At 56.7% G+C, this 488,022-nt stretch overlaps 1 protein-coding gene across 1 annotated transcript; it reads right to left on the bottom strand.

Annotated features, from left to right (window-relative positions):
* Window positions 1-1,179: 1,179 nt before the first annotated feature.
* Window positions 1,180-238,741, bottom strand: SDK2 (sidekick cell adhesion molecule 2). Its single transcript, XM_036268767.1, has 45 exons — window positions 238,353-238,741; window positions 127,653-127,812; window positions 100,984-101,090; window positions 90,412-90,559; window positions 84,318-84,451; window positions 78,521-78,632; window positions 76,714-76,904; window positions 76,525-76,608; window positions 74,930-75,124; window positions 73,789-73,905; window positions 72,005-72,172; window positions 70,977-71,079; window positions 63,994-64,170; window positions 63,531-63,667; window positions 62,864-63,011; window positions 59,194-59,334; window positions 57,286-57,467; window positions 56,757-56,872; window positions 46,787-46,982; window positions 46,535-46,633; window positions 45,976-46,167; window positions 44,683-44,804; window positions 43,284-43,393; window positions 43,034-43,184; window positions 40,625-40,862; window positions 39,357-39,472; window positions 38,505-38,694; window positions 37,271-37,369; window positions 36,164-36,358; window positions 35,016-35,217; window positions 33,667-33,770; window positions 33,285-33,355; window positions 32,302-32,437; window positions 30,718-30,774; window positions 29,738-29,839; window positions 29,527-29,642; window positions 26,068-26,254; window positions 23,924-24,061; window positions 21,476-21,637; window positions 19,083-19,208; window positions 15,271-15,435; window positions 13,887-14,027; window positions 13,532-13,670; window positions 11,329-11,455; window positions 1,180-1,725 (listed from the first exon to the last, which is right to left on the bottom strand). Exons 1-45 carry the CDS (start codon window positions 238,414-238,416, stop codon window positions 1,372-1,374), a joined length of 6,519 nt encoding a protein of 2,172 aa, XP_036124660.1. The 5' UTR covers window positions 238,417-238,741; the 3' UTR covers window positions 1,180-1,371.
* Between the last annotated feature and the right edge of the window lie 249,281 nt (window positions 238,742-488,022).

Here is a 488,022-nt window from a genome sequence, read left to right as displayed (position 1 = left end):
CCTTTGGTTCCATCCGACCTGCCGATGCACCTCAGGGACTGTGTCCGGGGTGGACCGGCCCCTCCTCGCTCCAGGCCCTGGTGAGACTGAGGCGAGTAGCAGGCATCCCTGGGGGTTGGAGGCTCTTTGATTCTGTAAACCGGGTGCCGAGCAGACTGGGCAAACTCTGGCAGCTCCAGTCTCTGGACCAGGGACTCGGGCCCCCTTGGGGCTCCTGAGCCCCTGTGCTCAGGAGGCGGGTGTTTTGGACACGGGGAACTAGGGGTCGAGAGTGAAGGAACACGGGTCTGAAAGAGCGTCTTCTTTGGCTAGAAGAGCCCAATGGGATTTCTTTTGGAGAGCATCCCCAGACCCCTTCCTTCCCTTGCCACGCACGGGGTACGTGTGCACGCACGCGCGCGCGCGCGTGTGTATGTGTGTGTGAGACAGAAGAAAGGTGTCTGTCCAGGGAGAGGTGTGTGCACGCCACCCCCTCCCCCACCGAGCTCCCCAGCCCCGGGCAAGCTGCATCTCCTCGTCCAAGCATCTCCCTTTTCCCACTTCTTTCGGGGCTGGGCAGCCGGTGCCGGAACTGGGAGAGAGACCAAAGTCACAGCAGCCTTTTCCGGCCCCTGACTATCCAGTGATGCCCGGCCCGTGACCCTCCCTGTCCCCAAGTCCCCTCTGCCCCCTGCACTCAGGACAGTGAGTTCGAGTAAGGGAGGGCTGGGCTCCGCGGCGGGGCTCTCCCACACCCGAGGGCCCTCTTCCTTGGGTTCACAAGAACAAGCATGTTAGGGACAAGGAGCCAGCCAGGCCAACTCTCCCCCTTTGGTTGTTTTCTGTTTTCTCAATAAACCAAATGTTTGCTGGGGAAGCTGAGCAAGGGAGGGGGCAGTGGACGGCGAGGAGCAGGGCTGGGGGGCGGGGACCATCAGCGCCTGCCAGGGACAGGGCACCGCGGCAGCGGCTGGGTGGCGAGAGGGAGCTGTGCCCAGAACGCCCACCCTTGCATGGCCTGGCCGGCCGCAGGCCCAGAGCTCCAGCACGTGCTGGGAGGGGGCGGCTGGACTTCCAGAAGCTTCTCTCCTCAGTCAGGCCTGCCTTGCAGCCCTCTGCCTTTTCTCCCTGCCTCCCTCCAGGGGCCCAACCCCCTCTTGTGCACCCCAAGTACTGCCCCAGCTCTGCGCTGTCCCCAAGGAGCAGCCCGCCCCCCAGTCCGTCTCATGGTTTTCCTCTCCCTTCTCACTCCGGCTTTGCTGGCCCTGGAATCTCTGGAAAAATAAACTCGGGAGGTGAGCAGCTGACTTGGTTTCCTGGGGTTTAGTTTTCCGGCAGGGGGTGGAGGGTGGAGGGGAGTTCGGTGCCGTCTTTCTTGTTCCCCTTCAGACATCAAACAAATGATGAAAACCCTGCTATAGGAGCCCGGGAGCCAGGGGCGAGGCTGCTGGGGGGGCGGTAGAGGGTGCTCTGCTGACTCGGGGGGTTGGGGGGGTTCTGGGGCGTCGGGGTCCGACTGGCCTTGGGCCGAAAGAGGCTGCCCTGCTGGATGCCGCTGCTGTTGGCGATGGCGGGGTGGTCCGGCTCCCCCGAGTCGCTCTCGGTGTAGCTGTAGGCCTGGGCCCTGGAGATCCCCTTCTGCTGCCGCCGCCAGGAGTTGTAGTACGTGGGGTCGCTGATGTAGTGGTTGACGAAAGAGTGGGCCTTCTGGTGGTTCGGGTCGACCTCGTACTCGCTGTCGCTTCCCTGGGAGGACAGAGAACGGGGGTCGGTGGCCCATGGGGGCTGGGAGGCAGAGGACTCTGGCGTGAGTGTCCGCCTGGCCTCCTTCCTGGACCGTGGGCCCTCAGCCCCGCACTGCCCGGAGGGCACAATGCCCCAGGCCCGACTGTGCCTCCGCCCGCGCAGATAAAGGCGCAGCCCTGGGGGGTTTGGGGTGACCGGAAGAGGTGAGCTCTACTCTTCTTTACACGCGAGGTGAACTCCACACAGCCCAAAGGTAACCATTTAAAAGTACGCGTTTCCTGGTGGTGTGGCTCGGTGGTAGAGCGTCGACCCTGCACCAAGAGGTCCCTGGTTTGATTCTTGGTCAGGGCACATGCCCAGGTTGTGGGCCGATCCCCAGTGGGGGGCATGCAGGAGGCGGCCAGTCGATGTTCTCTCATGGATTTCTCTCTCTCTCTCATATCAATGAAGAAAAAAAAGCACGTGTTTTGGTGACATTAGGCGCATTCCTGGCACAGCGCGGCCATCACCTCCTCCTAGTTCCCAGACAGCGCATCCCTCGGCTCCCCCCACCCCAAACGCTTGCCCATGAAGCTGTCACTCCATTCCTTCCTCCCCGCCCCGCCCCGCCCTGCCCCGCCCCTGGCAACTTCCGGTTCCCGAGGCTCCCCCGTCCCTGCACATTTCACGCACGAGGAGTCATCCAGTCCGTGACTTTCGTGTCTGGCTTCTTTCCCTTAGCAGACTGTTTTCGAGGTTGACTTAATCATTGTATTTCTGATGCTGTGACCTCTGGGGCCTTGCTGACCCTGGAGGGACTGTCCCTCCCAGGGATGGTCAGTGCTCAGACCGTTAGCAGATGTCCCATCCGGAGCCTACAGCCCACCACCTCTAACGGGCTCTCCCTGCGGACCCATCTTCCTGCCCCTAATCACCCCAGGGCGGGGGACCAGACGACAGGGGACAGCCCCTACCCGCCAGGCGCCTGAATTTGTTCAGAGTGGCCTAACTCTGCTTCCCCTGCCTGGACGTTCCTGTGGGAACCACAGGCAAAGCCCCGGTCCAGGCCTCTTCCTGCTCGGCGACCCTGGCGTGTCCCTTCTTCCAGAGGCAGCTTTCTCCTGGCCTGTAGGCCACACCACACCTGAACAATAATAACAGACGCACATTTCAAAGCAGAGGTCCATGCACGACACACCGACTTCCCATCTTGGTCCAGCCTCGGACTTACTGGGTGACTGGGGACCTGGGGACGGAGCCAGCGCCAGCCGATAAGACCTGCAGAGGCTCCTGGCACCGCTCACCCATGTGTGATCCCAGACCAAGGCCACACTCAATTATACAACATGAGAAAACTATCACCGATGACCATCCTGAAGCTTTGAAAACGACATAGAACATTAAAAGCATTTTTAAAATTGTGGGTGCTTTGGTGTCCTTGGCTGGCACTCCATCTGCCTAGCGGGGAATCATCAGCACGAGACAAAAGTCAATCTGGGTTGCAAAGTAAAATAGCATTGGGATCTGAATTGTGAAGCTAAAAATATCGTGCGCCCCCTCCCCCACTCCAAGCTCCCAGCAATGTTTGGAGAAATAAGACAGCAGATGGGAGCACCCTTAGAACTCTCTGGAAGAGAGACACTCTGATTTTAGCGAACAGTAGTAACAAAATACAGCTCAGGGCCTTGGCCGGGTAGCTCAGTTGGTTAGAGCATCGTCCTGATGCTCCAAGGTTGCAGGTTCGATTCCTGATCAGGGCACATTCAAGAAGCAACCAATGAATGCATCAATGAATGGAACAACAAATCCTTCTCTCTCCAAAAAAAAAAAAAAAAAAAGAGCAAAAAATCAATAAATAAAATTAAAAATATATGTTCCTCAAACCATGCTCAGGCTGCCCCGTCTCTGCCCAGCAGACAATCCCATCAACCTGAGCAAAACCTACTTTGGAGGAACTGCCCCGGGAGACCAGGGAGCCCGCCGTGGGTCTGGGGTGGTTGGCTCTGTCCTGCTCAGCAGGTCAAGGAGCTGCGCAGCTGGCCTCGCCCGCGAGCTGAGCTGCGGGATCTGTACCATGTGCTCGTTCTTGGGAACTCAAGTCCTTCGCGGCAGCGAGACCCTCAAAAGAAAGAGCACTGACGTACTGAACTGTGATGACACTGACGACCGGCACCTTGCTGGATTTGCACACCTCTGCAGTGGCTGGTGAGTTTTGCCCCAGGACACTAAGAGCTGGGTGTGAACTCAGAGCAGCGGGGTTTTTCCAAAGCCCACACATGCGTAGAAGGCACAAGACGGGAATGAGGGCCCTCTCCCTAGTCGATCTGCTAATTTATGTCCTCTGGCCCCTCGCCTCCTCCTCCTCCTCCTCCGCACCTCTCTAACACCCCTGCCCCTAACCCTCCCCCTGCTCACCCCCCTCCCCCTGCAGAAAGCCCCAGGACCTAGGCGGTGGGAAGTCCCTTGCCTGCCTCCCCAGGATGCAGCATCACACAAGCCCCTTGCCAGCTGCGGGCCCAGGAGGGAAGGCTGCACAGACAGACAGACAGACAGACATGCCAAGAGTGGGGAGGGGTGGAGGGTGGGGCCTGATGTCTGTGGCTGTGTGAGGCTGCCCCAGAGAAGAGAAGTCTGAGCAGGCTGAGGCGATGCCATGAGGCAGGAGGCCGGGGTCCCTCCAGTCCAGGAGCAGCGAGGGTCTGTGAGTGTGGGGGGCTGAAGGGGTGCCCAGTTTCCCCTGCAGATGAAGTCCCTCTGGCAGGGCACCTACTCACTGGCAGGGATAGTTGCTAGCATCACTGCTAGAGGTTCTAGAACCTCGGCCAGCCCTGGGCCCGTCCCAGAGATAATGAGTGTCTGGGGTGGGAGGGGCCTGTGGCAGGGGGAAGGGCCACCTCTGTTCCTTACGGGCCAGGTAACGTTGGGCCCATCACTTGGCCTCTCTTGGCCTCAGCATGCGGGTCTGTAAAATGGGGAAGTCCCTGGAGGTCCCGGGGGGGGGGGGGGGGGGGGAATGAGCTACAGGAAAGAATGCCTGAAAGGTATCGTCAGGGGGAGAGGGAGGGTGGGTCTGGGTGGGCGGGGCCCTGGAAGCCCCACCAGGAGGGGTCAGAAGGGGTGGGGGCGGGGGAGCCGGACCGGACTCTGCTCAGGCAGCTCCCACTTCTCCCCCCCCCCTTCCCGAAGAGAGAGGCGCATCTGCAAGGCTGGGGACTGGTCTCTCTCGCCCTCCTGGGGGCTCAGGTCCCAAAGCTCATTCATCCAATCATCTCCCTTGTGCCAGCTACCATCTGTTGAGCACCTACTGTGTGCCAGACACTGTGGGGCAGCATTCCTGGTGGGGGAGGGGAGAGGGAGAAGGACGAGCTGGGAGCCAAATGGGCTGGGGGTGGGCTTCCCATCTGCCGCCCCAGCTCCCCTGCGGGGGGCTCTGCATCAGCGGCTGCTCTCTGGCCTCCGTCTCTGCGAACATCTGTTTCTTTTCTGGGTGGGGGTGGGGTGAGAAGAAAGAAAGCGAGGGGGGACGGGGGCTCCCATTCTGGCCCTCGGTAATTGAATGCAGCTCCCCAGTAACCGGCCCAGCACAAAGGGGCCCTTTCACCGGCAGCCGGGCCAGGCCGCCAGGCAATCAGAAACTGTTTCAGCTCCTGGGCCTCTTAACAGCTCCTCAAAGCTACTCAATCAGCAATTACCAGGGTCTGGGGAGGGGGCGGGCACAGACTCCAGGCCTGGTGATGGGAGCCAGGAGGGGGCCAAGGGGAGGGAGGACCCCAAGAGAAGACAGGAACAAAAGAGAGGGAGCAAAGGGAAGCCTTTTGCTTTTCTGCTCGGTTCTAGACACAGGAATTCTCACCAGACTCAGCCGGCGATGGGGAGGGTGCCGCACAGGCGTGGGGACCCGTGTTGAGACCCTGGCGCCAGGCAGGGTGCCCTCACCTTCCTGAACCTCAGAGGGCATGCAGGAACGGCTTGCCCCAGATGGCAGGAGGTCACCTTGTGCAGCTCCTTTAGAGCAGGGAAGCGGAGCCCCTCCCTCATCTGTGGTCCCAGGCTCTGCCTGCACCCAGTCCCGCTGAAGCCCAGCGGGAATCTGTCCCCGCGGTTGCCCTTGCCCTTGGGTGAGCCTCTCCTGCAGGGAGGGGCTGCAGGGGATTGGAAGTGGGGTGCAGCGACTCCCTCACTGGCTGTTCCCTTGGGGCACAAGTTTGTCAGGGCTCTGGGCTCCTTGTACTAAAATAGCTGGAAATCTCCCATGAATGTTCTTTGAAACATTGAACTTAGACACAATGTCACCTGGGCTACCAGTGACCTTACAAATCAAGCCAGTGTGTGCCTGCCCGCGGTTGTCAGAGACACCCGTGGTCGGGGACCTCCTGGAGGTCACTGGGGTGTGGAGTGGGTCAGCAAAGGCCTCCCTCCTTCCAACCCCCCTCTGTGCCGGGCAGCTGGGCGAGGCCAGTCTGCAGCGGATCCAGCCACAGAGCCAGCCGGACCTAGACTTAGATTCCCACTGGCTGCACGGCTGAGCTCTGGGACTAAGGGCATGCTGCTTGCCTTCAGAGCCTCAGTCTCCACAGCTGTTAAATGGGGGTCTTCCCGTCTGCATGGCAGGGCGGTTAGATGTTCAACGAGAATGTATAAAGTCGGGGCTCGGCCGGGTAGGTGCCCAGCACGGGGCTCTGTCTGTCCGTGTGTTTCTCGTTTGGGACAAGCTGGGCTTCCTGAGGCTGTGTGGTCCAGCCAAGGGGAAGCAGGAGCACTGGACCTGTAAGACTCGTGGTCCAATCTGATGGACGAGGGCAAACACTGGCCAAAGATGCGATACACTCAGCGGAAGGGTCAATGACCAAACTTAGACGGCAGTTCTGAGAACAAACTGTGGCTTCACTCGCCACCCTTGCAGCTGAACTCAAACCTGCACTCCTCCCTTCTATGCTTGGTGCAGCCCTGTCGCCTTCCCAGGCCCAGCTGAAACGCCACCTCCTCCAGGCAGCCCTCTGGGAGCTACCAGGAGGACGTGACCTTCCCCCGGGGATTTCTCACAGTGCTTTCTCCGCACCATGGAAAACAGGAAGCCTTTTCATCCCTTTCCTCCTGAAGTCAGTTACTGAGGTGATAATACTTCAGTGAGAAATGAACGTGGGATTATGTACACACGCGTGGCCTTCCCTTATAGATCAGAATATAGCGTTCGCAAGAGCCTGCCCTGCTCAGGGCTGTAGCCGCCGCCTGGAAACAGTACCTGGCACTGTTTAGCGGTCACAGAACAAATAGTTGTTGAATAAACATATCCAGGAAGGAAGGCATGGGCTCCACGGAGGGCAAATCCAGTGCCTACCCCTCCCAAGCGCCACACACGGCCAGCCACCTGCGTGGGGTGCACAGTAGGTGCGCAGCAGATTAGAGGTGGAACTTGGCTTCCTGTTGGGGGCTCTCCGATTCACCCTCCTCCTGGAGGGTTAAGTGGTGACATTCTGGAATAATCCTTAGAATCATTCCTGGCTCCTTGTAAGTGTTCCTTCAATATTCACTATTATGATGGATGCTCAATAAATACTGTAGAAAATCTAATTTGTCCTGTATTTTCTTGGACTTCGCAGATAGGCTTAATTCCATCACAGTGAACTTAGCGGGGCTGTCGGGATGGCACCAAAACTCGAACTGCTGTCAGGAGCTGGTACCACGGCTTGGAGTTTTTCCCCATTGAGATTTTCTTGTATGTTAACTGAAATTTTTATACCAAACTTGGGCTCTTCCTTGGAAAATGGAGTTGGAATGAAGCCACACTTTTTTTTAGAAGTTCAGTCGAACAAGCCACAGGCTCTTGAAGCCTCAGCTTTTGTGTGCCCGCCACCCCCCCCCCCACACACACACAGAGGCCTGGACCCCTCCTTCCGTGGCCCCCACCCCCACCCGTGCCCTCTGGGGATGGCCAGCCCCCAGCCCTCACCACAGCCCCCTCAGGGCCTTTCTCACATCATATCATGTGTGTCTGTTTATAAGAAACATCGACTTTTTGTTTATTACTGTATCACAGGGAATGGCTGGCAAATGTCCACTCACTTTGGAGAGCGAGTTTCGGGTGGTCCGACTTAGAATATAAACCAGGCGGCACATGCAGAACACGCTCAGCGGGCGTGGGGGAGGGCTCCAGGAGACAGGCAGCGACTCTCCAGGGCCGGGACACGGGGGAGGGCCTGTGTGGCCCTGACCCTCAGCGACCCGTCCTTGAGAGACCGTCACAGTGGGACACGGAGTGGGACACCGTAAGCCCCAGTTGGAAAGTCCAACAGTGGACGCCCCACAATCCACACACTTATTTGTAGTCGAGGGGCAAGAGAGTAGTCACAGGGTTTCCATACGTTGGTAACAAGGGCCTCGGAGGGTGGCCAGGGTGTCCCAGGCTGTCCCCCCAGCCCCCAGGGAGCTCCCGGGAGGCAGGGCCCGTCGCCATCACCTCCGTGTCTCAGAGAACAGGCTCAAGAGGTGACCGCTGAGAAGTCAGTGTCTGCTCACCCACCCCAGACAGACACTGACATCCAGGCCTCTCTGCGGTCAAGGCACAAACTCTGATCTGACACGAGGCACAGGGGACATGCCGGCTGAAGGGCCACTCCAGAGCAAGCGGGCCCAAATGGTGCTGATTGGCGCTGCTCAGGCCCGATTCTGTCCCTTAATGCACGCCCTGTGACAGCCCTTTGGACAGATGGTGCTGCTGCCTCGTGTGGGTGAGGCTGCCAAGGACCCTCCTCCTCTAGATCAGTCAGGGGCGGAGCTGGGACTCCAGCCCCGGGCAGGCGACCAGCCCCCACTACCTGGTGCTTCAAGCAGCTGGGCCACCGCGCGGTGAGCCGGTCCACGCTAGGATGTCTTTCGTAACAGCTCTGGTGCCTGGAGCACTTTCCCCTGGTGTCTGGCTTAGAGTCTGTTGGTTTTGTTTGTTTTCGGCAACCACAGGCAGCTGTTCTCAAGACCGCCTCACCAGCCAGTTCTGCCGTGAGGGTGACGTCACTGGCGCAGGGTGGGGCCCAGGGGACTCTGCTGCGGGTGGAGAGCTGCCTGTGGGGTCTGGCTCCGCAACTCAGGACCCGGGACCCTGGGTTCACCCTCCAGCTGTGGGTCCAGAGCCAACGCGCTTAAGCTCGCTGAGCCTTGGTTTCCCCATCTGTGCAAATGAGACCACAGCAATGCCTGCCTCCGGGGTCACTGTGGTGCTATGGAGTGGTGAGGCCCTGAGCAGAGCTCCTGGGGTGGGGCCCGTGTCATCGGTGTTGCTCAGAGGGCTGCACTGCTCTGTGTGAGCTGTGGTCAGAAGGGACAACTGTCTCTCTCCGCTAACCTGTCTCTATCCGCTAACCTGTCTCTATCCACTAAGCTGCTTGGTCTCTATCCACTAACCTGTCTCTGTCCGCTAACCTGCTTGGTCTCTATCCGCTAACCTGTCTCTATCCGCTAACCTGTCTCTGTCTGCTAACCTGCTTGGTCTCTATCCGCTAACCTGTCTCTATCCGCTAACCTGTCTCTATCCGCTAACCTGTCTCTATCCGCTAACCTGCTTGGTCTCTATCCGCTAACCTGCTTGGTCTCTATCCGCTAACCTGTTTCTATCCGCTAACCTGTCTCTATCTGCTAAGCTGCTCAGCACGACCAGCTTCCCCAATGCCCCTCTCTCGTCTTCAACAAAAATGTGCCCAGTGCGTGCCCGGTGCCACGCAGGACACCGAGGCTACAGCAGGAGTCAGAACTGTCACACACCCTCATGCATCCCTCCCTCATGAAACTTAGCTTCCAACGTGAACAGACCCAACGCAGCCCAGCAGGGCCCCCAGATCAAGCCCGAGCCATCCCAGGCTCTCCAGGTCCACCTTCCCGGAAGTCAGTGACACCTTCCTGGAAGTCAGCGACAACTTCCCGGAAGTCAGTGACAACTTCCCGGAAGTCAGCGACAGCTGACTTCTGGAGCCCGGAAGCCCCCTTTCACGAGGGCAGGTGCTCTTGGGGGTGTGGGGCTGCTTCCAGGTTGCTGCGGACACAGTGTTCAAGCGATGGGCTTGCTTTGAGCAGAGACCAGTGGCTAAGTGGAGGGTCTCAGGCACCCTGCCACGCTGGGGGAACTTAGGAAGGGTGGTCCTGGGAGAGCCGGGGGCCTGGCATGGCCTCAGGGACCAGCTCTGTGTCCTGTGGGGGGTCCCTCAGTCTCACAAAAGGATGGCTAAGAAAGCGCTGGTGACCTGGGGCAGTCCCTCCTGCTCCCTGACAGGGCGGCTCAGCCACCGAGGGTGGATCCCTAGCGCCCTCTGGCTCTCCATGGCCGGAACACGGCTTAAGGGGCACAGCGAGTGTCTTTCTTTCCGAATTTTACCTTGAGTCCCTAGAACCTAAATGTTCATCACCATCTTCGGGGAGAAGGAAGAAAAATCAGGCTTCGGAGACGCGCGGCCTGTAACTCCCCGTATGCATGTGGCCACAAGGAGTTAAATACTCATCACAGGACGCCACGGCCTGAATCACGGGAGTCCCTGTGTGAGCCGGGCTGGGCTGGGGGCTGTCCCTGCCAGCAGAGCTGGGTGCCAGCTCCACCTTCCTGGCTCTGCCAGGCCCATCAGCGACCCTGGCGCTGGACAAACGGCAGTGGGCGGGGCCCTCGGCGCACCAGCCCACCACCAGGTCCCGGGCTGGCTGGCACCCTCTACGCGGCCCACAGCCTGCTCCCTGCTGGCAGCTCTTCCTGTGGGTCCTCTCCCAGGACCGGGCGGAGAGGCCCAGGGCGTGGGACACAGTGGCCTTTCTGGGCCCTTCCTCGGCAACCACCAGGCTTGGCCCAGGCCGGAGGGTTGGGGTGGAGGCCTAACATCCCTTCCCTGAAATGCACTCACCCCCTCCCCCCAGCCTGGGACAGAGTCCCATGGGCCCACCCAGCGGCAGCCTGTTACGCTGTCTCCCAGGGACGCCACCCCCCTTAGTATGCGAGCTGACGTTTATGGGACGCTTGCCGGCGCCAGGCCCTGTGCTGTTTCTCACGGTGCACCTCAGCGGATCCTCCCCACCGCCCCAGGGCCTGCTGTCATCCCTGCCCATTCTACAGATGGAGAGACTGAGGCTCAGAGAGGCTAGCTACCACACCTAGGACGCCCAGCTCACCGGCAGCAGAGGCAGGATTCAAACTGAGCTTTGAACCTCCAAAGCGTTACTGCCTTACTCGTCTCTATGCTTCCCACCTTGGGGTGCCAGGGCACCCAGCCTCCCATTTCTGGGGCTCATTCGGACCCTGAGTAGCTCAGCGTATTGGTTCTCCGGGCTCTGGCAAGACAGCCTGCTATGCCAACCCCCCTCTCCTGGTCTCCCCGGGTCTTTGCAGGGCGGAGCCACTGAGCAACCGAGCATGTGGGGTGACTCCTAAGAGGTGAGGACCATGGTCTTGGGGTGTCTTACATGATCAAGGTTCTAGGGACCCCGTGAGCCCTGGAGAGCGGCCAGGCAAATTCTGAGCAGAGCAGGCAGGTGGCAGCTGGCCCAGACGTGACTTGAGTCTGCCGGGGACTCCGTCTCTGGCCCACAGAGGGGAGGAGGGAAGGAAAGGGGCCATGCGGATGGGCCCCGGGTACCGGGCCCTCCCGCCCTCACCTGGGAGTCGGAGATCTCCGAGGGCTTCTCCGTCAGGCTGCTGCTCTCGGCCTGGATGAGGTCGTTGTACTTGGTGACGTCCTCATCGGAGTAGTGCAGGCTGCCCGGGCTGGGCCGGGGCGGGGACCTAGAGAGAGTGGGGCGAGGCTGAGAGGGGGCCTCGCTCAGCAGCCTCCTCCGGTTCGGGGAGTCCACAGTGAGCCCGGAGCACAAAGGACCTCGGGTCCCTCACCCTACCGTATCTGCTCATCTCAGGCCTGTGCCTGGAAGGTGCATGGGGGGTGCTGGGGTGGGAGGCTCAGGGTGCCGGCCTCTCAAATCAGCTCAGGCATGGGGGTGGGGTAGGGGGTAGACACCTTGACTCTCCACTTGCGATTCTAGGGACACGTGACCTTTGGAGTCAGAATCACCTGGCCACGAATGTCACAAAGCATCCGGGCCCCACGAGACCTCCGGATGGGACTCTCGGGTGAGGCCCGGAGACCGCATTGCAGACAGACTCCCCGTGCAATCCGTACACCCACCAGGTGAGCTTTAGAGAGCGGACACGGGTCAGGAGAAACGAAGCACCGTGCCGCCCTCCGGACCGCAGGGATGGCAGTGGTTCCCAGGGCTCAGTCACGTGCCACCCCGGAAACTCAGCCCTGGAGGAAGTTGTGCATTTCCAGGTGAGTTAGAGCCCTTGCGTGACCAGAAGCAAGAGCCCTGAGGGCTGAGAGTGAGGAGAGCGGCCAGGCTGGGGTCCTCCACGACTCTGCTCAGGACGGCGTGCAAGGGGGTGCTGCCCAGGGCCTGACACCCCAACTCTGCCCAGCCTGCCCCAGGAAGGCTTCCTGGAGCTGTGGCTCTGAACCCCAGCCGTCTGCACAGGGGCAGGAGACCGTCGGCTGCAGAAACGCCGCTCTGAGAACAGTCCCGCAACCTGGGAGCGTGTCCCAAGCACCCCCTGCTCGTACTGTATGTGCACTGGCTTTATTCCAATCAGCAGAGTGCACCTTTATACTAAAAATAAAAGAATCACAGTACTCGCTGCAGCTTCCTGTAGACAAGACGGGCAAGTACCTGACACAGAGGAGGGAGAAAAGGGGGTGCAGACTAACGCTGTGCTGGTGCCATGCAGGTGAGTGGGGGCTGGGTCAGGCCTGCGGCCTGGGGCCTGTTTGCTGCACATGGAACTTCTGTGTATCCCCAGTGGCGCCTGGACAGCCAGGGCCGCAGTGTGTGTCCAATGTGGGCGTGAGAGGCAGGCGAGGCCAGGCGGTCAGTGAAATGCCCCCTTGTTCCATGTGGCAGGGCCCTGGAGCCAGCCTGGCGAGACTGCGGTGGCCATGCTGGGCCCGCCACGGTGGCCTCAAATGTCCCTTTCTTTGGAAAGCTGGCTTTGATGGAGGGTGAGAGTGGGGCCTCACTAGCCGGCACCCCCACCCCCATCCTGAAGGACACACACATCGCCCCTTCCCTCTGGGACCAGACAGAGATGTTTTGTGAGCTGCCCCTGCCCTTGAAAATGAGCAGGCGGCCAGCCACAGGGGGTGGGGCTAGGAGGCCAGGGGGTGGGGCTAGGAGGCCAGGGGGGTGGAGAGACGTCAGAGAGAGCTGGGTGCACTGGTCTCGTCCTTCCGTCCTTCCGGGTGCTGCTCTTAGGTGCTGCCCTTGAGGATGTGCGGAGAGTGTGGCGGGGGCGGGGTAGGAGAAAACTCCTGCAACCACTGAGGTGCGCTGGGGGGGGCGGGGAGCCTGTGCACACTCGGAGTGCCCTTTCTTTCCAGAACTGGGAGGACAGGTAGGGCATGAGCCATCATGGGGAGCTCCTGGCACCTCTCACTCAGGTGTGTCTGCCCCGCCTACCTTTGCTGGGTCGGCTCCCCTTTGGGGCAAGTGAATAGCATAGCTTCAGGCTGTCCTGGAAACAGCTTCCAACGGCAGTTGGTTGGTTTGCAAAACGGTGCAACTTATTTGTCTTCTGCTGTCATCGGCAGAAACCCTTCGTACGGCCTCCTTGTGCTTCCTCCCAGCCTGCCCGCGCCTGGGCCGCCGCCCTGAGCCCCTGGCTGTGCTGCCCGGCCCTGCTGGGTCTGCCGACCGTTCCCACTCAGGGTGGAAAGCTATTCCCAGGCGGGGTGAGGACTGACTACCTGTGGCCCTCCCGAACCTGGGCACTGCTGGCGCCCCCCCATCCTCACCCCCCCAGAAAGCCTGCTACCTGGTGTACAGGCCGTTCTTTCGGCAGAAGGAGTTCTTGACGGAGAGGCGCCGGTTGTTGAGTTCCAGGGCCGGGAAGCTGCTTTCATCCAGACTCATCATCTCCCCGTGGCCCAGGGCACCCGCCTTGGCACTGCTCCCTGGGGGACAGAGCGACACGTCACTCACTCTGTGCCCCAGACTGGACGGCCTCCCTCCACACTCCCCTTCTCCCCACCTGGCCGGCTGCCCCCTTCCCCCCGTTAGAGCTGAAACCGAAGTAGGAGCTGGAGATGGTGTAGGAAGCCCGGGCAGGCGCATTTCCGGGGGAGGGAGACAGACCACGCAAGCCCAGCGGGCGGCTGGGGCCCGCTCACCCGAGTCTGCCTTCTTGGCGTACTTCTTGCTCTGGCCCCGGATGATGAGCACGAAGACCAGGAGCAGGATGAAGATGAGGCCGACCAGGGCGATGACCACCAGGAACCACCACTCCTCGTAGAACGGGCTGGCTCTCTGGGCTGGACCACGGACGGGGCGTCAGGGCCAGGGTGCTCTGCCCCTCTTGCCTCCAAACCGTCCACCCCAGCGGGGACCCGACCTCCTGCTCTCAGTCTATGGGTAGCGGGGTCTGGGCCCTCGGAATGAGGTCGAGCCTAAGACCAGGTTGGGAGGGACACTCATCTCGAGCATCAGCTCTGATCCACTGCGCCCCCTGGAGGGCTGATGTGAGGAGTTCGGAGGCTGCTTCTGGACTCGCCAGGAAAGAGTGCGGGGATGGACTAGTGATGTCTGCTGGAGACGCGGGCTGGGGGGAGGGGAGGCATGCTTGCTACTTTCCCATCACCACCCTCGGCCTCCCCGCCAGGCAGAGCCAACTCTGCGCTGGGAGGTGCTCAGGTGGCCTGTGGCGGGGCTGGCAGTCAGTCCCCAGGTTCAGCTGGGACGGAATCTCTTTCCAGTGGCAGAAAGTTGGGGTTGTTGGGAGGGTGGACACGGGTGGGTCTTTCGAATGCCTCTCTGGGTAGGGCTCCCCTTCTTCCGAAGCCCCCCTTGGTATGCTTTCTGCACCCAGCTGGGCTAACCCACACCGCTGCCTGCTGGGGGCTGGCTTCTATTTCAGCCAAGTGTTTACTTCCCACGTTCTGCCCATCCGGGCAAGGGTGGAAGTGGGGGGGGGGCAGCACGTGTTTGAAACTCCCCCAGGGAGCAGAGACTGAGATTCATTTCTGCCTGGAGGGGAGAGGCCTGGGTATTGAAAGCGGCCAGTGGTTAGACTTGGGGTGGTGGGTTTCAGTGTTAGAGTCCTTTGCGAGGTCTGAGAGGCTGGACCGAGAGGAGGAAGGCAGGCGCCCCCCCCACTGGGTACTGCTGTCGGGCATCCAGGCCTGGGCTCCACAGGCTGCTGACTCGGTCTGTTTGGGGGGCGGTCTCTATGGAGACACACAGCTACGGCCTGGCGCCCTTGAATCTCCTGGGTGATCAGTTCCTGGAAGCGCTCATGTTGGGCCCACTGATTCGTTCACAAGCCCACTGGGCCTCTTGCCCAGGGCTTTTGGAGTCGTTTAGAAGGAACCCGGAGGGCCATGGCCCCCAGCTTCCTCCAGAGCAGAAAGCTGACTCAGGCCCTGGCCCAGGGCTCAGGGCTCCGGGGCACTGAGGGGACAGTGCGTTTCGGTCCCCACCTCCACGTTTCCAGGGCTCTGCTGCCTGTCCTCCTCCCCCACCGCCCAGCCTCATCACCCCTCCCCCCGAGGCCGGTACCTGGCACAGACTGGGAGGGGCTGCTGGGGGTGCCGAAGCCGTAGTCGTTGACGGCGATGACCCGGAAGTCGTAGCTCACGCCCGGCTTCAGGATGTCCATGCTGAACGTGTAGGAGGTCACCTCCTTGGGGATGTCTTTGATGAGGATGTCCCAGAGCCCCTCGTCTGCAAGAGCGAGGAGGGGAGGCACCCCGTGAGGTGCGTCCTGTTGCTCCCCGAGAGCTGACCTGGCTGGTCTGCCCTGCCAACGCCGACCTCCAGGCTTGGCACCCGGAAGGTCCTCAGGAGACTTTTATAAAGATGTCTTTTGCAGTATCTGGCCCTTTTAGTCTTCTTGTTAAAATGTCTATAGAACATTTAAAATGTATAACCTGCAGGAAATACTGTAGCAAGCCACCCAATACCAGCATCCAGACAGACCCGCCTCTGCAGCCCCGAAGGGCAGACCTGCAGACTAGGCTGCTTCCCTGGCGTTACAATGTGCTGCCCCCCCGTCCCTAACGGGGTCCCTGTGTTCCTGATCCCCGATCCTATTCAAAGCACACAGCGTAGTGGCATCCAACACAAAGAAGAGGACTTTTGTTTTTTTAAAACAGCTGCAAAAGGGATTGGGGTTGCCCGGGAGCGTGTGGTCAAGTTGCCTGGATTTGATGGGGCCCTGCCTCAGGTCCTTCGGTGCTTAGGAGCAGGGATCTGAGGAGAAGCGGGGACCTGAGAGGGCCGGAGAGATGCCCCTCTGTACTCCACCATATTGTCCCCAACCAGGCCGATTTTGAGCTCCTGACTTCCTTTCAAGCCCCCTGCCTTGTCTGAACTGTCAGCCTGAGATGAAAGCAACGCTCCCTGCTGGTCTAAGAGAAGACGGAGCATCTTCAGGCCCCTGCAGAGCCTGGGAGGGGCCCAGGCCAGGCGCTCTGCGTGGGGCCAATGGGGTTGGCTTGGCCCTGGGAAATGGGGTGAGTCTTCCTGCTTGTGCCAGTGCAGGGCTGACTTGGGGACCAGTGTCGAGCCACCCTGGGCCCTGCTCAGGTTCCCTTCTCATGTGGACCAGGGGTCCGGAGGTCTGAGAAGGACCTTGGTGGGCTGAGCTCCTAGGTCCTTCATCCTGTGACCTGCTCCAGGGAGGTCACCCAGGGACCAGTGGGTCCTCCAGGATGTGACTGTCCCGGACCCACCCCCACAGCGTGCCCCTCCGGGCCCTCCCGCCTCCCCCTCCCCCAAGTGCCTTTCTTCGTTATCTGCTTGTGAACTCCTGGGAACAGCTGCCTTTGAGGCCCACAGGCTCCCCCGCGCCCGCTCGGCCCTTCCCCGGGGCTGATGGACGGGCTGTTTCCACGCCACACTTTACGGATCCACTGCCGTCAAGAATTCTAGTGGAGGTGCCACACCCCCATTGGCGTTTGGGACCAAGAGTGTGGTGCGACCTGCTGAAGCTTCCTTCCCCATCCCTCTTAGATTCGAAGGCGGCCGTGGGGACCAGTCTGCTCTCTGCTGTCATCACCAAAGGCTCCGGGCCCTCAGACTCGGCCGCACCCCCTTATTTGTTTAGTTTTGGGAACCCCCTCCACATTGCGTCTGTTGTGCAACGTCTCTCTCCCCTGCTAGGCTGGGAGATTCCTCCGGGGCCGGATCTGTCCCCCAGCACAGACGTCCTCTACTGTGGAATGAGCTCACGCTAGCCTTTCTTCCTCAGCCCCTTCTGAGCACTCTGTGCCCCAATTTCAGTGCCGTGTGCCTCGACACCTAAGTGTTGGGGTGCAAATCCACTTTCCTCCTGACTCTGATTTCTCTCATTGTGACAGTCACAGGGATGCTGGTGGTGACCATACGACAGTGACACTCATTCCTTGTCGTGCGCCATGGCTCAGAGGCTGTACTTCTCATGCCCACGGCAACGGCAGGGAGGGGGGCTGTTGTACCCATGCCACAGACGAGGAAACCGAGGCTCGGAGTGCTGGGCCCGTCCTCCCGAGGCCGCACCGCCCTAAGTGGCAGAGCTGGGGTGGCAGCCCAGAGCCGTGCGACCCTCGGGATGCCCAGGGTGGTGCCCGGCGCCGTCGGCGGCTGGATCAGGGTTTGCCGGATGGGCCTGCTCAGGACCCTGCCGCCTCAGAGGCGGGAGCTGTCCTGCCTGCTGTCTGACTGGCCTCATTTCCCCACACAGAAATGAAGGGTAGGGCCGGGGCTCGGGCCGGGGCTCGGGCCAGGCTAGAAGCTGCTGGAATGTCAAGCTGCGGCTCTGGCTTCCGGCCCTTGGAGTCGGCTGACCTGCGGGCGGGTTCCACGGGGCGGACACCTCCCGCGAATCCCTCGGCTGCCCCTGCTTTGCAGAAAGCGGGTGTGTTTAGTTGACTCTGCCCAGCACAAAGCATGCCCTGAAGATGAGGAGGGTGAGGCCGCAGACCACCAGGGGCACGGAGTGGGGAGGAGGACAACCCTGCATGGGAGCCGGCCGCACAGTCTGCAGAGGTGTCCCCTGGGCTCCGCCCTGTCCTCCCAGCCTGCCAGCCCCGCCACCAGCCCTCTGCCACCGCTCCGGGTCCCCATCCCTCAGGGCATCCTGGCTCAGTCCCTCCTCTTACATTCAGTCCTCGATCCCACCTGTGGGGACCAACTCAGGGCCCCCCAAACCCAGAACACCAGGTCCCACGCCAGGCCTCCCAGGGAACCGTGGAAAATCAACAGGGCCGAATGCCCGTCTGGAGCCAACATTCCACAGCCTGGCACCCTGGCCGGCCAACTCGGGTGGAGAAAACAGACTCGGGCCTTGGTTGGGAGAAGCTCACAGCAGTCTCCCGGCCAACTCAGCAGCGGGCCCTGGAGGGCTGGGGAGGGACCATCTGGAGCAGGGAGAGCGCCAACCGCCCGCACACCTTCCGGCTACATGCTGGATCCGAGCCTCTCGCTACCAGCTATTGGCGGCTGTAACCGTTAGCCTAAGATCAAGGCAACGCCCGGGTGGTCTCTGCTTCCTGGCACCACTGGCATGAACTTCCCGCTATCGAGAGGACTGGGGCTCGGCGACCCCAAGGAATTAACGAGGTGTCACTGGGATGTTCCGCGCCCCCATTAGCAGTGTTAGCCACTGCCACGCCCGACTACTTTCCGTGTCGGCTGTTCGCTGCTCGTGCGGGAGCAAAGAAGTCTGCTTAATGTCCCCACTTGAGCTGCCACGGGCCGTGGCCGACACGCACAGGCCTCCAGCACCTCGGACTGGCCCGGGAGCCTAGCAACGCGGAGCTGGCAGGGGCCGAGGGCTCCCGCGGGTAAGGGGAGCTGGGGAAGCAGGTGTCGCGGCGACTGAAACAGGAGCGTGCCCGGCAGCCCCCTGGAGCGACCTATCGCGCTCATCTCCTGATGGCTTTGGAAGTTCTCCTGATTGGATTTCAGGCTTGACGGGAGAGGCTGGTACGGTGACAGGAACTGCCAGGACCGCCATGGTGGCGGAGACAGGCCTTGCAGAGGCCGTTGAGGCCGCCGGGGGACAGTGGCCCCCTTCCGGGGCACTGGTCAGTGGGCTGCCTGGAGGGCATGGGCGTTTGCTCTACGTGACCTCAACTCTTCGCTCCTGTGGCTTCGTGAACAACCCTCCCCCTGAGCTGGTCCTCCCCGGCGCCAGGTGCTGTTCTCCGGGGCCTCTGGCTGTTCCTTCGCTAAGGGTGCCCCTCCCCGCTTCCCACCACACAGGCCGCTTCTGGCTTCACCCGCAGCAGCACGAGCACCATCGCGGGTGACAAGAGGCAGGAGGAGGGAGACAGTGAGGCGTGGACTCCCGCTGCTCAGGGGCAGCGGCTGGGCCAGGGCGGGTGTACCTGAAGGCCGGGCCTCTATGACGTAGCGGGTGACGGGCCCTTTGCCGGGGTCTCCGCTGGACCAGTGGATGGCGATGGCGGAGCTGTACCGCATGATGATGGGCACTCCAGGCGGTCCCGGGGCACCTGCAAATGCTCGCAGTGGGCAAGGGATGTGCGGAACGTCTCCCCGCGCTCCAGCAGGAGGCGCCGGCCGCACACCAGCCCGCCAGCCTCCCAAACCCTGTGCGTGGGAGGCGGAGTCGTGCACCTAAGACCAGGCCTGTTGAGCCTGCTGCCTTCTCCTCTGAGTCACCTACACCCCCCCCCCCAAATCCAAGTCCCAGGGCAGGCAGGGTCTCTGAGTGATGTCAGAAAGGCCCGCGGAGCAGACTCAGGAGACCCAGGTTTCTAGTCCAACCAGAACCGTTAGATGGGCAACCAATCAATTCTCGTAGCTCTCCGGTGCCTCAGTTTCCCCACCTGAAAAGACCTTTTGGAATGCAAGTCTTGAGGGGATGTCCTGGGGGCAGCAGAGGTGGGCATGACAATGGTGGAGCAGACCCCTGAGAGGAGGAGGTTGTTTTGGGGGCCGAGGGACCCCCTGAATCTCCCCCGGCCTGAAATCTGCGGCCGAAGCTGCGTTTGCTACGAGGCAAGGAGAGGCCGGGCTGCAGGAGGCCCCGGGCCTCTGCTGCTCTGCTCTGGTCGGAGCGGGGAGCGGCCAGCCCGGAGCCAGAGCGGCAGGGACTTCACTCCCACAGTGAGCGGAGTGAGCCGGCTTCGCCTGCCGCGGGTCTCGGACCCCTTCCGCCTGGGCTCCCCGCAGTGCGGGCCGGTGCCGGTCCTCTGGGGTCCCGCTGCCCCCGGGCCCCGACCCTGCGCGCTGTCTCCTGTTCCAAGTGCAGCCCTGCGGTCTCCGAGCCCGGCACACAGTAGGCGCTTCCTATGTGCTTGTGGGGCGACGGCAGGTGGCCCCTGTGGCCCCCACTGGAAACGGGCCGAGAGTCCAGCGTCAGGGGGACGCTCTCTGGGCTCAGGAGCTGGCAGGCTGGACCGGAGCCAGGCTCAGTAGTGAGCTTGGCAGCCACTGCCCATGCCCAGTCCTGACCCGGGACCTGGGAGGGCCCTGTTTCCTTCCTTCCCTGCCTGACGTGCGTGCTGCCTACCGCGCAGGGCGAGGCAGCTGAGGGTCAGCGTGAGGGACTCAGTCCCAGGGAGGTGTGAAGGGTGGGAGGAGCTTTCAGGACCCGTGTCCTCATTCTGCACAGGACAACGGGGGCGGGGCCCGGGGGATGAAATGCTTGTCTCCCTCTTCAGACTCCTCCCCTGCAGGGTGCAGCGTGGCCCTTCCCCAGAGGCCCCCTGTGCTTCCTCCCCCCACCCTGCCTGCAGGCCTGTTAGAACAGTCTGTCCTCCAGATGGTGGCTCCTGTCCCCTCGCCACCTGACCCCTCTTCCTGCGTTTGTTTCCCAGGAAAGCGCTCAGGTGAGCGGGCAGGGGGAGGGGCTGGGCACAGGTGCAGGCAGAGAGGGGCCCAGCAGCCAGCCAGCGTCTCTGCAGAGCCAAGTGGACACAGAGGGCCGGGAGGAGAAAGCAGAGCGGCCACCAGCCCAGCAGGGAGGACGAGTCCATGAGGCAGGTGAGCGGCCAGGACAGGCAGCCTCGCCGGCCAGCTCACCTGCCAGAGGCCAGCCTGGCCCGGTGCAGGGGTTATGGGAGGCCTCGTGCACACCTGGTGGGGGGCAGGGAGGACAGAGGGGTGCGGAGGACAGAAAAGTTTGGGATGGGCTGTGTTCTTTCTCAGGCAGGGAGGGACCGGAGGGGTGTGGGAGGGAGGTGGCTTTGTGTTCAGGACGGGAAGTCCTGTCCTGTCTGGTCGACGGGGACTTGGGAGAGCCAAGTCTTAACCACAGTGGGTGCCCTGAAAACTCCCCCAGCCCCGGAGTGGCCTCAAGAGGTGTCACAAACCCACCAAGTCATTCTTTCCTCTCTGGTCCCCAGTGCCCCCTGCCCCAGGCGGGTCACCTCTGCCTGGCTTCTGCCTTCCCCTCCCCCCAACCTTGCCAGCCTCCGTCAAGTCACCTCTGCCCAGGAAGGGGGCAGTTGGCAGGTGCCCCTCCTGCCTTATCTCAGGCAGAGTTCCCTCCTGCCCCTCCCCCCGCAGTGGCTCTCACAGGGGGTGCCAAGAGTCCCCCTCAGCTCTTGTTCACACGCACACTCCTGGGGTGGATGCCCAGAGACGCTGACTCCCTGGGGCCCAGGAACCTGCCCTTATCAAGAACCCCGCCGTTCTGCGGTAAGTGGCACCCTGAGACACACTGATGTCATGGGAGACCTGCCACAGCCCGCCACCTTCTCCACCTTCCTCAGCACCCCCCGGATCCCCCCATGTCTGCCCAGTGCTTCCCTACCTTCCCCCGGGCCCGTGGTGACGTTGGCTTCGATCTCGGGCCCATAGGTGAAGGTCTTGGCTCTAATGCGGAACCTGTAGGTCATGCCCTCTGCCAGGTCCTTCACCTTCAGCCACAGAGGGCTGTTCCCCTTCACGTCCACCGTCACGATCTTACTGACTCCTGGGGGGAGAGCAGAGGATGTGGGGGCTGCAGGGCAGGTGGGGGCTGGGGGAGGGGCAGCAGACACCTCCAGGGCCAAAGCCCTCGGGGCGGGCAGGGCTGGCACCCTCGGCCATGCGGTGTGTCTCAGCCGGTTTCTCAGGCCACAGTCCTACAGGCTGTTCTCATGGCTCAGTGAGCTTGAGGAAAGCTACTTCCGGCTGTCTACTAAATAGCCACAGGGTCCTGTGCATCTGAGGGGAAAACAACTCACCATCCTGTTTAACTTAACTATTGTACCTCAAACACATTTTATAGGCCGTTTCCGCTCCCCCACATCACATCCCACCAAACTGGAATTCCAAGGGTCATCTTTCAGGAGGTGCTTCTGTAATGACGGCACAGCTCAGAGGTGCAGGGGACACACCTGCAGCCACCGAGGACGACCCGAGCCCCAACACCTGAACCCCCACAGCCAGGATAGCCTGAGCTTGGCCTGGGCTTCTTTCTCCCTCTTATGCCGGCGAGATCCAGGAAGTCACACGGGGCCCCCTGTCAATGACACCCCAAACTGTGGCAACCAGAGGGGGGGCCTGGATGGTTTGCAAGAGGTGGAGGGTTGCGCTTTGAGTTTCACAGGCCCAAATCCCCGGCACGTCAGCCCCCCGAGGGCCAGGACGGGCGTTCAGCTCCCGTGTCCACCGAGCACGCTGCTCACCGCTGGGAGACGGGCCATATGGCCCGTGGGCTGTGCTCAGACCCCAGCTCTGGCCCCTACCCTGGCTTCACTGTGTTCTCCTGGGTGAGGTATCAATAGCATCTAAGGCCGACATGAGGTTAAGTGAAACAGCAGAGCCCCTGACCCGTGGTGGGTGTCCCCGTCTCCCCACTGAATAAACAGAGGGCTGAGTGACAGACAGGGGGTGCACAGGAGGTGCCTCCTGCAGGAATGAAGAGGCCTGTGGGGTGACCTGGGGACATGTCCCAGGACCCGGACCAGCAGCTCTGGGTGCCTGTTCCCTGACATTTCTGAGCAAACCCCTCATCTGCCTGGGCCTTGGATTTCACCACAGGAAAGGGGTCCTGGATCCTCACAAGGTCTTCTGACCTGAACCCAGGGCTGAGGCACCAACCAGGCGGTCCCCGCTAGCTGGGCCTTCTCAGAGCGGATGGAGCGTGCAGGGTGTGGGCTCAGCCACGGGGCCCGGACCACGCCGGACAGAGGAACCAAGTGTGCGACCGGCCCTGGGCAGGCCAGGCGGAGGCCACTGTGACGAGTGGGCAGCTCTCCTGCCCCCTGCGCTTCCTCCCTGTGACCTTGGAAGACATGGCCCTGTTCCGGGGCCCTGTACCTGACCACACCTCCCGGGGCTGCTCCCCGTTGGGTCCGAGCACCCAGCGCCTCTGCAGAACAGGAAGCTGTTGGCGCACAGGTAGCGGCAGAGAGAAGAGGGCCATTGTTCCCTGCGCTGACCCAGAACTGCCGGCGCCCAGCGTGCTCATGGCTCCGCCCCCTGATCTGGCCAGGCTGGGGTCAGGGAGGGGTCAGGGAGGGGTCAGGGAGGGGTCAGGAGGGGGAGCGGAGGCAGGCCCCTCCGGCCATGTCCCCGAGGCCCTGCTGAGCGGTGGAACTGGATGCAGCCCCTGGGAGCCCGGCTCCTTCCCGCCTGTCTGGCCTCACTGTCCTGGGGGAGCCCGGGAGCGAGCCAGGATCCCACCAGGGCCTGGAGGGGGGCTCTGAGGACAGCTCAGATTTATGGGGCTCGGGGTCTGAGCCAGACAACCTCCAGAGCAGGGTTTGTGACTTGAGGCTCACAGGAAACTGGGTACAATGCCCCCCAACCTTGGGTATCCTTCTGGGGAGACGATCTCGTCTTTCAGCAGGTTCTCGGGGGGTTCCTGACTCCATGAGAGACCAAGAAAGCCGAACTGAGAGTAAGGCTGAGGCCTAAGTTTGGGGGGGCATGCATGGGCCAGGAGCAGCAGGGGATCCCCACCTTCACAGGCTGACAGAGAGACCTGTCCAGTGAGGGTGCTCGCCCCCAGGGGTCCCTTCCTTTCCCCACCTGCCGTCCACTGACGGGGAAGAAGACATTTGAAAATTCAGTCCTGGGAGTCAGGACACTTGGACTGCTCTTCAGCTGTGCCCTCAACTTGTGTCACCTTGAAGCCCCCCTTCCCTTGTCGGGGCCTCAGTTTCCAAGCCGGGACACGCTCACCGCATGGACTGCAGTGACGGTGAGGGACCCCGGCTGGGAGACAGCCCCGCGCGGTGGGCTCAAGGAGCTGCCTGGGGTCCCCACTCACCATCCACGGGGGTGCAGGGCTCGTAGACCAGCCGGTAGCCTTCCAGGACACCGTTGGGGAACTGCGGGGCCCCCCAGGACACGTTCACTGAGGTCGTGGTCAGCTCGCTGAACTTGACCGAGCGGGGAGCACTAGGAGCTGAGGGGAGACAGCAGAGTTCTGTTCCCTCCTTGCCCGGACTTTCGACACCCCGTCGAGCTCCACGGAACCAGCAGGGGTGGTGGGGTCTGGGCTCTGGAAGGACGAGAAAGCAGGGCTCCGAGCGGGAAAGGGCGGAGGGTCGCCAGAGGTCATCGGATCCTCTCTGCTCCCCCACCGAACCACCGACCCTCGCTCTCCGGCCCGAGTCCACGGATTCTTTTCCCCGAAGCTGGAGAACTCGGGTTCCTCCTGCAAGGGGCCCACGCCCTAGGGTCCCACCCCAGGGTCTCGGCCAGGTCCCGGAGGGGAAGGCTGGGCGTCTGGGCCTCAGAGCATCAGGTGGGCACTGCCCAGAAGATGCCAGAACCTCACGCCAGGGCTCGCTGCCCAGGGACCACGCTGTCACGGCGCAGCCAGAGCCAGTCACACCCTTTGCAAGAGACGCTTTCCTGGCCTGAGGACCCGGGAGCAACCCAAAAACATGGGGGTGGGGGCTCTTGGGGGAGGACAGAGAGGACAGGAAGGAAGCATCAGCTGGGTAGCATCCCGAGCTGGCTCCGGCCGGAGGGTCCCGCTATTATTGTCGGGGCCCCCCCCGCCGAGCCGGAGCTAATCCCGACCCTGCTTCCGTCCAGCTCCGGGAGGGGCAGCGGCAGTGAGCAGTCTGCGGGAGGAAGGCGAGCTCAGGGGGCCTTTCCTGCCTCCGCCCGGCTAGGGGGACGTGGGACAGAACCCTGCCCTGCTGCGAGAGCGACAGACACGTCCGGGCTCCCAGGGGCTCACGTCGGCTGAGGACTCCGACAGAGAATGGTCAGGACAGGCGGGCGGACAGACCCTTGGGAGCTGGCGGAGGGCAAGGGTCTTCCTGGAGCCAGGGCTCGTCCCCGCAGAGAAACGGAGGCTGACTGCACGGAGGGTGGGGAGAGGCTCCCGGCACCAGGGCGAAGGCCTGTCTTCAGGGGACAGAGCTCCGATGGCTCAGGACAAGCTCAGAACCGGGAAACACCACTTCCCAGGCCCCACTGCTCATGATGTAGGGACGCCACCTGCCCTGCCCTCCCCAGAGCTCCCAGAAGGACCTGTGGTACCGCCTGGAAGTGACTCTGGACACACCACGGAGGCTGGCTCCGCACGCGTGGGCAGGGCCCGACCACCCCGCCTGCGCCGGCCCTGCCCGGCAGCCAGCTCCGGACAGCCTCCCTGCCTCCACCCCTCCATCAGCCTGTGTTTTGTGCAGCGGCCACAGAGATCTTTGGAAAACAAGCCGGATCCTGCTGCCCAGCTGCTGACCCGGCCGATGGCTTTCATCACACTTAGATAATCCCAGCTTCCTTCCAAGGCTGCCAGGCCCTCCCGAACACGACTCCCACGTCCGTGCCACCCCCCTGGCTTTCTCTCGGTCCCTCTAATCCCCTCCAGCTCCAGCCCTTGCACCTGCTCTTCCCCCTGGCCGGAACACCCCTCCCCCAGAACCTGCCACTCAAATGTCAGCTCAGAGGTCACCCCTCAGTGACGCCTCTGCAGGCAAACCTGCCCACAGCCACCTGCCCAGCCCTGGCTCTGCCCGGAGAGTCCTGGCACAGCCACCAGAGGTCACTTCATCTCTGTGCTGTTTGGGATCTGTCTCCTCCCTGGGGGGCTGGGGGCTGCAGTCCCCTTCACTGTCGTGGCCCCAGCCTCTAGCACCTGCGGGTGGGAACAGGCAGGGAGCACAGGTGGGCTGGCCACCGGCAAGGCAGGCTAAGGGGCAAGATGCAGGAGGACGGGAGGTCCGGGCTCTCCCCAAGGCTGCACGGAGACAGCGTGTCTTCTGAGCACCACGTCGGCCCCTCTTTGGGGGCCGTGCTCTCCCGCTCTGGAGGGTACCCACAGGGCCTGGGGACCCAGCCCGCTGTCTCAGCAGGCAGCTGTCTCCACTCCCCACAAGAGCCCCGAGGCCGGGCCAGGTGGCCCCTCATCCCTGCCCCAGGCTGACGCCCCTTCCCCTCCAGCGCCCTCCCCACCTGCTTGCTGGGTCTGGCCCGGGGTGGGCGTGCTCCGAGGCCCTTCCCCTGCGGCGTTGAAGGCGGCCACGCTGACCATGTAGGTGGTGTAGCCGGTCAGGTTCTTGAGCTTCACACCAGTCTCCGCCAGGAAAAGCGTCTTCACCCGCTCGGTGAGGTTCTGCCGGTGAGCCTCCCAGAAGTAGATCTGCAGACAGACGGCAGGGAGGGAAGGGGATGGACTACAGCCTCCTCCTGCCCCTGCCTGCCCCCGGGGCTCAGAGACACCGGCGTCCGAACCACCCAGACCCCTGACGCAGGTGTGTGACCCGGAAACTAGTGTAAGAGTGTGTTAGTAATCCTTCCAGAACCTTCCTTTCCACGAGGGCACGGCCCTGCTGTGTCGGCGGTGCTGGCGGCATGGAGCACAGCGTCAGCTTGCCAGCCCTCAGAACGGACTCACAGGAGGAATAAGCAGCTCCTGCCCGGGAGCTCAGTGCAGAGGGACCAGGGGTTCCCATCACCTGGGCACTCGTGAGGGGTGCAGGGTGTCAGGCGCACCAGGGACCTGCTCTATCAGCATCTCCACGGTGACAAGTCCCTTGGTGATTCACTGGCAACCACGTCTGCAAAGCCAGCTGCAGAGGCTGGCGGGCCTGCCGCTGAGCCTCAATGCACCACTGCCTGAGGCTGGGCCCCGCCAGTGACTCCCCAGAGTCCTACCAACAGCACGCCGCACGGAGCATTAGTGGGCATTTGTCGCCACCTGCTGGCAGAAGAGGTTTCTGCACACTCCTGGCTCAGTTTCTCGGTTTGCCTGGAGAAAGCTCACAGTCAGCAGGAGCCCCCACGTGTGAAGGGTGGTTAGGTCTTGTTCCTATGAAATCCTTGCTTTTCTCTTCCTTTCTTGTTTCTTACAGACTCTTCTGATGTGCGTAGGCGAGTAAGAGCTGAGGTAGTAATGGGGATACAACAGTAGGCAAAGTTCCTGCTGAATTTGGGGTACGGGGAAGGTCAAAGAAAATGCTAACATCTGGGTGGCATCAGCACAGAGATGGACGTGGGGAGTACGTCTGTGGGCCGAGGACTCCACACCGCTCGTCTCCAGCTCAGACCCTGTCTCTCGAACCCCACACACCCACCCACTCGGAGTCTCCACTGGGATGGGACTGGCTCCAGCCTCCCCCCACCGCCTTTGTCCCGTCCTCGTGTCCTTGTCGCTGCTCCGTCTCTCGCACTCCATGTTCGCGTTGTCGGCACAGTTTACCAGCTGTGCCTCCAAATGGAGCCAGAGAGCAAACCTGGTCACCATGCTTGTGCCCGGTCTCAGCCACTGCCACGTGTCACATGTGGCTTCCTCTTCGTGGATCTGTGCTCTCTCCGTGTCAGACTACTCTCTGCACAGCCGCCGGCACAGCCCTTCAAAGACCCAAGCCATCTGCGTCTCTCCGTCAGCTCCGAACTCTCCTTCAGAGAAGGGCTCTGGGCCATGCGGCCCCGGTCACTGCGCAGACCTCCCTCCCATCACGCTGCCCCTCGCTCACTCTGGGACACACAGGGCTCTTTGCTGGTCTTGGTCCACGCCGAGCACCCACTGGCCCCAGGACCTTTGCTCCTCTTCCCCCTCTATCCGAATGCTCTTCTTCCAGGTCCAAGTGATCCACCCTGTTCTTCGTTTTTGCTCAAGTGTCAGCTTCTCGTGAGGTCCTTCCCTAACAACCCTGTTCACACCGTCAAACCTCCCCCCGGATCTCTGTGCCTGTAACCCGCTTCATCTACCACCATCTGGGGCTGCTGTTTGCTCTGTACATCCCCGGTCTCCCTCCCCTACAATTTACACCCAGGTCGACCGAGAGCACCTCTGGGCAGAAAATAACTGCTCGACACCACGCGTCCTGGAAGGTGGTAGCCGCAGGATGTGCCTGCCCGTGTGCCCGGTTCAGCCTGACCCCGGGCAGGTCAGCTCCGCTGTGCTCCCTGGCTCACTCACGCGTCCTGGAAGGTGGTAGCCGCAGGACGTGCCTGCCCGTGTGCCCGGCTCAGCCTGACCCCGGGCAGGTCAGCTCCGCTGTGCTCACTGGCTCACTCACGTGTCCTGGAAGGTGGTAGCCGCAGGACGTGCCTGCCCGTGTGCCCGGCTCAGCCTGACCCCGGGCAGGTCAGCTCCGCTGTGCTCACTGGCGCGTGGCCCCGGTACCCGGTTAAATGCTGCTCGAAGTGGGTGTTAATCCGGGTCCGGGAGGTGGAAATTCCATTTCCCCAGGGAACGGCCACGGCGGCCGGGTTCCCCAGGGCTGGCAGACATCTGCGGGGGGCTCTCCGGAGACCGTGCACCCACACATTTCCTGGGCCTGTGCATTCACAGGAGCCGTCCACGCCTCGACCGTCCGGTGGCTGCCGCACTGCAGGCTCCTTCCTCCTCCCAAGGGAGGCGTATGCTCCGGTCACAGGATTTGGTTTTCCCAGCTGGTGCTCCTGGGCAAGGACTCCAGGGGTCACCCGTCCTTAGAGCTCCCTTGGCAAGACGTCTTTTCTCCTCTCCCGCCTCCTTCGGCCCAGATGGAGAGACGTCTATTCCGGATTCTGTCTCAACCAGCCGTGAGATGGAGTGAGCCCTGTCCCTTTGCGGAGACTCAGCTTCTGCCTGTGCAGTGGTGGCTGAGCTCGGCGACCGTGAGGCCCCTTGTGGCCCTCACACTGGCCACTGCCCTGGGCCACTCTGGAACAGCCGCCCACCAGCAGACACCAGCAGGAGACGGCTCCAAACACGGCCGAGGGCTGTGTCCGCCAGCCCCAGCCGAGGCCACGCGGCGTCGCCACCACTGTCTTCAGTTCCTCCAGTGCCTGTGTGCCCAGTGCTTCCCTCTGCCGCTGTGGAGTGACGGCCGGCACCCCCAGGGTCTGGCTCTCTGCCACCTGCTATTTCTGTGACCTGGCCACCTAACCTGGGCCTCGGTGTCCTCATCTACACAACGGGCACACACATTTATAATCTACCAGCTTTACAGGGCTTTCAAGGGCTCGGGGACCGTTAGAGACGAATGGAATCCCGTCACCACACGTGACACCGTCGCACACTTAGAAATCACTTTCAAATGGAAATTTCCAAGTCTAGACAGCGGTCCGTGGCTACGGGCCATCCCATCAGCATCTAGGTGACTGGAGATGGCCCACAGCCACGTGGCAGGTCTGATGTTGGCTCGGGAGCTGGGGGCTGGGCGGGGGTGGGCCCTGGGACGTGGGAGAAGCCGAGGTTCTGCTGGAGTTCCCGAGTCTGAGCTCAGCCTGCCCACAGGCCGTGGCAGAGGCGGGGGTACTCTTGTTCCGGCTGCACGCTCCTTCTGCAGACTGTGTACGAACAGCCGAGGGGCAGCTGTACACCTGGGGCCTCGCTCAACACCTCCGGTGGGTCACTCCCAACCCCAGCCTGGTCCTTTAGGCCTCTGGACCCTCTTCTTGGCCAGAGCGCCCTGTACCTACCTTGTAGCCCTGGATGTCTCCATTCTGGCTCTCCAGCGGCGGGGGCTCCCATGTCACGTCCAGCTGTGTGGCCGTGGGGCCGTGGACAGCCACGCTGCGGGGCGCCATCGTGGGCACTGGAGGTCATGAGGGGTGGTGAGTGTGTGGTGCCAGCGGGCTGCAGGGAGGAGGGGCTGGGCTGGGCTCTGCGAGGTGGGAAAGGGGTGCTCACCTGCCTCCCCCACGAAGACCTCCTGCGGGGGACTCAAGGGCCCCTCGCCCGCCGCGTTGTACACGGTCATCCGGATCTCGTAGCGCCGGTGCTTGTTCAGGTCTGGTGGGCGAGAGTGGGGGAGGGGAGAGACACACAGAGGTCACAGTCCTGCACGGACAGGGCCAGCGTGGAGGAGAGGCAGAGGGGAGCCTGGGATGAGGCACCCCTGGGATGCTAGTCCCCGTGGGAGGTTCAGGAAAGAATAGGTAAGAGGAGGGGTGGCCGGCGGGGCCTCCACCTGCAACCTGGGGACCTGGACACAGATGGTGCTGGTTGGCCTCCCGGCCCAGGGTGGCCCTATGGCACGCTTTTCAGACTGGAAGGGGCACTATTAATATTTACGTTGGGACACTGGTGTGAACCAAGACTGTCCCGAGCATACTGGGGCACAGGTCACTCTTCCTTGCCTGTCCCGGGCACACAAGGGCACAGGTGTGCGGGCCACCGGTTGAGGAAGGAAGGAGAGGGACAGTTTAGTCTCCCAAAGTGTGGGGCCCCTGGCCCAAGGCCCTGGCCTTCGGGAGAACCACAGCCGGGACTGGAGAAACAGAGCAAGGGCCGGCGGTGCATCCGGCAGGAATGTTCCCCGGTCCCTGGGCCTGAAGACAGAGCGGCGCTGAAAGTTCCTTTGATGGGCCAGACGGGGCGTGGCGATGTGGCCGCTGCCCAGCCAACGGCCGGACCAACAGCTCCTATCATGAGCTCGCCATCCCCTGCCCGGCGCACAAGACCAGAGCCGCTTGCTCTCCCATTGCGCGCCCGACGGACGGTGGCCCGGAGGGCAGCTTCCCTGGTGACCCCACATTTCTGTGTGTTTTGGGAAATTCACTGTTGAGGGTGGCCCCGTTCCTGAAGTAGCCTGAAGTGGGCGTCCTCGGAGGCCCCGCTCCCCACCCCTGCGGAGGGCGTGGGCCCCGACAGCCACCATGCAGACTTACTGTCCAGCTCGTACTGGGTGAGGCTGGGCCGGCTCAGGTTCCGCATGGAGAACAAGGCTACCGGGTGGGGAGGCGCAGGGGCCAGAGGGAGACAGCAGACAGGAGGTTAGTACACGCCCCCCACAAAGACCCCAACGAGGAGGTGGGGCGGAGAGAGGGAGGGGGTTCTGGGTTCCCGGTGCCAAGTTAGGGGTCAGGGCAGGAGTGGGGGAGGAGGCAGCCCCCAGGGCAGTGCTGTCCCTACCCCGACATGTGCTGGTCTGAGGTCACAGGGTGACCCCTTGGAGCTCAGCACCCCTGGGGACAGCGCTGGAGACCCTCACCCCAACTTGCTCCTTTGCCTAAGCGTCTGCGGAACCACCATGAGGCAGTGATTGTGAATTTCCTTGTGTGAACCGGAAACTATTTTCCTACCAGGAAACAGGACTGTATACACACAAGCAATATACAATCACAACAAGGGGTGGGGGTGCGGAGAGAGAAACTGAAGACCTTATACGCATAGAGCATAACCAATGGACACGGCAACAGTGGGGTGAACCGGGGGAGGGGGAGGAAGAGTCATGGGGAAAAAGGAGGGTCAGCCGTAATACTTTCCGCGATAAAGATAAATTAAAAAAATCACAAGCACTGGCACGTGTCCGCAAACTAAATGAAATAACGCAAGCTGCTGGATGCTACTTCCGAGTTTTGCTATTAATGTGCCTTTGCTACACGTTTACAGACAAGGACACAGGTTTAAGGGACTTGCGGAGGAGAGATCAAAGTGGAGAGGCTCTTAAACAGCTCCAACCCTCCTGCTAGTCTCTGTTTGGTGAGCGGTCCCACGCCCACCCAGGCCCCCAGACCCTCGGGACGCCTCCTTCTCCCCCTGGCCTCTGGCCCCCACGAGTCAGTCATGGAGCCCAGAGCACATCAGCTCCGCGACCGGCCCGCAGTCCTGTCTCAAGCCGGCCACCTGGCTCCCGCTCACGCCCCTCCTGCATTAGCTTCTCACTGGCTTTCCTGCCTCTGACCCATCACCAGCCACCATGCTGCCAAAAAACCCTGCTAACCCCCAAATGCAACAGGTCACTCCCTGCAACTCTCCCTCCTCTACCACAGGGAGGCTGGATTTGAGGACCCCAGAGAAGAACAGGGAACTCCCCAGGAACCAGAGGGGCCAGACTGCTACCCTTGGGAAGTGACCAGGCTTGGCCTTTGGTCCTCCTTCCCACCTCAGGCCCTTTGCACATGCTGGGCTCGCTCTTTCCCTTTGGACTGGTTGACGTGGAATCATCCATTGGTCTTCAACCCCCGGGAAGCCTTCCCGACATGGGCTTAGGTCTCCTGGACACCCCCACCCACCCATCCTTCGGGCTCCAAGAAGGCAGGGAGGGACCCTGTTCGTTTCGATCGCTGTGTCTGGGGCACGTGGAAGTTACTCAGTACTGGCTCAGGGACGGAAGGGGGCAGGGGTGAGAGGCACACACAGGGTGGATGGCAGGGTTTCGGGTCAGGAGTGATTCCAGGAAGCTGAGAGTTTCAGGCAGGCAGGTCAGTGTGCCCATGCCCCTCCTCTGAGTCCCGCAGAGTGTCACTCACGGGTCAGCTCTGTCCACTTGGCGCCCGGGTTGTTGATGCCACGAAGCGTGAAGCCCCTCAGCCCCTCATACAGCAGCTCCCGGTACCGGATCCGGAAGCCCAGGAGGATGCCATTGATCTTGCTCTCTGCTGGTGGCTGCGGGGGAAGGGAGAGGGGAATGAGAGGGGCGGGGCCTCTGCAGTTCCCGCCACGCCCCCCCCTCTGCTCCTGGCTCCCCATCCTGCCTCCTGGGGCCACAGAGCAGAGCCTGAGTCTCAACCAGGAAAAGGAATCAAAATGACGTAGAGTCTTTTTAATTCACAAAGCATTTCCAACAAGGTTATTTCATCCTTGCAGCATTCCCTGGAGACAAGGAAGCACAGGCATCACCATGCTATCCTATTGAACAGAGCAGAACAGCTCAGAGATGCCAAGGAACTCGGCCAAGGTCACACAGCATCCTTGGGGCCTGACCCTGGCTCTGCCTAGGAACCCCCTGAAGGATCGCCAGCTGCCCTGAGCCTCTGAGCCCTCTGCCTGCGACCAGACCCACATCTCCCGGGGGTTCCTGGGAGCCAAGTCCTCTCCCTGCTCTTAGGTCAGAAGGAGGACAGGTGTGCCCGTCTGTGCTGTTCCCTCCTGCCTTGGCTGTTTCTCCTTTGCTTTCTGCTCCCGTCCACAGCTGAGCAGCACAGGCTTCTGGAGAAGGCGAAAGCTACCACTTAGGATCCTCTCTTAAAAATCTGCTGGAACCATTCAGCCTTTCATTGGATCCTTGACTGCGTCCCCAGTGGCTCCTGGCACCTCCTGCCCCCTTGCCACCATTGCCCTGATCTGCTCCGGGTTCTCCTGGCTCCCAGCTGTACCAGGTCACCCTCCTCCACGGGGCCTTAGGCTGGGTAAGGGCTCTGGTATCCCTCCCTGTTCTCTCCTCAAGGACTTCCCCTTCGGGGGGCTGCAGGCAGACAAAGGTTGGTGCCTGGCCCCGCCTGCTGGGCCATACCTGCCATCGGATAAGCACGGAGGTGGTGGTGTGGGGTGTCACCGAGATGATGGTGGGCGCGTCATCGGGGGCTGGGGAGAGAGGCAGACAGGTGAGCCTTGTGGGCATTGACTTAGGCCCCCTGGGAGGCCACAGGGACCAGAGTCTGAGGACACTGAACTGTGGGTAGCTCCATCTTAAGACACCCTCCACGCCCACCCCAACTTCTGCAGAACAAAGAACCAGGGTGAAGGGAAAGAGGGGCTGGGACCTTGACGACAGCCCAAACCCAAGAGCTCAGAGCCCTCCCTCTGCTCCTGGGGCACAGGCCTCTTCCGCTGCCCCCGAGGCTCCCCCACTCCTATTCACTGGTTTTCTGGGGTCGACCACCGTGGGCACTGACCGGCCTGCAGGGTGGTCAGTGGTTCCGACTCCTCGCTGAACTCACTGTCCCCAATGTCATTGGTTGCCTTCACTCGGAACTTGTAGGACGTGAAGGGCTTGAGCCTGTAGGGGAAACCGGGTCCAATGAGCAGAGGTATTCCCTGCCCGGGGCAGGGGCAGGCGTGCGGATCCAATCCATTGCGTGGACAGGACCGCTGAGGCCGCGAAAGTCCATTCCACAGGAAAATAGGGGCCAGACCCTGGGGTCCTGAGCGCCCAGGCCAACCCTAGACCATGCCAGCTTAGATGTGGCATGCATCATAAGCCATAGGTTCCCAGGAGGACAGGCCCCAGGAGGACAGGTCCCAGGAGGACAGGCCCCAGGAGGACAGGTCCCAGGAGGACAGGCCCCAGGAGGACAGGCCCCAGGAGGACAGGCCCCCAGGAGGACAGGCCCCCAGGAGGACAGGCCCCAGGAGGACAGGCCCCCAGGAGGACAGGCCCCAGGAGGACAGGTCCCAGGAGGACAGGCCCCAGGAGGACAGGTCCCAGGAGGACAGGCCCCAGGAGGACAGGTCCCAGGAGGACAGGCCCCAGGAGGACAGGTCCCAGGAGGACAGGTCCCAGGAGGACAGGCCCCAGGAGGACAGGCCCCAGGAGGACAGGTCCCAGGAGGACAGGCCCCAGGAGGACAGGTCCCAGGAGGACAGGTCCCAGGAGGACAGGCCCCAGGAGGACAGGTCCCAGGAGGACAGGCCCCCTAGGAGGACAGGTCTCAGGAGGAAAGGTCTGCACACTTCCTGCCCCAGGGAACATGCCACTGTAAAAGCCCCCACAACTCCTGCAGGAACTGCCACTCTCTTCTGAACTCAGTACATTTGGGAAGGGTTGAGATTCTCAAGGGTGAACCCCACTTCATCTCTCTCAGCCTCATTTCCTCTCCAGGCCCACGGCTTCCGTTTTGATTTATCGGGGGTGGAGGGCGAGGAGGAGAGAACTGCTCAGAACTCTTGGTCGCATCAACTGGAACAGAAAAATACGACCCACGAGGAATTCAATTGAGGCCAGAATTTAGAGCGAAGCCCCACTCCGCTGTCGGAGAGGAGGCTGGAGATGCCGGCTGCGGGGAGGAGCTAATGAAGGATGGTGAGCAGTCACTTGGGGGCTGCTGGGCTCCAGAGACAGATCATTAAGAGGCAGCTGGACCGGGGCTCCAGAGAGGAGGGCGGTTGGAACAGCTGCAGGCTGCGCAAGCTCGGGCTGCGGTCCGGGGGTGGAATGCAGGAGAGAGGGGTGGGCGCCCCGGTGTCCGAGGCCCTGCCCAGCGCTGTCCAGGGTGGGGGGCGGGGCGGACATGCCGGCACTCACCCGTCCAGCACGAAGGCCGAGGCGTTGTGGCTCACCGCGGTGGACTGCAGCGCCCACCTGCCGCTGGGCAGCTCGCGGGCCTGGACGGTGTAGTAGCGCACGGGGGACAGCCCGTCGCTGCCCGGCTCCCAGGACAGCAGCACGCTGCGCGCCTTCACGTCCTCCTGCCGCACCGCCGGCTTGCTGGGGGGCTGCGGGCGGTCTGCAGGTGGAGGAACAGGGGAGCCCACAAGGGGGCGCTTTCTCAGGGGGGCGGAGGTGCTCTGGGCTCAGGCCTGATGGCCCTGTCCCATCCCAACAGTCCGCACCCGGGCGGCTCCTAGTCAGCCACCAGCCTTCAGGCTGCCAGAGGCCCAGGTGCCCGGAATGTACCCTCCCCAGGACGGCCCAGCTCGAGGCGGAGAGAGAAGGTACAGATACCAGCCCCTGTTCCCTGCCTGCCACGGTGCTGAGTGGGACAGGCTGTTCCCTCTGTGGGCCACTGCTCCACGCTCTGCCAGAGCACGGCCCCTCCTCACAGCCCCCGCCCTACCCCGGGCTTCTGGGCCTCAGCACCGTGGCAGGCGGGGTGCGGGATTCTCTGCTCAGGGGTTTGTCCTGGGCACCGTGGGGTGCGTGGGAGCATCTGGTCCTGGCCTCTGTCCACTGGCTGCCAGCAGCACCCCTCCCACTGTGACAACCCGAGTGCCTGTGGACACTGCCCCATGTCCCCCGGGGGCACAGCGGCCCCAGCCGAGAACCCTCGCTGTTCTGGGTTTCCCTGGGAACGTTATGTGATAGATCATATTCACAGGAATGAATGCGGGTCTCCGGTCTGCTTCTGCACGGCCCAGCCCTGGGTGGGCGCTGGGGCTGTCATCTGTCCACCCTACTGCATGGTCTCAGGAGAGGTCTCAGCAGCCTGCCCTGCAGCCCTGGGAGCTGGGGCAGAGCGGGGTCCTCGGGGGAGCTCCCAGCTCAGCTCTGGGATTCCACTAGAGCCCTCGCCGACCTCGACAGCCGGGCACGTGAACCCACTTTCCAATCCAGACCAGGGCAAGGCGACGAGCTGATCCCAGCCGCCCCCTGGGAGAGGATCTGAACACCTGGGTTGGGCAGGGGCCCCCTCGGCTGCCCTTTAGGCCTCCCCAGCCCCAGTGGGTGGTCACCTCTCTTCTCGGTGGTCACCACCAAGGCCTCGGCGGCCTCTCCCCAGCCCTTGCGAGTCTGGGCGGTGATGCGGAACAGGTAGACGGACTCGGGCTTGAGGCCGGTGGCGGTGTACTGGCGGGCGCTGGGCGCAAGCACTTCTACAGTGGCCGTGTTGGCCATGGTGGCGTTGAGCCGGTGTGTGATCTGGTAAGCTGGGGGGAAGGAAGGTCGTGAGCGTGCTGAGAAGAAGGGCCAGCTGTGCCCAGGGCCCCGAGAAAGGGCCTCCTTCCTCGGCCACCACGATGTCTGCAGGGAGGCCACCTTGGCTGTGGTCCATCTGCGTGAAGCCCTCTTGGTCACTCTGTGCCCTCAGCTGCCACCTGGGGAGTGTGACTGTGGGGGGCACAGGCAGGTGCTCTATACACAGTGTCTGTGACCCCTTAACAGCCCCAGGAGAGGAAAGAGAAACTCAGAGAGGCCAGGCCAGTGGCTCAGAAGTCACAGCTGGGATCCCGCCCAGGTCTCTCTAGGGTCCATGCACTGCCCGTCCGTCTCCAGCTGCCTCCCGGGCTTTCACCTGGGCAGGTGCTGCAGGATGTCAGGGCTGAGAGCTTGGGCCAGGCACAGGGCGTCCGACCCTTTGTTCTACAGGTGAGGGGCTGAGGCCGTGGCGGGAAGTGATGTGCTCATTTCCACCCCACGAGTCTTCTCCCGGGGGCCTGTGCGTGTGTGTGTGTGTTGGGGGAGGAACCGGAACCTGAAATGACGCATCTGACCTGCACCATCCTCCCTCCAGGTGTCAGCTCCTGTTTCCCACCTGTGAGTGAGGCTTTGCGGAGGCAGCCAGGGCTCCCTCACCTGGTCACAATTGGGAACAGCAGCTGAGGTTTACCAGATGGCCACTGCGCTGGGGCTCTGGAATTCTTGGGGTCTAAAGCTAACCAGCGAGCCCTGACGGTGCCCTCGGGCGGATCATCTCCCGTGGGAGAGTCACGACTCAGCTCTGTTCCCGAGGACACAGGAGCACCTCCTGGCCTAGTTTTCCTCCTGCCAATACCGAATTTGCATCCTTCACACCTTCTACCTCCCTCCCGTAGCCAGGGCACGGAAGGGTACAGGCTTACCGAGAATGATGCCATTGGGGGCCGCGGGGGGCAGCCAGATCAGCCGCACCGACGTGGTCCTCACCTCTGGGAACAGGATGCCCATGGGTGGTCCCGGGACTGGAGGGACAGAGGAGTGGGTGACTGAGTGCAGCCCTGAGCCCAGGTCAGCCCGCAGAGCCGCCTGGTGGGTGGCACTCAGCTCAACATTTGTGGGGCGCCACTCTGTGCCTGGCACCGCGTCCTCACACAGGGTCCTCACACGACATGCTATCATTCTACCCTCGAACGAGGGAGGAGTTGGCGGGACCAGAAGAAGCTAAGGCTCCGGGCCTTCAGCTCGGAGTCTGTGGACAGGTGACAGATTTCACGCCCTCAGAGCTGGGCTGGGGTGGGGGTGGGGCTGTGCTGTAGAAGGTACCACTCTGACGCCCTGCCCCCCTGGGGCGAAGCAGCCGAGCGGTAAGAGGACAGGCCCACCCTGCTCTCTAGACCTCACTCTGGAATCCTGGGATCCTGAAATCCCCTGCCCAGACGGTCCCAAGCAGGCGTCCAGGGTCTGCGCGGGCCTGTTCCCTAGGTTCACACCTCTAGACGTAAACCTCCGGACTGAGAGACGGCCAAGGGTGTGCTCTGGGTGTGTGGATGGAGACTGAACGACATGGGCTGGAGGGGAGGACAGGAGAAACCCTGGGGGGGGGGGGGCGGAACCCTTCCTGCGGCGCCTCATTCCAACACGGTCAGGCTTCTGAACTTGACCTTCCAGGTCATAGGAGGGTATGTTTGTCAAGGTAGGAGGACAGAGCATATTTAATTTAACAGCTCGTTAGCTTGCTTTATCCCTTCAGACCACACCGTCACACGGTGTTTGGGCTCCCTTCTGCGTCTTGCCTGGACCCCACAGATGTCTGCAAGGGCAGTCTGAGTGCAGGCGGGGAAGAGGGAGGGGCAGAGGAACTTCTGCAAACAGGCTCGTGCCCAGGAAAAGTCAGACCTTTCCCTGGCACAGACCTCGACTCGGAGGAGAACCTCCCAGAGCAAACTGGAAATCCAAACGGGCACGGAGTCTCCATTCTGGACGCTGGTCCCAGAGAGAGAGCATCAGAGGTCAGACTGCCGTGTGGCCCTTTCTTCCTCAGGGACGCACGGTCTGTGAGCAGCATCTCCTCGCAGTGGGGTTGGTGGCCCTCAGTGGCTGGCCTCTCACAGGAACAGAGCGTGACCCCAGGGTGCGGGCGGCGGGGCTGGGACTCACCGTCATCCAGCGTCCGCTCCAGGATGGGAGGGTGGCTGGGGCTGCCGTCCCCGACGCGCGTGAAGGCCAGCACCTGGACCTCGTAGAGCACGTACTTGCCCAGGCCCGTGAGCTGGGCGCTGAGGGACGAGTTCCCTTCTGCCAGCCAGACCCGGGGCTGGGAGTCCGAGTCCTTTTCCTTATATATCACCTGTCGGAGCCCAGCGCAGGGTGAGGGCCTCGGCCGGGGTCTGCCCGGCCAGCCCTTCTCCTAAGTCCCTTCCCCAGGAGCTGAGGGGCGGACGGGACAGGGAGACCCGGGTTCCTTGGAGTGGCTTGGCCCCAGGGAGGCACGGGGAACACGAAAGCCAGTGTTCCGGGAGGGCGGGGACACAAACACCCACTCAGCCATGTCGCTGGGAGGTTCCTTAGAGAGCATCCAGGTAGGAAAACCGGCCCAGAGAGGGCATGTGCCTTGCTCAAGGTCACACAGCCAGTAGTGGCAGAGCTGGGACCTCAAGTCACACTTGCTGACGTCCAGGCCAGGGCTGGACTCTGTGGGTAGGCTCGGCTTTGGGGAGGAATTCCAGAAGATAATGGAAACTGAAGCTGGGCCCATCGGTGCGGGAGCGAGGCTTGGGACACCCGTGGCCTCCAGGGGGAGCTAGAGCAGCCCAAGGACCCGTGCCTTCACTGGACGCCTCCCCACCCCTGAGAGAGGACTCTGGTGGCTGCGATGACCAGAGGATGGCAAGCCAGACAGATCCCCGGTGCCCACTCTAGAGGCAGAGACCCAGGGAGTCACCAGGACAGGGCCTTGGATGGGGAAGCCGGACCAGAGCCGCAGCTCCTCCCGCCCTCAGACCCACGCACCTTGTAGCCCAGCACGCGCCCGTTGCGGTCGGCCTCGGGGACAGCGTCCCAGCGCACCAGCATGCTGCTGGAGGTGGTGGCCAGCGCGGACACGTTGGTGGGGCCAGAGGATGGCACTGGGGGAGAAAGGGAGTGAAGAGAAGGACGTCAGGACCCAATGTGGACTCCACAGTGGACAGGAGTGGGATCTGGGGGAGAAAACGGGCACGGTCCCCAAACAGAGAAGCTGCCTGCTGTGACCCCCTTTGGCTCTGGCGCGGCACAGATGTGGTTTCTTTTCAGATTCGCCCTCCTCATCCTCTGCTCAGGATGAGCCTGCATCTCCCACCGGCACCGCAGTGAGGGGCGTGGCAGGAGCCAGGCTGGGGAGGGACCCATCATTTAGTGTTTTTTTTATCCTCACCCAAGGACATTTTTACATTCATCTTCAGATAGAGCGGGAGGGAGAGAGGGAGGAAGAGAGAAACATCGATGTGAGAGAGACACATGGACTGGTTGCCACCCACACAACCTCAACCAGGACCAGGGACAAACGGCAACCGAGGTACATGCCCTTAGCGGGAACTGAACCCAGGACTCTCCGGTCCGCGGGCTGATGCTCTAACTGCTGAGCCAAACCGGCCAGGGCGGGACCTGTCATTTAAAAGGTGCCAGGGACTTGGCTGGTTTGGCTCAGCGGTTAGAGTGTCCGCCTGCGGGCCAGAGAGACCCGGGTTCGGTTCCCGCTAAGGGCATGTACCTCGGTTGCAGTTTGTCCCCGGTCCTGGTCGGTTGTGCGGGTGGCAGCCACTCGATGTGTTCCTATCACATCGATGTTTCTCTCTCTCTCTCTGTTCCTCTCTCTCCCTCCCACTCTACCTGAACAAAAAATGGAAAAATGTCCTCGGGTGAGGATAAAAAAATAAAAAATAAAAAAATAAAAAAATAAAAGGTGCCAGGGAAGAGCCACAGTGAGGGTTGCCTGTAGGCTGGGACTCATATTCTCTGGGTGAGCCCTTGCCAGGCCCCTATGAAGCCCAACCCCACACCCAAGGCTCCTTCAGGCACCCCCGGTATCAGAGTTCAGGTGCGGGTGTAGAGGTGGGGACCGTGGGCACCGTGTGAGCCGTGGACAGGCAACACTCAGGGCTCTGCTGGGACCTGAGCACAAACAACCTTTGTGCCTGTGGAAGCCCCTGAGGGCGGAGAGACAGAGGCGGGAGTCCCGGCCACAGGAGTCCCGGCCACAGGCACGGGAGTCGCGGGGCGGCTGGCTCGGGGGGCAGTACCTGACTCCCGCGTCCTGCCCATCACCATCTGGCTCCAGGGCCCGCTCCCGATGGCGTTGAAGGCCTGGACCTGGACGCGGTACTCCGTCCACTCCTCCAGGTCCTCGATGGTGTACTCGCGCTCCACGCGGTCCTGGACCACGTGGCTCAGCACCTTGCCGCGGCCGTCTGCCCGGCTGTACTTAATCTTGTAGCCCACCGACTCGGGGTTCCCGTTGTATTCCATCTCCGGGAGAGGCTGCGGGAGAGCGGGAGTGAGGCAGAAACGCGGTGAGGCCAGGCCCACCCTGTGTGCAAAGAACTGCCTGGCTTGTGCCCCCTCTTCCAGGGAGCCTTCCGGATTACTCCACCCGCTGTCCAGCCTGGGTGTGGCTTAGATTCTGGAACTGTGTTTCTGATGCCCCCGTCTCCCTCTCTCCATGCCAGGCCCCAAGGAGAGGCAGTATACATTCTTGATTGTGCATGTGATGAATTTACCACCCTGCCAAGGCAGCCAGACCCAGGAGGCACACCCACCGAGGCTGTCTGTCCAAGGCGCTTGGGCACTGGCTGTCTACCACTCAGGCTGCCAACTCGTACTCATTTACTGCCTACAGCACGCCTGGTCTCAGCTCACGCCTGCCTCGGGGAAGGCAGCGTGGGGGGACGGCGCCCGTGCATGGATGGGGCGCCAGTCACTGTTGGGAAGTCCTTCCGCCCAGCAAGCCTCAGTCTCTCCTGCTGCATTTTCAGTCTCTTTCTTCTTGTCTGAGTCTCAGTGAGGAGGAAAGAGGTATTCCTTTCCTGGGTCTTTTGATTAGGCTGGTGGGACCGTGGTCTCCAGCTCAGGGTCGCTCGGGTAAACTTGGGCAATCCTGACAGGGGTGAAGGCGTGTGCACACTGGGGAGCCTGTGATCCGAAGCAGGCTGACCTGGAGATTCTCCTTTGAAGGTGGCAGAGTTGGAGCTGGGGAGCCCTCACCCCTCTTTCTGCTCTCCCACAGGCTCCAGAGAAAAGCTGCCCAGGCCCCCCACAATCTAATCCACTTCCCCCGTTCCTCAGCCTCACTCCCTTCCTACGTCCCCCTCCTGCGCCTGGCCCCTGGACACTCAGGGAGGCAGACCCGAGACCATTACACAGCGATCAGTGGGCGGCTGCGCGCACCCCACCTCCTGCCAGGGGAAGGTGAGAGGCTGTGCACCACTAAGCAGAGTCGGGGAGCCGCCTTTTATTCCCTCCACCTGCCGAGTATCAGCGTCTTTAGCCTTTTAGTATCTGGGAACTTTGAAGTGAGCGGCGGGAGGTGGGGGGGCAGCCTGGAGCGGAGCCTGGGCGAGAAGGCCGGAAAGGCCGGCGTGATAGAAGGCTGGCTGAGCCCGGGCTGGGCCAAGGACAGCTCTGCTCCCCGCTGCCACCCTGGGAGAGGACTCATAATTAGCAGCGACCATTTGTCCGGGGCTGGCGGTGCACTAGCTCCTTTGATCAGCCTGCCCACACACGTGCATGGCTTTCCGTAAACCCACCCGCAGGGCAGCACTGGGCGAGCTCCCACGTGGACAGCGAGGGGTGGGCCGGATGGGCCCGGGAGGCTGCTCTTCCCAAAGGCTGGTGCTCCGGGGCCCCCGAGGAGCCGGGCTATAGGGTCTCTACATTTGTCTGTCTAAGGGTCCCCTTTTGCTCTGCGCCCCTGGACTGCTGCCCGTGGGGTCCATGCCCGGAGATGGTGCCCTGGGGGAACGCCTGTTCCCCAGGAGATGGGCGGCAGTGGGCCAATGGTTAGGGCTGCGAGTTTTGGGGCCCAGACTCCCCTAGAAGGCCTGTGGACAGGGTTCAAAGTCTGACTTTGAATAAAGCACCCAGACCAGTACCTGATGGGAGAAGACGCCCTCAGCGTGTTAGTATCATTTCCTCCCGCAGGGTCACTTGGGGTAGTGACAGCCTGATCGGTGGGGATGTCTGAGAGCTGAAGACGTGTCCCCCCAACCTCAGGAGAACCCTTTGTTCCCGACGTGGCGTGGTAGAGCCACTTACATCTGCATCTCAGACCCTCCCCTGGGAGCTGTGTGACTGAGGGTGAATTCCTAACCTTTCTGGGCTTCCGTTTTTTTAACTGTGAATTGGGGTAACAATGTGTCCTTTGTGGGATTTCTGGGAGGATTAAATGGAATTAAAAATGCAAAATGCTTGGCACAGGGCAATGCTCAATAGACCCTGTTTCCAGCTCCTTCTCCTCCTGCGGGTTTGTTCATTTGTCTGATTGATGATCAGGCAGCTTTCCAGGCTGGAGGTGTAACCGAGAGAGAAGGGAGCTGGAGGGATTCCGGTGCACGCCCCTTCCACGTGGCCCCTCGGAGGCAACAACACTTTGCAGGTGCCGAGGATCAAGGAGACCTCTCCCCCCTCCGCCCCCTCCTCCCCAGGAGCCTCACCATCCAGCGGAGCCACAGGCTGGTCTCACTGGCCGTGCGCAGGGTCACGTTCGCCGGGGCCATGTCAGGGGGCGCCTGGAGGGTCTGGATCTTTCTAGAAGGCTGGCTAGGTGGGCTGGTGCCCACGATGTTCACCTGGCGCATGCGGAAGCTGAGGTGGAGGGAAGGGGAGAAGCAAGATGATGAGGGAAGGACCCCAGGGCTGAAGCCCGTCGGGGCTGGGCAGCCCGCCTCCTTCCTGCCCCATTACCTGTAGTAGGTGAAGGGATTGAGGTCCGGCACCTCCATGGAGCGGGCGTCTGGCTCGTTGGTGAGCTGGTGAATCAGCAGCCACTCCTCTCCCTCCCCGACCACGCCCACCTGGGGAAGGGAGACACCCTTAGGGCTCCCCATCTGCAGGCCCAAGGCAGGCACCCCAGCCCCAGCTTCTAAGAGGTACAATCTCTGCCCGGGGAAGGTCCTGATTCAGGCCCCAGGGCTCACCTGGGGGTCCCTGGATGGGGCCACCGCCTGTGCAGGCTCTTACACAGGACCTCACGTGTGACCCCGCCCTCCTGCATCCAATCTCATCTTACAACCCCACTTCTGTGCCCCGCCCTAGGCCCCGCCCATCATCTGAGGCCGGTGCCCAGGAATCTGTGTGTTAAGTAGGCTCCCCAGGTGATCCCCTGAGCTCCCTGGCGGGCTTCTCAACCCCCAGCCGAATCTGAATCAGAATTTCTGGGGTGTGAGCCAGGGCTGGGACTCCCGCATGGTGCCCCCTGCTGGCTGAAAGGGCTGTAGGCCTCTCCTCAGTAAATCAGCCAACAGATGCTGCTGAGGCCCGGAGAAAAGGGAGCCCTCGTGCACTGTTGGAGGGAACGTAAGCTGGTGCAGTCACTGTGGGGAACAGTAGGGCAAGTCCTCAGAAAGTTAAAAATGGAACTACCCCATGACCCAGCAATTCCAGGTCTGGGTATTTATCCGAAGAAATCCAAAACATGAATTCAGAAAGAAATGTGCACCCCTATGTTCAATGCAGGGCTAGTAGTAACAGCCAAGGAAGGCAGGGAAGCAGCCTAAGTGTCCATCCACCGATGAGGATAACAACATGGTACAGGCATACAATGGAATAGTATACAGCCAGGAAAAGAACGAGATCTTGCCCTTTGCGAGAACATGGGTAGACCCGAGGGTGTTATGCTAAATGAAATACGTCAGACAGAGAAAGACAAATACCACGTGATCTCACGTATATGTGGAATCTAAAAAAACTAAACAGGGTAAATAAACAAAAGCAGAAAACAGACCCACAGAGAGCGAAGAAGCTGATGGCTGCCAAAGGGGAGTGGGTGGGGGAATGGGAATGTAATAATGATGATAATAATAATAATAATAAAATTTAAAAATAGCTGCAGGTGGTAGCTGGCTATCTTTCTCGGCCAGCCAGTCACCACCCGGCCTGAGGGGACTGGTGTCCACCTGTGAGCACAGGTGGACAGGTAGAGAGGGGACGTGGAGGAGAAACAGTATCGGGAACGTGGGCATTTGGTGTGTTTGGCCATCTGACGCTGCGTGTGAAAATTCACACGGACGTAAATACGTGCGATTTGGTACCCAGGCTGGGGTGGGGCTGCCCGGGCGCCAGGTGCCCCTCCGGCAGGCCTCACCTGGGCCTCCACGAGCCAGCGGGAGATGGAGGTCTTCCCATCATAGCCTGGCTTGAACTGCAAGGTCACAGAGCGGGGCCCGATGTTGGAAATGCCCAGGTTGGTGGGGGCCCCTGGGAGTTCTGTAAAAGGAAGACAGGACAGGAAACCACTTGGGGTGAGAAGGACGGCGCTCCATGTGGACACGACGCTGGGCACAGAGGGCGCTGGGCCACACTCTCCCTAGGAACCTGAGGAGCATGGCGTGGCCTCACCCCCGACAGCCCTGTGCCTTCACCCACGGCCCAGCACTTTCACGCCGGGGCTCTGAGACAGGTTAGGGGCCGACAGATCCCCCCCGGGGGGCTCCCCGGAAACCGGCTCTGCCCGCCAGGGCTTCCTCTCCTGGGTCTGGATGTGTGTGGGATGCTCACGAGGGGCTGGAGGATGATAAAGCCAGCTGGGCTCAGACAGAAACCAAACTGAGCCCCCTTCCCAAACCCGAGGAGAGGAGGGGGAACGGGAGGCAGCCCCCGTTTTCAGACCCAGGACCCTGGGGCTCAGGCGGATCAGAGAGAGTTCAGATTCTGGAGTCAGACAGTCAAGGAGTTGGAACCCAGCCTCATTGCTTCCATGCTGTGTGTCCTTGGGCAAGTTACCTAACCTTTCTGTGCCGCAATCTTCCCCGGTAAATGGAGATGATAATAGTATCACCTGCTTCAGGGACAGTTGATACATGAAAGCACTTGGCTCTGAGCCTGGTGGGCACTGCAAATCGTCACTGTTACCCTTATTTTCACTTGGGGCCGCCCAAAGCTGGGGAACCTCAGCCATGTTGGGGGGCAGGTAGAGGGATTCTGGCCAGGTCACACAAGTATAGCCAGACCGATCCAGGCAGGACCGCATGGTTATCTAGTCCACATCGTCATCAATATACATGGGGAAACAGGTACAGAGGGGACGCGTGACTTGCCCAAGGTCGCAGAGCTTGGCAGAAGCTAGAGTGGAGGGTAGATCTCAGCTTGCTCTTCATGCCAGGTCTGACTCTTCCCACCTGCTCTACCCCGTCCTCAGCCGACACTGCCACTGGGTGGAATCCCATCTGGACTTTCTGGGAGGACGCAGCACCGAGCCCGTAGAAGCCCCGTCCTGAGGCATGGAGCCCTGAGAAGTCACCTGCTCTATGGACCTAGACCAAGGACCTAAGGGGGAGTTCTGCAGGAGGAAAGCCAGCACTCCTGAGAGAGAAGGGCGCTCCCGAGCGGGGTGCTGCTCAGGAGCAGGAGGCCAGGAGTCTCCCGGGAGGGCACCTACCTGGAGGCACCCCGGAGGAGATGGTGGAGGCAGACACCTGGCCCTGGCCCTTGGCGGTCATGGCGCCCACCTCGATGGTGTAGGTGGTGAGCGCGGTGAGGCCTGTGACGCGGTACTCCAGGGTCACGTTGGGCAGGTAGTGAGTCACTCGGGTGTTGGTTCGGTTATACTCCTCCCAGGAGATCCGGTACCCTGCGGACCCCGGGGTGGCACGGGCTGTGGCCATGAGCTGACCTTGGCCTGTGCCCCGCTTCTCACATCTTCACCAGTGGGCGGTGGCGGGAAGCCGTGGGGCCGAGGCAGGTGGCACCTTGCCCGGGGCCCCAGGTGTCCCCTCGCTGAGATGCCCCCATTTGCAGGGGGGAGGTTTCAGGGGGACAGCGAGTCACCATGGCGGCCACTTGAGGCCTGTGTCTCAGGGTGGAGGGGCCGAGAGTCTGCTCTGAGGACTTTCTGAGGAGAGTGGCTGTGGGGAGCCCTGGACGGACACCCGTGGAGGCAGAGGGACGGACTGAATGCCCGTTCCCTCACCCTGGCTCAGGGCCACCTCGGCGCCTACCTGTGAGGATGCCGTTCTTCTCCCCTGGCTCCTGCCAGCTCACTTTCAGGGACGTGTCCAGGATTTCACTGAAGCTCAGGTGTCCCACGGGCCCAGGCACTGCACCCCAAAAGAGCCCCCACCCCACCCAACGCTAGTTAGGCCAGAAAGAGACGATCATCTGAGACAGCCCGAGGTGTTCCAGGGGTGCCCCGGGAGGGAGGCCAGGCCCCTGGGGGGTGGGCAGAGACTGCGGGGGCTGGGGGTGCCTACCATCCTCAAGGGTGCGCACCAGCTGGGGGGTGCTGCGAGGCCCATCTCCGGGGGTGGTGAAGCACAGCACGGACGTGAAATACTCGGTGAACTTCTTCAGGCCAGACACGAAGCCCACGTGGATGCTGTCTTGAAAGTTGGGTCGGGCAGTCACCATGGTAACCTCCTCTTCCTGCTCCGGCTCCCAGGCGATCAGCTGGGGAGAGGCCAGCAATGAAGGCAGGGCAGACAGTAAGAATGTTCCAGAAGAGGCCAAGTGTTCTCCCACAGGCTGGGCTAACGGACAGAGAGTGTCCAGGAGCCCAGGTCCCTGCGGTCCATCCTCCCCGGGAAGGGACGGCCGAGCAGACACCCACAGACCACTGGGGTTCACTCAGCTGTGCTGCTCCGCTCGCCGGTGATGTCCAGGCACCGTGAGCCAGGATGGCTTTGGAGATTCGTCCCCACCGTGACCCCACCACACAGAGGTCTGATGTCTTATCAGGAAGGGCTACATAATTCGCAAAATAAGGATGGAGGGCCTCCTAGTGCAAAAATGACTAGGAATTTCAAGATGAGGGCAGCGGTGCATTGAGCCGAGCACGGGGTCCTTCTGAGTGGAGCCCTGAGCTGCTGCATGGGCTGAGCACCCACCAAGCCAGCCCTGGTTTTCACAGATGAGGAAACAGGCTAAGAGAGGCCAAGTGACTTACTCAGTATCACACAGCAAGTAGAAAGCTGAGGGTCTCTGATTCCAACACCTGACCTCCTACACCTTTCTCTGTCTGGGCTGGGGCGACAGCTCCCTTGGGGTTCTCCTACAGAGCTGGGACTTTGGTTTGTGGATAACTCTTATTCTTTTATTTATTTATTTAAATCCTCACCCAAGGATATTTTTCTACTTCTCTTCAGATAGAGTGGGAGGGAGGGAGAGAGAGGAAGGGGGAGAGAGAGAGAGAGAGAAACATCCATGTGAGAGAGACACATCGACTGGTTGCTTCCTGCACGACCCTGACCAGGGCCGGGGACTGAACCGCAACTGAGGTACATGCCCATGACCGGAAATAAACCCGAGATGCTTTGGTCCGTGGGCTGACGCACTAACCACTGAGCAAACTGGCCAGGGCTAACTCTTATTCTCTTAAACTTGTTCCAAGTTGGTATTTCAATCTGAACCGCCCCCTAGAGGTGGGCGCCGGCAGGAAAACCTCGTGGAAATTCCACATCTGTCTGGTCTCCTCTCGCCGTGCAGGCAGCACCCACGGCTGCGCATCCTCCTCCCCTTCCTCCTCCTGCCTCCGGGCCCCTCACCTCACTCTCCCGTCTTCTGGGTCCTCCCCGTCTCTCACAGTGACAGCTGGTCGTGGAGATTTCCTCATTTATTTGAAGTTGATTAAAGAGCACTTAATGGTGAAAAGCAACACTTGATGAGTTTTAATAAGTACGGGTATTTATAGATATAAAACAATACCGGGCTGATGTCTCCTGATTAACTCACGCCTGTAACAATGCTTAATCTTCTCCTTTCAGAAACACGTGTTTACACAGGATGTTTGGAAATTTAATTGGTATTGTGAAAAGATAGCCTATAGCAAGTTAATTAGACACTAATTAGACCCTAAAAATACTAATCAGAAATCCTAAGTGGCATTTAATAAGTATGTTAAATATCCTCTTTATTTCGGTTATCTTGTTTCATAGCAATTAAGTTGCCGAATTTCTTTGGAGTAGATTAAGAAACAAGTTTAATGTTTTAATTTAATTAATGTAAATTTGGATTAATTATACCATTAGAATGAATTGTGCAGTGTGCCCCCCAGCAAGTGAAAATCTGGGTAAATATCATTTTACTGGGTTTAGGCCAGTTACACTTACTACCATTAAAAAAAAACCAAGGACAAGCTAAAACGGGGTCACGAGAGACTGTCGCAAAAAGGGCCCAGAAGGAGTGCACCAGGTCCCCAGGGTGTGGTTTGAGGTCACAGTGACTTCAGGCCTGAAGCCCACGTCGGTGACAAGACTGTGGCTGCGTCAAAATATTTACTCTGGGCCCAGCCGGTTTGGCTCAGTGGATTGAGCATCGTCCCATGGACGGAGAGGTCCCGGTTCGATTCCCAGTCAGGGCACATACAAGGCTGCAGGCTGGGTCCCCAGTAGGGGGCGTGCAGGAGGCGGCTGATCGATGTTTCTCACACGGATGTTTCTATCTCTCTCCCTTCCTGTCTCTCTAAAAAAATCAATAAAAACATATTAAAACAATATTTACTCTGGGATTCCAGCCACTTGTCCTCTGGCTGCATCTGAACAGCAGGAGGCCTCTCCTCGAGGGCCAGGAACGACACTGCCTGGAAGGAGCTGGGCTGGGGCAGCGACGGGGTGAAGTCTCGGGGTGGCACACACAACAGGCAGTGTGAGCTCTCACTAGGTGCCGGGCCCTGGCGAAGCCCATCACGGACCAGCCCCATTTCATCAGCACCATGAGGTCTAGATGGGAACCACTGTCCTGTGCTGGTACAGAAAAGGAAACTGAGGCTCAGGATGGTGGAGGAACTTGCATGAGAACCCACCAGGATGTGGCTTCAGATGTGTGGACTCGGGACCTCTGGAGAAGCCCACTGAGGCACACACAGCGGCCAGCGGGGTGGTAGGGTTCCCGAGGCTGTCTGTGCTTGCTCTCACGACTCGGGCTCACTGCTGATTCCTCTACTGGCCTTGGTCTTGGATTCTAAACAGACGTGGCTGCCCCGAGCATGGCTGGGGTGAGTGTGTGCTGGGGGAGAGATATCACACCTAGATTCTGGGACAGGCAAGTCCCCCTTAGAGAGCAGAGGCCCAGGGAGGTGACCCTCTAAACAAAGGGGGGTGCTGCAAGTGGTGTGTGTGTGTGTATGTGTGTGTGTGTGTGTGTGTGTGTGTGTAGGGAGGGCAGAATGTGCAGCCAAAGTGGAGAAAAAGCAGGAGAGAGTCCAGTTCTGTTACTTACTGTGTGACCCTGGTAAAGTCACTCAACCTCTCTGGGCCTCAGGCTACCATAGGGGACAGTAATAGCTACCTGGTGGAAACAGTACATTCCTTTGTCTTTCCCTCTCTCTGTCTATCTCTTTGCATTTGCATGGATTCACATAAAACATCTGGGAAGTAAGGAATTAGCAACAGGGGTTCCCTGGAGTGGGGAGAGTTTCGGGGTGGGTGGCCCAGAACCAGGCAGACAGGGATGGGATGGGGTGGGATGCGGGGCCGCTGCTATAGAATTATCTCTTTACATCTGTTGGTGTTTGAATCACGTAAACTTATTTCTTGTTAAAAGTTCAAATTAAAAAATATGATGGGAGAATTTGGCAATCGCAGCAAAATCATATACGTGTTTATTCTTTGACCAAGCCACCTTATTTCTAAGAATCCCCTCCAAGGTTAGATGTAAAAGCATGAAGTGATGTTTGCACGAAACTACTCGCTGCGAGAAGGTTTATTATAGTAAAAGACTGGAAACCCCACCAATGTCTTCACTGGGGAGCAGGTGGACTAACGGTGGAGATTTGCACAGTGCGATACAGTTGTAAAGAAAGGAACAAGGCCTATTTCTGTATGTACCTATGGAGTGGTTTCAGGATGCAATGCAAACCGAAAAGCAAGAAGGAGAAGGTGTGCAGAGGTCGCTGTCATTATCCAGAAAGTAGAGGATATACCTTTATATGTGTAAGTACAGTGATACCTCGGTTCTCGAACATAATTCGTTCCAGGAGGACGGTCGAGAACCAAATTGTTCGAGAACCGAAGCAATGAAACCCAATAGGAAATAATGGAAACTGGATTAATTCGTTCCAAGCCCCAGAAAATGCCTATTTACTGGCCTAATTTGTATATAATATGTAGAAAAACATAAGTCTCAACAAGAAATAAAAGTGTACAGTATGTCTAAGGGTTAAATTCAGTGTAAAGCGTGACTCTCTCCACAAAGCGTGACTCTCTCTGCACTCACACTGATGACGCAAGCAAGGCGTGCTGGGCCGAATGAACGCCATTCGGCTCAACTCGGCTCATCTCGGAAGTTCGAGTTCCAAATATTTGTTCGGATTCCAAGACAAAAGTTTCTCGAATCTCCTGGTCGAATACCGATTTGGTTGAAATTCGAGGCGTTCGAGAACCGAGGTATCACTGTACTTGCTTATGTTTAAAAAATGTAAGTAAAGATGCCCTGGCTGGTTTGGCTCAGTGGTTAGAGTGTCGGTCCACAGACCAAAGAGTCGCAGGTTCGATTCCGGTCAAGGGCACAAATCTCAGTTGCGGTTCGTCCCTGGCTCTGCTTGGGGTCGTGCGGGAGGCAGCCAGTCGATGTGTCTCTCATGCATCGATGTTTCTCTCTCTCTCTCTCCCACTCTATGTTCTCTGGTGAGGATAGAAAAAAGAAAAATGTAAGGAAGAACCAAAACAAATAAAAAAAAAATCATATGTGCCCTGGCCAGTTTGGCTCAGCGGTTAGAGTGTAGGCCTGTGGACCAGGGAGATTCAGGTTCAGTTCCCACTGGGGCATGTACTTTGGTTACAGTTTGTCCCCAGCCCTGGTTGGGTCGTGTGAGTGGCAACCGGTCGATGTGTCTCTCTCACGATGATGTTTCTCTCTCTCTGCCTCCCTCTCTCCCTCCTGCTCTATCTGAAGATAAATGCAAAAATGTCAGGTGAGGATAAAAATAAATAAATAAATCACACCTATGGGGGAGGGAGAGGACCGGAACTCAGGCTGATTTCCCCTGAATTTACTTTGCAGATTTAACTTTAGAGCCATGTAAATAGGCTACATAATTATGAAATGAAATGAAACGAAAACAAAAAATCAATCCCCAAAAGTTGAAACCAAAATGAAATGCATGAGCCTAACCGCGTATGGAGCTGCGGCCAAGTTACACAGTGAGACAGGATTTCGCAGGACCTAGCGACTCTGTGATGTGAGAAGTGCAGGACCCCCCACCTGGGACACGCTCTGAAAATGAACAGAATGGCCAGTGACCTGAAACTATTTTCAATAATCAGAGTGTGGGTGCTCTTCTTCTGAAACTGTGGTTGGCGTCTGTGGGATGGAGCAGGTGGGTGATTCTCTCTTCTGGAGGGAAGAGATCCGGACACAAGACCAAGGGGATTAGTGAGAAGTCCTGAAATTGAATCGGAAGTAACAGTGTGTGCTTCATCTGAAAAGGAGCAACAGTCTTTCTCCTGAAATTGAATCGGAAGTAACAGTGTGTGTTTCATCTGAAAAAGAGCAACAGTCTTTCTCCTGAAATTGAATCGGAAGTAACAGTGTGTGTTTCATCTGAAAAAGAGCAACAGTCTTTCCTAGCTATCGATGAATAGGGCCTAGAAACAGCTCCCAGGGCCGGAGCAAGCAGCACCCTGGTGCTCAGACTGTGGTATCTAACTCCCACTCCTACGACAGGAACGAGACTCCCCGAAGACACGGGAGCCCGGGCGCGGTGCAGGACAGTGGATCTCAAGGAAGCTGTCAAAGCCTGTGGGGGCCACATCAACAGGATTCATGAGTCAAGTTGGAGAGGCCAATGACAGGCATTCTGGCATCAATAAGAATTACAATGGCTGTGGATTGAGACCTATCAAAGGTGTTTAAACATTTCCTTACGTATATAATGATACTACCCAAAACAAAACAAAATAAAAAGATGCCTCCCCACCCCAATCCAGAGTCACCGGTCACTTCAGAAGTTGCTAAGGAACCAATTCATTATTCTGGGAATTGGTAAGTCATGGAAAAGAACTGAGCGTTTACTGTACTTTTCCTAGATGAACCGTGCCTTTGGATAACCAAAAAGTTGGTAAGGAGAACATTCTTTTATATTTTTGAAAGTATTTCAGCTGATACATCAAGGCAGAATTATGACATTTGACTGTCCCAATTCTGTAATTCCCATGGAGATAACAGATCACACAAGGACAGTCAAGGTCGCCACATCACGGTAAGAGACAGCCACACTTACGCCTTCTGATGAAAACATGCAGCACCATCCAGAGAGGAATATCGTGGGAAAAAACCTCCTCAAACCTGAATCTGATCAAGCCTCTCATTCTAAGTTCCAGTTTGTCGCAAAGATAGTTTTCAGAGTCCTGTGACCACGGACCCCACAAGGATACATCAACAAAATCCAGACTGTGGAAGATTCTACGGTGCAAAGGACTAAGATTCTTTACTCAACAAATGACCAGAAAAAGAAAGACTGCAAGAGAAGAGAGAATCTCTAGGTCAACTGAGGCCTAAAAAAACCCCAACCAGTAACAGCTGTGTGGATCTCATTGGGATCGATCCTAAAGCGGACAGACCGACTAGTAAGAGAAAGGATGTAGCAATGAGGGAAATTTAAACACTGACCGGGTATCGGTGTTCAGGACACTGTTGATATTTTTAGGCATGAGAATGATCATGTCTTAAATACTTTTTTTTTTTTTTTAATCCTCATCCGAGGACATTTTTCCATTTTTTTGTACAGACAGTGTGGGAGGGAGAGAGAAGAAGAGAGAGAGAGAGAAACATCGATGTGAAAGGGACACATCGAGTGGCTGCCACCCGCACGACCAACCAGGGCCGGGGACAAACTGCAACCGAGGTACATGCCCTTAGCAGGAACCGAACCCGGGTCTCTCAGGACCGCAGGCCGACGCTCTAACCGCTGAGCCAAACCGGCCAGGGCTTAAATACTTTTTGATATTTCTTTACAGATATTATGGATGAAACAATACTCCAGGGGTGTGGCCGATGGTCAGAGGGTAGACGGAACACATTTGACTGAATTGGTAACGTCTGAAACGGGGGTTGTGTACATGGTTCATTACAAGCCGCTCTCTCCTTTTGTAGATGTTTGAAACATTTCACAATTAAAAGGGATGGGGGAGGCCCATTCTCACTGGAGGTCTGCAAGGGACAAATACTGTTTTTCCCTCCCTGTGATACTCAAGGCCAAAGAAGCAAGAAACAGAATCCCTGCTTGTATCTATTTGTCCTTAGAAAAAAATCAAGGTATCCTTAGTGCTGTATAATGAACTCAGAGCATCCACTTTTTTTGTGTGTGTGTGGTACGTGCTTCTAGCAGGAACCAAACCCGGGACTCTCTGGTCCGCAGGGCAACGCTCCAACCGCTGAGCCAAACCGGCCAGGGCGCCACTTTCTTTTTAACGTAGGAAAAGCTGTAGGCTCTGGAGCTTGAATGTGAGCTTTGCAGTTCCTCTGACTTTGAACAACTTACCTTCCTCTCGTGCCTCAGTTTCTTCTTCTGTAAAATGGGGTGATGACGAGAATATTTCTCAGGGCTCTCGTGCAGCTGGCACGAGAGACTGCGAGTGTAGCCCTAGCACCCTGCTTGGCACAAGGAAAGTGCCCCGTGTGAGCTCTTCTTACTTCTCTGCTGGCTTGTGCTCAAAGCATCTGGGCGATGCATCGCCGCCACCTCGTCCTGAGCAGCTACTGGGTGCCGGGCACCGACTAGGCATGGGTGGGCTTCTGCACCTGCACCCCCTTTCGTTCTGAGTCATAATGGGTCCTTGCCCGAATTGTCCTGGCCACTAGGCTGGCCTTCTGGGCACCCCAGGAGCCGTTTGCCTTAGAGGTCTGCAGCCCGGCCCTCCCACATGTGGAAGAAAACAGAATTGGCAGCTGTTCCCTGCTCAGCTCCTCGGCATGAGTCCGCCCCCACCCCCCTGCCTCCCCCGAGTCCAAGTCAGCAGGCTTCCCAGCCACAGACACAGCACCTGGCCCCGGGACAGCGCTCGGCCGCGGTGCCCTACTAGCCGGGAGTCCCAGGGCGGTGGCCAGGGTGTGCCCGGCTCAGGCCCATCCCCCTTTGTCTGCTTCGAATCCGAGACCGAGGCCCTCATCAAGGGGACAGCGGTGACCCGGGGGGACAGAGCAGGAAGCGACGCCGAGAGAAGTCCTAATGCTCACCACAGACCTTTTCCTGGGACTTCATCTCAGTCCCTCCTGCCAGCCCAACCTGCAGTGACAATGGCCAAGGCTGCTAGTCCTAGAAACAATCTTGTCTGTTGACACGTGCAGACACGGCAAAGAGGGGGTGTGGGAGCCCTCTGGAAGTGTCTGTGATCATCGGATCCCTGCGCTTCGAGTCAGAGCCCGAAGTGCTCTCCCGGTCACGGTCATGGTCGCAGCTGCTCCCCGACACGTGCCCTCAGAGGCTCTGCCTCCCACACCTGGAGGGAGCGACAGCCTCCTCCCTGCTGCCCCGAGCGGCGGGGGCCCGGGGGTAAAGGTGGCAGAGACCACGCTCCGAGCTCCTCGGGGCGGGGAGCAGCCATGTGTGGGGGCCGAGATCTGGGCTCTGGAACGGGAAGTGGAGAAGTCCTGACTTTTAGTGCAGTTACAATTATAGCAAATTTACACCCACCACCATCACAGTTACTACTGTTACTATCACCACCCTCACCGCCACTCTCATTGTCACCACCACCACTGTCACCGTCACCACCGTCACCGTCACCACTGTCACCGTCACCACCTCCCATCGTCACCACCTCCCACTGTCACCACCCTCACCGTCACCACTGTCACCGTCACCACCTCCCACCGTCACCACCCTCACCGTCACCACCTCCCACCGTCACCACCTCCCACCGTCACCACCCTCACCGTCACCACCGTCACCGTCACCACCCTCACCGTCACCACCTCCCACCGTCACCACCGTCACCGTCACCACCGTCACCGTCACCACCTCCCACCGTCACCACCTCCCACCGTCACCACCTCCCACCGTCACCACCTCCCACCGTCACCACCTCTCACCGTCACCACCACTCTCACTGTCACCACCATCACTACTACTCTTACTATCTCTACCACTACTACCACTCGTATTTTTACCACCACTGGTACTCTTACTACCATTACTACTACTCATACTCTTCCCACCACTACTATTTGTTATGGGCTGAGTTGTTTCTCTCAAAATCTATACACTGACATCCTGCTCCACAGGACCTCAGAAGGGGACTGTACCTGGAGACAGTCTTTAAAGAGGCAATTAGGTTCAAATGAGGTCGTCAGTGTGGGCCCTACTCCAACCCGACCGTCATCCTTGTAAGAAGAGGAGACTTGGACACAGCCACACCCGGAGGGAAGACCACGTGAGGCCACGGGGCGAAGCCGGCCTCTACATGCCAAGGAGAGGCCGCAGAGCTGACCCCGCCGACCTTGACCTTGCACGCCCCGGAGCTGTGAGAAAGCTCTCTTCTGTCCTGCCGTCTGTGCTCCTTTGCCCCGACAGCCCGAGCAAACGCACGGGTTTCTGTCTCCGCTACCACTACAATCATTTTTGAAGCACTTGTTATGTGTTTGTCATTGTGCTCAGCAAATTACAAATATCACCTCGTTTAGTCCTCACACACCCCTAAGGAATAGGCGCCATGATCGTCTTTGCTGGAAAGAGAGGGAACGGTTCCTCTTGGTTCCTCTGCAGCCAGAGCGGTGCGCGGCACTGGGCTCGGGCAAGGCTCCCTGAAGGCAGCTCAGCGAGATCACAGAATGTGTCCAGGGGGCCAGCGCGAGGCAGAGCCGGGCCCTCAACCCACGTTTGGGAGTCCTGCTCCCGTGCCCTTCCCACAGTGTGGGGCCCAGCACAGCCAAGGACACGCGACCCAGCTGGAAGCCCGCTAGAGCCACAGCTTGGCGTGAGAAGAGGGTTCTGGATTTTCATGCCCAGTATTCCTTAGCCTGCAACAGACCCGGTTTTGTTCATAAGCCACTGTCCCCGAGAAGGGCCCCGGCCTGGGTCACAGCCCGGGTGGGGTCCAAAGTCCCCATGGCCTGTGCCTGGCCTTGGCCACAGTCCTCGTGCTCTTTGCCTTGACCGCGTGTCCTCTGCTTGGCTTGAACCAATGGTTTCAGAAACAGACAGGGGTTCCCTCCGGCCCCTCCCCCGCCTATGGCCTCCCCCCCTGCATTTCCCGGCTTCCTCTTGGGGTGAGGACAGGCCTCGCGTACCTTGTAGCCCTGGTTGATGCCATTGATGAACTGGGGGCTGGGGGCGTTCCAGGTGAAGCGGATGGTCGTGGAATTGGTGGCTTCCACGTGCACATTGCCGGGAGGGACCGTGGGGACTGGAGGAGAGCAGAGAAGAGGGTGGGGTGGGGGAGGGGCACAGTCCGTCCGTCTTGCCCAGTGAAGGAGAGAAAACACCAGACGAGGTCTGCAGACACTGCCTGGTCCCAGCCCCTGTCTACTCTTCCCTTGCTGTGTAGACTAAGAGGCTCTGTTGCTCTTGATTCGTTTGCATTAATAAAACTTGTCTGACCCACTTTTCAGGGGACCGAGAAAGGAACGGAATGGATACAAAGATGCCCGGGGTGGTCTCTAGGCCCAACGCTACCATGTGCGCTGCTTCATGATCCTGTTACCGTGAACCTTCGCAGACGGCGCCTGCACCCCTGAAGCCTCTGCCTGCATCATGCTCCCCCTCAACCTCTTCCTCTTCCCCGAGGCCTCCACCCCCAGGGTAGCTGGCCACACCCACCTCCCTGCAGCGTCCACTCGGTGACTTTGCTGCTGTAGACGCCCAGCCCGGCGCTGTTGTAGGCCGCCACCTCGATCTCGTAGTTGGTCCAGATGATGAGGTCCTCTAGCAGCAGGTTGTTGACGTCAGCATCTGTGATGTTCTTAAACTGGTACCCGACGGGCAGCCCGGCCAGGCAGTACCTGAGGGGAGGAGTCAGTGCAGTGGCTCAGCCTCAGCACGAGTCACTGTCTGTGGGGTGGGAACGTCCTTCACGGTAGCCACTGGGCACTTGAAATGTGATTAGTGCAACCGAGGAACTTTATTTATTTTTAATTAACTTAAATAGCCACAGGTGGCCATTGGCTACCTGACGACATAAGATAGGTCTTGGGGAGCTGGCTGGACTATTTTATTTAAAAAAAAATTTTTTTTTCTTTATTGGTTTTTTTAGAGAGAGGAAGGGAGAGGGAGAGAGAGAGTGAAACATTGATGAGAGAGAACATATACTGGCTGTCTCCTGCACGCTCCCCACTGGGGATCGGGCCCACTGGTGGCTGTGCCCTGACTGGGAATCGAACTGGTGACCTCTTGGTGCAGGGGTCGAAGCTGAACCACTGAGCCACACCGGCTGGGCAGGACTATTCTCTTTTAATGGGAGGGGAGGGCATTGGTGGATGGCTAACTAGGGACACTTGGAGTTCCTGGGGAGATCCCATCGGTCTCAGCTTTGAGGGGTCACTGACGGGTGGGCTGTCTCCAGAAGCTGGGCTCATCTTCTTTCTCACTCTTTGACAGTGGTTCTCTCTTTTGACGGTCGCTCACTCAGGCAGGGAGAACAACACCCGAGGCTGCTCCAGCCATTTCTACCTGCCACCGGGAGAAAGAGCCCCTGGCAACGAAGACTGACTCTATACAGGCAAATTCTGGAGGTGAGGTGGCTCACAGGAGAACCACAATGCGTGCTGGAAAATGAGAGGCCCCCCCATTATTTTGCTGTGTTACATACCCCATAACAGGGGTTCTCAAAACCTTACTGGGCATCAAACACACTGAAGGGCTGGTTAAAACACAGACTGCTGGGACCGCCCCAAAGCCTCCCTTGCACAGCAGGGGTGGGACCTGAGAATTTGCATTTCTATCAGGTTCTCAAAGTGCTGCTGCTGCCGGACCTGGGAAACTTCCTTGGAGAACCACTGGCCTTCAGGACGCACCAAAAACCCACAACAAAATGAACTGAGCAAACAAATCAGCCCAAACTGCTTCCACATGTTGGGAATTCTGACCCCGTGCGAGGTCCCTGTGCAGGAGCGGCGCCTGTGAGCTGGACTAGTATTGCACAGGCAGCCAGAATTCAGACTCCTGATGAGTATTCTCGGTAACTTCCCATGACACACTCATTTTACTTTCAGTAACACTGACTAACTCACTTTAAGGTACCAGTAAAGTACCCTCAGGCAAATGGAACAATAAAAGTCTGTATAATTGGGCTTCATTCAGCAGTAAGGACACAAAAAAGGACTCTTTAACCCGTCCTTGGCTCAGTGGTTTGTCCACTCAAGGTCTGTCCCGAGGGAAGTCTGACCTGAGGTGGACTCTTCTTGGTTCCCAGGTAGGTGGCCTCCGGACAGTTAACTGTCCCCGCTGTGGCCCTATTTCTGTGGAGCCCTGACATCAGACGTGCCCATCCTCACAGCCTTTACGAGATTATACTGTATCTGGTCTCATTCACCTCGATTCCCAAGGCTCTCACTGCTGGAAGTTCTTCTAGATGTCTAACTTCCATCCTTCCTAACATACAGTAGGCGTTTCTTGTTGCCTGATCCCTGTCAGATGGGGAAGGACCCATGCAAATCTGCCCTACTTCCCAATCTGCTCCTGATGCTCCCCCATCCACGGGCTGTTCTCCGGCCTCAGGTGGACACCTACCTGATGATGTAGCCCTTGAGGAGGCCGTTCTGGTGGTTCTCAGGGGGCGGCTGCCACTGGATCATAATGGACTGGTTAGTCCGGCCGCTGGCAATGACATTCTGCGGAGGGGCAGTGGGGGGCTCCTCGGGGAGGGAGACCCTGGAGAGGACAACAGCAACAGTGGGTGCGTTTTCCCCGCTCTTAGTTCCGAGGGCAAATGCAAGAGTTTAATGGGACACGGAAGAGGTGGAACCCTGCCCTGCTCTGTTCCCGGGTGGCGGCACAATTGCTGTGTGCTTTTGGGCAAGTCACGTAACCTCTCTGAGCTTGTTTCTTTATCTGTAAAAGAAATACAATAAAGCTCCCCTTGTCACGTAACCTCTCTGAGCTTGTTTCTTTATCTGTAAAAGAAATACAATAAAGCTCCCCTTGTCACGTAACCTCTCTGAGCTTGTTTCTTTATCTGTAAAAGAAATACAATAAAGCTCCCCTTGCCTATTTATGACCAGTTGGGGCTCAGCAAAGCCCCTGATGTGTGTGCTCTCTGTGCAGCTGAGGGATGTGGGCCCCTGTTTCCCACTGGTCAGAGCAGCAGCTGTCGGGGCGGATGGCATCCGTCATGAGATTCCAGTGTTTTAAGAAGCAAGAGTGTTACAGCCTCACTTCCCAGTTGCCAGCTGGTGGTGCGCTTTAACTGGGCTTCCTTGCCCACCAGCTGAGCCAGGCTGGGGGGGGGGCAGGTGGGGGGGGGCACTGGTGGGCGGGTGACAGCCAGCACGCCCACCCGCATCCTGAAGCCGAGTGCTGACGTTTCTCTCTCCGACATTGCCAGGGGACACAGCGTTCCACCTCGGTCTATTTTTCACATGACTGACATGCATCCATTAAAAACAAAAGTTAATTATTTTTGATGGATGTCTTTCTTTTTAAAAATATTTTTATGATTTTGCTTTCTGATGGATAGCTTTCAGTACACATTGCATACTCCCATGTCTTTGCAGGGCCTGCAGGAAGGGTGATCCAACCTTTTTCTTGGTGACTCAGGGCCATTAGTAGGAAGGTTCATTAGGAAGACGAATCGGTGGAGCCCGAAGAACTGGGGAAGCTGTGGGGTGGTTCCCCCTGCACTTCGAGGCCTTGTCTTTTTCCTTTTGAATCTCATAGGTAGTGTTTCATTCTGTTTGTCAAGGCTAATTGTTTACATGGCTGCCTCCTCTAGATTGAAAGGGAAGGTGGACACTTATTCCATTAACTTTTACCCCTATTTAATGCTTTGCATATGGTTGTTATTACTATTTGTTAATCCTCACCCGGGGATATCTTTCCATTGATTTTTAGAGAGAGTGGAAGAGAGAGAGAGAGAGAGAGAGAGAGAGAGAGAGAAACATCGATATGAGAGAGACACATCAATTGGTTTTCCTCCCGCACAACCCCAGTTGGGGCCGGGGGATCTAACCTGCAACCCAGATATGTGCCCTCGACCAGAATCGAACCTGCGACCCTTCTGTCCGTGGGCCGACACTCCAACCACTGAGCTGAACTGGCCAGGGCTAGTGTTGTTTTTTTATTTATTGAATTTATTGGGGTGACATTGGTTAATAAAACTACATAGGTTTTGGCGGGGAGGGGGGTGGATGGAGGTAAAAGAGGGCATAGAGGGGATAAATGGTGAAGGAAAACAATTACATAGGTTTCAGGTGTACGATTCCATGACACACCATCCGTATGTAGACTGTATTCTGCTCACCAGCCCAGGTAAGTCTCCTTCTGCCACCATTTATTCCTCCTCTGTCCTCTTCCCCTCCCCCTTCCCTCTGGCAATCCCTCTGGCAATCACCATACTGCTGTTTATGATTTTTTCTTAATCCTTTTACCTTTTCACCCAGCCCCCTTTCCTTATTGGGGTTTTGTAGCCCCAAAGGACCAGGGCCACGCCCATTTTGCTCCCAGCACCACCTCTGGTGGTCCACACATGGCCTGGAACATAGTAGGTGCTCAATAAACAGAGAGTGAGGAATTTCTCCTGTAACTGCTCCCTGTGAGGCTGTTATCAGTCACTTTTCTCTCTTGTTACAATGTCACGCCCCTGTGGCTCCCCTCAGTGAAATCCAGACACACCTGCTGGGACTGTGGCAAAACCACAATGATCAATCTAAACCAGAGGTCTGCATACATACTTAAGAGTGTCTTTTAAAAATCAGACCATATTCTTGGCTCCCTTGTCAAGTATTCGTTGACTGCATATGCAAAGGTTTACTTCTGGGCTCTCAAATCTGGCCCATTGGTCTATGTCTATTTTTATGCCAGTACCATGCTGCTTTGATTACTATAGCTTTGTAGTACAGTTTGAAATCAGGAGGCACGGTGCTTCTGGCTTTGTTCTTTCTCAGGAGTGCTTTGACTATTTGGGATCTTTGGTAGAACCACACACATTTTAGGATTGTTTTTTCTACTTCTGTGACTAATGCTATGGGAATTTTGATAGGTGCATTGAATTAATAGATGGCTTTGGTCGCCCTGCCAGTGTGGCTCAATGGATTGAGCACTGTCCCATGGACTGAGAGGTCCCGGTTCGATTCCTGGTCAGGGCACATACCCGGGTTACGGGCTTGATCCCCAGTGGGGGGCGTGCAGGAGGCAGCTGATCAATGTATCTCTCACACATTGATATTTCTCTCTCTCTCTCCCCCAAATCAATAAAATATATTTAAAAAAATAAAAGAGCTGAAGTCAGAATAACAGAGAGTAGATTGGTGGCTAGCAAGGGCCGGGGAATGGGGTACATGGGGAGGTACCAGTTAAAGGGCCAAACTCCCAGTTGTGAGATTAACAAGCTCTGGGGATCTCTTTAGCTTGGTGATTATAGCTACTAATACTGATTTGTATGCTTGAGAGTTGCTCAGAGAGGATGCTCAGTGTTTTCCCCACAAAAGGGAAGGGTGATAAGGGCCTGGGACAGAGGTGTTAGCTAACTACGGTGGTATCGCAATATATGAGGGTATCCAATCAACCGGTTGTACACCTTGAACTTGCAGCGTCGTAAGTCAATTATATCTCAACAGAGCTGGAAAAACTAAACATACAAAGAGCAGAGCACACGGCTTCGGCGCACAGGACCGGTGTGGCTGTCACCGACCTCGCGAGGTCCCCTTCCTCACTGGAGGTGGCCACTCCATGGGCGGAGGTGGCTGGTGTTCACCCCCACGCCAGCGGGTTTGACTGCGTGACGTTTTAAAAAGAATGGCCTGCGGTTTTTATGCAATTTCCGTCGTTTTACGAAAGCTCTGTGGAAAGCCTCACGGGGCTGCATCACGCGAGGCGGGGGCACGGGCTCCGGGCAGAGCTACGTTCCCTGGAAGTGCGAGCCGCTGAGCGGGGATGGCGGCCGCGGGCACGCAGGGCAGAAGGAGCAGTCTCTGCACTCGCGGAGCTCGAAGTCGGAGGGGCCGCTCGATTCGGCTGGCGCTGCCCCGCGCCAGGCGCTGTAACAGCGCTGTACCCGTGGTCTCCTGTCGTCGATACCATATCCCTGTGACTCGCCCCAAACCCACAGGAGGGCGCAGGGGGAACCAGCCAGGACCTGCCTGGCAGCCGGGCCCCACTCTGACACGTGGGTCTTGGCGACAGGCAGCCCTCTGGGCCCCTTCCGGGCCCCTTCCGCAGCCGGGCTAGAGACCTGCTCTCTCACCTCTCCGTGTCCTTGCTGAACTGGCCTTTGCCCACGTCGTTGACGGCACAGAGACGGAACTGATAGGAACGGGCCGGAACCAAGCCTTTGACTGTCACCGAGGTAGCCTCGGGGTCCACGCTGGCCAGGAGCACGGTCCACGGGGCGTCTGCAGGGACAGGGTGGAGGCAGTGGGTACCTCGGGGGGCCATGCTTCCCACCCCCATTCCCAGCAGGGTCCAGCCTCATTGGGCTAGCAGAGGCGTGCCACCCCCTTGGTCCAGCAGAGACCAGTCACTCATTGTTTAGGTCCCCCTAGCCCACACATCCTAGGGGGGTGGGGGGGTGCTGGGAGGAGGCAGCACTCATGGGAACGGAGAGGTATCGTCTTTTCCATCCCCTCCGCCCCGCCCCAAATCGATGAGCTCTAGGCAAACTGCATTTAACACACCATTCAAATTATGGCTAATTTTGGGGTTCACAGCTAGGAGGATAGAAAGGAAAAGAACCCCCGCCACAGCTCTGGAGGCTTCTGGGGTGACAGGCCCTGAGCCCTGCACCCTGTGGGGGTCTCATTCAGCCGTCACAGTGACCCGGGGCAGGTATCATCCTGGGGCAGCTGAGGGTGCCAGAGGGGAGGGTCTGCCCCCAGGCGGGGGTGCAGGGAGGGGCGCAGCACAGGCCTTACTGTTCTCAGACATCTCCAGGACGTAGCGGATCAGGGGGCTGTTGCCGTCGAAGGGCTTGGCCCAGGTCAGGTTGATGGCCCGCCTCTCCGAGGTGCTCAGGGTCGCCGCTGGGTGCTCGGGCGCGTGAGGCAGTTGCCTGGAGGCGAGAGGTGGGGGGGGGGCCCAGTGAGGTCCAGAGGCAGGTGACAGGTGGGCAGCTGGGATCGAACTTCCATGATGCCTCGTGCTCAGCCATAAAACTTGGCCTTTGGGCCGTCTCCCTGCAGCTTCTTCTCTCTGGCATGGAGCCCACCTGTCCAAAACCACACCCAGACTCCCCTGCTCTTGCAGGGCCCCAACCTGGAAGGATGCTTGGGCGTGTCCTGAGAGGTGTGTGGTCCCAGGTCACCTGGTGGCCTGCCCCAATGACCTTCTCATTGCTGCCCACACCTCTTCGTTCGGGGCCAGGCAGGTGGCCCTTACCTGACGCGCAGGTGGGCACTGCGGGAGTCGTTGCCTCCGGCTGACAGCACCCGGCAGGTGTACGTGCCGATGTCCCCCGACCACGTCTGTGAGATGTGCAGGGACCCGTTTTTGTCCAGGCGGATGCGGGGGTTGTTCTCCACGCCCAGGGTGGCCCCATCCTTCTCCCAGACGTACCTACGGGTAAGAACCAACAGGTAGAGAGAGATAGGGAAGTGGGGGTGCTCTCGGGGGTACACTCAGCCCAGGCTGGTCTGCAGGACAGAGCTGCAGGGTGGGTAGGGGCAGCCCTGGGCCACAGCCGGTTCTCCGGGCTGGACTCCTGCCTGCCGTCCATCATCCCCGCAGGGAGGGAGCGTGCGCAGGCGACTCAGCGCATTAAGTCATTATCGGTCATCTGCACCTTCGGTTCGGGTCTGGGTCTGAGCTGCTGCTTTTAGCCAGAAGCCAAGGCCCGGCAGCCGGCACAAAGAGCCAGCAGGAAGTATTCTTCCCAGAGGCTGAAAGACCACGGCTGGACAAAGAGTGAAAATTTCCGCATACGACCACATTCCGCAATTAGTTTTATGAGAGTCGTTAGATCAATGTATCACGGTGACAAAATGACTTTAGTGTCCAAAAAACCACTTTAGCTTCTGGGCAGTCAGTACAAAAGGGGGACTTGAGAAATTGCACGCGCGCCCATGTCTGACAACAAGAAATATCTTCTCTGGCATCGTGCGGGAGGAAATACGACCGTCGCTGCCATGAGCACATGTGGGTGTCAGCTCCGGGAAGGCACACCCTGCTGCCAGCCCCCCGAGGTCAGTCAGGGTGCCCGGCGCACGCAGGGAATGGGGAGGACAGGCTGTACGAACAACCCATCCCCCGCTCCACGGGAGACAGGCTGGTGGGCCTGAGCCACAGGCTTCTAGAACCGCCTGGGTTAAGAGGCTGTAACACTGCTAGGGAGAATGAGACCGTCATATTTTTAACCTAAGTTAAAATAAAAAATCAGAAAGGTAGCAAGTAGAGAGAAGATGAAAATAGAGGAAAAAGAAAAATGGAAACGTTTTCCAGTAATGGGAGACAGTGATGCACATCCGTGCACGTACCTTCCAGACCCTTCTGCCCTCCCCCAGGCAGCTACTCTGGACTCAGACTCGCTGGCCAAATGCTGCCTGGGCCCCTGACCAGCGCTGTGATTCTGGCTATGTTTACTTAACCAGGCCGGGCCTCGGGGTGCTCACCTGTCGTGTGAGGGAACGGATGCCCCACCTCCCAAGGCTGCTGTCGGAGCTGGGAGTTCATGCCGGGTATTCGGAACAGTGCCGAGACCCGGTCAGTGGTGACCTGAGGTTAGCCATCACTGTCCAGTTTTACTGGTCCGGCATCGGTTTTCGTCAGTGATACCTAGTGATCTATCTGTGGAGGAAAGGGGGCCTCGTACGACACGGCCGCGCTCAGGGGAGGCCTGAATGGGGGGCCGTCAGACTCAGAGATGGAGAGCGACCACACAGGATGGCCTGGACATCTGATTCCTAACTACGAGGGGGTCAGGGCAGGTAGCCCCGGCCGAGGCCTGTACTTCCTTGACCTTAAGTGAGCCTGTCTGTTGTCCTTGTGCATCTCACCTTGGAAATGGCCCAGAGGGATCTCCTTTTCCAGACCCCCCAGGGCACAGCCTCCTCCCCAGAGCAGGAGGTCACCGACGCCCTCAATGTGACCTTGTTGCCCCGAACACCGTCTCCATGTGCTATAGAAGTTACTCAGTAACTATCCCGTCCCCACCAATGTAAGAGAGTACGTGTCTCTCTTCGTTTCAGAGACTTGCCCTTTCATCTACCACCAGTGGCTTTCACGCAACCCTCCTTACATCTCCGCCTTTGCTTCTACTACGTAAGATAAACGGCGACACTGCCGTACTCGGGAGCATTTTCTCAGTCCACTGAGATGCTGCTTCCTGGCAATTGTCAGTCTGGCTCAAATAAACTCATAAACATTCTCTACAGGCTTGGATAGTTCTTGCTTCCACTATCCATTCTTGGCTTTCTCCACCCGAGGAAACATCACACACTCTTGTTAATGAGGCATTTCCACTGCTTCAAATACGAATGCGCTGTGATTGGTCCCCTTAAGCTGGGGTCCAGACAGCTCCGGGTGTTCTGATAGTATAGTTAGTGCAGCGACGGACATCCTCGTAGCAAAATTTACACACGGTCTAAATCACTTCCTCAAGGGGACGTTCTCGGCTGTGCGATCTCCGAGTTGACTTTTCTCAGCCCTGCCAGTGTGGGTGGGAGGGCTAGAATTTTGCTTAAAAGCGCATCTAGGTGCAGAGAGTAAATTCTGTTTAGCAGCCCTATGGCAAGTGGACATTCTTTACCCCGGGATGTGGTGCAGAAGGAAGCCTGTATGTCACCTGGGATACGTGCTTGAGGCAAAACAACTCCACTTGAACCTAATGAACAGTGACTTGTAACTAGGAATACAAGCGATGGAAGAATAAGTGAACCCCACCAGGAAAAAGTAGCTAGCCCAATCCAGAGGTGGAGAGTCTACAGCAGGGTCGGCAATCTACGGCCCGCTGTCTGCTTGTGTAAATAAAGTTTTATTGGCACACGGACATGCCCATTTGTTTCCATATTGTTAATGAACATTTCTGCATTGAACTCAGGGAAAAGCCTTTCCAAAATAACCTGTAATTATATAGAATTGAGGTGTTGCAACAATGACTCTGTGGGCCTCACACCCTAAAATATTTACTCTCTGGTCCTTTCCAAAAAAGAAGTTTGCAGACCTCCGTTCTGTAAAACTTGGTTTCTCCAACATGAAAACCAAATAAAGACAAAGTATAAAGAAGAGGGAGGGGACTATACAGAATAAAGGAGACACACCAACCAAACACAATGCATAGATCTTGTCTGGTCACTGCTGGTTAACTCTAAAGACACCTTTGAGACAATCAGGCACCTGGAACAGGGACAGGTATGAGCAGACCTCAAGGAATTGCTTCTTATTGTGTTAGTGTGATGGGGGCATGGTTGTTATGTTCAATGAAAAGTCCTTTTCAGTAAGAAATGCACCTTGACCTACTTAAGGGTAAAATTACATGTTTGAGATTTGCTTTTACAATCTTGTAGTTTTTAAAAAAAGCTTGTGGAGAGACATGAAACCAAATGGGCAAAATAGGTCGATACTTGCTGAGGCCAAGCGATGGGTAAATGAGGGTTGATGATTCAGTTCTCTGTACTTTGGGGTATATTTGAAAATTCCCATAATAGAATGTTAAAAACCTATCAGTCTGTTTCACTTTGAGTTAAAAATTGCCAAAATAATGCCATTATATAGCTGACTATTAAACAATTTTGATGAGTGGTTTTTGGGTATCTCCTCAGCTTGAAATGTTATTAGATAGTTCTCAGGAAATTAAAGATGTGCAAAAACACTTAGCTATAAGGACATTTATAACAATATTTTATTTCTCAAAATAAAATAAATTTATTTTATTTTATTGATTTTTTAGAGAGAGCGAGGAAGAGAGAAAGAGAGAGAGGGAGGGAGAGAGAGAGAGAAACATCGATGGGCTGCCTCCTGCACGCCCCCTACTGGGGATCGAGCCTGCAACCCGGGCATGTGCCCTGACCAGGAATCAAACCAGGACCTCTCAGTCCATGGGACGACGCTCCATCCACTGAGCCACACCGGCCGGGCAATATTAGCAAAAATTTAGAAACAACCCAAATACTCAGCATTAGGAAAATGGTAACATAAATTTTATGGCATCCACAAAATGGACAACAAAATAATCACATAATTGAGTTTATACAGAAATACTTATTGATGAGGAAGGGATTTATAATAGGTTCTTAAGGGAAAAAGCAGATTCATAAACAGTGTGTTTCTAGTTTTTTTTAAAGTGGCATCTAAATCTGACTCTCGAATTGAGAAAAACATGTAAATGTGCTTTCCTTCTTCTCTCGCTCTCTCTCCATTTGTTTGCTTGTCTGCATTTCCTGTTTTCCTCCTAAAATGGGTATCTATTTGCTGTAGAAAAAGAAAAAATGCCAATAAAATATTGACTAATATTAATAATAGCTCAGATGGGGTCTAAAGCCGAGAGCAGAGAGAAGCGTTTTCTTCTGGAGTGTTCTGGAAGCTTTTCACGCTGCTACCCTCCACCGGCCCAGGCTGCCACCCCTGGACCCCAGCTCTGTCCTGAGAACACGCAACGCAGGATGAAGCGGCCAGTACGTGCATCTGGCTTGGCTGCCTGGTGCCTTTTAGCCTGTCTATCCAGGGGAACCCCAGCGTGTCTGTCCAGGGGGACCCCAGCGTGTCTGTCCAGGGGAACCCCAGCGTGTCTGTCCAGGGGGACCCCAGCGTGTCTGTCCAGGGGAACCCCAGCGTGTCTGTCCAGGGGAACCCCAGCGTGTCTGTCCAGGGGGACCCCAGCATGTCTAGGACAGGGCTTTCAGTCCTGGCTACATATTGGAACCACCTTCAGGACTTCTTTTTAAAAAAAAATTTTTTTTTTATCCTCACCCGAGGACATTTTTGCATTCATCTTCAGACAGAGCAGGAGGGAGAGAGGGAGGAAGAGAGAGAAACATCGATGTGAGAGAAACACACAGACCGGCTGCCACCCACACGACCCCAAATGGGGCCGGAGACAAACTGCAACCGAGGTACGTGCCCCCAGTGGGAAGTGAACCCAGGACTCTCTGGACCGTGGGCCGACACTCTAAACGCTGAGCCAAACCAGCCAGGGTACCTTAAGGGCTTTTAAAGATACTAAAGTCCGGGGCCTAGCCTGCCCCCCAGACTCACCTCAGGAGGTGGAGGGCAGCCCCAAAGCCCCCGACCCAAGTCCAAGGAAGACAGGTGTGCGAGGGGGAGGGGGGTGGCCCTGGCCACACCCAATTTTAGAAGGTATGAGGGACCAGTTCTGTTCTCTCCTCCCACCTAGAAGAGATCGTCCTAGATGGGTAATTCCATTCTAAGGTGAGGACCCCTCCAGTAACTGGAACAGTGATTTCCCATCTGTAGGTCCCTGGGGCCCTGGAGCGTGGGCCTCTGGGTATAGTCTAACGGGTCCCTGAATCCCTGCGTTCATAAAGACTTGTGCAGAGAACAAATAAAATGTGCAAATCGTTTACAGATTTTAGTAGGTAACATTTTTATAAATAAAAAACCTATTTATTTTAGTGTTGCTGAATTAATATAGCTTATTGTCATAAAAATTTCCAATTAATGGATGCTAAAATTATAGCTACTATGTATTACGGGTCTGAGATCCACAGCAGTATTCTATGATGGGGGGGTGTGTGTGGGTTCTCTTGGAGGATCTTTTTACAGCTGGTTTATTAGTTTTTATTTATTTAAAAAAATTTTCTTTATTAATTTTTTTAGAGAGAGAAATCGATTGGCCACCTCCTGCATGCCCCCCACTGGGGATCTGGCTCACAGCCTGGGCACGTGCCCTGACTGGGAATCAAACCGGTGACCTCTTGGTGCAGGCGTTGATGTTCAACCAGTGAGCCACACTGGCGGGGTGGTTTATTAGTTTTTAAGAAAAATCGAAGAAAGCTAGGAATAAGCACATTCTGGACTATCTGTTGATAATGTTCTAACCACATCTTCGGTTTCAAGGCTTTTTTGCATTAGTGTGGGTACCACATGACGACGGTGCTAAAAGGTCAGTACTGACCCTCACTAGGCATTTCTCAAACTGGGGCCTGAGATGTATTCTCTGAGAATAGGTGTTGGTCTAAAAGTCTAGTACTCCTTGGGCCAACCTTGGCTTCCAGGGTCCCTATGGTGTGGCCACCAGATGGCGCCCCAGGATGCAGCTGCCTCTGGAGTGGAGGGGCTGGTACTCCTGGCGGCCTCAGTGCTGGGCCCCTCCCAGCCTGGACACCAGTTGCCTCGGAGTGGTATTGGCCATACATTACAGAGCAACATGGAGGGACTTTTTATTTCTTTTTTCTTTTTTTTTTGGTTAATCCTTACCCGAGGATACTTTTCCATTGATTTTACAGATAAAGTGGAAGGGAGGGAGGGAGGGGGAGAGAGAGAGAGAGAGAGAAATATCGATATGAGAGAGACACATCGACTGGTTGCCTCCCACATGACCTTGACTGAGGCCAAGGATGAACCTGTAACCTAGGTACATGCCCATGACCGAGAATCGAGCCTGCAACCCTTCCGTCCACGGACTGATGCTCTAACCGCTGAGCCAAACTGACCAGCGCCAGGGAATATTCATTTCTAAGGGAGCAGTTAAGACCTTGACCTAGCCTACGTACCAGAGCCCAAGGGAGAGCCCAAAGGAACAATTTTCTCCTGGTTTTAGTTCCCAAAGCCTTCCTGGGGATGGCCCCAGGCGTCCTCATCCCAACTCGGGAGGGGTCCAGATCTTCAGCCTCTCTTGGCTGCTTCTGTCCGGAGCTGTCCCCACCCCCCACCACCCGCCTCTTGGTGGCTTCACAGTGGGCTCCGGCTGCCTCTAGGCCAAGTAGCTTGTCACCCAGGTCCCGGCTCCCATGGCGGAGGGAGGGGGTGGCCTCAGCTTGGGCACTTTCCCTCATGTGTGTCTCTCTGAGGGCCACCCCAGGGCCCTCTCCTGCCCCAACCCTAGCATTTCTCTCACCTGTTCACCAAGACCTCCTGCTGTTACTTAGCGGCTGAGGGCCTGGGAGAACCAGCAGCCCCGAATGCCTCTTCTTCCTCCCTTCCTCCCTCCTGCAACCCTCCCCTCCGGGCTCCCACACCCCTCCCCCTCCCCTCTCCCCTCGGGCACTACCCAATTCAATGCGAGCTTGCTCGCTCCCCTGGCATTCACTCAGCACCCCCTACCCCTCAGCCTGGCACCAGCTCTGTACATGGCTCCCCAAGGATGTTACTTGGCCCCGCGGGCAATACTTACCTCCTTGGTGTACACACTTGCTCAGCTACCAGCTACCCCTCCCCTTTGCCTCCCTGGGGCCACAGAAGAGGAGTACCTGATGGTCACTCGGGGGTCATGGGCCACGCCACACACCATGGAGGCCTGGGTACCCTTGATGACACTCTGGTCCTGGGGAGGCTTGGTGATGCGGGTCCGAGCTGGAAGACAGCGAGCAGGGGGTGAGCACAGTGAGAAGGGGCGTGGGTCCCCGAGTTATCACGTGAGAGGCAGGAAGTGGGGTGTCCGCCGGTGAACCGGCCAGTGGGCCTGAATTCCGTGGGGGATGCAGGCAGACCAGTAGGCGAACAGGCAGACCACAGAGAGCGTCCCAGAATGGTAGAAAGAAAACTGCGCTTCCGTGACACCGGAATCTTGGGAGCCATGTTCACAGGGGAGGCTCATTTAATTGTGCTCCCACAAACCCGCGGGAGGGATAGAAATGGACACCTGAGGATGATCAGGGCCATATTCCCAGCACATCAGTGTCCAGCCAAGGGGAGAACAGGTCGTCTGATCCCGGGCTAGGCCACTCAGTCGGCCTCGGGCGGGCGCGGGGCCCCAGGGTGCAGTCGGAGACTGGAAAGGACTAGAGACGGTTCCTCAAAGCAGGTCGGCAAACCACAGGCTGGGGGTCGAGCCCGCTGGTGGCCGTCTGGGTGAGGACCCTGGGCTGGAGCACAGCCATGCCCACGGGGTTAGTCTCCTCTTGGCTGCTTCAGCGATGGCACTGAAGAGCTGGTTGAGTTGTAACTGTCTGGCCCACAAGCCTGAAATGTTTACTAGCTGGCCCGTCACAGAAAGAGTCTGCTGGTTCTGCCCCGAGGTATGTGAAGCTGCCCGTCACCTCTCTGTTCCCTCAACTCGGCCACACATGGCACGAGCCCTCGGTCCCGTGGCATCGTCCCTAGAACCTTCCTGGTCCCAGTGCTCGGAATTCACTTGTCCACATCCCTCTTGTGAGAAGCGCCCTGGCAGGACAGACGGGGTGGGACGGTGCTGGCCGTGTGAGCGTGTGCTCCGCGGGGCTCACGTGTGCTCAGCACACACGCGCGCGCAGAGGTGTGACGCGCTCTGCACACTCACCCCACACCACCAGGTCGGCAGAGGCCTCGTCGACCCCCCGGGAGTTGGTTGCCAAGCAGGTGTAGGTGCCGGCGTCCGAGACGTGTGCGGGGCTGACGAGCAGGCTGCCGGACTCCAGGAGCGTGAAGCGGGGCAGCTGGACGGAGCCGCTGGCCAGGATGCGCTCCCCTGTGGGCGGCACGGGGCGGGGGCTCAGGCTGCAGCCCCACTCCCCCCTCCCCCCTCCGGCTGCTCTGGGTGGGTGGTGTCAGGCAGGCTCCCAGCTTTAGAAATGCTGGGAGTGCCAGGGCCGGGGTGGTGACAGGGCTGCGGTGGGGGCTGAGGTTTCTGATCGGTGACAAGGGCACAGAGTGGCAGCCTGGAGCCCAGGTCTCCTGATGCAGCTGGGCGGGGAAGGGACAGGCTGCTCTGACAGGTGGCGAGGGGCACCCTGCGGAGGGGCTTCTGGAGTCACCTTCAGGGGGCGGAGGGATGGAGCAGCTGGGTGGGGGTGGGACACAGGGACAGGACAGCCCTGGCCAGGGCGACCTCCCTGTGCAGTGGGACCTAGGCAGGCCTGGGGCCGCAGGCAGAGGGAGAGAGCGTGAGAGCAGGTTTTCGAGAATGTGTCTATTTTGAAGAAAATGCCACCATCTGTATAGAGGGGACTCTCCGTGTGTGAGCCTGCGGGTAAGCGTCTGTTTGCACACGGGTGCAGACACACTGGACCAGAGAGCGTGTTAGGTGTGTGTGCATTTCCGTGTCCAGGCACACGCCTGGGTGTGCGGACATTCGTCCCACAAGTGTTTATGGAGCCCCTGCTGTGTGTCGGACTCTGCTCTGGCCCTGGGAGGCGGCAGTGGGCAAAACTGAAAGCCCGGCCTTGGAGGGGGGCAGGTAAGCGGAAGAACCGATCGAGTGTATTAGAAGGCGGAATAAAGCGAACGGGTGGTGGGGAGGGCCTGGGACACGGGCCGGTGAGCCCTGTGGAGGGTCTCTGAGCAGAGGCAGGGTGGGAGGGAGCCACTGTGCGTGTGTGCGCGTGCGTGAGTGCGCACACGTGTGTGCATGCGTGTGCATGTGTACATGTGCATGCATGTGCGCGTGCATGTGTACATGTGCGTGTGCGGGAACGTTGTGAAGGTGAGTGTGTGACACAGGGAGGTGGACAGGAGGCGGCTGGAGCCCTGGCACCTGTGCCACCAGCCACCAGAATGCTAACCAAGGCCCGCGGCCACTGGCCAGGCCTCACCACTTCCTCGCACGGTGCAGGCCCTTCCTGTGCACTGCGTCCGTCTCATGCCGCCTGCATATACTGAGCCCGTTTACAAAGGGGGGCCCCGAGGCCCAGAGTGATAAATAACTCACCCAAGTCAAAGTTCTCAGAAGGTGCAGAGCTGTGCCCTGAGCCTGGCGGGGTGGCAGGTACCCCTCCCTGTGGTGTGACAGGTGCCCCTCCTGGGTGTGACAGGTGCCCCTCCTGTGGTGTGACAGGTGCCTCTCCCTGTGGTGTGACAGGTGCCCCTCCTGGGTGTGACAGGTGCCCCTCCTGTGGTGTGACAGGTGCCCCTCCTGGGTGTGACAGGTGCCCCTCCTGGGTGTGACAGGTGCCCCTCCTTGTGGTGTGACAGGTGCCCCTCCTGGGTGTGACAGGTGCCCCTCCTGGGTGTGACAGGTGCCCCCTCTGAGTTCTGTGTGTATAACCTTCACAACGTCCATGGACACCCACCCTGGCCAGCTCCGGCACTGGCCCTGGGGACTGCCTGTGACTGTCACGTGACCCCAGAGCAGACCAGCTCATGTACCTTTCTGCCAGGTGATGGCCGGCCGTGGCGCCCCCGAAGTCTCACAAGCCAGCACCACTGACATGCCGTCGATCACCGTGCTGTCCAGGGGGCCCCTCGTGATGTTGGGGGCGATGCCTACAAATGGAGACAGAGGGGCCTCTCAGCTACACTCTGGTCCCCGGGACCAGAGGGCCAGGTCCTCCTTCCCCTGCCGCTCTGGCTGGTGTGGGCCCCACTCTGGGAAGGACGAAGGTGCCTTGATGGGGTGCCAGCCAGAGGACCCACGAGCGCTCCCCATGTCACCCACCCTGTGGAAGGACCCGGGCGACACCTGCCTCGATTCCCAAGCCCCATATGGGGGAACCTGAGGACTCGCCCATATCCCCGTGACAGGGCAATGGGTCCCTCCTTCGATGAGATGACATTGAGGCTCTGGGTTCTTAAAACAGGAAAGTTCTGGCCAAGAGGAATCACCCACTCTCTGAAAGGCCCGGCCCCACAGAGCCCGTCAGCCTGGTGAGCTGCGTCCCTGTGGAGTCAGGGAGGACCGTGTCCCTCCCCATCTGCCCCAGGGAAGCAGGGCCGTGGTGCAGGGCGCAGACAGACCAGCTCCGGGGGCTCACGGGGAGCTGGGAGCCTCCTGCCCCATCGCACCGTCGGCAGCCCCAGCTCCCCTCTGCCTGTGGTCTCTGTGGGTCAGGGAGCCAAGCCCTGCTGCTGAGATGGGGGCCCAACAGGATGTGGGGAGCACTGAGCTCCCGTGTGGCGGAGTCGGCTCCATTAATTGAGCAGGGCTGCTACTGTCACCCCAAAAGAGACTCTCAGGGGGGATGGGATTTGCAAGTCGGGAGCTGAGGTTCAAGGGCTGGTTCGGGTCGCGCCAGCCTGCGTGGAGTGAACAGGGACAGCTGAAGTGCCTGAGCTTCTCTCAAAGCGCCAGGGACCCTGTCCTCGGCCCCAGGACACTGGGGGGATGTGCAGGGGCTGGAGGCCTCCCCATGCACTGGACGCAGGGCTGCAGGACCAGTGGGCATAAGAGGCTCATGTCACCCTGGCTACTGCTGAGGGACAGTGCTCTCTGTTCTCCAGAGGCCCCTGGCTCGGACCAGAGCTGCGTCCCGGAGGGAGGGGCTCCCGGGAAGGACAGGGCAGGACCTACTGGTGACAGCGAGGTAGGTGGACGTCTGCACCTCTCCGGCAGCGTTGCGGGCAAAGCACTGGAACATGCCCGTGTCGTCGGGCACCAGCCCGCTGACCTGCAGGCCCCCGTCCCCACGCTGCCGGAAGCGGCTCAGCCTGGCCACCTCCACCACGGCCGCGTCCTTGTACCAGGTGATGGAGGGCTGCGGCACACCTGGGGGAGAGAGGGACCCACAGTCAGCCGCCTCCTGCCTCCTTCCCTCCCGCCTTGGGAGAGTGGAGGATGTTCTCAGAGGGGCAGTTCTCGAAGTCTTATGTAGTAAGCCAGGCACTGGTCCATATCCGGGGATTCCTTTAGCTTGGGAGCGGGGATTGGATACATTGTGTATTTTTCTGCAACACATGGCAGAGCCTTCTGCTGGAGTCAGGCCCCAAACTGTCAACCGCAGGGGGGCTAGTGTTCCGCGGGGCCCTCAGAAGCCCCCTGGCACCTGGTCGGACAGGGCTCAGCCCTGCCCAAGCTGTGCCCGGGCCTGGCTCACCCTTCCCACACTCCCAACCCTCCCACTGTCCCCCTGGGTCTCTGCTCAAATGTGACTTCCCCAGAGAGCTGCCCACACCCCTTGAAAAGAGCACCCTCCGCTCCGGGCCCCTGAGCCCTCGTGCTTTTCACTCGACATTCTATGACCCCGTATCTCATCCCCTCAGCAAGGCGCGTTCTCCCACGCCGTAACGGCTCTGGGATCAGGACGCGTCTCACCATCGACAGTGTGTCATAATTTAATTGGCAGTCTTCTTTCTTTCTTAGTGATTCATAAAATAACGGGGCATCTTACAACCCGCGGCACTTGAGATGAAATGAAATGAGGGCCCTGTATTTGTTCATGGGTTTGTCTGCCCCCCTCACAGGAACGTCAGTTCGGTGCGAGCAGGGATCGGGCGGTTTGGTTCCTTCCGTATCTGTCCCAGCCCCGGGAAAAGGATCCAGCACAGGGTGCGCCATCAATGAATGAAGGAGTGAATGACTGAGTGAATGAGTGAACCCTAAGTCTCCCTCCTGCCTGAGCTACGTTCTGCCTCCCCGCTCAGTATTAGATCATGTCCCACCGTGTCCCCCGAGTTCACCCCGGTTAAGGGCTGCCTTTTGGCTCAGCTGCATCAGGAGGAGAGACGGTGGGGATGGGAAAAGCAGAAATTCTCCAGGAGCTCTGACAAGGGGGTTAAATAGAGGGAAAAAAATAACCCAGGAACTGGGCGTAGCTTCTGAACACATCTAGGGCGAGGTGTGCCCAAATTCTCGTCGTTGTGATGGCAGTGTCTACAACTCTCAAATTAGGGGCAATTTGAGTCTGTCACCTATTTTGAAATAACAGTAATTTGGGTTCATTTGTAACCCTCAAGTTATGGTAACATAGGTTTTTTTCCCCCCTAGTCCCGAGATTACGGTAATTTGGCCTGTTTCCTGGGGTATTTGCTCACAGCCAGACTGACTTTCTGCTCAGTGATGGTGCCTGGAGAAGGAGGTAGAATTTAGAAAAGTCCATGACAGAGACAGGAGAGGCTGAACTTTTGGGGGTCCTTCTCCCCTTTCATCCACGCCGCCCACCGGGTTACCTTTGGCCCGGCAGGGAATGTCCACCACCTTCTCCATCTCTGCTGTGATGTGTCTCTCTGGCTCCTTGACAAACTGAGGGGGTTCTGCAGGAAGAAAGACAGGGGAGGGGATCAGAGCCATGCTCCTTATGATATGGCCACTATTCAGAACCCCTTTAAGTAGGCCCCAGCCATACTGCCCCGGCTCACCCAGCACAGACAGGTAGGCCCCGCGGACCACAGAGGGAACACTACTACTCCGTAGCACGGCCTCGCACTCGTAGAAGCCAGCGTCGCTCCCCGTGGGGTTGGGGATGGTGAGCCGGCGGTTGTAGTCGCTGATACCGCCTGACAGCAGCACCCCGTCCTTCTTCCAAATGATGTGCAGCTTGATCAGGGGCCTGGGGGGGGCGTGGGCAGGCACTCAGGCACAGGGACTTCCGGAGGCCCAGGGCTGGGCAGGGGTGGTGAGGAGTTGGGCCAGGCAGCCTGAGTTGTCCCTGCCCCTGTCACTTTCTGGGTGCAAGCCCTTGGACAAGTCCCTTCAGTGCCCTGGTCCTCAGTTCCCCAGCTGTAAAATGGGGCCACCGTGCTCCGGGGCGGGGTGAGGGTGAAGGCGTGAATGCAGGTGAGGGCCTGGGAACAGGCCGGCCAGGGGGTTCTTGGGGCACGGGCCCCGGAGAGCAGGGACGCTGCCTACCGTGAACTTTAACGTTCTCTTCTGCTCCCCCGTGTGCCGGGCCCCATCCAAACAGAGATCAGGGGACGGAGATGTTACGGGTGAGGGGCGGTGACAAGGAGGAACATGAGAGGAGCACCCAAAGTTTGGAGATGGGGAGACAAAGGCAGGCAGATGGGAGCCCGCACCCCCTGATGCCAGAGCGGGGAGGGTGGGAGCTGAGCCCTTTCCCACCATCACCAACCCCAGCACCCCAAAGGGCCCCTGAGGATCTGGTTTGTCTGGCTCTCCTGTTTAGCACCTGGTGGATCCCCAATCTGCCAAAGGGGGGGTCTGTGTTAGTTCCACAGGGTGTTCAGAGGGGCCCCATGAAAAAGGGGCTCCGTGGTTGAATAGGTTTGGGCAACAGTGGCTGAGTGTCGTTAGGCAGGCCCTTCAGTAGGGTCTCTGCACCCTTACTGCGCCCTGGGGTCTGAGGAGCGGACTTTTAGCAACGCCCCTGCAGGGACCTGATCTCAGGAATCGCCTCAGCGGGAGGCGACCTCAGGGTCACCGGTCTGCTCCCCACCCTCATCTCCATCGCCCTTCCTGAGCGCGCTTGGGGTCCCAGGGCAGGCGGGGCTCAGCACTCCACCTACAGGCCTCCCCGGTGAGGAGGTGTCCGGATCATTCCCATCTCCCGGCCCAGGAGGCTGAGGCCCAGTGTGTGCATGAGTACGGGCCTCAGGGGGGCCCGTTCCCTGGCAATTCTGCTGTCGGCCAGCTGGGTGTCCTCGGGCAGCTTCCTGCTCTCTGGCTTCGGGGTAGTGATAGCTACGCGATGGAATTACTCGTTTCCCGGGTGACGAAGGTGAGGGGGGCATACGGGGAGGAAGGGGCCCGGACCGCACCTGACTGCAGCCTGCCCCCTGCGGAGTCCACCCGTGAGCTGGCTCCCAGCACACTTCCCTCCCGCCCCTGCCGCAAGGGGGCGCTGGGCAGAGGCCCTGCCTCTCTCTAGGCGGCTCTGAGGGGGGAAGAAAGAGGGCTCCCCCCACCCGCCCTATCCCCAATATCCTGCGCTGAGACTTGCAGCTCCAGAATTTTCACTGGGCTCCTGGTCTCTCCTCTCGGATCACAGAGAACGGGCCGGCCCTGCTCATCATATCCAATGACCCCGCGACAGTAGCTGGCATGTCCACCCGCTGTCCTCCCTTTGGACTAAATGCCCTTCCTCCTTTCATGGGTCCTCATAGGACACTCCCGGGCCTTTCTGAATTCCGACTGGTCTCCTCAGAGCCCACAGGTCAGGGGCTCCCCGGGTTGGGAGAGAAGGGAATGGGGAGAAGCACGGCCCACCTGGCATTGGCCACGCACTCCATGGTCACCTCCGAGGTCCCGGCCACCACGCTGGTGTTCTTGGGAGGAATGATGATGGTTGGAGCGATGGGGTCCGCAGGCCCCCCTACATCTGGGAGAGGTCAGGTGTTAGCCGGGACAGAGCTCGGAAATCCCATCTCTGCCCAGCCCCCGGCAGAGGCTGATGCGGTGGAGACATCTGTCCTCGTGGAGTGGGGCAGGTAGCCACAGAGCGGCCACCCGAGCAGCCTGCGCTGAACCTCCAGACACTGACCCCAGGGGCCCCGTCCCCTCTCCTCCTCCCCTGCTGATGGGTCTTCCCTGCTCCTCCGGCAATCACGCCCTCCCCCATCCCCAGTCCTGACTGTGGTTTCCAGAATCCTCCCCCCACCTGCATCTATCTTGTTGGCTTTGCTTCTTCTGTGTCCACTCTGCCACCAGAATGCGCACCCCTGGACTGGTCTGAATGACCCCCCTGCCCCCAACTCATGCCCACAGCAGCTATAAATGGAGAAAGAGTCTGCAGGTGTCATCCAGTTCCTGCGAGGTCCTCCGGCGGCAGGGTGGGCCCTACGTCCAGTATGACATGTCCTTACAAGAAGAGGGGTTTAGACAGACACTCGGGCGCGCGGGGGAGAAGGCAGTGAGGACCGAGCGAGGTGGGAGAGGTCTCTGCAGGCCGAGGGAGCCAAGGACTGCCGGAGCCGCAGAAGCGGGGGAGGCAGGGACGGACTTGCAGACACCTTGCCTGCAGCCTTCAGGACGGCGAGAAGAGACGACTCCGGAACCAGCCACACGGCTGTGGCACCTGGTTCGAGCTGCCCCAGGAAACTCATACATTCCTTGGGGCAGGGACCTCACGGATCTCTGCTTGTCACTGAATAGTGTCTCCCCTCGAATTCCTATGTCGAAGCCCTCACCCTCCCGAGACTGTACTTGACGATGGAGCATTTAGGAGGAAGTTGGGTGAAATGGGGTGCTAAGGGTGGGGCCCTACGAGGAAGAGACCTCAGCTTTCTCTCTCTGTCCACGTGGGCGCACAGTGGAAAGGTGGCCGTCTGCCAGCCAGGGAGAGAGTCTCAGCAGGAACGACCGTGCCGGCGCCCCGAGCCGGCCTTGCAGGGCGGAGCCGTGCGTGCCCGTGGCTTTGCTCCAGGACGCTGGGCTGGCCGGACACCCACCTCTCCAGCGTGGGGAGTGCTCAAGTCCATCAGTCAGGTGAACAAGGATGGACACTATCCGTGTACAAGCCCGGGGTTGATGGTGAGAATGATCACAAGTGGGTTTATTAAAACAAAACAACACCCCAACGCCTCCCAGGAGAGGCAGCGACCTGCCCTTTAGGAAGCGGTCATGCTCTGATCTCGGGGGGTCAGCGGGGCCCATTATCGGCAGAAACCCCCAGATTCCCCGTACACCGTCCGTGGCTCCTGGAAATACGGCCAAGGGCTGTCCCCTCACTGAACCATCCAGCTAGCTGGCCCCTTTCCAGGAGGCGTCCAGGCGGCTGGCCGCATGACATGCACGGCCCTGCGCGACAGCGCTAGGTCGTCCTGTACGGGGCGGGGAGCCTTTGTCCTGCCGAGGGCCATGGGATATACTTCTAACATCATTCTCGGGCCATACCCAATTATCAGCTTGGACATTAACCTGCGCTATTTGGGCAGGCTGTTTGGGCAGGTGTGTGACGTCAGCTGGTATGATTTCTCAGGCCTTATATGGCCTGTGGGCCGGACGCTCCCCACCCCGATTGGGGAGGGCACTCGGAGGCTCCAAGGCCACCCCAGGCCACCCCGGTCAGCCCTGGGCAGGGGTTCCTGCTTGGACTCAAGGCCTGGCTGCTAAAGGCCCAGGTCGAATGGGAATAAAATGTCAAAATAAGGTAAAATGAAGAGGGAAGAAAGGAAGCATATAAAACAGAATAATTGCGACAATATAAAAGCCTCGTGCAGGTGCCATAAAGAGCGAGCGGACGGGAAGCTGCCGATATAGCTGGATCCATAAAAGTGTGCTCTGCTTGTTTATTACACGCGGGGTGCACGGGTACCAGGGCCCAGACTAACGGGGCCCGAGGCGGAGACAGACAGGGCCCAGGCGGTAGGTACCCCGCGGTGCAGCGGGTAAGCAGAGCCCTCGGAGTTTAAAACACGCGGCTGCCCCAGGCCTCGGGCCAGCGTGTTGGCTTTGGGAGAGTAGAGGGGAGACTGACTCCCCCACCCCAGGAACCCAGAAGCGCATGCCCCGGCTCAGGTGGCAGCATATGGGGCTCAAAGAGAGGGACGGGCAGTGGCCGGACACCCTGGACCCAGTGAAGGAGGGGCTGGGTTCAGGAAGAAGGGGTGCAAGACCGTGGTCTGCCCCAGGTGTCCCGGAGCTAAGCTGGTCTGGGGTGAGTGCAGACTGCTGACACATAGCAGGTGCTCAATAAACAACCGGCGGTCCTTCCTCCTGGGGACTTGACTGCCTGTGCTCAGGGACACCTGGGACAAACCAGAGCAAGGAAGAGGGGCGTCTCTCACACACGCTGCTGATGTGGACAGCCCCGGGGTGGGGGTGTGGAGAAAGCAGAGGGGCTCCTCACTATCGGCAAAGCTGGACCCTGCCGCCCACGAGGGCTTTGGTCACAGTCACAACAAGGGATTCCCACTGAGTTCCATTCTCCCACAGTCACCTCATTTAACCCTCCCAACTGCACTCGTCATGGGCATGACATCACAGATGAGGAAACAGGCTCAGGGACCACTTGACTCACCTGGGACCCAGGGCAAGGGGTGGGGGGGGGCAGGGGTTAGCTGCTCCCCTCCTGGGCAGGTGCCTGCTGCCTGTGAGCCGGGGGCTGACGGCCCCAACCAGACGAGGCCACAGGACACAGGGCGGTGAGCTCTTGACATGTGGCCCGTGCCCCTTTGATGAATGGGGTTGAATTTTACACAATGTGCAGTTCATTAAAAAGGGGCCCCCAGCCCTGGCCGGTTTGGCTCAGCGGTTGGAGCGTCGGCCTGCGGTGCAGAGAGACCCGGGTTCGGTTCCCGCTAAGGGCACGTACCTCGGTTGCAGTTTGTCCCTGGTCCTGGTTGGTTGTGCGGGTGGCAGCCACTCGATGTGTCTCTTCACGTCGATGTTTCTCTCTCTCTCTCTTCCTCTCTCTCCCTCCCGCTCTATCTGAACAAAAAATGGAAAAATGTCCTCGGGTGAGGATAAAAAGAAAAAAAAAAAAGGGGCCCCCAGGTCAGTTATTGGACCACTTTTTTTTATTCCTCACCCAAGGATATTTTTCTACTTATCATCAGATAGAGTGGGAGGAACAGAGAGAGAGAGAGAAACATTGATGTGATAGAGCCACATCGACTGGTTGCCTCCCACATGACCTGACCGGGGCCAGAGATGAACCGCAACCAAGGTACGTTCCCTTGACCAAAATCAAACCCGAGACTCACTGGTCCACGGGCCGACGCTCTAACCACTGAGCAAACCGGCCAGGGCTATTAGCCTGCTTTAAGTAGGTGTGAACAAGCCGGCCCAGGGCTCCACCTTTTCAGTCGTGAATTTTCGGAAATCTACACACAGATCACGTGTTTCGGATGACAATTTTGCACCCAAATTGAGGTGCCCAGCAAAATACATATGGATTTCGAAGACATGGTATGAAAAAAATGTAAAATATTTCATTAATATTTTCCTACATTGATTGTGTGTTGAAAGGCACTGTTCTGGATATTGTGGGTCCTGTACAAGATGTTAATGAAATGAATTTCACTGAGTTCTTATCCCTTTTTCAACAAAAGTAGGCTACCGGCAAATTTTAAATAACGTACATATGTGGCTCACATTCTACTTCTATCGGGCAGTGCAGGTCTGGTCCCTAGGTGTGGGGCCACCACCCCAGTGTGGGCTTTTCAAGAGCTGGGACAGTCTGTGTGAGGTCACCAGGGTTACACCTAGGCAGGGACAACGCGGGGTCACTGCCCCGACTCGCTCCTCCGTTTCCCAAGAGCAGGAGCCTCCCTGAGGGCTACTGAGGAGCCAAGCTGCCCGGGCAGAGGAGGGAAGAAGGGTGAGGGGGTGGCAGAGGGAGGGGCGAGGCTCTGGGGGTACAGGAGAGGAGGTGGGGCTGGTGGCGGGCGGAGCGGCATGTGCTCCTAGGAATGGGCTGCAGGCATGCTGGGGTTTGCGCCAGTGCCGGGCACAGCACTGAACTGAAGAAATGAACTGAAAACCAGCGGACTCGCCTCTCCACCCAGTCATCACCGTGTGAAAGCAGGAGGCCAGGGCGAGGGGGTGGGAGAAACGCAACTAGGGGAGGCTTTGGGGTCCGAGGGGCTCCACCTGCTTCCCTTGGGCCAGCTGGAGGGCTGGGGGCGTTCACATGGAGCAAAGAGTGAACAATGCCCGCAGGTGGCCAGGAAAGGCGGGTGCTGGCGGAGGAACACAGATAGGAGGCTCCGAACTCTGGGCTCAGGGTAAAGGGGGTCACCTGGGAGGACGGCTGGCCTCGACCTGGACCAGGAACACTGCTTCCTACCAATGACCGGATTCCACTAGACTCCAGGCAGTCTGGTCACTGACAGTTATCTGGCGATGACATTCCTTTCCCCATAGAAACAGCAGCCCCAGGCCCTGGGCTAGCCTGCCACCCCGGCCCAGGTCAATGTCGGAGGTTACACTGTGACCCTGATAGGTCAGCCCCAGAGTGAAACTCTGCTCCCTGCATCCAGGTCTCTTTCTAGGCAGCTGGGGTGGAGGAAAGGTCACTGCAGAGATGGGAGGGCTCTGTGGGTGCTCGGAAGGCTCAGGAATGGGGATGGAAGAGGGTGGGGATGTCGGGGTCCCCAGGGTCTGTCTGGCAGACAGACGGGCTGGGACCAGAGGACGTGGGAAGGTCCCCGGCTGGCTCTCCCCCACTTCCTGCTGCTGATGGGTGTGTCCCAGAGGGACCCTGGATGATGAATGAGACTTGGGTTTGGAGCAGGGGTGGTACAGATGTGGACCGGCGTGCACATCTGGCTCCCCCAGCCTGCGTGGTCGCTCAGCTGCTTCGGGAAGCTCTGGCCTCATCCCACACTCTCTGATTCCTGGGCCTGCTGCCGGGGTGGCATCCCCTTCTTCACCCCGGGGACGGATCAGGGAGGGGGGCCGGCCTGGCCAGGGAAGACGACCCAGCATTTCCATCGTGGCTCAGGGTCGGCTGGATAAATGCCTCTTTGTCAAAGGAGATTCAAGGAGCCACCCTTTGAATTTGCTACCCTCTGCACCCGCCCCTGGGGAGGGCTGTGCCTCTCTCAGCCGGGCGCTGAGTGGTCTCGGGCGTGGACACAGAGGCACTTCCAGACAGGGGTGTGGCGGTCAGCCTGTGTCCCCGTCACAGGGCGGTCTGGCTCCCAGTGGAGGCGGCACTTCTATGTGCCAACTGAGTACAGTCAGTATATTTGTTTGGAAACGAGCCCCCCCCCCAGCTCTGGCACGCTCTCCCTGTGCGTACCTGAGCCCAGGGCTGGTTGCAGTGACGGATGTGCACCCCCTCCTCCCTTCCACGCCCTCCCGCCCTCCAGTGGCCCTGCCGCCCACCAAGCAGGATGTGAGACTTGCCAGGGGATGGGGCCTCGGACGCAGCCCCCTCCCCTTGCCTCGCTCTGACAGCCCTGCCCCCGCTGGCTCTCCCGCCTCAGGAGGGCTCCTTCCCATGCTCCCCCAGCCCTCCCCTTCCGGCACCACTCCATCTTCCCCAGCACCCCCCGGAGCCCCATTCCCAAGATTGAATGACGAGCTTCGCCGTCGGTCCCGGCCCTGCGGTACTTACTGTCCACGGCGAGAGTGATGGGCTGGCTGGTCTTGTTGTCCCCGTTCTTGTCATTAACGGCCTGCACGTAGTAGCGGCCTGCGTCAGGAGCCACGGTCGACAGGATGACGAGGGTGTTCTCCAGGGTGATGGCTCTGGGGGGACAGGAGTCATCGGACAGGGGCCCGAGGGCTCTCAGCCATGGGAGTGAGGACAGGACGCTGGTGGCCCCAGAGCCCCTCCCCCACCTCACCTCCCGGAACCACCTACTGCCTGGACTCCATCCGCACTTAGGCTGTTGAGAACACACGTCAGTGCTGGGACAGGCCCGCACAGGACACATCCACACAGGACACATGGGCAGAGGCCACAGACCACTGTCCACAGGGAGCTTCCCTGCCCCCACCCGAGCCTGGGCTAGGGGCCGTGCCCGCAGGCCCTCGGAATTCTGCCCTGTCCCACACAGCATCGGTGGCTAAGTGGGTGTGTGGTTATCACTGTGGGCATACCAGGAGCATCCAGACCCTTGAAGAAATGTCCTGGAATGAGTGAGTGAATGAATGAGTGATTGAGTTAATGTATGAGTGAGTAAATGAGTGAATGAGTGAGTGAGTAAATGAGTGAGTGAATGAGTGAGTGGGTGAGTGAGTGAATGAGCGAATGAGTGAGTGAATGAATGAGTGAGTGAGTGAGTGAATGAGTGAGTGAGTGGGTGGGTGAGTGAGTGAGTGAATGAGTGGGTGAATGAGTGGGTGAGTGAATGAGTAAATGAATGAGTGAATGAGTGAGTGAATGAGTGAGTGAGTGAGTGAATGAGTGGGTGAATGAGTGGGTGAGTGAGTGAGTGAATGAGTGAGTGAATGAGTGAGTGAATGAGTGAGTGAGTGAATGACTGAGTGAGTGAATGAATGAATGAATGAGTGAGTGAGTGAGTGAGTGAGTGATGAGCAATGGTAATACATTTAGAAATGAGCAGGACCATTCTAGAATCAGTGCCTTATTCTAATCCTAAATTTGTTTAGGTTGATTCAAAGGCCACAGGTTGGCAGGAGCATGGACTTCTGGGGCTCATATCCCCCACCAGCCACCTCCCCAAAGCTGGTCACAGAGTGGATCGCGGGGCTGGTTGGGAGAGGAAAGGAGGTTGGCCGGGCAGTGGTGATGACGTGGGCTGCGTGCTCCAGCCGGTTCCCTCTGCTGGGTCGTCACACAGCCCTCAGCGCCCAGGTCCAGGCGGGGAGCCGGGGACCCCACTGGCTGCGGGGGGACAGCGCCAGGGGCACTGTCCACGCCGTTCTGCCTGTCATCTCTCACCCGTTCTCCCCATGACAAACAAAACCATTAGTTTGTCAAGTTTATCTCCGGATTTTAATGTGATGTGCCCGAGACAGCTGTTAAATACCCTTAATGTTAGTTTAACAAGGACAAATCCAGTTGAATTCTTTTCAAATTTTCCCATTAGGTGACTGTTACAGACTTTTAAACAAGCTCTCAAATAAACAGCCCGCGAATGCCTCTCCAGCCTGCTCTCCCGGCGCCGGGCTGGGGTCCCCTCTCTCCTGTTTCGTTTTGGGGAGAGTGCATGTGCAGTTTTGGGGGGAATTCTCAGCTGAGTGCTGGGAATAGGAAAACAGTGTCCTCCTGCCTCAATTCACAGTCACCTTAATAATGTCGATGTCTTTTTTCTGGGGAGCCCTTGTAACCTCTGGCTAATGAGGTGGTGACAGGTGGGAAAGAATGAGGCTAAAACATCTAAAAAGCAAAAAAAATGGGCCGGGGAGGGTGACCACTTCCCCAGCTGGAGTCTCCTGCAGGGGCCTGGGTTCTTTAGTGGAGCTTGGGGGTGGGCGAGGGCTGGGGGAGGGGGGCTTGGGGACAGAGCTCTGGCCCCAGCCTCTAAGGAGCACGCAGCCCCCCTTGCTGGGCCTCAGTCTCCTCATCTGTGCGGGGGCTGGAAGCACATGCTGGTGAGGGCTCCTTCCAGCCCCGAGGGTGGGGGCTGGTGCCTGTCGCTGCTTCTGTTCTATTTGGCCTGCGCTGGCCCCGTCCCACTCACACTGACCTCACCTGGCACACAGGCCAAGGTCGGGACTAATCCGATGAGCAGCTACGCACTTGGACCACGTGGGCTCCTGTCTCCCCGGCCACCCCACTGCCATGGCGGGGGGGGGGGGCAGGTTGAAGGAAGCCTTTGGTGGGCGGGCGCACGGAGCACGGCCTGATCCCACTGTCCAGTTCACCTGCCTGTCCTGAGCCCCTTCTGGCCTCCAGAGAAGAAGGCTTCCGCCCCCATTCTCTCCTTGTAGCTGTATTTTGTCTGTATTATGACCAGTCCTTCTAGGTCAGTGGTTCTCAACGAGTGGCTGTGCCCTCCAGGGGACCTTGGGCAATGCCCGAACAACTTCTGGTTGTCACAGCTGTGAGGCTGCTCCTAGCAACGAGCGGTAGAGGTCAGGGATGCTGCTAAGTGTCCTATAACACACCATACAGTGAGAATTCACTGGGCCCAAAATGTCAACTGTGTCATGGCTGGGAAGTCAGTGGCCACCCTTCCCAGCCCCCCTGCATCCAGGTGGTGCAATGTGGCTGAGCTAGTGGGGGGCGGCGGAAGGATGTGCACGGATTCTCGGCTTGGACCACATGAACCCCCTGCATGATCCCCCTGTTCGTGCCCCAAAGGACTGTGGGGGGCACCCCCCATCCCTCGCCGGCAGTGGGACTTTAAATGAGCAAGAAATAAACATCCGTGATGCCAAACCCCTGGGTTTGAGGGTCTGTCTGCTACTGTCGCTATCGTGGTCTTAAAGAGCCCAGAGGGGCATTCTGGAGCAGGACCTGGGGGGCCTGGGTTCAGTTCCACCTGCGGAGTGGACTAGGCGGCAGAGAACCTGGCAAGTGATAAAGCTTCCACCTGCCTGCCCTTTGCCCTCAGCAGGTGGCGACAAAGGTCCCCGGGCTTCCAGCCCTCTGCGGGATGGCCAGCCCCTCCACAGATGGTTCTGGAATGGCCCTGTACCTCACTTCCCCAGTGGCACACGGGAGGGCTTCCAGCCCGCTGCCTCCAGGCGCAGCCCTGCGGAAAGGAGCCGGTGGAATTGTGGGGCGTGGACCACACGGCTCAGCTCCCAGGCGGGGGCTGGGTTCTATTTTCAGCCCTACTCCTCTGGTTTCAATTTACTAGGTCTTTCCCTCCCCACCTCGCAATGATGGCTTCTGATAAGCCAGCCTATTTTCTTGACTCCATGGGGGCCCGATGGATAATTTAATTAAGAGTAAAATCAATCCTCACAGCACCTGCCCAAAGCCCCCAGCACGAGTCTGTTTGGAATCTTGTCTCTAGTCATCGGTGGGCAGCAGGGGAGGGGCGAGGAGCTGCAGACACCGCTCGTGCGGGCCGAGAGCAGCCCTCTGCAGACCGCGTGCCCCAGTGCCCCGGACAGCCCTCTGGCTGGTCGCAGTCATCAGACAGGCATCTCCGGCAAACAGCCTCCAGAGAATTTGCCACCAGGAACCTTTCCTCCGGGTTATGAGTATTAATCCGTTGTAATTGCCGAGATAAAATCACACAGTGTGCTATCGTGTTGGTGGGAGTACTGGAGAGAGGGGGGGCGGTGCCCGCGGAGACCGTGCTGAGACCGTCTGTCCCCGTGCTGCTGGGGACGAGAAGCGGCTGAGGACAGAGGCCAGGAGTGAGAAGGTGGAAGAGTGTCAGGGAGGGATGACGGGTGCGAGGGTGGGGACAGGCTTTACCTATCACGGCAAATGCAGCACAGGAGGGCCCACGTGCGCCCCGTAGCCAGGGCACACACTGTTCACCTCCTGTGGTGCCCTCCCCCCGAGTCTGAAGGAGGCCCCAGCAGCCTTCTCCACACGCCAGGAAGCCACCACCGAGGGACGGGCTTGCACGATGCCATCACTGAGACACCCTGGACATGTGAGGTAACCTCAGGGAAGGGGGAGGGACGGGTGAGGACTCGCCGACCTGTCGCAGCACCCCGTGGGGTGGCAGTCACCCTCACTGTCTCTGTTAGCGGCTGACCCTCCTCTGCTGGCTTACTGACCCTTAACTAGGTTAGGGGCGTATGCCGACCCGGCATGGGGCCACCTGTTCACCTGGGGCCTGGCCCCTCACCCCCTCTTCATCCACAGCCTCTGCCACCTGACTGCGTGGGCCCTCCCACCCAAGGGGTGGAGTCAGTTTCCCTGCTTCTTGAGTCTGAGTTCTACCCTGTGACTGTTTCGTCAATGGGAGGTTAGCAGGGGCTTGAAAAATCTGTTTCTGGTTTCTCTCCTGCTCCTTCACGGTCACCAGGAGAGGATGCCAGGGCTGGCTGGCTGGAGGGTGAGGGGTGCGGAGCACAGGTGAGTCACCCAGCCCTTCTAATCGGCCAGTAGCCAGCCAAGCCCGGACAAGTGAGAGAGCCCGGCCAGGATCACCAATCTGCAGATTCACTGCGACAAATAAATGCTTCTTGTTTCAGGTCCCTGGGGCCACTTGTTCCACAGCATTATTGTGTCTGTAGGTAACGGATACATTGTAGGGCAGCAGCTCTTCACTGTGGCTGCATAGTGGAGGCATGGGGAGCTCTTACAAATCTCGATGCTAGGATACACCCCATTTAATAAGGTTAGAATGCATGGGGGCAGGATCTAAAGATCAGGATATTTTATTCTTATTCATTTATTTTTGTTAATCAGTCTATTTTAGCGGGAACCGAACCCGGGTCTCTCTGTACCGCAGGCCGACGCTCCAATCGCTGAGCCAAACCGGCCAGGGCAATCAGTCTATTTTAAAGGGTCCCAAATGACTTCAGTACGTCACCAGGCTGAGACTCACTACAGGACCAATTCATTCGGAGCGTAATCCATATACCTTTAAACCTCTTCTTGCATAATTTCTGTGTAAGACAGAATTAAGGACCCTGACCCTAAGCCGGTGAGCCTGGCACCGGCTGTGGTGAGATTTGGCAAAGTAGTTAAACACTGAGGGTTTCACTTTTCTGCCTGTAAAATGGGGATAAAACCAACTGCCTCGTAGGATCGTCGGGAGGGTCATTCATCCCACACATATTTTTGGTGCGTGAGCTCTGGGACTGAGAAGGGTCAGGAGACAGAGCATGTCTTCCTTGGAGGTGCACACCTGTCCCAGAGGGCAGGGTGATGTGCAGAGGGTGCTCAACCCAGGCCCAAGGACACAGCAGCCGCCCAAGGACACAGCAGCCGCCCCCTAAAAGACAGCCACTGCCAGGCTTACCAGGCTTCTCTCACTAGATGTCATGGTCCCCAAAGGCAAGAACTAACTGTCCAGCTCCGCTCCTGCCTCCTACAGAGGCCAGGATGGGCTCGACGTCCAGCCGGCCTGCTGCTCTCGGAGACCAGGACAAGGGTGGTCTTTCTCCTTTTCTGGGCATAGCGGGGAAGGTGGAGTCTGCAAGGGGAAGCCTGGCCGGCTCCAGACCCCGAGGGGGGACCGGCAGGGCTGGGTGTATCCCAGGAGGAAATGCTTTGCCCTCGCCCTCCGTGGAGGTGCTGGCTGCCACAACCGAAGCCTTGGGCCACACAGAGGGGTTTTGTTAGGGCTGAAAGAGCCGTGTGTTCTCTGCCTGCCGGGCCCCTGGCCTCACCTCCTCCCAGCGGCCAAAACACACAGAGCCCAGGCACGCCACGGACACCGGGCACACCCGCACACCGGAAACACCCCGGGGCTACCACCCTGCCAGGGACATGCCAGCGCCCACGGCCCCCTGGCCGTGCTGGCCGGAGTCCCGGGCCGGTAACCGCAGCGATGGCGCCTCTGTCTGTGCCTGTTCGGGTGTTTTAAGTGCTCTGGGAGGCAGAATGATTCTCCAGCTGAGGACGGAGCCAGCGCCCGGGATTCCCCAGGCAGGCGGCTGAGCTGTTCCGGCTCCAAGTCTCCGCACATACATTCCCGGCAAGGCCCTCGTAAACCAAACTTTGTCATCCGGGAGGTCCCCAACCTGGCTCTGTCCCAGAAGAGCGGTAGGCGCTGCTTCTGCAGGAAGGGTCCTCTCCGCGTCCGGGGGCTTTGTCTGGCCCCCCGCCTCCGCTCCCAGGGCAGGCCCCTCCTCCCACCCCTCCAGAGCAGGGTGCTCACATGCGGCTGCTGGGAGGGATCTTGCGACCGTCTCGGAACCAGGTCACCTGCGGCCGGGGGAAGCTGGCGATGCGTGGGGCGCGGATGACAGCAGCTTCCCCATGGGAGACACGCTGGTGCTTCTCGCCCTCCTCGAAGCTCCCCATGTCTGCAGCGGGAAGAGCACACGCAGGGTCAGGGGCTGAGGCCAGCGGCAGGACTGCCCAGCCCCGGGAGTGGGCAGATGCAGACAGGATGGCCAGGGGGCGGGGGACACCAGGCCCAGACCACCCTCATGACCCCAGCGCCCCATCTATCATATGCCCTGCCTTGTCCTTTTGGGGTTTACATCCATTTATACCCACGTGTATCCATGAAGCAACTGATTCGATCCACAGTCATGAGAGGCTGGTTGCTATTTCATAACTTTACAATGGAAATACGGTCCACGTGGCTCAGAGAGGTCCACTGACTTGTCCAGGGACACGTGGCCGGAAGGGGGTAGAGTCAGGATTTGAACTCGGATTTCAGCCTGGAGTCAGGCATAGCTGTCCCTCTAGCCCTGCCCTCCAGTGCGGCAGGGGTTTAGGCATGAGCTGAAGGGTGTGTCTCAGGGCCACGCTCCCCTGCCCTTGGAGGGGGGAGAGGGTGGGCATGTGCAGAGGGTGGGGTCTTGGATGCTCATACACCAGCGTAGAGAGCATTTCCCTCCCAGGCCTTGGGTGGGAAGGCTGTGAGGCTGCACGGATGTGTGAACACAAACACCATATTCTTTTATAAATATGCCGACCCCTGTGACAGACGAGCAGGGGACACGTCCCAGATCCGATAGCTGCTCTGTCAGCCAGGAGGGAGCAGAAGCAGCAGAGACGCAGGTAGAAACACTTCTCCTTGCCCGCCTGCTGGGATCAGGGTGGGGTCTGACCACACCAGCAACGCACTCAGAACCTTGGGGATCACCTCGTTGCTCCAGGCAAAGCCTAAATTCCCTTGCCTGGATTCAAGGTCCCTCCCTAATCTGACCCCAACCAACCTTTCCCATCTTCAAGCCCAGACCGTGTCATGTGCTCTTACAACCCACGCCTCACCTCGGGCCTCTCTTCGGGCCCCTGCTGGAATGCTACTAAAACAAGCCACTGCTCACCACGCCACCACGGTGCAACAGCATCCTAGAGGGATTCGGCCAATTAAGTGTCTCAAAGAAATAAAATCCACTGTCGGCACCCGTGTTCTAAGTTTGGCGCGGGATGAATGCAATGGTGGTGGCTTTGGAGTCACTGAGACTTGAGTTCAAATTCCACTTCTGCTACTTATGAGGCATGGCCTTGGGCAAAAGTCTGACCTTGCTGAGCTTCTACTTCTTCTTCTGTAAAAGGCAATTAAGAAGAGCAACTTCCTCCTAGGTCATGGTCGGCGTTACACGATAATAAATGTGTCAGGTGGTATCTTTCCGAAGATGGCGGCACCAATATTTATCTCCCATCCCACATGCTCTTCCGGTGACTAAATCTGCTGGAAGTGGAGCCATGTGACTTTCTAGGCTAGGTCATCAAAAGGATACAGCTTCCACCTGGATCTCTCTCCCCAGATGCTCCTGCTCGGAATCCCGCCACCATGCCGGAAGGAAGCTCAATCTACCCACACAGACATGGGAACAACGCATGTGGGAAGGAACTGAGGTCCCCAGATGAGAGCCAGCATCCACATAAACATGTGAATGAACGTGCGAGCCCTCAGACGACTCCGGCCCCTGGCCTTTGAGTCTTCCCACTGAGACCTCAGCCATCATAGAGCAGAGAGACAAGCTATCCCTACGCTGCTCTGTCCAGATTCAAGCGTCACAGACTCTGTGAGCGTAAAGACATGGTTGTTATGTGCCATTACGTTTTGGGCTAAGTTGTTATGCAGCCATAGAAACTGGAAGAGTAGATTCCAGTGCTGAAAATTACATCTACTATTTGCTGTATTAAAATATTAGAATCCTGTATATTTCTCAAAGTTTAATTGAAACATCAGCCTCTTCAACCAAGATTACCTGACACGGCTCAAATAGAAATGAAGAACCAAGATGGGTTGAACGCTGACCCTCTGTCAGGGTTCTCTCTGGGAGGGCTTCCCAGACAGTGTCTCATTCACTCATCATAACAACACGACGAGCTCAGCCTTAACAACACACATTTTTAGTTGCTTATTAATTGCTATTACTTGGCTCTGCCTATAAAAAATTGCATCAATGAATCACATTGATTCCAGTTCTTAAAATAATTTTATCTATTTAAGAAAACTTTTCACAGAACTCTGAAGATATATGTGACCAATTTAAAGCAATTTCATGGTACTCGTGTCTCTCTTTGCTCTCGCCAGCGTCATGAGCTCCAGTTCGTCAGCGAGGGAACTAAAGCTCAGGGAGACGGTGGCTTATCCACTGCTAAGCAGTAGGGCTGGGCAGGGCCTGCACTCCGACCCGGCCCCTCCGCACTTCCTCTCCGCCCTTTCGTGACTCTTGCCCGGCACTGAACTTCTTCGTGCACATTCTTTACCTCTTTCTACTCCATTGTGAGCTTTAAGAGGAAATTCTACGCAGGAGCAAACCCCTACCAGACACCTGGCCCTCTGCTTTGCACACAGTGACTTCTCTCTCAACTCACCCAGCGCCATCATGCAGTGACCCTTGCTGAGCCCCTACTGTGGGCCAAGCAGGCTCTGTGGCAGAACTGAAGAGAGACCTGGTCCCTGCCCTCATGGAGCTTCTAGTCTGGCCAGGGAGACCGGCCTCAGCAAACCAACCCCCAGACAAACGTTCAGTGACACGAAGTGACAGCTGTCAGGAAGAAGAAACAGGGTCCTTATATGAGAGGCAGCAGCAGGGAAGCTACTTTCGATGGGGAGGTGGGGGGGGCTCCAGGGGAGACACCAGTCCAGAGCAGGAGTCAGCTAAGTGTGCGTGTGTTTACTGGGCTGATGGTGCAGAGGGGGCAGAGGATGTGAAGTCTAGGCGGTCGGAGAGAGGGCTAGTTAGAGGAATCAAAGAATGCCAGTAGGGCAGGGTCATGGCTTCGTTCCTTGGATGGATGGATAAAGGACGGATGGATGGATGGATAGACGGAGGGGTGGGTGGATGGAAGGGAAGAGGAATGAAGGGATGCGGGCATGGAAAAGTATTTGTACGTACGTATGTGTGCATGTGTATGTATGAAAGGTGGGACAGACAGATGAAGGGAAGAAGGAATGAAGGGATGAAGGCGTGGATAACTGTATGCATGATGCGTACATGCATGTGTGGTGGGATACACGTATGCACACATGTGTGCATGTATGGTGGGAAGCATGCATGGATGGTGGGGTGTATACAATTGTGCATATGCATGTGTATATATGTGGTGGGCTGTATGTGTGTATGCACGTATGCTGGGATGTATGTATGGTGGGGTGTATGTGTGTGTGTGTGTGGTGCATGTGTGTATGCGTGTATGCATGTATGCTGGGATGTATGTATATATGGTGGGGTGTATGTGTGTGTATGTGATGTATGCATGTGTGTATGTGTGTATGCATGTGTGCTGGGATGTTTGTATATATGGTGGGGTGTATGTGTGTGTGTGTGATGTATGCATGCATGTATATATAGTGGGCTGCATGTATGTATGCATGCATGTTGGGATGGATGGGTGAAGGAAGGGCACAGCTGGCCTAGGCCCAAGTTCTCCAGTTCATGCCGCCCGCTGCCTTTCCGTCCCACAGTCTCCCTGCCTCACGGTGCCATTCTCTCCACTTCACTGTGTCTGCTCAGGGAGCCCTGTCCCTGCTCACAGGCCCCAGGTACAGCCGCTCACGCACTGAGCAGCGGCCGCAGCAGGGCCACTAGGACGGAGCACTCGGCCAGCTGTGCAGGAGGAAGGCTGGGGACAGCGGGGCTGCCAGGGGCGCTGGGTGCAGGAGGAAGGCTGGGGACAGAGGGGCTGCCAGGGGCGCTGGGTGCAGGAGGAAGGCTGGGGACAGCGGGGCTGTAGGGGCGCTGGGTGCAGGAGGAAGGCTGGGGACAGCGGGGCTGTAGGGGTGCTGGGTGCAGGAGGAAGGCTGGGGACAGAGGGGCTGTAGGGGTGCTGGGTGCAGGAGGAAGGCTGGGGACAGCGGGGCTGTAGGGGTGCTGGGTGCAGGAGGAAGGCTGGGGACAGCGGGGCTGTAGGGGTGCTGGGTGCAGGAGGAAGGCTGGGGGACAGCGGGGCTGTAGGGGTGCTGGGTGCAGGAGAAAGGCTGGGGACAGCGGGGCTGTAGGGGCGCTGGGTGCAGGAGGAAGGCTGGGGACAGCGGGGCTGTAGGGGTGCTGGGTGCAGGAGGAAGGCTGGGGACAGAGGGGCTGTAGGGGTGCTGGGTGCAGGAGGAAGGCTGGGGACAGCGGGGCTGTCAGGGGCGCTGGGTGCAGGAGGAAGGCTGGGGGACAGCGGGGCTGTCAGGGGCGCTGGGTGCAGGAGGAAGGCTGGGACAGATGAGGTCTGTGGCACCTCCTCTGCCCGGCACACGCTCGTACCGTACCCCGTGATGCCCTGCAGTGCTGCCAGTCTCCCGACCAGTCCCCCAGAGCAAAGAATCGTGGGCCTGGGGCACAGCTGGGTGCGGCCTGATGTGAGCCCTGATGTCTTGTCACATCTTAAAAGGTCTCCTAAGCATGCATTCCACTTCAGAACGTGCTCATTGCTTTTATTTATTTTTAAAGCAGTTTTTACCATGAAATACGCCGTTACACACCAAAGAACGAATATGATTATATGCATAGTTTAGAGCATAGGACAAACACTCGTGTCCCCAGCACCCCGCTTCAGGATTAGAACTCGAACCAACCTCGTCTCCTCCCCCACGGCGCCCTCCCAGCCACATTCCCTCCTCTCCAGAGGTAGCTCCAGGCTGCACGCCCTGTCAATCCCGCCAAAGCCCCGCCCACCCCAGCTGCGCCGCATACAGACAGCTGCAAACAGTGAATGGTTAATTTAGTCTGTTTCTAAGCCCTTTACACCTGGGATTATTCTGTATGTCGTCTACTGAGATTTGCTTTTCTGTGCACACATCTTTGGAGCTCCATCTACGTCCCGGCTCTTAGGTTAGTCATTTTCACGGCTGCGTGGACGCCCGTGGATCGAGACAGCACGGCGCTGCCGCTGTGGGTTGCGGCCCAGCGTCTGGCTGGCCTGCTGAGGACCGGCGCGTGCAGCTGAGAACATCTCCGGAGGACGGGTTGCAGGCTGTGCACACTGTAATTTTATTGATAATGCCAAACTGCTTTCCAAAGCTGCCAATTTACCTACTCTCGCTCCCGGCAGCAGAGCTGGGTGCTTCTGCCAATGCTGGGTCTCGCCAAACTCTTTGGGTCTTGCCAATCTGGTGGGCATAAGGTGGTGTTTCATTGTGGTTCTATTTGTTTATTAAAAAGCAATGCTTCGCCCTCCGATCAGATGGTATCACCACTGCCCCAACCACCCATGACTTCCAGTGCGTTCTGAGTAATGTCCGAAGTACCCACCACATCTTCGAATGATGCCACCATCTGTCCACAGCACCCCACCTCCTCAGCCACATCTTTTACTCTCTGCTTCCCTCGCTCTGCTCCAGCTCCCCTGGCCGCAGACACCCACATCCACCCCAGGGCCTTTGCACTTGCTGTTCCCGGGCCTGGAAAGACCTCTCTGTCTGTGTGGCTCACCCCCTCGTTTCCTTTGAGACTGTGCTCAGTGTCACCACCTCAGGGGCCTCCCTCAGAGGCCATTTCAAATGGGACTAGGATTCCTGCCCCGGCCTCCGTGGGTCTCCCCTGGCTTCGTCTTCCTAATAACGTTTTCTTTCTCTTCCTGGGCCGTCTACAGTCCGTACTCTGTTCCATATTCTCCTCTGACCCTGTGCTGCCCCCGCTCCTGAGGGCAGGGCCGAGTGCCTTGGTTCTGCCCTGTGTCCTCACTGCCCAGGACAGAGCTGGCACACAGGAGGCAAAGCGCAGGAGTTTCCCGAGTGGGTGAAACATCCCGGTGGACGGGTGTTTCAGAAGGACACAGGGGTGTCATCCGGGACCAGGCACGGCCCGAGTGTTCTGTGTTCACTGCACTCAGGCTGAGAATTAGGGAGAACGAGTCCGCTGGCGACATTCTGGGCACCGGCCCCAGCCCACGGGACAACAGGCTGGACGCCCCCAGTCCTGTTGGGTGGAGATGACTGAGCCCCCAGCATAACGGGGAGCAGGCTGGCTCCCGGAGCAGGGCCCCTCGCCCTGCAGAGCGCGGGCAGGGTGGGTGCCGGGGCTGGGAAGTTGCCCAGGTGAGGAGGACACAGAGGTGCCCACAGGATCTGAATGTGGACCATGGTGGCCAGAGGGGAGCTGTGGACTCAGGAAGACTCTCCCAACCCTCTCAGCCATTGGACCCAGACATCTATGGTGAGTTTAAAAAGAAACAAAGAAGAGACTCTGGATGGGGACCGGAAGGGAGCTGGGGAGGGGGCTGATGTTTTATTGACTTCCCCTTAATTGCTGTAATTAAAAACATGTAAAGAATCTTTTTGTAATGACTTCGCTATTATCATTAGTTGTTAGCACAGCTGCTGTATTAATTTCTCATTAGAACCCAATTCACAGCCTCTCTTTGGGAAGGGGGTGGAGCTGGGGTGGGGCCTGCCTGGTCACCCCTGGAAAGAGCCCCAGGGGCTGAGCATCCCAGGACAAAACCCTCCCACCCGGGGAGGTGGGAACTGCCCAGGAGAGACACAGGGGCTTGGAGAAACACTCATCCTCAGAACCACGTGCATCTGTGCGAGCTTTGAAGACAGACAGATGGACGGACAGACGGATGCAGCAGGACTGAAGGGCACCCAATGGGGAGAGGCCCAGGACTGGGACAGAGCAGGTGACGGGGACGGGTTAGGGAGGCGCCCACTCTCTGGGGTCCTGCGAGGGCACGGTGAGTTCCTTAAGCTTTGCACCCTCCACGCCTCCCTCCCAGCCCTGGAGAGCAGAGGGGTGTTTAGGAACGTACCCAGGAAGGCAGGCAGGACGAGAGAGGGTGCGGAGGCTTACTCCAGGACGCCTTGCAGATCGGAGAAAGCCTTCTCAGCCCTGGGTGGCCTCCAGGCCGGGCACTGTCCACATGGTTGATGTGCACTGATCGACTGACTGGCCAGGTAGGCACTGATATTAGCATTCTTTTCAGGAAGTGCAGGCACAGAGAAGTTAAGTAACGTGCCCAAGGTCACACAGCTAGGGAGAGGTGAGCTGGGTTTGCACCCGGAGTTCATGGCCGAGTCCACGGCTACACCCTACAGCCGATGGTATTGAGGCAGGAAAAGGTGGAAGGTAGACACACTGGCTGTGGGACCTCTAACCCTGCTGAGCCTCAGTTTCCCCATCTTGAACATTCTTGGAAAGTGTGCTGGGGGTTAGGGGGTTGGAGAGCGGATTCTTCAACGTTCACAACTAGAAAGAGAGCCCCCAGGGATGAGACAAGTGTGTCGAGCAAGGGAAGGGACCAGGGACGTGAGTGTCCCACTGTGGCCACCGGGCTGGGCGACACCCTCATTAACTTGCTGGAGTAAGTGTTTTCCTCAACTGCCCGGCAGCGGTTCCCAGGCCTCCCTAGGTCTCTGGCTTCTGTAACAGTGGTTTCCGCTTTGGGTGCTGTGGAGGAGGGGACTTCCAGACCCGCAAGGTGGGCAGGGGCTGGGCTGGCCGGATGGCAGGGGCAGTGCTGGCTCACGGCTCTGCATTTGGCCAGGATGCTTCTGCCAACCCTTCCTTAAATGACAACACAGAACGTTAATGATAGCAACAACTCCCACTGATGGGAGGCGCATCATCTGTGGGCGCTGGCTCACGTGAGCGCGAGGAATTCTCCAGGCAAACCTAGGAGGCGGGTCTCCATAGACACGGTTTATGAATGAGAAACCTGAGCTGGGTGAGGCTCAGACAGGGTCGGTCATTTCCCTGGGGTCACACAGCGATCAAGGGCAGAGCCAGGATTTAAATGTGGTCTGCCTAACCCTAAAGCCTGCACTCTTCCTTATGCCACGCTGCCTTTCCTGGTGATGGGCACCCCATAGCCTGCCAACGCTGTAAGGTACCCCCGCTACCCAAGCCCTCTCCCCTCACACTGGATCTTGGCAACTGCAGAGTTCCAAAGCTCTCTCGTGGGTTTGGGCCAGGCCCCGGCATGTCATCCTGGGGTCATCCCTGCCTGCATCACTCGGGGGGGCCCAGGACCCACAGAACCTGCAGTGTGTGGAGGTGGAGCTCAGGGATACCCCACCCCTGGGGGTCTGTGCCCGGGCAGAAGGTTAGTGTCAGGCAGTCTGAGTCCCTGGCATCTGCTTCTTGCCCCCCTCTTAGGCTAGGAGCTCAGGTGGGTCTCTGTTCTCCTTACAGCACAGGAGATGCCAGGTGCACCTGGGTCCTTACCATTAGTGCGCCTTGCTTGCTTGCTCTGCAGCTGGGCAGGTCATAATCCCTCCCTCAGGGGCAGGAAGACACCTGTGGGCCCATGCAGGTGTCTGGCCTGGTTTCAAGGGAGCATCCTCATGCTGGGTTTATGAGTGTGTGAGGAGTATGCCTATTGGTGGGGGGGCTGAGTCCTGGGTTTCTGGGTCCCTATCACAGCTGAGGAAGAAGATTTCAGTCACAGGGATGCTGGGTTCCCTTCCTTTCTCTCTCTCTCTCTCTCTCTCTCTCTCTCATCCTCACCTGAAGATATTTTTACATTTATCTTCAGACAGAGAGGGAGGAAGAGAGAGAGAGAGAAACATTGATGCGAGAGAGAAACACTAATCGGTTTCCACTCGTACATGCCCCATCCGGGAATCGAGCCTGCAACCTTTTGGTGTGTGGACGACATGCCAACCAACTGAGCCACCTGGCCAGGGCCCTTGCTTCCTCTTTCTGACCAGTGGAGCCAGCCCAGGGGAGACTGTCATCTGAGCTCCAGAAAGTTCCTACTGTCTCTTATGAGCCAAAGGCTTGAGACAGACACTCCCCACGACAGCCCAGGCCAATTGGTGTCCTGGATGGCACTTACAGCTCCACACACATGCGTACACACACACACACACGCACACACATGCATGTTCTCACCAACACATAGTGAGCGAAGAGGCAGACCAACCCAGCCATGCACATCTGCACACACACAGGCACACACATGCACACGCACGCACGCGCAGTCTCTCTGGAGGCTGCCCCGCCCCCTGGACTTGGCGCCGGCTGAATGAAGCCCCAGGGATTTCTCCAGCCACCCGACAGCGGCCCTGAGCCATCATTTGAATTCAGGGCTTTTCCACTCCTCGGAGTCGAGCTGCCTTAGTGCTGATTTGCGGGACAAGTCGTCCTCGACTCCTGATTACGGCTGTTTTCCATAATTATAAACACTCTCTGCCTCGCTTGTGGTTTCCCATTAGGTTTCTCTCTCCTACTTCTCTCCAAGTAGAAGCCCTCTCCGGTGGGCTCTGCATGAGTGGCTATCCTTTTAAAATTATTTCAGGGCTCGCTAAGGCTTCCACACGCCCTGTCCCACCGTGCAACCCTGGACCTCTGCCCCTAAACACCCGGCATGACACAGCCCTCGGGGGCTCATTCCTCGCACACAGTAGCCATTTCAGGAGGAGGGGCAGGACAGACAGGGGAACTGAGTCGCAGGGGATGGTGGTGACCGGGGCTCTGAAGCACCAGGACCTGAGATGGCCTTGGGTTGTCCTGAAGCTGCGTTCCCCTTTCTATCGATCCTTCTGGGGGTGCTGGTGGCACGTGGGAGGTTGTTACCCCGAAGCCTCGGGGAGGCCCTCCCAGGAAGCCCAACGTGTCATCTCCCCTCATAGGATGAGGGTACCTACCATGGGGTGCCTCCCAATGCCCCCCGGAGATCATGGGGACCCCGTACTATTATTGCTTCAGGGCTGAGCGAGTGGGAGGATGGAAAAGTTAAGGTTATGGGGGGGACCAGGAAGTCAGCCAAAAGAGGTTCAGGTTGACCATTAGGAAGACACCCCCCTACCATGTGTGAGGCCCACCCTAGAGGAGACCCTCGAAGCAGGTGACGGGGCCTCCTTTTATTTATTTATTTTTATTTTTATCCTCACCCAAGGACATTTTTGCATTTATCTTCAGATAGAGCAAGAGGGAGAGAGGGAGGAAGAGAGAGAGAGAGAAACATCGATGTGAGAGAGACACATCGACTGGCCGCCACCCACACGACCCCAACCGGGGCCCCAAACTGCAACTGAGGTACGTGCCCTTAGCGGGAACCGAACCCGGGACTTTCTGGTCCGCAGGCCGACACCCTAACCGCTGAGCCAAACCGGCCAGGGCTGTTTTCAACACAAAGCAGCCGCCCCATCTGAAGCGTGCTGAACTCAGTCAGCAGAGCGTGTCCTTTACCAGCCGTGGGCCTTGAGAGCTCAGCCGCCTGCCCGGCCTTGGTGCCCCCAACTGCAGCACGAGAGGACGGGCCCGGCCACGTGGGACGGGCCACCGTTAGCACCCAATGAGCAGGAGGGGTGGGGCTGGGGGGTGAGGACCCTGCGGACCTTCTCCCGCCTCACGCCCACCCTGCCCCGAGTCACGCGTGTACTCACAGGCCACCTGGACCTCGGTCTGCCTCTGCAGCAGGGCGCCCATCCGGTTACGCACGACGCAGCGGTAGAAGCCAGCATGGGTGCGGTCCAGGCTGGTGATCATGTACCTGCGGGCAGACGAGACAGCCAGTGAGCACGCGGGCAGTTGCAGGGATGCCCAAGTCAGACTGGGGTCAGAAGGCAGAGGTCACAGCACCCTCTTCCAGTATGAAGAGCACTTGGGAGCTCTTGACCCTCTGGCCATGTCGTGGGGTCACAGAAAGGTCTTTATCGATAGGACAGTCCCACCCAAAGGCAGGAGGTGCTGTGCCTGGCCCTCGACCTGGCCGTGAGCAGGCCTCCCAGCGCTGTGGGGCCTGTTGGGGGCTCCGTCCTCCCCTCCTGTGGCTCCCAGGACTGAGAAAGGCGGGCTCTGCATTTTGGCCGGGCACGGGACGGTGCTGTAATATGAACTGCAATGGATGGAGGTGACCGATGCAGGGAAATTCACGTTTCCCCACATGCTCTGCATCGTTCCATCCTTAAAGCTACAGACAGCTCCACTGCAGCTTTGTGGAGGGCAAGGAAGAGCCTCGGAGCGGGACAGGTCGGCTTTCTGCACACGGGGACCTGGGGCCAGGATGCACGAATCCGAGAGGCCCCTTGGGAGCCCACTCCAGGAGCACGTGACCGTCGCGAACTGCAGCAGAGTCTGGCGCTGGGGAAAGGCCGCGGAGAGCAGGACCGTGGGAGCTCAGTGGGCTGGGAAGCAGGGAGCAGGCCAGGCCAGGCCAGTGTGAGGGGCGTCCGGCACCGAGACATGGGGGGTGATGCTCTCCAGTATGGAGGGGCTAGTTCCCCTGGCACCCCTCTGGGACCACCTGTCCTATCCCCGGGGAATGAATGGCCCAGCACAGACCTCATGAATCAAGGGGTTTGTGTCTAGGGTATCTCCCCCTGCTAGGGTGTCCTAGGGTTTGTCCAGCTGACTTGGTGGATAAGCTCATTGCCCTCTGCCCGTAGGCTATGCCAGCCCTGACACAGAGTGACCTTACTCCCAGGGGTGGCTGAGTTTATTTTCACATGAATTTCAGTTAGGGCCCTTCATCTTCATCATCATCATCATCATCATCCCCATCTCACAATGATGATGCTGTATTAAGTACTCTGCATACATTTCTTCATTTTACACAGCAGTTCCCGGATGATTGGGTATCATGGACCAGTAACCCTTTAAAAAATGGGGGTCGACGTAAGACTGTCAATTTTTTATTTTGCCAAGTCAGATCACTAAAACCAGCCAACCAAAAAGCAAACAGACAAAAATATCGAGCAACACAACACTAAAAAAAAAAAAAAAAAAAAAGAGAGAGAGAGATAATATTTAAAAGTGCCAGGCAGAGAGAGAAAAATAAATAGAAATGGTCAGCATTTTATTTATAAAGGGCATTTTTGAGATCACACAAAAGAAATGTGATCTCAGCATAAAAGCCATCTGAGCAAATTTTAAACAAATTTTTGCAAAGCCTACTGCTTCACTTTTCTCATTTTACGTGGACAGGTGCAGACAGTCACGAGCCTGTGTCTGAGAGCCTTCCATGTAATCTCCATGCTAATCCTATGGCGGGGTTGACCCCAACTTCAGAGCTGAGGACATTGAGGTTGACAAGCGGCTCGTCACTGACCTGTGGTCTGATAGGCAGGAGGGTCCCACAGAGCCCTCCTAGTCCGAGCCCAGCCGCTGACCAGCTCAACACTGACGTGGTACCCCACAGGCCCCACCTTCTGTCCTGGGACTGCATGAGCCCCAACTCGCTCTGCCTCTGCAGTGCTACCCAGAACATTCTGGGCATCCAAGCCTCTTATCTCGGCCACCAGCTGCCTCTTATCTGTCTGTCCTCACTGTGTACAGCGTGATGATGGGCAGATAGGAAGCCCCAGCTCTGGCAAACCCCCCGTTCTCCTCAAACCCGTCCTCAAGCCCATCACAGGCTCTGTCATCTCCGCCCCATCTCTCCCCCAGGGAGGGGGGACAGCTTTTGGGAAATTGTTTGGGTCTTGAAAGCGATGGGGTGACCTGAAAGGGAAGGTGGAGGGAGAGATTGGCTAGGAAAGCTCTCTATCTTTGGAAACGGGACTGGATCTTATTAAATCGCACCAGGGAGAGGAAAATGAACAGAAATGGCCAACAAACTCACAAAAAAGCTGCTCAACCTCTGTCGCAATGAAACACAGCCCCATCAAAACCACGATGACATATCAGACTGCCAAAGATCTTCACGTATGATCGCACCCCGTGCTGGCAAGAGCGAGCGGAGGGAGGCGTACGATCCTGTTGGCTGGCGGAAGTGCTAATTGATCCAGCCTTTGGGACCAAATCTGTCAAAATAAGAATATGCAAGTCTTCTGACCCAGAGGTTGCACTCCAGGGAGCTGGCCTTTTAGACATACTTCCCAAAATGTGGCAAAAAAATAGGTACAAGGATGCTCACTGAAGCAGGGCTTGTAATGGCAGAGATAAACAAACACATATCTTGAAGCAGCATAAATGACCATCAAAAACGGGTCAAAGCAATGAATGAGGCTGCAGCCACCGACTGCATGGGGACACCTGTACGGAATGAGATGAGACGTCTCCAGGATGCACAGAGCGTGGGAAGGAAGCTGGAGAAGGCGGATGCTTATGGAAACAATATCACGAGGAAGCAATAAGCTAAATAGTATCGTAGCTGAGTGTTAGGGGCAAGAGACACAATGTATTCTCAACACCCTTGCTAAGTAGTTGTTTATTCACACAGGCTACCAAACCCTAGTTTAATGTTGCAGATCATGCACATTGACCCAATAAAAGTAATTTGAGTCTGTGGACAAAAGTAAAAGAATAATGTAAATGGTATGACACCACGTGGGTAAGGGGAAATAGCATGTGTCTGTACACACATAATCACACACACCCTCGGGCAAGTACATACGCTGTTTTTGAGATGGATCCTCCGGTATTTGTTATCTCCCTTTTGGGAGAGGTAGTGGGGGTGGGAGGGAGCGGAACTTCTACTTTTTGATTTTATGTCTTTCTATGCCATCAGAAATTTCTTTATCGTATGCATATATCGGGTTTATTTTAAAAAATAAAGTTAAAAAATGCACTTCGAGCATGTAATTTAAGTATGCATTATAAAAAAAAGACACCAGGGACTCATTGGGTCTGGGTTTGTTTGCTCATGTCAGTGATGTGTGGTGAATTTTAAACTTTAATAAATGTAGATTTCTGCGGGGGGCTCTCTGGCCATTTGCTTCAGCCAGAGCCCCCCAGGCCACACCTGGGGCTCGGAGGAAGTGCAGCTGGCTGCAGGCCTGGCCCTCCACTGAGGCTGGGCTGGGCTTCCCTTCGGCCCCCCTGCCCTGTAGTTGAGGACAGGTTCTCCTTAGCTGGCAGAGCGGGGTGCTGCCCCTCTGTCGCTCACCCTGCCTCCCTCTCCCTGGGCGCCTCTGGTGCTCCTTGCTTGGAAGACCTATTTCTGGCTCGTAGGCAACATTATTTAAAGTAACAGTTCCGCCACTGCCTTTCCTGGCAGGGAAACCCACTGCACTCCACCCAAATTGCAGCTCTCATCCCCCTGCCTCCCAGGCGAGCGTCAGGGGCAGCTGGCCGGCCTCTCGGTTTGCTGTAAGCATCCCTGATAATAACAGTAACAGGGCTCATTATCCCAGCTGAGCTCCCTCCCAGGCTCGGGACACACTCAGTGGGCAGCTCTGTCTGCCCCACCTGCTGTGGCTGCCCTGGCAGGGACCCGGATGCAAAGCCCTGCAGCAGGGCTCACCCCTGATCCGGCCACAAGGGAGCTTTGGACAAAGGGCCGGGACTTCTGACTCAGAGAAATTTAGACTTGACTTTGCGTCTGTCTGCTCTTTCGTAGGAGTGTGGCCTGGGCATGTTATGGAACCTTGCAAGCCTCAGTTTTCCCACCTGTAAAATGGGGACAAGGACAGTTGCCTTCGATGTGAGCATCACCAGAGGACCTAAGTGCCTGGCACATGGCAGGTGTGCAAATACCTGTCAAATGAGGGCAAGTGTGTGAGTCTCTGGTGGGGATGGAAGGTAGCGGGGTCAGGTGGAGAGGTTCAGAAAGGAAGACAAGGAAGGTGTGGCAGGACCCCCCCCCCCCCCCAAGAGCAGGAGTCCATTAAGGGCTCTCTGCCAAGCATCACAGGAGCACAATTTCCTTGTCTGGCAAATTCTTTGGCTTCCCATGGATGTGGAGCCCAAATGTCCCCAGCCGTCCACAAAGGATCTTCTGCCCCCTTGGTTACCTAATGCAACTTACTGATAGAGGGCCTTGCCTCAGCCCCCAGCTGCCAGAGGAGACTGCCCTGCCTCCCCAGGGGCACTGGGACAGCAAGGAAATGACAGGTCCTTTCCAAAGGCTGCCCCCTCAGCCTCCTGACCCCAGTGAACCTCTTCACCAGCCTGACCTCCTAAGCTCCCGGCCACCTCTATTTGTGTCCTCGAAGTGAAGGCGCCTGAGCCTGGCTCCTCTGGGATGAGGTCCTGTGAAGGTGGGCAAGAGGCACCTCTTCCTGGTGGACCTGCAGCCCGGTTCTCCGTCCAATGAGGGACAGTGTGAGGGGCGTGGCCCTGGGAGCTGGGGAACACCTGGACAGCCCCACCTCTAGGATGGCTTATTTGTTACTTCAGTGTAGAAAATGTCGTCACAGGATTCAAAGTTTAAAGCGTAAGAGAAAAGGTGCACAGTAAACATCTCTCCCATTCCTGTCTCCCTGCGGCCTGGTCTACCCCAGCTCCCAACACCCACCAAGTAAACCACTGTTACGAGCTTCTTGAGTCTCTTCTCAGAATCCCTTTGTGCAAATCAGCCATCCCCCCACTTTTAAGCAGGAGACAGGGCCTCCGCTAGTGCTGTTCTGCTCCCTGCTCTGTGCATGTGACGAGGTGTTTTGGGGTGCTTTGCGCAACCGCACGAGAGCTTCCCCGGGTTTTCAGCCGGCGGAGCAGCGAGACGGCTCCTGGATGTGGGAAGCTCTGCTTCCTCCCAGGGAGATGGCCAAGGGAGCCAGCAGGGCAGAGAGCCGGGTGGGCTGGGAAGACAGGGAAGAACAGAGAACCTGTTCCCTCTGCCCCATCACGGGGTGTCTTGATTTAACCCTCACAACACCGCCTGCTCGGTCTACGGTTCTGCGATGGAGAGGTGGGCTCGCGGTGCAGGCGCATGGTGGCAACACGGGGCAGAGCCAGGACGGATAATTGGATTTTTAGAGACACGAGACAGGCAGGGGAGAAAATCACTGCCTAACAAATCACTGCATTTTCCCCAGCACGGGAACACATGATGCCCTTTTGGGTCCGAGTCCTTGAGCGTCAGAGTTGATATTTAAAATGATTCTTAGTCGCATTAAATAAGATATTTCAATTCCACGAAGCTGTCAGGAGCTGATGCGAACACCAGAAATAATAGGCACACTCTCCTTGTATTGTCCTCGTTAATAAATCGGGTGCCCAGAGATGCACGCAGATGCTCACAGGGAGGAAGGGTATGTGTACGCACATGCACACACACACACACACACGTGCACATGTATGCATACATACCCATGAACACTCTTATACTCCCACTTATGTGCACTCTCACACCCACCTACATGCATGTACATGCATGCACACATGTAAAAAGTTGTGTTCAAACATGTACACTCTGCCCTGGTTGGTTTGGCTCAGCGGTTGGAGCGTCGGCCTGCAGACCAAAGAGTCCTGGGTTCGGTTCCCGCTAGGGGCATGTACCAAAAAAAAAAAAGTACACTCATACAATCTGCCCCCCACTCACATGCAGTCATGCATACAGGTGTGCACACCACAACACTCATGCACACACCCTAACATGTGTGCACAAACATGTGCCACGCTTGTGCATACTCACCTACATGCATGTACACACATATACATGACCATTCACATATGTGCATGCAATCCAAACATGCACACACACTCATTTACATGGGCAACACTCCCAGGGTGAACCTGTGTCCACAGCCACTCCCACACCGAGGTCACCCGGGCTCACTGAGGCCCCCCTGCCCAACCCAGGTACTCCCTCTCCCACGCCGAGGTCACCCGGGCACGCCGAGGCCCTCCTGCCCAGCCCCAGGTACTTCCTCTCCCACGCCGAGGTCACCCGGGCTCACTGAGGCCCCCTGCCCAGCCCCAGGTACTCCCTCTCCCACGCCGAGGTCACCCGGGCACACCGAGGCCCCCCTGCCCAGGCCCAGGTACTCCCTCTCCCACGCCGAGGTCACCCGGGCACACTGAGGCCCCCTGCCCAGCCCCAGGTACTCCCTCTCCCACGCCGAGGTCACCCGGGCACGCCGAGGCCCCCCTGCCCAGGCCCAGGTACTCCCTCTCCCACGCCGAGGTCACCCGGGCTCACTGAGGCCCCCCTGCCCAGCCCCAGGTACTCCTTCTCCCACGCCGAGGTCACCCGGGCACACCGAGGCCCCCCTGCCCAGCCCCAGGTACTCCCTCTCCCACGCCGAGGTCACCCGGGCACACCGAGGCCCCCTGCCCAGCCCCAGGTACTCCCTCTCCCACGCCGAGGTCACCCGGGCTCACTGAGGCCCCCCTGCCCAGCCCCAGGTACTCCTTCTCCCACGCCGAGGTCACCCGGGCACACCGAGGCCCCCTGCCCAGCCCCAGGTACTCCCTCTCCCACGCCGAGGTCACCCGGGCACACCGAGGCCCCCTGCCCAGCCCCAGGTACTCCCTCTCCCACGCCGAGGTCACCCGGGCACACCGAGGCCCCCTGCCCAGCCCCAGGTACTCCCTCTCCCACGCCGAGGTCACCCGGGCACACCGAGGCCCCCCTGCCCAGCCCCAGGTACTCCCTCTCCCACGCCGAGGTCACCCGGGCACGCCGAGCCCCCCTGCCCAGCCCCAGGTACTCCCTCTCCCACGCCGAGGTCACCCGGGCACGCCGAGCCCCCCTGCCCAGCCCCAGGTACTCCCTCTCCCACGCCGAGGTCACCCGGGCACACCGAGGCCCCCTGCCCAGCCCCAGGTACTCCCTCTCCCACGCCGAGGTCACCCGGACACACCGAGGCCCCTGCCCAGCCCCAGGTACTCCCTCTCCCACGCCGAGGTCACCCGGGCACACCGAGGCCCCCTGCCCAGCCCCAGGTACTCCCTCTCCCACGCCGAGGTCACCCGGGCACACCGAGGCCCCCCTGCCCAGCCCCAGGTACTCCCTCTCCCACGCCGAGGTCACCCGGGCACGCCGAGGCCCCCTGCCCAGCCCCAGGTACTCCCTCTCCCACGCCGAGGTCACCCGGGCACGCCGAGCCCCCCTGCCCAGCCCCAGGTACTCCCTCTCCCACGCCGAGGTCACCCGGGCACGCCGAGGCCCCCTGCCCAGCCCCAGGTACTCCCTCTCCCACGCCGAGGTCACCCGGACACACCGAGGCCCCCTGCCCAGCCCCAGGTACTCCCTCTCCCACGCCGAGGTCACCCGGACACACCGAGGCCCCCTGCCCAGCCCCAGGTACTCCCTCTCCCACGCCGAGGTCACCCGGGCACACCGAGGCCCCCCTGCCCAGGCCCAGGTACTCCCTCTCCCACGCCGAGGTCACCCGGGCACACCGAGGCCCCCCTGCCCAGCCCCAGGTACTCCCTCTCCCACGCCGAGGTCACCCGGGCACACCGAGGCCCCCCTGCCCAGCCCCAGGTACTCCCTCTCCCACGCCGAGGTCACCCGGGCTCACCGAGGCCCCCCTGCCCAGCCCCAGGTACTCCCTCTCCCACGCCGAGGTCACCCGGGCTCACCGAGGCCCCCCTGCCCAGCCCCAGGTACTCCCTCTCCCACGCCGAGGTCACCCGGGCTCACCGAGGCCCCCCTGCCCAGCCCCAGGTACTCCCTCTCCCACGCCGAGGTCACCCGGGCACGCCGAGGCCCTCCTGCCCAGGCCCAGGTACTCCCTCTCCCACGCCGAGGTCACCCGGGCACACCGAGGCCCCCCTGTCCAGCCCCAGGTACTCCCTCTCCCACGCCGAGGTCACCCGGGCACACCGAGGCCCCCTGCCCAGCCCCAGGTACTCCCTCTCCCACGCCGAGGTCACCCGGGCACACCGAGGCCCCCCTGTCCAGCCCCAGGTACTCCCTCTCCCACGCCGAGGTCACCCGGGCACGCCGAGCCCCCCTGCCCAGCCCCAGGTACTCCCTCTCCCACGCCGAGGTCACCCGGGCACACCGAGGCCCTCCTGCCCAGCCCCAGGTACTCCCTCTCCCACGCCGAGGTCACCCGGGCACACTGAGGCCCCCTGGGGAACACCGAGGCCCCCCTGCCCAGCCCCAGGTACTCCCTCTCCCACGCCGAGGTCACCCGGGCACACTGAGGCCCCCTGGGGAACACCGAGGCCCCCTGCCCAGCCCCAGGTACTCCCTCTCCCACGCCGAGGTCACCCGGGCACACTGAGGCCCCCTGGGGAACACCGAGGCCCCCCTGCCCAGCCCCAGGTACTCCCTCTCCCACGCCGAGGCCACGCCCACAGGCAGTGCGGGGCTCCTGGGTCAGATGCACTGGAGAGAGACAGACGGCTAGTCACACACACACTCTCACACCCAAACCACACTTCCTAGGTTCTAGGGGTCCTCAGGGGCAGAGATTTCTAATCACTGAACCCCTGGTCCTCGGACTTTCCTTTCCAAAGGCCCTGTGTGGGGGAGGGGCTGGTGGGGAGGGAAAAAATAGCACCGAGGTTTGGGGGAACAGGCTCCCTCACCACTTCAAATAGAGGAACAGAAATCACTGCTCCCGAGTGGCCTGGCTGTCCTCACCATGGGGTGTACCCTCCTGACACCCTCCGAGGGCCACCATCCCTGGGCTCCGGCTACTTCCTGCGGGAAACCACGCGCGCTCCCTCCCTGTCTCCTCTCTCCGCCTCTGTGTTTGTGTCTGTTTCTCCTTCCCCTTCCCTCTGTCTGTCTGTCTCTGCCTCTCTGTCTGCCCCCTGCCCCCACATCTCATTCCCTCCTTTTCTCCCGTGGGTTCAGGACTTCTGGGGCTGCCGCCGGCGGGCAAGCTCAACAGTACCTGCTCGACGAGCACGCCCTGGCCCAGTGAGGGAGGCGGCCAGTGTGGAAAGCCAAACGATGACCCCTCTCAAGCTGTCACTCTACTTTCCAAATATGTTGCAGGGTGTGATGGCTGAACTGTGTCTCCCGGAAAGACAGGTTAGCCTCCTAATCCCCAGTGCTGTGAACGTGACTCTACCCGGGAGCAGGGTCTTAGCAGGTGTGATCGAGTTAAGATGCGGTCATGAGGGTGGGCCTTACGAGAAGAGCAACAGACGGGGAGACGGCCGGGTGACGGAGACTGGGGTGAAGCTGCCAGAAGCCAAACCCGCCAAGGGTCGCCACAGCAGCAGAAGCAAGAAAAGGCGCAGAACGCACTCCCCGTAGGGCCTTCAGAGAGCGGCTGGCAGCGCCCCGATTTCAGACTTCCGGCCTCCAAAGCCGTGGCGGAATAAACACCTGTTGTTGGAAGCCACTCGCTTATGGCAGAGACTCCGTGGCTGCGGTGGCTTGACCCTCGAGTGGGAGTCTAGCCTGGGCTTCCTGCTGGGCCCACTCTGATCCCAGGGGGCCTTGAAGAGGGGCAGCAGAGTCAGAGTGAGGGGAGACGTGACGAGAGAAGCAGAGGCCGGAGGGGTGCGGGGCCACGAGCCGAGGCGTGCGGGAGGCTGGAGGGGTGCGGGGCCACGAGCCGAGGCGTGCGGGAGGCTGGAGGGGTGCGGGGCCACGAGCCGAGGCGTGCAGGAGGCCTCCGGAAGCCGGGAAAGGCAAGGGCATGTTCCCATCCCCCCCCCCCGAGGGGATGCCACCCAGCATCCCTTCGATGTGCAGACTGCTGACCTCTGGCACTGTCAGAGAAACCCGTGCCTTCTTGAAGGTCACTAAGTTGGTGATTATTTGTTACAGCAGCCGTGAGACACTCACACCGCCAGGTTTCCTCCAGGTTGGAGACAGAGGCGGGGCCAGGAATGGCCTCTTGGTGGGAGCGGGTAGACTGGCCCGGGGACGGGTGCTGCCCATTGTCTGCAGAGCCTTCAGAAGCAGGCACCGCAGGGCTGAGCCGGCTGGACGCCCAGGCCTGAAGGCAGCTGCTCAGCTGAGACGCAGCCTCCAAGCCTGGACCACCACCAACAGATGGTTTCAGAAGTGGAGGAGATGCTGCAGGGCCTCCCCACCCTGCCCAGGCCTCCCTGCTGCCCCTGAACCTGGTGGGTGGCCCTGAGCCTCCCTGCTCCCCTGAGAGAACCCAGGAGGCTCTGACTGACCCTGGGGCCTGTGGTCAATGAGAGGGACATCAGTGTTAATGAGCTGGGGGCTGATAACACCGTGACAACCCTAGGGAGGGCACCTGTGTGCCCTGCGACCTTCTGGACCAATTAACTGCTCTCAGGGAGCGAGGGAAAGAACTTCATTAAGGATTTGCATCAGCAGGGCAGTTCCCCCAGACCCCAGGGGAGAAGACAGATGGGGAGGAAGCCGAGGGGCCGAGATGGCCACTCAGCGTGGGCCCCTGCTGGGACTCTCCTCTATAACAAGAATACCAGCCCAGGGTTCAGAGCAAACACGAGGCATACATCATCCGGCCCATCCCTCATTGACTGTGGGGGGAAGTGACTCCTGTCCATTTGACAGCCGGGCACCTGGGCTCAGAAGTGTTAAGCACGTTGTCCGAGGTCACCCAACTCGAGGGCAGTAAAGTGAGATTCGATTTCAAGCCCATCTGACCCCAAGCAAGTCCCCACCCCACACGTGCCCCATGATCGAGGACACCTGTCCCGGGGTCCTCGACCTACCTCTGGGGAGCTGCCTGGCCCTGCCCTGACTCCGGAGCCCTGCTCCGAGACAACAGTAACGAGCTCCGGGGATCACTTTGCCAGGGGAAGAGCTGTCACGAGACCCACTGTTTTATTACTAGGAGCACAAAGGAGTGAAGAGACTGGGAAGGCAAAATGCATCCAGGGTGTTTGCAGTTTGTCCCCGGCCCTGGCTGGGTCGTGTGGGTGCCGGCCACTTGATGTGTCTCTCTCACGTCGATGTTCCTCTCTCTCTCTCTCTCTCCTTCCCTCTCTCTCTCTCTTCCTCCCTCTCTCCCTCCGGCTCTATCTGAAGATGAATGCAAAAATGTCTTGGGGTGAGGATAAAAAAAAATGTGTCCGGGGTGCAAGGAGTTAAAACTTGAAGATGGTTCGGTTTGGATTTTTAAAAAAGGATTGAGAAAGAAGGAATCCTGAGGGTTAAGGGGAGCCAGTATGGTTATTTAAAAAAAAAGAAAAAAAAAAAGGACAAAAAGGCAAGAACACATGTTGCCTCTTACTTTGCTTACAAGCACGGAATTCCCCCGTGGCTCCCAGCTCCCGCTTCCCCCATTTCTGGGGGCGCAGGGGAGGCTCCTTGGTCCTGCTCCTGACACCTTCCTGAAACGCCTCGGGACCCTTTTCATGCCGAGGTGGATCAGAAGCAAGCAAATTAGAACAAGCCCCTAAACAGGCTGCCTGGGAATCCGGCCTCAAGGAGCTCAGCTGCTGTGCTTTGTGGTCTAATCCTGCTGGTGATGGGGGGGGGGGCGGCGGGGCCGAGGGCAGCCTAATCAAGTCCTTTCTCCAGGCCCCGCCCCCAGGTCCGCCAGGTGTTCAGGGAGCAGCTGCCTGTCAAAGTCTCTCGGCCCAGGTGGCCAGCGAGCAGTCTCCTCATTGGACCTCGGGGGAGGACCCTTTCCCTGTAGCCTGGGATCCTGTGAAGCCAGAGGCCCTGCTGATGTGCGGGGAGCCGGGAACTGGGGCATCTGGGGATTCCGTCCACGCCTCAAGATGACACACCCGAGCTGGCGAGACTGGGGAGGGTATGCGTGGAGGGGGAGGGGGAGGGTCTTGGGGGAGGGCTGATGGGGGGTGGGGGGCAGAGGACAGACTTTTAGGACCAGGCACTGTCCAAGGTGGGATACGAGGGTGAAGGAGCGTGCCAGGCATGGCGAGTAGATATCAGAGCGAGAACCACTTCTGAGACTGGGAGACACTAAATGTGCCACTGGCCAAGGACAGAGGCTGGCCTCATGGAGGGCACCAGTCCCCACGGGGCCTAGGGGCAGGGCTGAAAAGTTTGGGCTCTTTCTTCAGTACGATAGGAACATGCTGAGGGTGTTAAGCAGGGCTGTAAAACAGACGTTGGCCGACTGCAGCCCCAGCTACATGCAAGTCTGCATCCTACCCTGTCGTGCGGCGAGATACACGACAATCTTTATATTTTTAAATCGTTGAACAAAATCGAAAGAAGAGTCTTGTCTCCCGACGGGTGGAAATCGCATGCAAGTCAATCTTCCGCACCCGTCACTGAAGTGTCCTTGGAACCCAGGCAGCTCGCGCAGACACGCGGACCCTGGCTGCTCCCGCTCGAGCTCCGGAACCATGGGGCTGAATGTGGCAGCCGACAGCAGGGCTCCCGGCTGGACATCCCCTCCGGCCCTCTCCAGAAAATGCTCGCCAGCCCTCGGTGCAGTAAGCAGATGTCCGTTTCCACCAAGCCGGCTCTGATCACAGGGTGGAGAGCGAAGTGGTCGGTCAGGGCCAGGGGCGGCAGCCAGTGTGGTCTTTGCCAGGCACCGGGGGAGCGGCCATGGGCTGCCAGGTCTGAGGCTGAGTCTGCCGGTGGTCCCTCAGAACCACCATCCTGGCTGCCCCTTTCTCAGCATGTGGCCTCGGCACTCCCTCTGTGTAACAGGCACAAGAAGGGCGGGGCCTCATAGGAAATAAAAGTTTAGGCAGTTCTGTGCTCATGTTTTTGTCCCAGTACAATTGCTGTATTAGGGGGCAATCTGAGCCCAACTTCAGTCCTGCGTCTGCTTGTGTGTGATTTTGTCCTCAAGACACACTAGGTAGACGGAGCCGCGGTCACACACAAACAGCCCCTGCCAGTGTCCTCAGCTGCCTGCGTGTGTCACGAGCTCACCTGTCCACACCTGGTCCGACATCCTTCCTTCCGATCTCAGACGTCTCCTTCCACCCCTCACAGCACCTCACCCACAGCGACCCTCCCGTGTCCACGTCCACAAGCGAATTCCAGGCCTTCCCCGGGCACAGCGCCCTCTGTGCGACAGTGTCTGAGCATTTCTGAAGCGCCGGTCGGGTGCGGAACCGCGTGATCATCTTTACTGAGTGTCTCCGACGGAGGTTTTGACTGTTGCTCCCTCACCCCATTTCCCCCATTAGCCTCGTGGTTTTTATGGCGTGATTTTGCACAGGGTGGTGACTTTTACACAGGCCGGTATCCTATGATAGCAGAACTGGCTGCAGAGTGCTCAGCGCCGTGTCTGACACTCGCCGTGCCCTCGGGAAATGGGACCTTTCGGGATTACTGTTATTATGGATCATTCAACCCTGACTGGAGCGCCGACAGCCTGTCAGGCGGTGTGTCGGGCTCTGCGTGTCCGCGGTACTGACAGCAACAACTCACAGCAAACCATCGTCTCCACGGCGCTGTGGCGTCGTCAGCTCCTGACGCCCTTAGGTTCAGATGGACCCGCTACTGCCGCTGCCACACTCTGCCTGGAAACCCGCCCCCCAGCTCCGGGCCACTCACTTCCTGCTCTCCCCTGCGGCATCTCCGCATCGCAGGGAACAGAAGGGACCGAAGACTGGCTCATCGGTGAGCAGGAACGACTTCGTCATGGTCCCTTTAATTACTGCAAAGGATCATGGCCGATGAATGCTAAGGAGGGTGGGTGGAGGTGCCCAGGCAGCATCCCCTGTGGGCGGTGCACCAGGTGGCAGTGTGGGTGTGAACCCTGCCCAGCTCTGTCCAGCCGGCCTGAGCGTCCTGCCCGGCTGAGGCCTGCTCCCAGTCTTCACGGGCCAGATGTCCGTGGGGTTACTGAATGTTGCTAAGGACAGAGGGCACAGCGGTCTCCCCGGGGCTTCCTCCGGCGTGCCAGGCAGGCCAGGGCAAGGGAAGTGGGGAAGAGGCCTCCCGGGCCATCTTGCAGCACCTGATTTTGGCAGCCCTGGCAGGGTGGGGTATGTGGTGAGACGCCCATGCCCTTCCGGGCAGACTGGCTCAAGGCCAGAGCCGATGCCCTTTCTGGCCTCCTGAGGCACAGCTTCAGGGGCCGCAGCATCCCTCCTGTGGAGCCAAGGCCCGGCGGCCCGCAGGGAAGGCATGTCCTCCCGAGCCCTCCCCTAGCCCCTGGGCTGCATCTCCCTCTGGGAGAGTCCTGGCCCCCTTCACCACGGTCAGAAACCCGCATGACAACTACTGAGGTCCAGCGCTGTGCTGGGGGCTTTGGGGACAAATGGGACATGACCCCCACTCGCCCCTTGAGAAACATGCAAACGGTATAGCCAACTCCAGCAATTTCACAGAGCAGCAAGACTGCCCGCTCAGCCTGAAACCTCTCCATATCTCTGCACATCCAGGGGTGGGGGGTGGCTAACCGACCGCAAAGGATGCGGAGGCAACAAGAACAACAAGAAACACCCGTCATGCAGATTTCACTGACTTTTTAAAAAGGACACTTTTACTACCAAAACAGTAGAAGGGATGGAGAGCTGGGCAGTGAATGAATTCAGCTCCATGGAAACCCCGCACGCCGCCCTAGCTTTTGTCTTCACGGCGGACCTGGCAGAACTTCACCGGAATGTCCCCCTCTACCAGGTCCCAGGGCAGGGGGGCCCTGAATGGGCGCAGAACCTCCCTGTTTGGTTGCTTCCTACTTCTCCCGATTCCTCTCTTTCTTCACTATTTTTTAGCATCACACTCAGGACTGGCACCTTGCCTCACACAGCGGCGCTCAGCAAGCCCGGGCAGGCGGACCGCTGGCACAGTTCATAAGCACCCCACAAAAGCACAGTGCCAAGGGGCCCCCAAGTCCCATCACCCTGCTTCGCTCTGCCTCAGTAGCTCTGTGCTAAGGGCGGGTCGGTGCAGGTGGAGAAGGGGGCTTAATAACTGTCTGTACATTTTACTTGCTGTGTGACCTTGAGCAAGTCGCCTAATCTCTCTGTGCATCCATTGCCTCATCTATAAAACAGGGGTGATCATAATAGTAATAATTATAATACATCAGCCCTGGCCGGTTTGGCTCAACAGTTGGAGCATCGGCCTGGGGACCAGAGAGTCCCGGGTTCAGTTCCTGTTAAGGGCACGTACCAAAAATAATAATAATAATAATAATAATAATAATAATAATAATACATCAGCCTGGCACTGTTCTAAGCACTTTACATACGACAATGCAGTTACTCTTCTTTAACTATTCTGTGAGGTCAGAAGTAATTTTCTCCAAGTTTGGCAGATGAAAAATAGGAGAGAACTAAGGCACAGAGAGGTTCAGTAACTGGCCCAAGATCACACAGCCAGTAGGTGGCAGAGCTGCAAGGGGCTGCCTCCGGATTCTGTGCTGACCACCACACTACACCCCTACCTGAAGGGGCACTGGACAGTGCAATGAGGTAGCTCCTGTGAAGTGCTGAGGCCTGGCCCCAGTGCTCAGCCAGAGTTAGCTGTCACTGCGATTACTGATGTTGTTATTACTCACTTAGTCATCTGCCCTGGAGAAGGGACCATTGCCCTCAGCCCCCTCCAACAGCCCCTCATGCCAGGCCCAGCACCCACCATGCAGGACTAGCCTTGCCCCGCAGGCCAGCCCCAGGAGCAGGGCCTGAGCTGCAGCTGCCATGACAGTGTCAGGGGCTGTGACAGGGGCCGCCCCGCGCTCCAGGGCCCGGAGCCAACTCCCCGCTCTGCCTTCCCACATCTGCTCAGCCCCTGGGTGGCCGGCCCTGCAAATGACTCCCCCTGCCCTCCCTCTCTGGCCTTTGTCCAGCATAATTCACCTCCAACCTCTGCCCATTCTTTTTGGGTTTCAAAGTCACCCTCGGAGTTGACTTGGGAGAGACTTGGTGGGGGACCCGGAACAGAGCTGCGTTAACGAGGCCCTGGGGACCCACCGGTGAGCTGCCATCTGGAAAAGGTGATCCGTGCAGCTGCCAGGCTGGGGCACGAGGAACACGGCCCTAATAATTTATACCAACTCCAATCAGGATGTGGAGTCTACCCCCCCTAAATCTGTGACTGTGACTTGCTTTCACTGATAGAAGATGGTGGAACATTCCGGAGTCTAGGCCCTAAGAGCCTTGTAGCTTCTACAATTGCCCTCTCAGATCCCTGCCCCCAGACCACCATCCAAGAGGATAAACCACAGGAGGAGAGGTCTGTCACCCCAGCTGCCCCTGCGCCGTGCAACCTCATGAGAGGCCGCCCCCGACCCCGGCCAGTGTGGGTCAGTGGATTGAGCATTGTCCCATGGACTGAGAGGTCCCGGTTCGATTCCTGGTCAGGGCACATGCCCGGGTTGCAGGCTCGATCCGCAGAGGGGAGTGTGCAGGAGGCAGCTGAGCTATGTTTCCCTTTCACATCGATGTTTCTCTCTCTCTCTCCCTTCCTCTCTCTTTAAAAAAATCAATAAAAACATATTTTAAAAAAATTATAAGACATCATGGTTTGGGGTGGTTTTCTGGGCATCAGTAGCTAACTGACCAGAGGCTGTGGCAGGAGCCAGGCTGGGCCTGCTCCTTTGGGCCGACTCTCTATGTCTCCTAGGGGTTCACGGTCAAGGAGCCACTGCATGGCGGGAGCTTCTGGACGTGCTGCGGGATGACTCCCCGGGTCTGCGCCCCATCCCTTTTGGGGAGATTGTCTTTCTCAGTTGCTATTCCTCACCCTGCAGCATGAATGGCCTCTCCCTTCCCCAAGCCCTGGATGAGTCCCCACCTGCTCCACTCTGAGCTGAGAACTGGCCAGCATCTCCAAGCCCCCAGGGGCTGCCGGTGGAGCTGAACCTCTGCTCCCCGCCCCAAGCCCACTCCCAGGAGGCTCTGTGCCCAGACTTCAGGCAGCGGGCTGGGAGCAAGCCTCTCCCTCGGCCGAGGGGAAATTCGGAGGCAGACACCCTGGTGCGCCATTAGTCAGAGAGCAGAGAACGGGGCTTCGGCAGAGACTCTTCTGGGGGGACAAAGACACAGGGCGAGGCCACCTGAACCCTCCCACACAGAAATCCCATCAATGGGCCAGAGAGCGGCTCTGAGGGGCAGAGGGAGCGGAGCGGTCGGGCACCTCGCAGCCTCCAGAGCAGGAGTCATTACCAACTCCCCAGGCATCTTTTCTAGACCATTTGCCTGCCTGGGCACATGACTAAGTCAAGGTCTAATTAGCTTCTGGGTCCTGGCTGAGGGCCAAGACGGGGCGGGGTGCAGGAAGATCTTCGGAGGGGGGAGAAGAGAGAGATTCCCAGGATAAGCTGGGCTCTCCAGTCCAGCTGTGTGGGGAGAAAGAAGGAAGGCCTCATTTCCATAGATTAGAATATCCCAGATTAAAAACATATGTGTCTCTAATGGGGCCCACCTCTCCCTGCCTCCCCACGGACCTGGGCCCCGCCTGCGAGACCGCCCTACGCCCACCCTGTGCGCGGTTACCAGGGATCCAGGCCAAATTCAAACCTGTGCATTTCAGGTGATGGATGATCACACCGTTGCTAATTTGCATGTTAAGTTTCTTGTGGTTGAAACAGTCTCATCAGTGAAGGGCTTTCCCTGAGAGCCGTTCATTAAAGGTGGCGGGCGGGGCTTCATCTGCATGTCCTATTCTGCACTCTGAGGAGTCTGGGCACCTCTGCCACCTGTCCCCGGGCTGCCAGGATCGGCTGCAGAAAATCTGTCAGTCTCTGGAAAGGGGGAAGAGGTGAGGGGCCAGAGGAGAGGGTGTGGCTTCAGGGAGCACACCTGTGTATTCCAGACAGTTCCGTTCAGTGAAGTCGGCCATGGGTCTGAGTTCCTTGTTCCATCCCCCCTAATATGCAGTGACTCTGTTGTGTCCCTTTACCCTGTGGGCCTCAGTTTCTGCATCTGTAGAATGGGAAGCCTAATAACTTCTTTGTGGCCTCCCCAGGCCGCCCCGTGAGAATTAACTGCAGTCACACTAACACGCTGTGTGCCCGTGTCATGAGTCACGCTGGCGGCCACACCTAGGCCGTGAATGGACGGGCAGAGCTGTGCCTACTGAGCACGGAAGCTGAATCGAGGGCATATGGGGGGGCCTTTGAGAGAGCAGCCCCTCCCGGCCTGCCCCAGCTTCAGGGGGACACATGGCTTCATGAAAATGCCCTCCCTGCTTCACCCCCAAGGACTGTCAGGGCCCTGATGCTCTGGAGTGATGCTCTGAGCCACGGGGACACCGAGAGAACTCAGCGGCCATCCAAGGGGAGAGAGAGGGAGGGCAGGACCGGTGGCCCCTGTCCTGTGATGCTCAGCCGGGTGAGGGAAATGTCAGCCATCAAGCTGGGTCTTGTGGCCTTTACCTTCTACCACGCTAGATGCCACACGAGGTGGCCCAGTGAGACCCGGGCAGCGCTGGGTGGATTCCGACTCTGACACTAACTCCCGCCCCATCTCGGAGGAGAGTCATTTCCTCTCAGGGCTCAGTGTCCCGACAGGAAGACGGAGGGCGTGGCCTTGGGGCCAGAGGGGCCGCTCTGTGCTGCACGACTCTCCAAGGCCCCGGTGCGTGCTCCCCAGACCTCGCTGCCCCTCGCTCGGGTCCCGACGGGTCACACCCACCATCCATCTCCAGCTTCCTCGGGAGTCGGGGCCTCTCCCTTCCCAAGCCAGGACCCATTGGTCTGAGTGTGAGGAAACAGGTTGCTATGGAAACGAGGAGAGCCAGTGTTTTAGCGATTTTCGCTTCCTTTTTTCCCTTCTTTCCCCATACATTTTGAACTTATTTGTCTTAATTGACATAATTATTGCAACGTCAACCTGAGGCTCCGGGAACCAGCTGTGCCCTGGCTGCTTGACACCTGCCCTGACCCTGGCGACCCTCCAGGGCTCTCCCTCCCCTTCTCCCTCCTGTCCAGGAAGGACGAGCCCTAAGTCAGGGGAGGTGTCCACGAGGTGGGTAAGGCCAGGCCGCAGGGCCGCAGGGCCGCAGGGCCGCAGGGACACTTTAGGACGTGTTCTTGGGCACCTGTGGGGACCTCAGGAGAACGTTACTCCATTTCGGGAGCCGGACCTTCTGCTGGCCGCGTGCATGGGCTCGGGCCGGGCTCATCTCCCCGGCCCGCCTCCCTCGTGTCGTGACCTTGTCACACCTGCTGTGCCCATTCGACACCTAGGGCCCCAAGAGGCAGCAGCACAGCCGCTCTGCAGCTCCATGAAGTACCGTCTGCTGGGATTGTCACAAAAATCAAAGGGGGCAGGAGAGACGCCCCCGAGAGGGGCCAGACCCAGCCAGGCCCCTGCCCCCTGCACAGCAGGGCACCTGCACCCAGACGGCCAGCTCTGGCTCCCGCTGGGATGTCCGGCATGGGGGGCACCAGGTCCTCGCCCTAGGAAACTGGCTCTCAATGGGGTGATATGGGCCCCCCCAGGGCACATCTGCCAATGTCGACAGACATTTTGGTTGTCACACCTGGAGGAGGGGGCTACTGGCATGTCGAGGGTAGAGGCCAGGGGTGCTGCGAGAGGCCCTGCAACCAAGAATGGCCCCGCCCCAAATATTACGAGCGCCCAGGTTGCAAAGCCCTGCTCTAGTCACTGTGTTCCCCGCGGCAGCACAGGCCACCGCCCTCCCGTCGCCGAGGCCCCCTGTGTGTGCAGACATAGCGGGGCGGGCAGGTCAGCCCTCCGCCCTTCCCGGCCCTCCGCCTGGCCGGGGGCCTCTCCCTCCTGCAGGCCCACCTCCCCCGTCCCTCCCCGAGGATTCGCACATTTCTAGACTCGTTAACTTTTAATTACTACCTTCCCTGTGCCTGAGTACGCTGGCTCCATGCCATGTACATCTCTATTAAAATTCAATTTATGCCCATCATAACTAATTCCTGCACTTCAGCTCTCTCACCAGCAGCCTGCAATTTTCGGACAAGATGTCCAGACTCACGGCTGGACTGGAGCAAACCTCCGAAGAGGCAGGAACCAGACAGATGGGCTCTGGCTGCGCGGAGAAAGGGGAGCCCGGACTTCCCAGGCCGGTGGGAACGAGACCGCGGCCAGGGAGACCCGCTCACTGGGAGGAGACAGGTGGGCGGTGCTTACTTGGTAGCTTCCGGGCCACCCTCCGACTTACAGAAACGCCCACGACCAGACACCTTTCTGCATGCTGGACCTCACGTGACACTCCACCTCCTGGGAGGTAGCCACTCATTTTACTGTCCCCATTTAATAGACTTGGCAACTGAGGCAGGGCCGATAATTTGCCTAACGGCATATGGTGAGTCAGGTCCGGGCTGGGATTCACACTGGGGGGCTCCTGGTGCCGAATCGTGGAGGATCAGGTAGCAAAGGGGTGGCAGGTAGTCCGGGCAGAGGACAGAGGTGGGCAAAGGCAGTTTTCAGCAGCAGAGACATCGGTAAATCCCTCGCTCAGCCCACCAGGAAGGGGGTTGGTGAGAGAGGAGGCTGGGAAGAGGGGTCGGTCCCGGTTATACAAGGTCTTGAGCTTCCTTGAGCAAGATGCTCTAAAGACTGCCCACCGTCTGCAGGCTGCTACCCAGAACGTGCCCCCTGGCATTCACCGCCCTCACTGTCATCTCATGCGCCGGCCCCCCAGGGTGTCCCTGTGCGTCAGCTGCCCATCGTGTCTGCTCGTCCCCGCCTCTACGCCACTCCGTTGGGTCTGCGAGGGTCCCGTAAGCTCACTGCCTATGAGCCAATGTTGGCATCTCCTTCATCAGGCTCGGAGGTGGAGGACCTGACCCTCGTCTGAGTTCTGGGCTTCAGGCATTGGGCAGCGCACTGACCCACGAAGTCTTCCACTCCCTGCAGGGGTTGTTGGTGTGGAGGGATGGAGACTACGGGCCGGAGTAGAAGGGACCGGCAGGGGCCCAGCACCACGTGGAGGACTGGAGTTAGTGGACATGAAGCACTTAGCACAGGGCCACGCCTGTGGCACGTTCCATGTGTTAGCTGTGAACCATCCCCTCCCGCAGCTCCTCAGGAGGCCGGCTGGCCATTCCCGGAAAGGCTGGGCCACTGCCCCGGGAAAGGACACACACGGCAAACGTACAGAGCAGGACGAGGGTCCCAGGCTTGGGGTCTGGAAGATCCCGGGTGACACCTGACTCTCCAGGAATGGCTGTGTGACCTGGGCGGGTTGCTGAACCTCTCTGAGCTGTGATTCCTAGCGATGAGGCGGAGATGAGCACAGCGCCGGTCTCCCAGGACAGCTGCCAGGAAGGGCTCGGCTCGGCTCCTGGCAGTCACGCGGCATGGCCCAGTGCCCTCTGGGAAGCTCGTCCGCCCCCGTCCCCCCAGCCTCTGCCGCTCTCGCTTTTACTCACATGCAAGGGGAGGCCAGAGGACATGCGAGAGACAAAGCAGCTGCCCGGGAGCTTCTCTGCATCCTTGCCTCTGAAGAATTTCAAAGGCCGCACTGTCTTTGTACGTGTCCCCGCCTTGTGCCCCTCACCAGGGCCGTCACGTGTGTGGGGCTTGCTTGTCCCCGCCTCCGAGCCTGTGCAGTTCCCCGAGAGACACCTGTGGACCCAGCCCGGGGCCAGCCACACGCCCGGCCCGGCTCCCCTGGTCCTCCCCTCCACACACCTGCTCTTTTCCAGGGGCCCCGGGAGCAGCCGCAGCCTCAGCGGGTCTCATGCCCTCACACCTGCCCCTCAGAAGGGCCCGAGGAATGACACAAGGTGAGGGGGTGGGGCAGACGGGCCGGCTGGGAGCCTGCGTGTAGCTGTCAAAGGACAGAGCACACTCAGGTCAGGCAGACCTTTTGTGGGCCTGCCGCGGGATCTGCTGGTGACCTCAGGCAAGTCCCGAAACTTCGAATAATGACGGGAGGAGGCATTACCAGGGCGGGACAGACGATCCGGTTGATGACTCTGCCATGATGTGGCTACAAGGGCAGGTGGTCGCCATCCATCGTCCCTCCCTCCTCCGCGGCCATGGCCTGGCTGCCAACGCTCCCAGCTGGGGAGACGGATGCAAACGGAGGTCCAAGTGATTCGACCCGGGGTGACGGCCCCAGGAGGGGTGGGGGAGCTGAGGGGAGGGCGTGTGGGGTTCAGTCTGACAGGAGAGGCCCTGGCGGAGACACAGAGGGCCTGGCCTTTGTGTGAGTTCCCGTCCACAAAGTCAGGAGTCGCACAAACACACCTACGTGCGTTGCACAGACACAACCATCAACACGCCTACAAGACCGTGCAGGAATTGGGTGTGCACAGGCTAACACACGAGACCATAGAAGTCTAACTGCTATTGCGTTCTCCCTCCCCCACCACCCCCAACACACACCCACAGCCACTGAGAAGCTGCGAGCCTGCCCCACTGGTGGGGGGGCTGTGGGGCCGATGCCCAAAGCTTTGGGAGGGTTTTCCCAGGCAACATCCCACCTACAAGGGAAAAGAAATCGCATTTCTTTTAGAATTAAAGTTTGCTTTGTACCCAAGTGGTACCCCCAACGCTTATAGCCCCAAAATGCAAATTCAAGGCTAAAAGCATATCACCAACAAAGAGCAAGCGGAGTTCTAACAGGGTCGTGGGCCATATTGGTGTCACTGGAACAGGTGGACAGAGCCCCCATGACCACATGGGAGGAGATACGCTCCCGTGCACATGAGGTCTGGTGGGTGTGTGACCAGATTTGTCCCCATTATCCCATCGAGCCAGCATTTTATACTCCTATTCATGGATGTTGTATCTGCTGCCCGGAGGGCTGGGCTTGTCTCACAGAACTTCATTTAATCCCCACTCTGACCTCCCAAGTAGCGTTACTGTGCCTGACTCCAAGACGAGAAAGCAAAGGCAGGTGGTAAGTAATCCCGCCCAAAGTCATAGAGCTCGTGGGGGGTGGCAGCATGACCGTCTTCAGGGGGTCCCTGCTCCAGGGTCCATCTGTCCCACTCTGGCCCCCATGAATGGATGTGGACCCACAAACTCGCCACAGTCACTTGTCCTCAGAAGGATGCCTAGGATTTCCTTCATGCAGCTGTGTCACACACACACGTGCACACGCACGCGTGCACACACATGGCCCCTTCTGCTACAGATCCCACTGAGAACAAAGCCCTTCAGAGGCTGGTCGCGAATGCAAACCTCTTCCTTTGGCGGCGGGGTGGGAAACACGGTTAGATTTATGGCAGCACTTCCAATCCTATTTTCTCTCCACCTGCTGAGTAAACTCAGCCATCTTTCTGCCTGCAAACTGCATACTGTCACCTGCCCTACAGCCAGGAGTTTGCAGGAGACAGGAAGTCCTCAGCAGCAAGTGGTACCTGGGAAACCAGGGGACGAGAAGCTGGCCAACCTCCTACATAATGACTTTTCAGGATGCGTTTGTTTAAAAGCTGAATTTGCAACACATTGTTGGGCCAAACAGCAAGATAGTGCGAGAAACCCAATGGGGACACGTCCAAAGTTCCCAGGATCCAGCTTGAAGAAGCTCCGCCGCAGAGTCTGGGTTACAACGCGAGCCCAAATGAATGTCAGGGATGGGTCAAAACTCACCGAGGCGGGGAAATCATCCATGAGCTCATACTGATGCTAAATTATGTTAAAAGAGGTGGGGACAGCTCTTTTCATACACAAAGAATGCCACCTAATCTAAGTAAAAGAATTGTAGACATAGAAAATCTGCTTATCACAACCATGGCAGTAACTGATCACGGAAGATTCATCAATGGATACTGAACCCAGGAGGGACCTGGAGAAGAGGCTGTTCACAGACTTAAGCTATCCCAAAGGGGAGAAAAGAGTACTTGGACAACGGAGAAATCTGGAGAACATCACCTAGATCAGTTGACCAAACCCATTGTCACTAATAACGGGGCAAAATGACATCGGATGCCTTCAAGTAGGAACGGCCGAGAAGGACGCACATCCGTGTAATAGTCTGGCCCCCACGGTGTAACGTGCGACACGTCCACACTGGAGGACAAAAGTGCCTGAACTCTCAAGGTCCGTGCCATGAAAGGCTGAAAAATGAGGAGCAGTTCTAGATTCAAGGAGTCTAACGTCCAAGAGTCATGACAACTAAATTGAAACAGCAAACGCTAAAATATAACCCCAGAGGACGTAATTGGGACAAATGGAGAAATGCGGACCATGCATCAGATAGTAGCATTGCATCGGCGTGACATTTCTCGGCGGTGAACACTGTCCTGTGGTCTGAAGAAGAACGGCTTATATCTAGTCTATTCTACTTCGGGGAAAGGGACATAATATCTGCAACTAATTCTTTTTTTTTTTTTTTTTATCCTCACCCGAGGATATTTTTCCATATTTTGTACAGATAGAGTGGGAGGGAGAGAGAGGAAGGGAGAGAGAGAGAAACATCGACGTGAAGGGACACATCGAGTGGCTGCCACCCGCACGACCAACCAGGGCCGGGGACAAACTGCAACCGAAGTACGTGCCCTTAGCGGGAACCGAACCCGGACCGCAGGCCGACGCTCTAACCGCTGAGCCAAACTGGCCAGGGCTGCAACTAATTCTTAAGTAACTCAGCAAAAGAGTGTGTGCACACGTGTGTGTGTGTGTGTGTGCGTGCGTGTGCATGGAGAGAGCGAGACAGCACAAGTTCAGAGGCTTAACAACTGGTGAGTGGTCAAGTGTATACAGGTATTTCTGGTACTGGACGTACAATTTTTCTAAGATTAGAACACTTTCTAAGTTAAAGGAAGAGGAAGAAAAAGCACCTGCCGTGAGCCAGGCTCGCACTGGGGGCAGGGGTGGGGAAGTGGACAGGGATGACTGCTCTCCCTCCCTTCCCTCTGCTCACAGCTCTCGCCCTGCCTTCCCACCATGTGGCTCTAGTGTGGGGCCACACACCTTGTCCTGCAGCCTGGGGGAGACGCCCGATGGAGGCCTGGCCAATCACTGTAGTCCTCAGCCAGCCTTCTTGGGGTGAGGAGGCTGGGGACGAGTTCCCCTGGTGGAAGCTCCTTTGTGTCCCCTGAAAAACTTCCACCCAAGCAAGCTCCGAGACGGCACACTTGCCTTCTCCCCGCGCTGCGGAGAGCCCAGCCAGCGGAGAGACTGCTCAGGATACAAACTGAGGAAGCGCTCCTTCTTCAGTGAGGGCCAGTGGCGGGTGGTAAAGAACCCCAGCCCTGGGGTCCGACCACTTCTAGCGGAAGCCCAGCTCAACAGCCTGCCCCGGGGTAAACGGTGTCATCTCCTGAAGCCTCAGTCTGCACGTGTGTCACCTCCTGAAGCCTCAGTCTGCACGTCTGTAGGAGGGGGAAAGAGGACTGCTCGCAGCCATCAGTGAGATCATCACAGAGCGCACGTCATGACGTCGGCCGTGGACGTTCTTCATTGCCACTGACTATCATCACCATCATCATCACCACCATCATCAACAGCCGGACTCTGGCTGTGACCTTCCAGTTCCTAGGCACCAGAAGAGTGGCTATGGACCAGAAAAAGAACCACCGCTCCTCCTCTTAGAGCCTGCGTCCAGCTCCCCGCTGGTAAAAGTTACGGGCAGGCTAGGAGGTCCGGCACCACTAACACCTGCAGTGCCGTCTGGATGCAATTCATCCGAGGGGATGCGAGGGGCTCCTCTCAGAGGCTGTGAAGCTGCTCAGTGCGGCCAGATTGTGGCCAGGAACGCCTCTGGGTCCCCAACTAAAAACGGTCGCAGGGGCTGCTCGGGGACGCCCCTGATCTCCAGAGTGGCCAGCGGTGGAGCAACGCCTGCTTCCGGGTCTGCCTCTCACCATCCAGAGGGGAAGGCGGTCCCCTTGCCCTGGAGCCCCTGCTTCCTCCTTCGCCAAAGCGGCCACACCCACCAGCCAATGCAGGATGGGAGGCAGAAGGAACCTGGAGACGCCCCAGACCCTGGTCTCCCTCTTTGTAAAGAAGAGGACCTGCTCTCTGGAAAGGACAGATCCTCAAGCAATTAAGTCCCCCTCTGTCTGCATGCCTGTCTTCAGTGGCAGATTCGGATCAACATCCCCAGGGCAAGACAGTCTTGTCTCCCCAACAAAACCAATTAGGCACATCAGGCCAGGGGAGCAATCACCAGCCACAGGGGTGGGAGCCAATAAGAGGGGAGGAGAGGAGCGGGAGGCGGGCCCAGGCCGAGGGCCAGCTGGGCTGGACGGCTGCCTCCCAGGACCTCCTCTGGCAGCGAGCCCTCCACCTGAGACCTGTTCTCTCTCCGTCCTCTCCTCGGTCCCCACTTGGCACTGTCCTGGGGAAGTAGGTCAGCCCAGCCCAGAGCTCAGTGTGAGGGCACACACAGTGAGTGCAGATAACCCAAAGACCCTGGGTGCGCCGCCTCCATGTCCCCCCTCAAGGGTTCCCCCAAATAGCTAAGCTCCCCTCTTACTGACCCCAGGCTGCCTCATGCCGCACCCGTCTGCCCGCTTCTCCTCAGTGGGGAGGAGAAGAAGGGCTGGGTCACACCCAGGGCAACGACCCAGCTGCCCGTAGTGGGCACCCCGACCCCCGTCACCGCCTCTGCCCATCCGCTGTGGCACGGCCACCCTGTCCACGCAGCACCCTGGCCCACCTCCCAGCCATCGCTGCTGGGCTCAGCAGGGCGGGGTCTCCTCTGCCACAGCAGCCCCCAGGGCACAGCAGGGACCCTGGCAGCGGGGGAGGGGAGGGCGCAGCTTGCCTGTACTCCAGGGAGAACTTGGTCAGCTCCCTGTTGTTGTGGAGCCACTTGAACTCCAGCGGCCAGCTGCCCTCGGCCATGCACGTGAGCACCAGGCGGTTCCCCTCCAGGTGCACCTGCGTCCGCGCCGGCTCTGTCTTGAAATAGGGGGCCACGTCATCTGGGGAAACAGAGACACAAAGTCACGTCATCGCTGCTCGCCTGGTTCAGCCGCTCATTCCGAACCCCCTGCCCCTAGACCGAAGGAGCAGGCGCAGCCAGAACCTCGCCCAACGTCTCCTGGCGGGGAGGGACTTGAACTTGGGTCAGTCTGACTCAGGGGAATCCAGGGCAGAGTCAACCCAGAGGACCCCCTTCACTGCCAGGCTGCTTGATCCTCCCATCCCTGACCCCGCACCTGCCTGCCTCGACCTCATCGACACGTACACCAGGTCAGCTCCCTGGACAGAGGAAGTGCCCCTGCCCCGGCTGTGGATGTGGGGTCCAGTCATGGCTACACCTGTCTGCAGAGTCACCCTAACTTCTGACCTGACTCAGTCGGCCCAGCACGGTTTCCCCAGCTCCCCTCAATGAGCACAGTACACTCCAGGACCCAGATGCCAGGGGACCACTTAGATCTTCCTGCCCTTCTGCCTGGGGGGGGGGGGGCAGTGAAATGGACAGGGGCTGACAGAAGGATAGAGAAAGACGAAGAAGGGGACAGGGCCATCCCATCAGTGAACCTGCCTGCCCACGGGGGGCGGGGCGGGGCTGGGGGAGAAGCCAGCATCTGGAATCAAGAAGGACTCAAGCACCTGCTAGGTTCCAGACTGTCTGAGGTGCTTGAACGATGCTCACTCCACAGGCAACGCCATGACGAGACAGGACCATAACCTGTCCGGGTCCAGACTCAACGACCAAGTCCTGCCCCTTCCGCCATCACAGGAAGCGGCTGGCCGGGCAGGCCTTGGGTGTCCTGACCTCCAGGCCAATAGTGGGCGGTCCCAGCACCCACATCCTATCGTCCTCTGGGTGGGGAAGGACAAGTATTCATTTCCCGGAGTCTCAATTTCTCCATGAAGACGCAGGGAGAGAAGGAGGCACCTTGACATCATAGGAATTCAATGAAATAATAATTCTGAAAACGCCAGGGTAGATGTTCCACAAATGTTCATTTCTTCCCCCCAAACAAAAGTGTGAGTGACCCTGCCAGGGAGGGGGCTACCACCCAGCGCTGGCTGGTGCCACAGGCATGCCTTAGCCCAGAGCTAACTTTCCCCAATAAGCCCTGAGGGTAGGAACCCTAAGACGCAATTTTTAGGCCTCAGAAACGGACTCCAGCAAAGGAAGAAGAGAAGGGGCAGGGGGTGGGGGCGGGGGCGGGGGCGGGGAGTGGGTGACTTAGCAGCTGGAGGGGAGTAAGCCCACATGCCGCCCAGACAGGCTGGCCCGCCCACCGCAAGTGGGAGAAGCTGCCCCCCCCCCCCCCGCATGGCTGGCTGTCCCCTGGGAGCATCAGGGGCCGGAGCCCTGGACCCCAAATCTATCTTTCCACCCTCAGATCCAACCAGAACTGTGTGTCCACGGTCAGTGAAGTCCAGCGTCTGTGTCAAGGCTACACACGGGGCTCAAGCAGACTGGTAACGCAAGAGAAACCACAATGTGTGTCTGGGGCTCAGGCTGCTTAGCACCCCCACCCCAAGCCCAAGGTCTCAATCTTAGGAGTGTATAAGCTGCGACTGTTTGGGGGAGCCCTCCTGGAACCCCATCCCGCTATGGACCCTCACCTTAGGGGCCACCGAGAAGCAGAGGCAGGAGGACAGAGGAGGCTGGAAGAGGAGGTGAAGCCCTGTGCGCAAGGCCACCCTGGGCCAGTCTGCGTGGCCGCTGGGGTCTCCGCCCCGGATTTGACAGAGCTTATGGGCACCTCTCTCCATCCCTGCTAACAGCCCGCACGGCAGCTGCCTTACAAACGGCTGGAAAGGTGCCTCCTTTACAGTCTGTACTCAGGGGAGTGGCCAGCACCCCCTGGCCCCTGGCCCCTGGGGTCCAGCCCACCTCTGGCCAGTGGCAGAGGGCAGAGAAGCCGGCAGGCACTCATCTGCCTAGGAGAAACCCCACAAAAAAACCATTTCTTTGCTGGCCTGCCCGCCTGCCCGCCTTCAGCTCTGCTCTGGGTTTAACAAATGGGCACATTCGCACTTCAAAGGCTCATTCATATTCTCCAGCAGCTTTCAAGAGCCCTTTGAATCGCGTTTTTAAAAACCCTCTGTTAGTTCCTGTCATCACTCGTTTGTCTTAAAACAATAATATTCCCAGCCCCCGAGTCAATCCCTTGGATGTGGGCTGACTCAGAGCCAGCACCGTGTGTGTGGGGGAGGGGTGCACACACGCACACACGCACATGCACACGCGCGCGCTCTGCACCCAGACCCCCTCGCCTCTGTGAACCGCTCCCGGAGCAATTTGCTCCCAGCTCTGCATTTGCAAGTTCGCTCCTCGGCTCTCCCGGGGGTGCCAGCCTGAAGCCAATGACTTTTGCTTGGATGGGCTGATTGTGGCGGCCACCGGCTGCTGCAGATAATGACTTGGAGGAAGAGGTACCGAGTACGGGAGTGTGGATGGCCCTTCCTGAGAACCTGCTGGGCACCTGGCTCTGAGCTGGGCGCTGTGTCCCTCATCCCGCATCATCCTCACAAGGTGTCCTGGGAGAGGCTACGGCTCCTCTCCCCAAGCCCCTGCAGTGAATCACACCCCCCCCCCACTTCCCCGCCTCCCTGAAAGGCCTCTTGCCATCAGGATCCAGGGATTGGATCCCACACAGGAATGAGCGCAATGGCAGGGCGTCCAGCCAGCCGGTTTCCTTGATGGGCTCCAAAGCAGGAGAGAGCAGAGGAGCGGGAGTGTGTGTGCTGGACTCTGATGGGAAGAGCAGATGGGCAGGTGCAGCAGTGTGTGCATGCATGTGTGTGTGTGCATGCATGTGTGTGCATGCATGTGTGTGTATGCATGTGTGTGCGTGCATGTGTGTGTGTGCCTGTGTGCATCTGTGTATGTATGGGATGTGTTTTCATGTGTGTGTACCTGTGTGTGTGTCTGTCTGTATACGTCCGTCCGTGTGCAGGCGTCTGTGTGTGTGTCTTGATCTCTGCGCATGTGCGTGGGGTGTGTTGATGGGCAGGAACAGATTTCTGCATAACACAAAACAGATCTGTGGGTAACACAAATTCTTGACCTTGGACAGGTTACTTAACCTTTTTGCACCTCAGTTTCTTTAGCTGTAAATTGTTGTGAGGATGACTAAATTTAACAACATAGCCCTGGCTAGTGTGGCTCAGTTGGCTGGGCATTGTCCCCACACCGCGGGGTCGCTGGTTTGATTCCCAGTCAGGGCACATGCCTGGGTTGTTGGCCTGATCCCCGGTAGGGGGCGTGCAGGAGGAGACCAATCGATGTTCTCTCTCATCGATGTTTCTCTCTCTCTCTCCCTCTCCCTTCCTCTCTCTCTAAAAATCAATGAAAATATTTTAACTAATTAATTAAACAACATCAATTGCTTCAGTAAGCGCCTGGCTGGTAGTCATGTATGCAGATGGACAGACCCCCCCGAGAGGGGAGCTGAGACCCTGTTGGCAGGGCCAGCAGCCCTTGCAGCCTAGTCCCAGCACTGCCCAAGCTGGGAAGTGGACACGCAGCCCTGCTGGCCACCTTCTCAGCGCAGGGGTCATGGAGGACGGAGAGAACCAACGCTACACAGACGTCTGTTGCACTTTTCCTCACTTTGAAAATACACACACGGGATGGACTTTTTTTTTTTTTTTTTACTAGACAAAGCGATTCTAAAATTCACGTTGAGAAAAATAAAACCCCAAAGAAAAGCCAAGAACACTCTGAAAAAGAATGGTAAGTACGGGAGACCAGCAAAGACATCGAACCACGTTCTAAAGGTGCAGTAATTAAAACAGTGCATTCTTGTACAAATAGACTGATGAAGCAGGAGACTAAACCATCTAGAAATAGACTCCTATACATATGGGATGATTTCATACATGACGAAAGCAGACTTTCAAGTTAGTGGGGGAAAGTTCGATTATTCAACAAACGGCTCCGGGACAACCAGAGAGCCATTTGGGAGGAAAAAAATAGCCCAATCTCTTCCTCACACTTTACCTCAAAATAAATGCTAGATGGATCAATGTTTTAAACATGAAAAATAAACTCTAGAAGAACTAGAAAAAAAGTCACAGGGGTTTAAAAATATGTAATCTTGGCAAAGCGAAACATTCGCCAAGTACTTTCTAAGTACTACACAAACTCCAGAAAGTCGTAAAACAGATTGATGCCTTCCACCGTATAAAAATCGTGCAGGGGGGGCAGGGACCCATAAACAAAAAGAAGTGACACAATGACAAACCGGGGGAAATATTTGCAACTTTTATCATGGACAAAAGAGCTCATTTTCCTGGTATCAAAAAAGTATTCCCATAAATCAGTAAGAAAAATATAAGCACACCGACAGAAAAATGGGCAAGGGACATGAACAGTTCCCAGAAAGGAATTACAAATAACTCGGAAACACACAGAGATGCTGAACCTCCTGATAAGAGACAGGCTAACGGAACCTCACTGAAGTATCTTCCCTTCCTGGCATGTTGGCCAAGATCGGAACATGTGGTAACACCTACCCTGTGCTGACCAGCCTCTGGAGACCCCGCTGTGCTCACACGCAGCTCTGGGGGGACTGGGACGTGGTATGGCATCGACGGGGGGGGGGGGGCAACCTGGCAATTCTATCAGAACGAAAACGGCACTCCTCCCCCACTCCACCAGCTCTGCAAGTGATTGATCCCCACAGACGCCCCGTGCGAGGTGCAAAGGCAGCATCTCCTACCAGCCCTCCGTTCTGCACCACGGACGCTGAGAAACGGCCGGAATGTCTGTCCGGAGGGCACTGGTTGAAGAAACGGCTGCACCTCCCAATAACTGAATTCTCCTGCAGCCGACTCGGGAGCCATTTTGGGGAACTACTGTTAAGTGGGGACAAAGCACAGGTGTGAACGGGGCGTGTCATCTGCTACTCCCGGTGTGCGAGGGACTTTTTTCTGCAAGTATCAAAATACGTTTGCCGGTGTGTCTTCCACTTTTTCTGGGCAGAGGGTTTCCCCGAGGCACTGGGCCCAGTGATACTTTCGGGAGAACTGGGGGCTGGGGCGGTGGGGACTGCCTTTCACTCTGCTCCTTCTGCAACTTCAGGCCGCCCCACGGGTGTGAGTGGATCACTGACGTATGATCAGGTGGACGCATACGTGGATGTGAGGGTGTCGGGGGAGCGGCCCTGCTGGTGACAATGGGCAGGCCTGGGACGCAGGGGTGTGGCATGGCTGGGGGTCTCTGACCACCGGAGCCTGAGACCCTCTGAAGGAAGAGTGGCCTCCGGAGGCAGACAAGAGGCCTCAGTCCTGGGCTCCTCCTCCTTTCCCAGAACAGCTGGGGGAGGGGGCTGCCTGCCTTTCCCTGGATATCCCCAATAAATACCCCCATTGTCATCCTCCCCTCTGGGCTCCAGACTAACCGGCTTCGCACAGAAGCTTATCTCCACTTGAACCCCTCCCCTCCCTTCGGGCCCCAGCACAATAATGCCATCTTTCTCTGGCGTGCCCCCCATCGCTCCTGGAATTTGACTCCCCAGCCAGCCCAGGCCTGGGAACCCCACCTCCCCTGAAGTGTCGGCCAGGGCCAAGACCTCCGCCCTCCACCTAGTTGCCCAAGAGATGTCTCTCTGCCTTCCAGGGCCAGCTTCCAAGGGCACTAGGCCTGGACAAACGCCACCCCCAGCTCGGAGACACCCCAAAGCCTCTCTCTGAACCGCTTCCTCCTGGGCACGCGGTGACTGGCTCGGTCCCTGGGACGCGTCTGGAATGCGTGGGAACAGGGTGGAGGCTGGGGTTCCTACAAACTTCTTCCCTCACCGCCGCCGGGTGTCTGCACCGGCACCTCGTCCTCGAAGGACCTCCGCGACCCCCTGTCTGTCACCTGCTGGAAGGTCTGTGCTCCCTGGAGCTGGCCTCCTCACCTGGTCCCCTCCCCGGCGCTGGCTGGCCACGGACCTCAGCAGGCAGGGCTCCAGGCCAGCGGAACCGGGCCCAGGCAGGCCCCTCTCACCAAACTTCACTGCTCCCACACAGTCTGTTCTGGAACTTTCCATCCGTGAAGCACCGTCTGCCCATCATCTCAGTGCAGTCACGGGACCTTCTCAAGGGGGCTACTTCCATCACCCCCAGTCTACAGGCGAGAAAAGGCACCCTCAGGAAGGCTGGGTCATCGGACCTGCCACCGGGGCTGGTGGCCTCAGACCTGACGCACTCCCGATTCTTCGTGACCGGCTCCGGCTCCCCTCAGCTGTCCGCTCTTCACCCCGCCAGTGGCTCAGGGGTGAGAGAGGGATGGCGGCCTCTCTGGGGAGCTGGCTTCGAAGCCACCGCAGGGGTTATGCCAGCCGTGTGGCAGGGACATTCCTACCCCAGCTTCCGGCGTCAGGGCCCCAGAACTAGATCGGGGGGAGAAGGTGAGACAGGCCGGCCGGCTGGGAGCCAAGAATCATCTGGAAGGATAACAGAGCAGAACATCCCAGGAGACACTGGTCCCCCTGGGGGGGGGGGGGCGTTTCAGAGGGGTGGGCTGGGGGCGCAGGAGGGCGCTCTGGGCGTGAAGGAGGGCGGGGAGCAGCAGATGAGCAGACGCAGGCCTGAGGGGCCCAGAAGGGAGAGGCTGCGCGGCCCCTCCCACAGCTCTGCTCACCATCTAAGCCTCCAGGGGTCTGGCTTGAAGGTCCCAGGAGAAGAGAAACTGGGTTTAAATCCCAGTTTCTGTCTTAATTCAGGTTTGACCTTGAGCACAGTAGCCAACAGCATCCAACCCCTGCCCCAGAGGCTGCTGGGAGGACCAACTGAGCGAAAGTATGTCAAGTTCAGAGCACCGTGCTTGGCACCTACCGGGACCTCTTCCTGCCCCGTAGACCTCTGGAGGTAATCAAACGGGGAGGAGGTGGGGAAACGGGGTGTGTTAGGACTGTTCCCCCCATTTCATGCATCTCTGAACCATCCCCTTAAGGAACGCACAGTGTCCGGAATGTCCCAACTCTCAGCCTTCAAATTCAGCTCCCTCATGGAAACTCCAAGCGGGTGCAAGAACCAAGTCCGGCCTAGTGATGGCCTATCAGGTCTTAGGCGAAGGCTCAAGACCCGGGTGGAGAAGCTGGAGTTGCAGGAGGTTTTGTACAATGTCAGCAGCCCTGCAGGAGGAGGCGTTAAGCATGACAGGGACTGGGGTAGAGTGCCGTGGGTCCTGTCCCACCACGGCCCTCCGGAGCACGCACCGGGCAGATACCGGCCAGCGGGCACTCTCTAGAGCCTGACAGGACCCCAGCGCCCTAGCCCTTGGGTCCCTCAGCTCCCCTTCCCATCTCTCTGCTCCCACAAATGAGATGCTAATTTATGCTCCTCCCCTGTCTCCTGGCAGATGCCTGGCCTAGCTCAGCCCCCATGCTGCCTGCATGCCAAGTGCTTCATTAGCCAAGAAAGAAGGCTCTCGCCCTCCCTAATCTGATCGTCGCCGGTGACCTTCAGGAGCCAGGCACCTTCTGACGTCGGGGGCCTGGGAGGGTGTGACAATCAATTATGCCTCGGCCTCCGCAGCTGCTGCCGAATGGATTTCTCACTCAGAAAAGCGTGTTCAAAAAGCATCTAATGGAACGGATCGTCAATTTGTTTGAATACACATCTAATCTGATTAGGGGGGCCTAGCCATCAGGCAGCCAGCACAACTGAGCCCCGACATGGCCCCGGGGAACCATGAGTGGGGTGGAGGAGCCCAGTCTCCAGAAGGAAGGTGGGGTGGGTGACCCAAGCCCACCACCCACACTGCTCAGCCCACTGTATGTCCAGCCAAAAAGTCACAGAAAAAACAAACAAACCCCAAAATGAAGCATGCAGAGCCCACAGGTCTGGGATGATGCATCCTGGGTTTCTGTCGCCCAGCACGAGGCACAGAGTCTGAGGCACAGAAGACGCTCGGGAACGAAAGGAAGGATGGCGATGAGGTCCAGCGTGAGAGCTAGGGGTGCCGGTGAGGTCAGCTCCCGGGCAAGACCAGGTGGTGCCTGTACTGGGGTGAACGGTGCCCCTGCCCCCCACTCACGCCCTTCCTGGAATTCAGAGGGAGACCCCGTTTGGAAACAGGATCATTGTAGATGCAATCAGTTACAATGAGGCTATCTGGGAGCAGGGTGGGCCCACATGACTGGTGTCTACAAAAGGAGAGCGGACTCAGGACTGAAACAGAGAAGACGGCCAGGGGCCACCGGGGCAGAGACTGGAGGGGCATCTGCAAGCCCAGGAACAGTCAGTAGTGACACAGCGGACACACGAACTTGCTGTTGAACTTGGCCAGGTCACCTCCCTCTTAGGGGCTGACATTCCCTTCCAGCTCTGACGCTGTGGATCTGAGCAGCAGTGGAGGTTGGGCCCTGGAAGGAGGTTACCTGGGTCCACATCCTGGCTTGCCTGCTCATAGCTAGGTGACCCCAGGCATCCCCGTAACCTGTCCCCGCCTCAGTGCCCTCAATGGAGAAATGGGGTAATGGTACTGCTAACCTCACAGGCCTACTGAGGGGTCAGCGCGGACACCGGCGCCTGGCACAAGGAGCCCACGTGAGGGGAGCTCACCCTTACTCACCCTGTCATGATCCCTCACCCTTACTTGGCATGACCTCTGCAAGCCCACAGCACAGACAGGGCCCCGGGCCTGACCTCACAGGTAAATAACACAGCGCACCCCCAGCCTTGCGTGGAAAAAGAAGGGTTATTTCCGATGGGTCTGTTTTGCTGTTAGCAGAGTGGAAGGGAGCCCTCGCTCACATTTTGGCTGGAGCGTCCAGAGACGAAATTGATAACATTGATCAGCGTGTTTTTGCCTAACGGTGCTATTATCATTTTAGCGTGTTCAGAGTCATGCGAGTTGTAAAAACGGCGATAATAAAATTCTCACTCACTCCGGGAATTCCTCCCAAGCAGCTCAGTTATTCTGCGTGAACGGCACTCGCCCTACCCCCGAGGCCCTGAGGTGGGACATGCGCTTGGATTCTCCTGTTGACAGCTGGGACCGCAGGCCCCTGAACACGAAGGGCCTTCAGCCTTGGGGCTCAGCTGCCCAGCCAGTCCCGGGTGTTCCAAGGAGACTCGTCCCAGCCGGTGGCTGCCGTTCTCCCAGACGGTGCTGTAGAGGTCCCTCCGCAGGTGGGTCCCCTCCCGCACACGGGACCACTGGCAGCGTTGGTCACAGAGGAATGTCCACGTCCCACAGGCCTTGAGACGCTGAGGGAAGGACTGGCAGGCCACGCTGCTTCCAGGAACGCACACTGGGCACCCATCTCTAATGTCCACCTTGGCCAGGGATGGTACCATCGGACCCAGGGCACAGAAAGGCTCTGCTGAGAGAAAGGGCAAGCGGTCCCAAGGTCTGGGCAGCACACTTCCCAAGGGTGACGCCTTTTTCCTCCTCTTTTTCACCCCTGAGAAAGGTCAGCACCCAAGGGAGCCGGCTCGCTGGGCCCAGAAGAGGGAGCGGGAAGCGAGGAACTGGTGGGTCCGACCTGGCCTCAGCCTCGACTTCTCTTACGCATCCGGGGGAGCTGAGCCGAACAGCAGGCCTGTGAGGGGCCCCCGCTCGGTCTCATCCCCCCCAGGCACAGGCTGCTCACCGATTTCAGTGGCTCCTCCCGCGTTCTCCCCTCCCCAGGCACCACGGCGGGGCCGCTCAGCCCGGGAGAAGGGAGAGAAAGCGGTTTGGGAAGACAATCCACTCCAAACTCCCTGCGTTTCCTCATTTAATCCTCCCGACCATGCTGGGGGAAGAGTTATTATTATTACTGCCCTTTATTTCTCTCCTCTAGAGCTCAGAGGGGAGGGGTGGGGGGGTCACCCTGGAGTCAGCCTGGTTTCGAACCCACGGCCGCCTGCCTCCCCGGGAGGCCTCTGGTCTCGGCTCAGGTCAGCGCTGTTCGGATCCGGGCAGGAGAACGGGGTGGGCCTGGGTGGGGAGGGAGCTCCTGGCTGGCGACGGCCCTCAGCCGAGGCTGAGAGATGGAGCCCGGCGCAGGAGCACGTCCATTCATCAGGCCGCTGACCCGGGCGTACCGGCGCTCTGTGGCATGTAACGAAGACCGTGGAGCAGAAAATTGGAGTTCAATTTGCCGTCCATCCCGCACAGTGCTCAGCCCATTCCAGTCCCCGGCAGGCACCTCCGCGTTTCGTCATAAATAATACCACCACGCGGCTCTAAGGCCCTTTCAGCCGCTGCAGGCCCCGGGCAATTTACAAGCTGGATTACACACAGAGGCCTGCACACGCCTGCTTGCGGCACACGCGGCCCCCTCCCCTGCCACTCACACGGGTACACGTGCCACCCTCTTCCTGCGTCACCCGCCTGGGGGCCGTGCCCCGGACACTGGGCTCGGCCTCGGCCCTCACTGCCGTCCCTGCCTTGCCGGCCTCTGTCCTCAGCAGGAGGCCCACCAGGGACCAGTCCTACGGCCCCTTTCTGGAGACGTGCAGGAGCCACGGGCTCTGGCCTCTCCTGGCTCAGAAAGGGCGTCTAGGTCTCCGATCAGCAGTGTGCCTTTGTCTCCACAAGATGCCCGTTTCTCTCCTCCAAACGTCAGTGGGAGGACGAGGGGCCCAGTAGTCACTGAGACCCCTTCCTTTAACCTCCCCAGATAAGATGCCCGGGGCCCCGAGAGGGGCAGCCACTCGCCTAGGGGCGCCACGTCAGCTGTTGTGCTGACACGGAGCCCAGGGCTGCCGGGGCCCAGTCTGGGACAAGGACAGCCACGCGGAGGAAGAGCTGCCCATACGGTCCTAGGAGGGAGACTGGAGATCTGAGGACTCACCTGGCCCCTGCCTTCACCTCCTGCCATAAGGAGGTGCAGGGCCCACTCTTCGGGGTACAAAGGCTGGGGCTGGGTTCCAAGCAGTCTTGTGAGCACAGGGCTAACAGCCGGTACTAGCTCCAAGCAGGGCCCCTTGCTAGCCACTGCCCAAGCTGACGGGCTATTTGGAACGAGGGCCTGGGATTTGCAGGTGCACAATGGGGTCTGAACCCCGTCGCCCATTTCCAACCTGCTGGATGCGGAACGGCCCCTAGGTTTTCGGAGTTGTCAGTCCTCAGTCCTCACCTGCACAAGGAGAGCCCCGCGTGCTCCCCTTGTAGCTTCATTAGAATTCACTGCGACAGAACTTAAACCACCAGGAAGACGGGGAGGAACACTCTGGACGGGGGGCGGGGGTGGGGGGGTCTCCCTGCCAGGCCTCTCGCTCACCTCTCATTCTAACCACACAGCAAAGCCGTGGGCAGGAACTACGAACGAGCCCCTTGTGCAGAGGGGCGGAGGCTGGCAGAGCTCAGTCACCGCCAAGGTCCTGTCCCCGGGGAGCGGCCGGCGGGCCTGAGGGTAGCGCTGAGAGCTGGTTTTCCTGCCCTTCCCACGCAGTCCAGTGTCAGCAAAGGCGGACCCAGAGTGTGAGCGCCGAGGACGAGAGGGGCGGACCCAGCACAGCTGCCCCCAGTGGGGGGGGGGGTGAGGTTGAGCTCCAGGCTGCAGCTGCCCACTGCCCTTCTTGCCCTGGCCTAGCTGCCCCTGCTCATGTGGCCTGGTGGCCGGTGGCTTCTCCGACAGCAGCCTGGTGGCCTGTTGGGGAAGCAGGGGGAGCCCCTGGAAGGGGCTGCATTCATTGTCCCTGCACAGGATCCAGCAGGGTCTCCCGCCCTGCCTCTGCCTTCTGTCGCTTTGCAGACTCGGAGTCCATCCGCTGGGCGTGTAAGGGGCTGCAGGAGGCGGCGAGGGGTCTGCCCTCCGCTGCTGACCCTCTATTCACCAGGGAGGTCAGGTGGCCTCCTCTCCAGTCAGCAGCAGCCCCCCGCCTTGTTTCCCTCTCTTGATGCCATGTCCCCAGATGTGATCAGAGTTCCCAGACTCTCCTGAGGAGCCTGGGCCTGGCAGCTGATGCTGGGGGGAGGGGAGGGGACAAGAGAGACCGGGACACAGGGAAATTCATATTAATGAGAGACAGGCCAGGTTTCCTACGAGCATCTGTGGTGGGTTCCTGCTGCCAGCGGTGCTGGTCCCCCAGCCCTCCCGGGTGCGGGGCGAGAACGGAAACAGCTGCTGGGCTGGACGGCACACAAAGCCCTGGGTTGCAGGCCAGCCCTGCCCAGTCCCGCCCAGCTCCGCCCACAATAAATGGGTGCCTTGGCCTCCCACAGGCTCCATGCATCTTTTTTTTTTTTTTCATCCTCACCTGAGGACATTTTTGCATTTATCTTCAGAGTGGGAGGGAGAAAGAGAGAGACAGAGAAACATCCACGTGAGAGAGACAAATGGAGTGGTTGCCACCCACACGACCCCAACCGGGACGGGGACAAACTGCAACTGAGGAACGTGCCCTTAGCAGGAACCGAACCCGGGACTCTCTGGTCTGCGGGCCGATGCTCTAACCGCTGAGCCAAACTGGCCAGGGCGGCTCCATACATCTTGAGGCAAGCCCTTATAGCACTCAGCTAGTCCAACCCCTTTGACAGATGAGGAAACTGAGGCAGAGGGGTTTAAGGAAGGATTTGAGCCCAGCTTTTCTGACACCAGGTCACCCTGTCTCACTTGATAGCTCTTGGCCTCAGCTGTCCCGACTGTATACAAACACAAGGCTTCGCAGGTGTCCACTGCCTTCTTCCAAGCCTGGCTCCCACTTGAGGCTCTCCTGGGGTGTCTGGCTAATGCTACAAAAGCCTTTCTCTCAAGGGAGCCCCAGCTGCCCTTGCTGACGGGGTGAGTTGTGGGTGCTTTAGAATGCTCTTCATGGGCTCCTGCTACCCCTTTATGGGTTGAACTGGGTCTCCCCCAAAAGATATATCAAAGTCCTAGCGCCCACGAATACATGAATATGCCCTTACTGGGAACTAGGTCCTTGTGGATGTGACCAAGTTAAGAGATCATTCGAGTTGGCTCTGATCTAAGATGACGGACACAGGGGGAAGATGGCCATGTGACAAAAGCGGAGACTGGAGTGACAGAGGCCAGGGAACACCAAGGCTTGCTGACGGCGCCAGGAACTGGGGGGTGGGGGTACGCATTGTCCCTCAAGCCCTCAGACAGAGCATGGTTCTGCTGGCCTCCGGCACCAGGAGACAAGACATTTCTGCCACGTTAAGTCACCCAGTTGGTGGCACTTGGCTGTGGCCATCCTGGGAACCGAATCCAGCCCCTCAGCCCCCTCACCAAAGCCCCACAGTCTGCTGTCACATCAGTCACCCCACATGTCCCCACAGACTTCAGAAGGCCCCACGGGGCTCTCAGCTGCTAGAGGACACGTCTGCCATCCGTGGTCATTGCTGAGCCACGGCCCCTCAGCTGGTTCCTTGCACAGAGTAGGCGCTTGATACTGAATGAAGGGCCGAATGACAGGAACGCTCCTGTTCCTAGGGGCTCTGTGACGATCCCTAGCCCCTCCCTGACCTGTCACTTCCCGTTTCTACCCGTCACTTCCCCAGACGCAGGCCTCACCTTGCCCCCTCTGGCCCCAGAGCGACCCGGGCCAGCCGCCCTGCAGGGGGTCCGAGCTCAGCTAACGGGGACTGACGACATCTTGCGAGTCAGGGAGCACCGGGCCACAGGGCTGGCAGGCTGGCGGGGGGCACCGTGTGACGCGTGGCCCCGCGAAGCCATTTCCACTTCAGGAAAGCTGAGCGTCTCTGGAAGGGACAGCAGGGCGGCCCCTCCACCCCCCTCATGCACGTGAGCACACTCCCCTTCTTCCTGCACCGTCTCCCCTCCTCCCAGAACCAAAGTCCCTGCCCTGCCCCGGTGCCGGGCGCGGCGGGGGATGGGATGTTTAACTTTCACAGGCTGGAGAAATGGATATGTTCTGGGTGCTCCCCCTCTTCCTGCAGGACACCCCCATCCAGAGGCAGTGATCTGGGAGTCACACACTTACTGCCCTTCCTCCTCTGGCCCACTCCCCTTGACCCCGGCCAGGGCTCATCCTCTGTCCCTGGTGCTGAGGGCCAGGAATCTCTTGTTCCCTGTGTGAATCCCTGAGCCCAGGTACCCCACTGTGCAGAGAGAAAAACTGGTCTCCAAGTCGTGAAGTGACAGTCCAGGCTACAGAGATGGCCAGAGCAGACGGCGAGATTTGAACACAGCGCTGTCTGTCTCCAAACCCCACAGGTAACGTGAAGTGACTTGGGAAGGCAAGGAGCCACCCCTGGGCACCCCGTCCTCACCCAGGCAGGAGTCTCAGGGCAGCAGGGAAGAGTTCCATCTCCTACAGTGGGTGCACGTGCCATGGGCAAGGGCTGGCCCGGGGCCACTGGGGACAAGCCGGGGCCAGGTCCTCAGCAGAGGCCAAAGCATCACACACAACACGTGGCTGAGCTGTCAAGAGACCCACTTCCCCCAGGACCTGTGTGACCTTGGGCCAGCCAGGCTAGTTCTGCCCATCCTTCCCCAGTGTGCCCAGGACTAAGGGAGAGATGGCATTTGAGACAAGAAGCCAGGAGGTTAAGGGTCTTGTCACCAGTAGTGTGAGACCCACAAGAGGCTCCCAGGAGGAACTCATACAAGGAGAGAGTGGGCCCCAGAAACGCCCTCAAAGGGCCAAGGCCAGGAGGGTCCTGGGAGACCTTTGCTCCCTGTCTGGCCGTGCCCAGGCGTGGGCATCAGTGGTCAGGGAGCTGTCGTCTGGCAATGGGTAAACCCAGCGTGGAAAAGCAGTTTACAGGAAGGCTACCAGTTACTGGAAAGGACAATAAATTAATATAATAGGGCTGTTTGGCTGGTGACAAGGGATAAAACATGTGTTCCAAAAAAGCCCCGTGTGAAATTGTCCAAAGGATGCATGAGAAGGCAAGATGAAGTGAAGAAAGGGGCAGAAAAGAGGCTCATGGGCAGTGATGGGTGGAGGAGGGGCAGCTGGACCTCCTGCCCTTCTGTCATCTCTGCTCCTCCTCAACTCTCTGGGGCCCCCTTTACCTCAAACGGACACACTCAGCATCCAGATGCCTCTCTCCAGCCGGCCCCTGCACAGACCCCTCCTGTCCAACCTGCTCTGCCTCTGCTTTCGCTGGCTCCTCCATGCCCCCTGCCACGAGCCCCCACCTCGCTCCCCAGATTCTTGGTGCCCTGGACTCCCATCGCACACGAATGCCCTCGGCCCTCAGTCGTAATGCAGAGCATGCATTCCATCCCTTCCCCCACTCACTCGAAGCTCAATGCCCCGGTTCAGCAAATGCTTCTTGAGTACCTACTGTGTGCCCCCCACCTGCTCACAGGCACACAGGGAGACAGATGAGCCTGACTGACAGGGGGATGAACACACTACGGCGCTTCCCATGCTACATCGGGCCTAGAGCGCCCACGGGGACCATCAGGGAAGGCGGCCCAGCGAGTTCTGAAGGGAGGGGGGACCCGTGCCAGGCAGAAGGCTGTCAGGAAAACTCAGGCAGTGGGTATCGTTTGTGCAAAAGCCAGGAATCAGGACCATGGGGGCTTCTGGGAACTTGGGGTATTTCAGCCTGGAGGGCGGTGGGGCTGTGAGGCAGAGACGAGGGTGGTGTGGGGGCCACAAGCGCGCCGCACAGGATGGACTTGGACTCGAGCCCTGGCTTCTCCAATGAGGAGCTGCACGGCCTTGGGCAAATCACTTAACCCCTCTGAGCTGGTTTCCTCAGTGAGATGAGGATAATAGCACCTGCCTCGCAGAACTGTGGCAAAGAATAAATGAGAAAATGCAGAATTATCTCTTAGCGCAGTTCCTGGCCTTTGAATGAATGCATGGTGAGCGGCAGGGTCCCGGGGAATAAAGGGCTTGTCAGTTGCGTGAAAGCGTTTGGATGTCATTCTGAGGGTGGTGGAGAGGCACTGGAGAGTCTGTGTGTGTGTGTGGCTGTGTGTGTGCTGGGGGTGTGAGTGCTAGGATCAGCCCAAGCTCCCTCTCCAGCCTCTCGCTGTTCGAGTCTATTTTGTTCCCCTGGAAGAGAATCAAGCCCAGTTCAAGGAGAAAAAAAATGCAGAGATGGTTTTGAAAGACCCCCGATGAGGATGGAATGAAGGACCCCCAACTTCTCAGCACAGTCTCAAGGTCATGACTCATCTGGTCAACCTCTCTGGGTCAGTGAACGCCAACTGTGGGCCAGGGCCCGGAACACCAAGAGGTGAAGCCACGGCCTACCCCGAGGCCCTGGCAGCGGGCAGGAGAGAGAATTCACCTGGGAAGGGCTGGCCGATGGTGGGAGGCGTCACAGGGCACAGCGAGCTGCAGACACGGGAACCAGGTGCGCGGGCACGGGGCACAGGGTGGGGCGGGCAGTCAGGGAGCTCGCTGGGGGAAGGAAGCACTGTGTGTGAGTCACCCGACTGACTGCGGAGGAGTCCAATGGCACCAAGCGTCAGCTCCGCGCCGGCCACCGTGCAATGCGCTGGGACACCGTGGGGAGCTCAGTGCCACCTTCGGGAGCTTAGGGTGTACTGCAGGTGTGCGGGGGCTGTGGGAACACACGCACAAAGGGGAGAGCTCCCTGAAAGGTGACCTGGGAGCCCAAACTGAAGCCAGTCGAGGGCAAGAGCAGGTGGGCCAGGCAGAGAGGGACGAGCAGGTTAGAGAGGTGGAGGGGACGGGCAGCAGCGCCCATTCACATGGGACTCAGAACCGAGGGGTCCTGTGACTGGAGCCCCGATGGCGAGGAGACCTGGGAAGGGAGGTGGCGTGAGAGGGTGACACATGGCAGGGCACTGGTCGCATGTGAGCATGGCCAGGATCCGGGGCTGTCTTTCAAGGGTAGCAGGAAGCCATTGACGTGACATGGCCAGGTGTGCGGTCTCTGCCCCTCCCAGCAGTGCGGGGACATGGATGGGAGGAGGACATCCCTGGTGGAGAGTCCAGGGAGAGGTGGTCTCCAGGGGGACATGCCTCCTGGGGACTCCACTTTCTTTTCCGTCCCCTGGGGGGAAATACGTCCCTGTCCGGAGAGAGACAACGCTGAGGAGCCGGGGAAGGTTTACTGTGGATCCTGGGGGTGGTGGGGGTCGGGGTGGGGGGTGGAAAGAAGGATGGGTTGTGGAGCTAGTTTGGAGGTGGAATGGAGAAGTTCCTGGTCGGATTGGAGGCAGGGCCCGTCCGAGGACCAGGGTCCCCGGTGATGGTACTGGTTCCTGGGGCCCGAACGCTGGAGCAATAGCCAGTTTGGGGGGGGCGGCTGAGGCCTGGTGGACACCCAGGTGGTGTCCTGGGGGATTCCCAGGTCTGGAACCCAGGGCGGGGGACGGCTGTACGGCCAGCAGTCGGCCTGCCCTGCGTCAGAAGTCCGGGCAGTTCGGTGGTTTGGTGGCCACTGCAGGGCGTGTCTCCCAAGTCTCATGGCGGGTCTGTACCCAGTGGGGTCCGCCGGCCCCCTTCCCACTCCCGTGCACGCAGTGAATTGAGCGTCTGTGTCGTGCCCGACCACCCCAGGTGTGCTGGAGATGCATACCCCACCTCACCTGCAGGACAGCCCTTGTGGTCCAGCGTCCCCTCCAACAGCTGGGAAAGCAGCGGAGGCTGGGACCTGCCCCAGATCGTGCGGAGTGAGCAGCGGAGGGATTCACGCCCACACCCGGACACACCCGGCCAAGGCTCTTGTCCCAAGACCAGCAGGCCCCTGGTGAGGGGCAGCTGTGTTCTCCAAGGCCAGTTAGAGGACCAGGAGGGTACACCGGGGCACCAGCCCTCACAAAAGGGCAGGGCTTAGGGGACCACATCCCCAGGAGCCACACACCACCCCACTGACCTGGGGAAGAGTCCACAGGGGCAGAGCAAGGGCCTCTCGGTCCCCTCCCCCACAGGTCTCTTTCTTCCCCTTGGCTGTGTCCTCCCATCCTCCCATCCTCCCTCCATCCCTCCCCCACCCACCTGACTCTTGGACACCGCAGACCCAGCATCCACCCGGCAGACTCAGGCCAGTCTCCGTGGCGCGTCCACTCACGGGACAGCTACCCCCTCAAGGTCACGGCTTGCATTCCAGGGAGCGGGTGGGAGGAGAGTCCCTGCGGCCACGACAGCCCCAGACCACGTGGACACGTTGGGTCTCGGTTCACCTCCGCACTGGCGCAATGCGGGGAGGGAGCTGGAGGAGCCTCCCCGCACCTCTGTCTTCCCTGGAGTCCCTGAACTCGCCCCCTTGGGTGGCTCTCGTGGGCCTTGCTTGTCATTTCTCTCTGTTGTCGCTTTCCTGAGTCCTCTCAGACAATTTTGGCCACTTGAGCTTCTTGTATGTCTCCTTAGCTTTCCTTCCCGTCATAGGGAGGAAATATTGCTCTGCCCCAGAGAGATGCTTCTGGAGGGAGAGGAGGTGGTTCAGCTTACAGCAGCACCTCTGACCAGCCGCCAGTGCTCTGCAGTGAGGGGCCTGGATGGAGGACCCGAGGTGTCGCAGAGGGCAGGCGGGCTGCGACTCGGAGAGAGTCCACTTGGGCCCGTCTCACGGCTGTGAACGGGGAAACTCGGCATAATGCTCTCCAGCCCTGTACCTCGATTTCCTCATCTGAAAACGGAGGTGGTGCTGGCCAGATGCAGAGAGGTGTGACAATTCGACAAAATGGCCTGGTGCGCTGGCCTAGGGGAGTGACCGCCACTTCTGGTTGGTACACTGGGTTGAACAATGTCCCCTCCCCCAAAGTCATGTCCACCTGGAACCTCAGAATGTGACCTTAGCTTGGAGATAGGGTCTTTGTAAGTGTACTTAGTTAAGATGAGGCCATCCTGGACCTTAAACCCAGTGACAGGGGTCCTTATAAGACTGTGTGAAGGCAGTGACGGGTCCTTATAAGACCGTGTGAAGGCAGTGACGGGTCCTTATAAGACCGTGTGAAGGCACAGAGCGGCACGGGGAAGACGGAGGCAGAGGTTGGAGGGATGTGTCTACACATCACGGAGCCGTAAGGCCTGCTGGGAGCCACCAGTCACGAGAGGGGCCAGGAACAGGTTCTCCCCCAGAGATTCCAGAAGGAACCAACCCTGCAGACACCTTGGTTCTGGGCTCTGGCTGCAGAACTGTGAGGGAGTACACATCTGTTGTTGTCAGCCAGCAGATGGGAAGTAATCTGTCCCACCAGCCACAGAAACCCCTTCCCTGTGTCTCTCTGTCTTCGAAGGACACCTGACCTTGGTAAGAGGGGGTAGGAGAGGTGCTTCCTTAAGACTGGACCCATTCCTGTCTGCCCTGTGGGGGTGGATGACGTTTTGGGGGGAGCAGCACTGTCCCCCAGTGTCTCACAGTCTAGGCTGGACCAACAGTTGGAGAGAGGGGAGCAGCAAGTTTCTCTACACTTTGCTCCAGCTTCTGGTTTCATTGCTGGCGTCCCTTGGCTCGGGGGTCTGTGGAACACCAACAGCCCTGTGCACGGGCAGGGCTGTAAGGGGGCTGGGCGGGTGGGCTTGCACTGTTGGTGGGATGGGAGCAAGAATGTGAAGATGGCATCACCATTGGCCCAGCCTTCACTATCTCACGTGTTACTTTCACCTGCCTCCCTCTGACCTCTCCCCTACATCTCACACATGTACGCGAAGGGAACCGTTTGGGGCACACGCTAGCGGGAACACCACGCCCCTTGGGTCAAACCCCATCTGCGGTCTCCGAGGAGGGGCGCAGGCTCCTAACCACCAACCCCGCACAGGCTGGTCGGCCCTCTCTGGAGGGTCCAGCCACGCCAGTCGCTCCTTCCCTGAAACTGCATGGCCGGCACCTTCTCCTGGCCCTCTCTGACCTCCCCGCCCCCCTGGCCGGCTCTTCCTTCCTCGGCCTCTGCAATGTTGGCGTTTCCAGGTTTCTGTTCTGATCCTTCCTATTGCCGCCATTTCTCCCGGGCGAGATGATCCATTTGTCGTTCTGGTGTCCGCTGGTGCTTGGATGCGGACGCCTCCCAGATCTCTGACCCTGACCTCTTCTTGCCCGAAAGAAATCAACTGTATTTTGCTGACCTCCAGGTTCTGGTTTAAAACAGCCACAGCCGAACTCAGGTCCCTGCAAGCTTGCGGGATTCCCCTAATTCTCGAGGTCAATTAGCCGTGTCGTTCACCCGGGCACCCGCGAGGAGGCCATGGGGACATCTTGGCTTTCTCCTCCCTGTTCCCCACATCCCATCACCCACCTAAGGTTTCCTCCAGCCGGCCAGCCACCCCGGCCCCCTCCCGATGTAGGCTTCGCCTGCCAAGCCCTCGCTGACCCCCGGTCGCCAGCCATTGGTTTGATCTCCTGAATTACAGGCGTTGCTAACCAGGTGCTTCCCGTACCAGCTCCTTCAATGGCACCTCACTGCACACAGGATAAAATGCTCCTCAACGGGGCACTCGAAGCCCTTTTTGTCGCTGAACCAGACGCAGGGTGAGTGTTTCGGAAATATTGGTTTAAGTGGAAGAACTCGACACCCTGTGATTTCCTCCCAAACCACACAGCCTGACGCCGGGTCTTTCCTCCGATCCGACTCCCACCGCCCAGCCTGCCCGGGCATCGCTGCCCTGCCCCCCATGGGGGAGGGGCATAGCTCATCTCGGCTGTACGACCTCCTGTTGTATGATGATGACTGCGCTGACGCATCCTCCTCCCTCTCCAGGCCCCTCACGCCCACTCCAGGCAATGTCCAGAGATGTTTCAGGCTGTCACAACCATGGGGCAGGGGAGCTGCTGGCCTCTAGTGGGTGGAGGTCAGGGATGCTGCGATACATCCTACAGGGCACAGGACAGCCCTCCATGACGAAGAACCATCCAGCTGGACAGGCCAGTGGTGCGGAGGTTGAGAAACCCCCGTCCAGACTTGAGCAGGGACCACAGCTATCTGTCCCCCTGCTCCAGGGCCCCCCATGTGCCTGCTGCATCGCAGGCCCTCGCACCCTAGCTGAGGGAGGACCTCCACAATCCCCGGGCACCCTAGCTGAGGGAGGACCTCCACAATCCCCGGGGCACCCTAGCTGAGGGAGGACCTCCACAATCCCCGGGGCACCCTAGCTGAGGGAGGACCTCCACAATCCCCGGGCACCCTAGCTGAGGGAGGACCTCCACAATCCCCGGGCACCCTAGCTGAGGGAGGGCCTCCACGCCCCCGGGCACCCTAGCTGAGGGAGGACCTCACACCCCCGGGCACCCTAGCTGAGGGAGGGCCTCACACCCCCGGGCACCCTAGCTGAGGGAGGGCCTCACACCCCCGGGCACCCTAGCTGAGGGAGGGCCTCCACGCCCCCGGGCACCCTAGCTGAGGGAGGACCTCCACGCCCCCGGGCACCCTAGCTGAGGGAGGACCTCCACGCCCCCGGGCACCCTAGCTGAGGGAGGACCTCCACGCCCCCGGGCACCCTAGCTGAGGGAGGACCTCCACAATCCCCGGGGCACCCTAGCTGAGGGAGGGCCTCACACCCCCGGGCACCCTAGCTGAGGGAGGGCCTCTACGCCCCCGGGCACCCTAGCTGAGGGAGGACCTCCACGCCCCCGGGCACCCTAGCTGAGGGAGGACCTCCACAATCCCCGGGGCACCCTAGCTGAGGGAGGGCCTCACACCCCCAGGCACCCTAGCTGAGGGAGGGCCTCCATGCCCCACGCAGCCCCACGCAGCCCTGCAGTGAAATGCAGCATGTTCCACGAGGGTGGCCGGGCCGCTCGCTCAGCAAGCTGCTGGCTGTCGCCCAGCCCCGGGAGCAGGTGATGGGGAAGGAGGCCGCCGGAGCTGTCCTTCAGAGAGAAGCTGCTTCCTCCAGGAGCTGGGGCGGATGAGACCAATTTAGCGAACACGTTGCCAGGTCTGTGATAGCGCTGCCAGACAATGAAATTGCCCTTCTTACCGACGCTGCCAGGCTGGGAGACAGCACGCCTGTTAATTAGGCCTGTAACGGCAGCCGCAGAGGGGACCATGTCTCCACGGAAAGAGGGCTGGGGGGCTCTCGTCCCATCGGAGATGGAGCCACAGGCTGGACTCTGTCACTTTCCCGAGAGGGAGGAAGTCTGCCTCCCGCGTGGCTGCAGCTCCTGGGGGTTCGATGGTCTGTCTTTGGTCCCTGGCTCCGGAGGGCAGGGGCAGACCAGTCAGCTCTGATGGTCTCGGCACAGCAGTTTGCCCAGACACGCACTCGAGAGAGGCATTTAATGAAACTCCAAAGGGCCTCGCTCCCCTTTCTGGTCCGGCTCTGTTCCTTCCTGTCCTCTCCCTGGGTGCCCAGCCTCACTGTCACCTCCCGGAGCTACGCCCCCCCCCCCCACCAGGCCACCCTCCTGCCGGAGCCAGACTGGCCAAGGCACAGAGCAGTCCTCTCTGTGTCCCCTTCCGCAGGCAGTGCTGCTGAGGTGCGCCAACCACCGCACCCCAACCCCGTCCTGCGGCCCGGGACACCCAGGTGGAGCCAGGCCCTGCTTGGGCTCCCCGGGCCGCCTCGTGCCCACTGGCGTGTGGCTTGGCCTGGCTTCAGAAGCCAGCTCCCGAGCCTGGAAGGACGGCAGCCCCAGAGCAGGCGAGTGCTCCTGGCAGTGACGGTGTGTCCCCAGCGAGTGTCAATAGCCTGGAAACCCCAAGTCCCCGGACACAGGCCCCACGGCCCTCGAAGGGACATTCCCGAGGTCTGGATCAACAGTAGTGCCCATCGCCACATCCACGGGTCTTCCCCTCTGTTTGCAAAACTCACTTTCCAGGGGGGCTCCGCGCTACTCCCTGGGCTCACCAGGCCCGATGCGTCCGTGCGCAGACCCCCCTCCCACCCCGGCACCGAGAGGCGTCCTCTCTGCAGACGCGCAGAGCCCCTGGGCAGGCCACCTCCAGCCTGTCCTCCAGCTCCTCCTAGAAAGTGCCTCTCTGAGGCTGTGCCCCTGAAGAGGGGTCATTATTGCTAATGCCTCTCTCCCCCATCTGTTGTGATTGTTTACACTCCACTCGCTAATTAGAGACTAATTAACTGGTGCTGAAATTCATCACTTTCCAAACACAACAGGCAGCAGGAAGAGCACGGTGACGTCTCTGTGGACACCTGCCCCCCCTCCTGGAGGCAAGGTGTCACCGCCCCTTCCCGTGCCTGCCCCCTCCACCCCCTTCTCCCGCACCTCCTCTTCCCCTCCTCCAGGGAGCCCCCCGAGGGCCTGGGTGCCTGCTCTTTTGTTCAGCACCCCAGTACAGGGTGCACACAGTTCATGGTGAAGATGATACGTTCTCAGGGAACCAATGCGTGCATGCGTGCATGAATGAATGAATGAGGACCCACGAGTATACGTGGACAGTGTGTTGTTGGGGGGAAGGAAGTGGAACTAACTCATGGGCAAGAGACCAGAAGCTGTCGTGATTCAAGGGAGGGTGACACTCTACAGGGTGGGGAGCTGGAAGGTGATCTGGGCTGAGACCGGACCTCCGGAAGGCCTTTGGGGTACTGGCTGAGGGGTGCAGGGCAGAGTGGGGTAGATGGGAAGGAGAAAGATGGAAGATGAAGTGACAAAGGCGGGGCAGCGGACAGAGAGGCAGGAGAGAGGGAGCGAGCAGGAGGGGCCGTGGGGCAGCCGGAGGAAGAGTCACGGTGCTGGTGGGGTGAGGAGGTGTGACTGCATCCGAGAGAAATCTGTGGCCCACGGGGCGGCCTCGATGGGAACCATCCATCTGTATGACAGCCGGGAGTGGAGAGGGCCGGGGCCTGACCTTCCTCCTCTCCTCTCAGACAGGGAGGCAGCCATTCCCCAAAGTTCCCTTCTTCTAATTAGCCTGTGGGCAGCAGGGCCAAGGGCCCAGCCCCTGGACTCTTCTGCAGCTTCTGGGCCTCCCGGGGGATCCTCTATGTGATCAGCTGCCTGCTGGCCAGGGTCTCAGATGAGGGCAGCGCCCGAACCCCTGAGAGGCAGGGTGTCCCGCCCAGGTCTTGGTCTGAGAATGAGCTGGGCGGCTCCAAGGAAGAAGCAAGCCCCCAGGACAGCCTGGCATCTGCAGGGGGCACAGCGCGACCTCATCTCTACCGCTCTCTTGGTGACAGCCCCAAAGGTACTGTTCACCCTATAGCCTGACCAGGGAACCACGGGTCACCTCCACTCAAGGGCCTCAGGAGTGTGGGATGAAGACGGGCCCGCCGCCTCTGGGGCAGGCGGTGTGCGTGCCTCACTGTGCCTTCTCTGAGAGCAGGTTCTGGAAGACACAGCAGCCTTGGTGGACCCCACCCCGCCCCTTTCTTGCTGTATAACTTAGGGTACGACCCGTAACTTCTTGGAACTTATTTACCCATCTGCAAAATGAGGATGCCAACATCAAGGGGTTGCTGTTAGGACAAAGGAGATGATTGTTTCCTTTTTGTTTATATTTACTTCTTTACTTATTCATTTATTTTCTTTATTGATCTCTAGAGAGAGGAAAGGAGAGGGAGAGAGAGACAGAAACATCGATGAGAGAGAACGTCGATTCGCCGCCTCCTGCACACCCCCACTGGGCCCACAACCTGGGCATGTGCCCTGACTGGGAATCAAACAGGCGACCTCTTGGTGCTGGGTTGATGCTCAGCCACTGAGCCACACCGGCTGGGCTGTTTCTTCTTTTTAGCACCGTGCCCGGTACCCCAGAGGTACTTGAACAAACGGGGGGCTTGCTGCCTCCAGAGAACACACACCATCGCCGGGAAAGCACATGCCCTGATCTGCAGCGCCGGCCAGTTTCCGTGGTGTAATCCTCCAGCGTGGCCAAGCTAGCAGGGCGTCACGGAACGGGGGCTGGGAGGAGAGGCTCTGTGCATGGCACCAACATAGAATTGCGGAGCAGAAGCGTATCGGTGGGTGTGACTGGCAAGGGCTGTTTGGGGACCTGGGTCAGAACGACGGAGCCCTGGGACACACAGCTGCTCTGAGCACACACAGGTGGGCACTGCCCAGGAGTGGATGTGCCCCTGTGTGGACATGGGGGTGGAGAGGAGGGCGAGGGCAGCGGGGGTGACGTGTGCCTTCTGCAGGGACCACAGCTCCCCACCAGACACCCCTCTCCTCCTGACTTCTCCCCTTCCTTCGCACCTATCCTGACACCTCTCCTCTGGTCACCGGAACATCTTTTAAACTCGGAATGTCCCAGTGCTCTGCCTGCCTGGCAAAGAGGCCCCATCCCTGCCCCTGCCCACAGAGCTGTGGACCAGAGCAGCGGGTCTCACACTCCAGGAGCCCCGAGGGCTCCTCCTCCTCCTGCTGCACCGCCCCCCCCCCCAAGCTTTGGATTCAGCAGGTAGAACAAACTCCCAGGTGATGCTGCCACCACTGGTCCAGGGAGCACACTAGAACCCCTGGCCGAGAGGGGCAGCCAGGGAGCAGGCGGGCAACTGTCACCCTGGGAAGGTGAGCAGTGCTGGGTCAGTGAGGGCTCGGGTTAGGGGGTTCAGCCAACCCAAGAAAGGCTATGACTTGATTCCTTGCCTGCCTCCACCCCAAGCCCTCTCCGGGCTAGTTGCGACACTCACCAGCTTTGGAGGGGTACGAGGTTCCACCTCCCTCCGCTCTCCCCTCCGTACCCCGCAAGCCGCCAGGCTGTGCCACCTGCCACCTCTCTTTGGAACGAGGTTAGATGTGACAAAGCCTTTCCAGGTAATGGGACAGTGGACTAGGCAGGACACAGAGGGGCAGGGCGGCTGCTGGTTGCTGCCCCAGAGGCAGCAGGACTCCCTGCCCCCCACTAACGAGGGGTCACGGAACCATCCATCGTTTCCCTGCCTCCCCCCCTCCAGGCCCACAGGGAGCCCCTTCCACGGGCAAACAAGTGGAGAACTCAGCAGCACGGATTCGGTTTCCATCTCCCGCCCCTGCCCACGTGGGGGGCAGGTGACAAGCGGCTACTGGAGCCCCTGAAGTTGGGAGGTTACGAACGGGTGCAGAGACCAGCTGCCTTCTCTGTGGCCCCCCCTCCCCCTTCCTGCTGACATTCTCCTCTCCCAGCCTCCTGGGTAACTAATCCCCCCAAAAGGGATCAAGCCTCTGTCCCTGCACATTATTTACATAATGGGACAGGGACCCGGGGTGCCTGCCTCTCACCAGCCCGGAGGGCAGCTTGGGGGGAGTCTGAAATCGGGGTGCAGAAACACTGGCCCACCCTAAGGCTTTGAGGATGCATCTGAGAACAGTGACGACTCCAGTCAGCAGCTTGGGTCCGCGACGCGTGTGCACGCATGTGTGCATGCGTGTGTGCACGCACGTATGTTTCCCGGCGCTCAGTTAATACTCAGCCAGCGTTAATCCCTTTTTATGCAAAGAGACGATGGCTGGTAAGCCCCGAGAAATCAAACTGAAATGCGGCCAGCCCCCGCCCTGCTCCCCTCACCCCTGCCAAATGGCCGTGTCTGCTAACGAGGGATGAGGCCATCAAAGCAGATTTTCAATCTGCCGATTTGGCTGTGTGGCCATCGGAACTCCATATCCCCCCCCACTCCCTCCCGCCTGGTGCCCCTTCCACTCCCGCTCGTTCCCGCCCCCACGCTTTTATCTCCCAAAGTTGGATCTATTGACCCGAATGATAAGGGCTTCTTTTATCAGCTCCAGACCTCATAATGGAGGGTGGGGGAGGGGAGGAAGGGGCAGACAGGTTGGCCACGAGGCCTGGAGGGTGGGGGCTGGGAGGAAAAAAGGTTTATATTGGGGGCGGTCTTTCCCACCGCAGCCTGAGGCCCAGGCAGGTGGACAGGGGCCCGGCTGGGGATGACGGAAGGTGTGGACATGTAACCAGGTGTGGACATGTAACCGATGGAGGAAGAATGGCCCGGGAGCAGGGGCGGGGGAACCCCTCTCAGTGTGCCAATTCTGTGGCACCTCTCTCTGGTGCATTGACTCAGTTTCCCCACTTTGAATTCCCTTTGCTCTTCTCTGTTGTCTTGCCGGGAGGCACCCGGGACCTATTCTTACAAGTGAACATGGTCCTGGAGGGGAAAGGACCCACCCAGCTGCTCCGTTCACAAATGCCCCGTGGCTGGAAGGAACGGGATGAAGAAGGGGGAGGAGGGGACCTGGCCCGTCTGCATGGCCCACCCTGCCTGGCCCCGGCACCTGCTGCTGGATGACCGTGGCCGTTTCCCTCTGCAGGACGGGCGGTGCTATTCCCACAGGACACAGTGTGGGCAGGGAAGCTGCCCTGGGGGCACTGCTGGTGTCTGGCAGGCAAAGATGCGTGACCCCAAGGAATGATGGTTTTCACCTCACTGGGCCTGGCAGGAAGCCAGGCAGCCTGGTCTCAAGTAGGCGGCATGACTGTCCCCGTTTTATAGATGGAGACACTGAGGCCAGGAAGCTTCAGCAACTTCCCAGAGTCACACAGCTAATCGGCAGGCCAGGCTGTCTGGCTCCTGAGCTGTGACCCTGACCCCAGGCTCCCGGCACCTCCGCTCGGTTCGCACTCCCCATGCGTCCACCCTTCGCCTCTCTGCCCCTTTTTAAAGGGGTCACCGAGGGCCTTCTGCCAGAGACTCATTAAGCGACACTGGGGCCTTGGGGCCTTCCACCAGGATTCGGTTTTAAAATGTGCAAGAATAGCTTTTCCAATAAATACATGAATAAGTAAAAGTGCACCGGTGACGTCTGAAGAGACGGCTAACTGAGCACACCTCCTTTTGGCTCCTCGTGGACGGTGTCCAACAAGGTCACACTCAGGAACACCCAGCCCGGGCCCGGCCCACACGGGTGCTCAGTGCGAGCCGCTCCTGAGACTCCCGACGGGTCCCGTGCAGGCCCCAATCCTGCTCGGGGTGGGCGGCGAGGGCAGGACGTGACATTCACTGGGCACTGCAGGCCACAGCTGCCTCCTCTCAGCTGCAGACCGCTGGGTGGACTGTGGCAGTAGGTGTCCTCTTTCTCTGGGTGGGGGACCGGCCAGGCAGGAGCAGAGGGGGTCTAGGCACCAGGTCACCCAGAGGTTGGTGGTCACCCCATCGCTGTGCTAACCTTCGAGGACTTAGTTTCTCATCCATCCGTTGCTGTTTTGGTCACCTCTGTCCATCCCAGGAGTACTGTCTGGAGCAAAGCGACCCCCTCTCCAGGAGGAAGGAGGCAGGTGACCTCCGAAGGCCAGGAGGGGGGGCCCCACTGTCCTGAGCCACAGCCCTGCTCCCCTGCAGCCTCCAGCCCCAAAGAGGAGAGAAGCCATTTCTATCCCCTCCCCACCAGCTCGCCCAAAGGCCCGAGGAGGAGCTTGGGGACATTTCCTTGTCTTCCGACATCTGTTTGGCCATCACTCACTGGACAGGCTGAGCAGGCCCCTTAAAGAGGGAAAACAACCATAAGTGGGAGAGTAAGAAATCATCCGTTTGTCATCAAAGGGAAGTGAAGTCTGAGGAGGCGGCCCAGGAGGGCGGCAGGGTCGGTGGGGAGGGAGCCGGAGTAAACAGCCTGTCGGCCGCTCTGCTGAGCCCGGCCAGGCCTGGGAGAGGCCGCGGCCCTGGGGCGCCCAGGGGTGTGCAGAGGACGAGAAAGCAGAAGCTGGGGTCTAGGAGTTGGGGGGGGATACAAAAAGCACAGCTAAGGCTCAGGCCCAGGGCCCCTTGGGTGAAACAAAGTGACACGGCACCAAGGTTACAAAGCCGGTTGCTTGGGAGAGCAGGACTCCTGTTAAGGGTTGAATCCTGTGCCCCCCAAAAGGTATGCTGAAGGCCTCCCCTTTGTGAATGCGACCTGATTGGGAAATAGGGTCTCTGCAGATGTAACATTACAATGAGGTCATTAAGGTGGACCCTAATCCAGAACCACTGCTGCCCTCATAAGAAAAGGGCAATTCGGGTGCAGACGCACAGAGAGGACCACGTGGGGACAGAAGCAGAGACACGGCACAGAGCAGGGAGGCGCCCAGGGCTACTGGAAGCCAGGACGGGGCGAGGAGGTGCCCATCCCGCTCTGAGGGAGCACAGCCCTGCTGACAGCATGCGTCCCGTGTCTGAACTTCAGGGGAGACAACACATCCCTGTCACTTGAGGCCACCCAGCCTGTGCTACTTGGTACGGCAACCCCGGGAAACGCTTACAAGTCGGAAGAGTGGACTGGGCTCCGGACCTGACTTCTCCATGAGACTCCAAACCTCCCCCGTCTGCGGTCTCCCTTCCGGGAAGTGCCACCACCCCCGGTGCTCGGGCCCGACCCAGGGTCACCTTGGTCCTGTCTCCTTCAGCCCACGTCCAATTGCCTGACACGTTCTGCAATCACTTCTGTATTCCGGGCTCCACCCCTTCTCTGGTCCTGCTGTCCCCTGTCCCCAGGGCCATTTTCAGGGCGTGCACAAGCCCCATCCGCTCTCGTGTTGGACACTGACCCCACCTGATCCCACAATTCCACTGCTGGGTGTGGACCCCAAGGGACCAGAAGCAGGGTCTCCAGGAGACATGTGCGCAGCCACAACCAGAGCAGCACTACTCACAGTGGCCAAGAGGGGCACGCGGCCCAAGTGTCACCGCTGCGCGAGGAGGAAACGAAACGTGGTCTCGCTGCTGTGGAACATTATTCAGCCTTCACAGGAAGGACTTCCCGACACAGGCTACAGCGTGGACGAGCCTGGCACGGACATTACTCTGAGTGAAATAAGCCAGACACACAAAGACACACACTGTGGGATCCCACTGAGAGGAAAGCCCTAGAGGAGTCCACCCGTGGAGACAGAATGTGGACGGAGGTGGCTGGGGCTGGGGGAGGGGTAACAGGGACAGTGTTTCATGGGGACAGAGTTTCAGTTTGGGATGGAGAGAAGTCCCCGCGTGGACGTGGTGGGAGTTACACAGCAACGTGAATGTACTTGGTGCCACTGAACTGCATACTTAAAAATGGTTGAAATGGTCAATTTTATGTTACGTATATTTTCTGCCACGTTTCCGTGGCTCGGCACTGGCCTTTGTCCTGTGGTCTGTGAGCCCTACGTGGTCCGGGCCCAGCCGCCTCTGAGACTCCTGAGCTCTGGGTGGCATCTCTCAGCCCTTCCAAGCTACACTCCCCTCCCCCGGGTCACGGGGCCAGCTGGGCTCCAATGCCTGCTCCTCCGGGCACCTCCCTAGGCTGCCAGCCGTAAGCAGGCTTCCCTCTGTGCCCGCACACGCTCTTCCACGCTGGTGTAGGCGCCCCTGGCAGTTATCACCACCTGAACTACTGTGCTGAGTTCCCTGGGTGGTCTCCACTGCCCTCACATGAGGGCCGGACTCATCTGCATGTTCATGGCTGCGTCCCGGGCCCACAGGAGAGCCTGGCACGGAGAAGGTGCCCAGCTAAGGAAGGGGTGCCCAGTGGACGATGGATCGATGACTCACTCCACTGGGGGAAGGAAGGCGGGAGGCCCTGGGAGCAGAAACACCGCAGGTGGTTAGGATGCAGTGAGGAAGGAGCCGAAGCGTCTAGGCTATTTCTCTGGCACTGGGGCTGAATTGTCCACCGCCATCAGGGCCCTCACCTGGTCTCAGCAGGGCAGTGCCGCACCATCCCACAGGCCAGGAGACCGCGGCCTGCAGGAAGGCCAGCTCACTTGTCCACAGGCAGCTTCACAGCCCAGGGCAAGACCAGAGCTCGGCCCCTCCTCCCTGCCTCGGCCGCCCGTGCAGTTCTGGCGTAGCCACCTTCCTGGTTTGGTCTGCCTTTGTTCGGTTTGATGTGAAAACGAGTTTGCCCGGAACGAACAGCAGCAGAAGGAAGGGAGTGCAGGGCAGAACCCTGGTGAGTGGCAGGAGGATCAGAAGTTGAATTCAAAGCAGCCTGTCACTAAAGGAACCCACCCAGGGAAAACCCAGATCAATTTAGAGGACAGTGTCAGATCCTAGTCAACGGGGCTCTTGGCCTGGCAGAAACACCAGGGCTTGGAGTCTGAGGTCTGGGGTGCTCTATAATTAGGAGGTCGCATGTTTGGAGTCTCAGCTCCCAGGAACCTCTGAAGTAAGTGCCCAGGACCCACTGACCCCATGGTGGAGGGGACCCTAGATCATCACCAGAGTCTACAACAGGGCCTGGCATGTCGCAGATGCTTCATCTATTGGATGGATGGAGGGAGGGATGGACAGGTGTGTGGGTGGATGGACGGATGAGAGAATGGATGGACAGACAGATACACAGTGGGAGGGAGGTATGTATGAACAGACAGATGAGTGGATAAATGGAGAGGAGGATGGATGATGCATGTGTGCATGGATGGACAGATGGAAGAACGGATGGCTGGATGGACGGTTGGGATACCTAGCTGTCCCCAAATCATGCCAAGAATCACCCGGATATCATCTACTCCAATCCCTTAATTTCCCAGGTAGAGGGGAGCAGGCTCAACGAGACCTTAGGAGAGAGCAGAACAGCCGGAGTCCGAGCCCAGGCCTCCAGCCTCCACCCAGGGCCCGTCAACCACCCAGGACACTGGGCAGCCACCTTCAGTGAATCACAGGTCAGTCACTGGGACCTCGACATTCTCCCTGCCTGCCCCCCCGCAGACAGTCTCTGGGTCCCACATCTTCTCAAGGCTGGATGTCCTGCCCTCCATGCTTGGGGGGCTTCCCTGCCTCTGGAGCCTGAGATGCTGGGAGCTCCCCCTACTGGCCTGGCTCGAACCTCCTGCCCATTTCCCCAGCTGCCCACCCCACCCCACAGTATGTGGGTGGGTCCCAGCAGCAGGAGGGCCTCAGCCCTCTCCCTTGGCCTGTCTCCTTAACTAATTCAGGTGTGTAAATGAAAGTTACTGGAGTGACGGCGGGGGGGCAAGTGGGATGAGGGGAGGGTGAACAAGGACCAGGGGAGGGAGAGAGAGAGGGCATTGGTACCTCTGAGCTAAACACCCCCGCTTCAAGTGGGCAAAAGGACGAGACACAGGAGAATCCCCCCTCCCACCCCCCACCCCCAGCCTCAGGCCCCAGAGGCTGGTGAATGTCACACTGGGAGGTGGCCAGGGACAGCCCTGCCACTTCCCGCTGCTCTCTACCTGATTAGTGCCAATTCATGGCAGGCCCACCGGACAGCTGGTGCCCACTCCGGGCAGAGTCCCTCGGCTCCCCGAGGCCACCCAGGGCCATCAGCCTGGCCTGCGGGACTGGTTCTGGTGTTGTTATTCCGGGACCTCACCTCTTTCTGGAAGCCCCTGCAGCACCCCCGGCTGCCCCCACCGCCCCGCAGAGCAGGTGCTTTCTCAAAGGCACCCCAGAAAGAGGCCTGGAAGGAACTCTCCCCTGGGGAGTGGGAGAGGGCTGCCGGCAGGCCTGGTGGCTGGGACAGGGTCTCTGAGGGCGCTGGGGTCCTGCTCCTCTACCTCCCCGACTGGGGTGGGTCAGACCAGCTGGGAGGGGGTGGTTCTGGGAGAGGCAGTGCATGGGCAGGGCCTGTGTATCCCAGATTAGGTGAGGCCCAACCCCACCACAGGCTCGGACCGGCCTCAGAAGACGGTGACTTTCCAGGGAGCGAACAGACAAGCCATCGACTGAGAGAAAGTGTTTGCAAAAGACACATCTGATAAAGGGATGCTATCCAAATGACACCAACGACTCTCAAAGCTCAACAGCGAGAAAACAAACAGCCCAATTCTAAAAAAATGGGCCAAACACCTTAACAGACACCTCTCCAAAGAAGATAGATGAGAAATAAGTACATGAAAAGATGCTCCACGGCCCATAATGTCCCTGGAGAACGCTCCCCAGGTTTCTTTAACACCACAGCGAGACACCCCCGCAGCCTATCAGAAGGGCCACAATCTGCAAAACAGACCTATGCAGGGGGAAGGAGGCGGGGCCAAGGAACCCGTAGGGGGCGGGGCCACAGGAACCCGTAGGAGGCGGAGCCATAGGAACCCGTAGGAGGCGGGGCCAAGGAACCCGTAGGGGGCGGGGCCACAGGAACCCATAGGAGGCAGGGCCAAGGAACCCATAGGAGGCGGGGCCACAGGAACCCCGCCCCCTCCTGGTGCGGAGGAAGAGCGCTGCAGGCCTTGGAAGACAGTTTTGTGCTTTCCTACGAAACGAAGCACCCTCCCCTACAGTCCAACAGTCACGCTCCTTGGGTTTTAACCAAAGGCAGTGAAAACTTACACACAAAACCCCGCTCGTGATCATTTATGGCCGCTTTCTCCATAACTGCAAAGACTTGTAAAGACGGAGCCCTCCTTCAGTGGATGCATGCGGCCCACCCGGACAGTGGAATATTACTCAGCGCTGAAAAGAAACGAGCCAGCAAGCCCCGAACCGCCACGGAGGAACGGAAGTGCGTCTCAGGACGGGAATGAAGCCGATCTGGAAAGGCCACAGGCCGATTCCTACCATGTGACATTGTGGGAAAGGCGAGACTCCGGAGGCAGTCAAGGATCGAGGTTGCAGGGGCCAGGGTGGGGGCGGGGGCGAGGGCAGCAGGGAGGGATGACCAAGCAGAACCCAGAGGATTCTGAGGCCAGTGCAGCTACTCTGAATGGCACCAGGATGATGGCTACATGTCACTATATATTTGTCCACACCCGCAGAGTGTACACTGCCCAAAGTGAACCCTGGTATAAACTGGACGGTGGGTGATGACCCCATGTCGTGGAGGCTGTGCAGGATGGGGCCAGAGGCTATACGGGAACTGTGTTCTGCTTGGCTTTGATGTGGACCTAAAACTGCTCTAAAAAACAAAGTCTTAATTTTTAAAAAGAGGCCAACAGTGAGAGGCTGGGGAAAAGTGGCAAGGGGGGGCGAGGAAGGCAATGGAGGGAGCCTGGATGGGCCCCAGCCCCCTCCCCTCCCAGACTATCCCTCTGGGGGGTGGGGGCAGAGGAGGGAAGCATCAATTCATTCGTTAGGCTGACGTGTCTGTGAACACTGCTTCCCGGACGCGACAGGCCTGGCAGCCAATGGTGGCTTAATGGGCACTTTGCTCCGAAATGACAACGGGGCCAGCTGCTTCTTCCGCGGCGTGAGTTGTGCTGAAAGACGGCGGGAGTTGCTGGCGAGGCCAGCTCCCCGCGACAAGGGGGCAGAGGCAGAGCGGAAAGGGAAAGCATCTTCGGGCTGGGGTAGGGGTCCCCCCCAGTCACTATGCAAGCCACACTTCCTCCACCCCCAGGTGACCAGAGGGGAGCAGGACAGTGTTGGTGGGGAGACTCGACTTCCAGTCTCTGAGCCCGAGGGCCCTTGTGGGTCCGTAAATCCCTTTCATTTCTGACGTCCTAGGCTCTCTGCTCAGGAGGGGAATTTCCATTTCAGAAGTCATGGGTTACCTTCAAATGCTCAACCACCCCGAGTGTCAGAGAACAGGGCTGCTCAGAGAGGGGCCGGCACTGTCTGTGGTCACACAGCTTCTCGCTGGGAGAGCTGGGTTGCAGACCCAGGTGCCTGGGGTCTCACCGCCTACCCTCAGCCACCTCCCCGGGCTATCTCCCCGGGACAGTGAAGCCAGGCCCAGGCTCCAGGGGCTCACCCCCACACCCCTGCTTGAATTTCCCAGAGCGTCTGGCTGGCTGTGCTGGCCTGCTGCCCACCTTCGGGGCCTGGGTGGGTTCCGTGAGTCTCTTCCGGACTCAGCTGCTGAGGGAGGCGGTCAGCCCCTCCCAGTGTCCACTCCTTCGGGGCTTGACATGGGCAGACTTTGGGCTGCAGTGGGTAAAAGGCTCTGAAACTACACCAGCCATCGTACCCGAGAGAAGACAAGCCATCTGTGCAGCTTGTGTGACACAGGCTCATCGATGGCAAGTCTGCAGCCAGGGGATCCCCAAAAGTGTGCAGCTGTGGGGATGGTGCAGTGGGCGCCCAGCCAGGCCCTGCACCCCATTCTTCTCTGGGCAGGGCCCGCCTGCGCCACCCCAGAAGGGCAGACGCCATGAAGACATCCCCGAGGTCCTCGTGGGTCTCCTCAGGCTCTGGGTCGGAAGGGCGGGGCGGATGTCCAGGGTGTTCAGGGTGTTGTGACGATGCTCAGGATGATCAGGTACCGTGCTGTTTGCTGTTACACTTTTTATCGCAGTCAGGTTGGCCCATTTCACAGACCGAGGAAACTGAGGTTGAGAGTGGTTAAGTCACATGCCCAATGTCACAGAGCTCAGAAGTGGCAGGGGTGGAATTCAAGCCTGGGGCCTGTGTCCTTTCTGTCACCCCAAAGTTGGAGGACTCGTGCCGTTGCTGCTGAGGGTGGGGGGGGCTCTGCTATAGTGTGCCCACCCCAGTTCCCTCTTCCCTGTCCCCCTCTCCTCCTGCCAGTGCAGCAAACCTGGCTCCCTGCTCCTCTCCAAGCCCCTCCCCCAGCTTTGGAACACAGGCCATTCCTCCTCCTCAGCGGGCGGACAAGTGATCCTGGTCCCGTGAGGGGGATGTTGACACTGATGCCCAAGGTCCGTCTGGCACAGAAGCCGGGAGCACTGGGCTCTCTCTGTCGGCGGGCCGTCCTTCAACCCTCCACAGCCCAAGCTTGCGGGGCTCCGAACAGCTGGCTCTTAGTGCCCAGAGGGCAGTGTGCCTGCTCCCCGCGTAGCCCAGAGATGCAGGCTTCTGCTGGGACCTACGCCTCTGACCTGTACTCTTAGTCTGCCGCTGTCCCAAGGGGAGATGCGTGCCCAGCCCGGCCGCCCTGGCCCCAGACACTGCTCAGACACCCCTAGCCATGTCATCCACACCGCGGCGGCTCTGTCACTTGCTCCTTCTCAGCACTCTGAGTTTCAGTGACAACCCCAGCGGCCTCCTAAAGAGACACGGCAAGGACTCCTGTCACCGCGACGCCATCGGTCTTCTCACTGTCTGCGAAGACACTGGGTGCCCGCAGCCCTGCCCGGGCCCTGCTGCTGGCTGCAAAGCAGTGGTTTTCCTGCCAGAGGAAACAGGAAGGCAGCAGTTCCCTCGTTCACGGGGAAGCTCTGGGCTGACGAGAGACGTGAGAGACGTCCGAGTGAGGAGGAGGAGGCGGAGGAGTGCCGTGGGGCACGGGCTGCTCACTGCTGGGGGAAGCTCCCACAGCTCCACCCGGAGGAGTCTGCAGGGCTCTTTGCCCTTTAGCATGCATCTGATCAATTCATTCTTAGTGAAGTAATTTGATCCCTCGTTCATTCACACAAAAACCACTGCCCGAGAGAGAGCCCGGCACGGATGACGCACTGTGACCAAAGATGCGGGCCCTGTCCTTGACTTGCGCACAGACCAGGGGAAGAGGGTGACCATAAACGGGATAAGGTCCTAGGAAGTGCGGTGGGAGGATCCAGGAGGGTCCTCCAGCCTGGAGGCTTCAGGGAAGGCTTCCTGGAGGAGGGCCGCCTAAGTCAAGCCTAAAGGACAGATGGGAGTCAGCCAATCAGGATAGGAGGCATGCTCTAGGGGGAGGGGATACACATGCCAAAACCCCCCCAGAGGCCAGAGGGAATGTGGCCAGGGGGTGCTGTGGGGGCAGGCAGGGGTTACAGGAGTGTGGTGACAGAGGCCCAGGACATAAGCAAGAAAACAGGGAGGCAAAAAGGGTCTGAGCAGGTAACAGATCAGATTTCTGCACCGGAAAGATCACTCTGCTGCAATGTGGAGGCAGCTGGGGGCCGGGGGGGAGAGGGAGCGGGGCAGGTGAGCAGAATGAGCAGCCAGGGAGGATGGAGAGAGGCGCGTGCATTCAGGACACCTGGACGGTAAAGACAGAGGCCAGAGGGGGAGTGGAGGAGGACTCTGGGCTTCCGGCTTGGACAACAGGCTCCCGGTGCCGTGGAGACCAGGGATGCTGGGACAGGTGCAAGTCGAGGAGGAAGGTGGCGAGTTCACGTGGTCTTGCCGGGCGTGCGGGAGCCACTGCAAGCTCACAATGCCTCGCTCTTCCTGACTCTGTTCAGCAACGTCAGGTTGGTGGCCTGAAATGGCCATGGTGGAAATATTTACACCACAGGAATGGGCAGATGCTCCAGGGAGCCCAGAGCTGGTTGTCAGACATTCACCAGCACGCTGCTGTTCCCCTTCACTCTCAGGTACATTCAGGCAGAGGGAGGCAGGGAAGTTGCTCTGTGCTCAGAAGAGCAAAGGGGCTGGACTTGGGCCTAGAGATGCCGGTGAGGTGATGGCAAGTGATGGGCCACCCAGGGAGGGTGGGGAGAGGGGAGGAGGAACAGCCTGAGGGTGGGGCTCTGAAGGATCCCAACCTTTATGAGGGGCCAACCAGCAGACTGCGCAGAGGGTTCACTGTCAGCGCCGCTCCGTGGCCCCACCTCGCTGTACTGTCATTACTCACTGGGCACGTGTCTTCCTAACGCCAGTGTTCCTTGTTCAACTGCAAGTTCTCTGAGGGTGGAAACAAAAATCTGACTAATTCACAATTCTAGGTCCAGTGTGCTGGGCAGACTGGCTACTCAGCCAAAATTTGGGAATGAATGAATGAGTGAATGAATGACAGGCCCATGTGTGTGCCTATGCTGCCCTATAGGTGGGCTGTTTATTTTAGACTGGATGCTCCCAGAATCTTAGGACTTGACGGAAACCAGGGTCCTCACAGGCTACTTCGTAAGACTCATGGGCGTTGACACGGAACGGTTTGTGAAGAAAGGCAAGACAAGGGTGTGCAAAACGTGGCCCTGGCAGTGTGAGCTTGGGCAAGCTATTTAATGTCATGGGGCCTCAGTTTCCTCAGTCTATAAAATGGGGATAACAGTTCCCACACACAGGATGTAATGAGAATTAAGATAATAAAAGCGAAAGTACCTAGCACATAGTAGGTGTTCATCTAGTGTCCATCTCGCTGCTTGGCACTGTTTATCGCTGGGTGACTGAGATCTGTGTTGCCCTGGGCTCCCAGGTCAGCTGGCAGCCAGTGGCCCCATCCAGCCCCTCTCCCGACCTGCTCCCTTACCATGACCCGCCCTGCACTCTTTTCTGGTCTAGTGCCGTAGTTCGCTCTAGATCAAGGTGAGCTGGCCTGGCTTGGACATATGCCTGGCGGAGTTCTGGCTAAGAGGACTCAAGCTGAACCTGGTGCAGTAGGGGCGGGACAGAGGGACTCCCCCTGGCCTCCAGCCGCTCTGCTCCAGGGTTAATGGCTCTGTGACTTATTGTGCTGGATACAGCGTCCCCAGGAAAGGACCCCTAACCTGCTAACTCTTGCTGCACTGTCCCCTGTGGGTGGACCAGCATAAAATGATCAGTAGAGGGCATTGGACATGAGTGACCAAGAGGCGGTATTTGAAGAGGCGGAGAGGCACTGGGCAGAGACAGGCTGGACACAGCATCCCCCCTCCCCCGGGGCAGTGGGAGAGCGGAAGGGGCTGGAGGGGACCTCTCCCAGCCCCGCCCCTGCCGGGCAGCCCCTCTGTCACTCATCCTGGGGTGTTCAGAGGACAGGGGTACAGCCAGAGTCCAACCAGGAAAGAGAAGCGACTTGGTGTATTAACACAGAAGGAATTTGCTGCAGGGACTGGTTAGGGGTGATCAGCGAACTGAGATGGCAAATGGGGGACAGTGAGCAACCCAGACATTAGCCACATAGGAAACCTCTACCACCCTGAGGCTGGAGGGGTCTGGGAGGAAGTGGGGTGATTCCAGACCAAGGGGCCACTAGAACAGGGCACCCTGTCCCCAGGAGCTGGGGGATGAGTGAAGCACAGCTGCTTGGAAGAATGCCAGAGGAGACACACACAGAGAGGGGACGCCCCGGCTCCTCTCGGCTCCCACCTTCCACCTCCCATCCCTTGTCAGTGCCTCCCAATGGCCAAGCCCAGTCAGCTGACCTGGAAAACTGGGGAGCCAGGAAGACAGCCGCCTGAGATACAGGGCAGAGCCGAGGAGGGACCAGGAAAGGGTCTGACAGGTGACACCCAGGAATGGCACCGTGCGTCGGGACAGTAGCCTTCGAACCATACAGCATGCAAACAAGGGCCTCGGAGATGCCCACCCTGCTTTCCTCCCTTCCCAGCACCGAGGGCTCATCTGACGATGCTGGACCATGGCATTGGGCTCCTGCCCAGCCCAGGGCCCTTGGTGATAAATGCCCAGAAGCTCCCAGACCCAGCCCGATTCATCAAGCTCCCAGTGGCAGGTTGCAGGGCCAGAGACCTTGTCCACCAGGAGCTTAATCTCCCAGACAAAGGACAGAAACGTAGCCGGAGCCAGGGAGACGTAACACATCAAGGGCAGTTTACCAATGGTCTGAGTCAGCCAAGGAGCTTTGCCGCTCCTGCCAGGAACCGAGGGAGCTGTCTTCGGTTTTCTCTCCTCTTAGCACGGAGGGATGGGGGGTGGGAGATGGGGGATGGGGGGTCCTAAAAGGACACCAGAGCTTTTCTAGGCTGTTCTCATTCTCCTGTCTTGTTACTCCCCACTTAACCCGTCCCTGACCAAACAGGCTCAATCGCAGTTTCTCTTCCCCTTCCTGCCCTCCCTTGACAAGAATGAAAAGCGGTCAATGCACCGCTTATTATTCTGGGAGCTACGGATGCAACAATGAGCAAGACAGCATGGTCCCTGCCCTCAAGGTGCTTGCCCACCAAGAGCTTCCACCACCTTCTTCAAATGACCCCACAAGTCAAGGAAGAACTGCAGAAGGTCCATCCCACCCACCGCACTCTGCTGTTTTGCAAACATGCTCTTCAAAAAGGAGCTGAGACCCAGACACACACAGATCCAACTCCAGGCTTCCCTTCTCCCCTCAACCTCTGCCAAGATGTCAGAGAGGTGGTAGGGAGGGCCCTGGGTTCAGAGGGTTGTGATTGGCTGCCAGGCTGATAGAGGACTGACGAGACCAACCGAGACTGCTGGGCAGCCAGAGTGACAGCCAACCTAGAGTCAGAGGCAGATGCCTCCGCAGCTCCCCGCTGCCTGCCCCCCACCCCGGCCAGCTTCTCTCCCCTCTGGAGCACAGCTCTAAATCTCTCTGACATAAAATATCATCGAAGAGCTGCAGCACTCAGAGATTAAAAAACAATAAAGAGAAAGCGAAACTCTCGACTATAATTACCAGCCTCTAGCCAGCAGCAGCAAAAACGCACTAAAATTTTAATAGGAACCACTGCATTTAATTTAACGACACATTTTTTCAATTACCAGAATAATTGTTTTATTCATAAAATGAGTTTCAATAAGGAGGGCAATTTTCCTTTGTTTTTATTATTCATTTGTGCAACGTATCTGAGGTAGAATTCCCTTGTGTTAAAGCAGTTTGGAGAGGGCTCTTGACTTCTGTGTCATGAGCGAAAATCGCAGGGAGCAGGGGACCGAAAAGGTGGACTCCACCCGCCCAAGAGACGGGAAACAGTAGGCGCACAGGCCTGAGAGAGCTCATCCAGGGCATCAACCCCTGCCTCCCGAGAATGTTCCAGAATGCACTTATGTTCACGTGCCACACTCAACGGCCTCCCTGTTGCATGCTCCCCGTAGCACTGTGCTGAGCTCCCCGTGGCCTCTGGGAAGGAGAACCTGGAAATGCAGCTGGTTCTGCACCGATGGCAGGAAGCAGAGGAGCTGATGCTGCTACACTGTAACAGCCGAGCCCATGGCCTTGCCGGCGAGGAGAGGTGGGCAAAGACCACCTGCCGAGAAGCCAGCCTGTTGCTGGAGAATTGACAGCAGGCTGCACTAAGGACCCTGGGGTCTCTGTCCCTGCGTCCCACCATCCAATCAGAGCATTGCAATTACGGGGCACCTATCTCTGCCACCTGGAGACACTTCCCAGCACATATTCTGTCACGTGCCACTTAACCACGGGGACCTGTTCTGAGAAATGAGTCGTCGGGCGATTTCGTTGTTGTACAAACATCTTGGAGTGCACTTCCACAAACCTACATGGTGTAGCCTTCCACACACCGAGGTGACACGGGACAGCCTACTGCTCCCAGACTACAAGCCGGTACAGCATGTCTCTGTCCAAAACCACCCGAGATTAAGTCAAGCACAAGAGAAAATGATGCCATCTAGAGATGCGCTAAATGTGAAATACTGTTTTACAGCAAACTTTAGTAAGTAGACAGTCCACTGTAAAACAGCGATTTTCACCCTGGCTGGTTTGGCTCAGCGGTTGGAGTGTTGGCTTGCGACCAAAGAGTTGGGGGTTTGATTCCGGTCAAGGGCACGTGCCTCGGTTGCAGTTTGGTCCCCGGCCCTGGTCGGGGTTGTGTGGGAGACAGCCAATCCATGTGTCTCTCTCACATCGATGTTTCTCTCTCTCTCTCTCTCTAAAGATAAAAATGGAAAAAAAGTATCCTGGGGTGAGGATTTAAACAAAACAAAACAACAAAAAAAACAGTGATTTTCAATCTTTTTCATCTCAAGTCTCCCATAAACTAATTACTAAATTCTGTGGCGGCACACCAAAAATTATATTCTATGTTTTGCCGACCTGACAAAAAAGTATAGGTATAATTTTGACCCATTCACACCAGACAGCTATTGTTGTGTTGGCTGCTGTCATGTTTTTATTTGACCATAAAGGGAAAGAGGTCAGTGCCCCTGAGTCAATAGTCAGGTATTGCATGCTTCAACAGTTCCTGTGGCACACCGGTTGAAAACTGCTGCTCAAAAATAATGATAAAAAGTATATACAGTAAATACGTAAACCAGCAACGCAACCGTCTGTTACCGTTGTCAGGTGTTGCGTGTACTATATTCATAGTTAACTGCATGTGCTACACTTTCACACAGCTGCCAAAGCAGGTTTGTTTACACCGGCATCACTACAAACACGTAAGAAATGTGCTCTGACTTTACGACAGCAGTGACATCACTAGACAATAGAAAATTTTCAGCTCCATTATAATCTCACGGGGCCACGTCACAAATGCGGTCCTTCGCTGACCAACGCGTCATGTGGCACGCATCACTGTATTTAGATACGAGGAATTGTGGCGCAAATAGATGGAGCAACTTGTCCCAGAGATATCTCAATGACAGGATGTGGGGACAGGATCTGAACTTGGCCAGGCCGACCGCAGAGTCCACAGAGGATGCTGTGACCAGCAGCATCCGGTGCCGGTTGGCCTCTGGGTGGGATGCTTCTCAGAGTAACCACAGTGACTTCAGTCTTTAAATCAGCTCATTTGCGCTCTCGCTCTGGCTTCGTTTACAATGCACTCTAAGCCGTCTCCCTGACAGGCTCTCAAATCAAAAGCCCTCATCCCGAGTCCTGGCTGGCACTCAGAGATACCCGAACTGTCTGGAGAGCAGCTCTGGAGGAGTTTGGGTCCCTGTGTCTTAGGGAGTGTCCTAACCGCAGCCTTTAGGAGTTGATGCCAGCAACCAGGCCAGGGTTGATGGCCCCAGAGGCGTGATGCTCTGTGGATGGACAGAGGCAGACCAGGGTGGGGCAGGGAAGGGCCAGAGCGAGCTCTGTGGCACCCATTCTAGGTCTGCAGGTGATGCTGAGCTTGCAAACACCCCCTGGGGCGTCTGTTCCTTCTGGATCCCATTCAAGCCAAGAGAGTGGAGACTGAGCATAGAGGCCAGCGGTGGGGACCTGAGGCTGCCTGCAACAGGGAAATTGGTACCAATGGACCATTTTTGGTATCAAGGGCTTCGTGTACACACATTCCTATTCAATTCCCACAGCTACCTTGGGGAGTGGCTGTTACCATTCCCTTGGTAAAGATGAGAAAACTGAGGCTCCAGGGGGTCAAACAGGCCTTGCCCCAAGTCACTGTGATGGTGGGCAGACTAGCAAGGGTCACCCCCACGCCTTTCTGGGTGTACCCTTCCATACAATGGCATTCTTCCCAGGGAGCTGCCCCCTGGAAAGACAGGATGGTACGAGAGTGGGCGGGGAGGGACAGAGAGGAGGGAGTCTGAGGACCCCTTGCCACTGCACTGGCCATATGCCCACCCCACCTTTAACCTCCCTCCGGGGCCTGTGCCCACTGCTTGCTGCCCTTGTGTGGGTGAATGGCCCAGCTCTGCCTCCTTACAGCACAGGCCAAGGCCCAGGGACACAAGTCAGCTCCTTCCTGAGGAGGGACAGGAGGAGGGACATATCCTTGAGCCCCTTTGGAAGTCCCCAGTGCTGGGAAGGGGACACAGCGGTGAGGGCTTCTCAGTGTGACTCCCACACCAGGTACAAGTCTGGCTTTCAGAAACTCTCTTTGAGGGGAGACATTTGGTGGCCCCAACATGTCCTCCTGGAACCCTGGCTCTTCCCACTGGGGTGGTGGAGAGGCTGGGAGGACGGAGGGAGGGCTACAGGAGTGCTGGGGCCCTACAGCTCACATGGGGAGAGGCCCACCGCCTCCTGAGAGCCTCTGACTCCAGGCCCCTGCTCTAGGGATGTCACCTGGCCTTGAACCTAGGTGCTCTGAACTCAGCCAGGGGCTCTGTCCCCCAACACACTGGGGAACCAGGCTGGGAGGAAGGAGGAATGGGGAGCTTTCCCGGGTTTGTCCCCCTGACAGCTCCAGTCCCCATCCCCACACAAGAGAATCTCTCGTGTAGCTGTGGGCCAGCCCCAAGCTCGGGGCTGCAGGCACACGGTCTGGCCCCCAAGGACGGTCACATCGAGCGGGTGGGATGGTGCGGACCAGAGAGAGCGGAAGGAACGGCAGAGGCCCAGTGGGCACGGGTGAGCCAGGGAGGGCCACGTGGGGACACGGGTCTTGACCTGGCCTGGACGGGTGGGAGCACTGGGGCAGCTGAGGGCAGCAGGGAGCACATCCCAGGTGGGGGTGGCAGCTGCTGCAAAGGTGTGGCACCTGAGTGGGGCCTGGCCAGACCTGGGGGAGGTGTACATCGGCCTGTGCCTTTGACCTTGGATTATTCCTCCTCCTCCTCCTCTGTCTAGGAGGGCCCCGAAGCCCATGACAGGAAGGGGCTGGCCCAAGATCACTTGTCTTGGCTGGACCACTGCTCTGGGTCTGAGAGGAGACCTGGAGGTCGCTATTCCAGCCCCTGCCATCAGGCCAGCGTGGCTGGGCCAGCCCAAACTCCCCCGGACCTCCATGAGCTGCCTCTGTACCTCAGAGCCAGGGGGGCTGAACGGAAGGGGGAGGGGAAGAGCCCAGGTAGGGGGAGAGGGGAGCAGGGCTGCCAGGCACCAAGATCACATAGGCAGCAGATGTTAGCAGATTAGCAGCTCTGCTTCCCAAAGCCGCCCAATCCACTTAATATTCTGCAGACAGGATCGGTTCCCTCTCATAAAAGGCAAACACGCAATGGAAATGCTGCCGACTCCAAGCACCCGGGCAGGGTCGGAGTTCTGCAGCCTCGCCCCTCGGGGAGAGGGTCCTGGGCACGAGACAAAGAGACGAGAGGGACAGGCGATCACCCTCCTTGCTGGCCGGAAGCAGTGAACGGCAAGGGAGGGGGGCTGTGGGGTGCAGAGGGCCTGGGCTCCGAGGCGCCAGGAAAACGCCCAGGCTTTGGGAGACACAGGGGCTTGCACTTGGAGCGGACAGCCGGCAAAGCAATGTCACTCAGTGGAAGTCACCATTCCTGCCCCCCTAATGACCACACACAGCGAGCATGGAGGCACGGCCACTGAGGTGCATCAAGATGGGAGGAGGCGGGTTCTTTCCAAACAAACAGATCAACAGAGCGAAACAGTAAACAGCTTTCGTTAAATATGAGTCATTCCAGGAGCTCAACCAGCTTGCACCTTATGTGCCTTTCTTTTCTTTCTTTCTTTCTCTTTCTCTTTCTCTTTTCTTTCTCTTTCTCTTTCTCTTTTCTTTCTTTCTTTCTTTCTTTCTTTCTTTCTTTTCTTTCTCTCTCTCTCTCTCTCTCTTTCTTTTTTTTTTAAATTTTTTTTTTTATCCTCACCTGAGGACATTTTTCGATATTTTGTTCAGATAGAGTGAGAGGGAGAGAGAGAGAGAGAGAGAAACATCGATGTGAGAGCGACACATCAAGTGGTTGCCACCCACACGACCCAACCAGGGCTGGGGACAAACTGCAACCAAGGTACGTGCCCTTAGCGGGAAGTGAACCTGGGTCTCTCCACACCGCAGGCCGACGTTCTAACCGCTGAGCCAAACCGGCCAGGGCTCTTTCTTTCTTTTTTAAATAAAAGGAGACACCTTTCTCGGATAAGACCCAGCTCACCTTATCCAGCCAGGAAAGAAGCAGAGAGCCCCCCTCTGACCCCGGCTTCATCTGAACAGCCCGGTGAGGCTGCACACAGCCCGTCCCAGGCGACCTCCCGGGGAGCTGGTGAATGAGGCTGCGCATGGCCAGGTATTTACAGACCACGAGTCATTTTGGTCGGGGTGTTCTGCTGGACCCACCGGGACTTTTCTTTAAGCACACATTTTGTACAAGTATTTGCTAATTCTTGGGCAGTGTTTTTGCTGTTAACACCTGTCATTCCATCTCTGTCCCCTTTGGAGGCCTGTTCCCAGTTGCGAGGGAACTCGGTGGCGGGTAAGAACCCAGCTTGCCCAGGCAGAGGTATGGCACGGAGGCCGTCGGTACCAACTCAGGCCAGGCTGCTGGGTTCAAATCCGAGCTCTGCCATCTGGCCCTTTGAGACTTTGGGGGGATTTTCTGAGCCTCAGTTTCCTCATAGGGATGGAGTTTATAACGAACTCCCCTCCAAGGGCCTTTGTGAAGACCATATGAGTTAAAACACTCAAGGAATTCAGCACAGGACTCAGCAGAGCTTGGCCAAGGCCACTGTCAAGACCAGAACAAGCCCTCGGTGCAGTCGGCCCTCGTTGATGGCGGTTACTCAGTTCCAGACTCTACCACGAGAGATGCATTTCCGAGAACTAGGATTCTTTACCCATGCACAGTCATCCCTCGCCACTTCGCGCTCCGACTTTCGCCGCTTCACTCTAGCGCGATTTTTTCAAATACCAGACTATACTCTATTTGAAAAAACCGCGACAGAGTGAAGCCACAAAAGTCGGAGCGCGAAGTGGCGAGGGACGACTGTAAATGCCCTTCTTACTAGCAAGGACAAGGCTGTGTAGGGATCAGAAAGCGCAGACATCAGGGTCAGCCTGCATGTTGTTTGAATTCTCCAGAATATTCTAGCTGTGTGACGCTGAGCAAGTCACTTAACTTCTCTGAGCCTCAGCGTCCTTATCTGTACAAGGGAACTACAGTAATACACTGCTCCGAAGAGGTCAGTCTTCAGTGACTCCTGGAGTTGGGGAGGGGGCTGAGGCACCAGTCTCATGAGATGAGAGGTGTTCCCCCCACCACAGCCCCAGACCAGCCTGTTTCCTGCCTCTTCCAGCCGGAGGCCTGGCTCCTGGGGCCGGACAGGGTCTCCTTGCAAAGAATGGAAAGTCACCAGGAAACAAAGCGAGGCGGCAACCACGGTGGCAAGGAAGGTGCGAGCCACCCCTCTGCGGGGAGAGAGCAAACCCAGGCTGCTTCAGTGTGCTCCTACCTAGAATCCCTGCCCGCACCAGGCCCAGCGAGCAAGGGCCAGGCCTGAAAGCAGAGCGGCCCAGTCCGACGGGGACTTGGCGGAGCACCTCACCCACGAGCAGGGGTGGGGAACGTCCGGCCCGAGGGCCGCAGGAGGCCCATGACATCAATACCAGCTAACAGCATACGCCACACCAAATTAGCCTGACCAAATAGAGCAGGCTAATGTTTAAGTTGATAGTTCGTATGGCCCGCGAATGATGTTATAAATACCCGAATGGCCCTTGGCAGACAAAAGGTTCCCCACCCCCGCTCTAGAGAGACGTCAGAGGTGCAGCAGAGGGGCAGAGGACCGGAGAGGGGACCAAGGCCCGCTGGGACAGAAGGACCCCCAATAGGAGCACAGCACGCACCAGAGCCACACGCCGGCTGTGTGCCTCCGGGAAAATCACTTCACTGCTCTGAGCCCTGGGTTTTCTCACTGGTGAGTCAGAGATGATAGTAACACATGTATCACAGAGCGGCTCCAAGGGTTGATGGGATAATGTGTGTCAAACAGTGGGCACGGTGTCTTGACAAATGGAATATAATACAATGTAACATGATACATTATAATGTGTATTGTAGTTCCTGCTGTGGGCTCCTGAGCTTGAGAACGTTCTGCTGACATGGGAGAGGAGAACGGGGTGGGGGGGAGGCTGAGAGGACACGCGGTAAGAGCACTAAGCTCTGAGCAAGAATGCGGGAGGGGGATGGAGTGGGGGCAGGTCCCCTGCTCTGTGCCGGCACCTTCGTCCCCTCCGGTCCCTTTCTCTACTGTCAACTGCATTGGGTGTGGCTGCTTCCAGCTTGCAAAGGGCCTCCTCACAGCCGGGTGGACAGGCCTCCTCACAGCCGGGTGGACAGGATGGGCAGGTAAGGTCAGCCCCTCCCCCTTTCTTTCTGTTCACGCCTTCCTGTCCTGACAGGGACAGGTCCCTAAATATCTGTGCACCAGGGTCATGATGCCACAAAGGCCTTGCCAAGACAGGACACGAGAGAGGGCAGGACAACGCAAAGCCTGATGTCCCCAAAGGCAGCACCGCTGAGTGCCACGCCCCTTCGCGGGCATGTCCTCTGTCTTTAGTCAGCATGCAGGGGTGGGGGTCCTCTGGGTTGTCCCTCGGGGAGGCGGGGCTATGTCCCAGAGTCGTGCCTCCACCCCTCCTGGAAAGGCGGTGTGATATGGAGAACAGTACACAGCTCTGGACCCCCACAGAGCCGGGTTCGAATCCAGCCTTGAGCAAACTGCTTAGGCCAGCGGTTCTCAACCTGTGGGTCGTGACCTGTTTGGGGGTCGAACAACCCTTTCACAGGGGTCGCCTACGACATAACAGTAGCAAAATTACAATTATGAAGTAGCAACGAAAATAATTTTATGGTTGGGGGTCGCCACAACACGAGGAGCTGTTTTAAAGGGTCGCGGCATCAGGAAGGTTGAGAACCTAAGCCTTCGGCCCTCAGAGCCTGTTTCCTCATCTGCAGGATGCCGTCACGACCAGTACCATCGCCCCAAATCATCAGCATAAATTACAGACAGGGGTCACTAAAATAACCAGAAACCCCCGGCGGGCGCTGCTAGAATGGAATGACACCCAGGCCTCACCCCGTAGTCGATGGAGCACGGAGTGGTCCGGACACGTCGGGGCCACGGTTATTCACTGGCTGCGCGAACACAGAAGAGCTTCAGTATCCAAACACCCAGCCTGCTGAAGGAGGGGATGCTGGGGGCCATGCGCCCCACGTGCAGGGTTACCGGGAAGGCTGGCCGGGGCCATGCGCCCCACGTGCAGGGTTACCGGGAAGGCTGGCTGGGGCCATGCGCCCCACGTGCAGGGTTACCGGGAAGGCTGGCTGGGGCCATGCGCCCCACGTGCAGGGTTACCGGGAAGGCTGGCTAAGATTCGGGAAAGGCCGGCTCCCACCCCTTAACCTGCTCCCCCAGGGGACAGCATCTGAACCAAAGCTTCCACTTGCCAGCAAGAACTGTGGCAGGAGCTGGGACAGCCTGGGGGTCAGGGAGCTTGGTGTGGGGCTGGTGACAACAGGCCGGGCTGGTGCCCTGCTGCCCCACCCTGGCTGGTGCCCCGTCCTCCCCACCTGCCCACAGGTACAGGAGTGAATAAGGACTCAGCTGGCTCCTGCCCACGCTGCCCAGGCTCTGGGGGATCTGCTGAGCACTTGCCTGACCTCACCGTTCGGGCATTTCTAGCCAGGGTCCAGAGAGATGGGGTCAAGGGCGGGGCTGGGGGAGCTATTTTGGGTCTGGAAAGAGCTGTGGTGGGTGTGAGAGGGAGGCAATGACAGGGTTGGCAGGGCTGGGCCCCCTCCATCTGGCCCCCTTCCACCCGCCACACCCGCCCCTGCACTGGGTCAGCCCTCAGTCTGACCTCAGCATGGATGATGGAGAGGCCGAGGGGGACGTGGGTGGTGGAGGAGAGACCGAGACAGGGGCTGGGGTGGGGAGAGGAGACATCAGCACAGGGCCTGGGAGGTTCCCCAAGTGGTGAGGTGGCTGAGAGAAGTGGCCCAGAAGACATCATTCTTTGGGCTGCGACGGAGGAGGGGCAGTTGGCTTCCTTCTTCAGGACGTACTGTGTGGCTGTCATCGTGGACCTCTGAGGTGCATGTCACGAGGGTCATTTGGGGGCACTCGGATTGCTGTGCCCTGGGGACCTTCGTCCTGTATGTGGCTCTGCCCCCAGCTGCAGTGGCCACAAGGCTAAACCCGGACAGGTGCCTGAACGGTGGAAGCCAGGGGCCACCGGGGATTGTCACCTCTCGGCCAGCCTCCCCTGGATGAGTCTCTGCTCTCAAGGACCCCGTCCCAGCGCTGGGATCAGGGTGGGGGGAGCGAGGCATCGGGCGCATACTTCAAGGGAGGGGTGCCCAGAATCTCAGTCATCAAAGCAAATACAGTAATACAACATTTCAAAAGGCACACATGAGTATAAGAAATGCCATGATGAACAAAATAGCAAAATGTTAAATAAAGTCAGGCTCAGGCTTGGGGCCAGGGCAGGTGAGTGAGGCGAACTGTGTAAAGTGCAGGCCGGGCCCTGTTTTCATGGACCGTTTCTACATTTTGTTCATGGTGGAATTTTTATATTACTTCCGGTTTTAAAAAATATTGCACAAAAACGTTATTGACCTTAACGACTGAGTTTCTCCGGCACCCCTTCAATTTTGCACGGGAGGCGACTCACCCTACTTCCCCAGGCCTTGCTCTGTTCTCGTTCCATATCCAGTTCCTCCCACCTCCCCTCCTAGAATCAGGCAGGTGAAACCAGGAGCAAACAACAGCTACACGTTGTCTGAAGGGGACATGAGGCCAGATGCTTCTCAAAGGACAAAGAGGAAGCAGAGCCGGTGAGGAGCAGGCAGGTGTGGGGGGAGGGGCAGTTCCCAGCATCACCCGGGGTGCTAGACAAAGGCTGGAAGACAGGGTGAGCCTTATAACTGCTCCCTGATACAGCTGCCCATCTGAAGTACCACGAGCCACTTTTCAGGGACACGGGGCCCTCAGAGGGCCTGTTCCAGGAAAACATCTATTTGGGCAGAGGAGGGGGACAAATAAAATCCTATGTCAAATGCCCAGGTGAACTTCCTCTTTTCTTCTTTCCTCCGGTAAATCTTTTTGTCAACTTTTTTGCAGACTACAGGAATGGTACCAGGTGGGCTCCCCCTATTTATGGGGCTGGTTTGTAGGCGGGCCCCCGCCTCTGCCCTCTGCCACGTGGGCCAGCTAAAATCCAGATCGAAAACTCACAATCGCAATGGCTTCAAGAGACCAAGGACAGATTTGGGGGCAACCAGAGCAGTTGGAAAGTGAGGGTGGGAATCCCAGAAAGAAGTATTGGAAGAAATGAGGGTTGGAAATCCCTCAGATTTGGAGAAAGACAAGTTTCAGATTCAAGGTGCCCGATGAACTCCGAGTAGGATGAATACAAAGAGTAAGAGCCGTGAGCCCAAGGACCCATCACTCCTGCTTTACCTTAAAAACCACCAGCAGCAGGGCCACCTCTCTGCAGGCCACATGCACATTTCATGATAAATGTGACATATTCTGTCCTCTCTCTAAGGAGCGGGGGCGGAGGCTACAGAAGCACCTAACAGGTGCTAAGAGCCTTTGCATACTTTTTTTTTAACCGACACTCACAGTTACCTCCTTAAGAACCAGGAACTCGTGTCTCCACTTTGGTTTGATTATCAATTTATGAATCAATTCATCACCAGTGGAAATCAGCACCAAGACGCTGAACAGCTCACCTAAGATCACATGGTAAGTAGTAGGGCCAGGGTGGGAAGCCCGACTCCAAAGCCCATTTTCCTTCCTTGACCTTCAAGCCTCTTCACCCTGCTCGCACACTGGAATCACATAAGAAGGGGGTTTTTAAAAATCATTTTCCCCTCAGACAAATTAAATCAGAGTCCGTGGGAGTGGGGTCCAGGCACTGGGCATTTTTTAAAGCCCCTCCAGGTGATTTTAAGGTGTGATGTGGGTTGAGAACCACTGTGTACACTGTGCCGCAGCCTCAAAAATACCAGACGAAGGAAGAAATGTGATCAACTCCACTCACAATGCTGGGTGGCCATTGGAACCCTTGGTTAAGATCCTTGGAACTAAGTACCAAGCCCAGACCTGCAAGTTAGTAACTCTCCACCCCTAGTCTTCTCCCCAGATTTCTAGGAGGCGCACAGCTATCCCTGCTCTCAGCTCCAGAAGATACGGGGGTGATAAAAGCATCCCCAGAGCCTCTCTGCAGCAGGTCCTGAGTTACAGGAGGCAGTCGCAGCCACGCAGGACACACTCTCTGTGGGGAACAAGCAGTAAGACCTCGGAGCCCTAACTCTTCCAAGCTCTGGCTGGGGGAAGGCAGACAGCCCCATTACTCTCCCAGAGGCCCTCGAGACTGCCCCAGTCCTGGGGAGAAAGTGAGTTTGCACTGGGCAAGGCAGACATGGGGGACTGCCCCACGGGCCAGCCTCGCAACGTCTCCGTCCCCTCCCGGCCACTGCTCACCTTTGCCTCCTAAACCCAGCCTGGCCTCAGGACACTGCTCCCTCCGCGCCCTGCACCCAGTCTGCTCTGTCTCCCCAAAGCCCAGCACAGAGCAAGCTGCTCAGTAAAGGGTTTGTGAAAGCATGCAAGGGTTCCTACTGCTGTCTGCACGGCTGGGTGAGTAGGTGGTTCAGCTTTGCCATCTGACACTAGATTAGCCAATAAGAGAACAACCCAAGAGAGTGAGACCCACTGAGCACCTTTGTGATGATGATGGTGGTGATGATAATCATGGTGGTGGCGGTGATAATTATGATGATGACAATGATGATGACTGTGATGATGGTGGTGACAGTGACGATGGTGGTGATGGTGATTATGGTGATGATGGCAGTGATGGTGGTGGTGGTGGTGGTGATGATGACAATGGTAGTGATGATGATGGTGGTGGTGGTGAATATGATGGTGATGATGGTGATGATGACGATGTTGGTGATGATGATGATAGTAATGGTTGTGATAATGATAATGAGGAGGATAATAATTGTGATGACAGTGATGATGATGGTGGTGTTGATTATGATAATGACGATGGTGATGATATAGTGATTATGATGGTGATGATGATGATGATGGTGATGAGAATAACTGATTAAGATGATGGTGACAATGGTTGTGATAATGGTGGTGATGGTGATGGCGATGGTAATGGTTGTGATGATGCTGCTGATGGTAATGGCTATCATGATGATGAGGAGGATAAGGATTGTGATGATGGTAATGGTGGTGGTGATTATGATGATGACAATGGTGATGATAATTGTAATTATGATGGGGGTGATGATGATAATGGTTGTGATGATGACAATAATGGTAGTGATGATGATAATGAGTAGGATGATTGTGATGACAATTATGGTGATGGTGGTGGTGCTTATGATGGTGATGGTGGTGGTGATGATGACGTAGCTGCCACCCTCCACTGAGCACTCACTACATGCTGGGCACGTCACATACATTACCTCACTGCATCCTCACAGCCAGCCCACCCAGTGTGCTATTTTACCTCCATTTTATAGATGAGGAGACTGAGGCTGGAAGAGTTAACACCGCTCACCTGTGGTTCAGCTGGGCTCAAAGCCAGGTCTGTCTTTAAGGCTGGAGCCCTTCGGAGTGGCCTTATTTCCCCGTTCCTCCCAATCCTTGCTGGACTGAGTCAACTTTAGTCCTGAACTGCTCCCCTGGTCAGGCCCAGGCCTCAGTGACACAGCCAACCCCACGTGCCCTTCTGTGCTCCTTTGGGGCTCTCCTTCCCAGGAGCTCCCTCACTCTGCCCCTGGGGTCAAGGGTGGCCCCTTATGAGCCCCCATGTGGTCCCAGCAGCCACCTGTGCTCAGGGAGCTGGTGGCCCACCCCGGCCCAGCCCTAGCTCATCGATCTGGGCCCCGGAGAGCACGTGGAAGCCCAGCCCAAGGGGCCCTGCAGGCGCTCCCAGCAGCCTGTGTGGTGACCGCAGAAAGCCATTACAGCTCACTTAGCTGTAAACAGCTCTCCACAGCACTCATTAGGCTGCGAGGCGCGCGGAGCCCTCTCCTCTCGGAGGGAGGGGTGTAGGAGCAGCTGGGGGGGGGGGCTGTGCCTTATTACTGGAACAGCGGCTTCCCCGCCTGGCCCGTCTTCCAGGAAAGGTGAGCCCGGCTGGGGTCTGGCCAGCAGCCCTGCCCTCTCCTGCCCTCTCCAACCAGGGTCCTCCACTGCAGTGCCTCTCTCCTCCGTGGGAACAACAGGAAGTGGGTGCAGGGGGTGGCCAGGCACCCTCTGTATGACAAGACAGTGATGTGACTGAGTCAGGTGACAGAGGAGTCATCTTTGAATCCAATCTTTCTCCCACACCCAAGGCATCAGCTCAGCATCCTGCTGGCTCTACCTTCAACATGCACCCAGGATCCCACCACCGGACCACCCAGGCCTGGACCACCACCATCTCTGTGCTGGACCTCACTTACGTCTGGTCCCACGTGGCACCCACAGGGATCAAGTGAGTGCATACATCAAATCACACCGCTGCCCCACTTAAAGCCTCCAGCGGTTCCCACTCAGAGTGAAGTCCAAAGTCCACACCGTGACCCTCGAGGCCCCATGTGGGCTGGACAGCGAGCGTCTCATCTCCCTTCACACGGGCCACACTGCCCTGTGCAGCTCCCAGCACACGCCCAGTCCAGCCTGTCATCAGAGCCTGACTCCCAGGATGCCCGCAGCGCCTCCCCATCTCCCTTCATCTGGGTCACCGTCCTAGCACCACCTGTTCAGAGAGGCCCTCCCTGACCACCTCCGGACAGTGGTAACCCCGTGCTGCACCCACCGCACCGGCCGAGGTCTCCTCATGGGTCTTGTCCCTCCCTCGCCAGCTCTCAGTCTCTGGGTTCTGTTTCTCCCCTCCTGGGAGAGCGTAAGCTCCATGAACCCAAGGCTTTCGTCTGGTCTGGTTCATGCCGATACTCTCGGTGCCGAGAACGGTGCCAGGGACACAGGAGGTGCTCAATAAATATTTCTTACATGCATGACTGTATTTTTTTAAATCCTCACCTGAGGATATTTTTCCATTGATTTTTTTCAGATAGAGTGGGAGGAAGGGAGGGAGGGAGGGAGAGAAATATCAATGTGAGAGACACACATCAGTTGATTGCCTCCTGCATGACCTCAACCAGGGCTGGGGATCGAACTGCAACTGAGGTACGTGCCCTTGACCAGAATCAAACCCGCAACTCTTTCCATGGGCTGGTGCTCGAACTGCTGAGCCCAACCAGCCAGGGCATGAATTCGTATTTTAAAAATCAACTGATTTAGTAAACAATCAGTCCCTCTTGGTCAAATTTGTCTGGAGAGGCACAACAGATCCTGGCCCAGATCACATCTGACATCACACCTACGGGCACACATGCACACACGTGCACATAAACATGTGCACACGCAAGCAGAGGCACACACACACAGGCCGAAATGCCAATCACCCTCCCCTTCCTTCCTTCTTTTCTCCCATCTGTACCCTCAGCCCCTTGGGGCCACCCATTTATAAATCTTATTGTTTTTTTTCCCTCTCCCTTCTCCCAGCAGCAACAACTTTGGGTCATCGTGTGTGTGTGTGTGTGTGTGTGTGTGTGTGTTGGGGGAGGGTGTGCAGAGTTGTCCTTTAGGCCAGTCCTTCCCACATCACCTGGCCCTGCTGCTGACCAGGCGACACGAGTCCCCGTGAATACAGCAGCCCCCCTCCTGGACCAATAGATGTCTTGCCCTGGCTTCTCTAACAGACATTTGGGAGCCAGGCTTTCCTGCCTCTCTGCAGGTCTTTAGACACTTTGTATCACTGCAGCTGGTGCCAGGAGACCAGATGCTCAGATTAATAATGACCCAAGGAAAACAACCAGCAAGACAAGTCCTGAGTTCTGAGAAGTACAGCTCAGCGGTGGGGCCGGATGGCACAGCCCGAGAGGCACGGACATGGAGGAGGCAGCAACAGAAAAGGAGTTCAAGTCCAGCGCCCAGCCCAGCGGTGGGGAGTCAGTGACCTCTGCTCAGGTTCCAGCGGTGGTGCGCTAAGAGACTGCTCCTGCAGGCCACTGAGGCTCTGGGAGCTGCAGGCTCCTCCATGTACAACGGGGTTCATGCCACTTCCCTCTTCGGTGCTGCAAGGGTCGAAGCAACTGCTGAGTTCTGACTTGACCTGGGCCACACTGGGATGATTCCTGTACTGGGTGGGTCACCCTAGTGCTCTCAGAAGAAGTCACTCCAAACCAGGCACTTCATTCATTCACTCACTCATTCACTCATTGACTCCTCATTCCTCAAATAGTCCCTGAACTCCGGCTGAGTGCCTGGCTCTGGGCTGGGGTGTGAAAGGCGTGCAGTGACGTGATGAGAGCATGGATTCGGGAACACACAGGTTTGGGGTTGAGTGCTGACCTGGGGCAAAGAGTGTACTCTGCCTGCACGTGCTGTGACACACCGTATCTGCACGCGCTCTGCCCGCACGTGCTGTGACGCACCGTATCTGCACACACTCTGCCCGCACGTGCTGTGACGCACCGTATCTGCACACACTCTGTCCGCGCGTACTTGACCTATCGTATCTGCACGCACTCTGCCTGCACGTGCTGTGACGCACCGTATCTGCACGCGTTCTGCCCGCACGTGCTGTGACGCACCGTATCTGCATGCACTCTGCCCGCACGTGCTGTGACGCACCGTATCTGCACGCACTCTGCCTGCACGTGCTGTGACGCACCGTATCTGCACACACTCTGCCCGCATGTGCTGTGACGCACCGTATCTGCATGCACTCTGCCCGCACGTGCTATGACGCACCGTATCTGCACACACTGCCCGCACGTGCTGTGACGCACCGTATCTGCACGCGTTCTGCCCGCACGTGCTGTGACGCACCGTATCTGCATGCACTCTGCCCGCACGTGCTATGACGCACCGTATCTGCGCACTCTGCCCGCACGTGCTGTGACGCACCGTATCTGCACACACTGCCCGCACGTGCTGTGACGCACCGTATCTGCACACACTCTGCCCGCACGTGCTGTGATGCACCGTATCTGCACGCACTCTGCCCGCGCGTGCTATGACGCACCGTATCTGCACACACTGCCCGCACGTGCTGTGACGCACCGTATCTGCACACACTCTGCCCGCATGTGCTGTGACGCACCATATCTGCACGCGTTCTGCCCACACGTGCTGTGACGCACCGTATCTGCACACACTCTGCCCGCACGTGCTGTGACGCACCGTATCTGCACCCGTTCTGCCCGCACGTGCTGTGACGCACCGTATCTGCACACACTCTGCCCGCATGTGCTATGACGCACCGTATCTGCACACACTCTGCCCGCACGTGCTATGACGCACCGTATCTGCACACACTCTGCCCGCATGTGCTGTGACGCACCGTATCTGCACACACTCTGCCCGCACGTGCTATGACGCACCGTATCTGCATGCACTCTGCCCGCACGTGCTATGACGCACCGTATCTGCACACACTGCCCGCATGTGCTATGACGCACCGTATCTGCACACACTGCCCGCATGTGCTATGACGCACCGTATCTGCACACACTCTGCCCGCACGTGCTGTGACGCACCATATCTGCACACACTCTGCCCGCATGTGCTGTGACGCACCGTATCTGCACCCGTTCTGCCTGCACGTGCTGTGACGCACCGTATCTGTACACACTCTGCCCGCATGTGCTGTGACGCACCGTATCTGCACACACTCTGTCCGCGCGTACTTGACCTATCGTATCTGCACACACTCTGCCCGCACGTGCTGTGACGCACCGTATCTGCACGCACTCTGTCCGCGCGTACTTGACCTATCGTATCTGCACACACTCTGCCCGCACGTGCTGTGACGCACCGTATCTGCAGCGCTCTGCCTGCATGTGCTGTGATGCACCGTATCTGCAGCGCGGGGTGTCAGCACATCTGTATCTCACAAGGTCCTGGTGAGGCTTAATCGAGTCGATATGTGCGAGGCCTTTAGGACTGTGTCTGGCACCTGGTCAGTGCTGCATGACTGTTGTCTTTGTAACTGTGGAATCAAAGATGAAAAGATAATCTCCGTGCCGGAGGCCCTCTGCCCGGTGTGGGAGACAGCGCACACCCAGACACCTGCGGCGTTCACAGGACTGTGCGCCAGAGCGTGGGTTTTCACGAGGGGGGAGGCTTTGCTCCGAGGGGCCCCAGGCTCACGGAGAGGGGACAGACAGTGCACAACACGTCACCCTGAAGCCCACAGTGTGTGTCACCACCCCGTGTGTCACCAGACACCGGCTAAAGGGCTGGGGAGGATTCCCGCAGGACACGTGCCCTCAGTGGGATGAGAAAGTTTGCACCAGGACCACGGCAAGGCCACCGGGTTCCCGTGAGCAGAACCAAACAGCAGCCAGACTTCTAAGGCCGAGGGGAGCCTGGGATGCCCGGGCGCAGGTGACTGGAAGATGTGGGGGGACAAGATCGCGAGGATGGGCATTCCAAGGACGAGCAGGACGTTCCGAGCAGAAAGAGGCAGGAGCAAGGGTGTGGTGGGAAGACAGGAAAGGGGTTTTCAGGGAGAGGGAGCCAGGCAGGGCTGGGTGCAGGTGGGGTCCCGAGTTCGGTGACAAAGCCGGGGGCAGGCGGCTGCAGCCCACTGGTCACTCTTGACCATCTCAGCCCAGGAAAACGCAATTCAATGTATTGCAGATAAAAAGTCGGTGCTTCTTAAAGGGTCCTTGTGATCAGAAGCATAGCTTACTCCCCAGGCCCCCAGAGAGGCCCAGGGCTGCCCTCCTCCCGGAGCCGCTGGCCTGTCCCACTCAATCAAGACGGGAGGCGAGCCGACATCTGTCGTATGGCTCAGGGTCCTTTCCTGCTGGCTTCCCGCCCTGGACCAGGCCGGAGAGCACTGCTCCTGAGGGCAGAGGCTGGTGAGGTCCGCCCCGCAGCCGGGACCACACCTTTGACCTCTGTCCAGGCGCTGACCTTGTTGGGATGGGCGTGAATAAGCCAGGAGGGGTCCTGGTGCTGATGGGGGGCCAGAACCCTTGCGTCTGTCATCCGGAAACAGTGCGGTCCGTTCACGAGGGGTCACTGTGCTGGGAGTCATGAGTCCCAGGTTCCAGTCTAGGCTCTGGGTCACCTCGCGTGCGACAGTGAGCCACTGCCCACCCTTCCGGCGGCAGTTCCTCTGGGTAAGAGGACGAGGGTGGACACGACCTCCAAGGTCCCTTCTGGCACTGACACTCGATGGCTCTGTCACGCCCTGGAGGGTCCCTCCAGCTCAGGGCTGCAGGCTCCCTGGGACTGGGTCCCTCTCCTTTCCAGGGACCACCAGCACCTGTAGGGACACCCCCTGGAGGGACTTTGCCCAGCTGTCATTGATGGTTAATTTCCATCAACACCATCCACCCTTCAGCCTTAGCCACCTCAGTCTGCTGTGGCCTCTGGGTACCGCCACCGTCACCCCATTAGCACCCCAGGCTTCTGCGCAGTTCGGGGCTTCTGAGTGAAGTGGTGGCCTTGTCCTACTGCCCTGGCCCCACCTGAGCCCCACCTGGGGTCCTGGCTCCTTTCCAGGCACAGCCCCCTGGTGACAACACAGGAGGAAGACGGCACCATGCCCTCCATGCTCTCCCTTCTGGGGGCGGGTCCCTTTGACAGGGTCCAACTTAGGGGACAGGACAGACTGGATCGGGAGGTGTGGACCCCAAAGGCCCTGGGAATGACTTCCCCGAGAGTGGCTCCTCGGGGCTGGAATCCAGCCCAGAGATGGTCCGAGGGGAGGGAGGGAATCACACCCATGAGTGTCGCTAGCTGTGGTTTAGGGCTTTTCAGACATATAAAGTCTTCAGTTGAGTTTACCCGAAAGACTCTTAAATATGATCTGTCAGCACCAAAGTCCCAGGACTAGACTCATGCATTCGTATTTTCATTTACCCAATAAACATGTACCAAGAACCTCCCACACCCCTGGCTCAGGGCTGGCTGCTGGGACCTGAGGCCGCAAGCCGACAGCCCTGCCCTCACGGAGCTGAGTCAGTGGGGAAGAGAGGGCCCCCAGCTGGGGTGAGACCGGAGGGTGATGGTCCCCATCCTACAGGACCATTTCCCAAGGGCTCAGTTCCCCCCGGGAAGCCAGGCCTGGGCATGAACCCCAGCCTCTCTCCTCCCAGCCGGGCAACACCGGGCAACGCCTGTCTTCTCAAGCCTCAGCTTCCTCGTTTGTAAAACCGGAATCACATGTGGTCAGCGGATGACTGCCGCCAACGATGTCCACATCCGAACCCCCCGAACCTGTGACTGTGTTACCTTATAGCCAAAAGATGGAATTAACATTGCTAATGAGCTGACTTTAAAATAGGGCGATGATCCTGGATTATCTGGGTGGCCAATGCACGCACAACTGGAGGAGACGGAAGGAGAGGGAGCTGAAGCCGGAGAGGTGCCCGCCGGACTGGCCAGTGGCGGCCTCTAGGAACAGACAAGCAAGGTCAGGACGCTCTCCCTCCCTCGAGCCCCGTCGACCCCTTTGGGAGGGGCAGTCCCCCCTCTCCTTCACCAAGCACCCATGTCAGGCTCAGCCTGGGACGCATGGAGCTGTGGGAGGACAGGGAGACCAGGAGAGCGGAGCCTGCAGATGGGAGCACCTGCCTCTTTCTCAGGAGCCTGCAGATGGGACACCTGCCTCTTTCCCAGGAGCCTGCAGATGGGAGCACCTGCCTCTTTCCCAGGAGCCTGCAGATGGGAGCACCTGCCTCTTTCCCAGGAGCCTGCAGATGGGAGCACTTGCCTCTTTCCCAGGCTGGCAGCAGCTGCTGCCATATCTCAGCGCCTGTGACTGTGTCAATGATCAGAATGTCTACTTTGTGTCACCATTAATGATGCAGAAGCCCCTCCAGCCTTCTATTTGGAAAAAGAGAGTGTCACAACCGAGGGGCTGGGCTCCGAGGAAGTGTCTGCACTGCCCCTGCGGCACCTAGGCCCTGCTCTCTCCCCCTTCACCCCTGACCCTGCCTGGGTGGCCTCAGCATAGGGACAGGCTGTGCCCACCCCACCCCCCCGACTGCATGTTCACCCTCTCCTCTTACTCAGCTGGCCCTCGAGAACAGAACAGAGTTTCCTCCCCTCCTGGGAGTCTCCCTCATGCTTCAGATACAGGAGCCTTTCAGATGGCATCCCCCCAGCACTAACCTCTCACCTCTGAGTGCACAAGTGTGTGTGTGTGTGTGTGTGTGTGTGTGTGTGTTGGGGGAGGGGCTCCACGTCACATCAGTCGGTCTCCTACCTTGCCCCATTCTGTAAGCTTCCATATATCAGCTTCCTTTCAGCCCCTCAAACATGGCAACATCACTCTACCTGCCCCAGGACCTTTACACATGCTGTCTCCTCACTCAGGACATCCATCCTCTACCTCTTTGCCTACTAACTCCTACACATCCTTTAGGGATCACCTGAGAAGCCCTCCCAGACCCCTGTTCTAGGTCGTAGTTCCCCTTTTGAATATGTTTATCGAATCTCTAACTTGCCTCATGGAACCAATCACTACAGCAATGAAATAATTTAAATCTAACATCGGTTTCTCTAGAAACAATACGCTCCCCAAGAGCAAACAGTGCTTTCTTGCCCATTGCGATATCCTCCGCACACAGTGGTCACCTAGTGCATGTTCCTGGGAGAAACGAGCACACACCTTAGGACCAGCCCCGATTCAAGCGACTTCGTAACGTAAGCAGGGGCCTGCTGTGTCCTCTGCTGCTCACGTGGGCACTCTGGGCTGCTGGTAAGTGCTGGGGGCCTGGCATGGGGAGGGGTTACCCCTTCTTCTGGAACAGACCCTGCCTCTCTGTTACTCATCCCTCCCTGGTGCAGGACATGGCCAGCCGCTCAAAGCAACAAGGGGGTGGGGGGTCTGAACAGCCTGCAGGCCTGCCCACCCCCAGGCCTCACTGGCTGGGACGAATACCAGCAGCGCCACCCTGTGCAGTGCGTCCTGGCTGCGGTGACTCCGGCCCCTCCTGCCCACAGAGTGAGCTCCCGGGCTCGTGTGGACACCGCCCGGCGGGAGAGCGCGGAGGGCAGGGACGGCCCGTTCGCGTCCCTCTGGGACTTGCCCCCTCAGGCTCAGGAACCCTGGCAGACGAGTGAGCACGTGGTGGGCAGAGCGAGCGCCAGGCATGCCCGCAGCCGCGGGGCCAATCTGCCTGCCGCCAGGGATCTGTCCCCAGCTAAATGCAGATTTGACTTCAGTGAAGATGCAGGCCAGAGGGTCCACCCGCAGAAGCCTGACTGGTGAGGAGGCTTGGGGGGGGGCAGAGGGCCCCTGAGGGGAAGACAGGGCCGCAGTCCCCTCAAAGCTGGGCCGGCTTTCATTAACAGGGCTGGTGGGGTGACCAGCTGTACCCAAGCACGCGAGCCCCTCGCTCCCCGCTGCGTCCTGCACACTGGCCAGCCTGGAGAGCCAGGCATGGGCATGGCCTCCGGGGACCAGCTTCACTCCCGGGCTTCTCCCAGCGGGGACAGGGTGTGGGGTGGCAGCGGCAGGTCCCAGATGAGGGCGTCGGGCCTGGGTCCTGGGAAGCCCCTTCTGCAGCCCCACTCAGTGCCATCTTTCCGAAGGGGATGGAGTCTACGGGCGAAGAGGGCAGCACCTGGCTGCATGTCCAGCTGTGGGACCTGCTGTCCCTTCTCCCGATGCTGGGCAACAGCAACATTCAGAAGGCGACATGCCCCCTCTGCACTGACCTGCTCCCCAACAGCCTGAGGCTGTGGGGGGAGTGAGCCCCCAAAGAGACACGCGGAACACCATGTGCCCAGCGCTGGGTCGTGGCCCCTGAGCTCAGACCAAGGCTCCGGGGGCCGAGGCTCTTCCTCCCTTGTGGAGTGAGCTTGGGCAGAACGCGTGCCCCTGGGCCTCAGGCTCCTCACCTGTCAAAAATGCGAGTCGGCCCTGGCCGGTTTGGCTCAGCGGTTAGAGCGTCGGCCTGCGGTCCTGAGAGACCCGGGTTCGGTTCCCGCTAAGGGCATGTACCTCGGCTGCAGTTTGTCCCCGGCCCTGGTTGGTCGTGCGGGTGGCAGCCACTCGATGTGTCCTTTCCACATTGATGTTTCTCTCTCTCTCTGTTCCTCTGTCTCCCTTCCATTCTACCTGAACAAAAAATGGGAAAATGTCCTTGGGTGAGGATAAAGAAAAAAAAAAGCGAGTCAGACTCCCTATGCCAACGGAGTCTTCTCGAGGGGCTTCTCCCTCTCTGATTCCCTCCGCCTGAGGGGCTTCCCTGCCCCTCCCACCACCCAACCCGGCCCTCAGGTCTCCCCAGCAGAGGAGGGAAGGTGACCAGAGGAGGACAGGCCCAAGGTCACAGAGCCCGTTGACTGGTTACAGGTGACGGCGCTGGCGGCTACTCATCTGTGCTTGCTGCTGATTCGGAAGAGCAGAAGACTCAAGGGGGAGGCCTGGGATCCGGTGTGGCCAATAAGTCCACTCTCTGCTCAGGGGCCTGGCCGGTCCTGCTCTCCGTCAGGAGAAGTCGGGGAGCAGTGACTCGACACCGCTCCCCGCTGTCGCGATGGCTGGCGCCAACTCACTGAGTCTGCTCAGCTGCCCAGCAAGGAAGACGGTGCTGTTCTTGTTGGAGACATGAAGGACTAAAGCTCAGCAAGGTTCAGTAACTGCCCAAGGCCACACACCCCTAGGCAGGGCCAGGATGGACACCTAGAACTGTCTGATTTAGAATGCCATCTCTCCCCCCGTGCCGAGCACTGCCCACCGTGGGTGCCGCGTGCTTCTCTACCCGCTGACGGGGCTCTGCAGGTGACCTGCACAAAAGGTCTCGCCCAGTGCCTGGCTCGTAGGAAGGTTGGGGCTTCTTCTCGTCCTTCCGAGGTGTCTCCCGCTGGCCGGCTCCCCAGCCCGCCTGCCGGTCTCCCGAACGGGAAACCCTCTCTTCTTCCCGCTGCCCTTTACTTATTTATCTTCTCTTCAAAAGGAAGGTGTGTGTGTGGTTGAATCAATTCATCCACATCACTCAGTTTGCTCTGCTACCCCCTCCCTGCACCCCGCTCCCCCTCGCTGAGACGGAGCGCGTAAATTCCTTCTGGCTATTAATTAAAGGCAGCCTTCTCTTAGCGAGAGTGTACTTGCCATAAATTAATAGCAGTCTTCTTAATCAAATCTTATCTCCTCCTCCAGCCATAAACACACGGAGCTGGAGTTGGTATCGCGGTGCGCCCGGCCGTGAAATTTAATTTCTGATGCTTCAGCGGGCCGCGTGGGGTGAGTGGGCACCATTTGGGGGGACCGCCCGCATCTTGAGTCCCGGCACCAGACTCCTGGTCGGCCAACGGGATGTACGCAACTGCCTTCCCTGATGTTTGGAGGTGGAGCAGGCCCGGCCGTTTGTGGGCTGATAATGCCTCTCCCCTTGTATCCCACACGGTTCTCGTAACAGCTCTATGAGGGCAGGCTGGGAGCAGAACCTCTCTGCGGAGGTGGAAAAACGGAGTCTGACGTGTTCATTAGCATCAGGTGGAATTCTCGCTCCGTCACTTTCGAGCTGCCAGTCGGACCCCGTTTCTTCATCTGTCCGAGGGGAAGATCGTACCTCCTGCAGCCTTGACGTGAGGAGGGGGTGAAATAGTGCCTAGTGGAGACTACACCGGGCAGAGGTCTCCCACTAGGTGGAGCCCCCAGCCCAAGGTCCCCCATGGAGGAGCCTGAACACAGGCCCGGGTTCAAGTTCCACAGCCTTGGAACTTCACCTCCAGGCTCTGCAGTGTGGGGCCACTGGGGTCACCTGAGCAAGCTCCACTCGGCCTGCTCCCTACTCCTGGCCTGCCAAATGCCCACCCCAGCGTGCGTGTCCACAAGCCACAGACAGGGGTGCAGCCAGGAGCCCCAGGTACCCACAGACAGGCCGAGGCTGAGCCTGGGCGCAAACACTTCTGCCAGCCCGTCTGTAGCTGCCACGTCACTCTGAGCTGCCACCACCCTGGGGCACCCCCTGGGCAGCCCTCGCTCCTTGGGTTGCCCTGGCATCCCCACCCTGCTTAGTAGCCGAGAGGTCCCAGCAACTTCCCTGTGGCAGTGGGACGCCTGGGGACATGTTCCTAGATGAGTCAGGACCTCGCTTTTCCCATTCAGAGCCGAGTGTCCCCGTCTCTCCAGGCTCTTCTGCCCTTCAGAAAGAGTGGGTACCCACCCAGTCTACTTTAGTGAGCAGAGGCCAGGGATGCTGCCGAACAGCCCACAATGCACAGGCCGGCTGCCCCCCAACACAGGAAGGTCTGGCCAAGACGCCGAGGGGCCGAGGCTGAGAAATCCTGTGCCTGACCCAGCCCGGTGATGTTTACTTTGCAGTGAACACCTGAGAAGGGTGAGGGACTGTCACAGTGCCCCTGAGAGTTCCCAAGGGCCAGGGCAGCACCCTTCCAGGGCAGACCCCCACGCTCAGGAGTTTGGGTGATAAGAGGGAGCACCTTTCTGTGCGCTGTAGGTGCTGTTCGCACGTACACACACTTCACTCCCGCGACCGTCCCCGGCGAGGGGCCCTCCTCGGGGGCCGGGTTTACAGGCGGGGAACCCGCAGCCCAGAGCAGTCCGAGGTCGCGCAGCCAGTGAGCGGCAGGGCAGGGAGGGGGCCCCAGCGTAACCAACGGCAGAGCCGTGTCCTCACCATGATGCCACGCAGGACCTCCGTAAGCAGAGGTGCTCCAGAGTCCTCCAGTGATCTCTTTCAGCAGGAAGAGAAACCGCCTCAGTTTCCTAATCCGCAAAGTGGGCACGCTGCCACCTGCCACACGGCACAGGGTAGGGATGAAGCAGGAAGTCGTGGAAAAGCACGAGGCGCTCGCACCCCCTGAGCGCTGGCTGCCCTGGAGCAGGGAGGAGTCCCGTCTGGTCTTGGAGACGGGAGCCCCACTGGGGGGTGGGGTGGACTAAGAAGCCCGTGCCCGCCAGCAGACAGGGCAGCTCTGGGCAGAGACCCTGCTATCAGGCGGCATGGTGCGGTGCTATGTGCCATTAGCACCTAATGACGCCTTTGTCCTTGCCCTAATCAGGTGACCTAAAAAAGCTGCAGAAGGGGAGAGCGTGCTAGAGAAAGCAGGCAGCTGGGGGCTGCGAGTGTGCCAGTGTGTCCATGCCTCTCCAAAGGTGGCCTCTGTCAAATGGCCAGGGGGCCTGGAGGAAGCCCAGTGCACAGAAAGGATGCTGCTGATTTTACAAATGCTCAGGAGCAAGGGCCATGGGAGGCTTGGCTCCACTGGGGTCCTGGGAGAAGGGGGGCACCTGATGCAAGAAGACGTTTAGTGAGACGGATGGGACAGCTGTCTGCCGGGTGGACGGGAGGAGAGCCTTGATCAGGGGTGGGTGAGGCGGATCCAGGTGTGAGCCAATGCGCTGGGTACCGGGAGCACGAAGAGTAGGCGGGGCCTGGCAGGCGATAGCTCCTTCCAGGCGTTCAGGTCCCCTGTTGGGGATGGTGCTCTAAGGCCTGAGGGTCCCACAAGAAACACACCAAGGGCTCAGAGCCAGCCTTGCTCATCCCCAGCACCATCCACGGAAGAGGATGGGTCACTTTGCCCCTTCGGATCCTGGCCTGTTCCACTCGGAATTTTCACCAGCCCAAACTCAGAGGAAGTACGGACCAAAGACTCTACATCCCAGGGCCCGGCCAACTCGACCTTCCCTTGGCGCGCCCACCTTGCTCAGCGAGTCCGTGCCGGGTGGCGACTGGTTCTTGTTGCCTTGCTCTGGGGATCACAGCCAGAGGGCACGGAGGGTTCCGATGAGGTCGAGAGAGTCCACAGGGGATGAGGGATCCAGCCCCCAGAGCTGTCTCTGCTCCCCAGCTCCCCTGCACACCCCTCCACGCTGGGCTTGTCAGATTTAGCAAAACCCAAGACGCCCAGTTCAATGTGATATCCTTCCAGCCCCGGGCCCCGGAGAGTCGGGGTTCCCAACACCGCAACCCCGAGGAAACGCAGGCGATGCCTCAGAAGACGTGTACTAAAAGGGGAGCCCTTGCTGACCGGACATGTAAGTTGACCCAGGCTCCCTGTATCTCGCCTGGCACCCTGCCCCCCTGGAGACACCAGACGCACGTGAACTAGAGCACGGCCTGAAGACAGGTGCCCTGGACGTCAGGACACTGGGTCCTCCTGCCGCTGTCCCGACGGCTGAGGCCGGTCCCGTGACGCGGGCGACACCTGAGGGCAGCGGTCACAGCAAGTGTCACAGACGCAAAGGGTCAAGCACTGACAAGGTTAAGAGGGGCTGAGGGCCACGCAGTTGACCTTCAATCAATTAGGCATCAAAGGCGGCCAGCAGCACACTGGGCCTCTCTAGGGACACGGGGTGGGGGGGGGGGAGGCTCCCAATGCACCTGGCCCTTGTTCTCACCTGTGAGAGGAGGGAGCGGATCTCTGTGGCCCCTTTCTCCTTAAAAACCTGGTGATGATGCCAGGCGCCTGCCCTGGTCTATCGGTAAGGACGCATTTAGGCCACTGTCCTAGCGGGAGGGTCCCAGCAGAGAGAAGGTCAGTGCCCAGCCAGGAGAGAGCGGGACGTCCTGCGGGCCCGGCCAGCCTCGGAGCACCTGCCCCCCGGACGGATCCGGCCGCTCTGCCCGTCGCGGGGAAGTAAGAGGCCGGCTGCGCTTCGCTGCCCTACACTTGCCGGCAGGACTGCACCCGTGTGATTCGAATGTGTCAGAGCAGATTTTATTGGGATAATAAAAATTCAAATGACCAAGAGAGGTCAGAACTCATCCAGAGAGGGAGCATGGGAGGGAAAGAGTCTGAGCGACTTTTGTTTTCGTTTTTAAAAAAATGTAAGCAGGCCAGCAGCACGGACGACGTGTGACCTCCTTGCCAGGCCCCGCCAGCGCCCTGCCTGATTAGCTCAGTTCCAGAAATGTGGCTGTCTGGAGTCTCCCCGGGGCAGGGAGGGGCCCTCACGTGGAGCGAGTCCGGAGCGAGTCTGGTGGGAAGAGGGGGGAGGGGAGGGAGGGACGGAGGGAGGCTGGTGGAGGAGGCGCAGGTCAGAGGGGAGACTGGACGGCAGGCGTGCCCTGGTGGCGTCCAGCCCTTCTCTGCAACGACAGTGATGAGTATCCACAGAGGGTCTACCATGTGCCCCGCAGGAGACTGTGAGCTTTGGGGAATTACAGAGCCAAGGGTCATGGGTTCATGACTGTCCATGTGCTCTTGTCCCAAGCAGATGTCGGGGTGTTCGAAACCTTGGCTCACCAGGAGCAAGCACTGTGTTTATAGCACAAGTTGGTGGGGGTGGGGGTGTCCGTAGAACCATGGATTCCCAGGATCACAGGGGCGATGCCCGAGAGCACTCGGAGCTCAGCTGGTCCAGCCTCCTCATTCTACTCGTGGCGAGTGGCAGGCCCCGTGCGGATGAGCTTTCCCGAGCTCACGGCATCCGGCTGATCCCCCCACCGCCCGAGGGACATTAGGGGCCCCTGCTGGAGGCTTCCCTCAACAGGCTGACACTCCGTCCTGGCCTCTGCCTTGGTCTCCTGCACTAGAACCTGGACCGATGTTCCACACGGCGCCCTCTGCCTGCCGTGGGTTCGGGGCTGCTCCCGAGGGCCCATGTGGGGCAGTGGACCAAACACCTCTGCCCCTCAAGTTGCTGAGTGACTGAAGCCCCGAACGCACCCCCAGGCACACCCTGCTGAGCAGGCAGGCCAAGGGAACAGCATGATGGGCCCAGGCTGGGGCTGGCTTCCGGCCCCTCCCCCATGAGTCCCCGGGCTAGAGGTAAGCTGCACAGCACTGGCTTTCTGGGGGAGTGGGCGAGGACAGTGGTGTCACAGGACTCTGCCGGGTACCTGCCCGGCCTGCCAGAGGCCTTGGAGGAGCAGATGGCATCCAAAGCTGAACCCCTTCTCTGCAGACCCCCCCCAGCCCGTGCCACGCACACGACGCCTTCTGATCAGATTTGGGGTTCCTTACACGGAGTAATCGGATTACAGGGGTGGTAACTGGATTAGGCAGAAGGCTTCCAAGAGACACCGGCTGGAAGTGACTATTACATAGCTCGGGAGCCTGGGCCTGTGACAAGTCCAGGTTTCCCACAGCGCTGTCTCCACCTCCCCATCCCCGGCGAGGCGGGGGAGGGGCGCACAGGCTAACGGGCAGGCCCTGGTTCCTCCGCCCTCTTCTTCCTCTGCCCGCCCCTCACTCAGCCAGCCCGGCCCTACCTCAGCGTGCCTTCCTCTTGGGGCTCGGACCACACGTGGCCAGTTCTGTGGCTCACGGAAGGAGAAGCAGGCTCGGAGTTCTAATAACGGCTCCATAACGCACTGTTACACATGTAGGTTTGGGATCCCCATCTAGGCCTGCCCGATAGTATTTCCATCTCAGAAAACATCTCTCCAAACCTAGTCATGGCCAACTTCCCCAACTTCTGGGGCGCACCGCGATCGGTCCACCCTGAGGTCGAGTGCCGGGCGGGCGGAGGCTGCACTGTGCAGGTTTGTGGGCCCCAGGAAGAGGTCACACCCTGGACAGACAACTCGCCGGACTCCGCACCATCTCAGGATGGAGGCTGTCCTCCTCGTGGGGCCTGAGCCGCACGTGTCCAGGCTGTCCTGCATCAGACACCTTGAGGCACGCGTGCGCGCGCGCACACACACACACACACACACACACACAGGCCTGCTTTTCCCTCCTGCTTTATTCTCCACCCTCCTCCCCTCCCAGCGCTTATCACTTATCAGCATCTAAAGACACAAATTTAACTTATCTATTCCGAGGGTTATCTCCCACCCAGAATGTAAGTGCTGCCAGAACAGAAACAGTTGCGTTTCTTCTCTACAACTGTATCCTGGGCTCCTGGGACGGTGCCTGACTCCTCACAGTGGTGTTCGTGAGCATTTGCTGGACGAATGGCGGGTGAGGGAGGGCCCGGGAGGGGAGGCTGCGGGGGGGGGGGGGGGTGAGGTTGCTCCTGCCTGTGTGTGAAGGGAGGAGGGTGTTGGAGATAAACACCCCAGCAGAGGCTCGGGGCTGGACAGGGCTGTGGGGCCGGGGCTGCCTGCGGGGTTAGTGTGGGAACAGGAGCGGCGTGAGCGGTGGGTGTGGCACTGGGCACACTCAGCTCCTGATCGAAGGTGGGCCCAGAGGGCACCGGGAATGACACTGGAGTCCCCGCAAAGCTCCCAGGATCATGGGACAGGCTCAGGAGGGGGCTCCCCTATGCGTGTGGCCCCGAGCTGGGCCTGGGCCTGGGCCGGGTGCTGCCTCCCACGAGGACAGCTCCGGGGCAGCCTCTGGACGTCCACAGCATGGCCAGTCCACAGCTGCCTCCTGATGAGGTGTGGGGTCACGGGGGGGCAGGCCAGCCCCAGATGTCCTCAGCTGCTCACCACAGGCCCAGGGGCAGGCGGGAAGCTGGGGCGCAGGGAGCTGGGAGGATGGGAGCTCAGAGGCAGTTTGAAGAAGGGCCTGGTGGGGGCAGCATCAGAGCAGCCTGGGAAGGCCATCCTCCTGGGGATGAGTGGAGGCAGCCAAGGAGGCGGCCATCCTGTCTGTCTCCCTGCTGCCTAGGACCAGACACCCAGCAGCCCGAGGGCGTGGCGGGCACGGCCCAGGTGGTCCTACCAGCAAGCCCTTGAGCCACGGGACTGCGCCAGCTGGAGGTCTGGACCGTGGAGGCCCAGCTGGCATCATGTACCCCGTGGGCCTCCTCACCCGCCCTGCCTGTCCCCATGCTCGACCTCCTCTGGGCACGAAGCACAGGCCGGGCGGCCTGGGTGGAGGCAGTGGGTGGCCTGTGAGAGGGGGGATGCCGGGGGGGCTGGAGCAGGGGCCCACGCGTGGGTGTGCAGGCAAGGGGGGCCCCATGCCAGCAGGCAGCCTGGCGCAGTGATCACACACCCGGCCCCGCACCCGCTCTGACCCGAGCTGGGTGGCCTGGAGAGGGTGGGAGTCCAGCGGAGTTCCATACCTAGCCGGGGGCCTGGCAGGCTGGGTCCCTCAGCCCCCGTGAGCCTCGGGACCCCTCTGGAGAGCGGGTGGGCAGGGAGAGGAAGTGAGGTCACCGGATGTATGGGAGCACCTATCCTGATGCGCTGTTTGTTTACACCTGTGTGTGTGTGTGTGTGCGTGTGTTCATGCCTCTCCCTGGCCTTGAGGGAGGGTGCCGACGGGTGGCGGTGTAGTGTTCAGACCCCATGACAACCCCCTTTCCCAGCAGTCCCCACACAGGCCACAGCTGACTGGATGCCCCCCCGCCCCACAGGGAGACGGAGAGGGACAGGGGACACGGACAGGGTGGCTGCCGCCAGCGCCACAGGCCTCCCTTCCACAGCTGTGGTGCCCCTTCAGCTCTCGTCCTCCCCCCACGGTCTGGGTGACAGCGCCTCGTCACAGCCCAGCAGCGTCTGAGCGAAGGAGCGGACGAGCTGGCTGGATCGAGAGGGTGACCTTGTCGGGTGACCTTGTCATCAGAGGCTGGCGCTTGCCTCCCTCCATGCCCAGCCCAGGACGTCCTTCCTGGGAATCCCGGTGGGCAGCTGTGGCCCCGGGGCCGTCTCCTGCCCGGGGGCTCGGCCCCGTGCACCTGGACTCAGCGCACCTGCACACACCTGTGCTCATTCCTGCCCACAGCCGGGATGCTCCTCAGCCCACCCGTGCCTCCTCCTCGAACACTCCAGCTCCTGACTGTGAGTCCCTTCTGCTCCCTGCGTCTCTGGAGCTTGCAGGGTGACGACTGTCCCCTCGTTCCGACTACCTGGCACCCCCTGGCCTGGGCCTCTGGCCCCTCCCACTGCTGACAGGGGAGAGAAAGCTGACCCACCTTGAAGATGAGGCATGAAGCAGGAACATTTCTGGACTCAGGACACAGGAGACCCATGATCACCTCTCAGCCCAGCCATTTACGACTGTGACTGCAGGCAAAATGTTTAGCCTCTCCGATCTCGGTGGTATAAAACAGGAGACCATAATATTTTGCTTACAGAACTTCCGGGGATGACGTATGTACCTGGCTGATACAGCCCCCGGCCCACGGCGGCACAGGGTTCGTGGAGCCACGGATGTCACCGGCCGTGCCTTTCCTCTGGGCTCCGAGTCTCCTGCGGCGACAGCCTTCTCCACACCTGCTCCTCAGACACCTGTTCCCAGGAGGGTCCGCCTGCCGCTTTGTGCTTCTTATCGTAGCTGTTTTTATGACATCCGTGCAAGACCAAATACTCTTCCAGTTTTACACAGGACGACGCTGAGGCTCAGAGGGCTTGAGCCATTGTTCTGAGGATACACAGCAGCTGGTGACCCAGTGAGCAGCTGCCGTCAGGTGCCCTCAGTCTAGGGATTTTCTCATCGCGTCTTCCCAGGGGAGGGTTTCGGGGACCCGCCTGCCCCGAGCTGGTGCACGCGGGCTGGTTGTTTGGAAGCTATCTAAGCGGCGCAGAGCCGAAGGGTCCACTGGAGCTCAGAGATGCCCGCTGGGGTGGGGGGACCGGCTGGGAGGAGCGTCCTGACCCCTGACCCCTGCCCTCCTGGGCCAGGCTGCTCAGCCTGTGACGGAGCTCCACGGCAGCTGTGCCCGGCCCTTCGGGGCAGCCGGCATGGCACAGGCCTCCCTGACCGCCAGCTGCCGAGCCGCCCCGGGCACCAGGCAGTTCCAATTGTTTGTGCTCCAGCCTTGTTATGACTCGATACAATCCACGACACGGATAGTGCCTGTCCCCGCCGCTGCCCCGCCCGGATCGCGCCCTCTGGGGACGCTGTTCTGCTCTTCATAGAAACCACTCGCTAGACTGGACCCACTAACCCCGCGACTGTCTGAGTGCCCGCACCGGCGGGCACGGCAGGCAGTGTGGCGCTTTGGGCCATGCAGGGATCACTGGCCCTGGCCATGCTCGGGCCGCAGACGGCCCACGGGAGCAGCAGCCGCTCCCAGCAGCCCCCCAGCCGGCACACGTGCACCCCCGGGAAGTGGAAGGGCCCGGGTGGGGTGGTGAGCATGGAGCCCAGAGACCCTGGCGGGGTCACAGGCCCTCCGACCTCCCATCTGCACTGACACACTAAGACAGGTGAACTCAGTGCCAGCGGCTTCCGCTTCTTCTGTGGTTTTTTGTTTTTTGTTTTATCCTTACCGAGGACACTTTTGCATTTATCTTCAGATAGAGTGGGAGGAAGAGAGGGAGGAGCAGAGAGAGAGAAACATCGATGTGAGAGAGACACATCAACTGGTTGCCACCCGCACGACCCCAACCAGGGCCGGGGACAAATGCAACCGAGATACGTGCCCTTAGCGGGAACCGAACCCGGGTCTCTCCTGTCTGCAGGCCGACGCTCTAACCGCTGAGCCAAACCAGCCAGGGCTGGAACCCTTTCTCCAAGGGAGATTTTGGACAGCTTCCCGACAGGGAGGACGGCTGAAGACAGTTTTGGGTAAGGAACAAGCAGGGCATGCGGCAGCCATCCTGGAGGTCACCCTTTTCTGGTTTTTTCCTAAGGAGAATTAGAAGTTTCTGGAAGGCTAAGACTGGGGTTTTTCATTGCTGAGCCCTGCCCATTGGGCCCGTCCCAGGGAGGGGTCCCTAGCAGTACCTAACACCTGTGTGCAGAAGTGGGGGCGGGAGGAGGAGACACTGATCCCCTCTTCGGTCTGTCACTTCAAGCACAGCTCAAACTGTGCTCCTCCATCCAGAGCCACCCCCCTTCCTGGGACGCGGGATACAATCAGAGGCCCCTCCTCACTCCCGGGCACCCCGCCTGTTCGCAGGATCCAGAGAATGAAGCCGGTGTTCCCCAACATGGGGCCGAGCCCCCGAGCTGTGACAGGGGCGTGCCAAACCCTGTCTGCGGACAGAATCAATACGTCTCACACACCTACGGCCATTTGTCAAAAGTGCGAGGCTGCTGTGGTGATAAATAAGATAAAAATCCATTTAAAAGCGATTCTGAATTTAGAGTAGCCTTGGTCGCGAGTTTCCTCCAAGCGTGGTTGCTGAATGAACTGCCCAGCACGTGGAGATCCTTGGGTTTCTTTGGAAGAGGGGTCCTCATGCTGGACAAGGAGGGACGCTGGCCCCACCGGGCCTGACCTTGGGCAGCCGGACCCCCTCATGCCATCCTAACCCTGTCCAGGAGCTCCGGCTGGCCTTCAGGAGGCCAAGGTTGGCAGCTGTCTGTGGGGCCAGAGGCCACATCTGGGACTCATCCTCTTCACTACGTTAGTGGCTGCCTCCCAAACTCTGGCTCCCTTGACCCCCAGAGCCCTGTTCGTGCTGTTAACAAGGACAGTGATTTGTTCATTAAAAATGGGCCACCTTCCCAACAGGCCTCTGGGCTGCGCCTGCCCTGGGGATGGAGGGGGAGGAGGCACAAGGCCAGGGACCCCGGGCCTCTCCACCCCCTTTGGTCACTCCCTCCCTCTCTGGGTGACTCCGAGGATGCCTGGGGACAAGCCATCAGGCAGCCCCTCCCCTGCTCTGTGACAGCCTTTGTGGCCATCCGATCAATGCGACAACCCGATCCGGCATCGAGTCCCTGTGCAAACCGCAGCCCATCAGTAGGCGCTTACCGTCCTGAAAACAAACAGGTCCCGCCTGCACCCCCCGTCTGCGTACCCTTCACCTGTCCTTGGAGAGCTCAGACCCACCCACGCAGGGCTGCTTACTGCCGTCCATGCCAACCTCGGCCCCAGCAGGGGTGGGGACAGTGGGGGACAGGAGCCCGATGAGGGGGGCCGGCGCCCCACGAATGGCCATCCACCGAAGAGGCCTGCAGGTCTTCAGACCCTGCGCCTGTATGAACGAGCTGAGTGTAACCACAACCACCCCTTGAGGTGGTGTACTGGGATCACCACGAACCCCGAATTCTTGTGCACCTGGAACCTCAGAATGTGACCTTCTTTGGAAATACGGCCGTCGCATTGTAATTGAGTTTTGATGAGCTCACACTGGATCGGCTGGGCCCTCATCCAATGATGGTGTCCAAAGAGGGACATCTGGACCAGGGGGGCACACGGAGAGGTGACGAGGGACAGGGAAGGCACAGGCCGCAGTGGTGAGCCTCTGGCCAAGCTCACCCTGGACCGCCAGCAGCCCGGCGCCTGGGACAGGCCGAGAACGGGCCTCTCGGAGGAGCCGACCCGCCCGCCCTGCCCGGGCCTTGAGGCGCTGCCGTCCCCAGCCATCCGGTGGTAGACAACTGTGGCAGCCACGGGACACGCATACAGGTGGGTGACACTCACAGGGGGGCAGCCACCGTCAGGGGTCCCTGGAGGGAAAGTCACCTGCGTTGAGACCACCATGGGCTCACCCCAGTGTGGGGGGGCGGGTGAGGGAACTGGGGATCTGTATCCTGGAGGAGGGGAGACCACGGCTGCCCAGTGACCCAGGGACCTGTCTTGCAAAGGAGAAGCTTCCTGTCTGAGGCAGGGTCCAGGTGCAGGGCCACCCCGTCTCCAGGGAATTCCTGCTCTGGAGCGGGGAGGGTTCCCCTTCCCTGAGCAGATTCTAAAACTCTCCGAGGTCCTGCCACACTGCCGAGACAGCAGAATGACCCCTTTGTCCTCTGAGGCGTGGTCCAAGAGGACCAGCATGCTGGGGTGCCCGTGATACCGCACCGGCAGGATGGCCTGCCAGAGCCCCGAGAGCTTGGCCCTGCCCCCCGCATCGGTAAACAGGCAGCGCCCTTGTGTTCCGTGGTACTGTGCCGGGTACTTACTTCCCGAACATTATCCTATTCCCCCTGCTCCTTGAAGCGACCCTGTTATAGTGTTACTGTTAACCCCACTCTAAAGAAGAGGAAACCAAGGTTCAGAGAGGTGAAGAAAGTTGCCAGAGGTCCCACAGCTTGTGAGCGGCAGAGCCGGGGTCCCAGCGGGTCGTCTGGCTCCTCCAACCCAGGCCCTGGCAGACCGAGGGGCCTCTGACGAGGTCCTCCACCTGGGCCACTTCTGGGGGACAGAGCCAATGGTCACAGTGCGTCTCCTTGCAACACGGGCCCCGGGAAAGAGGTGTCAAAGAGAAGGGGATGGGGCGCGAGGAGGGAGGGCCAGAACCTACCGACAACGTCACCTGGCAGGCAGACAATGGCCGTCTCAGAACCCAGGCCCGAAAGGACAGCAGGTCCTTTGGAGGCTGCCACACGCAGGGAGCGCCCGTCCAGCCAGGCCCCGGCCACCAGTGCCCCCGTCAGCCTCCCTGGCCAGGGCGTGTTGATTTCCAGGGCGAGGCCGGGAGCGGTTTCCAGGTGGGGCCGTGGAAATAGCGTGCTCACACACACGCCGGCCGCTGCCCTCCGCGGTGCCCAGGAACAGAGCCTCATTCAGCGGGGCCCGGAGCCTGCCTGCGTGGCTGGAGGCCCACATTCCGGGAAGGGTGGAAAAGTCAACTCAGACGAACGCCCTGTCGGAGCCCGCCCCTCTCCTCCTTCGCCACATCCTTTCCATCGTCCCCCGGGAGGCAAGGCACACGCGGGCACGGGCAGGGACTGGCGCTGTGACACCCCAGCTTGCCCAGGGGGAGCCGCCGCCCCCACACAGCATCACCACCACACACACAGCACCCCGCGAGCCGAGTGGGCAGTGACCCTGAAGGAACAGGCATGTGTTTGGCGATTCCCACTGACACCCCTTTTCCTGGCCCTTCAGAGCCCCGGGGCCGAAGGCTAGGGACCGCCAAGATGCTATCACAAAGGCCCAAAATGGGCAGGACTCGATGAGCGACCGAAAGGCGGGCGAGGGGAGGGGAGCAAGAAGGGGTAGCCCCCAAGCCACTGGGTGACAGGCGGATCTTTTTCTGGGGCAACAGGCACATGGTGGAGAAATCGTGGGGGTGCAGAAATCCAAGTTTGGGGGTAGTGCTAAGGGAGATGGAGAAATGGAGACGCCCAGGTGGTCTGAGGCTCATCACAGATGTTTTGGCAGAAGCCGGGGTGAGGATGCCATGGGCACAGTGATGGCACCGAACTCATGGGGGTGGGTGGGGGTAGAACACTGACAAGCACCCACATTTAGTGGACTGCTGCAGGAAGAGAAGGCCCCCAAATGGGCCTGGGAAGGAGAATTACAGAGGCAGGGGGACTGTGATGTTCTGGAAGCCAAGGTCAACACTGGGCAAGAGGGCAGGGGGGCACATGGAGTCGGCCCCTTCAAGAAGGCTGGGCATGAAGGAAAGACAGAGGGAAGAGAAATTGCTAAGAGGCGAGAGACTCAGCAGGTGCCTGCTGGTGGGACGGACTCAGCAGAGACAGACAGAGGACCGGGTACCGGAGGGAGGGGCATCTGAGCAGGGGAGCAGGGCGGATCCAGGCTTGGCCCTGACCACAGGACATGGGAGATGGAGAGAAAATGCGGGGAGTAGAAGGAGGTTTGCTGGGAGTCTGGAATGGAGGGGGTTCTCTGCTCTTGGGGAAGGCAGGTGGGGCCATCAGCTAAGGGTGGAGGGAGTGGCAACGGTCGGACGAGTGACGGGTAACTCCTGTCCCAGAGACCCTACTCCCCTTCCCCGAATCAGCCCAGTGTCACCTTCCCCAGGGGGGCTTCCATGCTATCCGGTCCTGGATGGGTCTCCTGTCACTCCGTAAGCTCTGGCCAGACCCCGTGCAACTCTGCACACTGAACACACACACCAGCACCCAGTTCTGTTTGGGGACGTGGGCTCCTCCTTAACTGAGCACGTGGTAACAGGTCCCAGCCCGTGGGTATCACTAGCCCTTCCGGCGAGCTTGGCACACGACAGGGTCTCAAAATGCTGGTTGAGCGACTCCGAGTCTCTTCCCTCCACCTACGGACTCAGCCTCCAGGGGTTCAGCAAGTCTGTGAAAGCTGACACCCCACTTCCCAGCCCACCCAGAGAAGCCACAGAAAACTGTGGAGTTGGCTTTTTCTCCTCCTATGTTTTAACGCAAGAAAGAAAGAAAAAAATCCACTCACACCACACAAACGAAATGAGGCGGCCTCGCTGCAGCGCTGATGAGATCTAATTAGCGGAGATGGGGCTGTGTTGGTTTTCCTTTGCAAACATCCTATTTATTTGTGGGGCGCTCGGGGGGCACACCATGCTCGTTTCTTATTATTACTTTGCTTCACGCCTGGACTGCCACGGGAGAACCTGTGATGAAGGGCTGGGGCTCTGGGAGGCGGCAGCCGGGAGTCCAGGACGGAGGTGGAGGCGGCCCCTGGGGAGATGGGACGTGGTGGGGGAGGGGTGGCCCGCTGAGCCCCTTTTCGGAGAGGTGGTACTGGGGAGCAGCTGGCTAGGAGGGGCTCTCCGGGGGCTGATAAATGTAAGAGCTTGTACCTAGCAGGTGCCTGCCATGTTCCCGCTTTTACACACCCATCGTATGTAACCTACGCCTGTGGGGGCAGGCTGGCTAGTTCCCTGTGCGGAGGGGGCTCCACGCGGTACGTGAGCGGGCCCACGTGACGTGGTTCATCAGTGGCATTTTCCGTCCCTGCCCTGGTGGTTCCCTCCAGAGCCATCTCCTTTTGGAAAGCCACTATCTGCTTCCTCCAAGGGGACCCAGATTTTCAGTCTGGAGAAGAAGGGAAAAACTGAAGAAACTGGAAACAGATTATATTTGTCATGGAAACGGCTCCTCTCTATGCTTTTCTTTTTTAAATATGTTTTTATTGATTTTTTAGAGAGAGAGGAAGGGAGAGAGAAACATTGATGTGAGAGAGAAACACTGATCTGCTGCCTCCTGCACACCCTCTGCTGGGGATCGAGCCCGAAACCCAGGCGTGTGCCCTGACCAGGATCGAACTGGGACCTCTCAGTCCATGGGACTGAGCGCAATCCGCTGAGCCCCACCGGCCGGGTGGTACTCTGTATCCTGAAAGGGTCCCGGCCACGAGTCCGACAGGGAGCTGGTGAAGACCATGCTCAGGGCAAGGTTCCCAAGGCCGAGTCTAACAGGGGTAACTGGTCAAAGATTGCAGTGAGGACAACTGTCCTGGCTGCCGTGATGAAAAGCCCCGGGGTGGCCCACACGCCGGCGCTTTTGAGAGGCTCCAGTAGTCAAGGCTCTGAGCCAGAGCGTGGGGCTAGAGGGCAGAACCGTCCCTTCCTCCCTGACTCCTTCAGCAACCTCTCCGTGAGCACCTCCCTTACTGTCTCCAGAAGATAAGATGTGTCCCTGAGAGGCAATTACGGACTCGAGTGCCAGGTAAGAGGTGTGGGAGAGCGGTCAAGGGTGCTTCGTGGAATCCTCCCCATCTCCGAAGGAAGAGCAGCTGTCTTCCCACCAGGACGATGCTATCGAGAACAAGTCCAAGACGGGAGGCGGGGCTGTGCGTGAGCACGGCCGAGGCGCTAACCCTTCTGCCACCCAGCCCCATTGTGTGGGCTTCTCCCCGACCCCCAGTGATTCTCAGACACCAGCTGGCGTCCTACATTTCAATTCAATGCTGCCTGCTCTCCGCCTGCAGACAGCCTCGGATCCCAAGGTTAAGGCTCAGTCCTGCAAGACTTCCTCCCCCACTTCGGCACCACTGCAAGCCCAGGTTGTCTCCTGTGCTGCCGACCTGCCAGCTACAGATGGGAGGTTCCAACAACCCCCTCCTTGGGTTTGATTACTTGGCGGGAGCGGCTCATAGGACTCATAAAAATTTTTACTCACTCGATTACCGGTTTATTATAAAAGGACGTAGGGAAGACCAGATGGAAGGCATGCGTAGGGCAGACACGGGGGAGGGCTCAGGGCATGCTCCCCCTCTCCCAGAGCCCCACGCTCCCCAAATCTCCATGCGTTCACCAACCCCGAAGCTCTCAACCTGGTCCTTTTGGGTTTTATGGAAGCTTCGTGATAGACGTGACTGATGGAATCACTGGCCACCGGTGAGGGACTCCCCCTCCAGCCCTTCTCCCCTCCCTGGAGGTCGGCAGAGGGACTGACAGGTTGTCCCCTGGCCCTCAGTCCCCATCCTTAGTTGCAGGGTCCAAGAGTCACCTCATCAACATAAGACACCTTGACCATCCATCTCACTTGGAAAATTCTGTCTGAGGAGCTCTGTGCAGGAACTCGGACTAAGACCAAATAAAGACATTTTTCTTTTTATAAATTACAATACCACAGGGGCCCACGCGATGGGCTGGTCCAACTGTTCACCACCTTAACTATGCATACAACAGATATGCGTTTGTCCAGTGCCTGCCATGTCCCAGGCACTGTTCTGGGCATTTGGATGAACTGTGAACCCTGAGAAAAGATCCCTGCCCGTGGGGAGCTGATAGTCTGGTGGGGGGAGGACAGCACACATTAAACATAATAAATAGGTAAGTGATCAAATATGTTGCAAGATGACACATGATGTGAAAAAAGGAAGATACCAGGCAGCATGAGGGGCCTGGGTGTGGCTAGCAGGTGCTGGGGTCCGTTACAATCAGGCTAGACCCCGGGGGAGGAGCGCTCGGTGCAGCAGGACCAGCTGGCCCCAAGGGGAATGCGTGGTGGGTGGGGGGCAGCACAGACGCCCCTGGAGGAAGCTGAGGGAGAGAAGCAAAGGGGATCCGAGGAGAAACAGAGGCTCCGAGTCTGGCCTTTTCACACTGCTGGCTTTTGTGTACAAGACAGAGGCTCTGACTTCTGTGTGCATGTGCGTGCGTGCACGTGTGTATGTGTGTGTGCAGGTGTGTGTGCTGGTGTGTGTGCATGTGCACAAGTGTGTGCATGTGTGTACACACGTGTGCGTGCATGTGCACGTGTGTGCAAGTGTGCGTGCTAGTGTGTGCGTGTGCGAGTGTGTGCACATGCATGAGTGTGTGCACGTGTGCACGTGTGCATGTGTGTGTAATAATGTTTTCCTTTAGAACAGTTTGGGTCACAGAAAATGCAGAGAACAAAGAGTTCCCATCCAGCCCTCACCCAGCCCCTCCCATGTCAATGTCTTACACGGTAAGGGTCCCTTTGTCACAGCCGAGGAACCAACCTGGTACATTGCTATTAACTACGACCCACGGTGTAGGCGGACCTCACGGGCTTTCCCTACTGTCCCTGTTCTGCCCCGGGATCCCGTCCAGGATCCAGTTGTCCCGTGTCCTCAGGCTCCTCTGGGGTGACGGCCGCAGCCCGTCCTTGTGCCCCACGCCCTCGGCAGCTCTCAGGAGTGCCGGTCAGGGTGCTGTGGACTACCCCTCGACGTCTGAGCCTGTCTGATGTCTTCCTCGTGGTTAGGCTGTGGTTACGGGTTTTCAGAAAGAGGAGTACAGGGGTGAAGTGCCCTTCTCATCACATCGTCACATCCCATCACATCCCATCAGGGGTCCATGCTCTCGACAGGAGGGTGTTGACCTTGATCACCGGGCTGAGATCGAGTTGGCCGGGTTTCTGCACTGTAGTTACTTTTTAAATCCCACTGACTATACTCTTCAGAAGCGAGTGTGCGCAGCCCACACTTGAAAGGGTCCCCGAGGCTGTTGTCTAGTGTTGGGAGGGGACTCCAGCAGCCCAGGGCAAAGATGCTGGTGGCTGGATTCCACACGTACGAACAAGAGAATCCGTGGACTCGATTACCCTATGGGTTCGACGTGGGTGCAGGCAAAGGGCAGGTCCAGGACGGCCAGGAGGTGTCTGCGGACGATGCACCTCGGTCCTGCCCTCCCTGAGGCCTGGGACCGGTCAGCACTGTGGCCTTGGGTGCGAGATGAGGGGAGTGCCGGTCATGCAAGTGGATAGAGAGCTGGATGGCAGAGCCTGGGGTTTGAGAGACAGGTCTGGGCTGCAGGGGTTCCCATGGGCACTGCAGGCTCAGAGGCTGGATGATCCCCAAGGGGGAGAGAACACAGGGAACAGGACAGAGCTGAGGCCTGAGCCCAGGGGAAGTGGACTCAAGAGATTTGTCTCTCAAGATGGGAGAAATCACATTTGTCCACTGACGAAAATGACCTAAGGGGCAGGAACCAGGACCTCTCATCTACATGCATGTTATAGCCGGTCGCCAGGGGCTGTCCGAATCTCAAAGGGGCCACAGGCCTGGGAGGGAGTGAACGAGGGGGGCAGAGCTCCGGCTGGTGGGCGTGTGCCTTTCCAGCAGTCCACGGCAGCTGTCAGAAGATAAAAACAGCCCGAGGGCCTGGGGCAGGGCCTGGGCTGCTGAGCCAGGCAGCTGCACTGGAAACAACTGTTACGGCATGAGAAGGGGTGCCCACACATCCCTGTGCACCCCATCAGCCCTCAGAAGACGGGGTGGGTGGAGAAGACACCGTGTCTTCCTCTTCCAAGTCCCCAGGGACCACAGTGGTCTCTGGGGGCACTGCCCCCCAGAGGTACCTAGTCAGGGGGTTGATCCCCCCTGAAATTATACCCTAAATGCTGGGTGTTCAGGCGCATGCATGTATTTTCTGGGGAGAGCTCAGGGCACCCCAAATGCACACTGTCCCCCACTCCAAGCCCAGAAGTTTCTCATCCCGCCGTAGAAACGGCAGAAAGAGAAACAGAATCAATTAGCCCTCGGCCCGAATTTCGCCCCAACACACACGTGGGAAACAGCTGCACATCTCAGGGACGGCGACGGTCAGTATCTGGGTCACTCTCTGGCTCTGTGACTCACAGAGCTGCTTCGGCGCAATTAGGACGTTGACAGCCAGGAGAGCCGAGGGCGTCGCGGATCCCCCAGCAGCTGAGAGGGAGGCGGAGTGTGTACGAATGTGTGTGTTTATGCACAAACGTGTGTATGTGTGCAACAGCCGTGTGTGTGATGTGTTTGGGTGTGTGATGGCATGTGTGCACATAGCGGGTGTGCGGGTGTGTGATGTGTGCCCAGGAAGGGCTGGGAGGGCGTGTGAGCACCTGTGTCAGAGGTGCAGGGAGGCGGGGTGTGGAGATCAATGCAGCACGGAGGGGAGCGTGCCCCCACCTTCTCAGGATGAACATGAAGACCTGTCAGAAATGTGGTAAAACCCTCCGCAGGGTGCGGAACCGGCTGCAGCTGTGGGTCTCGGTCTCTCTCCTGCACAGAGGGAAGTTACATTTTACTACAAATCCAAGGGCTCGTGCCCGGTGGAGAAGCCACGGTCCTGCTGTGATGACGAATGAGCCCCCGGGGCTCCGAGTGTCCTGAGGTCACTACTCTAGGTTCTCCCTCCCCCCTGCCCTGGAATTCAGGGCCCCAGGCGGGGTTCAGGCGCTCTCTCTGCCCCCTGCTATCACTGCGAGGCAAAAGACCCTTCGCCTGGTTGGGCCTCTGGGCTCTGTCCCTGCCTGTACTGCTGTTAGGGCTCGCGCGAAGGCCAGGCCATGACCCCGCATCTCTGGCTGGCATGTCCGGGCCGCTCTGACCAGCCCCAGGCGGCCAGCCTGCAGCACAGCGGGCAGAGCCTGGCCCCTGTGCCCTCCCTGCTGGACATCAGGCCCGGGACGGGCTCCTTCCAGAGGCCGGTGCCGGTCCGTCCACTGTGCCTGGAGTCACTGAGGCTGAGAGCAGGCTCGCCACGTGCTAGCCAGCAACGAGCGTGTGTGAACTACCGAAGCGCTCAGAGCCTCGGTTTCCCCACCCATAAACCAGCTGTCCAGACACCTGCTCTCTTTGGGCTTCATGCTGCTTCCCCTGGGGGTGCAGTATGAAGACCCCAGCAAGGGCCTGCACACTGTCCTGCTCAGAAAAGGGGTTCTCCGTCCCCACGTGCGCTCTGTGCGATCCACCAACTCTAGTCCCCTCCCCCACGTCAGGATCCACACCCCTGCCTGCTCTAAAGGGGGGCAGTTCCATCCAGCCTCCCCTTCTCCAGCCCCCTGAAGTCCATGCAGAGGGAGCTCCCCCAGAGTCGCAGGTGTTGGTCAAGGTGTCCCCTGGGCAGGACTGGGGCCTGAGCGGGGAAGGAGAGGACCCGGGCATGGGCTGCAGGTCATCGAAGGTTTAAATACCGAAGACACTGTCTCCTTCTCAGGAGAGAGCCAGTGTTACCCATCAGCCAGCAGGGAAGTCTCCCACAGTACAGTTGTGAATTAAATATGCAGCCTAATGAGTTGATTTTATTAGTTTGCAAACGCATTGAGAACTCGTTATCAAAATAAACATCAATTCCTTTCACCCCGCTGCAGCCTCTTCAGGCAGGAAAAGATAAACAGCACGGTACAGTGGCTGCAAGCGCCCCGGCAGGTGCCCTCCACCCCCGGTGGCCCTGCTGGGGAGGGGCTGCTGCTGCGGACGAGACCAGGGTGCCAGTCTGAAGGGTCTGCTTCTCTGAGTCACTCCTCGTGGGTTCAGCTGTGCTGTAGGGGTGTGGACAAGAGGAGGGACCCAGAGGACCAGACAGCCACATGATGACGACGACAATAACAGCAGCAGCCTACCAGATGCTTGCTAAACGTCTGTGCTACGTGTTCTCTGACCATCTGCTCACCCTACAGGGTAGGAAACATGATCCCATCTTACAGATGAAAACACGGAGGCGCTCAAGGCCATGCCGGGAGCCGGGATGCAAGCCTGGGCCGACTGCACCGCTCTGGCCCCAGGCTCTGCTCCTGTGCACCGTCCAGCCCGTTCACGCCTGCCTGTGACTCCCTGGCGGCCAGACACTGTAATCACTCAGGAGCCTTTCTCCTGCAGAGTTAAGTGAGGCTGAGTTCAAGACAGCAAGACTAGTTTTCCCTGGAAAAGATCTCCATAATCCTGTGGCTGGGCAGGGGGCAGGGGGCAGGGGGCAGGGGGCAGCGGGTGGACAAGCTGACCTTTGCAGGAGCCCACCCTCCCAGCCATGGCCCTCTCTGGCTCCAAGCCTCGTCTCCCGGGAGACACCAATGAGTGGCCTGCTCGCCCCAGCCCCGCCCCCTGGCCCCAGGTCTCGGGGAGAGAGGGTTTCAGGTTGGTAGAATTAGCCACTAGCCGCGAAGCCAGCAGGACAGGGACGGTATTGTCACGCTCCGCAGTCCCTGTTCTCTTGGGCGAGGATGTTCTAATCCCATTTCATCCGCTCTCCATGGCTGTCAGCTGTTTGCAGGCATTTGGGAGGCAGGTTTTTGAAATCGGAGCCGGGGTGCAGCCTCACCCCCACCAGCCGGCCCCTCCCCCGCTGGCATGTGCTCATCCATCCATCATGCTGTCCTGGACCCCTTTGTTAGCCGGCCAGCCCCGTCCAACGGCATCCTGGGCCTCAGCCCCCTGCCAGCTGCCCTACCTTCACTTCTATTTTGGGCCCACACAGGACAGGGCTGGGATCCATCAGCCAAGCCCCTGGCACTAAGGGGGGGGGCCTGGATTCCACAGGGAAGGAATGGACTCTCTGCACGCGAGGGCCGGGGAGGGGGGGCTCCGAGAAGTGAGGGGAACTTCTTCACGCACCGTGTTCTCCCTGGCGCAGGAGAGCCGAGCTTTTCAACCGGGGCGCCGCGAGGATTTGTGAAACTCGCCACACCTGACCCTGCAGCCGGGGCCACTGACCTCTTTTCCCTTAGATTGTCAAATAAAAAAATAACAGCCAACACAACCGCCGTCGGGTGTGCATGAATCAAAATTATACCTATTTTTTTTTTTTTTTTTGTCAGACTGGCAACAATATGATACAGTTTTTGGTGCGCCACAGAATTCTAGTAATTACGCGTGCCGCGCGATGAAAAGGGTTGAAAATCGCTGCCGGGGGATCGAGCTGTTCAAAACAACAGAAGAAAGCCCCGCTCTCGCCCCTTCAGCACACAACACAGAAAGTCCCGGGCTCCCAGAATGGCCTCCACTTAGGCCTCTGGCCCTCCTCGCTCTCCAGCCCCGCCCTTCCGCCCCCGCACTTTAAACTCAATTGCTTTTCATTTCCCAAGCACACCCGGGCAGTGCCAGCCCCTGGGATGCCCTCCCTCCTTCCTCTGCCAGCCTGGTTCCTTCCGACTCACACAGGTACTCCTCCTCCAGGAAGGCTTCCCTGACTCCACAGGTACTCCTCCTCCAGGAAGGCTTCCCTGACTCCAGGAAGGACTGGCCCTGCCTCTGCTCTCCTGCGGCGCTCTGCCTCCCTGCCTCTGCTCTCCTGCCTTAGCGCCTGACTTCGACATCCTGTTGGATTTTTCTGGGTGTATCTTGTCTCCCCCTAGACTAGACTGGGGGTCTAGACTAGACGGAGGTCGGGAGCACATTACAAGTTGTAGGCGCCTTGGAAGGGCAGCGCTAGGGGCTGCTGCCCCCTCGCCCGCCGCCTCGATGGCCGCTGTCCCTCTCGCCCTCGTCTTTCTCCAGCTCCCGGAGCCGCGCTTGGTACAGTGAGCACGTACGAGATGAACTTTAAAACTGTCCACTCAACAGTACAGTGTCTGTTTGGAGTCTTAGAAACGCTAAGAAGATAACCTTGAAATCCACGGGTTTTAACACTCTCTGTGGGGGTGAGAATGTGAGGTCCCAGAAGTGAAGTGACTTGACCGAAGCCCCGAAGCTGGTCTCCGGCGGAGCTGAGTCTAAAACCAGAACCCCTGGCATCCCGCCCATGCGCCGCCCTCTGCCCGGACGCCCTCCTCACGGTGAGCTGGAGTCCCTGCCAGACTGTCGGCTCCCGGAGAGCAGAGTACGTCCTGCCTCCTCTGTGGACCCCAGTGCTTTCGTTAACACTCAGGGGATGAGGCAGATCCACCATGCCTGCCACTCACCCAAAGCGGGGACACACTCTCCCCAGGCTCTGCTCCTTTCTCACCCCAGCCTTTTCGGACCACCCCATGTGACCCCAGGGTCTGAGCCGTCACTGTGGGGACTGGTCTGGCATGAAGCTCCCAGCACAGTGATGTCCAGGATGGGGATGTGGGGACACGGGGTTGTGGGGCAAGGTGGTCGGGCAGGTCTTCAGAGAACATGTTTCTGAGGCTGCAGTCACATGAAATGAGCAACACCTATATACACAGACATGCAGACATATGTACACAGACACACACTTATACATATGTACACATATTTACAAACACAGACATACACACACACATGCAGACAGATGTACACATGCACACACATATACAAACACAGGCATGCATGCAAACACACACATGCACACAGATGTACAATACACACCTATACATGTGTACACCCCTATACACAGACATGCACACAAATACATGCATGCACACCCATACAACGCACACATGCCTTTTCACTCCACACACACACACACACACACACACACACACACAGCGTCTTCCCCTGCACCCCAGCTTGTCAGTCTGCACAGAGCAGGACAGAGTCCGATCTGTGGAACCGATGCTGCCCTTTCCCAGAATGCTATGAAGAGACCAGGGGACCAGAAACACAAGCCACTTGGGTATTCCTTTGCAAACTGGCCTGGAACACGGCAGGACCCTCATGTGGCTGTCACAGGCTTCCCGGGGCTCCTGCCCTTCCCACCCTCTCCTCTCGGAGCTGGGCGAGCCCTCCTGTCCCCCGCCCAGCCCTCCCCAGCCCAGCTCAGGTCACAGGCACGCCGAGCCCTCCTGTCCCCCGCCCAGCCCTCCCCAGCCCAGCTCAGGTCACAGGCACGCCGAGCCCTCCTGTCTCCCGCCCAGCCCTCCCCAGCCCAGCTCAGGTCACAGGCACGCCGAGCCCTCCTGTCCCCTGCCCCAGCCCTCCCCAGCCCAGCTCAGGGCACAGGCACGCCGAGCCCTCCTGTCCCCTGCCCCAGCCCTCCCCAGCCCAGCTCAGGTCACAGGCACGCCGAGCCCTCCTGTCCCCCGCCCCAGCCCTCCCCAGCCCAGCTCAGGGCACAGGCACGCCGAGCCCTCCTGTCCCCTGCCCCAGCCCTCCCCAGCCCAGCTCAGGGCACAGGCACGCCGAGCCCTCCTGTCCCCCGCCCCAGCCCTCCCCAGCCCAGCTCAGGTCACAGGCACGCCGAGCCCTCCTGTCCCGGCCCCAGCCCTCCCCAGCCCAGCTCAGGTCACAGGCACGCCGAGCCCTCCTGTCCCGGCCCCAGCCCTCCCCAGCCCAGCTCAGGGCACAGGCACGCCTGCCAGCTCAGGAAGGCGAAGCGGGAAGCAAGGGGCCCGCTGACCAATTGCCTTCAGGGCCAGTGCCTGTCATCTCAGCCCCCAGCATGTATTGGGAGCATGTATTTATCTGCCTCTGGTTGGTTTGTTCTGTTCTCCAGGCTGAATTAGGGCCTCTTCCTGGGGTAATGGAGTGTTTGCTAGTCCTGGGTGTTGGGGGCTGGGAAAAAGTAAAGTTCCATCAAGTTCCCAAATGGTCCAACAGAAGGAAGAGAAGAGACGAACGAACTCTCCTTGGAGTACAGCTACTTTCTGCAGAAATACGAGCGTCCCAAGGACATGATGCCACTCTCTTCCCCAGCTCAGGCCTTACGAAGGGGCCTGGGGGTGGGGGTGGGGTGCCAGGTGGAGTTGCAGGCGTATCATTTTCTTCCAGGTCTCTGATGGGACACCCGAGGAAGGGCCAGATTCCAAGTACGGGGGCCCCTTCTCAAGTGGGGACAGCTGAGAATGGAGGGGGCGGGTGACATGGGCAGGGATACACTCTCCTAGGAAGAGTGGACAGAAAGGGGAAATGCTGGGATGAGGGGGCTTCACAGGCCCACCGGGCACAGGGGAGGCCAACGGTTCCTAAATGGGGGAAGGAGGGGCTCTGAGCACACTGGGCAGGTGACTAAGACAGCGGGCACCTAGTGGAGGAGGTGGAGGGCTGCAGACAGGGGGGCGGGGGGGAGGGGAGAGGGGGGCGCGTGCGTGCATTTCAGCTGCAGTAGGAAGGACCTAGGCTGCCTTTCTGATCCCAGACCTGCAGGAGGCTGGATGGCGTTTTCAGAGGGAAAGTCAACCCTTCTCCTTCCACGATGGTTTGAATGTAGTCTTGTTCTAAAGCAACTAGGTGAACCCAAGATCCCAGGAGTCCCTTCTGGCTCCTGGCTCTGATGTGAACTCCAGGCACGTGGTAGAAAGGTCCCCGGAGCAGAGACCTTGTCCACCTAGCTGCAGAGAGCACCCCCATCCGGCTTACTCAGCAGTCTCCAGGGGACACGGAGCTGATGGGGGGAGGCCCTACTATTTACGTGGTTCCTCTGCATGATTTACCGTCTCTGCCAATACTCCCTCTCCTGGTGAATTAACTCGCTCCTCTGAAATCATAAATAATTAGTGAGCCCGTCCCCACGCCACTTAACAGTTTGTGTTTTTCAAAGCACTTTGTGCCCATTAACTAAAGAATTCTTGATGCGCCTCCAGGAGGGAAGGACGATCGGAGAGGAAACCTGCAAAGATCTCTGGGAGTCGTCCCATCCACCCCCTTTCTCTTGGCAGGACGGTGTCAAAGAATATGGGGAATCAGAAAACAAACCAACAAACCCTGTTTTCAGAAAACACCCAGACTGCAACAGCGAAGACAAAAGAGAACAAAGGAAAACAAGTCGCAACCCGGACGCGCGGCTCCGAGGAGTTAACCGCTAGACCGAGCCCAGCACGCCGAGGAGCCGGGCGGCCGTGGAATGTGGCGGGTCAGCAAGGGAAGCCCGTTCAAGGACAGAGCGGAGCTTCATTTCATCCAAGCAGACCGGAGAGACCTTGAGCCAATAAGCAGGTTTCCTCACCTGCAAGGACGCAAAATGGTAATTTGGGAAGCAGAACCCATTCATTAGCCTGCCAATGATGCAGTCCTGCGACGTAGGAATGTCCCTCTTCATTAGCAGCCCCTCCCTCACCTCTGTGCAGCCACATTGGAAGTCTTGCTTCGGGCTTGGGGCAGCAATGGCCCTTCATGCCAACTTGTCCCTCCCGGTGGGAAGGGAGACCTCAGCATGTCTGTTGATTCGTTGGTAACTCGCCCAAACAGGATCCTCCCAGGAACATGCTGGCCAGCCCCGGGGGGGCTTCCGGAGCCAGAAGGAATCACGAAAGCATCGCTTGTTTTCTTTGCTGGAGTCACAACCACTTCGTTTTCCAACGAGGAGCTGGTGGGAGCCCACTGTATGCCCAGCACAGAGCGAGAAGTCAAAGGGAGAGGGGGCGGTGCCACGTCCGCCTGGCACACGCAGAGGGCATTTCTCTCCGGAATGAATCCCGAGGCCACCCAGCGCCGGGGATGGCACAGGAGCAGTCGGGTCGGAAAGCCGCTCCCCGCACCCCACACTCATGGGCTGGAACCTGGGCCCAGCGAGAAGTCTTCTACAGGGAAGTCCCTGGGCAGGTGACCTGCCATCCCCCCCACTTCTGCCCCTCCAACTAAAAGCGGAGAAAAGCAGGTGTAGGGGGACCGGAGGAGGTGAGCGGAGACGGCTCTGGCCCAGCTGACTTAACCACGCCACAGTCAGCAGCTCCAGACTCCGGGCAGGATACAAAAAGGCAGCTACTCGAAGGCCCCGTGTGTGAGGCAGAGCAGGCGGATCCTGGAGGGGACAATGACGCTGTAAGCACAGGGCAGTGTTTCCACGTTTATGGCTTCGGCCTTGAGGGCAGGCTGAATTCCGCAGAGTTAAACCTCCGACAGAGCAGTTACAGGACGGACGCAGAGACCAATGCACGAGAACTGGGAGTCGAAAACTAAACCCACACGTCTGTGGCCAGCTGGTGCGGCCAGGGTGGCCCAGAACACTCAGCAGGGGAAGGCTCTCTTCCACCAACGGTGCTGGGACAGACAGACATCCACGCGGAAGGAAGACGCTGAACCCCCACGCCACACCAGGCACAGAGACCGACACAGCACGGACCTGTGACCTAAATCTAAGAGCAAAAACCATAAAATTCTTAGGGGGAAAAAAAAAAAGCACAGGGTTAAATCTTCACGACCTTGGATTTAGCAACAGATTCTTGGATAAGACAACAAAAGGAAAATAGTTAAGTTGGACCTAACCTGACTTCAGTGTCTGCCTGTCTCGGGAGTGGAATTTTAAACCAATCAGTCTGGAATTTCCCGGTCAGCCCCAGAGAGGTGATCTGCCTGATAAGACCCCTGCCTTCCCCTCAGGAAAAGATGACCTTGCCTGAAATAACCCACTGTTTGCACGTCCCTGTCCTCTGTCCGCCTGTGAAAGCCTTCGCTCCATTTTGTTCAGCTCCTCAAAGAGCCGTTCTGTTTACTACATGGGATACCGCCTGATTTATGAATCACTCAATAAAGCCAATTAGAGCTTTACATTTACTTGGTTGAAGTTTTGTTAACACTGGTGAGAATATAAAATGGTTCAGTAACTGTGGAAAACAGTCAGTTCCTTAAAAAGTTAGGCGCAGATGTACCACAGGACCTAGCGACTGCATTCCCGGGTATCAACCTGGGAGAACCGGGTAGCTACCCAAACAGACCCACATCCACGCTTGTTGCGTAGTAGTACTATTCACAATAGCCAAGAAGCGGAAACAGCACAGATGTCCATCAACAAATGAACGGGTACACAAACTACGGTGTATACACACAGTGGACTCTTTTTCAGACGTAACAAGGAATGAAGTTCTAATACATGCCACAACATGGATAAACCTCAAAGACATGCCCAGGGAAAGAAGCCAGCCACGAAAGGTCACAGATTGTATGATACACGTATATAAACTACCCCGAATAACGAAATGCTCGCTGTTGGGTGCCAGGGGATGGAAGGAGGGAAGATGAGAGCAGGCTGATCACAGGCGCAGGGTTTTGTTTTGGAGTGATGGAAATGTTTTTAAACGAGATAGCGGTGATGGCTGCACAACAATGTCAATGTACTGAATGCCACTAAATTGTTCACTTGACATGACTAATTTTATGTCATATGAACGTCACCTTAAAACACACAAATCCAATAGAAAACTCACAGTCTTTCTGGCCCGAAGAACTACAGAATATAGGGCAACCAGAACCCCTGGAAAGTGAGGGGTGAATCTTGCAAAGGAGAGAGCCAAAGGGAGGCGTCCCAAGTTCTGTATATAGACTCTGCCCAAATCTCCAGCTGATCCTCTGACCACACATGCTCAGGGCAGACCACAAGTAACCCAACTGAGGATAAAAGAACTGAACTGAGATTTCAGCTTCTGCCCCAAGAGAGTTTGCAGTTTAAGTCAACTAATTTCCACAAAAACAAAAATAAAAATCAACACTCTGAAGAAATATGACAATCCAGGTTTCTCTGTAACACAATAATCACAATGCTCAGGATACAGTCCAAAATTACTCGGCATACAAAGAACCAGAAAAATATGACTCATTTTCAAGATAAAAGACTGACCCAGAAAAGACTAGATGTTGCAATTAGCTGGCATTGTTTTTAAAGTAGCTATTAAAACCATACTCAATGAGATAAATGACAATATGCTTATAATGAATGAAAAGATAGTAAATCCTTAGAGAGCTATATTAATATATAAAACCACAAGTAAATTTTAGCACTGAAAAATAGACTATATAAGATTTAAAAATTCATTGGATGGGTTTAACAATAGAACAAAGACAATAGAAGACACAGTAAATTTGAAGATAAGCCCATAGAAATTATTCAATCTGAAGAACAGAGAGAAAAAAGATTGACCTAAAAGTGAACAGAGCCCTGGCCAGTTTGGCTCAGCGGTTAGAGCGTCGGCCTGCGGTCCGGAGAGACCCGGGTTCGGTTCCCGCTAAGGGCACGTACTTCGGTTGCAGTTTGTCCCCGACCCTGGTTGGTCGTGCGGGTGGCAGCCACTCGATGTGTCCCTTCACATCGATGTTTCTCTCTCTCTCTCCCTTCCTCTCTCTCCCTCCCACTCTATCTGTACAAAAAATGGAAAAATATCCTCGGGTGAGGATAAAAAAAAAAAAAAGTGAACAGAGCCTCAGGGACCTGTGTTAACACATCTCACGTCGGTGTTGGTGAAGTTCCAGAAGGAGAGGAAAGAGAAAATAGGGCCGAAAAAATATTTGAAGAAATAATGGCTGACATTTCCCCCAATTTGGGGAAAGACATTCATGTACCGATTGAAAAGGGTCCGTGAATCCCAAGCAGGATAAATACAATAAAAGAAAACCATGCCTGGACACATTAGAGTCCAACTTACGAAAACCAAAGATAAAGAAAAAGGGGACGAAGGATTTTGTGTCCTGTTCTCAGCAATGGAATCATGAGGAGGGCCCGGCACAGCCCTGGTCATCGATCCACATTCCAACGCCTAACCACCTTTCCCTCCCCAGTTCAAATGTCCCATCTCCACAAAGTCCTTCCTGGGCCCCCCAGGGGGATGGCATCTCTTCCCCTTCTGATGACTGCTTCCGATTTCACTTCTTGAACAAACCGATGATTTATTTGTTAACACACCGTAAGAAATGATGCTCTATTTAACAAATACCTATGTAGCGTTAACTATACGCCGGATGCTCTTCTAAGAGCTTCACAAACAATAACGTGTTTAATCCTCACGGCGACCTCACGAAGCAAGTACTCCCTTCCCCAACTTACAGGTAGGGAAACTGAGGCTCAGGGAGGTTAGGTTGCTTGCCCACAGTCACAGAGGCAGTCTGGCCCGGGATCCTAGCTCCTATCCATGACCTTAGTTCTCCACCGGTCTGTCAAGGGCCGGGGCCCCATCAGTTGGTTGAGTAGAGGTATAGGAATCCCAGAACCCTGCCCAGGGCCCTGAGCAGCATGGGGTGATGGGCAGTAAGGAGGGAAGGGGACTTCCCAGCCTCACCCCATTCAGCTCCCTCTCACAGATGGAGCCGAATACCATGGGACTCTGACCCCACTACACCCCAGACCCTGACTCAGCGGGACCCTGACTCACCCTACTGCCCGCCCCACCTGCGGGCCCACTGGGCTGCTCTGTCTTCCCCGAGGTTAGTGGGTCCAGGCTGTGCACAGAATTGCCCTTAAATAAGTGATCAGTTCCCATAAGAGCTCTCCTGATCGTGTCCCTGGAGAATTTTCAGTTTTGTTTATTTAACAGGCAATTCCTTTTCATGTTCTCCTTCCCATATCAAAGGCAGCACCGCAGACAGACCATTAACAAAGCAGGGCCTCCTCTGGGTTGTTTTTCTAGGAGGACTAGGAGGGCGGCTCAGCCCCTTGCTCCCTCCCAGTCCTCTCTGCTGGGGCGGGGCAGGGGCGGGGCTGCCCTCTGAGCAGAGAACTGGGACCCCAAAGAGACCAGGTTTGGGCAACCGGCAGCTTCCCCTCCCTGGAAGCTGGAGGGACTCGGCACAGTTTGAGGAGGGCTTCTGCGCTCTTAACATTTATCTTAACGTAGCAACGGCGGCAAATGAGCTCCCACAACTTAATATCCCTATACATCACCTGGGGATCTTAAAATACAGATGCTGATTCAGCAGCTCTGAGGTAGGACCTGAGATTCTGCATTTGGAGTTGACTCACGATGATGCTGACACTGGGGGTGTGGTGGGGGGACAGAGCACTTATGCAGCCAAAAGCTTGAATGACCCTGGCTTAACCTGGGGAAGACACACCCTAATAATGGAGGTAGTGGTAATGCTGCTAATACTATCCAGTATTTACTGAGCACCTACTATATGCTGGATGCGCTCATGCCACTTCAGACTGTAGGAGGAGAATCTATCCAGTGTGATCTCCCTCAAAGAGTCAGCCACCACAGAGAGGAGGGAACTGGACACGAGGATTAACATTTTCTGAGCAATATGTATTGCTGCCCCATTTTACAGATGGGGTCACAGAGGCCGGGAGAGCTTGAGTATCTGGCCGAGGTCCTACGGCTAGCAAGCAGCAGGGCCAGGATTCTGGCTGCAGTGTGCTCAGGCTTTGTTTGTTTTTTTTATCATCACCTGAGGACATTTTTTTTCCATTTTTTGTTCAGATAGAGTGGGAGGGAGAGAGAGAGAGAGAGAGAGAGAAACATCAATGTGAAAGGGACACATTGAGTGGCTGCCACCTGCACGACCAACCAGGGCCGGGGACACACTGCAACTGAGGTACATGCCCTTAGCGGGAACCGAACCCGGGTCTGCCGACGCTCTAACCGCTGAGCCAAATCAGCCAGGGTGGTGCTCAGGCTTTGAAGGCTGGCTTTTGTACACAGCTGCTCATGGGATAAGGAGACAGAGGCAGTGCATACCAGACAGGACCAGACAAGCAGGCACCCGAGACAGGGGCTGCATTCCAGATCCCTCAGCCCCACCGTCCTGCCCGGGATGACTGAGATGATCTCCTGGAGAAGTGTGCGTGCTGCTCACCATCCGGCCTCACCTTGCCTTACCCCGGGGGCTGAGACAACACAGTCCCTGGGCCTTCAGCCTCAGGGGAGGCCGTGGGGACCCAGGGCAGACAGAAGCAGGAAAAGGGATCCCAGATGCTGGGTGCTCTGATTTGACAGATCAAGAGATCGAGGCCAGGACAGGGGAGGGGAATCCCGGGAGGGTCTCACCCATGGGCAGGACCGGCCTCCGGGGGTGGCCTGGGCAGTCACAGGGCCCTGTGCTCAGAAGAACCCTCCGTCTGGTTGATGCTCTGCCGCTACATCTCGTAATTTCTAATGTTCTCTTAACAAGAGGTGGCATTTTCATTGTGCACTGGGCCCTGTACATTGTCACCTGGCCTGTCCGTGGCTCAGAGATGGTGCCGGGGCTGGACCATGTTTAGGAGCCACCCCTAGTAGTGAGTGAGCCGTGCTGAGCTAGACAGAGCTGTCTGACGGGCAGGCCCGTGCAGGCCCGCACCTCCGTGCAGCCCGGAGCTGCAGGACTGGACGCGCACGGAAACATCCGAGCCGAGGCCGAGGAGGGGCCTGCTGAGGGCCGGAAACTGACATTCATGCGGTGCCCCCAGGACACCCAGACAGCTTCCGCGTCCTCCTGTTTGCGGTGACAGACCGATGGGCTTGCTGGGGCTGGGGAGAGGACCAGAGGGGCCAGCTGTCTTCAGGGCCTTGCCCTCACCAAGGAAACCACCACCTAACACCATCCACACCCCGAGGGCTGGGCAGATGCGGGGTGCTCAGCTGTGCCAGCCCGTCCCGGGGTCTTCACGTGACTGGAGCCAAGCCCTCCGCTCCGCTCTGGGGTCGGCCGAAGGAGGGAAGGGCCGAGTGCGGCTGGTTCCGAAGCTCTGGCCTGGCTTGGGAGTCCCAGCTGGGAGGGGAGGAACGGAAGCCAGGCATTCATCCCCCGAGGCCAACGTCCCTGGGAGAGGGACACCGTGCTGGCCCCAGGCAGAGCTGAGGAAGGACTGTGTAGCCTGGGACAGGACAGGCGGGGAGGCTTCCTCAGGCCCCGCACATTCTGGGAGGACAGGAAGGAGGGTAGAGTGTTCTGGAGCCTTGGGGGCAACCCAGGGGTCTCAGCCCCAGGGGCCTGGTCCAGTGGTGGTCCCAGAGGGCTCTTGGATTCACGCATGAGTTTGGAACGGCTGTGCTGGGGGCGGCGTCCGGTCTATTGGGGTGGCCTCTGAAGCCTGCAGCCCCTCCTCCATCTTCCAGGGACCCCCATGAGCATCTTACATTTTCTGAATCAACTCCAGCGGCCTGCTCGGTGGTCAAGGCAATGGTCACATTCGAACGCAAGGGGGCTGCCGTGAGGGTTAAACGCGCCAGTCCACGCAGGGCCCTCAGCACAAAGTCAGCGAGGGTCAGCATTACGGAAATAGTGGCTATTACCCAGCCTCGTGGATTCCAAATGCATTTTACATCTCCAGAGCCGGAATGCATCTCCGTGCAGATGAAATAGAGGCATTTCTTTCTTTCTTAGGGGCCCATAAAATAATGACATGTCTTACAATGGATCTTAAGTTCAATCAAATAGGGGATGATGAACGGCAATGGTGATTGGACCCATCAGACGGCATCTCTTTCAGCGACACCTCCTTCCCTGTGAGTTGAGTTCTGGGTGCTCGTGAGCGCCCTGGTCCGTGGGGAAACAGGCATGGAGACCCCAGGGTGCTGGAACGGGTCCCTAGGGGAGGATGCTCTTGAGGGGTGAGTACGAAGTCACGGGCAGAGGCTGCGAGAGGCTGGCAGAGCCCTTGGCAGGGGGGTCGGGAGCAGGGTGGGCAGTGGGTGGGACAGGGCTCTGACTCCCACCTGTCAGGCCCTGTGTAAGGTCTGTTCTCCAATAGCCTATCAGATAATCCTCCCAACAGCCCCATGAATGTGAGGGAGTTTGTCTATTTTAAATCCGCACTTAACAAATGACAAAACGGAGAGGCAGAAAGCTAAGAGAATTAATTGGCCGAGGTCATTTAGCCCGTAAGTGGTGGAGCGAGGCCAAGTTCTAGGCGGCCGTGGAAATAGGGCCGCGCTATGTAGCTCACCCACAGTTTAGAGGGAAGCAGGGGGCAGAGCAGGCGGGGGGATGGGCCCCGGGCCTCCCAGCACGGTCTGGCGGTTGAAAGCGCAGGCTCCGCCGCTGGCTGCCTGGGTCCGTTCCTGAGTTCACCATTTACAAGCTGAGACTCCGGGTAAGATGCCCCCTCCCTCTGGGCCTCAGCTTCCCAATCCGTGTAATGGGAAGCACGGTTCCTCGCCGGGTTGTCGAGAGGACCAGACAACCCACGCAAAGCATCTAGAACCATGTCTGGCTTGCGGCAGAGGCCCTGCCAACGGGAGCCCTGGTGATTACGCCCCGAGTTCTGATTGCTCCCAAACCAGCTGCCTGGGGCTGAGCTGCGGGCTCCCCGGCCCCCCTCGCAGGGCAAAGAGCAGGAATAGCAGAGGGGAGCCTATGCTGACATCTTGGAGGGTAACCCGGCAACCAGCTGCTGGGAGAGAAGAGAAGGGTGAGGGGTGATGGCAGGGGCCCTCTGTGCCGCTGTGGGCCAGCCCGAGGCCTGTCTCTCCTGCCTCCCTGCCTCCCAACCCTGCAAGGGGATCTCGAACCCAGAGACACCCTGCGGCGTACAGGCAGAGAGGTGAGAGGGTGCCCCCATCCAAACCCATAGCCCAGTGGCTGGCTCTTGACCCCCCTCCCTCCTTCCTGGGCAAGGACCTCAGCTGCTCTAAGGCCGGGCTGTCTGCACCCAGAACCCCGGGGCCCCAGCCGGCTCCCTGGCTCACAGCCCCAGCTGTCCCACTGGTCTCCACCTCCCAGTTCAGGTGGGGCTGAGACAGAGGGTCTGAGGAGCCACAGTCCTGCCCGGGGCCAGCTTTTCAGCAAAGGTGAGAACCAACCACCATCTGCGTGGGGCGGGGCCTACGAAGGGGCCTGAAGTCCCAAGCTCCCGAGCTCTGCCGCGCGACACCAGCCTTGGCCCCGTGTCCTCCTTTATGAAACAAGGAGCCCTTCGTAATCTGACCTCAGGGGCTGAGTACCCCTCTAGTTTTAGGTCATCCACTGCCCCTTAGGGAGGCTCTAGGACCGAGGGCTGGAGGAGGGGTCCAGGGAAGAAGACCACAAGCCCCACTCGCGTGTGCTCGTCACACGTGTGGACAGACGGAGGCACTGTGCTTCTGCGTGCTGCTCCCCACGGAGGCTGGTCGATGCCCAGGAGAGCGTGGGTCCCTGCGTGTAAGCACCCTGGGGGCGCGGCCACCTCTCAGCAAGCCGCTCAAGAAAGTGGAAGCACCGTCCAGCCTTAGCAGGGAGGCAGGAGTGACAGGCCTCGGCCGCTCGGGTGCAAATGTGCTGCTCCTAACCGCCGCTCGGCAACGGAGAGGATGGGAGAAAAGCCCTTCCGAGTTCTCGTCTGGGTAACGGGCGGAGAAATGGATGGCATCCAGGCTGGAAAAGAAGTTACAGCGCCTGCATTTGGAGATAACCTGATCATCGCCGTAGAAAATCCGATGAAGGCTACAGAAAAGTTACCAGAGCTAATCATCGAGTCTAGCAGAGTCACGGGGTGCAGGAGCAACATCAACTGGGTTTCTGTATCCCGGAGACAAACAACTGGGAGTTGAAATGAAAAATAACACTTACAATTGCATCAGAAACATGAAATATTTAGGGCTACATCTGACGAGCGCTGGGCAGAACCTGTCCTTTGAAACCCGCAACACGACGCTCGGCCAAACCAAAGAGGTAAAGAATACGCCTGAAGACTCCCCGTGATCAAGGTGCTCGTTGTTATCGACATTATCCCCACAGTCCCAATCGGAGCGCCCCGCGGGCATTTTCAAAAAACTACGCTTCTAAAACTCATACCAAAATGTAAACTGACTGTCAGGACAGACAGGCTGACCCCTAAGCCTGCACAGAGGGGGACCAGACATCGCGGAGCCCAAACAGCTCTGAGAACGAACCAAGTCAGAGCTACCGCTGCTTGGTCTCCAGACTTCTCAGGGGGCCACAGGCACCAGGACCACGTGCACTGGGGTGAAGACACAGAAGGAGAAGGCGTACTGGTGAGGGTGTTTGGAAATAGACCTACACAGAGAGGGACACATGGTTTCCCAGACAGGGGCAGAGGCAATTCAGTGGTGAAGGGACGATTTTCTTAAAAACAAAGCTGGAACAACTGGATGTCCATTTTAAAAAAGAAAAGGGAAGAAAGAAAAGCAAAGCACCTCTAACAGGCAGGGACAGAAAGCTTCTGGGGGGACGGGTCTGTTATCCTGATTTTGGTGATGATTTTAGGTATGAAATATGTGTCCAAATGACCAAGTTGTACTCTTTAATTAATTAATTGATTGATTGATATTAGAGAGAGAAAGGAAGGAAGAGGGAGAGAGAGAGAGAAACATCAATGAGAGAGAACACCGACTGGCCGCCTCCTGCATGCCCCCACTGGGGATCGGGCCCACAACCTGGGCATGTGCCCTGACCAGGAATCGAACCGGCGACCTCTTGGTGCCTGGGTCGACGCTCAACCACTGAACGACACCGGCCAGGCCCAAGTTGTACTCTTTAAACATGTCCGGTCTATCATGCCAACACGCAAGCAAAGCCCCTAGTGCTCCCCAAGAAAGATAGGGCTCTACCGTCTTACAAGACCTCAGCTTCAAGGTCACCTTCCCCGTGAAGCCTCCTCTGGGTCACCCCTCTGGATACCCGATCACCTGGTTCCCACCTTCTCTTAGCGTCTTTCACACTGTCCTGTGTCATCGACCCCAGGTTTGATGTCCTTACTTGAGGGCAAACAGTCTGAGAACGGGGATCTGCCTGAGCCCGTGCCGGATCCCAGGCACCGCGCTTGGTGCCCAGTAGGTGCTTAAAAAAACGCCTAGTGAGCGAACAGAGGTGCGTGGCTTGTCATTCACCCACACGTGAGGGTACTTTGGAGCCTCTAGCCCAAGCTGCTGCAGCCCGTGACAACTGCATTCCTGCCCTTCGTCCCCCAGAAAGGAAGCCTCTGGGCTGGAGTTCTGTTTGCTTTCAAGAAAGGACGCTGGGAGGTGCTGGTGGGGAGGAAAGAAGAAACAGGCAGTGGGCACGCGCTCCACCAGCGAGGCCGTGTGGGAATGTCACGTGTTGTCTTCATCCTCTGTGGCAGAAGCAGACAGTCCGCTGGAGCCCAGGTGGCTGAGCACGCCACCACAGCGGCACCCCAACTTGTCCTCAAACCTCTAGGCTAGTCCTTCTCAACGTGCGGTCCTCCAAAATGTGAGCGGCAGCAGCATCGCCTGGGAACTTAGAAATGCAAATTCCCAGGCCCCACCCCACCTGACCACATCCAAAGCTCGGGGGTGGGGCCGGGAAACTGCATTCCAGCAAGCCCCCCAGGGGATCCGATGCAGGCTCCGGTGTGAGCCCCACTGCTCTGGCCACCCTCTCACCTCCATCATGAGGAGGTGGCACCTGGGCTCCATGGACGAGCCCGAGGCCCGGGAGGCCCCAAGCCCCGGCTCCATGATGGGGCCACTATCCGCATCTCCGAGGCACATCTGTGCTTCTGCCTGAACTCTCAGCGGGGCTCCGAGGCTCCAGGGCACCCTGGGCTCCACGGCGGACGCGCAAGACAAGCTGGAGTTCAAGGCCTGCTCCCCGCACCCTGGGCTGGACATTCCAAGTTCCTGGACAGACAATAAGTCCTAACATTGCTGGCGAGGTGGCTGGAGATGGCAGGCAGGGGCGGCAGACAATGGGCCTGTGTTTCTCCCCACGCCTTGCTCAGGCAGCTCTCCGCCAGGGAGCTGACCCATCAAAAGCACAGCGGCCCACCCGACCGGTCCACTTGCCTCTGCCCAAGGCCCAGGCTGCCCGGGGTCACTTGTCACACTCTCCCTTGCATCCTGGGCAGAACAATGTTCCTTTTTCCTGGAGAGTTCCAGCAGCTCCGGGGCCTCAGCAGGACAGGGTTAGGCGCTAACACCTCTCTCCTCCCACCGGACGTGCAGACCTCTGTCTCCTGGCGGCAGGGGAACGGGCAGTGGACAGAGCTAGCTCTCCAGCGCCCCGGAGCCCTAGCCAGAAGCCTGCTCTCACCCCGGCTGATCTCTCTTCATTAGTTCAATCACATCAACACTGACAGCAGCGGGTTTACTACCATCCCGACAACAACCCAACAACCGCTTTCCCCCCATTGATAAGGAGTTGGGGCGGAGTGAATAGGGAACTCCCCGGGGGACCTCCTGGGCGGCTCTCGGCCCAGTGGCCTGCCCCCCTGCAGCCCCTGCTCACACTCACTCCGCCCGGGCTGCGAGAAGGGGCTTCAAATGGGGAGGTCAAGGGTCCTCGGCTGAGCCAGCCAGAGCTGGGCAGAGCCAACATGCATGCTGCCCATGGGGAGGCGTCTTCAAGGTTGGCTGGGCAAGCAGGCTGCTGGGCACAGTCAGCAGCACTGCCTTCGACCAAGTGCTGAGTCCTTGAGTCAGGGCAGCGAGAGACGTCACCAGTGCGGGGGAAGGCGGCTGCCCGGTGGAGTCTGGGAGTGCATGGATGCTTTGGCGTCTGCTTCTGGAAGCCCAAGAGCCTCAAGAGGAATTGGGGGGGGGGGCTGATGGCCTAGAACATTCAGTTAGTGCTGCATGGACAGGGTGCAGAGCTTGGAGCGGCTGGAGCTGCTGCAGGGAAGCAAAGGCCCTGCTTGGCCAGAGGGTGACCTTCCGGTAACCTCAGCTCTCCTGGAGGGCACCCACACGTCCGTGGAAAAGCCCCCTTGCGGGGCCAAACGCCTCCTACCAGGAGCGTCTTCAGGCCTGCCCCCAAGTCTTCAACCACACGATGCAATGGTGTGGTTGATGTCCTGGATCCCTTGGCCAGTCAGGCACCTCTCCTGGTCCAGGGACAAGTTCCCTAATGGTATGGAACAGATGGACTGCGCCAAGAGAGGACCAAGAAAGTGCCAACCACCCCAGCCTCAGGATCCCCTAGGGAGGGGCCGACAGCCTCAACCTCACACCCATCACCCCTGAAGGCCCTGCCACAGACCACTCATGGCTATGGTGGCCCAGGGTCAATTATGTAGGGGACACAATTGCTTTAGGAGGTAGGTAGGTATACAAGAGATCATATAAACACGTAAATACAAATGGTTGAGGTTACATATGTATGTACAGTATCTTAGAGTCTTACATGTGATATGACCTAAGAGATCATCATTTTTTTTTTTTTTATCCTCACCCGAGGACATTTTTCCATTTTTGTGGGAAAATGTGGGAGGGAGAGAGAGAGAGAGAAACATCGACGTGAAAGGTACACATTGAGTGGCTGCCTCCCGCACAACCCAACCAGGGTCAGGGACAAACTGCAACTGAGGTACGTGCCCTTAGCGGGAACCGAACCCGGGTCTCTCCGGACCACAGGCCGACACTCTAACCGCTGAGCCAAACCGGCCAGGGCCTTAGAGATCATCTTATTCAAGTCCTCCTAAACCAAGCTCTGACATAGGGGGTCTAGGAAGCCATCGGGCAGAAGTACCACATCTTCCAGCAGCGTCCATTAGCTTTAAAATATCCTTTGTGTGGCCCTGGCCAGTGTGGCTCAGTGGGTTAGGCACCCTCCCACGCACCAAAAGGTTGCCGGTCAGGCACATGCCTGGGTTGTAGGCTCAGTCCCCAGGAGGGAGGGGAGTGTGCGTGTGCGTGTGTGTGTATATGCAGGAGGCAGCCAATGAATGTTTCCCTCACATCAATGTTTCTCTCTCTCCCTCCCCATCCCTCTTAAAAATCAATACAACTATTTTTAAAAATGAAGTATCCTGTGTGTATTAAAATCGGATTCAAATAGACTATAGGATGAAATGAAAAATTTCATGTATTTAAAATTAGAATATTAAAAAGGAAAAGGTCGTGTGGACAGCGGGCAGCTTCAGGTCGTGTGGCCAGATCCCCCAGGCCACGTGTCCGCACCCATCGTCACTGCGGTCCATCATAGAAGAGTGTGGAAATGCTATATTTATGCCCCACATTTCCCAGTGAAGACGCGGGGGCTTGAAGGGACCCACTGCGAATCGGTCTTGGTCCCTGAGGCCCACACAGCATCCCTAGCCTGTTACCTTCTCTCCGACGTACCTAATACCCCTAGAGGGCCCTTTATAAAGGGTGAAGTTCATTAATTGGGAACAATAATTTACGTCTAATACCTCCATCCTTGTTGATGAAGGGTTATTATCTAAAGTCAAGGAGTTTATAATTAAAGAAATCAGTCACACAGACATTAAAAGATAAGACAGAATCAACAAGGCCAAAGTGCCAAGTGAGACGTCCAGACCGCTGGCATCCTGGGAGCTCGAGGCACTGGGGAAGCTGTGCTGCAGCCGCTGAGCCCTGGCGGGGCGATGGGAGAGGGGGAGGGTGTGGGCAGCTGAGCAGGGTAGACGGCTAGGCAGGGGCAGGGGGAGGGGAGACTGCAGCCCTGCACAGGGCCAGGTTGTGCGGGGCTCGGTGTGGGTGACATCGCAGTAGGGAAGCAACCAGAGAGAAACCCATCAATGGGTGTGTGACATGAGAGGTTTGTGTTCAGTTCCCATCCCTAAGACCCTGTGGGCGAGCAGATGGGGCCCCAGGAGACGGCTCTGGGTTCCCTTAGTCAGAGGAAAGGCCATGGGCTGCACCCCGAACCCTACCCCTGTGCTCGGGGAGAAGCCTATGATCAAACAAGACCGCTCCCAGGTCCCAAAGCCGCGGGGTGAGCCACTGCTGAAGGTGGGCGTCTTGATCAAATGCAACGGCCCGCGAAACAGCTGGCCTGCCTCCACTGTCTTACATGTAAAGCGACCTTGGCAAGATACTTAATCTTTCTGAACTTCAATGCTGATAAGGTTAATAATGTTAATACTTGCTAGCCAAGCTGCTTCGTGGGCTGGGGCGAAGAGAAAATGAGATGTCTGTGAAAGATACCCACAGAAACTTGAAGTTGTATGAAAGGATCCAGTAAAAGCGTTCACCTTAAGGCCCGAAGAGCTGATGATAGCTTAATAGGTGGGCTCTCTGTGGCATATTTGCATTTTAAGCGAGAGGCAGATAATATCTTAACCAAATAAGTAAATCCCTAACAGTGGAAGTGTAGGAGCGATGGCAGGTCTACGAGAGATAAAGGGAGCAGAGGCATTTGCAGACGGGGCACGTGTCAAACTGCAAAGCTGGTCTTGCCTCCGAGACCCCAGGAGGGCAATAGTGACAACGATAAACACTCATTCAGTGTTTACTACACATGAAATGCTGTCCTAAGTGCTTAGCATATCGTATTAAACCCTGTCACGACCCCATTAGGTAGGACAACTGTTATCCCCATTTTACAGATGAAGAAACCGAGACGCAAATGGGCTCAGGGTCACCCAAGCAGTAAGTGGCAAGCGGGGTTTGAAGCCGGGGAGTCACCCCTGTTTCAGGCTCGGGAGAGGCCTGTGCCATCGCACCAGGGCCCTCGGAGGGCACAGTCTGGATCGGCTCTCCTCGTCCAAGCAGGAGCCGGGTATCTGTTCCAGATCCACAGCTGACTCACACTCTGCAGTGACAACCAGAGGGCCCAGGCGGCCGGCCGTGTTTCTGACCATCACTCAGCTGCCTCCCTCGCTTGGCACACGGGCCCTCGGGGGAGGGTCCAGGGTTCTGGCTCCAGCAGGCCCGTGAGAGTCACCTGTGTCCACCAGAAGCCAAATTCCCTCAACAGGCCCGGTTATGGCAAATAACATTTCCTCCCCTTAGGATTATCACATCATCGATTTTTCATCACCCGTCCGGGTCACCGACGCCTTCCTAGATGGTATCAGACTTTTATCGCTTTTCTGCCCTGCCCCACTCAGCGTGCAGACGTGTGTGGCTCAGACACTGGCAAGCCAGTCACAGACGTCCCGGTGACTTTGAGGATACTTCCGAACATCTCTAGGTCGCCCCAACCCAGGGACGGTGCTGGGAAAGAAGAGGGGCAGAGGGGAGAGGGGTTCCAGTCCCGACCTCTTGCATCGTGCCAGCCTAAGGCCCAGGGAGGACCAATCAGGGTGAAGGCAAGAGCCAGGACGATCCGGAATTCCGGGGTTATTTCCGAATTCTGCGACCTTGCCTGGACCAGCCAAGGTCTCCTAACAACACAGCTGCCTCAGCATCGCTCACTCGGAAGACACCAGTGAAGGACGCTGTGGAGACAGAGGGCACACGGCAGAAAGATGGCAGGTGTTACGGCTGCAGAGCCCTGGGTGGCCACCCTGACCTTTCAACGTCCTGGCTGTGAGGCCTGGGGCAGGTCATCACTCTGGACCTCAGTTTACCCACATGCTGGGCTCGAGGGGGGAAGGAAGCAGGTAACAGAGGTGCTGCACCTAACACTGCCTGACGCAGAGAAGCTACACAGCAAACGGGAGCTCATGTTCCCTCTGCCGATCCCTAGGGTGGGAGAAAAGACTGAATCATTCTAAGCTGGGGATAAAGCGAAAAAATCAAACAGAAAAAGTGGGGCACAAAGAAGATGTGGGTGAATGCAGAGTAACCAGAGGGGGGACTCTGAAAGCTCAGTGCAACCTGACATCCTAGCGTAAGACCGCTTGGAGGGGCAAACCAGGAGCACAGACAGAATGAGCTTAGCCTTCAGGTGCCGAGGATGCGCCAGGCTCTGTGCCGAGCGCGCTGTTCCTGCCACCTCATGGACGTCTGGGACTCGGACCGGAAACTGGGCCGACAGTGAGTGAATGAACCCCAGGGGCACAGAGTGACACAATCCCAAGGCGCCGACCACTGTACCTGCCACTTCTCAGCAGCGTAAGAAGACAAACCCCAAAATCAGGGAAGTGAGAGCTCAGACTGGAGGTAACTCCGGATGCTTTAGGGACGGCCCCGTACGCTAGACGTCACCAGGGCCCGGAGATGCTGGTTTCTCTTCCGACCCACAGAAGCCTGAGCTTCCCAGCAGCCTTGGCGCTGGGCGGGACCACATGATCAGCTCTGGCCAATGGGCTGCAAGGGGAAGCGATACAGGCTACAGCCTTTAGTGGTTGATGCGTCGTCTTCTCTCTCTTATGGGCGTCAAATGGTGCCTCCTGCACGAATGGGCATTAACCCCCAAGCCCCTACCGGTCTTCCCAATTTCGCCACCACACAGGTGGAGCTCAGCTGGCAGAGAGAGATTCAGAAAGAACTGGGGTCACCTCACACGGAGGCCAGACCGTGAGAGGCAGTTTCATAGGTCGGGCCAGAGAGGGGGAAGAACTGGGAATGGCGGTGAGACAGGTTGAACAGGGGCCTCTGGGCTCAATGGCAACATGACTCTGTCCTGTGTGAGCCCTGGCCGCACTCTCTGGAGGGCCGGGCTCTCACCCCTGGGGTGCACGGCTGGGCAGTGCAGTCAGGGCCCATGGCAGGGGGTGTATGTGGTAAGCACACAAACCCATGAGAGTGGCCAGAGAGGAAGCTAGAGAAGTAGCTTCCTCTACTTCTCTAGGGCTGCATGACAAAGGGCTGCATGCCTATTGAAGGGTGCGCTCCTTCATTCATTCGTTCGTTCATTCATTCATTCATTCTTCATTGACTCACTCATATTTGCTGAGCTCCGTCTCTTCACTCATTCATTCATTCTTCATTGACTCACTCATATTTGCGGAGCTCCGTCTCTGCACCAGGCACTGCCCTAGTGACTGGGGATACGGCAAAGAACAAAGTCAAGTCCCTGCCCTCCTGCGAGAAACTAACAACAAGCAAACAGCCGGGTCAATGCATGTCCTCGGAGCTCAGAGCTACCGGGAGAGGGAGGCAGGCAGGTGACGTGTGCTTGGAGATCCCACGGTACGGGGTGCTAGGGATGGATAAGGGACATTGGAGGAAAGTGGGTGTGGATTATGACACCCTCATACCTCGTGGCCAACACATTATAAGCACTTAACATTCATTAACAGTATTTAAAGAGGCACTGAGATCATCTCATTTACCAGGTGTGGGGGGGCGCCTTATGTGGTAGATACAGTTATTTTTAACTATTTCCTCATTTTACAGATGAGAAGACAGCCTTACCTCAGGGTCCCTCGGTGGCGGAGGCAGGACTCCAAGGGGCCAGAATCCAGACTGGGAGGCATCGGGTCGCGCAGGCTCCCAGAGGGGCTTTGGTCCAGGCCCCTGGCTTGGAGAGTCTGGGGAGCCGAGCTGTGAGCCCGCCCCCGCCCCCTCCCTTGCCCAGCGGACTCAGAGGCCCTGCCTTCTCTCAGCAGGGGTGGATGACAAGGGGCAACCAGGATGTCTCCAGCCGACTTGTTTTCCTTTCCACTGCAGGCCGCGGGCGATGCCGGCAGTCGCTGCTGGCCCATGTGTTGCTATTGGCATCCCAAGGCCCCAAATTATGATGACTAATCCCCGCCGCTTTAGGCCAGCAGCAGCGATGCGCTCCAGGGGAGCCGGGGTGGAAATCCCGCGGGCAGCACCCTAACACCCAACATCAATTCCACCCCCCGTCTCCTGACTCCCCGGGGGCCCAGGCATCAGAGAAACTGGGAGTGAGGTTCCAGGAATCAGCGGGATGGGGAGGGAGTTTCCAACCAATCAGAGGTCTCCTTCAACGCAGCCAAATCCTAGGATCATCAGCCACAGGGAGGCCAATTTCCTCATCAACACAGAGCACAACTGTCTAACCACCAGCTTGTTTCCACGGGAGTGAGGCCTCCATCACCAGGGGTATCCAAGCAGACATCAGATGGCTGCTTGTCCCATGTCTGTGGACGGAGGCCAGCACCAGATGACTTCATTTTCTTTCAAGTCAAACGCAGTGACTCGCCTTAGTCCCGAGGACGGAGAAGGAGTTCCGTCTCCCTTCCCGCTCCGCGGACGGCCCGACTGTGTCCTGTGGCGCAAAGTCAAACGCATACCAACAGTTTAACACAGCATTTTAAAGCCGGCCGTTCAGGCACTGTTTAAACAGAGAAGTGCTGTAAAGGACTTGGCCTCTCTCCCAGCCTCCCTTGCCTGATAGAACAAGGTTCCTGGCCCCACTCTGGCCCTTCCAAGAGAGGACGCCGGGAGAGGACGTTGATAAATATTTGCCGAGCAAATGCAGGAAAGAGGGTTTCTGAGGCAGGTATCAGGCGGCCAGTGTGATTCGGACTCGGGGCGGGGGTCCCGAGTCTCTTCAGCCCAGGCAGGGAAGGTCTGCAGTGAACAGAAGCACCCGACTTTGTTGCTCCTCTAACCACAGCCAGAATGTTCCAGACTTGTCCAGCTAAAGCCAAGGGACGCACAGAGAGGGGTGCAGGGTGGAGAAGGGGCCGCAGGGAGCAGGGACACCCCTGGCCCACTCTTGTGTGGGGCTTTTGACACGTACCAGCTGAGCCCCAGGCAGGCATGACACTCGGCCTTGTGGTAATTAGCAAGAGGCCCTGATCAATAAGTTATTTTTTGCTGTCAGTAATTAATAATTACAGCTTAGCCACACCATGTAATTAAACTTTCATCCTGCTCCCTCGCGTGCTGTTTGGCTTTTATTGTGATTAGCTCCCAGCACTAAACTTTCTCCCTCTGGAACCTTTGGGAGCTTCCAGAGCCGGGCTTCCCGTCCCTCGCTCGGGGCTCAGGGTTTCGCCGCCTGGCCCGCTCGGCTCACACCCCCCCGCCCCCGCCCCCGGGCACTCTTCTCCGGAGAGAACCTTCCGGACCAGCTGCTGGGCTGCCACTGCCCTCAGGATGTCCACCAGCAGGAACCCAGCTCAAAGCACATGGACTCTGGTGGGTGCTTGTTAGAATGCAGACGTCCAGGCTCCCCCGCCGCCTGCAAGCAGGGTACCCGGGAGTGGAGCCCGAGACCGCGGGATGGCCACTTGAGACACAGTGATGGAGCCACGGAAGGAAGTTAAGGAAAGGTCACGAGTGAGAAAAAGGCATTCAAGGCCCATTTGGTGAGTGGCCGGGAACCACTCCCCAAGAACCTTGGGTTATAGTATAAAAACAAAAACAACAACAATAACAATTATAACAACAATAACAAAAAAAAATTTTTTTTTCTCTATTGATTTTAGAGAGAGAGGAAGGGAGACAGAGGGAGAGAGAAACATCAATGAGAGAGAACATCGACTGGTCGCCTCCCGCATGCCCCCCACTGGGGATCAGGCCTACAACCTGGGCATGTGCCCTGACTGGGAATCAAACCAGTGACCTCTTGGTGCAGGGTCGACGCTCAACCACTGAGCTACACGGGCTGGGCACCATCTATGTGCCAGAAACTTGCTGCTCCCCCTGCCCCCAAACCTCAAATCCTCATATCGTCTCTGCTCTTTCTACCACATCACGCACTGGGAAAATGGTCAAACTGGCTTAGGTATAAGCAAATGACGTCGCCTGGGTCCAGTGTGGGAAAACAACTAAGCCAAGTCTAGATAAAATGTGGCAGGACCAATGTGAGGTCTGTCCCCAGGGAGGACCACTGTTTGGTCCCTCACTCTGTCATGATTGGAGAATGGGGCGCACGGGCTCAGAAGGGACAAATAGGGCAGGTGGCCTCAACCACCCCAAAGGTTAATGACAGAACCTCAAACTTCCGGAGAAACTCCACTCTCTAACCCCAAAGCAGATAAGAAAGCATACCCCACCCCAGCCCTTGGCCTGCCCCTGCCCCCACCCGCACCCCCCACAAATGCAACCTAGGCCCCAAACCTGGCCCAAGACCAAGTTCCCACAATCCCCTGATGATTTGCTGCCCGGGAGACAAATGGATAGAGAGTCCCCGATGGAGGCAGATGGAGGCAGGAAAACACTCTCCGACCAGAGAACACAAATGAAGCAGCAGGGGACCTGGGAAACCACTCTCAAAAAGGCAGCAACAACAGAAGCCAGAGAGGGAGTGAATCAATCAAAGAGAACTCCCCGCTTCTGACAGGGCGAGCCCCTCTGGAAGCCGGCACCGGGATTAGGAGGCGGCCTGGCCTTAACTTCAGCAGGATGGTGGCAGTTTGGCCTCACGTAGAGGGGAGAGGTGTGGTGGTGGGACACGAAAGAGACTGGGTGACTCAAAAGGAAGGAACTTCAGGTGTCCTGGGGACTCCTTATGGGCCTAGGCCTGGATGGGACAAGAACAAGTGAGCCGCCTGGCCAGGGAAACCAAGCCATTGCTGGATCTGGGCAGTGATTAAGTGAGAGGCATCCACACAGCGGCTGACAACTTCCTGTCTCCGGGCGTTTAGCAGGTAACCCCACAGGCATCTCAGCAAATCGGAGGAACCTCAGGGCAGACTACAACCTGTTCCTACTCTCGGGCAGTCTCACAGCCCTCCTGGGACTGACAACCCCACCCCAGCTAGGATGGTCCTGTTTCTTGGGATTAGAACCCAGTCCTGACTCTGCCCCCATATCTCCCTGCAGACTGGGTCAAGTCACTTAATGCCTCCAACCTCAGTTTTCCCATCTGTCAAATGGCTACTAGAATAAGATGACCTTTGAGGTCCGCCTGCTGGAGGATTTTATGAAGATCATAAAAATAATAATAACTTTTTATTACCTTACATTTACAGGGCCCGTTAACAAAATTTCTAAGAGCTTTAACGTAAATTACCTTGTAAAATCATCCCCTCAATCCTGTGAGAGTTGATTATTTTCATGTCTTTGATCTTGCTCTCTGGCCTGCTTGACTCTGGGTGCACTGGGGTCCCCCACCACCTTCGGCAACCCAGAGGTAGGTGGGGCCCCTTTGAAAGTTGCAGCCTTTGCAGGCAGCCCAGGCAGCCCCGGGGGGTGGGCAGGCCCCCTCACAGCCCGGGAGAGGGAAAGCCCAGCCCTGCCGTCCTGGAGCTCAGTCCAGGCTTGTCTCTCTCCGCCCCCAGCAGGCGCCGCTCGGACACCACGGGCACCACAGTCTGGGTCTGTGAACCCCAAAAGCAAAGAAGCACCAGAGCAGCTGCCCTTACCTTCTGGGACCTGCCAGGGGCTTGGGGGGCATTTGGGCATCCGCCCGCTGGAGGGGGGCAGTGAGGATCACACCTTCTCATCCTTCCTAACATTCCCACCCCCAAACCCACCGGCCCTTCTCCACCACCAGGCTGCTCCAGGCAGCCACAGGTCAGAGCAGCGGCTGCCGAGACAACTGAGCGGCCAGTGCAGCTGACTGAAGGCAAAGGCAGGAGCTGTGTGATGTGGTGGGAGGGGAGAGGGCCTCAGACACCCCCTGTGCACCACCCCCTGATGGGCCGGGGGCTGCACCAGGACCTGGGCTCCGCGCACCGCGAACCGCCCCCAGCCCCAGCGGCCGGCCAGGCAGTCAGGCGCCGGCTCAGTACGTAGCCAGGCCCAGCAGTCGCCCTCCCCAGGCTACCAACCAGCACCCAGGGGCGACTCAGGCTCCTTCCCACCACCCTCCCGCCCCACTCACTCGCCCAGGGCGACCAGCTCCCGCCCGGCAGGGCCTTGCCCTTCTCGTGGACACTGAACGGGGAAACCTGGGGCCCGGCCTGAGGATCTCGGTAGAGCCGGGGCTGAGCCGGCACTGAATGGCGCGCCCCTCCCTCGCGGGCCCAGTGGGGTATCCACAGGGGGTGGGGGAGTAGCGACCCCCCCAACCACCTCATCTTGGGCTCTGCTTAGCCTTCCCAGCACAGACCTGCACCTTCCCACATTCGGAAGCCACAAGTCTCAGAAAGGCTGCCCCACCCCCCAAAGAGCCCCCAGAAGTCGAGGAGGGGGTCCTGAAACTCCCTCGAGAGAGCTCTGCCCAGACTAAGCCAGGTGTCCAGGAGGCCACCGCGAGGCCAGCAGGCTCCCGCCCCGCTCCCGGCCCCTTCGTTTAGACCCCTCCCCGACCCCTTCCCTGTCCCCACGTGGGGGTGGCCCTCCTACCTTGGGTTCTGGCCTGGGGGATCCAGTGCAGGGCCAGCAGAGTCCAGATCAGCAGCCCCCACATGGTGTGGGTGTGGGGGTCCTCCGCACTGTTATAATCCGGGTGGGGTTCGGTACCCTGCGCCTTGGTCCCGGGAGACTGTCTACGCGGCTCTGCGCCGGGCTGTATATGCCCTGGAGGGGCGGCTGTGGCCACCCCAAGGCTTCCTAGTCCTCTTCTGTCCAAGTTCGATCCCGGCGGCGCGCCCGGAAGGCGACGGGCGAGCAAAGAGAAAGAGAAAAGCCGCGCTCTCGGACTCAGGGCGCCTCCCTCCCTCAGCACCCCAACTCCGACTTCGTCTCCCAAGCAGGGAGGCCTCCGCGATTCGGCCAGGTCGCTGGCCGGGCTCCGGAATAAAAGGACAACTTCAGGAAACTTCCTCCAGTGGCCACGTTGCCCGCCCCCCGCCCCTCCCCGCCCCCTGGTTGGGTCGTCCGGGCGGACGCAGTCACAGCCGTTCCAGGCGCTGGGCCCCAGGGGCCAGTCTGGAGCCAGGCGCGGCGGCAGACGCGGGTGCGGGCGATCCTTCAGGGACGCGGGTTTCGGGGGGCGCGGTTTGCATCGCGGTCCGAATCTCCCTGGAGCTGAAGTTTTCTTCTCTCTAACTTTGCAGGCGGCATCTGACGGGGCCGAGCCACCCCTGTCGGCTCCACCGCCCTGGCGCCAATCCGGGGACTCTCGGTCCCTCCCGGGGGCGCTGGGCCCCGGCGCGCCCTCGGCTCTGCGCCCAGCCGCCTAGCAAACTTTGCGGGTCCCGCGGCCCGGCGCGCAGCCCCACGCGCCCATGTCCGCGCCGGCAGCGGGGCGGCGGGGACGGCTGCTGGGCTCGGTGACCCGGGCTGTCGCCGGCGGCCGAGCACGGAGCCTCCTGCCGCCCGGAGGATGGGGACGCGCGGTTCTGCCCTCCGCCGCGCTCTGGCCGGAGCTCTCGGCGAGACGCACGGGGAGCCCGGCGGGCAGCCCTGGCTCCGGGGGCGCGGCGCCTCCAACGCCCGGCGCTCGCCCCGGTTTGAGGAGCAGCGGCCGCCGCGCCCGCCCCAGCGCCTCGGCCGCCCCGCCGCCGCCCTCCTCGGCAGCCGCTGCCGCTCGCCGAGCCCGCCGCCCTCCGTTTCCCGGGCTTGGCGTCCGGGGAACCGCTCCTGCCTGCGCCGAGCTGGAGCTGCGGGGGCAGCGTGAGCCGGGGACGAGCGCGGCGGAGGCGGAGGCGGCGACGCGGAGAGGGGGGCCGAGCGCTACCCAGTGGCCGCGACTGGAGAGCAGCCCGCGCGCGGGGAGGGGGGCGGCGGCGGCGGCCCCGAGCCAGGCCCGGGAGCGAGCCCCGCAAAACACATTTCGTCTGCGCGGCCGCAGGCGCCCAGCGTCTCCGGGACCCGCCGGAGGGCAGCAGTGCCAACCTCTTACAGTACTGGAGATGCGCAATGAGCCCCTCGGCTCTCTGAGCCCCCAACGCCTCTCTCCAAGGCCTCATCTGACTCCCACTCTCTTCTATAGCCGGGAACCCCAACACCCCTCCCCGACACTGAGCGACGGAGGTGAAGAGTATGTTGGGAAGAGAGGGTCGGTCAACTGGTTGATTCTAGTTTCTTCTACCCGGGCTAGGCTTTCAGAAGTCTGGGAACGCTCAGGGCAGAGAGCAAGACAAAAGGGAGGCCAGGGACTTACAGATGGCTGAGAAGGGGAGTTGGTGCCAAGATCTATGCATTCTTTGTTTCTTCTGAGCGCTGTTTGCAAAGGGTAGAAGGGAAACTGGCGAGGGAGCCACCAGAGGGGGCTGGGCGCTTTCCCCCTTGTGGCCCAGAGGAGTGAGCAGGACCCGCACCCCCAAGGCCGAAAGCCCAGCCCCGGATTGCAGGACCCACACTCCTCTCCGTCCCTCACTCCTTTCGTCAGTGTAAGAGTGTATATATACACATATATAATATTTTATGACTGTGTTGGCATAAAGACAAATATATTAATATTACATGTTAAAATATTTTATTGAACCAAAAGTTCATTTATTTCTTCGGATTTAAAAAAAAAAAAAGAGATATTTTCATGGGCCCCTGGCTCTTCGCCTGCCGAGTCACCGGAGTGGACCCTGCCGCCTTCTGCCACAGCGCTTTTGCTTTCTCCCCTCTCTGGTGGCCTTCTCCACCCCATGGGTACCCCATCTGATTGCTGCAGAATGGTCACAGCCGCCGAAAACATTTTATTACTTTTATATTCTCATTTCACCTGCCTGGGAAGAAGAACTGTGGGCATTTTCTGAAAATGATTGCGAAGTTAGCCTGTCTTCCCTCCAGTTCTTCAATTACCTAATTCAAACAGTGTTTTGCGATTTCCCCCTGACAACCTGTGCTCCATCCCAGGCCGAAGCCCTTCTGGTTGGCTAATGGGTAAGTAAGAGGGTGGAGAGCTTTAGGGGCAGGTGGCCTAGGTGTGGCCAGCCCTCCTTCCCCTTGATGGCACACAGCGTTGTCAGATGCTTAAGGATGCCCAGCTGTGCCCCCCACCCCCCACCCCTCCAACCACCTCAGCAGAGAGCTCAGGTCCTCCCCAGACCATGGAGAACAGCTGTGGTCTGCAGGGTGCTGTTTCACTCTTTGCTCACAGAGGGGGCCTGAGAGCCAGATTTGCCCAGAACCTCTCCTCAGCCAGCAGAGGAGAAGCAGAAAGGCTGCATGTATCTCTGTTCTCAGAGGGTGGGAGTCACATTAACACAACTGTCTGAAAGCTCCGTGGGTTCCATGCTCTGTGTGCCCAGCTCCAGAAATCCTGAAGCCAGGAGTCCGAACAGAATGCTCTTGGGGCTCCAAACAGCATTTTTCTCTTTGTAAAGAAGAGATGTGGTTGTAAAACCAGGTGTCGACCCAGCACCTTCTTCTGGGAGTTTAGTCCCCAAAGGCCAGGGCAGGGTACCAACCAGGGGCTTCGGGAAAGGAGGAGGTTTCTTTTCCTTTTGTGATAGAAGTTGCCAGGTGTGTCAACATGTTAGAGCGGACAGCACCCCGCCAGCAACTAAGGCAAATCTGTCTCCACCCCTGTTGGATTAAAGGACACAAGGGCTCTTTCTGGGGTCAGCCTGGATGCACACACACAGGAAAGGACCTGTCTGATTTCGCTTCTTGTCCGAGTTTCGCTGGCCCAGGAGGCGGCTGAGCAGGGAGCCTGCCCCTTTGAGAGGGGCTCGTTACTGGGAAAGTTACTTGCAGACACCATGACCTCATGCTTGCCACCAGCGGCGTAATTAGAGGCTGCAAATGGTGCAGTTACCGTGGATGCTGTGTCAGGAGCGGCTGCGTGGCTTTCTCAGGCTCCACTCTGCCTCCCTGTTGCAATCCTGCCCCTTCTGATTTGAGTCTGTGCCTACAGCTCTCCTGGAAGCTCAGGACAGGGTCTGGGTCTTCTCCCTCATTTCTAGCCCATCTCCCTCTATCCCCAGAGCCAGCGCTGTGCCGAAGGCTCTTCATCTCAGAGATGCTCTGTCCATACCTTTCGCTGTAAATTCGAGGTTGGTACGTATGTGTCTGTGTGTGTGTGTGGGGGGGGGGGGTGCAATGGTGGAGAGGAACACAATTCATTTCAAAAAAGAAGGAAAGGCCTGAATCAGTCTGCCTTACCTTTCCCCTTCCCCTTTTCCAAGTGGATGATGTACATTTAAAATCCCTCTTCTTAGAAAAGCCTTCGCTGGGCCCCAGTAGGACCACGTCCTTTCATCCCGCACAGGGGCTTTCGGAGTGGGAGGTGTGTCTGCCACACCCCGTGCCAGGCAAGAACGAGAAGATAAAACCCAGGACCGCCCCCTGGCAGCAAACCCGTCCTCTGCCCCATTTCACACACACAGACCAAAGGGCAGGCCCGGCAGAGTTGGCTTTTCAATGTGATTATTGTGTATCTTTTTCTGTTTCTCATCTCAAATGTAACGGCGGCTGGAACAGAGTGTTCCCTTGCAGGGTCAGGTGCAAGAGTCACCAGTGGGGACCAGGCAGCAGCAGGGACTCCAGAGAGGCAAAGACACATGCGTCCACTCCCTATGTCCACCCTGTCCCCACGCCCTCGTCCCCTGTTCCCTGCTTCCCAAGTTGTTCCAGCTGCTGCCGTCAGCCCCGAAGTCCATCCTGTGCTCCTTTGCTAAGGATAAGTAGGCGGAAAGAGTGACCATCAAGAAGAAGGACAAAGGAGTCCACGTGACTCAGTCTAGAAGGAAAATGAAAGACAGGCTCGAGAGAGGTTCAGGATTGAAGTGGCCTTTACACTATGGTGTTTCTGGGCAGAATGCTTCCCACACCTGTCCCTCCTTCCCAACACCGCCCTCCCCAGCATCTTATTCTCGCAGGCTTCCCTCGGGGTTGCCAAGGGTGGGGCTGGGCAAGGAACCCCAGAGCAGGGACTTTCAGCAGAGCCATCCCTGCTCCACCTAAGGGGACGCAGACAACTAATTGCCTTGAAACGCGGCTTCCCGCCGATGATTAATGGCATTCTCTTTTCATTTTGTTCTGTTTTAAAGATGGGGAAACGGGAGTCGTGAAATAGATAGGAGTGGTTTATTAATCTCCATTGGAATGGAGAGGTTCTGGGTCCCTGTCCAGTCCGCTCAGCCTGCCGTAACGGAATGCCACGGGCGTTCATTTCTCACGGTGCTGGAGGCTGGGACGTCCCAGACCAAGGTGCGGCCCCTGCAGTTCGTGGGGAAGACGCTCCCCCTGCCTTGTAGACGATGACCACTTTCTTGCGGTTTTTTCGTAAGGCAGGGAAGGCGGGGGAGCTCTGGTCTCTCCTCTTTTTCTTATAAGGACACTAATCTCATCACGGGGGCCCCACCCTTGTGACCTCATCTGAACCCAGTCACCTCTCAAAGACCCCGTCTCCAAATATTGTCACACTGGGCGTGGGGAGGGGGTTAGGGCTCTAATATGCAGGTTGGGGATGATAGGTTTAGCTCACAGCAGTCCCTGAATCCAGATTCCACCCAATCTCAATTACTGTTATAATTCACTCTCAGTCCCTTAGGGGGAAGGACCTGAGAGCACGGTGTATGTCCATGTCTGGGCTGGGGGGCCGTCTACCTTTTCAGCTCCTCCTTGTTAAAGTCAGAACTACGTGTGCAGCTCCTGGCCTCCAAGCCCTGGGATCTGATTGGCTGAGGATACACCTTCATGGATCGAGGTCCTGTCTTCTGTGGTCCTCTCTGCTTTTGTCCACCAATTCTCCAGGAAAAAAAAAGGAAAAGAGTCACGGAGCATGGAGCAGAAACCTACCCACACTCACGCAGAAATGTGCAGTGGCTGCTGGCTGGGAACCAGAGGCAAGCTGTGGAGAAGTGAGGCTAAAGGACCCCGGGAGACGGCATTTGAAAACCAGAAAGCTGCTAAAGTGTAGGCTGGGCTGGGGAAGGAAGTGAATGCACGGGGGGATATAAACATCTTCTGTATCAGGACCAGTTTCAGCCCCTCAGCCCTGGGCTCAGCATGTCAGGGGTGCAACCAACTCCAGTGGAGAGATGTAGTGCTAAAGCCGGGCAGGAGAGGGCGCTATTAACACACACTGCTGGAAGGTCCAGGAAGGAGGAAGTTGGCTGCGACAGAATGTGTCCTTTGTGGTAGTTTCAGAAACAAAATCAGCACACATTGCGCCCGCAAATGTCCTTGTGCCTACAATGAAGTGCATTAGCACCACAGGGAAGCCCGCCTCTAGGTGGCCAAGATGTTGATCTCTAAATTGGACAAGGATTTAGAATCATTTAGGGACATTCAAAATCACAGAGCCGTGAACTCTAGCTTGAGCAGGGTTTATTTAATCTGCTTAGTATGAGAGGAAACTGTGGACCTGTCTTTCAGAGCCGCCAAATCAGCCTCTCCCAACTAAAAGCTCAAATACCCCTGGGCACAGACGACTTCAGCCACACTCATCTGGCTGGTGTGTAGCCATGCCACACACAGGCCTGCCTCCGGGCTTGGGTTCTGCTGACCCCTGGCCCTGACATGCCCTTCCTCCAAGTGTCCACATGGCTCACTTCTTCACCTTCACTGTGTCTCGGTTGAAATGGTACTTGACCAGGGAGGCCTCCCTGTCAATCACTTTGTTTTTTTTTTTTATTTTTTATTTTTTATCCTCACCCGAGGACATTTTCTCATTTTTTTGTTCAGGTAGAGTGGGAGGGAGAGAGAGGAACAGAGAGAGAGAGAGAAACATCGATGTGAAGGGACACATCGAGTGGCTGCCACCGCACGACCGACCAGGTCTGGGGACAAACTGCAACCGAGGTATGCGCCCTTAGCGGGAACCGAACCCGGGTCTCTCAGGACCGCAGGCCGACGCTCTAACCGCTGAGCCAAACCGGCCAGGGCCCTGTCAATCACTTTGAAAAAGCAATGCCACTTGGAGGAGGGAGGGTGATCAGAATAGTGGCTGCCTGGGCCACTCCACCAGCTCATACTGCTGTGGGTGAGCCCTGTTGACTCACCCACCCACACGCACACACACACACACACACACACACACAATTCGCCCCCTCTTCCCTTCCGACTTTCTTTCCCTTAGCACAGTCCCGACCAGCTAACATACTACAAGTCTTACTTGTTAAGTTGTGGCCCCTCTTCTACCACTAAAATGTAAGCAATTTGAAGGCAGGGATCTTTGCCTGTGTTGCTCTGTGCCTCTAAAATAATCCAAATCAGACCAAGCAGTGGCATCTGTTCAATAAAATCAAAACAACAGGAAAGTATAAATGAAGTGTGAACAGCCTTTCAATTCCATGACTGTGTCTTTCCTGCCCCGGACCTTGCAAGATGAAGCTATTTACACTTCAAATGTGCGTCTTCCATAGTTTTATTTACGAGAAACATTCACTGCTCCCTGGAAATTAACCCAATCTTTGACTGATATCTGAAACATATGCAATCGCACACATTCGTTGAATTTCTAAGAAGTCAGGTTCTTGTGGAACTAAAGCAGCTGGAAGGTGGCCTGAGCGTCAGGCGGGACACTTCTCTCCAATTAGGCAATTAACATTCTAAGTTGTGCGATGGCGGAGTTGGGCAGGCTAGCCTGGCTTCTGAAAAGGAGAGAGAGACAGAAATATCAATGAGAGAGAACATCAATTGGCCGCCTCCTCCATGGCCCCCACTGGGGGTTTGGCCCACAACCTGGGCATGTGCCCTGACCGGGAATCGAACCGGCAACCTCTTGGTGCATGGGATGATGCTCAACCACTGAGCCACACCGGCCAGGCCAGAATTCTTAAAAGCCACTGCATAGCCAACGTGATTCAATTTACATCCAAAGACCAAAGTCTAGCCAATGTTTAGGATGAGATGGAGACATTTTTTAAGAAGGCAAAATGCAAGGGTGTACAAGAGCTGGGATGTGGCATCGGAGAGATTTTAAATATTAATTATGCACTCTTCACAGAAAAAACCTGCCAACTCTTGCTCTAGAAGAAAATGAAGGCAAGCAGTCCCATACCTGTCTGAGGATTCCGAGGGTATACGGCCTGACCATTATCCCGCGGGTACAATTATCAGCCCGCCCTTCTATACCTGCCTGAGGCCCTGTGAGGGCAGCCAGCAGTGTAGTGGTGTGAGATGACCCTAGCTTCCCTGCAGCTGACTTTTACCTGCTGGACAGTCACACTCAGCAGGGATCTGTGCATTATAAAGAGTAGTCCAGGGAACAAATGCTCTGTCTTGGATGCAGAAGCAGCACCCTGGTTTGCTGGTACCACTGTCTTTGCCCAGGGCCCTGTGGATATCAAATCCACTCTCTCTGCGTGAACAGACCTCTGTGGACTGGCTCCTTCCTCTGCCGTGATCCACACTGCCTCCTCCCCACCCTTGCCCGTTGCTGGCTTGGGCTCATCAAGTCCCCCCCGCCCCCCGCCAGACCCCTACGTATAGAATATTTAGGCTGAGGTCAGCCCTGCCGGCTAGTGCTCTGATCAATACAATCAGGAAATTTATAGTTTGGGATTATTGAGTTTGGGCCTCTTTAAAAAACTGTGATCATGTACTCCATTTAGGACTCACTCACCATGATTCTTACAAACTTCAAAAGCTTAAGTGTTCCAGGAAGCAAGCCCCTGATTCCCTCACCCTGATTGACAGCTGTTCTCTCCTTGTATCCTGTTCTACATCCGGGTAAACACCCAGCTCGTCCTCATGCTGACCAATCTCTCCACTCGCTGTTTTTGTCCCTGCCTTCTGCGGAATCCCATTTTGTTGTGGGGATACGTTTCCTGGAATCTAAGGCAATTTCCTTGTGTCCTGCTTGGCCTCCCTATCTCAACCGAACTCTGAATTCCCCCTAAAGATGACTCTAAAAATGGGACCCTCTCTCCTTCTCGGTGCAGGATGGGGCAGGCCTTTTCATACTGAGAATCCATGTCTCATGGATGACTTCACCTACCCCTCAATTCTAAATGACTGTACCTCATTTTTCCTATTTCCTTCAACTCTTGACTTCTTCTAGGTCAAGTCAGAAAGTCAGGTCATTAGACCTGGACTTCATTAACTTTACTGCTTTGCTTTGACTGAATGTCAGGTGGCCATTAAGCCAGCAGACCCATGGAAAGATGATATCAGAAACAGCCCCAAGGTTCTTATTAAACAAACTGTGCTTCCCACCAGAGTCTCCTCTCGTTGGAGGGACAGTTTAGCTGGGTATATAAAATTCCAGGCTCAAAATTGTCTTCCCTCAGAACATTGCAGGTATTTGAACCCTTGTGTTTCTGAGAAAATCTATGTACCCATTTTATCCTTAGAGCTTTGCAGACAACCTGCTTCTTATCTCTGCAGAGAACTTCTTGTCCTTGTTCTGAAATTTTACCGAGATGCCTCTGTGTTGATCTTTTTTTTTTTTTTTTCCAGTCATCCTATTTAAGGATCCCTTTCATTTTGGAGATTTTGATCTTCATCCTCCTCAAGGACGCTTCCTTGATTAAATTTTTGATAATTTCCTCTTCTTCATGTTCTCTGTTACCACTTCTTAAGACTCACAGTAGTTGTATATTGTACATGAAGGCCAGCAGCATGGCATCACCTGGGAACTTGTTGGAAATGCAGATTCTCAGGCCTCACCCCAGAACTACGTAATCAGGATCTGTACTTAACAAGACCCCGAGGGCTGTGTCCACACCAGGCATTCTCAGACATGCCGCTTGAATTCACGCTCACCCATATTTGCTTTAAACGTTTAAGGCTCCACACCTGGAGTTGTCATTTATCACTACATCTGTCCCAGAACCATCCCCTCCTCTTTCCAGGCTTAGACGTCAGGTGTCTCTCTTCTTGGCGGTAAGAAACATTCTAAGTCCCAAGGGGTCCTCTTCCTTGTGTACAGCTCCTCTCTGGGGTGTTGGGTCTTTTACTTCCCACTAACTCTTTTCATAACACCTTGAAATAGAAGCAGGTGTTCCCAACATGGAACGCTTCCCTCGACCCTTCTGCCTCTTCCAGCTACCGTCCCATTTCTCAACTGGCTTTTCCTGCCAAATTTCTTAAAGTCATGCAAAATAGGCTGTACCTCTGTTTCTTTATATACCTCCTTTTCTTAAGCCCTTGAAATCTCATTGCTCTTAAAAAAAAAAATCTTTCTAGCCTGGCTGGTGTGCTCAGTGGTTAGTGTCGACCCATGCACCAAGAGGTTGCAGGTTCGATTCCCGGTCAGGGCATGTGCCCAGGTTGTGGGCCCGATCCCCAGTGGGGGGCATGCAGGAGGCGGCCAGTCGATGTTCTCTCTCGTCGATGTTTCCATCTCTCTCCCTCTCCCTTCCTCTCTCTCTAAAATCAATAAAGAGAAAAACAAAATGTTTCTAAAAGGCCTTCTGTCAGCCTTTATTCTCTGGTCCCTTGGCAGCCCTGGCTGTGGCTGACCACTGTGCCTTTCTGTGCTCTGCTCTGCACCCTGTTGCCCTGGCAGCTGCTCCTTTCGTTTTCCCAGGGAAGTCATGCTCTGCCCTGCCCGGGGGTTTCTCCTACATTGATCCCAAGGCTCAGAATCCAGTCCATCCCGCCCCCCGCCCCCAGACTGGCTACTTCCTGCTAACCCTCAGGCCTCAATTAAAAACCAGTCTTTGAGAAATGCCCTTCCCAGTGCCCCGATTTAAACGTAGCCTCCCTCCTGTGCTTGGTCACTGCACCCTGTAATTTCCCATCTTTGCACTTACCACAGTTTGGGTCTCTGCGTCCCGCGAGGCCATGCATCCCCCAGGGGCCAAGTTCGTGGCTGTCCCGTTTTGTGTGTACACCAACACCCAGCACGGAGCTGCAAAATGCAAGGAAGGGCTGCCACACCCTCAGCCCTCTTCTGAAGAAACGTGCCCTCGGCAATTAAAACAGTGATTAAAATGAAAAAAAAAAAAGTACTGAGGATGCGAGAGCCCATGTATCGGCGGTGCCGCATCAACACATGTTAAGCATTTTCCTCATATTTTTTAAATGTTTGTTTTGTTAAGGACCACAACTTTCGAAAGAGTCAAGTCGCCCGTGTTTCCCTCCCCAGGCCCACGCCGTTCCCCCCCATCCGTAACTGTGGCTGGGAGTTTGGTCTGTGTTCAGGGCATGTTTTTATTACAAATGTGTGTATCCACAAACGACACATACTATTGTTACATGTGTTTTTAAAATGTATTGATGGCACAATATGCTACAGAATGTCACACAATTTACGTTTTCCACTCGACATGGTTACATACACGTGTGGGTGCACGTATGTTATATATCAGCTCACCCGTCATGATGTTGCATAGTGATCCCCTGTGCGGATCCATCACGATCGATTTGTGCATCTTCTTAATGAGCTGTGTCGGGCTTATCTCCAATTCTGTCTCTGACAGAAATACTGGAAAGGATGTGCTTGAACTTGTGTCTGCCTGTGCACCTGCCCTTCATCCCCACCGGACTGGCTGAAACAGGAGAGAGCAGGCCAGGGTGGGAGGACCGGGATTCTCCGGTGCTGTGGGGGTGGAAACTGACATGGTCATTTTCTAGAGCAAGTTGATAACATCTAGTTAGGAGGAAAGTGCTCAGCCTCCTGGCCCAACAAATCTCCCTTGTAAGAAACACTTATCAGCGAAAGTAAATCATTTTTTGTGTGCCCAGTAGGAAGCATAAAACACGCAGTGTTCCCCCTCCGTGCCGTAAGGTGTCCAGTGCTTTTCCCATGTCATCTAAGTTCCTTCGCAACCACAGGACAGTGGTGCTGGTCCCATGTGATAAAGGAGGGCATCGAGGTCCCGTGCCAGGACACGCAGCAGGAGTGTGGGGCTCGGGCTCGGGTCCCCTCGTCTCACCTCCCCCCGGCACATTTCTGTTGCCCCAGCTGCTCACTGGGGTTTTCCATGAAGCAAAGTATCAAGCTCTGAGCACGTTGTAGTCCATGCTGTTGATGCCCCAACCAGACGCCCTTTGCCAGGCCTTGCACTCACGCCCGGGGACGGGAAGTGCTGGCTGCCAATAGCTCATCGGTCTCGTCTTCAGATGTTATCACACCTTCGGGACCAGTCTTACTTGGAGAAGCCTGGAAACGTTTCTCAGCTGCCTTGGGTGGGGGTTCCTCAGCCAGTGGCTTGGCTAAGGGCACAGTAGTCGGCCTTAAGGGGGGACAACTCTGTGGTACCATTTATGCTCCTAAACCTTGTGGGATCAGGCTGAAGCCGCACTTCGGCTTAACCCCCCTCTTGGCCTCGCTCCTTCCTCTGCCTCCCCCTGCTCCCCTCTCTCCTCACACCTCCCCTGGGAGCATTCCTCTGAGCGGTCACTTGCACAAGAGTCCGGTCTCGGGCTCTGCTTGTTGGGCAACAGCTCCTGACCTTCAGCATCATCAGAATCCTCTCCAGGACTTGCTAAAGCAGACTGCTGGGCCTCCCCCAGGCTGCAGCTGATGGGGGAAAGGCAGGATGTGCATTTCTGACAAGTTCCCAGGTGATGCTGATGCTGCTGGTCCGAGGACCACACTTAGAGGACCACTGTTCTAGGGCACCTGACCTAAGACAGTTGGTGTCCAGAGAAGCAGGTTCCAAGGATGGGATTCTGGAGTTCGATGCCCTGCTGGCAGGGAGGACCCCAATATTGGTGGTAAGGGGAAGACTGATGGTCCCTGGCATGAAGGTCAATACTGAGTCTGTGACAGCGCACAGCTGGAAGGGGACGTACTGGCTTTGCAACGCTGTGGCATGGGAGCAGGATAGCAGAGGGAGTAGTGATAAGGACTATGGAATTGAGAGGCTGCTTCTAGGAGCCATCGCGCATCAGAGGAAGAAAAGGGTGAGCCCAGAGTGAACTGTGAAAGTCACAGACCGTCTTTGGCTGGGGGGCCTCCTTGCCTGTGGCTGGGAGTCTGCTCATGCTGAAATCCAGGCTCGGTAGCTGATACTAAGAGATGCAGGACATCAGAGAAGTTTGCATCCCCAGCCTCCGCAGGTCTCCGATGCCAAAGTCAGGGCCCTAGTGGGAAGGGCCGTCACCGTCACCGGTAGGAGGTGTCATGCCCATGCAGATGCAGTTAGGAGCCTGGAGGGTCCCTGGGAACCCCCAGGCCTTCCTTCAGAAGAGGCCCAACACCCCCTTGTTAGAAGATAATTCATGAACTCAGGCAACTGTCCACCAGGCAAAGGGACCACACAGGTCTTTCAAGGGTGAGAAAGGAGGTCCAAGTTGGCCGTGACCTTCAGGGACCCTGAATACTACCATGGCTCCCCTCCTGGAAGCATGTGGAGGGGAGAGAGGCAGCGCACGGAGTTCTGGCCCAGGGTCATCTCGCAGCGACTCCACCAGGTGCAGGGACCCAACTGGCGGTCATCTTCCTGCACTGTGAACGTAATTAAAATCAACAGGCCTGGGAGCTGGCCCAGCCCTCACCTCACCCCTTGGCTGTGGAATAAGTGCTATTGTAGCAGGAAAGAGCAATTGTGGTGGAAAAGGCCAAGTGGAAGTCCTTGACCCTGACCGTGTCACCCCACCTGACCGAGGCAGTAAATCAAAAACTAACTGCAGCCCTGGCCGGTTTGGCTCAGCGGTTGGAGCGTCGGCCTGCGGTCCGGAGAGACCCGGGTTCAGTTCCCGCTAAGGGCACGTACCTTGGTTGCAGTTTGTCCCCGGCCCTGGTTGGGTCGTGTGGGTGGCAACCACTCGATGTGTCGCCTTCACGTCGATATTTCTCTCTCCCTCTCTCCCTCCCACTCTATCTGAACAAAATATCGAAAAATGTCCTTGGGTGAGGATAGAAAAAAAAAACTAACTGCACACAGGAAGCAGGCAGAGGTCAGTGCCGGAGACTTCCGGGGTGTGGGGTGCTGGTCCTCGAACCCCGGTGGATCAGGCCGGTGGCAGGGGACTTGCACAAACAAGCGCGTCGCGGCTCCGACGGAGGCTGCTGTGCCTGATGTAGAAGCGTCTTTGGTGAAGAAGTGAGCAGAGCTTCTGGAAGATGACATGCAGCCACCGATCGGGCAAGTGCTGTCTCTCCAACACCCCCCCGAAAGGGGGTCTGAGGCCGTTTGCATTCCTATGGGGCAGACATCAGCAAACACCCACAGTTCGGCCCGGGGTTGTGTTAATTCCCTCGTTCTCTCTCCAAGGGACCCCGATGTCTGGATGCTCCGCACATGACACCGGTCCCTGTATGGATGGCATCGTGTCAGCCAGACCGAACAAGCAAAGCGCTTGTCAGTGCTCCGGACACCTTGGTAGGACATCTGTTCTCCAGAGGGTAGGAAATAGCCCAACAAAAGTTCCAGAGTCTGCAACATCAGTGGGAAATTTTAGGGCCTGGGGATCTGGGACACGCTCGGAAATCCCCTCCAAAACAAAGGACAGAGTGTGGCAGCTGGGCCTCCAACCACACACGGCACCGTCCAGAAGCTGGCAGAGCGGGGGGAGGGCCTCCGCAGCGGGGCGCCGTGGAGAGGACCGCCGGGGATCATCTTACTGCGCTGCGTCCCCAGGACACGGAACACAGGGCGCCGGAATCGGGGGAGGGAAGTGGGAGTCGCTGCCTCAGGCCCAGTGACTCACGCGGGTCATTTTCGAGTCCCATCCTTCACATCCCCTGGTCTGTGAGTCCAGAGATACAGCTCTCACAGCCACTGGGGACACAGAAAGGTCTCCCTAAATTCAAGGCTGTGGCCGCTGCTCCTGCTCACTGCGGGACCTTCATTCCCGTGGAGCAGCAAGGAGAGGGAGGAGTGTCCTTCCTGACCGTTGAGGGAAGGGCGGGGAGGGCGCATCGACACTCAGGTGAGCGGCTGGGCAACTCTTAGAGCGCTCATGCATGTTTCTGGTTGCAAATGGACAAGTGCAGCGACCATGGTGTCCAGGGGCTCGGAGCCTGTGGACAAGCCACCTAGACCAGCAGGGTGGGTGATCTAGAGCGGATGCCAAACAGGGAGAAGGTGGACATTAGTTATGGCCTCAGGACTAACTGCAACAGCGAGGGGCGTATTTGTCCCACTCACCCTCCTCTTTTAAGTTTCCCCAGAAATTATGACCAAACAGAATTCTGGAGAAGCTGCCTAGAGTAAACTTAATGTCAGAGCAAGAGGCTGGCTGTTATCAATGCTGTTGGTGTCCTGTGCTGGTAAAGCCAGGAATATGCACCAGCTCCCCGGGGAGTATGGACGCCTGCACCTCACAGCTGTATCCTTGTCCAGAACATTGACCTTGAGGATGACTTTGAGACTTTGGCCATCAGAATTGCCTGGCCCGGGGAAACTGAGCAGTTACATACCCTCCCCACTCTGAGGACTCCTGCACTCAGTGAACTGAGAATGGGGTACAGAAGCCCCTTCACCCCCTTGCCTCAAGAGGGGCCAGCTCTGCGGTGCTAGTTACGTTCCGGAGAACTGCAGGGGCTCGGACCGAGGTTGGACTTCAGCGAAACTACATCTTTGCTTAAACTTCTTCCCCTTTGCATTCCCTGTCCCCATCTCCCGACAGACACGCACAAGAATCCTTGTCTTGGGCTCTACTTCTAGGAAACACCACAGAAGAAGTTCTTCTCTGTCATTTAAATATCTGTTTCTCAAGGCTCAAGAAGCAGGAACATCTACAGGAAAAAAGCAAACCTCTCCCTTTACTCGCTGTCACCCCGACTACCCTTTCTAGGGGGACCGCCGACAGAGGTTTGAGGATGAATCAACCTTGGCACCTTTCTGTGCATTTTAATGTGTGTGTGTGTGTTTAAAGTAAATTGAAGCCCAGCCGGTGTAGCTCAGTGGTTGAGCATCGACCCATGCACCAAGAGGTCACCGGTTCGATTCCCAGTCAGGGCACATGCCCAGGTTGTGGGCCCGATCCCCAGTGGGGGGCATGCAGGAGGCAGCCAATCCATGTTCTCTCTCATCAATATCTCTGTCTCTTTCTCCTCTCTCCCTTCCTCTCTCTCTAAAATAAATAAATCAATTAATAAAGGAAATTGAATAATTCTATACACATTTTTCTGTGGCTTGTTTCATTTAACAACATGCCACAGAAATCTTTTCATGACAATACCTGTAGGCCTATCTTTTTTTTTTAATGGCTGTATGGTATTGCATGATGCAGGTATTGTATTAAGTTACTTCCCCTGTGGGAAAACTGAGCAACATTAAAGGCTTCCAGTTGAAAGGATCGAGTAGAGGGATTGGTTACAGAGGTGTGGAGAACTCAGAGGAACAGCAGGGTCCCTGAGATAGGTCAGGTAGGTCTGCAGGCCTCCAGCGGAGATCACCGGGTTCTAGGGATCAGCAGCCACTCCTGGGACTGGGGAAGCCAAAGGGAAGACGTGGGGTCACCCTAACCTCAGATCTGCAGAAGGTGAGTGGGGTCCACAGCAATGTACCGTGCTCATGTAATGAAACCGATGAGTAAAGAAATGTTACCTTCTTATCCTTATTTGCATTTTTTTCTGGTTACCAGTTAAGAGCAAGTAGTCTGAAAAATACATATTAGCCATTTAAAAAAAATCATTTAGGACTGTGAATTTCTTGTGTCTTTTTTCCATTTTTACACCAAGTATTTTGGCTTTGCTTATTGACTTGTAGATGCTTTCTGTCCGTGCCACGAGTTATTCTCGGACTGGGTCACCGTGTTGTAAATATTCTCTCCCAGGCTGTCATTCTGGTTCCGGCTATTTCTTACGAAAACAGAAACACAAACAAAAACACACAGACCAAAAACACTTGATGAATTCTACCTTTAGGACTACTAGGTTCTGTGTTTTTTCTTAGAAAATTTTCCCTACTATGTGTGGTGTTGTTTTTTAACTAGTGGTCTTAACCTAATATTTTTATAAAAGGCTAGGTTTTGTTTATGTTTAGCTCTTTAACTTTTTTAGAGTTTATTTCTGTGACTCAGGGCCTCATTCCCTCGCCCTAAGAATGAGAACATAATTTACTGAACACGCTCTCCTCCTTCTGAATCGCAAGCCAGACACCTGTCTGCTCACTTGGTCTGCTTTTCCTTCCTTGCCTCGTCACTGAGTTATCTCAACACACGCCAGCATAGTATGTTTTGCTACCTAATATGGCAAGACCCTCTTCAATGTGCTTCTTTTCCAAAAATGTCTCAGCTGGTGTCGGGCATTGCTTTTTCCATATAAATTTTCAAATCAGCTCATCAAGTGAAAAAAATCTCTTGTCTGGTTTTTAATTGCGATAATATGCCGTGCATCTATTAATATAAGAAAAATGAATGGATGCTCAAGGTTGAGTCTTTCCACGGAGGAATGCTGTCTAAGCCTTCTTTTTGGGTCTTTCTATGGAGTTTTATCATTTTCTTTAAAAAAATTTTTTCTTTATTGATTTTAGAGAAGGGGGGAGAGAGAGAGAGAGAGAGAGAGAGAGAGAGAGAGAGAGAGAGAAAGACATTGATTGGCCACCTCCAGCATGCCCCCACAGGGGATCGGGCCCACAACCTGGGCATGTGCCCTGACCGGGAATCCAACCAGCCACCTCCTGGTGCAGGGGTCGATGCTCAGCCAGCGACCCACACCTGCCGGGCTGTCATTTTCTTTATGTATACTTGATTAGGTTGCTCTGAGTATCTTATAGTTCCTGTTGTCATTATGAATGACATCCATTTTTATTAGATTTTCTAATTGTTTATTGCTAGGGAATCGGAAAGCTATTGGATTTTGTCTGTTCAATTTAAATTCAACTTAATTTTATTTGTTCTAATGACTCTTCAGTTGATTCACCTGTATTATTTAGGTTGATAATCATTTTGCAAATAGCAACAGCTTGGTCTCTTCTGTAGCAATATTTATGCCTGATTTTATTTAATTTCCTTCTTGTGTTGGCTTGTAATCTACCACACTGTTAAATGGTAGGAATGATACCATTTAAACTTTTATCGAAACTGTTTATAGTGAAAATAATTGTAATCTGTAACTGTTAAGTATGATATTTGCGGTTTGCTATCGTGTGAAGGAAAGTTGACCAGGTTGAAAACCATTTCATCAAGTCCTCCAGTCTTTCTTATTGAGATGGCTCCGCGTCAGTCAGAGACTCCGGGGAAACAGGACAGGTTTGCCCAGTAAACCAGTGGGTAAACGCAGCCCTCCAGTGGCCCCTGAGCACGCGATGAGGCTTAAGACAAAGTGGATTCAGTTTCCTCTTGAGAATGAGGAGCAGAAATCATCCCCGATCGCAAGCTGGAATTTTTCAAAAACAAAACCTTGTCATAACTGCCAACACTTTGTGTTTTTAATGAGGAAAGGTGTTGGATTTGATCAAATCTCTCTTTGGTATCCACCAAAATGACCGGAACATTTTTTCCTTTCATGTGTTCGCATAAAAAAATTACATTTCTGTATTTCCTAATATCAAAACATCCTTTCATCCCTAAAACAAATTAAACTCGAAGAGAATATATTATTTTTAATGTAGTGATAAAGTTGATTTACTCATAAATTGTCTCTAATTATTCATAGTGAAAGTGGTGTTAGGTGTTTGCTCACTTTTTGTGTTACTTTGGGCTTGGTGTCTGGGTAAAACTATTTCATAGAATTAATTTGAAACATGTTCATTCCTTTCCATGTTCCTGAATAGTTTCTATATCTTAGGAATCAGCAGTTTCTTAAAGTTTGTTCGTTTGTTTGTTTGTTTATCATTTATTTATTTTTTATCCTCACCCGAGGACATTTTTGCATTTATCTTCAGATAGAGCAGGAGGGAGAGAGAGAGAGAAACATCGATGTGAGAGAGACACATGGAGTGGTTGCCTCCCACACAACCCCAACTGCAAATGAGGTACATGCCCTTACGGGAACCAAACCTGGGTCTCTCTGCTCCTCCGGCCGACACTCTCACCGCTGAGCCAAACCGGCCAGGGCAGTTTCTTGAAGATTTAGTAGAACTTGTCCATCAACTGCTTGGGACTGTGACCTTGAACCAGTCCTGCCCTATTTGCCATTAGCTCCATTTCTGACTCCGCCCCTGCTTTGCTCTGTAGCTCAGAGAACTACATTTCCCGGCTCACTGCCTCCTACCTTCCAGGTATGTTGGCCAAACGGTAGGCACTATTTGAGAAACGGAAGAAGGGAAATGGGGAGCCTGCTACCGTTCTTGGGGAGCAGCTCCGCTAGCAGCTGCATCCCCTTGGTCGCTTACGTCACTGTTTTCACTCCGTCAGTAGGTCCAACTTCCAGCAGACTGGCCTCCGCGGGCGGTACCCCCTCTCCTTACCTTTCCATCTTCCTACTGTTGCTAGGCAACCTATGAGGCTTCTCAGCTCTTTCATCACCTGTGCAGCCAATTCCCTGCATTAAATCCTCTTGGTTTGACAGATCCAACATGATTTATACATTCTGACTCCTAGTTCATACAGATGTTGATTCGAGACCTCTCCTTTAATCAACTCTGATCATTTCATTTTTTTGTAGGGAGTCACTATCTTGTTAATTTTCAAGTTTGTTAGAAGAAAGTTGTATGCAGCCTTCGCTTATAATTTTAAAACCATCTTCGCTTAAGTAGTTGCGTTCCCATTTCTGTTTCTAAAGTCGTTTATTTGCATGTGTGGGCGTATTTGGTGATCAAACTTGTCATACACTTGTCTATTTTATATTGGTATTTTACACAAATCTTGATTTAATCGTCATATCAACTTCACAGAAGAGGTTTCTATATCAGGAAGTTGCGGCAGAATACCCTTCCTTTCCTTGCCCGAGACCACACACCACACCTACCAAAGTTGCAAAACTGAGACTCCAGCTCACACCTAGTCTCTCTGAATTCAAAACCCTCATACTTTGCTCACTGCATCAGAGAGCCTGAATGCTCTGGGTAGGATTAAAAGGATCATCACAAATAGGTTTGACATTTTCTACAAAGAACATGCATTTCTTTTGTAATTGGGGAAAAAAGTTAATTAAGCTTAAACAAATAATTATCATGAAAACAGTCTTAAAAGGAGAGGCCATGTCGCAGCAACATCCAGCGTGGGGATATGTATGACAGGGAGGCACACCCTCACCAGACAGCCAGCTCCATCCTGCTTTAGGCTGGGTCTAGGACCGGTGACCTTGGTCTCCCCTTCCCCACCAGGCTAGGAGCTGAAGATGTCCCAAAAGGTGGAGGTCACACTAGTCTCCCCTTGGCAATGTTCAATGAAATATGCCCCGGGGAGATGACCACCACGCCACGCTCATCGTAGCTCATGTGGTTTGGAGACTCCACTCTGTTCTTTCTCCAAAGGATGTGGCCAGACTGGTTGGGGTCACAGAAGCTGAGCTTCTGTGTGGTGCCGGGGCTGATCCCCCCCGGCGGTGTAGGGTGCCCGGTCTCCTTGGTCAGAGCAACCAGAGAAGGATCATTTTCTCTTCCTGCTTCCTCTCCCGTCCTGAGCTGAGCTTCTGATGCCAGACAAGCTCCTGAACCCTCCTAAAATAGCCTGTGCGGGAAGAAGAGGTGCCATGCACACCCCAGCATGCATATTGATTTCGGCTTTGGGTTTTCATCAAGATTTATTTCTCCTCCCTTCAGGTAAAGAGTGACCTTGGACTCTCTCTGCCTTCCATATTTGCAGCCGGGGTCAATGAATCTTGGTATTGACCTCGGGGGCCATCTACAGCTGCTTATTGTTGAGATGCTTCAGTGCCGACTGTGGCCCCGTGGAAGTGGGAAGGGGCTACCAGCAAACCCAGCAGCTGAGGAAGCCCGATCCCTGCTCTCCCAGTTGTCATCCTGATGCAGAAGGGGCTTCTAAAACGGATGAACTTCCCTGCAGGACGTGGGAAGACAAACTCCGCGATGTAGCCTGCAAAGGGAACGTTCTCTCTTTCTTTTTTGTTTTTATCCTCACCCGAGGACATTTCTCCATTTTTTGTTCCGATAGAGTGGGAGGGAGAGAGAGAGAGAAACATCGACGTGAAAGGGACACATCGAGTGGCTGCCACCCGCACGACCAACCAGGGCTGGGGACAAACCGTAACCAAGGTATGTGCCCTTAGCGGGAACCGAACCCGGGTCTCTCTGGACCGCAGGCCGCCGCTCTAACCGCTGAGCCACACCAGCCAGGGCAGAGGGAACGTTCTCAGAATTATATCCATGGTTATGAAAGGAGAAAAACTCCCATGTGTGTTTCATTCTCTCTGTCACACACATTGTCACACTCAGCCCTATAGGAAGACCCAAAACACGTTGGTTAGAGATAACTGCTTACTGTAAGAGCTATTATGAGTCCATCACATCCTGTCCTTACTGAGCCAGTTTGCCCCCCCCCCCCAGGCTTACTCCTTTGACCAGTGGGCCGGCAGGTAGGGGACAAAGAGCTTCTGCTTTGGTGTTGGCACTCTGCAAGTAAATCCCAGTTTTATCATGGACAAGGCACAGATTCCTCATCTGTACAGTGGGGGTCTGACCTGCCTTTTCGTGAAGATCAGAGATGCTGACACCTAAGGGATGTTCTGTAAGTCCCAGTTCTTGTTTGGTTATGATTCCAGCACTAAGCTGGGCCAGTGGAGAATCAGGACTCTGCCTGGAGTCCCAGCTCTCATTCCCTGATATTCTTCACTCTGTTCACTTATCTGTGTTTTGCATTTATAAGCAGATTTAAAAGGTAATATGGAGCTGGAGTTTAAATACTCTCTTATCATCAACTCATGAGTTTATCTCTCTTTATTGACCATGCTTTCAGCTACTGGCTCATGTATTTGTGCACCTTGGCGTGCTTGGCCAAGTTTAGAGACTCCATGGGGGGCAGGGCTGAGCCTGGGCAGAATTCTCTGGATCCAGGGCAGGGGCGGGGGCGGGGGCTGTCTGTATCCTCCCCCGGGCAGCACTGGTTCTACCCCCTAGAGCATGGTGGGACTCACCATCCCTGCTTACTTTCTCTGCCTTCCTTTCTCCCTGGTCACCTCAAGCTCTCAGCATCCAGGGGATGGAATTCTCCCAGCTCCTTTCTCTCCGAGTCATGCCCTGCCCTGTGCGGCCTTGAATTATGAGCACAACCCTGGTAATGACAAAGAAGGGAGAGAATGAAGGTGACCGCTCTGCTGTGCCTTCCAGACAGCGTGGCGACGTACCTTGGCAGGACTGCTCCTGGCGCTGAGAGATGCTGAGGATGAAGAGGCAGAAGGTGCTGGGAAAGAGAAGAAACCCAGTGTTGGTGGGCACTTTACAAACAGGATCTCACCGGGTGCTCAGAACATCCCTGAGCAGTGGGCATCGAGATCCCCACCTCACAGATGGGAAACAGAGGCTCGGCGAGTTGAGAGCCTGGATTGAAACTCAGGTCTCTGACTCCAAGTCCTATGCATCACTGAGAAGTTGTGTTGGAAGGAAGAATTCTAGGGGTAGAGGAGGGAAAGAGAAAATGCACTGAAGCATCTGATTTGGTTCAAGGGCTGGAGCAAGACGCCCTTGGTGCCCTTATCCTGCCCTGGATCTGAGATTCTAAGAATAGAAATAGGAAGTGCCAGCCCTTGCTGAAGACCATTCCTGGCAAAGCACCTCTGTCTCAAAGCCCAGTTTCCCTTTCAGAGTAGATTTTCCTAACCACAAGCCTGTTTGGGGCCAATTAAAAAACGCTTTGCCTATTGCCATCTCTGGACACTGGCTCACGCTGCCAAAAATCTAATGATTAAAGGAAATGTCCCAAACTTAGAATACTCAGGCTGAATCACAAATTTGCATATGGAAATCAATACTTGCCTACACACACTGCCCTCCCAAACCAGCAGAAAGTAAAAGATCACATGTTAGCAAGTAGTAACTATATTTTATGTTGATGTAGCTTCAGAAAAGAGAGCAGGGATTTGTTCACCCATTTGTTCATTATCTCCACAAATATGTATTGTGTTCTACCATCTGTCAGACAGGGGCACTAGGACCTGAACTGGACACAAAAAGTGATAATTGATGCATTAGTTGTAACAGTACCACATATTGATTTAGTAATTAGTCTCTCTCCCTCTCCCTCTCCCTCTCCCTCTCCCTCTCCCTCTCTCTCTCTCTCTCCCTCCCTCCTTCCCTCCCTCTGTAATTTATTACTAACCACAGGATTTTTGCCTGCAAGGAACTCAAGTGCAGCAGAGAAGACAGATCTGCAAACAATTATGATATAATGAGAAAAATGGGATTAATATAGGAAGATCAAAGAACAGAGGAGACTAGAATAAGAAGTTCCCAAGACCACTGGAGAGGTTGGGGAAGATGTCAAGGAGGAAGAGGGGAAGGCTAAGTGAGCATCTTTGAGTCGATGAGCACAGGAGCTGCCCAGGCAGGAGAAACATTCATTCATTTAATAATTATGTATTAGGACATTTGCTTCTGGTTAGAATGGAGGTTTGCTATCAGTTAGGATGTTGAAAGTTACAAGAGCCCCACCCCTTCACCCCCACTCTATCTTTCTATTTGACAAATGAGAACAAGCTGGATAAAGTCTACAAGTCCATTTTTTCAAAACCCATCAGAGAGCTGAGGACACAAATTTCAGAAATGTACATGTCCTTTCTAGGACAGAAGCGACCCAAGGCTGCGGGCATGGCAGGGGGAAGGGCAGACTCACCACAGGTGGAAGTAAACATAAACAAGCCAAACTTTAATAATGTTGAATAGGCACACGGAGGATGACACAACACATTTACATTCTACAGAGCTCAGTCCTACCTTCTGACTCTTTCCTCAGAACCGAGAGGTGGCTGAAGGCCAGTCAGGAGAGCCGAGAGATGCCCTCCATGTGCACCAGGCCTTTCCCTGGTCCAGGCAGCGTCCAGGCCAGGGAAGCAGAGTGGGGCAGGTTGCCAGAGGAAGAGAGGCAGGAGTGGGCTGCAGAGCAAAAGAACTCACCGGTGGATCCCAAACTCAGACACCTGGACCCTGAACCAGAGAGATCCTCGTGATTCAGAGATTCGCAGGTGTTCAGATCCCAAGCACAGGGAACGTTCTGATCCAACCCCCAAAGCACTGGAAGTCAGTGGTAGACGGGCTGTAACTAAAGGTGCAATGAGCCCTGGCCCGTGTAGCTCAGTTGGTTGGAGCATCGTCCTGTGCACCCAAAGGTGGTGGTTAGATTCCCAGTCAGGGCACATACCCAGGTTTCAGGTCCAGTTCTCAGTCACGGGAGGGAAGCAACCAATCAATGTTTCTCTCTCACATTGATGTTCGTCTCTCTCTCCTTCTTCTCTCTAAAAATAATCAATAAAAATAAATAAATAAAGGTGTAATCAATCTCCAACTATGAACTCATTTCAACCACAGGTTAACTTTACTCAGCCTCCCAGTTTAGTAATTATGATGTACTTTAGTCTCTACTGTTCTTTTATATATAATATCTGAAATAGAATTAAAAATACAAAACACTTGATGAAGCAGTAGAATATGACCTATAATCAAGAGGGGAAAATATTTATTAAAGCAGAACCACAGATATTCCTGCTATTGCTATGAGCAAGCAAAGACTTTAAAATAACAATGTTAAATAGTTTAATAGATTCAGTGTGAAAAATGAATAATATGTGTTAATATATGGCAAATTTCAGCATCAAATTATAACAAATAACCAAATTTTTCTAAAACTGAAAACTACTGAATCAGAAACAAAGGACTTAATATCAAAGTAGACATAAGAGAAGAAAGAATCAGTGAGCTTGAAGACAGATCAATAGGAATCATCTGATTAAGCAGAATGAGAAAACAACAACAAACTAAACAGATCATCTGATCCCTGTGGGACAATATCAATATGATCATATATATATATTCCCAGGAGAAGAGGAGCTAAAATGCAGCAAAAAAAAAAAAAAAAAAAAAATTGGACAGATATAGTCAAGACTATTCCAAAGGTGATCAAAGACCTCTACGTATCCTGGAAGTTTAACAATTTCCAATCAGAATAAATATTTTAAAAAAACACACACATACCAAGCCATCTCATAAACTGTCAAAAACCAAAGATAAAGAGAAAATGCCACCAACTAAAAAAAACACATAAAGGAGCCCTGGCTGGTTTGTCTCAGCGGTTACAGCATCGACTCATGGACCAGAGAAAAAATACACAAAGGAGAATAACAATTAGAATGAGTGACCTCTCATGAAAAAATGGAGGACAGTAGACAATGGAACGATAACTTTAAAGTGTTAAAAATAAAAACATCAAACTGTCAATGTAGAATTTTATGCCCAGTGAAAATACTCTTCACAAATCAAAACGCAGCAGAAATATTTTAGATGAAAACGGTGAGCCGTGTTTTCCAGGGGCTCTGCACCACAAGAAATGCCAAGTGTCAGACTGTTGGAAAATAATACCAGGTGGGAGACTATATATGTGGAAAGAAATGGGCAGCACCAAAAAGTGCAAACCTGAGACAATTACAAATTATCTTTATATTTTATAAAAATATTTTTAAATTTCTATAGAAGACTATTGACTATAGTAAGAATTATAACCATGTAGTGTGGTTTATACCTCATGTAGACATGAAATACATGACAGCCAGAGCACATCATGCAGTAGCAAGATGTTTACATGGTTTGTAAAGCAATATAAAATTATTTGAAGGTGAACTAGGTTGCTATATTGTAGCCTAGAGTAACCACTAACAAGTAACACAAAGAGGTATTACTTTAAAAATCAACAGAAGAGATAAAATGGAACATTGAAAACTGATTAATCTCAAAAGAAAACAAGGAATGGAGACCAGGGAAACAAGTAACAGGACAAACACAAAGGAAATATTGAAAGCAGACTTAAATCCAACCATATCAATAATCTGTACAACTATAAATGGACCTAACACACTCAAATTTAATGACAGAGATCGTCAGAATGGATAAAAGCAAGATCTCACGACATGCTGTTTACGAAAAGCACAATGTAATATAAAGTCATGGACAAGTTTAGAATAGTGAAAGGTATCCCAGTGTAAACATGAGAAAGCTGATGTGTCTGGAGATTATCAGACAAAGTAGACTTGAAAATGAGGTGTACAAGCAGCATTTTATCATATTCACATTTCACATTGCTAAAAGGAAGAATTTGTTAAGACCTATTGGCCTCACAGAACTTTAAAATACACGAGGTTAAAATGGACAGAAATAAAGAAGGAATACACAAATACACAATCATAGTTGAAGATGTTAATGCCCTTTGCTCATTAATTGACATAACGAACAGGCAAACCATCAATGATGGACATATAGGGTTTTAATGATACTACCAAACAACTTATAGTTGAACAATAGTTATAATCAATGTGTAGTTGGTATTTATAATTCACAGCAACACTCATTATCACCAGGATTGACCATGTACTAAATCAAAAAATAAGTGTCAAAGATTTAAAAAATGGAATCTCAATGAGTATGTTCTCTAAACATTACATAATTCAATTAGAAATCAATAGCAATAAGAGTCTAGATCATTGTAAATATTTGGAAATTAAGCAATATACTTCAAAATAACCCACTGGTCAAAGAAACGAAAATTGCAAAATCAATTACAAAACATTTAAAATTGAATGTAAAATATATTGTACCAAAAGTTGTGGAATGAAGTTGATGCAGGAAAATTTATAGTTTTAAATGATCATAATAGAAAATAAAAAGATTCAAAATTTGCTTTAAAAGGCTGGGAGTAGGGGGGAAGCGAATTAAACCCCCAACTAAAAGGATTGACATATTAAAGATAACAGCAGAAATCCACAATACAGAAAATGGGAAAACGATAGATTAGGTCAATAAGATTAGCCGATAAGCAAAATGCTTGTGGCAGGTGCAGGGGAGAGGATGCCCTCTGAGAACATGAAAACTGAGACCCACACATCACTCATAAAAAGACAAACACTACAATTAAAAACGGGTAAAACACCCAAACAGCCACTTCACAGCAGGAGGTGTTTGAAACAGACACTTCGTACCATGGTCTCTACCAGCAAAGGAAAAGGTGCTTAATATCATTGCTCGACAGGGTAATGCGCATGCAAACCACAGTGCAATGCCACCGCATGCCCATCACAGGGAGGCATTAAAAAGACAGACAATACCAAGTGCTGACAGGATATGGGGGGCACAGGAACTCCCACGCAGTGGGAAAATAAATGCTATGATTACTTTGGAAAATTGTTGGTTTCTCACAGTTAAGTGTGGACCTACTCTTCGACTGACCGAGTCCACTCGTAGATATTTACATAAGGGAAATGAAAATACGTGTCCATAAGAGAGCTTCGAATGTGGACGTTCATAGCGGCGCATTAGTCACCAAAGAGTGGAGACAACCAGAGAGGGGCATGAGGGGACTGTCCCAGGTGAGGAAAGTGTTCTGTGTATCCTGATTTAGGTGATGGTTGTTGGAAATGTTCTGTGTATTTTGATTTGGGTGATGGTTACGTGGTGCATGTATTTTTCAGGATTTATCCAACTATACGTGAAGAGCTATGCCTTTTGCTCTATGTAAAATATACCTACCCCTTCCTCACCCCAAAATCTGAATCCCAGAGACGGAGCAGAAAGCTTTGGAAGGAGAGGAGGGGAGCATTCCGCGGAGGAAGCCACGTCCGGAGGCCCCGGAGGTGGGAGAGAGGAGCCAGTGTGTCGGGGCAGCAGGCGGGCTGGGCAGGCTGGGTGGGACTTCACTGTGCTGGACCTCAGTCAGGTAAGAAGAGACAGAGGGTGACATAGTCAGGTGTGCACGGAGAATGGATTAGTAAAGGAAAAGGGGGCACTGGTGAGACCTCCTGGGGGGTCACCATTATCATCTAGGCAGGAAATGATGGGGCCGGGCCAGGGTGGGCGTGGGGGAAGGGAAGAGTATCTGATTCACCGATTCATGATATATTTTTTTTTTTTTTTTTTTAATCCTCATCCGAGGACATTTTTCCATTTTTTATACAGACAGAGTGGGAGGGAGAGAGAGGAAGAGAGAGAGAGAAACATCGATGTGAAAGGGACACATCGAGTGGCTGCCACCCGCACGACCAACCAGGGCCGGGGACAAACTGCAACCGAGGTACCTGCCCTTAGCGGGAACCAAACCCGGGTCTCTCCGGACCGCAGGCGGACACTCTAACCGCTGAGCCAAACCGGCCAGGGCTCATGATACTTTTGAGGGTAAATTCAGGGTTAGTGAAATGTGTATGGCAACAAGATAGAGAAATGAGAGATGGTTTGTGGGCCGGGGGGGTTTACACACCTCCAGGAGGAGGAGGGAGGGACGTAGCTGGTGGGCAGATCACTCAAAGGAACTAGTTGGGTTCGTCATCTATGCTGTGTGACAAACAGAATTTGGTAACTTAAAGGAATGACCATTTTGCTAGCTCATGATTTTACAATCTGGACTGGGCTCAGCGGCCTTGGTGGGGGTCTCCAGGGGCGGGTTGGCTGGGACACTGGCTGGACAGGGCCATTCTCTTCTCTCCATGAACTCTCAGAATCTCTCCTTATCCACGTGGTCTCATGTGGCCACGTGGTCCCGTGTGGTCTCCAGGAGGATAGCTGGGCTTTCCACAGGGGGCAAGTAGGAGTGTTCAGGCTTTCTTTCCTTTTCTTTTTTTATCCTCACCTGAGGACATTTTTCCATTTTTTTGTTCAGATAGAGTGGGAGGAAGAGAGAGAGAGAGAAACATCGACATGAAAGGGACACATTGAGTGACTGCCTTCCACACGACCCAACCAGGGCCGGGGACAAACTGCAACCGATGTACGTGCTCTTAGCGGGAACCGAACCCAGGTCTCTCTGGTCCACAGGCCGACGCTCTAACCAGTGAGCCAAACCGGCCAGGGCGATCTTTCAGGCTTTCTTAAGCTCAGGCTGGATGCTGCCACACTGTATCTGTTCAAGTGTGTCCCAAGGCCAGCCTGGATTCCAGGGGAGGGTACCATGCAAAGGTGACTAATGTACAGACTGCTGCAGCCACTTACCAGCCACTGACTTTGAGCAAATCATTTAACCTCTCCAAGCCTCAATTTTCTCATCTTTAAAAGGGGGTAATGCTACGATTTATCTCAGTGTCCTTGTCTGAACTGGATAAAGTGATACATGGCACAGGATAATGTTAACCATCCTCATTGCCGTTGCCATGGTTGCCGCTCTTGTTACTGCAGAGATGTGTTTACTGACCCCTGCACCACGGGGACACTGCCCAGGGCCTCGCCTGGCCTGTTTGTCCGAGGGAAGCTCTGCTCCCACCGGAGGGAGGGGCTCACGGACAAGAACTCTCACATGTCAAGTGTCCTGCTTTGCACCAGCATCCACTGTCCACGCAGAGGCCCCGCTGTCCTTGCTACACTAGGCAAGGAGCCCGCGTGGCTGCCCCTCTGCCTCTCCTCTCCACTCCCTTGTTTTCTTTTTGTTAATTCAATATGGGTCAGCTATTTACATAAATGATAACTGTTGCCATGCCAACCCAGAGAGCATCTTGAAGTGACAGCGTCCGATGCCCTGCTCCAGGGGAAGCTGCCCCTCCACCCCTCTCTTCATGCCCTGTCCGCCCCCTTCCCTGACCCTCAGGGGATGCTTCTTTGTAACACCTATTTCCTGCTACCCAGACTGACGAGCAGGGCACAGGCCTCGGAATCTCCCAGAGAGGTCTTAAAACCATTTTTCGAAAAAGATGTTAGAAGATCCCTTAGAGCGCCTCCCCTCCATCCCCCACACGTCCAGCATCTATCAGTTGGGAAAATGCATAACAATGAAAAGTTACTGTGAATTCAGTAATGCTTTTAAATGAATGTACTTCATTCCCCCTCGCCAGCACGAGGAATACTGATTCGTACATCGGAGACATGTAATTGATTCTGATTTCAGGCACCGTTTGGCACCCTCTCCCACGCCTCGCTGCCGTTCCGGGGATACCTAGTGCCCCCCGTTTATGGATCAGACCCCTGCTCTAGCCCTTGCTCCTCCAAGTGGGGCCCGTGAACCTGCATGGCAAGCACCCCCTGGGAGCTTGTTAGGAATGCACAGTCGCAGGCCCATTCTGAGCTGCTGCTCAGAATCTTATTTAACAAGACCTCCAGGTGATTCTTGTGCGTGTGACCGGCGCTGAAGGCTGGCTTCCTGTGGGCCGCTCGGGTCACCTGCAGTCAGCCAGCCGGTGGGTGCTGAGCGCACGCACGGGCTTTGGAACCGAAAGGGAGACAAACGATAAACAATGAAATGCATAGTCTATTGCGTGAAGATTAGAGCTAGGGAGAGAAAGTCAGGAAAGAGCTCTATTTTTTTATTAAGGAAGGGGGATCGAGAGAGCCGGAACAGGGCATGCATGGCAGGGGCGGGGGGCACTCATACAGGGTGGTCAGGGCAGGCCTCTGTGTAGGGTCACTTTGGAGCAGGGACCTGAAGAAGGTGAAGGGGTGAACCCTGAGGACATTTGGCAGAACAGTCCGGACGGAGAGAACTTGGCAAAGGGCTTAGTATCCAGCTGGGATGATGAGACTTACCCCTAGGTCTGAGCAAAGATCAAACCCCTAGCCTGGCTGGTTTTGCTCAGCGGTTAGAACATCGGCCAAAGGACCGAAGAGTCATGGGTTCGATTCCAGTCAAGGGCACGTACCTCGGTTGTAGTTAGGTCCCCAGCCCCAGCTGGGGTCATCGGGAGGCAACCAATCACTGGGTCTCTCTTACATCAATGTTTCTCTCTCTCTCTCCCTCCCACTCTATCTGAAGATAAATGGAAAAACATTCTCAGGTGAGCATTTAAAAAAAAAATCAACCCCCTAAGCAGGCAGCCTGTAAGTGTAGCAGGTGGCTTGTGGTTGAGGTGTTCAGCGGGGGAGGGGAGGGTGGGCAGGGAGAGAGAATAGTGAGGGAACAAGGACAGAGAGATGGGTACGGACATGTGACTTGGATGACAGCCCATCCTCAAGACAGTGCAAACATCACCTCCTCTGAGAAGCCTTCCCTGACTCCCCTCCCTCCACCAAGACCTGCAAGTCCCCTTCTTCTGGGCGGCTCGGCTCCTCCCATCTACCACCCTGAGCACTCAGTGTGCCCCACTGTGCTCTCAACATGGTCCCTCCTCCTTCATACGTGTGTTCACGCCAGGAGACGGGGCACCCCGCAGGGCAGGGCCCATCCGTGTATTTACCGCGTCCAGTGCCCAGCGCGGAGCTGACGCCTACATGGAGAGTTCGGCTGGAAAGGGCATTTGGTTGGAGGCGAGTGGGGAGTGGAGGTCGGGCGGAGAGAGACCGAAGACCAGACGTGGTCAGTGAATCTGGCTGTGCCCTGTGGGGAGGTTTTCAGAAGAACTGGGGGCAGAACGATGAAATGCCAAGGATGCCAACCCCCAGCGTTGATGAGGGGGGCTTGCCCTGAGCATGAGCAAAGAGAATGAGGAAGAGAGGAGGCAGGAGAGAAGGCTCATGGAGAAGTCAGTGTATCGCAGATGCCCGCCATGTCATTGTCCTCACTTACCCCTGGAGAGAGACTTCCGGAGCACGTTCCAAACACCAGGACTTGAATAACATTAGTAACAGGGTAGTCCAGTGGCTATTCACAAACATTAGTGTCAATCCTCAGTGTCCTTCATGGAACCCAGAAATCTGTACACAAGCGTTCAGTGATGGTCATTGACCAGGTGGACAGAGGTCCCGCCGTTCTCCTGTACGGCTCAATTCATCAGAGCGATCAGATAATGTTAATAATGACGATGAGCCCACGGTGTTAGATCACAGCAAAATCCGATCAGATTTTAAATTAGTTCTTAAAAATCACAACACCCATTAAGATCATTAGGAACACCTCAGTGCGATTTGGAATCCCGGATATAAACTTCTGGTTTTTCTCAGGACCAGGAAGGCTGAATTTAACAGCCTGATTTGTAAAGCTGAATTTGAAAGGTCTTGGTTTAATAAACATTTATGGAGCACCTACCAGATGCCACACCTCCAGCTGGACCTGGGGATGGGAAGAGGAACAAGGCAGGGCCCTGTCCCTGAGGAGTTTGCTTTTTTCCGGATTGACTGCCCTAGGAGAAGTTAGTGATGGCTCAGGTGGGAGCCGAGGGCTGGCCACTCAGAGCAGGAAAGGGCCAGGGAGCCCGAAGCCCAGCGCGGATGAAAGAAACCACAGAGAACATGCATTGGTATTGCCTGGAAGGATGATTGTGGAAACACGGCTAAGATGACCTTGAACTCTAAGCCTGTCAACTAGAGGATCTGTCACTAGGCAGAGAAATCTCAGGTACACATGTTGGCTGGGGATGGGGAGCCGTCGCTCCGGACTTCTCTGTCTCATTCCATTCTCTGTGCCCTAAACGCCAAACGTTAGTTCAGAGCCTGAACCTTCCCCTTGTTAAATAAAGGCCAAGATGACCCCCAAGTGGCCCCATCTCTAGAGGAAGTGGTGGGTGGGTACATGAGGCTCCTCCCCACCTGCCAGAGTCTGGTTAAATATACTCGCTCCTGGGCCTGTTATCTAGCTTTGTGCCCACCTCTCCATGCGAGGCCTGAGAAGTAAGTGAAGAGGGTTCTAGGTTCAGGGAATGGTCAGTGCAAAGGCCCTGGGGTTGGAAATGGTTTGCATATTCTGAACCTGTTGGGGGTCAGTGTTGCTGAACTCTGACAAGGCAGATTGGCCCAGTGTGAGGCCAGAGAGGAGAACAGTTTGGACTCTGTTCTAAGGACAGGGTAACACCGAAGGAAGACAGGACATAACAACATTTACATCTTCAAAAATCTCCTTCAGGGTTGCTGAGCGGGGACCAGGACCGGAGGTAGACCTCCAGACCAGGGCTGCCCAATGAAACCTTCCGGGATGATGGAAATGTCCACACGTGCATGGTCTAATAGGCAGCCCTCCTCACTGGTGGCCACTGGGCAGCGGACACGTGGCTAGAACGCCCGAGCGGCTGGTGCAGCTAACTCCTCTGAACACGTTGGCACATCGGTCAGGGCTAGCGTACTGGGGAGCACAGCTCCAGCCCCTCCTCTGTGGGTGTGGAGGACAGGGAGACTTTTGTCCCCAAGTCCCTGGGGACACATCTACCTTTGCCCGGGTCTCTAAATTTCTTTGGGATGCATTCTGAGAAGCCGAATTGCTGGGTCCAAGGGAAGGCACACCTGTGAGATTGTTGATTCCCTTTTGCAAAGCGCGTTCCAGTGAAGGTCCACCTGTCTGCCCCCGCCGTGAGCGATGGACCACTGCCCATACGCCACCCACACTGCATATCTTCATTGTTACTTTGTTTAGCCTTTTCCAGTCTTGGGGTAGAGGTGGCTGATCAGGGATCTGACTTCAAAGTTAAGCCCTGCCTCCTTCTGACCTCCCTCAGCTTTGCCCCCCTCCCCCAGTCCTTTGCAGCCCATTAATACCATCAAACCTGTCCTGGCCCGTTTGGCTCAGAGGCTGGAGTATCGGCCCTTGGACCAAAGACTCGTGGATTTGATTCCGGTCAAGGGCACATACTTCGGTTGCGGTTTGGTCCCAGCCCTGGTCGGGGTTGTGCGGGAGGCAGCCAATTGATGTGCCTCTCTCACATCGATGTTTCCCTCCCTCCCTCCCTCCTTATCAGAAGATAAATGGAAAAATATCCTCAGGTGAGGATTAAAAAGAAAATACTGTCAAACCCATTCTGCATTTTCCAGAATGAAGAAACAACAGGACGCAGGATGCTCTCTTGGCTCCGAGGGCGGGGGTGATGGCTCAGCCGCTCTGCGGGCCAGGAGGGCCTTGGTGCGCCCCCACCCCGTGGGAGGGGGTGAGCCTACACCCCTTGTCCTTTTGCAGCTCTATCCACACGTTGTGTCTTTTCTCGGTGTTATTTTTCAATTAACTACCCAAATCCTCTGGATTACAGTTTCTCATTTGCCAGGATTATTAGTGAAAATAATAACAATAATGGTAAATATTTGCTGCAGCGCTCGGCTCTGCCCAGGGCCCCTGTTCTCTGCTTGGGGTAATTAAAAAGCAGCCACACGGGCTAATAAAAAACCTGGATGCCCCTCTGGCTTCAGAGAGGACACGGGGAACGGGGGATCACGGACCCCAGAGAGGCCATTCATGCCGTGCCCGAACCACCAGCGATATGGAGCAGAGCAGGCGAAGCTCCCCGCAAAGGGACAAGCCCGGTAAATCTTGCCCAAAGGGGCTTCACGTGGGCCCTGAGCTGTACTTAGGGTGTGGGGCAGCACGGAGCCGGATCTGGAAGAGGGCTCGCTCTGCCTTTGCTCGGAGTGCTGGCTCCTGAGTCCCCCAGGAGGGCAGCACCTCGGGGCCTCTCCCCTACCTCTGCCTCCACCTGCCCTGCCCTTGGGGACTCCCAGGACAGCCTCCATGCTTCGCCTGTTCGGGGCTCACAACCCATGCTCCTGGCTCCAGCCCAGACCTTCCTCCACCTTCAGCGGACCCGCTGCCTTCCTTCCCCCCTGGCTCGGCCATCGCCTGTGCACCTCCTCTTCCCACCTGTCTCTTTCTCGCACCTTCTACCTGCTTCCTTTTTGCAAAGCAGGTCTCCAAAGTCACCAGCTCCCAGCAGCCTTTCTCCTCAGCCCACCCTTCGAAGGCTGCATGTTCCTTCCTACGGACGAGCTGGCCTCACACTTGAGTTCGGCCCTCGGGGGACTCGTGTGACCCTGGGCAAATCATCCCCTCTCCGGTCCTCAGTGTCCTCATTCACAGAATGGCGCTTCCGCCTCCCGCGCTGCAAGGATCCGAGAGATACCACATGCAGGTGGGGCTCACGCAGTCGGCAGGTAGCAGGTGTTCAACTCCACTTCATCAAACCCCCTTCTCATCCTGCACCTTCCAACGTAGACACGCGGCCTGCATGGACCGCCCCCGTTCTCATTGGCAGGGGTACGTTCTTTGTCCCTGAAGTGCGTTGTCCTCTCCGACGGGGGTGATTTCTGCGTCCCTTTGTCCTTTACACGAGCTGGTGCGGGGCTCTGCCTGCTGGGCTGCCAAATCCTGATGTGAGAGGAGGGGTGAATCATTAGATGCAGCTCCTTCCTCCTGGTCCCCGGGAAGCTGCCTCGCCACACCTCCAGCTGGCTGAACTCCTGGACAGTGACGCTGGGGTGGCAGAAAGGGCCCTGGGCTACTTGCTTCTAGTATTCAGGCTCAATTTGGGGGCAGCGCTTCCCCCCCTGAACCCCCAAGAGAATAACAATAATTCTACTTCCACAGCCCTATGGTCCCGGCTTCTCCTGTGATCCCCAGCCCCAGCCACACACGCCATTTCTGAATGGCAGGGTTCCCCTAAATTTTGCCATACTCAGCCAGCCTCCTGCCATGGAGTCATGCGGGTCTTCAACCTTGGCTGGGAGGCCGAATACAAGCTGCAAGTCCAGCAATAGGGAGTTTGCTAAGTACTTTCCAGGGCACGTGTATGGTATATTTTCAATGCAAAAAGGCAGGCTGCAAAACAGTGTGTAAAGTAAGAAACTATTTTGGTTAGGGGAAAAATCCTCAACTATATGTACACGAATGGGCGGAAAGTCGTCTGGAAGAATATATACCCGGTCGTTGGCAATGTTTTGTTTTTTTTCTGGGTGGTGGGCTAACCAGGGATTTGGATTCCCTTCCTTGGGCATCGCTGTCTTTTCTGAGTTGTTTACAGTGAACGTATAGTTCTTCTGTCTCAACTAAATAAACAAAGAAAAGCACCACAAGGTCCTCCGAGGCAGAGGCCTCATTTGCATATATTTGCATGCCATCCCATCAACACCATCCATCAAAGCCGTCAGCCATCAGCCTTCAAGAGCCAAGAGATCCACTGCCACCACCCTCGTGGCCAGGAGCCCACCCCCGTAGGAGGATCCTGGCACCCCGATCTGAGCTCCTGAACCCTCTAGCCAGCACCCCAGTCTTCGGGGAGACAGCAGTGACACCGGTGCAGAGGCAACCACAGTCCCTCGTCACATCTCCAGCCTCCGAGGTGTCTTGCTTCCGCTGCTGGTGGTGTTCTCCGGCCATTCTCATGCTTTGACCTTGAGGGGCGGGTTCCCCCTCCCCCTCCTCCTCCTCCTCCTCCCCCTCTTCGTGCTCAGCCTCCTCCTCCTCCTCCCCCACCTCGTGCTCAGCCTCCTCCTCTTGCTCAGCCTCCTCCTCCTCCTCCCTCCCTTTCTCCCATTCTTCGTCTTGGCTGGATCGCTGGAGCCAGGCCTCGGAGCCATCTCAAGCTTGCCTCCTGTTTTTGTGCTTTGCCAAACTGGGGGACGCAAGGGGCTGTGAGTGCGGGGTGGCTTCCAGTCATGTGACAATGTCCCGTGTCCTTGCCTCGGGTGGGGCCAGATAGCACTGCAAACGCAACTGGGGTGCATGAGCTGGGGGAAGATCACACACTCTCTGGTTGGTTCACATTTGATCTGACTCCTAATTGTGGAAAAAACTAGTTCCAAAACTAGACACACACACACACACACACACACACACACACACACACACCACACACACGCAGCTGTAAGTCGGCCCAGAGACATAGCTGTCCTGTCAGAAGCGCCTGCTCCTAGATCAGCTACAAGATGCATCTCTCGTACCTGGTAACGTCAGGTGGGACAGAGACCCGAGTGCCAGGAGGGTCCCTTGATCACAGTCCCAAGCCCCTCTGTCCTGAGGTTCCATGAAAACCAGCAGATCACCAGGTGTGGGGTGCTGGATCTGTCCTTTGTGGAGGTGGCCCATTTGGTCCCATCACAGTGGCCAATGGGGGAGGCCCGGAACCTCACTGCCTGCGCCCCAGTGCACACCCACTTACGAGTCCTGTCCCCTCGAAGGAGTTACCAGCATGGCTATCTTTCCGTTTCCTCATCTGTCCCGTAGGACACAGACCTCTGCTCCTGGGCTTCTTCCGGGAACTAATTGAGCCAACTAACTTCAAGGGCTCCGAGCAGCGTCTCACACGCAGGGATACTCAGCACGGCTATTTTCTGATTCAATCTTTCCGACCAGCCTGGGCAGTGGGCAGTACGGGGTGGTCACGGACCCTGGAAACATTGTTATTGAATCAGTCGTTGACATATCAATAACCCACTTATTGTAGATTCACCTCTGCTTCCAGGCCTAACACCGCTCTGCATTTTACTCCCACTGCACCCCGAGAAGACGACCGAGGCGCACCCCACTCTGCTGCGAGCAGGGGGCGGTAAGACTCGCAAGCTTTTCTGCGTGGGTCTGAGGCGTTGGAGGCCGTCCTGAGACCGGCCGGAGCACCCCTCCCATAGCTTACGCTCTGGCCCTGGCCCTGTGGAGGCTGAACCTGCACAGCGCTGTCCTGTGTGGGGGTGTTGTGTATTTCACCTCCTGGGGCCCCTTCCCCACCCCTGGGGGTGGAGCGAGTGAGCGAGTGAGTGTGTGTGTGTGCGTGTGTGTGTGTGGTTGCCCCCTCAATATTGCTCAGGGTCTGGGGACGCCCCCTGAGCTGGTGAGGAGAGAAGGCTGGGTACGTGGAAGGCGAGGCCGAGGACCACGCGAGGGGTGGCTGTTCTGGGTCCTGGGCCAGAGGACCAGGGTTCTCTCTGTCCCTGCGTGAAATTTGGGGAGAGTTCACCCACCTCTCAGGGACATGTCTGTCGGTCTGGCCTCAGGGGGCGGGGCTGGCATTCTCGGGTCTGGGTGGTGCCAGTCACGCCGCTGGCATGGCCCCACACGGCCACTCCTGGCTCTGTGCCTGGAGGTGGACACGCAGGAGGGCACCGCTCCCCCAGCCCTGGACTTCAGGTCCACACTCTGCACCAGGCTCTGCCTGGCCGGGCCTGGTCCCGGCACCCAGCGTGGGGCAGGCCCCCGGGTCTGAGAGGCTGGCAGACACTAAGCCCCACCCGCAGCTGCTCTGTCCCTGAGGGAGAAGCAGGGCTTCCGGAGCAGCCTGTCCCTCTGGCTCCTCACCATCTGGGACACTTACCCGCCGGCGTCCGCACACAGCCTCAGGGGGTCGGGCTGCGTGGAGTGACGGATGCTGTGGTCCTAAGTGTGAGTCTGGGCAGCGGGAGAGCCCTTCTAGAAGGAGGGGTTTGCCTCCATCCACTCCCGCAGCCGTTTTTCAGATGCTTCCTGCTGACCTCAGCTCATGCTGGCCCTGCAGGTCCCCACAGGGACACAATGGAGGACACAGGAGACCACCCTCCTGCAGCCCTAGACGGTCTCTTCCAAACTCCACGGAGGACCCACCCGGATCCCCTCAGGCAGCCGATGCTCCCAGTGTCCGCAGGTGTGTGACATGAAGGGTCTGCACCTGGCCCTCCTGGAGGGCATTTCCCCCGGACCCCTTTTGGGAAGGCCATGGCTGGTGGTCCACTGATGTCAGGTGCAATGGCCCAGGCCCCTTGTCCCTGCGGGTAGACAACATCTGTTGTGCAATCACTTTGCAGAGCTCGCCGGGGGTCCGGCTGGGGCTAGACCCCCTGCGCTGCCTTTGACCAACGTCCCCTTTCTTCTCTCCTGCCCCTGCCTCACCTGCTTCTCCTGAGCTCACCGCCTTCATGCCTCACGTGCACGAGAACCTCCTCGCAGGCTCTGCTTCAGAGACCTGCCCTGAGGCCGCGGCCACCCGCCCCGGGGCGCACACCAGAGGGCACTTTGGTTAGTTAGTGCAAACGGGCCTGGAGCCCTCCCTCCACTCTCTGGGGGGCTGCAGGTCTCAGGATTGACCCCATGCACCCCCACCCCCACTCACACATACATGGACACACAACCACACGTATGCACACCCCCCCATCCTGGGTTTGGGGGTCTTTGTCCCCCTCCGGTGGCTCTCAGCATCTGAAGCGGAGAGAAGGTGATGGCCAGTCTGCCGGCCTGTCCGCAAGGCCATGGTCTGGCGGAGGGCCCAGCGTCCTTACTCTCCCTTTGATTTCCACTTTCTGGGGAGAAGGATGATCTCCTAGTAAGTCTCCAAGGTTGGAAATCAGCTTCTCGATTTCCACTTGCATTTTGCTTCTAGTTCTAAGCATGGAAAATGGCAACACTTCACCCGTCCTCTTGACAGGCAGTGCGGTGGCTGGACTCGAAGGGGCAGGGGCCGTCGGGGACCCCGCGTCCTGGGGGCCCAGAGAGAAAGCCCCCTCAGAGCAAACGATCGCCTTGTTAGTGTTTAAGGTATGTCGTGGGTTCTGTTTGTTTCTTGTTTGGTTTTCCCCCTTGCAGCCTCACTGTGTGTTTGCCAGAGGGCTTGCCACTAAGTGCCAGGGCTGGTGGGGGAAGACCAGCCGACAGGGTAGGACCAGCCGGCGGGGGAGAGCAGCCGCGGTGAGCCCAGCCCTTGGCCCGCGAGGCCCCAGGCTGTCCTCTGTTCAGCGGCCCCCCAGGTCCCTCAGCGCCCATCTTGGCTCTTTCCTCCGAACCTCGTCCCTGTTTTCCCAGCGGGTGATCTTTGCTTCACTGTTGCAGCCAACTTGTCCCGGCGCCACCCCAGTCTGGGGCCCGAGCCCTGACCTTCTTTCCTCAATGACCGGTGTTCCCCGTCCTCCTCTGAGTAGGAAAGAGAACCCACCCCGGCTTCTGGGAAGACGAAGAGCCATCCCACGCTTTTTGAAAGTTTTCCTCTTGTTTCTGTCCCTAGCCCAGCCACTCCCCAGACCCTAGGAGTCCTGTCCCTAGCCCGGCCACTCCCCAGACCCTAGGAGTCCTGTCCCTAGCCCAGCCACTCCCCAGACCCTAGGAGTCCTGTCCCTAGCCTGGCCACTCCCCAGACCCTAGGAGTCCTGTCCCTAGCCTGGCCACTCCCCAGACCCTAGGAGTCCTGTCCCTAGCCCGGCCACGCCCCAGACCCTAGGAGTCCTGTCCCTAGCCCGGCCACTCCCCAGACCCTAGGAGTCCTGTCCCTAGCCCGGCCACTCCCCAGACCCTAGCTGCTCTGTCCCTAGCCCAGCCACTCCCCAGGCCCTGGGTGTTACAGCTGAGTTCTACCCCCACACATTCATCTGCTGAAGCCCCAGCCCGCTGCCTCTGATGTGACCGTGTTGGACTCAGGGCCTTTACAAAGGTGACTGAGTTCAAATGAGCCCATTAGGATGGGCCCTGGTCCCATCTAACTGTGTCCTTATAAGAAGAGGAGGTTTGGACCCAGGGTGACACCTGGAAAGACTGTGTGAAGACACACAGGAGAAGACTGCACCTCAAGCCAAGGAGAGAGGCCTCGAGAGCAATCACACCTGCTGATGCTTTGGTCTTGGACTCGCAGCCTTCAGAACGGTGAGAAGAGAAATTTCTGCTGTTTAAGCAGCCCCCCCCCCCCCCCGCCCCGGTCTGCGGTACTTTGCGATGCCAGCCGGAGCACATACATATACCAGATGCGGCCTTTATTTTGCCAACCCTGAGTTTGTAGGGGTGACTGCGGGTGCTGGTGAGGAGGGTCAAGTCCCAGCTGTCCCACTCATCGCTGTGGCCTGGACGAGCTCTTTGCCTTCCTTGTGTCTCAGTCGGCTCACCTGTAAAACACGACCATGATGATGCAACCTCGAAGGTGGCTATGAGGCGGATGCAGGTGCGGATGCTCAGAAAGCACCTAGGACAGTGCCCGGCACCAGGCAGCCCCACCCCCACCTGTGAGCGGATGCAGGTGAGTTCTGAGAGCTCAGGCCGGGTCCCATCCTCTTCCAGATCACTCTTCTGAATGAGCTTCCGTGAAGGTCAAGGACCACTTCCGCTCAGGGTCAGAAACAGTAGGCGGAGGCTCCCAGCCCCCAGGCATTATGGGCTGTTTGCGCATGGACCCTACGCCTGGCCCTCTCACCAGGGCACACTTGGCAGGCCTCTGCCCTGCAGGGCGGCTGTGCCTGTCCCCAGGAAGAGGGGCAAGCCCTCTGGGCAGGAGGCCACCAGGCAAACGGGGAGAAGATCCAGCTTCTGAACCACAGACCTGGGCTTCATGTCATTCTGCCATTCACCAGCTGTGGTACCTGCACCCCGCCATTTAACCTCTCTGAGCCTCAGTGTCTTCATCTGTACGTGAGAGATGATACTAGGCACCTCTTAAGATTATAGCACAAAATAAATACCAGTGTAAGCACCTAAGAATATCATAAGCAGGTCAGACAGACCCCAGACAGGACAATGTGCTGTTTGGGTCCTCCCTTTTGCAGACGGGGGGCCTTTTTAAAGATGAACACCTGCCCTGGCTGGTTTGGCTCAGCGGTTAGAGCATCGACCTGCGGTCCTGAGAGACCCGGGTTCGGTTCCCGCTAAGGGCACGTACCTCGGTTGCAGTTTGTCCCCGGCCCTGGTTGGTTGTGCGGGTGGCAGCCACTCGATGTGTTCCTTTCACATTGATGTTTCTCTCTCTCTCTCTCTGTTCTTCTCTCTAAAAAAAAAAAAAGATGAACACCTGACTGTGGACGGGGCACGATCCTGGGCATTGGTGCCCCGTGGAATCGCAACAGAGTTCCCCTCGGGTTCAGGACGGTTCCTGGCGGGTAGTTCTAGGCAATGAGGGTCTGTCAGTATAGTTTCTGTCAGTGGCCACTTTGTACAATGGGAGGGATGACGGATGCGGGAACCGTGGGGTCTGCAGATGGTGAAGCTGCGCGGCTGTGTGCGGGCCTGTGCCGGGGACTCCTGACCGACCGTGTGACAAGCCGGCTCAGCGGGCTCCGGTCCTGCCCGCCAGAGAAGCCTGCCCAGGGCCGGGAGGCTGTGCCTGTGGGCGAGCAGTGGACTGGGCAGAACGCATCCGCAGCGGAGGCCTGGGGACCACGGGTCAGGCCCAGGAGAGGTCCCCTCGCCCCCAGGGGGAGGCTCTGTTCGCAGGAGACGGCAATCAGGGTTTCTGCGTGAGCTCCGCCCTGTCAGGACAGCCAGGACGGGCGATTTAGCAAGCTGACTGGAGTTTTATTAACCTGCCACCCACCAAGGGGAGTAAATCAAAGAAGTCCACGTTATTGAACTGCTGGCCTTAGGAACATATCGTCGCCTCAGCTCCCAGTCCCCTGCGGTGTGACGCAGCATAAAACACAGTCACCTCTCAACTGTGACAGGTGCAGAACTAGGACACCTAGATCATTGAATTCTATTTCTTCGGAGCCTCGAAAGGCACCGGGAACCTGTTTCTCCTTCCACCGTTGTCGTTGCTGTGTGTTTACAGCAGGTTTGTTTCTCTCACTCTTTCTCCGAATGATGTGGGGATGCGGCCACCTTTCTGACTTTATGCCCACACGCTGACAAGGCATTGCCCCGGATGTGCCAGGTGGGGCTGCCGAAGAGCCACCTGTTGGATGAGAACATGGGAAGTGATTGAAAGAGGGTTAGTGTCCCTGCAGGTCCACAGGTGTCTGTTGCTCTGTGCTTAATCTCCCTTCCTTCCTCCCTCCCTCCCTCCCTCCTTCCTCCCTCCCTCCCTCCCTCCTTCCTCCCTCCCTCCCTCCCTCCCTCCCTCCTTCCTCCCTCCCTCCCTCCCTTCCCTCCTTCCTTCCTCCCTCCCTCCCTCCCTCCCTCCCTCCCTCCCTCCCTCCCTCCCTCCTCCCTCCCTTCCTTCCTTCCTTCCTTCCTTCCTTCCTTCCTTCCTTCCTTCCTTCCTTCTTCCTTCCTTCCGGATTTCATGTATCCACGTGTCTTAGCCCATTGTGGCTGCTGTAACGAGATACCATCGAATGAGTGACTTCTGAACAACAGACATTTATTTCTCCCAGTTCCGGAGGCTGGGAGTCTGAGCTCAGGATACCAGAGGATTCGGTCGGGGCCTTCTTTTTTTTGTAAACTATTTTTTTATTGATTTTTAAAGAGAGAGAAAGGGAGAGGAAGAGGGAGACAAACATCAATGTGAGAGGGAAACATCGATCAGTTGCCTCCTACACACCCCAACTGGGGATCAAGCCCGAAACCCGGGCATGTGTCCTGTCTGGGAATCGAACCGGCAACCGTTTGGTGCAGTACACATCGGCCAGGGCAGGTCAGGGCCCTCTTGCCGGTTGCAGACTTCTTGTTATATCTCCACATGATGGAAGAGGCTGGGAATCTCTGGAGCCTCTTTTATAAGGGGCACCGAGCCCACTCATGAGGGTTCTGCCCTATGACCTCATTATCTGCCAAAGGCCCACTTCTAATACCACCTTCATGAGCATTCGGATTTTAATATGTGAATGTTGGGGGAACACAAACATTCAGACCATGGCACTATCTATACAGGGTGTCCCCCAAAATGCGTAAAGGTGTCTGCAGATTCTATTACATTTAGAAAAGGAAATGTATTTTGACAAACACTGGCTTTATAATTATTCACAGTCGTGTATACATTTTTTTGGGACACTTATGTTTATTCATTCATTTGTCTGTCTACTTATTTGTCAAATAATTTTCGAATCCTGTGCTGTGTACTAGGGGTTCAACGAAAGGAGGAAAAATGGCGTTGTTCTTGCTTGTGGCAGATGCATTTATCAAAAGCAGCTGTAAAAATGTCTCCCATCCCAGACGCCCGTCTTCAGTGTGGCTGGCTGCTCCCCCTTGCACAGGTGGAGTCCACGCCCCTCTCCTTGGAGCTGAGTTGGCTCGTGCTTGGAATTTTCCTAACGCAGCCGCAGTCGGTGCCACTGAGTGACTTCTGCGGCGGGATCAGAGAAAGCCACGCGGCTCACTTGGGGAGCTGTAAGAGGTTCAAGTGCCCCGAGACCACCCAGCTGAGGAGGCCGCCCGTCCATATCGCGGCGACAGTCTCGCTGGGCTGCCAGCCAGCAGTGACCCACGGCCGGACGTGTGAGTGCGCCACCTTGGACGCCCAACCCAGCTGAGCCTTCAGCTGACCACAGCCCCGCCGACCCCTGACGGCAGCTGCCTAAGAGATGCAAGTGAGAGCTGGCTGAGCCTCCTCCACGTTCCTGACCCGCAAAACCATGAACAAAATGCAGTGCTTGTTTACAACCACTAACTCTGGCCCTGGCCAGTTTGGCTCAGCGGTTAGAGCATCAGCCCGAGGACCAAAGAGTCACTGGTTCAATTCCCGTCAAGGGCACGAAACTTGGTTGCGGTTCGTCCCTGGCCCCCCTGGTCGGGGTTGTGTGGGTGGCAACCAGTCGACGTGTCTCTCTCACATCGATGTTTCTCTCTCTCTCTCTCTCCCTCTCCCTCCCACTCTATGTGAAAAATCCATGGAAAAATATCCTCAGGTGAGGATTAAAATAAATAAATAAACACACAAAACCACGTAGGCGACTGGCGTTTGCAGCGTAGTAGGAGAGACAGGTATCAAAGTCTCTTACAAAGCGACGCGAAATGATGTTCGAGGTCAGCGCTTCCTTGGAAAGCGATGGAAGCGCATTGGCCAGGAGGGGTCGGGAGGTGCCCTGAGGAAGGTGACGGACTGAGGTCTGAGGGAAGGGGGACTTCACGGGGCAGGAGCAAAGGTCCTGTGGCAGGGAGGAGAGACTGGAAGGAAGCCTGTGAGGCTGCAGGGTGGGGGACAAGAGGAGGCCAGAGGAACACGGGCCAGACCTGCAGGGCCACCTCGGGGGCTGTGCTGAGGGTCTGGACGTGCGGGAGGAGTGGCAGGGAGCAGGCCCTGACGGGGAGCAGCAGCGTGGGTGGCGGGCGGGGTGATGAGCGCAGAGGCCTCTCCCGGAAGTTGTGCCCCTCGCTGAGCGACGCGTGTGAAAACCAATCACCCACTAGGACCGAGGTCCCTGTGGGGGTTGCATTCCTGCTGAGGGTCCGATGCCCACCTTTCTAGGAAAAGGCCGTAACTTCCAATTTAATTGCACGACCTTGGGCAGGTCACCTCACCTCTCTGTGGACGGGGCTTGTGTGGATGATTTATAGGTCCCTTCAAATTCTGTGAATCTGAGAATCAATTCTCAGTGACTTTCCCATCACAAAGAAAACTGCTCCCTAAAACGTACGCAAATAGATTAAATAGGCCAGCGCCATGGACTTGTATGTAATATGATTCGTTACCCTAATGTGCTCTGTACAGAGCTATCCCTGTTCTCCCCGATGCCTGCCTTATTTTTATGGCAACACGAGGGTTAGGCAAGGCAGCCGTGGAGCTCCCGGGGCAAGTCTGGCGTGTCCAGAGGACAGAGGTTACCTGTGTGGCCACGGCCTGGCCACTCACTGCTGGCCCCAGGTGCAGACACCGCCTGGTCAGCTAGGGTCACTCACTAGGAGAGGGACACACTCTGGACACCAGTTTACAGCACTTGGTTAAGACTTGAACCCAGTGCCACGGAAAATGCAGGGTGCAGCTGAGCACCGGGTTTGGAGGTGACCCGGGCCCTTCACCTCACCTCTGCGAGCAGCAATGTCCTCTCTCAAACGGAGAAAAAAAAATACCTACCTGCCTACCTGGAAGGGCTGATGTGAAGTCTGAAGCAGATGACCCTATAAACTGCAACGGGCTACGTGTCGGGCCAGAGCACGGGCTGAACAAATGATGACAATTGCCACTGCAGGCCACTCCCCAGCGCTGGTCTGGGATAACTGAAGCTACGACACACGGCTGAAATTGCAAACGTCAGACCCGCACATACCACGGGCCCGCTGCATGTATTCAGGCTTACACGGGCCATTCAGAAAAACACAGACGGTTCCGCTCGTCTCCACGACCCCTTCCGCTATTTTGAAACAGTCGCCAGTTAAAAATAATAATAATAATAAAAAATAACGCAAATGGTGTGTGATGCTCAAGAGAGGTGCCTGAGTTGGAGTTGCTCTGTGAATAACCAGCAGGGCCCCAGCTCCATTTGAGATGCACGCTTTGGGGTTGAGCTTGAGTGGACGCGCGGCGCACGCGCGCACACACACACACACGCACACCACGCACATAAATAACTCATGGCTGAGAGTGTGCCTGGAAAATTAACTCCCGCTTCCTTGACACAGTCTTGCTCTGCTTTCCAGGATGAAAAACATCGCCTCCCACAGCAGCGGCCTCCCTCCCGTCTGATGAGGCCGGGAGGTGAGCCCGGGCGACAGCGGAGCAGGGAGGGTGTGCCGAGGAGGAGGTTATATATTCTCGGCCAGCCCTGGGCCGCAGGGCCCCTCCCCGGCCGGAGCTGCGGGCAATGTATCTGCAGAGCCGGCAAGATGAAACGGTTGTGACTTGATCTATCTAGACAGTAAATTTTTTGAGTCCCTATAAGCTAAAATCAATATTGGCACAACTGTGTGTCATTAAAAACTAAATGAACATGACAAAGCCAAACTGCTGCCTATTAAACAAATGAGTTTTTTCTCAGCACAGGCACAGCGGGTTATTAAATTCTTTATTACAGGAACATCACCACTTGAAGGGGGTGAAAATACGTCGTTATGAGTCATCTGTATGTGTGCAGCGGCCTGGCCTCCCCGCACTCCCCTGAAGACGCCCTGGCGGTCCTCGACCTCCCCCTCCCCCGGGAAGACGCCCTGGCTCGGAGCTTTCCGGAGAGGCAGAGAGAAAGGGCGGAGATGACACCTGGTAGTCACACATGTTCCTCCATTACTTTACGGAGTCATTCAGCAAATGTTTATTGAACATCTACCACGCGTGAGGCCTTCTGTTGGGGCCTGGGATACAGCGGTGGACAATTAAAAGCATAGTCTGCTTGCCCAAGCCAGTCGGTCACTTCAATGTATCAGCCGAGAAATGACAATTGTATCTCAGGAGACAAGATGCCAGTGACCTAAACACCAAGGATATTTCTTTTCTCAGCGAACAGAAAGCCTGCAGGCAGAGTGGTTCCAGAGTCATGTAATGATTCAGTGAGAATAGGCCCAGGTTCTTTCCATCTCTACGCTCTGTCCTTCTCAGTGTGACACTTGTCCCCTCATGGTTACAAACTGGCTGCCAGCGCTCCAGACATCTTGACCACACACGGCCAAATCCAACAGCAGGTTCTATTCCCACATCCCTTGGTATCAGGGAGTGAAACCTTTTCCAGGAGCCCCAAAAGGTTCTGTTCAGGTCCCACTGGCCACAGGGAGCCCTGTGCTCAAGCCAGGGCTGTAAGCGTAGCTGGAGCATGAGCTGTGTCACACAAGTGGGAACAGAGGTCCACAGCCCCCCCTACTCTGAAAGAGGTTTCCCTTTCCCTTTTCCAGGCCTTTGTGAGTCTCTGGGCTCCTCGCCTCCTAGCTACCCCTGAGCCTGCATGCTCCAGTCTCTGGCTGTGCTGGGTATTTTCTGTCCACCCTCTAGATCTCTCGCCTTCTTGACCTTGCTCTGTGCTCCAAGGAGCTGACTGTCCTGGAGACCATGGCCTCCACCGCAATCCTGGACCCCACTTGCCCAGATGAGGGTGTAGACACACTGACGTCACACTGCCTGGAGCTTCTGCTGCCCTTAGACGAGGGAGGAGGGAGCCAAAGGGGGGGAGGAAGGAGGAGAGAGAGAAGAGTTGTAAGGATGGAAAAGTTACGAAGATGGATGAGACCCTTTCTGAAGAGACCTGACTATCCCTGGGGGAGTGTCCTGGGCTTTGCTCCCCCAGCTTCCACCGAGAAGGTGTGGACAAGAGCAGATGCTCCTCCGGCCGTGGTACATGCCGCTGGGCTTGCTCACTGCATAGGGAGGTGGCCCGCCTTCCCTGCTTCAGCTCAGGTCCCAGAAGCAGCCCTTCAGGACTCAGACATCACTTACAAAGACGTTGTTGCTCTTAATGTGCTCAGCAACCAAGCAAAGACGCCATTACGGTCTCCATTTTCCAGACGAGGAGACTGAGGCACAGAGACACTGAGCATTTTGCCCAAGGTCACACGTTACTCCTAGCAGAGCTTGGACCAGAATCCTATCCCCTGACTTCAAGTTCCAGGCTCTCTCCTCAGTGCTCTGGCTCCTAGTCTCTGGTCTGAATGACGCCGGGTTCTCCACGCTGAGCTGTGGTGCTTTTTCCACTGGTGAATGAGGGGTAAGGACGATCTTTCTCAATTTGCAGATAGAATATGTTAGTTCATATAATTTCTTCAATTGTTCGGCTTTCCCCCAAATTTTCTCAGTCTCTTGACACTTATTCTATCATCAATACCAGAATCTCATATAAAATGCTGTGTGATTTAGTAGAACATTACATAGTTAAATCCAATATCTCCACAGTTCGCTGTTCTGCACAGATTATGATGTACTTCCCTGTGCTTTATGCCCAGATTAGTGGTTTGAAAATCATTTTTCCACAATTGTTTTCAGACTCTGAAAGGTTACTCTAGACCCGAGAGAGCAAATTAGTTTCATTTCAAATTCTAGCGTGGATAAACTGGTGATGACTTGGTGTGCCATGTTGGAAGGATGCGAGACTGCACCTGGACTCAGAGGGAAAGAGATCGGGGCTCCATTAGTTATGCCTGCCACAGGCACAGGAGTGGGAGTCATGGACATGCTTGCCATTTATTTACACACCCTCCCCCAGACTGTCCCTCTGGCAGAAGTGAAGAAGCTGGCTTTGACCCGTCTTGGTTTGGGTACCCCTTAGAATGACAAAGGTGTGGGGAAGAGGTCAAGCTGGCTTCTTTTCTCCCACCTGCGTTAAGTGGTGATGCTGATGGTATTAAAGATGATCACTTAATAGTATTTAAACATGGTTTCTTAAATAGCCATGACAATGGCCAAGCTTCATCTGCAGACCTTGACCACTACCTAGCAAAGGACAACTGTTTGGCTAAGATGAGACCACTGTGGGCACGGAGCCCCTGCAGCCACTTTTGCTCAAGGAGGCAAGGCTCTGTAAGATGACACAGCAGTTGGTGGGTGTGGAGGACTGGGTTCTCTGCTGCTCCGCTGGGAGGTGAAAGATGGAGGTGAGCTGGAGGGAAGCCCTGTCATCCAGGAGCTTTAGGGGCACATGGAAGGAGTGACCCCTTCTGGCCAGCAAAGGAATGACATGAGCTTGCTAATGAGGATGACTTAGCAGGACATGGGGGGAGAAGGGACTGATGAGACAATATCATGACTTGTCTCATCCGTCATTCCCTAAGTCTCTGCATCAACACGCTCCAGCCTGTAGAGCAAGGAGGGTGCAGATGGAACGAACCATGGCTACTCTCATCTCAAAAGGGCTAGAAGGGAGCAGGGTGGGGAGGGCCAACATCGGGAGCCTGGGGGATGATGGGAAATGCATTTGAGAATCTTGGGGAGTCACCAATGCTCCTTCTGCTTTTGAAAATGAGTGCTGGGGTTCAGCAGTGATATTTCTTGGTGCTCTATCTGCCCGTGACTCTTGAAGACATCCCCTGCCATCTCTGGAAAGAGTGGGATGCTGGGGCAGGACAGAGCCCGAGGTAACCTCTATCCAGCCAGCCCTGCTGGCCCCATGCGCTGGGCGCTTCAGTCATTCTGCCAGCCCCTCCACCCCTCCCTGGGAAGGCTTCTCCTTTCCTGGTCTACCTGCCCTGCCTGCCACCTCTGCTGTCCTGCTGGCCACGTCGAGTCAACCACCTCCCCGCCTACTTCCCTGTAACACCGTCCCAAGGCTGAGCACCCTGTGTTAGTGCCGCTTCTGTGTAGAGTAATATCCTTACATTTCAAAAAGAACAGCTATGAATTGTTGGGCATTTACTGTGGATTATCTCATTTCATCCTCACGGCAGTGGGTGAGGTGGAGGCAATTACAATCCTGTTTAAGGACGCACGGACGGGGGCTCAGAAGGATAGATAGCGTGCGCATCAGCACACCGCTGTAGTGATTCTCCAAAAAAAGGCCTAATTTGTGGCATTTGCCCGTTTGCTTGGTGTAAATAGTCCGAAAATGGCAATTTCATGCTACCAGTGCTTTCATAATGCGCTCGAATTATTCCTGAAAATTTAGCAATTGGTTCTTGCAAGGTGGTACGAGCCAGTACGGGCCCGTATAAGCTGGTGGGAGCAGGTTCCAATGTGTCATGGTGACAGCTGTCTCCGTCTCCAGGAACTGGACTGTGGGCTGCTCAAGGTCAGGGACTAGGTTCCAGTCACCTGCTACCCCCAGTGCCCTACACGGTAGCCAAGTGTCCTGCATTGGAACGAAGTAGATGCTCACTTAATGTGTGTTGAAATAGATGGATTTCTGAGCACAGAGGGCAGGGCCAGAGGACCACCTGGACAGAGCTCCCTCTGGGGACCCTGCCTGTCTCCTCCCCGCTCAGACACTGTTTGAAAGGCTCAGATCCCCGTCCTGAGGTCTGCTAACAGGAAGGAAGGGAAGGGACAGAGAGGGAGAGGAAGGAGCCTGGGCTCAGCCCTGAGCCCTGAGGCTGTGCACTGCCAGGGGCAGCAGAGGAACAAATGTCACGTCTGGGCAGCTGACAGGAGGAAGCTCCTGGAGAACGGGGAGTCACAGCCTCAGTGCCCGTTCCCATCAACCTGCCAGGATCCAGCTCTCCCAGGACAGGCAGAGCGGCCGGACGCACCGGGCAGCTGACAGCTTGGCTGTCACCCTGGCCAGGCTGGATGCACCTCCAACGTGTGTGTGTGTGTGTGTGAGAGAGAGAGAGAGAGGGAGAGACAGACCTTTACCCCGGTAGATAAGTGGATCTGAGATTTTCTCTAACCCGGCTCAGGCCTGAACAAGATCCCGTAGTTAGCAGTAGAAACGCACACTGGAGTGTTGACATTGTCTGACAGGGCCCGGAGGGGAACCTGGAGAAGACCTTCCAGAGCAGTGGGGTCCCCGTGATGGGGGCCCTGGGGGAGGCACGCTGACCCCTTCCGGAGCCTGGTGAGGAGGGCGTGGAGCGGCGGCACGGGGAAGCTGGGGCAGAGCCTCAGTGTCTGCCGGGGGCGAGCGGCTTCCTGCCTGTGACCCTGGCAGCCGCAAGGACCGGCACTCAGAGAGGCCGCCGTCAGGAGGGTTTAAAGCTCTGGCATTGCCACCTTGATGTTCCTCATGATTTCCACTTTTTTATTTTCTAATTTTGGTTAATCCTCACCTGGGGATATTTTTTCGACTGATTTTCTAGAGAGTGGAAGTGGTGGGGGAGGGGGACAGAGAGAGAGAGGGAGAGAGAAACATCAGTGTGAGAGACACATCGATTGGTTGCCCCCCGCACGACCCTGACTGTGCCTGAGGGTCGAACCCGCATCCCTTCGGCTTGCAGGCCTAGGCTCCAGCCACTGGGCCACACCGGCCAGGGCTCTTCATCATTTTGAACAAGGTGCCCTGTGTTTGCATTGTGCACGGACCCTGCAAATGACATCTCAGGTCCTGACCGAGGGGCTTGTCAACGCCTGCCTGCTGGGCCCTCCCCAGAATTCTGATGAGAGGGTCTGCGCAGGACCCGAGAATCTGCATTCTTGACCAGTTCCCAGGTGTGACAAGTTCTCGACAAGTTCTCTGAGCTGGAGGGCCGGAGCAGGGCGGAGGGGACAGGAGGACAGGCAGCTCAGAGGGCCCTGCGGCCAGGCCAGAGCAGCGCTGAGTCAGAGCCCAAGGGGCGCACCGAGGGCGGCTGAGCTCAACCCTTCGCTTCTCGGGAACCAGGCAGACAACACCAGTTCCGGCCTTTGGGGGTGGGCAGTCCAGCCCGAGTATGTGAGAAAGAACTCCTGTGGCCCTGAAGAGCGGGTTTCTGGAGAAGAGGGCAGATTTAGGGAAAAGAGAGTCCGAAACGGGCTGAGCCCATACGTAGAATGGAGGGAAACTGAGGCACGTGGCGCACTGTGCCTGTGCCCGCCCTCGGGGCAGGAGGGAACTGTGGGACAAGGGCTCCGTGCCCTGTCGGCAGAGAAGGCTCATCGGCCATGGACACTGCTGTGCCCTGTTGGACGCTCTGAGCCGGGAGAGTGGCCAGTGAAATGTTTGGGGTTCCCAGGACATGAGGTGGTGGTGTCCTGGGTTGTCCCACAGCCCCGGGGACCCGCCCAGAGGGCTCCTGCCCGAGGAGACCCCGGGACTGGTCCTCAGCACACTGTCTGCCTCAAAGCCTCCTCTCGCTGACCTGCGCCGGAGCCTGGCGTCCTGCCCCATGAGCTCTATCTCTTCCCTCTGGAGTCAGGGTTTTAACCGGAGATTGCAGGCTCCTCGGAAATCAATGGATGGGCTTTGCAAGGTCCCTGGGCTGCGGAAATTGTTTGGGAAATTCCGTGTGGATTATACATACATTTTCTTTTCCTGGAGAGAGGGTCTGTAGCTTTCATCAGAGGGTTCCATGACACCCCTCGTGAGAGGATCGGACCGACAGGTGGATTATCCAATGAGTGGTATCGGGATAACCGGCTAACCTTCTGGGGAGGGGGTAAGACTGGACCCTCACCTCACTCCTTACACCACAGTACCTTCCCGACGGAGCACGGATTTCCATGTTAAGAAAAAAAAATATGAAGCAATAAAAGAGAAACGTTTTTTTTATAGACAGAATTTGGGCGAATAGGTTTATAACCTTGGAGTTGGACACCAGTTTTCAAAGCGGGACACAAAATTCAGAAGCTGTATAGGAAAAGACTGATTAATACGAGAGATGGAAACTCGTGTGGAGAAAACAAAGGCAAAGGACAGATAGAGGTCAAATAGACGAAAAAACTCGCTAATATTTACAGCACCCAACAAAACACGATGCCAATTTATGAAGGTACAGAATGCTCGGGTAACCCACATGAAAGAACATTAAAATAACCCGACATAAAGATGTTCATGCAACGTGGGTAAACAGGGCGCACGGAAATAAACACAAAGAATCGATAAGCAGATAGAAAGATGCTCCCCAATTCATTAAACAATGAAAGAAACGTAAATGGATACCAGGAATAGGATTACCATTTTGTGCTCCGGAGACGGAATGAGATTTACATCGAACAGTGTTTTCCAGTATGGATGGCTTACATGGCATTAGGTCCGCGGTATCTTGGTATTTGGATTGCAGCTGGCTCCCAGGTATTATAAACAATGTTGTCAAGAACAATCTTGTAGCAAATACATGATTATTTACTGAAGATGAATTTCTGGAAGGATCATCAACATTTAATAGCATGTAGCTGATCTAATCGTTCCCAAAGTGATTAGAGCAAGCAGGCTGGAGCCAGGGCCGCAGCAGCGGGTTCCGAGCCCTCCTGGGATGGCACCCCTGGATCTGGGGATAGAAAGAAATGGTAACTAATGTTCCGTGAGCATCTCTCATGTGCCCCGCGGTGCGCTGGACACTTCGCATTTAGCAGGTACTCCGTTTGACCCTGCGGCTGCAGCAAGGAGGGAGACAAGAGAATGAAGATCAGAAAGGGTTAGGAACTTCCCCAAGGGGGCACAGTAAAGCGAGTCTCCGCTGGGATTCGGGGCACAGATCTCTCTGGCCTGAAGCAGCTGCCTGGCGTGGCGGCAGCAGGTGGTGTGGCTGCAGGTTCTCCAACAAGGAGGGAAGAAAGGCCCTCAGGGAGGTTGGAGGACCTCCAATTCGCTCCCTATTTACAATCGTGTCAGAAGGTTGGCCATGCTATGCAGCCCTCCAGGACAGTTCTGCATGGGAAGAACATGCAAGGCGCGCGTGCGTGGCCATCACATAGCAAAGGGCCAGGGGCAGTTACCAACCCTGCTGTGCTTTCCCCGACGCTGACTCTTTAGGGGCATTTCAACTAGCCACCCAGGCAGACTGCAAGCCGTCAATCACCAGCACGTGCACATAGCTTGCACACGGCCCAGCTACAGAGAAGAGGCTTCTGTGTTCTCCACGGTCCCAGAAAGTCAAGACCCTCCTCATCGAATTGCTCTCCGGAACCCTTCTGTGGGTCTTCCCCGGGGAGGCCGATTCATCTCCCTACCTCCACACTTCATCCGACCACCTAGTTCACTCAATTAGGCAACCACGTTCGGGTCTGTCTTACAGAGCAAAGAGCAGGTGCGATGTTACCATCTGAATAAGCTCCAAAGATCCCAGCGAGTTGGAAGGCGTTTGCAGGCCCAGAGTTAGTTTTCTAAGCAGACTCGCTCCTCCCCACCATAACTGTGTCTTCAGATCCGCCGCAGCCACGGGCAATGAACTGTGACCCTGGAAACAGCCAGTGTGAGCAGAGACGGACCCTTCTGCCACCTCTGTGACGGACCGCGAGTCACTCTTTTTGCTTGGTTATTCCTCTAGAGTGGTTACTGGTTAAAAGTTTGCAAATATCTGGCTATTCCCAAAGACATGGAATTCAATGAGAGGTGATATAGAAAGTAGCAACAGACTTAAAAAAAAAAGTATGTATTCTTTGACCCAGCCTAATTTCACTCCCACGAATTTATCGTAAGGAAATCATCTGATTTGCACAGAGATCTATGTACAACATGTTCTTCATGGCTTCTTTTATACTATTGGAGAAGCGGAAACAAATGGATGTTCAATAAAAGGGCCTGACCAAGAAAATTAATGTGGCCGTTAAAAATTACACCGCCAGCCCTTGGCCGGTTTGGCTCAGCGGTTAGAGCGTCGGCCTGCGGTCCAGAGAGACCCGGGTTCGGTTCCTGCTAAGGGCAGGTACCTCGGTTGCAGTTTGGCCCCGCCCCTGGTTGGGTCGTGCGGGTGGCAGCCACTCGATGTGTCCCTTTCACGTCGATGTTCCTCTCTCTCTCTCTCTCCCCCTCCCACTCTATCTGAACAAAATATCAAAAACTGTCCTTGGGTGAGGATTAAACAAAATCACACCGCCAGAGAGACAGAGTGAAATAGTCCCAGGATCACGGCGAGTGGGAAGCCAGTTAGACAACAGTGTGTACAACATTAGATATTGTTAATAAAAGAAATATACTGGGGGGAGAGAGACAGAAGTCTGGAAATGTATGCTCCCAAAATGGTACAGAGTTTTTCTCCAAGTGACGGACTTACGGGCAATTCTGCCTTTCCCTGTGCTTCTCAGGTTCTCAAGTTTGCTGCATGGAGCTCCCTTTGTAATAAGGAAACCTTTTCTTTGTTTTTTAATGGAGGTGTCTGTCTCAGAGCAAGGCCTGCCTGGAGGGGTCCAGGAGGCAGGCTGCTGTGTGAGTCCATCTGCCGAAGCAAAGGCAAGCCTGGCTCCCGGGTTCATCGCCTGTGATCGCTCTCACCTCCTGAATCCACTGGGGACAATCAGTGTCTCAAAGACCCAGCCTGTTAGACACAGTGTTTGATGGAAGATCCAGTTCCTCGGATTAGTGCCGGGTTGAAAAATGACCCACGCATCTCTGGAGACACGGCGGAGCGGCAGCGGAGCTCAGTATTTATAACCCCGTCTCCCAGCCCAGGGCCTGGACACCGCACAATTCTGACAGATGATTCTCGTGAGAAACTTCCCGTTTCCATTTGATTATGGGCCCATAAACACAGATTGCAATCGAGTGGAGTTAGGGATCTGCCTACCTGGGACCTGCCAGGGCTCAGGAAGTCTTTCCGGTGTCTCTGGCGTGCCTGTCGCCCCGGAGTCCCAGGCTGCTCGGGGAACTCTGAGCAGCTGCTGCAGTTATGCCCGTGTCCTCATATGATTGTTGGGAGTGTCCACATGTGCCTTTACGTAGGTGACTGCCTCTCCTGTTACTTGAGCGGGACGTATCTTCCCTTGGGTCATCCAGCCCTACCCAGCTTTGGGTGGAAGGGTGCGCACAGCTGGTGTGAGGAGGCTTCGGCCAAACTTGATCTGGGGTCCACCATCCTGCTTTTTCTCTTCTTCACTCACTCACTCATTCATTCACGCACTCATTCATTCACTCACTCATTCACTCATTCATTCATTCATTCACTCACTCACTCACTCACTCATTCATTCACGCACTCATTCATTCACTCACTCATTCATTCACTCACTCATTCACTCATTCATTCATTCACTCACTCACTCACTCATTCATTCACTCACTCATTCATTCACTCACTCATTCATTCACGCACTCATTCATTCACTCACTCATTCATTCACTCACTCATTCACTCACTCACTCATTCATTCACTCACTCATTCATTCACGCACTCATTCATTCACTCACTCATTCATTCACTCATTCATTCATTCACTCATTCATTCATTCACTCACTCATTCACTCACTCACTCATTCACTCACTCACTCACTCATTCACTCACTCACTCACTCACTCATTTATTCACTCACTCATTCATTCACTCATTCATGCTTTATGCATGCATTCATCATTTGATAATATTGGACAGCTGCATGAGTCAAACACATGGACCTAGACATCCAGGTAGACTTGGGGATGCAGAAACTGAAGTCCCCTGCTGCCATAGCAGTCCCTCTCCACGCTGCCACATGCATTAGCTTAGAAGCTCTGGGAGCAGGAAGGGGAGCCAGCCTGGGCTATGAGGAAGGAATGGCGGTCACTCAGTTCAACAGTGTCCCGAGCCCCTTCCCTATACCTGACCCCTTGGGGACTGGACAGAAGGACAAGGAAACCAGTGTCCGCTCCTTGTCCCTGGGCATGTCTTCTGGTAAGACGGCTTTTCTCCCTCCACCTGTGGGGAAAAGATTAGGAAGTGCTTCAGGACCCTTGAGTATGGGGACAAGGTGGCCCCCGAGCAGGGTGACCTGTGGGGTCTTGAATCTTCAGCTGCAATGAACTCAGCTGATATTTATCGGCTCTGCTCCCAGCGCCGTTCGGGACACTGGGCAGCACGAGAGGCCAGTGAGACAAAGTCTGAGGACTCAGGAGCTTCCGTTCCACGGGGGGGAGAGACAGAGGCACCGCCAAAGACACAGGTGCAGATGCGCGTGCCCGGTGCAGAGGAGGGGCGGGGGGGCGTGGGGTCCAGGCTCATACTTCTCGTGCAGGTGGAGCTGATGGCAGCTTAGACCATGGTCACAACAGAGGGAGTGTCTGGACTCCAGGTCCACTGTGAAAGTGGAGTGTTCGGGGGGGTGGGGGCAGGAAAGAGGCGTGGAGGATGTTTCTTGGGTCTTCTGCTTGAGAATCAGGACAGAAATGTCGTTGACTGGGTGGGGAAAGCCAGGGGCACACTCACATCCCCAGATGCCACCCGAACCTCTGGCCCCTTACCCAGGGCTGTGATGTGTCACACTGCCGGTTCGGTCCCCCGTGCACCTGCCTGCTCTGGTTGCTGCCCTGTTACTGTGCTCTGCTACCCATGCAGTGGACAGGGAGATGCCCGGCCGATCTGGTGCAAACCAGCGCCGTGTGCACCAGCTCCGAGCCCGAGCCGGCCCCTGTCCTGGGCCCAGACGCCAGGCAGTCCAGCACCACTGTGGGGCCCAGGCGCCTGGTGCTGTTGCCTCCGGGCCGAGCTCTCCGTCTGGCCCCTTCTCCATGGTAACGCCCGGCCATCCAGGCCCTGTTTGCACCAGCCCCCTTCGGACCAGCTGCAGGCTCTCTGCTCTTTCATCCCTGTTCCTGGGAGGCCCTGGGGCCGTCTTCTGTGCAAACACATCTGGGCTTCTTCAGACCACATGACAGCAACATCTGCTGCCTGGAAGGGGAGGACACTGGGGCCTTTTTGTAATCACTCTTAATTGTCTCTCGACCCAGGGGCACTTGCATTTGAGTCACGGATCTAGGGACTTCCAAGATGTTTCTAGAAGCTATATTGCCTTCTGTGGCCGAGGTGGCAGCGGAAAAGGGGCATAGACAAGGGTGCAGGGGCTCCGCGAACCTGTCCCCAACGTCTCTTGGTATGGGACGGGGCACACAGGAGGGAAAGCGAGGAGAAGCAGCAGGTGGCCACCGTACCCTGTGGCCTCACCCCTTCGAGGGGCTCCTGTTGACATCTTCATGCCAGTGAGCTCCATCTCCTTGCCCGAGGGGTTTTCTCTGAGACCCTAAAATTTGCTTTGCCAGAAGCGGAGGGAGCTAACCCCCCCTCCAGACAGAGACAAGTAGGTGCACGAATGCCCCTGGCTGGGGCGACTCAGGTGCTGTCCTGCAGATCTTACGAAGGTCCCCAGGGGACAAAGGCCCGGGTGGCCACTTGGGGGCTGGCTGGATAGCAGGCTCCATTGCCTGCTCTCCCTCCCCACGTCGCCTCGCTTCTCCCCACTGAAGTCCTGTCGTGATGCCCCTCTCAGGAGCTGCTTGGGGGAGAGCCCAGACTGAGACCAGAGATGGCAAAGGCAGCCTCTCTGGGTTATGGTTGCTTCTCGGACAGTTCAGCCAGGCACCAAGAAGCCGGATGCCCGGGTGCCTCGGCACAGGGAGAGGACCCCGGGGCAGAGACGAGCACATTGAAAGCAGAGCTTCCTGTTCAGTCGCTTCGCTCTGGGTCAGCTCGGAAGGTGACCGGAGGCCAGGAAGACCCATACGCCAGCCAGTTCAGGTGTTGCGTCAGGAAGGTCACTCTTTTCTTTTACAAATAGGGGAACCGAGCCCTGCGATTCCAGGGCCCCTTGTGCCACGCCCTGTGCGCGGGTCCCCTGTGGACAAGCTTTGCGAATGTTCATACGCCATTCCCGCCATGGTGGCCCATCTCCTGCGTCCTTGGCGGCGCTGACCGGGACCGGCCCATGTGGAAGGGCAGCGAGAGGGCAGCGCGTTCGCAAAGGGCTGACGGTGGGACAAACACGCGTGAGCTGGTTGAAAGGACACAGAATAAACCACCCCCGAGCTCTGGATACCGTAGGCTTTGAGATCTCGCAGACCAGGGGCAGAGCCTGGTTCTCGTGTGGACAGATGGGCCCATTTGCAAATACTTCCTTAGACACCCCCCCCCCCACACACAACATCCTGTCCCGGGTGGGTGGCTGTGACCCTAGAGACTGAACAGACCTCAAAGAGACACCTGCCACGGAAATGGCAGCGTCTGTCTGTAGAACCAAGAAAGCATCGTGTTGAGGGTGTGAGTTTCCAATAGGCGGAGGGTGCGAGTCCGAGAGCGGGAGGGAGAGGCCATGCGCGTTCCCTGCGGGCCGGCCCGCCCTGGGGCGGAGGAGGAGGATGGCCGGAGGGAAAGCATCGGCCCTGATGTGTCACAGCCGTGCTTGGCCCGGGGCTCGGGCAGCAGGTTTCCCCAAGAATAGGTGCTAATCGGTGCTGACATCTTGCCCAACCAGGCTATCTCTCGGTCCCAGACTTGTCTGGTTTTCGTTCCCAGGAGAGGCGGCCGACCCTGCGCCCTCTTTGAAGTGAGTCTGAGCTGCAGTCGGGGAGACAGCAGGGCGGAGAGGCCCCCGGAGGCACTGCAGAGGGCCCCCGAGTATTCCTGAGCAGTCACACAAGCATAGCTCTGGGCCAAGCCGTGTACTGAAAGAGGCCTGAGATCCCAACGCCTCTGGGACCGGGGAACACATGGGTGTCACCCTCCTTCTCCCACGCAGACGCCGCTTCCGGCATTCTGATGTTCAACCGGGGTAAAGCCTCAGAAGCTTTCTTTTTTTTTTAAAAAAAAAATGTTTTTATTAATTTTCTTGTTAGAGAGAGAAAGGAAGGGAGCGAGAGATAGAAACGTCGATCAGCTGTCCCCTGCACGCCCCCACTGGGGATCGAGCCCACAACCCAGGCATGTGCCCTGACCGGGAATCGAACCAGGACCCCTCAGTTCATGGGTTGATGCTCCATCCACTGAGCCACCCCGGCCAGGCTCAGAATCCTTCTTAACGCAATTCCCCAGACAGCGACCAACGCTGAGACCCAGAGCTGGCATTCAAGATGACACTTATTTTTCCCGTCTGTCCCGGGAACTTACAGTTTAAAACTGATTCACTGACAGACTTGTAAGAGCCATGCAGGTATCTGATTAAATAATGCTTAGTGATTATTCCGGCAGAGATGACCATTCCCCTAAAAGCTAAGGTTCTGCCACACTGTGAGACCATACCTCAGAGTATCACGTGATCCACGCCCCCTGCACCGGACACGAGGACCATCCTCACTTGAGTTGGGAGGATATAGCTACCTTCTCTAGCCTCTCCCTGAAGACCCCCAGGATCCCTGTCCAGGTGACAAGTTCTGACATTCTCTGTAGCATCCCCTGCATCTTCCCTCCAATCTGCTCCTCCTACCTCCATCTCTCTCCTGATCCCCTCCCAGGTGAGCGACCACACGAGTTTCCCTCTACACTGGGAGGAGCACGACTAATAACCACACAGAATGGCAGGTGTAACTGGGAGGTGTCCAGGCAAACAGGCAGGTGATTCCCACGCCCCTGGACCCTATCCCTTGTATGGGCATGTATGCGCTGTGTGCATGTGCATGTGTGCGTGTGCATGCCGTGTGCATGTGTGTGCGTGTGCATGTGTGTGTGCGTGTGCATGTGTGTGTGCGTGTGTGCGTGTAGATGGGTGGCTGTGCCCTGGGGCAAGAAGAGAAAGGGCATCCTCCCCCAGCCTGGGGTCAGTCCTATGTCCCTCCGGCCTCTCCGACCGGCTCCTTCTCAGGTGAGAGAGCATGGATCGATGGAGCTCCCGGCTGCGCCAACGAGGCTCCCAGGGGCAGGAGCAATTAATTAAGCCTGCCTGCCTCTTGGCACAAGGCTAGTGCCTGCAAGGGCCTTCTAATTGCCACTTGAGTGGTAGCTCCCTTCCTTCTCTCAAAGTCAACACTGCCCAGCAGTGATAGGGAGGGAAGCTGAGAGTCGGCGGAGCTGGTGTGTCCAGCAGCCCAAGGCCCTAGTCTGCTTCCCCGCTGAGCGAGCTCCCGCAGCTACACAGGTGTGGACAAAGTCCAGGTGGTCGCCCGTGGAAGGGGCTTCTGAGATCTCTGAGCCCACCTGAAATGCCCAGAGGGGCCGGGGCTTCCTGGGGCCTCAGCTTCCTGGAGGGGCCTCCTCCTGGGAGGGGGCAGGCTGTTCCAACGATGGTCCACCCATGCTGCTGTTGGCGACGTGGGGTACAGGACAAAGGGATGGACGTTGTCAGGACCAGCGGAGCCTGCAGCCCTGTTCTGAGCACCCCTGTTGAAAGAACCAGGCAGCAGAGTCTCAAAACCAAGCGGGTGTGCCCCTTGGCACCAGGAAACCAATCGCACGAAAAGCCTTTCAGAGTTGGGCGCTCAGAGAACCAGGCTGAGCCCGAGCAGCCCCTGCAGGAGCCCCAGTAACGCGGTGACCTTAAAGCTGCCTCTCGCCTGAGATGCTCCACTGTTTCCATGACAGACTCAAGGGCAGCGTCAAACCCTGAATAACAACTGTGCCCCGTGCGCCCTCACCCGCGCCGCGGAGAATGCAGCCGCGCCGCTCTGCCTGAACAGCCAACGACACAAAACTCACTCCTGTTTGGAACACGTTAGGATTCCAATTTTCAACAGATTTCCCTTCCTAAACCCGCCACCGTGCGACAGAGCGAGGGGCAGAGCCCCGTGCATGCTGGGCCAGGAAGAAAACCCAGCAAAGAGTTCCAAATTTTGGGGAGAAATCTGCGCTGGGCATGGATGATGAGGGGCACCTGGGGCGTGTGTGTGTGTGTGTGTGTGTGTGTGAGGGCCCCAAGGCCTGTGCGTGTTGGGGGACCAGGCGGCAAGGGCAGTGATAACAAGCATCACCTTCCTCATGCCTGCGATGACTCAACACGCCCATCCATCACCTGGGTCTGTCTTAAACTCAGTCCTATTAGGGAGGGGCTGCTGTGGCCCCATCCTGCAGATGGGAACACCGAGGACCAGCGAGGCTAGGTAATAAGGTCTGCTAGCTGGTAGGTGGCAAACTAGGGCTGGAAGGCTGCTCTCAGCACGCGGGGGCCGGTGGCCCTGTCACTGGGAGGCCAAGTAAGGCGGCCGGACATTGGGTTTCAGCCCTGAGGATGGCGAGAAAGCGGCTGTGGCGGTGGTGTCGTGTGCCCTTCATCGCCCAGGGCTGCCATTCAGGCCCCGGGGTGGTGGGGGGCCTCAGCATGTGAGGGCATTGCCCATTCACCCCTGGGCAGAGAAGGCGGCAGGCAGTTGCCTTGCAGTCGGCGGGTTTTGGTGGCTGCCCAGCCCTTGATCCATAGGGTGGCCCTGTCTTCATCAAAGTGCCAGCCAGGGGCGAGAACCAACCTGCGGGGTGCCCCTGGGTCACTGCTTTCTGCCAAGCACCCCCAGGCCAGGACACCGAGCGCAGAGGGAGCTGGGCACTGGGCACCACGCAGCAGTGCGGAGGGCACAGGCCTTGCTTTCCCTCCACAGGGAAGGGCAAAACCAGCTTTCTGATGGCAGGCGGCCAGGCCTGGCTGCCGCCGAGGGAGCGTGGAGGACGGTGGGCAGCGCTGGCCCCGCCTCTCCCGCGCCCACGGAACTGCGGCAACCCGGTGGGTCACTGGGGCGCAGCAGCGCGGGCCTGGCCTCCCGCCACGGAGCCCAGGTCGGCAGATGGGGCAGGGACCCCGGCTGGGGCTGGGAGGGGAGCTGGCTGAAGAGCAGGGAGAGAGAGAAGTGGACGGGTCCAGCCTCTTGGCCGGAGGTGGCAGAAAACCCGCCCCAAGGTGGCTTAGGGAAAACCGGAAGGGCGGGGATGTCTCTCCCCGATCCCTTTCGCTGAGATCCCACCCCTGGCGGAATCCAGGGGCCGGTGAGGTGCTCAGCTTCCGGTCGCTGTCGGTTTCTCAGCTCTGCATCCGTCCCTGTTGGCTTCGCGCTCAGACAGTTGAGGCAAGAGGGTGGTCCCCGCTCCTGGCCTCGGGAAGAGAGCGGGGTTCCCTTCCTCCACCGATACAAGCCACTCCTTTGACCCGAACTGGGTCACTGGTGGTCCACGGGCCCATCCTGTGCCTACCGATCAGCTTCAGGACTGAGGGCGGGGTCGGCTCCCTGAGGAAGGGGATGGAGAAGGGTGATGCTGCCCGAGGCCCAAGAACAGGGATGGGTGCTGGGTGGCCCGAGGAGCTGCTATTGCCCGTTACCAGGGGCAGAATTAACTGGGTGGGTCAGAGAGCTGGCGGAGGTGTCCAAGAGGAGACTGTGCCTTCGGGGAGCTTGAGGGGGAAGGACTCTCGTGTGGACGACTGAACCCAAGGGATGTGCTCAGAGACAGCACTGGGAGCCACCGTAAGGAAGACTGGTGGGCCCTGCCTCAGGAGGGAGTCAGATGTGGGGCAAGGGGTGTGCATGGAGAAGGAGCTACTTGCTCCCTGGGATCAGCTCACCCCCACACCCCCTCAAGTCCCTCCCAGAACAGCCCGTATTTCCCTAGCGCTTGGATTCCACCAGGTTTCTGCCCCAGGTGTCCTTGGATCGTCTCCATCTCCTGGGCAGGAGGTAAAACTGCCACTCTTGGGACCTCATTCAACAGGCGGGGCAGCACGTGGCAGGTAAGCGGGCCAGGTTGTCTGGGTTGGATTCTGGGCTCTGCTGTGTGACTTCAGACCAGATGCTCAACTCCTCTGTGCCTCGGCTTCTGCATTTGTAAGAGGAGCGGGTAGGGTACCCAGCATGCAGGGCGTAGTGAGACAGATAAGTTGGCGAGACGCCCAGAGTGATGCTAGGTGGGTAGCAGGAGGGGCGTTCCGGGCCTCCGATCGCGGACCCGGACTCCATCCCGCGGCCTGGCCAGTGATTTCCAGAGCCCACAGCCATGTGCTGTGCGGCTCCACATAAACCTTCCCGCGGACGTCCCAGGGTTCTGTCTAAACCACGTCCTGCACCCAGGGCCGTAAGCGAGTCAGAGAGCCTGTGACCATGGGCCGATGCTGAGCTGGTGAGACGATTATTAAACAGCCGGATGACGGAGCGAGGCTGAGCCAAGCCGGCCTGGGGGAGGGCTCCGGGGAGGGGGGCTGAGGGAGGGGGCCTCCCTTAATCAGAAGGGAGATGGACAAATGCTGAAGGTAGTGTTATGGAAAACGGGGTGAATCAAGGCAGGTAGGAAACAGGGGGCCGATTGGCCTGGCAAAGACAGACAGAGACGGCCATGCACTACTGTTTGACATGGGGTCCATCGTCCCCCCTGTTAGCAAGGCAGACCCTCCGGCCTGCCCCGGACTCATGCGTCCAAATCTGCTCTTTACTGAGATGGGCAGCTTGCTCACGGATGTCTGAGAGGTGTTGCTTTGGTTCCCCTCAGCCCCGGGGCCCTGTGAGCATCCAGGGGGGTTCCAGAAATGACGAGGAAGACCCTCCGGTGTGTGGGTGACCGACGAGCTCAGGGAGGCCTGCGTAGCGGCCTTGCAAACTCGGAGACCGAAAATAACCACAAAGGATGGTCTGTAATGAAAACGTTTTGACTCAAAGCAGTTCATGGCTGGCGGTCAGTCCTGCGCCAGCATCTTCCCTGACAAAGGTCAACCTTTACCTTCCTGAGCCTGTCTCCTGTCTTTTTGCATCCACGGTTATGTATCTGTGGAATGTCAGAGTAGTTTTCCTTTTTCCGGACCCCTCAAAGCCCAGGCACCCTCTGCAGAGACCACAGTCCCCTCATTGTTACTGAGTTTGTTGTGGACTGCTGACTGTCCTGTACTCCCCTATGTAAACGATGGTTGTGTCTATTATTTTACTTTTCATCCAGTCCCAGAGGTTCCCCTGCTTTGTTTCCTCCCGCCTCCCTAATCTCTCAGCAGGGGAGTTCGTGTCACTCACTTGCGGCTCCTTTGTTGATTGTAATGTATCGAACAAGGTGCAGAACTGCCCTTCTCTGGGGCATTATCTCAGTCTGCTGAGGTTTTGCTGCCCAGCAGTTGTCAACGGTTTTGGCTCAAACTCACAGAAGAGTGTTCACAGGTTGGAATGTTGTGACGTGGACAGGTGCACGTCGGAGGGCTTGCCCCGCCCTCTGGTACTGCCCGGTGCCGCAGCCACCAGCCAGGTGCGGCCGTCCAGTCACACGCCAGCCGACGGAAACAAAAGGCAACGGACCCATTTAGTTCCTCAGTCGCGCGAGGCACATCGGTGACGCGTGGCTACAGCCTGGGCAGCACAGATGGCAGAGGCAGTCCACCACCATGGGAAGTTCTCCTGGGCGGCGTGGGCTGATGTGTAATCGCGTGGCCAAGTGTGACAGAGGACCCAAGCAGCCTAGCTCTCACCGAACGGCCGCTTCCCTCTTTGGGTGGCAGGGGAGGGCGGGGGTCTTTGGCAAACATGCAAGTGACAGATGAGTGGGACTCTGCAGTGTGGGAGCCGCAGGGGAGGGGCACGGGGACTCAGGGTGCAGTTGCTGAAGAACATCTGGCGAAAATCGAAGCTTGAGTTAGTTAAGGGGAGAAGCACTGGAAAGGGATTTAGAGATCGTTTAGCTCAAATCGCTCCCCCTTGGCCCCCTACCCACCCCGTCGAACAGAACAAACTCTGGAAGCGGAGAGAGAGGTGCAGTGACCGGCCTGGAAGCCAGATTTTGGACTCGAAGCCCCGTGGAAGCCCGGTGTTTCGTTTACCTTGCCAGTGAGCCACAAGATGGCCCATCTGCCTGTCCGGTGACTCAGTGTGGGGGGAGGGGCAGCTTTGAAGAGGGCCGGTTCCGAGACCCCGGGGACCGATGTCTACCATTGTCTGCAGTCTCGGTGGGAAGAGGTCAGGGGGGTGAGGCCAAGGGCGGAGCTGGGGAGAGGCCAGGAGACGGTGGGCAGCAGGGAGGAGGAAGACCTGAAGTTGGGAAGGTTCTAGCTCTGTCCCCAACCAAGTCAGTATCCTTCAGAAACTAGGCCCAATAGGCTGCACATCGATGCATATATCTATCTATCTATCTATCTATCTATCTATCTATCTATCTATCATCTATATCTATCTATCATCTATCTACACAGTAACCTGCAGCATATATATGTGTGCGTATATGTCCTTATTCATAGCATTATATGTAGTGAGACTTATCATAAGGAATTGGCTCCTATGACCACGGGACGTCCCAGGACCATTGTCTGTTAGCTGATGGAGACCCAGGAAGACCTGAGAGCCGGGAGCTGATGGTGGAGACTCTCGTCCAGTCTGTGGTCCTGGGAACCAGGCCCGAGGGGCCGAGGAAGAGTCTCCGCTCGGTCAGATTCACCCGTCCTCTGCCTTTTGTTCCTTCCGGCCCTCAGAGGGTGGGTGGGGGCCAACTCACCCTGGGGAGGGCCACAGGCTTGCCTGGGTTCACCCATTCAGATGCTAACCTCTCCCCCAACACTCTCAGGGACACGCTCCAGTGGTGGTGAGCCGGCATCTGGGCACCGAGGTGCAGTCAAGTTGACATGTAAAACTAACCGTCCCGCTCTGTTCTGTGGTCCTCTGAGGGGGGCAGAGGCTGGAGAGCTGTCCCCAGCGTCCTGGTCCTCTTCCTCCTGGGCTCGGATCTGTGATCCCCTCGAAGCCGTCCCGCCGGATAAGAGGGTCAGGCGACTGCGTTCTGGCCCTTGGAATCCGGGCAGAAAGGACACCACCACCTCCAGGCCTGCACCCTGGAGGCTGTCCCTCCTCCTCCGCAGGCCACCTGCGCGTAGAGGACACGGTGAAGGGCTCCGCGGCCCTAGAACGCAACCGGGACCCTGGATGAGGAAGGCCTCAGCCCAGCAACCACGAGGGACCAAACCCTGCTAACGAGCGTGGCGGGAGCTTCGCGGGAACCCTGCACCAGCCGAGCCTCCAGAGGGGACCCAGCCCCGTGACACCTTGACTGCGGCCTGTGAGACCCCAAGACAGAGGATCGCGTGAAGCCACGCCCAGATTCCTGCCCCAGAGAAACTGCGACAAGAAATGTGTTATTGAAAGCCATTAGGTTTTATGGTGATTTTTTCATGCAGCCGTAGATAACTAATACTTCCATGGGAAAAAACTGCTGAAGAAAGGGAAATTGGTCCTGGCCGTCACGCGGGGGCGGGGGGCGGGGGGCGCTGGGTGGGTGGGGACACAGAAGTGGAGAGAATCGTAGCACAAGGTGAACCTGGGACGGAAATGGGGGAGGCGCCCAGGTGGGCCGCTGCTGGGAACGGCCCTGGGGCCCCTGAGAACTCATGGGTCCTCGGGTGGGTGACAGCTCTCTCAAGTCTTCTCCCGGGGCTGACACGCTCTGACCCTCCACATTCTGTCCACGCAGCCATGGTTCTGAACCGGCTCCAGAGGAGCGAGTGGGAAACGGGCCGTGGGCAGCTCTGAGCTGGGAGGAGGATTCTCTCCTCTTCCCGATGAGGCTCCAGCACTTGCATTGCAGGTGAGGTGGGTGATAAGGGGCGAAGCCATGCCCTGTGGGCTGTGGGGGGAGATGCCGGTTCGGCTGCCGTCACCAGGAGAGGGCATGGGTCCTGGCCCCCTTCACGGCCCCCTGAGCAGTGGAGCGCCCCCCTGAGCAGTGGAGGGCCCCCCTGAGCAGTGGAGGGCCCCCTTCATGGGCCCCCTGAGCAGTGGAGGGCCCCCCTGAGCAGTGGAGTGCCCCCTGAGCAGTGGAGGGGCCCCCTGAGCAGTGGAGGGCCCCCCTGAGCAGTGGAGGGCCCCCCTGAGCAGTGGAGGGGCCCCCTGAGCAGTGGAGCGCCCCCCTGAGCAGTGGAGGGCCCCCCTGAGCAGTGGAGGGCCCCCCTGAGCAGTGGAGCGCCCCCCTGAGCAGTGGAGGGCCCCCCTGAGCAGTGGAGCGCCCCCCTGAGCAGTGGAGTGCCCCCTGAGCAGTGGAGGGGCCCCCTGAGCAGTGTAGGGCCCCCCTGAGCAGTGTAGGGCCCCCCTGAGCAGTGGAGCGCCCCCCTGAGCAGTGGAGGGCCCCCCTGAGCAGTGGAGCGCCCCCCGGGCCATCCTGGTGCCGGCTACGGCGCCGCTCTGGGCTTCCCGCCCTGCTGGTTCCCTACGGGGGCAGAAATACAAAATAAGGGAAAACAAAACTGCCCTGTGCGGGTAGGTGGGGGTGGTCTGGGGACTCTCCATTCCAGGGGCCTAGCTCTAGAGCACTTAGAAGCCCAGCTCCCCCTCCTCCATCCTCCATCTCTCGTCTTCCAGAAAATTCTTTCCGACCACGCCCTTCTCTGCATTCCAGCTGTTTATGTCTCACGATTCTCATGGCTTTCTGATGGGTCCTGCCTCCCCCCTCCCCTCCGTCCCCCTCGAGTCCACCCTGCAGTAGGTTGACCACGGGAACACAGCTTTGGGTATGTCCCTTCCCTGTTTGAGAATCTGCTGTTTGACCCAAGCCACTGGCAGGACCAAGTCCAGCGGCGCGGGCCTGACACCCAGGCCAGATGTTCCCCCTCGACCACGGCCTCCAGGGCCTGCCCCCGGCGCCCAAGTGGCCCGGTCCGGGCACTGGCCCCACGTCCCCTCAAGCGCACCTTGAGCTCTGGTCTTTGTCCACACCCCTCCTCCCATTTGTTCCTGTGCGAATTCTACCTCCGTCTTCAAAGCCGATGTCAAACTCTCCTTGTCAGGAAATCCATCCCTGACAATGGGAGCCCTAAGCGCTTTCTCTGTCCTCTGAACTTTATGCAATTTTAGCCCGTGCAATGTTTTTGTTAATTAATCATGCACTGTGCTGCCTCTCGTGGCCTCGGCGGATAGTTAACTCTTTGGGGGTAGTTTTCATTTGGCTTCTTTCTATCTTGGCTTCCCGCCCCCCGTGACCTCCTTGGGGTGGGTGCCAGCACTCCGCCCCCACCCGCCCAGCGGAGGGAGCCCAGCGCGGGGCCGGCCCAGGCTCGGGGTGAGTGAATGAATGAATGGACGCTGTTTCTCTTGCCCAACCGCCCCACTGGGCTCTGTCTCTGCTACCTGCCGCCAGCACCTCCCAAGGTGCTCAGTTCCTACCTGCCTGCTCCTCCTCTGATCCCCCTTCTCCTCCAGGTGGGTGTCACAGGCGGGCTCCTTACTCCTGCTTGGCCTCTTGCTCTGTTTAAATTCTCTTCTAGGGGCCCCTGGCTCTCCCCTTCTTCCTCCCTCCCCCCATGTTCCAGCCGAGCCCCTGGAAACCTCCCCATGATGCCCTCCTGTCCCTGCCTTGTTCACTGTTCCCTTGCCCCTCCCCAGGCCACCTTGCAAACTTGCTTGAGCCAAACGGCGCGGCAACCTCCCTGCGGCTCCCCCTCCAGACACCACCCAGCCGGGGTCACACGGCCCACAAGAAGTAAGTGCCTCTTAACTTTGGAGCGTGTGAGCGGAAGTGTCCACACCCTGGTGGCCAGTCCTGCATCAAAGTAGCTAATGCGCCAGCCACACTGTCCTTCCCACGAAGGGGACATGGCTGTGGCTGTGGGGTGGACAGTTGTCCCCCAGGTCGGGCTTGCAGAAGCACAGTCAGGGCCTCTCTGGTGCAGGACGAGGTCCCCTAAGACACAGACGCGACGTAGACTGTGGCGATTCACCGGGGAGAGAGCAAACGTCGCGAGGTTTTCGTGTGGGTGTCAGGGAAACCGCAGGGCAAAGTCGTGCCCTTTGGGAGGCTGGTGGGGAGAGGGGCATGGAGAAGAGTGAGCCCAGGAGAGAAGACCGCGTTCGATTTGGGTAGAAACGGACAACCTGTCCGTCAGCTAACTGCCACCTCCCCTTCCGGACACACGGAGGCCTTGCTGTTCGTGGGGGCCCTGCGGCCGTAAGGCCGGGCCTGGCTCTCTCTGGACGGACCTGCCGGCATCCGTGGTTGCCATCGGTGCGGTTCTGGTCTCTGGTATCAGTTTCCTGTCGCTGCTGTAACCATGATGCTGATGCCGGTGCCTTCAAAGAATAGAAAGGTATTCTCCCACAAATCTGGAGGCCGGGAGTGCAAATCCGTTCCAACGAGCCCAAGTCAAAGTGTCGACAGGACTACACTCCCTCTGGAGGCTCCAGGGAAGAATCTGCCCCCTGCCCTCTGGTGGCTGCCCGCTGCCCACAGCCCTTGCCCGGCGGCTGCCCGGGTCTCATCTCTGCCTGTGCTCAGGTCCCCCACTGCCTCCTGCATACAGATGCTTACGACTGCATTTGGGACCCTCCCAGGTAATCCAGGAGAGCCCTCGTCTGGAGAATCCAATTTAGCCACACCTGTAAAGTCTCCCCTCCCCCCCCCCCTTTGTTTTTACCACATAAGGTGACGTTCACAAGTTCCAGGGATTAGGACGTGAGCATCCTCCGGGAGCCAGCATCCTGCCCTCACCTGCCCTCAGCTCCCGCCCATTACAAATGCTGCGCAATCAGCGGTGCGCGGAGGAGGTGTGCGGCTGCTACCCTCTCTCCTACACCCTGCGCTCCTCTTTCCCCCTTCCGTCCCCCTCTCCTCACTGTGGTGTCCATGGTGTCATTTTGGTGTGGAAACCATGCCCCGTGGCGCGGGAGCACGCCAGTGTGGAACGGTGATCCACCCCGTCGGAAGGGTTCCCGCGGGTCATTTGCAGGTGGGTGAGTTGTGGTTTCCCCCAGGGCAGATTCTCCTGGGTGGAGGGGATGGCTGCACCATGCTGGGGAGGGGGAGGGGGAGGGGGCCAGGTCCACCCTTCGTCCCCCTGCACACTCAGCTCACATCAGAGGGAACTGGGCCAGCCCGGGCTCCTGGGTCCAGCGATCACAGGTAGGAACCGCCTCACTGCCGCACGCCGGGCACAGCGCCCCTCACTCACCCCAGCTAGACGTGGCTCAGAGGAGGGGGCAGGCTGGCTGGAGATCAGTGGCGTCCTGCAGGCCACCAGGGGCAGTGCTCCTTACTTGGGGACCGGGTCTGGCAGGGTACACAGCAGCCGAAGGGCATGACAGAGGGTTGGAGAGAGGAAGAGTCCAGGGAGGACAGAAGAGCCAGGACGTGGAGAACGGAAAGAGGGCATGCTTTGAGATCAAAAGACCTTCAAGCCCCAACTTCCCCTGACTCTGTGCGTGACCTTGGATGGGTCTCTGAGCCTCCTCCGGCTCGTCTCTCGGGGAGATTGGCAATACCTCCCCAGAAGGGCGGCCACAAAGATCGGCGGGATTAGGCACAGGGAGGGACTTGATAAATGCTCTTACCTAGGTCTGTATATCCCACCTGCTAAGCTCTCAACCCGCGGTGATGCTGAGAAGCTTCTAGAACCAGATGAGGGTTGGTGACTCTTGCCTGTCCCGGATGTAAGAAAACGACAGGGGGAATAGGGGGCAATGTGGGGAAACCCTAAATTCATTTACCTGTAATGAAGGGAGGGGAGCAGAGACTCCCTGATCCTTTTTGCTGCTCTTTGTCATTCTTGGGGGGCTGTCCGAGTGATGACGAACAAGGTGATGGACGGGGACCAGGCACAGTTTCTGACACCAAAGCCCACGCTGGCTGGAGCCGCAGGCAGCGGAAGGTCCCAGACAAGCTCTACAGTTTCAGGATCCCTGAGAAAATTCCACCCTGAGACCCGGGCACAATCACGCAAGATTCAACAGGCCAGCAGCGTGTTGGGAGCGGAGCATGGCCCTGGGGAAATTTTCCCCGAGCCTGGAGGCTGCGGCAGCAGGATTCCATAAAAGTCATCGGCCTGAGAGGAGACACAAACCATCTCTGACATCCAATTGTCTTTGCCATTTGCAATTCAGGGGAAATTACATGGGCCGCGAGGCCGGGACCTCAGCCCAGGAGTCTATTTGGTTTCATTGAGATGTTAGGCTTCAGCCTTGGGGACAGGTTGATGGGAAGCCAGCTCCACAGGCTCACTTTTTTTTTGCCTCCAGCTGATTCATCAGGACCGGTTGGTGCCCAGTGGTGAATATGTCATCCCCCGCCCCTTGGAGATTCAGGAAAATGGGGCTCCACCTGTACCTGTACCTCAAGAGCCTCACTCTCCAGCTGGGGGACCTCACTGTGAGCTCGGAAAGGGGGACAGGGAGCCGGCAAGTCGGACAACCTGGGTTCAAATTCCTGGGCTTCCACTTGTAAACCGTGATGCTCAAAAGTCACTCCATTGATGTTCTGCCTGTTTGCTCATCTGTAAATGGGGCTGACGGTGAGACCTTCCTCGTAGGGTGGCTGAGGGGTTGAATCATGCGTGTGAAGCACCCCACAGCCTGGCACATGGCAGAACATCAAGTCCGTTCCCTCCTCTCGAGCAACAAGCGACACCAGTGCCCCCGACTACTGTCCGTCTCTTTCCTCTTCATCAGCAGGGGCCCAGCTTCAGTCTCCGTGATGGACATTTTCACTAAAGCTGACCAAGACCACTGCCCGCCAGCCTCCTCCAAGCCCTGAGGATGGGAGAGGGTAAAACAGGGGTGTTGATGACAATAGTCTGTTCCCTCTTCTGGGGCCTCTGTCCCACTTGCTGGCTCAGACTTAGGGTGACAGACACCGCAGGCCCTGCCCACACAGACGCTGACCTAGAAGTGGCATGAGAGGGAAGCTGGGGCTCGCTCAGATGAGGGGGTGCCCGCGTTCTGCCCCGGCGACAGGCCATCCCACCCCCGGGGCATTGAAGGAAGGGCCGCTAGACTCACTTCAGTGTGGGCAGGTGGGCCCTCTCCTCTAAATCCTGGTCCCGTGCCCCTCCGTTGGGGGTTGTTACGGCTGAGTACACCCCAACATTCATATTGAAGGGGGCGTTAAGTCCTAACTCCTAGGACCTCAGAATGTGACCATCATTTGCAGATAAGCGGGGCCTGCTCTGTCCACCGCATGGGACACCTCGACCTCTGCCCCCAAGTCCTCCAGAAGAAGGAGGAAGCAGCCTTTCTTCTCGGTCCTCATTGTCCCCACTTGGGCTCTTTCCTAGACACGCCCCGGCCACCGGGCCTTCTCTTGGGCCCTTGGCCTCACTGACCCCATTTTGGTTCCTCTCCAAGCCCTGGGCCCCTCCCCTTGCCCCGCCCACAGGGTCGCAGCCCTGTCTCTCCACTGACTTGGAGCCAGCTCCCTGCCACCGCGCGTCTGTTTCCCGTCAGCTCCTCCGGCGCACGCGGACTCCAGTGTACGAATTCCGTTTCCATATGTGGGAATGTCCTCGTGTCGTCCCCGGACATGGGTGCATTCCGCGGGCTGCACCGTCTCTGGGGCCCGAGGCTCCCCCCACCCGGCGCACCTCCCGCCTCCTCCCCCACCGCCCCCCAGGACCCACCGACGCGGCGGTGAGCGTCGAAATGTTCGCTGCGTGTGCACCGGAGAGGAGTTTACATTCTCTGTTTTCCATTAAAAAGCAACAGCACACGTTCAGGGACATCCACACTGTTCTGTTCTGTGTAGGGCTCTGAAGGAATCAAACGTTTTCTTATTTTCTCTCCCAAATAGAAATTTTGGTGTAAATTGGTTTTACTGCCTCCTCCTCCTCCTTTTCTCTTCCCCTCTTCCCTCCTCTCTCTTTCTTTCTCTTTCTCTTTTTTTTGAATATGTACCTTGAGTCCAATAATTTGCAGAGGGTCCCCGGCCTTACGCGGGAGAAGATTCTCCATCTCAGCAAAGCACACGATATGTCTCCACCAGGGGCAGGGACACGGGGCCCCGGTTCTCCGGCAGCAGTCATTCTGCCGTTTCTGACCTGGGCGGAGGCGGGCAGAGGGAGCACGTGGTCGGACAGCCTGGGACGGAGGCCCCTGGGGTGTGACCCCCCTATCCTTCCCGGGGCTGGCGGCCTCCCCAGAATCAGAAGCTCCTCTCCTGCCCATTTCTCATGGCCCCTGCACAATTCACCTTGGGTTGGTTCTGAGGGCTCTCCTCCTTCACCCCAATTGTGCCCCCTGGACAAGCAAAGCGCCTGTCCTGGCTTTCTCGCACCCTGTTCAGCCCCGTCATTTTCTCCTCACTAGAGGTGACAGACACTGGGACCTTCCTTGGTGGAAAGTGTCTCTGGGGATTTCAGGGTTTATCCCGGGAGCCCCGGGGAGAAGAGGGCGCGGAGGAAGGCAGCCCAGGGTGCCAGGGTGCTGGGCTTGGGCCCCAGGCTGTGGGCACGCCTCCGTGAGGACAGATGGGGGGGGGAGGGGGGCCTGCAGGAAGGTATTCGGATCAGCCCCGAAGGCCTGCTGCGGGACCCTGCCCAACCCTCCTCCGATTCTCAGCGTCCTGCGCAGCCCGTCCCGGCCTGGCATCCCCACGCACATCATGCGCGCCGAGCGGGGTTTGCGCAGACCCTCGGCTATGAGTCCTGGTAGCAACCGAAGCGGTCGGTTGGGGCCATCTGTTAGGCCCCGGGAGCTGTGGGGAGACGGCCCCCCGAACACCTCCTCCGCCGGCTGACCTGTCTGGCATTGTATCTGGAGCCCACAGCCCAGGCTCAAGCACGAACCAGTTTACAGTATTATTACTACTTACACTTACGACACACTTCATCCCGGAGGGGCCGGGCGGCCGCGGAGGCACACGCGACCCCGCTCGGGCTGTGCGGTGTTTGACCCTGGTCTCTGGTCCCTGGTGATCTGGTTATTACCTATGTCTCTTCAAGAGAAAAACCCTCTGCCTTTCTCCTGAGACTTGAGAGTTGGATAGGAGGCCAGGCCAGGGCGCAGGAGGAGGAAGGACATGCAGGATGTTTTCGGGTGCATTACCCTGAAAACTGACCTGTGGTGGGGTGTGATGCAAGCGGCGTACTTGGGAGGATCCTAGGAAGCGCCAGTCATGGGCGGGGAAGCGAGACCGGTGGGGAGGAGGCCACTAAGGGATGCAGGTCAATGCCAGGGCCATGCTGGGGAACGTGGGGAGATGATGAGGAGCACCCCAAAGTTATTCCACCCAAGCCATGGAGGCCAGGGTTTTTGTCTGCTGATTCCAATCTCCTATTGGCAGGGCAGCTCCAAGGCATGTTAGCTCCCCAGTCCTTTGAGCTTGGCCCCCTGTTGGAGAGCCACCAATGCTGGTCCCATGAGTGCCCAGGGGGTGTCGGGGTGCTGGCAGTGGCTGATGGGTGGGCTGTTGGGTCTGGAAGGGTGTGTTTTGATCAGAGGACACGCCCCGGGGAGGAGCCCTTCTCCCTCCCTTCACCCTCTGCCAGCCCCGGCTGTCCCCGCATCTCCTGGGATCGATCAGGGCCCAATCCCATGCCAGCCAGTGTTCAGAGCAGCAGGGACTGTTCAGAGGGTCCCCCTTCCCTGATCCTGCCCCAAGTGTGCTATTCACGGAAGGGCACATAGTGTGTTTGGGTTCGAGTGCCGGCTCTGGTCATGTAACCTTGGGCAAGTGACTCAACCTCTCCGACCTCAGTCTCCTCACCTGTGAAATGGGAGCAACGCTACCTTGCAGGATTGTTTTGGGCATTGAGTGAAGTACTGCGCATAAATTTCCCCATCCTGTGCCCGCCACAGAGCAAGAGTCCGGGGCTGCTCATTTCCCTTCCCTTTCGTCCTCTGCCCCCAGCCCACCCAGGACCCATCTCCTGTCTGGAATATTTTGACTTACAAGGATTTCCTCTGAGGCTCACATTCGCGGGGTTGAGGGACTCGCTGCTGCTGGGACAGTCTGCCCCCTTTCCATGCAGAGGGCATCTCCTGACGCCCCTTAACAGGCCGCCCAGCAGCCCCCTGCCTGATGTCTGGGTTGAAAGGATCCCTGTACTCACCAGGCCAAAGCAGAACAGCGAGGCTTCCCCTGAGGGGCCAATTTATGCAGCAGCTTAAATATCTTTTAAAACTCCTTCCTCCTCCCGGAGATGTGGGAGTCAGCTGCTGCTGCTCAGTGCTCCAGGCTTTTCTTCAAAGGGCATCCCCCTGGGCAGATGGAAAACTTGCCAGGAAAATTTCTTTTCTTTTTTTCACACATATTTTTTCTCCTTCACAAAATTCTGCTCCTGCCTCAGCCCCTAACTTCCACGGAGCCATCAGGGAGCCGGTGGGGATCAGAGATCTCAAAGCCCCTGGGGGCACCTCCTGCAGGAAGACCTCCCTAATTGCCCCCAAGGCCTCCACGTCCCCCCTCTGCCTTCTCTGCTGCTCTGCAGGGTTTCAGGCTTCCTGGTGCCCATATGCTCGACTCGAGCTCCCCTTTAAGGCCTGGTGAGTGTGCGTGGCGTGGGGCACTTGACGTCTATCTCTCCGGAGGGATGACAGCATCTCGGAGGACAGGAATCGTGCTCATCTTTTCTCTGAGCCTCCTGCAAGGTTAGGTTCAAGGTCCTGGCCCAGGGCCAGCTGCTGCTGCCCACAGAGGGTCAGAGCCCAGTCTGAGTGGCTGCCCGGCCCAGGCAGGCTCCAGGCGGGAGCTGGTGTCTCCCGCAGAGGGATCCACCAGGGCTGAGGGGTCCGGGAGCCCTCTGTCATATTAGAGATCAATTCAGCGCAGATTAAGAGGACACAGCGTCTCTTCTCTTGGGCTTTTGGAAACCATCCATCCTCCTGGCCGCTCGGGGGTAGGCTGGGAGCCCTGGGCTGGGAAGGGAAAGGACCCAGGGAGCACCGCGGCGAGGAGTCCTGTCCCTGCACCGTGAGATGAGGCCCCAGCTGCGCCACTCCAGCTCTCTCCCAGGTGCCCAGACTCTGCTTCCTGCACGAACGCCAGTGCTCAGGGGCCTGCGTTCCTTCTTAAGGTGGACTTCTCTGATGTCTTCCCAGGCCAGGAGCCTTCCGCTGTCAGGGGCACTGCCAACCGGCCCCCTGCTCAGCCTGTACCTGCCTGCATCATGGCCCAGGCCAACCCAGGACCGGCCATTCCTTGGGGAAGGACCTCCTCTCCCTAGCAGGCTGCCCGGAGAGCAAACACAAGGGGAATGGGCAGGGGCAGGCATCGCCCTATTTAGACAGTGGACGGGTGGGCACGAGGGCAGCCTGAAGCTATGGATGCGGTGCCACAGCCTGAGGGGGATGGGGGAGGGGCATGCTCCCTAAAGGAAGGACAAAGAGAAGGGAACGGGCATTTATTGGTTTCCCTCCCTGCTCCCGGCGCCGTGGCAGGCCCGCTCCACGTGCCATCTCACACCGTAAATACGGCAGGGTGGTCAAGAGCGTGGGTTCCGGAGCAACAGAGCTGGAGAGTTTCAGCTGCCCTGGGTTCTGGCTGGGTGGCCGCGGACGAATGATTGAACCCCCTAAGCCTCAGTGTGCGCGTCTGTAGTGTGCGTACTCCAAGTCCCTGCCTCACAGAGCTGTTACGGGATGAAATATCCTTTATGGAAAGCATCTGCCAGCGCGCTGGCCCCGTCGGGACGCACCCCGTCAATGCCAGCTCCCTCTGTTATTCATGACCGTGGGATGCAGAAGTCACCGCCTTTATTTCTGCCAGACACAGCAGCCGAGGTTCCGAGCTATTCGACACTCGCCCAAGGCCACGGAGTTAGAGCAGCGGGCCGTGATCCGGGCCCAGGGCTTCCTCGGGGGGGAAAGAGACAAATGAGCCCAGGCCTTGAGAGGTGCCCACCTGCTCGGCCGCACTGGCAAGGGTAGAGAAGCATGGCTGCCAAGCTCCTGGCAGCTAACACAGCTGGGTGGGGACCTTCCCTTAGAGTCGATGGAGAAGCTGCTCCGGGGGGGTCCCCGGACTCCCTCACCTTGTGCCAGGCTCTGTCCTTCAGCAGCGGGGGGACCGAGGCAGCTGGGGTGATGCTGGGAGGGCTGAGTACTGCAGCCCCGCCCGCCCTCCCCCCACCCCGCACGGCAGAATTGACATTGGATAAACAATTACAGTCTATTTACCTCCGACCATATGGTGTCGGGGAACAGGTGTGTGGTAATGAAGAGCCCAGCTCCAATTAAGTGTCTGGGAACCCGGCCGGATTCCTGCTGAATCTTTTGCTTGGGCTGTGGCCCACTTACAAATGAGAGCTAAAAGGACGGAGGCTCAGTAGAGGCAGAAGTCGGGGCGGCAAGGCACCGGAGATGAGGGGCCACGTGGGCGCCTGAGACGGGTGTGGGGCAGGGCTGGTTGTTGGCTCCCACCCACCAGCTGGGTCCTGCTGGCCAGGAGGGCGGAGCCCAGGGCCTTCCTCTGGGGCCTTCTCCATCGGGAGACTGGTGGCCTGGTGGTCATAAAGGACACAATCAGGGCCATTGATCTCCTGGCCGGGCCACCTGGCCCCTGTCCAGGTGGAAAGTCCGGAAGAGATTCCTGTAAGACCATGAGCAAAGCAGGTACTTGTCCCTCTTGGCCGAAACATGTCACCCTGACCGCCCCGCCCCCACCCCATGCCTGGATTCCCTCTGCCTTAGTTCCCAACCATTTGACACACATTTTTTTGAGGACCTATTGTGCCTGGCACTACTCTAGGTACTGGGGACCCACAGACACACAAAATAGACAAAGGCCACCGTTTCTTTGAGTGTATTGTACAAGGGTGGAGTTTTCAGACACGTTAGGAGGGTGGACAGACAAACTGCGAATCACAATCCACGAGGAAGGTCATTCAGGGCGCCCTGGGTACCACGAGGAAGCGCCTCATTTCTCCTGCTTGGTGAGCTCCCCGCGTCCTTGCAGGGCAGGGCGGGAGCCCTCGCGGACACTTCCCCGGTGCCCCCTGCGGCCAGCCCACCTCCCCCGGCTCCTCAAGTCTGTAGAAGCATCTGTTCTGTGTCCAGGGCATGACCTTCTCTGCGGGCAGGGAGGGGCTCTGACTCGTGGCTATTTCCAGGGCCAGGTGGGTGGAAACAAAGGTTTGGCGAGGGATGGAGGAGGCCGGCGGAACCGGGCAGTCCCAGCTTCCCGGGACATTTGTCTGGCCTGCTGAGCAGCCACCGGCCGCTCTGGCCGTTTCCAAGCCGGCGGACAGACCGGCTTCAGAGGACGCCAGCCTGTGGGAGGGGCGCCGTGTCTCATCTGATCGCCGAGCCGGGCAAGGTGCCCTCGCCCGTGTGCGGAGGCCGCAAGCTGAGCCGGAGGGAAGATGAACAGCTCCTGCCCCCGCGGTGGGCTGATGAGAGTCGAACGAGGGCACATGTGCCGATGAATCTCCCGCGGTGCCACTTCTCACGGCACAGTGATGAGGCCGCACGGAGTGGGGGGGGGTGGGGGTGGGGACGTGGTGTCTTCTCGGAAGCCCAGCTCAGACACTGCGGAGGAGCCTCGGCCGTGGGCAGGCGCGCCCTCTGCCTAACTTTGTATTGTGTTTTCTTCTCATCTCAGATGTGTACATCATTTCAGGTTTGTCAAATCAAAACGAGCACTTCCCCAAATGCCCCTGTTGGGGAACCCTTCGAATAGCTCCCCGTGGTGCCCCTCACGTCTCTCCGGGGAGTGCCCACCCTTCCCTGGGGATGTGACCCACCTGCCCGACGATAACGAGCCGCCTTGGCATAGAGAGGCAGGCAGTGCGACGGGAAATGGGTACCAGATCATTCCAGGGGAAGTCCAGGTTTCAGATGAGGGGCTTGCATTCCTTCTGGGGGTACGACCTCTTCAGGGCCAGGATTCTGGAAGGTTCCAGCCTCCAGCCCCCCTTCTTACCATGGAGGGTGGGAAGCAAAGTAAATGGGTTTCGAGGCGGGAAACAAATTGGATTTTTAAAAAAATGCTCCACTTCTAATGATCGGAGGGGTTATTCATAATCCCGCAGCAGAAAGTGTATCTTGAAATCTATGTCTTGCGTTGACAGCCTCTCCCTAATGGGTAAGATCTCACACATGATAGGCCCATAAAACACAAGACTCTGGCTGCCCTGCTCCTATCTGATGGGGGAGATGGACAGGCTCTCCAGCAGCAGACAGGCCGGGGGTTCAGCCCCCACTGGGCCAGCCCCCCCCCCCCCGCAGCGGGGAGGGAGGGAGGGAGGAGGGGGCCAAAGGCAGAGACCTGGATGCAGAATGGTTCTTGGAGTTGGAGGTTTCCGGAACCTCTGAAGGTGTGCTCTTCAGAACACAAGCCTCCCGGCTGCTTTGCAGAGACAGCGCTCCGTGTCCAGGACGTCAGGGACAGGCCTCAGAGTCTGTCCCTCCCGGAGACTCAGAGCCCCGGCCAGCGTGCTCATGGTGGCGGGTCTGCATTAAAGCAGCAAATCCACGTCGCTTTGCTCAACCCAGTGTTTCCCCAGCGTGTGTGACGACAGGACCCTGTTTTCGCACGATCCCAGCCGAGATCCTACAGAACCGACGTTGCCCAGAGCCCACGGCGGGAGCAGCTGCGTTGGCTCGCGGGGCTGCCGTAACCAAGCCCCCCAGGCTGGGAGGCTTCCACGCCAGACTTTTATCCTCCCAGGCTGGAGGCCAGATGAGTGAGACCGAGGTGAGGGGGGTGATTTCCTCTGAGACCTCGCTCCTTGGCTTGTCGATGGCCACCTTCTTCCTGTTCCTCTGTGCGTGCCCGTGACCCCATTTCCTCTCCTCCAAGGACACCGGTCATCCTAGATCAGGGTCCATTCCTTGTTTTAACTTAATCACCCCCTTAAAGACCTTATCTCCAGACACAGACCCGTCCTGAGTTCCTGCAGGTTAGGACTCCAACCTACGAATTTGGGGCAGGGCTGGGAGGGGGTGGGGGACACCATTCAGCCCGTAACAATAGCAGTGGACCTCGGCATTGTAGCTGGAAACTCCGTCACTGCTGGGATCCTGAAGGGGGCAGAACGTTGAACGCCCTGGCAGAGGGGTCTCCCGCTGCCCAGCTCATGCCCCTCCCACCCAGCAGTAACGACATTCACAGTAACCACAGCTGGGAAGCACCTGACAGCACAGTCCCTTTCCGTCCGTCAGTGAGTTCGTGTGATCCCCGTGACAGCCGTGAGGTAGGTCGGCGGTCCTGCTATTCCGTCTTCACACAGGAGAGCGCCTAGGCTCGGAGAGGTTGAGCCACTGGTTTCAGTCACTGGTAAATCGTGGCGTTGAGGAGTAAACCCGGGTGGGCTGCAAGAGCCCGGCGGGGGACCGGTGGCGGATGGGCCCAGGCACCCTGGCATGGACTCTGCTGTGGCTGGCCGCGGAAGCATGCGCCATCTCGGATCGGTTCCGAGGGCCCTGCTGCCCTGAGCCTGAGCACCCACGGGTGGCATTTATCCTGATGAATGCGGACAGGTGCTGGGGCCCATGCTCACTTTAGCAGCTTGGAAGGAGAGCCACCCCCCAAGTGGTTCAGGTGGCCAGTCCTGCCCAGTACCCGAGACGCCTACCCCGTCGAGCTGCGAGTCAACCAGGGGCAGGGAGTTTCAGGAGTCTTGGCTGCCCATGGACCAGGCCAGGGGAGAAAGGGTAGAATACGGAGCCCAGAGCAATGCCAGGCCCACGCCGGTGGGGGCTGAGAAACCGAGGGGCCCGATGGGAAGCATTCTCCGGGAATGAACGGTCAGGTGGGGGCTGATGGCGGGCAAAGCCGGAGAACCTGCTGTTCCAGTGCAGGAGAGGCTGAGGGCTGGAAACCAGCTTCCTCCAGGCCCACCCTGCTCTGGGCACCTGCTGGCTTCTCCTGGGGGCCCCTTGGCGACTTTCCACAGCCGGACAGATCCCCGTCCTGCCAGGCTGACAGGCCTGTTTATCATCCATTCTTCTCGGTCAGAAGAGGGCACTAGAGGTACCTGGGCAAAGTGCCCATGTTCCTGCTGCCCCTACCTGGACTCACGGGGCACGAGATGCTGGGCGCACGAGGAGCAGAAGTCATTGGGGGAACGGACCGAATGCCAGGCCTGACCCCCAGTTTTGAGCTGTGGGCCCCAGGCAGCTTACTTGTTCCCTGAGCCCGAGGTGCTTCATTGGCAAACGGGGCTAATGTGAAGGTCACCAGGAGGGTGAGCAAGAAGGAGGGAGGCTGGGAAACCTGCAAGTGACCCGCCCCCAGGTGTGGCAGCAGGGCCTGCATGAAGCCCGGAGGCACCACACTGGACAAGACTCACCCTCAGCCTGTGAGGGGCACAGGACTAGAAGGGGGGTGGCGGCTCGTGGGCTCTGCGGGAATGCCTCCCACGCCCTCTGCCCTGTCCACCACCGCTCCAGGGGCACTGTCCACGAGAGCCGGGTGCATCGCGTGGCTCAGACCCTCAGGGAACGGGCTTCTCCTGCCTGACAGCGCAGCAAGGGACAGGGGCTGTGCATCAGCGTGGGAACACTTCTCACGAGAGGGAGCCCAGCGGTCACCCCGGCGCTTCTCTGGGTCAGGGCCAGGACTGGGGTAGAGGGAGGGAGGTACCCCGCAGGCAGATTCAAGGTCGTGCTTGCTCACTGTAAGGTGCCCGTCCTGCCATTGCGTGAGCCTGGGAGTGAGGCCGCCTTAATTTTTTCCTTCTGGCTGCCTCACCTGCCTCACCCTAGTCCTGACCCTGCTTTTGGGAACCTCCTTTTGCAAGTGCTCTGCCCAAGTGCTACCCACCATACGTCGCGCCACCACGAGAGGTTCAAGCCGATCAACTTCTCTGCCCAGAAGAGAAGACTGGCCTCTGCCCACGGCCAGGGGAGCGCAGCCAGGGTCTGGCAGGTCAAGTGGAAGACCTGTTGAAGGGTGCTGGCCGGGACTTGGTTAGACCTGGGGAAGAAGAAGACGCATCGAGAACCCACCTTTCTATATTCGAGTGGATGTTTTAGTGGGTTGAATGCTGGTCCTCAAAAGATGGGTCCATGTCCTAACTATCAGCATCTAATAATGTGACCTTATTTGGAAAAGGGTCTTTGAAGATGAAACTAAGGGTTTTAACAAGAGATTCCCCTGGACTCCGGATGGGCCCTAAATCCAATGACATGTGTCATAAGAGAAACTTAGAGGGAATTTGGGACTCGGATGCAGAGAAGGAGGTCACAGGAAGACGGAGGCAGATTGGAGTGATGCAGCCATAGGCCCAGGGATGCCAGGAGCCCCCAGGAGCTGCAAGAGATAAGAAGGGTGTTATGCACAGAAAGTGAGCATCCCCCCCAAATCCATATGTTGAAGCCCTAACCCCAGTGTGATGGTATCGGGAGGTGGGGCCGTTGTAAGGGGGTTAGGTCACGAGGGTGGAGTCCTCAGGAATAGGATTGTCGTTCTGACAAAAGGGACAGGGAAGCTTGCTTCCTCGACCTCTGCTCTTGCCATGGGGGCACAGACAAGACAGCCATCTGCAGTCCAGGATCTGGGCCCTCACCAGGATCCGATCTGCCAGGGTCTTGATCTCGGACTTCCCAGCCTCCAGAGCTGGGAGAAATAAATGTACGTCAGCCTCCGGTCCAGGGTATTCTGCACCAGTGGCCCGAACTGACCGAAGATTCTCCCCCTAGACACGCCAGAGGGAGGACAGTCCTGCCAACACCTTGATTTGGGATTTCTGACCGTCGCAGTGGTATGAGAATACACTTCTGTTGCTGTAAGCACCCCCAGGAAACAAATCCAGACATCAGATGAACAAGAGGCTGAGCTCATGCGGTGTGATGCCAAAGACCGGATGAGGGTCCGTGGGTGGGAGTTCAGGGGGTCACACTTCAGAGGAAGAATGTCTGAGAACGGGAGCTGTCCACCCATGACACGGCTGCCTTGGGCTCACCGCCTGACAGCGCCTGCTGGGACCTGTGGGGCGAACCCTGCCTTAGGGAAGGAGGCAGGTTGGGTCGGTGGTTTATCCCTCTCCTCTCCCCAAAGGACACCTGATGAACGGGTCCAACGGTGGGGCACGTTTCCGCGGGCATCTCAGGGTGGTGTGGGTCACACCACAATTCTCTCACTCCGTGAGAAGGCGCATCTGTGAGGGTGACACCATGATAAATAAGAATAACCATGAGTCAGCTCTAATTCTCTTTTGTTTAAAATGACATTATTTGCAGATGTTGATACCGTAACTGTTATTCACGATAACTCACTTGCCGTCGCTCACACGTCCTCCTGAGATGTCGGCGGCCTGACACACTGTGGTGAGAACCACACGCGCTCCCAAATGGCAGAGGCGATTTTCAGCCCGGGAGCTGCAAGGAGTCATAAAACATGCGATGCCTCCTGTTTCGCTGGGGCACTGACCTCTTTCCCCTTAGATCGTCCGATTAGAAAAGAACAACAGCCCACACAATAGCTATCCAGTGTGAATGATTTTGATCATACCTATTTTTTTTTTTGTTAAATCATCAAAAAATGCAATGTTTCTCGGTGTGCCGCAGAATTTTAGTCGTGAGTTTGCGTGTGCATGAGATGAAAAGGTGAACATCGCTGGTGTAGACCAGTGCTTCCCAAAGTTGACGTGCGGTCACCGGGGCCCAGTCCAAATGCAGGCTCTGACCTTGTTGGGGTCCCAGATTCTGCATCTCTAACAAGCTCCCAGGTGACGGCGACATTGCAGGCCCCACCCCTGGAGGAGCAGGATCCAGAGAGGCTCGTGGTCAGTGCCCAGAACGTCCAGGGCTGCCACCTGGAGGCGGGGAGGAGGGGAGTCTTAGGCCAAAGTGAAAGCCGACCTTCCTTTCTGGGAAGTGATGAGCGATGGAAAGAGACCTGGGGTGGCCAAGACGGACGTCCTGGGGGTTGGGCCAGAAGACCTGGAAGGCACCTGTCAACGGAACAACGTAGGATCTTGAACCTGCCTGGGCTCTTGTCCTGCCTGGGGTCCAGGGACTCGGGAAGGTGCGGGAGGAACCCCATGGTTTACAGGGTGAAGCTCACCCTGTGGGCTGAGCTGTTGTGTTCGCTCCCTTCTTCAGCCCTTGCAGAGGCCCCTCTCTGTTTCGGGTGTGCCGTGTTCCACGGTTGTCCCACTGTGCCGATGAGCAGAGAGGCACAGGGAAGTCAGAGGCCCAGGGTCACACAGCGGGGAGCTGAACTGGCCCGTGGCCTGCGGAGCCTGTGCCAACCATCGAGGCGCTGGGCAGCCTCCCAGCATCTCGCAGACACTGGTACAGTGTCCGGTCCTCCCGGCCCTGCCCTGCCTCCAGGCCCAGTGACGAGGAAACCCAGGTAAGGGGCAGGGGTCCCTAGAGGTGGCCTCCCCCAGACCACCCTTCTCCCTGCTCTGGTTGGCTCCACACTTTTATGCAGAGCCCTGTGCTCCCGGCAGGACACTTAGACCCGCCTCCCTGCAGCTTTTGCTGCGGAGCCAACGCAGGTGAAGGGGAGATTCCTGAACACAGGGCAGGTTGGGTTCCAGGGAGAAGAAGGGGAAGCCGGTTCTGAATACCTACCCCAACGATCACCGATTTCTACATCATTTAAGGTCAAAATGGACCTTAAATGACCATTCCCTCTACCCCTTATCTCTGCAAACATTCACCTCTAAGTCCTCCCTCAAGTCTCTTCTCCCTCCCCAAATCCTGCGACCCTCCCTGCAGCGTTCCTGGGGCCAGCCCAGGGTGGAAAGAGGGGATCCCCACAGAGAAGGAAGACGTCACCCTGGTGCCGGGGTGGTTCGGTGGGGATGTCTCCAGAGTTGGCTCATATATACATACATGCATATTTTTAATCCTCACCTGAGGATATTTTTCCATTGCTTTTTAGACAGAGTGGGAGGGAGGAAGAGAGAGAAAGAAACATTGATGTGAGAGGACACATCATTGATCAGTTGCCTCCCACACGACCCCCCACAGGGGCCAGGGATCAAACCTGCAAGTGAGGTACATGCCCTTGACTGGGAATCAAAACCCTCAACGCCTTGGTTCCCAGGCTGATGCTCTAACTACTGAGCCAAATTGGCCAGGGACATATACGTTTTTATTATTATATAAGTAGATATCTCTAGAGTTGGCTCACATGCATATAACATATATTTTTAATATTTATGTGTATTTTATTCATTTATATATAAATACATTTTATTTATTTATTTTGTTCCTTACCTGAGGATATTTTCCCATTGATTTTTACATAGAGTGGGAAGAAGGAAGGGAAGGGGAGAGAGAGAGAAACATTGATGTGAGAGAGACACATCGACTGGTTGACTCCTGCACGACCCTGACTGGGGCCAGGGATGGAACCTGCAACTGAGGTACGTGCCCTTGACCAGGAACTGACCGAGGGCCGACGCTCGAACTCCTGAGCCAAACTGGCCAGGGCTATAAATATATTTTACCTACATATAAATAGCGAGCGACGGGGACCTGGGATGGGGGTCCAGGCCTGCAAGCGGCCAAGTCCGTGAGGTCAGGGATGGTCCAGTCTAAGGAGCAGGTGGGAACTCTCAGGCCACTGGCTTGTGGACAGCTCTCCAGCTGGGGCTCAGACGGTGATGGTTTTGCCGGCACCTTTCCCCCCAGAACATCGTCATGGCAGGACTCCTGGCCCCGTGGAGGCCTCTGAGCGAGGCAGCCCTCACCCCTGGAAAAACAGGACAGACTCCAAGAGAATCCAATGAGGTGCCCAGCCCGCTCTGGACGCCCCGCCAGCACGGCTCTCGTCTGTCTTTCCAGGCACGAGCAGCCCGGGCGGCTGGGGAGGTGCAGAGCGTCCTAATTACACGCTCCTCCGTGGCAGGCGGTGTCAAGAGAGGAAAGGAATCAAACCAAGTGGCTCCCCAGCAGCCCCTCCCCTACAGCCAGGGGCTGGGCATGAGCAATTACGGGACCAGGGCTTAGTCAGCCCGGGCTGCTGTAACGACGTACTTAAATGATGGGCATTGATGTCCCATAGCCTGGAGGCTGAAGTCCAAGTTCAAGGTGCTGCAGGGTGGGTCTCATACTGAGGCCTCTTCTCTTCGTTTGTAGGCAGCCACCACCTGGCTGTGTGCTCACCTGAACTCCTCTTTGTGTAGTGCTGGGGCGGAGGGGGCAACCCCCATAAGGGCACAGATGCCACCGTGGGAGCGCCACCCTCATGAACTCTAATGACCTTCCAAAGGCCCCACCTCCAAACGCCATCTCACTGGGGGTTAGGACTTGAGCATGAACTTGGGCCTCACCCTCGATCACGGAATGCCACGTCTTTCGGGCAGACTGGCACAGGGCAAAGGTCAGAACCTCCTGACTCGGACTTCCATTGCCCAGAGGAGCTGGGGCTCGGAGAAGTCATGTGACTTGCCCGAGGGCACCTACCCTCCAGCCTGGGGGTCTGCGACACTCCCCTGCACCCTCAGTGTCCTCAGGGCCTTTGCCCAAACCCAAAGCCCCGGAAGGCGTCCTGTGAGACGGTCTCTGTGAGGACAGCTTGTCCGTCCCTGCGCAGGAGGGCAGGCGCTGAGGGGTGCGGTGGGAGGAGGGGGCGCCGCGCCCGCCGTGCCCGCCCTTCCCCCATCTGTCTTGCTGTGCTTGCAGCTGGGCTCAGCAGGGCTCAGGGGTTCAAAGCGTGGCCATTAGGGGAGGTGAGAGCAGCCCGCTGCAGCTAATGTGGAGAGTCTCTATGACCATAGTAACTAACCACTTAATAACCGCCTTGCCCGCTAATCCTAATTGAAACACGTAATGATATTTCCGGGCGGACAGTGGCAGGCGCACGTCCGGGCGGGCCTCTCCGGGGGCCCCAGGCTTCACCCGGCGAAGCGCGTCGGGCGTCCTGGGACATTCCGCCGGGATGGACCGAGGCAGCAGACAGCCGTTCTTGTACGGCTGCCAGGAACCACAGCTGATGATAAAAGCCACTAAAGGTCAGCTGGGAATAGAAAACTATTTATGTTAAATGTCACAGATGAAGCCGCAGAATGGGCCTCAGGTGGGGAGCAGAGGGAGAGGTGAGAAACTGATCACTGTGCCTGCCTCCTTAGGGACCTCCAAGGGGAGGGTGGCTTGAGAGGTGGTGGGTGCAGGGGGAGGCCCTTGGTTTCCAGGCTCCCTTCAGCCTCAGGAAGGAGGTGGATGTCGGCAGCCACAGGTGATTGGCCGGGCTGGCTGCCCGTCAAGGTCGCTAAGCGACCTGAGCACCAGGTGTGGGGAGAGAGCCCAAGCCCGGGGCCATCACTTTGCAGAAGGGAGCCTGGGGTGTCCGCCCAAGCAGCAGAGATGGAAGCAGAGGCTGGTTCCTGCTCTCACCCCCAGAGGGGACCCAGGCTTGCTCCGTTTTCCTGGGTATCGTCCCGGTTTGGTGTGGGTGTGCTTAATCACCGCTGAGATCTCAAGTGCCACAGCTGAGCTGTGGGCGGTGGGGAGAAAGGACAGCAGCGCCCTTCGGGGAGGGTCTCCAGCACGGGAGCTGGAGACACGCAGGGGCCTGGGTGGGGCTTCGGGGCTGGGGTGGGGGGCGGTCTGGGCCAGTCCTAAAGGGCAGACATTGGCCGCTGCCCCTCACCCTGCCCGAGCAGCTGCCCCACTGGGTGGCATCTTGGCTTCATCCATTTGCCAAACACACCTGAAGACCCACTTCATTGACGGGTGGAAAACATCCCCTAGAAGGTCGTGAGACCCCCAGCGCCCACTGAAGGAATTGCTACCACTCTTGATTACTTACCTGGGAGCTTCGTACTTGGGGGGTTGAGGCAGCGGCTTCATTTCCATGATCTCCAGCCGCCCACCAGCCTCCGGACCACACTGCCTCCGACCTCCTCGTCATTATTTTGTCAGCGGCTGTGTGTACAGGGGATACAAACACATTTTAATACTGGTGTAAGCGGGCATAATTAGGAAGGTAAATCTAGTGGAAAAAGAAAACCACACAGGCAAAATAAATACACCCCCCACCCCATCCTGACTTCCTGAGTCAAGTGACAGGAGGGTGGTCGCTGGTTTGAATCATCCGCACCTCAGCCTTCCTCCATACGTTGAGGTGGACATGATCGTTTGAAGGGATCTCAGGGACACAGCCCCCAGACCTCCCCTGCGATGGAAAATAGAGTCATACTAGCCCAACAGTGCCCAGGGAGGCCCCCCTCCCTCCTCCTTCCTACATCTCATTTGGCTGCGGAATGACCAGCTTGGAAGTGACTTGGCCTAGGTGAACCCAAGGGAGTACAGGAGGGCTCCAGAGAGGTCTCAGGAGGCCCAGGCAGGTGGGCACTGAGTCCAGGAGGTGGGGTGGGTAGGACTGGAGGTTGGCTGGGGGTGAGGGTGGGGCTCTGATAGTTCAGGAGTTAAACTGATTCCTGTCATCAGTAAATATTCTGCCCCAGCCCTGGGCTCGGCGCTGGGGATACAATGCTGAAGAAGACCCGCTGTGCACGGCAAAGCCGGTGCGTCCCCAGGCATCCATTGCGTGTTAGGACCGTCACTAGGAGAGAGGCTCCGAGCACGGGGGGGCGTGGTTACATCCCCCAGAAGGACGGGGAGGGTGGGCAGTGCTTCACGGAGGCAACATTTAAACCTGACCTCCTGCATCAGAGGGAATAGCTGGAGGTTTCCGGGGCTGTGCCGGGAGGGAGCAGGAGGACAGAGAGCCGGAAAGGGACGTTTGAGCCAGATGGTGAAGGGCCTCGAACACTGTGCTTAAGAAGTTAATTAAAAATTAATTCTGAAGGCACGAGAGAGTTACCCAGTGCTGCTGAGCAGGAGAATGAGAGGGCTTGGCTTGGGTTTGAGAAAGAACACTCTGGAAGCTGGGGGGAGGTTGTGCTAGACACAGCAATGCCCCACCTTGCAGGCATCGGCGTCACCTGTGGGCTGTAGACACTGGGGTGGGCCCCCCCTGTTCCTCATTCAGCGGGACTGCAGTTTGCCTCTCCGACAGGCTCCCAGAAGCTGCTGCTGCTGGACCCAGGACCACCCTTTGAAAACCACTGTGTCAGAGAGGGGGCGGTTGGGGGCTGAAAGCAAGGAGACCAGTTGGGGAAAAAAACGGTTTTAAAATGAAAGCTAATAAAGGGATAGGCTAAGGAAGGCTCAGGTGGGGGGAGGGGAGCAGAATCATGATCTGGTCTTGGATCTGCTGCAGTAGCAGGTGAGGAGCAGAGGTGAGGAGCACAGAGCAGGGAGCTGGAGCCGGAGCCGGGACACAGCAGGGCTTCAGTTCCGGGAACAAGGCCAGAAGCCAGGCATGGGGCGGAGGTCTGAGTTCCTGTCCAGCTGGAGAGTCGGGGGCTCTTTAAACAACCCGGCCTCCAGTCGGGCCCCGGGGCTGGGAGGCAGCTGCAGACGGGGCTGGAGGGGAAGGTCGGCCTCAGCCACGGCAGCCAGTCGGGCAGGTCAGGCCCAGACACAGCGCAGGTGGGAGAAAATTAGATTCATGTGTGCAACCCCTGGCCAGCGCCGTGACAGCGCCCTGGGGCCGGCCCTGATTTGCAGTGGAGGCCCCGGAGCATCCAAACGGACAGCCTCGATCCAGGACCTCTCCCCAGTGATAGGCACCCTGCTCAGACCCAGCCCCAAAGCCCCAAAGCCCGGGCACCGGCCTGAGCTCCTCCCGACTCCTGGGACAGGTGGAGAGTTGGAGGGCAGAGGAGTGGGCGGTGCTTTCATTTGCTTTGGCCAAAGCCCAGGAGCAGGGCGGTGGACTGGGAGCCAAGTGGGGAGCAAACACACCCCAGGAAGACGTGGCCAGCAGTTGTCAGCCAAGGGAGCCCAAACAGCTATCTCCCCAACTCCCTGGTGCTTGCTCCCTGTGTCTCCAAGGCCACCGTGTCCCTGGATCTGAGTCCTGCTCCCTCCCCCCACTTCTTCTCCCCCTCCTCCTCCTCCTCCTCTTCCTCTCCCTCCCCCCCCTCCATTGTGTTCTTGCCGGTTGGACCCGCTCAGCAGTTTACTGAACGTGCACAAAATACCTGTGATTCCGGGGAGGCTGGCATCTGGACCCTCCACGGAGTTACAGTTTAAGCACACGGGGCTCAGCTCATGGGGCGTGGACGCACCAGCAGACTGGCATCTGTAGATGTTGGCCAGACAATCATACGCACGAATACTAGTCTGTGCCAGGGTCCTGCCCTCCTCAATCCCAGCGCTGCGATTCCCGGGAAGACTGGTCTCCCAGAGCCTCCTGGTGCAGCGGCCTCTTTGGGGTCTGTTGCAAGATCTCTGCGACCGGACCCCACTTTCCTGAGCTGCTGCCCATCCGCAGGCCCTCAGGCCCGAATCGCTCTTGCTTGCATACTTTCTGGCCCCAACTTGTCCCCCTCTGTCCTGCTACACTCATTGCGACATTGTCAATGCTCATTCTCACAGCTGGGGCTTCTGTTCCCTCCCCCACCCCCGGTTGTCCCACATTTAGGAGCCAACCCTTACACAGGCCTGCAGGGTCTCTCCAGTACCAACATTAGCAAGGACATCTGGGCTCCAAAGCCCAGTGACATTCATTGACTGCTCCTTTCAGACCGAGGCCTCTCCCCAGCCCACGACGACGGCAGAGGAGGCTGCTTGTGTTCCCAGGGGCAGAGGAGGGGGTTCTGGCTGGGGGCCCTGTCTAGAGCGGACTTGGAAGGCAGGAAGCAGTCTGGAAAGGGGACAGAATCCACAGAGCGCAAGGAAAGTGGGCACTGTGTGGCCCAGGTGCGTGCTCTCCAGCGCCCCCTGTGGGCCGCCTGGCAAGCCCGCTTTCCCTGCCGGGACAACGCCCCTGCAGGACAGCTCACCCAGGCCAGCGTCTGCCCCTGTGGGGGCCGAGGGGAGGCCGGAGATGCTGCCAACCAGCAGAGCCCACCCTGTAGCTCCCCACTTGCTTTGGAATAGCTCAGTGGTCCCCCGGAAGCACAATCAGAAGAAAAGATAGGATTATGACACGTTTAGGGGAAGAGCAGACAGAAATCCTAAGTCCTTCCTGCCAGGACTCTCCGGAGAGACAAAGACCCAAGCACACTCTCAGCTCGGAGAAGCTGACACCGCCAAGTGCGTCCTACAGGCCGACAGCTTCCCACGCCCCATCCCACGGGTGGTCACCGAGACCCTGGCAGGGAGGAGGGCTTAGTATCCTGTCCCTGGGACGAGAAATGGACCCTCGGAGAGTTTAGTGCCTGGCCCAAGATCACATACTGGGACTGGAGACCAGGGCTGTCCCCTCTCAAGGCCAGCAAAGCAGCTGAGGGGTCTCGGGGAGTGGGGGCTGGTCGCAGAGGTCCTCGCCCCATGGCACCAAGAACCACCTAAGCCCAACGATCAGCCTCTGATGGGGGCCAGCACACTGGCCCACGGGCCCATCTGCCCTGCTGCCTGCTCTGGCCAAGCTGGTCGTTTACGTACGTCTGTGTCCGAGGCCGACCTGCCTAGTTGCAGCAGGGATCAGATCGGGTGGCCCGTGACCCCTGTACTATGTACATCTGGCCCTTTACCAGGAAGCGTGGCCCCGGGCCCTGATGAGACCACAGGCCCCCCGCTGAGACGGTGCCCAAGGGGAAGTGCACGCAGGTGTGCATGCGTGTACAAGTGTGGGCGCTGCAGGGCGGGCCTTGGCACTGCTGCCCACCCAGGTTCCCCCACTTCTCCCTGGAGAAGAGGGTGTGGGTGGTGAGTGGGCAGTGATCTCCTTTCTCCGGGAGCTGGGTTTCAGAGTCTTTCATAGTCAGAACGGCCCAGTGGCTGCCGCCGCCGCTGCTGAAATGTAAGTAATTTTCCTCTAATTAAGCAATTATCTCGGATATAGCTGCTTCCATCTCCAGGAACACTGTCACGGCAGGCGGAGGGAGCGGGACGGGGGTGTCGTGTTTGGGGAGGCCCAGATATAGCCCTGACAGGGGCTGCGCTGCCCACCGCGCTGAGGGCAGCAGCTGCTGCAGAGCAGCCCAGTGGACTTCAAAGGCTGCCGAGCGGCCAACTGGCCCGAGAGCCGCTGTCCCTGGAGCCACACACACATGGCAACTGGCTCATAACAGGAGATGCACGCCCACACAGGCCCCTGAGGGTGGAGAGTAGAGTCAGGTTGGGGGAGATCCTTTCATGGAGGCGAGAGTGAGACAGCAAAGGCGGGGCGTTCTGCAGGACAGAAAGAGAGGGGCTTTGTCCCTCCGTTGGGGGGGCAGAGCTGGACCCCCCGGAACATCTCATCCTGGAGCATGAGGCTCACGGTGAAGACGTCACACAGTCACAGTGGGAGTAGTCATGGGCTCAACCCTGCCTCGTAGGCACACACAACACAACACACACACACACACACCCCACTGAGGGCTGGGATAGCCTGACCACCAACGGGATGCCTCGATACGCTGGGATTTCAGATAAACAATGGAAACATTTTTACTGTCACAATTACTGCACAGGACATACTTATACCCCAAACCTAGTCACTGTTTCATTTAGTGTTATTGTTCACTTTAAGTGGGTAGCCCGTAGTTTTACTTGCTGGCACACCTACCCAGGGCCCACCCTCCACATCCCTTCTCCCCACAGTTCCCAAGCAGGGAAATGATCCTTTGTCCCCAGGAGTCGCCGGGTCCCGCCGAGGCAGCACCTGGGCTCTGGGCTGGAGGCAGGAAGAATTCCTAGTTCTGAGTGTTGACAGAAAACCAGAGGCTTCTCTGTGGATCCAGGCAGAGGTGGGTGTGTGCACCAGGCCACTGATCAAGGTAGCTTTGCCTCGGGCTTCAGACATAAGACAGCTAGAACGGAAGGGGGAAGATGCCTTCACTTTTGCTCTTAGTCATCATTCGCTACCTAGGGAAAATTAAGAACAAAAACTAACGGGTGTTTCTTTGTGACGTGGGGTTGATCAGCAGAGTATCTGTCAGACCCTCAGGGAGATCGTAACAGAAGAAGCAGGAAAACAGAGACCACCCCGCGCTCCCGACGGAAAACCGCCAGGCACTCCACGCCTTTGATTCCAAGGCAACAGGCAGAAGCATCGAGTCCAGGGCCCACCTGGGGCCAGGTGGGCGGGCAGGAGCGAGATGGAGAAGGTGCAGAGCCCGGGGAGGGGAACCTCACGGTCGCAGAGAGGCCACAGACCCTGTGTCCCCGGCCCGGCCTCGGCTGCACTGGGCTTGACCTGCTCAGAGATGAGACATCTCTGCCAGGAGCTGCCGGCTGCCTCCAGTCGAGGGGCTGGTTGGAAATATTTGAGGAAGGGGTGCAGTCGAGGGCCCACAGCTACTTCTCAAGGGAGTCTGTGTCGGGGGTGCTGCTGAGGGCACAGAGAGCCGTGCCTGCTGGGGGAAGACCCAGGGAGCCTGCATCAGTTTGAGGTGCAGGTGCGCAGAGTGGTCCGGATCCCCCACCCCCCAGCCCCCGACTGAGGCTGAGGTTCCAGGTACCTCCAGGCAGAGCCCTGAGGCCTACAGCTGATCAAGGCTGATCGAACTTACTCTGTCTTTATTTATTCCCTAGAAGTGCAGAGGGCCCGCGTCAAAGGAAAGGGTAAGCGTGGAGAGACCATTAGAAGTGTTTCGTTTTTATGCAGTGGTAATGGGGGGAATTCATTCCCGGCGGGCAGAGGTCGCAGGATAGTGAGTGAGTTTGAACAGGCCCGAGAGGACCCTGGGGAGGCAGGCAGGGGCGGAGTGGAGGGGCTGGAGTGGGCAGCCGCCCGAAGGGGTGAGCACCAGAGTCCGATTTCAAAGCACAGTCAGGAGAGAGCTTGGAAGACTCAATAGCTCCGTGCTGATGTCATTCGGGTCACATTTACTGGGCACCTATGTGTATCCGGACCTGGCGTGATGGCCGGGAGATTATGGCAACGGATCCACCGGGGTCCGGCTCTCAGACGTTCTTGTGCTGTGGAGACACGAGGAACTGCATTGTGGGGACAGGTCATCAGGCCTGGCCGAGAGCGCGGCCAGGGGACCGGACCCCACGGACGGGAGTTCTACTTCCGCTACTACAAACTCTGCCCTCCCGGGCAAGACGCCTGCTCTCTGTGCCTCAGTTTCCTCACATCCAAATAGGCATGATCAGAGTAGCTGCCTTCTAAGATCGCCCTGGGGGTTTATATGAACAGAAATGGCGGATCCATAGTGCTTTCTGTTGGGCAAATCCTGATCCATTGTTGGAATTTGAGGCAAAGTTCTCTGATGGCACAGAGTGGTCTGTTCATTGAAGGGGTCTGGGAAAGCTGCCTGGAGGAAGTGACCTCTGACCTACAGTAAAGGATGAATAAGAACCATCTCAGTGAAGAAGAGGGGCAACGTTTCTAGGCAGGAGGTGTAACAAGAACCCTAGAGGGGCCACCTGACCCTGGAGGAGGTGTCCTGGGAGTGCCCTGGCCAACTTTGAGGAGCCTCCTCTCAAATATGTCAGGCTGAGCTCAGGGTGCGGGGCGGGGCAGAGACCACGGATGGGGAGAGAGCCCGCGAGACTGTCTGCTCAGCTCCCTGTCCACTGGGAACCGAGTGTGGGGGTGGGTGTTGTAGTGAAGGTGGCGGCTCTCAGCTCTGCACGGTGCAACGCTAACCAAGTCAGAACCCCCTGGAAGGGGAGGACAATGGGTATTTTTCAGAACAAAGCAAGACACTAGACCAGCGCTGTCCAGCAGAAATACAATGCAAGCCACATGCATAGTTTTAAATGTTCTAGTAGCCACATTGAAAAAGTAAAAAAAAAAAAAGATAAATAAAAATAACCCAGCCTGGCCGGTGTGGCTCGGTGGCTGAGCGTCGACCCCTGCACCAAGAGGTCACCGGTTCGATTCCCGGTCAGGGCACATGCCCAGGTTGTGGGCTTAATCCCCAATGGGGGGCATGCAGGAGGCGGCCAATCAATGTTCTCTCTCATCGACGCTTCTCTCTCTCTCTTCCTTCCTCTCTCTCTAAAATCAATAAAATAAAATAACCCAAAAATATAAAAACAAAACAAAAAACAGGTGAGATTTTTATAGTATATTTTATTTAACTCAGCATATGCAAAATACTATCATTTCAAAAAGTAATAACTAAAGGACTTGTTCTTGAGCTATTTTACATTCTTTCTTTTATACTAAGTGACTGAAATCTGGTGCATAAGCTACACTTTGAGCACATCATTAGCCCAAGGTCGCTGCTCAACAACCACACTGACATATGGCGACCCTTAGCACGGGGTTGGAACAGGACCCACATAGTAAAAGTTCTCCGCTCTGGGGTCCACAGTGGCCTGTCTCCCCACAGTCCCCTCAGTGTGCTCCTCCAATCACGCACGTCTGGGGACAAATGGCCAAGGGCTTCTTGGCTGGCCAAGGGCTTCGTCGGTGGTGCAGCCAGGATGTGGACCTGGCTGAGAGCCACTGAGGTGCCAGCTCCTGGGGCACATGAGTCTGCTGTCACCTGTGTCTTAGGACGTTGGTTCGTGTTGATGACGTTAGAGCCAGCCAGGCTCCTGCTGGACGTGACTGCAGGGCGGGCGGGGTGGGGGCTCCGCGCAAAGTGTGTCTCCCAGTTCCCACCTCCAGCACCAAGGTGACGGCTCTGGGAGTGAGCTGGGGGAGCCACTGGCATGGAGTGAGGGGCTGGAAAGGGGCAGCGTCGTGGCAGTGTGGACCCAAGAGCCACGGAGAGGGCACCACCCACGCTTCCGCCCACCACATATGTGAAAACAGGAAAAGCTGGAGCCCCCACCTCGCCCCAGCACACACAGGCTCACCCTGTTGTCTATGCACATGGGACTGTGATCGCAGAATCAACATGCTCACCGCTCACGGATGTGCTGTGTTTTATAGCCACGAGTCCATGTCACCCTCACAATGACCCTGGAGAGAGGTAGGCCCTATTATTACCTCTGACCTGAAGAACAGACAGCGGAGGCTCAGAGAGGTTAAGCCGCTTGTCAGAAGTCACACAGCACGTTGGTGGTGCGGCCAGGATTTGGACCTGGTTGAGATCCACTGAGGTGCCAGCTCCCGGAGCACATGAGTCTGCTGTCACCTGGAAACGACATCAAGACGAGGGGCGACGCCAGCGGGGAGATGGAAAGTTGGGAGGCTGTTCGGTAACTGTGACAAGGAGGGGAAGGCTGCTGTCTGGCACCACCCCGCAGCCGGGCCCAGATGGTGCAGCACCTACATCCACTGCCGGGCTGGGCTGGAACAGGATGGGGTGCAGACAGGCTCTGCGAGAGCATCTCGCGCTCCGCTCGGGAGGGAATGCAGAGGAAAGGGAAGCCTGTGACCTCACTGGTTGGGCCAGTGGCCAATGACATCACCAGGAGGGCAAGGAGCCAGGCCCAGCCAGTTATTTATGGAAAAGGCTGGCGGCCAGGCTCAGCAGCTCCTGAGCTCTTTCAGATGTGGCTGGGATGCAGCCTCCAGCTGGCCCAGCGGAGCCGCCAGGGCTGGGCTGGCGGATGAGGGAGGAGGAAGCTGGGGGAGGCAGCCAGTGACGGGGCGGGAGGGCTCCTCAGAGCCTCCCTGGGCACTGAGGCAGGGATCACTGGGCACCATCAGCTCCACCCTTGCTCTGCGTGAGCCTGGTCTCTGCAACTGGCCCTTGGGGTCATTCATTCAGGACTCAGAGACCAGCTGGGCGCAGAGAGGACCGGCTGAAGGTCTCTGTGCACCTGCATGTGTGCACGTGAGGGTGCGTGCCGCGTGCGTGTGCACGTCCTTGTCAGTGGGGACATCCGCTCTCTGGTCCTTGTCCACCAGTGTGTGCAAGTAAGTGGGAGCGCATGGATGTGTGGATCTTTGCACACCGTGTGTGCACGCAGAGAGGGCGGAGGAGAGAGTGCACAGAGCTAGCAAATGGGAGAGCGGAGTCACCGGGGAGAGAAATCACCGTAGGAAGTCGGGCAATATAATTTCAGTGGAAGATACAGAGGCACTTACAGAAGCTTCAGCAGAACTAGACAAACCTTTCAATCCATTTATCAAAAACGCCTGCAGCCTGCTGCCTGAGCAGGTGCAACAGGAATAAAATATTGAGCAGAACCAGCCACAGTGGGGCTGGAGGAGCCCAATAAATAAGGGGTTACTGCAGTGCTCATCCTGACTGCACTGGGTTCGCTCCCGCCTGTCCCTCCACCCATCACGCCGATGGCTCTAGAGGCGCTGCCGGGGGCCCGATGATGGGGTGTCCCAGGCCGATGAGCTGTGGTCCAGGCGGCACGGGGACCCTGCCTCTTGTGTCTGTCGAGCTTGCTACCTGCCCTCCTTCCATAACATCTCCCACTTGACTAGAGACAACCAGGCCCACGTGGCTTCGGTGGCATTTTCGTGGCCATTCTATGGCCCCAGTGGCGTGACGGGGGGTGAAAACGAGGCCCGGGTAGCGACTAAAGGGCTGTGCCGTCTACTGAGAACTCCCCCCAGTTCCATGTCTTGACAACTGGGCCTTTTGAGTGAGTGGTGGGTGGAGAGAGACACCCTGTCACATCAACTGCATGGGAGCCTCACTGTTCCAGTTCTTCTGTGTCCCCTTGGTCACGCCACCCCCTCCTCAAAGCCAAAAACAGCATCCCCATGCAGTCATTTCCCCTAAACCCGAGTCCACAAAAGGGGATGTCTGCTGTTTAACTACACACACACACACACACACACACACACACACACACACACGCTCTCTCTCTCTCACTCTCGCGCTCGCTCAGGAGACGGCCCCTGTCCCCCTCGGCCCCCTCCTTTGCTTCCCTCGCCACTGGCACTACCACCCCACAGGTAGGTAACCCGAATCTTTGCATCTTGATGCCAAGAACCCAAAGGGCAGGAGGCAGCGCTCCGCCCAGGGCACGGCAGCGGGCGGCCACCCTCCGTGCTCTGGGCCGAGACGGCACGGAAAGGTACAATGGCGCGGCTCTCCGGGTCGCCAGGCTCAGTGCCGGGAAGGCAGGAAACGGGATGAAGCCTCAGCTGGAGACAGAGGGAGGCAGGTTAATGAGGGACGTGGAGAGCCCAGGCTGGCTGTTCCCAGGGACAAAGGGCAGCGTCTCAGCTCTGTGGGCACAGATGGGGGTCACGTGGTCTAGCCTGCGGCTTTTGGAAACCCAGCAGATGGGGGCCCACTTCTTCTGGAATGTCCTCGGGAAGCCAGTGCCCTGTGTCCTATCCACATGTTGCTCTTCAGCTGCCTGGGCCGCCTGCTCGCTGTAGCCTCTATTCCGGCTCTCCGTTCTCCAGGGAGCTGGGATTGTCACGGCTCTTGTGGGACCAGCGAGGAGGTTCTCAATTCCTCTGACCCTAACCCCATCACCCCCTCCATCCGCTCCTTAGAAATCCCGGGACCACAGGAGGTCCACCTTAGGACTCAAGCAAGGTGCCCCTGCTGCTGTGACCTGGGAAGGGCGTCGGCGCTGCAGGGCCAGCAGCTGGAGTGACACTTGCTCACCCGGCTCCCAGTGCCCCTCTGCTTCGGAAGGACGGCAGTAAAGCTGCAGGGGGTTCCCCAGCAGCCCCCACTCTGGAACGTTTGAACCATTGCTTCAGGGACAGCGAGAGCAGTGAGCAGGACCTGGGGGAGCAGTTTTCCGGTTCTCGGGAGTGTCGCTGTCTCGTCAGACTTCTTGTAAACCTGCAAACACCCCTGCGGAGCGCTGGCCCCCAGGGGCGGCCCCTTTGCCTGTTTCTCTCCAGCCCTGAGCAGGGCCTAAGTGGAGGGAAGGGGCGGGGAGAAAAGTTGCCAAGGCGACCATCCCGACTCCTCTTTCTCTGCCTTTGGAAATCTTTAAGCAGAGGAAGCAGTCGTTTTCCTGGGGTGCTGGGGTGCAGCCCCACGGGATCAAAACTCTGCAAGGCACAGCGCCCAGCAGGAAGCCCTGCTCCCCAGCTGCTCCCCAGCTGCCTGGTTGGCCACTCCTTTCAAGGCTCACAGCTGGGCTCCAGCCAGTGCCCGAGTCGCAGGGGTGAGGGGCTGCATGGGCTGCGGGTTGGTGAGGGAGGGATGTCACCTCTCTTTCTTCCAGGAGGGCCTTTGTCACCGCCGTCCCCGAGGGGCGGGTTCCGAGGATGACCATGACGAGGATAGCCATGTTGCTTCCCTTGCGCTAGCTCTCGCATCCGCACAACGACCCCGTGATCGGGAAAGCCGAGGCTGAGCAAGGCTATGTGACTTGCCGACGCACACAGGGAGCGGGCGACAGATCCTGGACCCCAACCCTGGCGAGAAGGCTAAGAGCCGGCCTGAGCGGAGGGTCTCACCGTGCAGACGGGGCCGAGGAGCGTGCAGGGTCTGCTCTGGGAACCCGCTCGGTCCCTGGCAAACAGACTTGTGGACGGAGCGCACACAGGAGGGTGTGGGATGCGTACACACCATGGGCCTTGGAGAACCACCTGCTGTGGGGTTTACGATACGTTAAGGCTCAAGTTCACTGGCAGGATGAGATCTGCTGGCAAAGGCTCTTCCAGCCCGCCCGTGGGTCTGAGGTCACCAGCTCGATCCCCGCCTCTCCCCGCCGGAAATGACGTATAACCCCCCCCCCCCCAGTCCTTCACCTGGTTGACACTAGGCTGCAAGGTGCCCCGACCCCTGACACCTGCTGGCCCTGACCCCGCCTGAACCTGATTTCCCATAGACGGTGGACAGAAAAGGGCTCTGGTTTTCTCATCCACTCGCACCTCCACGTCAGAACGGGGCCGTGGGCGCCGCCGAGGGCACCCACCCTGCCCGACGCGGGGAGAAAGGGGAAACTCCTGAAGAAAATAAAAAAAGTTCAATCAGATTTGTAAAGGGCACAATTTACAAATCCGTCACATATTTTACTAGGCTGGGATTTACGGATTAGCCTGTAATACTTAGGCGGCTTTTTTGTAATGAAGCCCTGAGCCCGGCAGCCTTGGGGAAGTGAGGAGGGGGAAGGGGCCTTCTCTCTCTCTCTCGCTCGCTTTCATTTTCCCAGCATTTTTGATCTAGGCAGCCCCATTAATCTGTGCTTTATCTGCCTATGGAGAAGGATTGAGCTCTTTATTGGATTTTTGTCAAGAATAAATGATTTAGTTTGGGATATTGTGGAAACGATTTTTGTGGTATTACACCATCTAATAAATGAAACAGCAGGGATCAATTCCTTTCTTGCAATGTGTTCAACAGGCAGGGTGAAATATGCCCCGCAATGATTTGGTATTGCACTCTATAGATATTTATAACTGAGGGTGATCGCACGTAGACAGGTCTGCCCTGGCTGGGTACCTGGCCGGAACTGCGATCCATCAAGTCCCGGGCAGGAGATCCGGGGCCCACGCCACAGGCCGGTCAGAAATGCAGATCGAGGTCACTTTTGCGGACAAGCCCGAGTGTCGGAGAGAAGGAGTCGGGCCTGGTTGGAAGCTGAGGCAGGGACGCTGCATCCGGCTAGACCCCTGGCCGGAGCACTTTTCCTGGAGGGATGGCGGGGGCACCGTGGCCGCGGCAGGTCTGGCGGGCGCCAGGTGTGCGTGGACACCTCGCAGAGTGCCCCACCCCTCCGCGCCCTGGGTGCCCAGCCCCTGCCCACTGCGCTCTCCCCCTGGACATCACTTCAAGAGAAGATGTCTGGAAACCCTTGGATTTGAGAGCTGGCGTTTTGCCCAGGTATGCTCCCAAGGTCTATGTCCCCGGAGGCCCACAAATAGTTAGTGAGAGCCTATTAGAGGACAGCGCTTAGCACAGGTCTGGCACAAAGCAAACCTTATACAGATATATGTGCACAGAGCTGCTGATTAACGGAGAACTTCCGCGACACCCTGACCCCCCAACAGTGTCCTCCCGGGCAGACACGGGGACGAGGAGAGGAAGAGATTGCCCGCAGGACCCAGCGACAGGTGGGAAAGGTGTCCCTCCGCCCTTCGCCCAAGCTTTGCTCTGGAGGACAGGCTAGAACTGCTCCAGAAGGGGGAAGCTGGGAGTGGGGGTTCCTGGACACCCTGCGTGGGGGAGGTGGTTGCCTGCCCAGGATTTGCTCTCTGGACACCAGCACTTAGACGCAAATTGTCAGAGTGGCCCCTTCTGTCCACGGGACTGAAAGGCCACCAGAGAAAGCAGCACACCTGACATCCCACCACCGAACCCGATGAAGGGCGTGGTTAGTAACCATTTTCCAATGACAGTCTGAAGGGACAGGTATCCATACGAATTGGGGTTCTCTGATCCTGGGCGTCATGGGGTTGGCAGAGCAATGGTCGCGGACACGGTCTCAGTCCGTCCGGGCCACTATAACAAAGCACCATGGGCTGGAGGCGTATCACTAACAGATATTTATCAATAACAGATATTTATATCCTAGTTCTAGAGGCTGGGGATCCCAGCTCAGGTCCCCACATCGTCAGGTGAGAGCGCTCCTCCGGGACCCAGAATTCTCATTGTATCCTCACATGACAGAAGGGTCTTCCTTTATCTGGGGACTAACCCCTTTCATGACCTAATCACCTCCCAGAGGCCCCGTCTCCTATTGCCATCCCCTTGGGAGTTAGGGTTTCAACGTACGGATTTTGGGGAACGCGTTCGGACTAAAGCAATCAGAGACTCGACGCTCTGCACGGAGGGCTTACTCTCCGGCCTCCCTGGGTTTAAGGAACCAGAGGGGCTGCCGTAGGGTCTGCGACCAGGACCCCACCTGCCTCACTCAGAGGGAGGACCACAGCCAAGGGGCTGTGTCGGGCAGGCCCGCCGAGGTCCCCTCTGAGTCCCCTGTTATCCGATTGCCCCTGGGCCTCTGCTGCTGCCCCGAGGCCTCTGTTCCTCGGGCTTCGTCCCCGTCCGTGCATTCGGGCATCTGCTCGGTGGTGACTGGGCCCTTGGGGATCCGTGTCCTTGACAGGCGCCGCGTCCCTGCCATATGTCTGGCAGCGACAGGCAGACCCTCTCCGCCCGTTTTATTTCTGTTCTCCTTTGGACTGGCTTCCCTGGCTGTGTTTTCCCTGCCACAGTCAGATTCGTGGAGATGGTGGTGCCGGGAGGGGAGTTTTGAGCGTCGTTGGCATGAAGAGTACCTCCGCTTGGCGTTCAGTTTGGAGAAGGCTCCTCACTCCTGCCCCCCTCGCAAAGGAAACGGGTGCTCCGGGTGTCCCTGCGTCACCAGTGAAATCGTTGACGGTCCCTACCCCGTCCCTGAAACACAGCTCAGGGGTGGACTGCCGGAGCCATTCCCAAGCAGTCACATGGACGTGTCACAGGCAGGAGCAAGTGGGTACTGGGGTTGGGGTCCTGTGGGACCGTTTGCCCCAGCTCCCAACCGGGGGCAGTTAGGAGACATTCGAATGCCTGAGGCTGACTTTAGGGTGTCCCCTTGGTCTTGGCCCTGACCCTTTGGTTCTCTGCTGCTCCTCCGGACCGGCTCCGTGGTGCTGAGCAGTTGCGAGTAGAACACATCAAGCAAGCATCCGATCTCCGCCCAGACTCCTGTGACAGCCCCTCCACCTGACACGTCCGCGGCGGGACAGCCTCTGTCATTCCGACAGGTTGTGCTGAGACTTCACCCTCAGAGGGTGACACCTGCCACGTGTCGGCAGACAAGCCAGCGTCCCCGTGTCTGGGCAAAGCGAAGGCCCTCCTGGTGTGGGTCTCCGCCAGGGCTCAGAGGCATTGCAGACGCTTCTCTCTCCCCCTCGTGCGAATCTGCGTCAGGAAATCCTGTTAGCTCTACGTCGACTTTTCCAGAATCCCATCACCAGCTCTTTCCATTGCCCCGCCGCCGCCCTGGCTGAGCCACCGCTGTCTGGGGCTGGTCTCCCGGCTTCATCCTGCCCCTGCCAGCCCGTTCTCAACACAGGAGCCGGAGCAAGCCACCCACCATTCAAGCGCCGAGCCCCCTCTTTTCCCAGAGCGACAACCGAGTCCTCACCGTGGCCTCAAGGCCCCCTGCATGGGGTCCGAGTGACAAACCTCCACACTCGCCCCTGCCAGCCACACTGCCTGCCCTGCCAGGGTGGCCAAATACCTTAACCCTGGCGAGCTCCTGCCGCAGGGACGCTGTACTGGCTGTTCCTTTAGCCTGGAATGCGTCTCCCACAGGGACCTGCCTGCTTGGCCCCGTGGATTGCCTTGAAGTGTTTCCTCAACACAGAACACAACCGGAGCCACAACGCCTGGGCTCAAGTCCCCTTTCTGCCACTTGCTAGCCACCGGACCCTGCAACCGTTATTATGCCTCCCTGTGCCTCCATTTTCTCGTCGGCAAAATGGGGATAATCATGACATTTATTCATAGGGTTAAAATGAGGATCAAGCGACCTCATATTTGTAAAGTACTTAGAATCTGACATTGAGTCAGTGTGAAATACATGGTCCCAAAGCAAGAAATCAAATGAGCCCAAGGCTGGCTGCACTATTTAAATATCGAGTGACTTTTACTTTTATTCCACGGCATGTACTCACTGCACAGCCCACCGATTTCTTATGTTTATTATTTACTCCCTGTCTTCTCCAACCAGAATTGCTAGGACATAAGCTGTACGAGGGCAGGAATGTTTGTTTTGCTTGCTGATGGGCCCCAAAGCCTTAAACAGCACCTGGCACACGGTAGGCATTCGGGAACTCACTCATTCCCTCACCACCCTCCCCCCGCGTCACCCTTTTGCTTACTTTTTATTTAATTAATTTATTTTTGTTACAGAGGTTTCTCCTTTTCCCCCATTGACACCCTCCCTCTGTTCCCGCCACCCCCCGCCCCCAGCATTGCTGTCTGTGTCCATTGGTTATGCTTATATGCATAAGTCCTCTGGTTTATCTCTTCCCTCCCCCGCCCCCCTCTTCTGAGGTTTGTCAGTCCGAACCCTACTTCTGTGTCTCTGGGTCTATTTTATTCATTACCTTATTCTGTTCATTATATTCCACAAATAAGTGAGATCATGTGATACTTGTCTTTCTCTGGCTGGCTTATTCTGCTTTCTGCCTACTTTTTAAAGACAAAGAATGTTTTCCTGATTCCATACGTAAACTATAAAGAACAGCTCCCCCTGTGGGAAGGCGGGCATGACAAAGACACTACAGTGAACCAGAGACAATTAACCAAAATCCTGGGTCAGGAGGGGGTTCCGCCAAAAGCGGGCCATGAGAGAGGGTGTCGGGATTTCCTATGGCTGAAGTAAATGATCACAAACTCGGTGGCTTAAAACACAGATCTTTTATAGTCTGGAAGGTCAGAAGTCCAAATGAGTCTTAGGGGGCTAAAATCAAGGTGTCAGCAGAGCCGGGTGCCTTCCTGGAGGCGCCAGGGAAGACCCTGCTCCTTGCCTGGCCCAGCCCCTGGGAGCTGCCTGCATCCCTTGGCTTGTGGTCCCTCCAGCCGTGCCATCGCGTCACCCAGCCCTCTGGCCTTCATTGCAACTCCTTCTCTGACCCTCCTGCCCCCTCTCAGAAGGACCCTGTGCTTACATTGGACCCACACCCAGGGGGATCTCCCCATCTCAAGATCCTAACTTTGCAAAGTCCCTGTTCCCAAGAAGTTAAATATTCACAGGTTTCTGGGAGGAGCAGGTGGTCGTCTTGGGGGAGCCGTTATCCTGCCGACCACACGAGGATTCAAGAAGTCGTTTATTGGGTAGGTGAGTCTGGAAGATACGGTTTCATTAGCCCTTAATTACCTCCCTGAAGGCCTTATCTGCGAGTGCAGGCGCAACGGGGAGCAGGACTGAATTCGGGGGGACGCAATTCAGTCCGTAGCAGGGACTCACCTGGGGGGCTTGGCAAAAAGCAAGAGGCCTCGGGCTGTCACTTTCTTCCAGGTCATTTGGCCACATGCTGAGGTCGGATACCTGCAGTTGTCCCCAGCAGAGGTGACGGTGGAGGGTTTCCAAGTCATTTACTTTCTGACACTTGCGGCCTGCATCTGCCTTGCCCTGGAGAGGACGGTCACAGGCGTTTACATGAGCAGGCGCAGGTGCATGGAAATTGTACACATGCATTATACTGAGCGCTCCGGAAACTATATCCCAAATGATTTGCAATGGTTATGGCAGGGAACAACTTCCATTTCTATATAATTTGAATTTATTAAATTTTTTTTGATAATTAGAATTTATTTCTACATGGAGAATATCCTACTTTGTACTTGAAGAGGTTTTTAAAATAATAAAAAACGGAAAACTAGGTGGGATAAAGGCCCATTGCAGGGATGGGGAGAATCCAACCATGTTTAAGAAAGAAAACGTTGCTGTATTTCTTTCAACATACAGTCATGTGGCTTCTACGGAACATGCAGTTCTAAGTCCTGTTTGTTTTTTTAACTTAATGTTCTAGTGTGACCAGTTTCGATGTCATTAAATATTCCTTACTCATATATATATTTTTAATGGTCGCATAATATTTCTTCATGGATGTGTCATTTATTCATCCAGCCCTGCATCTACCCCCCTCCTCACCCCCATTAATACCTTAAGCACTTGGATGAGAAACGGTGGTTCTCAGAGTCCCCTGTCGATGAGTGTATATCGGGAATAGTTCAGAGTATATCCAAGTGGCTACTTCATTAATATAAAGAAGGCACAGACCAAAGCAAATTGATATCTCCGAGAGGCTTGCTTGGAGGACCAGAAGCCCTTAGCACTGTGACCTGCCCCCTGGCCCCCTGGCCCCCTGCCCCCCATTTCCTGGCAGGTGCCAACTGGCCTGTTAGCTCATGAAAAAAGTTTGGGATAAAAATAAGGTTGGTGTATGAGCTTAATTTCCAAAAATAGACCTGCCCAGGCCCGGCCTCAGTCCCTGTGTAACGGAACCGCAGCGTTTGCCTACCAAAGGTGGTTCGCGGTCCGACAGGAACTGCCGGGAGACCACGGAAGAGAAGAGAGAAGAGGGATCTGGTCACATTAATGGAATCTCTAAGCCTGATGCCTGTCTGCAGCTGCTGGGTGGACGGGGGAGGGAGGGGGAGGGAGGCGGGGGGGGGGCATGCCCAGGGACAGTCCCCCTCACAGCATGGTGACTGTGACAGCGCATTTCTGGTGGCACAGGAAGAGTGCCCACCTCTTCTGGTTTGGTATTGATACAAATGATACCAGTAACAGAGGTGATTGGGAAACAGCTTTCCTGCTCGGAACAAAACCTGCTGCATCGAGCAGAACCTGGGAGAAGAGGTTAATTGAGGGTCGACTCACAGTCTTAGGTTTGCTAAAAAAGAGGGTTAAGTGGAACCTTTTTGTAGCAATTATTTACCTGGGAGCTTCAGCCTGTCTAGTGGCGGGTGAAGCTGCCAGTTGCCCGGCTCAGTCCCGGTACCCAGGAGATGAGAGGCTGGGCCCCCCTCAGGGAGCTGTGTCTGCGGACACATCATGAAGAAGGCCACTTGTGGAAACCCGGTCCTGTGTTTTGGAGACTTGAGCCGACAGTCCCTCTGCCCCACGCAGATGTGGTGGCCCACTGGGCTTCGGACTCTGCCTGGGCTCAGCTTCAGCAGCACCACCACAGGCCAGCCGCTGTCCTGGGATCTACCTGCAGAGCCGAGACGGCCGCTGTGGCCATGGGGATCTCCGGCTAGAAGGAAAACACACGTGAAGATACATCACTACTGTAGGCACTGTCACGGTGTTCACTCACTCATTCAGCAACTATTGTCTGCTGTGCACCCAGAGCCACACTTGGCCAGAGGCCACAGACCTGGCCCGGCCCTCGCAGAGCTTAGCCTACTGGGAAGTGTAGACACGGCACCAGTAACAGCACAATACATCTTCGATTTTCATTAGTGAGCGACGCATTGAAAGACACACGGAGCTCTGAGTATAACACAGGAGGACATGTGAGTGGTTGTGTGCACACACCCTCCTCCACCAGGTCCTGACCTTTGACCCCTCGGATGCCCCGGGTCCTGGCTGCTGGGGTGCACCTCTGCCTACGTGTGGCTGAGACATCTGGGCTCGCCAGAGTGAGAAGAGAGGAGACGCAAGGGAAAAGCTCCAGCTTAGGATGGGTGTCTTTGGAGTCCCAGGGCCAGCTGTCACACAGCAGCTGCATGGTCTGGATCCCTCCAACCCAGCCTGCTCCTGCTCCCCATTCTCGGCTTCCCCCACACCCTCCAGTGCATCGTATGGAGGCCCCACCACAGCCTCTGGAGCCAGAACACGGGTTCAGATCCCACCCGATATGTACAGCTGCTCTTTTCACAAGTTATTTTGGTGATGGTTAATTTTATGTGTCAACTTGACTGTGCCACAGGATGCCCAGCAATCCGGCGCACCACGATTTCTGGGTCTGTCCCCGAGAGACTTCCAGGAAGAGATCACCCTTTGCATGTGTGAACCGGGCAAAGCAGAGGGCCCTCCCCGGTGTTGCATGGCTCCTCCAATCCACGGACGGCCCCCATAGAACAAAAAGGCAGAGGAGGTTGGATTCAGTCTGCCTGAGCTGGGACAGTGGTCACCTGCCCTGAGCCCGTCTAGTTCTCAGTGATTCAGACTTGGCCTGGACTCTCCACCATCAACTCCCAGATCTCAGGTCTTCAAAATACACCCTCAGCCTTTCTGGGTCTCCATCCAACTTACAGACAGCAGATCCTGGGACGTCCCATCGTCAGCCTCCATAATCATAGGAGCCAATTCCTTATTATCTATCTATCTATCTATCTATCTATCTATCTATCTATCTATCTATCTCTACCTGCCTGCCTGCCTACCTGCCTATCCATCTGTATCTGCTATTTTTCATTTTCTCCCGAGAACTCTCATTCATGTTAACGCCCCTTCAAATCAATGTGACTGTGAAGGTAGCTCCCAGTGGTTCCTGGCTTATTAGATGTAGCATTTAGGGTCCCAGCAGAGGCTCTCACACTTGAGTGTGCAGCAGAATCAGCTGGAAGACCCCAGCCAGCCTTTCTGGTTCTGTAGGTTAGGTCAGGGCCTGAGAGTGTGCATTTCTACCTAGTTCCCTGGTGGAGCTGCTGCTCTGGGGACTGTCGGGTGACCTCAGCCACTCAGATTTAATTGCACGAATCTATAACGGGGTACGTATTTAAACACCTCCCATGTGCCTCCCTGTGTTAGGGGCTTTTACATATTTTTTCCCTACCACCACAACTCAGCAATGCTGGATTCTCCCCATTTTTGGAAGATGGAGTTGTTGATGCTCAGATAAGGTCCATGACTTGCCCAAGGACATGTGACTGGTGAGTGACAGAGCCTGGCCTTGAACTCTGACCTCTGATGTCAGTTGCAGTGTTCCCCTTTCTCCATGGCTTTTAAACCCCGGTTTGGGGATAGAAACAGTACCAGGGGGAACCCGAGGAGGAAGAGAAAGTGGCCCGGGGAAGGCAGTCCCTGGTGGCTGAGATATTCACGTGTGGTGGGTACTGCAGACGGGACAGAAACGCACCCAGCGGGCGGGCCAGCTGAGTCAGGGCAGCACCTGCCACTTGTCTGCCCTGGCGGCTCTCTGGGGCTATGCGGAGGGACACTGATCTCAGGCCTGGGCAGCAACCTGTGGCTCAGGAGTGCCCCCCCCCCCCCCCCGTGGCCTGAGACCCCCAGCTGAGCTGAGTTGGGCTGTTTCTCAGCCTCTCCTCCACCCCTGTCTTTCCGCCCAGAGCAGAGCACAGGTGTTGCCCATTAGCAGGAGAGCAGCACTAACCTGAAGAAAACGCTCAGCCATTAAGGCCTTGACACTGAGCTATGATTTTGACAAATAAGGCACAAATGCACCAGGTGCCAAGAGCCCCGCCCCCATCCGGTCACAGCTGCTGGCCCTGGTAAGGAACAGCAGGGAATGGGGGCTTTGGCAGAGGAGGGGCCCCACCCTACACCACTTTCATCTGCAAGGAGCCTGGGGTGCTGCCTGAGCCAGGCGGCCCGGGGCTGTCAGCCTGGAGGAGGGATCTGGAGCCCTGTCGGACCCCAACCTTCCCGCCAGTTGTTAATCTCACCTGCAGGGTAGCAAGACTTCCAGCCCTGGTTCAAAAAGCCTCCAGGGTGCCCATGGTGTGTGGTCTGGAGGTCCCCTCGGCTCCTCCCTGCCCCTTTTTTTCCAGCCCTTCTCTGATTGGTTGAGTTGGAGCAAGTCGATGACAATCAGGAGACAGGTGTCACTGTCCCTACCATCTTGGGGACCTGCGACCCCACGTACAGCACAGTGGAGAGGACAGAGCAGGGGGAGGTGCGGCTCTCTCCCCTGGGATCCTGTGAAAATGCAGATTCTGATTCAGCAGCATGGTGGGGCGCCCAGAGCCAGCATTTTAACCAGCTCCCAGGTGAAGCTCAGGTCCCAGAACGCACTGGGGCAGCACGGCTGCAGGGCAGGGAAGCTCAGTCTGGGCCCTGGGAAGGCCCTGGGCACGCTCACAGCCTGACATCCAGAGCTTCTGACGTAACCGGTCTGGCCCTGGGCAGCCGACTCCATCAGGCGGCAGCTTTGCTACAGAAAATGGGGTCTGGCTGTGCAGACAGACAGACAGCCAGACAGACGACTTGAGCCCATCCTCCGGACCCAGCCAGCCTCCACAGAGCCATCTGGAGAATCCAGACATCATAGCGGGCAAAGGAGACAGGGGACTCGGGAAACGCATTACTGAGTGAGCACCCAGCCAGTCGGCCAGGTTGGGAACTAGAGGACCACAGGAGACCCCCCTCATTTCAGGAGGGGACTCTGCCTAGTGACGGGAGCATCCGTGCTCACTCCCAGCCCGATGTGTTGGGTGCCAGGCCAGGGTCTTCTCTGGGATGTGAGGAGAGGAGGGGGTTGGGAAAAGGCCATTTCCTGGTGAGGAAACCGCATCCCCTTCCTCGGTGATCCAGCCTTTCTCTCGGCAGAGAGGGTGGTGAGGACGTGGCAGCTTTCACTGCACGGATGGGCATCTGCCAGTCTCCAGCTTGGAAACGAGGCGGAGGCAGCTTTTCAGATGCCCCAGTTAAGCCGACGCATGTGGCCCCGCCGCCCCGCCACCCCGCCACGGGTCTCCGTTCCCTCCTGCAGCTGCTATCTCCACTCCAACAGAACGGCCGTCTCTCCACCAGGGTCAGGCTCGGCCCCCGAGAGCCCTGGTGCGGACAGTGCGGACAGCACAGACAGACAGACAGGCCGGGGCGCCGGGGAGAGGAGGGCAGGGCCACCGGGCCGGCTGGGACATGCCCTCCAGTCGGTCACACTGCACCCAGGGGCCCGGTGCCATCCGCGGCACACGGGGACGCAGGGGCTTGGGGAGCCAGGGCTCAGAGTGATGTGAAGAGGACCCAGGGGGAAAAGCATCACTGAAATGTGTGGAAGGGAAATGCCACGTCGGCCGGTGCTGCCCTGGGCTGGGAATGAGATGAGTTATTACCCAAGGAAATGAAACTGCTAATACATTCAAAAGCAAAGCGAAGGGAGATGAAACTCTATTTTTAAAAGGGAGCTGGTGATTTATAAAGTGCCCCCTCTGCTTGCCTCCTGGGCCCCATCAGCCCTCCCTGTCCTCCGTCCTCACCCTCAGGCCAGCCCCTGCCCCTCTGGACATACAGCCCCCCCACTTCTGGCTGTTCTTCCCCTCCCCCTGTAAGTCACTGCCCCCCTTCCCCCGAGGGGAACATAAAGCTCAAGCTGGGCTGAACTTTGGGACAATTGGTGTTAAGATCCCCAAGGAATGGCCAGAAGGAAATTTGTTTTCCTAGTAAGTCTGTTCCGACCTTTGAGCCAAAACATTACAAGTAGAACCAGCTGCGAATAAGCAATCAGGCTCCAGAGTGTGGCACTGGGCAGGGAGGCTACTCCCGCGGTGAGTGACAGCCAACCCAGCCAGTGAGCTGCGGCCAGGCCTCCCAAAGCCGCCCCCCTTTGGGAAGCCCTCTGGCTGCGATCTCATTCTCCCTCCTCCAGTCTAATGCCTCTGGAGCTCCATTCCCCAAACCCTGGCCCCACTCCCCTCCTTCCCTGCCTGAAGCCATCAACCCCCCGCTGCCTGACCTCATTGCCCGTTTCTGGGGCGACTGGCCTGTGATGTCCCTCTGGAGGCCCGTGAACCTTCAGGGGGGTGATGGGAGCAGCAGGTGCCCAGGAAGAGGAGAACAAAGCTCTGGTTTCTGTGCAATCTTCCCAGATGATGGGCGCCAGGGAGGGGGAGGGGAAGCAGGCTTGGGGGGCAGAGCTCAGCTAGAGAAGGTGGCGGACATCCCCCAACCTCCTTCCCCAAACTACTCCTCAGGCCCTGCACTCCAGCCTGAATACTTACGGTTTTAAAAGCCTCGTGAGTCACAAAGTTTCCCCAGTGGCCATTTTCCGCAGCCGGTGCGGGACCTTCTGCACCTTCCAGGGCGAGAGAGGAAGGAAGGAGCACCCTGGTCAGCCCGTGTGCACACCTGCAGCAGAGTCAGGCTCCAGGGCTCCCTCCTCGCAGGCTGGGGTCTGTGGGAGGCCCCAGGGCCTTCGGAGCCAGCCTTGGGACCATGCCTGCTAGCTCAGGCCCAGGCAAAGCTGCCGGTCCGGCTCCTTGCGGCCCAGCCAGGTACCAACGGCAAGATGTTGAATTTGTTTGGAAACCAAGGCTCCATCCAGCAGGCCGCCCCATCTGTAAAGCCCACTTTTACCCGAGCTCCAGGTAATTCGCCACGAACCTGAATTCTGTAGACAAGTTAGGCTTACCTGGACTTCAGGTGTCTCGGTCACCCGAGCAATTCACATGTTTAAGAGCCAGGGGGATTGAACACGAGCTCCAAGCAAATGGAAAATTCTGGCTTGGGCGGCCCTGCAGCCCACCTGTGCAGCTCTGCCTTCCTCCGACAGAATGGGGGGAACAGGGTGAGAAGCATCACGCGTGGCCACAGAACAGGGGCCAGAGGAGGCCCGCCCCGCCCTGGCGATGGGTCTTGCCTTAGTTTCTCTTTTAGGATCTGCCAGCAAAACCAAAGTAACTCCCTAAGAACAACTCCAAAGAAAGATGGGAGAAGAAAGAGAGAAAAATCTTTATTATTGATCGTTCATACCCAAGGAAAGAGAGGAGAGAGGATTCCCCGTAGCCCCGCCAGGAGGTGAAAATGTAATCCTATAATCTAGTCTGCCAGGGAGCAAGGCAAGGACTGGAGCTATTTTCAAAGTCAAGCGTGCGTGCAGAATTCTTGATGCGAGCACTCACCGCGCACCCAGGGTGTGCACGGCCCTGTTCGCAAGGCCTGGTGGAATGCCCGAGTTCCCAGGGGGTGCCCCTGTGTCTTCTATTAGAGAACGGGCCACCTCCCCCTTTGCATTTCTTCCCTGCGCCCAGACCACAGCTTCCCATTGCATGGGGTGATATGCCTGCAGATGTCGAGTGACCTTTTCAGAGTTAGACCAATTAAGCTCGGGTGAGAGTGCTTCAGCCTTGCAAAGCAGCGTGTGCAAACTCTCCGAGGTGTCTGAGACGGAGCAGCTGAGAGCAACTGTCTGTCCCAGGCTGCCCACTGGGATCACCTAGAGAGTCTGAAGCCACTGCTGCCTTCGTCCCACGCCCCGAGAGAATGCTTTCTCTGCCACCGGAGGCAGGGGCATTTTTAAAGCTCCCCAGGTGACTTCAACATACACCAAAGTCCAAGACCCGCTGAGCTGGAGGAGTTAGGATTTTTTAATTGTTTAATGGTGAGTCTGCCGGCTGAAATTGATCAAGTTTGATGCTCTGCTAATGGGATCAAGGCATACTTTAGATTCCATCTGCCAGGAAGGCTGCCATCTTAAAGCAAAATAATGATGGCAGGGTTTTCACGTGGATATTATTTTAATAGATTCTAACGAGAGTTGGTACAAGGGGGTGGAATTTGCACAGAATAGAGTCTTCACTGCACTGTCATTTAGCTGAAAAGGGAGGCAGAGGAGGAAGCGATGAATATTTCTTGTGTCTATTGTGTTCCAGAACCTGTACTTGGAAGATGTTATGCAAAGTACTGAGGTCCCAGAAAAACCTCAGCGTATTGTTCGTGGATTCCAAAGAAATAACCCCAAGAACTGACTGTGAAAGACACAGTATATTAGGACCGACGCGTGCGCAGCTGTGGCCGAGCGGTGAGGTTGGACCTCTAAGGCCCATCCGGCTGCGGCTGGACCACACATGGGTGGCTAGTCGGGGCGATTGTTTTGCCACCACCCAGACTTTCCCAGCACATGGTTTCATGGAATATAGAAAACAGAGAAAAACAGGGCATGCAGAGGGAGAAGGATGGGCCTCTGCATGAGATCAAAACACTAGCTGTTTTCAATCCAGGCTCACATCTAGAAGCAGTTTCTCTTTGGCCTTAGACGAAGTTGCTAGCCAGGTTCCCAAGGACTCACAGTCCACTTACAGATGGCCTTTACTATCATTCCCACAGGCGGGGAGGGGAGTTGGAGCAAGGGAAGGGGTCCACGTTCTCATTCACCATGCAGAAGACTATATATTCCCCCGAACTTTGTAGCCAGAGGGGTAGTATCCTATTTTACAGATGAAGAAACTGAGGCATAAGCTTACACAGCTATTCAGTGCTGGGAGACAATTTTCCTTGGGTTTCTCTCCTTTCTGTACACTCTGCAAGCAGGGACGCTGGCTGCCTTTGTTTTGGTCTTTATACGGATGTTTGCATGGTGAACAGCTTTGGAAGACAGAATGCCACCCTCTGGAGCAAAGGGTAGGCATGTTGACTGTCCTTTAGAAAAGATTCATGTTCCCTAAGCTCAGGGTTCCTCTCTTGTAACACACTCTACTGAGTGCACAGGCACCACCTGGCCCTCCACACTGCCTTATAGAAACTCTACCCTGGGGAACTGTTGCAAAACCATGATACTCTGCCTACGACTGTTGCTGTCATACACCAGCCTGTGTCTCTGACCCGTGAGTTTCGTTTCTTCTGCTGGCATCAAGCAGCTTCGGCAGGCCCAGCTGACTTGTTAAGGTGTGGATTTGGTACCTTCATCTAAATCTGTTTCCCTTGAAAACCCGGGCCCTTCGGAGCTGGGTGAGCAAGAGGGTTACTAAAACCAAACAAAATGCATTCAACGCTGATTGCTTTTTTCCTAGATATAAAATAGTAGCACAAATTAGCCCTTTCCCCCTTTCAATGAGATGAATAAACAAATTCAATCTTTATCAAGAATTAAAAGAAATACAAAACTTAGGCTTGACATGGTACCCTGGTGGTTCCAAATTTCACTGGACTTTAAGATCCACTAAAGCTGTATTTTCCTTTCCTTTGATAGCACCCAAACAGCCTCCAGATAAATGAATCTGGGTCCTATCCTTGCCTCAGCACCCCAAACCCCTATATCCTATTGTTATCAGAAGCCGCTTACCCCCTTTAACCAACTTATTTTCCAAATTGGAGAGAAATTATTTTTCTTCTGGTGTTAACACCAATGGCATGCATGCCCCTTTGTTTGTAACCATTTCTCTCTCTCTCTTTTTGAAAGAATATGTTTCTGTTTTATTTTAGAGAGAGAGGAAGGGAGAGAGAGAGAGAGAACATCAATCAGCCGCCTCCTGCATGCCCCCACTGGGGATTGGCCCACAACCCAGGCATGCGCCCTGACTGGGAATCAAACTGGTGACCTTTTGATGCACGAGCCGACATTCAACCACTGAGCCACACAACCCGGGCTTGACCGTTTCTGAGGTCAGAATTTTTAAGACAGATTATAGTCATATTGAGTCTCTTTCTCAGCCCTTTTCTTACCCAATTCTTTACATTAACCAACTGAATGACTAGGTAAACATATTTTGAAAGAATTGCTTCTTTTTAGCACTAATTACCTTCTCTTCTAATAAATGAGAATTTAATATGCAACGGTGATTTATAGTAGCAGGTTCTGTATAATTTTCATGTGTTAATTATAATTATTAAAATTATTAAAACGAAGTACCATTATGTGCCAAGAACTTATAAAGTGCTTTATAATGCATCTTCAACCTACTCAATAACACCTAAAAGTATTTTAACTTGAAGAAGCTGAGGATTCAAGGAGGTTCAATGTCTTGCGCATGGACCTAGGATGTAGCAGAGCTGAAACCCAGAACCACGTCTGTCCGACCTCAAAGCTAAACCTTTCTTTTCTTCTATACCCAACTTCCCCTTTTAGAAACAGCTTTTTTGAGATATAGTTTGCACACGTTACACCCATTTAAAGTGTACAACTTAGTGGTTTTAGTATATTCTCAGATATGGGCAGCTGTCACCATGATCAATTTTAAGACATTGTCGTCATCTCCAAAAGTAGCTCTGCACCCTTTCGTTATCACCCTTCAACCCCCAGGTCCCCCACCCCCAGTCCTGGCCAACTGCATGTGAGCAGAGCCTCTTCCCGAGTCAGCCAAGCCTTTTCTTTCCTCTGTATTAAATATCATAGTGTATTTATGTGTGTTGGTAAATCCGTTTCCTCTTTGGTTACTGAGAGGTTGAGTGGCCAAGAGCAAACAAACCAGCCCTGTGCCTGGTTTCTGAGATCTTCTAGGTTGGTTCTCTTCCCCCCTTTTGCCCAGAAACCACTACGAAGGACCTCAGAAGAGCTGCCCGGAGCCCCAGGTGGCTTTGTTCCCCCACTTAGCAGCTGGTCCCAGAAGACAAGTGTTGGGTTGGGGTTGGCGGTGAAAGGGGTGGAGACCCAGGACATGTCTTCCGGCCTGGACTCAAGCCTCGTATCTGATGAGAAAAGAAGGTCCTCCTCCCTCCTTCCAGACACACCCTTGAGAAGCCCCTCGCTAGTCCTTCCCATGAGGACTGGCTCCTTGGGGTCGTTAACTCGCCTACGGTCAGGCAGGTTTTGTAAGGGGTTAGGGGTGCATGTGCGTTCACCTGGGTCCCCCTGAAGGGCTCAGCCCATGGAGTTGAGTTGGGAGGTAGGGGGAGGGTTGGTGGGTCAGTGGGTGGGGAGGGTGTGGGGCACCATGTTCCATAGTCATCTGCCCTGTGGGAGACTGGTTCCGACTCTCACAGGTAAACTCTAGGGGACACCAAAGAACAGACACCCCAGAGTCATCTCACTGTGGGGATGAGGTCGCAGGGTGTTTAAACACCACGTCCCAAGCGTCCTTAGCCAGGGCTGCTCCCAGGAGGTCCTACCCCCTGGCTCCCTGGAGTGCTGTGTTCCGTGGGCGGAGCGGCTGCTGCAGCTTTGCAAGAAGCCTCGGGCAGAGAAATGCAGACCCTGGCCGTGGAGGTGGCCAGAGGGCAGGAAATGGTCGGGCCTCAGGGGTAGGAGTGGGTGCCCATAGCATCTGCTACAGCCTGGCCCCATCCTGCGTGCTCAGGTACACGCACAGGTACAGACATACCCATGCACACACTGAGTAGGGTACACGCACAGGTACAGACATACCCATGCACACGCTGAGTAGGGTACACGCACAGGTACAGACATACCCATGCACACGCTGAGTAGGGTACACGCACAGGTACAGACATACCCATGCACACGCTGAGTAGGGTACACGCACAGGTACAGACATACCCATGCACACACTGAGTAGGGTACATGCACAGGTACAGACATACCCATGCACACACCGAGTAGGGTAGGAATACGGCCTCCATCCCTGGGCTCCACTCTTGCTGACGATCTTTGGAGTTCACCTCTCTGTATCAATGAAGGGCACCAAGGAGTTCATTAACTCACGTGTACCCGGAACCATGGGTGTTTTTTTTTTGGGTTTTTGTTTTTACCTCCAAATCTGGAGAACTCCCCACCAGGCTTTGAAAAGAGTTTGGAGCCCCCGACATCGCCTAGGGGTGTTTCTTGCTCCAGGACAGGAGGAGAAATAAGCTCCACCCCTTGGGGGACAGAAGGACCATCTCGGGTGTGCAAAGCTCATCAGAGAGTCTGAGTGAGGTTCAGGGCTGACAGACAGCTGGCTGAGCCGAAAGGCCGACCACCTCACTTGGATCCTTCCAAAGCTGAATATCTGTAGGAGGCTCCTCCTCCAGGAGGCGAATAGAACTTTGAAGTTTTGGGGCCCAAGGCCATGTCCACCGTGTTGCTGGTTGGCAGGCTATCAGTTCATTCGTTCACTCACTCATCCTTCTTCTGTGGGTCGGGGTTAGAGGGTACCATGGTAATGAGACACCGCGACAAGTATGTAAACCCTCACCTTCTCCCAGAGGCCTGTGAGCGCAGGTGAGCCCAACAGGGTGCGGAATCCCGACGGGCCCCCCTAGCAGCCCAGCCCCTGCTTGGGCCCGTGCATGGGTGGGATTCGGAGAGACCGGTGGTCATTCACCTCGTGGCCCAGCTCTGTCCCTGGCATGCAGGGGCCACTCAATAAACGTCAGTGACTGAATGAGCGGGCGGGTGTCTTTGAGCAAAAGGCAGACAGCTGTACCTATTTCCATGTATTTCTATGTCTGTATGTTTGGATATCAAGGTACGTGTTTCTCTGTCTCTGTTTTCTACACTTAGACAACGGAGTGTGCGTCTGGGTGTGTGAGGTTTCTTGATCGACCTGGTCTTACAATATTTCCCGAGAATGAACGGTTCGCTTCCTGGTATCTGACTTCGTAAGCCCACTCTGCGTTTTCCACACCTGGCCAACTTTCCAGATTTTCAAATATTTATGCTCCTATTATTTAAAAATTGGTGAGATTTTCTCTCCCTCTGCCCCTCCTCCCTTCCCGGCCATAAGCCTGTCTCTCCCCCTCATTTTCTCTTTATCCCCGATGCGTGTATCTGTTGTGAAGAAACTCCCAGACCCCCCCCCATTTGTCACCTCCACGGTGGGGTCGCCGGGGGCCCATGTGAGCCACCGCCAGGACCCCAGGACAATCCCGAGTGGTGAGCCCAGCCAGCGAGGGGCACGCGGCTCCAGCTCCCCTTCTGCAAACCTTGGTAACTGCCCAGCAGGGTCTGCGTCTGGGGGCGGGGGTGCCTCCGGCTGCGGCAGAGCTTCTAGGAGGAGGAATTAGTTGGTGTTTGCCCAGCGCTTTGGAGACAGGCTCTGGATCAACACCAGCATCCCCGGGCTTCTGCAGGCTTAGGTCTTCCCTCTGGAGGTTGTGATGTCTTATGATACTGACCTGGCGGCGGAGGAGTCCCCCGGGGTGCATCCCGGCTGAGATCATCCGCGGCCCCTCTCCACCTGCACCCTATCGCCCAGCGGACCCGGAAAGAGCTGAGAGAGTGCCCCTCACTAGACCTGACCCATCAGGACCCCCAAGCCCTGAGGGGAGGGAGGGCCCTTTGACTTCCCCTGTGAAACGCTGGACCATTGAAAGCACCGTGCTGAGTGCCTCAAGTCTGTGGCCTCGGCTGTCACTTCCTATCAGTGGATCAGTGACCAAGAAAGACGATGTTATCAACTCCACGTGCGGGCACCCGTGGGTCCCGCCATTCCGGTCAGATTCGGCAAAACAAGGCCGCCCAGGTGTACGCCGTGCGGGGCGCTGGCCCACGGCACCCGGAGCAGCGGGGACCCGAAGGGCTGAGGGGGCGCTTAGGAGTGTCCTGAGGCTGCTGCTTCGCTGCCCTGCTGCACCCTGCTCTGGGCCCTGGGAGCTCAACCCGAGTGGCCAGCCAGCTGGGGTCAGCCAGGGGCGCTGTGGCCACAGATCAAGGGGGAGGGGGGAGGCCAGGTTTCATTCCTCTGGCAGCCACCCTGCAGGGGGTCACCTCAGGGTGGCTGGGCTCCCACACCAAAGGCTGTTGCTCCTCTGGCCAACTCTTGCACAGGACGACCCCGGAGGAGTGGGCTGGTCCCGCCCCCGTGACCTCCGCTGTTGGTGGAAATAGCCCCATGCTTTTCGCCCTGAGTTACCGGCTCCCACTCACTCTGCCCTCACCTTGGAAAATAGTCCCTTTGTAAGTAAGCTGCTCGCTGCACTGAACTGGGAAGGGACTTCGTGCCAACCTGTTCACGTTCATGACTGCTGGTGTATGAGTGAACACGGAAACTCTGCTTCACCATTGCTTTTTAATCCTCACCCGAGGATATTTTTCCATGTACCTTCAGACAGAGTGGGAGGGAGCGAGGGAGGGAGGGAGGGAGAAACATCTGTGAGAGAGACACATCGACTGGCTGCCTCCCGCATGACCCCAACCAGGACTGGGGATGATTCGAGACTGAGGTACGTGCCCTTGACCGGAATCGAACCCACGACTCATGCGTTCATGGGCCGACGCTCTCACTGCTGAGCCGAACCGGCCAGGACTGTCTTTACCATCTTTAAAGAGTCTACTCCCCCCTCCCCCTGCAACTGCACGTTTAAAAGGGCGCTAGCGACACTCTACATTCGGGTTTATCACACCAGCGCCGGTGGCAGAGGGCAGCGGGGGGTGCCCAGGTTATTTCGATCTTCGTTTCTTCAACACCCTGTTCATCTTAGGGAGAAATCTGACAAGAAGAACCTCAGGCTGTTTGCAGCCTCTACTGAGCTGCCCTGACTCCTGGCTACTGGCCAACTTAACGTGGGCGGCCTGGAACATTTCTAAGTGTCAGATACCACGCGGATGTTACCCAGCAGATCCGGCAGCAATTCTGAGCGGTGCAGCACAAGTCTGTGCTCCGGCTCTCTGGTGAACATGTATCTGGGTGCCGTGGACCTCTCTCGGACGATCCGGGTGCATGCCCTCTTGTTGGAGAAACCCGGGAAACGATGAGCAGCGCCCCTTTCGCTCTGTCATCACCGCGAGGTCACAGGGCCGGCGCGGATCCGCCCGACGGCAGCTGGTCCCGGGACCACGGTCAGAATGGCTCCGCAGTCCAGAGTCGAACACAGAGCAGCTTGTTGGGGTGGAAGCACCTGCCACCTGTCCGACACAACGGGTTTATTCTGCTCACCGCGTCTACCCGACACGTTTGTCTCTGTCATTGCGGCAGGATGTGCGTTACCACTGCCCTGTGGGATTTACCAGGAGCCCGCCCCTTACAGTCAAAGGCACCACGATCTTCATTGGAGATTTCTTTGTGCCCACGGTTAGCACCTGGTGACTCCCGCGTTGCAAACCCGCCACACCCAAAGCATCCTGTACAGCCTGGGAACCTCAACCATTCACCAGCCAGAGTGCGGCCAGATCATTTCGCCAGGATAGGACAGGTTATGCTGCTGTAACAAACAACCCCAAACCTCAGTTGGTCAGAAACACATGGCTTTATGCCTCCCTCGGTTCACATGCCCATGTAGCCACGCCGGGGCTCAGCCTTAGATGGTCCCCACCCCAATCCAGAGGGAAAGAAAACCCCGCAAAGCACAGGCTAGCTCTTAAAGCTTCTGTCGCCAGACGAGAGCGGTCATGTGACGAGACCTACCGGTGGGACATTCATCCCACTGAGTCCCTGGAAGGAAAAACTTCGACCCTGCCTGTGGAGTAGGTTCTTCTGGAGATTATTCTGCTGCTGTGGGATCCCGTCTGTTCAGGTGATGTTATAACCAGGGGCCTTGCTTGTCACACAAAGTGTTCGTGTCCGGTGCTGTCAGAGCAAAGTGCCACAAGCTAGGAGGCTTAACACAACAGAAACTCGCTGTTTCGCGGTTTTGGAGGCTAGAAATGCACGATCGAGGTGGCAGGAGGCATGTTGCCTCTGAAGCTTCCAAAAGGAGGCCCTTCCCTGCGTCTTCCAGCCTCTGGTGGCCCCAGGGGCCCCTGGGCTCGGGCACGCGTCACTCCTATCTCTGCCTCCTTCTCCACACGGCCTGTCCTGTGGGTGTGTCTCTGTCCGAAGGCCCTTCTCCTAAGGACACTGGTAACTGGATTAGGGTCCACCCTCATCCAGCACGACCCAGTTTGAGTTACATCTGCAAAGACCCTGTTTGCAAATGAGGCCACAGTCACAGGATACTGGGGTTAGGATCTCCGCATATCTTGGAGTCGGGGGAGGCCCATTTGAACCCATCATGAATACCAAGCCCAACATCTAGTTGATTGATTTTTCTCCAAAAAAACGACAGTGCGTGGTTTTTTGTTTGGTTTTGTTCCCCCGTGGGCTTTTCAAAGCAACCGGATCACTTTTCCTCAGCAGCAGAACATCCACACCCCAGAAGAAGAGACACCTGACGGGTGTGCTCCCCACTCCTCCACAGCTGGGCTGGGAAAGACCAGACCCCCAGAGACTCACTAGCCAGCGTGCAGTTCGTGGTCTCGACCACCCGCTTCAGCCTCTTGGAGGTTCGGTTTTTATTTTGTCTTTCCGTTGTTGTTCCGGCTGAGAAAACGCCTTTTCAAAGGAGATCTTAAGGAACTGTCCAGCGGGGGTGAGAACCCGTCAAAGCAGAGCGGCCCCTTCGGACACGGCCCTCGTGACTGTGATGAGACATTCAAGGCTCGTTGCTCTGCCTCTCCGGGCGGTGCTGGAGGGTGTGCCCGCAGGCGTGGCCGCCCCTGGAGGGCAGCGTGGGCGGCCACGTGGCATGGCCTCCTGCCTCCCTCCTTCGAGGAGCCCCTGGCGCGGGGTGCCAGGCTCTCCCTCTTCCTCCTGCGCCTCTGCTCCTCCCCTGACGCTGCAGGTGTGTGCAGAGCCCGCCTCTCCTCCCCCCACGGGGAGAAGCCTGACACTCCTGCCCCGGGGAGGGAACGAGCCAGCTGGCCAGGTGGGCTGTCTTACTTGGCTTCAGAAGGAGACTCCGCCTGCCAGGCTCCGCCGGTTTGCTGCCTGGACGGGGCCCACATCATCCCTGCTTCCTGCCCCCAGCCGTGGCCTCCGGGCCTCTCCTCCCCTGGGGCCTCCTGATTGGGCGACGGGTGAAAGGGAGGATCCAGCATTCCTGGTTTGTCCTGGCCCAGATGCCCTCCACTCGCACCCATGGCATCCCGCCTCTGCTAATAGCCAAGGCGGGGCGCCCCGAGGTCACCCAACAGCCCCTAGGGCTTCTTGAAGGATGTTAGGGCTTCGTGGAACAGCTTGAGAATCCCTGGTAGAGATCAGTGCTTCTCAACATCGGCTGTGAAGCAAAAGCTGCTGGGAGCTGCTGAAATGTACTGTCCACACCTGCGCCAGCATCCCCGGGGGCGGAGCCTCAGCGTGGGCGGTTCAGGTGATTCTGAGGTCAGCGGATCGAGCACCGCTGGCCCCAGCATTCGGGGCTTCAGCCCTAGATCAGAGCAGATTGTTGCCGGGTCTTGGAGTTGTCTTACCCCCAAGTTGCCCCTTGGAGCATAGTCAAAGCCCCTTTAAGAATCATCCATAGCCCTGGCGGGGTTAGAGGTCAACCCTCGGACCAAAGAGTCGTGGGTTCGATTCCAGTCAAGGAACTGCAACCTTGATTGCAGTTTGGTCCCCGGCCCTGGTTGGGGTCATGCAGGAGGTGGCCAGTCAATGTGTTTCTCTCACATCGATGTTTCTCTCTCTCTCTCTCTCCCCCCCCCCCCCACTCTATCTGAAAACCAATGGGAAAATATCCTTGGGTGGATTTAAGGAAGGAATCACCCATACAACTTGTTACTGAGTTTATTCTGGAAATGATGGAGTTGCCGATGTCTCTCACAGTCTTACCCAGCATCCACCATATTCACAACCATCCATTAAAGCTTTATTTTCTTCAGACATGAAGTATGAAGGACAATGAGAATTTTGTCACTGATCATGTTTGTCTTTTTACATCAGCTGCTCAGAATTAACCTGTTCGGTTGAGGGACATGGGGGTCCCTCTGGCTCCAGCTGCCTTTGGCTCCCACCCTCGTCTTCTCTATTTTCCCTGGTCTTCATTTTTTATTATGCTTTTCTGCTTCGAAAGATTAGTGTAGAGGACCAGGGATTTGGGGGGATAAAGAGATGGTGGGTGTTAAACAAGCAAGCAGAGGCGGTGAGTCTGACGAGGACGCAACTTGTTCCTGCGGCTGAAGGGCCGCGTCCCTGGCTCAGTCGGGCTTTCTCTCCCCTCCTGCGCTGCGGCCTCGGAGAAGCCTTTCCTGATTGGCTGGGCCAGACTGACAGCCTCAGCGAAGTGCTTTACTAAAATGACTTGTTGAGCATCAGGCTTCCTCACCGGACTGCAGTGTGTCCAGGGGCAGCAAGCCTGTTTCTCCCGGGTATCACCCCAGTGCCTGGCACGGGGGCTGCTGCAGGGGAGCCTTTTGTTGGCTAAGCCAAGGGAGAGGGCTGTAAAACGCTAGTGCTCAGTGACCCGCACGAGAAAGACACAGGTGACATGATTAAAGGGGCACCCAGAGCCAGAAGAAGAGAAAGGCAGGCAGGAGGGAGGACGAGAACACTGCGGGGAACAGAAGACACAGTGTCCCTTCCGCCTCAGAAGAAGGCTCTTGAAAGCCTGAAACACCCACCAGAAAGAACATAGGCACCCCTATGTTCGTAGCAGCACTATTTACAATCGCTAAGATCTGGAAACAGCCCAAGTGTCCATCAGGAGATGAGTGGATAAAAAAGCTGTGGTACATCTACACAATGGAGTACTATGCAGCTGTAAGAAAGAGAGATCTCTTACCCTCTGAGGTGACACGGAGGGACCTGCAGAGTACTGTATTATGCTAAGTGAAACAAGCCAAGCAGAGAAAGACAAATACCGCATGATCTCACTTATTTGTGGAATATAATGAACAAGGTGGGCTGATGAACGAAATAGACCCAGAGACATAGAAAGGAGTATGGTTCAGACTGACAAACCTCGGAGGAGGGGGGCGAGGGGGATGGATGAGATGAACCAAAGAACTTATATGCACGTATTTGTAACCAATGGACATAGTTAACAAGGCTGGGGAGAGGAGGGATGGAGAGGAGGGTATTTAGGAGGAAAAAAAAGAAACATCTGTAACAAAAATAAATTAATAAAAATTGGGGGGAAAAGGAGGTTCTTGAAAGGAGCTGAGACTCTGAGCAGCTGTTAGCCGAGATCTCAACTAGACTATGAACAGGATTCGCTCATCTTCACGGGGTTCTCACGAGGCCGGAGGGCCACGCCCGCGTGACAGGTGGTAACGCTCAGCTGGAGGATCGAAATTGTGTAAAATCCACAAAGCCTGTAAGTAGTTGAGTCAGTCTGGAGTCCCAGGACCTGCAGCTTCGCAGCTGAGGGGCCGCCCCCTGCTGCTCACCTCATGTGGCCACGTCCACTTCGGCCCACCCCCTCAGTCCACTTGGGTGCCTGAACACCTGCCCCCGGAATGGGGTCCTGCTCAGATTGGGTCCCCTGCTGCCCTGCTGTGTGGGCGGCTGGGTAAGGAGCCGTACGGTGGGGGGAAGAGGACAAAAAGGCAGATGACTCTTCAACCTTAGCACCCAAGCATAGTGAGAGTGGAGCCCCCAGATTATAATAGGGGACAACTGGGGTGCAGGGCAGGACAGAACGCCTCCCCCTCGCCTTATCAGTGAGCAGGGTGGTGATGGAGGCTCTGGGGAGGGCCAAAGCTGCTCCCACCCCTGCTCCCCCAAACTCCATCCACCCCTCCCCCCAGAACTGGCTGCAGAGGAGCCAGCCAGGCTGAGCTGGAGGGTGGCAGGCTGGGATCTCTCAGGTTCTGCTGCAAAGAAACATGTTTTAGCTGATTTCTCTACATTTGCAGAATCTGACGCACCCATTGGGTGGGATTCCCGAACTTAGTCTTCCCAGCACCTTGTCCACTCAGCCACTGTTTCTGCTCCAAAGGGCTCAGAGGAACAAATGGCAGCTTTCGGCTTTTGCAGGATGGGAACCGGGGAGCATCAGGGCCCATTGGGAAGGCCTGACAGCCAGGTGTCCAGAGACGGTTAAGCTCTGAAGGATTTGTCATCATCTTGGGACAAGAAGGGAACCAGGTCAGTATCCGCGGTTCTTCTTGGTCCTTGGGTTCTCCAGAGCCCACATCTTGGGCTAAAAGCAACATGTGGAGGGATGGGTGCTGCTTCTGGGCCAGTTCTGCCCTTGCTTCCTGGGATCACGAGGCAGCGATCTGCTGGGACAGAAATATCGCCCCTTCCGGGGAGATTGGCACCGGGCAGTCGTCAGGGAGAGGGCCGAGGGGGTGGAGGAGCAGGGACGTGCGACCACAGAGCCAGAGAAGCTCAGTGACCGCCACCAACCCAGCTGGTCCCTGTGAATTAACTCCGTCACAGTGCTTCCTCTCTGGAGACTCAACATTGCTTATCCCCGCTGCCCGATCAAGGTCAGAAGGACACTTGGAGGTCGTCCTGAGCTGTGACCACTCTCTTGACCCTACGTTTCCGTTTCTGGATGAACTTGATGAACTTGTGTCCAGACACCTGGCTTATCTTCAGAACCCCAGACCTCAAAGGCCATCCGATCAGGGTGGCGTCCCCTCCCAAACACACCTGCTGCAGCAACCCGGTGTGTGCCTACACATCTCCAAGGAGAGCCAGGAAGGTTACACGAAGATGACATGGTCCCTTCTCTGAGGAGGTCCACCTCCTGGGCAGGGAGCGGACTCCACACACCGCCAACTCTAGAGCTAAGACTCAAATCAACAAGGCCAGGGGATCTACAGAGACTGCAGGCTGGGTGACTCCTGCCGTGTGACAGTCCGAGAAAGGCAAAACTGTGGAGACGGTAGAAGACCGTGGTTCCAGGGGTCAGTGTGAGCGTGTGTGGTGTGTGGGGACGGGGCAGGTGGACAGGTGGGGTATGGGGTGGTCTTCTGGGCAGTGAAACCCTTCTGTATATACAAAGGCCGAGGAATGTACACACCAGGCGGGAATCCCCGTGCAAACTACGGACTTCACCTGAGCCCTGGTCAACACGGACACATCAATGGAAACAGACGTGTTACACGAACGCAGGCGTTAATAGGGCAAGTCGGGGTGGAGGTGGGGAGCAGGGGACGTCTCCGTAGTTTTCACTCAATTTTCTGGGAACTTAAAACTGATCGAAATAACAAAGTCTATTAACTTTTTTTAGAAAGTTCAAGGTAAAAACAAAAAAAGGATTGAGAAGGGTGAGATCATTCTGGGACGTTCCCTTGGTGGGTGGGGGTGGGGGTGTTGTGTGGAGAGGGAGGGGGCGGTGGAGAGGGAGGGGGACGGTGGAGAGGAGGAGGGAGGTGGAGACCACAGCCAGCAAAGAGCAGACACAACTCCCTGGGGTTTCTTAAAGCCACTCCTCACCCGTCCAGTGTGGCTCAGTGGCTGAGCGTCGACCCTGCAGCAAGAGGCCACTGGTTCGATTCCCAGTCAGGGCACACGCCCAGGTTGTGGGCCTGATCCCCAGTGGAGGACATGCAGGAGGCGGCCAGTCGATGTGCTCTCTCTTCCATGTTTCTTATCTCCCTCTCCCTTCCTCTCTCTAAAATCAATAAAGAAAAAAAAATGTAAAAAGCCGCTCCTCCCCACATAGAGCCCAAACCTGCCTCTTTTTTTTTTTTTTTTGAACCCAACAAGCATCTTGAGAGCCAGAGACCCCAGAAGACGCCCAGGGAGAAGAGAGGACCCAGAGCCTGGGGACACAGCTACGGGAGACACCCCCCCAAGTACAATTAGTCAGGAGAGACGTTGAAACGAACAAATGATCCCGCGCAGAGGAGGGGAGCACATCAGTCACTGCAGCCCCAAGACGTTCATGAATAATACAGACGCCGCGAGGCGGTGGAGCCCGAGCCCAGTTAATTAATATGTACAGGAGCAGAGATGCACTCGAAAAACAATGGTGCTGTTTTCCCCTCACGAGAAGTAAAAATATTTCCAGAAAGACTGACACGTTTATTATTTTCTAACATAATTACCTTATTGTGGAGCATTTGTAACGGAACACATTAGACGCCGAGCACCTGGCTCCTCTCCATGCGGTCGGTGCAGAGGTGCTGGGCAGGCGGCAGGTAAGAGGCGGTGGGAGTGGTTGGGGTGGGGGCTGGGGGCGTCCTGGGGGAGCAGCGCAGCTTTTCCAGGCCTGGTCCCCTTGTCCGCTTGCCCCCTGCTTTCCCGGAAACCGAGCCGACCTCCTCGGTTCTCCTCCTTCCCTCACCGTCCCTGCCTTCCAGAGCCACGGCCTCCCACTCCTGGGAGCCTCCGTGAGCTGGTGACCAGGTGACGAGCCAGGGCGGTGGACCTGGAGGCCCCGTGGCCTACGGAGGCTGAGAGGCCACCTGTGCTGGAGGAAGAGGGACGGAAGGGTGGAGAGAGGGACGGGACTGAAAGCGACCAGCCCCAGGCCAGGAACAGCCTGTGGGGGGAGCTGCAGCCTGGAGGGTGCTCCTGCCCCTTCAGTGGGTCCGGGACGCTGGGCCCTGGGTTCTGGTCCCAGCTCTTTTGGAGCAAAGACCAAAGTCCCTTGGCCTCTCTGCTGCTCAGCCCTCCACCCACCAGGCACTTGGGACAAGGGGTGAGTCTTGGACTCACATCCGCCGTTTCCTCCAGGTAGGAACACCTGTGCCGCGGATGGAGGTCCGAGCTATTCTTTCCCAGGGAGGAAGGCCGGCCCCTCCCCCCCCTCTGGCCCTCCCCCGCTCACACACGAGGGAAACCAGAAGGCCGTCATGCTGCCCTATGCATGGCCCACTGCCCCTGACCCCTTCCCTACACGCCCTCTGTCCTGGGCTCCCGGCTGCACTCCCTGTTCCCATCTGCCCCCTTCTCCTGTCTCTTCCTCTCACCCTCGGTCACCAGCTCCCCAGGAGTGCTCCTGACTCTCCTCTCTGCCCATTTTACAGAACTGCCCCCCTGGCTTCCTGCTCCATCTCATGTCTGTACTCAAAGCCCAGCTCCTCTCCAGAGGCCGGGACTCTGTAAACCCGGGGTCTGTGTGCCCCCTTCCCTTCCTCCCCAGCCTTCCTCTCCCTCCTGTCTGCCGTGTCCGGCTGCCCGCTCACAAGTCAGACACTAAACTTGCCAGAATCCCTCTTCTCCTTCATCTCTCATGCTTATTTGGCCATAAAATTGATCTTATGCCTTAAATATCCCAGGAGTCTCTTTTCTATGTCCACTGGCGCTGCCTTCCTGTCTGGAGCAGATGCGTGGGGTGGAGGCTGGCCCTCGGGTGGACGGCAGTGGAGACTGAAGGAAGGAGCCTACCTCCCTCCCTCCCATCGTCCGCGTTGCTACTGGTGCTCCTGGAACCCACAGATGACTGACTTTCTCTCCTGGGAAACCTCAGCAACCCCATGATGTACAGGGGAGAGTCCGTCCCTGTGGGTCCGAAGTCGACTGCCTTTGCCTCCCGCCAGCCCCGCCCACCAGGCACTCAAGGTGATACCGGCCCCTGTGGGTCTCTCATTGTAAGGATCTAGCTCATGCTTCAAGCCTGGGGTGGGTGGTCCCTTTTGCCTGGAGGACCATCGACCCACATGTGGTCAGCCTCTGCTGTGCCCCCAGAATCAGTAATCTGGTTACCTATTACATATCTATGCTATGTAATGAGTCACCTCAAACTTAGTGACCACAACAATCATTTGATGACTCCATCTGACAGTTCTTGTTGAGTCTCTCAAATGGTGGCAGTCAGATGGCGGCTGGGGCAGGGGTCACCTCGAGCACGCTCTCACGCACTGGTCTGAGGGATGATGCTGGTGGCAGCTGGGCCCTTCGCTGGGGCAGTCGGGCTCTCTGTGTGGCCTGAGCTTCCCCCCAACATGGCAGCCACGCCTGTACGCATCCCCAAAGATGCTGGTGTTTCCTAAGCAACCTCGGGAGCCAGTCAGCATCATGTCTCTACGTTCTCTTTGTTGAGGTTGTCACAAGATCCTGCCCGGTTTCAAGGGAAGGGGACAGACAAAAATGTGACCTCGATTTTTTATTTTTTTCCCTCACTCAAGGACATTTTTCTATTTTTTGTTCAGATAAAGTGGGAGGGAGAAAGAGAGAGAGGGGGGAAAAACATCGACGTGAAAGAGACACATCGAGTGGCTGCCTCCTGCACAACCCAACCAGGGCCGGGGACAAACTGCAACCGAGGTACATGCCCTTAGCGGGAACCGAACCCAGCTCTCTCTGGACCACAGGCCGACGCTCTAACCGCTGAGCAAAACCATCCAGGGCTAGATGCCACCTCTTAATGAGGGAGTGGCAAAGAGCATGTTGAACAAAAACCTGGTTGTGGCCGGTTTGGGAAAACAGTCCACCACATACAACAACAACTCCAGGGAGCCCTCAGATGTCCCTCCCCTTCCTCTAGGCCACGCCTGCGCCTGCCTCTGGTCTCCCCACCATACATATTGCGATTTGTTTTCATTTTTTGTCCAGCTTCTTGAGGGCACAGCCTGAATCTCACTTACCCTTGTGCTTGGCACCTAGCGCTCATGAGATGCTTCCAAATTAATGACTGAGTGAGAGACCGATCGTGACCCTATCTGTAGGGAAGATGTTCTTTCTAGCGCAGGCCAGGTGCCTCCCGGGATGCCCCTCCCCGCTCAGTGCACGTGGTCAGAGACGACAGCTGAAGCTGATTCCCACCTCACTGCCGTCATCCGGGGTGACCTCCCCCACCCAAGGTCAGCAACCTGCCCGGCGGGTGCACACTGGGGCAGACATTCCATCCCAAATCTCCCATTTAGCCCCGATACGACCTCCACCTTCTTGCTCCTCTTATAAAATGTCCCACCATGGACTAAAGGGGGCTCTGGGTCAAGTTCATCATTGGGAGGCTTGGAGGACTGCCCCCACCTTCTACCTCCTGCCCCTCCCCCCCCCCACCGCTGGTCCTCTGGAGCCTGGAGGCAGAAATACCCCTTCTCGTTCCCCAGCACCTTCCCCAGCTGCCTGGCCCCGACTGCTGGGCCTCTGGCGCAACTGTGTGCCCCGCCGTTCAGTGGGGCAGCTCCCTCGTGGGCACCCCGCCTGCTGCTGACAGGCGGCGTGCGAGGGGCCAGGCCTGAATGACTGTAATATGAACCATGAAAGTGGATATTAAAGGCTTTATTACAGGGTGAGGACTGCTAATTGCAACGTTCCTTTCAGGAAGTGGGAGCTGATGAGTTTAAGCAGCGGCACCCAATTATTACGACTCTGTCAGCGCGGAGCAGGGAGGGCGGGGGCAGGGGCGAGCTGCCGGCACAATTACCTGAACTTTATCCCAGGCGCACACGGTGGAATTTTAAAGGCAGATCGGTTCTGCGCTGACCCAGCCGGCACAGCCATACTGCTGTTGATTGCTCATTGATTACGGAAGCCCAGCCCTTCCCTCCCTCTCCCCAGACTTTTTGTGGAAGAGGTGGTGTTTGCGACCATCTGACATCCCAGCTCTCCCTGGTCCCCGCCGGTGACACAGCCTGGTGTTGAGATGGGAGGTGGTCCAGTGCACCTCGGGGAGAAGCTGCCCAGCCTCTCATGTTGCAACTGAGAAAGCAGACTCAGAGAGGACCAGGACCTGCCCAGGTTCCCCAGCTGGTAAGTGGCAGAGCCGGCAGGACCCGCCTGGTCTCCCAATTCTGGCTTAGAGCTCTGGCTGCATGTCCCAAGAGATCCTCCGGGGACATGTGAAGGCCACCAGAGTCTCCTTAAGATTCATTGGCAGGTACAGGCATTGCCCACCAGATACACAGACAGCTGGCTGCGTCTTGTGGAAGTCCTTGCTGATTTGTAAACAGCGCCATCAGAACTCCATCATTACCCTACTCCAAGAGTATTTAGCGCTTGACAGTTTACAAAATGCTTCTAGGGATTGGTGCATTCAAATGTTGTTGAGCACCTACTGGGTGGGTGCTGGGCACTGGAGATACAGGGATGACAGATGACATCTCTCTGCAAGGAGCTCACGGCTCTTTGTGGGAAACGCACGAGCCAGCCGACCATTAGGTTGTTGTATGGAAAGTGCTAGATAAAGGTGTGCACACATACATCACTTTCTCCATTTAGTCGCATAAATGTAAATGATTGCACAGAAGAAGCTCATGCTGCAAGGTGCAATCTACCCAATGCCAGTTGAGTGATGCAGATGGCAAAGGCTAGAACTGTTCCGAGGAGGGCAAGCTCACCCTTGCACACGGCGGCCGACGGCGGGCTCACTAACGAGTCAGGCTCCGCTGGATGGGTGGGAGTTGGGAGAGGAGAAGCGGGTCTCTTTCCCACATCCAACCAGAGAGTCTTGGCCTGGAACCCTGACTCTGCCCACCTCAGAGCAGCCAGGTGGGCTGTGCCATGGAGGAGGCAGACCAGCATATCAGGGTACTGCCTTACGGACCTGAGTGTGAACGAAAAAGTTATGAAACGTAGAAAAACATGTGGAACCTTAGGACAGGTCACAGCTTCTTAGGACACACACACACACACACACACACACACAAATTGCTAAGTTGTACTTCACAAAAATTGTAAAATTCTTTTCATAAACATCATCAAGAAAATGAAAAGGTAAGCCACAGACTGGGAGAAAATAGTCACCACATATGTATCGACCAAAGAGCTGTATCCAGAATCTATAAAGAATTCTTACAACTCAATAAGAAATCTATTCAATGGGGGGAAAGATTTAAATAGGCCCTTCACTAAAATAAAGAGGCACATGAAAACATGCTCAATATTATTAGGCATCGGGGAAATACAAACAAAACCACATGCGACACCACCGTACACACCTATTAGAACGGCTCAAATGAAAAAGACACCATTCCAAGTGCTGACGAGGATGTAAGCAACTGGAACTCATGCATTGCTGGTGGGAGTGTACAATGGACCAGCCACTTTGGGAAACAACCCGGCAGTTTCTCATAAAGCCAAACATACACTTACCATATGACCCAACAAGGCCACTTTTACATATTTATATACCTAAGAGAAGTGGAATCATATGTCCATACCAAGACTGCCTGCTAAGGTTCATAGTACCTTCATTTATAAAATTCCCAAATTATAAATGACTCCAGCGCCCACCAACAGAATGGATCCATAAATTGTGGCCTATTCATTCAATGGAACCCTGCTCAACAACACTGAGGATGAATTGCTGATATGTGCAACATTTATATGAGAAACATTGTGAGTGACAGGCGCCAGAGAGTAACTGCTGTAGGATTCTACTTACGTGAAATTCTAGAGAAGCAGAACCCTCCAAGGTGTCAGAAAGCAGATCAGAGGTTGCCTGGGGCTGGTGGGTGGTGGGGGAGGGGTTGGCTGTAAGTAGTCAAGAGGACACTTTGTATTGTTCTTTGGTGTTCGGAGTCGTGGGTGCATGGATGTATATATTTGTCAGGACTGATCAAACTGAGTACACCTTGTTTTATGTAAGTCATACCTCAATAAAGTTAATTTTTAAAAAGTGAATGGGCAATCCCGGAGTGTGCTATCATATGCTTTACATATATGTGCAAATATACCGCTTTCCACATAGGTATATAAGGGCATAGACATGCCCAGAGGGAGGCCGTGCTGCTGACCTCCGGCTAGAGGTCGGGGAGAGGACTGTGCTTAGGTAGTGGTCTCCGGGACATTAGCCTCAACCACAGTGCCTTAATTTCCCGAAGGGAGAGGGTGTCCATGTCCTACCTTGTCCTATGATTCTCAGAAACTGTGGGCAGTAAAGGGGAGCAGAGGTGGTTCCACCATCAAAAATCAATTGCATCCCTTAGCCTCTTTGGGCCAGCCGTTCCTTCAATTATTTATTGAGCATCTATATTTCTAGCATTATATGATCAGACAAGTGGCTTTGTCTCTCGGCTCTGACCTTTTCTCAAGCTCACCCCAAAGACGCCCGAGAGCCCAAGATTCAACGCCATCGTTTGCTGGCTGGAGGACCAATTTACTCAAATTCGTAAGCCTCACTTTTGCTGAATCCTAATAGCACCTGTCACAGAGAGCTCCTGAGAGACTCAGAGAAAACAGAGGCAACGCGTCTGGCCTTGAGCTTCATAAATAAGAGCTGAGGTTCGTATTTTATTATTATTACCGTGTATTGATTCCAAGACAGAGTTTTTTTCATATTTTAATATTTCCAGAATTAGACGCATTTTACAATCAATGTCATAATTTATTTGGCAGGGTTTTTTTTTCCCTTTCTCGGCACATAAAATGATGCACCTTATAATCAGCGGTGGCTTAGATTCTATGAAATATGGTGAAAGCTCAGAGCTCTCCTCGGAGGCCCTGTCGATATTTAACCACCATTAGAAACAAGGAGAAAAGTGCATCCTCCTCCCAGCCCAGGGAGAAAGAGGAAAAAGCAAAAGTGATTGAATTAGACCATCCCATGCCGCCCTGACTACTCTGGGGAAGGCCCAGCTGCTGGGAGCATCTTAGGTACCACTCCCCGTCCATGGGGAGGCCAATGACACCATCATGGTGCTCACCTACCAGCAACCTTTCTGGTGCATCAGATGGGTGGGTTCTCGGTAGCAAGCCCCGGAAGCCAACCCTAGCTAACTTCTGCAGAAAGAGATTGCTTTAGGGGAAAAGCCAGGGCTCACAGAGTTAATGAGCAGGATGAGAACCAGGCTGGGGAATGAGGAACTAAATGAGGGCAGGCAGACAAAAAGGCCAGGGCGCTGCTACATGGCCACCACTCACCACCCCAGCCCGGGACACTCAGCCATCGCTGCTGCAGTGACCACCCTCCTTCCCCCACGAGCCTGCGTCACCCCCTCAACACTCGAGTTCCCTCTGGGATGACCGAGGTGCCGAGCTCCAGCCCTGGGTGCCCACCCTACTTCTGGGGCGGAGACTTGGATGACAGTTGGCCACCTGCCACCCCCCAGGACCCACAGTGGGGAATTCTGGCTCCTTAGGAAAGAAGTGCAGATGCACCAAAAAGCAAAAAAATGGCCATTGTTCAATTTGTTTGTAGGGATGCTTGTGTCTTTGACCTGGGGATTGAAGGGTTCCACCAGCCCTACTGCATCCAGAGGGGACCACCAGGACGGGAAAAGACTCGACCATGTCGTTTAAAGACTCGTTGGAACCCAGGGTGTGCAACCCAGAGCAGAGAAGACTCGAGGACCGCTGGCTCCTGTGAATGTTCAGAATTCTCAGGGAGGAGACTGCAAACTTACTCCACGTGGCTTCACGAGCAAAATTCCTCCCTCAGTGGCCACGATGAGGTCCAAACTCCTCAGCATGAAGTCTCCGACTGTATCCACCTCCAGAGCCTTGTGAGCACGCCTCTGTGCTCTAAAGGGGCCAGGGTCAGAGGAACTCAGCGGGGGACTCTCACGAATGGCAGGAAGATTTTATTCAGGTGGCTGCAGGAGGGGAGTCTCCACGACACGTGGAGCTCAACCCCAACGCACGCAGTGATGGCCGAGGGTCTCCCAGTAAGGGTTTCAACCAAGACAAAGACGACCCTTTAGGGCGAGCAGGGCGGGGACACAGACAGGGCTGCCGAGAGACGGGAAGGGACAAAGGTGGGCAGAATTGTCTTGAGCAGAAACTCAGCCAGGGAGCTGGGGTCAGCTTAGGGACATAGACCAGTGCGGGTAGAAGCCAGGCTGGACTTCGGTCGAGTACCTTTGCTCGGCGTTTGGGCAGGTCCTTGGCGCCAGGCGGGACTTCACTGTCCATACCGGGCACGGGCATCCGGCCTCAGGAGCAGGGGAGGGCCTGGACTTGCCACCTTTGCGGCGATGCCCCCCTGCCCAGCAGGGAGCTTGGCAGCAGTATTTGTTGAATGGACGAGTGTGTGAGGGCCGCGTGGTCTCATTGTCACCCTGGGCACTCCTGCTGGGTCCACATTTAACCAGGCGGGCCCAACGGGCCAAAGCGTCGATGGCGCGTCCCTACAGCGATCTTCCCGAGGCGGAGAGCCATCGCGGAAAGCGCATGCGCCGGTGGGTTTCGGTTCCTGCTGCGCACACGCGGGCCGTCCGAGCCCGGGGATGAAGCTTGCGTTTCCTCGGCTCTGAAACGGGAATGATGCCGACGTTCAGCCCCGTGGGCTGGCAGAGGCCTCGGTGAGGCCAGGCATCTGGTCTGCCCACAGTGTGAGGCTGCGGAAAACTCACTTCTTTTCCCTCGGGGTCGTCATCCTTTGGTTCTGTTATGACCCCACATGCGAGCTGATGTCCAAGTGCTTTGGAGGACAGAGAGGTCTCAGCTGCACAGTGTCATTTGTCATTAAAAAGTCAATACAGGCCCTGTTTTCTGACGGGCTGGGCTTTTAGTGTCCCGCTGGTCCCCAGGGCTGCAGTCCCTCCCACGGCGGCTCCTCGGACACATGGGGCAGGCTCCTCCAGGGAGGTCCGTGTGCCACCTGCTTGAGGGTCGCCTGGGGGTCAGACTCCAGCTGATCTGCTTGCTCTCCAGCCCTCCAGGCTCACGCCAGACTGGGGATGTGAGCGTAAACCAGCTCCCTGAAGTGATTCTTATGGGTCATAAATTTGGGGTTCAGGGTGAGGCCCAGAGTTCTCCACAGGGGCAAGAGTGTGCCTCCCCACCCCCAGCCTTAAAGCCTGCACAGACGCCGTAGCGATGTATCTTCCCAGGGACCCGGGGATCAGAGCTCACCCTTAATGCTCCTTTTCCAGACACAGAGAGAATAACACAGAGGCTAGTCCCCGCTCCCCCCTCCCAAGGTTGCAGCGAGGGGATGGGATGACGGGCCCAGACCCTTGCGTCTGAAGTCGGGCGGTTGACCAAGGAGCCCCAGACCTGCTGATTCAGGAGCTGCAAGGACAACCTGCCTGGCCCTCCCCTAACAGAGTTCACAGCCCAGCCAGGTCCCCTGAGGAGCCCTCCGAAAGCAATGTCAGCACCCCCGGCCTGGGCCGAGGCTTTCACTCGCCTGTTTCCAGGAAGGACTTGGAGGGTGAGGTTAGGGCCAAGGGAAATTCTAAAATTCCCAGGGTAGCCTGGCCCGTGTGGCTCAGTGGTAAAGTGCCGTCCCATGGACTGAGAGGTCCCGGTTCGATTCCCAGTCAGGGCACACGCCTGGGTTGCAGGCTCGATCCCCAGTAGGGGGCGTGCAGGAGGCAGCCGATCAATGTTTCTCTCACTCATGGATGTTTCTATCTCTCCCTTCCTCTCTCTCTCTCTCTCTCTCTCTCTCTCTCTCTCTCTCTCAAAATCAATTAAAAAAATAAAATTCCCAACGTCCACAACATAAGCAGAGGTAGGGTACCTCGGACAGCCCCACTCAACAGACTCCCAACATAGTCAACACTTTCAGACCCAGGGTGACAAAGCTCACTGGAGTTGTCCTCACTCATTCGTTAGGGGTCGGCGAGTCATCGCATCAGCCCCAACCAATGACAACAGTCCTGCATGAGGTCCTGGCAATATGGGGGCTAATCCAGTGAAAGCCCACGAGGGGTGACGACCCGCTGCGGGACACAGGCTGTTCCCACAATGCCCCTCAAGGTCAGTGGGGCAGCCTCATTAGCATACAGCCACTTCCTGTGCCCAGCCTGCAGGTGGTGGCCATTCCGTTTTCATTTTCTTAGGAGGTTGGCGTGGAGCGGGGGCTTTGCTGAAAGGAAGGGTTTCAGAGAGATGCCACTCAGATTGACATGCGAGATTGGATTCCGGAGGCCATTTGCAGTGTCCAGAGCCATTTGCGAAGGCTGGCGGCTATGGGCACTCCTACTTCTGGGCTAGAGGGGCCGGGCAGCCCTTTGATCATTAACGGCTGAGAAAAATCTCAGTGTGCATATGAAGGTCAGCAAATTATCCTTTCTCTTTCCTCACTAAATGGCCAACTATTCGTCTCCCGGAGAAAGCAATTTCGAAACTCCAGGAAGGTGCAGGGACCTCCAGAAGCCGGGGGCCAGGTCTCCAGCTTGAAGTGGCTCTAAAAGCCAGATTCAATGGCCAGAGAAACACGAAAGAAGCAAACGACAAAGGTCTTCAAGGAACTCGGACAGGGAGACAGACAGAAGCAGCACCAAACAAGTAAATTCAGTACAGAGGGGGAGACAGCTCCTGCCTTGGGGGTATTCCTGGAAGGCCTCCCAGAGGAGGTGGCCCTTCCGAGGGGTTTTGAAGAATAAAGAGGAGCTATTCTTGCAAATAAAGGTGTGGGTGGGTGTGGGGAAGGACATTTCAGGTAAGACTGCTGGCTCTAAAGTTTGTAGGAAGGGTTTCTTCTGCCTAACTCCCCTTTCCCTGAAAGACCCTCTTCTGTGCTGTCCTGTTTGAGCAGGAGGACGGTAGGCATTCATTCCCTAAAATCTTTGGACGGTAAGCGCCTCGAGGGCAGAATTATGCTTCTTTCCGATCGTTAGCAGCATCTGAAAGGAGCTGCCAGCCTTGAGAGATCTTCAAAGCCGAGCGAGAGCCCTTCACGCGTGATTTCCCGGCCCCTCCCTTGCCTGAGTCACGCACGCTCCAAATCAAAGCCCAGCTGCTGTACCTGTTTTCAGAAGTATATTTCCCCATCACTTTAATCCTCATAGAATTAAGACAGCGAGGCAGAAAGAGTGGATTTACGGCCTCAGATGAATTTCAAGATGAATAAGAACAATCACAATTAAAATCAAATTTCCGAGGGAGGATTTGATCTTTTTCAAGGAGAGACGGGCCCTGCCTTGCCGGCAGCCACAGTGGCTCCTTACTGGGGACGTAAGTGCTGGGGAGCAGACGCAGAGCGAACGTCTGGGGAATGCACCACCTTTGAAGCTGGTGTGACAGCCCTTTCACCCAGGTTTTGGGGAGACCACGCCCCATTTTCAATTACTCGCTAAAGCATGAGAAGGTCCTCTTCTGGGAGACGCCTCTCCCGCTCTCTGTCCCCCGGGTGGGGCAGCTGTTTCCCTGGGGCCCTGGCGAGGGTTCCGATGGTTCCAGGGGTGAGCCAGTTGCTCACAGTGGGTTAGAATGAAACATAGTAACTGGCAGAGACTGAGTCCTGAGCCGGGCTTCACACGCCTTCCTGGATCTGGGAACTGTCTTTCCTGGGGGAGAAAGTAGGCTCAGAGAGGTGATGGGGCAGGTTCACTCCTGTGTCTTCTGGCCCAGCACGCCGCCTCGGCCTCCTGCCTGCACCTGGGGGAGGGGGGAGGGTACCCAGAACTGAGAAGGGGGAGGAGAGGAGCTGGGCTCCACTCTACCAGCGAGTCCAGGTCTCCGGGGACTGCCTGTCCACCTCCTCCCCGCCCTTCTGGAATATTCCTTCTTGCTCTTTGGCCTTCCAGTGCCTCCCAGGCTGGATTCTCTTGGTCTGGATGAGCAGGTGTGTTCCCGTCCTCATTCCACAGAACCCACAGAGGGCCCCCGACGTCAGACCCCCAGAAGTGTGCAGGTCGGGGACACAGGCAATGAAAGTGAAGGGCAGAGAGACAGTGCCCAAGGCCATGCCCTGGATATCACACCCCTGTGCTTCCCACAGGGCCACCACCGGGGATCTCAGGATCTCTTTGTGGGCTGTTTGCAGATCCCTGCCCCCCCCCCCCGACTTCTTTCCGGAAACAGAACCTGGGGTGCAGGAACCTGACTCTAAAAAGGCCCCCAGGGGACTCTGACCCACCTGGTTCTCACCCTGGCAGCGCATTGGCACCGAGTGGGGCTGCAAACACCCCCATCTGGGACCCCCCCAGACCAATCAGCACCGGGCTCGGCGTCAGGCACTCACATGTTCTAAATGATTGAAACGTGCACCCGGGCAGGTTGAGCCTGCTGCTCAGAGCGAGGGAACACCTGGCTCTTACCCACACCCAGGAAGCGAGAACTGGTATCAGCTGGGACCCTTCGGGGCGCAGATGCCCAGGATCCGGTCGGCCACCCACTGCCCATCAGCTGTGCGTTGTCGGGAGGAGGAGTGGGGCGCTCGGCGCTTGGCACAAAGCAGCCAGCCTGCTGCAGTCAGACCCTGTCCAGGGAGGCATTACGAGGCCCAGGAGAGCAGGTGCATGCAAACGAAGCAATTACAGAGCCGTTTCAAGGAGTGAGGAAACGGAAATGAATGTTACCAGAGCTGAAGGAAGGGAGTGAGCTCATCAGCTGGAAAGAAGTTGGAGGCCAAGGCCTGCTGGGCACTGGTCCCTGGAGCCCAGGGGCAACGGTCTGGAGACATGCTTGGCTGTCACGACAGGGGAGGGATGCAGGCAACAGGTGGCTAGTGTCTAGGGGTGCTACTAAGCATCCTGCAATGCACAGGACAGTCCCCACGACAGGGAGTGACCCTGGTGGGTGTCGGCAGGGGGTGTGCAGGGTAGGTGGGTGGCCCCAGCTCAGCGGGGTCCTGAAGGAGAAGGCTGGCCCTGGTACTATGAAAGGAGAGGTTTCTGGAAGTCTCACCACTGTGTCCAAAGGATTAAAGCACAGGAGGGGTGTGCAGGGGCAGGGAGCGGAGGGAGAGAGGCAGAGGCTGTGGCCAGCGGCAGAAGGGAACGTGGAAACAAGTGGAGTCCTGGACCTAATGATCCGTAGACCAGAGCCGGACCCAGCCCTGCCCCCTGCGACATCGGGAAGACAGGGACACCACATCCTCGCCTCTGCAGGGTCCGGTTTGGAAGAGAAATCAACCAGTGGCCCTAGGGTGATAGTAGAGCCCAAGAGCAAATGCCGGTTGGTTACAGCTGGTGGAAGAAGGGTGCAAGGTGGGAACTGGGTGGGGGGCTGCTGGGCACCCAGGCACACCAGTGAAGGGGCCACCTCTCTCCCAGGGGCTGCTTTCCCCTTGCAGGACCCTGAGAGTAAGTGCCCCCATCTACTCTGAATTGTGGGGTGGGGGGGTCCCTTTGTGTTTCCAGATGTGAAAATAGCCTCCTCTTTGAGACGCATAAGCCTGTTCTCATCTCAACAGCCTTGACTACAGTACAGGAACAATGAAGGAGACTGGGCAGGAATGACCGCCCTCCAAGGGATCTGACCACCTCGGGGCATTGTCATCCTTCTCCCCTAACCTGCCACCCTGTCCCCACCTTCATCTTCGAGGATGACTTCCTTTCTGCACTGGGTACCTAGGACGTACCACTCCCTCGTTCCCTCCCCCAGCTCCACAAGGACCATATTCACATCTCCGTCCCATCAGAGGCCCCCATTCCCACCTGGTCCGCACCCCTGTATGTGGACTTCCAGGGGACCTTGCTCTGCCCTTCTTTGCACTCTGATGACTCATTTCCGTCTGTGCACAGGTGTCTGATCCTTCCCGACCGCCACCTCCTTGAAGCTACTGCTCTCCTTTGCTTCCTTCCATGGCATAACTTCTCCAAAGGGGGCCTGCCTTCACTGTGTCATGTTCTCACTCACTTTTAGAACTGTATTTTTATTGTGGTTGAATACATAAAATATCAAACAATCATTTTAGGTGCCCCATTCAGTGCCATTAAGTACATTTACAAATGTGTGCAATGATCACCACCATCTATTTTCAGAGCTGTTTCATCCGGCCAGACAAATTCTGTAACTACGAGGTAATAATCCTCCATTCTTCCCTCCCCCCTGGCTCCTGTTAACCTCTATTCTACTTCCTGTCTCAGTGCATTTGCCTGTTCGAGAAACTTCACATAGAGAGGTCATACAGGATGTAGTCGTTTGTGCCTGGCCTCTCACTGAGCATGGTTTTGAAGTTCATCCATGTTGCAGCACACGTTAGAACTTTCCTCTTCGTGGCTGAATAATATTCCACGGCATGGATATATCACAATTTTTTACCCGTTTTCCCTCTGATGGACACTGTTCTTTAACTTTTTTTCTTGTTCTTAATCCTCGCCTGAGGATATTTTTTCCATTGATTTTTTTAGATAGAGTAGAAGAGAGGGAGGGAGAGAAAGAGAGAGAGGGTGTGAGAGAGAGAAACATCAATGTGAGAAAGACTGGTTGCCTCCTGAGTGACACAGACCAGGGCCAGGGATTGAACCTGTGACTCTTTGATCTGTGGGCCGACATTCTAACCACCAGCAAACAGCTAGCGCTGTTCTTTCACCTTTGGCTAATTTTAATCTGTTTTCTTTCACCACCGTTGAAATCACCCTAATCAAGGTCATCAACCACCTCCAAACATGGAGGACACAGCTGTGAAGCCCTATATATCAGCATCAGCCACTATCGATTCCTTCCTTCCCCTTGAAGGGTTATTCTCTCAGCTTCTCTGAATACATCCTCGAACTCTCCTTTGCCTCCTGCGCCCAACTTGATAACGTCAGAATTTCAAGTCCCCTGAATTCTCTTACCTTCCTACAGAATATTTTCTCTCTGGGTGATTTCACCCCAACTCAGTGCTTCTACACAGAATTTCCTTTCTCCAGCCTCTGTACAGCCAGGCTGTAAGTCCCTCTGTATTCTATTGTCTATTTGACATTTCCACTTGGGTCATTTAAAATTTAATATGTCCAAATTCACACGTTGAGCTTCCCGCCCCCGCCATATCTGTCTGTCTCAGTAAATGACACCGGCACCAGCCAGTTGTTCAGCTCACAACGTAAGAGTCATTCATCCTCCTGTGTCTCACTGTCCTGCTCAGTCCGCTCGCAAGTCTTGTCTGTTCTGCCCCCAAAATGCGCTGTTTTCATCCCTTCTTGCTGTCTCCGCGTCCGTGACCCCGCCGAAGCCCCCATTTCTCCCGCCTGGGTGTCAATGGCCTCCTCACTGCACTCCCGGCCTTCACTCCTTTTTGTGAAAAAAACGAAACAAAAACATCAACACAGTTTGATTGAGATGGAACTCACCCTAACATTCACCTGTTCGAAGCGTGCAAGGAAGTAGTGTTCAGTATATTCACCTGTACGTGTAAACCATCGACACGGTTGATTCTAGAACACGTTCATGGCCTCAGGCAGAAACTCCTAGCTTCACCCCCCAGCCCCAAAGAGCCAGTGATCTACTTTTCGCCTCTGTCGATTCGCCTGTTCTGCACATTTCCTGTAAGTGGAATCACGCGATAGGCGTCTTTGTGACTGGCTTCTTTCACTTAGCGTGGTGTTGCCAAGGCCAGTCCATGCGAGGGGTTCTCAGTACTTCGCTCCTTTCTACAGCTAAAGGCTGTTCCGCCGTGCGGGGCTGCCCCGTCCTGTCCCCCCATTTGTTAGCTGACAGACTGATAACAACACTGAGCTGTTCTGCCTTTCGGGCTCCGTGAATAATGCTTCTATAAACACCCGCGCCCAGGTGTTCGTGTAGACACATGCTTTCAATTCTCTCGGGTGTGTGCCTGGGAGCAGAACTGCTGGGCCACGCGGTAATGTGACTCTTCGTGCTTTGGGGAAGTGCAGACTGTTTCTCCCAATCTACTCTTCGCAGAGCACCTAATGTGACTTTAAACACGAACTTCCAGTTGTACTTCTTTCTTTCTTTTAAAATTCTTTGGTGACTTTCCATTGCTCTTAGGAAGAAATACAGATCATGACTGTGGCCCACAGACCCTGCCACGAGGCACCCACCTCGGCCCTGGACCATCTCGGGGGCTCACTACGCCCCCTCCCAGCTTCCTTGAGCTGCTCCAACAGGCCAGATGGCATGGTCCCCAGGCATCTCTGCACGGTCTCCACTCTCTGCCTGGAAGGCCCCTCCCCCTGGGATGAGTGTCCTGCAGCTGCTGCAACTAAATGCCACCAACAGGGTGTCTTCATGCAATGGAAATGTATTCTTTCACAGTCTGGGGGCTGCAAGTCTGGAATTGGGGTATCAGCAGGACCACATACTCTCAAGGCTCAAGGTGGGGATCCTTCCTTGCTTTTCCAGCTCCTGGTAGTAGCTGGAGTCCATGGCATTCCTGGGCCACCACGCCCTGACCTCTGCCTCCGGTGTCGCATGGCCGTCTTCCCTCTATGCACGGCTGTCTCTTTTCCTCTTCTTATTAGGACACCGGTCATATTGGATCAAGGGTCCACCGTACTCCACTGTGACCTCATCTTAACTAGTGACATCTGCAATGATCCTACCAAAGAAGTCGTAGTCTGAGGATCCCAGAAGGACGTGAATTTTGGAGGACATGGTTTAACCCAGTAGACACCTGCTCCTCAAGTCTCAGCACAAATGCCTCTCCCCCCGCCCCGCCCTCCTCCCCCACCCAGGTGACCTCTCCCACAGCACCTTCTCATTTCTCTTTGGCCCCTTTACCGGCGGTAATTAGGTTGAGTGGTGTTTACTTATGTTTCCCGTGCTGGTAACTCCCGGAGCAGCCTTCTTGTCGACCTTGTTCATCACCCAAACACTGAAACCCACCCCTGACTCAGAGCAACTTTCCAGGACCTTGCAAGGGAGGAGGGAAGACATAGGTCCTGCAGGTGGCAGCCTGGACATGGGGCCAGGCAAGGTCCCCGAGTGATCTGTCAGGCCTGGTGTGCCTGATGGTGCCCCAGCCTGTCCCAATGGCCTCGGTGACAGAGCTAGCTGTCCAAGGCAGTCTTCGGTCATCCAGCCCCCTGTGCCCACTGAGCGTGGCTGCCAGAGAGGTGTTGAGAGATAAACCTGTGGAATGGCACCACGGGAGCTGCCGTCGGAGCCCCGGGGAGCGCAGGCTTCTTTCTGGGGTGTCTGGAATGAGAACATCTCCGAGGAGTCTGGAGCGAGAACACAGGCCTCTGCCAAAACTCCCTTCCAGCATGTCAGTCACTCCACGGGCCTGCTCCTTCCTGTGCACAGGGCTGGACCTGGGCCTGGGATGGAGGGGGGCCGTCTGCTCTGCTCTGCTCATCTCAGGCCACCTGTGCCCGAGACTTGAAGGTGCCCCGGAGGCTCGGGGCCGGACCACACAGGGCCGGCCTCGGTCTCCTGGCTGACTGCCCTCCTTGGCGCCCCTGAGCTGGAGGGACGTGGGGCTGAGCACCGCGGAGCGTGGGCACCGGAGACGCACTGCCTCTGGAGCCTGGGGCAGAGCAGCACCCTCTGGTGTGACAGTCTGGCGTCTGGCGTCCTGCGGCTGCGCTTCGGAGTGGAGGCACCGCCAAGAACAGAGCGGAGTGGTAAGGCGAGGTGCGAGATTGAAGCGGGGCCCCGTGTCTCTCCTTCCTGCATCCTCATGCTCCGCGACGTGACTTCACAGCTTCTCCCATTGGCACGGCCACCTCCCACCTGCACCTGTTTCCAGGGCTGCTGTGATAAATGACCATAACCCGGGGGCTGGAGCAACAAAATGAATTCCCTCACCGTTTTGCCGGCTAGAAGTCCAAAGGCGAGGCGTCAGCAGGGCCGTGCTCCCTCCGAAGGCTCGGGGGAGAGCCCATTCCAGGCCCCTCCCGGCTCCTGGGGGCTCCTGGGACTGCGGGGGGTCTCTGGTAGCTGCATCGCGCCAATCCCTGCCTCCAGCTTCACCTGTCCCTCCCACTGTCTCTCTGTCCCTGCGACCTCTCCTCTTTCTAAGGACACTAGTCATTGGATGAAGGCTCGTCCTAAATCCAGAATGATCTTATTCAGAGAACCTTAGCTTAGTTATAGCTGCAGAGACCCTGTTTCCAAGGCCACACTCTCAAGTTCGAGGTGGACATGAATTTTGGAGGGATACTAATCAACCCACCCCATCACCCTCTGAGTCTGAACTGGCATTTGCCCTGCTTTGGCCAATAGAATGTGGTAGAAGTGATGAGGTTCAGTTTGGTTCTAAGGCCACGAAGCTTCGGCTCTTGCTGTCTGAACCCCAAGACCCTCTATGGACAAGTATGAACTAGCCTTGGAGGATGAGACACAGCACAGAGAGGGGCTCACCGTTCAGCGGACCCAGCTGAGCCAGCCAGCACCCGCCTCACCAGCTGAGCTGCTGAGCTCAGAGAAGCTGGGTCCACATCAGGGGATGTTTCAGATCAGCTGAGCCCAGCCTAAGCCGACAACCTGCGCAATCAAGGCTGAACACATAGCCTCCAAGTTTGGGGTTGTTACACAGCAGTAGACGACTGAGTCACAAGATCTGACTGGTTTGGAGCAAATAGGGGAAGGTGGTGCCGTTTCTGGGTGCTGCTGGGTATAACAAATTGGGTGGCCTAAGACCTGGGCCATCTATGAGTGACCTGGCCATCTGGTCACCTTCTGAGCCAACTTCAAACGGATGCTGCTGGGCTGACCAGTGCGTGCCCACCCATACACCTGTCAGCATCCTTCTGTGGTCCCCTTAATGTGAAGCTATGAACATAATGGTGCCAAATAAAGGCATGGAGGTGGTGGGGATAGTGATCCTGACAGAAGCCCGGTCAAAGCCACCAAGATTCAGAAAAAAAAAAAAATGAGTAATTGCTCACACCGCTCCCGCCGACTGCCTCTGCATCTTCTGGAGCGTGAGAAGCAGTATATCCCTCTGTGCCTGAGAGTCACGTGCCAGCCGAGAAGTTGCCAGTTTGAAATCCCAGAAATGGGACCCCCCACCTGGCCAGGGCCACCGATTAAGAGCGCGGACGCCCGCCCCAGCAGGAACCTAGGACATGCTGGCTGAAATTAATCACTTGCCTTGCAAGGGTATTTATTTTCTCCTTTACACCTGGAGAGAAATGGGCCGTGAGCTGGAAATTTCCAGAGCGGTAGGCTGAACTTTGGGCCTGAACGGGGACAACTTTCTTTTAAAGTGCCACCATTCGCTCTGCTCAGTTCCACCATTAAAGGACAATGGCCAATTTTCTGTGGACCTGGGATGCCATTTTTGTCTAAAGAGTGAGCGTGCAGGGGGTTTACTAACCCGGCTGTGACTGCCCATGGAAACGGGTTATTTAACAGGATGTAAATACTGTGCTGTGGCTCTCGGCGGCCGTGAGGAGGCCGGTGGACCGCTGGCATAGCCTGTTTCCCTTCTAGCGCCGGATGAGGGAAGGCAGGAAAAGCAAGAGCGAATGATCAGGAACAGGGAGAAACAGACAAGGACGGAACCAGAGCCAAAGACGTGGGCGGGATCACCCCAGTCCAGAGAGCGTGCCTGCTCGTTTTAGGGTGATAATAAAATAGGTGTGTACTCGCTCAGTCACGTTTTCATCCAACAAGTGTTTGTGGAGGGATCTATCTGCTAAGCTCAAGGTTCTCAGATGGTATTGAACCGGGGCAGACACCAATCTTTGCGGGCTCCCTGGAGGAGGCATTTTGGAGCCAATTCTTAACCTAATTTCTTGATGCACCTGCCAATTGTGCCCTACCATCCCCTAACTTCCCCGACCTTACTGGCTTGCTCAAGGAAGGAAGGAATAGAATATGTGGATAAGTGTCAGGAGACTGTCGTCTTCCATACCTGACTATAATCTTAGGTTATTGTATATCCTCAGTTTTCTCATCTGTAAAATGGGAATCATACCTAACTCAGGCGATTGTCTTGAGCAGTAGGTGAAGCTCCTGGTATGTGTGAGATGTGAACAGGTCCTGTTCTCTCGCCTCTCAGCCTTTGCCATACAACATACATGATGCTCTAAAAGTCTGCTCCAAAACCGGTCCCTTCCGAAAGCATTCCCTCGCCAGATGTTACTGAATTTGGGGATGGCCCTCCCCTTAACAGCACAGTGTGGTGTCTAAGAGTGAAGGCTGGGCCCTGGACGGTTTGGCTCAGCAGTCAGAGCGTCTGCCCGCACACCAGAGTCCCGGGTTCGGTTCCCGCTAGGGGCATGTACCTCGGTTGCAGTTTGTCCCTGGCCCCAGTTGGGGTCGTGTGGGTGGCGGCCAGTCAGTGTGTCTCTCTCCCATCGATGTTTCTCTCTCTCTTCCTCCCTCTCTCCCTCCCTCTCTATCTGAAGATAAATGCAAAACTGTCCTCGGGTCAGGATAACAAAAAAAGACCGAGGGCTGGTGTCAGGCTTCGAGATTCAGATCTTAGCTCCATGACTCACCTGCTGTGTGATATCGGATGAGATATCGACTCCCTGTGATGCTCATTAAAGACACAGTCCACCCTTCCCAGGGCTGGCGGGGCTGAATGAGGTAACCCGGATGAAAATGCGTTCCCAGGGGCCAGGCACATAGTATGTGTTCAATAAATGGCAGCAGCTGCTGCTCGTGCTGTGATTCACCAGGCCGGGAAGAGGGTGGTTTCCAGAGGGCTGGAAGACTCTTCCACAACTGCCTTTGGTAAAGACATCTTTTTCTTCTTTGAAAAACAAAAGCAAAGGCACCCTTGCCCAAGCCCACCCCTGCGAAGGTGCTGGCTGCCTCCTCAGTGAGCCCGGCACTCGAGTAGAGTTTTCCATTCAGACTTAATTTTCCCAATTACTCCATCTGCTCACCAGATCTGCCGCTCTCTCCAGCGCAAAGAGTCTTTGAAGACAGGCTGTCCTGGGTGACGGAACAGAAAATGCTCAATTATCTATACAAATGGCAGGGGAGAAACACTCTTTTCCCATTTGGCTCAAGAATGTATTATATGACCTCTTTATACTGCGCCGTACCTCCTCATTCTGTTCTGTTTACTCTAATTTCAAAGTGACTGTCCGTTTCCTGCCGTAGCACGGGGCGGGCAGAGATGGGCGGGAGGGCTGAGCAGGGACGAGGGTGGGAGGTAGGAAGGAGGACCCAGGGGAGGACCATCAGTTGAATACCCCAATGAGACATTTCCCAGACCCCAAATCAGGACCCACAGCCAGAGAGAATTTGCGTCTGAATGTATCTGGGAGATGGCCATCTGGGACAGTGTTTGGTTGCTGAAATATTGACATTTCAATGGTTTATGGGCACAAAGGAATAGAATTCTTGAAATCAAAGCCGTTTCCCAAAATCCGGGGTATATGGTAACCATTGTAGGTCCAGGGGATCTAATCTGGAAATTTTCTGCAAAACAGAGCATCAGAAGCAACGAACACGTCACGGTGGCCGTCTGCAGGCGCCCGCTGGGACCTGGGCTTGCCATAGATGTGGAATTCTCTATTAGAGTCGCTCACTGCCCCGAACATCAATTATCTGTCACTATTACTTATTAATTAACTGTCATTAATTAGGGGCATACTGTTTGCCTCGTGGGCGTCTCCCCAGCTCTATCCTGAACCCTTGAGAGCAAGGGCCATACCCAATGTCACACCCTTCGTAGATCCCCATATCTTTGTCAAATGAATGAAGAGAAGCATTCAAAACAAAACTGAATGAAATTATTCCTGGAACGTGCGCTTTATCCTGGAAGGAAGTGGGCAGGAGCGTCAGCGCGGCGAAATGTTCCTGTCCAGGGCACCCGGGGGTGCTCTCTGCCGTCCTGGCTGCCACGCTGGCGGAATCCCACCGGGTGAGAGTGGGGGAGGGGCCCCACATGGCCGCCCCACCCCCACAGCCAGGCATGCGCAGAAACCCATCTGTTTTCTTCTTCTGGTTCCAGCGATGTAATCCAACGTGCACAGAATCCCAAATGTGGGGGGAACCAGGAGTGTGGGTTCAGTTTAGCATGCTGTGCACCACGGCCCCCCTCACACCCCCAGGCTCCCAGGCAGCCACCTCCTCGGCCAGCAGTGAACCAGCAGGGACAGTGCTCTGAAGCCAGACTTCTCCATCCTGTCTCCTCCTTCCCGGTCCTCGGGGCCCCTCCTGAAGCTCGGACCCCTCGGTGTCAGGCCTCTGACGGGAGCCCCCGGTCTCTGTCACGGCAACCGTCCCACATCGGGAACAGACGGGTGAAGGAAGTGGGGATTTTGAATGTGGAGTGGGAAAGGGAGGGGAAGGACAAAATACGTAGAATTATTTTTAAAAAAGCAGTTCTACTGAAACACGGCTATCAAAATATTTTTTATAAATTGTAGCAATTTGTAGTATAAAAACCTGGTATATGGTAATTCATGTACTCTCTTATTAATGTGTTAAAAACACAAGATCTAGCTGCAGGTCTAATAACTCCCATCATTTTAAAGCAGTGATGAGCGTAAACAAGATTTTGAGATTTCTGCCACAACTGTAACCCGATGTGAAAATGTGTCTCCATTGATGCAAAAGTCACATGCTCTGCTCGTGTGTCTGTGGTTTGTTGCCTACATCCATACTTCAAGGAACTGATCCATCTCATTTAAGGCCAATACAAATGAACGCTTTTTCCCCACTCAAGTTCACAGACCCCCTGAATCCATTATGGGCCCCAGGCTACCTTTTGCGATCTGTACACAGACCTGTTTTCTTGCTCATTCCCTTGGGACGCTCCAGGAGTTATGGGTGGGGGCAGGGTGAGAGCCATAACCACCACAGTGAAAATGAATGAACTCTCCAGGTTGCTGCTTACCTACTCTATTCAAAATAGGTGCCATACACGTGCAGATAAAGATGTGGGAGGCTCAGAGATCTGGTCTACCCCTCAGCAGTACAACTATCTGTCTGTCCAAGTCCAGGGCCACAAGCAAACAGGAACAGAGGGGCCTCCATCAGCTCTCTCATTGGCTCCCTGGGACCCTCCTCCTTTCCTGCGAGCCCTCACCTCCCACGGGCTGCTGGGGGCGCTATGCTGGTGGCCTGTTGCATTCACAGAAGCCTTCAACCCCAGAGCAGCGGTTTTCAACCTGTGCGGCGCAAGTGATTTTTAAAACATGTAATACCTGACTATTTAGTCAGGGGCACTGACCACTTTCCCCTGAGACTGTCAAATACAAAAATGCCAGCAGCCATCTGGCGTGAGTGAATCCAAACGATACCTAACTTTTTGTCAGATCAGCAGAACATCGACGTTTTGGTGCAACGCAGAACCTTAGCGATTAAGCTGTGAGCTGGAAAAGGCTGAAAATCGCTGCCCTCGAGGACCAGTGTGGAGGAGACCTTGGTCCTTAGCACAGCTCTGTCACTTGACACCCAGGCAGACCTGGCCCCCAGGCATCGCTCCGCCGGTCGTGGTGGACCTGGGCTCCAAAGCAGTGGCGGTCGTGGTGGGCCCGGGCTCCAAACCGGTGGCGGTCGTGGTGCACCTGGGCTCCAAACCGGTGGCGGTCGTGGTGCACCTGGGCTCCAAACCGGTGGCGGTCGTGGTGGACCCGGGCTCCAAACCGGTGGCGGTCGTGGTGCACCTGGGCTCCAAAGCAGTGCGGGGCGTCCGTTCGGGGCTCTGCACTCTGCCTCTGACAAGCTAGGGAGACTCTCCTCCAGGCTGGTTTCTCTCTGCGCGCTCACCTGGAGTGGGACAATCACGGCGTTTTCAGGATCCCTCCCTGCCTGCTGCAAGAGAAACCACCGTGGGGAGGACAGAAGCTGCCACCCTCTCTCAAGGTGGAGGGCGGGGGTGGGAGAGGCCTGGAGGCAGGTGTCTTCTCAACCCTCTCTGCCTGGCTTCCGGCCCAGCTCAGCCCTCCACCCTGCGGGGACCAGCCCTCAGCCCACCCTGCTCCTGAGGAGGGCTATATGGACTCAGGTCACAAGGACAGCCCAGGAGACAGGCGATGGAGAGCTGTCGCCTGGCCGGCGGTGCTGGGCCCTTGGGGTCCAGAGGAGGAGGTGACGGGAAGTGGGGACAGTGCCAGGGAAGCTTGGCATCTCGCTGGAGCAGAAGGATGGAAGGGGAAGAGGAGTTCCAGGCAGTTGGGCATGTCACATAATTACAGGAGAAAAATTAGGCCCGAGCCTGGCTCTCTCTGCCTCTGTCTGAGTGATCATCGCCCTTATTATAAAGCAACTAATTATTAGCCTGGCTCATTAGCAATTATAAATCTCCAACTCCAGAACTTCATTAAAAAAAGTGACAAGTTAGCACTTAATTATTTTCTCAACCGCCTGGATCATGCGCAGTGTTAACGCACCCTGTTCCCATGGCTCCGAGGAGCATCTGGCCTTTGGGTCCAGGGGAGGGCGTCCTGCTCTGCTCCCCATCCAGACACCTGGGTGTCCCCGCATGGCTGGCATCAAACACCCTGCGACGTGAGAAGTAGAGGAATTGTGGCGAACGGTCCTCTCCTTCTGCCGTCCAGTAAAAGTAGAAACAACACATTGATTGGGCCTTTCTGAGTGCCAGGTGCTTGGTGTGCCTCATCACAGTTCAATTTCTCCATGACCGCGGAGATCGGGTATTGCTCATCTCCAGATTACTGATGTAGAACCCAAGGTTACCACACCTGTCGTGGAGGTCACGAGCAGCCAGCTTGGGATGTCCCCAGGTTGCCCTGACCCAAAGCCCATCCCTGTAACCACCACACCATGCTCGGCCACAGCTCTCCATGGTGGAGAGGCTGGCTCTGAGGAAGGAGAGCCCAGGACCTTCTACATCCAGATGGTCCCTAAGACATCGCTGCCAAGGAAAAGAGAGCCTACTGGGTCCTGGCGGGTCTTATAAGTACGTGATGCATGGGTCGGGGGTGGATGGAAGAATCTTCCCAATTTCTAGTGCCCCGTGGTTCTTATCCTACACCTAGCTCACCAGCAACCTTCCCAGCATCCTCATCTCTCCCCAGTTGAGAATGAAGAGAATGCGTTAGACAGTTTCTCAGCTCTGATGCTGCACTGGATGTTCCAGTAAAGACCCTCTGGCCTTCACAGACAGCAGCCCAAACCGTGCCCACGGTCCGAGGTTCACAGCCCTAGGAAGCTAGCACTATGGACTGCCCAGACCACAACATTCAAAGAAATGAATAATTTGCATGACTTTGTGTATTTGAACCCGTGCAATTATGGGGGTGAGGTGGATGGGGAGAGGAAGATAGTTATAGGATGAAAGAATAGGTGTCCCTTACTCATGCAGTTGGTTGTGGGTTCAAATCCCAGGTCTAAGATGTGCAAGGACTCAAAAAAGAGAACACAGACATGAGCAAGTCCCCTCGGGAGGTGACGTGGAGCGCAGATGTGTTGTGATGAAGCTCGTTTCTCTCCTTCTCACACCTAGCAAGGCTTCCCGAAGAAGGTGGTCCTTCCAAGTCAGGGCCAGCTGAGCAACAGGTCACCCCAACAGGGTGTGTCCAAACGCCAGCACACAGAGCTCAGTAAAAGGAAAGTCACCAAGGGGGAGATCGAAGGGAAGGCAGGAGGAACCTTTGACAAGCTTGGGGAGGGTGGACACAGCTGAGTGGCCATAATCATGACTCTTCTCCTGTGGAGGGCGGTGGGGTACCTGCAGGACTTGCCTCCCCGAGGGGCATGTAACCCTGGGGTCAGAGACATTGCCAACAACGGTCATGATATGGGCTGGCACTCATGGGGAACTTCCTAGATGCTCTGAAAGTCAACACCTTGAACTTTCACCACAACCCAAATATCGCTGCCATCGTGGGAATGGGGAAACCGAGGCACACAGCCTGAGGGCAGGGGAGTCAGGATTTAAACTGGATGGTCTGGCTCCAGGGTTCCCTGATCTCAACCACGAGGATACACTGCCTCTTCATGAAGAAGCTGAGCAACAAAGAAAGTTCTGGTGGCAAAATATTGGTTTTATACTAATATGAACTGATATTTGAAAGGGTACTCCACACCTCCATCGAGCCTACTCCCCGCCTAGGAGATACTCCTGGGAAAAAAAAAAAGGCTCCCAGGAAGAGAAGGAAGCTCCTGGTGTGTCCGGACCATCCCTGAATCCCCAGCTCCCAGCAGTAGGTGGGCACCTCCTGGGGTCTCTGCTGGCCAGAATGGGAACACACCCCGGGGAAAGCACCAGCCAGAGGAAGCCCAAACTAATTGGACCTCTGGAACAACAGTCTTGAAAAGACACGCTCCAAGAAACCGTGGGGCTTGGAGAAGGAAAAATGGGGAAAGAGAGAAGGAGGAAATGAGCCCACTGATCCTTAGCGACACATCCTAGGTTCAGGACTGACGCCCGGGGAGAGTATCCCAGAGTTGGGTCACCCTGGCCAGGGGTCGGCCGACATGCTTGGCAGAGCAGAAACTTGAAAAGAGAGGTCAGTTGTGGCTCCCCTGAGTGGGGTGTGGAGGTTGCTGCTGGTGTTGACAGCCGAGCCCTAGAGCTTGGCAGGGGCCCCAGGAATGACCTTGGAGGGTGAAAATGGCACCAATGGATCAACGCTACAGAGCAGGCACAGACTCAGGCAGGGTCTGCTGCGTGGACCAAAGTGGACAGGGACCACCTCTCCACCTAGTGATTTCTGCCTGCCGAGGTATCCAGGGGGCGACTCCCCGGTAGGGACCAAGCACCAGGTAGGGATAGGACCACATCATAATGACTGACGACCTGATGAGGAGGGTCCCATCCTGAGCCCATGTTCCCCTAAGGCCCAGAGAGATGAAGTAACTGCCCAAAGTCACACAGGCCAGGGCTCCCTTTGGGCTGACCCACTGCAGAGCCCCTGTGTCTAAGGCCATTCCCTCTGGATGGTAACCTCATACTGGGCTCAAGGACCCCCTACTGCCCAGAGACCCCGAGTTCCATCAGAAGACTCCCTACTCCCCAGAGACCACCGCCCCGGGACCTCCCGCCCCCAGCCCTCGCCCCAGGCCCCTGGCCGGCTGGGCCTCGCTGGGAAAAGACCAGAGGGCATTCCGGGGCTCAGGGCTGGCCTGTGCCCTGTTCCCTGGGGCTCCTCCCTGGAGCCCAGGACACCCCCAGACCCCCCAGACACCCCTGCTGTCGGGGCTCAGGGAAGCCGCAGCAGGTGGTGTCTTCTCACCCCTCACAGCAAAATGACAGGTAATTGGCCCCTAAATCCCCCGGGAGACACGGGACGATGAGGAAAAATTACGGCTTTGGAACCGAGTCTTAAAAATTATATCACCTTTGCTGACAGCGTAATTACTCCTTTTCCTGGAGATTTAGTGCGGATCTACACTCCTTAAACAGTTGAGGGATATTTTAAGGCCTCTTCCTTTTTCATTCTCTCCTTCCCCTTGGCCTCCGGAGGCTGGATCCTCGGCATTTGCCAGCTTCCCCACGTCTCTGCTGGAAACAAACTGTGCCTGGTGGCCCCGGGAAAGGTCTGTCACCACGCCGGGGATGGTGCCGAGAAACGGGACGAAGGGGCCTTGACCCAGGACCTACTGCCCGGGACAGGAAGCCATGTCCTCAACGACCCCTGGCCACCTATTTGTTTGTTTTGTTTTGTTTTGAATCCTCACCTGAGGATATTTTTATATTTATCTTCAGACAGAGTGGGAGGGAGGGGGGAGAGAGAGAGAGAGAGAGAGAGAGAGAGAGAGAGAGAGAGAGAGAAACATCGATGTGAGAGATACACATCGATTGGTTGCCACCTGAACGACCCCAACCGGGGCAGGGGTGAACCGAAACCAAGGTACGTGCCCCTGGCTGGAATTGAACCCAGGACTCTTTGGTCCGCAGGCCAACACTCTAACCACCGAGCCAAACCGGCCAGGGCCTGGCCACCTATCGAATGTCCCTGGGCTTCTGGGGCCTCCCCTGGGCCCTTGGGCGGCTGCAGAGCCTCTGCAGGCAGATCCATCCCGGCCCTGGCTCCGTGCGCCTCAGCCCAACGGGAATCCCTGGCACGAAGCAGACTGCGAGTCCCGGGGTCACTCCTCCCCTGCAGAAGCAACTCTCAGCCCAGGAGTGGGGGATCCGTGGGGAAGCACCTCGATCCTGGGCCCCCGTGGGATGAGCCACTCACGAAGGCACCCCTTATTCGCTTTCCTTCCCCCATGTCGCTCTCCCGCCCCCCACATACCTCCTGGGACCAAAGAAACTACCTGCCCTCAAATGTTTGTCTCAGGGTCCGCTTAGGGGAAAACCCAAGCCCGAGGCTCTCTCCCCTGTGGCTCGGCCCGAGTGCTGCGTGGGCACCCAGTTCTGTGGGGAAGAAGCTGTCCCCTGAGTGCAGAGGGCCGGCGTGGAGGGGCCCGAGGCTCCCGGCCCATCTGCGGCACCAGCCCTTGTCCCCAAAGTAAGACAAGGGGTTGAGGGAATTCTAGAAGCCACACATGTCTGTCCCCCCAAGAGTCAGTTATCCGTCCTCCTGCCTCCAGGTCTACGTATGACGGTCCCCCTGCCATATAGACCCAGGATGGGAGATGCCGGTGACCCCCTTATTGTCCGCTGAGCTCTCGGTGGCTTGGCTAGGACTCAAGGTCCCGCCTCGCAGTCCGGGGGGGCAGGAAAGAGAACCGGTGTTTCATCTGCGTGGCTGAGGACGGCAGAGTGGAGGAGGTGCAGGGCGGGGCCGAGCATCCTGGCTAAGAGCCCGATCTCTGCTACTGCGGACAGGACAGACCTCAGGAGGGTCACCCAGTCCACGGCCGAGGGCCAGTTCCAGGAGACAGGAAGGAGCATCTGGGCCACCAGACTCCAGCCAGCTCCAGAAAGAATGTTTGACAACTCCCGAGTGCCAAGGCTCATACCAGACTCTGTGCCAACCTCCAGTGTTCGTGGAGACACCCTGGGGGAGACGGGCATAGACCTGTGGGGAGGACAACAGGGATTCCTTTACATCAAGGGCCTGGGAGAACACCTGGGCATAGAGTGAGAGCCCTGTGAGCAAGAGGTGTCGTGACTCATGCCCGTGACCTCTTCCCGACGGCCACTGCCACCAACGAGACCAGGCTGCTGCCCGGGGCTTGGGAGGAAATGTTTTGTAATTTTATTGTTACCTCTGACTTGCTGTGGGGCACAGGCTGGGCCTGAGCAATTCATTCTTTTCTTAAAGTTATTAATTAAGTACTTATTTTTTCAGCCTCCAGGGAGAAGTCACTGCGGCAGAAAATGCAGGAGGGAGCTCAGCATAGCATTTCAGCCTCCGGGTAGGCAAAGGACACTTCACTTCATCCTCCATGTAAACATATGTTTTCTGTCTTCCACAGACTTTGAAGAACTTCCTTCTGAATCCGTCAGGGGTCTGGGTGCAAGCAACACAAACCTAGGCTAAGGGAATGTTCTGGAAGGATATTGGGGCTCACATTGTCAACGGGAGGATGAAGAGATAGCTTGGGAAGTAGCCAGCAAGGGGGACCTAGAAGCTGGGCAGCAGAATCTGTCCAATTGTGACACCCCTGCTACCATAGTCCCTGGACATGGTCATGGCCCCAAAGACCACAGCAAACAACGTCCAATGCCCTGGTGTCTTTTTACTACACCCTCCAAAGTCAAAGCCGAACGTAGGACTGGCTAGCCTGATCACCTGGCTGGACCCTCACTGTTGGGATTGGCCAAGCTGGGTCACCTGACTGGACCCTCGATGTTGGGATTGGCCAAGCTGGGTCACCTGACGGGATCCTGGCTGTCAGGACTGGCTAAGCCTAGTCACCTGGCTGGGCTAGGTTGGGACGGGCCTCACGGAGTCACCCGATTGGCCCTGGCTACTGGGGGGAAGGAAGGGAGGGCCTCTCCTTTGGACTGAGGAGTGAATGGAGCAAAGCTGTATCTTGCAACTCTCTCCACAGGGGGGGCTACCCCAGATATCCAAAGTCCACTGCCTATCCTTAAAGCTCCCCCCTTACCTCCTCCGGGTTCACCTGCTGGTCTGGTCGAGGTCAGCGCCGAATTAGCAACTTCCCCGCGTCCTTCACGTTAGAGCAGACGAATTCGCAACCTCCCTCGGGTGGGAGGAGGACGAGGACGGACTCCATCGTAGAGCAATATTCTGGAGGAGACGAGAGCCATTTGGACGTGGAGAGGGAGCCAGTGAATTTGGCTTGTCTCCTTGCATCGGGGGCAAGATGGATTTTATTCATAAATACTCTCAGTGATCTTGAACTCCAAAGCAGGTTGCTAATGAGTTTCTTTGACCTCCCCTCTACACATCATCACCGGCTGCCCAGACCCTGCCCCTTTCTTTCCTACTTGATCACCTCGATGTATTTAACGGAGGAAATCCTAGGGAAAGTGACCTTGACAACAAGGCCTTGAACTTGGCAGGAGCCTCAGCCTACCCAGCCCTTGCAAATGACTTTCTATTTCCCTTCTGACCCCGCTCTCGGGCCCCTTCCCTGCAGCTCGGGGCAGCGTCCCTGGGCACTGAGCATCGAGCCTTCCTGTGAGGCCTCGGCCCTCTAACGCCTTCTCCGCACGGAGACCCGCGTCTCCCCGCCAGGGCCCTGACCCCTGACGGCCCGTCCTGTCCCCACTGGCGGATGAGCATCACTGGTCCCGTCCTCTGCGCCCTCACCGTGTGCACCTGTAGACAATGGATTTCACGTTGATTTAAAGCGTCACGCTGCTTAGAGAAAAATCCCCCCAGAAGCGAACCACTTTAACATTTGGGGGTGCTCAGCAGCACACGTGCTTGGAATTACAGCGGCTGCGCCTTTTCCCCAGGAGGAGAGGGGCAGAGGGGTGGAGGACGTTCGGAAGCCCTGCCCAGAGGAGCCAGAGCCCTCGCCGCCCGTGTAAATTGCGCAGGGACAGCCGGCCACCACGGGCACTGGCCACCAGCCCGCCTCTGGAGACAGTGGGACTGGCCTAACGGATGACACACTCCTTTGCTCACTCACATCGTCATCCATCAAGCCAGACGTGCACCTGGCATGGGCTTCAGCCTAGGCCCTCGTCATCTGTCGCCTGAAGTGTCCGACCAGCTGCCTGAATGATCTCCCTGTGTCCAGCCTCTTCCTCATTCAGTCCCCACCCCCACTCTGCCACGGAGTCATTTCCCCAGCGCAAAGCTCCACAGGTCTCCCTCCCCCAGAAAGCCCTGGCATGTCCCACGTCACCTGTGGGATCACACCCTCACTTCCACGCAGAGAGAGGCTCTCCTCACGCTGGCCCGAGGTCCCCGGCCACCTCTCGCACGCCCCGGCTCTTCCTCGTGGTGACGTAGGGACGCGGATGTTGCATACGCCCTCACGTGCTGCCCTCTCTGCCTGGGGTGCCCAGTCACTGCAGAGCACCTGCTGACTTCATGTCCCCCCAACCCTGGCAACACCACCACCTCCCCGGGGCCTCCTCAGAAGGGGGTCGGCCTTCCCTGCTCCATCCTGTACGTTTGGTCACTGTTCTAACTCATGTGCAAGTGCTACGTGCTACCCCCCCCCCCCCCCCCCGCGGCAGAGGGGCAGTGCTGAGCCACGACGCTGAGCGGTGGGTGGGGACCCACAGTCCTGCCCATGGGGACTCTCTTCTACAGGAAGCCCGGCCCTCTGGCTGCACTTCTTCCAATCTACCCAGCAGCCACGGTGGGTGCCGTTTTTGTGGGTTGTGAGCCAACATGTGTCTGTTCAGTGCTTATTTGGGGTGAGGACTTTCTGGCCACCTCGGATGCATGACCTGATTCAATCCAGTGGTTCTCAGCATTACCTTGGAACTTGCTAGACATGCAGATTCTCAAGGTCGTCCCCAGACCCACTGAATGGGAGACTCCTGGGGGGTAGGCAGTGAGGGGGGCCACGGTGCTGAACAAGACCTCCGGATGATGCCAGTGCACGCTGGGGCACACAGCCGCCCTGGGGGACCCCCGCCCCCATTCGCAGGGGAGGAAACTGAGGCTCAGCCTTAGTGGGTAACTCACTCAGGATCCCACAACGGCCATATCTTGATCGAAGCATGTGACAGACTGAGAAGTAGTCCCCCAAAGATAGCCACGTCGGATTCAGACCTGCGCAGGTGGCCCTGTTTGGAAAGAGAATCTTTGCAGAGGTCGTTAAGTGAAGGATTTTGAGAGAAGATTGTCCCAGATCATCCGGGTGGGCCCTAAATGCCATCGCCTGTGTCCGATGGGGGAGGCGGAGAGGGGGCGGCAGACCACAGCGGGGAAGGCACCTGTCCCCGAGGGAGCCTGGCCCTCCCCCACCAGGATGAAGACTGCGGGAGAATCCATTTCCGTTGTTTTCTGCCCCCAAGTTTCTGGACATCGATTACAGCAGCTCCGGGGAGTGAACACGGAGTCAGAGCGACCAGAGTTGCCCCTGGGATCTGGTCAGACCCCAGGAGGACAGAGCAAGATACCGGCGACAATCACACTGGCGGAGTCCCCCTCTCCGCATCTTCCGGAGCCGGAGGAGGGCCCTGCCTGGTCCTGCTGGGGGGCGGTTCCCGGAGGCAGCACTGGCCCTGCCTGCTTGTCCCCAGGCTTTTATTAAGGTTGATTGAGTGGATATTGCCATCTTGGGGCTCCATCCACAGGAAGTGGCTGGGATTTCAGAGCTGGTTTATTTTCAAGGTTAAGGTTCTCGAGCAGGGGGGAAAAATCTCTGTAAAACTTTTCGGAGGCCCGAGAACGTAGCGACTCCTTCCCTTTGAGGGATTTCTGACACAAGTGCAGCTCCGAAGTAGCCGAATGAGCAGGCACCGGAGGCCCTGGAGGTCTTGTTAAAGGCAGGCTCCGATTCAGCAGCTCGGGCGGGGCCTGAGAGCCTGCATTCCTAACAAGCTCCCCGGGGCTACCTGGCTGCTGCTCGCGGCACCGGGCTTAGCGTGGCAGGGCGGCGGACCACGGACTCCGGGAGACTCTAAAATCATCGGCTTCCACACCCCCGTGACAGAGAGGAGGAGAACGAGGCTGAGAAGGGGCTGTGGTTCGCCCAAGTTCACGGAGCTGGAATCAGTACTGAGGCCAACCTAAGCAATGGGCCCCGGCTTGTCACGTGCAAACAAGGATGGTGGACCTTCCCTTTGGGGTAAAAGCCCCCTGCAGGCCCAGCTCTGCTCCTGCTCCCCACCCTGGTCCAGATGATAAAGCAAACGTCAGCTGCCAGGCTGATGGATAGACCTGCTCATCTGTGAGGTTCGAGGCTCTCTCCACAGATGTAATCAGGGCTCCGGAGACGTCCGGCAGCAGGCATGTGGGGGGGCAGCCCGGTAATACATTTAATCAAGGAACAGATGGGGAGCTGATAGAGTGTGTAGAGAAATCAGGTTTCTGTGATAACATTCTCTTCCCCACTCAGCCCCCGCATCCTGCGGCTTCTCCAGCACGAACTCCCAGCTCCAGCCCTGCCCAGTCCAGAGATGTTTTTCCGGGAACCTCGGGCCCCAGAGATGCAGGTGGTGGGCGTGGGTGGGGCTGCTGCCTGCTGGGCCCACCCCCAGGCTCGCTGGCTCCCTGGCTGCCCTCTCTCACCAGAGCCGGAGAGGGCTGGGCACCAAGACCACCCAGAAGGCCTCTGAGATGCTGTCAGCCGCTCGCTCTTGGTCGCGTGCAGACAGGAAATGGAGCTCATCTGTCCGTTTATCGTCCCCTTGCCCACTGCCAAGTTCCCTGACCCTCGGCCCCAGCTTCCTCCAGAAGCATCCGGGGCCAAGGAGAGGCTGCGTCAGGACCACAGCTGTGGTTTCTCCGCAGAGGACGTGGCAGTGACTGGAGACATGTCTGATGGTCGCGACCCGGGGAGGGTGCTCCTGGCCAGGTGCAGGTCTCACCCTGTACAGGACGGCCTCCCCGCAGGACAATCCCATCCGCGGTGTCAGCAGAGCCTGGCTCGAGAAACCGCCGGGTGCCGACCGGCTGACCTGCCTGCAGGTGGATGCCGCTGGCTTTTCTCGGTCCTCAGATTAGCACCTGGACTGTCCACCCAGGTCCTCCCACAGGATGTGCGCGCGCACACACGCGCGCTCCAAACGCTGATGGCGTGGGGTTGACGGGGCGGGCGCCTGACTCTGGAGTCTCACGCACTCTCCGTGCTAACCCCACACCCCCGTCGGGCTGCCCAGCGGCTGTGTCGTTTAAATAGCCGGTCGGTTGTGAATAAATGAACGCACGGGATCATCTTCCCTCCTCCGTGCAGGTCCACTCTCTTACTCGGTCCTGGGAAGCCCACCTTACAAGCAAGGGCGTGGTGGGGCAGTGTCTCAGTCTCTTCCCTGCTCAGTAACTTCCCTCCTTCCACGACTTGCTGGCTTCCCCCTGACTGGGCATCTTCCTGACAGGCCCGAGGCCAGCAGCCCGGGAGATGTGAGGTGGGCCTGCACCAAGCCCTGTCCCTTCCTGACACCACAGGGAGAGGAGAGCAAGCTCCCTGTGTTTGGGGTCACCACCCAGAGCTTGGGGTGACCTTCTGCAGCAGAAGTCACGAGCCCATGCTTTGCCCCTCTTACCCCGATCTTTCTAACAAGGCTCTGACATCCATGTGATGTGTTATTAGTAAAAACTCAAACCCTCTTGCCCAGCTGGTGTGGCTCAGTGGTTGAGTATCGACCCATGCACCAAGAGGTCGCCGGTTCAATTTCCGGTCAGGGCACATGCCCAGGTTCTAGGCCTGATCCCCAGTAGGGGGCATGCAGGAGACAGCCAATCGATGTTCTCTCTCATCCATGTTTCTCTCTCTCTCTCCCTCTCCCTCTTTCTCTTAACATCAATAAAAAGAAACAAAAAAGTGTTTTAAAAAAACCTCAAACCCTTTTATTGACTGAGTGTTAATATATCCCAGATGCTGAGCTCACTCTGCTTAACCTTCGCCATGGAATCTTCTCGGCCATCCTATGACGCTCCGTTACCCTCAGCTGACAGGTGAAGAGATGGTGTCTCAGAGAGGCTGAGTAACTGGCTCAAGGTCACACAGCCCGTGAGCAAGCAGCACGCTGAGGACTGGAACTCTTGACTGCCGCCAAAGCCCAGACTCCCAGTGACCCAGCTCCTCATGTCGGAAGTGTCCTCACACCCACAGCACCCAGTTACCTGGACACCTATTAGAGGGACAGAATCCCAGCCCCGCCTCCAGTGCTCACCAGGGACCTGCACACTCACGCTCGACCCCGGGGGCCAGGGCTGATCCTGCAGAACAGTGACCGGCCACTCTGCACTCCCTGCTGTTTGTCCGGACACACGCCCTGCTTTCCAGGAGGCCGTGTCAGAGCCCGGAGCGCCCAGGGGGTCGGTGTCACCTGTGTCCCGGCCTTCTCTCTGGATGTTCAAGAATAGTGCTGACTTCCCACTGGAGTCCCTCCCTGCTCCCAGCTCCCGGGGCCCCTCCCTTCCCCCTGACCCCACCGAGGCAGCTGCTTTTGTCTGCTCTCCAAGCCCGGGAGGCCCGGTCTGTTGTCTTCAAGAACAAATTTTCCCCTGGCCTCCACTTTCGGAGAAGTCTCCCAGCTGCCTCCTGCATATTTGGCTTCCTGTAACCATCTTTGCCTCTCATCGCAAACCCTTTCATCTCCCGTTTGAGCGGGAACTTGGGGCTGCTTCTGGGCCCCTGAGGTGTTGTTTCCGTTACCAATTAGAGTATAAAAGTACAGCTATTTATCAAAGATGCACATAAAGCGATACACGGCCGCACAGGCTGCGGAGAGGGTGGGTCACCCCGCGCGGCGCCTGCCACGTGCGCCGTCTCCCCGCGGCCGGGAGGCCGAGCCTGCGCCGCCGCCGCCTGCACCCCCCCCCCCCCCCCGGGGCCCTGAGTCCCGCGGGGCGTGCGGAGTTCCGGCTCCCCTAAATTCCACCAGTTAGCGATGGCCCTGTTTGATCTGCTTCTCGCCCGATACTGTGAGGACCCGCGGAGCCCTGCAGTCTACCGGGTGCCCTCGTTTCAATGTTTCCAGAACGTTCTGTGAACAGGTGCTTCTAAGGAAAGGCTGTGGTCCATGGACTGCCACGTAGACTGTGATTTCTTTCTGCATTTCAGCAGCACCCCTTCTGCGCCTGGAAGCTGCGGGACAGACCGCTGAGCAGGGGGTGACCCCACGTGATGGAAAGTGCTGGAAATCGGGTGGGCTGAGCCGCCGCTCTGCCTCTTGGGGGCTCGGGGCAAAGATCTTCGACTATTTTTGAAGTCGTCCTGTTGAGAAAGGAGTAGGTTTGCTCTAGATTGTGAGAGGTCACGGAGACATTGGGGCTCACAGCTCTCGGAGCCCCGCTAGCGGTAGGGCCAGCGTGCTGTGGCCCTTCTGTGTGCTAGGCCCCGGGCCCCGCTCCTCCACCCCCCGGTTCAGTTTCCACCTGGGTTGACAGGTGAGACCCTTCCCGGCCTCCTGACGGCAGGACCTCCTGATGGGAGCGTGTTGGGGCAAAGTCTTCACCCTGCACCCCAGAGGAGAAGCAAGGTTGACGGAAAGGAACCTGACATCAGCTGGGCTGTGTCCCCAATCAGGGCCCATGTTCCCCCTCGCTGGCCCTGCCTGATGAGCCCCTGGTGAGAAAGGCAGACCTGGCTTGACTTCCTTTCCCGCCGGTCAACCAGCTCGGGGCCAGGCCAGCCTGGATGCCACGAGGTAGGTGGCCTTGGTCCTGGGCAGGGAGCCTCTACCTCCTGGGGCTGGAGGCAGTGAGGGAAGCTTTGCTTTGTAGGAAGAGGGACATGCAAATCAATGTCTGACTCCAGTCGTCCCAGCAGGAGATCCGGGCACAACCTGCAGAAATGGTGACAGGTGCTATGGTGACGGAGTGACAGCGCCGCGTATACAGGCAGGAGTGGGGACCTGGGCGCCACAGGCTACCCGTTTTGCTGGATGGGCACAAGCTCCTGAACCGCCGGGCGCGGGAGATGGCTGCAGGTCACAGATGTGGACACAGGCTCGGCAGGCGCCAACAGCTTGGCGTCTGCATGGGACCGGACCCTCAGCGTGGTTCCAAATTCATGGCTGGGGCTAGAATTCCTCGAGGGGGCAGGGTCCCGTCGGGCTCATCCATGGCTCCATCCAGAGGGCACCGGCCAGTGTCTGGCGCGAATTAGGCAGCAGGGAAACTTGCACTGAATGGATAGGGGCAGGAGGTCCTGCCTGGGGTCTGGGAGGGAGATCACCCGGCACTCTGCCCCCACCAGCCGGGGCCAGCGTCACAGCCGCCCAGCAGGCAGACACTGGAGGTGCTCTGGGGAGATGGACCTGTGATCCGTAAGTCAGCGATCCCCCTCCTACAAGACAACGTGGAGGACTAATCCGCGACAAGGCCACCTAAGCCTCCAGCGAGGGGCACGCCTGTCCACAAGCCTGTGTTCGTCCACAATTTCCTCAGGGGAGCATGAGCCACCCCAGTGGTAACTGCCAAGGGTCCAGCCCCACGCTGGGTGGCCACCTGCCAGGCAGTGATGGGCCCTGAAGCAGGTCCCCCTGTGCGGGGCCATTTAGCAAAGCAGAGTAACGAAGGAAGCTCGCGAGGGGCCCGGCTCCAAAGACCAGCCTGTCCGGTGGCCTCGGCCTCCAGGCCCCCAGCCCAGGGCCAGCTGAGCCTGGCCTTTCATCTGCAGATGGGGGCCGGCATCACCTGGAGACCTGTGGCCTCTGGAAACAGGTCTGGGGGCCAAAGCTACACGGACTGACCTGAGCACTTAACACTGATTCCATCTTGGCTCACACAGACCAGGGACATGGACTCCACATGGGGCCCGAGCAAGGCCTGGCTTGGCGACCCTCACCCACGGTCCCTGGGCAGGCTGCTCAGCCTCTGTGTTGCCGAGTCCTCGTCCACAGAAGAGACGGACCCTGTAAAGCCCCCAGACTAGGGCCGGGCAAAACGCAGTCAGGCGAGAACGCGGCCTGCGGCACTGGCACCTGTTAACTCTCCCATCCCGGTACCCCTGACAAGGGGACAAGCCGAGAGGGAGATCCGGACACCTCTCTTGGGCTTGTTAGCAGGGCCAGGGGCCTGTCCTTTCTTCCCGTTGGCTCTCCTGGACCTCTGACCCCGCCGACGTGGGTAGGCTCGGGAGGGATAGCAAATCTGCTAAGAGAAATGTCCACACACGTTTTCCTTCTTTCCAAGGACCTTGTCCCAGGCTGGATTCGAGGGCACATGCCCTGGCTGTGGCTGTGGGGACATGAAAGTGGACCCCACACCTCCCAGGGAGGCCTGGAGCAGGAAGTACGGCAGCAGTCACAGAGGCAGGGGGCCCCCTGGCCTGAGGCCACAGCCGTAGGGGGCAGCCTGCATCCAGTGGCCTAGCCGGGTGGAGTCGGAAGGCTATTTGGCCCGACTTCTACCTCCGCCCCGTCCTATTTCCTGCCCCTCCCCACACGGGGCTGATGTCTAAGAAACATCGCGAACCCCACTCTGCAGGGCTTATTTCTGGAGGGTCCAGCACACCAGCTACCCTCCTCCTGCACCCAGGCCTGAGTGCTGCCCTCGCAGGAGCCCCCCGCAGCCCCAACTGCCTCCCCTCTGCCACCCCAGCCCCCCAGCTCAGCTCGCATCCAACCCGAAGGCACCTCTCTCCTGTTCCCTTCTCCCCTCCAAAGCTCCAATTTTCTGCTGCTGGCTGTCTGAGGAATTGTTTACCACCATAAACCACACTACAATTCCATAAATATGTTATTAATCCTTCCTCTTATTATTCCCCATTATTTATTTCCGAAACTCTATTATTAAATCTGTAAAGTGTTCGGTGATACACTGGCAATGAAACACACTATATAAAGGCAAGTTTATTATTATTATTACTCTGTGATTAAAACAAAGAAGAAAAATGAACCGTATTTAATCCCAGCGGATTCCCGTTGCCGGCAGGACAAGCCCCGGGGCCTGGGCTGGGGGGGGCGCTCTCCTGGCCACCGGCCGCTCTCCGGGCATCGCAGCAGCTGGCTGCCGAGGACACCGGGGAGACCACAGATTTGCAGGAGGCGCCTCGGCCGGGCGGCGTTTGTTCTGGGTGAAGCAGAAGCGGTTCGGTTTGCAATCTTCCTTTTCGCCATCACTCACTGCTGGTGACATGAAGAGGTAATGGAAGTGCCCAGGAATCTTGCATTTTATTTCCACTCGGCAGCATTTCTCTTGCGGGGGAAACATAAATTTGGCCGATTTTTGTGCAGATTTTGCAAAATCAGTCTCTCTCCTTCCAGCTCCGTGTATGTGCTCAGCGCAGGGACGGAGGGATGGTTCTGCCCTGCAGGAGGACGTGTCTCGCCCAGGGAGAGAGATGGGGTGCCGGAAAGGTGCCGGGTCAGGCACAGGTGTAACACTTTGGGAACTGGGACTGGGAGGCTGTTCGCATTCCCGGGCTGCGTCCATCCTTCAGCGCAGCGGTTCTCTAAGTTGGGTCTCTGGACCAGCAGCATCAGTCATCACCTGGAAACTTGCTGGGCATGCAAACTCTGGCTGGTGTAGCTCGGTTGGTTCGGGCGTCATCCTGTACATCGAAAGGTGGCAGGTTCGATCCTCGGTCAGGTGTGTGAAGAAGGCAATCGGTTGATCTCTCTCTCTCTCTCCACAATCTGGCCAAAATTCTCTTTTTATCCTCACTCGAGGACATTTTTGCATTTATCTTCAGATAGAGTGGGAGGGAGAGAGGAAGGAAGAGAGAGAGAGAGAAACATCGACATAAGAGAGACACATAAACTGGTTGCCACCCACACGACCCCAGCTGGGGCCAGGGACAAACTGCAACCGTGGTACGTGCCCTTAGCGGGAACTGAACCCGGGACTCTCTGGTCTGCAGGCCGACGCTCTAACCACTGAGAATACCGTCTAAGGTTGGCCAAAGTTCTTTTTAAAAATGCACTCAGGCCCACGCCAGACGAACTGGATGGGAGATTCTGGGGGTCGGGCGCAGGGATCTGTTTGAACAAGTTGTCCGGGTGATTCTGGAGCTCAGCAAGTGGGAGGACCCCTGCTCAGCATCCCCTGGGAGCATCGGAAGCATCTTGAGACCCACAGACTCTGACTCAGCATCTCCACCAGCTTCCCAGGTGGTCCATCCGGCCAGTCAAACTTAAGGAGCACCACGGTGGTGTGTCTGCCACTCCGTTGAGATCTGGTGGATGGGGGCGGGGGGCGGGGAGAGAGTTGTGGAGGGTGAACGTGATGGGCTGGAGCTTAGCAGGGACGGAACCATAAGGGGGACATTTAGGGATAAAGGATCTGGGGCAACTGAAGGTGGGCATCTGGGGGTTAATTGGAAAAGCACCAACAATAGAATCGGACTCAAACTTTTCCCTTGTCAGAGTTAAAGGCAAAAATCATCTCAACAGGCTGAACCTGGGATGTCTGACGCCTCAGGAACCGAACTGACATCTTGTCATCGTTGTCAAATCTTTGTGACATCCCCACCAAGAGAAAGCACAGTGGAGCCTACGATTTGATTATTTTGTGATGGCCTTCAGATAATTATATATACTCTGGGATGTCACAAAATCAAGCGTTCCTCATCACCGGGTTGGAATCTGTTGCTATGGAAACCACTGGAATGGGAGATGAGACCGGGATTTCGGACCTCACCCCTGACTCCGACCCACCGTGTGACTTAAAGCAAGTCCCCCCCACCCCCGCTTTTCTGTCTCTGACTCCTGCTTCTTGCCACGAGGATTGTCTGTGAATGGTTGTTGGACTGGTGTTTGTGGTGGGGAGAAGTGTCCAGGCCGCTATCTGGCTGATGTCACCGGGCTCCACTGCAAAATGTTGGTCTGTGCAGCCACAAGGGTCCTCATTTGACCTTCTCACATCCAGCGAGGTAGATATCATCAGCCCTAGTGTATAGAGGGACACAGAGACTGGGAAATTGGCATAAGGTCACACAGCTCCTAAGTGACAGAGCCAGAGTTCAAACCCAGCCTGAGAGTTTTCAAAATCCATCGTCCTCATAACAATGGGTTGGATGACCATGTTCTCTCCTGCCTCAGTTTGCCAAGGTCTGAAATGGGGAGAAGGGTGTCCACTGTAGTTCTTCTTCCCAGCTTTGCGATAAAAAAGTGAATTCGTAGTTGGTAAAGACCTCCAGCTGGCCCTGGCTGGTTTGGCTCGGCGGTTAGAGCGTTGGCCCTCGGACCGATGCGTCTCAGGTTCGATTCCGGTCAAGGGCACGTACCTCAGTTGCGGTTCGTCCCCTGGCCCTGATTGGGGTCACGCGGGAGGCAGCCACTCGATGTGTCCCTTTCACATCGATGTTTCTCTCTCTCTTCCTCTCCCTTCTGCTCTCTCTGAAAAAAGAAAGACCTCCAGCTGTGGGGGAGGAGGGGCCCCGGCACCCTCCCCACTGTCCAGGGCAGCGTTTGGCCTCGGAAACCGGTGCGGCAGCTACAAGGGCCTTTCCGATGGGCCAGTCCCAGGCCTCCCTGGCTGTCAACCCCTCGGGCCGTCACCCCTGCCTCTCCTCCGAGATGCTAGAGCTGGTTGCATGGACCTGAGGTTGTGACTCCAAGTTCGCTCAGCAACTTGCTGCCTCTGCGTGAGGACAATTAGCAGCCGAGACACAGGGAAGATGACAGAGCGGTGATGAATGCAGCCCCTAAATCTCCTCAGGGAGGACACTGCCTGATTAAGCGAAGTACCCCTGGTGGCACGCACGCTGGCAAATGAGCATTTATTTACCTTAGAAGAAGACCTGGTTTCAGCACCTAGACGTCTTTGTAAATGCCAGACGCCTCCCGGCTCAGCCCGGCCTGGGCGTGGCCAGCCGAGGGCACCGCTCACGCCCCTCTGCCGGGGGCCACGGGCAGCTCCCCCGCCAGGCCTGTGCCGTGGTCGCCCGCCCGCGTCCACAGAACCGCGCCCCGCTCCCAGTGTGAGCGACCAGGAGTCGCAGGGCTGGGCTCGGGGGTTATCGCCGAGGTAGCTCAGAGGACCGGGCTCCCCCACCTTTAGGACCCCGGACCCCTTGAGGGGTTTCCTGGGGAAATGGGGCTGGGAAACAGCAGGTCTGAGCCAGCTGCTCCGGAAGCCTCATCAGAATCCAGACTGGCGTTCCTGGAGAGTCCCACGGTCACCCCATTAGTGGCCGTCATTTTCTCACCCAGGTCCTGAGTGACGGAAACAGCAGTCCCCGCCACCGAGGACTGACCTCGCCAGACACTGCAGACCCGCCAGCTGCACCCCTGCCTAACCCTGAAGGGGCAAACTCCTCCCGAGTTTGGCTCAGCCTCTCAACTCCACTGGGGTCACAGGATCCGCTTCCTAGAAAGGCTGCTGAAGGCCACGTGGCCTCCCTTCCCACACCTGGGACGTGGCCGCTGGCACTCAGGTTGTGGGACACAGCGTGGAGAGATGGGTCCCAGCCAACCCCAGTGAGAGGCAGGAGCTCCCTGCTCCAGAGGGAGGCCCTGCTGAGGCACCCCCACAGGGACCAGCACCTGAAGAAAAGATGCATGCATGCATTCATGCATCCATCCATCCATCCATCATCCATTCATTCATCCATCCATCCATCCATCCATCCATCCATTTATCCATCCATCCATCCATCCATCCATCCATCCATCATCCATTCATTCATTCATCCATCCATCCATTCATCCATCCATCCATCCATTCATTTATCCATCCATCCATCCATCCATCCATCCATCCATCCATCCATCATCCACTCATTCATTCATCCATCCATCCATTCATCCATGCATCCATCCATTCATTTATCCATCCATCCATCCATCCATCCATCCATCCATCCATTTATTCATCCATTCATCCATTCATTCATCCATCCATCCATTCATCCATGCATCCATCCATCCATTTATTCATCCATCCATCCATCCATCCATCCATCCATCCATCCATCCATCCATCATCCATTCATTCATTCATCCATCCATCCATTCATCCATGCATCCATCCATTCATTTATCCATCCATCCATCCATCCATCCATCCATCCATCCATCCATTTATTCATTCATTCATCCATCCATCCATCCATCCATCCATCCATCCATCCATCCATCCATCCATCCATTTATCCATCCATCCATCCATCCATCCATCCATCCATCCATCCATCCATTCATTCATTTATTCATCCATCTATTCATCCATTTATTTGTTTGTTCACTCATTCATCCACCGAATGGTTTATTCACTTGTTCAACAACTTGTCCTACTGTGTGCCAGACACCAATAGACATGGGGCATATCGTTTGTGCCCAAAAAGTGTTCACAAGCTAAATGACCTACCCTGTGTCATAAAAGGGAGACCCGAAGGGGGTCAGGATCACCTGGCCCCCTGTTTTTTGTTGAATGAATGAATGATGAAGAACAGATGAAGGACAAGGAGACACATGGACTGGAAAAGTCTGAGAGGGGACTTTCCTGGTCACCAGGTCCCTCGATGGGCAGTAGAGTTGTCATTCTCTCTGCGTCGTTTCCATCCTTCTGAAGCTGGACTTTCACCCGGGTGCTTGGTTTTCTGACCACCTGAGGGCCGGCCCCTTCCCACCAGCCACCCACTGGGGAGCCCGGCATGATCCGTCACCCGCCTCTCATGCGCAACTCCGGGTCCACCCAGGGGGTCGTTTACTTCCTGCCTACAAGCATGGGGTTGTCGGGCTTAGTGGTGACTTGTGAGGCAGGGGGACCCTCAGTTTCTCTTGGGTCAGATTTCAAGCTGGGCAACTCCATGGCAGGTTGCCACTCAGCCCTGCCTCAGCAGGCCACCTCTGCCAGGGGGTACAGGGAGCGGGGGTGAAATCCCGAGGAAGGGGGGCTCTCTGCAGTCCAGTCCAAGGGGCCGATCTGTCCTAAGTGCCCAGGAAGCATGGCCTTCTGAGCAGCAGGGAGGTCAGCCTCAGGATGGACGTTTCGGCCTCGACAAACCCTCTCCCCTGGGAACTGAGGCCTTGCTGATGACCAGGCTCTGAGTGGGGACGGTTCTCCCACCTGGGCCTCTTGGGGGAAGAAGCTCCAAGTTCGCAGCCTGTGATCCAGCGCAGGGCCGCGACTGCATCCTTTGTCCTCACTTCCTCTCCACCTTCCCAGAACCCCTCGCTTATTAACACCGACCTGCAAAAACAGCCACAGAGTTTCCAATCCCTGCAAGAGGCAGATACATAATGACAGAGCAACTTGGTGCAATGGTAACAAATTGTCCACATTATAGCACTTTATATCTTGATATCCATTCTCTTCAGCCGGCTTATCTGTAAACCGACTGAATTCACACTGGGATGCTAAGAAAATAGCTGTCATATAATAGATGGGGTCTCTCCGAAAAATGAACATTTACAAATGGTTGTAGCATTTACTTAAAATGTCATGCCAATTGCTTGCTGTTGTCTTTATGCAATGAGATTGATTTTACTGCTCCTTTGAGTCCTCAGCCTTGATGGGTAGTTTTTAATGCAGCAGGGAGATGCTTTTTGTGTTTAATCTATAAATACTGCGTGCAAAGGCACAGGCTCTCTCAGGTGTCGTCTCGGGAGCCGGCCAAGCCTCTTCTACCAGGATCTCCCTCCTTCTGGGAGAAGCTGGACCTGGGCTGGTTCTGAGCTGCTCTTGCTCATATATTCAAATATATGCAGATATATGCATTTTGTTTAACAAGTTACTTCATTTGCCAGGCCAGGCAGTTAGGGGTTTTCACAGTGCAATACCCACACTCGATTCTCCCTTCCACACCCGATTATGCCCTGGGGTTTCACTTGGAGAGAGTTCATAGAGTTGGAGCCCAGTATGGGGTGGGGGAAGGGTAGCTCGCCTCTTACAGAAAACGACTTGAGGGCTCCTCGAGATGACACCAAGGGTTCTGCCCTGCCTCCCTGGTGTCCTAGAAGCCATGGGAAGCCAGCTCACGGTGGACACTGGTTAGGAAATGTTCCCCCACCTCCACCCCCTGCCTAACATGGCCATCTTTTCCTCCCATATCTCCTGAAAGTCTGCTTACAACCATCCCTTGGTTGGCAGCTCTAAATGGGGGAACATAACCCTCCTCCTTCCCCAACACCCCATGTCTTGTGTCCCCTGTTGCTTTCTACACCCCTCCTTGAGGAGAGGGAAAGTAGAGGAGGGGGAGGGAGAGGGGAAAGAGGAGCTTCCAAGCACAGATGGAATAACCCCGTTGATTCTCCCTCCTGTCCCCCCCGGGGAAGATCTCCCACAGCATTTAGGAGCCTTGGGCTCACCCTTTCCACCCCCAGAACCCTGGCTGCGCCTGTGGGGAGGTGGCCCCTTCATCCAAGCTCTTCAGAGTTTGCAGATCTGGGTGAGACCCGGATTGCTTTGGCGCTGGCTTCTCCTCGCGCCCGGGAGTCGGAGGCATCTGGCTGCTCACCATCATTAATGGTGATAATAGGTCTTCTTCGCCTGGCGTCCCGTTCTGCGGGGGAGCGTGCTCGTACATCATGCTGCTGGATCCCGAGAAGCAGATAGTGGTGTTGGCACTATCGCTATTCATTGGTTCGGCGAATATTTGTTGAGCACCTATTTGGGGCCAGGGGCTGTGCTGGGGGCTGGGAACAGACCAACCAGCACAACAGACTTGGTCTGTGCCCCTGAGGGCACCTATTTTCTGGTGGGGATGAAGACACATGTGTTGCAGCTCTGACAGGCCTGTACCTGCCACACAAGAGCCCGTAGGTGGGCTGCTTTACCAGCCCCGGAAGCAGCAGGTGGGGAGGGATTCCAGGCAGACTTCCTGGAGGAAGTGCTGTGGAGCTGAGGCCTCAGGGTGAGTGGATGCTGGCCCAGCTGGGACTGAAGGAAGTAGAAATACAAAGGCAGACTGTTCACCCACAGAGGGGACCGTCTTTTCTAAGAAACTGAAGCTCGGAGAGAAAGAGAGACTTTCTCAAGTCACATAATTAGGAAGCAGGTGTGAAATCAGTTTCTTTAACCCACCCACCTTTGGGGTCCCCTGGTGGGAGATTTTACAGGTAGGGAAACTGAGGCCATAGGCAACCTGACTCTGGGGTCACCTTCCTTTCAGGAGGGTGAGCGTCAGGGAGCCAGCTCCTTCCACGGGAAATGATCACCTCTCAAACAAATTGGACAGCTGTGGTTTCCGACACGGATCTGAAGACATGATTAGACAGAATCTAAACAATGATGTAGACTGATCATCTGAAAATGACTCTCAGAAGAGACAAGACCCAGGACCCCGCGCGTCAGGGCTCACCAGTGGCTGAAGAAGGGGGACTCCCCCCCTCCGGGGACTCGCCGGCCTCTCCCCGGGTTCTTGGACTAAGTACTGAAACCCTCAGGGTCAGAGTCAGAGGCTACATGCAAAGTGGCATCAACAACCCACTCATAGAAGCCTAGAGCCAGAGGAACTGAGACTCTCCCTGTCCAACCTGTTCCTTATGCAGAGTGGGGAACAAGCACTAGACACGGGGAAGGATGCTGTCTTCGTTGGGCCGGCTGCTGTAGCAAAATACCACCGACGGGGGTGCTTCTCCACGGACAGCTATTTCTCACGCTTTGGGAGGCTGCACGTCCAAGGTCAAGGTGCCGGCACACCCTGCTCGGTGTCTGGCGAGAGCCCGCTTCCTGGTTCACAGACAGCATCTGCTTACTGGTCCTCACACAGTGGGGGGCGCTCTGGGGTCTCTTTTAATCAGGGCACTAACCCTATTCATGAGGGCTCCACCCCATGACCTAATCACCTCCCAGTGGCCTCACCTCTCAATGCCGTCAACATTGCTGCTCAGCGTTCCCGTCTAGGAGCCCGGACACGAGCACTCAGCCCACGGCAGGCGCGGTGCTGGGCTACGAGCTCGAAGAGGTCTGGTTGCCCCGCACGGAGCAAGCTCCAGAACGCCGGTTCCCCTTGACGCAGAGCAGCCGTGGGGCTCCCTGCCAGGTCCACTCCCACGCCTGGTGCTGGGGACCTGATCCCCGGGGCGACCACTGGCTGGCCGGGGAGACTGCACCCGAGCCAGCGGCACCTGAGGGTAAGCCCGACAGAAGGGGGCCAGCAAGGTGCCCCATGGTGGATGCTGATTGTATCGGTGGCCTACTATTGGGTAACAAGTCAACCTCACAACTCGGGATTAAAACAATAATCACTTTATTGTCTCTCAGGGTTTCTGGGGGTCAGGAATGTAGACAGGTCACAGTGGGACCGGCTCGGCTGCCTTATGTCGGGGCCTCTGCTGGGCAGACTAGAGGGCTGGGGCACTGCACTGGAGGCTGGCATCATCGGGGGGCCTCTCCACCCACAAGCCTGCCGGTTGGTCCTGGGAGTCGCCGGGGCCCTCAGCTGGGCGGTCAGCCCGCGCACCTTTGTGGGGTCCTCTGAGCAGACGCGTTTGGACTTTTGAAAAGCGCAGCAGCGTCCCGAGATCAGGTGTCTACCAGAGAGCAAGGTCCACTCGTGCCTGCATTCATTCTTTTGTTTGTTCTGCAGTCACTTGCTGCATTTCTACTCCGAAGCGCCGAATTGCTCTGCTTACCCCCAGCCCGGGGGACTGAGAAGGAGCTGGGCCACAGGCCTGCCTTCGTGGTGAACTGAGGAACTGACAACAGCCAAAGGTCATTCTCAGCGGAGTGGGAGCCCCGAGAATGTCACAGAGAGAAGTTCTCGTTTTGGGGTGTCTGAGACCAAGAAGGAAAGGAGGCTCCTCTATGCAGCAGAACCTTTTTTTAAAAAATCTTTATTGTTGGATGTAAAATGTATTACAGATGTTCCACATTTTTCCCCCATTGACCCCCTCCTCCCCACTCCCGCCCCCCTCCCGCCTTTTCCCACACTATTATCTGTGTCCATTGGTTATGCATATAAGTTCTTTGGTTTATTTCTTCCCACCCACCCCCAACCCCTTTCCCTTTGAGGTTTGTCATTCTAGCAATGAATTTGTACTTCTTAATCCCTTCACCTTTTTCACCCATTCCCCCAAACCCCCTCCCAACTGGCAACCAACAAAATGTTCTCTGTATCTATGAGAATGTTTCTGTTCTTCCTGTTCATTTTGTTTGTAGATTCCATTGTTGATAGATATGTATTCATTGCCATTTTGTTTGTTCATATATTTTATCTTTTTCTTCAAAAAGACCCTTCATCATTTCATATAATAACTGTTTGGTGGTGATGAACTCCTTTAACTTTTTCTTGTCTGGGAAAGTTTTTATATGGCCATCAATTCTAAATGACAGCTTTGCAGGATAGAGTAATCTTGGTTGTAGGTTCTTGCTTTTCATCACTCTGAATATTTCTTGCCACTCCCTTCTGGCCTGCAAAGTTTCTTTTGAGAAATCAGCTGACAGCCTTATGGGAACTCCCTTGTAGGTAAGTAGCTGCCTTTCTCTTGCTGCTTTTAAGATTCTCTCTTTGTCTTGAACCTTTTGCATTTTGATGATGATGTGTCTTGGTGTGGGCTTCTTGGGGTTCATCTTGTTTGGGACTCTCTGTGCTTCCTGGACTTGTAGGTCTGTTTCCTTCACCAAGTTAGGAAAGTTTTCTGCTATTATTGTTTCAAACAGGTTTTTGATTTCTTGTTCTCTCTCTTCTTCTTCTTGCACCCCCAAGATGCGAATGTTGGCACGCTTGAGGTTGTCCCAGAGGCTCCTTACACTAGCCTCATTTTTTGGATTCTTTTTTCTTTTTGCTGTTCTGATTGAGCATTTTTTGCTTCCTTATATTCCAAATCGATGGTTTGCTCCTTGGATTTACATACTCTATTATTAAAGCTGTGTAAATTATTCTTTATTTCAGTTAATGCCTCCTTCAATTCTAACTGTGCATCCATGATTTCTGACTGGTCCTTTTTTATGCTCTTGAGGCCCTCCCTAAGTTCATTGAGGTTCTCACTAAGTTCACTGAGCATCCTTATAAGCAGTATTTTGAACTCAGCATCTGTTAGGTTGCTTATCTCCATTTTGCTTAGTTCTTTTATTGGAGTTTTGTTCTGTTCTTTCATTTGGGACCTGATTCTTTGTCTCCTCATTTTGGCTGCCTCCCTGTGTTTGTTTCTGTGTATTACTTAACGAGAAGTATGGGGCTAGCTGAGACCAGATGCTGCTCGTTTGAAAGAATTTAGGAAAAACCTGAAGCAGGATCCAAGACAGGCCAATCCTATGGTTAAGCAACTGGCAACAGCTTGGGTGGACCTGAAAGTTGGGCGGGGCAGGGCCTCAAGGAGTCACCAGGGCGGGGCTACCAGTGTGAGCCAGGTTGCTGGAGTCCCAGATATGGCTTCTGTCTGCTGCCCCAGGGAAGGGCTCACCAAAGGAACAAAGGCCTCTGACAGCACGTCTGTTCCGGAGAAAGCCCCCTCTCCAGCCCTCGCTCCAGTGCCAAACAGCTCAGTTCTTCCCTGTATGTCTCTGGCGCCCCTCGAGCTGCCTCCCCTCCGAGCTTAGAGGGAGAGAGTCTGATAAGTCCGTGCGCGGGCCCTTTAAGGAGCTGCCTGGGGCTCCAGCCGCCTCAGCCTCCCTGAGCCTCAGTTCCCGCTGGTTTTTCCAGCCAGAAGTGATGGGGATTCTCTTCCTGGCACTGGAACCCTGAGCGGGGCACCTGGTGTGGGACGGGGACCCCTCAGTCCTCAGGGAGGACCTTCCCAGCCGAGGTGTCCTCCTGATTTTTATCCGCCACACGTGGGTGTGGGACCAGCCCCCCCCCCCCCACCAATCTCGATGCAGCTGCTTTAATTCCGTAGTTGTAGGACTTCCATTCAGCTTGATTTCAGGCGGTTTTGAATGATGGTTGTTCTGTAGTTTAGTTGTAACTTTGATGTGGTTGTGGGAGGACATGTTACCGCATTTACCTACCCGCCGTCTTGACTGGAAGTAGCAGAGCCTTTTTTGTCTCACCTGCAGCTTAAATAAGCCGCCCCTTCCCTTCAGCCCCTCCAGCTCTCTCTGCGCCGGTGCAGACACCTGGCTCTCAAAGTCCTCCACGCGTCTCGCTCCCCATCTGATGGTCATCTCTTTAGTCTTCTCCCTCCCCTCGTTATTGGAGCCTCTCCAGATCCCCAACCCCCAGGGCCCCGCCTGCCTCTCTCTGGGTCCATTACAGGAAGTTACCCTGAGGCAGGTGGTGGGGGCGGAGCTTCCCGACCTGTGTGCCTCCTCAAACTGATGGGGGTGGGGAGGGTAGCCACCATCCCCCTTGTCTGTGTCTCCATGATTCAGCAGCTTGTCCAGAGGGCCTTTGGCAGCGGCGATGACCCTGGGTGCTGCTGGCATTTAGGACATGATGTGCCCATCACCATACAGGGCCTGGAACAGACCCGCATGGTGAAGAACCCCCCCTCACCAGTGCACCTTCGAGAACATTGAAGGGGAGCCCTCCCCACCTCCTCCACCCCTCCCTCTGCTCCTGGCCTTGCTCTCTTTCTGATCCACGGGAAGGTTGCCATCCAATCTGCCCCCGGGCGGGATGCCCTCCTCCAAGGCTGTGAGGGCTGCTGCTTTGGGGTATATTCAACTCAGCAAGGAGCACGAGGAGCCCGCTGTGGCCCCCGCCCCTGCCAATACCGCTCTGCTGGGAACAGAGCTGGGATTTTGAACCCCCTCTCTCTACGCCTGCGTCCACCTCCCAACTGGTTTCAGACTCAGAAAGAGGACTGAGGCCGAGACCCGCACCCCTCCTCACAGCCCAGCAGAGCTCCTGGTGGTGCATCTGGGCCCGGGGCCTGCGACCCCCTCCCAGCCCCCACCATTCCCGGAGCGGCTGTTCCCTGCCCCCACCACACACCGCCCTGCCCTGGGCCCTGGAGGTCAGGTTTCTGTAGAGATCCAGGGCAGGCGGCTCCTTGCCCCGGTGTCTAAGGGCGGAGTGGAGAGGGGCTAAACATGCCTTTGTTATCTCTAATCAATGTGAGAAAATTGTTCTTTCATTTTTCAATTGCCCTTGGCCATGAGGACACCTGCACCCCATGTACCCCCACAGCTGTTCTGCACTCGACTCTCACCAGGGATAGACTGATGTATGTGCAGGCCACAGCTGCCACCTCTGACCTCGGTCAGGGACAAGGGTGGAGCCAGCCTGCCCTCCCCTCGCAGCAGCCAGGACCGTGTCTGTCCAGAAGCCGCCCGAGGAGGGGGGCCCGCCTGGCTGCAGAGCCTGGAGCAGAGCCTGGCTGCCCCAGGAGGAGTGAGTTGCTGGCCCATCTCAGCTGCTCATGAACTGGCGGGTGACTGGGGTGAGCCCTCCCGGCCTGCGCCGTGACTGCAGTCACCACTTGAAAGTGGCCCTTGCTTCATCAATAAGGCAAGTGACCGTCCACAGGGAGCCCCGGCTCGTGCCTCCAGCTCGGGGAGGCTCATTCGGCCCCGCTCCGAAAGCAGGGTCTGGAATGCGAGCGTCCGCCCTGCGCGCTGAGCAGGACCCCAGGACAGCGCTCCAGCCCCACCTGCTCTCCACGGGGCTCGCCGTGGACACCATCCCCGGGCGGGCAGGAAGGGAGGCTCCGAAGTGATAGATGATTTCAGATTCAGAACCGGGCCCGGCTGCTCGGGCGCTGGGCACTGGCTGGCAGCCGATGCGCCCCAGGCAAGTCCTCGGGCCAGCGGGTGGCTTGCTTCTGCTCTCGTCCCAAGGCTGGTGCATGGCAGGGCCTGCCTGCCCCTCTGCCCTGATGGGGGAGAGACTGTCTGGAAGTGAAGGGCAGACAGAGTCCGCCTTCCAGAGCTGCTCCTGACCCGCATACATAAATCCAGCCGTCCCCGGGCTGCAGCTGCAGGACTCAGCCCTGGCTCAGCACACGGGGCTTCAGCCAGGACACCGAGAGCCGGGGTCTTCACGTGGCCTCTAAGGCAGCAGGCCACTCAGCTGGCCAGCCCCTGGCCACCCCCCTGGCCGCGGCTGGAAGGGCCACCAGGGCTGCGTGGTGTTCGCTGCTGCTTTCCTGTGAGGTGGTTCCTGGCAGGGCCCTCCCCACTCCAGCTGGTGTCGTGTTCCGGCTGTGTCCTCCGGCTGAGGGAGGGCTGGGGGTGCTGGTGATGCCTGCAGAACTCCAGTGACACGGCTCCAGGGGGCCTGGGCCAGAGGCAGGGGGTGAAGGAGGAAAGCGTTTCAGGGGGCAGGGAAGCTTCTGAATACAAGCTGCAGACTTGGGAAGGGTTGAAAAGTGGGGAGCCCAGGCTCTGCGTGCCTCCAAACTGTTTCCCAGTTGGGGACGTGGCACTGGGCAGAAGTCAGATCAGACTGGACATTCCCCAGACCAAGGAGAGTGGAAGGAGGTGGGCGTCGCATTTGCAGAATAGACTTCATCTCCAGGCTGCGAGGAGAGAGATGCCCAGCCGGGGCTGGGAGGCTGCGGCCACAGAATGCCCTTCCCTGAACAGTCTGTGCAGGCTGCAGGGTCTCACCCCAGCCTCTGCCCTTCCCTTTGTACTCGAGGGAGGGCAGCTGTAAGACTCAGTCTCCGGGGACCCAGTGGGACCCACCTGGCTCGGCCTCCCCCTGGGGCTCGGGAATCCGGGCCAGCAGCCAAGCCCCTGAGCCGCAGCCTGCCAGCCCCGGGTGAGCGGAGAGTCAGCATCGCTCCGGGCATCCGGACGCGGATGATCCACGAGCTGGCACAGTGGATGGGAACAGATCTGGTGTGAGAGTCTCCGAAGATGATATTGCTCAGCAGCCTCATGCTTTTCATCTGGAACTTATTGGAAAAGCCTTGCCAAGGGGTGGGCTGCCTCCTGGCTCCGACGCCCAGCTCCCCGCCAGTTGGCGTGCAGACTCTTTAAAGTATTACTTCTCGCCACCATGAGCAGTGTCTGTTCCTGACAGGATAAGCCCGCCACAAATTAGTACCTGGGGCAGATCCTGAAACACAGTTCTGCCCGGCTGCAATCATTCCACCAGCCTCCTCTCTGCACTGACAGGTTCGGTAAACCGTTCATCATTTCGATTCACACATTGTTTTTTCCTCCGGTACCCGGACCAGCCCGGACAATTAACTTTATCTCGTTTTATGATCATCAGTGTGCCCCTGGGGGTGCCCGGCGTCACCAGCAAGAAGCCAGGCCCCTTAGCCGCCAGAGGGGAGCCCTCCCGCAGGTCCTAGGCAGCTCTTTGTCCCCAAGTTGGGGCTGGAGTCAGTGAGCTGGTGTGTGGGAGACAGAGAAGAGTAAGCGCCCCTATCTCGGGGCAGCTGAGGGTGGCTTTGAGGGAGGAGGCAGGGAGCTCAGCCCCTGGCATGCGGGAGAGACCAGGGTACTACCAGGGGGGCAATGAAAACAAGGGGGAGCCCCAGGACATAAATGCCTGTCCTGGCGAGGGCCAGGGTGGCCAGGTAGAGGGAGGAACCTGCCGGGGTGCTGGGCCCAAGGGACTCTGGGAACCCCCAGGCAGCCTGCCTGTTGCTCATTCTGCTTGTTGCCGAGCACAGCCCAGAAAGCCTGGTGCTTTGTTCCTCCAGCTGCGGAATGGAATGGGTGACACTGTCCTGCCTGCCCCGCAGAGCTACGGAGGCAGGGACACACACTGTGGATAGAAAAGGCCCCACGGGTGCCCGGGCGGGGCCAGTGCCCGCAGCACCCCCAGGCCAGTTGGGACAGAAATCTGCAGCCTCCGGGACTTGGGCGCAGAGGCCGTGGCCTCCTCCTAAGGCTGCAGCCAGTCGCCACGGCCGGGGCTCGGGCTGCAGGTCTGTCGGCTCCCAGTCCTGGGGGCCGAGGTCTGAAGGCCAGGTGGCAGGGGCGTCGGTTCTTTCTGGGGGTTCTGAGGGAGACTCTGTCTCACGTCTCTGCGACCTCGGGCGGCCGCCGGCAATCCTGGGCGCGGCTCGGCTTCGAGACGCATCCCCCCACCTTCGCCGCTTTCTTCACGTGGTTTCTTCCTCTACGTGTCTTTTTCTCCTAATGGGGACACGCGTCAGTGGATCCAGGGCCTGTGCTAATCCAGCATAGCTTCTGCAGAGACCCTACTTCCAAACTGAGGCCTCGTTTTGAGGTTCCGGGTAGGCATGGCTTTCGGGGGGACACTATTCAACACACCACGGGGGCAGTGGGGGGCTGACTCTGCCTAAAGTTCCTTCAGGGGAGCCCACCTCCTGGTCACCGGCAGTGTGCTCCCAGCCAGCACTTCCTCTAGGGGACACATGATGTCCTGTCCCTCGACTCAGAGCCCGGCAGCCCTGGGGGTTCTCAGGACTTTGAGAAGACACCGGCCCCCGTCGGGCTGACTTGCAGCTGAGCCCCTCCACTCGGAGGTCACCTGCTCATAGAGAACCGGCCCCCAGTCGCCCCGGGGCCCGCCGACCCACACAGAGAGGCTCAGCTGCAACCCCGTGGAAGCCCACCCTAAACGGTACCCTTTAAATTATACATGAGCCTTTTAAGCAGCACTTGAAGCTGGCAGGCAGACAGAATTTCATCAGTGGTAAAGGCCCACCTCGGGCTGCTAAATTCCATCTTGGGTTCATGTGACGGGTGATAACTCTTAGCTCCCTCCTTTATGAAGAGACATGGTGCCTGTCTGTGTGGAGGGCGCGCACCAACCCAGCCCCCAGCTCTCAGAGCCCCGGGGGCTCCCCCCTCCTCTGACCTCCAGCCCACCCACTGAGACTTCCCTGCCATGGCAACCGCAGGAGGGACCAGAAGCACCCCAGGAAGACCCTGGTGTGCGGTGCCAGGTCACTGTGCCCAGGGACACAGGGACATTCGCTCCACACTGCGTGCCCTGCTGTTTAATTCCTGGAGAGAAGCGCTCATCACCTGCCCCGTGAATAAATAGTCTTGACATTTCTACAACAGGCTCTTCTCAAAGGGGCAGCAATTCTCCCAGGGCCGGTTTTCTGGAGACGGGAGACCAGGCTGCCTGGCAGAATTGTCTGGTCCAACATACCTCCTGGGCCTTTGTCCTTGCCGGTGCCCTCCCCGCGCTGCCCCGGGAGGGTCTTTGTTTTCCTGACCCTGCTCCAAACCTCCACATCCCGCCTGTCCTGGATGACTTTCCTTCCCTCCGCAGCCGGGCGGTCCGGGGCCCTCTGGGGAAAATCACTTTGTCAAAAGCAAAGCAGATCTCCAGTCCCACCGTGGCTGAGGCTTGAGGCTTTGTTTCTGACCTTGGCACTTGGGGGTGGAGAGAGGTCTGGCAGTTAAGCTCTCAGAAACACGGGCACCGCAGGCTGCCTACCACGGGCAAAGGCTTCCGAGAGCCTTCTCTGTCCTACATAAGTTGTTAAAAGCCCAGATCAATTTGCTTCTGAAAATAAGGTGATCGATATGAATAGCGCTGTCCGCCGGAGGGACGCGTGTTCCTGCTCGTCCACGTTCAGGGATGCGTGCCCCGATTCCTCGCTTTCCCTCCCACCCACACCCCATGCTTCCCCATTTCATCTGCACCTGCTCTCCGTTCCCTGACTCTCCCCATTTTGTCATCTCGGGAGGGACAAGACAGAAGACCTAAATCCGAGGGGATGGGTATGTGGTCACTACGGCTGTAGGGGACATTGGGAGGAGGGTCTCCTGCCCTGTAACTCAGCTTGGGGCGTGGCAGGGGAAAGTGTGCTGGCGCAGCTGCCAGGAGCCCACGGCCTGTCTGCGGTCAGGGCGCTGCCGTCACCATGGCGACTGACCCCACCCGCCTCAGTGTCCTCACCTGATCATCAGGGTTGAGGAGACGACAACTTATGCTTGACTTCGAGTGAGCTCCCAGTTAATAATACTATCCAACAAGTAAACCAACAGGATCTTACTGTGCGCCAGACGCTGGTCTTAACGCTTCATCTGTAACTCACGTCACCCCTGCAGCCGTGTCATGGCCACGTGCCACTAGAGTTTTCCCCACTTTAGAAACCAGGAAACAGAGCCTCAGAGAGGTGGAGTGACTTGCCCAAGGTTGCACAGCGACTATAACTGCACAGCCAGGATTTGAACCCAGGCAGCCTAGAACCTAGAAGCTTTATCTATGCCTCTGTGTGTGTGTGTGTGTGTGTGTGTGTGTGTGCATGTGCATGCATGCTGGGTCAAGTCAAGGTCAGGGATGCAATGCCCAAAGAACCCCGATCCAGCCCTCCAGCCCTTGCTCTTAAGAATCTTTCCCTCCCTCCAGGTGTCTTCAAGGTGAAGAGGGAAGACTTCCCCCTTCGGGTGTTGTGTTGGCAGAAGCTCTGGCCACCGAGGAGCCTGAACCTCGTGGAGCCTGCTGTGTTTGCTGTGCTCAGCAGCTGGGCTTGGAAAAGGACGGCCGAGTAAGATTTAACAGCGTGGAGAGTGGACTCTCGTTCTTACCTGTGCTGATAAAGGTGAGAGCGTCTCGTTTCCCGGTGCGAGTGGGGTTCAGACGGCCTGACTCCGCCCCCTGAGCTCCGCTCTCCCCGCCTCCTCCGCGGTCCCCCAGGGCCCCTGATCCTGGGGCCTCACCCCCCACACACTCCAGCTCTCCCTGCTCGTTCCTACAGGGCCAGTGGGCAGAGGAGGGACAGAGGCGAGGGACACGGGTTCCTGTTGCGATTCACTCAACCAACACCAGCTCCGCAGGCTCTGGCCTGGGCGCCAGGGGCTCCGCAGGGAACGAATCCGAATTCCTGCCTCAGGTGGCCCGGGCGTTGGTGGGAAACAGACGACTGAAAGAGACCAACTGACATACAAGGCAACGCAAGGCGGCGACCTGTGCTTCGAACGAAGTCAAGCAGGGTGGGGAGGACAGGGCGCCAGGAGGGAGGGAGGGAGGGAGGGAGCAGACGGGTTCTCACCTGACGGGACAGGGGAGCTTTATAAACGGACAAAGCTGTGGGCAAGGTCGAAGGAGGCCATCAGGGAGGGCCCGTCACCCTGGCCAGCCAGAGTGGGAAGGCAGCTGGCCCTCCTCGGCCAGGAGAGAGCGGTTAGCAGAACCCGAGCGAGCTGCAGCCAGGACGGCGGACCTCAGAGGACCTCGGTCAGCCAGGGAGAGGCCCTCTCCTCCCGCCTTCCAGCGTCCTGCCGGTGACTGCCGCTGGCCGAGCCCACTGCAGGGTGGCGGACGACGGGCCTGGCTGCTGTGGTCTCCTCTGTCAGCCCCTGTGACACAGGGCGGGTGGAAGGGTGGAGAAGAAGCACCTTGGGGCAGCTGCTTTTTTGTACAGGGTGGTTGGCGAAGCCCCTCTGATAAGGTGACATTTCAACTGAAGCCTGAAATACCCCGTTCCCACCTCCCACTGATGCTGTTCTTTGTTCTTCTCTCACATCAGCACAGCCACAGGTCTGTCCTCATGCCCTGAGGGTAGGAGGAACCACCCTTGTCTAAAACAGGTGAACCAAGAGACCACGACATTTCACATGATCTCAGAGATGGCTTCAAAACCCTGAGATCCCGCTCGCCAGCCGCCACACACACGCGCACAGCGGGTTTCGGCCCTTGGGGCGGAGCAGAATCAACTTTCTTGGAATTCCTGAGGACAAGGGCGGGCCCCTGAAATGTCACCCATAGTCTGCTCCTCCTGCCACAGCGGGCCACACCGCAGCCACCAGCAGGACCTGCCCCTGGGTGACACCCACTGTGTTCTCCTGTTGTGCAAAGAGAAGAGGGTCAAAGGGGCAAGGCCCTCTGCTCCCCATCTGTCCTCGGCTGTCTCCCCAGAGGGCCCTCTGAGCTGGAGACTTCTCAGAGACTTCCCCCGGGTGCGTCCCTGCGGGACAGCTGGTGTTATTTGGGTTTGTTGTCAGATGCTCTGCGTGCGTCAGCCTTTTCCTTGGAGTGGGGAATCCAACGCAGTCGCCGGCTGGAGTCCTGGGTTTCATTTCCGTCGCTCTTGGCGTCAACACCCAGCTCCTCAGTGACCCGCGCGGCGGGTGTGATGAGCCTGTCCTGCGCCAGCGCGCGCCCTCCCTCGGCTCCGCGCTCCAGCCCCACGGTTTCCTCTCTGCCCGTCTGCGTGCTGGTCTCTGCTGTTCTGTCTGTTGCAGAAGCATCGCTCTCACTCTGGCTCTGCACGCAGGGTCCATCTGGTTCTTCAGGTCTTAACGCAGAGTCTCCCTCTCCGTCCGAGCAGGGAAGTCGCCCTCTGCTCTCCGTCTCGGCACGCTGGCTGTCCTTCCCGCACACGGGACCGTCGCGATGAGTGTTGGTGAGTTACTGGCGGTGCTGGTGGCAGTCGAGTGTGTGTGTGTCAGTCCGTCTTCCCCACTAGAAACCTCGTCTGTATCTGTGCAGTCAAGGGTTAACCTCGACCGAAGAGAGGTGTGGCCTTAGCTCTCCGTTCCTGGGAGGTCACCTCTAAGCCCTTGGAATGTCCTGTCTGATAAGAGTATCTTTATTTACCTGGGGCCCTGGGCCAGCCAGCCAGTCTCAGCTTCAGTGTGAATTATGGGGGGGGGAAGGTGAGCTTGAGCCACATGGGATCAGTCTGACTTCTAAGGGCTGGAGACTGAGGTCGATCATGCAGGACTTCTTTGTAGGACAAGGACCTGAAGACTACTCTGGCCAACGCGCATCTGGGAACCGAAACTCTCAGTCCAGCAATCACCCAGGAGCCGAACCACAGCCAGAGAGGAGGACGTGGACGTGAACTCCCCCCGCCCAGCTTCACACTGACCCTCGGCCCTGGCCGACTCCTTGAGTGTCAGGGACCCCAAAGCAAGGACCCCGCCGAGCCACCCAGATTCCTGATCCCAGAAACTGGGAGGTAAGATTTGGGTGTTGTCTTCAGCGGCTATGTTTTGGGGTGATCTGTTACACCCCCCCAATCTCTGATCAACAGCTCGTCATAGCCAGCTCTAGGGTTAGCAGTACAGCAGGGAAGCCATGACCCCGGAGGCAAATGGCCTAGATGTCAGTCCCAGGCCTTCTACTTTGTGTGACCTCGAGCAAGTGACTCGGCTTTGACTTTCTCACCTGGGGACTGACAGTGTGACCTATGTCATAGGGTTACTGGAGGAGTAGCTCATACCTGTAAATGCACAGCCATGGTCATCTTCGTAGTATTTATTACTACCCATTATATCACAGAAATATTGATGCTATTTATTATTCGAAACCATCATGGCTGAAGTTCCCACCTACAGGAGCACATACCATTGATCACATGCCACCCACATACTCCAGCCCGACCGCAGCCCAGGGAGGGAAGGCTCTGGGAGAGAGAAGCTTCTGCACCCACCACAGCCCCACAGGGCAGGTCTGATCCTACACCTCAAAGCCACCCCCCAGCTTCCTGACCGCCCCCACTGTGGGCACACCCCGAGCGGGGTTGCACGCACAGTTCTGATCATCTCACTATCTGCAAACACATTTACAGACAGTCAGAATCCATTCCCCCTGATTGTTAAGGGGAATTCAATACCAAATCATTACAATTAAATCCCATTACGGACTGTCAGAACACAAAACAGTCCTCAGCAGGAAGAGCCCGACACAGTGAAAGCATCGCTCTGGCTGCCGTCAGAGCTCACAGCTGAGGGGTCCCTTCCCCTGGAGGGGTCCTCGAGACCTCTGGGCAGCAGAGCCACCCGTGGGCAGGCAGAGAATCTTTTCGGGGGTCGTCTCTGTGCTGCTTTAGGATAGACTCAGCCACAAGAGTTTGCTCTGCAGTCTTTTCAAAGCGGTCCCTCCGACTGCTGTCACCATTGTCCTGGGGCAGCTGGTAATCTCACAGGTGTGTGGCCCTCGGGGCACAGACGCCTGTGTGGGTGGTGAACTGTGGGGGGAGGGGCATTGGGGGAAAGACCAGACAATCTTCCGTCCTCTGCAAGAACCTGAGCATCTCTACCTTGGGGACTTTCCCAATTTGCACTGGGAAGTTCGTTCCACCCTGGAGCCCAGTGAATGCAACTGGCGAGATTATCCGCAGGCCACGCCCGGGTGCCGGGGTTTGGATCAGAGAGAAGGCGGAAATCCCGCATGACAGGTGAAGAGGAAGAAAGCATTTTTAGAAGCGAGGGTCTGAGCACAAGTTAAGTCCTGGGCCTTGGAGCTCCTGTCACTGGTTTTCCCTGATAGAGTCGGAGTCCATTTACTTTGGTAAATTGCTTGCAGGGGTGCAGATGCCTGTGGGGACCTCCCCTGGGATCTGAGCCTGTGTGTCTTTGATCTTTTATTCCCTCCGGGTGATGGTGCAGATGCTGGGGAATGGGTGAGGCTGTGAATGCCTGTTGCCACATGAGCCTGCGTGTGCATACGCACGTGTGTGCGCGCATGCGTGCCCATGAGTGTGCGCCTCATGGCTAACGCGCCTCAGTGATAACCTCAGGAAGACGGAACCAAATGACCGCTGTCAGAACTTGGCTTCTGATTAGCTTTCTATTCCCAGAGCCAATTGTCATAGTTCATAGACATCTGCTATTTTTCATAAGTGTTTGAACTTCACAAGCCAAGTGATTTATTTTAGCAGATGGTCAAAGCCCCAGAAAAGAATACATTTTATATCCTATCTGATCCAACATCCCCTCTCAAACCAGCAACAAAGTTACGGGAAGGACGACTCGGCAGAAGTGTGATGTACACACTGAACCGAGCCGGGGATTGATCTCCTCGTGATGAACCTGCAAGTCCGGAGTGGGTGAGAACAGCATGCGCCCAGGTACGGAATCGCTCCCCCGGCAGTGCGGGGCGTGCACAGCGGAGGACACCTCACACCTGCGTGGGGCCCGAGGCAGGTGTGCGGGCGGGCGCAGCCTCCAGGAGGCTGTGTTCTGTGTGGCGAGGATCTTGGTTGTTTTCGTACCACGTTCAGCGGGAAATGGGGTTGCAGGGGTTGCAGCCGTTTTCTCTGGCTCCCCGCAGCCTTCATGCTGCGCACCTGCGGGGCCCGGCACTGCCGATGGAGTGGCTTCTGGGGTCTTGCAAGCAAACTTCCCCAATTCCCCAGGGTGAACGCAACTTCCCTTCCCTCAATGTCTGGGGCGGCAAAACTGAAGGGTGCTACTGAGCAGAGGGCGTGTGAGTTAGGAGAGGTTCGCCGAGGCTCCGATGACAAACACTCAGAGTCTCTTTCTGATTTCTGCCATAATTCCTCAGGGGCCCACCTTGCTCGGAACCCAGGTGCAGCCACTACCAGGAACTTTGCTGACGACCTCTACAGACGGCAAAGACAGCCGTGGTGGGTCTCACGTCAGCCATCAGATGCTCAGCCTGGAAGTGACTCCGGGTCAGAAGTGGTCACATGGGACCATCCAACCACAGGGGGCCAGTTGTTGCAACTTGACCATGTGTGTGGAGTAAGGCAGAAGCAGGACACTGGACAAGTGGCACTTAGGACCATCACAAGGGCAGTTAAAGTGGCCAAAAAAGACTCACTGGTGAAAGCAACTGGAAGACAGATTTGATTCTATTAAGGAAGACGTTTTCAAACTTCCCGAGACTTTGGGCGGAATGATCTGCCAGGGAAGGTGTGTAGAGGTGCTCCAACCAAAGATGGGAGTAGAATGAAGCCTCTAAAATGCCTGCCAAATGAATACAATCCACCTTCATCACTCAGCGGGCTTTCGATCATCCTTGTCACAGGGTTGGGACATTCAGATTCTTGCAGCACTAAGCAATCTGAAGGTAACTCTGAAGGAAGAGCTGAAGTCAGGAGACAGCTCAGAGGTTGAGGTGAGACAGGGTGCAATACGCAAACTCCTGTTCGGACTCAGGTATCTCTCGGGGAGCTCTGTATTTCTGCCCCGGCGCTCCTGAGGCTGAGGTTCAAGTCTTAGTTCCCAGGCGGTGGTCGTGTGAGCGTGGCCAGCAGAGCCTCCAGATGAGACCTCGGCCCTGGCCCACACCTGGGTTTCGGTCTGTGAGGGACCTGGAAGCACAGGACCCAGGTCAGCCCTGCCCAGACTCCGGCCCACAGCTACTGCAGGATGCTCCGTGGTAACTCGTGACGCAGCAACCGGTGACTGGTGCACGGAGTCAGCTGGAAGAGAGGGGGCAGGCACGCTCGGTTTGAGATCGGGGCTGGATCTAAGTCAGAGGAGAAGCAGGAGCATCTGACTCAAAGAAGCTTCATCAAAGATGGGAGAATCAGAGCCGGTGCCAGGGGCTGCTCAGACCTGCTGCTGAGCCAGGTACCTTCTCAGGATCCGCCAGGGCAGAGCGCTGCAGCTGGATGGAGCAGTACCCAACTCCCAAAGGCCGCTCTGCCCTCCTCACCGTGGTCGGCTACGTCATCTTCGAACTTAAATCCAGAACGTTGTGGGAAGGGCTAAGGACAGCCGCCGTTTCTCGGGCAGCTGCTAGGGCCCAGGCTCAGTTCCTTCGCCGACATGATCTCAGGGTATGTGCAAGATGATTCCGCTAGGTGGGTTTGAGGATTCGGGAACTGAAATTCAGAGGACCAAGTCACCCCCTGCAGATCGTTCAACATACAAGGGACCGAGCTGGGACCAAACACATCGGCCCAGAGCCAATCTGCTTTCTACTGCCGTCCTCCTCCGCCCTCCAGGCAGGCAGAGGGTCCTTGAGAAAGCTCCACTCTTTGCTGCTCCCCGTTCATTCGTCCCCAACATGCAAAACAACCCCACGCCAACCATCTCCCCAGTCAGAGCTGGCTGACCCCTTCCGCCGCCTTGTCACAGCCAACATGGATCATCCCTGAGACATCATCTCACTCATAAAACCCCACCCCTGTGAAAAAAAAAGGGGGGGTACCCTCACCCATCGGCACCCTGATTTCAAAATAGAACAAAAATGCCGTCTTTTGCTTAATTTACAGATACGTATGTTGTGCTTTGAAATGTCAAACGTTTTCATTACAATCCTCTCGCACCCTGGGCTGACAAAGGGATCCGGGATCTCTGGAAGACACTTTAATCTCCGTCAATTAGGGATAAAGTAGTCCTCGCAGTACAGCAATAGAAGAGCGCTTTAATTTCAGAGCTAATTAAATATCAGCCATTGGAATGCGGCAACAGACACTTAACCTGCAGTAACCCATTATTTATTAGGAATATAATGCATTGACTCTGGGTATGATGTGAGTTGTAGTCATTTTAATATCAGCTTTCACAGTCTGGCGGTTCCCTTTTGTCTCGCTCCAGCACCGTCATCTCCAGGCCCCGCCGGGGTCGCTCTGGCTCTGGCTCAGCCCGAGATGAATGGAGCTGGAGCCCCACAAGGGCTGGCTGGCTCCAGGGTGCCCTGGCCCCTTTGCCAGACTGTACGTTTCAGGAGGGCAGGTGTTCTCCACCTGGGAGGTGAGTCAGCCTGCAGGTCTCCAGATGGACTCACGGCCGTTTCCTGGTTTCGAGCCCCTCCGATGTGATTACCGTCAGCGGGGCAGCGCATAGACGGAGACCCGTGCCCACCCCTCAAGGCGGGAGCCGGGCCTTCTGCTGGGCCACGCACGGCCCCCTCCAGCTCCGGCGGAGCATTAATTACACTGCCAAGCTGGCCTGGGCGGGAAAGCCAGAGACGAAGTCCAGTCAGGAGGACACTGATGGGCCTGAACGAGGGGGAGAGAGACAAGGGCAGAAGGAAGCCTGCAGGCCTGGATCAGTGTGGTCTTGGTCAGGCTGGTCCAAGGCTCACTGACCCGCTCCAGGCTCCAGGGCTCAGTGTGGCAGAAGCTGAGGTCTCGGTTGGTCCTTCGGCAGCCAGGGAGGTCTGAGTCCTGGCAGGTGGCTGAACAGGTTATGAAGACCCGTCATTCCCTGCAGACGCCCTATTGCCTGGGTCCTGCGCCCCGACCCCCTCACCATCCAGCGTCCAACTGGGACAGACTGGCTGGTCTTCCTCCCCCATCACACTGGCAACCCCTCCTCCCCTCCTGCTCAGGGCTTTGAAGGCTGGACCGAAGTGCCAGTTCTGTCTCTGGTTCTGTCCCAAAAGGCCATTCAACCCCGCGGTCAGCACACACTTTCCGTGAAGGGCTGGAGAGTGAATATTTTAGCCTCTGTGGGCCACAGGATCTCTGGTGCTGCTGCTTCGGGGCTGCTTGAAAAGCAGCCTTAGGTGATATGTAAACGAGTGGGTGTGGCCCTGTTCCAATAAAACTTTATTTACACAAACAGGAAGTGGCCAGATGTATCCAGAAAACCATAGTTTAGTTACCCCTGAATAAACCTTTCAGAGGCTCAGTTTGCTCATCTATAAAATAGGGATCATAAGACCTTCATAGGATCGCTGTGATCTGAGACAGACAGAAATGCTTAAAACTGCACAGTGAATATTGTTTTTGTTTGTTTTTTTATAGCGACCCCCACCCTCGCCCCCTGCACCCCGGCCCCAGCAGCTGCCCCTGGGCTCCCGGCAGGCCCAGCCGTGCCGCAGTGGGCACCGCAGCCCAGGGCATCCCCTTGACCTCGGTCTGGGAGCCGGCAAAGCCCGGCTTGCCCGTGTTATTATTTATTTCCACGTGGCGTTGCGGCTTCCCCGGCCTCGCAGAGGCCTGAATGGCGGGGGCCTTTCAAACCAGGCGGATTGAATGAGCTCCTGATGAAGTCTGCGGGGAACACAATAGAGGCGCCGGGCAGAACGCAGCCCTGCCCGCGCCTCATCGGGGCTGCTTTGTGTTTGATTTCGTTCCCTGTGGCCCCATTTTGCTTTTTCTCTTTTCTTTATTTTTCTCATTCTCCTCCCTCCTAATCTGCTTAACAACTTGCCTGGCTCCCGCCCGCTCCCCTCACCGCCATCCCCACGGTTCCCAGGCTTCTCTCCGGGCCCCTAATAGCAAGGCTGCTCCTGCAGTTAATAAAAGCTGCTGACAGGGAAATCCGGACTCACTGAATTACTTCCTCATTAAAGAAGCCGGCAGATTCCCGGGACCCTGCTCGCCCTCCCGCCCTGCCAATTAGGGGCAGATGCTCTGGGCCCCGTGCTGGCCTGGGTCCCTGGGTGGGGGTGGGGGGGCTGGGAGAGGCTGTGGCTTCTCTCCGGGGTGTTTCCAAGATCTGCTTCCTTTCCCACCTTCCTGGAGGTTCAGTTCCGCAGCCCTGGGGTGCAGGCCAGCTGGGAGGACAGGAGCAGGAAGGTGACTGGCTCCACCCGGGTCCTCCTCCTCCTATTCCAACGAAGCCACACGCTCTGGCCTTGTTGTGGCAATTCGGTCGGCGGAAAGAGACAGACTGCGCGCACTCGGAGGGTTAGAGGACTGTTCAATGTGCACCGTGCTGTCTCAGCAGAGTCACCTCCAAAGGCTGAGCCCCGCGCCCAGGTTCCAGCGCCTTTTATACATGATAGCTTCCTAGTATTGGGGGGCTTTCTAGTTCCACTGTAGTTTAGGCGGTTGGCAGATGTAAGGGGGTTGCTAAAGCCAGGGGTGGGGCCTCTGCACTGCCCAAGGGGCTGCACCTGGCTTGCCTTCGCGGCCTGATCAGGTGAGCTTGATCCCCGAGACCTGCCTTGGTCTCCAGAGAAGCGTTTCCCGGCAAGGCTGTGAGGACGTCCTCCCGAGGCAGCTGGGCTCCCCCAGGAAACGAAGAGGAGCCTGGCGGGCCCCTGGGTCTTCCCGGGCCGTGGCGGGGCCTCCTCACCTGCAGCACCAGCCGCCATGGCCGCAGAACCAGCACCTCCTGTGCGGCAGCCACCTGCTACCGAGCTGAAAGCCCCCGCGCCGGGCAGGAAGTGCTTTGCAGGTGGGGCCAGGAGACCCGAAGCAGCGTTTAGACGCTGGCTGCACGAGGAGCCTTCTCCTCGCGGGCTTGAAGATTTACTCGTCCTTTTTGTTTGGGAAAACACCTCCACGAGCCTGCTGGCCCCTGGGTACGGCTAGATGGGAGAAGATTGAGACAAAGAAATACTGACTTGTTCTGCATCATAAAGCAAAAGAAAGTGTCTATTTCCAAGCAGCCCAGGAATGGGGGTGGTAGGCGGACTGGAAGGGAGTCTTGGGGGGTGGGGTGGATGAGGGGGAAGAAAGCAGACTGGTTACAGCCTAGGGGGTCTGGAGGGAATACCTTAGCCCACAAGACTGGCACCATCCTGCGGAGTCACGGGAGACGCAGGTGGGGGCTGTGTGTCCCACATAATTGTAACCCGTGGCAGGTGTCTTAGAACAAAGGTCCTGAAGAAACACCTGCTGGGGCTGGGGCAGGGGCTGGGGCAGGGGCTGGGGCAGGGGCTGGGGCAGGGGCTGGGGCAGGGGCTGGGGCAGGGGCTGGGGCTGCCCAAGCAAATGCCACTTGGGAACACGCCATTCTCGTTTCCCGGGCCATCCGGTGAAGTGGCGCAGGCCTTGCGGACCTGGCAACCTGGCTCCAAATGCTGTGAACAGTGACGCAGCGACGGAGCTCGGGACTGAGGCGCTCCTTGTTGTACTGCGTGCACGGCTTCAGTGCGGGATGGACTGGAGGCTGGCGGGGGTTTGCCGAGGAGCCGCAGGTCCGGGTGCCGCAGCTGTGCCAGCCGCCCTGTGCTGGCCCTTCACTGAGGGTCAGGCTCGTGCAGGAGGGGCTGTCCTCTGGGGCACCTGCTGGGGCCCATTGACCTTAGTGCTGTCCCTTCTTTGGCCAGCCAAGAAGTGATCTAGCTTTCTGAGGGTCTCAGTTGTCAGCACAAGGCCTGTGAAGGGGTTCAGCTTGACCACGGGGTGCCCAGGCGTGTCTGGGGCGGGGTTTTGGATGACATTCACTTCTGAGTCTGGAGACAGAATGAAGCAGATGACCCTCCCTATGTGGGGGGGCCTCGCCCAACCCCTGAAGACTGAATGGAACAAAAAGGCTAAGAGGGAAAGAGATCAGTGTGGGCCCCGCAGGGGGAGGGGTAGAGGGAGGTGGTTCAGAAAGTGGAGTTTTTAGCTTTATTTATGCTTATTTTGTTTGATGTCATTCTAATGAGTATGTATTATTTATGCAATGTGATGAAAACTAATACAATCTAAAACGCTGGCATAAGTAGAATTTAAGAGGATCCCAGCAACTTTCAGTGCTTAAATTTTGATATTTTTGGATCATCAAGAAACAGATCACAGGTAGGAACTTGAGCATCGGAAATTCAGCCTGAGCTTCCCAGGGTTTCGCGTCTTCTAGGGCCCAGCCTGGCTTCTTCAGGCTGATTCAGTATAATGTATAAAGGAGATGCATCAGTTAGCTGTGGCTGCGTACCAAGCATTCCAAAACCTCGTGGCTTAAAACAACCACCGTTATGGTTTCCCATGAGTCTAGAGGTTGACTGGACTGGGCTGGGCATGTCCATGATCTGTGACCTGGGTGGGCCAGTGGCTAACTGGGCCAGAATGACCTGGGCTGTGACAACTTGGCTGTCCTTCATGCACCTCTCACATGCTACCAGCAACTCAGCCCTGGTGTGTTCTCGCGATAGGAGCACGGGTACCTGGTGGAAATGCACAAGCACTTTTTCAAGCTCTGCTTGAGTCAAAGTTGCTTCTGTCCCATTGGCCAAAGCAAGTCTCATGTCTGAGTTGAGACCCTTGAGGACTGTGGGATGTCCCTGTCAAAGGGCCTGCAGACAGGGAGGCCATTCAGAGAGCCGTTCACACAATCCAGCCCTGAGACCAGCTCAGGACCTTCAGCAGTCAGAGATACTGGAGGCCTCTGGCCCGCAGGACCTGGGGAGCCTGGCTGTGGGGAGTCCCCGTTCTGAGTAGGCTACTGGGGTCCACAGCCTCCTGGGCAGCAGGCTCAGCCTGGGGATAGAGAGGTCCCGTCTTCCCACCGCAGGAACGGAGGCCTCAGGGTCAAGTAGCCCCAGATGGGATGAGTTGGAGATTAGCCACTGGTGATCAGCCAGCCTTCCAACCTCACGTGGGGTCCCAGCGTGAGCCTGAGGGAGAAAGACTTGGCGGGGGAGGGGAGGGTTACACGACCTGGAACAACACAGACATGTTTGCACGTTCCGCAGTGAATTTGTCCCGTACTCATGGGGCAGCGCTGTCTGGTCTCCCTGCCTCCCCGCCGCTGCCTGGTAAGTGTGTTGAGCTGGGAATTCATTGTGTAGAAGCTGCCATTTTTTATTTTCACTCTGGGTGAACGTAGCAGGGCTACTTCCTGCTCAGGGAGCGGGAACTGAGCTTGTCCCCCTGGAGTCCTGGTCCCCTTGGGCCGCCTCTCTGGCCCCTGGCCGCCAGTCCCGACCGGGGAGCCTGCTCAACACGGCCTCACTCGGACAGCTCCTTCCTTCGCGTCTGCGGGGACTCCGGGGCCGGGTGATGGATTCTGCTGGTTCCCGCGTTCAGGAAATATCGCCGCTCACTTCGCATTTGTCCTGCCCCTCATCACCGCGGAGACGGGGACTGGGCGGGCTCCTGGCCATCCATTGCCTGGCTCTGCCGGGGAGGACAGGCCGCACCTGGGCTGCCAGGGCTGGGCTGGGGCTGGGGAGAGGAGCTCTCATTTAATAAGCCGCAGATATTTACGGGGAGTCGGCTGTGTGCAGAGTGCGGGAGGAGGAGCCGGGCAGTGGTGCCGCAGCGGGACGGCACCCCACCAGGCTGGGAGCGGAGGCGAGGGGGCCGTAAGCGTTTGAGAGCTGGAGGGGCAGCAGAAGGTGCTGGAGGGCCATCTAACTCCGGTCCAGACACTGCATGCCCTTTGACCCGGAGTTCCACCTGTAGAAACTGCTGAGGGAGTCAGTGCGGGACAGGTTTCCCAGAACGTGACTTAGAGCAGAGACATAACCGAGGCCACCGCAGAAGGGGCTGGTTTGGTGTTGAATGGTACAACCATACACGGGGACACCATGCCAACCTTCAAATGGAGAGGCAGGAAAGTATTTACTGACATACTAAAAACGCATGAATTCTCAAGAGACCATTTCCAATATGCTGGTGTATGTGGCTCTGGCCATTTTTACACGCACGCTTTTTTCCGGAGTGAAATGACAACATTCTGTCTTGTTGCCGCGCCTCGTCCCCCTTCCCCAGAGCTCCGGGGAGGTTCAGGCTACAGAGAAGCAAGTGGGGTCATTGAGAGCTGTGGAGGCCAGTGGTCCCCCGGGGGTCCACCGTGTCCCCACGGAGCTCTAATAAAGGCCGTTTGTCATGAGGACCCTTAGAGCTCCGTGTCATTTAACAAAGCAGCCGAATAAAATAATTTTTTGAAGTTTCGATAGAGAATCGGGACGCTTGTCATTGAAAACGCGAGTACGTGGAAAAGCTCGCCTGTTGCTGTCGGGTGAATACCTGTAACACCTGTAACACCTGAGAGTAATCCACGCGCCTCACCTTCCAGAAGACGCGTCCGGTGTTCTGTCCCCATCCCTGGCTGCAGGCACTAATGGGAACATCCCCAGATGTGGTCACCTGCTGGGAATTCCCAGCGCTTTGAAGGGAAGGCAACTGGAACCCAGAGGTCTTCCAGGGAGGGTCTGTTTTGGCAGCTGTGGGTTTCGTGCTAATGGCCAAGTCCAGGATGAATGAGTGAGGATCCGAGCTCTGAGGTCAGGGGGTGGGGGGTGGGTGTGGGCTGCAGGAATGCCCATGAGCTTCCTGGACCTGAAGTGTGCAGGAGGTTGCAACAGGCAGGTGGGGACGTTCAACAGGATCAAGGTCAGTAGGGCAAGCATCTGAGGTTCAGAGAGGTGTTGTGACTCCCACCACGTCACACAGCTTAGTAAGGAGCCTGGAGCTCGATGACGCTCTGGCTTCTGAGGGACCATGTGTGCTACCTGGGGCTCTGGAGCATCTGGAAGGACAGGACCTGGGCAGGGGTTGGGAGAGGGTCTCTCAAGTCCACTTTGACGGAATGTCTGGAACGTAGTCGCCCCGCGTGGGAGGCTGTGGAGGGAAGGCTCACGCTCCTTCTCATTTCCATGTGCAAATGCATGTGTATATATATTGCTTATTAGTGTCTGGAATTTGCATGTTAAGTGGATTGGTTTGTTGGGCAGGTTTTTCAGAGGCCCGGACCTGAGAGGAATTTCCAACTTCAATGTTGTTGCTCTTTGTGCGATAAACAGTGGGGTCTTTCAGAAAGTCTGATGAGAGGTGGATGGGTGTGGTGTGAAGGAAGGAAAGGGACACTGAGCTGTGTGTCAGGACATCAGGGTCCACTCGCAGCTCAGCCAACAGGGACCTTGGCCAGGCCGCCGCTTCCCGTGCCTTGGTCTCCTTCCCTGCACCGTCCTCCAGGCTCGGCTCACAGGACCGACTGAGGATCGCGAAGGGAACCTTCACGGCGCGTCGGACTGCGTGAGGCTCTGAGTGCGGGGCGTCATCATCCCTGCTGCCCAGCACCTGCCATTCGCTCATTCTCCGCCACCAGCGTCCACACCTGCTGCTGTCTCTGCACGTCCGTCCAGACACTGAGCCTGGGGCGTCTTCAAGTGCTCCTGCTCCCCAACAACTTTAATGAGTGATCCAGCCTTCTGTGGAGAGGGGAGGGGGGCGGTTACTTTGAAGACCCCACAGCAATTGAAAAATTCACATCGAGACGTTTCTCTTCTCCAAATTCCACCTCTCAGGTCCTTCTCTGTGCTCAGTGCCCGTCGACGCTGTCTCTGCTCCCAAAGTGCCCAGGGTTCCGGTGGAGTTTCCCTTTCTCACCTCTCACACCTGAGGGGTCCCTCCCTGCTCCAGCTCCCATGCCCACGTCTGTCTGCCCCCCGTCCGTCAGGGCACGCAGCCAAACAGAACGTCCTCGGGCTACCAGACTCCCCATCCTGGGAAGGGATTCAGGACCTCTTCTGAAACACCTTGGTGGGACAAGAGGGAAGAACCTACAGACCCCCCCCCCCCCCCCAGTGAAGAGGAAGCAGAAGCAAAGTGAAAACAGAGAGCGCCAAAGCCAACCTTCAGCCTGAGGGTTTTGGAGAACTGGTCTGTGTTGATGATTGTCTAGGAGGATACTTCTCAGTCTAACAGAAGCCCACGTCAATCCGAGACCTCGGAGTGTTCATCACATGGGGGTAAGCGAGCAATACACCCACCCTACAGGAGGGGCAAGGAGAGAAGGTGCTTGTCTTGCTTAACCTTGGCTTTGGCTACGGGGAGAAACACATCAACTCCTCTGAGACTTTGTAGCCATGAGTCAGTCCTCTCATGGGCTTGTGCTCAGAATTCAAGCGACCTGCGGTCCAAGCGACCTCAAGAGGGAAACGGAGGGTCCAGTTGTCCCAGGTTGGTAGAGCACGGCAGAGACAGGTACACGACCCCTCTGGGGAATGCCACGTCACACACTTTCTGGGAGTCTCCCTAAGTCCCACTGTTGGTGGCCCAGCTGAGAAGGGTGCACGAAACTATCCTGTTAGGACTCCAGGAGACAAAGAAAACAAGAAAAAAAAAAATAGAGGTCAAGAAAATGAGAAGGTCTAGCGTTTATCTAATCAAAGTTACAGAAGGAGATCATAGAAAACATTAGGGAAACAAGAGTGATCAAAAAGACAATAGCTGAGCCCTGGACGGTTTGGCTCAGCGGTTAGAGCATCGGCCCGCGGACCAAAGAGTCGCAGGTTTGATTCCCGGTCAAGGGCACGTACTTCGGTTGTAGGTTTGATCTCCGGTCCTGATTGGAGTCGTGCAGGAGGCAACCAATCAATGTATGTCTCTCTCTCCCTCCCTCCCTCCCACTCTATCTAAAAAAAAAAAAAAAAAAAAAAAATCAATGGAAAAATATCCTCGGGTGAGAATTTAAAAAAATAATAATAGGTGAGAACTTTCCAAATGTTTTGCAGGGCACACATTTTTATGCCCAGGACGCTCTGCTTAGCACTCGCTGCTATTCCCAGGTAGAAGGATTGTTGCCTTGAAACGATGCTTGGCATCTCCACTTCTTCGTTTACAGGAAGTTGAAAAAGAATTATATACATATTACCCTTACCTAACAAGAAGAAAAGGCTGGGCACATGACGGGATCACAACGTCTCTCGAACCCGCCACGCACCAGAGAGCTGAGGCAACCAAGTCACCTGAAATCAGGAAGAAGCAGCACCCCGAGGGGAGAAGAGACACGGGCGTGGCCTCTCGTGTGGCGGACAGCACGTGGCCGAGGCGCTGCCCAGGTCGTAGGAAACATCAGTGAACATTTTTGGAACTGCTAGCCGAGTGTGGGCCAGCATGGCAGTCTGAAAAGCTGGGAGAAAGTTTACATTCACTCACAGGCTGTTTCCCACAAGCTTCTAACAAGTGCTCCCAAGAAAGATTTGGGGCCGAGCCGGACAACTGAGAAAGCCCCCATCTGTGGTACAGAGCTGCGGGAGGTGGTCCGCTGCAGTATGCGGGCGGCATGCAACCCCCACTTTTCCAGGCTCCCTCGTACACGGCAAGAGCCTGACCTACTACAGAAGGGGCTGGAAACCCTTTCATACACAGAGTCAAAAGCAGCCTTGGGAGGAAGGGGTAGATACAGAGCCCTGTCCACTTTCCCTGGACCCTTTCCTCTTAGAAATCACCTGGGGAGAGAGAGCAAGTCCTCTTGTCCGCACAACGTGTTTGGGGAAAACTTCAGTGCCGGGAGAGGTGTGGGAACTGTCTTGGCCTCAAGAGCCCATGTTGAGACCACAGGGAAGGGGCAGGAAATTCTTCTTTTTTTTTTTTTTGGTGCGTGCCCCTAGCTGGAACTGAACCCGGGACTCTCTGGTCCGCAGGCCAACGCTCCAACTGCTGAGCCAAACCAGACAGGGCAAAGGGCGGGAAATGCTTGATCAAAAGCAACCTCATATGCAAAGTAGTTTGGATGCCAAGGAAAGATGATAAGGGGACAGTAATGCTGGAAAAGTGTCATCCCCAAAGTGCAAGTACACAGAGACCCCTAAACCTGAAGTTGGACGAGACAATAGAAAGCCCTCCTGCTCCCCATCACAAGCCTAGTGAAGAGTACCAAAAAATAGCAGTCTAACACTGAGGGAGGGTCAGGAGCATGGAGTGAGATCCACTCTGGGGCACAGGCGTACAAGGACTGCTCAAAGCTGAGGGTGGAGCACCACACTGAGAAAACCCCCCAGTACCCATCCTGAGTATAGACAACAAACAGCCTACCACTAGACCATGCAGCCTGTGGTCCGTGGAAGGTTACCAGAGCAACAGCAAAGTGGAAACCCAGCTCGACTTGGAACTTGCACTGACTCAACCTTCCACCTTATGACCTAAAACAAGAAGCACATTCATTTCTATATATGAATACTATTTACGTCCTACTATTCTAAACATAATGCCTGATGTCCAATAAAAAAATCGAGACACACACAAAAAAGCAAGAAAACACAAATTATTGAAAAGGGATAAAACAGCCGAGAGAATAAGACTCAGATATGACCCAGATGTTAGAACTCTCAGACACTTTATGATAACTGATTAAAATGTGAGAGGATGTAGTGAGAAGGTGGACAATCTGCACGAATGGATGGAAAAATTTTAGCTGAGAGAGAAACTATGAGAAAGGGTCCATTGGGAATGCTAGAAATAAAAAAAGACAGTAGCAGAGATCAAGATTTTCTTTGTCAGACTCAGCAGCAGACTCAACAAAGCAAAATATAGGTCAACAGAAATTACCCAAACTAAAACCCCAAAAGAAATTACCCAAACTAAAACCCCAAAAGAAAAAAAGGGGGGGGGATGGAACCAGATTAAAATATACAACATCGCAAAGACTTTATCAAATGGTCTAAGGAACATATAATTGGAGCCCCAATGAAAAGAATTTTCAAAAATCAAAGAGAAGCCCTGGCCAGTTTGGCTCAGCGGTTAGAGCGTTGGCCTGCGGTCCGGAGAGACCCGGGTTCGGTTCCCGCTAAGGGCACGTACTTCGGTTGCAGTTTGTCCCCGGCCCTGGTTGGTCGTGCGGGTGGCAGCCACTCGATGTGTCCCTTCATGTCGATGTTTCTCTCTCTCTCTCCCTCCCACTCTATCTGTACAAAAAATGGAAAAAATCCTCGGGTGAGGATAAAAAAAAAAAAAAAAATCTAAGAGAAATATTTTTGTAGACAGAAGCTAAAAGAATTCATTGCTAATAGACCTGCACTACAAGACTGTTCAAGGATGTTTCTGAGGTCAGTAAAAGATAAACATAAGCTCCCCAAATGGAGCCGATAACAGGAAAATGACAACTTCATCAGTTTGGCAAGTTCTCCAGGGATGCCCACCTTCCCTTTCTGAAAAAATCTCATCAAACCCTCCTTCTCATGCTTCATTGGAGTAATTTGGGTGTAAGCCTTTTGGAAAACAGTCGGCCAGCTCATTTTGAATACGTGCTTACGTTAGCACGTACCAATCCCACAGCTAGGTGTACACTTATGCATCTAGAGCAGGGAGGGCTTCTCAGACTTTCAGGTGCAGGTGCGTTGTTAACAATCAGATTCTGGTCCAGTGGCTCTGGAACAGGGGACCAAAATTCTGCACCTTTAACAAGTTCCGGATGATGCCAATGCTACCATCCTAAGAACCACACCTAGAGCAGCAAAGAGGAGTCATGGAAATCGATATTTACAGCAACGCACATAACAGCCCAAGTCCGAAATTTCCACCAGCAGTAGGCAGACAAATTGCAGTGTATTCATAGGTGGAAATTCTATTTGGAAGTGAAAATGAATAAACCACAACTACTCACATTAAAAATGGATGAGTCCAACAAATATATCGTTGAGCCAAAAAAGCAACTGGAGGAAAAATCCAGTACGACTCCATTATTTAAAGTTCAATGCTCAGGCAGAGCTAAATAATCTATTGTTCAGGAGTACACCTGGTGAAACTTTCCCCAAAAAGCCAGTCAAGAAATGAGCACAGAACTCGGGCTAGCCGTTATCTCCAGTGGAGAGGGAGTGGAATGGGATGGGGATGAGCCCTCGGGGGACCGGCGGGGCTCTAGTTCTTGAGCCTGAATGGTGAATATATGGGTGTTTTATTGTAGTATTCTTCTTTAAGCTGTATATATACATTTTATGTATCCTTTTGAATAAAAAAGCAGCAGGAAGTCTTTCTGTATTTCATTCCCAAGTGACAAGTAAAATAAACCTAGTAACTTTCAAAGTCTGAATTTTGAGAATCGAGGTTACTTGTACCTGTGAAATGGCGCGCACACACTCACATACACACACACGCGCACGCGCGCGCGCGCCCCGATTTGCAAGTCGTGCAGTAGTGGCCACCAGCAGCAGAGCCTGAGGGACATGCTCCCTCATTCTATCTAGACTCTCAGCGACAGACAAATGGGTAATGGGAGCCAACCTGGCAGAATGTGCAGAGAGGTGACTGCCCAGCACAGTAGCCCCATCAAGGCGTTGACATGGGTCAGTGTAGTTGACCATGGAGGGTGGGACTGGTGACCCCTGGAGCAGCCAGTGAACAGAGAAGGAGCAGGGGAGGATGAGGCCCTGGGGGAGGGGCTCAGGATGCATCATCTCCCACCTCATCAGCTTGGAAAGTTCTCTGGGGACGCCCACCTTCTCTTGCTGAAAAATCTCATCAACCCTTCCTTCTCCCAATTTCAAAGGAGCACCCCACCAGCCGGCTGGGGGAGCCACAGCAAGACTGTGTTCATTCTTGATCCTCTGGTTGTCTGGTCTGGGGCCCCGAGCCACTGGCCCCGAGCCCTCTGTCTCCTGGACAGGAGTGGTACGTGGGCCGGACTTCCCCACCTCCGTGCCAGGAGCCCCTCCATGTCGCAGCCTGCTCGCCTCTGACCACTCGTGCCAGAATCATGATGAGATTGAATTTCAGCTTAGAGAGAAGCCAGCTATAAATACATCCTGGCGTGCTATTAATATCAATAACATTAGTGCAATTATTTCCAGACTAGTCAGATTCAATAAAAGCGACAGTAAACGAGCCTGGAGCAGCCACCAGGTGAGCGCCGTGGGGGCCGCACAGCTGATCTGCGCCTCTGCTGCAGGCAGTTGAGCAGGAGGAGGCGGTGTGCTGCAGCCCTGCCAGGTGCCTGCCCGTCTCCCCAGGCCCTGCTGCCCTCGGGTAACTGAGCTGGGCAGCCATCTCCATTCACAGCGATGGCGGTGCCGTCGGTGGAACAGAGAGGGAGGGCGTTCGTGCTATTTACACGTGAGACACCTGCAAACTCAGGGCCGAGAGTGTCTCTCCAGCACAGCTCACCGCTTTGTAATGATCCCTCTCCCGTCTGTCGTCCCACTGGACGGAATGCTCTGAGGACACGGACCAGGGACGCCCAGGGCCTGGGACAGTGTGCTGAGCGGAGCAGGGCTGGGGGTCCGCCGGCCTGCAGGGTTGGCTGTGCGGAAAGTCAGATCCTTTAGTGGCTAAGACCCTCCCTCCCACCCTCTTAGCTTCTGTGGCTGGCCTAAGACGTAACACGACATAAACTAGATTAGCGGGAGAAAAGCATACGGATTTATTTCATATTTTTACATGGACACGGAGTCTTCCGAGGAAAATAAAGACCTGAAGAAGCTGTTAGACCAAGAGCTTTTTATCTTTTTAAACAAAGACAGAGAGGCTCGGGCTAGGGGCAGTAAATTATGAGACCATGACTAGGAAGTCGATGGGAGAGGCTAATGGGAAATAAGGGTGATTTGAGCAGGTTTGTTCGCACAGGTCCATTTTAGGGCTCCTCGTCTCTGGTGATAAGAATGTTTTTCTCTTCCTGATTCAGCAGGGTACCTTTCTCATGGGAAATGTGATGACCTGCTTTTAGGTAGAAGGAAGAAGGCCAGGGAGCCTTTTCTGCACCTGCGTTTCTCAAGCATCTTCTCCAAATAATTGATATGACAAAGTGGCATATTTGGGGGTGGCATGTCCTGAACCCTTTCAAATGCAAATCTGGAGTCAGGTAGACAGCTCACCTGACTCCAGGCCTTTTCTGCTACTTGTTGGCTGTGTGACTTTGGGGAAGTTCCTCAACCATTCTGTGGCTCACTTTATTCATCTGTAAAATGGAGATGATAGTACTACTTGCCCTATTGGGCGGTTGTGAGGACCACCAGAGAGGGTTTTGCCAGGCACATATAGAAGCTTCATAATCATATTGTTATCTTACTATTAGAATAAGCACATTGCCCGGCCAGTGTGGCTCAGTGGTTGAGCGTTGACCCATGCACCAAGAGGTCACCGGTTTGATTCCTGGTCAGGGCACATGCCCAGGCTGTGGGCCCAATCCTCAGTGGGGGGCATGCAGGAGGTGGCCAGTCGATGTTCTCTCTCATTAATGTTTCTATCTCTCTCTCTCTCCCTTCCTCTCTAAAAATCAATAAAGAAAAGAAAAAGAATAAGCACATTATTCTCTGTGGCATTAGGGAGGCGGTATGGTGGAAGGGATAAGAGCCAGACTCTGGGTTTGCGTCTTTTCTAGCTGGGTGACCTTGGGTCCCTTTGGGTGACAGTGCTGGGACCAGAGGCAAGTGAGGCACCTCGGGTGTAATATGTAAGGAGGCCCCTCCCTGGCCGCCCCCAACCCTGCGTCTATCCAGCAAGCCCCGTGCTCCTGTGTGCCAGGTGGTGGCACACAAACACAACCCCCTTCTCTGTGCAGACATCCCTGGAACCGTGGTCTAGGCAGCAGACGCTCCGATGCAGAAAGAATGAACCTGAGCCGCTTGGGAGGAAGCAGCGAGCAGCTTCTGCTGCTGAAGACACAGAGGTGAGGAGAAAGGCATCTTGGAGCATCTCTGCATCTTACCGGTCTCGACATTTTCCTGGCTTGCCCTTGAGTGGGGCGCTCAAATCGGAGAGGCCTTGAAGGCCGCGTTAAATTTGCTCTTGATTCTCTCTGGCCCCTTCATTTCTGACACAGACCGTGGTTCCCACTTAGGAAGTCACGCCTTGTCCATACCCCACCGCCAAGCAGTCTCATCCCCGTTCTCCTCCCCGCCCCCAGGGGGCAGTAAAAGGAAGAGTCACCCAGGGTGTTCCTACGCCGAGAACGTAAACCATCCGGCGCCTGGCTTCTCTAGAATCAGAAAGCGATCGAGTCCACTTGATTCTTAAAAAGGTTAAAGCATTTTTCTTCCCAGCAGCTACCGACCTGGGACTTTAAACAAATTTGCATGAAACGCTCCCTCCGGCAGCGCCCGGGCTCCTGTCTCCAGCTCCCCTGCTCTCTGCAAACGCCTGTATATCTTCTCCCTGGACCTTTCCAGCTGAATTTTAAAGAGGGTTTTAGAGAGCGTGTCATAACAAGGGTCCTTCAGAGTCGTCTAAATCACAGTGCACGGAACCGAGAGGCCGTTTCTTTCCTCGACAACTCTCTGCCCACTCTGGTTCTCGGCGCCCCAGCTACAAGCTAACAAACGAGCAGCTTCCCAGCCTCAATTTTTCCTCCCCAAGAAATTGCTCTCAGTCTCCTTCTCTCCCCATTGAGCTCCCCTCCCTTTTCCCGCTCCCCTCCTCTCCATCATAAAATAATAAGGCAGACCCGAGGGCCTCGAAAGCCTTCCCCGTAGTGGAGAGGGGGCCAGCCAGACATATTTACAGTTAAGTGGATGCAAATTCACTTACCGCTGATTTTCAAAGAAATGAGACGTCCCTGCCGCAATATTGCTTTTCTCATCACCAAAAGGGGCGTTCGCTTGGTAATCTGGCAAAGCTGTCAGCAAATTAGATCTGGGAGGCTAGCTGTGTCTGCATTCCGCCATCATCGGGACAGGTGGATCTCCACGGCAGCCTTAGGCACCTCCACTTGGAAATGTGAGAAGTGGCGTCCAGCAGAGGCATGGCCAGGACCGGAGGCCCTCCGGGTTCCCCAACAAAGACAGCCCCAGGGACACAGGGTTCTGGACCACCCCAGGAGCTAACCAGATGGACATCTACAGGCATCCTCACGGGATCCTAGGCCTTTTCTGGGCTTTGACAGGCCCTCGGGCCCCTCGGCAACCTGTCTATGGATTCTAGTTCTAGAACCGGTGAAGGGTAGAAAACTCACCCACTGCCCCAGACAAGTGGTTCCATCTGTCTGGGCCCCACGAGGACTCTTCGTTTGCAGGAGAACACTGGGAGGCATGCATTCACTCCCCCTCCAATTCTCTAGTTTTAGGTCTTTGGAGGTAATGGACATGAAAGCAGGTTGTGAGAGTTTCGGAATGGATTACATTGAAAAGGAATGCTAGTCTTCCTGGGGCTGGGGTCCTACTCGGGGTTCTTTGGTTACAAAGGATGGAAAATAACTCTAACACAAGCTCATCTGGGCCAAGCAACCAGGAAGCGGGGCGGATTTGGTTCCCACTGCTGCTGTAACAAATTACCACACATGTAGTGGCTTCAAACAGCACACAGTTGTTGTCCTACCGTTCTGGAAGTAGGTCAGAGGTCTAAAAATGAGTTTACATGACAAAGATGTCAGCAAGGCTGCATGCCTTTGGGAAGCTCTGGGAAAGAATTCACTCCTTGTCTGTTTTAGCTTCTGGAGAATGTCTGTGTTCCTTGGCTCGTGGCCCCCTTCCTGCAAAGGCACAACTTCGGCCTGTGCTTCAGTCATGAGACCTCCTTTGACTCTGGCACTCCTGCCCACCTCTTGGGGTAAAGACCCCTGGGATTACGTTGAGCCCACCTGGATAAACCAGGATAATCTGGAGATTCTCAACTTAATCGTATCTGTAATTTCTCTTCTACCTTTCAGGTCACATATTCACAGGTTCTAGGGATGACGACATGGCAATTTTAAGAAGGCTTATTCTGTCGGCTCTATTGTGGAGTGGACTTCAGGCATGGATAGATCTAGGGGCTCAAGCAGCATCATCAGCATCTCTGCCTCATCTCTCTCACTCCACTTCCTTTTATTTTGGTCATTATTCTCAGTGCCATTTCAAATAGCCTCCCTCCTGTTACCAAGGAAAATGCTGCTAATTTTTCTTGCAGCAAATGGTAGCCCTAAATTATGGCATTTTGGATTAGTAGACAGTTTGGAAAAATATTTCTCCCTTCTCTCTCCTTTCTCGCTCCCTGTCCAATCATCAGTTTCTGTGTAGATGCACTGAATTAAATAAGACTCCCTGGGGTGCTTGGGAAGAAGGACCCTGGGAAGGAAATAAAACATCCTTGAGATAGCCAGGAAGGGGTCAGTCACTTAACTTGTATATTAGGCGTATACCATTTTGTTATCTAAGTTGGTGATGCCAAACACACTAGCTACAAAGTGCCCTAGCAGCATAATTTGGTCATTATTTCAGTCTTTTAAAGGCCGGGCTGACCACACAGAGGCCCTGGGCAGATATCCCAGACCTAGGGCATTGGCATCTGTGGTTAAGCAGGGCCTGTGGGAGCCATAAATCCCCCTTGGCCTCCCCAAGTGTCTCTAGTCTAGACCTTGAGGCAAAGCGCCCCTGTCCTGGGGTCATTTCAGCCTCACTGGTCTCCAGTATGAGTTCTAGCTATATTGGTACTCAAATTTGCATGGACAAGATAATGGCGACCTCTTGGTGCATGGGTCAACGCTCAACCACTGAGCCACACCGGCCGGGCCCTTGTGTGAGATTTAAAGCCAGTTCTCCTTCTTTACCCAGATCTGTGGGGTGACGACTCCATTGCTTTGAGAGAGAGAAAAGAAAACACCTAAAACGTTTTCCTCAAATGTACTTCGATGAATGCCCACCCCTCTATGTAAATCATGGACATGACCACATACATGGTATGGGAGTATGTGAGGGCGTGTGATTGTTTGTTCCTTGTTAGTGCGAGTTTCTGTCTCCCCTTTAGCCACAGAACCCCTGGAGAGCCCTGCTGGCGTCCCAACAGGGTCTTTCCATGTTCTCTTCATCAACATATACAGTAACCTGTACATGCATACATATGTTTGGTGGCTTTTCATACTCCCACTTACATACTCCTGTGCACACACAGATTTATTATACAAGTGCAATCGCCTTTGGTAATTGTTTCATTGAATTATATGATATTCGGTTTCTCAAGTCTTGCTTTTCTTACTCAACAATACCTCGGGGAAATCTCTCTACTTCCTCCAGCCTGGCTCTAATGAATCGTTTTCAGTAGCGTGTAACATGGCATGGAGTCAACGGAGTCTAATCTATTCACGGGACCTCTAGCGCTGGGTACTATGTTTCTATGGGGAAATTTCCCATAGTAACCGACATGGGAACGTGTCACCCTTTGACCCTCGTGCCACCGACTCATCTATCATTCAACATTTTTATAAGTGTGTCAATCTGCAGAATATAATCAGCGGCCATTTTTTTCCATGACGCCGCAGTCAACCCTTAGACATAGCCCGATGGCCTTAGCTCCATACGAGTGTGGTGACAGTCGGCCTTCCTGTGTTCTCCGGCCTTCCGTTCGCCTGCAGGTCCGGTGGGTGAGCGGTCAAACTGGGTCCCACCCAGGAGCCACTTCGACGTGTTAGAAAGGGGTCAAGCTTTTGAACATGTGGATCTGGCCTCCAAGTATTTGGATAAATACCTTCTCCCAGCCCTGGTTTGCTCATCTTTGGAACAGGAATCATAATACCAACCACACAGAGAGTCAAATGCAGCACAGACCCTGGCACCAGAAGGCCCACAACCCAGGTGGCCCTTCCCCACGCACGAAGCATGGATCCTGTTGCAGCTCGAAGGGGGACAGTTCCATCCCTCAACAGTGGCTGTCTGACGAGCAAACAGGCTCGGGTTGTTTCCAGAATAACTGGATGTCTCGTCTTTGTTTACAAAACTTTTTGCTGGCCGAGTCCAGAGCGCCGGAGGTGCCTCACCCCCACAAGGGAGAAAGGCTGGGGTGCCACGAGCCGTATGTGCACCTCTTAGGAAGGCCAGAAAGGAGGGGAGCGGATGGAAATGTGAGAACTTGAGGAAGGGTTCCGGGGATAGGGGTGCAGGGGTAGCAATGACCTAGATTCCCTTGCTCTCTGGCCCCAGGTTTGGTGTGGCAGGAGCAGGGTGTGGGTATTCCCCACCTAGCAGCGGAGGTCACTGCCTGCCCTGTCCCTCCACCACACCCCACACTTCCCAGATATTCACCCAACGGACCTGCCCGAGAAGAAAGCGGAAATTAGGACTTGACTCCACAGCTTCTGTCTGAACCGAGTGTGTGTGTCCTCCCCCCTCCCCCCCACCAGATCCATGTTGAAGCCCTAAATCACATGTGACGTTATTTGGGTGTGGGCCTTCTGGGAGGTAACTACGCTTAGATGAGGTCACGTGGGTGGGGCCTCGGATGGAATTCGTGTCCTGAAGAAGAAGAAGGGAAATCACACACCGGGAGAAGGCGGCTGTCTGCAGCCAGGGAAAGAGCAAACTCCTGCCGGAAACTGAATCTGCCAGCCTTCCATCTCGGCCTCCCCGTCCCCAGACCATGAGGAGCTGGCCACTGCTTGAACCCCCAGTGCTTCACGAGGGCGGCCTAGCTGAGGGGGCAGCCCTGCCTCTCCTTTTCAAAACTGAGCCCCCTCGCCGACCCAGGACACTTGCCACTCCCGCCGCCGTGCTCCGAGGGGACTGTGGCCGGGTGGTGGAAAGACATCAGGGTGTTGATGGGAGAGGGAGCTCGTGAGAATGTCTTACTGTCCCTGGAAAATTTGGGAACAGGTAATGCCGAAAGCTGGGAAACCAGAGGGTGCCCTCCTCGCCCTCCCTCCAAATTTCTAGCCCTAAGGGTCAGATTTTGGCTTCAAAACTGGCCCATTAGAAACGACCCAAAGCTCCTGAGAATGTATAAGGATTCGAATTCCCTTCCTCCAGGCAGCCTCCCCGGAGTGTCCTCTCCAAAGGCCCCTCCCCAGCATCTCCTTCCCCACCCTCAGCATCTCCCCAGACCCTGATGCGAGAGCCTTTCTTAAAAACAGCTCGCTCCAGACCCTGAGACTTTCCTTGGCTCCCTCGTTGGTGCTGAGCAGGTGCACACAGTGAGCGCTTTATATGCGTGCGGGGGGTCACTGGTTAGGACATACGTGGTCATAGCGGCAGAGGGAGAGCGGGGCTGGGAATCAGCAGCTCCTGGACTGGAGGAAAATGTGAAGGCCCATCTCCAGCCGAGACCTGAGTCTGGGACCCAGAGCCCCAGCAGTGAGGTGGGGGTCCTCACTATCAACGACTCGGACCCGAGCTCGACTCATTAAAATCTCCCCAACGAGAGTCATGTTAATGGCCGGGCCCGCTGTTCTTTCCCTTCAACGTAAGAAGATTTATTGGCCAAACTTACATTTTATCGCGCACAACCGAATAAAAATGATCGATTTCCCTGCCCGCCTTATAGCATCCTTCCACAGTTATTAAAGTCTCTAAAAATGTTTTCTTTTTAAAAAAAAAAAAAAAAAAGTTAAAAGAAAGAGAGGTGGAGAGAGAGGAGCCTGGGACATGCTGGATTACTGAGGGTTATCCATCTTGTCAGCTCGGGACCGCGTAACCTTGATGTCACCGTATTTTCTGCTCATATTCAAATTTACAATTTGCCAGGCAAGGAGCTGGAAATGCCCAACCTCCTCCTTGGAAGTGAATGTGGGGGGTTCTTAAAGGGCCAGAGAGAGGGGAAGACCCCGGCTCTGAAAACTGCTAATGACCTTGAGCCTGTCTCCGAGCTCTCAGCAATGTCCCCAAGTTGGGACAACTTGGCGTCCAAGGGCAAGGAGACGGTTTTAATGCCAGGACCCCAAACTCATCCGGCCAGGAGCCCCTTTGCGCTCCGTTCATTGGCGAACGAGCGGGTTTCCGCCGAGAGGAGCAGCGTGGTGGGCTGGGGGTTCACCTGCACGGGGTGGGAGGTGGGACGGCGGTAAAGCAACAAGGAGATGGAAGCTGGGGGGCTGGAGAGGTGCTGAACCCACAGGAAAGAGCCCAGGCCGCCAAGCCCAGCCCAGGTGCCCATTCGCATGCGGCTCTGTGATCGGGCCATCACACATCATCCACCTCTTCCTTCTGGCGGGTCCCCAACAGGCTGTGAATTCCTTCGGGACAGGGCTAAGGCCCCTGCACCCCCCCCACGCACACGCACACGCACACACACGCACACGCACACACACGTACACACACTGGGTGCTTTCTATAGGGGCTCTATGGAAAGCAGCCTACCTACTTGAGAATGGTAAAACTGTCTTGAAATTCCATCATTTGAAATTTGTTACTTGATCGGTCTGGCCCCTTTTCAAGTTAGTGCTAATTAGTCAGTCTTCCCGGACTTGTTTCTAGGTGAACCCAGACGCCCGTCCTCTGCTTGACTCCGGGTTGGACTCAGGCCGTTGCACTCTGGCTGCGGCGGGGTCCCCACACCGCAGATGAGGCGTCGGGGTGCCGCCGCGCCCGGAGGCTCCCTCCCTCGGCCCAGGTGTTCCGAGCCTGGAGTGTTCTGTCGGGAGCGTTTCCCTGCGTTGGCCTGGAAGACAGCCATAAATTGGTCTCAGGCCATTTGACTCGGGCAAGCTTAACAGACACTTCCATCGGTCTGATGCGCCAACGATCTATAAGCCATTAACCAGGCGGCATTAGGCCTCCCGACTGGACCTCCTCTGTGGGAACTCACTCGGAGGAGAAGCGGGAAGGAGGGAAGGAGGGAAGTGTCTGGGAGGGTGCTGGCCTGCAGTCAACTGTTACATCTTCCCTCGGCCCATCCGCAGCCCGAAATCACGCAGCACCTACCAGCCAGGTCCTGTCCCGGGCCTGCTGCAGGGCGGATGCCGGCCGGGAGGGGGCGGGCCAAAGCTCAGACCAAGGGCGGTGCAGCAGTTCAGGACCCAGAGAGCCACAGGTCTGTTCTACTCTCACAGATATGCCTTCTAGAAGGTTCCCTGTCGGAGGAGGCTGGGCCTGTCGCCCAGCAGTTAGCCTGTGGCCCTTCACACCAAGTCTGAGTCCCCCCAGGGCACACGGCCTAGGAGTCCAACCTGACGACCAGCTCCCCCATTTCCTACAAGAAGGGAGGAGGACGGGAATGACAGCGGCCGTGTGTCAAGGACTGTCCCAGCGCCTCTCCTGGAATAGCTCACCTCCCGTCACAACAGCCCTGGGAGCAGGCGGCCGCTAGTCCGACCCTCTCCGGACAGACGGCGCGGAGGCCGGAGCTCTGGGACGCTTCCCCGGCACGTGGCCAGGCCGCTTGGTGCAGCACCCACCTGTGTTCTAGTTCCTACGCGCGCCGGTTCTTCAAAGTGGCCAGGAGGCCAGAGCCAAGATAGACCGGGGTCAGCTCAGCTCAAAGCAGACATAAGGGTCCTGGGTCCCCAGCAGGACTGACCCCAGACCCTCAGGCAAAGGAAAGCAGTTTGACCAGAGAGTCCTTGCTCGGACCACAGTGGCCTAAAATGACATGTTCTGTTTTTTTTCTAATCCTCACGTGACGATATTTTTCCATTTATCTTAGAGTGGGAGGGGAGGAGGGAGGGAGAGAGCAACATCGATGTGAGAGAGACACATCGACTGGCTGCCTGGGGACTGAACCGCAACCGAGGTACGTGCCCTTGACCAGAATCGAACCCAAGACTCTTGGGTCCATGGGCCGACGCTCTAACCACTGAGCCAAACCACGCCGGGCGACATCTATTTTTAATAGGAATAGAAGCTTCTAGAAACAAGAGTGTCTGACCTGCGGCCTTAGTCGAAGCCCCTAGACGATTAGCGATTTGGGTGGAATGCCCTTCACCTTGGAGGTCCTCAGGGGCCAGAGTCTCCGCCGACTAGCCACGCGGGAGGGGCTGGTCTCCCAAACCCCTCACGTGCCGGGTCCTCCTCTGCCCGGGAGGTGGGGATGAGATAGAACAGGAGGACTGCGAAGTGGGTGAGCAGTGTCTTTTCCGTTAAGCTCGCGATATGCATCCATCTCCACTTCGTTCTAGAAGATTATAGGCATTACGAAGAAGCGCCCATGCAGTCCTACCGCCTGCCACGCGGCGATGCGCGGGGCCGCGGGGCGTCCATTGCTCCCCACCCGGGACTGACAAGACCCCGTGACAGGGCTCTCAGGCCGCTCGGGCTGCTGCAGCAAAACACCATAGACCAGGGGCTTATCAGTAGACGTTTACTTCTCACGGTCCTGGAGGCTGGAAGGCCAAGTTCAAGGTAGACCCTGGTGGGATCTCTCTTTCTGGGCTTGCCGCTGGCTACCTCCTCGCTGTCCTCACGGTGGGAAGAGGAAGCGCTCTTGTCTCTCAGAAGGACACCAGTCCCATCGCAAGGACCTCATCCTCATGACCTCATCTAACCCTTCCTCCAAAGGCTCCACCTCCAAATACCATCACCTGGGGGCTTAGGGCTTCAACATATACATTTGGGAGACACAAACATTCCTTCCATAACAATGGCTGCACCAGGGCCTGCACCCCCAGACTGTGGTTGCAGAGGCCCCTTCTCACGCTCTGCTCCCCTGCTGCGGGCCCCACCCACCGGGATTCACCCATCCTTCCGGGCCCAGCTCACACCCCTCTGCCATCTGTGACCACATCTTTTCCTCCTCTGGTTCCCAGCTCCGTTTACGATTTCACCCCATTTCACACTTGCCTGTGTGCAGTCCTGCATCGATCTGGAACGCGGCCATCCACTTCGTTAAACAGCATCTAGCCTCTGGTTTTGCCCTGTGGCAACCCGGACTTAATTTAATTTTTCAGCGATTAAGAAACAGACTCACATAGAATCGGAGAGCATTAACCCTCGTTTTATAGATTTGAAACAGCGGCCCCGAGAAATGACGGGACGTGTGTAGAGCCACGTGGACTGGCCTGATGCCGAGTTCCCTCCGCGACAAGGCGGGGAGCTGGGGTCTGAGCTTTTCTCCCAGAAGCAGACCTGTGGGCAAGGATTCGAGTGCAAGTAGTTTATTTGGGAGGGGGTTCCAGAAAGCCCAGGAGGGAGGAGAGAGGAGAGGAAAGCTAATTAAGGGGCATGAATGAACAGGTCACCACCGTGGGCACCAGGGGCTCAACCCTCTGGGGGTCCTCTGAGGGACTGCAGACATGCAGGGAGCCAGGCACTTGTCTCTGCTCCTGTTCCTCGGGGTCGAGAGTCACCTTGTTCCCTCCCAGCGCACCTGCCTGCCCTGTGGGGCTGAGCTCCCCAGGCCAAAGAGCAGCCTCGCAGAAAGGCAGCTGTTGGGCCGGGGAGCCTGCTGCTCACACGGGAACCACCGCCGTGGGCATGGTGACCTTCGGGTGCGTGGACAACAGAGGGGCAGGCCACTGTTAGTGTCTGCCACAGTAACACTTCCAATCGGGGGAATCCAATTGGTACCCCGACTCCCCTTCATATCTGTGCCCTGTTCCCTGTTTGCAGCATCAGATGAAAAGGTGTGACCTCCACCCCCACCCCACCCCTGAGGATATATATTGTCTTGGGAGACTTAGAAGATGCACAGTGGCTTCTGGGAGACGCCTTGCCTCTCAGCAGCTCCTCCCGTGCGGGGAAAGGCCCCCAGCTTCCTCTGCAGGAGCCTCCTTTGGGGGTTCGTCTGTGGAGGGAGCTCACGATCGGCCTCGTGTGGGTGTTGGGAGGGACACGAGGGTGCAGCAGACCCCACCCCAGCATCCTGCCCCCCGGGGGAGCGGACAGGGGCTGTAGGGAGCTGCCCTGCCCATCAGGGCTCCCACTGGAGCCCGTGCGGGCCCAGCACGGCCGGCCATAAAGAGGAAGTACGTCCCACAGCTTCATCGGTGCTGCAGGGACTCCCCACACGCCGCTCCCGCAGGTCGCGCTCGGAGTTTACGAGGCAAACACACTTGTCAATTTCGCCTCCTGTCTTAGGAACCAAGCTCTCACCCGGGCCTGGAAATACGGCCCCTTCATTTGACTTGCTTCCTTGAAAGTTGTCATGTGCCTGCCACCCCACCCCCGCCACACACACATGCACACGCACACGCGTACGCACACACACGCACGCGCACGCACACACACACACGGAGAACCCGAGAACAGGAGTCGGCAATCACAGAGCCCAACCTCCTCTCTGCCTCTTACCAGCTGGGAGCCGCATGGTGTGTCCTCCGCTGGCCTTACTTGTAGCGTCTGTGAAACGGGAATGCTGGGTGAGGCCGTCACCGAGGCCCCTTTCCGTCCTGGCTTTCTGCGCGTTGATGATTGTGAAGGCCCCAGGGACACTCAGCCTCCCGTCCAGCAGGCATGTGGGTGTCCTCTCCCCTCTGCATCCTGCCCCTTCACAGGAGCAGTCCCCATTCAGGACACGCGCCGTGCTGACACACCAGGCCTGTCGGGCATGTACAGGTGGTCGGTGGCACCTGCGCGGCCCTTTCTGCAACAGGGCTCAAAGTCTCTGAGCCGAGCCACCTCGATGGCCTGGCGTGGGGAGAACAGCCACTCCTCGCGGAGGTGACACGGGGCACCCTCTCGTCCCACCTTTCGACTCCGACTATTTCAGCATAGAGGGTCGTGTTCCCCATACGTGTTCCTGGTGGCTTTGGGATGGAGAAGGGGAAGCTGAGAGGGGTGGTTCTCTGGCTCCCCCTCTGCCTTTGACCCTGTGGGGACAGTGTCCCAGGACTCCGAGGCCAGCTCTTTGCAGAAGGGCTTTTCGACGGCCCTTCTCCCCAAATCCCACACACTGTAGGCTTAAAGTAAAGGCTTTCTAAGACCCCGACCTCAGACAGCCTGGCCACCTGGACCCTACATCAGAGCTCAGACCGCCACTGCGTGGAGGGCCCTTCCAGGGCATCAGCGGTGAGCCAGGCCCCCAAGAGCCCACCCAAGCCAGCCCACCGTGGGACGTACCGCTCCAGTGTGGGGACATTCCTGTTTGTCTGTATATTTTATTGTTATTTGTTCGGATTGTGAAGCCTTTTACTCTCCTTTTGCAAAGCCCAGCTCAGACTTCTCACCTGTTAGCATCCCCAGCATCACAGCCAAGTGAGTGATTGTCGCTGTGCCCCAGGTGGGGGAACTGAGGCTCGGGGACTGGGAGAGGCTGAGTCAGGGGCAGGCAGCGAGCCAGCAGCTGCGGCGTGCCTCTGACCCGCCTCGAGCCGGGGACAGAACGGCGCCGTGCAGGGCGGTGGAGCCGCACCTCCTCGGGGCCTGGGGCACACCGTCCTTTCGGTCAAGGTGGAGTGTGACCAGCAGGTCACTGGGAAGAGAAGACGAGATTTTCACAAACTATATTAAAAAAGAAAAGGAAAAAATAAAGGGTAGGGAAACCCATGTGATTCAAGCTACCCTCTCCCCACACCTTCCCCTTTTACATCAACATTCAATCAGCTTTTCCCATTCGCTCTGTGTCTTCCATTTTTATCTTGCGCTGCCTGTGGAAATCGGTGTGAAATAAAGAGGCAACTCTGCCTACAGATGTAATCCACTGATTTGGCAGGTAGCCCACGGACCCCTGGGGAGGGGAGCGTCCATTCCTAGGGTGGACATCTCCTCCAGCTGCGTTTTCTGTCTCTCCCTCCGCCCTCCATCCTCGAAGCCCCTCCCTTTATTTTTCTGCCTCCCTTTCCACCTTGCTTTGGTCTTCTTGTGATTTTCTGTTTTTCCCTTAATGGGAATAAACCAGCCTGTGGTCCCCCCAGCCCCCGTGACTGTTGCTTTGTTACATGGGAGGAAGTGGAGGAGGAGCCTCTGTCGCCCCGCTGCCCCCGCAGGGTTCAGGGTGGTGCTCAGCGCTCCCCGGTGTCTCCTCAGTCTTTCTGGAGAAGTGAGACCAGCCCCCCTAACCCCCAAGGACACCCCCAGGCAGGAGAACGGGCCTCTGTCGCCCCATCATCCAGGAACGGCAGGGTCATGTGATGCAGAAGATTCTGGGAGAAGCCCACAAGGTGACGCGCTCAGGGTACCAGGCGCGGGGTCCGACGGAGGAGAGGCGCCGTGTTCACGTAACCGGCGGCGTGGCTGGGGCGCTCACAGCAGCCACGGCCTGTTGGACGTCGAAGAGGGGTCACTGAGAGGCAGATGGATATAGGAGTCCGGAGTCCGGCCTGAGGTCCAGGCTGGAGAAGGGTGTGGTCATTCATGTGGTGGCGCAGAGAAGTCCCAGCTCCACTGTTTGCTAACTGTGGCCTTGGCCGAGTCCCAGACCCTCCCAGGACCTCAGTGTCACCATCCCTGAAATGGGAAGCTGGAGCGAGATGAGGTCTGACAATGCTCTGTTACCCCCACAAACAGCGGTCCCCGACTTTGCGGTGTCACAGGCCAGGGAAGTTTTCACAGATCGGGGGCTGATTCCAACTTTCTATTTTCCACATAAGGACATGAGACCCCGAACAACCAAGCAAGTCACTCTCCGTGGTCACTACTATGTTATCAGAGAAGGAACAGACTTTATTGCAGACGTGAAGGGGTCCAAAAACCCCAAGTAAAAGACAGTTCTTAAAGAAAAAAAAAAAAAAAAACTTATGGGGAAAAAATTAACTCAGAGGAAAAATTCAGTGGCTTGTTCTCGTTTTTCCCACTTTGCCAGAGACGAGGGACATCTTCCTGTGAGGACACTGGGGTGGTGTGATGTTGAACTAAGGACGCTGCAGGAGGGGCAGGCCCAGAGCTTTGGGGTCCCCAGGGGCTGCAGGTCAAAGTCTCCGCCCACCTGCTGCCCGCCCCCTCCAGGCCCCCAGAGGGGCGGTCCCCGTGCAGCGCCCTGGGGGAGGCTGAGCACAGGAGCCGCTCTCCACAGGGGGTGACCCAGCAGAGGCACGGCCGGGACCTCGTTAGCGGGCACAGTGACCACGGCACACGTGTGCGTGACGCTGCTGTCCCGGGGTGCCCTGAGCCTTCAGCTCTCCGTGGCTCACCACCGTCCTGTGAGGAAGGAACTAGGACCACGCTCGGTTTACAGCTGGGGAAACTGAGGCACCGTGATGTTCGGTCACTTCCTTGACTCTCCTGGCCGGTAAGTGGCCAAGCCAGGGTGCTAGCTCAGTGGCCTGGTTACAGAGGCTGTGCTCTTAACTACCCTGTCACAGGCAGAGAGAGAGAAAGCGGGGGGCGGGGGGACAGGCCTTTTCCAGCAGAACCTCCGCCCACGGAGGTTCAGCGGCTGGCGTGTCAGGGCTGAGGCGGCAAAGCTGCATTTCTGCGGAGTCCTCCCTGTCGTGGGTTGGATCGTGACCTCCGTATCTAAGTCCCAAACCCTGAAATGCACCCAGGTGAGCATATTTGGAAAAGAGCCTTTGCAGGTGTGACGATGTGGGGATGAGCTCACCCTGAATGGAGGGTGAGCCGGGGACCCAGGGAACACTGTCCCTACGAGGACAGAAAGGGAGCGCAGACAGGGACACATGGGGTCCTGGGGCAGAGACTGGAGTGATGCGTCCCCAAGGGATGCCAAGAATCCCTGGCAACCCCAGAAGCCAGGAGAGAGGCCTGGCTTCCCGCTCGGGGCCTCCGGAAGGAACCAACCCTGCCAACCCCTGGACGTTGGACATCTGGCCCCCAGGACTGTGACAGAATGGATCTGTGGGGGTTTAAGCCAACCAGTTTGTGGTCCTTTGTTACAGTGACCCTCGGGAATGAAGACAGCCCCTTCTCCACTTCCTCCTCACCACCTGCCATCCCTGTCCCCAAGACAGAACCAGAGAATGCCACCTCCCCTCCCCTCCTCCCTCTCCTTACATTCATCCCACTGAACCCATCACCAAAATGCTGAATCCGTGAGGTCCCCATAGCAACGGCTCTGATGCCAGAACCCAGGATTACGACACTGGGTCAGCCAGCAAGACAGCTCGGGGGGAGGGGGGGCGGGAGGCACCTGCTGGGCAAACAAACAGAGAGGGAAGGAACCGAGAGACAGACCCACTGGGGTTTGTATCAGCTGCTCTTTATGAGAACAGAGCTGGGAAAATCTCTCTTAACCGTATAATGACCTGTAGGCATAAAAGCAAAATGGCTGGAAGGAAGGTGCACGCCCAGTGCGCCCACGTTCTGGGCCCTGCAGTCCTGCCCAGGGTGGGGACACAGACAAAGCCACCTCGCTGCCTCCTCCTGAGATGCACCCTCAACAAGGGGCCCTGTCCTGCCTGCTTGGGGACCCCACAAGTGCCTGGGCTCTGAGGTGAGCAGCCTCACCACCTCCTGACCATGCCTGCAGCGTGCTCTTCCCCATCCTCGGGCCCATGCTCTGCTCTGGGTGGACACAAGCCCTTCCCTTCCATGATGATCACGTCCATATGGCTGACCCCAGGGCTGGGTCCCATCTCTGCTCATCTCTCCCAAGGGCTCCTGGACCAGCCAGCAGGGCCTGGGGCTTCCCACTCAGAGACCCACCTTCCCGGCGTCGCTGGGGACAGCACCCCCCTGCTGGCCTCCTGTCCCCTCCTCACCCAGACTGGGGACATGCCAGGCAGCTCAGCACCTCTCTCCTCCAGCCCCCCATTCAGTCCGGTGGCACTTTCTGGACACTTTTCTCCCCAGTGTCCCTCCGCATTCCTGATCTGTCGGTTCCCACGGACACTTCTCCAGTCCAGCCTCGGTCACTCATGATGGAGACCTCAAGCCATCCGGTCCCATCAGCCCAGACACCTGCTGCGTCCAGATGACCTTTCTGAACTCGTTGCCAGGCAAAGCCCAACCCAGTGCTTCCTTCCCAGGGAGTCCCTTCCCACACATGCACTCGGTCACACAGACACCCAGACACACTCACACCCCCTCTCGCGCTCACGCACCCCATCTTGCACACCCCCTCTCACACGCACACACTCCCCCAGCACCGAGGCTCGGCGGGCCTCCCAGACACACGGGCGCTGAGGCAGAGTGGCCGTTAACTGAGAAGGTCTGCTAGGTCAGGCAGGTAGGTCGTCAATAAGCTCGTCCGCCCGGGGTGCAGGGACTGACATGTCTCCCTGTCTCTCTCTTCCTCCCTCGCTCCCCTCACCTAGCACAGTGGAGACACACAGTGGGTTCTTCATGAATATTTCTGAAACCGGCAGCCGTGTGCCGCCCGAGCTGAAACTACCCGGGGACGCAGGGCGGCTGCCATTTGGCAAACCAGGACTTCGAATCCACCTTGTCAAAGCCGCCGAGTCATTCTCCAAAGAGAGAGAGTGGAGGAAGACTGCCCTTGACCGTCTGCCCGTGTCCCAAGGACTCCTGGCTCCCACCTTGACGGACGAAGGCCCCTGTTCTGGAGAACGTCCCTGCTCACTGTGCGCACCCACGGTTGTTGGCGGTGGTGTGAAAAATAGATGAATGAATGAATGAGCATCACTTTTCCCGGGGCCTCACTTAGCACACGTCGGGGTAGGGGAAAGCATCAGCCAAGATGAATGAGTGGGCGGTGGATGAATGAATGGGACTGACCTTTAAAATCTGGCTCACAACTCACTTCTAAAACACTTTCTGGAACATTTCCACTCCATTCGGCTCTCCCTCCTTACTGGGCGTTTTCTCGGTACGGAATGAACTCAGCGTGAGTAATATTCCTGTGTGGTTTTAGCCATTTCACTCTCGCGAAGGCATGAAGACGGTGAACCTATGACCCTACCCCCTTCCATAGCCCGCGGTTCCCCCTGCGCTGTGCATCATGCCTGCCTGGAAGCTTCTGCAGGCCTAGGTCACCCCCTGCTGGGGGTGGGGTTCTAGCAAGGGCAGCTCCGGTGCGGATGTCCCTTGAAACGTGTGCTCTGGCTGGGGTCCTTTGGGGCTGGGGGCAGGTAATGGGACTTCTCTATAACCAGGAGAACACAGCCTCTAGCCACAAATTCGTCCCCTTAATGAGAGTGGCCAAGTGCTGCTTCTTTTTGGGCCCTGGGAAATGTCTGATTGCCTTCCTGGGGCCCTGCTTACGGGAAGACGACAGGGCTGCTGGAGGAGTCCCCAGCCCAGGTGTCACAGGGGGGCGCAGGCCCAGGAGGGCCCTCGGCGGGGGCAGAGCCGGCACCCCCTGGAGACCAGGACTTTCCTTGCCCTGCAGCCTTGGCTGTCCTGCCCTCCCTCCTCTTACCCCTGCGTCCAGACTCCAAGGGAAGAAGGAAAACACAGACGTTTCAGAAAGAGCTAAAAGCTCCCAGAAGTTGCCAGAAATCTTCAGCCTTGTGCGTCAATACCATGGTGCAGCACGCTGTCGCTCGTTACCCCGATGTGTCCTTGAGGGGGGCCCAGACACCGCCGTTTGCTCACACGCTGGCTGAACTAGCCGGGTCAGCAGAGCAGCAGACGGCGCCCGTGTGGGAGCCGGGAGGCCCTGCAGGGTGAGCTGTCCCGCGTGACGCTTCCTGGTCTGGAAAACGGGGTGCTGTTAGCACTCACGTCACAGGTCGCCGTGAGAGCGGAATGACAGGAACCACGCAAAACGCTTGGCACTGTGCCTTCCGTGTAGCACGTGCTTAGTAGTGGTTGATGTGACGACGATGATGAAGGCCAAGGAGACACGCCTTGCCCAAGGTCACTGAGAGTAGTAGCGGCAGAGCTATAGTTAGAATCCAGGTCACTCCGACACGGCCCCTCTGATGGCCTCGCTGCCATTGTCTAATGCGTCTGTGGCTCCGGGACTCAAACCGGGCCCTGTTTGCACCACCAAGGCATCGACAGAACCAACAGTGCCCCCTACAGGCGTGGCCTCCAGGGACCGTCCAACAGTGGCCGGTTGCCTCTGGGAGCAGAAGGCTCACATGCCTGGGGAGCCTTCCCCTACAGGGAGAAGGGTCTCGGCTCCCAAGATGGCACCCCTAGAATGTACAGCTGCCTCTCCTCTCCTCCTTCTCCTACCACCCAGCACTCTGGGTGTAGCTCAGACAGGAGTTCAAGCACAGCTCGACCCTGGCGGGCTCTGTAACCTCAGACGAGCCCTTTGGCCTTCCCAGACTTCTTTCTTGGAGAACTTCCGAAATCCCAGATACCTGCCCAACTCGGCTTCCCTGAGCTCTGCCTCCAGCCAGAAGCCACAGTGCTCCAGAGAGGTGGGTGCCAAGTGTATCTCCTCCAGGCCGCCATCCCACCAGCCCAGCCAGGCCCCTGCTCTCTGCCCTTGGCCCCTCGGCCATCCCTCCCGGGCCGTGTGTGCCGCCATCTGTCTGGGCTCCTCTGGCGCGTGTGCTGAGGCTGTGAGCAGGGGGGCCCATCGTTCCATCTGGCACTTTGCGGGGTCACCTGCCCTGTGGCGTGTATGATGGAGCCTCCCCGCCATGCACCCTGACGGGGGCAAATTCGACTCCTGTAATGGCCCGAGAAAAGGTCACAGCCCGGCGTCTGTATCACTCTGTCCCAGAAATTAAAGGAGCATTTTGCCACCGTCGAGGACTGCCGGCTTGGTGGCCTGCGCGCCCTCACCAGCTTCCCCTGCTGTCTTGTCTGATGGTGTTGATGAGCTCCCGTTAGCAGGCGGGACGAATCCACCCTGCAGCACGCAGCTCCCCGCCCCTCCCTGCGGAAACACCCGCGATTACCATAGCGGCTGGGGGCAGAGAGAAGGGCGTCCACCGTGTGTCCCCCAACCTGCTGCCCGGGCTTTAGCTCTCTGTTTGCCCACGACGACCCCACAGTGTAAAAGTAGAAAAAAATCCTAGGGAGTAAACATACTAACTTGTTCTCAGGGGTTGTCTCTGGGGGCGGGGATAAGGTGGGATGAGAGATGTGAGTTTTCCATCCTTACTTTGTACATATATTTTTAAATGGTTGTTTTCTTCTCTTTTCAACCTGATGATAAACAAGCACCTTCGGGGGTGGGGTGCAGATGTGAAATGCCTTCACTTCATCGGATGAGGCGAGGAGGCCTGGCTGGGCCGGGGCTGGGGGTGGAGAGGGAGGACAGACCAGGAAGGCACGCCATCGTCCCTCCGGCAGGCTCCCGGCATCACTGAAGGCTTGGGGGGATCGCGAGAAGAGCCTTCATCACGGACACCCTCCTTTGTCTCCTTGTTTGTGATCTTGTTTTCTTCCTCCTGGTGGGGTTCGCAGCACCCTCACCCCCTCGCTCTGCAGAGATCCGATCTCGCAAGTGGGCCCTGTGGCCCAGGAAGGCACCGCTGACCTTGCCCAGCCGGGCTGCCTCCCCCCCGGGGCAGGACGTGTGGGGGCCTGTGGTGGCTTCCAGGGGGGTCACTCTGTCAGGGGGGACGAGAGAACCAACACTGACATCTATAATGAACGATGCAAAGTGAAGACCCCATCTGAGAAAACAGTGTGCGCCCACGTGGCGGAAGGGGGAGGAGCTGCTTCTAGCAGAATGGGCTCCTCTCCGCCCAGCGGCCTGGAGAGCAGAGAGCGTGCGGGGTCGCAGCAGCACCGCAGCCCAGCCCGGACCCGCTCCCGCCTGGCTGCTTCAGCGTTGAGGATGTTGAGGATGGAGGATGGGCTCGGCTGCAGTCGGGTCACCTTGAGCAAGTATCAGTTCAAAACTGGCAGGAAGAACTTAAAAACTGTCAGAAGCTCTCATATCCCCAGTACTGGTGAATCCTGACTCCTCGCATGACAGCAACGCTCAGGGTGGGCCGCCTGCAGACAGTTCTTGGCAAGATGCCTCTGGATATGGCAGCCCTGCGGGAGTCTACGGACGGCCCAGAGGGCAGGAGCCAGCCCAGGCTGGTGGCACTGGGTCCTCACTCTCGGAAGACGCTTCTCTGATCCTTCCCAGAGAGGCCCGAGCTCAAGTGTGCGAGCCCCACGTATTTTTCTTTCGCTATTTTTTTTTTTATTATAAAAAGTGACAAATACATACATATAAACAGGATGGCGGAATGAGGCCCTCTGTACCCATCATGCAACTTCAGCAGTTATTAGCAGCCTGCCTGTCTTATGTCATTTTCTCCTCCTTCCACTCGACAGCCCTCCTCATCATTACTTTTTTTTTACTGTTCTTGAGATACAATTTATGTGCATTGAAATGCACAAATCATCACTCTTCGATGTTGACAAATGGATATGTTAATATAACCTGTAGGAGAGGGAAAACTTTTCCTCGACCTTAGGGTCCCTGGCTGGGTCTGAAAATTAATCTGACAAAGACAGATTAACAGGAGAACACCACCCAGACTGGACTGGTTTCGGACATGTGCATGGGGGCCTTCCCAGGGGAAGGAAGACCAGAGGGCGTGGCCCGAGCAGGAGGCTTTTATGCCTTTGAGACGGAAGAACACCAAATTCGTGAAGAATAAGAAGACAAAGGGATTTGGGCTTGGGGGTGATACATGGGAGGAGGTCTGTAGGAAGATAAAGGTGAGTTTAAAGCTGTGTTTGTATGATTGCTGGGCCCCAGAGTGCCGTGTCTGGTGATAAGAATGTCTTCTTTCACCCTGGACGGTTTTGCTCAGCGGTTAGAGCATCGGCCTGCGGACCGGAGAGTCTCGGGTTCGGTTCCTGCTAAGGGCATGTACCTCGGTTGCAGTTTGTCTCTGGCCCTGGTTGGGGTCATGTGGGTGGCAACCACTCGGTGTGTCTCTCTCACATGGATGTTTCTCTCTCTCTCCCCCACCCCTCCTGCTCTATCTGAAGATAAATGCAAAAATGTCCTCGAGTGAGGATAAAAAAAAAAGAGAGAGAATGTCTTCTCTCCTCTTGGTCCAGAAAGGGGACCTTCCACGTGGGAGTTTTAAGACCTGTTTCAGAGAAAAGGGGCAAGGTCAGGGAGGTCAGAGTGACCTACCTGCTTCTGCCATTTTTGTTTTGTTTGTTTGTTTTATTCCTTAAGCTTAAATATCTGCTATGCCAAGGTGCCATGTCTCGGGGTAGTGTGTCCTGAGCCAAATCAAACCCTACCCCTTATACAGTGTAGGACATTTCCACACCCCTAGAATGACCCGTCCTCTCCCAAGCACGTTCCCACCCCCACCAGGCAGCCCCAGCCCCGGTTTTCACCACAGCCTTGTTTCACCTGTTCTAGACAGTTATGTACATAAAAGCATACGGTGTGTACTCTTGCATGTCTGGGTTCCGTCCGTCTGCGTGGCTTTGGGGAGAGGCTTCCACGTGGTTGCCCGTGGCTCTGGCTCATTCCTCGCTCCTGCGCCGCAGCGCTCAGACCTGTGGCTCTCGGCGCCCCTTTCCCGTCGAGGGGCGGTCCCGTCCTTCCCAGCATGGTCGTTAACAGAACTGCAGCGAGTTGGGGGCCAGACTTCGTGAGCATGTTCGTCATCTGGGATAAGATTCTAGGAGTAGACTTACGGGTCAAAGGGTAGGTACACGATTTAACTTTATAAGAAACTGTCAAACCTTTCTCCAAAGTGGCCGTCACATTTTATAGCCCCACGAGCCAGTCAGGAGACTTCTGGTTGCTCCATGTCCCTGCCAACATTTGGAGTTGACAGTCTCTCTGTTAGCCTGTGTACTGGGTATGGCTGTGTCCTCTGTCTCACTGTGGTTTAAAATTTTTTTTCTTTATTGATATTTTTAGAGAGAGAGGAAGGGGTAGGAGAGAGAGATAGAAACATCGATGAGAGAGAACATCAACTGGCTGCCTCCTGCACGCCCCCCACTGGGAATCGGGCCCACAGCCTGGGCATGTGCCCTGACTGGGAATCGAACTGGCGACCTCCTGGTGCCTGGGTCGACGCTCAACCACTGAGCCACACCGGCCGGGCTCACTGTGGTTTTAATTTGCATGTAGCTGACGACTAATAATATTGAACACTTGTATATGTGTTTATCGGATATTCATAAATCTTCCTTTGTAAAGTGTCTGTTAAAATCTTTTGACCATTTTGTATCAAGTTGTCTTTTCACTATTAAGTTGTAGACGTGCATGGTATGCCCTCAACACAAATCCTTAGTCAGACACGTGTTTTGTGAGCATCTTCTCCCAGTTTGTGGCTTGCTTTTTACTTTTGTTAATGGTATCTTTTGACGAGGAGGATTTTTAATTCCGAAAAATTTTTGTTTTTCATTTCGTAATGAATATTGTATTTTTTTTTTCTTTTATGGTTATTTTCTATGTCCTGTCTATAAACTCTTTACCTACCCTCGCTTGCAAAGATACTCTCATTCTGTCCCCTAAACAGTGTTTAATGTTAGTTTTTATGTTTCATTCTATGATTCATCTCATGATAATTTTTTAATGAATTATGTATGCATGGTGTTGAAGTGCTTTTGTTTTTTGACCCGTGTGGATATCAAGTTGTTCGAGAGATTTCCCTTTCCCCACAGAAATATTTCAGTGCCCTTGTCAAAAATCAATTGTTCATGGAAGTGGGAGTCTATTTCTGGCTTCACTATTCTGTTTCACTCACCAATTAGTCTATTATTATGGCAATGCTACACTGTTTTGCTTACCGTGTAGAGTCTTGAACTTAGGAAGTACAAGTTTCCAGCTTTGTTCTTCTTAAAGATTGGTTGGTTATTTTCAGTCTTTTGTTTTCCATCTGAATTTTAGAAGCATGTTATCAATGTCTGTTCATAAAAACTGTCAGGGGTAATTTTTATTGGTATCGGATTTAAACTATACTTTAACTTGGGGAGAATTTATACCTTAGTAATATTGACTGATCTGACCCTTGAATGTGATGCTTCTCTCCTTTTAGTCATTACCCAAGTTATTATTATTATCACAGAAATTACAAACCTCGTTGCAGAAGTTGCGATGATTACACATTACTCAGCAACATGTTGTTGTTTTCCGTGTAGCGGACTCGCAGATCTTTCTGTAAATTTAGTCCTTGGAGAGACTGAATTGTGCACCCCCACCCCCACCGGGCTTTCTATGTTGAAGCGCTGACCCCGAAGGTGACTGTAGTTGGGGATGTGGCTTTTAGGAGGTAATTCAGGTGAAAAGAAGTCAAAAGGTTGGGGTTCTAATCTGATAGGCTTTGCGGCTTGTCAGACAAGGAAGAGCTCGCTGCCTCCACGTGGACGCACCACGGAAAGACCGTGAGAGTGTGAGGACCAGGAGGGCAGCCGTCCGCATGCCGGGGAGACAGCTCTCACTAGAACCCAGCCTTGCTGGGACCCTGATCTCAGCCTCCAGCCTCCGGGATGACGGGAAAGTGAAGGTTGTTTCACCGCCCGGTGCATAGAATTTTCTTACGGCAGCCCGAGCCGACTAATACAATGTCTACGTGTTTTATATTTTTAAAGATACTGTAAATGGAATTGTTAACTTTCACTTTGTAACTGTTTGTACTATTATTTGAGAACACAGTTGACTTTTGCGTATTGACCTTGGAGCCCGCAATCTTGCTAAACTCACTTATTAGTGCCTTAGGATTTTCTACAAACGGGGAGAGTTTTATTTCCATGTAAACTAGAAACGGCCAGCACAATGTAAAATAGAAGCGATCAGAGCAGATCCTCTTACCTTGGTTCCCATATTAAGAGGGGGGTGTTCAGCCCTGGACGGTTTGGCTCAGCAGTTAGAGTATCGGCCTGCGGTCCAGAGAGACCCGGGTTTGGTTCCCGCTAAGGGCATGTACTTCGGTTGCAGTTTGTCCCCGGCCCTGGTTGGTCGTGTGGGTGGCAGCCACTCGATGTGTCCCTTCACGTCGATGTTTCTCTCTCTGTGTCTCTTCCTCTCTCTCCCTCCCACTCTATCTGTACAAAAAATGGAAAAATGTCCTCCGGTGAGGATAAAAAAAATAAAAAAAAAGAGGGGGGTGTTCAGTCTTCCGTCACTAATTATGATATTAGCTGTAGTTCTGTTTTGTATTTTTTATCCTCACCGGAGGACATTTTTCCATTTTTGTTCAGATAGAGTGGGAGAGGGAGAGAGAGAGAGAGAGAGAGAGAGAGAGAGAGAGAGAGAGAAACATCGACGTGAAAGGGACACATCGAGTGGCTGCCACCTGCACGACCCATCAGGGCCGGGGACAAACTGCAACCAAGGTACGCACCCTTAGCAGAAACCGAACCCAGGTCTCTCTGGACCTCAGGCCGACGCTCTAACCACTGAGCCAAACCGGCCAGGGCTCAGCTATAGTTTTTAATCAATGCCCTTTACTGTCCTGAGGAAGTCCCCCTCTAGTCTTGTTTGCTGAGAGCTTAAAATATTCCTCAGTTTTATTAAAATATAATTAACATATAACATTGTATTAGCTTAACCTGTACAACATAGGGATTTGATATATATGTGTACATTGTATGTACATACAATGCTGACCACAATAGTTTAGTTAACAGCCATCATGTCACATAGCTGCACATTTTTTTTTTTCTCGTAATGAGAACTTTTAAGATCTACTCTCTTAGCTGCTTTCAAATGTACTACACAGGATAAATTTAACTTTTTGAATGACATTAAACTTTTTCAAGAGCTTTTGCTTATCAAATGCTTTTCTGTATGCCCTTATTTTATGATTGTAGTGAATTGTTCATTTGAGTTTTAAACCAGCCTTGCATTCCTGCGATAAACTTCACTTGGTTATACGTAACGTATTAATCTTTTTATTTATTGCTAGGTTCCATTGGCTAACATTTTGCGACGGATTTTCGCATCTATTTTTATGGGGAGTATGGGTCTATATTTTTCTTTTCTTTATTATCTTTGACAAGTTTTGTCAGGGTGAGTCTGACGAGTTGGAACATTTTTCCAGCTTCCTCTCTCACAGGCAATACATTTACCAGCTTCCTTTCTTCATCAAGAAAAGTGGTATCAGTATTTGATACCACTCCCTGGGCCTGGAATTCCCTTTGTCCAAGTTGTTGATGAAAAACTCAATTTCTTGGAAATTCATGTGTCCTATTTCACCTTGTATCAGTTTCATTCAGTTGTGCTTTTCAAGGAGTTAGTCCATTTCATCTTATTTGTCTAATATTTTAGAATAAAGTTGCTTACAATAGCCCACACTAACCCTCCATGTCTGTAGACTCTATTTTGGTAGCCCCTTTTCATTCTTAATGTTGGTGATCCTCCCCCCCTCTTTTTTCTTGATCAGTCTTGCTAGAGGTTTATCAATTTTATTTATCTTTTCAAAGAACCAACTTTTGTCTTTGTTTGTTTACTTACTTATTTTGTCTACTTTCCACTGCTTGTGGTTTCTGCTCTTTATTATTGTCTCCGTCATTGTTTTTTGTTTTTGTTTTTTCCTTATTGATTTGAGAGAGAGAGAGGAAGGAAGAGGGAGAGAGAGATAGAAACATTAATGAGAGAGAACATCGACTGGCCGCCTCCTGCATGCCCCCTATATGCCCCCTACTGGGGATTTGTCCCACAACCTGGGCATGTGCCCTGAGCAAGAATCGAACTGGTAACCTCCTGGTGCATGGGTCAGTGCTCAACCACGGAGCCACACTGGCTTGGCGTCTCCTTCATTCTTATTTTGGGGTTAGTTTACTTGTCTTCTTGTAGCTTCCTAATGTGGAAACTTAGGACATTTATTTCAAGCTTTTCTTCCTTGATAATATAACCACTTAGAGCTGTAAGTCTTTTGTAAGCATTGATTTAGCTGCATTTCACAAATTTTGTTACGTTACACTTTCATTATCTTTCAGTTTGAAATGTTTTTTGATTTCCTTTGTGTTGATCTTTTTTTTGTTGTTTTAACCAATGGGTTATTTAGACGTGTTGTTTAATTTCCAGATCCTCTGGCTCTTTCTTATTGTTCTTGTGTCTAATTTAATTTCATTGTGCCAGAGCATATATTCTGTAAGAGTTCAATCTTTTAAAATTATTGAGAGTCATCTTACGGCCTACCATATGTCTTTCAACTGTTTTATGTACCTTTGGGGGGAAATGTATGCTCTGCAGTTGTTGGGCACCAAGTTCTATAAATATCATTAGGTCGAGGTAATTGATATTTTTCCCAATGTTTTATTTTCTTACTGATTTATTTTGAATGAATTCTTCTATCAAGTTGTGAGGCAAGGGTGCTAAAACCCTCTCGCCCCACCATGATTGTGGATTTATCTCTCTCTCATTTTAGTTCTGACAGCTCTTGCTGTGTCATTCTGGAGTCCTGTCCCTAGGTACATACACACTTGGAATTGCCCTGTCTTTGCCCAGCTGGTGTGGCTCAGTGGTTGAGCATCAACCCATGCACCAAGAGGTCATCAGTTCAATTCCTGGTCAGGACACATACCTAGGTTGTGGGCCCAATCCCCAGTGGGGGTCATGCAGTGGGGGGAACTTCCTGTAGCATGATGTTCTCTCTCATCAATGTTTCTATCTCTCCCCCCTCTCCCTTCCTCTCTCTCTAAAATCAATAAAGAAAAAACATTTTAAATAAGTAAATAAATAAATTACCCTGTCTTCCTCATGCATGGGTCCTTTAGACATTATAAAGTGCCCCTCTTATCTCTGATGATTTTCCTTTATCTTAAAGTCTAGTTTGTCAGATATTAATACAGTCATTCCGACTTTCTTATAATCTAATGTTTGCATGGTGCATATCATTTTCCATCCCTTTACTTTTAGCCTGTTTATGTCTCTGTATTTAAAATCCGTGTCTTGTAACTATATAGTGAGTCATACTTTTTATCCATGACGATCTCTGCTTTTTAGAAGGAATGTTTAGGCCATTTACTTCTAATAAAGTTATTGATATGATTGGATTTAATCTGTCTTTCTGCTCTTTGTTTTCTATTGGTCTCATCTGTCTTCTTCCTCTGATCAGCCTCTTTTTGTGTGTTCATATATTTTAGTATTTAGTTTTTATTCCAATGTTGGCTTTTTAGTGCTATCTGTGATCTTCTGCACAATACATCTTTTAATGCATCACATCTACTTCAAGTTAATATTTTATCACTTCACATCAACTAGAGGAATTTGGCAAATGTAAAGTCCCATTTCCTGCCCTTGTACCCTTCATGGTATTTTGGACATGTGTATTACTTCTACCTATGTTTAAAAACACCCCCAATATAGTATTATAGGTTTTGTTTTAAACAGTCATGTATTTTAAAGAAATGAAGAGTATATGTGATATATATATATATATATATGTGTGTGTGTGTGTTTACATTTTATCCATATACTTATTAATTTATTGCTTTATTCCTCCCTACTGATCTGAGTCAGTATCTGGTGTCATTTTATTTCAGCCGAAGGAACTTCCTTTAGCATTCTTACAGAGCAGGTTTGCTGCCCATTAATTCTCTCTTATTTTTAAATGTCTTTATTTTTTTCTTTATTTCTGAGGAATAATTCGGCTGGGCCTATAATTCTGGGTGGAAGGGTTTTAGTGTTTTGCCTGACAGAGTTTTAAAGTTCTTGCTCCACTGTCTCCGGCCTCCTGTGCCAGCCGCCCTTATTGGTACCTCGTAACAGAATGTGTTGGTTTCCTCTGACTCTTCCCAAGACTTTCTCTTTCTCTTTAGATTTCAAGTATCTGATTATGATGTGCTTAAACATGCTTCTCTTCATCTGTATCTGACTTGGGGTTCAATGAGCTTGTTGGATCCGTAAGTCAATTTCTTTCACTAAATTTGGGGAGTTTTTGACCAAAATTCCCACAAATATGTTTCTGCCTCATTTCCTCTCTCCTCTCCTTCTGGTGCTCCAGTTCCACAGTTTAGCTGGCACTGTTCTACAGGTTTTTGAGATTCTGTTCTTTTTTTTTCAAATTTTTTCCTCACTCTTTTCACTGAATAATTTTTATTGATCTGCCTTCAAATTCACTGACTCTTTCTTCTTCTATCTCTAGTCTACTATTAAATGATTCAGAGAATTCTTTTATTTCAGTTATGTACATTTTGGGTATAGAACTATACGGTTCTATGTGTCTGTTTAAATTCAAATTAATTCAAATTGAATAAAATTAAAATTCAGTTATTTCATCACAGTAGCCACATTTCTGGTATCCAACAGCCAGATTCAGCTAGTGGCTGCAGTGTTCAACCATGCAGGTGCAGAACATCACTGTGAAAAGTTCTATTGGTTGGAGTTTCTCTAGGATTTCCACTTGGCTTTTTTAGTTCATATTTCTTTATTGAGATTTCCTGTCTTTCATAATGTACGGGGCAGGGGGAAATGTAAGCTTACAGTTGTGAGCACACAAAACACAGACTTTATTCTTGTATTAGTATTTATTAATTATTGTATTATTTTCCATATGAACCTACTTTTGCCCCACCATGTATATATTTTCCTTTAAGTCCTTGAACATGTTTATAGCAGGTGCTTTACTTTTTTTTTTTTCCTACTAATTGCAACCTCTGGATCATCTTGGAGTCAGTATCTACTGATGCCTGAAATATGAGTAACATTTTTCTTTTTCTTCACCTGTCTAGTGATTTCTGATTGGATGCTGGAAATTTTGAGTGGTACATTGTAGAGGCTCTGGAGTCTACTTTGTTCTCTGTTACATTTTACTGGCAGGCAGTTAAGTTGACTGGACTCAATCTCCAAAATTCATCTCCCTGTGAACAAGCAACAACTGAAAACTCCACTGTTTCTTCAGCTCCCGGCAGCTGCTTTATTTTTTCTCTTGATGCCCATGGTGTCTCCCCTAAATATACAAACTTTAGATGTGCCAAGAATTTGGGTGGTTCTTAGATGTAGAATCTGGGGCTCACTTGGTACAGAGGACCGCCCTACTCCCGGCTCCTTGAATGCTACCCCACCCCTGTTCTGGGATCTATAAGTAAGAAATCTTGTGACTTTACTTCCTTGGTGTGGGTGTACTGAAACTGCTCCAAGGCTTGGATGCTCAGGAAGCTACCTTTGAATCCCATGTGGGTGGCTTGTGCCTTCTTATTTAGCAAGTCACAGTTTACGTATCCTTTATTTATACACCAGCTACGCCCCCCACACAACACAAAGTCTCAAACTCACAAATATCACCCATGCAGTTAGTCTTTCAAGGGTCGATTTCTTTCCATGCCCTGCCTCTTTCTGATAGTTCGTCTGTGCCTTCTCATGTCTTCTGTAGGCTTCATCATTGTTGTCTGTGCAGGTTTACTCTGACCAAGCTAGTGCACCTCCACCAGAAGCTCCCATCATGCATTTTCCCCAGTACGCTGCCCACCCAGTTTGCATTGCTGAAGATTACTAACATTGAGGCAGATGGCCTTAGAACGAGAAGCCGCCACACTCTGTTACACGGAGGAATTGAAAGGCTAGACTCACACTACTAACTTCACACTTCAAAGTGATCAACACTTCCGAGGTAGAGTTGTCCGTGTTCTCCAAGGACTGTAGAATACCCACAAGGAAACCAGCACCGTCCTGTCTGGACCCAACCATTCCTTCTGTCCTTGTGAAAACTAAAAACAAACTTTGTGTTTGCCTCTAAGGAAAGAAATAATAGAGCTAGAACATCGAATCCGCATTATTGTCATCATCCACTAAAAAATGAAATTCTCCTTAAACCACCTATACATACCAATAGGTTACACTCACTCAGAAGCCTAACGGTCCAGTAATAATTTGAGATAGATGTACATGTGGGTGTGGGAGTCACACTGGGTAGTGAGGAAAGTGTGAACTCTGAGCCCAGTCCCACCATATTTTAGCTGTGTGACCCTGAGAAATTTTTTCAACCTCTGCAAGCCACAGTTTCCTCCTCTGTAAAGCTGAGTAATAATATCTATCTTGTCAGGTTGTTGAGTTAAATGTTATAGCATGAGAAGTGCCTACCGTAACGCTACCAGAAAGCGCTCAAGAATTCTGTTCCCCGCCCCCTTTCTTGAGATTTATTTATAGTGCACTTGAGATCTACCAGCTACTTGAAATCCAGTCGAAGGAAAGGTCTTACCTGCATCGAGAGCTTGCCCGGGTTTATCCACAGCTACTCATGGGAATTGCTTCTCTAGCTACTTGTAACTCACCTAGCGAGACCTGAGCGTGGCATGTCCAAGGAGCCTTCAACTTCCTACAGTCTCATGGAAATTTGTTTCCTACGGTTCCTGGACATTTCAGTAAAGTCCCCCAACTTATGGGATCGTCTGAGGAATAATAAGTCCTTGTGAATCATCCGGCATCTAAATGAGGGAAGAAAACAATGATGTCATAATTTCCAATGTCACCTCCTTCGGCTGCAGCACCGCGGCTGCCGGGACTCACCCTTCCTAGGGTGAAATTCCCGCAAACCTGGCTGCACTACCCCCAAGACGGCATAAAAGCTTCCAGCTTTCTTGAGGCTTTTCATTCCTTTCGAGTGTCTCTCCCATAAAAGGCAACCCTTCTCCAACCACTTCAGGTCCGACGGGAAAGGCCCTCCGTGTGGTGGGTGCACCGTGAGCATCTGCCGCCTGGAATGTCAAGCAGCTATTGACGTCTTGGTTCGCGCCAGCGCATTGCAGGGTTTTGTTTCTTGTACGGCACTTCGCTTAGAGTATCAGAGCCGCGTTTATCCACAAAACTCGAGGTGGCCCTGAGGCTCCAATTACTCACCACTCGAGAACACTGTCATCGCAGGAAGGAACAATGCGCACACTGACAGGGAGCCCTGGGACTCTTGTCTTCACAAGAGTCAAGTTGCTACACGACTACCTGTGCAGAGCTGTCTCTACAGATAGTTCCTGCCACAGGACGCCCAGGGGACTTATTGCTAAAGAGGAGCCCCCGCTCCCCACCCAGGGAGGAGACTGGTGTTCAGTGCTGAGAACTAAAGAAATCAAACGTTTGCCAGTGTGTGTAGGTCTGCTGTACCGAATCACGCCCTTAACTGCTTGTGGCAGACCCGGTTATGCCTCCTCCGTGGAAAGTGATCACCCTGGTTCATTCATTCATTCGATGCATGTTCGAGTGTCTAGCTCTGGGGCAACAGCAGAGAACAAAATAGACACTGGTCCAGCCTCGAGTGGCTTACATCCCAGTGGGATGAGACAGATGATGAGCGAGTGGATAACTATAATATCATGTAGCAAGAAATGCTAAGGAAGGAAATAATGAAGCAGAATCAGAAGGCAGAGGATGATGGGGTCAGGGCTTTCATTGCTGCAGAGTACTTGCTCCCTTTGGAGTAAGATAATATTTGAGCAGAGACCAGAAAGCCATGCAGACACCTGAGGGAAGAGGGTCCGGGAGAGATGGCAACAAGGGCAAACGGCTGGAAGCAGGAGCATCCCGGGGAGTTGGAGGAATGGCGGGGGGAGGTCGGAGATGAGCCCAGAGGTAGAAAGGGGCCAGGTCCTGCAGGGCCCCTCCTAAGACTGATGCCCAGACCACACAGTTACTAAGGGGAACTCCCTGATGTGGCCCGGTTGCCTTCCTATATAATACCCTCAAAGGCTTCCATCACCTACAGGTTCAGGCAGACCCAGCCTCCTTGACCTGGCCCAAGTCCCTCTCAGCCCCCCCCCCCCCCACTTTTTCCACTTACCCCCAGCAGGACCGAGCTGCTGGCGCCTTACTGCCTGCAGGGTCCTTCTGCTTCGAGCCTTTGCTCATGGGGCCTCCTCTGCCCAGAAGGAGCAGGGCACGTGGATTCCACCGGTGACTCAAGAGTTAAGACCTTGGTGTTCATTTGGGATCAGTCACCGGGCTGGACCAGGTGAGCAGGGAGAAATCTCCCCAGGAGTGGATAAGCGGCGTACCCAAGTATTCGTTGTAAGGATGATCTGAGGACCTGAAACCAGGGCAGGAAGAAGCAGGTAACCATTCTGCAGGGACTGGGTAATTCTGTCAGGTGACGTTGCTGAGGACAGGAGCCAGCACTGACTCGGAGGAGGCTTTCGGTAGAAAACCCACGATGCGTCACATACGATATAAAATACCCTGTGTATGAATATTCTCTAACCCTCACCACACAGACTACACAGAGAGGAAACAGAGAGCTGGGCTCCAAACCCCGGCACACGTGTCTCCGCGGCCCACACACTCCTTCCTCACGTCTGTGGAAACAGGCACGGGAGCTCCTGCCGCACGAAGGGCCCAGGGCCCACGGCCTTCCACCCCCGAGTGGAGTCACTGCGCTCGGGCACCCCCTGGAAGAGTGGGAAGAGGCCAAGGGAACGGGTGTGTCGGCCTGCACTTCGTTCCTGGGGTCGGCTCCCGGCTTCTCTGTTAAGTGGCTGTTGTTAACAGTGCCGGTGCCTTACACCTGTCAGGACCTAACGAGCTACATCGTAAAGCACGCGGCTCCTTTGTTCGCTCCGGTGGCTGCAGCAAAGCACAGTGGCCCGGGGGCTGAGACAAGGGACATTTGTTTCTCACCAGTTCTGGGGAGAGCCCTCCTCCCGGCCAGTAGGTGGCAGCCTTTTTCAGTGTGTCCTCCCTCCGTGGACAGAGAGGACGTTCTAGTCCTCTGTAAGGACACGAGTGGCCTCACAAGGGTTCGACCCTCATGACCTCATCTGAACCTAAGTATCTCCCGAAGGCCCCACCACCAACTACGATCACATCGGAGCTAGAGCTTCAACGTGTGACTCTGGGAGGGACTCAAACATTGAGCCCATAGCAGGGACTGGCGCATGGCAAGAGCTCAGTAAATGTTAGCTGCACTTGCAAGGACTGTCGAGGTGGCCCTAGTCCTCCTCCGGCTGCCCTTGCTGCCCCAAGGCCGGGCACAGCAGGGCGAGAAGCGATCGGGGTGCCGGAGCGCGGGCTCGCTGTTTACCAGGATTCGCCTTCGCTTTGCATTCACGGAGACAGGTATTTCCCGCGCGGTCTCCAGCCCTCCGGATCCTTTTATTAAGAGGTTGCTCTTTTCCCAGCTGCTGCTTCTCCTGCTGCTTATCTGAGCATCCAGCTCCTTAGCGCGGAGGTTATCTCCGGCTGGCATTGCCTCCGCGCGGCAGAAACCCCTCACCGCAGGGCGCTCACTCCTCGAGCAGGTTGGCAGGCCGGGTTGATCTGATCACAGTCGTACTCTCCGGAACAGCGGCTACTCCTCCACCGCCGCTATTGCAAAGCTGGTTCTGGTGTGCCTACTGCATGTCTCCTAAAGCCCTACAGGCATGTGTGGAGTGCCCACTGTGTGCATCTTAGGGACGCCTCGCCACCGTCACCGCCACCAGCACAGCAAACACAACATGTCATCACTCTTGAGTGGGAGCCGGCTCCTCTCCAACCTCGCCTCAGGGTTCCAGGGGAGAGGCCAGCTCCTTCCTAACTGGCCCCTGCGGTCCCTCAAGCCCCCTATGGGGTTGGCACCCTCCTCTCCTGCCTTGGTTGGCTGACTCGCCTCCAATTATCTCTTTCTTTGTTCTTCATGATGCTTTGCCCTGCAGCCACCATTAATGTGGCCGGCTTTATAATCTCATTTTTACAAACATTCCAGCCCTGGTTGGTTTCGCTCAGCGGTTAGAGCATCGGCCTGCGAACAAGAGAGTCCTGGGTTCGGTTCCCGCGAAGGGCACGTACCTCGGTTGCAGTTTGTCCCCGGTCCCGGTTGGGGTTGTGGGGGTGGCGACCAGTCGACGTGTCTCTCTCACGTCGATGTTTCCCTCTCTCTCTCTTCCTCCCTCTCTTCTTCCTGCTCTATCTGAGGATACATGCAGAAATGTCCTTGGATGAGGATAAAAAAAAAAAAACATTCCATGTTGCTGTTCTCGTCCCTACCTGCCCCACTTTTCTGTAGTTTGAGTTTTCTTTTCTCCTGAACATGCAGCTCTCTCCAGCCCCCAATCGGTTCGTAAATCTTGCCTGCTGCTGTCAAGTCTCCCAAACGACTCTGAGAGCCAGTACTTCTATTCCCCAACCCCAAGCTCCATGCATGTCATGCCCAGGCTCCCAGACAGCTAGCCTTGACCCCCAGATCCCCAGGTGTGCTACCGACGGGTGTCTTCTCCAACTGAATCCGGGGACTTGCAAACGGAGGAGACAGTTCAAGTCACAACTCCGCTGTGGACTAGTACCGCATTTCTGCTCTAGGAGACAACAGCGACGGTCCGGGCGCCCAGGCGCGGCCAGCAATCGTCCTCCACGTCGAGCCCGTTTCAAAGGGGTTTGGGTATTGTCTCTGCTATTGCCGAGATACCACAGGGCTCTTGAGCATACACAATAGGTGAGCAGGTGTGCGCCTGCACACGCGGGCACCCACAGCCTCCCCGTCATTTTCCCGGGCTTATTTTTCAGTGGTATTAAAGGACCACAGAGAATGTCTGAGTCAGGCGTAGTCTTTGTTGTTATGATGAGTTGTAGAGCATTGAAGGAGGCAAACAATGCAGCCTGTTCTTTTGCCTCTCCAGTCCCAGAGATTTATTTTTTAGGATTTTTTTTTTCTTTGTCATTGTGTTGAAAGAACTCGAGAAAGACTAATTACTCTCCTTTCTCTGTTCACTGAGCATAAAGCTAGATAGGAGCATAAGCCCAGGTGATCCACTTCCGGATGGTGGTTTTGTGTCTCTGTGTGGAAGTGACTGACTCTCCTGGGTGTTTGCAGTGTTCGTGCCCAAGGTGGCGATGAAGACCCTCACCGAATGCACGTGTGACCGTCCAGATGGTGACACAGGTGATGAATGTCATAGTAGTGTTGGGGGTCCTGCCCTTCTGTGCTCCCAGTGCTGTGGAAATAGACAACACCCTGATCTCAAAAGCTCCATGAACGTTATTATTATCTTGCTCATGCTACATGTCCAACTCAGGTCCAGCTGGACGCTCCGCTCCTTCCCATGACTCGGGAACGGAGGTCACAGGAGGCTCCATCTCAGCCAGGGGACGGGGACGTGGCGGCTCCCACTGGCTCATGCAGTAGGCGGGCCATGCCCACGTGGGGGGCCAGGGAGTGTCCCACCATATGGCCACAGCGAGGAGAACCGCTCTCGTGACCACCACACCGTGCCCCTCCTCCAAACCTCTGCAGCGACCCTGTGTCTGGCCCACCCGCTGGGGCCCGACTACACCCTTTCTGCTCCTTGGGTTCACGAGCTCCGCTCTGTTTTCCATCAGCAGTTTGGAAAGCTCCTCATGTATCCATTTCCCCGGGTCACACTCACATCGGGGCGGACGGAGTCACAGCATTGGCCGGCGTGGGAAGGGAAGGCCAGGGAAGGAAGGGAAGGGACATGAAGGGTGAAGGGAAGAGGAAGGAAAAGAGAAAAGGGGAAAAATCCAGAAACTCCCTGGCTGGGTTCCACACAGACAGAATTGTGGGGACTCAGCCCTCCTCCGTTCCTCCCCGCTGGAGCACGGGGGGCTCACGTGCGCCCCCCCCTTACCTGCCCCTGTGGGCGTCCTCTGCCTGGGCACAAGGCGTCCACCCCTCGTGCTGCTTTGCTCTGGCTCCAGCCATGCCTCCTCGGCGCCCCGGCTCCCCGCCTGCCTGGGGCTCTGCCCCGTGCATCGCAGACACCAGGCACACCCCTCCTGCTGGCCTTCCTGTTGTTGGGGGCATCACAGAGCAGCATGACCTCCTGCAGCCGTGCCCTCGTGCCTTACAGAGGTTCCTGGGTCTGTCCGGAGCTCCCACCATGGGGAGCTCAGTGAGGGCGCAGAGGTGGTCGACGAGGTGAGACGCGCTCTCTGCTGTCCCAAAGTGAACCCTCCCCTCGGACCTAAACCTGGGTCAGAGAATCGTGCTGGACGTTGGACTCACCTTCTCTCGGGACAGGTGGTCCGTCTGTTCTTCCTCCCATCAGACTCCCGTTCTTAGATGGGAGCTCAGAGAATTCTTAGAGTTGTGACAGTGCTAACGATTATAAATCATTCGATCTGATTAGAGCCCCAGAGGTAGTTAGTGAGGAGATGTAGGACGAGACACCACCCCTCTGGGACCCTCCAGCCAGGCCTTGAGTCGCCCGAGCCCGTCAGGAGACAAATGGGGTGGTGGCCTGGGAGTTAGGAGACCAAGCGTCTCCTGGGAGCAGGCTGTGCACATTCTGGCCTGGCTCAGCCCCTCTCTGAGCCTCGGTTTTCTCATCAAAAGGAGGGGGCTGCACCAGATGAACTCCGGGGTCCCTTCCAGCTGCAGGATTTTTATGAAAAAAAAACCTTTCACTTTGAACAGCACTGAGACAGGACCGAAGAAAAGCATTTGCAAGGGAGACAGCCGACTTTCCTCTCTGGGATTCTTAGGAATTGGGAAAAGAGCAACCAGGAGGAACGGGGTTGCAGTCAGTGTACTGGGGAGACAGGAGCCCTGGTGTGGGGGTGGAATGGGGCCAAAGCCGATCCTCTCCCCTGGGGCTTTGAACCAAGATCAGACATTTTCTACTAAACGGCATCCAGGGACTCGGGGACTTGGTCCCCTGCTTATGCTAATGTCCCATGATGGGGACACAGGGACAGCTTCCCCGCTCTCCGAGCGGATGACTCCGTCCGCCCTCCGGAGGCAGCAGTGCGCCCTGCTGCCCGGTATTGGTGGCGGAACAGCCGAGGGAGCACCAGGCTCATTAGAAAAGAGCGAACAGATTGAAAACCACACACTGCATCGCTGGGGCCCAGAGGCAAGTCCAGCCCACACACGTCCACGCTGGAAGGTGTGGAGAAGTCCGCCCAGGAGGGCCAGGAACTCAGGAAGCTCGCCCTCACCCACGGCTGCACCCAGCCACGGCCGAGGTGACCACGTCCGCTCCTGCGGCTTTTTCTAATGGATGTGGCCTTCCAATCCCTCTTTCTGGGCCCCGCTGAGGCCGGTTAACACCATCTGCTGGCAAAAGACTTCAGGAAGACGTCCTAAGTGCTAAAACCAAGTCTTCCACAGCTTTGCTGCCCTAGAAGCCTTCCGAGGCACGAGGCAGGCAGGAGAGCCAGCTGACCCCCGGCCCTCCCGTCCACCGGCCCCCAGAGGGACGTCACCTGGCAGTGAACACGGAGGGACCTTTGAGAGCGGAGGAGAGGTCGCCGCCTCCCTGCCTGCCTGCAGCTGCCGGACTGATACGGAGCTGAGCAAGGTGGCAGCTTGGCAGGTCCAGGTCCCAGTGAAAAACTATTAGGCGTAAAACGCTTTCTCTGTCTGACCTCATTCCATCTTGGAGACCAATCCAATTCATTCCTTTCATGAAGGGCAAATAGAGAGGTTTCGAAATGGGAAGAGATAGACCCGCAGTGGTTGAGGGGGAGGGACGAACGAGAAGCGGGACCTGCACAGACCAGAGTGTCCACAGAGCTGGAGCCAACTCCGTGTGGAGTCAGCAGGCGGCTGAAAGCCAGGTGACCTACTTCTGGGCACTCGTCCACTAAGTGAAGAGCGAGACCTGGGAAAGGGGTCCAGGAGGGGAGGAGGGTGGAGCCTGCGTGGGTGTGGCTCCAGAGGGACAGCCCATCACAAAAGACAGTGGTCTTTTTTTTTTTTTTTCCTCCTCTATTGATTTTAACTCTTTTTTTTTTTTTCATCCTCACCTGAGAACTTTTTTTTTTTTTTTTTTGCATTTATCTTCAGACAGAGAGGGAGGAAGAGAGAGAGAGAAACATCGATGTGAGAGAGACACATTGAGGGGTTGCCACCCTCACGACCCCCAGGGACAAATTGCAACTGAGGTACGTGCCCCTAGCGGGAACCGAACCTGGACTCTCTGGTCCGCAGGCTGATGCTTTAACCACTGAGCCAAACCGGCCAGGGCTTCTTTATTGATTTGAGAGACAGAGGAAGGGAGAGGGAAAGAGAAATAGAAACATCGATGAGAGAGAACATAGATTGGCCACCTCCTGCATGCCCCCCACTGGGATCAGGTCCACAACCTGAGCATGTGCCCTGAATGGGAATCGAACCCATGACTTCTTGGTGCTGGGTCGATGCTCAACCACTGAGCCACACCGGCCAGGCAAGGCAGTGGTCCTTACTTCCTTGTGACATTGCTGCACTAGCCAGTGTGGTGGTTGGTATCTCAATGCTCCTGGCCGTGGGATGTGGTCCCAGCGGAGACTTGGACCACCTCCTCTAGTAAGACTTCTCCCCTGATGCTCCTCAGGTTGCTCACACCATGGGCTCCCAAAGAATAGGTATAGCAGAGGGTGAAAGCCACCAGATTTGGGCAAAGTTATAATTTTGATGTAAATACAGGCAGTGGACAAACAGTCTATCCCACCTGCCTCTGAGCTGTGGGTGTGGTATAGTCTTGAAGATGAGAGTCCAGAGACTTAACTTATTAGCTAGGATCAGGGTCAACTGTATAAAACACAAAATCTAAACTAACAGCAGCTTCACCAAGAAGGCAGCTTCTTCCTTCCTGACATAAAAGCAGTGCAGGGGGAGGTGATCCAGGGCTGGCAAAGCAAGTCCATGGCTATCAGAACTCAGCCACCCTCTGTCTTTCGGCTTCCCACCAGCCTAGTGCAGAGCTACAAATTCAAGGCTCCCGCTTGGCCCAACATGGCTGCTGGAGCTCCAGCCATCAGCTTCCAGGCAGGAGGGAGGGAGAAGGTATGAAAGGGCATCAAAGAGCAGCACACCCTCCTAGATGAGCCCGCTTCCCTAGAGCTGCCTGCCCAGAAGTCCCACTGAATAGAGCCCCTGACATCCCATGAGCAGACGTTGGTCCCATAGCCATGCCTACCTGCTTGGAAATCCAGAGAACACGGCTTTTAGCTGGTATCATTATCTCCACAAATATCACAGGGATTCTCTTACTCAGGAGAAAAGGATGACACCTATTGGATAGAACCAGCAGTTTCTGCTTCTCCTTAGGTCCTGTGTTCTCTGTGATCTGGCTGTGCAATTATAACCGTGGCTTTCTACATTGTAAAATGAGGAAAATCAACCCATGCTGCTCCCCTACCTCACAGAGAAGGCATGATAACAAAGAAGTTCATTAAAACCAAAAAAGGAAGGAAGGCAGGCTGGCACACACACACACACACACATGCACACACGCACACACATGCACACGTACACACGTGCGCACACACACACAGAAATGCAACTTGGCCTGGCTGTCCCTCTCTTGTGTGACCACTCCAGGGGAGCTGATTAATTATGGGCTCCCTGCCTCAGAGCCTTTTGAGACATAAGAATTCTTTTGAAATGTGACTAATTACCCTCTACCTGACATGAAGACTCGGTTTTTATGTCTGAATCTTTTTCAAAGGGAGCCTCACCCATGTTGCCTGCCCAAGTGAACTAACAGTGCAGCGGGGGGGGGGGGGGGGGGGGGGGCAGGGGTCCAACAGGCACATGAGAAACAGAACATCTGCCATGTCCCTGTCTGTACCTGGTAGGCCAGCCTCCTCCCCTCCGAACCTTCCAACCTTCGGCCTGAATTGCTAAGGAGACGTAATCAAGCCGTCCCTCTGCCTTCCCCAGCTCCGGGAAGAGGGCTGGAGGGACCCGGCGGCCGAAGCCACCGCGCTGATTCCGTGGGACTCGAGAGCAGTTCTGAAATAACGGTGACGCTCGTTCTCCCAGGCACAGGAGTCTGCAGACCATGGGGGTGAGAAGGAAATGTCACTGTCACTGTCCCTGGAGGAGGGGGGGAGGAGGAAGAAGAGAAAGCGGCAGAGGAGGAAGGGACCACACAGGGCTTCATTCTCCTAAGAAAATGTGGTGAAAAGAGAGGAGGCAGGAGAGAAGAAGAATGAGGATAAAGAGGGTAAAATAAAGACACCAACCTAACTTTAGGCACTCTGCCTAGGTCTACAAAGCCTGGAAGATGGGGCGGGGCGGGGGGCGGTTAGTGACAGGCTCTAAGAAATGTCATGACTGCACCTCAGTATGGAAAAGTCTCAGGGACCATTATTCCTGAGCTCATATTTCCATAGTGTAGACAACAGTGAGATCGGGGAGGGGGGTTGGGAATCAGTGGAACAGGCATTGTGAAGAACCTCTCGGCTGTACTAGCTTCCTGGGAAGAGGACATCTTTGTAGGGGTCTTGTAGGATGATTAGGAGTTCACTGGACGGACAAGGAGGAAGGAGCATTCCGACAGGTCAGAGGCAGCACCGTGTGTAACCCAGAGGTGTGAAATGCTCAGGGATAGTCAGGTAGTGCAGTTGGTTGGGCCTGGCTGAATGTGGGTTTGTAGGGGGAGGGGGCTGGGCGACAGCTGAACCAATAGGCAGGTGCCAGTCCTGGGAAAACTACAAGTCATCCAAGAAAAGTGAGCTTTAGCTGAAGGTAGCCAGGAGCCATTGAAAGGTATTAGCGAGGAAGCAGCCTCATCAGAAGAATGTTCTGTAGCAAGCATTCTGGGTGCAGAAAGGAAATGCGCTTCAGGGGGTGCAGCTGTGTGGCAGGGAGACGCGATGAGGGACTCTCAGATGCTCTGAGACCCCGCGTGGCTGCAGGATAACAGAAGGGCCGTCGGAGGGGTGTCGCCCGGACTTGGAGATGGGTGGCATGTTGCTGGCTTGGGTGACCCGGCGGATGGGGACCCTGAACCGGGTAGAAAATCAGAAGGAAGGTAAGGTTTGACTGCGAGGTGACAAGTTTGCTTTCTGACATTTCAGTCCTGAAGTAGCAGAAACGTCAGGTGACAGCGAGGAGGCAGCTGGATGCGTGAGGCCATCCGTGTCCCTGTGACCCCATGGTCTTCTCTCTGGTCCTTTAAATCGCCGGCCTGTTGATTTTTCTCAGGCCTCCAGGAGTGTGTCACCTCCAGAGGAGACCGGCTGGGCCACATGGGCAGGGAAGACCCTTCACCGATGGCAGGGAGGTTGAGCCAAGGTCCCCGGGCAGGAGCCCCCTCCTTCGAGATGGGTTTCTTCGGGGCCGAGCAGCACCCCACCCAGGACAAAGAGTTCTCCATCACAGCTGCTCCTGTCCTGCTGGAGGCAAATCGTCTCCTGAAGAGGCCTCTGCTGAGAAGCCTGGCGTCCCTCTTCAACACGGTGACTGTGGAGCGCTCAGACCCATGAACAAAGGGCGAGAGGTAGGGGACCGAGATGGGGCACTGTCCTCAGTGGCGCTACTCAGAGGTGGGAAGGGACAGAGAGACGTCGAGACCTGAGGGCCACCGACAGGCTAGAACAATGGACAGACGATCCAAACTGTGACCTGAGTCCTTCAGAAGCGACCCCGCCGTTTCCTTCAGGGACCTGGGAAGCGGGGGAGGCGGGGCAGCCTCCTTCCGCCTGTGGTCAGACACCCACTCCCACTACAGCCCCTCCGAGTGGCTGGCCTGCACCTCGGTCCCCTCCAGCAGGCCCGTCTGCTGACAGGTGACCTGGCAGGGCGGATTCCTCCTTGGCGGTGGGAGAGAAACTGGATCAGCCTCCTTGGAGATTGCAAGGCTGTTTATTCCCCTCTCCAGCCTGAACCCCGGTGCAGGCCAATAAACCCGCTCCGACGGCCACCGCCAGACAGGGTGCCTCCTCTGTGACCCTGGTTTGAGGCTCGAAGAGCAAACAGAGCCTCAGAGAGCAGCGGGGGCTGAGTGTCAGTCTGGGATCACCGCTACAGGACAGGGGACGGCTTTTCAGATGAGACCAGAAGGAAGTGACAGTCACAGGGACGCTGTCCGAGTCAAGGGAGGGCGCTGAGGGAGGAGAAGGAGACAGGAACACAGATGTTGGAGAGGAGAAGGAACAGACCACCCTCCCTGCCCCGCAGTGTCCCCCTCCGTTGCAGGGACCCGGACCGATGATTCCGACGGGTTCGATGGAGGAGACCCCGCCTTCGCCAGGGCTCCGAGGCGCATGAAATGTTAATCGTGGAAACCTTGATATTCTGCGGGAGAGACTTGCTCGTGGAAGGAAAAAAAACACACTTTCATTTTCCTTTGAGGTTAATAGAAGGCTAATTTGAAAGTACTCGGTTAATGAGAAAGCTAAAAATATCTCGTGCCGGATCACATGCCGCAGTCCAGGCCTGGCAGCCCCAGCCTCTCCAGCGCGGAGCCAGCCGGCTTGGGGAGGGGAAGCGGCCCCGCGCAGGACGGACGGCGCCCGCCTGCCCCTGCTACCCGGCTGGGCCGGGCAGGTGACCCAGGCTGCCAGGTCGGTGCGTGGAAGAAGCCGAGAGCCAGGGAGTGGAGAGAGTCCACGCGCTCCATGTACCACCATGGTGATATCGCCAGGGCCACCAGGGGAGGGGCCGGGAGTCCCTGGGTCAGGCGAGTTTCCTTGCCCAGCCCTGCCTGCCCGCCGGGGTTACCACGAAGGTGTTCCCTGTGGTGGAGGGACTGACTGGACACGAACCCCTGGCTGGCCTGGCTGCTGTGCTCAGTGGTTGAGCGTCGACCCTGCACCAAGAGGCCGCCCGATTGATTCCTGGTCAGGGCACATGCCCAGGTCGGGGGCCTGATCCCCAGTGGGGGGCATGCAGGGGGCGGCCAATTGATGTTCTCTCTCATCGATGCTTCTGTCTCTCTCCCTCTCCCTTCCTCTCTTAAATCAATAAAGAAAAAATATTTGAAAAGAAAAAGAAAGAAAGAAAAAGAAAGAACCCCTGGCTTGTGCAGCTCTCACCAAGTGACTGAAGCTGTAAGGGCAAGAAAGATATGGCTGCGGGGACGAGAAGAGATGGGGTGTGTGTGTGTGTGTGTGTGTGTGTGTGTGTGTGTGTGTGTGTAAGAGAGAGAGCGGCACAGGGAGACCCGGAGGGGACTCTGATTCCAGAGAGGAGGTGCCCGCAGGGCTGGCAGCTCTGGGAGCTGTTGGGAAGGAGAGAGGAAGGTCCTACTTGTCAGGAAAGGATCTGGGGCACTCGGCAAGGACGCCACCAGGCACTGTCTCCCCCAGCATCCCCGCCTGCCTGCAGTCCAGGCTGGCTGTCGTGGGCGTGCTGCTGGCAGGGCCTGGGCGCTCTCTCCACGCAGCCAGGCCCTGGACTCGCAGACACGCCATCGGTGGGCCTGGAGGTGGCCTCTGCGCTCACGAGGCGCCGAGACTCCCCCTTCTCTGCAGCCCTGGCTTTTCAGGGAAGCGGAGAAGGGGGGGGGGGGGAGCTGCGCTCTGCCCTCCCATCCCAGAGACATATAGTTCTGCCCGAGCAGCTCCCCCTCAGTGCCGGGTCTGCATGATGCTGGGGCCGGAGCCCTCCCGTGGAGTGGCCAGCACGCCCCCACCACGCCCCACACCAGGTGCAGCTCCCATCCCACTGAAAAGTGCTTCCTCCCTGGCCCCTCTCGCCGGTCAGTGATGTGCATGTTTCTCCTGTTTCCAGAACACCCTTAATAGACGCTCTGAGTGTCAGAAACAGGTCAGGCTCCTCCCCTCCTCCTTCACCCCCAACCTGGGCTTCACGGAAGTGAATGAGGATAAGTGGAGCCCCCGCAGTGGAGGTGGAAGAGGGGACCCTTCCTCTGAATTCAGCCTCCGAGGTCAGGAAACGAAGGCCCGTTCATTGATCCTGGCACTAGCCCTTATTAAAGGCCTGGACGTGGCCGACAGGGGCTGCCACGCCAGGGGAGAGGCTGGGACCTGGCTCAGCTCGCCAGAGAAACATGATAAACAAATACCGACGGTAACCCACATGTGGAGGCGTCGCCGCTGGTCAGGGAGCACACGCGCGATGGCCCTGTGTGTCCCCATGACTCCCCGTAACTGCATCCCGTCTCCCTCGTCTGCTCCTGTAAGGACACTGGCCACGTCGTGTACATCTTCAGCCCTGCCGGTGATGAGAGCTGTCTCGTCACAGCGTTTAGTCTGATTCATTTGGAAACTCCGGTCTCCGTGAAATTCAGGGCTCTGCTCCTCCCTCCCTGTTCAGATCTAGAGCAGCTACTGGGTTTGGGCCTGGGGGTGGAACCTGAACTCGACCCCCTTCCTCCCTGCCTTCCAGCCGGGGGCCATCCGTGTGCTGGGGGCCTCTGTGTGTGTGTCTGGCCGGCCATCCCTGGCCCCACTGTCAAGGTGGGGGGCACGTGGACCCTCCCCATAGCACCATTCCCTGATGGGGGGACCCAGCTCCTGCTTTATCCCCCCCATCTCTTCCCCTCCCTCATCTCTTCCAGCCTCTTGCCCCTCATCCAGCTGGAGGAATTCTTGGGTGGTGTACCCAAAAAATGGCTGAGGCCCAGCTTCCTTCCTTGGGGTTCACTCCAGCCCAGGCAGGGGCACAGGACCTGCCCCCCAGCCGCAGGCGAGCAGCCAGCATCCCAGCTGCCCATCCCGGGCCCCAGCGTCTCTGCCAACCCTCTCCCCAGCCTGCTCGGGAGCAAGAGGCGCCCAGATAATCTGTCGGTTAAGCTGATGACCACTGGGGCGAGTCCCCCCTTGACGTGGGGCAGGGCCCCTCCCTGTCCTCCGGGCTGCGGTCACGGCAGTGAGACCGGCTTCCCCAGGCCCTGGCCGCCGGGCGGATCTGTAACAACAGTCCTATAGTGGGACTAACCCCGTGAACCAGCACCTGTGTCCCAGGCTCGCGCGCAACCCATTTCATTCTCACAACGCCCGCGACGTGGCCCTACCGATGTCTTCTTTGTGGGGATAAGGAAACTGAGGCACAGGCAGGAGGCACAGCTCATCCAGGGTCACACGGGAAGGGCTGGTTCAGATCCTCCCAGGCCCGCTCTGCCGCCCAACCCTGGCCACTGCTGAAGCGTCCCAAGACCTGGGGAGACAGGGCAGTTTCCAACACAACAGGAGCACGCGGAGTGCCTTTCCCCTCCTCTGGGACAGATTCACCCCAGGACAACTGGGGGGGACTAAGCAGAGGGAGAACGTCTCCGAACGCCCAGCGGAGGGGCAGCCGGCCAGGCCACAGCTGCCCGCGCCCTGCAGCCCGCCCAGCCCAGTTTCCCGAGGTGCTGGGGGAGCTGGAGGCGACGGTGGGGACAGGCGGCTTCCCCCAGCGCTTCGGGGCCTGTGCAGCAAAGGGGAGGCAGCCGAGCCCCCGTCCCAGGGCCCGCACGCATGTCTCCGGAATCCCGCCTGCCTGGGGAATACATCTCGCTATGGAACATAACCGTGTAATGTGCAGCTAATGTTCTGTGCAGAGCTACACAGCACCCCACTGCAGACTCGGCGGCCAGGACAGACCGCTGCCTGCTCCCCGTGCTTCTCCTGCTGTGCTGGGCCCCCCAGGAAATGGGAAAAGGGCCCGGGGTCAGGGATGGGACATCCTGGAGAGGCGGTCCTCGAGCATGGGCATCCAGCAGGGTACTCGTCGGGACCTGTGTGGCAGGGGACCCATGGGGCAGGGGACCTGTGGGGTGCAGGGGACCCATGGGGCAGGGGACCTGTGGGGTGCAGGAGACCCATGGGACAAAAGACCTGTGGGGTGCAGGGGACCCATGGGGTAGGGACCCGTGGGGTTGAGGGACCCGCGAAGTGCAGGGGACAGTGGGGGCAGGGGACCCATAGGGCAGGGGACCTGTGGGGTGCAGAGGACCCGTGAGAGTAAGGGACCTGTAGGGTGCAGGGGATGGTGGGGGCAGGGAACCCATGGGCAGGGGACCTGTGGGGTGCAGGAGAACCATGGGGGTGAGGGACCTGTGGGTTGCAGGGGATGGTGGGGGCAGGGAACCCATGGGCATAGGCTCTGGCACCCCCATCCCTGGGTTTAATTCCATTCATTCTCCCACTCCTAAGAGCTCCGTTCACCGGCTGCTTTGCAGACATCACCCGGTCTAACCTCAGAGCACCCCACAGGGAAGGTGTTTCCTCACGACATGACCGAGTCGCAGAGGCCCCCACTGGTGCTCACACATCCGAACTGGCATTCCAGCTGCTCCCCACCCCTCTGGACAGAAGGCAGGTCCCTCAGGCTCCCTGCACCCTATTTTCCTCGTCTGTGAGAAAACTAACCCCGTCCCACTCTCCAGAGCTCCGAGGGGTTGTGGTGTGGACAGAGGGCCGGGCACAGTGCTTGGACGTGGTTGCATTAGTCTGGGGCTCTCCAGAGAAACAGAACCAACAGGATGTGTGTATATATAGACAGAAAGACAGAGAGAGGAAAAGGTTTATTTTAAGGAATTGGCTCCCATGATTGTGGATGCTTGTCCAAAAATCTGATGAGGTAAGGCTGACAGACTGGAGACTCAGGGAGGAGGTGCTGTTTGAGTCCAAATGCTGTCTGCTGGCAGGATTCCCTGTTGTTTGGGGGAGGTCAGTGTTTATTCTAGTCATGCCTTCAACTGATTGGGAGAGGCCCACCACAGCATGGAGGGCAATCTGCTTTACTCCAAGTCCACTGATGTAAACATTAATCTCATCCCAAAACATCCTCACAGATACATCAGAATAATGTTTGACCACATATCTGGGCACTACAGCCCAGCCAGGTCGATACGTAAAATCAACCCCCATGAGCATCCCAGTGTGGCAGCCGCTCTGGGCAGAGGGGCTGCCCCCCGCAGTCAGCATCCAGGGGTCTTTGTCATGGGGCGTGGTACCCATAGCTGGTATGTGAATGGAGCGTCCATGGGGGGGGGGGTTGTTCATGAGTGAACACATGGGCATGGGCATGAACATAGGCACAAAGGCACAGGAGACCCCTGAGGTGGTAAGCCAAGCCGTGCCCAGACCCTCGGACCACAGGGACCACTTCATTGACCAATGAGAACTCAGTGTGTGTCCGGGGTCCGGAAGGAGCAGGAGCAGGGGGCAGCCAGAACAAGGGTGCACATTTTGGTTCCTGGCCATGACCCTGACCCTGTGGAGCAGGAAAACCCCCCGAGCCGCAAGGAAACAGGGATAACACACACGCCCAGGGAGCTACCAGGAGGAGAGGCACCGATGATGTGAAGCTCGGGCTGGGCCCGCCCAGCTCCCTGCAAACCAGCCCCTCCCCCCCAGCCTCGCCGAAGACAAGAGCGCGTCCAAAGCCAAGCAGAAACTTAATTAGGATTGGAAAAATGTGAATTCCAAGGCTTATTAAATTCATGATATTTTTACTTACCATGTACCCAGAAATATATTTAGCAAAGCAATTACACCATCACTGGCTGATGGATTGTGGCTTTCTAAGTTGAGTTTTAACATGTAAATGGCTCCAATCAAGGCTTTGCTGGGAGAAGATGCTCCCCTCCATGCCAACCTGGCCCTGTGGGCTCCAGCCTCACCTGGGCAGCCTCCCAGATGGACGGATGGTCTGAGCTCCCACCCTCCCGGGAGTCTCTGCTGGGGGCATTTCTGCCTGGCAGGAAGCAGGGTGGGGCCGGGAGCAGAGAAGCAATATAATAACAGTGATCATGACCATTTATCACATACTTGCCTGCCCGGTGCCAGGGCCGGGAGGGAGCTTGCCCCTTTAACTCACTTACTCCCAGCAACCCCCCAGGTAAAGAGCACCCAGCACCTCTGCTCACCGTCTGTGCCTCTAGGGTAAATGGCTGAACCCCTCTCTCCCTGTCTGCCTCAGTTTTCTCATCTGCAAAGTGGAAATAACAAAGCTGTATGTGAGAAGCACTAGGCCCAGTGCCCGGAACTTAGTCAAGACTCAAAATCAGATATTAGGGAGGCCAAGAAAGGGTAAATTACACGCTCAAGGTCAAACAGCGAGTGAGCCGTAGAATCAGGATTCAAAGTCAGGTGTATAGACTCTGAAGGTCTTCGCTGCAGGTGGGGTGGACCTGCCGGCCACTAACACTCAGGGCTCTCTCCTGTCCTCTGCCACGTATGTCCAGGTGTAAGCATGGAGGGGTGGGGTCAGGGGGCAGCGAGGTCTGGCTGGACCTCCCCGCAAACACCCACGCCCAGGGAGCCCAGGCAGGACTCATGCTTCTGTGACCTGTTTGTTTTTCCCAAATAAGGTCGAGGCTTAGCTGCCAAGGTGCGGGCCAGCGGCAAGTGTCCAGCTCTGTCCCATCAGGGGTGCCCCTGCCTGAAACCAGGGCTCGCTGGACCAGCCTAAGCAGCTGGCCTTGAACTTTTACTTACTGAAATAATTTCCTTATGAACCAGATTCTTAACGCAAAGCTGAATATCGTCCCTCCTCAATTTAAATCAGCACAAATTCTAAACGAACTGATTTGACTGTCCACAGACTAGCGGCCTGGGCAAGGCTGAAGGAGGCTCCCGGGGCTGAGAAGCAACTCAGAGCATTGCAAGGACCTAGCATTGGGGACCCACCCCAAATGTGAAGAAACAAACTCCACTCTGGCATCTCTTAATCCATCCCAGCGGGGGCCCTGAAAGGGGGGTGGAGGGTGGGAGCCCACCCATGTCTAATTTCTTGTGATGTTACACAAGGGGATTCGGGCAACAGTCAGCCACCGTGAGAATACCTGTCACCTGTGGTAAATCCGTGTTCTGGCCCTTCCTCCTCCCCGAGGCCCCCCAATGCCAATCGCAAAGCAACTGGGGACGTGCCCGGACTCTCTCTCTTTCTGCACATCCCCCTCCTAGACGGCCTGGTAATGACCTTCTTCCTACACTTCTAGCAGGCAGCGGGGACTCACTTTAGAAGCCAAGGGACCCAGAAGTGCCCTAAAAAATCTGACTTGCAAATTGATCGTCCAGTGGTTAACAGGTCAGCATCAAGGGCTGCATTCTCGGCGGGGAAATTGGGCCATTGCCCTCCCTGACCTTGCTGTTTGTCCGCAGTGGGTGCGGGGTGCAGGGCTTTTCCTGCGAGCGGCGGGGTTGCGCCACTGCCGCTGGCCACAGGGGACGGGCAGAGACCTTGGCAGACCAAACAGCAGGTTTGCTGGAGGCTGACCTTCCTCCAGCCCCAGGGCACTGACTCGGGCCGTGGAAGCCGGCCCGTGTACCCGTTTACCCAGAGAGGAGCCGAGGCTGGGGGCAGGCCCGTCAGAGGGCACCCAAGA

This window comes from Molossus molossus, unplaced genomic scaffold (assembly GCF_014108415.1).
Source record: "Molossus molossus isolate mMolMol1 unplaced genomic scaffold, mMolMol1.p scaffold_m16_p_19, whole genome shotgun sequence".
Classification (NCBI taxonomy): domain Eukaryota; kingdom Metazoa; phylum Chordata; class Mammalia; order Chiroptera; family Molossidae; genus Molossus; species Molossus molossus.
Note: the sequence above shows the minus strand (reverse complement) of the source record. Positions and strands in the feature narration are given on the sequence as shown.

Bases quoted from the DNA above. Each gene is read 5' to 3' on its own strand.
- SDK2 (XM_036268767.1), bottom strand. From the start codon at position 238,416: ATGTGGGGGCTGCTGATCTGGACTCTGCTGGCCCTGCACTGGATCCCC. The intron at 30,775-32,301 runs GTGAGTGACACT...CCCACCCGGTAG, and splicing joins CAAGTGGACAGAGCTGACCC to CCTTGTTCTCCATGCGGAAC. The intron at 21,638-23,923 runs GTGAGTGGGGAC...CTCTCCCCCCAG, and splicing joins GCCCTGCACCCCCGTGGATG to GAGTCAGTAAGATCGTGACG.